The sequence below is a fragment of the Scophthalmus maximus genome, chromosome 22 (genome assembly GCF_022379125.1).
Source record: "Scophthalmus maximus strain ysfricsl-2021 chromosome 22, ASM2237912v1, whole genome shotgun sequence".
Taxonomy (NCBI): Eukaryota; Metazoa; Chordata; class Actinopteri; order Pleuronectiformes; family Scophthalmidae; genus Scophthalmus; species Scophthalmus maximus.
In genome coordinates, this window is record NC_061536.1 from 4,617,501 (window position 1) to 5,192,500 (window position 575,000).

A 575,000-nucleotide genomic window follows, 5' to 3' on the forward strand; every position below is an offset into this window, starting at 1 on the left:
CTTATCTGATCACCATCTCAACTACTACATGTCCTGAAAGAATAAGGTATAGTGCACACGGAAAGCATTCGCAGCGCTTCACTATTACCACATTTTTTTTATGTCACAGCCTTTATCCAAAATGGATTCAATTCATTTTGGTCCTCAAAATTCTACACACAATTTTTTAAAAATGAAAAAGGAAGAACTCACTTGTACATAAGTAATTACAGCCTTTGCGATCAAGCTCAAAATTGAGCTCAGGTGCATTCTGTTTCCACTGACCTTCCTTGAGACGTTTCTACAGCTTAATTGGAGCCCAACTTTGGTAAATTCAGTTGATTGGACATGATTTGGACAGGCACACACCTGTCTATATAAGGTCCCACAGTTAACAGTGCCTGCCAGACCACAAAACAAGCATGAAGACAAATGAAATGTCTATAGACCTCCGAGACAGGATTTTCTCGAGGCACACATCTGGGGATGGGTACAGAAAAATTTCTGCCCATTTAAAGGTTCCAATGAGCACAGTCATCCGTAAATGGAAGAAGTGTGGGACCACCAGGACTCTTCCTAGAGCTGGCCGTCCCTCTAAACTGAGTGATCGGGGGAGAAGGGCTTTTAGTTGGGGAGGTGACCAATATCCCGATGGTCACTCTGACAGAGCTCCAGGGTTCCTCTGTGGAGAGAGGAGAACCTTCCAGGAGGACGACCATCGCTGCAGCACTCCACCATTCGGGCCTGTGTGGTAGAGTGGCCAGACTAAAGACACTCCTTAGTAAAAGGCACATGGCAGCCCGCCTGGCATTTGACAAAAGGCACCTGAAAGACTCTCAGACCATGAGAAACAAAATTCTCTGGTCTGATGAGACTAAGATCAAAGTCTTTGGCGTGAATGCCAAGCGTTATGTTTGGAGGAAACCAGGCACCGCTCATCACCTGGCCAATACCATCCCTACAGTGAAGCATGGTGGTGGCAGCATCATGCAAAGGGGATGCAGCAATGTAGAGACATCCTGGAAGAAAACCTGCTCCAGAGCGCTCTCGACCCTAAACACACAAGTCAATATATCGAAGGAGTGGCTTCAGGACAACTCTATGAATGTCCTAGAGTGAGATCTGAAAAATGTCTGGGCACCGACGCTCCCCATCCAACCTGAAGGAGCTCGAGAGGTTCTGTAAAGAGGAATGGGTGAAACTGGCCAAAAATAGGTGTACCAAGCTTGTGGCTTCATATTCCAAAAGACTTGAGGCTGTAATTGCTGCCAAAGGTGCCACAACAAAGTATTGAGCAAAGGCTGTGAATACTTATGTACATATTATATTTTTGTTCTTTATTTTTAATAAATTAGCAAAAATTACAAAAAAAAAATGAATTGAATCCATTTTGGAATAAGGCTGTAACATAAAATGTTGAAAAAGTGAAGCGCTGTGAATACCTTCCGTATGCACTGTATGTTAAAAAACCTGGAGGCTGTGTTTTGTCCGAGTACAACAAATGAAATCCAGATCTCAAAAAGAGAAGTTTGTCTTTCCTCACTTTAAGTACAGTATTTGTACAAATGGGACCATAATGTCAAAGTCCTCTGAATTGCACCTAAGCCAGAGGACACACCCACAAATTATTATTTGCACTCTACACCCCTTCCACCATTAGAGGGTGTGAGCTTGGTCAAACAGTAACTGGTGATGTGCATTGATAATGACTTTAAGACGTTTACCTTTGCAGACTGTTTTAAGGCACAGGATTTTTAGCATATACTGATACTAGCGCTGGAAAGCCTCACCTGTTTGCTTTTGCATTAAGTACTAGGGCGTGTAAAACAAAGTCAGGAACAGGGGGTGAATGTAAATTGTCGTTACTGTTTACCCTTCTCTCTCTCTCTCTCTCTCTCAACAGAAGAACCTGTTGGCTGTGGTATACAACCCTAACTGTAAAATTCAGAAAAATATTCCCATGGTCATTTGGGGAAAGCTTAAGCTTCCCTAGCCTCCTCCACTAAATTACAATTGCTGACATAAATGCATATTTGAAATTATAAACAAAGCAAAACTATGACATCTCAGACAAAACCTTTTATTTTCATCTCAAAGTGAAACAAAAGTCAAATAATCATTAAACTTAATGAATAATTCAACACAATGAAATTCGTAATGGACATTTGGCAGAATCAAACATGTAAACTTATTTGTCTAGATATTATATTCATTACAACGCAGTGACAGTGACATTTGAACCCAGTACATTTGCAGCAAAATCCATCTTCTTCAGCATCAGTTACATAAAAGTTCCACTCACAAATGCACACTCTTTCTGTACTTGCAGTGATCCAACTAATAATTACTTTACAAGAGGTTATTTTGTCAATAATTTTGATAAACTAATTCATTATTTGGTCTACAGTAAAGCAAAACAATTAGACCAAACCCCAGTTTTGGTCTTCATCTGTTCTATCGATGGCACAGAATCCCGAAGTATTAAGTTTCTTCATTTTCTAATAGCCACTGTCTGATGATGTTCTCACTGTAGTTTTCATGTAAAGAACCATCCATAAAGGTCATTAACAACATGGTAACTTTTGTCTCTTGATATGTGGTCACAGGCGAGGCAGATGGGATGAATGAATTCATTGCTCGTTGACAAAAGATGAGGAGTGACTTTGTAGTACTTTCTCCACTCAAAGTAACTCATGTACGCTTCATCGTCCTTGTCCAGGTGTTGCAGAAACTCTGCGAGTGATTTTGCATCAGGGAAATCATCAACGTGAATGAAGGAGCCATTGGGAAGGAACTGCTCGTAGTTCTCTCTTGGTGGACCCATAACCACAGGGACCGCCCCTGCTACGAGGGGCCCGTTCACCTTCTCTACGAAGTAGTCTTTGTGGAGCGAGTTCTCAAATGAGAGGTAAAACTTACAACTACCTAGGGTTGAGTAATAGTCTTCATATTTTAACTGGTGCCCAGTAAAAGCAGCACCAAAGACTTCGATCTTCATGTGTTGGGACAGTTCGCGGTAATATTTCGCTCTCGTAGCTGTTCCAGTAGATGGGTTGTTGTTACTGACAATCCAACAAACCAGTTTGTCTTTCTTTGGCAGAACTAAGTCGTCCTTCATCTCTGGTTTCTTGATCGTCACCTCATTCCTTACCACAATGCCAGAATCTCGTCTGTAGCTCAGTGTTAAGTTGAACAGGTTATCTAAACCTGCTTTCCTTGCTGTGTTTGTGGGAGATTCCACATTGTACCAAATCCACTTCTGAAAAGTTGGACGAGGACCCTGAGGCAGGTTGTTCAAATTCCAGGATATTTCTTTGTGGTAGAAAATGACTCCTTCTGCTTTGCTGTACGTGGATCTGTCATCAGTCAGTATGCAGCTGTCAATATTGAAGTAGCTTGAGCAGACTTTGAAATCAAACCTCACACCAAGAGGCCAGAACCACAGCAGGACTATGGGCTTTTCAACAGAGTCTTTGGTTTTTTCCTCAGCCGATGTAGATGGACAAAAAGAGGATGGTGGCTCAAAATACAGAAAGAAGGCAATAACAGAGCAGGTCAGGCCAAGAGCAGCTAGCATTCCCAGGCACAACGTTTTATTTAAAGCAGCTGTCATCTGTGGAAGAAAAAAAGAAACTTGTGTCATCTTGATAACAGCATCTTGACTAACAGAATCATGATTCAACAACATCTGATCATTTGCCAAAAAGGCAGCGGCCTGAGCTATGAAGCAGGATGTGTGGTAAGAAAGGGAACCTCATGTATCACAGTTTGATATTCAGTGTTGGCAGCTTAGGGATTTTCTCACAAGATCTGTTGACTTATTCTTTTAGGGCCACAAATTTCAATGAGGAGAGGAAATAGTGACCACGCTCTCATGTAGATCTCCAGAGCGACTGTTTAGCTGTAGCCTTGGTGTTTTGGCATGACATCATGAATGAAGCTATCACAACAGAGGCGCTATCACATCAAAGGCCATCAGTAATGATAATTATATATTGTTTGTCATTATTACCGGCAAATTAAACAAAACAAAAAATGCTGTTATCACCTTCCAGGCTGTGCCAGGGGCCTGTACTACGAAGCAAGTTCAACAAATCCAGGATATCCTGAATAACTTGTACTAAGAATGCTGGTACGTGCTGGTCGGTTTGGTTTAAAGGGCCATATTGTCAAAATTGAGATTCCCTGCCTTATTTCATAATAAATAAGGTGTAGGGGGTCTGTAGGTACCGTAAAAGTGTCAAAAAGGTCAATAAACAGACAAATACACACTTTTTTTTAACAAGGCGTCAGGTCTTCCGCTGAAATGTGATGTCACAGCTTCACAGTCACCGCCAGCAACCTTTCCGCCGGCACGGCCCCCTCGTCATCCCGTTGCTGAGCTATCAACAACACGAGAAAATGTGAGGAAAAGCTGTTCAGTCGTTGGATGTCAGGAAGCTACATCATTGCACTGGCTTCATTATTATTAATATTATTTAATCATGGCACAGGCTTTCCGAAGAATATCAATATAAGAGACCAGTGGCTAATGCCCAGGAAGCGGCCGATAGGGGAGAGGCTCATTAATATTAATTAGACCGGCCAAAGTCGCCTTGTTCCTTTGCGGAGCTCCTGAAAGATGAGCTACAAAGCCATATTTAGCACTCAAAAAAAACAAATATATCTCCTTATGGATATCAAAACTTCAAATAAAGCACCAGAAAGGTGTAAAATATGGGCCCTTTAAGGGACGTGTAAAAGTGGCATTCTACAAAGTGAAATGAAAATAGTATAATATAATATAATAAAAAAAATATCTGACCCGAAATCCTAAAATTATGGACCTTATCTGACATTTAGCACATTAAACCTTTTCCTTCATCCGGATATGTCTCCCTGGAGCTCCTTTGATGATGGCTTTTTACAATTCGGACTCCGTGTGAAAATAATCAAGAGTCGATCTAACTTAGCTCAGAACTGCTTTTCTGGCACCGGATTCTCTTGAGTTTTCCCATCTGAAAGGAGAACAAGTCAGAGTTCAGGTTTAGGGTCAAAGTAAAAAAGCAATTTAACCTGCTTCCTGGAAGGGGCCCCTGGACACAATGCAACCGGATGTCAACCACGACAAGGCAAACAGCTTTCAGGTTGACGCTGAACACAGACCGCTACTTACCGTGTACTTCGTCAGTGTTTACAGAGCACGTGTTGGTACGAACCAGAGCGTGGGAACTACTCCCCGTCTCCTGGCTGGTGTCAGGAAGTGTTCATTGGAAATAAAATACAAATTTAAAAAAGGAGAAAAAATGTATTATACCTCAGCGCATCGGGTGCCGAAAGTGCCTCTTCAATGTCGATGTGACTCGGTTGTAAGGTCTTGGAGAAATGTGAAGAGAAGCGCAAATCCTCACAGGTGGGGCTTGGACGGGCGAACACGACCCACACAGGCGCGCGCTGCGGTCACTTCCCCTTCCCTCCACTCGCGCTGAGACCCTCACGTCGATTGCGTGTCTACGTCACGTCATGAGATCACACGTGTGGGCGGGGCTTCCTGGTGCATTCAAGTGCGCCTCATAAACTCTGAAATATAGTCGGAATCCATGATCTTTTCTTCTTCCTCTTTATTTCGTCATCCTTTTTTAAAGAAAAATACATAGATCCGACCGTTTTGAAGGACCCATTACACCTTATATATAGATATTTTACTGGATATTTTTAATGCATATTTTACTCCATAATATTTTTTTTTGTCCCCAGGTACCTATGTGATAAATTTCAAGTAATTTTTAACATGTGCAAGTCACATGGAATTCACATACAATGCTAATTTGAGGCAGTTTCTAAAAATTCAATAATAGAAAAGACTCAAAGTACTGCTTTTCTAATATCCCTCATACATGATTAACCCTCTGTGACGTACATAAGATTGCTATCCGGCAAACTGCCCGACTTTATAGACTGTCTAAGTCAACCTTGAGATTTCCTCAAAGGCCCACAGCAACAAAACACCAAGTCTTTTCTCAAGAATGTGATGGAATGAATCCACAGCAAAAGTGATATGTTTAACAAAGGTATTGTAGTTATTATATATAGCCCACAGAGAGGAACTGATCAAATACGTGAACAAATGATCAAACTGTCATCCTTTATGCAATTTGCTATACTGTCTGGAAAACTATTTATCCCCATAGTTGGCGATTTTGATATTTTGTGGTTAAACTGAATGATTAAGTGTTGTTTTATTTCTTTGAGGACATTTTCAGCAAAATAAATAATTTTGAACACCACCGATTTAGATGAAAAATGCAATTTAAAACAAGGCTGTTTTCTTTTCTCTTGAAAAGGTATGGAGATGCATGGTATTTACCGAGAAATTACAGTTTCTTAATACAATTTAATATTTTTAAGTATTAGTTTTTCCCATGGATCTGGAAAATTCCATTACTGCTTATAACATGGCTGTGCTGGATCAGAATCTATCCTGGACAGATGCCCTGCCTTGTACAAACATCTCTGATTGAAAAAACAACCAAATAAACAATGGAAAGATGGGGCCTGTTTCAGAAAGCATGTTTGGTGAAAACTCAGAGTTAGTTCTCCCAGAGTCTTTTCGGACAAAAGCATCAGCAAAATGAATGAAATATGAAGCTACATCTTACATCTTAAAGCTATATTCTATTATTTTTAATCATTAAGTTGTTGATTTCTATTTTAAATGAAAATTCAAACTACATACACTTGTATTATTGCCCTATTTACTGATCCCTTAGGCTGATCCTGAGCCCGGGCCCACAGCAACGGTACAACTTGGCTCAGTGCAGGACCCGAGGCAGGGTGGAGACCATTAGGATGCTCAAGGCCTGCTTCAGTTGCCTCCTTGAGCGCTGGGTCTTCCCACTAAGGGCCTGTGATATCATTAATGTTTGTGTGAGTCTCTACGTTTTTCTGATTCTTTTATTGTATATTTGTGCTAATTTTTTGGGTGATATTTTTACCCCTCTCCTGGTGCCTTGACTCTTGTTGCTGCTGTAACAAGTACATTTCCAAGGCGTGGGATTAACAAAGTTCTATTTGATCTCATCTTACAACATTGCTGTAATGAGAGGAGAACATTGGCCTTCTGCACCAGAGGATGATTCTGTTAACAATCCTGACCAGAGCAGTCAGATCAACTTCTGACTAACCCATCACCTACCTTGGGTCAAAGGGTCAAATAGAAACTATATATATATATATCATGAGAAAATGTTTCTTCATAATCAATACTCATGCATTGACTCAGCTGAGTCAGCTATTGTCTGCCACAACTGCTCACGTTCTTTGCAACAATATTACCTTTTTTCTATAATATTTCCACTGTCCACTGGGGAGAAGGAGGAGGCTCAAGACTTTACTTCTGCAGTTGCCATTACAACATGTTATCCGTGTTCCATTGATGAGGGCTTTTTATCTCCTTGGGTCTGTGTTCCACTTTGGGTTAATTGAACAGAGTTGAGTAAAATAATTGTTATCAACTGTTCTGAAACCAAAAACTCTTGAGTTGGACAGCTCAGATTCAGTCAACCCCGAAGTCAGGTTCAAACTCAGAGTTTCTTAACCCAGCTTCTGAAGCAGGCCCCAGTTGTAAAATTGCCAAAATTACTGGCATAACCAAATTTACCATGCATGTACCTTTACTATGATTTTATGAAGTAAAAAAAAAAAGCAGAACTATTACATTTACACATTGAAACAATCATTCAACTAGCCCCTGTGAAATTCATATCAGATATTGGCAGATCTAGATTTGTCAACTCATTTATTTGTCGAGATAATATATTCATAACAACACAGTCCCAGTGACACAGTACCTTAACCCAGTCAAACAAATCAGATTTGAACCCAGTAAATTTGCAGCACCCTCCATCTTTAGCTCTAGCACTAACCCTTTACCTCCAGTGTTGAGTATGGAAGAAACACTAATAGAAAGCATTAAGGAACCTTTTTTCATGACAGAAAAATCTGCGCAAATACTGGACATCAACAGTCCGACTCATCATTGTCTACATCTCATCTGGTGCTGTAGATCATCTGAGCAATACATGAACATGCAGACACTGAAAGGAAGACAGATGAAACCAGTGTCCAGTGGATGTTTATGAATAGTTCTGTAAAAAAAATTACTAGAAGTTTTACAGAATATACTGTTATTTATGCTAAGGTTGTACTCACAAATTTACTTAAACACATCTGTACTTGCAGTGATCCACCTTTCAACTGAAACTAATCATTATTTCATTAATCAAAACACTCAACGCAGTCAAATTTCTTTATCTGTTCAATCAACAGCACAGAATGAGAGGTATTAAGTTTCTTCATTTTCTAATAGCCACTGTCTGATGATGTTCTCACTGTAGTTTCATGTAAAGAACCATTCATAAAGGTCATTAACAACATGGTAACCTTTGTCTCTTGATATGTGGTCACAGGCGAGGCAGATGGGATGAATGAATTCATTCTTCGTTGACAAAAGATGAGGAGTGACTTTGTAGTACTTTCTCCACTCAAAGTAACTCATGTACGCTTCATCGTCCTTGTCCAGGTGTTGCAGAAACTCTGCGAGTGATTTTGCATCAGGGAAATCATCAACGTGAATGAAGGAGCCATTGGGAATGAACTGCTCGTAGTTTTCTCTTGGTGGACCCATAACCACAGGGACCGCCCCTGCTACGAGGGGCCCGTTCACCTTCTCTACGAAGTAGTCTTTGTGGAGCGAGTTCTCAAATGAGAGGTAAAACTTACAACTACCTAGGGTTGAGTAATAGTCTTCAAATTTTAACCAGTGCTCAGAAAAAGCAGCTCCATAGACTTCAATCTTCATGTGTTGGGACAGTACGTGGTAATATTTCGCTCTCGTAGCTGTTCCAGTAGATGGGTTGTTGTTACTGACAAACCAACAAACCAGTTTGTCTTTCTTTGGCAGAACAAAGTCGTCCTTCATCTCTGGTTTCTTGATCGTCACCTCATTCCTTACCACAATGCCAGAATCTCGTCTGTAGCTCAGTGTTAAGTTGAACAGGTTATCTAAACCCGGTTTCCTTGCTGTGTTTGTGGGAGATTCCACATTGTACCAAATCCACTTCTGAAAAGTTGGACGAGGACCCTGAGGCAGGTTGCCCAAACTCCAGGATATTTCTTTGTGGTAGAAAATGACTCCTTCTGCTTTGCTGTACGTGGATCTGTCATCAGTCAGTATGCAGCTGTCAATATTGAAGTAGCTTGAGCAGACTTTGAAATCAAACCTCACACCAAGAGGCCAGAACCACAGCAGGACTATGGGCTTCTCAGCAGACTCTGTGGCTTCATCTGTTTTTTCATCAACTAATGTAGATGTAGATGGACAAAAAGGAGATGGTGCCTCAAAATAAAGATAGAAGGTCATTACCAAGCTGGTAAGTCCAAGAGCAGCTAGAATTACCAGGTACAAAGTTTTACTAAAAGAGATCGTCATCTGTGGGGAAAAAAAGAAACTGATAATTATAATTATAATTGACCTTATTAACTTTCTCTCTTTTTTGTCAGAGTAAACTTTTTAGCCTGGAGGTATACAAATCCGCTTTTCGGCGCAGCCCAGGCTCTTTAGATCGAAACACAGAGACTGCTTATGTATAGGGCCCAGAATTTGGTGCTACACCCCTGCGTCGGATACCCATACTCAAGGTTGTGGGTTTGCGGCCGGAGCAATAAATCGGAACAATAAAGAGGTAATCTAAGCTTTCCCCAAAATCACTTAGTGACCCTTTTGGTCGTAAAATGCTGAATTCCTCCAGGACAGGGAGGAAAAGGAGAAGAGAACAGACGGAAAGGGCAGAGGAGAGGAGGCTTGTGACAGATGACACTCCAAAAGAGAGAGCTACTGGAGAGGTGAAGAAGAGGAGAGCATCAGACCGACAGAACAGACACAGAGTTAACAAAGTGTGTCACCGTGTCTGCACATCTGCAGCCAAGCAATAGTATTTTTGGTTTGTTGCTTCATCACAAATTACATCACATAAAATTTCATGCCGCTAAACATTAACCAGGCATATGTAGGCTGTGGCACCTTATCTTATTTTTTGCATATCCTGCTTTATACATGTAGGCTAATGAATGTTGTCTATACAGTTTATACTTTATAAATAAATAAAATAAAAATGCTGCCCTCACCTTTGCTGAGAGTATAAAGGCTTGGTGTCTCTCTCTGGTATTCAAGCTGGTTTCTGTTACTTGAATGGAGAACAGAGTGGTATAATCCCACCTACTGAACCAACAAGATAAACCAGTTAGCCATTTACACTTCCAGGCGTGTGTTTTCTAGAGGTCACTCATGCAAAATCATGGCATACATCGTCTCAAGGCACTTTACATATGTGAGGTTGAGACCTCACAATATTGCAGAGAAAACCCAAAGGTTCCAACAATGTGCAAGCACTTGGCGCACATGTCCCTGGTTCCAGAGGAGAAGAGCCTGGTGGCTAAAGACTCTGCCTCCCATTCTACTCTTGCAGACTCTGGAAACCACAAGTAGTCCTGAGTTTACAGGGCAAAGTGATCTATTAGGGATAAAATGCAACTATGAGCTCTGTAAGATAAGATGGAGCCTGATTGTAAAGGGCTTCGTAGGTGAGGAGCGGGATTTTGAATCCTACTCTGAATTTTAGAGGGGGCAAATGCAGAGATGCGAACACTGGAGAAATTGATCTCTTCTTGTAGTTCCTGTCGGAACTCGTGTTGCTGCATTTTGAATTAACTGGAGGCTTTTCGCAGACTTATTGGGACATCCTATCCTTATAGCAGTGAATTACAGTAGTCCAATCTAGAAGTAACAAATGTATATTGTCCAGGTTTTTTCTTACTTCAGAAGTAAGCCTTTTTTATAAGAAAAATCCTCAGCAAAGTTAAATATTTTCCCATGATAATGATTGGACAACTCAGTCTGATAGACCTCATCAGACATGAACTATATTCTCTCCTCTCCGCTTTGGCAGCAGAAACAGTCTGATTTTACTTCAGGTTCCGTTCAATACAAATGAAAAAACTATATTGTCGGTGGTGGTGTTGGGTCAGAAAACATTTAATGTGGTGCTGGTCTAATTGTTTATTTTGCTCAAAGGAAGGTTGAAATGGTAACAGGTGATTGGTGGATGTTTTTTTTTCTATACAAAAGGAATAGTAAAAAGGAAATTAGTAGGAATCTAAATCTTTTCAAGCAAATTCTAATACTAAAGTAAATTGTTTCAGACTTACATCATCAATGCATCCACAATGTGGCATAAGCACATTTTCTCTCTATTCTCACGATTAAACCCTGGAATCTGGCATAATAAAACACAAATCAATGTTAACATTCAAACAATATATGCCATGTCTTACTATATAAACATTTTAAAGGTGAAAAGTCCATCTGAACTCACATCAGTTGATCTCTTTGTTCTGCCCGAATTGTTTGGAGGGAAAAAGATGGTTTGCAGGCTTAAAGGGCCGGGTTATATGATCTAAGGGGTGTGGTCAAATTATCAGTGGCTGTCTGCAGGTAGGGTGGAGTCTTGGGATTTTGACAACATGTTTATTCATCATCAGACAAACAAACAATAATCCTCACTGACAGAGATGCTGGAAGTCAGTTAGATTTGGGGGTGTTGAGAGAAATTCTATATAATTATGTCATATAAAATGCAGTTCAGCAGCACAACATCCATTCATTTTCTATTGATTTAAGTGACCAACAACATCTAAAACCAGTTGTTAGAACAATTTACACAACTGTCCACAAACCTGAACACCTACCTGAGGTACAACAATGGAGAATAGTAGAATATTCAGCTGTGGACAGTTCGCACACAGAACATATTTTATGTTTTTTCTCCATCAGAAGTCACGCTTCACATGATCTACATGGCGTTCTGCATTTGTGGGTCAGATAGGCTAGACAAATACACTGCAAGGTTGAAAAAAAATAATTCAAATATTATTAACAGTCAGACTTAAAAAAGTATCTGTAGTATACATGTATATATATATATATATATATATATATATATTTATTTATTTTTAACTTCCATGCAGTTACAGACCCTCCCCAGTAGCTGCTGCTGCCCCCTCCGAACCCCTTCTTCCAGCGTCCTTTCTATGAGTGCTGAACATTCAGCTTGAAATATGCTAAATCAGTCTCTAACTGAGAATTAGTACATCTACAAAATAACCAAGCGCAGAGACCTGGACAGACAATACAACAAATGTCACTACACACTGGAAGCTCCCTCACACTCTTTATTGTTCATGAACAGCTATGTTGATTCGAACAAATATCCCAGTTGAGTATGGAAGAAACACTAAAAGAAAGCATGAACATTTGACATGGCAGTTTATAAAAAATAAAGCTAGAACTGTGTTTAAGTGCTAAAGTTGCACTCAAAAATTCCTTTAATCATATCAACTGAAACTAATAATTATTTCATTAATCAAAACAATCACATCAAAAACCCATAGAGTAAAATGTCCTCATTTGTTCAAACAACGGCACAGAACACAGACGTGAAGTTTCTTCATTTTCTAATAGCCACTGTCTGATGATGTTCTCACTGTAGTTTCATGTAAAGAACCATTCATAAAGGTCATTAACAACATGGTAACCTTTGTCTCTTGATATGTGGTCACAGGCGAGGCAGATGGGATGAATGAATTCATTCTTCGTTGACAAAAGATGAGGAGTGACTTTGTAGTACTTTCTCCACTCAAAGTAACTCATGTACGCTTCATCGTCCTTGTCCAGGTGTTGCAGAAACTCTGCGAGTGATTTTGCATCAGGGAAATCATCAACGTGAATGAAGGAGCCATTGGGAATGAACTGCTCGTAGTTTTCTCTTGGTGGACCCATAACCACAGGGACCGCCCCTGCTACGAGGGGCCCGTTCACCTTCTCTACGAAGTAGTCTTTGTGGAGCGAGTTCTCAAATGAGAGGTAAAACTTACAACTACCTAGGGTTGAGTAATAGTCTTCAAATTTTAACCAGTGCCCACTAAAAGCACCAAAGACTTCGATCTTCATGTGTTGTGACAGTTCGCGGTAATATTTCGCTCTCGTAGCTGTTCCAGTAGCTGGGTTGTTGTTACTGACAATCCAACACACCAGTTTGTCTTTCTTTGGCAGAACAAAGTCGTCCTTCATCTCTGGTTTCTTGATCGTCACCTCATTCCTTACCACAATGCCAGAATCTCGTCTGTAGCTCAGTGTTAAGTTGAACAGGTTATCTAAACCCGGTTTCCTTGCTGTGTTTGTGGGAGATTCCACATTGTACCAAATCCACTTCTGAAAAGTTGGACGAGGACCCTGAGGCAGGTTGTCCAAACTCCAGGATATTTCTTTGTGGTAGAAAATGACTCCTTCTGCTTTGCTGTACGTGGATCTGTCATCAGTCAGTATGCAGCTGTCAATATTGAAGTGGCTTGGGCACATTTGCAAATCAAACCTCACACCAAGAGGCCAGAACCACAGCAGGACTATGGGCTTCTCAGCAGACTCTGTGGCTTCATCTGTTTTTTCATCAACTAATGTAGATGTAGATGGACAAAAAGGAGATGGTGCCTCAAAATAAAGATAGAAGGTCATTACCAAGCAGGTAAGTCCAAGAGCAGCTAGAATTACCAGGTACAAAGTTTTACTGAAAGGCGCCATCATCTGTGGGGAAAAAAATAAATTTGTTTAAATCTTTAAAATCAGCTTTATGACTTCAGTAAGTCTATTGATCATTTCCCAAACAGTCAGTCATAGTTTGCAAACTGTAAGCCACAGCAGTTCAATTAAACCTTAGATTAATCCAGACATTTAGGCAGTGAGGCTGAATTTAAAACACACAGAAAAATATAAAGGCTGAATGAATATTGTTTGTGCAATATCTTTTAGAAAAAGTGTCAGTAATGGATTAAACTCATCAACTCATTCATTCAACCTGTATATAAACTCGAGAGATCATTGAGGGGCAGCCCTCATTTACAATGACATAGAGTTAATGGCAATGTCATAATTAGCCTATTTATCTAACTGCCCTACTCAGGAATAACAAAGGGGGGGGGGGGGGGGTGTATCATTCGACCATGTGTCACAGGGGTGGACTCTAACTCAAGAACCCCCGTAAAAGATAGACAGACCAGGTGTCGGCAAGTGTTTTTTACACACACTACACAACACAGTACAGTACTCAACTGACGGCCACCGTTACATGTGCACAGCAAAACATGCAAGAATTCCAAAATATTGTGCTTGGACACATTCTGAAAAGCCATGCATCGATCAAGGCTAATGGAACCAGGATCATTAGGTGAATTAGCCGCAATGTCATGTATTGTCTCACGAACGCGAGCGCTGACAGTGGGTGGTCCATTTCAGATTTTATCGTTCTATCGAGATAGCCTACTGTAAAATAAAAAAAACAGCCAGCCATTCAGTTGTCCAACTGTATTTTTCAATAACTGTACAAAAGTGTAAATGTTAGTGACGGTAGATAAATGTTGATTTTACAGTAACATGATGGCATGATTTTTCATACAGGGAGAACATTCAACAGTACGTTTATGTTATAGCGCTTTAGTTTAAAAAAAAAATCTATTTTAGGTATTTTATATGGTCTTATGGTGAATTACCATTGATCACTTTGAGGGGGGGGATACATTTTGTCCCCACCGGCATAAAAATAGTTCCGCAGAGGTGGGGATACATTGACCAGAAAGGTCCACTAAAAATCTCTCATGATTATGAATGAACAATCGTATTTATATTTATTTTGTCTGCTTTGGCTATGCAACAAACTGTTGTATATTTCAAAATTACTTCAGTTTCTGATCATAAGTTTGTTCATCATCAGACAAAAGGCAATTCCTGTGCTTATTTACAGTTTATCTCTCAAAAGTTATTACCTGTCCAGGAAGACCAATGTAATGTAGCCAGATAATGAAAAGATAACCTGGTACTGTATATTGAATTTGGTTCAAGCCCCAGGTGAGGATTTTAAGTTGTTGCCAAAGACAAAAAGCAGTTCCAATTGATTCTTTAGCTCAAAGGAAGGTTCAGATGGTAACAGGTGATTGGTGGATGATTTTTTTCTATACAAGGGAATAATAAAAAGGAAATTATTATACCTGTTACCATATCGCTGCTGCAATGAATTGTGGGGCGTCTATATCTCCTTTCCTTTTGCATGGGAAAGTCCAGTGTACCCTATGCTAAAGGAGATAGGATAGGAAGCATTGAAGCTCCTTTCCTATGCTTTTTAGAGAATCCGAACAGCTCTTATCATGGCTGCCGATCAAATACTTATGGGTCACAAGATTTAGGAAACTTCCTAAGCCAATTTGACAATTTGACCACTCCCCCAGTGTACCCTATGCTAAAGGAGATAAGAAAGGAAGCATTGAAGCTCCTTGCCTATGCATTTTAGAGAATTCGAACAGCTCTTATCATGGCTGCCGATCAAATACTTCTGGGTCACAAGATTTGGGAAACTTCCCCCAGGTTTCTGTAGCAGCGGCAATTCCTGAGCACCTCTCAAAATACACCCAAAATATTTGATCAATATTGAGTTTAGCATCAATATTTGAACTGCCACGGTACCTTACTGTACAGCAGCAGCCATCCAACACAGCAGACCGTTTTTTGATGCACTCCAGTCCAGAAGGTGGCGACCTTCTGGACTGGAGTGCAAATAATGGTGAAATGTGAATATTCTGGCATTTGGTGAAAGCAATTTAAGCGGACAGTCCCCGTTGTTAACCAAGCGCAAAGACCTGGACAGACACACAGCTCCCTCACACACTGTTTATTGTTCATGAACAGCTATGCTGATTTGTATAAATATCCCTGTTGAATATGGAAGAAACACTAAAAGAAAGCATGACATGACAGAAAAATCTAAGCAAATGGATTATCTGGGCAATACATAAACAACCGGCATATGAAAGCCCAGTTTCCAATGGATATTGGAATTTTTCTGTAAAACAACATAGCTATAATTTTCTTTCATATGCTAAAGTTGTACCCAAAAATTCACTTATTCACATCAACTGAAACTGATAAATATTTAATTAATCAAAACAATCACATCAAAAAACCAAATGGTAAAATTCCCTCATCTGTTCAATCAGACGCAACAGAACACAGAGGTGAAGTTTTTTTTTCTAATAGCCACTGTTTCATGTAAAAAACCATTCATAAAGGTCATTAACAACATGGTAACCTTTGTCTCTTGATATGTGGTCACAGGCGAGGCAGATGGGATGAATGAATTCATTCTTCGTTGACAAAAGATGAGGAGTGACTTTGTAGTACTTTCTCCACTCAAAGTAACTCATGTACGCTTCATCGTCCTTTTCCAGGTGTTGCAGAAACTCTGCGAGTGATTTTGCATCAGGGAAATCATCAACGTGAATGAAGGAGCCATTGGGAAGGAACTGCTCGTAGTTTTCTCTAGGTGGACCCATAACCACAGGGACCGCCCCTGCTACGAGGGGCCCGTTCACCTTCTCTACGAAGTAGTCTTTGTGGAGCGAGTTCTCAAATGAGAGGTAAAACTTACAACTACCTAGGGTTGAGTAATAGTCTTCATATTTTAACTTTTGCCCTGTAAAAGCACCAAAGACGTTGATCTTCATGTGTTGGGACAGTTCGCGGTAATATTTTTCTCTCACATTTGTTCCAGTAGATGGGTCAGTGTTACTGACAATCCAACACACCAGTTTGTCTTTCTTTGGCAGAACTAAGTCGTCCTTCAACTCTGGTTTCTTGATCGTCACCTCATTCCTTACCACAATGCCAGAATCTCGTCTGTAGCTCAGTGTTAAGTTGAACAGGTTATCTAAACCCGGTTTCCTTGCTGTGTTTGTGGGAGATTCCACATTGTACCAAATCCACTTCTGAAAAGTTGGACGAGGACCCTGAGGCAGGTTGTCCAAACTCCAGGATATTTCTTTGTGGTAGAAAATGACTCCTTCTGCTTTGCTGTACGTGGATCTGTCATCAGTCAGTATGCAGCTGTCAATATTGAAGTGGCTTGGGCACATTTGCAAATCAAACCTCACACCAAGAGGCCAGAACCACAGCAGGACTATGGGCTTCTCAGCAGACTCTGTGGCTTCATCTGTTTTTTCATCAACTAATGTAGATGTAGATGGACAAAAAGGAGATGACTTGAAATAAAAATAGAAGGTCATTACCAAGCCGGTAAATCCAAGAGCAGCTAGAATTACCAGGTACAAAGCTTTACTGAAAAAGATGGTCATCTGTGGAAGCAAAAAAAACCCACTGGTGTGATGATTATAATTGTAATTTACCTCATTAGAAAGGGTTGTCATGATACCAAAATTTAGACTTTAATACGATACTTGTATAATAAAACGATTCTCGATACCACTTTAGATACCACGATAAAAAGAAAAATCGTCCTACACACAAATACGTTTCTTTCTATTTACAATAGACAAATACTGACCGTATACCCCTCTGTAAAAACTTCTCATGATTATGAATGAACAATATAGTCAGTTTCTCTGCTTTGGCAACAGAAACTGTAACAGGTGTAGATTGAACCCAACAGTAGAACACCACGGGGAGAGGCGGCTGGCTGGCAGATTGGTGCAGAGGTGCGGTGTGTGGAAAATTACTAGAGCTGGTATGGAGGTGAGCAGACTGTGATAGAAACGTGTTTACTTAAACATTCTTTCAGCTTCTGTTCATAAGTTTGTTCACCATCAGACAAAGGGCAATTCCTGTGCTTACAGTTTATCTCTCAAAAGGTATTACCTGTCCAGGAAGACCAATGTAATGAGGCCCGATAATGAAAACATAACCTGTTACTGTATATTAAACTTGGTACAGGACCGAGGTGAGGATTTTAAGTTTTTGCCTCAGATATGTTAAGATTAGCCTCAGTCTTTTAGCTTGAAATGGTTGTTCTGCAATTCAAGAAACAAATACTTTGCTGCCTATAATTTAGAAATTCTTCCTCTTATTCTTTAGATGAATAAGGATTTTGAGCACAGAATGGAAAATTATCTTCTCACCTTTCTTCAGAGTTTAAGGGCAGAGTGTCTCTCTCTGTTGAGCTGTCAGGTTTCTGTGACCTGAACACATTGTTCCTAGTCCAACAAGACAAACCTGTTGTATGATATGTCGCTAGTGCATCGTTAAAGCATAGTCATTTCCCTGGCCTGTCCTTTCAGCAATCAGCTGGTCTCATCTATCCAATAGCTGTCTGTTTCAATATGATTTCTCTCTCTGCCTTTGTCCTCTCATGCCACAGTTCGACGCACCCTCGACCTCCCTGCCACTGCTCAGTCTGCACATACTCATCAGATTCTTTGTTGCTTACTCAGACTCATGGAGTTGTTGTATACTAAGTATCGATGATGTGAAGATGTATTGAAGAGAAGTCCGCCGACACCGTCTTGATTGTATATAAAGGTTTATTACAAAAAGACCAGCATCGATTACAAGCACTGCAGAGCTTGGAGAGTGTCCGGCCAAAATGACAACCCTCCCGACTCTTCTTGGGGGTTACCTTTATAGGTCCGTTGTTTACTTGAAAAAGACATCTGGTTAAAGTTATATTATGTTAGACAAGGAATTTAAAGGGGGCCATAAGGAAAAGGTGAGGGGTCATCAGGAGGCCCCTAACTTGGCATTCCAAAGAAAGAGATATAAACACATATTCCCTTCTCATTCCGTATAGACGAAAAGACACTACATATTTCCCCCCTTCGAGACTAGAAGAGTCTCGAAAATCAAAGGAGTAAACATACATAGCTAGGAAAACTACGACAAAAATAACAATTCCTTCAAACCATGCTTCCTGCAGCATAACCTTAATCATACAACAAACGTCATGAAGTGTGAGAGTGAAAAACCTGTCCGGCAGCTTTCTTTCCGGAAATTTCCCTCAAACAATCTAGACAGGAAAATTCTCTCACGGCCCCTCTGCCCCAGGCGACCACATATAGTACTCCAGACCAATTAAAGAAAGAAAAGAGGAATCTAAACAATTCATCTAGAGATATGGTTTAAGCAAATACATGTGAAAACCTCAGGACATAAAATCAAAACAATGTCCAAATTCAGGCTGGTCAACCCATCGAACCTTCCTCCGGACCTGTCCCTGCCTAGTCTCCAATATCCCTAAGCATCAAGAACAAAAAGAAAACATCTGAGGTTCCATACATTTACTTGATTACAGAAACCATCATTCTCCAAACAATGAATACAAAAAGAATATGATTAAAATTTAAACATTACTCATACAAACATTTTTATATATATCAAAAAGACATAAGAATGTATCACACTGCCGCTCCTCAGCAGTGTCGACTCTCAGTGTAGTGTCGATGATGTGTCGAATCTGAACGTTTTATCACAACATCCTTGTTCAGAGGTCTCCAGTCCATTCTTATGGTCCATATTCGATTATTTGAATCTCTTCCGCACAACCCCTCAATATGCTCTGGAAGAAAAGAAAACACCAAACAGTATCTTTTGCAACAACACATGAAAAGTAAAATATGAAATACAAATTTATATTTAATTATGAGTCATATTCCATTTCCCCCCTTTTGCACTGTTTGCTCATTGAGCTTCTCCAGCACCTCTTAATTTCTTTGCCTGTCAGAAACATATGTGGATATTCTGCTATGGAAATTAGCCATTTATGTAACATTTGCTCTCATGTCATTCTCCAAAAGAGCCAAATTTGGACCTTTGCCGCTTGTTCGCAAACAAGGCGTAGGCATCCGTCTCCCTGTGATCAATTCATGGGGTGTCATACGCAAATCACGCAGCTCACTCGAGCGACACACCATTAGCGCCAAAGGAAGCGCTGCTATCCAGTTTAAACCCGTATGCTGGCAAATCTTGACAATGCGATTTTTCAAAACACCATTCATTCTTTCACACAACCCTTGACTTTGCGGGTGATAAAATGCTCCAAGACGTTGTTTAATTCCCAATTTTTGCAAAATCAATTTCAATGTCTTATCCACTAACTCTTTCCCATTATCTGAGGATATCTGATCTGGAAGTCCCCACCGGCTTATGACTTCGCTACACAAAAACTTGAAAACTTGGCAATTGACTGAGCATTGTTCCGCTTAGTTGGACAGGTCTCTGTCCATCGTGAAAATCTGTCCACAACAACTAGCATGTACCTCTTGCCTTCAACTGGTTTTACCATGTCAACATAGTCCACAACCAACTCACGCATAGGAACCCTCCTTCCTCTTATTCTCCACCAGTTGTATTTGATTGAGTTTTCTGAGGATCTCTTGGTCCTGCACTTTCTGATCATGCTCCCTTTTCCTATATAGCTCCACTTGATGGGCTATATGATCCATATAGACACCTTTTGTCATTCTTCCAAGTCCAACCACCTCTGCCAGTTTGCTCCTTACTGGTAGGGGCAGCCCCTTCTGTAGTTTGGCTCGCAAAATTGACTGCTCCATTTGACTCAAATCCGGGTCATTTCCGGTGACATTTCTCCACACCTGATGAACTCTTGACACATAGGCTCTTGGATTTTCGTCCTGTCCCAGTGACTCAATGAGAATATTGTCAGGATGCACATTTGTTGGAAACGTTTCTCTCAACGCTCTCCACATCCGACCTCTACTTGCAGCAAACAGCTCAGGATCATTCACAGCAGTCCCCACATATCGATTGAGTCCTGCTTTCTGTAGGATCTCTTCCATAGCTGGAACCCCAAGGAGATTAGCCAAAAGTCTCTTAATATCTCCTATGGCAGACTGTGTTCCCACCGTAATTTCTTCCAACTTTGAAATCCAAGGATGCGCTCCATCTTGAAGAGTAGGCAATTTCTCAAGTATATCTGACATATCTGTACTCTGCCAAGGTTTGTACTCCAAATTCTGTCCTCGGATGATCACTGGAAGCATCTTCTCGAGTGTCTCCCCTCTTCTTGGACGCAATGTATACTTCCTGTCCGACTTTCGGGATTCTTTTTCCCTCAATTTTTCCTTCTGTCTCTTCCGCTTCTCCAACTGGACTTCCAATTCTCTTATTTCTTCTGGTTTGGTCGACTTATCCAAATCCAAACAATGCTTCTTTCAACTTCTTCTATTCTGGTACTGTACATCGCAGGATAAAATCCCCTTGAACATGAAGCACCTTCATTCACCAAATCTCCATCACTGTCTCCATTTTCACTTTCATCAGAAGTATAATCTCCTCTGTTCCTTTTCTTCCATATTTCATCACCTCTCCTTTCTGCTCTTTCCAGTTTCCATCTGACCACAGGATCATATCCACCCATGATCTCCTCTGAATCACTTTGATCATCATCATCTCTGGATCCCATCTTCCTGATCCTCAGTCCTCCTTTGGTTTCCAGGCGTATCGTTTTCGTCTTACTTTTGGAACTTGGAGTCATCTTTATAGTTGTTTCCGCTTGTCCAATTTCTATTATTTGGTCATCCTCATCTCTGATGCAGTAATCGCCCTCCTGACTGATCACTGGAAGCTGAGGATAGATGTCCTTAAACTTCACCTCCTTCTCATAAGGTGGGGGTTTCTTCACTGGATCCGTATGTGAGAAAGGTGTATTGATTTCCGCCATTAGTTTTTCTGTTACTTTTGCATCTTTTGCTATTTCTTCTGCACCTATATCTCTGTTATCTTTTGCTGCTTTTATCAGTTTCTGTCCCTCATTTTCAAACAACTGGAGAATGTCAAGCTCTATTTGTCTCTTCTCTCTGTGTTTTTCCCCTTTTTTCCCCTTCTTTTGATTCACCTTATAGGTGGACACAAGCACTTGCATTGTTTTAATTACATCTGGGTTAAGAGTCCCTTCCACTGGCCATGGTTGTTCAATGTCAGGCCAGCGCTTGTGCCATTTTCCCGATAACTTTGTGATACCACAAACTAAAGGATTATTCTTCTTCACTACATCAACAGGAGTAGTTACTTTCGGACTTTTATTGTCCTTCTTTGGCATTGTAACAACCCTTCTATGATGCCTTATTGTGAATTATTAATAATGGATTATAACTAATTCTTTAAACTCAGAACACTTAAATCTATTGAGCTTACCTTTCCCTCTCTTTTTCCAACCAAATTGTTTATGGGCCACAATATACCACAATCAACAAAATAAAGCGAAAATAATTTGTCAACTTCAGAGAAATCAAAGATCTTGTAAATTAGCAAAATTACAACACCATGTGGATTTTGGTGTTACAGTTATATACTTTTAACCAAATGCACCAGCAGTCTAGCAACTTCCATGAATAAAATGTCCACAAATATCCTACAAATTAGAGAAAATTCGATCCTTCATAAAACTCAAAAGATCACACACTACTCCAAGGAAGCAACTATCACCAATTGTGGTGTTATTTGCAACAAAACAATCACCTAATTATCATCCAATCACCTTAATGCACACAATAATCTCAACACTAAATCTCCAATGCAACTTTAAGCAAAACAAACCTTTGCACCAACAAAAACTACAATTTGCAACTTCTCGTCAGTATTCAAACCAAGTAATCATACTACGTTAATTACTCAAATACATTAATTGATCAGTCCGTTGCCAAGTCTCTTGCTAAATGTTCACAACATGAAATAGTTTAGGCATACACAAGCAGATAGATGCCCTTGATCAACCCCAAATTGAGAAATGTGTTTATAATAACCTATAAATGAAAGCAAACTAAATGTACATCAGCAATATTAGCAATAAATGAGTGAACACATAGATGTCAAAAATGCAGGTGTTTGTTAGAAAGAGTTTGTGGATAAAACCGCACTGGCCTTGATTAGACTGGATTCAGGAGCTGCACACGCTGTCGGCAGCAAGCCTCAATCCGTGTGACGCACTGGCCAGCACCTCCTCTCTCTCTCCGTCTCCTCCTTCTCCGTTTCTCACACACCACAGGAGAACAAAAGAAACATACAAGAAATTAAAACTGCACACATTATCTGCCAACACATAGGTCATTTGTATCTAAAACAAATGTTTTCCTCCTTTAAGTACCAAATTACAACCTCATGCGGTATAAAGTTGCAATTTTATCAATATACAAATGTTATATATATTTTATGCATACCTGTGTTTTCATTCAAGCTAAGGAATTATCAATCAGCTTAATACAGGAATACTTGTAATTGTCATAATAACATTTACCTTTTTATCTGTCAACATAACTCTTATATATAAAGTTAATGGATCTCAATCAAACACTTTTAAAATCAAGCAACAGGCACTAACAAACAGAATGTTCAATTAGGCTTCACCCTGCTCCCCCTCCTTGCAGCTCCAAAGCTGCAGGCTGGAGCTCCTCTGTGCAAACAGGGGAGTGCCTATACTATCTGTGTAACCTTATACCCCTAAACACCACACATAGGCAGTTCATTCACCAGTGTGACTGTGGAAAGAACAGAGCTGTGGCCACAACTCTCCTCTCCTCACTCCTATCTGGTATCTTCACTACTCTATCATAACGTCTTCTGGAGGCTCATGGTTTTTTTTTTTTTACCTTTTTATTGAACACGTCCTCAACAGAAGCTCATACATTTTAACATACTCAAAAAAATGTCCACCCGAAGGGGGCTCATAGCATTTAACTTCTATTATTATCCTTTTTATTTAAAAATGTCTTCTCCAGGAAGCTCATAAGTTTTTAACAGTAAGAAACAAAATATCTTTCCGTACAAATAAGTAAATCCCCTATTCTCCACCCCTGCACAGCCTATCACACACAGCTGGAACACGTCAGAGATAAGCTTCACACACACACAAGCTATCTCTCATAAACACACACAAAAACCAAGCATCCAGCAGAAAAATGCACAGTATGGTCACGGCCAATACATCATCATCCCAAAGCACAAACAGCATTCAACTTCAAATCAATTCATTCATAATATTCCTATAGCATGCTTTCGCCACTCCTTTTTCCTTTTTCCTTTATCTTATTCTAAATTTTTGCTACCTTGAGGTATAGATATTCAATGAGAGGCTGCTTCAGACACTGTTCGTCAACAAGTGTATTGAGTAGGAACTTACAATTGAATTTTTATTCTACACCTTCCAGTTCCTTGAACTGACCTGAAATTCACCTAGTGACTTCCCAGGATTTGTGGCCGGTCTAAAACCGCCTCCCAGAGGGCTTTTGTCCAAATCAGCGGCGTCCTATTCCTTTTTCCTTTTTTCCTTATTTCCTCTTTTATTCAAGCCAAATTTTCCCTGGGCCCAGGGTTGTGACTCTCTTTTTTCCTTTAACCCAATTCGACTATTCCTTAAAGCCTACTTTCACGCAGTGTCTAATCTACACATGTCTTACCGTTAAGGAGTTGAGGGCCCAGTCTCCATTAATCTTGCATAGTTTTTTAGCTCACCTTCCCGTTACTAATAAGGCTATTCTACATCTCTTCCTTATCCTTTACCTTTATTTCCTTTTCCTTTACTTTTAATGTCCTTACTCCCCCCTGTTGCGTTGCCAACAACGCAACAAACCAAATTGAGAACGGAATCTCCCCCAAACATCAGCACAACATGGAACACACACAAGGTCCAGCACGGTGTGACCAAACAGCACACACACACAACTCCAACGAACGAACCAGCGCTCAACCACGTGAGAAAACGCTCACCGTATTTGCTGGCTGGAAGCGGGAGTCAGCACATTGAAGTCGTCGGTGAGGCAGCAGGACACAGCACGTCCAGAGTCCGTGACGCCAAGTTTTGTTGTATACTAAGTATCGATGATGTGAAGATGTATTGAAGAGAAGTCCGCCGACACCGTCTTGATTGTATATAAAGGTTTATTACAAAAAGACCAGCATCGATTACAAGCACTGCAGAGCTTGGAGAGTGTCCGGCCAAAATGACAACCCTCCCGACTCTTCTTGGGGGTTACCTTTATAGGTCCGTTGTTTACTTGAAAAAGACATCTGGTTAAAGTTATATTATGTTAGACAAGGAATTTAAAGGGGGCCATAAGGAAAAGGTGAGGGGTCATCAGGAGGCCCCTAACTTGGCATTCCAAAGAAAGAGATATAAACACATATTCCCTTCTCATTCCGTATAGACGAAAAGACACTACAGAGTAAAAACAGACGTTAGCTTATTATTCAACCAAACTTGACTCAGTGGCTAGAGCATTACCACCCTGCGTTCAGGCAGTTGTGGCAGCCTCTTTGGCAGTCCAAGTCTCAGCTTCAATTGAATTATTTCATTCCCTAACTTTGAAGGTGCCACATGAAGTATCAGTTATACTACTCCAGAACAAGATCTCATATTTGTCACCATCGAGACATCTGTCATGCATGATTGTGCTTTTGTCTCGCGCTGTACTACTCTAAATCCATCTACGCTACTGCCAACCGCAATTGATGGAGAACCACATGACTGTCTAGCAGATATTTCGGAAAGAGTTTTACCCAGGGCAGATCTAATCAATGTGCCTTTAGCAGACAGTGAGCTAACACTCTTTGTAGACGGCTCCAGCAGGAAATTGCAGGATGGGACTAATGCTACAGGTTATGCAGTAGTGACACAGGATAAAACCTTAAAAGCAGAACCGTTACCAAGAAACTACTCAGCTCAAGCTGCTGAGATAGTAGCACTAACTGAAGCATGCAAAATAGCCAAGGGGAAGGTTGTAACTATATACACTGATAGCCAGTATGCATTTTCAACAATCCATGTGTTTGCACAACAATGGAAAAACAGAGGGATGGTAACATCTACAAGCAAAGATATTACACATAAAGATTTAATTCTAGCCTTACTAGATGCCATTCAGCTACCTAAAAAGGTAGCAATATGTAAATGTTCCACTCACACAGGTAAAGAAGACCCAGTATCTAGCGGTAATGCAAAAGCAGATGCAGCAGCAAAACTAGCTGCAACAACAGAGATATTTACAGTACAAAACGTACAACCACACATAGACCAAGAAGTATTGAGAGATATGCAGAAAGTGTCACAAAACTCAGAAAAACAAAAATGGAAAAATAAAGGGGCAACACTTAAAGATGAGCTTTATGTATGACCTGAAGGAAAACCTATTCTGCCAAACAACCTTTTTAGATATGCTGCAATATTGAGCCATGGACTGAGTCATGTCTCAACAGGAGGGATGGTAGCAATCATACAAAAGGTGTTTACAGCAAATGGATTTACTAACTATTCAAAAAAAAATTGTTCAGCCTGTATTATCTGTGCAAAATACAATGCTCAAGGAAATTTGAGACCAAAGAGAGGACAATTTCCAAAACCACAATTTCCATTCCAAATGATCTGTATGGACTTCATAGAGTTAAATAAATGTGAAGGGAAGAAATATTGTTTAGTTATCATTGACATGTTCACCAAATGGGTAGAACTATTCCCAACAGCATCCCCTGATGCACTAACAGTAGCGAAAGCGCTAGTAAAAGAGATAATACCAAGGTTTGGAATACCAGAAAGAATCTACAGTGATAACGGAAGCCATTTTTTAAATCATGTAATAACAGCAATAGCTTAAAATTTAAAAATAGATCTGAAGAACCATTGTGCTTATCACCCACAGTCAGCAGGACTAGTAGAAAGACATAATGGGATTTTAAAAAATAAATTAAAGAAAATCATGGTAGAAACAGGAAAGAACTGGGTATACTGTTTACCCTTAACTGTCCTGAACATGAGAGTTACACCGGCTTCTACAGGACTCACTCCATTTGAAATGATGTATGGCGGACCTTATTTCTTACCTCAACTGAAACCATTTCACAGAAGAGATGAAGAAGCAGATCAGACTTTAGCAGATTACATGAGGAAGATGCTAACAAATAGAAAAGTGTTTTGTGCCAACTCTCTTCCAGGAACAATCGAGGAAAAGACTGAAACGCCAGTGGAAAAGGTGACTCCAGGAGATTGGGTACTGATCAAAGCCATCAAGAAAAAGAATTGGTCAAGCCCAAGGTGGGAAGGTCCTTACCAGGTATTGCTCACCACAGCCACTGCAGTAAAAATAGCTGAAAGGACATCTTGGATACATCTGTCACATTGTAAACTACTACGAGGGCTTAGAGAAACTCAAGGGACAGATTAGTTACTCACCACCGCTCCCCAGAGGCAAAGTCTGATTACAAAGGGGGATTCTCTCAATAAGAGGGAGTTTGTCTCAAACTCAGTGAAGCAATCAACGGCTGAAAGGGAGCATAGGATGAGCCTAAAATAGAAGAGGAATAGTGAAATAAATGACAGATGAAGAAAATCAGAGACCCTTAACGCAGAATCCAGGAGTTCAAAGGCTAATTACTTGGAGAATAGAATATAGAGGAAGAGAGCAGTAGTTCACGGTATAGTCTTTCTATTGATTATCATCCTTTTCCTGTTAGTCAGTCTCTACTTGTTTGTGAGACACCATGGATAGACCTAAACCATGGCATCCATTAAGACACCCAGGTCTGTGTGGGATGCGGGGGACAGTTTGCTGTTTGTTAATAATAGCACTCCTGATCGTCCTTCCCTTGTTTTGGTATGAAATGCAGACTGCAAAGAACCACACTAGAAATAAAAAATCGCTGACATCCTCATTTCAACCACTGACTCTCCCGTTCACTGAAGGAAAGGATAGTAGCGTACAGTTCGACCTGTGTAACGTAGTAAGCTGTAAAGAAAATCAGAAGGAGCATACAGGGTCAGTCATTTATATTTGTGAAATGGGGACACGTAACGCAGGTGACTATGAAACAAAGTGTGGATCTTGGAGTTATGTAATAACAAACACAGGAAGTAGTTGGGGCTATCAGCCACCGAGAGCCAGTAAAAGATCAGACCCCCTCCAACAGAGACTGACCTTAATAAAAGGGTATGCCCAATCTTCATGTGGCAAGGACAGCTGTAACCCCTTAATCTTGACACTCAAAAGACCACAAGATGCAGACACCAGCAAGTACGTATTGGGCGCCTATGAGTCAGGGAAAAATCTCCTGGGACATTTTGTCATAACAGTAATAAAGACACAGCATAACACAGTCACAGCATCATCAGTAATCACACCAACTATCATGCCTCAGGTTGAAACTCTCTCATTAGTACAATATTTGACTAACCTGACCTATGAAGATAAAGTTGCTCTTGAGACAGGTTTTGCGGAAAAGAATGAATGGCAATAATGGATGACATATACTACCGAGCAAAGTGGCCAATCTGATTGCATTGCCTGTGCCAGAGCGAGACCCCAGCTGGCTACCACCCCGTTTCAGTTAAATAATAAGAATGACCCTAAGGGTCTCCAATGCGTTTTTGCAATTATTTGGCAACACTTCAGCTGCTGAGGACTGTAAAACATTGTCCTTACTGTTTCCCCCAGTGCAAAAAGCAAGCCCACCTCCCTCAGTAACTACTTATAAAGGTAATTACACCTGTTTTGATAGATCAGGCCAAGGACATAGACTAGGACCATTACCTGAAACTTACTGTCAACACTCCATCGACATCACCTCCGACTATGGGGACTATTCAGCTTCCTGGTTTCTGAACCATATAACCATGAGAGCAGACCTCTGGTGGTTGTGGGGAGATATGACACTAAGACCAAAGCTACCAAAGAAGTGGCGGGGTAGTTGCGCTTTAGTGCAGCTTGTAATGCCATTTTACATGTTCCCTACAGGTGATTACGGCCAACTGGGTACTAGACTAAAAGAAGCTGGAACACTGCAACAGAAACGTTCAGTCCCAGGAGGCTCCTTCGACAACAGACTGTACATTGACAGCATTGGGGTGCCCAGAGGGGTACCTGATGAGTTTAAGGCTAGGAATCAAATCACTGCAGGGTTGGAGTCACTTTTGTTCTGGTGGTCTACAGTCATTAAGAATGTGGATTGGATTGACTATATCTATTAAAATCAGCAGCGCTTTGTAAATTATACCAGGGATGCAGTAAAAGGGATAGCAGAACAACTAGGTCCTACTTCTCTCACAGGATGGCACTAGATATGTTATTGGCCGAAAAAGGAGGTGTATGCAAAATGTTTTGAACTTTCTGTTGTACATTTATCCCAAATAACGCGTCTCCAGATGGCAGCATCACCAAAGCCCTGGCGGGGCTGACTTCTCTGTCTGAAGGGCTGGCAGAGAATTCGGTCATCAAGGATCCATTCAGTGACTTCCTAGGCTCCTGGTTTGGCAAATGGAGCTCCCTAATAACCTCTTTTCTGATCTCGTTAGCTGTTGTTGCAGGAATCCTTGTTACCTGTGGTTGCTGTTGCATTCCTTGCATACAAGGACTCTTGAAAAAACTGATTGAGACAGCCTTGACCAAGACCATGTATCAACAAATAATACCCAAGGATATTGGAGATCCTGAGAGACGTGTCTAAGTGCATAAAGTTGATTGTTATGATCTGTTTAATGAAAATCTAACGAAGTGTTGAGCAGTGATGTTCTGTTTAATTAACAAGTGCCTAGATGAACTTGTATATACATGTATTGTGTGCTATATTTAATGGTTAATTTGTGTTCTTTTTATTAGTATAAACAGGAGGGAAATGTCAGAAACATATGTATTATAACTAGTTAAAAAGAACATGCTGATCGTAGAGAGAACAGTCTGTATTGGTATCTTGTATACAGACGTGATGTTGTGGTTACTGTTGTCCACTATAAAGGCAGAAACACCTCAGGGCATGCATGACCTTGGAATGCGACTCAGGAAACTCAGGACCTGCCATTTAACTTTGTCTGTAAATAAGTAACACACAGATATACATTGTAAAGGGGAACCGCCCATCATGCTTAAATATCCTTGCATCTCCTGTATTCGTCGGACAACCTCAGTACTCAGACACTGTGCTGCTGTATTGACTTGTCCCTTTGCAGCAAGAATATATGTATGTATTAAATGTTACTGTTTGCCTAAAAACCGAATTCAACTTTCTGTGTTTATTTCAGATTATTCTTACAAAGTGCCTAAGACTCTACAAAATACTAAGTCATCACATATCATTCTGTTAAGTGTAATAAAAATAATTTCTTCATTCACTCTTGTCTCCTGATTGAAATGCTATTTATAGTCTGAAATTCATGGTTCCGAGGAATAAAGGTTGCTGGTGAGGTGAACGCCAGTCGACAGTCTCCTAGACCTTTATTCCTGAGTAAATGGACATATCTACCCTGTAGTTAATTCAGGTAGACTACCCCAAAGATATACAGAAAAAATGTAGTTTGACAGCGTGTTGCTCATTTGAAATTAAATCATCAACCACGATTATTATGTGGATGCACAACTCATCACGTCATAACCTAACCCTAAAACGATAATTGCTCAGTAGGTCATTCATACCTGTAAAAATAAAATAGGCAAATAGTTATTCAAAACCATTACTGTATAAAGTATTGAAGTGCTTTGGTGGTTGATTAGATGAGAAAAGCGCTACAGTCCATTTGCCCTGTACTCTGCACTGCCAGTACAAAGTATTACACCATAACCCCTGATTTCCACTGGATGCGGAGTGGCGGCGCAGTGTCGGCTGCATGTTTCGCCTCTGCCACAGTGGTGCGCTGCAGTGCGGCCATGAGGACCCACGAGATCTCGCGAATTCACGTGTGATCGCACAATATAACAGGGTGTAGTTTCTATAAAGAGAACCACAAACCAACAAGTTATTTCCATCCAGAAGAGTAGAAGGGAAACAACTCGTTGCTGACCTGCTGATCTCTCTCTTTTTTGTGGAGATTAATGTGATTTTACCATGGCTAAGTATAATAGTTATAATTATTAATTGGACAAAATGAGTGGCTTACCATCCACACCCATTACTCCTGCTACTGTTCTCCATGCCATATCCTTTTTTATGTTGTCCTTATAAAAAGGATGCGACGAGTCATAAATGATTTGGTGATTTTGGACTTGAATGATCAGCATCTCCTCATCCATGGTGTCAATGGGGATAACTGGTCGCTGAAAACCTCTGACCTGTTGACTTCAGGGCTGTCTCCGCCCATTATGACGTTTTCAAGGTGTAGTGCAGGGAAATATGATCCGCCGTGAGCACGGTGTATTTTATTTTGACAGTTAAAGTATGTTTTATTTTTGTTTCTGTGCTTGACTTCCTGTCCCGCACGACCTGTTTTGTGCTGAATTGCAACGGTGTGCTCCGGCGTCCGGCAAAAATAGAAGCCCTGCGTATATGCTCCGGAGGGCTGCGGAGCGTCGGAGCTGTGGCGGAGCCGTGCGGAGTCAGTGGAAATACACACATTGACTCTAATTGACACCTATCGGCTCCGTCGCCGTTTTGCCGCCGTTCCGCATCCACTGGAAATCAGGGGTAACACATCATGTGGGCTACATGCTGGTGTAGTGGTTAGCACTTTTGCCTCACAGCAAGAAGGTTCTGCGTACGAATCCCGGTTCAAACCAACCAGGGCCTTTCTGTGTGGTTTTTTGCATGTTCTCCCTGTGTATGCGTGGGTTCTCTCCGGCTTCTCCGGCTTCCTCCCACAATCCAAAGACATGCAGAATGGTCATCCAGCCCCCCCTGCGACCCTTAAATGGATAAAGAGGTAGACGATGGATGGATGGAACACATCATGCTGTAGGGCCTACCATGCTGGCTGGGATCTAAAGCATACTGAAATAAACAAACTAATTTACATCAGCTTTATAGGACAAGAATGATATGACTCCTTATGTTGTTTAACCAAAAGTACAATTCGATGTGTTGAAACAAAAGTTACAGCATTTTCTGTCGAAGATACATTGATGAATACCTCTGTACTGTAGCAAGTCCATCACAGAGGTACAGTACGAAGAATCATATGAAGAACCACTTGTACAGATCACGTACAACTCTGAACTCCTTGGTTAGGCCTATATGGCGACAGGCCTGACAAATAGCAAGCGCAAATGCATGATTCTCCTCAGTAAAATGACGTCTGACATTGTAGAAATGTCGCCAATCAAAGTATTTCATGTAGGCCTCATTATTGTCATCCAATTTGAGGAGGAATTCAGCCAGTGCCAAGGGATTGGGAAAGTCATTTACATGTATGAAGGAAGTACTTGGGACGAAACGCTCATAATTTTTTCTCGGTGGGCCCAAAACTATCGGCACAGTGCCAGCTGCAAGAGGACCATTGAATGTTTCTGTAATGTGATCTTTGTGATCTGAATTCTCAAAGGAAAGAAAGAATTTGCAGCTACTGATAGTTCGGAAATAGTTTTCACCCCTCGAACTCTCATTAGAGGAGCTGTCAAAGATATCCACCTTGATGTATTTTATAAGCTCTTTGTAGTAGCGGTATTCCTCCCCCGTTTGTGTGTCCAGGTCACTGCTATTCACAATCCAACAGAGCAAGTGTTCTTTCTCTGGTAGCACAAATTTGTCATCCATGTGCTTCTTGGCAGTCAGTTGCCAGCGAACATGGATGTCTGCATCCTCCCTGAAGCTTGCGGTCAAATTAAAAAGAGATTCAATGCCTGCTATCTTGAGTGTGTTGCTGGGTGGGTCCATGTTTAACCAGATCCACCTTTGAAATGTGGGCCTGGGTGTGGTGGGGAGGTTGGAGAGGTCATCTTTGATAGCTTTGTGAAATATCAAAACTGCATGAGCGCTGGAGTATAAGGATCGATCATCTGTGAGACGGCAGTTGTTGATGTTGAGCTTCTTACAGACTTGAAAATCAAACTTTTTGCTTTCAGGCCAAAACCACAGCAGCACGACAGGTTTGTCGGCTTGCTGTTCCTCTGGTAGGCTGCTTGATGGGGTTGTAGCCACTGATTCGTTCTGTGACTTGTCTTGCTTACTCAGCCGCTTTGGGGAAGGATGACATCTTGGAGATGGAAAAGACCGATAGTACATGGACAACAGGACTATGATGCCAGCCAGCACCAGGGCCCCTTTCAGTATGGCCCGTAAAACAGAAGAACTCGGAGCAGCCATGTTAAAACTGCAAGGAAAGAAGATTCACTTATTACAATCAATGGCATCACATTTTCTCATCAATTAATACGCATTGTGTCAATTGTAAAACCTCACATAAGTCATCACACAGTTGAAGAGTTTAAAATAAAAGTTACACTCTTTAATATCACTATTATTTCTTTTTCTGGATTTCTAATATGGTAATAAGTTAGACTCTGTTACAGTCCCTTTAGTTTGACTTCTCTTGGTAACTAATCTTTTAAAATATGTAAATATGTAAATGCAACAGTTACATTATTTTTTGGAAAGTATGTGCTGTGGATCCAAAGGTGTGGCAACAATTGCTCCAGGGTATCGGGTCAGGACACTAGAGTTGTGTTCAGGTGAGAGTGCAGACGAAAGATGGAGGTGGAAGCAGTTGTGGAGTTCAGACTATTTATCTAGATGCAGTCCAGCAAGCCAAATACAAGGCACACATTTTAGGTACAATCCAAAGGAAGGGAGTCTCAGAAAAGTCTTGAATGAGTCTAACTGAGTCTAAGTCAGAGGAGGATTCACCGCCCATTATATAAGATGAGATCCTGTGATCTCAGGAGTGGGTGTGTACTAGATCACAGGAGGGTGAATGTCTTGGACCCTTTCATCCTTGCATCAACGGGATTGCTACTTAACGGCTATAGAGAACAGGAATGAACGCTCATAAACACATAGATCTGACAAGTAAAATGCATACGGCCATATTCGGCAGATCACTGTCTCATAACTCGGAAACACTATTACATCTAAAGACCAGAACAGTACATAGTGGCATGGCCTTTTTTTTTTACAATTATGAAGTAACTAGTTTACAAATTAGTGCGTGAGACACCATTTTTCCAGAGAGCTTTAGCTACTTTGCTGTTGAAAGCAGAAATTGCTGGCAACACTGGTAGCTTTAGAGGCCCAGTCCAACTCCGTATTTCAGTTTTCCAACCATTGGTTAGTTCTCATCCAAAAGCCTTTTCACTTGTAATGTTTAAGTGAAACTCTCTGTTCATAAAGAATGCAAACAATAAAGTTTAAATCTCTTTCTTTGTCCACGTAATAAACTCAGCAAAGTGATATCTTTTTGACTGGCGAGTATTTAAAGAATAAAATAAGAACCTCATCACTTTCGCTATCATAGGCTCCTTATCATATTTGAGCTGCCAGGCTCTGTCTTATTCATTTACACATCTTCTCTTTGCCTCGGACAGGTTAGCGTCAGCCTCAGGCCTTCAACAGTATATCATGAATGTGGCCATCACCAAACCCCCGATCAGTTACGGCAGTTTCTAGCAGCTAAATGAGAAAAAAACGAGATAATGTCGTCTACACAGCAGAGGCTGCAGATTCTAATGCGATTCGTGCTTTGTATTGTACTGCCTCTAATTTGCAAAAATGAAGGTGCATAATTGTATTCTTTAGATGAATGAAGACTGGAGCCACACAATTGAAAAAGGAAAATGCTCTTCTCACCTGTCCTGGTTGTTTGAGGGCTGGAGGTCTCCCTCTGGGCTCCTGGCAGGCCTCTGTCACTGGAACATGTGAAAACAGGCGACTCGAGGGGCCGCGCCTCCTGACGCGACTGAGGCCAAGTTGCTCACGCCGCTGGGGACGACAAAGGGGAAGATTCAGGAAGTTTCGATTTCTCAAAAGTGAACGCAATGCGGCCCACGGGCGACGTCCAAAATCGATCGCGCGACTTACCGCGTCCCGGCTGACACTTCGCCGTTTGGTCCGGGCACGGGCGGAACAAGGAAGTGACATGTGGGGATCGTTCAGAGGAAACGAGAAGTGAATGGACCTCGCGTGTAAAAACGGGTCTCGGGTCTATGGAAACGCAGCCTTCAAACTGTGGCACAGCGCGATGTGTATGTATACACATATATATATATGTATATATATATGTCCTGTTGTAGGGAGACGTGGAGGGGTCGGGAGTGGACCGCGGCGCACTTGGCGGCCCCCTGTGAGTCAGTGCGTCGAGGGGCGGGGCGTGACAGCACCGCGACCGTGTAGTCGGACCGCTTCCTCGTCTCGAGTGCTGTGCGGGACATACGTGCTGATGCGAGGGGAAGGTCGCTCATTCGACAAGACGCACGACGCACGCACTTTCGGAGAGAGGACTTTTCTTCTCCAATGTCCCAAATGGTTTAGTTCGACTGTGTACACTGAACACACGTACCATGGAGTATTTAAATATAAAATTAAAAAAACACATTTTCTATTTTAAAATATTGTCCATATGTATGTCCTCGGTTAGTTCCTGTATGTATGTTCAAATTTATGTTTCAATTTAAAAAAAAAAAAAAAGAAGTCTAAAGGATAAAGGGGCATAGTTTATCAATCAATATTTATTTTCTTTTACAGCTTTCTGGCTGAAAAGTAAATGCCATCACACACACACACACACACACAGACACTTATCTTGTGTCACTAATCTTGCTCTTCCGACACCCAACTGCGAGGAGGTACAGTACGGCTGCCGGCCCTGCTGGTTGCAGGGATGTTCCTCCAAACTCCAGCCTGACTACAGTTGAAGTGAAGAATAATGTGCAGTTTAAGTACATTTGCGATTATTCAAACATGTCCTTACCGGCCATGAGGACTATACTTTAAATCCACTCACGTTTTAACAACCCCCATTAACACGTGGCTGAGAATGTGATGTGTCAAGTTATAATGACCTTAGTGAGATAATAACCTTATGGAAGACTACAAGTCCCTCAACGACATCACATGCACCAGGTGGTGGCAGGAGATGTATCAGCGACAACGGGGAGGCCCTTTCTTGGTCTTAGGCTGAGGACAAAGAATCACAACAATTGTCTGAAAACTCTTCAAATCGAAGGCTTTTTAGATCTCAATGAGAACAGGGACGAACTTATGAGACACAAAGAATCATCCATCTATTGTTAATATCTATCCCAAAAACAGTATCAACTTTTAGGAATAAAACACATTTAGTACACATTTAAAACAAAACAAACAGGACTGAAATGTTGAAATTATAGAATCACATGAAAGGAATATACGAGTAGAGAAAGTTGTGGCATTAAAATATGAATTGGATAGAAAGGGGCCAGAGAAAATGATATTGAGACCTGAGTATATAGAGTTTCCTGACATGGTGCTTTTGAACTTTTTATATATTCATATTTTAAGTGGAGAAAATACTCTTTTTGGTCTGCATTCCATAAGTGGATTGAAATGAAAATTATATATGTATTTAGTTCTGTTGTGATGTCATCTCTCTCTTGACATGTTTTCTGTAGCTTGCAATAGGAAAGGCTCTGTGTAATGATATCACCTTTGAATGTGGAGATAATATATCTTAAATAAAAGATGCCCACTGACAAGCTAAACATTAGCTGTGCGTGTGCGCGCATGTGTGTGTGTGTGTGTATGTACAGGTTTTTGACTGATCAATGACCAATCGATTTGCAACAGAGTAAAAGCAGCCACTGCAGGACACAAAATCATTGAGTTGTGTGTTACTGTAAGCTGTTACTGTTTCAGAGGTGTGTTTATGTTTGGAGTTCATTTTGTCAGCTCTGGTTCTGGGAGTCTGGAAGCAGCTGAAAAGTTTTCCGCTGAAGCAGGATACGGCAGAACTGCATGAACTCACAGGCTCAGGCATGCTTTATGACACGATCTGTATCACCAAGAATGTATCATGTAATCATGTTGGACCAGTTTTTTTTATTTGCTGATGAAGTGCACAGACCAGGTAACAATGTACACCAAACATATTGGTGGGCGTTAGATAGGAACATGTCCGATTCATCAGTTTGCTTTGTGGCAAGTGTAAGTGTCACGACTGAGCAGGAAGCAGGACCCAAATGCAGAGGTGGCGAAAAAGGATATTTAATAATAAAATGAAAACCAAAATCAAACCAAGGGTGTCCACAGCATGTAGCAAAAAGGTAGTCAAAACTAAAACACTGGCGCCAGGGGGAAAAGCACAGAAACAGACCAGGGGAAATAGCAGGAACCGACGTCTCAGGAACAGACTGGGGAAAAACAACAGACGACCCGACCAAGACAAAGGGAAGCACGGAGACTAAATACACACAAGGAGGGCGGGGCTAATAGAACACAGGTGAGACACAGGAAAAACAAGACACCAGAAATTAGACACAGGACAGGAAGTGAAGCAACACAAGTAAAGGGATCTCAAAATAAAACAGGAGAACAAACAAAACATGACCTATGAGCGGGAACTGGATGTGACAGTAAGAGCTACTGTGTTTATTTAACGCCTCTCTGTATTTAATGTAAAAAAGTCAGACTGACAGATATGGGCAGGTAACGGATGAGTGAAGGATGGGTGGAACTCCTCAGCAAATACTTTGTGTTAGCCTAAGACTGTAGCAGAGTGGAGACATATATACGATACAAAAACGTTTAACCAGCCAAGTGGATAAAGACAATAGTTTGCAGGGGGTGCCTTGACCGACAGTGTCCCCAGAGGCCCATTACATGCGTCTCAGTGGTGCCATCCACTCTCAGTGTGGCTCTGAGTCATTAGGAGATATATGGCTGGAGGCACATAATGAGCATGGCACTGGGCAAACGTCAATCTGCCATCGCTCCCTGGAGACGAGAGGAGTGAGGGAGATCGAAGGCCACCGCAGATCGCTCACGGATTACCGGTGTCTCTCACATGCTTCAGTGTAGGAGTGACAGCATCAGGTTAGACTGTGCAGTTATAATTTGTCTCCTGAGGACTCAGGTAGTACTGAGACACACTGATATGGGTGAAGAATAATTGTTGTCAAAGTGCGTTGTCAACATGTTATCTGATGCTGGATCATATCTTTTCACTCCCTTGCTGTGCCCCAGAAGAAGGAAACTTAAAATCCACTGTACTTCACTCCTTACCCTACTTACGTCATTTTATAATAATGTTACTTTTTAGACTTTTATCCTACTTCATCTGGGGTAAGTACACCCTAATGTATTAATCTCACTGATATAGTTACTAGTTATATTTGATATTAATTGTATATATCTAGAGCCTATTATCTTCCTCTAAAATAAGATGATTTGTCCCCAATAACATATGACGTTCAAATTAGCTGCATATGCAATAAACACTGTTTAATATTACGAATATCTTTACTTTTTCAACTACACTTCGCTGATAGTACGTAACATTTTAAACACCCACTCTTATAGATGTAAAGTTTTGGGGGTGGTAAACTGACTGTATATTTGTATTGCTCTTTTCTAAACTCAAAGTGCCTAACAGTCACATTTACCCATTCACACAAACATTCTATACACAGTAGTTTTTCTATCATACACTCACCATCATGCTCAAAGTCACTTCATGCGATCTGTTGCATTATTTTATTTTTCAAACAACAACATTTCTTTGGTCAGTGAGTGAGAGTAAGACAGGAGAGTTTGTATTTCACCTACTACTGATGACTTAGGGAAACTGATGGAACCTGAGAGTATTGTGGTGTGTGTGTGTGTGTGTGTTTGTGCGTGTGTGCGTGTGTGTGTGTGTGTGTGTGTGTGTGTGTGTGTAGGTGTGTGTGTGTGTGTAGCAGTCTGAGTGTGTATAGTATAGGGTTGGGTTGGGCTGGGCTGGGTTGGCAGGAAAAGGAAGACAAAGGATGGGAAAATAGAAACGCAAAGAAGAGAAATTATTCATGCTCAAACTTTCACGTTTTGGACCTTTTCCCCCCTATATAATGTGCAGCTATGTAAACTTTGTCTGTGAACTGCCTCACAGACAAAGGCAATCTTGGATAATAACATTTTTTCCTCCCTGTGGACACACACAGTGGAGCAGCTAACAATACACAGAGGCACAGATGTGGTCATTATAGCTGAAATCAATGCAGTGCCCTTTATCAGTGTATTGTCCGACTCATTGTGGTGGAGAGGGAAAAGGTGCTTGTTAGCAGTCAAATGTGTCTTCATAAGTCAAAGGTGGTGCTTTTAATGATGCATCTGCACTTTGTTCTGGCACTCAGGGTTTCAGTACAGGGAAGGTACAATACAGAGATATACACTTGCACACATGTACCAAACCATGTATTTCGAGAAAACGCAGTTTACCTGCATTAATTACAAATTAAACTATACACCCATCTGTCTCTTAGCATGTCACACTGTCATTACTTTGTCTCTCTATCTCCTGTCAATCCCAGCTGACATTGATCCTCAGGATAAGCTGAACAGATGATGGATGGATGGATTGGGTTTCTTGGTGACTAAAATGTGCGTATTCTTTGCAAACCCCTGGTGTCCACATGAACTCTGATTGCATTCGAAATCTTCTTCCATTCCTTTAAATAAGACTGAATTTGGACATACTGTCATCTTCCTCACATTGTTTTTCCCTCCTTAGTTTGAGAGACATTAAGACAATGCTTTAAGTCGATCCGATTTCTCAAACAATGGGTTTTGGTTGCATATATATTGTGTTAAGACTGACAAAATATCCAAACTATGTCTTGGATCTATTTCCTGTTATTTCCCAAGTTGTATCCCAAGTTGTATCCCTCGGGATTTGAGCAGCATCCGCTGTGTGGGCAGCAGCCCTGCCAAGTAAACACGGCTATGATTAATTATTTAACACTTCACAGCAGGGCCTGCACAACACATGCGCGCGCACGCACACACACACACACACACACACACAAATGAACACAAAGATGCACAAATGCATGTACATTCAAAGAGTATGTAAGAGTCCCAGTGCAGAGTCAGTGTCCCTTTTTTTTTCGTCCAAAGTGAAATTGGATCTCTCTCTCTCTCTCTCTCTCTCTCTGTCTGGAGGTTGTACACTACAACACCAGCCAGGCCATGTCCCTCCTGGCCTCTAAGGGATGGACCGATGAATGACTTTGTACACAGAGTGCAACTCAACCTGATTCAGCTGAGACCATAAGCTGTGCTCTGTAATGAATGGTCGCGTAATAAGGTACAGAAACCATATTTTAGCGTTCACTATACCGAATCTCTCAATCCTGAGCTCTGACCTTTAACCTGCATTTACAAGAGTCACACAAACTTCGCTCAGCCTTAAAGCAAAAAAAGACATGGCGGCCATTTCCGTGGCACTGCAGCTAAAATACAATGCGGCCGCGGTGCAAGCTGGGTACGCGCGGTCAAGTCGCGGTTTCTTGCTCGGTTACGGTGAATGTAGAACGAGTATGTGGATCAGTTGCTCTGAGCTAACAGGCTAAGCTAACAACAAGCTGAGCTGCTCAGGCAGGCGGCGTATGAGCTCATTCACCTGCAGACAGTTTGACAGTTCGGTGGAGTTCAGCCCGTTCATTTCACCACCTCGACAAACGACATTAAAAAGATAATTATTGACACCATGTAAACCCATCGTTAGGAACTGTTTCACAAGTCACATGCAGCATTCAATTAATCTACATATGGAAGTCTGATGATGTTGTGACATCAAATGAACAATAAACATCCAAAATATCAATCATTCATCACCATTAATAAGTTGAGTTTAACTCACAAAACCCAAATGAATCTCACGTCAAAAAAGATTTAATTTATTTTTAATCCATCATGAACACAGATCATATTTGCTGTACTTCAGTCCACATACAGTAAACATACATGTGACATGCTCATCAGCTCGTTTATTGGACAAACTACTTGTGGCTCTTCACCTTTTTAAAAATGTTATAATATTAAAAACTGTTTGGTCGTTGACAGTGACATTATTGAAAATAAAGATATTTATAAATATAAGTGAAATCAAAAAGCTGAGGTGGATCAAAGTGGTGAGGCTCCTAAAAGACTTAAGACAAAATATCAGTGTGTCATTGGTTTAAATCAACACATTGCATCTGATATGCTGCAACATAAATAAATAAAGTCCTGACAGGTCATGTGACTGTAGGAGGAGACGGTGTTGCACTGAAGAGAAGTCTTGCTTGCATGACAGAGACAGAATGAACTCTTCTTGTCTGGTTGTGGTTTGTTGTGGTTTGTTGTGGAGAATCCAGTGACTCGTTTTCACTGGTTAATATTTAACATGAATGAACCATGAAATCAACGATTTTAGCAATTTAATACAAACTTACTTCTCACATGAACTTCGTTGTCGGTCGCTGTTGCCGTCTGTATACATCCGCGGTTTCACATCCGAGGCGAGTCCCGTAGAAGTCGAAGTAAACATCCGTGAAGTCCGCTCGCATCGGATCTAGCGTAGCATTCATGGACGCGCAGAGCGAGATCCAGAACGCGGTTCGCTCGTCCTCATAACCCAGAGGCATGATGGGAGAGACGCTACTGCGCAGAATCAGTAGGCCCATGTCCAGGAAGTAACGCGGAAGTCATGCGCTGGGTGAGCAACTTTCGTAGAATTGAATGGCGCCGCCATCTTGTCCGGGCGACATCCGGTATCTAGATTTTAATTAAAATCTATGGTAAAAATGCACACCTCCACCTCTTCCTGTTTTCTTCCCCAGCCCCTTTTTCATTTGTCAAAATGGGGAAACCTGACAGAGCACAGAGGCAAGACAATAATGTGAGACCCAGCTTATTTTTCTCCTACCACGCTAAATTACATACAAGGTGGTACCACCAGAGGGCTCTGTCTCACAGTGAGAGCCTGATGCAGTTCACAATAGGAAGCTTTGGGGTAAAATATACCGCCCCTTTCGGAGATCTCTCTCATAGACTCTCATGTAAAATATTTTTGTTTTCTGATTTCAGGCGCTGCAATGCAATCTCCAAGGCTTCCGAGAGGGGGTCGCCCCAGCGCGTTATTTTGTCATACGTAACCTGGTAGTGGCATTAAGGGGCTCCTCGGATGGTCCAATTTTCTGAATTGAGAAAACCCACTCTGGTGTGTGATTATGAGTCGTGATAAAAATGGATGTTTCGTATTTTATTGCATGGAATGATCTAAACACGTCAATGAATGTTTATCCATGGATATATTACTTGACGGTGCACATGACACGGCGCAAGAGGTCACATTCAAGCTCGACATGGCGGCCTCAGCTCACAGCAGCAGCGATTCCATCATGTCGCTTAAAGAAGTACCATTCAGCAATCAGGACAAATTGACAACCAAATTTAAAATTAAAACAACTTTCTAAAAAGGGGGGGAAAAACATTCAACCAGGACTTTTCAATTGTTCAGTAGTATTTTGATATCTTCCTAGCCATTCCAAAAAAGGATCTAAAACAGACAGTTTGTATTACTCCAGATTTTCTAAGATAGGAATTGTTAGTATTGTCAATGTTATTCTATCTTGTCATATAATAACGAACAGTTAGTCGTTCTGTCTGATTCAGGGACCAGTGCTCATCTCAGGAGCAGCAGCAAGATGCAACAGGAGGATCCACAAGATCAAGGAGGGCCGTGGGAGAAAAAGATGTATCTGCATTTGTTATTGACCATTTCCTTCGCCCTTGCTCAAATGTTGGAAGCCACTGATGGCGTTAAATTCAAAGAGTAGCAGTCTTTTTTTTACTCTGTTGTTGGATAAATCATACTCAATGGAAACCGTCATGAGGTCAAGGAAAGGTCAAGTGCATTTCAAGGCTTGTAATCTAGAGCCAGCTATTTTATATGGAAAAGTTTCAATTTAAAACAGATTAAACCAGTGTCCGACTGATATTTGAATTTTTCTGTAAAAAATAGTTGTTTCATATGCTAAAGTTGTGCTCACAAATTCACATTGTGCAGTGATCCACATAACTGAAACAAATTATTATTTAAATATTCAAAACAATCACACCAAAAATCCAAAGTGAAAAATTATTTATACAGTATGTTCAATCAACAGCACAGAATCCCAGAACTTTTTTTTATACATTTCTTTTAATTAATACATTCAGAGCCTTCCCCAATGTTTTCACTGTAGTTTTTCATGTAAAGTACCATTCATAAAGGTCATTAACAACATGGTAACCTTTGTCTCTTGATATGTGGTCACAGGCGAGGCAGATGGCATGAAAGAATTCATTGCTCACTCTCAAAAGATGAGGAGTGACTTCGTAGTACTTTCTCCACTCAAAGTAACTCATGTACGCTTCATCGTCCTTGTCCAGGTGTTGCAGAAACTCTGCCATTGATTTTGCATCAGGGAAATCATCAACGTGAATGAAGGAGCCATTGGGAAGGAACTGCTCGTAGTTTTCTCTTGTTGGACCAATAACCACAGGGACCGCCCCTGCTGCGAGGGGCCCGTTTAGCTTCTCTGTGATGTAGTCTTTGTAAAGCGAGTTCTCAAATGAGAGGTAAAACTTACAACTTGCAAGTGTTGGGTAATAGTCTTCAAAATCCAATCGTTTCCCTGTAAAGGCAACACCAAAGACATCGATCTTCATGTGTTGGGACAGTTCGCGGTAATATTTCTCTCTCACATTTGTTCCAGTATATGGGTTGTTGTTACTGACAATCCAACACACCAGTTTGTCTTTCTTTGGCAGAACAAAGTCGTCCTTCATCTCTGGTTTCTTGATCTTCATCTCATTCCTCACCACAATGCCAGCATCTCGTCTGTAGCTCAGTGTTAAGTTGAACAGGTTATCTAAACCCGGTTTCTTTGCTGTGTTTCTGGGAGATTCTAAATTGTACCAAATCCACTTCTGAAAAGTTGGACGCGGACCCTGAGGCATGTTGTTCAAACTCCAGGATATTTCTTTATGGTAGAATAGGACTCCTTCTGCTCTGCTGTACGTGGATCTGTCATCGGTCACTATGCAGCTGTCAACGTTGAAGTGTTTTGAGCACATTTTCATATCAAACTTCACATAGTCCTGGCTTTCAAGAGGCCAGAACCACAGCAGGACTATGGGCTTCTCATCAGACTCTGTGTCTTCATTGCTTTTTATATCAGCTAATGTAGATGGACACAAAATAGATGGCTCAAAATACAGAAAGAGCAAAATAACAGAGGTGGTAAGACCAAAAAAAGCTACCAATACCAGGGACAACGTTTGAGTGAAATGCACTTTCATCTGTGGAAAAAAAGAAAAAGAAATTCATGTAATCTCTTTGAAAGCAGCATCATGACTTCAGTAATTCAACTGACCATTTGCCAAACCCAAACAGTCAGTCATAAGTGTCAGGAACTCAATTGTCAGACTCCAATGAATTAAAGGATTGAGGGGTATTTGAGGTCAAAGTCTTTTTTATAACCAAACACTTACCATTTCCACCACTGTGTGGAAACTTAACCTGGAACATAGGCGTGGCAAAATGTGTACAAATATATATATAATACTATAAACAACAGTTTCCAACGTGTTACCTCAGGCCAACATTAAATAAAGATAGGAAATGTCCAAACAGAAAACAACACAGACACAGAATTATTGTTTTCTTGTTGGCTTTGTGTAAACACACAAAAGTGCTATGAATACAGTTTATTATATGTATTATTATATATATTATATACCATCGTTCCGAGGAATAAAGGTTGCTGGTGAGGTGAACGCGTGTCGACAGTCTCCTGTACCTTTACTCCTGAGTAAAAGGACATATCTACCCTGTATTTATTTCAGGTAGACTACCTCAAAGTTATGTCATCTTCCCTAAAACGATTTTTGCTTAGTAGGTCATACATACCCTGTAAAAATAAAATAGGCACATAGTTGTTAAAAGCCATTACTGTATAAAGTGTTCAAGCATATAAAAGTGCTTTGGGTGGTCGATAAAAAGAGAAAAGCGCCTCGTAAATACATTCCATTTGCCCTTTACCATAAAGTTACTCCCATATTCCATGAAAGAACTGGATGCACTGTACTGACAAAATATTACACCGTAACACATTTTGCTGTAGGCCTACATTGCTGGCTGGGATCTAAAGCATTACTGAAATAAACTAGAATGTAAAGTACTGGGTACCTATAAGGTACAGTACAACATGCAATAAAAACAAATTTGCAGATCAAGCAGTTGCAGATCCTGTTTTACAGGTCGTCATTTAAGCTTCAACAAAAGAGACTTAGCCCTGACGGAATGTGTGTGGATTAATTTATCAAAGTGACTGACACTTTTCATGCTCAGGGAAGGTGGGGCAATTGTCTTGACTCACTGCAACTTTATCAAGGTAAATCATTGGCAGTGTGAGTCCTGAGAAAAGGACAAAAGCTTTTACTTCAACTGACAAACACAATACCATAATTTCTTGTATCTTGCGTACCAAAGGTAGGTATTTTACTATCTTGATTCAAGAGCGTGGTCTTTCGGTTTTGAGCGCAGTATTTACCGATTTCACGTTCAGATTTGTCATTCTTTCCTTCAAACTCTGCCCTCGCACTCAGATAGTTTCTTCTTGCATTCACATTTATTTTGCCTGTGCGCAAATATATTGTTGATCGCACTTGGATATATTGTTGCTCGCACGGATGCCCTGCTCCCAGCTTCAGCTCTTCTCCTCACACTCACACTGCCTCTGTGCGACCTCAGAGATTCTTCTGTCCACTCCTCTCACAAGAGAGAACATTGTCTTTGGAGTCAACATAATGGACATTGAGACTGACTCTATATGGAAAAATCTGATTCTCGAAGCAAAATTCTTTATCCACAAATCCAAATGGATGAAAATGAAAACACTTTTCTCTGTTTTTAAAAGGGACCTTGTTGAAAATTACCTATGTTCCTTAAAGCTCATGAAAAGGAAACAGGCCGAATCGCTCCTCAGAGCTTATGATTCTTTGAAAATATTTGAAGACTGACCTCTATGCTCATGGAATCTACTTTCCATATATTTGTTATTTTCAATTTATTTCATTGTATCAGTATTTACTTTGCATATTATCTATTTGTTTTTGTTTTTACACTTGTTTAACATATCCTTTATGTGCCTTGAATATTTTGTAAGGTTTCATATTAAGATCTTAATGCCAAATATTCTGTATATGATCTTTGTTCAATAAAAACAACAACAACAACAACAACAACAAGAAAAACCTCAACGACTGATTTGCGAACATTGCCTGTTGCTATGGAACGCGCGCGGAAAGCGCAAATATCGTCTTGGAGAATGACGTTATATTTTTACGTGTTGACGTGTCATTAACGACACGTGATCTGGTTATTGGCCAATGAGAGAATTAGGATAACGGAAGTCATACGTATTTATGAAGTCGGCGGTCCAAAAATGATGCATGAGTCACGTGATGGATAAATTACTGACGTTGCACCCCACACACCCCCGACACATGACGCTGCTCATTACCCGACACGTAGAGTAGTGACGTATGTGAAACGTGGGCCATGGGGCGTGTCCTTTGGATGGAACTAGTTCCCGTTTGCAGCGGGGGTGCAGGGAACCAGGCTTTCAGTTGACTCCGAGGCAAACTAGAGGTAGAGATGGCACTACGGAACTTTCTGACTGACTGCAACCAAACGTTTCGATATTGTGAGATTGCTTTTAGCAATGAAAAGTGCTCTATAAATAAAATATATAATTAGTATTATTGTTATAGAATATTGGACAACATTCTTCTGATTTTTTCTGTTAAAAATCATTAAAATTTTAAAATTACTCTTGTCATGTCATGTGTGCCATGGCTTGACAGTTTCCAAGTTTTTGCCGTGTTAAGACGTCATTTCTTAACGTCTCGACACGCATTTTCTAAGACGATATTTGCGCTTTTGGCGTTCCATATATTGCCACCCCGTCGCTGCCAGCACCTGGGTTCACCTCTCAAACTGCCACATAACAGAACATTTGAATATAAACGACTTACCGTTTCCTTCTCCCGTGCTGCGGGCGCACTGAGACAAGGGAAGTCAAATGTGAACTTTAAAAGAAAGGAGAAATAAATCGATAGCGATGCAACTTGGCTCTTCGGTATTTGACAGTGTGCTAATCCCCACACGTCTGGTCGCCAGACAGTAGCACAACCTGTTCTACGGGTCTACCTTCGCCTCGGCCACAGAGGAGGGCTGGCGCCTGCGCAGTGCAGTGCAGCAGAGTTCGGTCTATATGGAAAGCATTTCCGGTCACAGCCGCGAGAAGTGATTTCATAACATGAGAGAAGTTCCCGAAATATTGAGAAATTCATAGATTAAGATCACATCAATGAGTATGAACAGGGACGGATGTTCTGATGTGGGATTTTAAAAATAAAAGCCCTTGAACATTTCATATTGGAGCCATGATTCCGTAGATTTCAATTAAAACCTTCCCGTTCAATTTGGATAAAAATGAAAAAGAAACTTCCTGTTTCCACTGACGTTTTTCCGGAAATTTTATTCGGGGCTTGCAGGAAAAGGTTTGGAAAATGGTCGGACCAACACAGGCGGACATATAGCCCCTCTGGAAAAGTAAAGGAAAAATGTCTGAAAGCAGCTTGATTTTAAGTTTTTCTCATGTGATCAAAAACAATGAGATGGTTTGGATGAGTATTTAGCTGAGCTACACACACTGAGTAAAACATGTGAATTTGGAAATTTGAGAGACTTACTAATCAGAGACTAAATTGTCTGTGGAATACCCGATAATGGACTATGGGAATTACTTCTGCGGGAGCAAGGCCTGATTTTAGAGAGAAGCAGGGAATATAGGGTAGCAGAGACCACACAGGCCCGAGCCAAGGAGCTATGCAGGGAGGAGACAGTGCATTCTTATTTGAATCTAAGCTATGACGGTCTTGAAGGGAAACATCAAATTTTGTTCACAAACTGGAGTCAGCTGGGTGCTGAAGGATTAAGGAAAAAAATTTAAGAAATAAAATCCCAGGTTGTGGAGAAGTGAGATTACTCACTTAATACTCACTTAATATCAACGTCATAACAAAGCTCAATCCCAATGGCTTATTTTGACTCTTGTTGATCATCGCTTTGTGATATTGGATCTATTCCAGAAGTTATTTAGTGATGAATGTGTGTGTATATATTTTTCTCCTGCCATGCTAAATTACATCTGTTTACAAGGTGGCACCACCAGAGGGCCCTGTCTCACAGTGAGAGCCTGATACTGTTCACTACAGGAATATTAACAAACAGCAGCTTTAGAGTGAAACACGTCGATGTAGTGAAGAAAAAACCAAAATATACAACATCTTTTAAGCTGTGGAATTCAGGAATCTGTGTATTATGTTTATTTTATTATATTTTATATTTTATTCTCACTTTTACTTTTCGCTTTGTGAACCTTTGAATGGGTCTGACCCTGGTTGAGACCCATGGTCTAAAATGTCTTTTACATTTAGCCTCACCATTAACCAGCTACAACAGTAAAATACTGCTTAACAATGTTTAACAATTTCAAATTCAGTATATATAATATACAATAATATATCAGTCACAGGGGACAATCGCAGAATAGGTCATTTTACCTTTTTTAAATTTAGTAGTTTTACTTTGTTAATTCAGTGTTTTATTGAAGTGAAAGACCTGAGCACCTCCTCCACCACTGAGTTCAGCTTTTGTTGTGATTGTTTGATTGATTATATGATCACCCAGATAACATTCGCGCAGTGTGAAACAAATGGAATACCAACTGTGTGAGCTGAGAGTCGTTGGTTTCCGAGAATGGACTCGTGTACATCAATCGTGGTAGGATAAAGCTTCACAGCACTCCGGAGTAACGGGTAGAACGGTTTCTGAATCTCAACTGAACTAACTGGTCAGCATCAACGAGATGCCGTAAGCTAATTCCCTAAAGGTGACAGTAATGTGCTTAACTATTAGACCTAAGATACTAAACAACATATAAACTAACTATTAGACCTAAGATACTACACAAGATGTAAACTGCACTCAGTCTAACCTAAGCATGAACATGAACATGTTGCAGTGTAACTTGGCTCCCACACCAACTCTGGTCAAGGTCGTGAGTGTGTGCGTCCACTCGGAAGGTGAAAAGTTTGCCTTGTTGTTTTCATTCGCCTCCGCTCTGCTGGCTGAGCCCTGACCGCAGGAGCAGCCCACTGAATGACACAGAAACATGTTCACCAAGGAAGGAAACTCCCTGCTTTCCCAAAGGATGTCAAGTCCGAAGTCCACTACGGCAGCTGTGTGTGTGTGTGTGTGTGTGTGTGTGTGTGTGTGCACGTGCATGAGAGAGGTGGAGGGAAAGATGGACTGTGTCCACAAATACACATTAGCTTGCTCTCTAAAGTGAACAGGAGAACATTAAAGATTCAGATTCATACTGATACACACAGGAACAGTTTGCTTTCATAAAGAATAATCCCTGTCTCTTCCCGTCTCACAGCAGATTGCCTCTTTGGTATTTGCAGCTCTGCTGTCATATGAAGGAGATCAGAGGACAGATGAAATGAAAACTATGGATGAATGCTTCCGTTTAAGGATGACATATTGATGAATACAGGGAGGGGGAGGGACCCACACGCACACACAGTTGTAGAGGTGATGTAATCGCTTCCTGGAGTTGCTGGTTGCCCAGAGTAAATCAGTGATAGTTTCAGGCTTCGGTCAAATGTGGGACAATAGGTTCAGTGGAAACAGAGCAACAGAAGACACAAAGATCTGTCGACACCACACCCAGGTCTCCTATTTTACACTTACTACTCTTTGTCATCAGAACTAATCCTCTTACCTGTGTATTTGATCACACAACCTTATGTTTCTCACTGTAATGCTGCACACAGAGCTACGAATAAATTAAACAGTTGGCATGTATACTTAAATCTCTTCATGTCACATCAGCTGTTTATGTCATTATGAATTGTGAAATCAAAAGAATGTTTTTAAATGTGATAGCTGTGTTCATGCTACATTTTTTAAAGAAGATTAACAGAGCTCAACTGAATCAGGAGCAACTGGACTTTGACCTATGACCTGAATGAACGATTATCTCCATCTACCAATTTGTATTCTAATCAATTGATTTCTTAATTATACCACCATAAAAGTTCAATCAAGAGAGACAAGTGAATGAAGAAATAATATATATTAAAGATTCAACAGAATGATATGTGATGACAAGTATTCGAAGTGTCTTTGGCGCTTAGACTCTATGGGGAGATATTGTAGTAGAGGACACAGCTCCTGAGCAGCAGCAAAGAAAATCCCCCCATGGAGTCCAGACACTGGTGGTGATGGTGGCTGATGACTTGCTGAGTTGATGGAGAGAAGACTCTGATGAGTCTGTGCAGACGGGCGATGATGGTGAGGTGGAGGGTGCGCATAAAAGAGAGGACCGGCAGTGGAGAGAAATCATATTTAAACTGACAGCAGCAAGATGGTAGGCTAACAAGGCATGTGTGTAGCAATGCTATTGGATAGATGAGGCCCGCTGATGGCCGAAATGACAGGCCAGGGAAATGACTGCACATGCGTGGAGTGGATGAAAGGCAGGATGAATGAGAATCAAACTAAACTGAAGCAAACGTGAGAGTAGTCTTCCTGGCTGAGCTTCATATAGAAATCCTATAGAAAAAAATGAAAGTATTGAAAATGGAAATGCAGAAGGTCCAGTCTAAACAAAGAGCCTTGAAGCTCCCAAGTCGGTATGTTTTGGCGCACAGGCCACAGCTCAGCTCAGCTCATATACATGAAGTGTTGAGATACGGCTCCGTGTGAACCATGATACCAGCGCATCATCAGTTCATGAAAAAATTCCTTACTTAATTCCTCAAGTAAACCACTCTGGCTGCGTTTTTGTTGTCTTGAAACCCCCTCAACTTACAAATTTGATCTTTCTATGACAACTATGCAGCTTGACCTGGCCTTTTTTTTTTAATTAGCCAGTTAGACAAATAATCAGTTCTGCAGCTAATTTATCATTACTTCACTCAAAATATGAAAGCAATTGCTTATCTTTCTTGATACTGCTTTAGTTACCCTTTACAGGAAACGACTCCCCTTGGCAACAGTTTGATTATTACTTACTGCCAAGGACGGTGGGACAGTGGTGGGAGACAAAGCAGAAAACTGATATAGTTGATAATATGAGGGATTTTTCCATAGATTTCCCCCAACATTGATACTGATTTCACACTACCAACCCATGCTGATAACCAGATAAGATGAATTCATTATACAGTAGATCATTTTTTGCTTCATTGACCACAAGCATAAAGCCTTTACAGACCTCTTCACCTTTAACAATGCCAAAAGTACACTCCTCAGTTTTTTTTTTTGTTCTCTTTGGCCATCATTCTCCAAGTGTTTGTCTTTGTCTCTTCTTTTGTAGCTCAAACTGCTGCCTCTAAAGTAGAACTTTATCCATGGTCTTCTAATACTGCCTGAAACATGGTAATTAGACTCTTATGCCCCGACCTTTGCTTGACAGGAAATATGGGGACATCCACTTAATCACCAGTGGAAGCCTGAGTCATTGAGTTTTAAAGCTCCTTTTCTGGCCCTTTAAGTAATTCAAATAATTGGTTGAACAAATTTTACATTAATCGCATAATTTTGCTATTGTCTAAATGAGTCCATGCGGAATTACCCCATTGGCTCCCTAACCCTGACTGGGAAATGTACACGATGACAACACTGAGGCAACGTTAGTCATTTGAAGTACTGCAGTGGAGCTTTTGTTGGACTGGACCAGATAGTGGGTGAACTACCTGGAAATCTGAGTCGATTTCCACATCATTACCCACAGCTGCACAGTTGTGTCAGGGAAATCTAGCCTGGGTGGAGATTCGGAGGAACTGTTGGTGAGCGTGGTTGCGTATATGCAGACTGGACTGCAAACTACACCACAGGATGGTATATCATTGTTACTCCTCCCTGCTGCAACCCTGCAGTCCAAAATGTGTTATTTCCCTGTGGCTGGAGGACCTTGAGACCAGTGATCTCTCTCCCTCCCTCTTTCACTCTCTCTCGCTCTTTCCCTTTCTTTCTCATGGCGAAGCTGGCACCGAGCCGGAGAGTAGCTCGGTTGGCCTTGATAGAATTACAGTTGCACAGCAGCTGGCACCCAGGATGTGGGTAGGAAAATAAGGGACTCTCCAAGACTTCCTGGTGAGAGGAAAAGGGCATGATGAGTGGAAAAGATAACTAAGCTCTTCAGAGGCATTTCACTTTCACATTTCAAGGAAAATGATCCATCAGTAGTGTTTGAGATTCTATGTCCTCCAATTGTTCATGATTTCACTACAGTTTGACCAAAGCAATAATAAAGTCAAGTGTGTTTTGGAAACATAACCTGTCATTTATTGTTTGATGTTTCAAACTAAGTTAACATAGCTTTTTCCTGAACTTGTACACTGCATCTCACAGTCTTCATAACTGTGCTCAGTTGTCATTGAAAGAAGCTCATTTGTCAGGAATGACACAATAAACCAACTTTAAACACTACAATAAACTACAATTTCTAAGGTCAGTTCAATTGTTTGCATTGACCGGTATTTGGTGTATTGAAATTCAAATTTATACTTTCACTTACTTCATAACTAAAATGTATCTATTTATTTACAGTATTTCATGAACATTGCCGTAAAATGTGGCACCGTTAGCAAAGAGGTTCATTTTCATCTGTAGTCCCTGGACAGATGTGTCACAAGCCAACATTTCCTCAGGACTGTAAGGCAGTGAAAAACAAGGGTCAGTGCGGTGTTTAAGTAACTGCTGCCTGCTGACAGTCATGCTGGTGGTTGACTGAAGCGTAGGTGTCTGCATGTGTCTGTGCGTGTTTGCATTGACCACAAGGCCACAAATGGTCGATGTAGATGTCAGTATTGTCCTGGTAAGAACCGCGGGGTTTCCTTGGTTATGTGCCCGAGGTAGCAAACGGATGTTTTCTGAAATCTAACTGCATGCCATCATTCCAACAGTGTGACCGCAAATGAAAACAATTGATCCTGTTTGTCCCCACTCTGTGATATCTGATGATATATACCTCAGTTAGCCACACATTTATATATATATATATATATATATATATATATATATATATATATATATATATATATATATACACGTTTTTTTTATTCTCAGTGAATATTGTACGTTTTGTTCCCCACAGTTATATTTTTCAGTAAACTCACCGTTCTGAGGGTCAACAAGTACATTATTCATGAAGAACAGATGCACATTTATTTTCCCAAAAGACAAACCAACAGACTCCGACTGGTGCTGAGTTGCTGTCGATTGTGTGTTCACTAAAACATAAAACCCACGGCTGAACGTAAGGAGGTCCCACCTGCGACCATACCTGAGGTTTGCGGAGCGCTTAGTGAGGTTCAGGCGAAACAGGATTTTTTCTTTTAACAATTTATTAGTCTGACCAACAAGTTATGTGTTCTTGGAAGACTAAAGCATGAAAAAGATTATTTAAGATTATTCATCTGTCCAAAAAGAGTAGGTCCACATCAGATAGCCACACATTATGATGAACACCTGATGGAAGGACGGACACTGTAATGATTCAGTCCCCCATACATCTTTCAATGACAACACAATTTTTCTCCAGAAACAACTTGACAAGGAGCTAGGAACCACAGAATTAGGAAATAACCGAATTAGGAAATAACTGAAAGGCAGACTAAAGCAATAATAGTTATGGTCTTTCTAATGCTTTGAAGAACTTCAAAAATTGATATTCATCCCTAGTAAAATGTTTGTAGTCAAAAAACTGAGAACTAGTTCAGACAACAATGTGCATATTGTTCCCACTGTGACATTCAAAATAGTGAAGTGGTAACGACAGAAACACAAAGGCTCAGACCAGATAACGTGACTGACTTTGACTGTGCTTTTTCACCATCACCTCCAAAATTTCAGTTCTACATTGAGTTTCCAAAGAGGGAACTCTGACGTAATGGTCTACATTGTAAATAATGAAAACAGGAACGCACAATGTAAAGGTTCCTCTGTGCTAATATTAGACTTTCACAAAGTGAGAGTGGTCTGTCTGCTGTGAGAGTGTGAATGATATCACCAGCTAAACACAAATCACTCATGTCACTCGTGATTTGGGATGTGCAGGATTTGACAGAAGTGAAAGTTTTAGATAAAGCTCCACTTGATTTGAAAAAAAAGAAAAACTGACCAGTCTCTCTCTCTCTGTGTGTGTGTGTGTGTGTGTGTGTGTGTGTGTGTGTGTGTGTGTGTGTGTGTGTGTGTGTGTGTGTGTGTGTGTGTGTGTGTGTGTGTGTGTGTGTGTAGTAAATGCACCATATGTAAAACAGTTGTCAGGTAGGTGAAGGATGATCACAGTCTGATAAGGGGGAATTCAGTTCACTAGATACCAAATCTTGACATATAGTACGAGGGGAATTCCGATAGCTTATAACTGAATAATGATGAAATCCATTCCACGAAGAAAGTAAATGCTAAATATTTTTAAAACTGTGCGACTGTTAGGCTCCAGCCTACACAAACTCTGACATTCAGACACAGAAAGAAAAAAATCCCCCCCCCCCCCCCCCCCCCCCCCCCCGAAATACAAATTTGTGGTGGTTAGTTTGGGTCTGTTCATGGGAATCCCCACTTGAGTCCCATCTCACCTTTGACCCCTACTTTGTCCCCCACATTAACTTAGCCGTGAGAGAAAATCAGTAAGACGAGTAGACTTTAAACGGCGATTCAGAAAGAAAGTTGGGTAGGTGTTTTGGGGCGGAGGAGGTCTGATAGTTCAGAAGTGGACATGAACTAGGGTGGTGTGTGTGTGTGTGTGTGTGTGTGTGTGTGTGTGTGTGTGTGTGTGTGTGTGTGTGTGTCTGTGGTTGAGTGATGAGACCAGACCAGTGTGATGGAAAGCCCAGCAGACTGCTAACACAAACACACCACGGGGAGAGAAAGAGAAGAGATGGCCCAGGGGCAGGGAGGTTAGAAAGGTGGGGGAGGAACGACAGGGGAGGAGACTGTTTTGTGTCAACTTTACGAGTATGACTACTGTCATTAAGATGCTGATGCTGACCAGTATTGACAGGCCTGAGGGAGTGTTTACGCTGGACTCCATTATCAAGTTTGCTCTGCAGGGAACAGATCCATATTTTGTCCTCCACTTCCCGCCACGACAGCCCTCGGAGCAGATACTCGGGCTGGCTAGAGAGGGTCCATGGACCTGATCTGCATTTCTGAGATGGTTCACACACTTACAAAACAGTGTGGTGTGTGTTTGCATCATTACCATAATTGAGAGAGACTGCCATGAGGGCGGGGATGGGGAGGTGTCACCCCCCGCCCCCCTCCAAATTTCCCTTTTGACAAACTATGTCAATGAATGAGAGGAGAGGTGTAGCTGGCCCAACTCCAGGCCCTCTGAGTGACAGATGGGGTCAAACAGAGTAGATACGGGGCTTGTGTGACCGTGTGTGTGTGCTGAGCTTTGCATTGGTTCGGACTACTGGCACACTCACAGTCACTGTTTAGGCTCCATGCCAAGCAAAACATGTCTGTTTTATCTGCTGGACGTCTACAAGGAGACGGGCAGCGAGCATGCCAAAGATGGTGGACCATTGTGTCTTTTGTCCTCGCTTGCCTCTGTTTTCCTCCGGCTCAAAATGTTGAGTTGTTTAGTGAGTCTTTGGCTGCTGCTCAGCGGAGCAGCCGGCAAGGCGAGGTTACTCCATGTCATTGGAATCTGTGCACAATGGACCCAGGTCCCCCTCCTCCTCATCCTCCTTTAGCACCAGCTTGTGAACCCCTCTGCAAGAGCTCTGGTTTTATTGACCCCCCTCCCCCTTATTCTCTTTTACCCCCATCATCCATCTACACATGCTTTGCCCCACACCCCCAGCTCCTCTCACACACAGGAGCCCTCAGTGCTGTTAAATGGCTCCCCGAAGAGGCAATATAAACATCAGTGTTCAATTCAAGGCCATGGTTGGCTCGGAATGCGCCCACCACAACTCCTTGTAGCATGTCTCTCTTCCTCTCTCACTCTCTCCCATTTGTCTCTCTACCCTCCCTCTTTAACTCTCTCTCTCTCTCCCTCCCTGATACAGCGTGGTTGCCATGGCACCGCCTCCCTGAGTCACTACAGCGGCCGGAGCACGGTTACTCTCCGGTTATTAGTGCGGGATGTTCAGTCCGCGTGTTGGTGCGCACCGGCTGAACGCAGCGCTGGTTGATGCGCGCGCGCGTGTGTGTGTGTGTGTGCGTGTGTGTAGCTCAGCTGCGCTCTGTCCCGGCATGGGGCTCCGCCATCACCCGTGAGGCCGGGTCCATCGTGGGAGCGCGCGGGGACACGTCGCACACCTGCGGCCGGTGGAGGTAGATGGAGGGACGCGCGCCGCAGCCGCTGTCGACGCCGCACTCCGCCGATTGCTTCACCTCCTCCCCGGGTCCACGGGGGAGCGCGCTCGTAAGCTGATTTGACCCGGGAATGTGAATACCTCTCCGGGATTAGAAGGCGATTGGGTGAACGACAATGCCCCGCGGCTCGCTCCGGCACTCCCGGCTCTTGTTCGTGCAGCGACGGACGCACGACGCCCGGTCTCACCCGGCTCACCTGCAGTAGCTGCACGGCCTCTGCTCCTGTGCCTCCTCGCTGCTGCGCCCCGGTCGCCCTCCCGGTGCGGATTGGATAATATGACTTCCTGGCTGCGCACTCACGGCAGCGTCCGTCTGTGTCTCCTGCTCTGCTGCGCGGTGGTCAGTGTCTGCGCGGAAGCCCCCGGTGCCGGTGAGTAGAGGCTCATGAGGGCCAATTAGGCTCCATCATTTGCCAGCAATTAGCCGGCCTCCTCTATCATGTCCAGCCATCGCTGCGCAACACCAGATGCCCATCCTCCCCCTTTCTCCAAAAGCTTTGATCTTTTTATATATATATATATAACAAATGTTCTTGGCTCAGGAACCTCGCTGAGAGAATTTTAGGATCATCTCTTTCACACAGTCTTTCGTGCTTAGGAAGGACCTTTGAACAAAGCAATCAGGATGATGTTGTACACCGTCTAACTTAACAGGAAGAAACCACCAATCATTTCTGAGGGGAAACCTTTAAACCTACAGACCACACCAAGCTCTTTTTTTTTCAGCAGGTATCGATCAGTTAAAATTGCAAGTTAAATGCTTCACCTATTCAGAGGTTTGCCAGAGGCCACGAGGGCTAATTGGGTCAGAGCTGCTTATTAGTGGGCTGTTAATGATGCCAGAACCTGCAGCCTTTGTCTGTCCTACATTCCAGCCCGATAACTCACTGAAATGGCTCTGTGAAAAATCTGTCAATTATTTGTGTAATCGCTCCTTTAGAATTTGTTTGCATGTGGTCTTCACTGATTCATGATTAGATTTTGTGTGTTTGTGTGTGTGTGTGTGTGTGTGTGTGTGTGTGTGTGTGCATGAGTTTTTTGTTTTGTGGTTGTGGGAAATTATCCATTGCGCCCACTCCACAACAACTCGGGCACCTGTTCCCACACTCCCAGCCGTTTGTCCGCCACATGTCTTGCTGATAGTCTCTGAAGAGCCTCCTGTGAGATGCAAAGTGGTGCTTCGATCATCAAAAGTGTGTATGAGATCTCTGAATATCCACAGGGGCTCGGCTGCGTGGCTAATGAGGGTTGATGCACACATTCTTTCATATGCTTATTGCTTCTCTTCTCTTCTCTTCTTTTTCTCTTGTGCCTCCAGGTTACAGTGTGTGTTGGGCTCCAGGTATCACGTCTTGCAAAGAGTGTCTCAGACGTGGACCACAGTGTGCCTGGTGCTTTAAGGAGGTAGGGGTGTGTATACGTGTGTCTGTGTGTGTGTGTGTGTGTGTGTGTGTGTTCGTGTGTGTCAGAACTAAACAAAACTGGGAACGTGGCAGACATTCAGCAGCATTCCTCAGATGACACACACCAACGCTTTGATGCTGTCCGCAGATGTGAATATAATGTGTGTGTTTGAGCTTAGTGGCTTTCCCTTGAGTGTGTATCTGTGTGTGTCTGTGTGTGTGTGTGTGTGTGTGTGTGTGTGTGTGTGTGTGTGTGTGTGTGTGTGTGTGTTTCTGAACATTTCCAGCCGCCTGTGTGTTTGTGTGTATCTGTCTGTCTCGTAAAGAGCACATCCTGAATTAGCCTTGAGAAGCTGTAAAGCGTCCCGGCCCCACAGCAGTCACAACCTGTGGCTATACTGGACAACATGTGTGTGTTTACGGACTTCAGGTAGTTTCCTACCCTGTGAACCTTAACCTTATCCGACATCATTAAGCAGGGCTGTGCTCGCTGGTGTGTGAAAGTCTCCAGACGCCCCCTTTCTAACCTCCTACATGCATGCACACACACACACACACACGCACACTCACACACACACACACACACACACACACACACACACACACACACACACACACACACACACACACACACACACACACACAGCCAGACACACACCCACACACACACAGACACGCACACAGACACACACACACACACACACACACACACACACACATAGACAGATACACACACACACACACACACACACAGAGCGAAGCAGGTACAGAGCTTCATCATTATGCATGTTCATATCCTGGCACTTTCATTTAATGCCAGCTCAAGAGGCAAACTGTGTAAGGAAAGTCCCTGGAAGTCACTGTGAAACTCTGTTATTCAGAGCTGTACCAGGACAAATTGTAGCCAAGGAGACCTGGACGAGTAAATCAAATTCAGTGTAGCTTTCAGGTTCAGGAAGTGTTTACATATTCAGCTACATGTTTAGCTCTTATTGTAAACTGTTTGCTGCTTTGCTCTCGTGATGTTTCTGTTTGTGATTCCAATCATTGGCCCTGTTTTACTCCTCATCTGTTTGATCTCATTGTTCATGTCACTCTTTTAAAATGGACTCATGACATGTTGTAAACACACACATATAATGGTCTTCGTGAGTGTTTTTCACAGACTGAAGTGCCAAAGGTCAATAATCCACTGTAAAGCTGCAGCGCATTACACTTATACGCATACTATATTGTTGGGCTAGCCTGCTATTAGGTAGTGGTAAGGTCAGTGTATCAAGATTCAGCACAGTGCTGATCAAATGATACACTGTACAATATAAGAAAAAGCCAAAGCGCTAATAAAGACTTCCCTCCTTCAGATCCCCTACTTGATTTTATCTTCCCTCTCCTCTAGATGGACATTCTATGAATACAAACAGGATACTTCCTCCGGATACACTAAACTGATGAGTAACTTCAGAATTGCATAGTAAAACTGAAGTGATTATGTCATCATTTCAAATCAATACAAACCTCATATAAATGACAGAAAGGGAAAATGAACCATCATAAGTAATTTGTGAAGCCACTTTCGATTTTGCCTGGTGTGAGATGAGCCAGTGTTTTCTAAAAGGTTCATCACTCTGTACCAAAGAAATTACAAAAATAAAATCATCTCAAAGAAAATGCTTTTTTTTTTTCTGTAACAGGAGTACTGGGAAGTTTGAAACATATTTGTCAGGCCCATAATAAAGAAACAGCGGTTCAACGAGATATGAGTATTCTACAAACCGGAAGATTAAATCTGCACAAACCAAAAACACAAAAGACATTTGACCGAGGATACTGTACATTTCTCTGATTGTCTCTGTCTTATGGGTACACGTGGGACAACATGGTCCTCGTGTATTATCTTTGGCTGCCGTGTCTAGTTTTGTGAAATCGAAAAATGAAAATTCAACATGTCAAAAGACGATCACCGCTTTCCCCTCCTGACCGTGTGCGACCTCCAAAACTTTCAGGATGGGTTGTGGCCAGGCGTTCGCTGCGACCTGCGAGGGAACCTGCTCAGAGGGGGCTGTGGACCAGAGTTCATGGAACAGTCAGAGGTCAAGGTGGAGGTCAACGCCACCGTCAGCAGCACACAAGTGTCCCCACGAGACATCAGCATCACCCTCAGGCCAGGTAGACGACGGACAACAGACTCTGGACGACTCCACCTCTAGTTTGCACCACATTTTCTTAAAGCTCCCGAGGTAAAATGTAATGTCAATGAAATGTTGTGTGTGTCTGCGTGTGTGTTTGTGTGTGTCTGTGTGTGTGTGTGTGTGTGTGTTCCTAGGTTCGGAGGCCAGCTTTATAGTGGCCGTGAAGCAGCTGGATCGTTACCCTGTGGATCTGTATTATCTGGTGGATGTGTCAGCTTCTATGCAGGAAAACCTGGATTATGTAGGTGTTAAACTGCTCAGCTGTCAATGTTCCTTTATGTGAGTCAGTGCTGAAGGGTTTCATTTATGATTCGTGAGGAGAAAATGCATTATTTCCAAAGCCTGTACGTTTAAGATCACTGGTGCCTACGAGACGACTACTTTACATTTGACGTGGATTAGATAGCAGAAATGCGCAAGATGAGTAGAGTGTGTGTACTTTAGACGAGCAAATCTTCAAATCATAAATGCAGTTATTGTTTTGTTATTTTTTTTATTGTGTCATACCGATATGATTTTGTTTTTGTCTTTTGTTCTTGTCGTCCTGTGTACCTGTCTTTGCCCACCCGCCTCTGCTCCGCCGCCCGTGGTCCAGCTGAAGACGGTGGGTGTTGCTCTATCTCTTCGTATGACGCAGCACTCCTCAGACCTTTGGCTGGGTTTCGGCTCGTTCGTGGACAAACCTGTCTCCCCTTACATTAATGTCCATCCCTCCAAGATCAACAACCCCTGCAGGTAAGACACAGGGTTCGTTTGGTTGTTGATCGTGGGGAAAAAAAGTGGGTGTTAATGGTCTTTCAATCAATAGGATAAATCTTCAAATTCTGTCATATTCCTCAGCAAACCCTTTCTTCTATTGGTGAGGTAAAAAGAGGGCTGGAGAAATTTGAGTAATTCTCCAAGTGAGCTGTTTCCATTAGTTGCTCCTAATTTGTTGTAATTCATACACGGAGAGACTCATCACTTGTTGGGGGGCAACACTTATGGTGATGGCGACCTGTACCGGAACCTTAAACAACATACATGCTTGTGACATTTGCTTATTCTGGTGGTTGTTTTTCGAGCTCTGCATTCCTGAATGTTGCAGTAAAGATGTTTTTTTGGTGGGGGGGGGGCTCTCGCTCTACCTTTCACCAGTGATTACGAGATCCGATGTCGACCAGCCCACGGCTTCCACCACGTCCTAAGCATGACAGGAAACATGAGTGAGTTCACGCGGGTGATTAAACGCCAGCGCATCTCGGGGAACATGGACACACCGGAGGGAGGGCTAGACGCCATGCTGCAAGCTGCTGTCTGCCAGGTGTGTATACACAGAAGTCAGGCTTAAACGATCTATGTGTGTGAAACAGAGCGAAACAACAGTTCTCCCAAGTGTCTCGAATACGTTCAGAAAAATGCGAGTTAAGCCCAAATATGGTGCTAAGTCGTGGTAGGTTGGTAAAAGACTCAGCATTCAATATTGCAGCTAGAATCCTACTATTTGATGACACAACTGCTTAGATATGGCAGCTCACACACACACACACACACACACACACACAATATAGTAACAGTTGCTTATAGTATGGCTGCAGGAGGGCTGTGAGTCACAGCATGCAGGGGGGCCCTGAGTAACCAGTCTGCAGGGAAACACCACGGTGGTCATGGGTCTAGAAATAGACTCTCCATTATGTCAGGCCTACTTATAAGCTCGCTGGTTTTCCTTAAATACACAGACACGCACACACAGAGCCAGTTTTCTCACAGTGTCTATGACGAGTCACAGACATAAAGAGGGAGACTCTGTGGCTGATGGAGTTATGTTTTGTCTGTTTTTCTTAAACCAGGCATTACAGAAAGAGCTGATCACCAAGATAGCTAATATAGTTTGGATGAGTAACATGCTTGAATGTGCAGTTTCTTGCCACACGTGTAAACCGTTAAAATTGCATGCAAGAACAACAAACTATTTTCCACATCAGCTTGTGTGAGTCTAGCATGAGTGATATAATGGAATATATATGATGTGATTTGTAAAACTACTCTCCAAAATCAGAGAAAAAAATACAGGTCTATGATGGCGCATGGTTTATATTAAGACATAAGATAGTTTTTTATTTTATTTTTTTAATTAACTCTTGAACGTACTATGACATGACACAGATTTCTTCCTGTTGCTCCCTTAGAAGGCGGTAGGTTGGCGACCAGAGGCCAAGCGCCTGTTGCTGCTGATGACTGACCAGCCATCTCACCTGGCGCTGGACAGCCGGCTGGCAGGGATCGTCGTACCACACGATGGCCGGTGTCACCTGGAGAACAACGTCTACACGGGGAGCACCAGGATGGTGAGAGGAGCAGGAGCAGGACATGTGTAGGGTGCTGAAAAAAATCAGGGTCAGGAAAGCTGCACTGAGGACAGAAATATGTAAAGTAGACACGACCAGTGAGAAAGCGGAGGGAAGCTCACTCAAAGCTGGTTTACTTGCTGAAACCCTTTAGCCGTTCTCACAGAACATTTGGAAGGTCGCATGATCGCACGATAATATGGCTTGATTTCCTCAATGGCTAGACGTGAAGTTGGCATTTTAGTCTTGGAAATTGTTGACATGCTGAAACAAGTGTATACTTATCTTCTTGAAGGAAAGATTCAGGTGTGATTTGGTTCGTTGGGTTCTCTCTCTCAGGACCATCCCAGCGTGGGTCAGTTGTCTGATAAGCTGCTCGAAAACCAGATCTACTCCATCTTTGCTGTGGAGAAGCAACAGTACCAGTGGTACGAGGTAATATCTCCCACCAGTGCACTTACATTTGTAACAGGGACAATAGACTATATATTGCCACTAATAAATTTGAGGGTTTCTGTACAACCATTCATCTGCCCTACTCACATTTACCTAAAAACGACAAAGGATCCCTCTGAGCTGGTCTGCACCTTCGCCTCTCTCCTCTCTAACATCATGCTGTATTGGAGAAGACTTGAATCTCGAGATTGACCACAAACTCCTCAGAAAAATGTTTGCTGACGTTATAAATCAAGAGTCATTTTCTCATAGACTTCTTTAGGAACTGACTTCTCTTTGCAATACCAGTGAGTCGCCCCCTCTGCTGGTGATTACAGAGAATCCAGGCTTCAGGGACTTCCCTATCGACTTCACTTTCCCGACCCATTGACCACGTCCATTTTTATGTACCGTCTATGGTATTGACATGTAAGACCTGTGGTGCTAGTGTTGTGTTTTTCCTTCCAACGTTATCGGGGACTAATTCAAAAGCCTCAAGGTATTTCTTTACCCTCGTCTCCCTCCCCTTCTGTAGGAGTTGGTGCGCCTGCTTCCTGGCTCCTACCTGGGAAAGTTAGGCCTCTTCCAGGCTTCAAACCTAATTGAGCTGGTGGTGGATGCATACAAGGTACAGAGCGCCACACCTCATTCCTCTGCAACTTTAGAGAATAACAGATTTTTTTCTTTTGCCTCAGTGTATTATCAGTCCTTGAGAGAACAAAGAGAAGGACAAGGATGCATAAAGGATTGGAAAGAGGAGTACAGATGCACAGCATGAGCTGAATTCATGAGCCCATGCAGTCTGGGTTCAAAAGTTTTTGAGGCATTAGTCCGCTGATCGGCTGAGTCAACATGAACTCCGTTTTTTTTGTCCTTGTTTGATCATGCAGGCCGACTAATAGCACATTCCTTTTTTGCAGAAAAAGGATTCTGAATCTCTGATCCTACAGTACAGCTTACTCTGTACGTATCACAGGAAATCTAGGTTTGAATGTCAAAGAGACTTACGCAACTGAAATTCTGAAGTTGGGAAAACAGATGATGGGATTTTTCTAGTTGTTGAAGCCCTAACGAGACAAAAACACAGATGAGAACAGGAGGTTAAGGAGGGGTAAGGCTCTCTGAGCATTGGTGTGTGTGTGTGTGTGTGTGTGTGTGTGTGTGTGTGTGTGAGTGTTGGCAGCACTGTAAGCAGTAATCTTGCCTCAGGCACAGCGGTCGATTGTTTGCTTCGAGAATCTGCCGAATCCACAGAACCGGCTGCACAGCAACGCACGCGCCGACACACACACACACACACACACACACACACATGCAAAGCAGCAAAGCCCGAACAGAAGCCTGCATTATAATAGCTATCAGATCCCCGCGGAAACCATGGGTTCTAAACATGGACGAATACAAAGATGCTATTTTTGGCCCCACCTCCCTGTTCCCATAAACCCTCCTGTATGTCAGAGAGAAAGCACGACAATGAAAGCTTTCTGGGGACTGGTGACAACTTCAAGTAATCACAGTTTCTGTCTCTCTTCCTCTCGCTTGCTCCAACATTTTTCACTCTTACATTATGTTTTTTAAAGTTTGAATTTGTCACTCGCTCACTTCTCCTTGCTCCATTTGTATCTTAATCTACACTCGCATGCATCCAGCATGACATGTTGGCTTTAATGTCATGATTTTAGGTTGTATGTTTGATCATGCTCTTTCATTTCTTTTCACCCTGGCTCTACCCAGAGGTTGCTGTCGGAAGTAGCGGTGTCGGTGTCAGTGGAGGACAAGGCAGTCAGCAGGTACTGGGTATCTGTGTCTCCTCTCTGTCCAAACGGGTCCACTGCTAAGGACCAGAGCTGCACAGGGGTGCAGCCCGACCAGACGGTAAAGACACAAACATACTTTTAGTTCGAAAGCATCACAGCACACACAATCAGTAAGAATTCAGCTTGATGTTAATTAGATTAATTTATACAGAAACCTTTGAATTAAGATCCCAGAGATGTCAGAGGACAATTATTGGGTGGATTGGATTAGTGTGACACACACAGACTTCACTGAGAGTTGTACGTGACAGAGAAGATTTGGTAAATAATCTGAGTTGAGCGGATTATGGGCTGTATTTAACAGGAAAACATTTCCATGTGATTTCATGACCTTTTCGTCCTGTAATCCTGAAGCTTGCCTAACATAAGGGCCTTTATGCAAACAACTAGGACATTTATATTTAGAAATAGGCTGTTGGGCATTCACTGCTATCACCTGATCCATTCATCTACCAGAGGAAAAAGTCCTATATAGTCTGAACCCCTGCAAAGATCTTTCTTCATACTTCTCAGCAGTACACAGGAGCTCATTTCATACTAATTGGAACTTTTTTTTTACTGTATTTGATAACTTAATTTCTGCCTGAACTGCTTATTAGACTCCTCTCCTCCTTAACCATTCAGGGCTCTTAACTTTTTGGAACACAACCCCGCTTAATCACTGCACACAGCAGGAGTGATTACAGCCATTTATTCAATGGGTGGATTCAAGTGAAGTATGGAAAGTACTCACACTTCCCAGAATGCTGATAAAAACCAAGCAAAAGTACCATTGTTGGTTCAAAGCTTTGGCACGCACAGTTTTCCACATGAACCACATCAACAGCGATTATCATTTAGATCAAGAGTTCAGTTCCTTATCCAGTAAAATCTTTGAGAAGTCTTAAGTAAGTAACAAGTACTAACATGGTAATGATAAACAGGTTTAATGTTTACTAATTTCAACATTATTGATATATACATATATATATATCTGTAGTGCTGGACCGACTAAACAAACCTACATTAAAATCACTTGAATATCACTCAGTAGCTGTTATTATCATCTTTGACTTCCCCGCTCAGGTTTACTTCAACATCACCATCGGCCTGCGCTCTTGCCCCGATGATGGTGAAGATGAAGACATACGAGTGATGGTTCTTCCTGTGGGTTACAACGAATCCACTGTCGTCAGGATTCACTCTAAGTGCCGCTGCAGCTGTGGGCCAACAATGCGCTGTCATGACGACAGCCAGTCACCGTGTACAGGGACCCAAGATGGCACCAATCAGGGGCAGAGGCCCGACCACAGACTGCTGAACAACTCAAACCGGGATTCAAACTGGAAATGCAGAGCCGATGGGTCTGATGTGGACTGCAGTGGTCGGGGAGAGTGTGACTGTGGGAGGTGTATGTGTGAACAGAGCCGGCTCGGGACAGTATACGGGAAATACTGCGAGAGAGACGACTTCTCCTGCCCGTATGATGAGGGTCTTCTGTGTGGGGGTGAGGGGGACTCACTTTTAAATATAACAAATATTATGTTTTCTAGTTAAAATGTACTAATATGAGCAATTTTGACAAAACACACGCAGTCTATATTGTTTAATTTACCTCTGTATCATTTTTCCTCCTGTCTCTGCCTGTCCCTCTCAGGACGGGGTGTGTGTGTGTCAAGTGAATGTTTGTGTGACGATGGATGGACAGGTGATAGCTGCAGTTGTCCAGTGTCTGAAGCAACTTGCCAATCAGCCAATGGCTTGTTATGCAGCGGGCGGGGAAGATGTGTGTGTGGCAAGTGTGTGTGTGATGACCTCCACTACTCCGGAGACTTCTGCGAGAGATGTCCTGCTTGTCAGAGTACCTGCCAATCATACGGGTACGTGTCAGTTTGTGTTTGCTACCATAAAGCATGATGGGAGCTTTACAGAAATATTTTCTAGATTTAGCTGACGCACTGTTTTGTCCCTCTCCTTCAGGAATTGCGTGGGCTGCCGCGCTTCCCACGGTCTCGCACAAAAGGAGGCGGGACAGTGCAACATCACCTGTGCACCACTGGTGGGCTACATGGATGATGTATCAGGTAAAACCAGCTTGGCCAATTCAAATCTGCTGCTATTTCTTTCAAGCCAGCTCACAGTGTGGTCTAGGCCAGGCTCACATTAGTATAAGACCAGGTAAAATATCAACACACAAACACTCACACACACACACACACACACACTCACTCACACGCTTTCATTCAAGGTCAATTCCGCTGCTACCACTGCTGCACTACTGCACCCAGGTGCATTTGTGTCAGCAAGTCTGCTGTCAGTGTTACAGCTGTATTTTACATTTCCCTTCAGTTCCCAGTTCACTTTCTTGGATTTTAACATCCACCCACTGACACATACACACACAATTTAAAACTCACTAGCACACACACATGCCCTGGGTTACACACACACACACACACACACACACACACACACACACACAAATTATCGTACATCCAAGTGTTACAGTTCATCCCCGCCCTCCCAAATTTTGGAACAGCACTGCTCATTGTCCCCCCCCCAACCAACGGGACACCCTCTTCCTGCTCACGCCCACCCCTGGGTGCACCAGGAGCCAGGTCTCCATGGCAACCTTGTTACAAAATGACAGAGCGGTCTTTGGGCTCTTTGTGTTGAGCAATGGGCCCGTCATCCACACATGCTCCCCAGCAGATACACAGCCTGCCAACTATTCAGTGCAGCACCCCTGGCACGGCCGCAGCTGAGTAGAGATGCAGGAGAATTTTGCCTATTCTTCTTTTGTACCAGTTTAATCATCTCATGGCCCCTCAGACTTATCTCGTCTCCCTCAGGAGGGGGCCTGGCCTCTAGGTTGGGAACCATGTGACCTAAACTACCAAACTAACTATGAAGTAGTTAAAACATGCTCCAACTAATCCAGCAGCAAAAGTAAATGCTGCATATGCATTGTTGAATCTGCAGGGAAACCTCATATGTGTGTGTGTGTGTGTGTTAATGTGTTTCTCTGCAGACTGTACCAGCAGTAGTCGGTTGATGGGAACATTCCTCAGTGTGTGTGCTCTGACAGTGCTCTGCGGGCTGGTGCTGGTGGCCATGTCCCGGCTGCTTCTACAGAGAAAAGGCTGGTCACCAGGGGGCACTGCTGAAGACGGCGTCTATCACTGCACTGGAAAGGTTGGCTCTCAAAAGTCAGGAGGCGGTCGTCATCAGCCTCAGGGGGGGGGCGGGGGGCGGGTGTGTGTGTGTGTGTGGGGGGGGGGGGGGGGGACCCCTTAATTCTTTAGGATAGTTTTGTTAAAGTGAACCGTCCGCTAGAACCAGGGCTGAGAAATTTGAGACTGCTGTTCGAGGTACAGCTGTATTTTACATTTCCTCTCAACTCCCAGCTCACCAGCTACAGCATCCAGATTTGCGACTGTACAGTGATGCACAGCACCTTTGAGGATAAAGGAAATTTGAACAAGGGGGAGCTTTCTGGAGATGTTTGTGCCTAAACTGGTTTAGGACTGTGTTTAAGTGTTTGGAAACCCCACAATTATTGCTCATCGTTCACTGCAGATCATCTAAATGACCCCATCATTTTTAAGAAAGTTTAGGCTTGTTAGTCAACATATTTTCACTGTAAACTGCCAGTGGAAATGTGTTTCATATTTTACAGTATCTGGGAGTGTTGAAAAAGTTGTACCTCCTCACTCTGGGATTAGATAATGCAACAAACGGTCACCTTCTACTTCTTAGGTTGAACATTTAGGAAATCCACCCAATGTAAAGAGGCACTGCACTGAAAATAATGAGCTCAGTGACATCAAGTGCATAATCCTGGCTGGGAATCATTTTTGTAAAATAGAAAAATGTAATGTATATATATAGTCTTAATATTGTCAGTGCACAGTATTTTTAATCACAAGACCAACTCTGCAATCATACCATCTCGAGCACATGGAAACCTTTTCCATCCTCCCATTCATCCGATATAAAATAAACAAAGCCTTGTGAAAATATGTAATTTAGTTGCATCATGAAAAGTGTAGAAGGACAGAATATCTCAGCCTCTGCTGCATTGATTTGCATGAATAGAAATGCATCACCAAATTCCGTTTCATCGTTTTAGTTTGAGCGTGTCTGTTTGGATGCATGCGCACGAGTGCAACTGACAGCATATTCCTGTCACCCTTCAGGACCTGTCATACATACCTACAACCAATGAGAAGACCGTCACCTACAGGAGGGACCATCCACATGACCACCCTGTGGAGATGCACATCCAGGTTCCCAAGATGCCCCTCAATGATCCCTGGCAGTACTAGGCAGAGGTCAGAGGTGATGGTCAGAAGGAAGGCAGTGTAGAGACGTGTGGAAGGAAAGTTGGACAGAAGGCCTCTTTTTCTGTATCTTGAAACTTCAACCAGCTGTATGTGGAGACACTGATAATGGTTAACGACACGATGAAACCTCCATGGAATCACAATTGATAAATGAACTGACCAAAGGCTCATGGACTGTGTGACTAATGTGGCCAGTATCCTGGAAATCGATATTTATGGGTCTGTGTGTGCGTGTGTGTGTGTGTGTGTGTGTGTGTGTGTGTGTGTGTGTGTGTGTGTGTGTGTGTGTGTGTGTGTGTGTGTGTGTGTGTGTGTGTGTGTGCTTGTGGGTGTGCGAGGGTGCAGATAGGTGCATTTATGCTCTATCTAGGGTTTATTTTTACAGTAAAAAACACTACATGTTTTCGCGTCATTGTTGACTGCGGGACCCTCCAACACTCCAACTGTACTGTGTTCCTATTTTAGTCTGCCCTCTTGTGGCCAGCTTGAGGCATGACATTTTCTCCTTAATAATACTGTCTACACATAACTGACCTCAGCTGTATTGCTTATCGGTATTTAATTCATGATGCTCACCAGTGACTCTATATATTTCTTTCTAGTTTTATTCGAATTTTTGGCGTACCTGCTCTCATATCGGTTATTTAATGTTCTTGTGTCGCATTTTGTTTTTGGTGACTGATCAACTGCATTGACAATTGGTGTTATTTTATGGCATTTTACTATCGTTATATATGCGAATGTAGTTTCATTTGATTGTCTGGTTAGACTTGCACTAGATCAATTTTTTTTTTGCATTATACTACTGAAAACTGTGAGGTCTCTGAGAGCTGTAATGGTCAGGCTGAAATGATTGGTTTGCTATACTTAGGGCATTAAAGGTCATCTTAAAGAGCATTTGAGGCTAATGTAACAAAATCACAACACTGGAATTACAATGGACTGAAACGCCATTTGTAAAATACAGAAATACTTCGAACTGATAGCAAGTGTATCATCAAATGCCTGAGTATTCGACCTCTGTACCAGAGACTGAATTGTGTCTGCATGAATCTGCTGATCATCCCAGAGCCATTACTCTCCAGAACTGTAGATAAACTGTTACGTTTCCACTCTTAGACCAACTCCTAGGCAAAGGTACAAATCAGCACTAATGGTACGGAGATCGGAGGACTTCCTCTCCTCACACTCCTCATGCACTAGGTCCTCTGGATCCAGAATGCCAGTTGCATGGCATCGTGTGTAACTTTTGCTTTACCAATCCTGTTCCTTTTTTTCAAATTGTTTTATTTAATGCGAAGTTGTTCACAGCAACAGGTGAACACTAATTATTATTTATTGTTATCTAATTGTTGTTGTTTTTCTTCTATTCTGATATGATAATTGTTCTATTTTATGCAAATGCTACTTAAGGAATGGGTAGTAAGTACTCTTTATGATTATGAAGAGTGGACTCTGTCGCTAACAAAGAGAATAATTCAGCAATAAGGTAATAAACATCTCATCACTCAGAGTAACAACAGCACTTTTCTGTGTAGTTTTACTGTCAAATAACATGACTAGTTTTGTAGCATGACTGATGACTTTTCTGTAGGGTCTACAGTTGTATCGAATTGATGTATTTATCTTTTATCCAAAGTTTGAAATCTGTTTGGCCTGGTTTTTATTGGTGTGCTATACAGTTATTATCCTTAAAATATATTCTATATCTATATCTTTAGAAGCAAGGCGTCCAGCTATAGCCTATACTTTAATGGCCCTGTTCTCTGAACTGAATTCAAGGCTGTGCGTATATTTGGAGTCGCAACAAAATACACAGAAGCTCAATGTGTGACAAACGGTTGCATGCAGAACCCATGTGGTCTAGGTAACAGTATAAACTGAACACTAGGTGGAGATGAACACGAGGGCAACTGAGATATATGTGTGCTGATTTCTGTAAATGGGAAGCAACGGGCAACTGTGCTGGTGTTACAGTAAGGGAGCAAATGAGCCTGGTGTTCTCCTCTGTCACCAGTCACGACAGAACGAAAAAGAGATGAAATACAATGATCGGGCCAATTTATTTTTTTTTACAAGCCCCAGTTACACAACTCAACAGAAGTATTGCTTCAACTGAAGTTCCAATGTACTAGATTAAACGGTGCATATTCTGGGTAAATAATGTCCGGGCCTGCACAAAACAATTTAATTATCAAATCCCAAAGAGGAGTTCCTCAAAAACGGCCTGGTGGAAAAGTTTTCACACACACTGTGATAATTGAAGCAACTAATTCTCACCTGGGTTCACCAGAACTCCCATTGTGGACACAAGCACTGTTTTACATTTGTTATCCTCGGAGTCTTAAGTCACAAATTATAATATACAAAAAAAGCTTTGGCTAAATCACAGGTCTACGCCCAGAACAGGCCCAAATGACCAACAAATGATGTAGACTGCCAAACTCTCCCCGTTTGATTGATACCAGTTGTAATCACGACTAACAGACAGAGGTCGACTGATACAATTTATTTCAATGAAATATATTTTAGATAACCTATATGGGCAATGGCTTAAAAGTTGGAATTAGGGATAAAGGCAGAGAATTGGAACCACGGGCTACTTGATTAATTCTACACGCAAATGACTGTAGAATAAATAAGGCGCACACAACACATCTTCAAATAACATACGTTTGATCAGCTGTAGAGTAAAACCAAAATTCAAAAAAGGCTACAAAAACGTCTGAGGTATAAGGACACGGTTCATCCACGGCTGGAGTTCATGATAAAGTGCCATTTCAGTTTGTAAGCGTTGAGGCAATCTCCCTCCAACGTCCACGTGTTGCTCCGTTCATATCAATCTGTGTGGACTGTTCCCGCTCGCCGTGCCTCGCTGGTTGGGGCGGTGTCGCGCACGTGCAGCCCGGGAGACTGGCTCGGGCTGCCGGAGAGGCTGTTGTCCGTGTCGCTGTTGCCTTTACCGAGTCCCGCTTCCCCGCCGTCCTCCGAGCCCTCCGCGCCGTGCGTCCTCGCGTGCTTGCTCAGGTGGTCGGAGCGCATGAACCGCTTGTGGCAAACGGAACACTCGAAGCGCTTCTCGCCGGTGTGCGTGCGCAAGTGCCGCTGGAGCTCGTCGGAGCGCGTGAAGCGTTTGCCGCAGAAGAGCCAGTTGCAGACGAACGGCCTCTCGCCGGTGTGCCAGCGCAGGTGGGCCTTCAGGTGAGAGGTCTTGCCGTAGACTTTCCCACAGCCCGGGATGTGACAGTTGTGCAGGCCCCTCCGACGTGGGCTCGAGCCCCCCTGGCCCAGGCTCTCCGCCTCCTGGCAGTTCGGGCAGTCGCACGTGGCTCGGCCGGAGTAGCGCCGCGAGGAGGAGCGGGACGATGCGGGGAGAGACACGACGGGGGTTCCTGCCCGCGCAGACGCTCCCGCCGTCGCCGACTCCGTGAAGGGAGGCGGCACAGGAGGCCTGAATCCATCGAACAGGTGCTGTGTGGCGGGGAGCAGGTGCTGAGGAGCACCGGGGCTGAAGGCGGAGCTGTAGTCAGTACTGTAGCCACTCAGAGGTGAGGGCAACCCGGCAGGGGGCTGTGCGTCCACCCAGCTGGTGCCCACGTCCCACCAAGAAGAAGACCCGTTACTGACCTCTCCCACGGACTTGAACCAAGACTCATACGGGTGCGCGTGCATCCTCGGATATATCCCAGCAATGCCTTCCACCGAGGAGGGGAACTTGGTCAGAAACACAGGCCGCTGTGCGTGTGCGGGATCGGAAACATTGTTTTCTGATGACACCGCGGCCTGGTACATGGAGAAATCGTTTCCAAAAGGAGAGTTGGCAGTTGTCATCGAAAAAGCACTGGAGGTCTCCGTCAGTCCGGTCCCGTTACTCCTGGGGGTCCCATGGGGAACCCCGAGCGAGGTGCGGCAGACGCCCGGGGCGCCCCCCCTCCACGTGCGAAAGCCCTGGGCTCCATCGGTAAGAGCGGAGGAGCACGATGAGGGGCTGGAGTCACCGATCCTGCTGCAGGTGGCGGCCAGCATGGCCAGCGGGGTGCTGCCGAGCCGGGCCTCCTCCTGTGGGGGGGGGACATACAGAAATGTAGACCCGTCAGTCCGGAGAACTGGTTAAACGCAGTGTGCGTAATAACGCACAAAGTTATCCTGCAAATGTCCTGACGATCTGTGGCTCAGTTTTTCAAAGTGTCCCGGACTTGAATCAAGACCTAAGGGTCGTGTCAATACGAACAGGACCAACACTCACCATCACTGCAGCAGGTAAACGTTTTCATGTTGTGAGCAAAACGTATATAAAACGGATACGCGTAATGACATTTGCCACTTTGCCTCCATTGGATGAATCCCGTTACAAGGAGAGGGGATTTTAAACATAAATCAACTCTTTATCTCTTCCATTAAATTAAATCACTTCTACAACTTGCAGCTCAAACACAGGATTAGTACACACACACACACACACACACACACACACACACACACACACACACACACACACTGACTGACACACTGACTGACTGACTGACTGAAAATGATTTGGATACACTGTCAGTTTACTGTTGCACCATTACAGACTGTGATTGCTATTTGGTTTGCTACATCGACAACATGGAGGTAGAATTTGTGGCAGCATTAAGATGTTTTCTTGATCATTAGTAAAAATATGTTCCAACAAATTAATAGCAACGTGAACTCACCCGGAGCAGTGTGGCAGCCATGGTCTGCGCTGCGCTGATGTGCGGGTGTGTGTGTGAGAGAGAGAAAGAGAGAGAGTGATCGAGTGTGTGCGCTCGCGGTGACTGTCGACGTGTGTGTGTGTGTGTGTGTGTGTGTGTGTGTGTGTCCTCCCTCCGTCTGCTGCTGTAGTAGTTGTAGTTTCCTCGTTTCTTTGAAGTGCCGCCGAGAGCCCGACAACCAATCAGAGGCCAGCTCGGGCTGTCCGTGGACATTTACGCTGGAGGTCGTCTCGCGAGGGACACGCCCACTGCAACAAGTACGAGACAGTGTGAAGTACAAAAAAAGAGAAGAAAATAAAAATGTAATGTTGATGAGCACTGGCTAATCATTAAAGTGAACTAATTCACCCTAAATCCCTCTGAATAGTTTCCTCTCTGACAGACTGAACAGGTGTATGTCATCATTTTCAACCAAAGCCTGCCAAGTAAGTTGCCCGTTTTAATTATTGATTTGTCAATGCAAGAGGATTTATCACAGTTTATTTACTGAGGCTGTTTGACTCCAACGCCACAAGGCTCCAGCGTGAACCGTGGGACCTCCGAGACCTCACTGTGATGAAGTAAAATAAAATCACCTACAATTTTACCGACAAAAAAAAGATAACGTAAAAAAACAATCAGCCAGCACTTTCCAGATAAGGGATGAAGGGACACCTCACTGTGGAGAGATTGAGTTACCTTTAGTTTTCTGTGTTTTACAGGGAAGGTAAACACTTTGGGGTTGAAAGTTGCTTTGTTTCTTCTACACAGCCTGTTGTTTTCACCAAAGGGGAGAGGCTGATGAATGAGAGGCCGGCCCGGTCCATCCCATCCTGTCCCTGGGGCGTATCCAGTCAGCCCTGGGGGAGGAGAGGGAGGAAACTACCACCACTGCCTCTGCAATTTCATCTCATTCAACTGAAAACAAATGTTGTCTCTAGAAAACTAACACCTCTTCCTGTCCTGTTCCCCGGGTCTGTCAGTCAGCTAAATGCACAGCTAACTCAGACTCAGACTGCAAGGAACAACTTCCGTCCCTTGATTGTTAAGAGGTAAATACTGTTGGTTGCCCAATCCTTTTTGTAGGTCACGGATGCTTAGCCAATATAATGACGCACACCCTGGAAATAACCCCGCAGCCTCTGGATCTTGCCTATGATCAAAAGCACATGCATAGGGAGCATTTCATTTGAATTTCAAATTTAATAAAACAGCAAGATTTAATCAGTTTCCTTCATTTGTTTGGTATTAGCTGCTTCCCTGTCCTTCCCTCGTCTCTCTTGTTCTATGAGCAGCTGGAATGAAATCAGCTGACGCACACGCAGGCAGAAAAGTTAATCACATTCCAGCCCACCGTTCACACCATGTGATTGATAGTGTGCAAGATTAATTTTGGTGATGCGGTGTAAAGACAAACGGTTCGCTCCATCGGAGAGCTCTGGTTTTTCTTCAAAAAACTTTAAACCTCCTTCACTCAGCTTCACTGCTTCGTAGCTCTCACCTCTGAAGGCCATGAGCGGTCTGTCCACTGCCGTTTGAGTTTGGGGTTTTGAAAAGACCTTTAATAGTCAGGTATATGAGAATTCACAATGATTAAAATCACATTAAAGCGAAGTCTATTATGGACCTCTTTTGGCCCCCAACACGCACCCATCCCAGTGGACTGGACAAAATGACAGTGTCCCACGCTGGCCCCTGTTTTCCCCACAGCCTCAGGCGTAGCTGAATGCACAGGTGGAGTTTACAGTAGGCCATCATCCCTTTAACCTGATCACCATCCTCACGAGCCACCCGAACAGCTGTCCCTCTTTAAGAAGCATTCTTTTCCCACACTGAAAGTGTGTGTGTGTGTGTGTGTGTGTGTGTGTGTGTGCTGCTTTTAAAGGCCCCTAGTGAAACCCTGTCTGAGCCCCAACCTGTTCCTTTCGCGATGATAATGACCACATTATCTCGCCCCATCGAACGTCAACAAAAAAGATTGTCGTGTGCTCTGCAATCACTTTTGTGGCCACTGAGACAGAAAAAGCGGAAAGAAAGGGGTGAAATAAAGATCTGGCACCTCTCTGGGTGAGGGGCGGGTGAAGTATTTTATTTCTCCTTGCTGTTTTCCTCATCTCCTCTTTTGTTGGTGAAGCACCGTCACAGTTATCCAGAGGCCCGAGCAGCCATCTTGGTCTGCTGCCCTGCTGAGACAATTAGTGGGAGAATCACGGATGACAAAAGACAAGCTGCTGGACATGACAAAAAATATTCATGACAACCAGTGGGTTAGACGATCAATGAAACCATTTTTAAAAGGACATAAAGTGAAAAGTCCTTAGATACATTTGTGACAATTAGACTCCTTAGTATACAGTTCGGAGAGTTACCTCTTCCTGTTTGCTTAAACTAAAATAAAATAATCTGCTTTACAAAGCCTTTTTATTTATTTATTAAATATTTGTTTGTTTTAGGGTAAATATGTAGTGCGAACCAATTCAACTTACTACAGCCTTTATAGTTCAAGCTGGTTTACGATTCCTGTCTTTACATGTCTTTATATTTCTGACTTTACTATTCACACGGAACAGCATAAAACACAAAACTCGGCAAGAAAATACATTGAAAATGACAAGTATTGCACAAAATATAACTGATTTAAAACTTTAAAAAAAAAATCAAATAAAACAAGTGCAAGAACATTCATACATGACAAACTTTCAGTTTGTGTCTGATGATCCATTTTGAGCTCTATGAATAAAAGATTCCACATGCCGATTACCCTGAAAAGAAAAAAAACAGTCAGTCCATTAATTTTATTGACATATGAATATTGTGTGTATCGGTGGAATTGCTTGAGACTGATACTTGAGAGTGGAGTGTAAAAGATAAAAAATAAAAAATCTGTAATTGGTCAGCTATAATGGATTCCATTTGGCTGTTGACCATTTTTTTTTCAGGACAAAACAAAAGCTTTCCTCCAGAATAATGTTCTTTTCCACTGTCCAGCAGCACAGTTTTGATCCTCACATTCAACTAAAATATGTTTTTTTCTATCGAGCTCATAACAGTCGATGTGCAATAGAGCAAAAAAGAAGTGGTGAATTTGGTCATATTTTGGTGTTTGGAATACACACATCTGCAAATATGGAAAGGTCCAGATGGACAGCAAAAAAAAAAAAATTGTAACCACTGGACCGTCTGTAAGAGACTGAATTCAAGCTGACAACAACTGCTCCAGCAAAAGTGCTCGATTGAAGTATCAAGCTTATTGAATAGAATAGCATGATAACTAATATTGTAGGGTCACTCGGCAGAGAAGATTCACCTAAAGGTGAACTGGTTTTACAGGAGGGGGGAACAGTCGTCCAGGTGAGCTGTGTGCCAGGATGTGCCTGGAGCAGCTCCTCCTCGGCTTCCTGTAATTACTGCGCGGTGAGGGCACGTCCGCCGTCTGTCAGCGTGTCACTGATGGACGACTGTGGCAGCACAGTCAGGGAAACATGTTGAGGTTGCCGTGATGGAAACATTCACATAAGAGATTTACAAGATCCCCCTTCATTTGCACTTACAATGAAGAATCAATGAGTACAGACACTGTTCTTACTGTATGCTAAGATAACGCAAATACAAAATACTGTAAACTCACTTTATTTTGTCTATCTTTGCATCTATTGTCTGTTACTTCAGTATGTTGTGCACACTGCCTTTTTTGCAAATTGTCTTATCTTCTCAAATCAAATCACAGACAGAGATCTGTGTGTGGGGATGCAGCCTTTTTTCAGCCAAGAGAGCCTCTCCCTCTCGCACAGGGTCGGTCTGTGCATCTTTGCAGGAGAACTGAGGGAAATTCTGGAAAAAGTAATTACACAGTAGAAGCGCTTCATCCACATACATGTATACAGCCCATCTACATGTGCCAGGGGACACACTCGTTCATAAAATGAGGGGGAAAAGAGGGGGAGGACGGCCGGATCACATATGAGGAGAGGGGAGGTGTGGGTGTTTGTGAGGCACAAGTTTGGGCTGAAACCAAATTGAAATTGCACTTTATGAGTAGTATCTCTTTATCTCTTTGTTCCACACACACACACATACACGCACGCGCACACACGCTTTTAGGTTAGGGTTGATGGATGCCTGGGCTTTGTTAAGTCATACATCACAGAGGTCATTTAACCTGCCAACACATCTGCTGTCTCTGCCCTCAGAAAGAGAGGAAGAGGAGGGGAGAAGAGAAAGATTTATAAAGGCGGGGGGGGGGGAGAATTATGCAGGGTGAGAGAGAATGAGACCGTGATTAGTAACTGGAGTGGATGAAAAGCTCTCATTCTGTGGGTGCGCACACGCACACACACACACACACACACACACACACACACACACACACACACACACACACACACACACACACACACACACACACACACACACACACACACACACACACACACACACACACACACACACACACACACACACACACGGCCGCTGCAGTGTCGACTCTTTTTAAGCATCCTCACCGAAGTTGCTTGCGTTATGAGTTTCTCTGCTTCTCCATCAACTTTCGACTTCTGTCTCTGTTAACTACTGACAATAAATTTGCTGATTTATGTCGAGGAGTCGTTCAGCACGCCAAGATATTAATGAGATGCCTCCGAAGGAGTAGCCCTCATTGATTCCCTCACGTGCTGTTGACGTGCGGCGGCTCAGTCAGACATTTCAAAAGGAGAATGTGTGTGTGTTGATTGCTGATCAATTGCTTTCATCCACTCATGCTTTGCCCTGTTCATTGACCACAGTTGCCTCTCGGAAAATGTGTTATCTTGTTTTCTGAAAAAGCCACAGCTGAGGCGAGGTCTTCATGTGAGGAATTGTATACTTCTATTTTATTTTTTAAAATAACGCTCCCCCCCACACACACACACATCTAAATCAAATGTCAAAATAAAAAACTTTGTGCTGGGCAGTGAATGTGACATTAAACACGGAAACTTCACTGTTAAACTCTGTCTCAGTTCTGTATTCCTCACCCCCCGTCGCTGAGACATTCACTCTGTGATCCTGCACATTCATCCCTCTTCTCCTCCTTCTGCTCACAATGGCTCCTTCCAAAAGTGTTTAACCATCATTTGCCATTATTATAATTTTCTCTGATCCACAAAATATTTACCACATGACACATTTATGTTGCATTACAACTATTTTTGCTAACCATTTTGTGTTGTTATTCTTCTTGTTTTTGACACAAGAATTTGTTTTATTTTTTATCAAGCTTCATGTGAACTTCAACACCCCAAAAAAAAATAATGTAACACTGACTAAGTAGAATATGCCAAAGAGAAGTGTGATAGGCTACATATCTCAAGCAAGTTTCTGATAACTGAGTTCTTATACCCATCAGAAAGGAAATAAAACCACAGATTGCATACACATTGGTAAGAAAAATACATCCTGCACCATTCATTTTCAAAATTGTCTTTGAAAAACAACAAGTACATTTGATTTGCTGTTTAAGACCTGAAACTTGGAAAGACGCTGTAATATGTTCCTTTACACCTCTTTGTGTAAATATTAGTTGCAGAGCAAATAGCATGGACCGAAGAAAGTCGCTCTACACTCATCCATCCCGCTAATTTTTGCACCGATTTTTCTATGAAACAGATGAGACATGGATCAAGCCTGGCTAGCCATTTCCCCCTGTTTCCAGTCTTTATCCTAAGCTAAGCTAACTACTCACTGTAGCCTTAAATTCAACAGAGAAAGTTGAGAGCATCCTTTTGTCCAATTATTGGAAAGGAAACAAACAATTAAATTAACTAAAAACTACCAATAACTAACACTGACATGATACTCAATGGTTATAAAATTAGGTAAATACTGTTTCTTTTTTTTCAAAAGGGACATCTTACTTTGAAAATGAACTCTTTAGTTCTGCTTTACTACAAAAAGGAAAATATTAATATGTATATATAAACATTATATATATGAGTAATTGTATCATCTAGAAATGAAAAGCATTACAGGGGCTATGCATACCCTGTGCATGTGTTGCGTATTGGTTAAATATTCACTCTATGTGCTATATTTGTCCTGCCAGAGTTTCATGATGATTACATTTTTTTTTTTTCACAACCTATAAGGTCTCTTACCTAGTGTTTTTGGTGATTGTGTCATTGTAAAGCTGTGTGCAGTGCTCTTTGCACTGCTCTCTCACTCTCTTTGTCTCTTACACAGTTAGACTAACCTTCAGTGTTGGTGACCTGTTGAAACAGCCATAAAGCTTTAACCGGCAGGCAGGCAGGCAAGTTATAGTTCTCAGTTCTCAGCAGCAGGCTCTGCAAGAGCATACAGACATAGACAGAGGAATAATTATGTAGTATTTGGCAACAGCTATAATAGTTGACCTGATAAACAACAGCAGATGCAGCATGTAAAGTCAGTTATTATGGCTTATTTTCCACACACATATCACTGTTCCTGAATTACAAACTCTCACACTCACCACTGAAGAAGGGTGATGATGGGGAGAGCAGGGGATGAAGGCATAAATACAGGAACGCTGACGATTCCACGCAACACACATGTTTTGATTTCTCAGGCTTATTTTAAGCTTCGCTGAGATTTTTTTTTCTTTCCTTCAGCTGAAGTTGATGATGTTGCTCAGTATCAACCAAGGTAGAGCACTCAGATAAACCTCACTACTCTCCCTCTCTCACACACACAAACTTCCTCTCACTCTCTTTCCTTGATTAAATCCTGCTCTGACCGTGATCTCTGTTCTCCTCACCAATAACACTCTTCATCACTCGTACACACACACACACACACACACACACACACACACACACACACACACACACACACACACACACACACACACACACACACACACACACACACACACACACACACACACACACACACACACACACACACACACACACACACACACACACACACACACACACACACAACCATTTTCAGACAAGGAGATTAATTTGCTCTCGTTCATTTTTCAAGTTCTGCGTCTTCTCTGTGTTTAATGTGTGCTTGAATGCGTGTGTGTCCGTTGATTGATGCGTTGAAGCCCAAGAGCATAATCATACACTTCCAGACGCCATTATTCACTTTCAGTCTTGATGGATGAACTTGATGCACTTGATCACTGCTACCTCAGCGTGGGAGGTCTAGGTCATCTTCGAGGTGTGTGTGTGTGTGTGTGTGTGTGTGTGTGTGTGTGTGTGTGTGTGTGTGTGTGTGTGTGTGTGTGTGTGTGTGTGTGTGTGTGTGTGTGTGTGTGTGTGTGCGCGTGTGTGTGCTTGCATGCTATGGCCAGTAGTCCATCTGTCTGTCTGAGGTAAGAACTGATTGAGTAGACGCCCCACCAGAAGACCTGTGTATTGGGTCTCTCCTCCAACCTTTATGCAGAGGACCACCAGCCATGGTGTGTTGGAGCATTTTAAACAGGAAAATCCAGCATCAGCCAGAGTTTTATACTAATAGTTTTGTCTATCATGGCTATTGGTCATTATAATATTTTATTAATCTCTGGCTATTGGTCATTATAACATTTTATTAATCTCCTTAACAAAATTTAAAAACCTAAATCAACAGAAAATATCGCAGACATTTGTTTTCATCAGAGTGTAAATGGAGAAGCAGCTCGCTGTTCCTCCCTGCAGCTGTTGGGTTTTTTTTTACTCTCGAATTCACTTCAAGTACTGTCAGGAGCACAATGTAGCAGACTCCGTCAACGCCTTTCACCCACAAAAAACACAGATATCTCCACTGCTTGCACTTCAACTAAAATTATCTACTTTCTACCAACTGTTTTCAGTGCTTACATTTAAATTCAAATGGTCTGCAGTCATCAATTAAATGATTCAACTTTAACTGCAACTCCTTTCAGTCAGTGCTCACTTGACTATCAACTATCTATCTATCTTATCCTCTTCAAAAGAAGAATAAATAGCTTGAGACATTAAGAATATTATTACTGTGAGTGTCTGGTATGTCTGTGTATGGGTTACCATGACTTATTCTATGGGGGCCAAAGTATACTCAGTGATGCACATACATTTGCATGCAGATACATGCACACGCACGCACGTACACACTATTCATGCTATGTTCCTGGTCAACTAGTGCTCCTCCCACTCAATGTGTTTCACCTCGCCACAATGCCTGCCATAAAATTCAGGGGCTGAGGGAGCAGGAGAAGAGAGGGGGTTAAGAAAAGCACTGACCGGCTTGATGTTAAATTGACTGGAAAAGAGCTGCTTGCTTTTTCATGCTAATTGCTGTGCAACAAATTGTTAATTTATTCTTCACGGAAATGCAAAACACCCCCAGATTGGGCTGAACGCGTCTTCAGTTTTGCAGCATGAGCATAAACCAACCAGATCATTTGTACATTTACTCTTACACTCATTTACGTATTTACACACAAACCATCTCTACACACAAATTTCCGGCTTAATGGTCATCAATCAGGGCAAGGGGGATGAAGTCATGAGACAGTTAAGAGAAAAGAAAGAAGGTCAATACAGATTCTCTGCTATCCTATCTCTCACTCACACACACACACACACACACACACACACACACACACACACACACACACACACACACACACACACACACACACACACACACACACACACACACACACACACACACACACACACACACACACACACACACACACACACACACACACACACACACACACACACACACACACACACACACTTCCTGCACAGTTTCTCGGACCAGGTTCAGGTGGTTTTGAGGTGATTTCACAGTTGCTGTTTTATTGATGGTTCCCGTCAAACATGAAACGTTTCTTTTCCCATCTAACCACACGTACACATGCACTGCCTCTGGGCCGTCATTCAGGACATACACAGACAGTCAGAAACAAGTGGTTGGCGTCAGCTCTACCAAGCTCGCAAGTCAAGTCAGGTCCTGCACTGAGACACACACACACACACACACACACACACACACACACACACACACACACACACACACACACACACACACACACACACACACACACACACACACACACACACACACACACACACACACACACACACACACACACACACACACACACACACACTTACTTATCTTGGATCTTTATGGCGTGCTGCACCCTCCACTTAGTGCTGCTGTAAAGGTCTTCCTGAACTCATACAAGAGTACCATCTTCAAAGAGGTCCATGCACACTAACACTCAAACACACACCGAAAAGCCACACAGACTTCTAAGCGGACTTAATCATTTCACATTTAGCTTCAAAGAGACTCTTTAAACACATGCTTGCTCACCGTCTGAAAGCACCGCATGGGTCCCGTCCTGTTTAATAGTCCTTCAGCTCTGCTTAATTCTGCATCTTTGACATCAGCTGCTTTCTGGGATGTGAAGCTGCAACGGTGACACGCCGGAGATTATGGAGAGCACATTGGGTTTTCAGTGTATCTCTCAATAACTTGTGCTCACGACCACCATTCATAAAAAAGAAGGAAGGTTTCAGTGTCTTGAACCATTAAATGCGATCACTTGGAATCTTGTTTTTCAGAGAGAACAGCTGATGATGTAAATTTATTTTTGCAGCCTCGTGTTAATCATGAACCTGTGAGTGTAAATAAGCATTTCCCTGCCTAAATTGCAAAAAACTAAATTATTAATTATATAAATCCTCAATTACATTCTAAACTCGAGCCAAACGCATATCTTTTCCGGGGTCACAGCTCAAGTGTGTACTCTCAGTCCAAGGTTTTGCACCTACATCTACAGTGATGATGATACATGTATGTTGCATGATGTTATATCTTTGAGCATCTCATCTCCTGTCCCCAGGAGCTCTTTCGTGCGACCTTTGAACCCCTGGGCTCATGGAGTTTTGGAGGCTGACCGCAAGTTGACTTTTTCCCCTCTCTTGGTGCGTCAGTAATGACTCCAGTGTCACCTGTGTGTGTGTGTGTGTGTGTGTGTGTGCGTGCGTGCGTGCGTGCGTGCGTGCGTGCGTGCGTGCGTGCGTGCGTGCGTGCGTGCGTGCGTGGAAGAGGAGAGGAGAGGAGAAGGTACCTGACCTGCTGTATGGACACACACGTGCAAAATACATTTGGACTCACACAGACAACGGCACAGATAAATAGAGGTATGCCTACAGTAGTTTGAGAGCACGTTGTAAATTCTTGCAGTTGTCAAAATCATACACATTCTGCACATTCTGGTCATTCAAACTCCCTCTTTGAAAGTGTCCACTGGGTCGCAGGGCTTGTAATTACCTTCAGCTCTTGGCCTCACTGTTGCAGGAACACAGTGTTGCAGACAGAGCAGGAAACGTGTGCGTTGGTATTTGCACTGCAGTCCGTCATGTGTGTTTTTGCAGGCACACTAGTGAAAAAGGGGGGAGGCAGATACAGAAAGCAGTTAGACAGGGTGTAAGCGATGTTTGCATTTCATTCAAAGACATTACCTGTTTTTTGTCATTTCACAATCCTTTAAAACGTCAATAATGAAAGCCAAGTATTTTATTATCTATGAATCTGCCAAATATTTTTCTTGATAGATTCATGAATTGAAAAGAAAATATTACAGAAAAGTAGCTCATAATTTCCCTTAACTCAGTTTTAAATATTAAAATAGCTTGTTCAGTCTAACAAATAGTACAAAGTTATCGACTGTTAATTAATCAGCTACTGAAGATTTCACTGTCTGGGCACAGAGGACCTGTCAAATTTGCGTCCCGTGTTGAAACACAAGACGGAAACACACATACGCACACTCACATAGAAGATTGTTATTTACTATGACACACACACACACACACACACACACACACACACACACACACACACACACACACACACACACACACACACACACACACACACACACACACACACACACACACACACACACACACACACACACACACACACACGCACACACACACACACACACGACTGATAAACTTTCAGCCTTATCAGTCTTCTAATATTTCCAACAGCAACATAAAGTAATTAAGGGTGCAACAACCAGCATCCTGTAGGTACAAAGGGAAATATTATTTCTTCTGAGGGTTTCCAAAGTGTCAAACTTTTGTCACGAACCTACATATATTGCAAGATTTTTCATCACTCATCATAGAACAATGTCAAGAAATAGAGTCATGGTTAAAACTATTTATCAACTTGAATTAGGTATGAAATCATTCAACAGAAGATCAAATTACTGAAATTCTCATTTCAACTGAAAATTATGTTTTCTCAAATGTTCTCCCTTTCCTTGGGCTGCTTATCAGACATCTACCACTCCTCATTTACTGGACACCGACACTTAAGGCGCTGACATTTTTTGTTTTACGAGGGCAGGTGGGAACACAAGTTATTAAGACACACACTAAATAGGAAACGTGCACTCAACTAGACATTGCCTCCTTTTGAAGAATAACAAAACCACAGAATTAGAACTATCACTTGATAGCTGACTCTTTAAAAGAAAGAAAAAAGTGATACACTGTGAAATCATACTGTTGCATGTGTGCAAAGACAAACAAAGATAAGTCATGCAGCCAAAGAGACAGAAAAAAAATCATCTTGACAAAAGGTTTTTCTCGTTGTCGGTAAGACACATGTCCCACCCACACCCTGAACGGGCACCATGCCCACTGAGACACACCGGTTGTTTTCCACTGAATCCAGACACCAAGATACATCAATCATTGAACTCTCATTAAAATGTCACATTGCCAGCTTTCACAGAGCTTCATGCAAGTCCGGTTAGTGTATTATGATGCGTCATGTTTCCAGGAATTAAAAAATAAAAGATCTTCTATCACTCCAGGCTGCATCTCCTCAGGTTGCTGTGTTCATATATACACTGATATTTATGAGACAGAAGAAAAATGATTGATCACCTACAGCTACAGTTTCTCTATCTTTCAACATTGTGCGTGTGTGTGTGTGTGTGTGAGCGTGTCTCTTAGTGTAATACTAGACAGTCGGAAGTTATGATGAGTCGCAGCAGAGCAGTGACATCAACTATATTCATTCACATGTATGGGTACAAAAGGGATACACAGTATATATTTATCTGTGTATATCTAATTATCTATCTGCCTATAATCAAAGCTTATGGCAGAGTTACAGTATGTGAAACATGTTTGTTTTCACCTGTTAACAAGTCTTTCAGGTCTACACACACATACGCACACAGACACGGCACAAGTCATAAATCTCTTTGTCTTTACAACCTAGCCTTTAGGAAAAGGAGACATCTTGACGCCAAGCTTGCGTGTGACAAATGCACTCCTACGCATATGTGTGTGTGCAGAGAGCTTGAAGAGCCAAAAAACACAACTGCACACAAGCATGCGCTGTCTGACACATGAAAACATGCTCATGCGTAGATGCACTATGTAAACCTCAAATTCCTACACACACACGCATGCACACACACACGCACACACACACACGCACGGGTTTCGTATTCGTGAGACGTCTGGAAGTGAGGTGGTCATTGCAATTGCCTCCAAGTCCAAAACCATCAGTCACATCCAGCTGTGTGATGTGATTCTCTATCACTCAGAGCGGCAGCGGCATGTCTGAAGTACAAGGCTGGTGTCTGGACACTGACTCTGAACATGTTTTTATCGGTTTCCACTTTGAATTGGGAGGAGGTTTATTAATAAAAAATAATACTATGAGAGAAACCCTTGATACATTTCTCACATGTTCAGTTCGGTATTTGCTCTTGTACTTTCTCCAGCTATATTTCAGCTCGTTATAGTGTAGGACGTGTACCAGGATGACACTTAACTTTCACAGTTAATTCCAAGGCAATTAGTTCTGCTCTCAGTTGGAGCAGATACAAACTTCCAGTGGACTGCTTTGAGGAGTGAGGCCCGCTGCTTGTAAAATGTAGTGACACGGTTACACTGCACATCCAAAACACTCACAATTCTGTGTCAAGCTGCTCTCAAAACTGTTTCAGGGCTGATCTTTTCTTGTCCTTACCCCATTTCATGTACATTCGTACTGTACTGTATTTATAACATTTTCAGAAAATTGTACCATAATTTATTATTTTCATTTTCTAATGCACTAGAAACAAAATAATAATGCAATATTCTGATGATAATAAAAATAACCTGTAAAAAAGTAGTTTTTTTGTTGCTTCTAACTGCAGAACTTTAATTGATTTTTTTTATCGTGGTATTGGTGATATTATTACTTCAGTAATTCTTCTGAATGTTTCTTTTACCACTGAGTCAATGGACGAAATGGACTATATTTATAGCGTGCTCTTCCAGTCTTATAAGCACTTCACAGGACAGGTCACACATACTCACACATTCATACACTGTCGGAAGAGCCGTCAGAGGCAATTCGGGGTTGAGTCTATTGCCAAAGGACACATTGGCAGGCGCACCGGGGGAAGCTGGGATCGAACCTTCGCCAACCTCCGGGTTGGCGGTCGACCGACTCCACCTCCTGAGCCGCCCTATGAGTACATAGTCAATGATAATAGACCTCATCTGGTATATGGCGCTATCTAGTGGCAGCAACTGGAAAATTACAATTACAGCCATTTCCACTTTTTTCACATTGCAGGGACAATTCATGTATTAGCTGATATATATGTATATATATATATATATATATATATATATATATATATATATATATATATATATATTCTTTTTAAATGTATAAAGTGAATTTTCTTACCAATTTGACCACCACAGGCTGAATGCATCTTTGTTGAGAGTTGATGCTAGTGTGGATTAATTCCTCACAACATCATACAGTATAATGGCACTGAATATTAGAAATTAGCTCTGCTTTACATGGTGAAGTTGACGATGGCCTCTGCACCACACCCCCCTTCCATCACTACCACCACCACCACCAAACATACTGACACACAGACAACACCCCTTCTTCAGAGCAGACACTGTTGCCGGGCAACGGCTGTACCGAGTGGCCCTGGGGGCGGGATCAAGGCACTTGGCTTCAGCAGTAATTTCAGTGCATGTGTGTGTGTGTTTGCGTGTACATTCATGTTTCCAGGCCACCACAGGTGTGTGTGAGTGTGTACTAGTGCAGCCTTGGACAAAGAGAAATAGAGGAAGCACATGAGCAGAAAATGTATCAGGCCTGTAGCAGCAGCAGTTCAAAGGCTAAAGTTATTTGGGGGGCGGGGGGGGGGGGGTTACCATGAAAGCTGAACATTTTAATAAAGATATGATGAATATTTTGTCTTCTGAAGGAAATGATATGGAGGCACAGAGGCAAAATGTCCCTTGTTTTCATAGTCACATGATGGTTTTCTGTAGTAGGCCAATTATAAAATACACAAAACTTCCGTTTCACTGCTGCTCTTCTTCTGCTTTTAAGCAGGGCTGTCATCCTGTGACCGCAAAGTGGAAACAAAACCCAACAGACGCGGGCACGCGCACGTACCCGCGCACGTACACACACGCCTCCCTTTCCCGTTCGCCCAACCCCCCACAACACAGAAGTCACCGCCCTTCCCCCTCGCTCTCACACTAACTTGACTAGCATCGGGTGGGACTTGTAGTCCCCGCCGCCCAATCCGATCCGGGGAGGCGAGGCCTCACCAAAATACAACTCCCATCTCGACCCTCGCACGCCGAGCCCCGTCGTCCAATCTGAATATGTGGGAGGTGCGCGTCCGCCCACAAAAGCCACAGCCATCTCCCCGTTTTTTACAAAAAGAAATTAAATAATCAATTGTGCACGAAAAAACCCGGCGGAATACGCGTAAAATAAAAACACCGGTGGCGGTTTGTTTTCGGTGCACGACGGACGGCGGCGAGGCGTCCCCGCGACGTGCGGCGAGGGAGACGGCGGCGACAGGCAGGAGCAGCGGAGAGGGTGTTGTCCTGATGCTTAAATGGAAGTGGGTGGGCCTCTACGGTCACACACCGCCAACTTCTCTCTGGATATCGTTCTGACAAGCGACAATTTGCTCGTTTATGGTCCATCCATCCGGTGAAAGAGGCACGCGGCGGGGCTGCGAGAGGGCCGACGGGCCTGGGACCGTCGCCGTTATTTCCGTTATTCGGGGCTGCTTGATTGTGCCTGCGCTTGGCACCGCCCTTCCTGGCCGGTGGGTGGTTTCGTCAAACGGGCAGATCCGCCACGGCCCAGCGCCGAACGCATAGGCCGTCCTCCGCCTCTGTACCCGGCCGGCCTTCTACCGTGAACTACACCCTCTCCCTCTCGGTATATGAATGCGTTATGAGTGGTAGGTACCCTCCCCCTCTCCACCCCTCTCCCCCTCTTCTTGCGTTTGATAGGCATGGGGCTCCAAGCCCCTTTGATATTGATGATGAGCTTACTTGTTTCTCCTCTGCCTCTATTGATCACCTTTGTTGTGCTGTATCTGCATTATGATCAGCTTTTATTCACAGCCTGCATGGAGCCTCATCATCCTGGGACTTTGGACCGTTCTCCAGAGATGACATTGTCACACTCTCCCCTCTCTCTCCACAGACTCGAAGAAGGTATCACCTGGAACTGAAGGAGGGAAAGCATCTAAAAGGGGGAAAAGTTCTGGATCGCAGGTACAACAACAACAACAAAAAGAATTGAAAGTTTATTACAGTTCATTACTTTTGCATTGCCTCTAGGCCAAAAATGTACACCCTCCCCTTCCCAGCCAGCCAGCCAGCCACCTCTGGGGGCGTCTCTTTGGTGAATTCCACTTCCTGCTTCTGTGCAGCCCTGCTGCAAGCCAACTTAGAGCTTCATGAACAGGCTTACATGGCTGTCACACTTCAGCCACTGTACTTTAGAATTGTTTGTTTGAATTGGGGTTAAAATGATTTAATAATGCGCATGGACTTATTCTAAAGACCTACAGCGTTTGGTATGTGGCTCCACACTTGTGGCATTTCAATTTTAGCTCCTCTTTAGAGGTTGTATATAATGCTTTGGGAGATTATTTTCAGCCAGACGGTTGCTCTCAAATGCATCTTTTGCCATCAAACCTGTATGACAAGCATTGTTGCCAAGCTATTTGCCACACTGTTGTAGTGGATATAGAAATTAGGCTGTTTCCGTGCACCGTTGAGAGATGTATAGCATTAAACATTCGCCTGCGACCTAGTTCCTTTGAAAGGGAGGAGAGAGAGCGAAGGCGGCATTTTCTTCTGGTGTTCTGAGAAAAGAGAAATGTGGTTCTCACACGCCCACCCACTCGCTTCCTGTAATACCGCCCACTTCCACTGAGAGCTCTCTCTCTTTCTCTATGGTTTTTGTGTTTCTTGTTGGGTTCACCCTGTTTTCCCCACCCCTCGCTCTTTTACTCATCTTCTCCTTCATCTATTCAAATTGTTCTTTGTGGGAGTGTGCATAATGATACCTGCCCATCCCTTCCCTTTGGGTTCTTTTACTTGCATGTTGTACTTTCTTGTTTGTGTTCATGAGCTCTCTCTGTGCCTTTCTGTTTGTTTCTAACCCTGACTTGCCTATTTTCCCTTCCTTGTCACTCCTGTTTAACCGTTTCTCTCTCCCACCCCCTTCTTTCCATCCCTCTTCCGCTGCCTTTTCTACCCCGTCTCCTCCAGGATTCCTCTCAGCCCTCTCCGTTGGCTCTGCTAGCAGCCACCTGCAGTAAGATCGGAGGCCAGGGGGGAGTGGAGGGGGCCCAGGCCCAGGCCCAGGCAGGGGCCCAGCAGATCCAGGTCCAGGCCGGTCAGATCCAGCTGCAGGCAGGTCAGCTCCAGGGTCAGATCGTTGTGGACACAGCAGGGGGTCAGGCCCTGTTGCCCCAACAGCTGGAACTGGTCCCAGCTCAGTTCACAGGGAACGGCTGGCAGATCATTACAACGGCTCCTACCATGGCCAAGGAGACCACCAATCAGCCTGTCGCAGTGACGGTGGCCACCACCTTGGCTAATGACAGCTCACCCATTGGACGCAAGGTGAAGGAGGTGGGGGATGTAGTAGGTGTGACCAAATGTGGGGGGGGGGGGGGGGGGGGGGGGGGGGGGGGGGGGGGGTTTGGTTCCTGTCAATGTTTGTCCTCCTAACTGAATCACTGTTCCTTTCCTGTTGAACAGGTGAAGGCAGTTGGTGGGGTCAACAGTGTTGCAGCCAGTCAGCATCATCAGCAGCAGCAGCAGCAGCAGCAGCAGTTCCAGATCATCCAGGTTCAGAACCTGCCCAATGCCGGGGGCGGGGTCCAGTATCAGGTCATCCCTCACCTGCAGACTGCAGATGGACAGCAGATCCATATCAGCTCAGCTCAGACGACCTCCCTCGGGGCTCTAACAGAGCAGGTTCAGCTCATCCAGGCCCCGAGTCCAGGCCAGACCCAGGCCATCCTCCAGCCGGCCAACCAGCAGGCCATTCTGACAAGTACAGCCAATCAGACAGTCCCTTTGCAGATCCGCCCCGCACAGTCTTTCCCGCTGCAGCTGCAGACTCTGCAGGGCTCCCAAACTCCTGTTATGACCACAGTACCCATAAACCTTGGTGGCATGACCCTGGCTCTGCCTGTGATCAATAACGTCGGAGGGGGCGGGGCTGTGCAGCTTATCCAATCAGCAGATGGCACATTTTCTGTTGCCAATGGCAACCAGCTGGTGACAACAGCCGTGTCAGGGGCGGCTCCTCCTACAGCATCGTCTGAAGGTGAAAGTGTGTCTGAAGGGGCACAATTGGTTTCCGTTGGATCAGAGGGGGGGGCAGTTGACAACCAGGTACAGAGCAGTGAGGCAGACTCTCAATGCCAGAACCAGGCCAACGGACTGCAGAACCAGACAGACGCAGCAGGAACCATACAGCAGGTGATAGTTGGTCAGATGGGGCACCAGTTGGTGCAGCAGTTTCAGCTGCAGCCCCAGAGTCAGTTGCAGGGCCAACAGCAACCTCAGCACATTCAGACCCTCCAGCTAGCCCCCGGACAAACCCTTCAGCCCATTCAGGCTTTCCAGAACCCAGCCCAGGTCCTTATTCGAACCCCGACCCTGTCCCCCTCCGGGCAGATCACCTGGCAGACGCTGCAGCTGCCTGGTGGAGTCTCCCTGCAGGGCGGCCTGGGGACAGCAATGCCACAGCAGCTGACACTGGCCCCAGTGGCCGGTGGGACAACAGTGGGGAGTGGAGGGCTGGTCTCCCTGAGTGGAACTCCACTGACGCTGAGCGCAGCACAGATCAACCCAGGGTCTGGGGTACAGACGGTCAGCATCGCAGGGCTGGGCACCGCTGGCGTTCAGGTGCAGGGGGTCCCCCTCACCATAACCAGTCTACAGGGTAAGAACCCACAGAGAGAGACTGTGTAGTGACTAATTCATGACTGATCTGCTCATTATGATAAAACAAATATGAGTTAGAGCATTGTGGTGGTGAAGAGGGAGCATTATTAGTTATTGAGATCCCCTACTGAGTTTCCCATTCCGACTGTCCAACCTCCAGTTGTGTGGTAAACCGATGTCCAGCTGGTATCCACTGTTCTCAAGGCTGACTTGAAGCTTCCTCTTTCAGCTTTTTGTATTGTATTCTCTTTAGACTACCCCCACAGACAATAAAACACTACACTTTTTTTCCTTACCATTTTACAATCACCTTTCAGGTCAACCACAGGGTCAAGATGGGGTCAAAGTTCAGTCATCTCCTGTGACCGTCGCTGTTGGCAACGTGGCACCGGGCTCATCGATGAGTCCAGACCAGCTGGGCTCAGTACAAAGCTCTTCGGACCAGGAGGGACCTCCCAGCAAGAGGCTGAGACGTGTCGCCTGCTCTTGTCCAAACTGTAGGGACGGGGAGGGAAGGTATGGACTACTAGCATCTGCGCATTAAGAAAAATGGGGCTAAACATGTTACAATTTTGAAAAACTATTGGTTTTGGGGACAAATAAAGGGGACATTAACTATATCAACTAGTTGGACTAATGCATAGAACACAGTGAAGCTTTTAACCGTACGTGAGAGAATATTAGCTCCCAAAACATTCACCAAGAATATTCAAACCTGTCAATTGTATTCAGCTTTGCAGTAACATTTACATTTTACTCTATTTTAGCATTTGGTGTGAAAATTATTTTGTTGTGATTCAAGCTGTCGTTAATTGTTTTACACACACACACACACACACACACAGTCAGCTCACTCATAACGCGTATGTGTTATAGGAACAGCGGTGACCCCACAAAGAAGAAGCAGCACATCTGCCACATGGAGGGCTGTGGGAAGGTGTACGGCAAGACGTCGCACCTGAGGGCCCACCTGCGCTGGCACACCGGCGAGAGGCCGTTTGTCTGCAACTGGATCTTCTGTGGCAAGAGGTTCACCAGGAGCGATGAGCTGCAGAGACACCGGAGAACACACACAGGTACAGGGGTGTAGTCTGACGAGGTGGTTAGCCCTGGTCAGGTTGGTAGTGTAGGGGTTTGAAAGAGTTTATATAAATATACAACTATTGTTTTCACTATCAAGGGATCTTTTAGTCCATTAGGCATCAATACACTTCCATGACAATTCCCGGGGCCCAACTTGACATCTTCAAATACCCCAAAAATGTGCAAATGACTATGATAAGTGACAAAGGAAAGCCAGCAAATCCACTGGAATTGAAGAATATTTTTGTGTCAATCGATTCAATCAATGGTTACAGCTTTCATTCAAAAAACTGGGAGCTATTTGTAGAAAGCAAGGGGGAACTTGATATATGTATTAAGATGTATTTCTGTGATTTTCTTTATCTCAAATGATTTGTGGTTTTTTTCCCTCTAGGAGAGAAGCGTTTCGAGTGTCCCGAATGCTCCAAGCGCTTCATGCGCAGCGACCACCTGTCCAAGCACATCAAGACCCATCAGAACAAGAAGGGCGGGGCCGCGGTGGCAATCATCACCACTGACGACATGGAGGACGATGCCCCCGAAGGCCTTGGTACCTCCCCTCAGATTGTCGCTGTGGCGACCCTCTCACGTGACTCTGACCCCGCTACACCCATCACCACTAGTCACCTGGAGGAAGAGGAGGAGGAAGAGGAGGAGTTTGATTAGGCGGCCGACTGCCGTCTCTTTGTGGAAGGCTGACATCCTGTTCATTTGAGTCTTTGCAGGGACTGTAAGGGTGGATACTTTTTTTCTTTCTTTTTTTTACTTTTAATTTTAAATCCTTTAAAAATGTTCTCTCATGAAAAAGAGACTCAAGAGACAGAAACCGACAAATATAAACTTTACAATCCAAAAAATAACTAACACATAATAACAAACATTTTTTAGCCTAGACATATGAAAGATTACGTTGGCTTTTATAAAATTAATCTATAATAATTCCATGCTCGTGGGGAAAGGAATGTACAAGGAGTGTCTAGATGAGCACAAGACGGGGAAATGCTGAATCGAAATCCATCTGACATCGAGAGACATTTTCCAAATCGCAACAGAATCTAACTCTATGCACAAAGTTGTGTTCCTGTTTCATACCTGTCAGACAGTGCTGAGGGTCAATCATGGTACAGGACTGTTGCAGAGCAGTGACAGAGCCAGGACAGTCTTGGGATGTGTGTGTGTGTGTATGTGTATATGAATGAGTGTGTGTTTGCATTCCCATGCTGTCATGGAGAGGATCTACCTAATTTGAGTTTTATTCATTGGTTCAGGTTTAGTCCTCAGATCAGATTCAGGTGTTGATTCCTTTGAAACCAGTCATCGGATAAACTGTTATTGAAGAAGAAAGCGGATAGTTCTAAGAAATGAAAAAAAAAAAAAAAAACGTGAAAAAAAAGCACATATAAAAAGATTTATAAATAATGCATTCCTAATGAGGTGCAGTGGCCATTAGAAAAAAATAGAGGTTTCTATAGAGAAAAACAATCTAGCTTTCTACAACTTTGTTTGTGTAGTGAAAGCAATACTATAATGACAATCCTAGTGAAACCATGTTTACATTGTCAGGGGAAGTTTTCAAGCCAGTTCTAGGGAAGATTAGGGGAAACACCTGAAAGCAGGGCTGTCGTCTGAACAAAGCCTGGTTACTCTGCAGATACCACAGGGTGGCGTCAAACGCCACAGCTGCGATGACCATCAGGTGGTTTCTAGTAGGCGTTACAATGGTTTTGACAGAAGGATGCACCGTCACAGACGCTGCTTTTTGCTTTCTGTGCTCTGGTCACGACAAACTCTCCACCTCTAACCCCGCCACGTGACCGATGTACCGCATTTGCCTTAACACAAGCTGTCGTACAGAGGGAACTTCAGAGTGTGGTGGACAGAAAAAGATGGCGGTTCTCCTGCATTAATAGGGGGGTGAAAAGAGAGCGGACCACGGCACAGAGGTGAGGCAGTGATGAGAGCTGTGGGTGGGCGTTGGTTGGGCTGTTTTAGCTGTGTGGATATTTGAGAAGTTTTCTGGTGGTGTTGCTCCGTGTTAGTTCAGTGCGTACACGTTTCTAAATTAAAAGATACTTTTATTTCTATAGAATTTATTGTTTTAAAAATTCCCTGCCCCAGTATGTTAACACACAGGACCCCTCTGTGTATGGCTAATTTATTATTTATCCTTGATTTGTAATATTTGCCTTTTGCTGAACTTGTATTTGTGTGCGTTAATTCTGAGGTTCTGTACAGCATGTTTCAGTTTTTTGCAGTAGTGCCGCCTCTCTCTCTTCTTTACTCTTTGTGCTTCTATTTTTTTTTCTGAGTCTGACCATTGCTGTTCATTTCTTCTTCTCTTTGCGCCATAACATGTTTTTGGAGAAAAATAAACAACAAAAGAAGAAGAAAGCAAAAAAAGTTAATATTGTTTAAAGTTGAAACGGTTGATACCAAACGAATTTAGATGTTTTTGGTAATATTTTGTGTGACAACCAACTTTTTTTCCTTTGATATTTTGTAGTGACATCTCATTTGTAAATCTTTTTCTAAAAGATGTTTGTTCGTCTCCATGACATTTGATAATGGGTTTTTTGCCAGGTTAGCCTCAAAGGCTCCAGTCTATTGATATTTTTAAAACTGGTTTGTACAAACGTGTTATGTCGATCAAAAAAAAAATTAAAAAGGACAACTTTAAGCAGAAAATAATGCTTTGCCTGCATAACACTTGACAATAAAGTGATTAAAACCGTCTTAAAATGGATATTCCTTTGAGAACAATTGCTGCCCCGCTTCCCAGTGTATGCCAGGACATATTTTAATTGTACGAGGGGACAATGAGCAACACACTGTCTACTCCAAAAAATATGAACTACAAAACACCACAACTGTACACCTGCTAAGGAGAGTTCACTGGCAGGTCACGGACTGTCAAGGCTACCAAAAGCATCACATTGCAAGCGGCTCACGCACACACCTTTGACATCTCACTCCTTTGAAGCACTTCAAAAACACCTAAATCTACAACCTCTCTCTACACGCTCAAACGTTTTTGTGGAGGTAAAAAGGAAATTAAAAATCTCAGAACAAGATAAGACTTTTGAAGTTTTGACTCCACGATCTTAATCACTTTGGATGTTAAATTAAAAAAAACAAACAGCAGGTTTCTGATTATAGTTGTTCACCTTTGGGACTAAAATCTTTGAGGCTTTTAATTCATACCGTGTGAAGGTTAATAAACTGTCTGTAGATTTGCATCACAACAGTGTATCAATCTAATAATCTATGTGCAATGACTGACGCTGACAAGATGACAGATATTTAAGACATGAGTCAGTGATTAGATAAAAAGCTTCACCGTTGAGCTGTAATATAGGTTTCCATTTCGAACAAGATCCAGTGACATCAGAGTGACCTCTTACGGGGGCACTATATGAAATCAGCTGACCGGTTCGTCACCGGTCAGCTGATTTCTAGGAGCCATTTGACCTGGACCTGACCTCAGACAAGTTGGGTAACTACCCATACGCACACAAAATGACCTGCCTGATCCCACACCGGGTCAACCTGCTGCTAACCCATCAAGACAACTTTGGTGCAGCATAAAAAGGTTTGTGCACCTCCTCTAAATGTACAACAATGTCAGAATTGATCTGAATGCTCAAAAGACTGAGAACTGAAACAAGCATTCAAAGACAAAAGCCTACGCAAATACAATTAGGAAAACATGGCATATCTTTTAGATCATGCCATTCTTTATTTAAATTTTACAGTGGACTGACCCACTTTTAAGAAAGTGTTTTTTATAAAAGGCTTTTTGCGTTTGTAAAAGTGAACATCAAGAGTAGACATATTCCAAAGAAAATATTCAACTTAAAACTCAGAACTGGCTTAAAAAAATAAAGAAAAAAAACAACTGTCCTGCATCTAATACAGCCTTGAATCAAGTTATGTAAAACATATTAACAGTGTATGTGCCTTGAAAGGTGACATAAAATAACAATAAACAATAAATCTTTTTGCTTTTGTTTCTCTAGTTAGATAAAGGGTTAATCTAAACATAAAGATGTGCATTAAAATTAGTTCTACAGTACTTTGCTGCACCACAACCTCCAGGTTACAACTGGACGAGCTGGTTCACATCGCTGGTCATTGCTCCGGACTTTACTGCAGCTCCTTCTGAATACTGTAATGGAGGGAAAAAAAAAAACAGAGACATGAGTTCTATCCAATTTTATCAATTGGCTATCAAATCAAACTAGAAAGTCAAAAAAGGAGACCTACCTCTCCAGATACTCGTGGACATTGTCATGACCATTGTAGCGGGCCAATCCCACCAGGATGCCGGTAGCACAGCGGCCATCCTTTTTACGACACAGACTGCAGTTACACATGCCTCGGCAGATGGGACACGACCACATCTGTAACAGAAATTTGCCCAAGTTTAATGCTGGTGATCAGGCATGTTCATACTCAACTGAATCCATGTTGAGGTTTTATGTTCCTTCAACCCAGACCAAGACCATCTGCCGTTAATTCCTTTTGGAAAATAACGACTGACTTCATGTGAACGAGAGACAAAATTGTACTGAAATTTGTACAAACATTAGAGGGATGGAGCCATGCTGGTTATTTTCAGATCATGGCTGATGATTAACGGCGCTTTCACACCTACCTTGATTAGTCCAGACTTTTCAGTTTAGCCTAAACCAAAATAAAGGAGCCTGGGAACACAGTCTGGATCAACAGGCCAAAATTGAATCCGACCAAAAGAGGTGGTCTCAGTCTGGATCGAGCAGAACCATGGTTTGTTTCGTTTGCAGTGTGAAAATAAAATAGACAACTTTATTCATCCCGCTCAGGGAAATTCACAAAGTGTTACACAGGGTATCAAAAATACAGGAACAAAACTGTTCTCAACATTTTTTTTGTTCATATATACAGAGTGCAAAAAGTAGTGTGCAGTGGGTTGAAAAATAATAAATAATATTATCATTGTTATTAATAATGTGTAAATATATATGTATCTATATGTATTTCACAGAAATTTACATGGAATGGTTGTGAATAAAGAGTTTTACATTAAAGATGGTTATTATGGAGCGTGACAGCTGTTGGGGTGAAGGACCTGCGGTATCGCTCCGTCTTGCATTGGGGGTGCAGCAGTCTGTTGCTGAAGGAGCAGTCTCGTGGAGGGGTTGAGAAGGATTGTCCATGATGGATGTCAACTTGGCCAACATCCTTCTCTCACCCACCTTCTCAATTGTGTCCTGAGGGCAGTCCAGGACTGAGCTGGCTCTCCTAACCAGCCTATTTAGTCTCTTTCTGTCCCTCTCAGTGCTTCCACAGCCCCAACAGACCACTGCATAGCAAATTGCAGATGCCACCACAGTGTCATAGAAAGTCCTTACCGGTGTCCTGCACACACCAAAGGACCTCAGTCTCCTCAGGAGATGGAGAGGACCAGTCCAGTTTGTTGTTAAGAAGAACAACCAGGTATCTGTTACTCCCAACAACCTCAATGTCCAAACCCTGGATGTTCACCGGTGAGGTTTGTGTCACCTTCCTGCGGAAGTCTATCACCATTTCCTTTGTCTTACTGGCGTTGATGTGAAGTTTGTTCAGTTCACACCAGTTGACAGAGTTGGTGATGACCTCCCTGAATTCCAGGTCGTTCTCCTGTGACACACGACCAACGATGGCTATGTCATCGGAGAACTTCTGGAGGTGACAGCTGTCTGTGTTGTGTCTGAAGTCCGATGTCTACAGGGTGAAAAGGAAGGGGGAGAGCACTGTTCCCTGTGGAGCCCCAGTGCTGCAGACTACCACATCAGACACACAATCGCAGAGCCTCACATACTGCGGTCTGTTGGTGAGGTAGTCGGTGGTCCATGCAGCCAGGTGACAGTCTACTCTACTTTTTTTTTTAGTTAGTTGGGACTTTCAGACATAGGGTTGGCATTAAACAATAGAAGAAGAAAAAGAAAAGTCAACGACTTCATTTTGCGCATTCAAAATATGTGTTGAGTCTTACAGCCACAATCTCTACCTTGTGCTTTTGTTGACACCTCGGGTCAGATTTTATTTTGAGAGAAAAAAAATCTCTAATCACACATTTTTCCTTCTGAATGCAGGGTGTTCGAGAAAAGAAAATAGAAAAACCTTCATCGACAAGTTGTGAATCAGAATAACAGAAAATTGCATCTTTATTTTTAAATTCCTGTATTTGAATCAGCCAATGAAAAGTGAATACACACTGACATTGTATTCGTGGGCAAAATGAAGCTCATCGGTATGGCCCGAGCACTTCTTTAAAGCCCCTTTCACACTGGCCCAAAAACCTGTTTAAACGCGTTAACGCCCGGCGTTTTCTGCAGTGTGAAAACATTTAAACGGCATTCAGCCCCGGGTCAAATGACTCTTCAATAGACCCGGGTAATAATCGGCTTCACCTCCGATCGGCATTGATGTGAACGTCACACCCGGGTGAACGCGCTAATTTGCACGATGACGGAGGCAACGAAGGCTCGACTCCTCCATCGGTAACTGCTGTTACCTCACCAGCTGTAGTAAAGAGACCTCTCACATGGAGCTGGCTCGCTTAGCCTAGCTTTGGCTCGTTGGTGATAACAACTTACACAATCCAGATCATCAATGAGTTTTGGAACGGGGCACTTTATTTCAACCCTTCGGCGGATACACGGCCTCATCAGGCGGTCTCTCATTACACAGTGGCCATAAACTGTCGCTAACATGGATGACATGCGGAGCCCATTCTCCTTGTGGCTGCAGCTACCTACACAAACACAGCGTGCAGCGCCATCCTTCTTCTTCTCTCATACACACACACACACACTTCAAAACCCATATGGCCACTTGCTTAAAGGGCCAGGCTTGGCTTGTAACACTGCACTGAGTTTGTAAACTTTGAAAGAGTGACAAGTACAAGATATAAGGTAACGTTGACCACCGGCTCACTGGCTACCATGCTTTCTGTTGTTTACTATACTGTTCTTCTTCTTTGTTTTACAGCATGCACAGTAATCTTGGTGTGAAAGAGGTATAACAGTAGTCTGCGCAAGAGTGTTGAATGAAACGTGTTTAATGCACAAGTATTACCACTGACCGGGTCGAGCAGCACGGCGCGTACGTCCTCTCCGTAGCGGTTCTTCAAGCACGGCCCACAGAACTGACCTTTGGCCCCCACACAGACACCACTGCGACACACTGTCTTGGTGTCCAGAGTCTTCTGTCTGCACTGGTGACATGAGCTGCCCTGGAACAAAAAACACACACACAAACAGTATATAACTGCACAAAGCCTGAACTGCAACCCTGATGGTACTGTCACTAATGCATTGCACTAAGAGCACTACATGGGTAAAGGCCTGATGTGACTCACGTTCTCTTTGTCCCAGATCTTGTCTTTGCTGCGGTATGCTATGTTGTCCAGGTCTTCTTTGGAGATTTCGTCAACTGACTTAATCACATACTGGCTTCTCCTTGAACCGAGGCTCTTCCTTGTTTTCCGTCTCTCACCAACATGTTCCTCGTCCACCTGCCGAGTCACAAAAGACAGACAAGACATTGATATATAGCCAATAAGATTTCAATACAAAATCTTATGAATAAAATCACAACTGCAGTGTAACTTGTTCTACAGATGACAGATGTAATTGAGTATCTTGAGAACACAAATTATATATTTCACTAAAGATCTTTTAAAACTAAATATCGTTTTATAAAAGGTTTCGTTGCGCGTCACCTCCACTAGTCTCCTGACGTCTACCGTCCTGGGGCCTCTTTGGGTGAGCGGCTCACTCTTTTCCTCCACTGCAAAGTTCTCAGGCGGACGAGCCTTGCGGGACGGGTTCCTCCTTTCTGACCCCATCTCTGGTTCAAACTTACGTTTCCGTGGCGTTGTCTTCTCTGTTGCTTGCTTATTATTCTTCTTCTTCTGCAGAAAACGTAGCAAAGACAGTGTTTGCACAGTGTTTGAACAGTACCTAACAGTACCTAACCTATTAAAAACATATTTATAAAATCTATGCATGTTTGTGAGAAACTGGTGTTGTTGTGTAATACTCACTTGATGGTTGGTGGGCAGAGTCAGGTCAGCCATGGTGGTCAGATCAGCGAACAGTTTAGCCAGCTGACAGACAACAACAGAGAATATGTGAGTCGGAGGACATCTGACAAAAAAGGTTTGTCAGAATATGGAGAAAACACTTAGGGTTGTTAAGGTCCGTTACCATGGCCTTGTTCTCCTGAATGTTCTTGTCTCGTTTTCTTAGACTCTGAGACAGGACGTCCTCTTTGTCTTCTTCTTCCTCCTCTTCCTCCTCCTCCTCCTCCTCCTCCTCCTCCTCCTCCGCTTCTTTGTGCGGCTTCTGCTTCACCCTCTGCCTTCCTCTGGCTCTCTGGGAAGGAGGAGCATCTTTGACCGGCTTTCTGACATTGTTCTCCTGTGCTTTCTGTTTGGGAGTAGACGATCTTTTCATGGGAAACCTGAGGACAAGGTTAAAAAGGGATCACTGATCAATCATTGGAGAATCAACACAAATGTCATCAAACAGGGACGTGTTTATTCAAGTCCCTGACTTATCGGGATTCAAAACATCAGACGTGACACAAATAATTAACTTCACCAGTGGTAACTGAAATAGGATGCTTTATTCCTATAAAAGCATCCTATTTCTGCATCCGCATCACTGCTACTACGTTAACGGCTGCCATCCACACTACTCCGAAGTGTTACAGTGCCTAAAATGGAGTTGGAATGTGGCGCCCCCCCTTTTTACGATTGAAAAATCTGCGTCTCAAAGCTGAGACGTTTGGAAATGATGATGCCGCATTTCTCCCGCATTTTCTTCCTGACTGGTTCTTATCAGGCATGACTCAACTACCAACGGTGAAGGCAAAACGTTGAAAACACTTAGTTCGTCAGTAACAGATCCAAAAGAAAAGAAATCCCTTGTCTTACTTTTATTTTTTGTTGTTTCTCGTTCGTAGTATTGTCTGTAAGTAAGCAACTCTGCATTAAGCGACTGCAGATTAGACAAACTACTTCCTGTTTAAACCAGCACATGCAAACCCAGTGAACCTGAATGGGCAAGTGATATATAAAAGCGTGATAGTAAAAAAGCTGTGGGATTTAAACTGACACAGAGATAAAATGCCTTTCTGGATGGAGATCGTTCTTAATATGAAGCTGTTTTAAAATGAAGACGTAGTTGTATGGATGTAGTCCTGCAGACAAACCTCAGGGCTACTAAAAGACTCCTCCTCTTTGGTGGGGAAGCCTCCTCGCCATCAGAGTAGAAGCCTGTGTCCACATCGCTGTCCTCCTCTGAATCCAGCATCTGGAGAAATGCAGAGAGAAGAAAGCGTGCAGGTTGGCACTTTGGCTGCAATATCACAAATTTTAAACAAATAATGCAAACAACTATAACTATTTCAAACCTTGGTCTTCGGCCGCTTGTCCTCTTCTTCCTCATCCTCGCTGAAACCTTCAAACTCCTCCTCGCTGTCCGACTGGCTGAACAGGCGGGCCAGCTCAGCAGTGATGAACTTGGATTTGAAACATGGAGCCTGTCGGCGGATTATATTAAGCATCATACTGAAAGAGGTCTGGTGGAATTAATGACATGTGATGACGTGTAGTCCAGTGTTGTCATCACAACACAGAAATCTGAATTCAACCGATGAATATTTTCGGTATTACGGGCAACAATGCACTTCCTGAACACAACAGGGTGTTTTCTCAGGAATAAGAATATACACATGTTTACATTGTGCGGCAAATATCAAAGTGACAGATCAGGAGCTGCACTCAGACCATGTAAGACGCCACAGGTCCATTTGTTTGACCAATTTCCCCACTTTACACCAGAGGGAGCTCCATTCCATAAGCAGACGTCCTTGACCACTATGTAAAAGCTGTGGGAATAATACACCTATTCCAGCTGAGTCGCTGTGCTACTGTCAGGATCACCAGATCTGTGCCTGACTATCAGCACACTTCTCTCTGGCAGTCGGCAATCTAACCTTCAGGTGTCCTTATCACAGCAGGCCTGTGCAACTTCTCAGTCAGACCAAAGAGCAAGCCAAGTGGAAAGACTAATAGACGTTGGCTTTCCTCCCACATTATTTTGGGTTTGACAGACCTCAACGCTGTATGTGGAACATATAAATGACTATGATTACAGAGTAAATTACAAGTGAACATGTAGAATGAAATCAATTGACTTCACATCACAGTTCTTTAGCTGATGCTTGGTCCAAGCGATCTACAATAACTCGTTTCAGTCGTATCAGAGGTGGGCAGGTAAAATTAAAGGGGCCTGACCGGGAGGGACTGGGACCCCAACGCATCTGAACCAAAGAGGTGTCATCCGCTGAGTTATACCAGCAGCTTTGTGATAGTTTGTTTTTCACAAAATAGTCACGTTTCACATGGGCTGTGAACGACCACGTGTTCATTTAGGACGTAAAGTAATGGCCACACCCCAGAGAAGAACGAATATTTATGAACATCTCCTCGGTTCAGAGCGTAATATTACCGTTCTGTGTTCATTCATTCAAGGCCATGCAAGACTGCACAACAGAGGCGCGTTGTTCCTAGTGCATGCAGTTGATGCATCATGTCCAACTTGCCCTATGCCCTCCAGCCTAAAGGGGACTTGACCTCTGACCTGCCAACAGGAGGACATGGACCCACCTCTCATCTCCCTCATTGAACACGGAGCCTGCAGCTCTGAGCCTCATCGTCCCGTCGCCACCGTAGCAACCCCCAAAAATATCAACGGTACTATGACCACGTGTGAGCTGGCTGTAAATACCTGCTCACGACAAAGCTGTGGGGCGAGTTTTGCCGATAGAATGAAGCACACACGCGGTTATGGCCGGGGGTCTGGAGAGCACCCGGCCGACGACGTTAGCTGTTGACGACGGTGTTCACTTGGACCCAGTGTGACTTGTGTTCGCCACGCTAGAAACGAATGGAGGAGAACAGCGCGACTTTTTGAAAAAGGCGCTTTTCCGCCGCTTACCTTGGACGCGAGGGTCATTCTTGACTGCGTGTTGCGGAAATGTTGCCGGCGAACACAAAGTTCTGTCTTACCACGTAAAAGTCAATGTGGTAGAGGCGCATTTAAAAATGAGCCGCTAGGGAGGTCGGGCTGTTGCACAAGCAGGGGGTTTATTGTTAGCGGGCTTATATCTGAATTTGTTGTCCAGTTTTTTCTAGTCTATCAATTGTTTTATATTGAGAGTCAATCAAAGGTAATATGTGTAAAACTTGCTTCTGTTACATTTATTGAGGAAGGGTTTATCTGAAGAGCAGTTTCTCATCTCACTCCCCTGTCCCCCCCCCCCCCCCCCGCACTGACAGTGGTGCAGTCCGTCTCTTCGCGCGAAAACGGCCAGTGGGCGTGGTTATCCCGGGGCGCCAGAGACCCCTCCCCCCTTCGTACTGAGATGAAATGGATATTCGTGCTGTTTGTGTCTACCATTGTGTCGTAGACACGAAGATTTACGTATTGTTAACAGTTTAAACTCAGGTTCAGCAGTGGTGGAATGTACCTATTCAATTAAATTCAGTACGGAAGAACAAGTTTGAGGGATGTGTACTTTACTCCTATCTACTCCACTATGATCAGTTCATAAACCACTAACTTTGTTCTGCCCCTTCTGAATGTGCCCACAGAAGTATGACATTGTTAAAATATGTTGTATTTATATACAATATGAATACAAATGTATATTGTATATAAACCATAAACCTCTATCTACAAATGCAAATAGCAACCTTCTGTGATGTCACATCAGCGTTGCTCTGATGTCACCGTGATGACAACAAGTGCAGTTTAAAATAAATGGGCAATTTGGGTCGGGGTTTCTCGTCAAACAGTCGACACAGCACTGAAGTAGATTAGATGACCAACACGTATTTAAGGTAATGGGGGCAGCAATTAGCAATGTCGTCTGTATCGATAAGTGTAATTCATCCTTTATTCTATATGAAAAAAAATTGTGACGGCCCAATAACTCAGAGCCCATTGTGACCTGGTGTAACACGAAGGTGAACACACTGAAAAAATCCTCTATGTGTTGTGCAGATTGTTCAGTACAAAGAAGAGCACGTAGCTCCAAACATCACTGGTGGATAACTCATTGAGATGCACCTAAGGGAGCCAGGCCAGCTGTTAACCCTTGTTTCTGTTTCCAGTCTTTTAGCTAAGCTAAGCACTAAGTTAGAGCGGTAAGGGTGGTAACCGACCCCCCTCTCTCTGCCAGAGAGCGAATAAGTACATCTCCGAAAATTACATTTTAATTGCACGACCGTATTCGTGGTAGTGAGAAGTGGGCTATGCATTTTGACTTTCAAAGTGGAAAATACAAATATACAGACAGTGCAGTGTAAATGATGGAAAGGGGGACTTGGGCTATGAGCTCAGTTTTTTATAATGGCCAGACTACTGCCCTGCACCTTGTGTCAGTTTCTGTATTGTTCCACTCATTCAGGACTCTCTCCAATTGACAACTGCACAGCATCTGCATCACGCCAAGTCCGACAGTTCTGTTTTTCTCACTTCTCTCACTCCTACTTCATCCTCCACTGTTGTTTAGTTGTCAGGAGCCTGAATCATAGTGACTGCATAATGACGGGATTACAGTATCAGGACACCATATTGCTGCACCCTTGGTCTAAACCTGCGCGCCCCCCCCCCCCACACACACACACATGACAGAGAGTCAGATGATGAGAGATGAGACAGAGGCAGCTGTTCAGACATAGTCTGTCTTCCCCTCCAATGTCACCATGTATATATATATATAGATTCCTATCTTCATTATGGTTCATGAATTTATAATAATAATGCTACTAATTATATAAAGTTTTTATTAGTGATGCACAGAGGCATTAATTGATGTGTTTATTTTTGAGGCTCAATTTGAGGTGGACACCATTAAGCTACACTGAGAGAGGCTTCGAATGCTTTGCTCACCCCATTTTAAAAAAAACATGAGGGGGAAAGATATTAGAAACACTTGTCAATGTAAGTCGTACTCTTGAATATATGAAACAAAAATCTGTCTTTGGAGATCTGTGAAAAAACACAACACAACATTATCATGATCTAGCAATAAAGCAGTTTCATTCGTGAGTAGTAGTGAGAGTTACATAGGAGATTTATTTCTTCTGTGCATTTCTCTATGACTCTATGAGCAAAAAAACATTTTGGGATCTTGTTTGGTTTAGCAAATATTTCATTTAACTAATCATTGAAATATCCACTGTAATTGTTTAATATGCATGAGCAGGAAGGTTAATGACATTTGTATTGTCACCAAAGGCTTAATACAATACGTCATTGAGTTGAAACAGACATAACCTTCTCAGTTGCAAATGCCAACTTTGCCAGTTGCACAAACAAAACTCTGTTTTACTGAACACAGAATGTCGTTCCATTTCAAGCTTGTGTCATAAATTGTGTGTACACAGTTTTCAGCTCCGCCACTATTGTCTGGCTGTTGTTCCGTCCAAAAGACAAAGTCGACAGCAGACCCGTCAGACCACATCCAGCTGCCTTCTTTGTGGAGATCGCTGAGTCCGATCCAGGTGTATCCCTCAGCAGGGTCGAAGTTCTTGATCAGGTATTTGATGAAAGTCTGTTCCTCCCCATTGTGGATAGACACCAGGTTGGCTCCCTCCGAGACACACTGGAGCTCTGCATCAGCCCAGGTCATGTGTGAGGCGACGTACTTGAAGCAGCGACCGTCGAAGCTGTACCAGAACACGGGACAGTTTCCACGAAGTAGCTTCACCTCTTGTTCATCTGAAGGAGACACAGCTCCCAGAGCCAGACCAAGCAAGAAGAGGAACGCGATCATGTTGGCGTGTCTCTGTCACAGGAGCAGGATGAGAGGATGAAGTCCTGGTTGGAAGTTATCTTCTCTGTCGTGTGGGATTGAGACCCTGAAGGAGAGAGGTGACAGGCTGCTTACTTTTAAAGGCTTTGGAGAGGGTGTCTACACCGTTGGTGTGATACCATTGGTCAAATGCACTTGGCAAACATTTTGATTTGTTGATGCTTTTTCTGAAAACGAGGCAGAGAAACCAACAGCTCACCTGGGTGTCACATAAAACCTTTAATTATGATTTTCATGTTTGATTGTTAAAATTTTGACAGTAAAATGCAGCTTTAGAAAAGACAAGGCCTCAGCTGAAAGAGACATTTATTTCGTTGCCCATTTTCATTATCAACAGGCACACACCTGCAAAACACATGCACATTTTAACAGATCAACAATATTACAGTAAACCTTAACATGTCCCCTCTTGCTTTGTGGACTTAGTGTTTTTATTTTAACATGCAAACAATATTGCTTTATTAAAAAAACCTGACTTTACATACACGTAGACATGATAATGGCGGATAAATGACTAAATATTACAACACCTGAGGAAAGGGATGAGCACCATCCCACTGACTTGCTGTTCTGCTGCCCTCACGTGGCCACTGTCACAACCTGGTGACGTGGAGAGGGAGTCCGCACATGGCTCTTACATGAGACATAAATGTTTTCATGAAAGACATGAAATACAAATAAGTTAAAAAAGTTATGTCTGTGATCAGGTCAGTCTATCTGCGTGGTGTAGAGCACCTGAGTGCATGAATGTGAAATATAAATTACAAACAAAGAATGAGTTGGCAGGCCAGGGTAAGAGAGTGAATAGAAGAGAAGAGAATAGGATATTAATATTTGGATTTCTTCTGTGAGTTCTAATGACCTCAGCAAGTGGTTTGATGGATATAGTGCAAAAATTATATGCCCTTTAACAAGTACATTATCGGAATTACAAACACCACAGTCTCATGAGAAACGTGCAAAAGGAGCGTTGGGCAAAAAATAACCCAATACTCTAAAAAGACTACTAGGAAATTAAAGAGTAGAAGATATTGTCCCACTCATCATTAATAGTTGTTTACCTCTGTCACACCCGGTGGATCTCAGGTATTTATTTTTGTATATGTTATTATATTTTATGGATTTTTTAAGATGCATTTTATTGCATCATAACAGTGCTTAGTTATCACAGTATCAAACTACAGAAATGTATTTCCAATGTTCCTTTCAGCCCTTGTAAAAAGTTGCTTAGATCATTGGGAATCAGCTGCTGCCATAGATCCATTAAGATACGATTATTTTCCTTTACCTGTTCATTTGAAAATCCCTAAAAAATGATTGACTCACTGTTACAGCTGGAGGATTTTTTAATGGATCTAGTTAAATAGTACAAATTTTTCTTAGAAAGTAAGAAAAAGAGATTTGTGCAGCTTTTTAGATTTGTGTTCAGTCCAAGGTGCCTTCTTTAGGAGGGTTAAGGTTATATTTATATATACATATATGATCAAGCTCTCAATTTAAACTTGTTTCGCAAAAGGAGTCTACTGGGATTAGTTGTGTGTTGTTTATGCAAAACCCAGAACTGCAACTCTCTGAATTTATCATAGCATCAAACTGTTAACATTTCTTTTCATTTTGGCACTGAACTTGTCATTTGAAAACGTGAAACTGGTAGTTTATTTCATGGCTTCAGTTAAGTAGTACATATTTCCTTTCTGAAATTTATTTTCTGCTTTAAAATCATACTTTCCCAAATTGAAATTGTTTGAATCTATTACAGAGAATAGAAAATGGCCTGTTTCTCCTCTAACAGCTTCCCATCTCAGCCACTTCCTTGATATATGCTTCAGAGAGGGAGTTTAACATCATTGGACATTGAAGGCATTTGGCAAACAACCACACAGTGAACAAACAGCAGCGAAACAAACCACCAGCTCACCAGGATATGTCACATAAAACCTATAATTTATTCATTTTCCGTAAAATTTGTCACATAGTAAAACGCAGCTTTAGAAAAGACGTGTAGCTTCAGCTGTCTGAAGGTCGAGGGGACACGAGGGGAGACGTATTGCTTTGTAGTTGACAGATAAATAACAACATAACAACAGAAGGCAAATATTTACACATCAACAATATGACAATAGTACAAAGCATTCAATGTGTCCTGTCTTGCATTGTGAACTTTGTGTTTTTGTTTAAACATGCAAACAGAATTTAAACATTGCTGTATATTTAAAAAAGAAAATAAGGAAAACAAAACTGTGCACAGTTATGACACTGGCCAATAAAACACTTAGTACAGCCTCCTGTGGTTTTCTCTGCATGTAAGTAATTTGACATCAGACGAAAGAAACAAGCGTCATCACGCTAACTTTTACATTCCAGCAGTGCAGCTTCAAACCACAAACATCTTTTCTTCTTGCGTGTGAACCTCCGCACATTGGTGAAACGAGTTATTGTAGATCGCTTGGACCAAAGCGTCAGCTAAAGAACTGTGATGTGAAGTCAATTGATTTCATTCTACATGTTCACTTGTAATTTACTCTGTAATCATAGTCATTTATATGTTCCACATTGAGGTCTGTTAAACCCAAAATAATGTGGGAGGAAAGCCAACGTCTATTAGTCTTTCCACTTGGCTTGCTCTTTGGTCTGACTGAGAAGTTGCACAGGCCTGCTGTGATAAGGACACCTGAAGGTTAGATTGCCGACTGCCAGAGAGAAGTGTGCTGATAGTCAGGCACAGATCTGGTGATCCTGACAGTAGCACAGCGACTCAGCTGGAATAGGTGTATTATTCCCACAGCTTTTACATAGTGGTCAAGGACGTCTGCTTATGGAATGGAGCTCCCTCTGGTGTAAAGTGGGGAAATTGGTCAAACAAATGGACCTGTGGCGTCTTACATGGTCTGAGTGCAGCTCCTGATCTGTCACTTTGATATCTGCTGCACCATGTACACAAGTGTATATTCATATTCCTGAAAAAAAAACCTGTTGTGTTCAGGAAGTGCATTGTTGCCTTTAATACCGAAAATATTTATCGGTTGAAAGCATATAAAAGAAAGCAACCTGTCACCTCTCTCCTTTAGACTTTCAATCCCACCCGACAGAAGATCATCTCCAACCAGGACTTCATCCTCTCGTCCTGCTCCTGTGACAGAGACACGCCAACATGATCGTGTTCCTCTTCTCGCTCTTTTTTTTTAATTTGACTTATTTGTCTTTGATGAAAATATTTGTCTGGATTAAGAGCCATGTGTGGACTCCCTCTCCACGTCACACATTATGATGCTCGTCCCTTTCCTCAGGGCCTGTAATATTCAGTCATTTATCAGCCATTATCATGTCTAAGTGTAGGGGAAGTCATGTGTTGTTTTTTTTAAATAAAGCAATCATCAAAATATGCATGTGTTTTGCAGGTGTTTACCTGTTGGCAATGAAAATGGGCAGGCGTTCAAACTTGGCACAAAGTGTGGCCAAGTACTTTTGACCAATGGTAACACACCAACGGGGTGAACACCCTCTTCAGTGAATAAAAGGTGAAAAAATCTCCAACCAGGACTTCATCCTCTCGTCCTGCTCCTGTGACAGAGACACGCCAACATGATCGTGTTCCTCTTCTTGCTTGGTCTGGCTCTGGGAGCTGTGTCTCCTTCAGATGTACATGAGGTGAAGCTACTTCGTGGAAACTGTGCCATGTTCTGGTACAGCTTCAACGGTCGCTGCGACAAGTACGTCGCCACACACATGACCTGGGCTGATACAACTTCCTAACAACCTCATCAAACCACTTGCTGAGGTCGTTAGGCCTCACAGCAGAAATCCAAATAAAAGCTATCCTATTCTTTTCTCTACTATTCACTCTCTGACCCTGGCCTCCCAGCTCATTCTTTGTCTGTAATTTGTGTTTCACATTCATGCACTTTTTTTAATTTGGAAGTCTGATGATCATATGTCCTTCAACAAGTACATTATTGGAATTAAAAACACCAAAGTCTAATGAAAAACATGCATAAAGAGTGTTTGGCAAAAATAACCCAATGCTCTAAAAAGACAATAAGGAAATAAAGGGAAAGGAAATATTGTCCAATGAAAAGTAAAAGGTTTTTAATGGCCAACAATTAAATGGCCTACAGCTACACAGTAGCTAAAATTTTTAATTGAATTCATATTTAATCAGGCAAACTTATTGAGATTAAAAATCTATTTTTCAAGAGAGGCCTGAGAACAATTATCATTTACAGTAAGAAAAGACAACACAAATTACAGACAACAAGAGAAAACAACAGATGAACAACACAAGAGTGGAAAACTAAAAGCAGTTGCAAGATTCAGTGAAGTGTTCTGATAATAATTGTTTGAATTCTCCAAGGGAGATGAGACCGTTCAGTTTGAAGTGGGTTTGTAATCCATTCCATTTAGAAGCTGCATGATTGTCAAAACCATTGAATCACCAGACTGTGCAATTAGCAATGAATTGGTTAAGTCGATAAGCTGTGCAGTTCACTATAGCAGGATGATAAGATGATAAGCTGTGTGTGGTGGAAATTGGTATATCGTTTCCTTTGTGAGAAATAAGAGAGTATTACAATCAACTGAGTTTTAGGTAGTTTATTACAGAATCAGTTGAGTCAACAATTAGTCAGGCCAGCGAACAGGCCGACAGAGTCAAACAGACAGAGTCAAAGAAGCACATACCGCTGTTTGCTCAGAGGAGACCTTGTCCCTCCTCGCAGAGACTTTTGGGGGTACTGTTTGATTAGCTTGTCCTCATGGGGTTCATCGGTTCGTGCTAGTAGAATAAACATGATGAGGGGACATGATTGATGAGCATGATGAAAAAACTGACACAGAGGCAAACTATAGAGCAAAATTCCGAAATTAACAATTTCTATTACACTGTGCAGTTAGTTATCTACGACAATAAGCTGTGCAGTTAGTTAGGCACTAACACAATCATTTAATTTAGGTAGCACTGGTGCAATGGGAGAGATCCAAAAGTTGCTGTAATATTTAGGATCCAACTCACATGATATCTTACATGATATCTGTCAATGACTGGCCTACACAGTATGATGCACGTAAATCAACATCTGATATCTATTCTGCAGAAATTCCTGTAATCTTTCAATCCAATGTTTTTTTCGCCCTTTGTAACAAGTTGCTTAGATCATTGGGCATCAGCTGCTGCCATAAATCCATAAACATATGATTATTTTCCTTCGCCTCTGTACTGAGCTTTAAATTTGACAAACCCTAAGAAGTTCTTGACTCACTGTTACAGCTGGAGGATTTTTTAAAAACAGATCTAGTTATTTATTAGTCAAGTCAAGTCAATTTTATTTCTATAGCGCATTTACAGACGGCTGAGCCGCACCAAAGTGCTTCACAAGAAAGTGCTTAAGTGCAATAAACAAAGAATAATACAATAGGTAAAGTAAAGCAAAAAAGAAAAAAGAAAATTTAAAAGGTAACCAGGCAACACTATGCACTGGCACTTAAAAAAGGAGACACTAATCGAAGGCTAGTGAAAAGAGGTGGGTCTTTAGAAATGGGACTTAAAACTATTCAGAGACTGGGCTGCACGGATGTGCAGGGGGAGGCAGCTCCAGAGTCTGGGGGCCGCTACTGCAAAGGCTCTGTCCCCCCTGGTTTTTAGCCTGGACCTGAGCACTCCCAACAACAGTTGGTCAGCTGACCGTAGTGCTCTGGAGGGGATGTGGTGGTGGAGAAGATCAGACAGGTACGTGGGGGCCAGACCATGGAGGGATTTGTAAACAGTCAGTAGAAGTTTAAAATCAATGCGGTAGCGGCTGGGGAGCCAGTGGAGGGATGCGAGGACCGGGGTGATATGCTCGCGCTTTTTTGTACAGGTGAGGAGTCGGGCGGCTGAGTTCTGAACCAACTGCAGGCGGTGGAGCTGTGATTGATCAATGCCGGTGGATAGAGCGTTACAGTAGTCCAGTTGAGATGTTATTAAGGCATGGATGACTCTCTCTAGATCACTCTGGGGCAGGTATGATTTTACACATTTTTCTTCGAAAGTAAGAAAAACTGATTTGTCCAGCATTTTAGATTTGTGTTAATTTGCATTTTAGATTTGTGTTCAGTCCAAGGTGCCTTCTTTAGAAGGGTTAGGGTTATATATATATATATATATATTACAGAGAATTAGAAACAGCTTCCCATCTCAGCCACTTCCTTGATATATGCTTCAGAGAGTGTGTCTAACATCATTGGACATTGAAGGCATTTGGCAAACAACCACACAGTGAACAAACAGCAGCGAAACAAACCACCAGCTCACCAGGATATGTCACATAAAACCTATAATTTATTCATTTTCCGTAAAATTTGTCACATAGTAAAACGCAGCTCTAGAAAAGACGTGTAGCTTCAGCTGTCTGAAGGTCGAGGGGACACGAGGGGAGACGTATTGCTTTGTAGTTGACTTTTTTCCTTTCACAACAGATAAATAACAACATAACAACAGAAGGCAAATATTTACACATCAACAATATTACAATAGTACAAAGCCTTCAATTTGTCCTGTCTTACATTGTGAACCTTGTGTTTTTGTTTAAACATGCAAACAGAATTTAAACATTGCTGTATATTTAAAAAAGAAAAAAAGGAAAAAAAAACATGCACAGTTATGACACTGGCCGGTAAAACACTTAGTACAGCCTCCTGTGGTTTTCTCTGCATGAAAGTAATTTGACATCAGACGAAAGAAACAAGCGTCATCACGCTAACTTTTACATTCCAGCAGTGCAGCTTCAAACCACAAACATCTTTTCTTCTTGCGTGTGAACCTCCGCACATTGGTGAACATCTGGCAAATGAAACTCAAGACATTTTGTCACTTCTGAAATACATATGTAAACAATATATTACAATAAATAACTAATGCAGCACAATTATTCTGCTCTTTGGGACAAGGTGAGCAGAGGTGTGCATATACAGGTAAATGACGACCACAAAGCCTTTCTATCACACTGAATATGAACAGTCCACGGCTCTGATTTATCAGCTCCCGCAACTTTTAGTAAATAGTCAAACAGTCAGCATTCATATTTTATCACTTTCCTCCATATGCTACTGTTATTGAATTATAGCATGTCCTGTAATTGTTTCTAGAAGCTGTTTCTATCCACATTGCAAATTTTAAACCAATTTCCAGAGAACAGTCAATGGAAAATGTCAATTAGTTTCCACCAAGTCTCAGTTTGACGGTGAAATCCACCCACAGAATTGTTCTTCTCATCTTTTCAAATTGTTTATGATCTATTTGTGGACATAAATAACTGGAAACAAACAATCTCAAGACTCAAATGTGTAATATGAAGCAACACCTTCTGGATGATAGATCTACTTTTTGTATTTTAGATTTTAAATAGCCATGTCAGATACCTACATAGTTCAATCATTCTTTCAATTTGAACTAATCAGTTTGGGTGACTGTAACCGTTTCCACATTCAGTACCAACATCTGCAGAAAGAATTGTGACAATCTGTCTCTGAAAGCTTTCTAATGCACAATTAATGTGCTACTCATAATGACATAAGAATTAAAGTTTAAAGTGAGTCTTTGCCTTGAGATCACCTTTTAATTTCTTCTTTAAATGCTTGAATGAGATGCTTTTGGCCACAGAGACAGACTTTGCGAAATGCAGGTGAATCATAATGGTGTTAATTGGTGTTAATGTTCTGAAAGGCTTCGTGTTGAAATGATGGTGATGATTAACACTTGTGGCAACAACATTTCTACTGTACTGCACTGAACCTCCCGTGCTTCACGATTATCGAAACAACTTAAGACATGCATCACTAAAAACGTAATTTAGGAACCCCTCCCTCGGATGGTTCCGCCTACTCAGCAGAAATGTACCACTGAAGTGACTGAATGTACGCAACAGGACAAGGACAAACTAATACAAACACAAGTGAGGTGAGGTTTGCTCATTGTTCTGAAGAATGCGTTTCTAGTCTTAATTTGTTTGTATCATCATTAATCATATATCATTTCTGAAGGATTTCCTTCATCTGCATTTTTTCTTTCTTTCTTTCATTTTCCTTTTCCATATTTACTCAGAATTATGAGAACCACAGTTAAAGATAAATAATGAATGCATGAACCAAAGCTGTACAATAAGGGATGAAGTCTCTGCCCTTGTGCTTCCTTTATTCTGTCGACCCCGTGTTGGTTTTCACAGATTTTCACTTCTGAGGGAAGCAAACGTTTCAGTCAGTAAGAGCAAATAATAAAATCTCCTCATGAACACGGTTTTGTGGAATAAAGCTATTTGTTAACAACGCTTTGTGGTGCAGTGCTTCCACTTATTTGGTAAACTAAAGGATTTAAAAAGAAAGGGAAAAAGGATGAGTAGAATACCATGACCCACAGCCTGAGATCAGTCATCATGTCAGAAAGCATCTCTGCGAGGAGTCAGGCCTGCTTTGCATGATCGCGGACCAGACGTCATTCCAGTACTCAAAAGATTCCAACACTCTACAGTACATCTCTGCTGCAGGACTCTGTGACATTTGGCACTGAAAAATGTATAGGTCCATATTATATACAATGTAATATTCAGTATCTATTCACAGAAAAATATCACGGGGAAATGTGTTTGGCTAAAAGTCAACCAGGACTTTACTGCTCACTATTCATTAACAGTTTTTTGAACTCTGACACGTGTGGTAGAGTTTCAGTGATTCAAACCTCTTGGTTTTGATTCAGCACTAGCTGCTGCTTGTGTTAAACAATAACCCCAAAACAGCTCCACATCATACAGCCACACAACTACTGCATGTATCCTGCGTATACATGCATCACGACACAGCTATATGATATGTAGATAAAATAATATGAGAACAGCAGACTGGGTTCTTTTGTGTTTGTTGCTTGTTGACCTCCAGAGGGGCACCAGTGAGGCTTTGACAGAAATAAAGGAACATTCCACTTGCTGAACAGGCTCATAAATAACTAAAAGCTCATCACAAGAACAAAACCAAGGGCATATTCAGTCCAATAGATACTGTACAAACTAATTACAACCTCTTTTACCATCGATCTGTTTGGCAAATCTCTGTGCTGCTGCACAGAATCTCTTCCCGTAGACGTGCCACAGAGCGTGTTGAGTTTGTAAATCCTTTACAAGCACCTGTTCAGTGTAACAAACAAGAGTGCAGCTCTGTGTCTTTGTGGGCTTTGTCAGAACACATGGCATCTTATTGACCACTTGGCACCACTGTTGGTAGTTTGCTGCAGTGCATGCGTGAGTTTGTGACATTTTGTTGTCCTCCATGTCGCGCGGTGCTTGGGTTTCCATTGTGTTTGTGTGTGCGTTCAAGCGCGTGGCTCCAGTTTGTGGGACAGCTCGAACAGAGTCTGCTGATTGTCGATTATGTGCAGGTAGCTTACACTCGCCCTCACCTCCGCACTGTCCACCCCGATTACCTCGTTGCCTTGGAGACAGACACAAAACACAGGCATTAGGCAAGCAGAAGACTTTCCTGCTTTACTCACTAACACACACACACATTCACACATGTGGAACAAGCACAGAGTCTATCATGGCCATATCAAAAAGTGAGAGATTGTCTAGAATTGGTTGCTTAGAAACTGTAAGAGAAAGCTGAGTGGGAGAGAGCCGACTCAGGCACAGGTGCAGTACACCGCACCGACTCAACTGCAGATGGCGGTAGGTCCCTCACAATGAAAGGATCTAAAATCACGACTCCATTCAATACAACGCCTTGTCTGAGAGTGGAGACAATGAACCCAAAGAGCCCCTGCAACTACGCCTGCCTTATCATTTGTGACGTTGGGATCATAAACAATAACACAGGACTGAAATTCACCCAAAAACACAAAGACTCACCTGGTTGGTCGCTTTGGCAGTGGCGAATCATCCTAACTGTGTCTGCGATCATATGCTGTTGGTTTAGAAGACATGTCACATTGGATAGAATTGAATTAATTGAATTGAATTTTACTTTATGATGAACATAAAAGTAATAATAAATATATGTGAATATATACATTATATCTAACAATCAATGCAAAGTGTCAAAAAACAATCTCTTTAAGGCAAACTTGTGCTGGAAAATGGCAATAAATAAACGATATATATAAAATATTGTTTCTTGACAGAAAACGTGTCAGTTGTCACTAGCAGGAAAAAGAAGAAACACAAACTCATGCAAAACCAAGCTTGGTCTCAGTGACTTTCTCTTGTACGGTCAGTTGAAGGTTTTAATCTCTCCTCTTCATTACTGCTCTCTGCCTCCTGCAGCACTGTTCTTCTCTCACACTCGAAAAATGTAGCCCTCCTTAATAGTGTTAATTATGCTTTTGTAATGACCAGAACTCCTTAGCAAGCCAGTAATCCTGCTCCAGTGTCCTTCTCCTGGCACTATAGAGGAGTGATTCTACTGTTGAAGATTAAGTCGGCAGTGACGTGTTAAAAGCAACTCTCCTGAAACATGTTTATATAAAAAGGGTGGACAGTCGTATTAAAAAATAAATTTAATTAAAAAAACAACAACACAATAAAGTAAGTCAGTGTTTGTGTGCGCACGTGTGTGTTTAGAATAAAGAAACTGTCTTTGTGGAGATCGAGAACAACAAGCTACAAGTAGAGTCTGCAGAGGAATCGACACGAACGACGAGAACCAGCCTTGTGGAATTACGCCAAGAACATAGTAGTTACAGCAACGAAGGACAAGGTGATAAGTTACAGCCTTGTGAGAACATCAGCCTGACCACCTTGGCCGTGGAATGATGCAGAGGAATAATTGCATGTATGAAAGATGATAATACATTTTTACCACTACAAAACCAAAGTGATTTTAACAAAGGCAAAGAGAAATGTGAACAACATGGCTCTGGGTTGTTTGTGTGTCGTTATGTCTACCTTTGCCAACATGCTACTCTGATTAATGGAGATGGCGGTTCGATCTCAGACCTCAGGCAACACACTGAAACTCGAATTGCTCCTGATGATGAGGCCGGTACCTTGCATGGTTGCCATTAATACGCGAGTGTGAATGAGAAGCAAAAGCACCAAATAAATTACTGTATTTATATCCCATTTACCATTTATGTGATGGGTCAAGTAATCAATCAGTTGTCCATGCACCTCATCTTGATACAAACTGAAACACTGAAAGACGTGACAGAACTGAATCAACTCACCAGCTTCTCAAAGTTGACCAGGTTATCGTGGAAGGTCTTATTTCCCTCATGGATGAAGGTGATATCTAAGAGCAGTGGACAGTCGTATTTAAAAAAATCATTCATCAAAAAAAAAACACAATACAGTAAGTCAGTGTTTGAGCATGTGTGTGTGTGTGTGTGTGTGTGTGTGTGTGTGTGTGTGTAGGGGTTGGAGATGATACCTTTCAGGAGCAGAGGCATGAAAGGGATCTTGGGAGGTTTCATCCTCTTGAACGCTTCCCTGTAGGCTTTGTGGTTCAGAGATGGATCCTGGAGAAAGAACGAGGAGAGGAAACGGAGGAGAATGGAAAAAGGATTATCAAAAATGAAGAGGACGGTATTTTACACTGCATGTATCACTGTCTCTCTGTTAACCAAATCTTACCGTGATGAGCTCCAACTCTGAGAAAAGCTTCTTGAACTTCCCCGGACATTTCTGAAAGGAAGCCGTTTGGACATAATTAGATTTAAAACATAAAGTGTGTATTATGAGTACAATAAAAACGACACAGACACACACACACACTTACCTCCCAAGTTTGGTTGAGTCGGCTGACAGCTGCTGTGTTGAGACCCATGATTATGGCAAATGCAGAGTTCAGATTTCTTTGGGCTTTACAACTGCAAGGACACAAAAATGTGAAAAGTGTTATCAAAGAGCAGAGAAATCTTGATGTGCTTAATAAAAACACATTTATTTTTGTTTGGGTTCTTACTGAGCAGCGATTTTGATGAACTTCTTGAGCAGCTGCACTCTCTTGTTTAGAGAGACGCACATGAGCACCTCGGACATGACCCACTGCTGGACCTCGTTGCAGCGCTGGAGTAGGACTGAGAGCGCCCCCGTGTGGCTGGTACCAGGGGCATGGCTGAGGGTGTAGTACACCAGCTCCTGCTGCATGTGGCAAACACTCACATTTGAGACGTAGAATCAAACGCAACACATCGTCCAGAATCTCTAATGATAAAGTAACATCCAACATATCTGCCCTGCTGCAGCATTTCGACAACAAGTATTCCGCTCTTCCCGACAGCTGGTCAGAGCATCTAAATCTGAAATGCTTGTGTTACAGCAGTCTCTGTGTACACACCACATGCACATATTTGTGTATATGAGCGCAAACCTCATGGATGGATTTGAAGAGGCTCCAGTCAAGGTGCGTTAGAGCAGCTGCCACGTCCCAGGTGTTGATGCTCAGGAGTCGCACCGGTCGCCTGCTTAGCTCAGCACTGTCCGTTAAAGGAGGCTGCAAATACAAACACAGAGAAAAGTTTGGTTACAGCAGAGGAAGACGTTGGTCACCTCTGCACCATTTTTATGTACAAAAATGAGGTACATAAACACAGATAGTGTCTCTACGAAAATGGCGCAACCTCTAAATATGATAATTAATGGCGACAAGAATGTTTCTCAATAAACTACATAACAGTGAGGCTGGTGGGAGATTCAGACACAGTCCATCCTTCAAAAGACAATATGTGCCTTTTACCAACATACAAGCGGGACTGAAGCATTGATTCTTACAACACAATTGTTCTGTCCAACTCTGCTTATAGGTCACCAAATCAATTACAATTCTGCATGTGAGCCTGACTGTTGATATTAAATCAGCAGATAATGTGCTGAATAAAACAAAACATTACATGCCTACCAGATTATTACTTGGACAATAGATTTTTTTTCTAATTGGTATGTTGTACACTATTTTCTGTTTTGTTCATGACAGGCTGCTAAACATATATAAGCAGCATAGAAAACTGTGGTTTGTGAAATGTCAAATAGTGCAAAATTATTTTAGGATTCACAGCTGAGGCTCCGGTTTAAAACCCACGCCATTACAGAACAACACTTGCCCTGATACAGCAATTTACAATTCTGCTGTCACAGTTAGGGCATCAAAATAATTGTAGCTCACACCATTTTTCTCCCTTTTGAGTCAAAGTTAATATCCATGGCACGACTCATCATAGCACTGTGGAAAACACAGCAGTTCAAATATTCATCTTTATGCCTGATTTCACTGGAAGATAGTACAGAGGCTAACCAACAGCATCAGAGGCAGAAAATGACCATATGATCAGGAACAGTCATGGTTTACTTTAAACCTGCAAGTTGCACCTTTATGCACTTTTGTCAGTGCGTGTCAAACACATGAATGATACAGAATTACAGCAGCACAAACGGAACAGATTATTTACGTACCAAGATCTCAGTGAGATCCCTGCGACAGGCCACAAGCTTTCCCTGCGGGGTGAGAGACTCTGAATACACACAGTCACTGGGCTGTAACACCCTCCGCTCTGCAGAGACGACTATATAAAGAGAAGAGAAGGAGAGAGAAGCAGAGAGAGACATCATTATGGTAATTTAGAACCAGTAATCCCAGCAAAGCGTGCTTTTACGCTAACATGTACTTTTGAAGTTGCCAAGAAGTATGGTGGGTGAAACAGTTACAAAAACACGAAAAAAAGAAAAAAAAAGAAAAAAATAAGACCAACTTGTGATGGGATCACTGTAGTTGTGATACCTTTCAACATGCTGATGTTTCCGGCCCATGTAAACAGTACTCAGTGGTCATCACTACATTATTATTAGTCAGCTGTTATAAGTACACTGACAAAGGTAGTCAGTGCTCATGGGTCAGACCACACCCATCTTTAAAACTCTGCCTTCCTTTTGACCACAACTACACACCTGTAAAGTTTCTTGAGGGTTGTATTAGTAAAAATTGGATAAATAATTAATAGTGATAGTTATTTGTAATGACTGAGGTAACTGAAAGGGATGTACAAATGATAACTGCTTTAAGTAAATATCCAGTTATTGCCAACTGAAGGTACTGACGCAAGCCTGACCAAACTGGTATAAACACTGACTTTAAGTTGTATTGAAATAGTGTAACAATAGTGATGTTTATTTAATTAACAGTGTTAAACTACATCCAGTTTAAATTCCATTGATAAGAACATACTTGGAACTTCAGACACAACTAGGCAGGAACCACAGGTTTGGAAAATTTACATTCTCAAGGGAATATAACACACGTGTGTGTGTGCGTGTGTGTGTGTGTGTGTGTGTGTGTGTGTGTGTGTGCGTGCTTGTGTCTGTGTGTGTGTGTACCTCCTGTGTGTGAAACCACAGCAAGAACCATGTCTTGTTCTGCTCTGTCCATCTTCAGACCAACGATCCTTAGCAGCTCATGGGCCTCCAGTGAGGGGTGTGTGTGGACACTCAGGTAGGAGTCAGTGCTCACGTACACGCAACAAATTACTGAGAAATACATTGAAAATGTTCACAGTGAACGGCCAAAACAAAAAAGGCTGTAAAATCATGATGATGCAGATGCAGAAAAGATTCAAGTATTTACAGAGAGGCTCTTGAGTTAAAAGTATTATATGGAGTTATTTTACTATCTTTATTCAAGAGCGTGGTCTTTTGGTTTGTGCGCATTACTTAGTGATTTCTCATTCAGAACCGGGGGGGCGGCGTGGCTGAACCGGGTTACAGAGTAACCGCCCGTACGGGACGCACTAAGAAGTAAGCGAACGCACCCGCAAATTGACAGTGCTCTTTTCATTGGTCAACACTACACCTGGAATCCCACTGGTTGAGGATTTTTGATAGGGTTGTCACACAAAAAAATCCAAGCGCACAGCAGAAATCCGTAAGCAGACAAGTCGAGAGCGCACATAAGAAGTGCGAGGAGAAGAGTTGAAGCTGAGAGCAGGAACAACATAATCTAAGTGCGAGCAACAAAATATTTGCACACAAGCATACAGTTTGAGCAGAAGCAGAATAAATGTGAATGCAAGAAGAAACAATTTGAGCACAAGAAGGAGCTATTTGAGTGCGAGGGCAGATTTTGAAGGAAAGAATGACAAATCTGAATGAGAAATCACTTAGTAATGCGCACAAACCGAAAGACCACGCTCTTGAATAAAGATAGTAAAATAACTCCATAGTACTACACAGACAAACTTTACTCCCGGCATTTAAGCAATTAGCACGTGCACATTGAAATTAAAATATGTGCTTGCATGTGTGTTTGACTCTTACTCACCGTCTTTAGTCTCTGTCTGTGGACTTCGGAGGTGCAAACAGTTTTCCTTCAAACTCAGCTGCTGATACATTTGTTTACTCTGACAGAGACAGCAGAAGGAACATGAAGATGCATAACATTTGTTCATGTATCTGTGCTTTTTTTTTACTGTTGAAATTTAAAACATAGTTAACTGAATGATTAACTAAATATTTTAATTTTCAAATAATTGTCCAAATTTGTGGTAAGCAGTTGAACTACTAATTTAACTCGAATTGGTACCCTACAGCAGTAAATATCTCCTCTCATCTGCCAGTCCCCCTCTTTTTGGCTTACCTTTTGGTTGGGAGGACAGTCATCCACAGTGCTGTAAGATAAAAACACAACAATGAGGACGGAAGTGAATGGGCATAGACAAAAAAAACCAATAAAACAAAACAGAAAAAAAGTCTTGCGCGTAGTTAAGTCCGCTTACTGTCTCCGACGCAGAAGTTTCTGGAACTCCTTCAGATCTTTCTCCAGAGTGGGGAACTCATACAGATCTTCTAAAACACACCTGTAGAGGGTCTGACAGACATAGAGAAAACCAAGATCCATAGAATTACAACCACAATCTGATGTTATTGACCTTGACCCAACAGAGATGCTGTGGACCGAACTCCAGACAGCCGGTCACACTAGAGCCCGATAGAGTTCTGATACAGATATATTGGCTGATATATACTGTCTATTAGGATTTTTTTTTGCATGATTTCTGAGATGTCATTATCAAAGCCTCATAACAAAGTAATGTAACTCAGGTGTGATATTTTACAGTATAACCAATAATAGTTTATAGTTTATCAGCAAACATAAATGCTGATATGATCTATGAAAGTTCATATTGGCAGATTTTGTATCGGCCGACTAAACTATTCTTTACAGGCTCTACATCACACCAGACATCCTGTGAATATCGATGAACTGAAGCAGTTCAACAGGAAGAATTTGTCTTAAACTTTGTGCAGGTCTGTACCACAGCTACTGAAAGAGATGGTTTGAGATTATTGCTGCCAAAGGAGCTAAAGCAGTTATTAAATCAGAGGAGACGAGAAAAATTGCATGTGTGTGATATTAGCTTAAGCACACTGTGGTCGTCTATATGTGCATAAAAGTAAAAAAAATAAAGCATAAAAGTCACATGATTCCAAAGGGTTCAAATCATACTGTGTCTGAGGTTAAAATCATATTCTGAACCAACAAAATCCCAGTGCATGGTATTAACATTCCAGTCTGTGCAGCTAATTACCATCAAGTGTAAATTATGCTCTGGAGGAAGGTTACATTAAAAAACCTCAGACAAATTATGCTCCCTATACTTTAATGGGTGACTAGGCACGCTCTGTAGCTGCACCAGTGTGTGTGCATGGCGGAGCATTAGTACATAGCATGAAAGCTCAGGAGGAAGAAAGAATAACAACTTACAAAGTGCACACAGACAGTCATTTCTTCATGACTTCAGAGAACATAACATTGACTTACATTCATTTCCTGGAGACTTACTGTAACATTAACCATAACTACAACTTGCCCAACCCTAATCCTAACCATATATAACCTTCATACACGTCTTCACCTTAAAATGTAATGATTTGTATTATGGGGACTTGCTTTTTGTCCCCAGAGGGAAGACAGACACGTACGCGCACGCACACACACACACACACACACACACGTGCGCACACACCTGCTTATCATTGTCATTGACCCACCGTAGCCTCCCATCCCAATTCCCTTCTCATTCCTCTGTTACTAGGCAACTATCACCTGGGTTACGCATTCCATTTGAGATTATACCCATACCAACCCTCGCACTATGGTTTCCATGGCAACCCAGCACCGAGCAATCCAGCCGCCAGGTTACCGAGGGACAAGTCATTGGTTAGTCTATTTTGCTGTTGTGGATGTGTGTGTGTGTGTGTCTACCAGTCTATTGACAATAGAAATCTGTTTGGACCACATATATTGATTGTACTCAAGATGACACGTCAAGTGCTTGTATTTTTCTCTCTCTTTATAATCAGTTTGCTCTTAAGACAGAAGGAGGAGATAGACACATCACCAAGGTTCCCCCTGCGGACTGAATGCTATTCAGTTTAACAGCTACTAACAAGAAGATCAGGAAAACTCTTCCTCTTCGTGTCGTGAAACACTTGAGGACAACGCCATTTTAGAACAAGATAGACTAAAAATGAAGAGACTTCTGAGGTTTCTTTTTTTACGACGCGTTTTCGAGGACACCAGACGATCAAACTCATTAAACTTTGAAATGCAAGCGCCAGAGATGGGAAAAAAAAAATGGAAGCGAGTGGTTCCATACCTTCATAAAGCTCCTGACGTGCTCCTCATCCTTGAGGAAGTCCTTGTAAAGCCTGCTCCAGTGGGACACCAGCTGCAGTACCTTACGTTTCCTGAAGAGGGCATCCTTGCCCTCCTCCTGACCCCTGCAGCGGGCGCTGCTATAGGTGACAGCGGTCAAGGAGACAACGAAGGATAGTATGGAGGCCGAAAGCATAGTGTGAATGATTGTGCATGTTTTTGAAATAAGGATATTGTCCCAAAAGAGCCTGACAAAGGTCATTGGTGGACATGAACACCAGGTAGGTCAACAGGAAGTCATCCAGCAACAATTCTGTAACACAGGAAACACATCATCAGTCACTTATAAAGCCTATAAAGTGGTTCAAGTGAAATTTCCTTCTAATTTGTATATGTGGAAACTCTTTTAGTTTCTGCATTTTTTTCTTCAACTCTTATGAATAATGAATGGGATTTATTTTATATGATAGATTAAATGGATGTTCTGAAGGGACTCACTCATACTGAGGAACCTACAGTGAAATTATCACCCAACTGTGAAGTCTCTCTCAGCGCAACACTTTAGCATCTTTCGTCTCCCTGTTTTGGTTTTCCAGCCCAAAACTTTGCTGTTCTCATTCACACCACAGTCATAGCATATGGTTTTTGTCCAACAACCCCTTCTACACCTGCCCAGACAAAGTTAGAGACTAGCTGGACTAGCTAGTTGAATGATAATGTTGCTCTATGTCTGTTGGATGTTTTAACAGGCAGCTGTTTGCTGACAGTTTAGTCACATCTAAGGCGATACTATCAAATGTTTAGTATCTTCGGAGTTTGGTCACACAGCATGGGTTTGGGGTTGAAGAGGTTAAAGGTCACTTGCGTTGCCAGCCACTGTCAATAAAATCTCTTCCAAATCAAACATTTACATCACCAAGAGATAGAGGCTTTTCTTCCTCTTGGCTCATTTTTGTAATAACTCCCAGAAGCTAAAAAAAAATCGTGGGTGGGTGGGTGTGTGTGAGAGACTCAGCAGGTATTCAATGGGTAAGAACCGAATATAAACTACCCTTGTGGCAGATGGGTAAGGAGCCATTGTTGGTGCTGTGAGGGTGCCATGGTGTTTATGCATGCGCACGTGTGTGTAGTGTCAAACTCTTTTCCTTGGAAAAAGTGTGACCCAAATATGGCTCTGTCAGGCAGAGAGCACAGAAATCAATTATAGAAGACTGAGCAGAGGCCAGGGCATTAATATTTGAGCAAGTCTCTTCTTTTTAGAAATAAAAATACAACTTTTCTCCAGAAATATTTTTAAACGGATCTGATTGAGCTTATCACTTTTTCCAAAACACTGGTGACTTACTTTCTCTGTCATGTTCCTTTCTCTTAGCCCCCTTCTTAAGTCTGTGGAGGTAGAGCTCTTTCTTGACCAGCTACCAGTCTTTTCCCTGCTTCCTGTTTCCCTCTCTCTCTATTTCAACACCCCAACCCCCCCTTTCACTACACCCCTGTTTTTCATTTTCTTCTTCTCGCCGGGTGCATTTCCTCCCACTACTACTCTCCTCCTGCGCTTGCCCTCTCTCAGCTCTCTGTGATGATAAATATCCATTTTAATTTTCAACATATGCCCTCTACATTTGCCTGCTGGCACACAGAAAGTCAGACACACACACATGAACAGTGACACACATACACACGCATACAGCACCCTGATGAATTACTCATTCAGTTCTGACCTTGGGGAGTTTATCTCTTGTGAGAGAGAGAAAGGAAAAAAGGGAGAAAATGTTTGTGTTGAAATAATCGCAGTAATCTGCTGCTGTGTGATTTTGTTTGGTTGTGTGTGTGTTTTTGTGTGTACATGGCAAAGGGTTGGTTGCGGTAATCGCTCGCTCTCTGTAGAAGCATGTCCGTGCCTGTTAAACATGCTGCACAGCTAAGCCCACTAAAACGGCCCACTGATGCTCAATACCACCCCAGAGGGCCTAGACACACATACACATGTGCACAAACCCTCATGCTTATTCAGGGCACATAGATCAAAAAATAGAGATGCAAACACAGAGACAAAGACAATACAGTGTTGAGCTGCATCTCTGCTTCTGCCTCTCCCTCCAAAGAAAAAACAACAACCTAATCCTTAAAAAAAGTGTCTTTTCTCATTTCATTGAATAAACATCAGGCATTCTTCCTCCACAAAGACCATCTCAGTTCTCTCTCTCTCTCCTACATTCATCTCTCCTTCTTTCTCACTTTGCTTCCTGCAATTCAGTGAGATGGCTCCCTGTGAACTGCTGCTGGGAACCGGTGGTGCTAAAGGGGGTCGATACATAAAGACGCCTTATCTTAACTCTGTGCAAACAGGCTAGAGCAGTGTTTTATAAAATACCAGTTGAGACCCAGATCACCCTGAATTATTTTTCATCAGCGCATAATAACCCAAGTAAGGATGCTGTAGTTCGTAAAAGCAGTACTTTTTCTGCTGATGGTTAACTGAATACATATGGAATTTGGAATATTAAAGGATATTAAAATGTCACCTCGTCAGTTTTTCTCTCCTTTTTAACTCCTTGACAAAAAGTCCTCCCCCCCCCCAAGGGAATAGTTTTACAAACTCATTCAAATATGTAACCTCCTGAATGTTCCTCATATTTACTGGCAATCACATGGCTCAGTGAACGCACTTATGCACCTGAATGTGGTGTGAGGGCAGCCTGACTCATGCAGCCACAGCCAGACAGACAGACACACAAACACACACCTCCCCCAAGAGACAGAGAAAGGTACAGGCCAGGCTGTGTTGTAACTTGAAGATGAAATTCCTTGGAATGAGAAGAAGGTGTGGTTCTTAGTTTTAAATGTACCTTTGGTCAAACAGCAGCTGCTTTTTTATATGACAAACTAATTCACTAACTTCTATTTTTATTCCAACTCTAATCTCTGTTTCTTGCTTTGGACATTTTCCATGTGTTTATACCCTGTCATAGATGTGACTCTGCTACAGTGTTAATGAAAAATGTTCACATGTGTGTCTCCAAACTTACCGCTCTCCCTGCTCTCTGGCACCCCTCTTTGGTCATCCAAGCGCAGGTCACTTAGTAGGTGCTCCAAGATTTTGAGTGGCGTTCCCGACACCACAACGTACCTGTAAGACGCAGAATCGCCACAACCTTCATCAGAAGAGCATGAAAAAGAAGTACGACCACTTCCATCCCTCCATCCACCCTTCCTCTCTTGCTCATTATTCTCTTCCACATCTTCGTCATCAATGTAGCGGAAATGGGGAACATCAAATGTGCAGTCTTCATCATTTTCATCATCAATGCTATCCTCATCATCTTCATCCTCCATGTCCTCCTCTGCTTCTGCAAGCGCGGCTAGCTCAGTGGTCATCTTCATATCCGAACCCTTCCGGATGATCAGCCCTCATTTAAGATTCCTTAAACCCAGGGGCGGTTCTCTCTTGTGGGGTAAACTGCCCTGCCGATTGCCGCCGTCAGATCCAGAGCTCCTGAGATTTCAACCCTCTTTCTGACAGCTCCCACAGCAGCACTCTGAGGGAGCGGCTAGCTACCAATGATTCTGAGCTATGTATGTGTATGCACATGTATGCGCGCGCACACACACACACACACACACACACACACACACACACACACACACACACACACACACACACACACACACACACACACACACACACACACACACACACACACACACACACACACACACACACACACACACACACACACACACACACACACACACAACCTGCCTGTCACAGACACTCCCTGCATTGTGCCTTAGGTCTTGGCACACACTGACTTAAATACACACAAAACAGGCACTGCAATAACAAATCAACTTTGAAAAAAGGCACAGACCCACACACATATACACATGACCCTACATGCACACAGTGATTTGCGGAAGGATGTAAACCAGTCTTGGTGTCATGTTTGTTTCCCTTTCAGCTGAAAACAAAAAAGGCATTCTTTTCACACTCTGTGCCAGAAGCTGAAGCATTCATTAGCTTTGTCTCTCACACACACTCTCAGTGACACACACGCACGCACGCACGCACGCACGCACGCACGCACGCACGCACGCACGCACGCACGCAGCACTACTGATATTTTGCATGTATGCGTGGTTGCAACCTGAGTTCCCAAAGTAAAAAACTGAAAAAGAGAGGGAGGAGTACTATGATTATGTCTTTGTTGCTCCTGTTGGTGTTGAAAGCTCTTATTATATATGAGTAGGGACTGACCTCTTGTCGCAGTCCTCCTCTCTCGACCCACCCCCTGACGACGTGGGTGAGGACCGGTCCGAAGGCGACGTCACTGATGATTTCACTCTTTTCAACACCAACACGTCCCGTCCTCTCTCCTTAAGACAAACCCGTCCCACTGCCTCCTGAGACAAAAATTAAAATTCAGACAACATCGCAAAAACGATGAAAGGACATTAGAGGCCTCCTGTAGCTTATTGTACCTCTGATGTCCCATAAGTGACAAGCACTTAAAGTACATACATGCCAAAGTTTGCTGTGAATTACAAACTATTGCCATAACATTTTTTCCACCAGGGAGCATGGAAAGATTGATTTTTCAACTCTAAACTGTCTTGCTCAATACATACGATCTGGTTCACAACTCAAATAATGTTATAAAAAACGGATATCAGCCAATACATCATCGGCAGATTTTTTAAAATTCTCAAATAGCAAATAATATTCACAAATCCATAATCCCATATATTGGGCTCAGGTATCCAGATCCTTCCACTTAGCATTAAATTGTTTCTACCAGATATACTCTTGGTAAATGTAGCGCACAGACTCTCACATCAATCCATACATACAGACACAAAGAACGGGACGTATTGCATTTCTTGCCTTTAAAAGAAAATATTGTATAATGAATAACAATGGGGGCTGACACTTGAAAATGATCTCTTGCTCCAAAAATGAACAGTAACTTGATCTGTGATCGGCACACACCCATGTACACACACCTGCCAGTGACAGTGCAACATGAACAGAGCTCCAGATGGACAAAGGAGCAGAGCACAATAGGAAACAGCCTGAAGAAACGATAGAAAAAGGAGAAGAGAGACGGAGATCAAAGGCAGAGGAGAGAAGCAGGAGGAGAGATAAAGAAGCGACGTCGCTCCTCCAGCTGTTCGCTGCAGTCGCCGTCGCAGCCAGAGGGATTGAGCAGCAACAACAACTGACAGACAGCTCTCTGTGCAGGGCTGTCTTTCTGTCGCACGGTTTCTTGCTTTAATGCACATACAGATATATTATGTTGGATTACACTGAGTTGTGTTTCGTCTTATATCAATATTTTCATGCTACGATTACATAATATCACAGTGGTGAGGCTTGAAAAAGTCGTAGATCGGTAAAATGGAATGCTAAGGTTCATACAAAGTGCCGACAGTCCACTAATTGATAACCGATCATCTGTAATCTGAATTTTCCAACTGTAGACATTGTGGTGCCCAAACACAGAGCACTGTTAATGTAGTCAGAGATACCTTTATAACACACAAAAACATGTCAGCGTGCGCACACACGCACGCACGCACCCCCCCCCCCCCCCCCCCCCCCCCGTCTTGGTCTTTGTGATCGACTGATGAAAGGAGCTGCTTGATCCTGAGAGACAAGAGGGAAGATCAAACCTGGGTCAGACAAAACAATTTGTTTCCTGTGCGCGCGTGTGTGTGCGTGTGGACCTGCAATGATAACCTTTGGCTGACTTGGCCGTGCTCTCACACAAAAACAAAATTGAAAGTGTTCATACGGTAGTAGCACAAAATCTGGTTAAGGACTCTCTCTCTGTTGAGCATCTACAACTTTGATGTGGTCACTGGAGCTTTGCATAGTTTTAATATTATATAACTACCTCATTCTGCCATTTTTTCACTTTTTCCTTAATTGATTTCTCAATTCTGTGATTAACGATCCTTAACGTGTAGAACCAAACCCTACCCGCCCAGACAATGTGTACTTATATCTTTGAAGTTCATTATGTATCATGCTGAAATCAAACTCTAAGATTACCAACACATAGATCTGAACAGCCGATCTATGTGTTGGTGACAGCAGTAAAGAGATCTGACACTGAATGCGATTAAATACATTTTAGGCTGGCACCCGAACCACACCCAACGGCCTCAGATGTGGAGACAAGATATCAAGTTTGGTTGGTAAGTTGTCTGAAGGGGACATGCCATTAAACCACATCATCCAGGGTTCAAATACAAACCAGGATGTTTTCATCAGAGTTCTCCTCTCGTTATCTGTCCAGAGCTTTCCTGTCTCTCTATGCCAACAACTATCTAATAAAGGAAACTTTCCCCAAAAATACAGTGGGAAAAAAAGAAGAAAGATTATGTAACCAACATAACTACTGTAAAAACAAAGCAGAGTTAAATGTTGTGCTGTGCCCCTGATAAACTGTTGATCTCTCGCATACCCCAGTCCTTCTCTGTACAAAGATGCCAAGAAAAACAAATGAGCCAAGAATGGAGGAAGGCAGCGTAAGAACGCATATGCAAATTCGAGATGAAAAGGCATCCAGAAAATGCACCACAACAAACTTAATCTGACAACACTGACACTATATATCATGTATGTACTACGTTATAAAATACACATTCACACATAATCAATTGTTAATTTTTTTTTTTTAAGGCAAAACAGCAGTTCCCAAGAACTACATTTATCTAGCCTGAGAAAGAATGCAAGCTCCGGGAAGGAAAAACATACAAAGTAGGCTCTCGAACACTGGGGAGAGGAGTTATGCAACACAGAAAAAGAAAAAGAGAGAGCAGGAAAAGGCAAGAGACCATGACGGAAAGTGAGAGACATGGAGAATTGTGGCAAAGGGTGAGACATAAAAGAAGTGACTGAGAAAGAGAGGTGTTTGAATCCAACTGTCATATGTGTTTTATCCAACCTGTTAATGTCTCGGAAGTTAAAATGCTAATTCAAGTATTTCTGAGGGTTAAGATAATCTTACAAGATGTCCCATAGCCTTCTTTATTTTGGCAATATGTCATGGCTTTGATACAAGACATGAAAACAAACACATGAAACTGACTATTATGGAAAAACTGTGTAATGATCACACAACTTTGGCAAGTTGATATGATCGGTGACATTTCTGTGGAGGCTAGAGAGGCAGAAAATATTTTTCTATAATGAACTGTCAATAAATTATTATCAACGAAAATGAAAAAAACAGACCTGCATAAATGTTTTTGTGAAGTCAATACTCAGCACAGTCACTTGTTCTCAGTAAACAGGTGCGTCAAGTCTCTTTCCTTCCATTCCTCCCCATCCCTTCCTTCAATTCAACCATCTGTGGGCCCCCCCCCCCCCCACACCCTCCGCCCTTCCCTCCTCTCTGCACTTCTGGAAAGACTTTTCCTCTTTTCTCTCTTCATCACGTTCAAGTGTCTGTCTATGTCTTTGAATGGTCAAATTTTATGCTCTAGATGTTTGGATTGGGAACAGAAAAAAGAGAGCAGGGGTCATAGACTTGCTGTGCTCCTCACAGGGTCATAAACCACATACACATCTCTCATCACATACACAAACACGAAGTGAAAGAGTTCAACTTGAGGAGTTCAATTGAGCACACAAAATGAGAATTGTAGGACGCAGCATATACTCAGCCTCTTACAAGATCAGTACTACCACATCAGCTGTTGCTCACTCAGTCTTTCCTTTCCTTTGTCGCACGCACGCGCACGCGCGCGCGCGCGCGCGCGCGCGCGCGCGCACACACACACACACACACACACACACACACACACACACACACACACACACACACACACACACACACACACACACACACACACACACACACACACACACACACACACACACACACACACACACACACACACACACACACACACACACACACACACACACACACACACGATCTGACATATTGTTCAGAGGAAAGGTGGGCCTCATGGAAAGCCTGAAGGAAGCACTCTCTGTTCCCTGCCTGTTCCTGTATGTATGCGTGTGCGTGCGTGCGTTTGTGTCGGTCTCCATGCTGATAGTGACAAAGTCATATCAGTGTTGTCATAGCTCTGGGCCTGATTCCTGGAAAAAGTGGATAAGTGCATGCATAAACACACGTCGAGTATAATTTCTAATCGTATTTATTAGAAAGAAACACAGGATGCTCAAAAAGCCTGTGATTGAGTGAGTGAGTGAGTGAGTGTGTCATCACGCATGTGACCTTGTATAATCCCTTGAGCAGGTTGACCTCTAATAAACTTTGATGGCTGAATCAAATACAGAAAAAGTACAAGTGCAAGTCTGTAAAGACTAGAATACAGAGATGCACATTTGAACATTACTATGGAAACAATTTGTCTCTAATGGAGGTAAAAGAAGAAGAAAAAATCACCATGGCAACCCAGTAAAAGGATGGTAGTCTTAGTGGAGAATCAAGCTGGTGGCTTAATTTTTTTAAAACAAATAATATAATCATCAAATATATCTTGCTGAAAATAAATCTTCCATTTGCAGCGTGGGAGTGCATTCATAAATTATTGAATATCAACATGTGCTTCCATCCAATCCCTGTCAGTGACTGTGGTGCTCAATGCAACATGACTGATGATTATAACACAATCAAACATCTGTAAGATTTAAGAAATTTTAAGGAGATTTTCTGCAGTCTGCGTTGGTTCACTACGACTACGACTTTTTGTTTTTGTGCGAGAAACTACGACTTCCTCCCACAGTCCAAAGACATGCAGACTGGGTTAGGTTTAGTTGGAGACTAAGTTGACCATAGGTGTGAGTGTGAATGGTTGTTTGTCTCTGTACGTTGGCCCTGTGATGGGCTTGCCACCTGTCCAGGGTGAACACCGCCTTTCATTCAATGCCAACTGGGACTGTCCTTGTGTAACTTATGTTAGTTTAAGAAGTCAAGCTAAAAGTGGGTAAATCGTTAAAAAAAATCTGTATATAGTGAGAAGGTAGGGGTCTAGTAGAGCCCTCTCTCTAATGCTGCTTTGACAAAACTGCAGTTTCTGTCGTTCCATAAAGAACTAATACTAATGCACTTGGGAAAATTCCCATATCTGGGCTTCAGACAAACTCACCCAGCTGATGAGAAGCGTGGTAGATCTCACATACACACAGACTGTGATGTCGGGTGAAATCAGACTGCATCCGCTTCATTTCCTGCCCTCAGGTGTACTATAGAGCACAATTATACAGTATAATGCTTCGCTAACACCCCGCTCATTATGTGCACACACTGATTCACCCCACCACCGTGCCAGCATTGCATGAACACACATGATTATAAGCTCTTCCCAGCAAACTCACACACACCATTGAACATATACACACACACACACACACACACACACACACAGACACACACACACACACAGTTCTTGACAGACTTAAAAAAAGACCACGAGATCACATTTCACTAAGCCATTATTAACAACAACATTGGACGAGTAAGTGAAATGGTGGTTGTTTAATCTAATGAAATGCAAATGAAGCAAAGATCTGTGTCTGCAACGATGATTAGTGTGTGTGCCTGTGTGTGGGTGCATGAAGCAGATGTGTCCTAATGTAACTGTAGATATGTACAAAAGTGAGCAGGAATGCTGTTCATGTGTGCACACGTGTCTGTCTTTCATAAACACAAATCACCATGGTCCTGATGAGGATTAACTCACAAGAACCCAGAGCCCAGTTTGTGAGTAACTCAGACCTAAGTGTGAGTGCGCTTAAAAGTGATAACAATAATGACGGCTTTAACCAACTGCTGACGTCCATTACTCTCTACTCATGCTAACCATGCAGCCACAACTGGCTCGGCAGATTACATGGTGAGAAGACCAACACGTTCACAGAACAACATCATCATGTCACATCACTGTAGAATGACACTTTTCAATATCTGTGGCAACATCACACTCACTCTACTCACGCCCTGGTTCCTGTCGGGGAGACGGTAGTTGTGGTTCTGCAGCAGCCGACAGCCGTCCTTGGCCAGACGCTGAACGGCCTCCAGCCCCAACCGACTGGTCAGCTCCTCACGGCCGCATACGGACCCCATTCCTCCGCTGCCGCTGCCACTGCTGCCACCGTCCCGCAACGCACAAACCCTGCCCAGCTGCAACACAGGAGGCATGAAGACATATCTCAACCCACAGTCCCAAGACATGGTGGAAACCCTCAATGTCTGCTTGTTGTATGGAGGTCAAGAAAGATCAATGTTTTTGTCTGAGGAAGAACAAAACCACTGTGGGCATCATCCAGAGAAGTGTTCAGTTGCCCCTTTATGTCCATGTAAGGAGAATGAGGAGAAATGATAATCCTGGGTCTATCTTGTTCTCTCTCTAATTCTTCTTTGTCTCTTATTCTTTCTATCTACTACAGCCTGTAATTCCCTTTATCTGTTGCACTTCTCTGCCTGTCTCAGTCTGACTGCTCTGTGACAGAGGATCTGGCAGGGAAATAGGGAGTGTATGTGATTAGTAGTATAAGTGGGCGGGAGTGTGTGTCTGTGTGCGAAGAGTGTGTGCTGGGGTGTGTGTATCTGTCTCCTCCCCTCTGTAGTTTGGACTTAGAAATGTGTTAACCATCCTGGTAGCCCACAGAGCATCACAAAGACCAAAAGACAGAAAGAAAGGCAGAAAAAGAAACTGCGAGAGAATATATTTACGCCAAAAGAGCTGTAGAATGGCTATTTTATCTAATGGCTTTGTCTCCGGAGAAACTTGATAACAGTGTGTGTGTGTGTGTGTGTGTGTGTGTGTGTGTGTGTGTGTGTGTGTGTGTGTGTGTGTGTGTGTGTGCGCTCCCTTGGGTGCTGCTTGTATGATGGTAATCACCAGTGGTGAGTAGCCTAGTCAGATTATTTTCCCTGGAAGAGAGAGAGGTGGGTATTTTATTTGGCTCCCGTGAGCTCAACTATCCCACGTAGCCATGCTATAGCAGAGGGTAAGACACACACACACACACACACACACACACACACACACACACACACACACACACACACACACACACACACACACACACACACACACACACACACACACACACACACACACACACACACACACACACACACACACACACACACACACACACACACACACAATGGTATACTCCCACGCTTCATTTTGTTTACTCTCCCCAATGACAGCTCTTATCTGGTTGAATAGCCACGTACACACAAACACAGATATTATATCGGAGCCATAGTCTCATGTCCCTTTCTGCTTCCTGTTAACCTGTTTTCATCTTCCTGTCCTACACACAGAAGATAAACCTGTCTGTGGGCCGTGTGTGTTTGTATTGTGTGGCTGTATTGTGTCGCTGTCTCTGTCTATCCCCTCTTCTCTCCCAGGGCATCCTTATTTTTTTTACTTTGTTATCTTGTGTTTGAGATTTATGACAAGCTGAAATTTTCAGCAGGCTGAAAGGTGACAGAAAATAAACAAAAGCCGAACGAGAGCGCAGGCCTCTGCCGAGGCTGAGCGATTCCCCTCGCAATGGCGAAGAATCCTTCAAAACAAATCCTGGATCCCTAACACTTTAATCACCGGCTAACCATGGCTGAGACCTATCTTTGATATACATTTTCATTCAAATCCATCCATAACCTCATGCTAACAAACAAACAGACAAACCAAACCACTCGCATAACCTCCTTGGTAATTAGACTCAAGTCCAGTCCATTTGCTATGGAGTTTTTTAAAGTGAAACCATAAAGAGTGTTCTACTTTGTACATCAAGGACCACAAAAGAAATAAGTCTCGGACATCTGTGTGGTGTGGTTTATCGTGCTCCTTCTTGGAAAAATCAACTCGAACAAATATTCATGTTACCAATTACAATCTGTATTGACTTCAAAATCCCCCACATGGGTCGCAGGATGAATCCAACGACCCATGTCACGTGTGGTTCTTTTCTACACTCCTCTGTCTTTAAACACTACGTCTATATTTTCCAGAGAGGCTTATCTCTGAAGCATGAAATTAACTATATAGATAAACGGTTACTGTCAATAGACTTAAAATGTACATTTTGTTGATGACTTGTGTTAACACATCAGCAGAGAAAGAGAGATAGACAGGCACAGAAGGAGAGAGAGAGAGAGACAGAGAGAGAGGGGGAACAAGGATGTCTTGGATTGTTAAACATCCATTCTGTGATAATAAAGAATGTTCTACTGCAGCCAAACTCACAATATAATTATCCACCATTTTCTTATTTTGAAAATGTGATCGTGGCTCATGTACAACCCACTAGGTTAATTAGCGGTCATTACCGAGCTGCTGTGCTGCAGATAAAAATCAACATTTTATGAACACGATAAAGTGAGAAAAAGAAAAAAAACTACAGGTGAACAGTCAACAGCTGTGCAGTGAGATCTGTACGAACATTTAAAATATTCATTAAGAAAGAGGCAATGAAAGGTTGTCACATTAAAGCGCAGCCACAACACATCTGTTCCCACATCTAAATAAACATGTTTTCAATATGTTTGCAGTTGTAAAACATGAAACAAATGCAGATTAAAAAACTCTATACTTTATGATGTGGTTGAAGAACAAACACTCCATTTCTAAAATACAATTGAGCCGAATCTAGTGAAGCTTTAGCGAAAGCTCAGTCAGGAAGACTGCCTTCTAGCCCGTCGCCTACTAAGTCACAGGCAGGGATCCTGCTATCTCTCAGCTCCATCCAATCTCAACCTGACATGCTTGCAATCACTTGTACACTGTCAAATCACCTCATGACCCCTTCTCCACCCCTGCGCCACCTCGACTGGATGTCTGGTCAGCAAACATCAAACCCTCCAACCAGAGGCCAGCTATGTCACAACTTCGTGCTCCATGTCTCGTCATCACCACCAGAGTCAAGGCTCCGGGAGCTGCTGGGGTCTCAGAGCCAAAGTCTAGTCCTCCTGCTCATAATCAATCTAATTTGATTTGTATATTTACTCATCTTCACTTGTTTCTCTATATGCCTCTCCTGATTGAAATACAGTGTAAGGAATCAGAATGATTACTGGGATTGAAATCAAGAAAAAAAACATTAAAGCTTATGTTCAACACTTATTTCTCTTGTTCTTGCCACTTCAGGCCACAAGAATATAAGAGGGTAAAATCACTCCTTACTTTCACTCTCAAAATAATAGACAAATGCAGCCTGTGACGACGGGTCGGGAGAAGTTATTTCTTCATATTAAGGGGTCATAAACCCCCAAAATTTAAAACACTGATATTCAGTGCCCTATGTGTAATTGTGTTTTAAAGATGCTATGCTTTTCTGTCCTCCTTGTCTCTCTGGTGTAGTCAGAGGATGAATAATTGATGGTGAAAAAGAGGTTTCCACTGTACAGGGATGGGACCAGAAAGCAAGAAGGCATCTGCACTCTGTTCTGACCCCATTTTCATGCACACACACACGCACGCACGCACGCACGCACGCACGCACGCACGCACGCACGCACTAGGGCTGCAACTAATGATTATTTTCCTCTTATTATTAAACAAATAACATCCATCTTGTTCAATTAGTGAAATTCACAATGACCAAATCAAATAAAACTGAATCCCAGATAATTTCGTATATTTACTCGATAATATGAATATATTGTTTTGAATGATTGATTGGCCCACATGTGCACAGATCATCTGTTTGGACGGAGGTATCTTCTTTGTTTCCTTTATCACACAAATATGTTTTGTTTATTCAGTTAAATATGTTTGTTTTTTTAAACTGAATCCAAGATAATTTTGTATATTTACTCGATAATGAGTTTGCCCGCAACTGGTTGAAATAACAACTACTCTGCTCACAGGTGAACCATACCTCAATAAAACTGCTGGTTTTTGTTTATGCTGGGTACTAAGAAAGGCTGTCCAACAACTCTAAACTAGACAACATTAATCTCTGCGCAGTATTATACCAAAACTACAGTCTGTGTGTGTATGACTGTATACATTGTGTCTGTGTGTGTGTGTGTGTGTGTGTGTGTGTGTGTGTGTGTGTGTGTGTATTACCGGGCTGCTCTCCTCACTGGGTGTGTGAGGCTCCTGCAGACTCGTCTCTGTCGTCTCAGAGTCCTGCTCTGATACTGCAACCAACAACAGACTCCCGTTAGACTGACAGTTCTCATTAGGTATCACTGTCTTTGTCACTGCATGTTCTCGCAATGCAATCGGACCAAACCACACCAGGAAAGTGTCTCAGGAAAACACACTCAATTTATACTTACAAGCTTTGCGAGTCTTTCGGGCGAGAGCAGCCGCCAACTCACTTTGTACCTGTTGGGGAAAAAGCGAAAGGTGTCAAACTAAAATTATATACATGATAAAAACACTGTTTTACATGCAGCCGCCTTTGACCCATCAATAGTATTTAAGCGTTCACATGTTTGTTATGTTTATTTTCCAATTCTGAGATTCACATGAACACGCTGACCGTGGATGTGAGCCTCTCGAGAGCCTTCATCTGGAGAATCTCACTGCAGATGTCCCTGTTGCCTTCAGAGTCCTGCTCTGACCTTGGAGGGACAAACACAAAGACACGTACACACTGAGCTTTATTTGCAATTGACACAAAACACTATCCAGAGAGAAAAAATTCAGACCTCTCCACACTGCCCCCTGGTATGACTAGAGAGGGCTTACAGCCTACATACAGCCTACACACATATGTATCTTTTAGGCGGACATTCATATCAAAGGACCTATTTAAATAAAGTAATATCTGGATTGATATTAGTTGATAAAATATATTTCTTTATATTATTTTCATATTAAATCAAAACAGGAGGTATTGAGTGGTTTCCCACCCGTTTCTCCCCAAAGGCAAATCTGATTCCTATAATGAATTTAAAATTGACAATGTCAAGTGATTGATAGAAGTTGACCATTTATATTGAATCCTGCACCAAAACAACTTCATTATACCCGAATATTGTATGACAAAATGAAAATTATTGTCTGGTTTCAGCATCTCAAAATGTAAAATTTCAGCTAATCTACATCGTTTTAAAATTGTTGGAATTCTGATTAGACAAAACAAGCAATTTAAAGACATCAAATTAGGTTTGTACGGGGCAGTTTCTGACATCTTGTAGATGATAGAATTTACATATTCTTTGAAAAAATGATCAACAGATGAATTGATAATGAAATTCATCTTAAATTGTGGTTTTCCCTCCCATCTGTCTTTCTAATTCTTGACTGCTCCCTCGTTTTTCTATCGAGCAACTCACAGCACCCAAGTTGCCTCTTTCATGTGGTTTCAATTAAAACAGCTCCCAGACACACTCGTCTTTTGATGTGAGTGAGGCTGCATACGTGTGTGTGTGTGTGTGTATTGTTTGTAAACTGTGTGTTCAGAATGTAAAAAATTTTTTTCCTCCTTAGGAGTATTTTTTCAAGCATGAGTGTATCTGTGACTTCTTTGTGTGTGTGTGTGTGTGTGTGTGTGTGTGTGTGTGTGTGTGTGTGTGTTGCTGTATAAACAGGTGGCTGTTTCGAGGTAAACGCATTATTCCCACAGCAATAATGCAAGATTGTAGAGTTTGTCTACAACAGCAGCAGGATGCACCCAAGGGTCCCTCATCTAATATGTTCTCTTACAAAAACACAGTTTGGATTGATCTCCCACACACTGCCTAACCCCCGTACATGATACACACACACGCACTTTCTCAAGCAGGCACACGCACCAATTTGCATACAATTTGGATTTCATCATCAAATCCCAGTGCCACAAATTTTAGTTGTGGAACAAAGAAGATGTAGGCCTGTGTGTGTATGTGTGTGCGTGCGTGTTATCTGATAAGGGAATGATAGATGCAGAAGCGGGAGAGATGGTGATAACATGGAGCCCTCAGCATGACATTCAGCTATCGGCTCTGACACAGACAGAGAGATGGAGGCAGACAGACCAACAGATTTCAGGAGTGTGAAAAAAAACCCACATATATTTACAGTCTCAATAAAAGCAGTTTGGTGCTTGTCCACATTCATTTAAAATAAAAAGACTAATGCTCAAACTGATGGCAGAGTTTGAAGAGGAACATGGGCAAATGATCAAGCTGTCACTGCCGGTAAATGCAGGGGATTTTGTTAATGTTTTGTTTCTACACAAATGCCGAACGGTATTAGTGGATCGTGACATGTACAAAGTCTATTCTGAGCCATCATGTTGAATTTATTCTTCTCAGGGTCGTTAAGTTTGTTCCTCATTCAGCCTGTGTTCATTTGGTAATTCAGTGACTCACAATGAGCCTGAATGCACCAGAGATGGAAGAGAGACACAGTGGGTGCGGTGTCACCGATCATTAAGCAGCACAGGGCAATATTGATAGAGGATTAACATGATCAGTGGTGGCACCGCCTCCCTGCTCACGCATTCACCTTTGACGACATCAAAGGTGAATGCCGTAAGGTATCTTCAAGTTCTGTGAGGTTTGGGGGTTTACCAGAATAGATCCCAAGCCTCGCACCAGAGCAACATGCAAAGGAAGAAAGCGTGTTCTCTTCTCCCCAGCTAAGGTTTCATAACTTAGCTCAAGGCAAATCTTCTCCTCCTGCACAATGAAATCCAAAGAACACCGCATTTCAAAAGAAGGAAAGCTGACAACCTAACTGTTATTGAGTGATGCCACAATAGAAACGATAAAGTATGTAAATAGATGATGTAACGTATATTGTAGGCCTGTCCAGAGTGACAAAATATTCAACTTGCATCATAATATGAATATATGAACCTTGATATGATTTGTTGGCGGGCTATTGCTATTGGATAACAATACAATACACTGTGTGTCAGGGTGAAAAGAACAGAAATCAGTGCATAGTGTACAGTTTCGCTCTGTATGTGTGGTGGAATTCAACCTTAACATCTCTGTGATCAGTTCATCCTGCTCATCAGCTCTTCCAGCTCCTTTCCTCAGGGAGGCGCTGCAGGTCACTACCCACTGTCACTAAACACTTCACAAAAAGCTTTTTCCTCATAGCATCAGGAGAGTGAACTCCTCCCTCAAATCCCCTACTCAAGCACTACTGACATGCAAACCAATAACCAAATGCATGTGGTTGTGTGTGAAAAATGTCTGCTATTATATCATTGTATTGTTCCAAAATAATATGAACAGTCTCTGCGTGTATGTATTGTGCTTCAGAGTTGAACATACTGTACTGAAAAATTCCTGCAGCTTTGGTTGTATCTAATAATGTAAATCTGTCTAAACAATCTATCAAAAGCAGCAAACACACAATGGAGTTTAATAATCAGGTAATGTTGCCTCATCACGTATTCAGTTATCAGAATAAATCTTATGCTGACCTCATTAGATTAAACTGTGGCAAGAGATGGGGAACCATTATTGATGAGGCGCTTTAGCTGCATTTCAAATCTCGCATTAGCACCTTCAAACATAGTGTAGTCCTTTAAGTACAAATTGTGCATTGGCGGCCTAAAGATAAGCTCAGGATATAAACCTGTTCCAATCAGATACGATATCTCCTGATTGGATTTCATTAAAGTGTAATAGCCTGAATACAGGATGAACCTCCTATTGCCAATAACTGTTTTTGAATAAATATTTTTTTGACTGGTATTCCATATTTTACATATTTGAAAAAAAGGATTGATTAGGGTTATTAGAGCCCAAACGCCAACCAGCAGGAGGCTGGCGAAGGCCCTCTTGTTCTTAATTGTTTCTACAATTTTTCGACCGAATGTCTAATGGCACCACAGTCAAGGAGAGACAGCGAGCGTATCAGGGTCAAAGGGTTAGAGGGAAAACTTTGAATACAAAACTTCATCTGTCTAATCCCCAAAAGTAAAACAACACTTTTACTGATGGCTGCACCCTGTGGAAACACTGAGTGGAGTGCCCCTAGGTATACATGTCATCCACTATAATGCATCTAAAGTAACTGATGGAGAATGTATGTACAATATGATACATGAGATTTATAATACTAAGTATGACATTCAGATCCCCTCGCTGTCGTGCTCTCGCCCTGGTATCTGTGAATTCACCCTTTGAAGTCGACACAGATGAATGTGTTGACGTGTGCTTCTGATACTTTGCCCTCCATGTATAACTCTCCCACCCCCCTGCTCCCCACCAACCAGTCTCACAGTCACTCTTTTCCTCTGAGTGACAGATTGAGTTCAGTTGCAGCCTCAGCAGGAATCCCACACACAAGAGCAGCAAAGCCGGGAACTCTGGCTGACACCACCCTACACGTGTGTGTAAGTTCGTGTCATAGTCCATCTTTTGTATATTGAGTCAACGAATCATATGTCAGTTTTTGTGTCGGAGTGCATGTCTCTCACATAGCAGCTTGAGGATTTTAAACACTGAATAGAGATTATTTTTCACTGGGATTTGAGGAGGATATTGGTGTGTATGTGTGTGCATGCATGTCCTTGCAGGAGTGCCCAACACTTCCACCAAATCAAACAATGACTTTTCACAGACATCATCAGACAGATAAATGAGCTCAATCATGAATCTGAACCGGAGACCTGTCACTTCAGCTTTGAAATTCTACCACTGGGAGGAGCCTCCACTTCAGGTCAATGGAGATCATCCTGCATATCAAAACTGATTCACATTCACCATCAATTATGATCCATTCTGCAACAGTCTCACGCATTGGTACAAACATGGAAATGACTAAAGTGTCATTACAGCAAATATATATACAACTCATACTAATTATTCACTAAGAACTCGGGTAAGGCAGCAGAGGCTTCACCAATGAACCGAACCACCTACATTTTGTAAAGTTAAGTGGCAAGCCTGTAGCTGAGGCTGAGGTCGTGAAGCCTTGCATTAGTTCAGGCAGACCACTGAAGTCGCACTTTAATCAGCTGACGGGCTCCAGCCATTTACGACCGACTTACAACTATTGGCTCAGTCACAGCTGCGTCTCTAGTATCATCCAATCATATTCATTCAGGTGTACGTCACTGACATAATAATGTGACACTTTGTCAATGTTATTCTGATTAGCCGTTTGCTGCCGTACAGTGTAGCTCCCTCCTCCAACACAACCTCCTCCTTGTATAGTAGTGTTTTGATTTAATTAAGATTCATGTTCATGCATGTTGCCAGCAGAATTTGCTTTAATGCCTGGATTAATTGAGAGCTTCCTGAAACAGCAGAGCCTTGTAATTGTATAACCATTTGACATAAATGGTCACTTTGTTGATGTAAGGTTATCTGACTGAAATATGTTCTTTGTTGAAATTAAATCACACTAAATAGGTACAGGCCTGAAATTTTTTTCGAAAAGGTGACAGCCCCTCCATCCATCCTTCCATCCATCTCAGCATAATCTACATTCAGATTTTAATAGACACTTACGGGCTATTGGCCCCGCCCCCAGAGCGAAACTGGACATATGGGGCGAGTTGTACGAGGAGCCTAACCGCGTCTGGCCACTCCCCCTCATTGGAGCGAAACTCACAGGAAGCGGAGTCACACTCCTCGAAGCTGAACTGGTAGTAAGAGTTGGAGTCCGAAAACACCACCCGCTGGTCCACTGGAGAAAGAGCAGACACACAGGTAAACAAATACAACCGTGTTAGTTTGTCTATTCTGCGAGGTCAAGGTCAGTGAAGAGCCACAGGCTTGTTGAAAAAGGCACAGATTTGTTGACCATGCTTGGAGTCTGACTAAAGATTGTGGCTGTTATATTTCGGAAGCTACTTTGCTGAAATAGACATTGTTTTGTCTGGTTTGAATTCCGATAGGCTCATTTATTGTTGTTATGTGTGAGACTGTTGTCGTTATTGCATCAAATTCTGAATGTAGGCAAAAGATGATCGGATGATGACTGGAATTTCCCAGCTTGGGATAAATAAAGTAACTATCTACCTATCCATGATCATGGGTTGTCACAAAATACACTGGCAAAAAGAATTTACTTAAAAATGAAAATCGATAGTTTATATTGAACACTGATGTTGAAGTCATTGTAACTGTTTTGTTGGATGAGCCAATCCAATGAACTGCACCTGAGCAGGACTCTTCATTCTTTAAAGAAACTACCTATAATACCTAAAATAGAGCAATGGATATCATATCATATCATATATGTAGAGGCAGGGACATCTCTATAATTATTTTTACATTTGCACCACTGAATACAGAAACCTGTCTCATTCTGTATGAAGGCACTTCCAGTATGCTGATATTAAAATTAATATTTTCTCGGGAGGTTTAGTGTGCTCTAAAACATTATTTGTTAACATGGTGTAAAGCAGAATATCTAATGGGATTAGATTGGGGTGGGGGTCTTGGTTCCCCAATACAGTTTGAGAGGAATTTTACCTTGTGGAACGTTAATCTCAGAAGGGTAATGTCAAAATGAACCTGGTGAACTGGTTCATCTTTTGTGTCTTGAGAGATCTGGACATTGTTGCTGATGTTGTTGCTAGGTGACTATAAATTTTGATGCGCAGTCCAACCCTTGGGCCTGTTGGAATGAGTGTGTGTAGTGTATATAAGTGTGTGTGTGTGTGTGTGTGTGTGTGTGTGTGTGTGTGTGTTTGTTTGTTTGTGTGTGTCTGTGTGTGTGTGTGTGTGTGTGTGTGTGGTTTACCAGACAGCAGGACTCCGAGCTCCAGCAGCACCTGCCAGACACGCACAGCAGTAGTCCGACAGCGCACGTGCACACACTGTTCGCACAGCCACTGCACCAGCTCCACGCCCACATAGCTACGTCTGTTAAAATACACACACACACACATTTTCAAAACACATGTCTGGCCACACAGAGATATGATCCACAGGCACACACACTTCTTCACTCAGCACAAAGCTTGTCTTTATTTAATCAATATCTATTGATTATTCATTAGTTCTCTATAAGCCTTTTCTAGTGAAACACTGAATAATTTCCATCTTCTCCCCCTCCTTGTGTGAGTGTGTGTGTGTGTGTGTGTGTGTGTGTGTGTGTGTGTGTGTGTGCGCGCGCACGCGCGCGCAAAATGGCACTTACAAGTATCTATTTATATTTGTGTCCAGATGTTCACATGCATGCATCTGTATGTACTGTACAGTGTGTGCAGTATGAGAGTGCATGAATTCCCAGACAATCTCGTGCTCTGATAATGTCTACGTCACACTTTGTCTGCTTACTGCATAAACAACTTGAGTGGCCAATCAGGAAGCGGCTCAAAAGTGACTGGTGAGTCAGTGTACAGTATATGCTTCACCGGACACATTGATTCTGCCCTGCACTCAGACCCACAAACACAGAGACAAGCGTACCTTATGATTCTGGCCAGGTGTATCTTGTCTTTAGCTGGGTATGGTCCGTGAGAGAGGAAGGCGTTCCTCACAGCCCGACCAGCACATGGAAAACTCTGGGAACAAGACTGACACACACAAAACAAGATCAAAAATAATAATTTTAAGTCTGAATACCATCCTGAATTATCTCAACATTGTTTCTAGCATGAATATAAGAATGAAGAGCGCTAGTGTGGCCACATGCAACTGTCATTGACCGACTCGCAAGGACGGCTCGGTTTGTATCCCCCAGAGGAATGAAAAATTGACTGTGTCTACACACTCTGCAATAATCCTGCTATTGACCCTGTCGTAAATTTGACCGTATTTCTATTAAGCTGTTTACACGGGCCGCTTGTTCTGTTCCATTGATATTCCCTTTTGCATGCTATAGAGTGGAGTCTACTTAATGGCTGATGATGCTCCCTTCGCATAATGTTACAACATTAGTGAGTTCAACCTCCTATTCTGTCTTGCTGATTTTACGGTGTAGCCTTGTGGCTAAATGAGTGTAGATTTTAAACTTTATTTTAAGTCATAACTCGGCATATTAAATGATTTTCATAGAAATATGGTAGTGCATGTATTAGTTAAACTGACTGCAAGAATAAAACGTTCCTCTGTGAATCTTTTGAACACTAATATCACTATGGACAAATATTTTATCCCCACTGTGATCGTATTTCATGCACATGCAAAAGCATGCAACTCCAAAAGCACATAACTGACAAAGGGAGCATTCTTGCTGATGATTTTATGCTCTTGTTTCATAATGCACCAAGAATAAGGCAACCAAGAAGACTGCTGGATGATTAAATGTTGCAGTATCCTGTAAGTGCAATGCAATTTTTGTCAGACAGGCAATTTCTTTTTCCACCTGTGTCTTGTTTTTTTTTCCACCTGTGTGTCTTGCTTGTTTCGGATGTCAAGCAAAATCACTTATCCTTTGTGTAGCAGCAAGATGATGTCATCAATGACCTTCAACCAGAGAGCCCGGATTCAATCAGGCTCACACAACCAGCTCTTAAATTTGATCTTATATCAAGACTTGATTGGTATTTTTTTTTTCTTGATGTATCTTTGTTGATGATAAAACTACTTTACTTTAATATCGCTGAACAAAAACTAAAGTTGGGAGATTTAAACTGGCTTAGCAAGGAGTTAAAGGCAATCTTTTTTCAAGGACGCATCTCCCAGTTAAGGTGACACTAGGTGTCAAAGTGCTTTGTGTCGGTACGACATCATTGTTAATTATTACCAGATCTTTTCAGGTGGAATATAAAGGACGCCTAGTGACATACAAATAATAAAAAAAATAACAGTGCTGAGGGACAAACAACCAAGCGGATTTAAAGAGGCAGGGGTAATAGAAGAGCACAAAATAATTAACATCTAAGGCTTTTATGTTTGACTTTTTTTTTATCTAATGTTTTCAGTGTTGAATGAAATCTATGCTCGTGAGATATTTAAGGACTGAGGTGGTTTTCAAGTATTTGCCAAACCGTTATGTAGTGATGCATGACAAATTAAGACTTGTCATGGATACAGCCCAAGGTGATATCACTGACATCACCTGTATTGAGGCTAAACAAACACAATTTGGCTGCACAGCAAAACTAGAGGGATGACATCACCTGTGTGCGTTTTCCCACCTTGTGTACTGTAGGTCCGGCGCTCGGTCCGGGGATAGTGTCAGGTGATTGCTGTTGAGACAAAGCAGACAAGCCATCAGAGCCAAAACACAATGAAACGCACACATTAAACACACTGAACAAACAAGAGGTAAAGGAGAGAGACTGGTTTTACCATTCCAAAAACATTAGTCAGGTTTTATTTAAACCAACAGTGGTTACAACCATTGCTCATACACAGACTTTCTGGTTTTACTCTGGCTACTCATTTTTACGAAGAAGAAACAAGTGTAAAGAAGTAACCCTAACCCTAAAGGGTTAAACGGTGACACATGTTCACAGAAGCACACATCAATATGAAACCAGTGACATATTAAAATAAAAATACATACATCTCTTCTGATTTTCCTTCTCCAGGAAAACTATCACAATATCAAAATGACACCATAATAAATCTCTTCATGGTTACTGCCACCATGTTACAGCTATTTCCCCCCGGCATATCCACTTCACCTCTACTTCCCCTATCAGGAAATAAGCTCTTAATCTTTATGGATTATTATGGTGCCAGAGGAGCTAGATGACAGTTGACACTGTGGTGACGGCCTCATAGAACAGATTCAAAGTGATATTAAATGTTAAATCGAGTTGTAAGTGGGGTCAGGAATCAAATGCGCGACTCTAAACTCAAGGCAGCAGCGTCAGAAATTCTTTCTACAAGAAATAGGGTTCAGTACACCAAAATCTGCTCAAAAAGATCATGGAAGCAGTAAAGCAAAAACATTTATATAAATTTGCACCGTTAATCAAAAGTTTCTTAACATCAACCAAACGCACTATTTCTTCCACCATTTTTCGGTGTTCACTGTCAGCTATTCTGCAACTCATGCTTTTCACAACTTTCTGAGTTGTTGTTCAGACTTGGCATGTGGACGTGGCATTCACGTGAATTTTCCCAGAAGGGAAAGCACTTTTCCGATTATAACGACACCTGAAAAGGCTAGAAACAATTCACTTTTCATAGAGAGCAGAGCAAGATGTGAAAGCATAGATCAGTTTTAGTATTTCACTGCAGTGTAAAACAATAACGTAATTTAGTGACACCTTTGGTTGCTCTGCTCTCTACAAATGTATCTAAATTATATACAAATCTGACGCACAAATAGACAATTTGCATTAGTATTTACACACTGAAACACCTAAATGGTGCCATGATTTCAGGTGAAATACATCAATGTCAAAATAAACTGATACTGATACATGTACCTGTTTTGAAACCGACCCTGATAAAAAATACAAACAGTAGTATTAGGATGACGATCACTTCTCCAAAGTTAATTTAAATCCGACAGACACAAACCTCCTGCAGTGCCAGTGCAACTGGTCTTTGAGCTCAGTCTGTGACGCAAGATCAATGACAGAGTTGTGAGTTTGATTCCCCCTGGAAACCTCTCACCTCTCGCCTCTCACTGGCTGACGGTTACCAACCACAATATGATGACAAAGAGGGCGACGCAGCCAGATCAAGTGGTGGAACAAATGAAAGGTATCTTAAAGAACCATATAAAAATATAAATGAGTTTTTGCATTACAAGAGAAGGATAGAATAGAGGGAATTCACCACAGTCTACTAAATATATGAAATCGGATATGAACATGACAGATTGAGTGGGAGAGATAAGAGGCGGCGAGAGACATTGTTTTTACTGTAATCGTGCAAGAGAGAAAGAGTGAGGAAGACAAAGACGCTCTGTGGCTTTGAGTTGTTAGAAAAAACGAAGGAGACGGAAGATTGGAGAAATATAGAGCAGTGTGTGATCCTCATTAGAGCGATGATACTGTCGGGGATGTCGCACACGCGCAAGCTTACACAATAGCGCATACGCCTTGCTCAAAACAAGTGACTAAAACAACTCACCTACTCTTTATTCAGGGAATAGCTCAACATTTCTGGGTAATACGCTTTAGGTTAGCACAAAGACGGGAAACAGAGGGGAGCAGCTTGCCTGGCTCTGTCAGGTGACAAAATCCACCTACCAGAATCTCACTAATTAACAAGTTAAATCTTGTTTATTCAACCCACATAAAACATGAAATGTAAAAAAAACAACTTGTGGTTTTATGGGTGGCTGTGCGCAGCACTATTTGTTGATTGGGCGCAGTCTTGATGCGAAGATAATCTTTGTAACTGCTGCTGACTGTAGCTTCACATTTACGAGTTGTAACAGTCTAACTCTGCACAAACAAAAAGGTGTAATAAGGGTATTGAACAATTCATTTAAGACTCTACTTATCAGGGGTCAGCAAACAACAAAACAGCACATCACATCCGACGTCTGGTGAGGTGTAGGACAGACACACAAAACCTCCATGTATTCAACTCCTGATCTCTGTAGTCACCTATAATGTGTTTTTAGTCAAGAAAAATTCAGGATTTATTTTCTGTCATTTTCATGCGACTGAACAAGCATGAACTAGTGATTTGATTGCAGCTTAAAGTAAGAGATGACAGTCGTCCGCACGCTTGCACTGAGATATTGATCAAATCACTTTTTTATAATATAAAGTTGTATGACAAATTACACCTAAATGCGGCTGTGTTGTCCGATCAGCCACGGTAAATCGTCTAGTACTCCAATGATCTGTCGCATAGTTGATCAGTCAGCCACCAGAAAGTTAATCGAAAACTTGACGATAGATAGATAGATAGTCACTTTATTTATCCTAAGCTGGGAAATTCCGGACGATCAATTAAATATTTAAGTTATTTTTCAAGCCAGAGCACCAAACAATTCTTTGGGGGGCATTTTTAGCTTTTCAGCTGTGAGGGTTTGCTGCTTCAGTTTGTTTTTACACAATAGTAAACTGAATATTTCGGCTTTGGACTGTTGGGCAGACAAAAAAAAAAGTTGCAGTTGCATCCCCATTTACAATCAAACAGTTTTTGATGTGAAACACACCAGCTCAGTGCATACATCCTCCCAGATAACAGTAAAGACGAGACCTTTTTCTCTTTGTGTGAAAAGACATGCGGTGTTTGGACTGAGGGGGTTAAGCAGAGCACACCAGCCGGTCAAGCACGCAGACTAAATAAATTGTTTCTGACTCTCGCCATGTCTGTCTCGCTCCTTCTTTCTCTCTTTTGTCTTGGCCACTGTATCTTATCTCTCCATCTCTTTGTCTCCCTGTCTGGTGAACACAGATATCTCCGGGGCTCTTTGTTTCTACACCATCGCATCTTCACACAAACACAGTCCAGACACACTCGCACTAGAGGTGTTTCGTTCATACTGTATCGCACGACCAGAGGGACGTCTTTTGTCTGTGCCTCATTTTCACACTTCCATCCATCCAGCATCCTCCATCACTGTATATACAGCCCGTTGCTGTCAGAACACCAGAGGCCAAAAGAGAGCGATGGAGGAGACGAGAAAAAGGAAGACCTCGCTATAAAGCGAGGGTTCATGCTGACACGCTTATCTTTGTGATGGCTTCAAAGTGTGTATGCAAAGAGAGAGAGAGAGAGAGAGAGAGAGAGAGAGAGAGAGAGAGAGAGAAGGAGCAGGAGAGAGCGAGGTCATTATCTGCAAGAAATGGATTACTCTCAAATTAGATTGCTGAGCTTTAGCACAGAATGCTTGGCAAGCCCCCCACTCTCTCTTCCTCTCTCTCTCTCTTTCTCTCTCACACACACACACCTCACATTCGCGCTAAGCTCCTGTCGACTCCTCGACAGATCCATCATACAAGGAAGTCAAAATGGAGATATCAAAGCAGCTATAGCTCAATGGATGCGCGCACACACACACACACACACACACACACACACACACACACACACACACACACACACACACACACACACACACACACACACACACACACACACACACACACACACACACACACACACACACACACACACACACACACAGTAAACCTGACAACCCACCCCTATCTGTTAGCACACATGAACTTTGGCATATTCCTTGACACCACACAAGCTTCCAGAGTTATCAAGATATCCAATTCTTTAGCGGAATTTCTTATTCCTCTGTGGGATTTGTATTGTTGATAGTAAAAATAAAGCCATTTTATAGTCGGCTTGGGCTGTAGGAAATTGCGATGAGCATTTTTTCACTATAATCTAACATTTGAAAAACAAAACAATTATTTAATTTACCCACAAAGCAATCTGAAGATTAATTAATAATTAAATGTGAGTATTCTAATACCCAAACTCAAATATTTAAAACAGTATGTCACTGGAGTTGATGGTCAGGATTTTGAATTTTAGAAATAGGCTGTTTTTGAAAATAGTGACCCAATATTTGGACTACTCCACTTGAAGGTCCAGTGTGTAGGATTTTTCACAGATTATTATGTTTTCTATGTTAGCGAGTCCTCTCCCATGGCCATGTTGCGCTGCTATGCTTGAACAGTAGCCCTTAATGGACAAACCAAACACTGGCTCCCGTAACACATGATCGAATTCCCACCTTTGTCTTTTTTCCACAAATCGCACCTTGCATTCTCCAACACCCAACACTTAATATTATTCATAATTAAAAGTGGCAATCAAATTTGTTTTTGAATTGTGTTTGTAGCATAAGTTAAATCCCTAAAATGTTTCAAAAAACTATTTCTTAAACTTTAATCCAAATTTTAGGCATTGGCTTTAGAGTGAATGGCCACAGATTACTCTAGCTAACATTATTGTGGTCTTAGTGATAATGATGATCATTTTTGGTTACTGCAAATGTTTCTGCATAGTGTACTGTATATACATTTCTTATTCTGCATATTTTCTACATTTAAACGGATTCATGACTTGAAATTCACATTTAAATTGTAAACAAAGCTAAGTAGTAATATTGGCACGCAGTGCTAATCCTTTCTGTCAAATTCGGTGGTTCGAGTTATAGTGTGTGTAAATGTATATAGTAAGTGAGTGTGAATCTGTTTGACTTTCTCTCCACCCCTCACTTGCCCTTTCATCTTTTGAGCAATGCATAATGCAGTTATGGGTGTAAAATATTGCTGCCAGACATGAAAAACAGATCACAAGCCAATGTTTTTCTGCATGTATAATGCAGAAATGAGATCATTTTCTGAAGACTATCATCAACTTTCCTCTGAGACTGCATTTGTTAAATCTATTCAAGTTTTAATAGACAAAGAGATCTGGCTTCACAACTAGAAGTCACATCAAGTGTATTTTTTTTTTATAGTGCTCATCCAAATGTCACATTTAAAAATTAAAGGTGTGGTATCAAATTAATTTCCAGGGAATAGTCTGCTATAGATTCGTTAGAAGAGGAAAGAGAGATGAAGAAGCTGCAACTCCAAACAAAATAGTAAACAAAAATTGAAACTGCATATTTCTACCTCTTTTACTTGTTTGCTTGCTTTAGGTATGCTGAAAACAGTCATACACATCCACATCCTGGACATGAACACACACCGCACAACCTATTACCAGATGTGTGCTATGTTGTCTTACATTTGTTTGGGATGTTTCATGTGGTTTGATGTTTTAATGTTTTCTGTTTCAGTTGATTGACTAAAGGAAGCCTTCGGGTCTCACAATGTCTGCAAATGACAAATGAACTGAAATCACTGTTGGTAGCCATCACTGAAGTAAGTTGTGTGTCTCAAGCTGCCATATACACACTAGTTCTTCCTCGCTTTTAGTGTCAGCAACAAAATCCAAATGGGAAAAAAACAGCTCACAGTAAAACTGGATGCAGAAAATTGACTCTGCTTGAGGGTATTGGTGGGTAACAATAGCACAAAAAAATTAGACACCTGCCTAAGTGGCAACTCATTGGTTTGTGAATGGTTGTTTTGAAGCCTCGAGGTTGCCATTTAGGCCAGCGCCATATTGTTTTTTTGAAACCAGAAGTATCCATATTTGGAGGAGCGATTGGGTCAGGCCTGACTGAGAGCTCGTCCACTGCACGTCCACCCACACCTGTAACCATGCACCTAAAAGTTGGAAACTAAGCTAAGTGCTCCTGTTGTATTACAGCCAATAAAGGACTGAAAATTGAATACCAGAGCAAGTCACAACAGAGAATAATGTAGACAAGGTGAGGCTGCTGTAGCCTGGAACCAGAGGTGACAGATTGCTCTGTGCAATACAATTCACTTCATAAGCATGGGAGGAAATGTGAAAAACGGCTTATGACAGGTGTTTCTGAACATTTACAATTCTTCAAAGAGTAGAACAAAAAAAAAATATGAATAATACCTCAGGATGCAGCATGGATCAAACAAAATAGACAAGATGTGTGGAGTGGTGTCTACCTTTGGAAGGCGGCTAAGAGATGCTGTTTCAGTGCAGTAATTTGAGATCAAGTCACCATTTGGTTTTGTAGCGCGAAGTGCGGCACAAAAACAATCTCTGGTGGGTTCCCTCGCTTACATTTTTGGAAAAGTGTCTGTGCAACTGAGTGCGTGTGTGTGCCATGTAACGAATATCCAACTGTCAGTGTCTAGAGAAAACCAGTCTGCAGAGAAGCCCATACCTTTACACCACTTACATACGCCTCATCACGCTCACCCACACATGAACACATGTACGAATTTGTGAAGGGAGGAGAAGAAAAACTGCCTTTTTGTCTCCATCTACTCATTATCCCTCTCTTTGCTTCCCTGAAGCTCAGACTAGCTCAAACGCAGGCAATGAACAAGGCAAAGACGAAACAATGCTTTCTTAAATGCGATCGAGCTCCTGATGTGATTGATGTCGCTGCATCAGGTTGACACATCTTTAATTAGGATTCGCCATCACTAATTCCATTAAAATGATCAGACAGGTGACGGGAATACAAAGTGTCCCTTGCGCGTGTAGATCATGAAACATCACTTAAAATAACGTGATGTAACAGGACACACACTGTTCACCTACATGGGCCAAAGTGGCTTTACGGTATGTGCGCTGCATATTTTTGGCACAATCGGCAGCAGTGGGACTGGAGGTCCTGGCCCTCGGTCTGCTGGTTCCCAATGGGGGAATCTGGGACTCGTTCTTGGCTGCCACCAATGATGAAGATGAGTGGAGCTGACAATCTGGGCAGCTATTTGGCTTGTCAGGTGTGTTTATTCCACATCAGGGCACACCCAGTCGCACACATTTACTGCTTAGTCGACCAATCATCTCGGGATTTGCCCCATTGGGATTTGTTTCCAATATTTCAGTCAAGAGATATGTTTATTTACGAGAGAATACAATGAGTCTATCAACAGAAGATTAATCAATTCTAAAAACAATTGTGCAAATGAATTTATCATTGCAGTTGTTTATCAAGCAAAATTGTTGGTAATCCGAAGTGGCAATTAGTTGCTTTTCTCCGTTTAAATAATTAAGCTTTGGTTCATTACTCGAGACTAAACGAGATCATCTGCAGAGATCACCATGGGGCTCTGGGACCTTAGGATGCACATTTTTCCAATCATTTTATATATCTGATAAGTTACAGCTAAATAAAGAAAATAATTGATTGCGGTTACATTTTTGAAATCGAAATGTGTGTGTGTGTGTGTGTGTGTGTGTGTGTGTGTGTGTGTGTGTGTGTGTGTGTGTGTGCGTGTAGCCTCCGGTATGTTGGAGAGGTAGTGTTGCCTTGACTACCGGAGTGTGAAGATATGGAGTCAAACAGCAGCTCAGGTTATTATGGATGTAGCTCTCTCTCTCTCTCTCTCTCTCTCTCTCTCTCTCTCTCTCTCTCTCTCTCTCTCTCTCTCTCTCTCTCTCTCTCTCTCTCTCTCTCTCTCTCTCTCTCTCTCTCTCTCTCTCACACACACACACACACACACACAGCCTCTGCGACAGTAACGCTTGTAGCGTAATGAAAACACCTGAGTCGTGACGGGGTTACGAAACAGCCTCAGAGCGCTGTCGGGAAAAAGCTGATGTTTGGGAAAAAAAGAAATAAAGCGGTTGCTAACGTTGCTCCCACATCAGACACGGAAGGACGGGCGGGTTGGTTGGTTTTTTTTGTTGAAATACTCACGCTCTTCTTCCGCAGGTGCAGCCCGTGCTTGAGTAGCCCCGGCAGGTCCCGGATCTTGTGTTTGAGCTGAGCCTGGTCCCGGGCGCTCCGGTTCCAGCGCAAGCCCGCCAGCAAGCCGTCCTCCGCGGGCTCCGAGTCGTCCATGGTTTCCTCTCCGTCGCCCGTCCTGTCGTGCTCGAGCTGCCCCCCCACTCCACTCCACTCCACTCCACCCTCTCCCGGTGTCTACTGTGTCCTCACGAGGCGCACCGCCGCTCGCTCGCCATTTCCCGCCGCCTCGCGCTCAACACACACTCACACACACTCACACACACACACTCACACACTCACAGCGACCTGCGTCTGTAACCGAGCCGCGCGCACTGCTGACGACCCGGCGCGCGTGTTGCGCAGCACGCGACGCCACCGCTCCACCCAAGAGCAGCTCGCGCGACCTACTCCTTCGCTACCAAGTTTGTGCGTGCGTGCGCGCGCGCGTGCGTGTGCGTGCGCGCGTGTCCCAGGTGCATAGAAACGTTGCATCCCTTCCACCTTTCGTCTCCTGACCAGTCCGACGGAGGACAGGCCACATTAAAAAAACAAAAACATCACATGTTCTGTGGACATGACAGCATCACAGTTACAGTTGATTTGTGTCACGAATCAACGTCCATGTTGTACAATACTGAAGATAATATATGTTCTGGTGGGGGGGTGGGCAACGTCACCACATTACCTGGCTCAAATTTCCATAGGTAAACAATGAGCAGCCACTATGTGTGTGTGTGTGTGTGTGTGTGTGTGTGTCTGAGGACATTTCGACCTTGTGAGAAGGCTGTTTTAAGGGTTAATACCTGGTTTTAAGATTAGGATTAGGTTTGGATTTGGCATTCAGTTGAGATGGTTTACATAAGGGTAAGCGACTAGGGTATTCCTTGTAACAAAGAGATCCTCACAACTGTGCGTGTGTGTGCGTGTGTGTGTGTGTGTATGCACCTGTGTGTGTGTCACAGGTGCATAGAAACATGCATTCGTTCCCTGACCAGTCCTGCCACATTGACAACCATCACATGTTCTGTGTTGTTTTTTGGCAGCGGACATGACAGCATCACAGTTACAGTTGATTTGTGTCACGAATCAACGTCCATGTTGTACAATACTGAAGATAATATATTTTCTTTGGGGGAGGGGGGGGGGGGGGGGGGGGGCACAGGCAGAAGGCGCTCCGTAGGGCAACGTCACCACATTACCTGGCTCGAATTTCCATAGGTAAACAATGAGCAGTCACTGTGTGTGTGTGTGTGTGTGTGTGTGTGTGTGTGTGTGTGTGTGTGTGTATGTATGTGTGTGCGCGTGCGTGTGGTTGTGAAAGACAATTTTGGCTTGAAACCATTGTAGTGAGGACATTTTGACCTTGTGAGGACATTTTGGCCTGTCCTCACAAAGTGAAAAGGCTGTTTCAAGGGTGAAGACGTGGTTTTAAGATTAAGGTTAGGATTAGGTTTGGATTGGGGTTAGGCATTAGTTGAGATGGTTTACATTAGGGCAAGCGGCAAGGGAATGCCTTGTAACAAAGAGATCCTCACAACTGTGCGTGTGTGCGTGTGTGTGGTACATTTGGAAGCCAAATTTTTCAACTTCCAAGCTGCATTTTTGTCATGACAGTGTGAAAAGGCCATGGCAGGTGAACTGCAACATGAGAGGCTTTCAACCCTGCACCGCTGTGGGTTGTTGAAGATGAGACACCATTGTCTCTCATGTGGTTTCCCCACATGACAGGCAAATTTTCATAATGATAAAAGTCCCAGTTTTAAAAATCTTCCTCTACCCTGTGTATGTTTGAATAACATGTCGGTGAGTGTGCTGCTTTGAACTCTGCCCGGTGTGTTCCCTTCATACTGAGTGAATTGGCCTGCCAATAGGGCCTTTCTCAAAGATGCATCAGTACTTTTTTTTTTATGATGCTTAACAAATTAAGAAACAATGTGTCCACCTGAGAGCACTGATAATTTGACCTCGCTACACCAAACAACACCACCTGAGCCACCATGCCATTAGTAGAAGGGTCCCTGTGTTGCAGAGACTTACATTGTTTTGGAACTGACCTGCTAACTGCATCTGCATGCTGATATGTTTACCAAGAAAATCGTTTTTGTGTGTGTAGCTCTTTAAGATCAGTTTGTTTTTGTACAGTTCCAAAAATTCAGAAGCACAAATTGTTGGCTTTTCCATCCATCATTCATTTAAGTGATTGGCTGCACCCACAAACAGCAGCGCTGCTCAGTCCACCCGGTGCACCGCTGACATCCAACCACAGCCGTCACAACGATAATCCCGGAGGTGTGTTAAAAAAGCATGTGGCATTATGTGGTTAGGTAAATAAAAAAAAACATGAACATCAGGCAGTAGGTCAGAAGTTTTTCAAAAAACTATTTAACTATCAATATCAGCCTTTAATTCCAGTATTGGTCAGATAGTAGCATTAAAAATATGTCAAATTCAGCTTAGTGGAATAAATGCAAAATCATTCCAAGAGTTAAGCAGCTTTTTCTGAAAGAATTAAAACTCAGAAGGTCATTGAACCGAACTTGTCGATGCTGAATCTGTTCAGGGTGACCCAGAATCAAAGTTAAATCGATTCTAATGAGCAAGGTGATATGTTATTTCCTGCTACTTGGATAGGAAATAGAGTCACAACTTGGGAAACAGATTAAAAATCATTCCTCTGTGCAACGGAGAGAATACTTTTTGTGATTCAAACGTGTTAATGAGGGTTTGTGCAGGAGCACAACACCGACGTATCAAAACCAAGCGAATTCCCTTTGATTTTTAAAAGGGCAGAGCCTGCATCCGAAGGTGTTCAAAATGCATTGAGTTTGATTAAAGAATTCAGCAGGGTATAAAATGAAGGAGAATTAATTTGAATTCAGTAGATCCTAGAGGATCTGAGGCTGATACTCCAGATGACGCGAAGCTGAGCAGAGTGCCGTCCGAGTGCAGTGGGTTCAGTTGTGAAAGTCAAATGTCGAGCCTGCTTTTCTGATAGGACTTGTAATCTGGGATAATTGGCCCCTTTCAGGGACTGAGATTATACCAACAGCTACGCCGTCAGACATAATGGACCAGCATACTGTACATGCAATTCAACCACACACACACACACCACACACACACACACACACATAGAAAAATGATTTGATTTTGATCAAAAGATTGGTGTATCATTTAATTCATTTCGCACATCAAAGCCAAGTTGGCTCCTGACTCTGGACTCAAACGAGGGAATAGAACAGTGATGAACACTGACGCTCAATTTGATCTTGTTTTTCCTGGCCCATTAAAGATAACGATGCATGGAAGTTGCACTCCGCACAGACCTTGTCACTCCGCCTGTGATCGCGGTGACTCGCTCAGCACAGTAGAATATAAAAGGAGTTGCTGTTGACTTATTTTCTTTTTTGAGCTGTCAGATTCCGGTGGCTGCATGACAGTAGGTAAACTGATTTAATTGACGGTGGCACAATGTTTAACAGGCTAACAAGACCAACAATAGTTTTTTTTCTTGGGCTTTAGATCATTGACTAAATCGAGATGTATGGTCACGCAGTTGCATCACAATAGAACAGGAACAGGGTGTCAACGACATCTACTATATTGTGTTATTCAGTGTTAGTTGAATAACATCATAAAATAAAAAAAATCTGATGATTTGTTTTATCAGGACTGTGTGGGTCTTTCTTTGATCAGATTTGATTGTCAGTCCTGGCAACATATAAAAACAAATCCTGATTGGTGGATGGGAAATGCATGACGACATCTTTTTCCAATGGAGCGCCGCTCACCACAAATGCAGAAAACTAAGCAAAACTCGAAGTCAAACAGAAATGTTAGTGTCAAGCGGCTGAAAATGTTGGGAACCTTTATACAGCAGCAACATTTTACACGGGCTCATGCTTACATGTCTGCTGAATGACACACGGTCAAAGGGCGAAGTGTCAGATAAACATATTTCCGTTAAATGAATGCTCATTTCGAGAGTTTTGGTTTGTGATCTGCAAAGCAGCATAAAAAAAAAAAAACATGGACCACAATCACTGGGGTCATCCATCCTCTGTATTACATTTAACATGCGAAACGATTTCAGTGAGGAGTTAGGGTGTATAGCTCACGATCCTGTAACTTCGGTGGTTCCACGTTAACTTTGGAAAAAAAACCAACAACACGCAAAGCGAGCTTTGTATTTGGACTAACAGCCGCCGCCTGAACATGGAAGAAGGAAATGAGTTAAACGCTCGGTGTTTGCTGGAATGCTGAAGAGGCGAAAGAAGAGATGAGGACTTTGGTCTTTCTCGTGCCGTGTCTGGATGATGATGAAATGTGCTGCTCTGCTGTCCCCAGGGACCACTGAAACCAGCCACTGATACATGCACAGTGCACACACAGCAGAACCAAACAAACCCCATCCTGTACAGTGTTTGGATGAATGAGCCCCACATAGCAATGCATATATACGGTCCTATGCAGCAGGGGGACATGATGGTGCACAGGGAAACAAATGGATTACAGGGCGAGGGGAAGTGAATTAAAGGAGGAGACGTGGACAGAAGGAGCGAGAGGACCAAGCGGCCCAAACAGGGAGAAAGAGAGACGGTAAACCAATTACCATAGGTCTGCAGAAAACCTTTCATCCCCAAACTGTCACCACACATGCAAATAAACAGACTGATATCTTTTTTTTTCCCCTTCTCTGTCTCTCTCCTGCATACAAATACAGTATCCACACACCCATTGGTCAGTCATTTCCCTTTATCACTCACTCACACACATATTCCGAGCTCTCTTCAAACAAATGCACTCTCAATTAAATATTGAAGAGTGCCTGTGGCAGACCGAGCGGAGACACAATTCCTCTCATTCGGACTCTCCTCGTCCATGGACGCAGGAGAAGCGCCAAAGGAAGGGAGAAAAGGGCGAAGGACGTAAAGAACAGAGCAACGCCGAGATGAAGACACAAAGGGAAGGGGAAGATGAGGAGTGGAGGATCAGCAGACCAGTGAGGAAAACGACAGGAGAGGAGAAACAGAGCAGAATACAAGGGAAGGAGAGGTGAGGAGTGAAGCTAGAAACTGGAAGCTCAACACAATATGACGTGAAGGTCGTGTTAATAAATCTTTTTTTTAAAAAGCCAAAGCAAGGCTTATACTGTACCTACACACATTTAGGTAACTGCACCGCCTGCCCCTAACCACGGAGGACCACAAAATAATAAGTGTACAACAGAATATGCGAGAATAAAATGTATTTACATGTCCTTTTATTGAGGGACGGTGGCGTAGTGATTACAACTGTCGCCCGCACAGCAAGAAGGTTCTGGGTTCGACCAAGGCCCTCAATGGTGGAGTTTGCACGTTCTGCCCGTGTCTGCGCAGGGTTTTCTCCAGGTCCTCCGCCTTCCTCCTACAGACCAAGCACATGCAGCTGAGGTTCATTGGAGATCCTAAATTACCTGTAGTTGTTTGTCCCTATACTGTACATCAGGCCTGCCATGGATTGGCAACCTGACAAAGGACAGGCAATATAGATAATGGGATGGATGAATCTATTCATCTATAAATACATATACTAAATTGCAACGTATACTAATTATTTGGTATTTTTAATAGGGTGATAAAAAAAAGAGGAATTGTAAAAGTAATCTACAAATGAAATATGAATCCATCAACAAATTATTAAAAACTAAAAAGGAGTCACAACAACGGTTTGTTGTCTTGGTCATTGTTCGATTTGAGCATCTAGCTCAAACCCAGCATGAATAAGGTGTCATCTCACATCATCAAAACACTGACATGATATGAATCTGCAATGGAGGAAACGCGAGCTGAGGTGATAAAACCTTTTTCTACTAAACTAGCACAACTTCTTGAAAGGCTTCGGGCCAATGTTGACATTCCACCAGAAACAATGAAAAAGCCATTGGGTGATGAATATTTCACATAATACATTTCATACATTGCGCACTTAATCCCAAACTCAAGTCCAAACACACGCTTCCATGACCACAGAGACCCCCCGAGTCAACGCGAGGGTCGTATAGTATTACTGTAGTGCGTGGGCAAAACACTGAACAGTCTTTGCATGCTGCTGCCTCCCCAGAGAAAAGACATGAACATGCCTCTCAACATTGCTGCTGCTTGATCGCCATCTAGCAGCAGCCCCGACGAACTGCAGACCTCAGGATCGAGTCCTCCAGCTCCACTTTCAGATATTGACGGATGCAAAAAGTCCCACTGTGACTGCACATTAATTGATATTCATAGCTTGATATTTGCCAGGACATTTTCACTGCAGAAGCCTAATATCACCGTATGGGGTTCCTCCTGCATTATTAGTTGCATCGCCATCTCTATAGCATGTAAATAGTAGTGGATGACTGTGGCAAAATCTAGTATTAACGATGTATTGTGTTCAAGTTATGTAAACCCCTGAAACAGTCTGACAAGGTTACCACAAACTAAATCATACTGGAACAGCACCAGCACATAGTTGCACTGGACTGAAAGAGAACCAGGGGGCTTGTAAGGTACAGTACAAACGCACAGAGGTAATCACTCTTCAGTTCTCTGGTTGTCTGGTTAGATGTTTGCGAATGCATCAATTAGCAGGACTGCTTATGCTAATATTGGAATTTCAGGATTTTGTTTTGCATTAGCATGGTGAAGTACCTCAATCTGTCAGAGTTTCTGCATTGACCAAAAACAGACATCCCAATTTGGTTATTACTGTAAGTGGTTATCACTTGACTAATTTTATAGGAAATCATTGAACATATACAGTATGTGTATATTGATTTCAATGACAAATGTCCTACTATACAGTGCGGTTCTATATAAAATAAGATGGTCATGGTTCAGGTAGACTGGGTAGACGATTATTTGGAGGTTTGGGGTTGGATTACATGTTCTGACAGATGCTTTGTTTGCCTAAGAGATATGACATTTCCCACATATAATCATGTTGCTACAATTCACTATACGCTGTATGCACATATACAGACATATATCATGTCTTCATAAAATCAATAAATGAGGCACAGGATACACAAAACCTTCGTCTGACAAATGGAGAGAACGTAAAAGATCATGACAATTGGATATTAATTCAAGATCAATTTATATGAAAAAACTGAGAATGATTTTTGAAAAAATTTCAATGGAAGCAGGAGAGGAACGAAAACTAAACAACAACTGAAGAAGAGGAAGGAGGATCGGCTAAAAATATGTAAGATTTCTGAGGATATAATTAGCATGAACCCCCGTCTGCCACCAGGAACATGCAAAATATGAATTTTGATTCTGTGATGTTTTACCTCCAATGAGTTGTAATGTCAGTCATGATACGGAGATGAGAGTACCAGCCTGCAGATGTCTGTGTTTCAGTTCTTTGAAACTGGAACCAACTTCTACCACAGAAACAGAGAGAAGAAGGAAATTTAGCAAATCTAGCAAAGCCTCAGACAATTTGGGGTTCCCCTGCGTATTTTTTAAATTTTGGGTGTGTGTTTTTTTGGAGGATATACTTATTATATTTTGCATATTGTAGCGTGTCATACTAGGTTGGTCCAAAAAGTTCAATATATTGTGTTGGGTGTTTTTTGTTCAATTACTTTGCTCTCTATTGTAAAGACGCTCCATATAGTTTATATTTACTGTATGAACGGAATGTAATTATCTATTAATACTTTTATTTCAGTTGAAATTCAACCTCTTCAGCACACATTCAGCTAGAGAAACTTTCAGCTTTTATACTTGCATTCATCTTTTTGACATTTAAAACAGTTTCTCAAATTTTCAGTTTAAACTTTGTGCTTTTCCCCCCTGAGAATTGCCTTGGGGTAGTTGCCGAGGGGGAGGCAGCTAATTGCCTCAGGTTGGCCACAGCGGGTCGAAAATTTGACTGAACCCCATTTGACTCCTTTCACTGCTTACGCCGCAGTTTACATCCTTCATTCCTTTTTTTGCTTCCCCAGCTGTTCATGCTGCTACTGACTCATTTTGCAAACACATTTCAGCCTGCAATTCAGCTTAGTTTCAGCTTGTGCAGAAGTGGGCAAAATGTTCCAGTGTTCGACGGAAACTCTTTCAATTCAGAGTAGAATTATTTTAATGTCTGGTGTTAGTCTGTGAGAGATCAGATCCAACCAAACAGATATGGAAAGGCTGTGCGATTTGCAATATGACAACAAACAAGTTATAACATTACATCTCTTTTGTCAATGAGATAGAAACGACGGAGGTGGATTTGAACCCAACATTCTTTTGATATGGGAGTGAAATTGATGAAATACCTGGACCATCAAGTAGCTGCTCTCGAGCTGTTGATCATCAAATCCCCATGAGCAGGTGGAGACAAGTGTCCTGCTCAAAGGCTAACACAAAGGTTCAGAATATGAAAATACGTAGTGGCCGAAAATCTTTGCATGTGTCTCGATCTCTTCAAGGAGTTTGAGATTGGCACTTCCCAATAACATCAGACACCGACCTGAGCTATTCTTATGTCTCAAATTCTCCACTGAAAGTACCAAAACACCCGTTCTTACAACATCATCAACAGATCGGGCATTAACTAATATGACGCTTAGTGTTTCTGTTTGACCTAGTTTGGGAGTTCTCCACTTTGATTCCACATTTGTTTTTCGACACGCAGGGGGGAAGTTATGTATCAAAGATAGGAGTGGGGAAGTTAAAGGGAATTATGTTATTATATTATTATATTGTCTTATATTCAATGTATCTTACAGAGCCTGTGGAGTGCAGCACTAATGATCACGCACTCTATATCCCAATGGTACACTGAATGGAACCAAAGTAACAGAAAAAAGCTGAGAAAACATTCAGTATCTGAAAGTAAGCCCTCAAAGCGCACAAATGATTCACCCACAACTTGACAAATGTACATTTTGTGTGTACTAAATTAATTATCAAGTGGAATTATAACTGCTTAAAAAGCAACGTAAAAAGAATTGCAAGCTGACTTAGAAATATGAGTTATCTGCGTGTGTGCTGTGCCTCAAGCTTCAAGCCAGCAGGACAAATATCTCGCTTTGCTAAGATTAAATATTTCTTCATTTTGGACGTAAAAAAGTAATGTCAACATTAAGATGTTGATTTGACGCATTTGTTTTTTTTTTCTGAACCTAAAACTCTGCACTTTGTATCTTCACATGTACAGTATGGTCACTCCACCCTGACGCCCTGATCAGACTCACTCATAGAGTTTCAAGTGTTTCAATAGTTCTTCTTTCCTTAGTAACTGAGTTGCCATGACAAAAATAAATGATTTTCTTACAAACATGAACATGACTATCCAGCCTGATGTCAGGACCCTGAGCAGTGAGGGTAGGCAGTCACATCAAAAAGTGGCAAATATCGGTTGCGTATATATTATTGATAAACACATGAAAATAAATTATAATTAAGACATGATATCCAATGCAGCGATCAGGATGATTGTAATACATTACTAGTGTAGTATCATGATTAATATTGGAACAAATACAAGACATGAATCATCTGTGTTGTGAAAACAACAAGAATATCACTGTCAATTTAGAGTCTCCAATGAACCTAACCCCATTCTGCATGTCTTTGGACTGTGGGAGGAAGCCGGAGAACCCGGAGAGAACCCACGCATACACTGGAGAACATGCTAACTCCACACAGAGAGGCCCTGGTTGAACCGGGATTCGAACCCAGAACCTTTATATTTGACAAGTTCCTTGGATACTGTTTTTAGTTTTATTTTATAAAAACAGCGTGACAGCTTTGGTTTCCTCATGTGAGGGGAAGAACATATTGAATTGTACACACTTTGACTAATCCTGGGGGGAAAAATCTCTAAATAAAAGAGAAATACGAGCAACTAATTCCCTAATTTGCTGGTAAAATTAAAAATCCACTGTAAATTTTTCCCTCCTCTAATCAATCGACACAGACTTTACTGTCACAAGCAAAAAGGGATTCTGCGATGCTAATGTTTGGTTTAGAGTGGATTCTCCCATTAAATATTCTTTGGCTGAAAATATCATAGGGAGTTTTTTCAGATTATGTAAGTGTGTGTGTGTTCTTTCTATAGTTGTGAGGGTCATTCTGACGTGACGACATTTTGGGCGATCCTCATGACTTCAAAGTGCTGACTAAGGGTAAAAGCTTTGTTTTAGGGTGAGGGGTAGAATTAGAAAGACAAGTGTGTGCAAGAGAGAGATGTGTTTTGTATGTATATCACTTCATCCCTTAATTTTTACGAGTGACAAAGGAATAAAAGCAGCGGATACATCACTTTAATTCCTGCTCTCTCTGGTCATCTTGAAGGATGAACACCTTCATCAAAATCATCATCATCCACTGACATATGCTGGACCGGATGTTTGACGTATACTCTTCATTCCTTACTGCAGGGAAGTATTGGGAAATCCCTCAAGTCTCAAGAATATAAAATGACAGCCCATGGCAAAGACGAGGCAACTCCTTCTGGCCCCCCGAGAGACTTCGCTGTCAGTGGGAAATCAACAAGTGGCTCCCAGCAACGCAACATGCCCTTCAAACTCTGTAAGTGATCTGCCGCCTGTGGTGTGCACTTCCTGCACTTCTTCCTCTTTCCATTCATTAGGTCATTCCTCTCTGCACAGATGCCAACGTGCTCTCGGCAGTGATGCTGGCAGCTCTGCTCCTGCGTGCTCTCGGAGCCCCGGTTGAAGGTGAGCCCACCGACAGTCCGGCAGGTGACTCGTCAGGTGAGGAGGAGCTGGTGCCCTCTGACCTGTTGAGCGCCTCCCCGGTTTGGGACTTGATCATCGGTGCAACTGCAGGCCACCAGAAAGAGGTAAGCACTGTGTCTTCCAGCCATTTCTCTGAACTGTGGTACTGTTGCAGCTGCTTATAGACGATCATTTTTCTTTTATCCCAACCCCGCCTCCATTAGTTTGAAGATGAATTCCCACAAGGGGTGAAATATCATTTTCTGGAAAACTACAAAGTCTCCTCACTTCCAGCAAAATGCCCCAGCTCCAACTTCAGCATGGTAGATGGTTTCTTCTTTCTCGCTTCTGTTACACTGAGGCAAACGTTCTGTTAGGGGGAATAATTGAGCACTGACGGTGATTTTCTCTCCTCTCTCCAGGAGGCTTGCCTCCGCAGGTTGGCCGAAGGCCTACACACCTACATGGTTCTTTTGGAGCACGTGGAGAGGGAGTACCCAGGCAGTTCAATCCTGTTGCACGCCAAATACTACAGTAGGCAACTGGTCGACCTGATCAAAAAAAAGGTGACATGCTGCATAATTGTCTTTTAAAATACAGCGCAACGTGGCTTGCAAGACATTTCAAATGAATACACTGTGTGAGCCCTGAACTTGTCTTGTATGTCATTGCTTTTGATCTGGCTCACTTTTTCTTCATCTCTGTGGTCAGTGATGGGAGAAGTATTTACTTTGGATGAAAATAGTCTATTACAAGAAAATGCCAGAATATAAGTGAGCAATTTGAGTAAATATACAGTACACCTGCAAAATGAACGGTGCATTAGGATGTAAGTTGCATTTTACCGTTGTCGGCCGAGATTGTACCAATTTTAAGCGCCATGAATATAGTTGGCTAGTTTAACTTCAACAATACGTTGTGCTCAGAAACTCCTCATAGGTTGTAATTTGCAATTAGTGACTAGCTGGTAAATAAATTAAGTGGCATTAAATGTATATAATTTGCATGAGAAACGAAGCGGGACCAGAATAATTAAGTGGCATTAAATTAAAAATACTTATTAATTTAAAAAAGTACAAGCTATATTTAAGTAAATGTACTTGATCACATTCTGGTTAGAGCTCACTAAACTTTTTTGCAAGATTAAATGTCTTAATTTTTTCCACCTTTTTTTTTTATGATGTTACGCTGTAAAAAATATTTTTTAAGTGTCATGCTCCTGCAGGACACGCAAGGTGCATTCTCATGACACATTGTTGTTTAATTGTACTGTATAATACCCCTGTCATTTCTGCCCCACAGATGAAGAGCCCGGGTCAGGTCACTGTCCTGACGAGTAGCCAGGAGGAGCAACTGGTACAGGACATCAACAACCCTGACTCTTTCCACAGGAGGATGACCGGGCACAGCATCCTGCAGCAGCTCCACGACTTCCTTCGCGAAGCCAAACTAGCGATCCGCAAAAGAGAGAAGTCCAGACAGATGAGGAAGGGGTCCAACATGATTATTGCAGCCATCCATCCCTCTTTCCAAATATTACAAAGATGAAAGTAATAAGAAGAAATAATCATTTTACTAAGGAATACCTCGGGGAAACTGGGCTGGGAATAATCCCAGCACGTAAATGCTGGTTTTTAAATGGTGAATCATGAAAGTGGCTGCACTATGTAATATTTTTAGGCCTGAGGTCTTGAATCACCCACGGCTGCATTAGTTATTTAACTTACACTTGGTAAAAAAATCTTTATCAGTCAAAGGAAAATCTATGGCTCTGGGACAATGCAATTTGTACTTGATGAAAATAATTATTTGTGATTAAATTCTGGGTTGATAAATTAACTCAAAAAGCATTGATGATTGTATTTTCTTTTTTAATAAATGACATTATATATAATCTGCTTTTGCAAAGTATTATTTTCCATCGGGCTACCTACTACCATCTATCTTCCTGTATAAATTCAACCCATTGTTGTTGTTTTTTTAACACATGCTAGAGGGACCTAACTTGCAGGAATATTTTGCACATGTAGAAAGAATGTATATAAAAGTTTATTCATTCCAATTGGAACAACCTAAAAAGAATTTCTACCATATTTCAGAATTTGAGCAAATTCCACATTTACCAAACGCACTACACACAACTATGAAGGGCCCCCTGAGAGCTCCACCAAGGACAAAATTCCCAGATCTGTGCGTTTATCCAGATCCACTCCCAAAATTTTTTTGTGTAATCCTGCTAACTTACAAACACGGATGAAAAACATCGCCTCCTTACACTTAACAATCAAGATTGATCGAGAGTGAGATTTTGTTGAAGATTTATTTTCAGGAATTTTAAATTAAAAGGAGGAAACACGTGGAATGAATGATTTATCCAAACATTGTAGACACACATTCATAAACAGAGTACCAACTGACAGCCCCAGTGAACGCAACATATTATGTTGACCGGACATAATCCAAATATCTTCCCATCCCTGCTGCCAACACTTTCCATAATTTAACAGTCAATATAACACAGCCACATACACAATATGGCCACAGGCGACGCCCATTCATCATGTTTCAGACACTGGATAGTATGATTTGTGGAGAGGAGAGTGAAAAACAATGTCCATTTCCTTGACTTCCAACACAAAGTTGGGTCACATGTTCTTGCAGTGAAGTGGGGATTGGCTATGTGGAGATGTCCCTCAGCCCCATAGCAAACTAGAGAAAAGAACAAAACAAATGAACGTTCAAGATAGGCCTGGGCGATATGGTAAAAGATCTTAACTCGATAATTTTTTTCATTTTGATCGATATCGATATATATCAAGATATAAGTCAAATCACTATTTCTGTCTAGCTTAAAAGTTGTGAGATGTAAAGATATAATATTTAAACCAACGTTAATTTTGGTTTAAGTATTATTTATTTTCTGTGAGAAGTTGAACACGACAAATGTACTGTAGGACATTACACAACTGCTGCTGTATAATGCACTTGTATAAATACAACTACAACAAATGCTTTCGACAGTTTGCAGCCCACGCTACTTCTTTGCTTCTTGTTGGACTTTAAATATTCTTTTAAACAATGTCCTCTTTTTTTGAGCCTCGTGTCCACCGTGACGTATTCTTCGGTAACGCTATCGCTCGAGTTGACATTTACTGTCGTCTTTTTCTCTTTTCTCTCGCTCTCAATCCTGACGGACTGATGTGCACGCTGCAGAATCCCAAACATAAACGGAGCTGCAGCCGACTGTTTCTCCGCTCTGTGCTATGTGCGTCAACCTAACTTGACGTGGCTGTAACTCTATTCCAGCCACATGATTGGTTCGGCACAGCGCTATTCTCATTATCATTGGCTGTTTGTGTTGTCTGTAAAAACATGGACAGAATTAGCTCTATCAAAGTTATATCGACGTGTCTTAAATTTCTATCGAGGAAATGTTATATCGTGATAATTATTGTTATCATTTTATCGCCCAGCCCTAGTTCAAGACACCAAAGATGTTTCTGAAGTCTACTGTTCTTTCAATGTTTAGTAATGATACACCAGAATTAATCTGAGAAATCCAGTTGAGAACAAAATGGTACAAATAAAGGGGCTTGACATGGTGATCTTCATACTAACACTCCCACATTATGTGCAAACTAAAAAAATAATAGTGCACAGTGTCAGAACATTTCTAAAGTGTTAAATGTGCTGCAAAATTATTTTCATTACCAAATTATGGAAAATTACAATTAAATAAAAGGATTTGCTTTTGTTTTGTTGTCACAATATCCACAATCTTAATATATACTCAACATGCATGAAAACAGATTTGACTTTGCTACCAGTTATTAAAATGGACTTGTACAACTAATTTACAGTTAACAAAGCCATTCCATGCCTAAAGGTGGGTGAGGTGCCATAATGAAAACACCGTACCTTAAGACTGTTGGTTCAGGCATTCCCGGATCTGCTCCGCGTTTGAAACCTGTAAATCAAATGAATGATGTAAGGATACTGTAAACAGTTATGAAAAGCACACAGGGATGTAAAACCGTGAAAACAGAATCTAGTTCACTCAGAATAAGTTATTATGGGTTCGAGCTAGATGCCAGCATTTAGCCACATATACACTGTGGCCTTGGTAAACTACCTTTTACAAATTTGAGAAATCCCTGTGCACTTCAAAGACAAAAAAAGGATTCCTTCACTATGAGACGTGTTTCGCTGCGGGTTATTACAGTTCATGATTAGGGTTTGCCCCGGACAAACCATTACACAACTTCCTTTTGCATCATCAACATTTTTGACACATATCAGAGGAGGACGTGTAGCATTCAGGGCCTTGCCTAAGGGCCCACACTGGATATTAGCCATGCTCTGACGCGTGATCGAACCTTAACCTTCTGTATCAAAGTCAACGGTGCAACCCCCTGAGCTACACCAGTTGCTATAACATCGGTGCTCTCTCTCTCTATTATCCTAAATACGATTGTGTAGATAATACAGTACGTATTCATGTCCGGTGAGTCCTTGCACGCTTCTGTGTTGTTTACAGTGTCTGTGATACTATGTTGTGGGCCTTTACATGTACACTTACAGAAGGCTAAATGAGAAGAATGGTACGTATTACAAATGTTGTGTGGACCTAGAAAATCATAACAAAAAGAGAATTTTTCAAACAACAACCAAAATCAGTGCTCTGACCTTGTAATTGCAGCTGCAATATAGTGAGCAACACATCACATTCACTAACCCTGCCTCACACGTCCACCCCCCCCCCCCTCCCCTGTTGATCATTCGTGGGTCATGCTCAACGGAGTGACTCGACCGTGATATCGTGACGCAGCGGATTCTGAAGGAAAGTGACGTCAGCGCCAGAGAAGATTCTCTCTCGCTCTACGGCTCCAATGGCTGAGCTCACGCCGGCAGAAGCTTCAACTCCGCTCGTCCCTGAGCCAAACGACGCGGACCCCCGCGATCTCAGTGTGGCACCACAACGCACCGACACGGGGATGTCTGGGACCTGCGAGAGGAACGGTCCGAAAAGCAGCGACCCAGGACGTGGCCAAGGTCAACGCGTTCTCCCCCCACACAGCTGGGTGGAAGTCCCGGATTGAATAGAATCATTTAAAAAAAATTTTTTTTAAATATAAACACATAACAGCGTCTCCCATCCCTGAACTCTTTATGGTAATGTTGAATAGTCACCAGTGAAGGGTGATACACTGCTCTGTGAAGCAGACCACGGTATAGGACTTCCGTTTCTGTTGCACTGCAGCGCTTCTCCCAGAGAGAAGTTGGGGAGCGCGGGTGAACGTTTACTACCACTTGAGAGCCATGACTGTTGAATCTGGATGTCGCACAAGCATTTAAATTGATGCCAATAAAGCGCATTGCACCGCCAACCCGCAAAAACCCTGTCACGTTGCTGTAGCTAACGCTGTAGGCTACCAGCAGTTACGGCTAACAGCCTTAGCAAACTAGCTAACGTTGGCGATGCATAGTCTCGTCCGCCCGCCGTATCCCCCTGCTAATGTTCAAATACTGACCGAGGTACAGCACGGTCGGGATAAACCCCCATCGGATGACAAACTGGCCGCACTGGAAAAGCTGCTGCAGCCGCTGTTTGGTCTCTTTGCTCATTTTAGCCATGTGTTTACCCCGGACAGCGAGGAGGGCAAGGACGAGGAGACGGAGGAAGTGACGTTGTTCACTATCCGGTCTGGCTGTCAGCTATTCTGCCCTCGGTCGCCACCATGCGGACAGAAGTGTAACTGTGAGTTCAGCTACGGGTTACCGTTTGGAACGTTTGGTTCAAACAGATAAAGACGCTTATCACAGAATTTTAAATGACATATGTCCACGCAGTGCATTAAATATATATGCACCGCGGCACTAGTACTAAAATATCAAAGCATAGTTATTTGCCTGTATGTGATCAAAATGGGAAATCTGCAAAGCACCCCCTAATCTTCTCTATTAAATTATTAAGACATAACACTTGAAGGTAGTTAAATGTGGAACTGTACCATATTCTTATTTTTGTCAATCACTGTAATTAAAGATTTCAAAGTAATATTAGACCCCTCTTGTAAGGTTTTCTCTCCATTTTTCAAATGCAAAAAAGTTGATAAAATGTTGTGTAACTAAAGTAATTAGATCATACTTAAGTACAAACTTTATTGAGCAGTTTAAGATAATTTTGCAAACCTGCTTCATGTAACAAAGGCTGAAACAATGACCAGGCAATGTGGCCGACAGCCCGAGAGCCTCAGATTCACAGATTTAAGTTATCTATTCAGTGATGTACCTCAATTACTGTCAGGTTGATCCCACAGTCATGGGTAATTTGCAGATTAAGATTTTAAATACACGTACTTGTAAAATATGTTTTATTGATGAAGTGTATTATTTCACGTCTCAACGGTATGTGAAATAAGCTCCCCCTCAATCAGCTCTAATATTTAAAGGCTGTTTACATAGTGATAATAAAACAGTCCACTACTGTGCCGTATTTATTGTGCAGTCTGAAAGGGGACAATCTGTATAGTGTGCACTGAAATATCTTACACGTCTTTACATTTTGGCCAAGGATTTTTTTTAAAATTCAAGGACCTAAAATGTGTTCACATCTACAATATTTGTAAAATCCCCATTTTTAATGTGGAAACCCGATGGGTGGTATTTCAGTATCTTTAATGTCTGTCGTATATTTTCACATCAAATTATACCCTGTTTGACAGCCAAGCTAACCCAATATTTCAGTTATACAATTGAACAACAGCTGTCTGGTCGTAAAAAAACATAACATTTCTAATTACCACATATTTATGTTTTGGTGTGGTGTCTGAATTTCTAAGTTTGGTGCCGCTCCGTGGCAGAAAAACATGACGGCGCAAACACGTGAAATATAGAAACACTTTATTCCCAGAAGTTGCAGCAGTAAGTTATCATCAGACAAATGAAAGGCCAATATAAACAAACTTTAGTACAAGAGCTTACCCATTCACATTCTATAAACCCACATACAGAAACACGATGATTGTTATTGTCCCACCAAGCCATGGATACTCGACAGCTCTAGTACACAGACAACAGGACACACGTTTGCTTGAGGGTGGGGCAGCATGGATGTTTGATTTAGGACACCAAATGAAGGAGATACGTGGAGAGTCATTCATTTTTTGATACAAGACAATCTCACAAAGTCTTGTGACATGGTGAACAACAAGGAGGGAAACAGTCAAACACATCACCAAAGTACTATAAACATCTGGAATGGCAGATGGATCTGGAGTGAGGGTAGATGCCTTGTTGCCCCGAAAAAAATCTTCCCACGGCAGAAAGCACAGGAATAGGTTCATTTTGTTGTATTTGAGCCAGCGTAAGTTTACTCAGAGGTATCGAATAATTGTAAATCTGTACATTAGATCAAGTCTGTTTAGTTAAAAAAAAATGTATCGTAAAATGAGAACAGAGCGACAAGGCATCTCTCTCTCTCTCTCACTCACACACACACACACACACAGACAAGAAAACACAACAGGTGAGAGTCAAACGTCTCTCATTCATCATAAGAAATCACCACAGTTGAAAACACTTTCAAGTGCAGAATTCAATACTTCACCAGTCACACACAACCATCGTCCGCCACACTCAAAAAAACGTCCGGAGTTGGATTTTTATTTTTGCCATCAAGTGCACAGCAAATTCAGGAAGGTGCTAAGAGGAGCGAGAGGGAAGGACACAAAATATTGCTTCTTTCCATAATGATGAAAATACTGTGCGACTGTAAACACAAAGATTCTTATCTCAAAAGGTTCATTTATTTAGTGGTCGTTTCCTCCTGACGTTTTAAAGGGAAGAAAGGGAACTCTCTTTTAAGGAGAGAGTTTGGGTGCTCGTCCCAAAAATGGAAAACACTGAACAGGAGAAATTTGTATTGCTATGGAAAGAGATTTGGGGTTTTTTTAAGTAGAAGAAAACACTTCCAGATAGGAGAACCATACCTTGTTCATTGTATCAATCAGCAGCCTTTATTCTAAAAACATATATACATACACACATACTGTACACACATACTCAAGCATACTCACACATACTCAACATCTGCCCTCTGACAAAAGCAGGTAGGGTCATGATGGATTGTATGGAAAAGCCATGCAGGGCAACAAAGGCCGATTAAAATACTTTTTCAAAAATACTTTTCCACACAGTTTTTAGTAATGAGCTTTACGTGCACTCATTTGTTTTTACGACAGGCTGCTCTGCAAGGGAGCCCAGTTCTGTACTGGCACAACTTCACAGCAATGGTGCACGACGGGGGGGGGGTATCGCTGACATCCCGCCGCCATTAGGCCCAGAGGAGTGGGCTCTGCTGAAGGAGACAGCTGGCTGGTTCACACAACACAGAATGAACGACGTTAACAGGGAGTGACAGAGGAAACAGCCGGAGTGTTTGTTCATGTCTTTGTGGTTCTTTTGCAGTTGGCATGGCTGGGAGTTCCCGGTCACAGGTACAGGGTCACAGGGTGAGGGTTCAAAGGTCAGAGCCAAGGTGCACGCTGATGCTGGGAGAGCGCTGCGTGTGGTTTGGCGTGGCACTCAAGTACCCCAGTGCTTCCTCCTGCTGGCTGCACGAGTAGCGCCCAGCGTCAGAGGCGTTGTGGTTGCTGGAGGGGGGGGCGATGCCGCTGGCCACCTGCTCGAAGGAGCGGGAGAAGACAGCACTGGCAGTGCGCGTCAGGCTGGTGAGAGCTCCTGCCTTGGGCACTGATTGGCTGGAAGTGAGCGTCAGTCGCTTGACAGACAGCTCTGTGTTCTCACTGGCAGCCCGGCCTGTCGTGAGAGGGCCGGACTCCTTTTCCTTGCTGCTGCGCCCGCTGAGCCGACACTTCTTCATGGCCTTGGCCCCCAGGTTCAACGTGGTGATGCTGTTGCTGATGGTGATGGTGGGTGGGGTCATTTCAGTCGCAACCCTACCTGGCCACACCCCTTCATCGACCTCTGAAATGTCCATCAACTCATCCGGGGAACCCAGATCCACTGCGTCTATGAGATTGGACAGACGGACGGGGACAAAACAAGAAATGAAAACCAGGAGCCAAACACAGAAAACTATCATAATCTCATCTGTCATCCAGCCCACCAAATACAGTCAAATTATTATTCAGATTACATTGTTTGAAAATCATATATTCTGCGTTCACAGTTTTACATGGAAGTATGGCTGGATGACAGAGGAGCTCTGTCACTGCCCAGCAGGTGGCGCCTTTACTCTGTGACCTCAGCTATCAGCCACATCTTGCTACCTGAGACAAGACAATGTAAGTTCCAGTCCAGCACATGTTAGAATAACCAGGAGTACATGTTTTGTCCCACAGAGAGGAGAGGACAGTGCCTGGGAGCAAAAGCCTTGGAAAGACCACAAAGGGAAAGTAAAAGGAGGCAAAACAAAGACACAAGTAAGTTCACCTTATATACCCTTATCCTCCTCACAAAGTCTAAAGACACACATACAGCTTTCTTCAGGGAATGCATCCACGCCCATCTGAGTAACTCACACCCACAATCGCACCCTTCTGATTCGATCTATCACTGTAACAGAACACCAGTAAACAGACCGATAGGCAGGTCCCTTCAACGCGTTTTCATGGTCAGATTCAGCTTGTTCAGAACAGGCCAGGAGTCGCCGGATTCAAGTCCAGACTGTCGCTTCACATAATTCAGGACCTGCATATCGTTCCTTGGCTTCTAGCTACCAGTCAGAAGGAGGTAATCTGCCTCCAGGTGCAACCCAGGAGTAATGTGTCGAGGCGTACCAAGGTGTGCTGTCAGAGGCCGCAAAGGACTTGGGACAACTCCAGTTAAGACCCACGTGTTAGATCTGTGAACAGTGTCGAAATAGCTGGTAGTGCTAAGGGAAATATACAGGCTTTTTGATTCAATGTCATGAGGCCTTTCTGTTTTATGTTTGTCACATTTATTGCAAAATGTCATTGAAACTGCTTTCATACCTGCTGTTTATGTTCCTTGTTTAACTGATGTTCTGCTTTAATAGGAGCCACTTATTTTTTAACAACATTAAAAAAATCATATCATTTTCATTATGCGTTTCAGCCAAGCATATTTCATTATTATCACATTTTTTATTAGGTTATTGATCTGTTATTCAGTTAGAGCTTTAACACTTAATTTGATCTCAAGGAATCTCAGCAGGAGATCATCGTGAGGAAGCTTTAGCCACAAAGGAGAGAGTGAATGAATGAATGACATCAAATAGACAGATGAGAGGAAAAGTGCAATTAGGTGAAGAGAAAGTGATGGAGCCCAGTGCAAAAATGTTAAAGGGGCAAGTCATCATGCAGCTTTTCAGACAACGCCGCCACACACGTTACCTAGGTTACCCCAGGAGTGGGGCAGGGGGAAGGAGGGGCAGGACCTTAGAACTGGCTTCTCCCTGTGGAGGCCGACCCAGAGCCCTCATTCTCCACCAAGCGCCTCACAGACTTCTGCCTCCTGACCTCCTGACCCCGTGTGCCGGAGTCATGACCTCTGGAGTCCAGGCTGACCTCGGAGGTGGTGCCCATAATGTCGGCATCGGACTGGGCGCGACCATCAGGGCGCGGCCTTAGGGAGTCTCCGTTGGGCATTCTCTCGCCGCTCACGCCTGTCACATTGATCTCGGGGATGGCAATGCCCCCGAGCGCAGCCTCACTGTCTACACTCACCTCCTGGGACTCTGGTGGTGGGGGGGAGCATGGGTGGGTAATGGAACAACACACACACACACACACACACACACACACACACACACACACACACACACACACACACACACACACACACACACACACACACACACACACACACACACACACACACACACACACACACACACACACACACACACACACACACACACACACACACACACACACACACACGAAAAAAACAAAAAGACGGCCATGTGCACAGACACACGGCCACAGTAACACAAGACACACAGAGGTAATCAATGTAATGACAGAAAAATAAAAACACAAAAATCATAGTGATCAGAACATAACATGTTCAAAATACATGCTGTATGGAGATGAAAATGGCCTCGCTCTCACACTGTGAATTCTCACTGTGTGTCTATGTGTTGCTACCAACTTGGGTAAATCCTAACGGATGAGACAGGAAATCCTTGTGTTTGAATGAGGAGGTTCTAAGGCGGTGGAAAGCACTGGCTAGCAAGCTGAGGAAACTATGGGCTTGGGGGGTGAAAGATGACGACAACACATGCCAGTGAAATGATTGGATGAAAGGAAGTGTTCTTAACCCCTTGCTCTCTTATTGGGCGTGAATTTGTTCTTCAAACAATCACTGGTTATGACCCAATAAAATTGTGATTACAAATTATTAACAGAAAGTTTGTGTGTGTGTGTGTGTGTGTGTGTGTGTGTGTGTGTGTGTGTGTGTGTGTGTGTGTGTGTGTGTGTGTGTGTGTGTGTGTGCGTGTGCGTGTGTGTGCGTGTGTGCGTGTGTGCGTGTGTGTGCGCGTGTGTGCGCGCGAGAGAGAGAGAGCTCTTCTCGTGTTCCAGCGAACTGAGCTCCCAACAGATATGTCTCTGCATCGTCTTGTGTACGCGTCTCACCGTGTCTCTTCCAGCGGTGTCCCCTGATGGAGAGAGAGGTGACAGCATTTCGGGAGATTCTGGAGGACGTGGGTGTGATCTCCACCTGGATACTTCGTGCACCCTCCTTGTTGTTGCTCTTCAGCGCTGCGCCGTGCAGTGACGACTTGATGGCATTACCCACCTGATGGCGAGGAGCAGCACAAACATTGTTAATTAAAGGGGACCCGTTATGCTCATTTCCAGCTCTGTATTTTCATGCTGGCACCCCGCTCGATAAGCTTTGCACGAGTCAAAGTTCATAAAAGGTTTATTTATCTCAAACTTCCTGTAATGTAGCCTCTCAGTAGAGCCTTTGGCTGAAACACACAATATTAGCTTAGCTCCTAAAAGATCACTTCCTTCTGACTGGCCAATCATCCCAAAACCTTCCAAGGGGCAGTGCACCATTGGCAATGTACCCTTGATATAATGGTGGATTTAGTTTTACTATCCGCACAATCCATAAATGTTTCTACATATACCCCTGTAAATGATTGCACATGGAGGAAATGCACCAAAATGCCGACTGTAGTGGAAAACGTCGGCTGTCAGGAAATACTAAAAGCTCTTGTTGCTTGTAAAATGTTATTCTGCTGTCTCAGGCTGTAGACTGTACAGTAAACCTGCTCACTTTGTTATTTGCATGCTGGAGTAAATCAAACGCCCACAATACTACTCAAGAAGACAGTGCTTGAAGCGGATGACAATAAAAAACCTTGCATTCAGAGCAGATCGTCTCACAGATTAAAACATTGGCCATGTTTGATTTGAACATCTGAAATTTGAACATTATATCTATGCCAAAAAAAGAAAGAAAAAGGAAAACATCATACAAACAATGAGATAATGAGGAAGTTCCTTTGTAACTGGCACATACATCAATCAGCCACAACTTTAAAACCAGAGACAGGTGAAGTGGATAACTCTGGGCATAGAGAGCCTCACCCCGCAGGACCATCTCCCGCCACACTGCAAAAATGGTATATCCCGATCCGATCAAGCATGTAGGATACGTGAAGAGGCCAGATCCACGGATGCCCCCACCCCCAGCCACGAAAAGTCCACAGGACCCAAAGGATCCGCTACGAATGTCCAAACACCATAGGACATATTTCAAAGGTCCTTTTATCCTTTTTCCCAATGGGTCAGAGCCGTTTTGGCAGCACGGATGGACCTACACAATTTTGGGCTGGTGGTTTTAATGTTGTGGCTGATTGGTGTATGTGTACAGATGTGTTTCAAAACCCATTTGTATCTGAAAACAATTTAACCCAATCAAATTCTCAGGCAAGATCACTGTGCATCTGCATTAGGTGATTAGACCCCGTTAAAATTTCCACACACCCATCGACAATCCCTTGTGACATTATATTTACATCTTCCCGTCTTTCAAAACTGAGTAAGAGTAAATTTGACACATTTGGCATTATCTTGATATTTTTATACAGTGGCGGTTTTATGCAGTTCTCATTTCAGCCAGGCCAACACTGAAAACGGCCCAGGACAAGCCTTTTAATTCGATATTTCAATAATTAGCCGTTACATTTTAAAATATGTTCCTGCTAAGTTTCTACAAGACTCTTAAGCTTGAGCTTAACGTAAACCATTTATTTTATATTTCGGTGTTGCTTTCTTTCATGTTTGCCATCAGCTGCTGCATATAACGTATGAGTATGAAATGACAATACTATATTTCAACTCTTGCTTACAAGAAAAAAAGTGTCCGTTCACAGTTTTGCCTGCAGGGCACCTGCATCCGTGAAAACATAGTGACACTGTTTGACAAGTACAACTTCAGAAATAAACTGAGTAACACATGCTAGTGACGTAAGAAAAACAAAGAGGCTTTGTTCTTAACTCTATATAACAACAACATAATTATTTCACAAGTCTTACTGAAAACTTCTGCTCTCGCTCGACACAAGTGGCATTAATGATCGTGTAACAGCCGAGTACGTAACATGAGGTAAACGGCATCATTATCCCCACACAACATGTCTTTTGTCCGTGTGGCTGCAACACATTGGTCTCATGAGGGAAACGTCAGAGTTATGCTAAGCTAGCTGCCACCCGGTGCATTCCACTGTAGCAACAGCAACAACAGTAACAACAACAACAACAAAACACAGAAGTTCCCCACAGGACAAATCTGACATGTGGACCCACGCACATTTTGTGTATATGTTTTCATTGCATTTATACACAAACCTGTTTCATTATCAATTATATTTTTAATTTTTAAATCAACACCCCTTTCATGATTGAGAATCAAAAGCCTGTGCGTTTTGATTGTTGTGGGAGAATACACCTTGACTTGTGTAGTAATACTGTGAGCTTAGGTTCAATCCTCTACTCCCTGGGCTTCAAGGATTACAGCTTAACAGAGCAGAGAGAGAAGCATGTAAATAATCTAGTGGGATTACACTCTGGTTGCAGTCTCTGACTCACACACACATACAGACCAACACAATGCAGCATAGTGTGCTGGGCATGAATCAAAACCGCAGGCCAGCATGTGCATCCAAATCACATGGTCACACAAAAATCTCACACACACACACAAAAATCTCACACACACACACACACACACACACACACACACACACACACACACACACACACACACACACACACACACACACACACACACACACACACACACACACACACACACACACACACACACACACACACACACACACACACACACACACACACACACACACACACACACACACACACACACACACGAGGGGGAGAAGATGGAAAGTATTTGTGTTTTGAATTTTGTTTTATTGCACTCACCAGTAGAGCCTCAGGGAACAACTCTAGCTGGGCTCGATACAGAACGTCATCCAGCGCTTTGGATCCCACTTCAACTTCCCCATTACACCTACACACACACACAAGCACAACCACAAACAAACATGTAATATGCAAATACAGAGACTGGAAGAAATGTAATACATGAAAAGTTAAAGTTGAACAGCGAGGCTGTGTGTGCAGGCATGTGTGTACACTCACAAGGCGTAATGTATGCCTGTGATGAGCTGAACCAGGAACTCCGACGTGACTGTCAGCCGTGTGCTAATACCTTTGTAGCGCCGCATCTGTTGCCGAGGATAACCGCATATACACACCCTGGAGGACAACCAGTAAAAAAACAAACAAAAAAAACAATAGGGAAGCTTGTATAAGTGAAATAGGGAAGCTTCAAACAGGAAAACACACTCCATGGAGTCACTTGGCTTCACCACCATTATGACAATTTACTTCCCCTGTAGTGAATATTAAACTCAATCAAAAGAAAAAATAATAGCAGGCGCACATACACAGACCCATTAACACAATCAAAACAGTGTCATAAAAGTTACTTCAACTACTACAGTAAAACTGAGGTAGCACCTGTATGTTGGAGGCTAGAGGAGCTGCTGTACACTGCACGTAGCTAACAGAAAAATGTCGAGGGGAAATCAAAACCTGAAGATTTCTCTTTAGCTCTGTGTTTATCAGACCAATGCTCAGCTACAGTTGGCAGATTACCAAAATAAGCTGGGGTCTGTGTACATCACAGCTCATTGCCAAATAGCGGTATCTTGGCTCTTGCTGGCAGCAAAGTCTATAAGAGGATCAGATAAGCAAGTGCTAGCAAAACTGTGTGTGTGTGTGTGTGTAAGTAGTGTCTTTAAAAACATCAGCAAACAAGAAAGTGAAACAAAGGTCACATACTGAAATGAGTGTCTGTGCATGTGCGTGTGTATAAAGTCCTCAAGAGCTCATGACAAAGTGACCCGTGGGCTGCTATATTATATCAAGTGACTCTGATAAGTCGAGGCCGAGTGTGTGTTTTGTTTTACCTGGAGCTGAGCTGACAGAGGGACTGGAGGGAGGTGGAGGTCACGTAGCTGAGAGCAGCGTTGTAGCACAGCAGCAGGAAGGTCAGCACCTCAAATCTCAACAGCACAAACACACAAATAAAAAAATCAAATACAACATCTGTCCTCCGAACACATCACCACAACATCAGATACAAAAGCTTAAAAAGTTTAACTTCACAGATATAGTTATGCTTCCAACCACACTATAAATATAAATACCTCCACAAAAAAAAAGAGAATGAAAGCTTATTCCTGCATGATTTTAAGAAGCATGCAGACTCACCTTTGTCTAATTGCTGAAAACAAAAGTCATCATTACCTTTTTAAAAATTTCTAGCCAGTCAGTCCTAATCAGCATAAGAAAATCTCAGACCTTCATTGTTTGGCTGCAGCGTGGCCTTGTTGATTAAAACTTCATGAATCGGCAGAAAACGAGCAGCCTGACACGAATACTACCAGTGAAAGATTTAGGAAGCGGTGTTTGTACGTTTTCTGCATTCCCCTTAGTGGAAGACATCACTCTCCACCCATTTACTTCAATTTTCTCTCTTGTTAAGACACCAACGTAAATCACAAGAAATTCAGAATAAACTCTCCCATCAGTTTTGAATTTTTGAGGAAGCATATTTGTTAAAATGCTGTAAACATAGAGGGAAGGTGTTTGTGTTTTGGGGGGTTGTATATTGCAGTTAAAATCAGTTGATCAAAATATATTTTTATTTTAATTGTATTATTTATCCTTTATTCAACCAGGAGGATCCCGTTGAGATACAATATCTCTTCTTTATGGGAGTCCTGGATATAAATACATAACTCCTAAATAAGTCAAGAGTCCCCACTAAGGTCAAAACTTTTGGCAACTGAACTTGTCAGTGCTTCCATTTTGGTGGTTGGCCAGTCCACCCATTTCAAAACAAGCACAATCTTCTCCCTGCAGACATGTCACCACCCGCCCTGAACACTTCAAACAAGTGTGCCCATCGTGATTCTTACCTGTTCTGTGCTGTGAAGGTCTCTCTCTGCAGGTGTGGCCCGCTGTACACCACTCTGCTCAGCCCGTGATTGGCTAAAGCCCCTTCTGTAAGGGCCATGGAGCCGATGGTTGAAGGCTGGAAGGGGAAGATGTCCGTTTTTACATTTAACATGTCTGCTAAAACAAATTGAAAGATTAGTGTGCATTTGTGTGTGTGTCGCCAACCTCGTGATACACTGAGGGCTTGGAGAGGGAAGGGACAGTAAAAGACAACACTTTGCTTTGTCCATCTTTATCAACTATTTCCTGTGGAAGAAAAAGGAAAAAAAGGTTTCTGTGAGCGAGAAAAGAAAAAAAAAGATTTCCCTGTGCCCTAAACCTCTGAAGAGCATGTGCTTTACTTTTCAAGTACACTCATCTCTTATGTGAGGCTGTTAGTGGGTGGACCTCAGGGTCTGCGTTTCCCCACTCAGTCTGCTGGTGTGTATGTGTTTGCTTATTTGTGTGTATAATGTGTATGAAAACCCAAGCACAAACCCCTGGGTTTTGGTGTCCCCTGTGTGCATGTTAATGTCAAATGGATTAATGGGAGCCAGCCTGTGGGTTGACTGACAGCTGACCTATTCTGTTATTCAGAGAGGAAGTTAGAGGACACTGCACTTTGCTGATAGAACATCCAGAGCCAAAATGGCTGAAAATAGGACTCAACACACTTTAATAATGAGTGGTGCTGGCATCTCTTTGTGGGAAGCTTAAGGGCATTTGCAAGAAGCAACACATCGGAATTATCTATTTGCAAAATCATTATGTTTCAATTCCTCTATTTCTATCCCATACTTCCAGTCAGCATACAGATATAGGTGTCTAACAAGGCATAAAGTAACCATTTAAAACACATGACGCAGATCCCAGAAATAGCTGTGATGTTGCATCATTACATTTGCTCATGATCAAGGACTTTTTCCCTTGTGTTTTTCTTAACTTTGTACTCATAATACTGGAAACATTTTATTGTTAATAACACAAATGGATCTCTTCCACTGATAATAAATAAAAAGGTTCAGCTCTGACACAACATAAAATTTTAAGAAAAACACCTACAACCTCAACCACACACACCCCCCATCACATTCATCCTCTCCCCTACCAGGTTGTAAATGCCCAGCAGCAGGGCCTCGATGCAGCCGGAGGTGTGGGGGTCTCTGGCTGCGCTGACTGACAGGAGGCTCCACAGGAGCTCAGGCAGGAACTGTAGCGTGAAACGCTGCAGCTGCGGCTCACCACTCCGATAAAACTCAAACAACTGGTGACACACTGGCTCCAACAACTGGGGAGGACAGTGCGTGCACACACATGGTTGCATTACAAAAATCCGCGAGTATCAACTGCAATAGCAATAGCAGTGAATATTGTTTTTGGCATTTTTGGTTTCCTCAATAAATGTCAGAATGGAAAACAGTGTGTTGGACAGTCAGACAGATCCAATAAGACAAAAAGAACATCACTCAATTACGAGTGTACAAAATATACTTTCAAGCATTAGTGTGAGGTCATCTTATAATCTTTAATGTTTGCATGAATTAAAATATCACAGTGTGTGTACGTACATCGCTGTAGTTCTCTCGGATGACCTTGTAGAGTGCAGGGACCAGGGAACCTTTCTCTTTTAGTGCGGCAGCGTAGGTGGACACAGCACTGTCAGGAAGGGTCTGAAACATACATGAGCGGCTCAGGTTGGATACACCTCTCCCCCCAGGTACGTTTTACCAGTTATCTAAAATGTGAGCTGTTGATTCCTAACAATTCCAGGATACACAGATATCAGTTTACGGCAATATATTTGCCTAATATTATGACTGTTGGTGAATGGCACACTGTATCTGCTTAAAGTGCAGGCACAGTGCTCCAAAGTGACAGCATCTCAAGCCTGTAGAGACAGAGAGCCATAATGTCTGTAGAAGCCGTTGGCCACTCCATTTAAAGGTCAGCTTCACTAAGGGGACATCAGATTGGTCATCGTACGTTCACATCGGAAAATCTCATATGCGCCTTTAGTATTACACCTCGGCGAGCCTTGTGAAACTATTGCTATGTGCTCATGTTTGTGTAGGAGTTTGCATTTTTCTTGGAGGGAAGCACTTAATGGAGTGTTTGTCTTTATATGTGTGTGTGTGTGTGTGTGTGTGGAAAACATTCTGCCAGCGATAAGCAGCAGCAGAGATCATGCTGAACACTGAGCATAGGTAGGTGCTTTTTTAAAATCTTATTTTTTACCTTAAATTCTGACAGCCATTCCTCCACCACTCCTTGGTCCATAGCCAACATGTTCCCTCATCTGCAGTGGAGTCACCTCTACCTGAGAGAGAGAAAAAAACAATCATGTACAAACACGGTCTGCCTTATTATTGACACAATGAAAATATATAGTGCAAATTTCCCCACCCTCTCGCACGCACACACGCACGCACTGATGAGAAGAAATGCATGAACAGGCTGAACAGTTCAGACGTCTTGAAACAAAGGCCGACAAAAAGAGGCTCTTACCTGCTTCAGTTTATAATTTACTGACAGTGAAATGAGCTTCCTTCATCCCAGTTCTGATGACCCTTCCAATCCTTCCCTGCTACTATGCTGTCTGCATCCTGACTCCCCTCTTTCCTCTTCTAGACACTCAACCTGTGTTCAGGTAGCTTCTCTTCTCTGTTGCCCTCTACTCTTGCTTATTCTCTGGTCCATTCATGTCATAATTGTATGATTCGTTGTGAGGTTTTTCAGGAGGCCTCTGTGTGTGTGTGTGTGTGTGTGTGTGTGTGTGTGTGTGTGTGTGTCCCCAATAAAAGTCCTCCCTCATTATGAATTGATTAGACAGTTAATTGAACCGAAATTGACAATAATTATGATGAACGGAATTGATGTGACTAAGAGTCTATAGCTCCTAGCAATTCTGTAAGGCTGTAAAATGTTCACTGTAAAGAAAAGTACACTGCCAGATGAATAAAAGTTGACGTTCCACACAAAGCTGGATTTGATCGTCATCAAAACCTGCAACTGACACCGAATGAAAATTCATGGGATCACCAGTCATAAGGATTTAGCCACATGGGGACTATAAATGTCCCAACAAATATTCAGTTTGGTCCAAAGTAGTCAGCTGCCCATAAAACAGACCTACATTACCATTCCTAGAGCCTAGTTAAATTAGATATATTAAACCAAGGCCAACTTTCACTTTGATATTCAATAGATTGAACAAATAACTGAGGAATAAAATAAAAACAGTAACATCATTCTTAAGCCAAAAAACCTGTTTAAACCCGCTGACACCCGGCATTTTTTGCAGTGTGAAATGTTTAATCGGCATTCAGCCCCGGGTCAAATGACTGTGCATTGATGTGAACGTCACACCCGGGTGAACGCGCTAATTTGCGCGATGACAGAGGCAATGAAGGCTCGACTCCTGCGTCGGTAACTACTGTTACCTCACCATGCTTTCTGTTGTTTACTACACTGTTCTTCTTTGTTTTATGGCGCGCACCGCTCTCTACCGCCAATCTATGGCCGCCAACTGTCACTACATGATCATCAGACCCTGGTCTGCTCGCAGTGTGAAAGAGGCCAATTGCCAATTAAAACTGGGGCGACACGCGTTTAAAAAACCTGGGTATACATGGTCATTTTGGTGTGAAAGAGGTATAAGTCTTCCAATGTACTTAGGTCACATTAAACAACTCTGCTGGGGCTAAGAAACTGCAGCAGCCTGACCAGAATCTGATTTGCGGAGGACAGCATCTCTTTGCGTGATGGATGAATTGTCCACAAACAGTCTGCTTTCACTGCGGGGTCCGTCGTGCCTGAGCTCTGAAACTGCAAGTACAAGGCTAAATTGGCTGTTGAACTCAGAAACAAAGTCCATGTTTGGTATGTCTGGTAACACGGGCTGAAAAGAAAGGGAGAGGGAGGAAGAAGTCCTTCTATGTGCACACACTTGTGTGTGCACATAGAAGGACACACGTATCCAAATGTATAGGTACACACACGTATCCAAATGTTTTGGGGGGGTTTTTTTGCATGATGTTGGTGCCTGGTCCCTCCATGGCAGCCAGGTGTCTATTTATGTGCTGTACCAATGTCAGAAATGAAAAGGGGGAGGGGAGCCAGTGACTCATGAAATGGAGAAGGATTATAAAGCGCAGTAGTCTCCATTTAGAGAAATGAGTCCTTTGTGGCGTTGTGCGTTCCGTTCCGTTTTCTTTCATGCTGGTGAAGACAACACTATCTAAAGCCAGTGTGTGCATTTTAATGGCAGGCTCGGTGAATAGAAAAAAATAAAGGCTGTTATTAGTCTGGATGAGTCAGTCCTGTAAGAGGATGGGTACTCCTCCTACAAAGTCACTTTTAACCCATCAGCTCTGCCCACGCTGGCTGCGTCTGGGGCATGTCATCAAATATTCTCTGCATCATTTGTATCAAGAAAAAGAAACCTCAGGACGAAAATCAGCAGCCGCCTGCCGTGCCACCTACCCGTGTGACATATGTGAAGAAACTGCAGCAACACAAAAGCAACCACAGAGGGTGGACATTGGAGTATTAACTCTTTTTTTTTAATCATTTAGGTGGATACATGCAGGGTGCAAAAAAGTTTTCACCAGTTATGTATGCTTCATGCTTCAACATCATGGTGTGAACATGTTCTAGTTAATTTAGCATCAAAATGTTTTTTTTAAGAAAATTCAACCATTTTTTCAACCGCAAGGATTCACAAAACACATTTTGGTACCATTGAATGTAAACAGAATGTTGTGCTGTTTCAATCTGCAGATTATCTTCTCAAATAATCAATCAATGACTTTGTCTATAAAATGCCAGGAAATAGTGAAAAATAAGCCCATTACAATGTCCAGAAAGAAAACGGTAACAGCACATACCGTAATGCGCCGTCTCCAAGATTGCTAAGCTCTCACACTGCAGACAGGCAAGCAACTGGTGGAGGAAAATTGAAAACGAATTGCCCTGGGAGTACACTGTAGAGCATAATCATGTTATTTTGCAGTTGTTCATCTTCTGTCTTAGTCTGGCTAACTTGTTAAGCATCTCTATGTCATTACCGACTCATTGCAGAAATCAATATAAGCCTTAGAGACCACACAAGTGCAGCAGCTGGTGAGCCGCTTCTGTGCAGCTCAGCCACGCGGACAGCAGAAACACACATGAATAAACCAGTGATAAAGATAAGTGGCAGAGCAGGCGCGACAGGCGCCTTGAACAAATCATTGAGGTGAGGAACGAGTAGATGATAAATGCAGGAGAGGGAACAGGTAGGGAAGCGCAGGAGGATGAATGGAGCAGAGATCAATGGCTAAATGAATAGAAGCTGAGATAAATGGAGTGATGAGGGATGAAAGGAATGTTTGACAACCCAAGGGATGAATAACTCAAGAGAGGAGAGACTGTATAGGGTCAATTAATGAGGAGACTTCATGAGGTATCAATCTGCGCTGCCCCTGGCAACCTCTCAGGCTCTGAGAAACACAGGAGATAAGTAAAGATAATGAAACGCACACCTCTCTGTGATTTTGACAAGCTCAAGAAGTGTGCAAAACCCTGGTGGAGCCAACTTCTTGCCAAGGAGTGATGAAAAATGTGTCATGCGAGTGTGTGTATGTGTGCGCGCGCAAGGGTTTATTCAATGTCTGGTTTGACAAAACCTGTTCCTGTGAGCTAGCAAAAGTTGACAACTCGTTCCTGCTGAATTTACACCCACGCCTCGGTCAAAAATTCTGTCACACGCTCACAGAGCCACACACACAGCCACACACTGACGGAAGTCTACACAAGCTTATTTTACTTTGTCTAAGCGTGCTTACATATAATGTTAGAGTTAGCACAAAACACTTGAGGCAAACAGACAATACACACACAATACCAATGCCTTTACATGGATTGCTATGAAACCTATCTACATTATCAACACACAGTGCCCTTCTTTGCCCACAGGAGTAGTACGAACATACCTGTCTCGGGAAGCTGGCGGAGAGAGAATTGAAGCGAGTCCAAGAACGAATGAAATAGGGGGAAGGAGCCACACTCAAACACACGCCTCCCTGCTGATTACCTCATTTCCTATTACACACATGCTTCGGAACCTTCTTTTTCAGGAAGTAAGTAAGCCAATAACAATGAAGGCTTGAATGAAGGGAGGGAAAACAGAGGAGAGAAAATGAAGTGGGTGGTTTTTCAGAACAACAGAGCTGATCCGGCTGCTTTTTCCTGTAATGCAGGGTGCAAGACGCACGCACGCACGCACGCACGCACGCACGCACGCACGCACGCACGCACGCACGCACACACTACTGGTTAGGCTGATTTAAAAAAGCCCTTAAAGAATGAAAGCTGTGAGGAGATTAGGGACTGTAAAACAGATCAAATTACATGAAATGAACCTGAACTAGCTTATTTAAAATCAACTGGCTCAACTTTTGTAAGAGACACACCCAACCCCCCAATCGTTACTGTTAAACCATACAAACCGATGTCAGAACCAGGAACTTCAGCAATAAGCCTCCACCCTGGATCTCCTGTAGTAGCCAGTTGTCAACAAGCTTAACTACAAGACTACATGCTTGTTTCAACTTGAAGGGAAGGAAAAAAGCAGTAAGGAAACTATGGAGAGTAGCTGTGGGGTGCAAAGGTAGAGGCTTAGTTATAGAACTGTGGCCATAAAGGAGAGGCCTGACCTCCAGGTTCAGCGGGCCTGCCAAGTACTGCTACACTGTGTAGCTTTCTTTCTTCAATCCATAACAAATCGTTCTCATGCTGTCTGTTGTCATCTTCTTTACTTGCACTAGCTTGGCCTGGGGTTAACCCTGTTGCATCATTGCCTCCCACCTCTACTATCCCCTCAGGTCTGTTTCAATAGCAAGTTGTTTATAGCTTGGAGGGTGGGGAGGGGGAGGCTTCTGCCTCAGTTTTCTTTCTCATTCCTGCACACAAACACACATAAATAGCAGAGAACTGCCTGTAACTAAGCAGACATGACAGCAGAGTCTAGTGTGTGTGTGTGTGTGTGTGTGTGTGTGTGTGTGTGTGTGTGTGTGTGTGTGTGTGTGTGTGTGTGTGTGTGTGTGTGTGTGTGTGTGTGTGTGTGTGTGTGTGTATGTGTGTGTGTGTGTGTGTGTGTGTGTGTGTGTGTGTGTGTGTGTGTGTGTGTGTGTGTGTGTTTTCTGCTGCTGAAAGACAGAGAGACCTGACGGGGAGGAATCCTCTTATAGCAGCCTACGCTCTCTTCTCCGGTGCCTCTAAGCCAGTGATGCATCTTCAGCCCTCCTCACGCTTATCCAATTCCCTGTCTTCCTGCAGCGAGTGAGCCCGAAGACACCAATGATTAACATCAATGTCGCATTTTTTTTCAATTTTAACACTATAATCTCCCGCCTTACTCTCAATTTGTCTTTCCACCGTGGCAAGCAGCTTTACTTGAAATAACTCACTCATAATTTATCGACATTCAGACTTACAATTTGACGTTCAGAAACCACTTCTGGTGCAAATAATCAACTTGCCTTTCTAGCTATTTTTGGGGGTCTAAAAGTCTAGCACATTCAAGAAGTGTTTATACCTAGAAAATTACACTTAAAAATAATAAACTGTATTTATGTATGCAGGGGCAGGATTGAAACTGCAGACACGGGTGGCTCTTGCTATGATGCTGAATGACAGCAGAGCCAGTGCGATCTTCCTGCTCCATCACCTGCCAGGCTTGACTGTCAAAAAGCATTAAGAAGCCTGAGACTGTAGCAGCCACTGATGCCACACATTAACAAGCCTGTGAATATTTTTTATTTATGCACTCACATCCACACCCTAATGACACCACTTGAACGGTGCAGCTTCAACTCACCCAACAAACCCACCTGCTGCTTCAGGGAAAGCCTCTCCCTTATGACAAAGGCAAATGCCGGAACAGATTTACTGAATGTAAAGCAAAGGACAAACTATGAATCAAGGCACAAATAGTATCTTATTTAAAAAGTGACTGGCACACCGGCATCCGTACGGCCTTTGTGAAGGACACATGTCAAGTCAAGTTCTGCAAGCATGCAAAGTAGTGAAGGAGTTCGTATCATACAGCGGGACTGCCTTTGGTCTCCGCAGCAAGGCTTTCACACCGCTCCCCCTCATAGAGGAAACCAATGAACGAGCTGAGTGGAACAGAGGAAAGCTGCATCACATGATGGTGTTTAGAAAAATCTGAACGACGCATTATCTGAAACACCAGCCTGCACTGGTTGACGACACACACTCACTCACTCTCAAGACTATCACTTGTGTGAACACACACACACACACACACACACACACACACACACACACACACACACACACGTATTTCAGTAGTTGTGTGAGGACACAATGCATTCCCTAGCACCTTAACCTAAATCTAACTCTTACCCTACAACCAAGTTTACCCCTTTGAGATTGTGAGGACCGAGAATGTTTTCCCAATGATGGGTTTGTAGAAAGACAAGTACACACACACACACACACACACACACAAGACTATCACTTGAGGAATCTGAAAAAGTATCTTCACAACGTCAAGGCATGCACAGACAGACAGACAGACAGACACACAGACAGACAGACAGACAGACAGACAGACACACACAGCTGTTTAACAGGATAAAGGTTCAAAGTCTCTATGACAGATGTGACTACAGCGGCAAAATGGTTGCTCCAAAACGCTCGTTAACTTGGCGTGTTGCGATCCGCTGGTCTCCACCATGTCAACTAGCTCACTGAACTATCAGCCTGTCATCGGCCACTGCTAACCAGTGAGTGTAGCGCAGTGACTACCGGTCAACATCTCTTGCGTTAAAAACAACGCGAAATCATTTTTTCTCAAGGCACAAGTGGTTCGTTCGGTGGCGAACGCCGGGGCTGTACTTGTTAACCAGTTACCAGAGAGTGTGAATTAATCCTCCGCCTTCGCACACTCTCTGTCTCGGCTTGGCTGAATGACTTCCGAGCTGTCACTGCGGTTTGCTCACAGATTAGCTGGTGAGCTAGCTCGGCTAAGGCGCGACACCAAGTGAACCGGGGAGGTCACGGTTTACTTACGGGCATGCTATCTGTGAATTTCCCGGTATCGCCGTCCTCAACGGTTCCGACCGGGCGAGTACACGGCTATCACTTCGCCACTCTGTAAAATCTCCTCAATAATTCAACAACATCAGCTCCTTCCATCTTCGTTACTTTCTCCACTCAGACTACCTTAGACGAGAGGGGGGCCGGCCTCCTCGGAGTGACAGAACTTCTGAGCCAATCGGATAGCAGTATATAAGTAGGTTTGCCGCGCTCCCCAAATACAGTAACCAATCACATTAGTCCCTAGGCTGCATGTTAATAGTTTCCACGATCACGGTAGGTTGTCGCTGTCGGTCATTGCTCTTTGACAGCAGAGTGAGCTACCAAACTGCTGTTAATGAAACACATTAAGTCATTCATTTATTTATTGTTGGTATATGGTAACATTGTGAGAATATGTTCCTTAAGCATTTTACTTCAAATTGCAGTGTAATGATGTTTAATCACTATTCACGTTGATTCATTTTATTAAAAAACAATATATTAAAATTTTATTTATGAACATAATTACTTACAAATTTCAGTTTAAGCCAATCTGTTGCACTAACAATTGATCTAGCCAAACGTATCCACGTTATCATTAATAAAGGTTGCCTGCATGTGTTAAATATATTTCTTTAACCTAATTTTATTTATTTTACCCAATACATCCTGCACACTTCTTCCTAAATGAATCTACTCCAAAACTGTCTCTCAGATACATAATGCATGACCTCTGGAACAATGGATTGACCAAAATTAATTATCAAGATGGCATATGACCATGTGTTGTTCACATTAGCAGACGCTAGGAAGCTGCAGATTCCAATCACTTGATAATTACAATAGGGCTTTTGTGGATAATAAGTAATAAATCTCCATCTGAATGTTCCAATAGCAAATGGACGCAAACAGCCACAACAAACCTCACGTTGAGTTCCCATTGCTGCTACAGGAAACCATATCCCGACCCAACTTGTCAGACTATCAGGTACAAAATTCCAAAATAAAAAAGGTGATGCATTCAGTATGTGATACCTCATTCTGGTATAAAAGGATTTAGGTAATTCCAATTTCTGAGAGACAGACTATATCTAAGGAAAATGCATATAAGAGCAACTGTTTCAACAGTAATGTCAGTCTGCAATGCCCCCTAGTGTTTGCTGAAAAAATTGCACATATTAAGGAAAATTAAATTCTTTACGCAAATAAGGGTAGTGTTTTAAGTGTGAGTGCATCATCTCTGCTATTAGTATAATTTGAATAAAACATTTAAAAGAAATATATGTTCATGTCCTTGTAACAACATTAAACAAGAGGCTGCCCAGGCCTGCAAAGCACAGTGTATCATTGGTACCTTTAAAAACATGCATGAGGTGCTCTTCTGAGTCACCTCCACACTTTTCTCCTGCAGCAGACGCCACCACACCCACCTTCACCCTTGTGTGTGTATAATTGTAAAGATAAAATGTGTACGTGAACTACAAATGAGCCCCTGCAATCTGTGCAGCCTCAGTGAGGACTTCTCCGGCTCGCTGTCTGTATCCCACCGACGACTCCTTCGCCCTCCTCACTTCCCTCATGTTCTCCTCCAGATTCTCATTCAGTCTTCCTTGCTCCTGGTAAGATGGTGCAGCCTGCTTCACTTGCTCGGCCATTGGATCCCTGCAGCGGAGCAGCCAGGCAAACAACTCTTGAAGTGTGGTACCCCTTGAGATGGTGGCTCTGGCACTCTCAGAGATGCCCCTCACTTCATCCTGAGCCAACTTCAGACGTGGAGGCAGCGGCTCCTCCAGATGTTTACCATTCAACACCGCAGGGATCACACTGAGGGAGAAGTCATAGCCATTCATCTTAAGGGATACCCTGTATGTGGCTTCTGGGGGTAGGGAGAGGCGGAGATAAATAAAGGAAACAGAAAAATTGCCGTCACATTTCCTGTACCAACAGCTTGTGTAGGAACTTTGCTGAGCAGTTTGTGTCACTCACGGTGCTCCTCTCTGATCTTCCCCACACATTCAGCAAAGGCATCACCGTGGGCACAGTCGCAGCTCTGTCGCAGGCTGCTGATGTGTCGGACCATGGCCTCATAATGCTGCTGCTGTTCGTTGAATGTTTCGGCCACATCAGAAAATCTCTGGTCCAACTCTGGCAGTCCCACTCGCCTCATCACCAGCCTGCCAGCCCGCCTCACTGTCTGTGCTTCAGGGCAGAAAAAAAATCACATGCATTGTCATCATCATCATCATCATCATCATCATCATCATGTGCCACACTCTGACCGAACCTCAGCGACCACTGTCTTCACATACACAGACACAGAAAAAGAACAAGTGTAGTACAGACAGATTCTTCCAAATGTTTATGAACTGAAGGTGTACAGGTTGGCGAGACAGACATAAACACTGAGAGAGATGATGTACCACTGCTTGCTGGTGGGATCCGCCTGGCCGATCCAGCTTCATTCAAGTCCAATGTTCTGGGCTGCAGGAGAGGCTGCCTCTGAAATAGCAGATTAGTGGTCTTTACATATGATCTTTTTTTTTATTTAAGTATATATTTTCACTGGCAATCACATTAATTTTTGCACTTGTGTTCACCTGGAACCATGATATGACTTTGTGATTAATTCAGTGCACTGATATATTGCTTACTACTGCCAATGTGGAGTTTGTTGTAGCGTAACTCTACATTTTCTGACATGTGCACAATGTGTTTGTGTGTTTCTTCTGCAGGGTATCCTCAGTGATGTGACCTGCGTGCATCAGGGGAAACAATTGTCAGCCCAAAGAGTGCTAGTGGCTGCTGAAAGTCACTTTTTCATCCTCATGTTCACCAGTTAGTTGGTACCAAGCAAACACGCTATCATGGAAAGTCCCACTTACACGGACTCAGTGAATTAAAATAATTTCAAACCATATTCCAGGAGGCCACAGACGCAGAGACATGTGGAACAAAAAGCTAAAAAATATTATGTTCTGTTTGAAAGTAACAAAATCAAAAGCTGATATAGAACCTGAAAAAGTGAAACATCAACAACAACAACAACACCACCAACAACAACGTAGTAAACTAAAACACATAACATAATTATGGACATTGTCAACTCTCACACAGGTCCAATTTAGCAGCCGAAAAAAAGTAACTTTGGCACAAAATATTGTCAATTTCGTGAACCAAAGTAGTGATTTGACATTCTTAATGACTTTGTCATCAAATATACTGATATATTGGTTCATACTGCCTTTGTGGAGTGTGCTGTAGCCAATGTAGCGTGCACTTTGTATCTGTGATGGAACGATACAATTATGGTGATTTTGGTGATTTTATATTTCTCATTATTATCATAATCTCTATTTTTAATTATTCCGTTATTGGTTATTTTTGTTAATTATTGGAACACAATGAAATCCATTTTAAAGGGGACTTGTTTATTTGCCATCAAAGGTTCATTCCCTGCCATTCTTACATAAAGTAGGCTAATGGGGCAATCATGTAATTTCACTGAAGATAATCAGTGATCAAGTTTTCGCCTGATCTGGTCGGAGGCCTCTGTGTAATCCCCTCAACAGTTCACACAAAGCTCAAGACAGAGAGAAATCACATACCTCGTCCCCGGAGTTTTCGCCAGAGACGCAGCAACAGCAGAGAAGACGAGGCATTTTATGCAGCTCCGGTGTCTGTCAGTTTGTTTTCGGGTCAGATATTTCGGACAATGTGCATTTGTGGTCCGCATTCCGCATGACGTCGGCGTCATGTGATTTATGAAAAAAACTTTTCTTCCTGGTTATTATGTTGCTGTACAGCAGGGTATGAAGAACGCGCCAGACAGGTGTAGACTAACTTACCTGTATGCTCGTGACCTGCTGCGAAGTTAACACAGTGCAGTCTTCACTTTGAGCTGCACCAATAACTTAACTGTACATATATAATTAGACGGGAAATATGCTGTTGCAGACTAATAAAAGGGGTTTCGTGTGTTTCTTGCTTCTACAGACTGTTTGAGAAATCTACTCTGCAGGTTGACATGTTATTAGCCATGTGTATCGCTAGAGGGCGAACGAGAGCTAATCCGACCACTACAGAACCGAAGACGAAGAAAAAGGGGAGCCGCAAGCAGGATGATATCATGGATGTATTGTACGACATGATATGTATAACATAGTACAATACATTTAATGTATACAATCCATGGGTGATATGTAGTGATTCTGCAGCAGTCTACAAACTATGAAATCTACTAGGGCTGATCTTACCTTTGACATTTTTCAATGTTTATTTACAATTGAAGGATGGTGTGTGGGGGGGGGGGGGGGGGGGGGGGGGAATTACAGAATTCTGGCAGAAAAAGTGTGGTGAGGACAGCAAAGGTAGAACATGTTCAAAGAGTATTCAAGGAAGAAATAGAAGAGAGCACGTAGTATCAACTGGGCTGAGGTTTGATCACACTTGTTTACATAAGACATCATTTTTATTGGGGAAAGTAAACTACATAGATAGATAGACAGATAGACAGATAGATAGATAGATAGATAGATAGATAAATAGATAGATAGATAGACAGACAGATAGATACATAGATACATAGATAGACAGACAGACAGACAGATAGATGGATAGTGTGGTGGAAAATCTTTTGCTCCTAGATGAGATGAACGAAATAAAGATTCTTGCAAAGTCTCTTGTCTATGGGTTTATATACAAAATATAAATTCAGCTCTGCACAGAGGACCTCTCTATTCTGCATGCACACTGGATGAAGAAGAGAAAGAGCCCCCCCAAGCTTATCTATGTGGAGATCAGGACCAAGTGGAAACGTTTTAGCAGTTGTTAATTACATTAAGTGGAGATTAATATATATATATATATATATATATATATATATATATATATATATATATATATATATATATATATATATATATATATATATATATATATATATATATATATATATATAATGAAGGTTAAATAAATACATTTACCATAACAATAGATAGATAGATAGATAGATAGATTTTGAACTAGAGCATGTTATATATACTCCGGTACAGTAGATGGCGGTATGCATCTAACAGGTTGTATTGCAAGCCACCATATAACTCAAAGAAGAAGCAGCAGAAGAAGAAGCAGCAGAAGCAGAACAGAAGAAGAAGAAGGGAACCCAAACCTAAGCTAAGTAATTGAGTTTTATCTTAAGAAATACGCTATACTAATCGGTTTCTATCAGTATTCCAACACAGGGCAGCAAAAAAACATCTTTATGATTTTCTCTCTACTACCTGTCAAGGTGGAGCTGCCGTCGAACTCGCGGTTTTTTTAAATTTGAAAACAAAAAACACACAACAAGCTGCTCTTGGCTAGCAGGTCGACTGTACACGGGGAGAGAGCAGCCGCACATTACTGGCTCAGTGGTTACATTGCAGTGAGCAGGGCAACTTCACCAGGCTGACATGACGGGGATCGCACCTCCGGAGAAGGCGCCCAGCCCCAAGAAGAAGAGCGAGAGGAAGTGTGCCACCAAAGAGGAGTACAGGCAGCTGTCCAGCATCATGGGCGTCATGAACAACCTGAGGAAGCAGGTGTGGCTGGAGCGAGACCTTCCATGCGCCCAAGAATGTAAATCCCACCCTGCCCCCGACAGGTGAATGATGTGTGTTTCTTCTGCAGGGGACCCTCTGTGATGTGAACCTGGTGGTTCAGGGGAAACACTTTCCTGCCCACAGAGTGGTGCTGGCTGCTGCAAGCCACTTCTTCAGCCTCATGTTCACCAGTAAGTGTCCGCGTACACACACACACACACACACACACACACACACACACACACACGTTATCGCCGAGAGTCTTACTCACAGGGACTCGTGTTGAGGGAAATGCTCAGAAACATGTTATGTTTGAAAGTGACTAAATCAAAGGCTGGTGCAGAACCGAAGGAAATAAAAAAAACAGGAAAAAAACATAACCATGGACAACAGGTCCTTTTTTTCTACACCTCATGACGAATTTGACATTACACTAAAATGTCAATATTAATTTCATTAGTCAAAGTCTGAAGGTTTACACGTTTTTAATTATGCAGTGCTTTCCAAGCCGTCGCAGGAAAAACATTTCATGCTGCCAAATCCACACTGGGTTTTTCCTATTTTCTATGAAGTCTCCCTCTCCTGTTTCTCACTTCCAGCCAGAATGATGGAGTCGACGTCCCATGAAGTGGAGCTCAGGAGTGCTGAGCCCGAGATCATCGAGCTGTTGATTGAGTTTGTCTACACAGCTCGGTAAGACTTTTGGGTTTAAGGTCGATCATAAGCTATTAATTACGATAACAATAATAACAAATTAGCGATTAGGATAATTACCGTTTGCCAAGATGGTTTACATCAACAGACACACCACCTCAACATTCTGTGTATTTGTATTCTTTTTCCAAATGCTCTGTGTGTGTGTGTGTGTGTGTGTGTGTGTGTGTCTGTGTGTGTGTGTGTGTGTGCGTGTGTTTGCCAGGATCTCTGTGAATAGCAGTAATGTCCAATCATTGCTGGATGCAGCCAACCAGTACCAGATTGAGCCTGTGAAGAGCATGTGTGTGGAGTTCCTCAAAGGACAGATTGATGCAACAAACTGCCTGGGTAAGAACAGAAATACAAAAACATCATTCATTTTTAATAACATTGGGCCAGTATGTTGGAGTTTAAAAGGTTCTGGTGTCACAGAGCCTGGTATGTAAATTCAAGAGCCTTTTTGTTTATTTAAATGTTATAAATAGTATTGGAATATATTAATTACTTCGCCAGTATAACATTTTGGTGTTGACTTGGAGTTGAGTGGAACACGGATCCTTGCCCTGTCCTCTGCAGGTATTTCATCCCTTGCAGACTGTATGGACTGTCCTGAGCTGAAAGCCGCAGCAGAGGACTTCTTCCAGCTCCACTTCACCGAAGTCTACAAACTGGATGAGTTCCTGCAACTGGACGTCACAAAACTCACACATGTACTGCACCAGGACAAACTCACTGTCCGCGCTGAGGCCCAGGTACAAAGATACTATATGCTTCATGGGGCGCTATCATTTTGTATATATAATAAATTTACAGGAATCACAAAACACCTGAGCAGAGGAGAAAAACCACTAAACAAGACCCTAACAATTTGATGCAAAGTGTTGTGTACAAATTATACAATAACGACAATATTATAAGAAGTATTTGAATATAAATCAATATTTTTATGGCTTGGATCAACAAATTAACGAGACACATTATGTCAGGCTAAAGCTGAGTGATAGCTTTGACTACAAATAAATATATCCCTCATAGCATATTTAGTTTTGTTGTACTTTGTCCCCAGATTTATGACGCAGCAGTGCGCTGGCTGAAGTACGATGTGTGTAACAGACAACAGTACATGGTGGAGGTTTTGGGGTGTGTTCGCTTCCCCTTGGTCTCCAAAACCTTCCTATCTAAGACGGTGCAGGGTGAGCCCCTCATCCAGGAAAACCCTCAGTGTCTCAAGATGGTCATCAGTGAGTAGGAGTGTATTGTATCCACGCAAAGGCAAACAAAAACATTGATGTATGAATAAATGATTTACTCTGTTCTGCTGTTTAAAAAAAAATACTCTGAATCTTTGCTATCTTACTATCTATATCATACTCTGTTAGAGTAATGAAAAGTTAAATACTATTATTCAGGGTAACATTCAGGGTTTTCACAGGGCTTTTACAGATGTACAACAAATGAGTCACCACCAGAGAAAGGTGTAAACTCGCCAAATTCCCAAGGCTAAATGAATGTCTTTATTCATATGATCTCTTTGTGTGACAGATCAAGTTGCTGTTAAAATTGTATCACTGCTAAGGCCTGACTACTGTAGTTGACCCGGGTGCACCGCTCCTCACACACAGCCTATGTTTTATGTTCAAGGTGGAATGCGCTACCACCTGCTGTCCCTGGAGGATCGGGAAGACCTGGGAGAGAGCAGCAGGCCGAGACGCAAGAAGCATGACTACCGCATCGCTCTGTTTGGAGGATCCCAGCCACAGTCCTGCCGCTACTTCAACCCCAAGGTACCAGCAAACAGATTTGACCCACAGGAGTAATCTTGCAAGTCAAAAACCATCAAATGTATGGATGGACTCTGGATCAGTATTACAGCTAAAGATAAGATTCATTTTCAAGGTTTTTGAATAGCTGAGAGTTTTTAAGAGTATTTGTGAGTGTTATGCACAATCATGGTGGACTATTTTGATTATGTTAGCCAGCAGTCAAGTGTCTGTCTGGCTTTCTGTGCAGGACTCCAGCTGGACAGACATCCGCTGCCCCTTTGAGAAGCGCAGGGATGCCACATCCGTATTCTGGGACAATGTGGTCTACATCTTGGGTGGCTCCCAGCTCTTCCCCATCAAGCGCATGGACTGCTACAATGTTCTGAAGGACAGCTGGTACTCGAAGCTGGGTCCACCCACACCACGCGACAGTCTGGCTGCCTGCGCCGCCCAGGGAAAGATATACACATCCGGGGGGTCAGAAGTGGGTGAGCACAGGCTGGAGGGATAGAGAGAGACTTAGGACCTGGATTTAAGTGGGGTTGGTGTCATTTGTATTTTTTAGAGGGTACGGGTAAGTTAGGGGAAATTACATTTATGATCCTTCAGTGGAGAAATACCACCAACTCTTGCAAACATCTGATCGTGTGTGTGTGTGTGTGTGTGTGTGTGTGTGTGTGTGTGTGTGTGTGTGTGTGTGTGTGTGTGTGTGTGTGTGTGTGTGTGTGTGTGTGTGTGTGTGTGTGTGTGTGTGTGTGTGTGTGTGTGTGTGTGTGTGTGTGTGTGTGTGTGTGTGGGACAGGTAGTTCAGCCTTGGACCTTTTCGAATGTTACGACACAAGGACAGAGTCGTGGAAGGTGAAAACCAGCATGCTGATGGCCCGCTGCAGCCACGGCTCGGTGGAGGCTAACGGGCTCATCTACGTCTGCGGAGGAACAGTGGGCAACAATGTGTCTGGCAGGGTCCTGAACAACTGTGAGGTCTATGACCCAAACACACAAAAGTGAGTCACACAAACACACAGCTCTGTACAACCTAAGGAACGATTGACAGATATTTAATGGACCGTTTTTGTTCACAATACTGACATTTTTTGCCTTTGCTTTACATATTTGTAAAAATAGGATAATAATGATAATGAAACAGCTTTTTTTCTAGTTTGTCAATAATGTTATTTTAATATAACCAGTGGGCTTTCAACAAACCAATGGATCATTGAAATGTATCCACAAAGGAGCAGGGAATTGTTTCCGGCAAACTGAAGTTTCACATTATTATCTGACAACAATTATGTCAATTTTTTTGTGTACTTTGTTATACTCAAATTTTCACCAATTAATGAATCCCCTTTCTTGTCCCTAATGTCTGTCTCCCTCGTCCCTGTCCTCAGATGGAGGGAGTTGTGTGGGATGAGAGAGGCCAGGAAGAACCACTGCCTGGTGGTGGTCAACAACAGGATCTATGCTGTTGGAGGGCAGGGGGCGATAGGTAATAAAAACTGATGGTAACAACTAGTGATGAAGATTGAACATAGCAGCTGACGCACATGATACTAGCAACAGTGTACTAGTGGCGTCTGTGTGATACTGTCTGTGTAGGTGGACTTGACTCGGTGGAGTTCTACGACATTGCCAGTAACGAGTGGCGTGCTGCCGCGGCGATGCCGTGGCGAGGTGTGACATTGAAGTGTGCAGCGGTCGCCGATGTCATCTATGTGGTGGCAGGTTTCCAAGGTGTGGCAAGGCTTGGACACGTCCTGGAGTACCATACTGACACTGACAGGTTAGTGTATTAACTAATTATTACTAGAATAAAACTAATAATATCACCATGAACGGACGATGCTTATATCTCTGTCACTGATATGTCGACAGTGTATTGAAAACCTCAAAAAGAATTAAATAAAAACACGTAACTTTACCTTAAGATCTCTTCTTTTTGTATATTTTGTTCAATAAATGTGGCTCTGGCTAGATGAATAGTGCCTATACTCCCAATACCCTTAGTAGTGAAACCAAAACTGTTGTATACAGGGTGTTGCAGTTCTTGACAAAATAATATATCATCTGTATGCATAACGAATCTATATAAATACATAATAGTGTGTATAACCCTAATTACCCCAACATTTCTGACAGTCTTGATCAGTTTCCTTGATTCACAGTGTCTCTAAATCCGTTTTTGTCCCATGTTCAGGTGGGTGACTTGCAGCAAGGTGCGTGCGTTTCCTGTCACCAGCTGCCTGATCTGCGTGGTTGACACGTGTGGTGTCAACGAAGACGAAGACATGGACCTGATCGACTCTCAGGCGCACACTGCAGCCACTGCCCCTCCATCTGCCTCAACCTCAACATCCTCATAGGATGTGAGGAAGTTTAAACCATTTCAAGCTGTGACAGTTGTGGCGGCCACTGCATTAGGCCTCCAATAGAATAAGGAGCTGATTTATACGAGGCAAGGCCTGACTTTTCACGAAGAGTCAGTCTTACTTAGACCGCTCACACTAAACCGAATATTCACTTGTGTACTGTAGGTAGTTAACCGTATGTCCGGTGGCCAAAGTTCTCTATAATTTTTTATCTCTACCTGAATTTCAGGACTAAATGTTTAAGTTCCATTGGGACACTATCTACAATTTTGTAGTTTTCACTGTACAGAGAAATAAATAAACACGACAAACATTTTTTTCTCGGCCATATGTAGTTACTAGTAGAAACTAACTGAATGTGGTCATTTAAAAAACATGGGTCTGAGGTTTTTTCTTATATATTTTTTAATATAGAAAAAAATGGCACAAAATGTATAAGTATAAAGGCATCTTTAATAAAATGGAATAAAACTTCTTGTGTTGCTTATTACATGTCAGTTTGTCAAAAGCCGCATCAATTACAGTGACATTACTTTGTCAATTTTTAAAAAATAGAGTATGGGCGTTTTTTGGAAAAACTACTAAGACGTTCTGATACATGTGTCTTGAGATGGCAACAGAAATTTGGAGATTTGAACATAAAATGCAGGAAAGCTAGTGCCATGCATTGGTAGAGGTTGAAGCACAGTGGGAAACCTGAAGAGGTGTTATTCTTCATTTGAAAGGACTAATTGTATCATTCCCTGAGCATGTTTTAGAAACCACTTGAAATATCCTTCTTCCTTTTGGCCCCTCGCAAGTGCTTTCATATCAATCTGTATATTTTTACCTGCCTCCTCAACAATCATCATCAGACTCTTCCTCGTTCATCAGGAGAGCAAACCTGTTGTCTATCTCCTCGGTCCCTTGTGCTCCTCTTCCACCTCCCCTCCTTCTTTTCCTTCCACGACCTCTGCCTGTCTTCCCCCTCCCAGCCGATGAAGAGAAGGGATGGGCCTTGGAGCCGCAGTTCCTCACGGCATCAAGGAGGGAGAAGTAAAGTTGTCCAGATAAGGAACCCCCAGCTAGGAGAGATTCAGCAGCTCGTCCCTCTTTCAGATACCTGAGGAGGCCGTGCACCAAGGTACCGCTGAAGAACCTGAGACACGCACAGTAAGGGAAAGGGTGACAAAAACAGCTTTCACTTCCGGCTGGTGGTATATGTGTTTGTGTGTGTGTGTGTGTGTGTGTGTGTGTGTGTGTGTGTGTGTGTGTGTATATATATATATATATAAACAATTCTCGATTTGATTAAATGTAATCATTGACTTGACACGTGTCCTGCAAACATTTTGGACTTCCGATGTCACGACTCCCATTTAACGGTGCTGCGACTCATTAGTGCTGCAACTATTAGACAACCAATCACCATGAAATTAGTTGTGATGGACATTTACAACAAATGAGAGTGTGTAGAGTAGACTCATCTTACAGAAGAATTTTATGAAGAATGAATCAATAATGAAAAGAGTCAGTAGTTTCAGGTCAAGTTCTCACAGGTGGAAAATGAGAAGTGTGTTATCCCTTATGTTTTACCATGACAGGCGGGGTTCAGGCAGGGGCAGCAGCAATAGCTCGTCGAGACCTAGAACACTCCAGAGGCAGGCCTGCCATTGGCTGAAACTGTGAGCCCCTCCGATGTCCAAGCCCCGTCGCTCCCCTCTTCTTACACGTTGTTGGTCCAGCACCGCCCGTACATTGCGCTCCGCAGCCCAGTTTAACTGTGGGACTAAGGATGATAAAAGGAGGCAGAAGATCACGAGGGATAGATCACCGGTTACATTTTATTCTGTGTAAACTAGTGGAATCAAATGAATGTCAGAAGAAAACTGACCAGCATAGTGATGATGGGTCGCACCAGGCTGGTTGTTCCAGGAAAGTTCTCCATACACCATGCCGAGCACCAAAGCCTGGAGCTGGTGCTGTGAGGGTGTCGGTGTGGCCTCTCGCAGCCAGAAGCCTGTCACTGTCACTGCGAGCCTCAAATGGAGAGGAACAGTAGACAGGGCCGACTCCTTCACCCCTAACACTTCTAACAGGACACCAAGGCGAACAGCCACGGAAGCCTGTAAAAAAAATCAAAAGACAACACTGGAAAATGTATTATTATATTATTATTTGTATATACACAAACATAACAAACAGATATTCTTAATATAAGAGATGTTTTTAAAGCAAGGTATACCTGGTTAAGTGTATCCAGACACACAGGGGTTCTGGGTGGATGTGCCTCCACTTCGTTTTTCTTCAAGTTCAGTTCCAGACGGTCATACTCTTCCACACAGATTTGGGCAGCGGAGCCCTGAGCATGCATTATAGCTCCACCAGTAGCTTGTTCATTGCTTACTCCTACATTTACACCCTGCTGTGTGGGTGAAACTATACCTTGAGCCCTTGATCCACCTCTGTTACCACCTCCCCGTCCTTTTCCCCCTTGCCCTCTCCCACCCCTTGTAGCTTGGGCCGCACCTCCTGGTCCCCTCAATTGCTGCACACTGCCACCCCAACCCCGAGGCACATTATCCTGGCCTCTTTGCTGTAATATCCCATATACAGCCTGGCGTATAGTTCTGGCACTACAGTGGCTGCTGGGAAGTTTGCTGTTCTCTACCTGTGGGATCAGCAGGGCCCTACGCATCACCAGAGCATCCACCACAAAGGGGGGCAACAGCCCCTGTGCTGCCGCCTGTAAAAGCCACTCTGGTAGCTGTGCGAGCCCAGAGGCCTGTAATCGTGGGGCTCTCTTACCTGCAGAGAACCAGCGAGCCAGAGAGCTTTGAGGGGTGATGCTGTACTCCTGCATACCAGCCCACAGCTTTGAACTGAGCCCACCTTTCTGTCCTCTCTTGCCCATGCCACCTTCCTCCCCCATTAGCCTGCTCACCTCCTCCAGGGCTTCCACTGAGCTTGAAAAAGAGGACAACCAGACGAGGAGGCCCTCGATGCGAGAGGTGGGTGCTCGACCTTTACCCTTGCTGCCACCTCTCCCTAAAGTGCTCACATCTAACCGAGAAAGGAGGGTCTCTGCATCTTTTGGAGTGCCATAATCATTACCAGTCAGGACGGCACACAAGGGTAGTAACTCGCGGTTCATGCCTCCGAACCAGTGACAAAGGCTGTTAGTGGTGTAACGCAGAGCTGAGATGTAGCGATCAGAGGCTTTACCATTAAGGTTGGTCCATTGGAAAGAACTGAGTGGAAGGTAACCACCTAAGATGACACACAGAAGACGAAAATAAGATGTAACAATTAAAATAAATCTAGATAACTAAAGTTAAATTCATTACAATGGGCTATTTGGATACAAATCTTGGCACTACCCACACCTGGCAGGTCAAAGATGTAGAAGTCACTGTCATTGGTCAAAACTGGACAGTTCCACTGATGAGCCAAAATTGCAATCTCCCGGTCAGCCTCAGCTGGACACTGGACCAGTGGAACTCCTCTCTGGATGAGGATCTGGATGAAGACACTTCTTGTGAGGATGGGGAGAACAGAGCCATTGCTGCCATGGGAGATACGATCTCCCTCCCTTATCTTGGACTGCAGACGTTGTCGTAGAGTGTGAAACTTCTTGTCACTGGGATCGATACCTTATCATCATAAAAGAGACGGAAGTTACACATTTGTGGGCGTTACAACTGCAGACAAACATAAGACTTGGTGCAGGTTCAAGTTGACTTGTTGTTCCATTTTTAACAACCACAAGCGAACTGCTTATGTTTGATCTAATTCATTCATCCAATACCCCTTTACACTGACCAAAACATTTGACTATTGTCTATTATTTAAGCAAAGAAAAATGTATTTTAGTTTTTTTTTTCATTTCCAGAGACTAAAGTTACGGCAGTAATATGAAAATCAAATTAAAAGGTCAAAAAAGAGGAGAAAAATATGAGGGCTGATTCATCGGGTAATAAGCTGCCTGCTACCAGTACCAAGTTAGGACCTGATTAAAAAAAGAAAAATGAAATGAACTTGTCCTTTGTATCTTCTGTAAAACAAAAACATACTTAACTAATATCAGTACCTATATGACATTGAGGTTCCTGAAAGGAAGGAGCCAATAGGGTGCAAGATTTCGACTGGGATGCTACTCTGCAGCATCCTTACCTCCATCCAGCACCACATATGGCTGGATGTTGCAGGCTGCCAATGCTGAGAGGAACCGGATGAGCAGGCGAGCGAAATCATCATAGTCTCCTCCGTGCTGCTGGTCCAAACCGTGGTTAAAGTAGAGGCGGAAATACAGACTGCAGCCATCGATTACCAGACGACTGTCCCTGAATCTCACGTCTTGGAGGAAGTGTCTGTTCCCCTCCACAAAGGTGGTCAGACCCTGGACACCCATGGCATCTCAGGGCCTGAGGAAACATGCAATGAGAGGATGAACGAGTTGCATGTTACTCACCGTGATACTGGTGCTTCAGCGCCTTGCAGAGTAGTTTCTACTACCTGATCAGTCTGTAGGTATGTGAGTCTTTAGTTTGGCAGTTAATCGATTCTAATAGTAACAAACCTCACCGATGCCCAGTTTATTTGCAAAAAATAAAAAGACGCTGTGACTCTTTCGAAGGATCGCAACGGAGATAATATCATACAGTCAGTTTACATAATCTGAATGCAAACGCAGTTTTGGAGATCAACATTTAAACGTACGACATGCTGCATACTTACATTTGTCATTTGAGTTCACTTGTTTACATGTCCTGCACATCGACTTCCTTGTAACGGACACGAGGAAGTACAAGTCCTAGCTTGCAACAAATGTACTGTATTCTGTCAAACACACAGAACAAGATCGTGCATAATTTGCGCAAATGTTAGTGTATTTAAAAATATAATATCTGAAAACGAAAGGAGAAGAAAAAAAAAAAACGACAAAACAAACCAACTGGAAAACAAAACCGCTTACTGCGACAACTGCGCGGCGTCTCGCGAGAGAACGCGAGACCGCAGGAGCTAGCGGGCGCGCTAGCCAGTTTCGTTGTCGCGTTTGAAAATTAATCTCGCTTTTACCATGGCCACAATGTCCGGAGGAACGAACGCCGGGCTTCGCGGGACGAGCCAGACCAGCTCTGGGACGACGGCGCATCGGAAAAAAGACAGCAGTCCGTCGGCCCGGTTCTGGGAGAGTCCGGATACTTTAGCCCAGCTGGAGGTGGTGCGACAGTGGACCGGGAAGCACTACAAAAAGGTAGCTCGCTGTGCGCGGAGCTAGCCAACGAGCTAGCCAACGAGCTAGCCGCCCCCCGCTAGCGAGCCCGATGGCTCGCGGTGTAAACAAACGTCTGGCGCTGGATGACGACACCTTTACACTGGCTAGCGAGATTTGATGTTCAAAGTAAAAAAAAAAATGCAAACGATCGATGGTAAATTCTGCTAAATGCTCGAGGTCAACCAGCCCAGACGCAGCTGCTAAATCGGTGGGATTGTTGGCGAATGCAGGAATGCAACGTCCACGCTGGAGGTTACAATTGTTGTTATTGACTTTCAAAAAGTGAACCGCTGAGTGTCTTTGTGCCTTGTCAGTTTGTGCTGGTGGACGCTCCATCATGCCAGGCCCTGGCCGCAGTCACTTTACAGCTCCTCCAGTTCCAGGAGGATGCCTTTGGCCGACAAGCTTCCAGTCCTGCTCTCACCAAGCTGCCCGTGAGTCCTGCACCTACTTGCACTTTGTCTCGATTCGCTCTTCAAATTAGAAATCACACTATCCGGTCCTTCGGTTGTTTGCAGACTCCAAGGTGTCCAGATTTCATGATGCGTGTTGCTCCCGTGTTCTGATCTAGTGTTTTTAAAGTTGGTGAAGTAACTGATACTCGAATCCCTCCACCACGATTGAAATAGCAGAGGATGAAAACACTATACGTCTGAAAGGTAGTTCCCACGGTGGTCCTTTTTACAAGGGGCGGAAGAATACAATGGTTGATAAAAAAAAATCTGACGCAATAGGTTACAAACATATTATCATTAATAACAATATCATTGCATTTAGAAGTGTCAGTATTATTTCCGTAAGTCTAAGTATCAGTCTGGTAGAGATTAAAACTGTGGTTGTACAGCTGTTCTCTCCCTCTCTCTCTCTCTCTCTCTCTCTCTCTCTTCTCTCCTCCTGTCTCTCCTCTCCCCCTCTTTCTGCCCACCTCTCCTCTCGCCCCCATTTTTCTCCTCACCCCAACCGGTCGCGACAGATGACCGCCCACAACTGAGTCTGGTTCTGCCAGAGAGTTCTTCCTGTTAAAAGGGAGACTTTTCTCCTCTTCAGTCGCCAAGTGCTTGCTCATTGTGGAAACTGTTGGGTTTTCTCTGTAATATTACGAGGTCTCGACTTTGCTATGTAAATTGCCTTGAGACGATGTATGTTTAAAAATGATCTGATTTGATTTTGAAAACCAAAGTAACTGCAATCATTATGATTTGTCTACAGGCACACTGCTTCCTGGACTTGCGACCAGGGGGGGGACTCTGCCACATTCTTGGAACTGCCTACAAGTTCAAGGCTGAGCAAGGCTGGTGAGTATCAGATATCATGTGCCATCGCCATTCCACCGTGGTCTTCCCTCTTTCTGTGTTTTGAATATCTCCTCGTTGCCCTCACTACCCTCACAGGCGAAGGTTCGACTTGCAGAATCCATCGAGAACCGAGAGGAATGTGGAGATGTTTACTGCAATTAAAGGGGCGCTGATCCAGGTAACAAAGACTCACACATACTTAGACACCAGCCCACAGAAGCCACACCACTGAACTTGCACCTCTGCTTTGTGTGTCTACAGAACAACTGTATGTCACTGCCTGTGGTATATCTGGACCCCACACTTGATCAGGAGTTGACAAGCAGATTGACCAACGTCATCACCAAGCGCCAGGTAAAGTGCTGCAGAGGAGAGTTTGGGATAAGTGGACAGACCTAATCAAGAGAGAACGTTCGTGCTAGGGTTAAGGTGAACTAAGGCTTGTGTGGCCAATTAAAGCAAGTGTGTTTCAGGTAATTCAGGTCTTCTCAGTGCTATTGGTTCACAGTTTGTCCTTGTGCAGGGTGCACTCACTGAGGACCGAACGCTCGCCAGTCACCACATCTACGCCTTACCTGCTTCTACAGAGGAAGGTCAGTTCAAGTGTGTGCATGTACAGTCTGTGTGTTTGCTATTTCTGTAAATGCCTATTACTATTTATTTTTATTTTTTTACTATTTTCAGATGAATGGATGCGTCCTGTCATGCGTAAAGACAAGCATGTCTTGGTACATTGGGGCATGCACCCTGACAGGTAATGCATAAGCACGCACACAGACACACACACACACAAACACACACACACATATTGCTGGTGCTCACACACAACTACAATATCTACCCATTGTGTCTTGTCTCTTTTTTTAAAAAGTTATGACAGCTGGCTGCCCTCAAGTGATGTTGAAGGAGAGGTTGAAGAGCCACCACACCCAGAGAGACCCTGGAGGGTGAGCATGCATAAACTTCCGATATTACACCACACAAAAATATTGTTTAAATACATTTTTTTTCACACGACTGCAAGAGGCTGCCAGTTTGGAGTCTGTTTGCTTCTGCACAGTTTGTTATGTTCACAGTTTGTATGAGTCAAAATGATCTTTTCTCTACTGATGTGATCTGTTGCATGTTCATTTTAGACAAAGATGAGATACAGCAGCAGTCACTATTCTTCTATACCTGAATTTCTTATTTAATATTTTTGTATGGGGGTGGTTTGTGTTCCAGGTCAGTGCTGGTTGGGTTCTGGACACAGATGTTTTCAATGAGTGGATGAATGAGGAAGACTATTGTGTGGATGAGAGGAACGTACCGATAATCCTTCGCCGGCGTATTCACCTGCAAGAAGACCAGGTTTGTGTCAAGTGTCTCTTTAAGAGGTCTGGAGCACTTGTTGTGGAAATACACTATTCTCTATAATTAATACTAATTTAAATATTTCACAATTAATTGAACTGCTAAGGCTATAATACAGAGATTACTTTTGTTTTTTCAGTCAAAGATATTGTTTTCCCTCCACATTCGTCCAAATTCTCTTTTAGGACTCGAAGTCTACCCCATCCAAAAAGAGAAGACGATCTCCCTCCCCTCCCTCCTCTGAAGGCAGGAAGAAAGGAAAGAAGGGGTAAGGAACAACTGGATGAACAGGAGTGTAAACATTTGGTTCGGCGTATCAGTGTCTGGTTTCATAACTGCTCGTTTTGCGTGTCCAGGAGAAGGCGAGGTCAACAGGAGGAAGAGCTAGAAGAGGACCTGACCAAAGACATGGAGGATCCTACCCCTGTTCCTAACATGGAGGAGGTCATACTACCCAAGAATGGTAAATCAGTCAAAGACGGTGACCATAACTTACGAAAAAATGTTTTGTATGAGTGACGTTTCTTTTAAAGGCATACAGATGCATTATGTCTTCTTAATTAAGTTGTTTTTCATTTCCTACCGTGCTTGTGTAGTCAACCTGAAGAAAGACAGTGAGAATACTCCTGTCAAAGGAGGCACCATGGCCGACCTGGGTAAGCTTGCATGTTATGGTAAATGTTCATAAAGGTTTTTAGAATGTATATATTTTAATTTTTTATGGACAGTTTATATATATATATATATATGCTTCTATTGTTCTCTTGTGTGTATGCATTTTAATTTTTCGTCATCCCTTCACTGTTTCCCTTTCAGATGAACAGGAGGATGATTTAAGGGTAAATATTGTGTAATTTTGTCTAATCAAAATGTTTCTAATTGATGAAAGGATTTGAGTAATCTTTATTGATTTAGTGTTTGTGTTTGTGCACAGTAAAAGTGTAAAAATTGTTAGATTTACTGAGTGTGTGTGTGTGTGTGTGTACAGGAGGATGAAGAGGGAAGAGGAGATATGCCACGATTATCAGAGGGAGAGGACAATATCACAGAACAAACCCATCACATTATAATACCAAGCTACACATCTTGGTTCAACTACAACCGGTAAACAAACACATACAAACACACACACACACACACACACACACACACACACACACACACACAAACATTTTAATGACACTGACTTGCATTCTAATCTTTCACCAAAAACAACCATATCGTTGAAAAATTTTACAGCATTCACCTAATAGAGAAACGAGCACTGCCGGAATTCTTTAATGGAAAGAACAAGTCAAAATCTCCAGAAATGTGAGTACTACTGACACTCAACATTCACTGTTAACTTAGATGTTGGGGAATGCCTCACCAAAAGCATGATCTGATCTTCCCCGTGCATTGCAGTTTCCTGGCGTACCGCAACTTCATGATTGACACATACCGGCTCAACCCCCAGGAATACCTCAGTTCGACGTCCTGCAGACGCAACCTCACCGGAGACGTCTGTGCCGTCATGAGGTATAACATTGTCTGTGGGTGTTGGCTGTGTCTGCCGCATCTGCTAAATTAGGTGCAGTGTGTGGACATTCAGCTATGTAAAGCATTAATACAAAATGAATAGAAAGGGGGGGAAATATTCCATGTGTCCAGGGTTCATGCGTTTTTGGAGCAGTGGGGTTTGATTAACTACCAAGTGGACGCAGAGAGCAGACCCCTCCCCATGGGACCCCCACCCACGCCTCATTTCAACGTACTGGCTGACACACCGTCTGGGCTGGCCCCCCTACAACACAAACCCCTGCAGGTACAACTCACACACACACACAAACTATCATACTTAACATGCATAGCACAAGACAAGAGCTTTACACAGATCGATATGAACTCTGCTACTCACTCTCGCTCCTGCAGGTGACGGCCTCGCAGCATATGTTGTATTTCCCAGAAAAGAGCAGAGAGAAGCCTTCAGACTGCCAGAACTTTGGTCTGCGAAACGACATCTACACCAAGAAACACCCCAAGGTGCAAATATGCTGAAAAATACATTTGAGCTTTTTATTTTATTTTTTTATTTGGCAATATAGCTGGTAAAACAGATTTGCTTTTTGTTTTCCTTTTATATTTATACATACTAATTATTTTTATATATAATTTTTTTTTAATGATGTCATCTGTCTCAGACCAAAGGAGCGAGTGCAGGAAGGGAATGGACAGAGCAAGAGACACTCTTGCTGTTAGAGGTAAGGCAATTACTTGTGCTTATGGCTTATAGATAGATATGGTTTTGTGATGGTATTCTCAGCCTCTTCCTGTCTCCCGTGTCTCTCTCTTAGGCCTTAGAGGTTTACAGAGACGACTGGAACAAAGTATCTGAACATGTGGGATCCAGAACACAGGACGAGTGTATCCTCCACTTCCTCCGTCTGCCGATAGAAGACCCTTATCTCGAAGACTCCTCAGCCTCTCTGGGTCCACTGGCGTACCAGCCCGTGCCTTTCAGCCAATCGGAGAATCCCGTTATGAGCACTGTGGCCTTCCTGGCATCCGTGGTGGACCCGCGGGTGGCATCGTCTGCAGCTAAGGCCGCGCTGGGTGAGAAGACACGGGAGGAGTGTTAATTTGTGTGTAGTCTAAGTTGTGGTATAGCTCAGAGATGGTTTACTGTATGTGTGGTGGGATTCGTCATCTTTGTCTGCAGAGGAGTTTTCCAGTGTGCAGGAAGACTCTGCGGATAAGGTCTCTGAAATATCCAACCAGCCCAAAAAATCAGGCAAGACTGAAATACATATACACACAATCGCACTCAGTTGAACCTGTTGCTTCTTACACTCTTTGATAAATGGCAAACAAGTCTTTTTATTGTCTTTTCTGTCTATTAGAATCCATGGATGCAGAAAAAATGGAGGCAAACTCCACCTGCCATCAGGTAATACAGTAGTAAGAGTTTGGAAAGGGTCTTATTGTATCTGCTGTTGGTTTTTGTATCTTAAGGTGTGTGTTTATTAGTATTTGGATCTGTTTCAGGTCGCTGGAAGGACGGATGGGAAGGTGGAACCCAGTGGGACAAAAGTGGAGGCAGACGGAATCAAAGGGGAAAATGCAGAAAATATACTTGCAGAGGAGAAAGATGGTAGGAAATATACAGTGTATGTATCTACTGTATTTATATACTGCATGTGTGTATGATTGGCTATATAAATGAAGTTCTCTCTATCATCCAGGAAGGGGAGATGATGATGAGAGCGTAGGGCGGCGAGAGGGAGACGGGGACGAGGGGAGGAGAGTAATGGAGCTGGATCTGGTGGAGGCCAGCGTTGCCACGGCAGCAGCAGCTGCACTGGCCTCAGCTGCCACAAAGGCCAAGGTAAAGCCCGCCCTCCAACATCAACACTGACCAATCACAGGAGCATAAAGTGAATGGTTGTCATTTTAAATGGAGGTTGGTTTTTTTTAGTTGTGTCTCCTAGCAACCAAAACAGACACCATCTTGGGGACCACTTCAAGACCTGGCTTTGAACATGTAGTTGACATTGAATATATGCAGTGTATCTTCTAACTGTCTCCATCTTTCTCCTCCCGCACTTACAGCACTTGGCAGCAGTGGAGGAGAGGAAGATCAAGTCCCTGGTGGCGCTGCTGGTGGAGACTCAGATGAAGAAGCTTGAGATCAAGCTGAGACACTTTGAGGAACTGGAGACCATCATGGACCGCGAGAAAGAGGCTGTGAGTGAATATAATATGAACTCAATATCCTAAAAGGGAAAATAACAAAAAGCTTTAAGGGGTTAGTTGTTTTTTTACATCTTTTTAGTTTGTCTTTTCGACTGGGTTGATGTCCAGAAGCAACAGTAGCATATCTACTGTACATCTTACCACTTATTTTTGTCTCTGTGTATGTGTCGTGCAGCTGGAGCAGCAGAGGCAGCAGCTTCTCTCAGAGAGACAGACTTTCCACACTGAGCAACTGAAACAGGCAGAGATGAAGATCCGCCAGCAGAGGGAGCAGCAGGGGCAGCCCGGATACACAACTCAGCATTCAGGTCAGGCCACACACACACAGAAACACACACACACACACACACAAAATCAAAAAGGATTGACACACTTTCATGTCTAGTTGAGCCTTTAAGGGACACAACATATTACAGATGCATTTTCACACAGTAAAATACATATGGTCTCACTCGGCTCTTTCTATATCATGTGTTAACTCATTTGTTCAATGGAATCCTGCTCTTTACATGTTCGTCCTTTAATCTTCTACAGGCCAGTCCTTGCCCAACCGGATGATGCCTAGTGGGGGCAATACCCAGCCGATGGCCCCCCGACACCCCGGAGCTCCCAATGGCATGTGTGAGTATTCTTTACAGTCGTCATGCGTTGCTGATGCTGGTACTACTCTGGTCTGATTCCTTGTGATGACACCAACTTCTTCCTCAGACCCAGCCTCACAGCCTGATGGGATCACACCAGCTCAGCCCGGTCCTCCAGCGTCCACACACAGCTGAAACAACCTGGAAACAAGACAGACGCGCACACACACACACATACGTACAGCAGTCCTCCCTCAACCAGGACACACACATACACATATAAAAATGTAACAATGGCTCAAATGTTCAGGAACAACTGCTTAAAACTGAAGTCTGTGAATCGTCAGCAGTCACAGGTTTATAAATATTGAAATATTTGTTCTCTGATGTCAGAGTTGAGAAATCTGCAGGTTGAACTCGACTCAATAAAGTTGTTTTATATGAAGATGTCCTCGCCCGACTGGTTCATTGTGGGTTGTGTGTCAGTGTTGACATGTCAGTATTGACATGTTTGCAAATGCCAGGAATAGCTCTATATATCAAACAGAGGAAAATATCAATAAACGGGTATCAGATGCTCCTTTCCAAAAAGACAAGGGATGGGATTGGTTTAACTTAAAGCAGCGATTTAAGTATTGAATATCTTCGCCTTCGTTTTTCTGTAGTTGTAACTGAATGTATATCAGTTCAACCTGAGGTAACTAAAACCATCCTTAGAAAAACAGTGTCACAACTGACCACTAACTCAAAATTTACATTTTAAACATTGAGCATTGATGTTTATATTTTTCTTAGAAATGCATTCTAGCAGCAGTAGAATAGCATTTCATTCTTTACACTACATTTAAGAAAGGCATCCAGGAAGGTTCACTGTCACACACGATTAGATATATATCAAAAGTAGACATAAAAAAAACTATGCTGTAGAAATATCGAAATTAATTGTTGCCAAACTCTTTATTTCTTGCAGGTATAGCACCGGTTGCGGCTGTCAAAGAGTGGTGTATTTTCTCTTATTTGCCGTACTTGAATATTTAAGGCCTGAAATAGTGGAACTCACAAGTAAAAGTCTAAATATATGTAACGTATGTTTCTGCTGCTTCCCATTTAGTTGAGATTCCACAGGTTTATTCTGTGAACCCTTGTGAGGGCAGGGACCCATAACTTGGGAACCACTGCCATATTGTAGGCTTTATGAGTGTATTTATAGTTTAATAAGCAGTATCTGCTTCTCCCCAGAGTGTTGCCACATTGGACACATGCACGGGCACACGCAGAGTCTGCACTGGAGGGCATTTGGACATCCTGTCCACCCCTCACTGTTCAACTCAGGCGCACAGGATGGAAAAACCGACGTGGCCGGAGCACAACATGCACCGACACACGCACGCACAGAGCTTGGCGTCAACTTAGGTGTGCTATTCTTCCACTCTGTTCATCGGTAAGATCCATCTGTTCATCCTGCACCATGAAATATTCCTGTTTCCTCCGTATCTGCTGTGAAAAGTACCTCCCCTGCCTGTGAAAAAGCCAAACACTGCAATTAATCAAATCGCTTTTGGAAGAGTGAGAATTGAAAGAGAGGATATGCTTGTGGGTATTTATCGTGTGTGTGTGTGTGTGTGTGTGTGTGTGTGTGTGTGTGTGTGTTTGTTGTGTGAGTTGTGTGAGGGTTGGGGGTGCGCAAAAGCAATTTCGTTCTGCTCTGTTTGGCAGTGCATCAGTGAACATTTGTATGTTTCTCTATCTCCACCACTCTCCAGCACCCTCTCCTCAATGCTTACCAATATCTGTCCATCCTACACACGCACACGCACACACACACACACACACACACACACACACACACAGCGTCTCTCTCTTCCCCTCTTGTGGTTGTCCTTTTCCTATTTCCTCTCTCACTCTGCCAGCGCCTTTAAATGCAAAATCCCACTTTTCTGTCATTGTGCGTGTGCGTGTGTGTGTGTGGGTTGGGGGGGGGCAGGACGCTGGGATCAAGTCACTGCCAATTCAACGAGTGAAGCAGCATTTGTCCGCGAGGAAGACAGTGTTCGTTCTTAATTATTTCATTATGTATTTGACATAATCCCATTGGTATATACAATCAGCCTTCCAACAGCCATTTTGTTGGCTGTTTGTGAATAAACAAGGGGAGAGAGATACAAGAAAGTGGATTGGTGTCACAGAGCAGTGTTCGCATACTTGAACTTGGCAGCAATTCTGTGACACTGTGTGTGTGGGCTCGCAAAGGTAGTGGTGTAAAGTGGTGTGGGTGTCTGATGGGAAGGAGAGAGGAAGAAATTAAAACTGTGCCTTGGGTATGAGACAGTGGGGGGGGGTTGCGTGTGCGTGTGTGTATTCAATGCATGGTGGGTGTGGATAATCCTCTTACTGTTATATCTTGATATAGGCTCCAGACAATGGCATCTGTTCGCTCTCCCCAACACACACACACACACCTCTGTGGCCAAAAGCAACATGCACCCAAATAACTCCCTGATATATTAACACCACCCAGAGAGAGAGAGAGACTGTTGGACATAATGTACACACACACACGCTCGCACACGCGCGCATTAGCGGTGGTGTAAAATGGAGCATATTGACTTCCAGTGACAACAGACGCCGCTTAATAAAATCCCCCACTCACCCTCATTCTGCTCAAGCTCCAGCCGACTGAGGCTGCACACTGACGAGCATTCACTTGCACCTTTGTGTGTGTACGTGCGTGTATGTGTGCGCGTCTCTCTCTCCCCTTGTGTGTGTGTTGGCACTTTTGACACCCCACAGCGCGCAGTCTGCGCGCGCGCCGCGCCGCGCCGTGCCGTGCCGTGCCGTTCCATGTCGCACCGCGCCGCGCATTGCCGCTCGTCGCCCACGAAGCCAGAGGGACAGAATCAGGCTTAACGGAATCGCAGCGACGAGCCCGGTTCACCAGAGCCTCGTCTGCGGACCCCTCCGCCGGGCGCGCGCATTACTACTACAACTCCTCGCGGTGCCGCCGACGGACCCGGAGTGACACGCGCGCGCAAAAGGTGTGGAGGACTGGGCACCCGCTCGGGAAGATGGGACCGAACCCGTGCCTTTAAAGGGTTCACACTCACACACACACACACACACACAAACACACGTACACACACGCACACGTACACGCTGCAGCTGTTGGGGAGGAAAACGGCGACATGGCGAAAACTGGCAAGATCTGAACTTTGGAGGATCCACCGTGAGGATTGTCGCGCCGTCCACCGTCACACCACGGACACGAGGAGCGGGATCAGAGTTTGCCTTCAGTGTATCACAGGGAATATAATCCACGATATGTTGTGCGGGCACAGTCGTCTGGGGGCCTGGCAGGTGCTAATGGCCATCTCACTGGTCATCACCCCCCTGTCTGCTCACGGTAAGTCCGTCGTTGCCCTACCTGTGTCCCACCCAGTGTGTGCCTGCGTGAATGAAATCACACCTGCCATGGCTTTGATGGAAAATGACATGGAAATATGAATGTATGCAGCTGCTGCTGCTGCCAATTAAAATCTGGGCTTAATGGTTAATATTCAATAATCTCAATTAGCTATGGGCACTGGGATTCTTTAAACCCATTGACAGGTAGTAAACCTGCCGGGCAGTGACAGGCTGATATTAAAGTCTGTATTATGCACATTGATCTTATAAATGCTTATATGTTATATGCATTATGACATCAATAATTGTCACCATGGGCTCGTTTCCACGGTTGCGTTCGGCGGGCTGCCAATGACTCACAAAGCTGTGCAGACAAAACGGTATGATCTGCAACGCTCCGATCGTGTTGAGGGAGCTGCTGATGTGGATTATTAATGACACTTGGCCCCGTGGACCCACTGCACGGACCAGTCCAATCTGGGATCCGTTTACGGTGTGGGGAGAGAGAAAGAAAAAGAAAAAAAATCAGTCTCCTGTAACCTTCTAATATGAAGGTAACTATAGGAGCCTACATCTCGATGAGGAGAAGAAGAGGTAGGTCTGTGGCATTGACAGCTCGGTGCTGCAGCCGCGGTGCGTGGCCCCCAGACAAAGACGGGATTAGGTGCACCGAGGGGGGGGGGGGGGGGGGGCATTAACGGTGCTGAAGGGACCGAGTTCCTCCAGACACGCAGGGGGGGGATACCCGAGACAACCGAGCCCTCCTCCTCCGGCCCATCCCTTGGGACACGGCGGCAGTGCGGCGTGGGGACGACATGACGCGACGCCGCCGGTTGTCTGCCCGCTGCCCGCGCCGCGCTCGCTCGGCCTCCGTGGTGAGAACGCGACGAGATATCGGACACGCAGAGAAAACGCGCTCTCTGCAGCCGCTGCCCAGCAACAGGGGTGGCTCGTGCGCGCTCAGGGGTCGCCGGGGTTCACGTGCGGCACGCGCCGCCACTCGCTGTGGACCGTCTCCCCCCCCCCCCCCCACACATATTTGTCGCCGCCGCCGCATCCCTCGCCCTCAATGTGTAACCAGGCGTGAGCGCTGTGTGACATATTGACCGGTAAATAGAAAATGCCCTCGACGTCTAACTGTCTGTCACGCTTCAAACCCGCACGCGGGCGCCACGTGGCAGCGGGTGTGCGACGCAGCCCGATCAGGAACGATTGTGACTCTTTACACTTCATCAGCAACACCTCACACCCAATGCAACAGTCCTGCAACAGACAACAGAAAGCGTCCGCGACGGCACGACGCTCCGTGTGTGTGGCAGCGGTTCCTGGACAGGCGTGGATTCAGCCTCACGGTGGTTTTGGAGCATCAATTCATTGTTTGGTCTAGAATATGTCAGCAATTGCCAAGTCATTTTAATCTATCACATGCTCAGCATTGGACACCCTCCATCCCTGAAATCTGTTTTGTAAAACTAAATGACTATATGTATTATATTTGATGTCATAGGGCACCAAGAAAAAACAATTATTATTCACGTTTGAGCACGAGAAAATACACATTCTTGCTTTGTCCCCTTTTCTCAAAATATGACCAATGATCGATTATCAAAATTGCTGATTGATATTCCGTCGGATCATGCATGCACTCACAAATATACAGAAACACAGGTGGTCCTTAGAGGCCGCATGTAAAACAATATGGATAAAATCCAGACTCCTGGGTGTGCTCCCATGTAAGTGTGTGTGTGTGTGTGTGTGTGTGTGTCCACTGTCTGATTGAATGCACACTGTGAGGTCCATCTGCCCTGTAGCCCCAGAAAGCTCATGATATGTCACAATAGATCAGATCATCAGCATCTCTCTGACTTTCACATGCACGCACACAAAAAGGGGGGGGGGGGGGGTACTATTTATGGTTTACATGTACTCAGGATGAAGGTTGCAGGTTGACCAAGTCTGTGCCAAAAACAAGCCGTAATATAATCAAAATAGTTTAACTGTAAAATTAAGGGGAAAAAGGTGCAAGGAAAAAGTTTATATATGTGAATCTGTAAAAGACCCCCCCCCCCTCCAAAAAAAACAACACCCTGATTTGTGTCGCCATCCAATATGCAGGATACCTATAATTCCCACTGCATGCTGCTGATAAGGCGGCGGCCACTGGAAAGCTGCACGCCAGCCAGCCACATTGAACTGCAGGTAAAAACTTGTCACCATGGTGACATGCTCAGCATGATGCCAGAGGTGAAGAGCCAAGTGGCAGTTAAAGGCACAAATCTCAGACGTCAAGGCTCGCGCGTTCAATTTGCTCCTCTTGCCCCTTGTGATCTTTTCATGTTCTCTCTTTGCTTCCGTAATCACCATGAGACTGCCAGCCGCTGACAGGATGTAGGTCTCAACGTGGGGAACAAATTGGCAGATTGAACCTTTAAATGAAATTGGAATCAGTTGTAATCAGTTTTTAACAGGCGGAGCATGTCTATCTCTTTCACAAACTGTGAAGCATTTCAGTTCATTCCACCTCGGTTTTTCCCACAGATGGAGTTGGCATCCGACACAAACTGACTCGCTGGCTGATTGATCGAAAAACAAGCGAGAGAGAGAAAGAGAGAGCATGCTAACACTGGATTCTCTGTTTCCACTGCAACTCCCTCACCCCACTCCTCCTTTCAACATTGCACCTCTTTACATCTCACCATGGCAACAGCAGTGTGTGTGTGTGTGTGTGTTTTGTGTGTGTGTGCGTGTGGTGTGTTTTGTGTGTGTGTGTGCGTGTGGTGTGTGTGTGTGTGTGTGTGTGTGTGTGCGTGCGTGCGTGCGTGCGTGCGTGCGTGCGTGCGTGCGCGAGGTGAATCTCATGGTTCCTCAGCCACCACAAGTCTTCGTGACTCCAGGCACGTTCAGATGGTTTTTGTATTAGCTCTGAATGAAGTGGCAGACACTGAGAGCAGTGATCTCATTGGACACAGTGAATTCAGGGTGGCAGTGGGAGAGAAGCCGTCCAAGCCAAGTATCTGGATGAGTTTGGCAATTTGTGCAGACGTACCAGGCCAATGGAAAAGTATGAAGAAGTGGATTTTTTGGGGGGAAAATCAGTCAGCTGAGGAAACAATACCTCAAGTGCAAGAAAAACTTTCCTCCGACTGTTCAACAGCGTCGGCCTTTCTCTCTTTGTGTTGGCGTTGGTTCCCCTTTAAAGATGCAGCTTTACATTTTTTGCGGAAGCACAAATTGGCCTCCTTGCCATGAGGTTGATGAGAAGATTAATACCACTCTTATATTCGCTCACCAAATATAAAGCAATGGCCATGAGCACATTGGTTAATCTCAAGCAAAAATAGCTTCCCTGGCTCTGTTGAAAAGAAGAAAATGAAAAGGTTTCGTATATTTGGAAATGTTGAATCTCCACTTGAATATAAAAGTACTGTTGTGTTGATTTGAACGATGTTCGGCTGCACACCCTGGATTTGTAAGGACTGGCCCGCAGGAGACCTGCTGCATGTTGAACGGTTTTTAAGATTTCCTGTGAGATATTATCTCTTTGCTCTCTCTCGTTTTCTTTCTCTCTGCCTGCTTCTTTGACTGTGTGTGTGTGTGTGTGTGTGTGTGTGTGTGTGTGTGTGTGTGTTTATGTGTGCTCATCTTTCTCTGCAGATCGCCAAGTGCAGGCGAAGTGCCTGACCAGTCATCCTCTAACCTATAGCTCTAAATCCTAATCTCATCCTCACCCAGTCTCGGTCACCAGAGCACATTAGTCAATCACTCAATGTGCCTAATCCTACATCTCCAAAGTCTGATTACACGTCGTCAGTCTTGGGCTCTTGTTCTGATTTCTTTCACAATTAATCACTTAGCTCAACCTTGAACCACAGCACTCTTTTTCTTTTCTTGCTGAGCCACACTTTACCGTAAATCAGCTCTCTGAATAGCATATTGTGCTTTTTGTTTGTCTTATAAGGTATGTCAAACTCATCTCAATTAATAAAGTATATGGCGAATTCACAGTATTCTCCTGTAAACCTGGCCGGGTGCAGCCATAAGGCGTTTCTGCAGAATACTACTGTAGGGATCCATATAAATTATTCATGCCTCATCCTTGGGCCACAGTCATTATAAAACAAAACAGAGACAACACCATGGGATTAGCTCCAGTCCAAACGAGAAGATCATGTTTTTATTAACTATTTTGTCCTCTACATGTTGATGAAATCACATAAATCAATGGGGGGGGGGGGGGGGGGGGGGGGGGGGGGGATAGCGAATAAACCCTGTTGATGTCACCACAGATATCTCGACTTTGAGGCTATAATATTTTGATGAAAAGTCTGTGTTACATTCGAGTGGCTTCTTTTTTGATAAAGTGATAGGCATTATCCAAGTCAAAAGGATCTGACAAAAAGACACCACAGAGTTGAACAATGGGATGCGATGATTAAAAAAAAGATAAACATTTGTTTAATTTGTCTCCCATAACCGTGTTTTTGTCTAAATTGACAGGGAGGCATTCATTGACCAGGCGCCATCATCACCACAACCAGTCAACGGTCAACAAGGAGGCCTTGGACACCAGGATGGTGCTTAGTGACGACTCAGCGGAGAGAGAACACCTGATTGGAGCAGGTCTTGGGGCCAAACTCCCACTCGGCTCCACCAAACACCACCATTCTCGTAAACATGTCCACCTAGACTTCATAGAGGAGGACCCACCCGTGGGGGAGGAGCTCACTGCTGGCGGGGGAGGTCCAGACCAGCCCGGAAACCCAATGTCCGACGATGTCATCACTGTGGCGTTCCACAGCCCGGCTCCGGATGTTGTGCCCTCTGATGCCATGGATTTGACAAAAGTCCCGAAGCCCCAGAAGCAGAAAGGGGGAGACCCTACCGCGTGGACACTTTCGGACTTCTACGACCTGTTCCCTGACGACGACCTCTCGGCGTTGGATACGACCCCAGAACCTGAGCCCACCCTTTCACCCCCAGCCGACATGGAGGATGAGAATCCGCTCCTTACTGTTTCTCCTGCTGTTCCTGACGACGTTAAGCCAAATGTGGAGAGCAGGCCTTCCTCACCTGTCGCTCCCATGCCAGGGCCCGACAAGGATGATGGGTTAGGTCTTGGTGGTGCAATGGGGGCTGACGGCTGCAGGCTGGGCTTTGTACGTTCTGGACCAGGGGTATGTGTGTCTCAGTGTGACACTGAACCCAATTTCTGCTTCAACGGAGGGGTGTGCACTGTGGTGGCAGGAATGGGAGCTTTCTGCAGGTGAGAGAAATACGCTTACAGGTCAACTGCACCGGCTGGTTTGGTTGTTTTGGGGTAAATTGTAAGGGCAATTACCCCGTCTTCCATTTTTCATTGTGTTTTCGTGACAGAGGTTTTTTGAATTGTTATTTACAAGGAGGCAGTGACATTTAGAGGAAAACTGGTACACATGCATATGCAAATCATGCGAGTGGCTGCAGAGGTATTTGGGAGGATTGTTTTGTTTATTTTATATTTTGTCAGATTTTTTTGTCTGACATTTCAGACAAGCACGCAGACACACACACAAAGAAAGACAGAAGGCTGGTTTAATGTGTCATGAGGGTTCTTCACAGCAGGATCGCCAAAGGATTAGCTCAGTTTTGGAGGCAGGGGGTAAAGAGTATGTGTGTGTTAGCAGTCTTGTGACAGCTGATGTCGACACACACACAGACACACACACACAGTATACGCTCATAGAAAGCATGAGGAAGACGGCAATGCTGTAAGGTCAAGGAGGAATACACACACACACACATAAATACACACATTAAAAGAAGGCACACGCATGTACACCACGTCTGGATAGAACCATCTGTCCTAGCCTGCAGCTCCACTGTAAACTGAGAGGTAAACTGTTGATCATCTTATCATACCTGCTGAGTAAGCACACACACACACACACACACACACACACACGCACAAAAACATCCCACCCACACACACATGCACAGACACATTGGAAAACTAAGTGTTTGAACACACACAAAAACAGTCGTATGGATAAGGTATACACACACACACACACACACACACATTTATGCACACGCCCTGATCCTTTGATCTCATTAAGGACTCGGCTGCAGGCCGAATCCCTGCTTTGCTGCACCGACCTCATGTCATCAGCTCTGAGTACCATTTTACACTCTTTACTCTGGATAACACACTGTAGCTATAAATATGGTAAATACCCCAGTTTAGTGGACACACACACACACACACACACACACACACACACACACACACACACACACACACACACACACACACTCTCTTGATAAACCTCTTAGCTATTGGCTTTTTTCACACAGTAGGTCAAGAGAATGAGAAAAACACAAGATACTGTGTTGATGTAAAACAAAACAAAAATTAAGAACCATCTTGCTCTTTCTGCTTCTGCCTCTGTGTATCAAGGTGTAATGTGCAGGACTACATCTGGAACAAAGGCACACGCTGTGATTGGGCGGTCACAGAGTTCCAGGTGATGTGCGTGGTGGTGGGCGTGGCCTCCTTTGTGTTCCTCCTCCTCTTCATGATCATCGTATTCTTTGCCAAGAGGCTGCATCGCCTCAAGAACGAGAACAGGCGCCTTCGCAAACGCAGGTGTGTGTGTGTGTGTGTGTGTGTGTGTGTGTGTGCCAGAGAGAGTTTCACTCTAGCTCTATAAATGAAATTTTTTATTATTATTATTATGAATGTGACAGTGTCCATCTAGTTCCTGTAAAACTTTGAAACCTACCAACTGATAAAGCATGTTGACATTGGTGCACAGTGAGAGCAATCCATCTAATCCAATCAAACTTGATTTCATAGTCTCTCTGGCATTCACTGAATTATTCTCATTCTTAAACCGTGTCTCCCAGAGACGTTTACAGCAGTTGCACACTGTGCACGGCCGATGTAGATATCTACAAATGTTAAAAAAAAAAAAAGAAAAGAAAAAAGAGACACGTTACATGCAAATATTTACCACACAGATCTCTCTGTACTTCTCTGCCCTCCTGCAGTAAGTACCGCCCGCAGAGCAGCGAGCCACAGACGGACGGCCTCTCGGTTTCCACAACAGCCGACGGCTCACAGCCAAACGTAAGGAAACTGTGCGACACCCCTCCGTCCGCTCCCCAAGCTCACACTCACAACCTGGCGTACTATGACAACATTATCTGTCAGGTATGCCCCAACTCTCCTCATGTTTACGCTCCTCTCTCTTGCCTCCCATTCTCCTTCCTTTTACGTTTGATGTTTACTCTTTTTTCTTTTTTCTCGTTGCCTGTTCCCTTATAACCAACTGTTTTCCTCTCTCCCTCTTTATGCTTGCTCCCATGTTGTCTGTCTGTGAGCTTCAGTGGTGATGTGTCCGTCTGCGTTCATCCGTCTTTCTGCCAAATGCATGGCCAATCTATCTGTACTGGAAACACGAATAACTGAAGCATTGTGCATGTACAGTATACATGTGTGTTTAATGCTTTTCATACTCACCAATGCCCTTTAGAGGCCATCAACAGCCAGCTATACCTGGGAATATAAACCCAGAAACCCTTATAACCACTTCCAGGTAAGCAGAGCTGAAACATCCACATTGCCTGCAGCAATTTCCCTCTCCGGCTTTGCTTTCAACTTACCCGCTGTGCAAATGTTAGATGGCAGATTTTGGGCCCTCCGTCTGATCGTATATCAGCAGGGTTCCACGCGCACCATAGGTGAAATGATTAATCACCTCCCGCAAGGCTCCCTGCAACCAGTTAATCCGTGGTGTTATGTAGTCCGCGCTGTGTGAATAAATTAGTTCCAAAAATGGGCTGCCTCTCCTACCTGTGCCTTTGCAGCAGCCTTCGTTGTGGACTCGCTCCACTCTTGAAGCTCAAACAGCCATTTTAAGGGCAATTCTGCGTTGTAGGTCTCCCCCTATTTCCTGCCCACTTCTCCTCTAAAGTTTGTGCATGCAGTGGTGCTATGAGGTGAATTGCATCCTGTAGCCGCATTTGTCCGTGAGCACAAGTTTGTATGCACTGATGTGTTAGTTTCTACCCGTGTTTATGAATGGGGGGGGGCCCTGTTCGTCAATCACACTCGCCTGCTGGGTTACTAAGCCAATAAAGTTTACTGACGCACGGTCAAACTCTCAAACTCAATTTATCAGTGGGAATTCTTGTAAGTGAAGCCAGAATTGAATAGAGATGAGGCCAAAAGTTGTAATTAAATTCTACGAGATCAACAAAACAAAGCCAATTTTTACTTTTTGAGCTTGTGTGTCTCTCTGTGTGAAAGTGCGTCTCGTCTGTTGTGTCCGGCCGTGGCCAGTGTGACTGATCAATGGTGCCCTACTTACCGCCTGCTGTGCCCCTGACCTTCAGATGTCTGTGACATGCCGATCAGTCGATGGGCTCGAACATTGACAAGCTGACACAAGCAGATGTACACAGACACAAACAGTTACGTGGGGGACACAAACGCTCGTTGATAACTGCATGCATTTAGTACATTTCACACAGATGCACTCAAACGCCGACAGGAGCACAGGATGATGGATTGGCTAACTTGAATGAACAATGTTTTAATGTAAACGACTGCTCTCGGAGCTCTGCTGGCATTTCAGCAGGAATTTCTGTGACGTCCGGATGCTCTAAATGTCAGGTCTAGAGGCTAAAAAGCCCCTGCAGGCGCACGGTCTGCAATGCAGTGTTTTTAAATGTCAGAGAGCTGACTGACTGTATCCAAGTCAAATTGCCCTCGATTCAACTCTTCTTGGATAGCCGGTTGGTATTTTGTAAAAGGCGGAGATACGATTCGTGGATTAGATAAATGTCTAGGTATTAAGTTTGAGTATCAGTTCATACGGGGACCTCTATCAGTTCAAGAAGAAGATCTCCAACTCGACGGAAGCTCTCTCTGCGAGAGAGGCGTTTGATTTTGCATTGCTCATTCCTGAGCTGCAAGTTTTCAAACTTTTTTTGTTTGCATTGCGGTTTTGCCAAAATTCCCTGAGGTTTTCTAATCGGTCATTAACCCTGCACAATGTGCTCGTCACTGACGACTCCATTATTATCAGCTGATTCCCATGTCCTTCCTCCAGTAGAGTGGCCAGCCTCTTCTTTTCACTTTGTTGGCTCCCTGCTAACCTGTGGGGATGTAATGCACCTCAGAGGTTTATGCAATCAAACTCATTTTTGCATAATTTGGTGGAGGCAGGGAATTCCTCCTAAAGCACAGGGAAGCTGTCAGTGTTCAGCAGGGACACATGTGCAGGAAAGCGTGTACGGTTCCACAAACCATCATCCTGCAGGTGCACACACTTTCACACTCAAATGTGAGGAGTTGATGCCCTTTAAAGTTGCAGAGTCCTTGTGTGTCCTATTTGGTGTGTGTGTGTGTGTGTCTTTGTGTACATATCACGCTGTGTGGAAAGAGTAACCAGCTCTCCCCACAGGATGACCCTCAGAAGCAGGACAACGCGGCAAAGTCCCCGCAGGCCAAGGAAGAGGGGTCCATGAACATCCTCAACTCTCATTCCCCCAAGCACGAGAACAATCGCCCAGCCTCTGTCGCTCACGACCACGGCCACACCCCCAACAACACAGAGGAAAAAAACGCCGAGGTAAACGTGCTCCAGAACAACCTGGTGTAAAATCGCCACGGGTCAGAATGTGCTGCCGGAGAAAAACAGACAAAATATATTCAACGTGCACGTAAAGCAGAACGCTATGAGCTAACATCGTTTACACATGGCAAAGTACATTCGGTGTGATTAATACAGTTTGAATCAGGCCTCATGTCGAAATTAAGCACAAGGCGGATTTAAATGATACAACTTGAGAAGCACAATAGTCCTGTTTACAAGGCTGCCATCACTGATCACATAGTGGCGTCGCTGCCTCCTTTCTTTTCTCTATCTGCCTCTTACGCTGGTCTAAAACCTCTGGCTTGGACCTACAGTACTAATGACTGACTTTTCCTCTCTGCTGATGCTCTGCCTTGGTCTTCGACCAATGAACTCTTGCTCCTTCATGTTCCCTTCTCTCGTGCCCTTCAACCCTCCCCTCCCCTCAGCCTGCCCCCGCCTTACTGTCTCCCCCTCTCTCTCTCTCTCTCTCTCTCTCTCTCTCTCTGCCCGCATGCATTGGTGTTCTCAACGAAAAAGTGTCTGAAAACGTAATATTTGCAAAAGAAGTATGTGGAAATCCAGTGAATCTGTATTTGCGAAGCATTCATGTTTGACATTGCTAATGGATATGTGGCTAAGTGGATATGTCTAGATTATATGAGGTCAAAGTAATTGCTTGGAGTTGATATTTGAATCTATATACATATATTACACACACTGTGTCTTGGTTTTCAATGTGATTTCTAATACTTTAATGTACTTGAGGTTCTTTTGTACTTTTTTGGGTATACATGGAGGATTATAGTTCACAGTGGTTGGAATAAATCCTTTTTAATTTTATCCAGCTTGTCCCTGTGTTTTGCTATGAGCTCTACTTTCCCTCTGGACTCTCTCTCTTTCTTCACTCTCCTCTCTCCGCATGTCTGCTCTTGATGAAGCTAACTACTGCCCGACTGCTCCTGTGCTAATAACAACTGAACGCATGGCTGACCCTGCTTTTGTGCCGCAGTATAGGCAGCTCGCAGATTGCAACGCACACACACACACACACACACGCACGCGCACACACACACACACACACACACACACACACACACAATGGCGACTGTGTGCACATTCAGCACCACGGACAGCTCTGTTGATGATTACAAAAAACTGCCAAAAGACCGCCAAGATTGTTTGTGATTGCATGAAGAATTTCAAGTAGGATTGTTACCCAGACCCAGTGTTGTTTTGAGTGGAAAACATCACATATTACTGAGTTCTAATTTGTCATTTACAACCTTTTCAGAGTTTGCATTCCTCAGTCCATTTCGGTTTTGTTGCACAAATTTCACAATGTGGCCCGCAACATCATTTCTATTCTAACACACATCTTTAAAAAAAATCTATAATACTGTTTAATTTAAAAAACCTTTTGATTGGTTTATTTCTTCTTCTTTCGTCTAGTACTGATCATTTGTACCATCACCTGTTTTTACCCGCCTGCATCCATGCATGGTTACTTAACGGGCCTGCTGGGCCCAGACACAGGGGCCTGATGTATCCTGATTCATGAGTTAATAGTTATCAGCTAATTCTGATTTGATATTTTTCTTGCCCTATACAGCTTTCCATTTAGGTTACAATAATCCTACATCAAAATTAGTACAGGAAAAGAGAATTCACCTTTTGACTACAGTGGCAATACTAGTTGGAAAAAAAATCAATTGAAATGGTATGATATTAGATTACAAAGAGATATGATTAAGTACAAAATAAAGTACAAAGAGACAAAAACCAAACTGATGAAATTCAGTTACAGTGTGGTCACAGTGCACTAATAAGTATGGCAGAGGAATCAACCAATCAAATGCAGAGGAGAACAACAGTTTGTCATTTATTTCTTAAAGTGCCCAAAGTCTGGGCGAATTTAAGATTAAAGAAAAGGACATTGATTCCGTCTGTGCGTAGTAACCAGTTATCTGCTTCCTAAAAGTTGTGGTAAAACAACAAAAATATGATTAACGGCTGAGTGACTCTGCTGTAACCAACATTAGATGCTTCCTTTGTAGTTTCCTGTTACATGTTGAATCTGTGGAGAGGAGCGTCGGTGTGGATCTGCTGATTTACTTTTGTGCACATCAGGAAGCTCTCATCTGTGTGAACCATTAAAAACCCACTGCACACTACCTGGTATCAAATGACGGACTAGTCAGTTGAACATAGTGGACAATATAGCAGCTGAAAAAGTCAGATATTTCCAACAGTTGGAAACCCAAAACAGAGCTAGCATGAGAATAGATAGTGTACACATATTCATGAGGCAGCCAGGAACATGATTCTAAATGAATGCCAAGGATAGTCATATGTGCTGGCTGTATAAATACCCAAGTGGCATAGAACTCAGTTATTGTAGCTTTCACCTGTGGGCCCTGGGGCCCATTTCTCATAATCCATCCATGTCTGTATCACTGTGTAGCTTCATTTCATTATTTTGCCTCTGCCTCAGGATGGAGTCACTATTGGCCTGGAAGTGCTCCTCCCCAAAGAGGCCAAGCTCCACGCAGAGACCAGCCCGCCCCTTCAGTATGACGTCTTCCTCTACAAGGTTGCCAACGGCGGAGACGCTGCCTCTCCCGGCCAAGCCCCTCCCTCTCACAGTGCCAACTCCTACACCACCTCTCTCCACATTCCAAAATCGCCCAAAACACCCAAGAAAGCCAAGTCGCCCAAGGTGTCCAAGTCGTCCAAATCACCCAAACCCACCAAGGAGCATCCAGCCATTGACCGCGAGCCCTTGTCTGGAAGGCACTCCTCACCTGGCCGTAACACCTCTGCTGTTCGCCACCCATCGCCCATCTGTCATTCTGCACCTGGGTGCTATTTTTCCCCCACCTGCCATCCGTCCTCCCACCACTCTCCCGCCCAGTGCAAATGCATGCCCACATCTTCTTCCACCCCGCCGCAGCTTCGCAGGCCCCGAGGTCGATCTCAGGCCCCCGACTCAGAGCGCTCGGGCGCGGGGAGAGAGTGCCAGAGTGGACACCTTCGTCCATCTCCCTCCTCGCCTCATCTCACCCAGCCACCTCCATCGCCATCATCCTGGGTGAAGTACAGCCCAGTCAGCACCCGATCTCTGCCGCCACTCTCCTGACCAGGCCTCCACCCAGTCGGGCCTGGCATTCATAAATTCACACGCACAAACATCTGTCATGATCTAATATGTCCACTCATGTGTCCATCATGGCTCTAACCCTTTTATTAGCGATTTATAGATCAATCATCTCTCCATCCATGTCATCCATCTTTGTACTCTGCCAGCCTAAATTTATACCCAGGGGATGAGCACAGCACCTGGTCCTGGTCCACGGAGCCAGAAAACTAGAACTGGGATAACTCTGTATACACCACACTCAATCAAACTCAGACATGAATGCACCATAATGCACAAATAAATCAGTGTATAGTCACTGCAGCCGCACATTCACACCTTTGTGTAAATAATTCAACCTCGCCAAGCTCAGGTTACTGCTCACACACACACACACACACACACACACACACACACAAAATGATCATGTGTGAACATGCGCTCTCTCCTAGAATGGTGCCAACGACTGCTGAAGATATATTGTTCATAAATGTTTTTTATAGAGGTTCACAACAGTAGCCTTAGTGTTTTTAATTGGTTTGTATACATCTTTTGTTATTCACTGTGTAAGATTTTTGTCATTGTTATGTTCTCAAAGGCTTTTTGGTATGTTTTTCATGTTTCTAATCCTCAATAAATAGACGAACAGCAACATGTTCAGTACTGTATCTACAGGTGAAGTAAGACAGAGGAAACGACGCCGATGCGACGGGAATAAAAGAGGAGGATTCTTTGGTTCAGGGTAGCACGTTAAAAAGACCATATCAGGGACTCTGCCGCCTCCTTGTGGACTCAGCAAGCATTACACAATGAACCACACGTAAGGCCCATTGTTATTCTGGTGCTTCAGTTACCTTTCAGGTTCAAAACTGTTTATTGGATAATGTGTTACAATAATATGTTAGCTCCTCATCATCTCTATGTGCAAGTGTCTGGATAGGTCAGTCTGCAGTACGAACTGCATACTGCTGATTGTGACCACAAGTGAGATTTAATGGATAACGTTAAATGCAAATACATCACAAATCTATCGGAAGTTTGATAACACCATCTTTAAAAAGAAAAAGAGTCTCTTCTGGAATAAATTCTCTATAAGTGGAAGCAAAAAATTCCTGCTTTTCTCCGGGATGTGGTGAAGACCAACGGAGCAGCAAGGAAACATAGACACAAAATGAAACTGTGGTATAAGTGTCAAGGAAGGAGAGATATTGAAGAGAGAGAACCACAGCAGGATCTACGGTGATGACGTTAACAGGTACGTTTCAAGTCTTTTTCCAATACTAGTGCAGTTACTGACTTGATAATTAGCTTCTTAGTGTGAAAACTGCCATTCATTTCCCCCTTGGCCAATTCATTCAGTGCCTTTAAGATGTGTATTCCTTTTTTATGTTTGCATGTATAACAGCTAATGTAGGCTGTTGTTCCAAGTCTGAGGTTTTTGAGGTTATCAAAATCATCAGCCTCAGTTTGTGCCTCTCGTGTATCATTGGCTGCTCTTCTTCTATAATAATAATAATAATATATATGTTTTACATAGCGCTTTTCTGGAAACTCAAGGACGCTTAACAAATAAAAAACAAAACAAACAATTTACTCATAAATACAGAAAACAAAAGACTCAAAGACACTTAGATGAAATACAAAGTGCAGAACAAAAAACACACAAATATGTTTGTTGCTAATTTACATGACACAGGAATAATACGAATTCATTATTTCTATTTGTATTTGAAAAATTTGCAACTAACACAAATGCAGGCAAAATATAACTGATGATAACGTTTTCAAAATATAGGTTTATGTCATATTAATTGTGTAGACATATGTAATTTGTGGCCACAGTCTTTAAGGATTGAGAAAATAAGGTTCACCCAGGAAACCATGGTTAAAAATCTGAATTATATATATATATATATATATATATATATATATATATATATATATATATATTACTGAGGCTATACATTGAAAATGGATGTGCAATAATGTTATAGATAAATAAAATAGAATCAAATAAAAAAAAATATATATATATATATAAAGATATGATAGGATTTGGCTACAATGAAGATATACTCATAATTTTAAATTTAGGAACTAGCAGAGTACAATGCAATTATACAAGGTAATCTCATATGAAGTGATTATGTGCTGTATTTCTATGAAATTACATGAAAGCTCTCAAACACAGACATGATAAGAAAACAAGTACCATTTACATTTACATTTCACTGTGCTTTAAAACGTTGCAGATGAAACACACTTGATTCTGACTAAATTGTTCATCCGATTCAGGCGGAGCGTGGAGAGGAGGATGTTATTCCCTTCGAAGGCCTTCATATGCTGACAGTTCCTCCAGCCCTCTTTTCTCTCTCATATTGTTACTTTATTATTCATAATATGAGGGTCCTGCTGTACTCCCACACTCTTTTGAATACAGGATGTGAGTGTGCACGTCCACAGCGGAGCCGTGTTTACACGATCTCTAGCAGGCCCGCGTCTCTCTGGCAATTCCAGGCAATTCAAATGAAAACATTTTTATCTAAATTTCCCAACAAGGTGACCTCCACGACGGTGGCTAACAGCGTTTTTTCTATTCTCGTTCCAGATGGATTGAGGGAAGGTGAAGTTATCCTTCCTGCTGCTCTCATTCATCAGAATTACACTGTGTTGACATGACAGAGATGACCTGACAGGTTTTAAAGTGCAGTATACCTGACGCTCAGCACTTCTGAAGAGCTCTCCTGTCCCGCTCCACCAGCAGGGAGCTCACTGTGTGTCCTCGGTGTGTCCTCACTTGTCAGGCTGGCAACTGAAGAGAGGTGTGGTCTCCATTAGCTTTTAAAGTGACTCTGAAACTTTTAAAATAATAATAATAATATGATATTGGGGCTGCACGGTGGTGTAGTGGTTAGCACCTTAGCCTCACAGCAAGAAGGTTCTGGGTTCGAATCCCGGTTCAAGTTCGCATGTTCTCCAGTGTATGCCTGGGTTCTCCGGCTCCCACAGTCCAAAGACATGCAGAATGGGGTTAGGTTCATTGGAGACTCTAAATTGACCGTAGGTGTGAATGTGAGAGTGAATGGTTGTCCGTCTCTGTATGTGGCCCTGTGATTGGCTGGCGACCTGTCCGGGGTGAACCCCGCCTCTCGCCCAATGTTAGCTGGGATTGGCTCCAGCGACCCTTAAATGGATAAAGCGGTAGATGAATGAATGAATATGATATTGTTTTACTCTGCAGGTACAGTGGATCATTCCATACTTGGTTGAAGTGTAGACAGTTGGTGAGGAGAGAGTTTTCAGTAAAAGAGGTGAGTTGTCATAGATCACAGGCCAATACAGTCTGCCTGAACAAAAACTGCGTTAAGATAACCTCAAAGGCAACTTCAAGTCTGGCTGTAAAGGTACTACAATTCATTCGTAAACACGCAGTGTCGTGTGTGCATACAGAGATCTGAGACCTTCCTTGTTTGCCCTCCCCAAAAAACCTAATCAGCAACAACTTCTCTGCACTTGACTCCTCTGAGACGTCACCCTGCACAACCTCCTCTCATCTGCTCTGCAGCTCCTGTGCCAACCACTGAGCGGCAGCGTCACCCCGCCGCACCCGCCTCGCACCGCTACTGTACAATACAGAACAGATGAGACCAGCAGGCACTCTGATACCGCCGATCTGCATCTTCATCAGCATTCACTCTGAGTCCACTGGGGGGGAATGTGTGCTGATTCAACATGATGCTGTGATAACTGATAATAGTATCTTGCAGATATCTGGAGGATCTCTGGTGATCTCAGGCGTATTCATAGGCCAAAGGAGATGAGCACTGAGATAGTGCATGCGTCTGTGTGTGTGTGTGTGTGTGTGTGTGTGCTGGGTTAATGATATGTCTGCTTACAGCATGGGGACAAAAACTGGCGTCGTCTTGGGTATAGACTGCTTTCTGAGGGTTAGGGTGAGTTTTTAGGGTCAGGGTATGGTATTTAGTTGTTATTGTAAAATGTGCGGTAATGGGGCTATGAGCGGTTGATGAGTGAAAAAGGTGTGTGTTTGTGTGTGTGATAGAGAGAACTGCTTGAGTGTTTGGCAACCTCATTGATGCCACTATGAAGTATTTTGACGCTGGCTCCAAACAGATGCATTACTCTCTCTTTCTTCCTTCCACTTTGCCCCTCCTTTCTATAATGCGTGCACACGCGCACACATGCACACACACACACACACACACACACACACTTGCAGGTCAGTCCAACACTTTTTGTGCAAGGAAGTAGCAACAAAAGTGCTGACCAGTCTTGGATGTAGAATATTTGCTTGCTAAGGATGCAAAAAGTGTGTGGTGTGTGCACGCCGTGGAAAGCAATTGGTGAGATGCTGTGCATGTGTGTGTTTGTGTGTCCTCCTCTTTACTAATGGATATCCAATCTCTTGTGTTGAGCCATCTCATGAGATTCCCCTCACAGAAGATGAAGGATTTTAGAATTTGTGAAATACCCACACGATGCAGTGACTTGTGTTTTCCACATGAAAGTCTATTTGATTTTTTTGGGGATTTTTTTTTTTTTTACAAAGCTTCTGTCAGCATCTGTCTGCCTAATGTGAAAGACTACAGACTGTAGTAATCAACAATCTCATACAGGTGACGTATCTGCTATTCACCGCCGATTTCTTAAAAATGTGTTTCGCTCTCCATAATATTAAGAGACCCCCACTCACTGTCCTTATCCCTCTCCTTTTGTGTTGATGCTTTTGTGCTCGCTCCTCTGTGTGAGTCAGTCTCAATGACCTTCTGCTCGGGAGTGAGAAATGTCTTCACTTCGTGTGCATGTAGTGTGGGTGTGAGCAGGAGAACATGAAGGGTCATTTCACTCAAATCCCCGACAATACATTTTCCCTTTTAAAAGTCAAGGTGTCTCGCCACAGGAGTAGTTCACAGGTTTGTTTATCGGGATTTTTGTTTGAGTGTCATTTTTCTTCGATGTTCTAACAAACAGGCACAGATTTCTGTTCCACCTCGTGCGGTTGCAATGGAAGTCTGAGCGGCACATACTCATCCCTGACCCTAACCCTTAGTATCTGAATCTCTTTGGTCTTTTTGCCAAAGCCTAATAAGTGATTATTAATCCAAAACTGTAAATAGTTTTCACATAAATTATCCATGCACTCCTGTTCATATATTATATTTTTCAATTTCACCGGCCTTATCCTTTAATGCACATGCACACGTTACAGATTAAACCTGCTCTTGGAGTGTCAAAGGTTGGACGGGAAGGGAACGTAACTCAGTCTCCTCTTCCCCCTCGTCTTGCTTCCCCTTCTCTCTCTCCTTTGCTGCTGCCATTTAGTTTTTTTTCTCCACCTGCAGTAACATCCCCCTGCCCTTACCTCCCTCCCTCAAGCCCCTCCATATTGATTTACTCAATATCCCGTGGTTACATTCTTGCGGCGAAGGTTTCCGGCTGAAAACCACTGACATTTACCTCACAGTGACAGCACGGCTCATTTAAGGCCCGCGAAATAATGGACTCTTTATTTCCCACAGTGCATGCCAGCGCTGTGGAATTGAAAGGATCATTGCAGACATTTTAAACAACTAATGGTGTATTGAACCTCCTCGCTGGGTGCTTGTGGTACACACCTGAAAACTATGAATGTGCTCAAAGTCCCCAAAGTTTCCCTTCTTCTCCTCGTTCCCTACGTGAATGCCTACCCAGCTTTCCTCTTCCTCCATTAGTCCTTGTTTCTATGGAGATGTCTCAAATCCTAGGAAGCTCTTAATTAAGGGGAAAGATTGAGAGACAGAAAGAGACAGTGGACAGCGACAGAGAAAGACTGCTCTCGTCAGGTCTCATAAGTAAAGGCGCACACGCACACACAAACATATCTGAGGGCAGGATAGGAACACCCGTGGAGAGGAAGGTGGGGGACCCAAAGGCTGCACCCTGCCCTCACCCAGTGGTGCTGGAAGGAAGGAACCCAAATTTACCAACATGGGTGGGAGGCATCACACCCACACCCACACCCACACACACACACACACACACACACACACACACACACACACACACACACACACACACACACACACACACACTCTTGCTCTCATGTGACGCGGGTTTGCACATTTGGGAGGGGCACAGCAGGACCACCGGCAGAGAAGCTTAGAGGGACGTGTGGTGATTGTGCCGCCTAACTAGCACTGCTCTTCTCTCTTTCCCTCTCTTTGCCCCCCTGATGAAAGGCTAAATACAGATTCATATTACAAAGAATGACTTTCTCTCCGCGAAGCTGTGAAGGCCTGAATAAATGTGTGCACGTAATTTGAGGATTAAAATCTCCGATCCAGTTTCTCTCTTTCCCGAAAGGATGTGCCACGACAGAAGCCAAACATTACGCAATCTGCGATGTGCAACTTGAGTCTGAACAGACAAAAAAAAAAGTGATAAACAATGATAAACTTCCAATGTCACTCAGACACCTATGTTTGCAGATTGTGACCGTATACTGTATTTGGTCTAATGACAAACAAATAACCTAACGTGTGAAATTGCATTCACAGTCATTTCCCTCCTATCTCTAGTTTAGTGACGCACTCCTGACTCCTAACTCGGGGTTTGACTGGAGGAGTTAATGTGTTCAACAGCCAGCTGTCCCTCAAATAACACACTCAATAATTCATATTGCTAGACACAAACGCACGCACACACACACACACACACACACACACACACACACACACACACACACACACACACACACACACACACACACACACACACACACACACACACACACACACACACACACACACACACACACACACACACACACACACACACACACACACACACACACACACACACACACTTGCAGGTCAGTCCAACACTTTTTGTGCAAGGAAGTAGCAACAAAAGTGCTGACCAGCTTTGGATGTAGAATATTCGCTTTCTAAGGATGCAAAAAGTGTGTGGTGTGTGTGTGCGCGCGCCGTGGAAAGCAATTGGTGAGATGCTGTGCATGTGTGTGTTTGTGTGTCCTCCTCTTTACTAATGGATATCCAATCTCTTATGTGTTGAGCCAGCAGAAGTAGAGAATTAGATCCATCATGTCAGACTGGCCACAATATCACAGGCCGACCTTCACTCACACGCTCCCAGGTAATTTCCCCCCAAAACTTTTACATCCGGCCAAAGCTTGGCCCGTTCTCTGATTGGCAAAAGATGCAAAAGATGGACAGTCGAGAAAAACTTGTGGGTGGGGTTTGCGGCGGCACCTGAATATAAAAGATTTGCAAACTTGCGTGTTTCACACACCCAGCACACCCTGTACTCGGCTGGAGTGCGAGTCTTGTGCAAGTCAGAGGAGAGCGCGGCTACAGAAAAACAAGGCTGAGGTTCGTCGTCTTTTCTTTCTGCTTCGCTGCTTTAACAGGCAGAGACTCCACTCTCCTCGCCCCCCATCCCCTCCCTGCTCCCCTCTCGTCCACCCCACGAGAGCTTGATGATGTGCAGGCTCCACAGAGCAGGACTTTGAAACGGTATCATTACCATTTCAAAGAAACCTGCTGCTGCCTTCTGGACCTACAACACAAGCCGTGGCATGGTATACGGAGCGGGGACGTTGTTTGCAACAAACTATCCTGACCTTACATATTTTTCTCCTTTTTTAAAAATCTAAATGACAGCCGAATACTGTGTCGGGCTCTCCTGAGTGAGCCCGTTGTTTGTTTTGTTTCAATTAAGGAAGAGGCCTTGATGCTTTGTTAGTATCGGCAGTAGTTGCAGGGCATCCTGTGAGGCATCACTGGCGCGTGTCAGTGTTTCAAACAAAAGCCTTCTTTTTACTGCTGTCAATTACAAAGCAGATACAGACAAGGGCTAAGAAAGAGAGAGACAGAATCACATGCAGGACTCACTGAGGATATATTTACACTAAACTAAAGTGGAAGTCACAATTTATTTATGCCCCCCCCCAAAAAGGCAAGGAGCGGTTTTGCACGGTGAAGGAGGGGATTTGTCAACGTCCCAGCTTGAGGTTCTCAGTTAAATACTGTTGAACAACACACACACACGCGCACACGCCCAGCGGTTCCTGCTGCAACATTAATATCCTCATTTATCCTCTTATGCACAAATGTCAACCTTTGTCAGCCTCCATCCCTGCCTCTCCCCCCCTCCCTGCCCTCCTCACCTTCACCAGCTCATCATCTCTTTCCCCCCCTGCTCTACACCCCTTTGTTTGCTTCCTTGCTTCCATGCCGACAGTCCCATTCACTCCTCCAGCCCTCCCTACATACCCTTTCCCTCTTGTCTGCATTCCCCTCACTCTTTCACTCTGCAACTCATTGTATCCAGCCCAGCCCCCCCCGGCCCCGCCTCTCCTCCTCGTCCTATCCCGAGTCCTGCACAGATATTTCACATTTCTCCACCATATCTGTCTCTCTTTGTTTTGTTTCATTGCCTTTTTTTTCCATCTCTGCTTGGGGACTCTCAAGTGACATCATCACTGCTACAGTTACCATGGTTTCGGGGGGAAAGGGACCATAATAACTGTTTGGATCAAACAGACAGGCTCGGTGCTGTTATGTCACGCGCGTGCACAAATAATAGAGGCTTAAGACATTCAAAGGAATTACTCTTTACTACAGGATCCAGGTACAGTTTAATGATAAATGTGTGAGTGTGAGTGTATGTCGTGTGGTCAGGTCATTGTTAGTGAGGGCTCTGTGTGAACAAACAAGTTCTCATCGTACAGGTCTTCCTCAAGGTCGGCCTCCTTTTCGGTGAAGTAGGTGGGAAAAGGAGGGTTGAGCAGGGTGGAGCTCCTGGTCGGCAGAACAGTGTCTCTGATCTGGAACATACAAACACAAACGCAAACTTAAGAGGAGCAGCTGTGAAACTTTCACGGGGCACCGTGTCGGACAATCTGACATTCACAACCATTCCACCGTGAGACGGGCGAGCTGCGCAGAGTTTACAGACTTTTCAGAATAAACACATATTTGCTTCTGATGTGGTCGAACAACATGGACGTCAAAACTAGTTGCAAATTAATTACGTCCAACCCTGACCGCGCCCTGTTCTCAGACTGGGTAAATCAATCAGGACTGAAATCTTAAGGATTTTAATTTATAAGTAAAAATACTGAACTAGGAAAGAGCTAGTGTTCCAACATAAATCATCTTAATCAAATGAACTCGCTCTAATCTCCCCTCCCCGGTCATGCTGATGCCCATGACCCTGTGCTAAATGATTCATCAGTTTACCACAAGAACAATCAAAACATTAATCCATAATGAAAATTGTTATTAGTTGCAGTCTCAGTCCTAATTTTAATCAATAAAACATAGTTGTTACTCATTTACATAGGGACACTGAGGCTGTACAGCATAACAAAAACAAGCAATGCAGAAAAAATTATCAACCTGCATGTGAACCCTTTAGGGTAATATATATTAGTGTCCAGGTAGGGGTGTGTGTGTGTGTGTGTGTGTGTGTGTGTGTGTGTGTGTGTGTGTGTGTGTGTAAGACAGCTGAGCTTGGCGAAATGCAATGCACATTTGTATTCATTATCGCCTGTCCGCAAAACAAATAGGCTGCGTGTGTGTCTGCGTGCCACACGAGGTGAGCACGACATGCTGAATATGGAGATGGATGCTATGGATATTATTAACATCATTAAGGTGCGTATCCCCCACCACAACACACTCACACACACTGCTGATCCAGCACAGTGTCACTGAAGATGGATCACACTGTCTTGCAGGTGTGATAGTGCTTTACAGGTGCAATGTCACTGGTCTCTGAGACAACCAAGCATGCTGGGGTTGACCTTCAACCTTGGTGAGTGTATGCGATCTATTTTCACCTTGAGTAAGCAGTTCCTGTGGCCAGGGACAGAGCCGTTAACATACAGCACGTTAAACTTGGTATTGACCCGCCATATCTGAAGAGAGAGAGACAGAGACAAGGCGGATGAGACGTTATTGACTCAATTTGCAGTCAAGGACACAAAAGTTCAAAACTGCGACTGTGTGTGTGTGTGTGTGTGTGTGTGTGTGTGTGTGTGTGTGTGTGTACACGTGTCCTTGTGAGTGTGGGTACCTTTAGTCCATAAGATGTGACGAAGACGTTTCCCATCTTGCCAGGCATCTTTTTCCCTTTGAACACTTTGGCTGGATCCTGGACACAGATGAAGAAAGAAAAAAAACGCTCACATTACTGGATTACAGTTCCTCACTGGTACATGGATGAGCATCTCACACAGTACAGTACAGATCTGTTAGTCTTCCTGTCTTACCCCTCCAGGTCCAGAAGCTCCCGGTCTGCGGTGAGTTTTTGTCTGGCCGTGGCTGGCTGGCTGACCCTTGAACCCCCATCGCTTCATTACACCTTGAAAACCTTTACCAATGCTACACACAGATGCAAGAAAATTCAGACTGATATTTTCAGGTAACATGCAAATGAGTTGACTTGTTGCCTCAGAGGATAATGATATAGAATGAAAGTTTTGACCTTTCTTGTAAAGTCAAAAAATTATCTTTCTCCAAAATGTGACGCTGGCGCTGAGAGTAGGAAGTAGGAAAAGAAGGCGAGAACAGAGAAAGCCAGAGAGGAGGAGGGACAGCCGGCAGACGGGAACTTACGATTTGGCTGTGACGTCCACATACTGGCCTGGACGGAAATGTGCTGCATACAGAGGAGTGCCTGAACACAACAAACAAGCTTATATTGCAAATTTTGTGGAGAAAAAAAAAAGGGCAACTAAGACATCAGATTCTATAGTGTGACACTGGAAAGCACGGTAATGCATGTGTGTGTACCTGGCTTGATGAGGGCGTTGTCTGACACTTTAAAGGTGACAACTTTCTGCTTTGGGGGAACTCCTGCATTCGTGAACATCTCCACTTGGCTTTCAGATTTCTGTCAGTCAAAATGACGGAAAGAGAGAGGGAGGAAAAAAATAGTTTTTTTTCAGGGAAATTTAATTTTACTAGCACTGAGCGTTTTCTGTACTTTGACATTTTAAAAATCAACTCCGGGGACTTTTATGGATATATTGGACCAAAAACCCACTCGACATACGCACTCACACTTGGCAGTGAGTGTCTCTGACATTTGCCTTCACCCAGCCCGCTCTCATCTCAGCCCCACCAGTCACTAAAGTCTCCCTCTCCCCTTCTGTTGACTCAGCGTCAGCCTGCCAAAGCTTCTCACTCTGACAATCTCTGCCTTTGACTGAGGGGCAATATGGCTGCTGCGCGAGAGGCTCAAAACAACGAGTGAAACCCAGATTCCGATCCATCAAGCATCTATCAAGACTCGATGAATAAATTACTTTGATTTAATCACTCTTGTGTTGTGTTTTTTTGGAAGAACTATCTCCTCGTACATAACAAAGAGGTGATTTTTCTTATGAAAAATTTCTTTACATTTTTTGGAGGAGATAAATCAGGTTCAGAGAGAACTGGAGAGTCAATGTGCTCGGTTCCGCCCCAGTTTTCATTGTGTTACTTCTGATAAGCATCTGAAGCAAGAATGAGACAGTGGAGTTTATTACAAGTGTGACTGACACTTCAAATGAAGTAATTGCGGGAAATGGCAGCAATGGAATCTACTGCCTCCCATTTACTTTGACACCTAAGATGAAATGTAGTCACCGGTGGTTAGTGGCTGAGTATAATTTCCTGAGATATGATCTGTATTAATACAATTTCTTTGCACTGGGAGGCCTGATATGAGCTCAATGCTACAGGGAAATGAAAAAATTCAGTTATGTTTCCACAAAGCTGATTATTTTTTGCAAATGATTGCAAACTGTAGCCACAACGTAGATGAGCAATAAATGTTAGGTGGGTACAGAATGCATTAGCAGCGTATTGATGAATTATTCAGCTATGCACGACACACATCCTTAATGAGTAAGACATTTTGATGTGATAAAGAGTTGTGACTGCTGTTAATATTAAAGGAGACATAATATGCTTTTTCAGTTTTCCCCTTTCCTCTAGTCAGCCAAAAGGGAGCAACAGATACATAATTTTAGGTTCATTACTAAGTTCATACATTGTTATTATAAAATAGAAATTATCGTGATAATATTGAAGCTGAAAGATTGTGCTGGACGCAGCTTTTACCACACGTCGTAAAATGTTAACACATCCAAATTCACAGCTGAGATAAAAAAAACGTTATACATGTTTCAATCATTTTAACGACATTTCTTACATGGAATGGTGACGTGTTTTTCCCTCCTACAAGGAGAGCAGCTGTGTGTCCATCATATTCTTCCTTGGATAAGTAATTAATAACATGGCAGTCTTGCACCTGCAAAATACATACATGCATTTTGATCAACAATCAGACGGACAATAGGACAACAGAATTTAATTTAACCATCGCCTGTTTGCATGATCTGTATTAATACAATTTCTTTGCACTGGGAGGCCTGATATGAGCTCAATGCTACAGGGAAATGAAAAAAATGCATCTGTTTTCTCACCTCCTGAGAAAACAGATGCAGTAAAATGTTCCCTTGTGCTAAACATTTCAATCGAAACACCAGAAAATATACGAAAATTTTGTTCAAATAGAATAAGATGACGAAGCACTGTCACACACTATAACAACAACCTGTTCTGTACTTATTCACTGCGTGATGACAAACCTTAAGTTTCACTTCAAATAAAACCAAAATGGCAAAGTGGTCAGGAAACTTTCACCCTAGAAAAGGAATTTAATTATTCTACCTTTCATTTGGACAGTTCCTGTATTAGCTGCAAAGAAAAAAGTGACTAAATGCAACAAACGTGAGTCCCGGATAAAATGTCTGACTTAGATTGTACTGAAATTGAAACAGGAGTTTGTTATGCTACCCGCTAAAACATGTCATTATCTATAAGGAGTAGAGTGAACAAACTGCCACAGTTTCCTTTTAATTTACTCCACTGACACACGAGTAAATGAGAATAAAATGTGATGTGAATAAACCTGACATCAAATATCTCCAGTTTACTTCTTGTCGTAAGGGAGCAGTTGCTTGTTGGGGAACACTGAGGCATTTCAAATGTACGATCTGAGCAAAGCCTGCATGTCAGTTTTAAAGGTGCTCAATATTTGCTATTCTTCATCCACACTCCACAGAACATCCAATTTATTTGACTACTCTTTATTTCACTATGGAGGACAAACATAACACATAACATCATTCAAGAAGAATGTCTGCAGCTATTTTTGATGAAAAGCTACGGCACAAAAGAGAACATGACAGGTGTGCGTGTCTGTGTGATACCTGTAACATTGTGACTACATGTCTTTCTCCTGTTTTTGTCCAGATAGGAGCCATGCCCAATTTCACAGCCACTAACCCAACTCTTCGACTCCCTGGGAAGAGAAAAAAATGAAAAGACAGTAAGAGTGGGCATGTGACAGCAAGAAAACTCATAATATTCACAGTTGTCACCAAGCCTCGCTCTTACCCTCTGTCCATTCGTGCTGTTGCCAGGGCTCGTCTTTGAGTGGGTTGAGCTTTTCAGCCGTCTGTCTTCTGTATTCCTCTGCAACACTCTTCCTCATGTACTCCTGGTTGTCCTCTGTGAGGTGTTCCTCAAACCACGTTGTGGTCTTCACTGTCCTAATAAAACCCACTGACTGGACAGGGCTGCAAGTGAAAATAGAAAAATCAGGGAATCAGATGCAATTATTAAGCAGCAAGACAATCAATATTCGAGTACCGCATACCAAACATAAATATTGATTTTATTATTTTTGGGTTGTGACTATCGATCATTTCTCCTCGTCATCTAAAGTTTAAAAGCCAGAAAAAGTCAGCAACGTGATGACTTTGGGTTGGATTGTTTGACGAACTGCACCAAAATTCAGACACACTCTATTTACAATGATACCAAAGAGACAGGAGCAACATTTCACATTAACGAAACTGGCTTAGCATTTTTTGTTTCATGATTTGAATTATTGATCATTAAAATGAATATTAAATAGCTTTTGCTCAATATTCAGAGGATCTTCTTTCCAGCAATAACACAGACACAGACACACACACACACACACACACACACACACACTACAGTAGGTTGTCCAGCTGGTCTGGACCACGTCTCCCTCTGTCATTCCAGAGCTGCTTCAAGTTGCAATGTAAGTCTAAGTGTTGGTTATGTCTATTGATGTTTCTGTTAACATAACAAGCTCCGTACGGCCAAATAAAGTATCTATCGATCTATAGTATATAATTACAAAGCCAATTCTGAACTTTATCTTGCATCTTCAGATTGCATACAAAATTTGACTCTGCTAATTTGAACAGGTCATTTCAGTGACTGAAGAGTAACAAGCAGCTAAGCACATTTGGTCTATCTATCTTACTCATCTGTTGCTGCTTCATCGGCTATCCTCCTCAAAAAGACGCTGCACTTTGATCGTATTTCAAGTATTTCAAGTAAAACATAGTCATAGCTTAATAAACATAGTTTCCATGCAGTGAAAACAAGACGTTTTGGGCAACACCAAATAGCGAAACACATTTCGAGTAATAGCCTGTATATTACCTGTAGCTAGCTGTGATATTACATTCAAAATGTGCATTGTTAATTGATACTGATACAAACAGTAGGTTGGGGTACAGAAGTGAGCTGTAAAACTGTGCAGTCAACCGACCGCAGCAGTCTAGTCTGGGTGAGCTGCATGCCGAGGCTCACTTCAGCTACGTTAACACAACTAGCATTAGCAATAGCCACCTTTCAGCCGCCGCTCGGAGAGAAACGAGGCGAGTTCCCCGCTGGAGAAGAAACCGACAGGTCCACGCCGCCATTGCGCTCAGTAGTCCACACACTTTAACATGAATATAAAAGCTGTCGATGAACTGGGAGGACACGAGGTCTCACAACTTGAGCGCACCCATGCCTTCGTTTTCGTCCTCTTCTAAATGTCACCCTTTACACTTCCGGTGCGTTACCAAAACAGTTCCGCAGCAATGCGACACATGTCAAACGTTCCGCCCGACCACCACTACTACCACGTTTCAGCAAATATTTTATCTTTTCATTTTAATATACAAAAAGCAATTAAACTCAGTATTCTGAAAAAAATACATGTTTTTACAGAGTTTTAAAGTAAATTCTCAACCTTGGAAACCTTCAATTATATGATGTGATCTTCATCAACAGATGTAGTTTGTCCATATCTCATGAAAATGTTGGTGTTTGATTTTCGTCTCTAAACACTTTTGTGTGCGAACAAAATGTGTCAAAACAACATGAAGCATGGTCTCCTAGCACATTATTATTAGCTTATCAATTATACCATTAATAGTAAAAACTTGGAGAATAATATTTTGTTTTTGAGAAGAGAAGAGAATCATTTCGGAGGTTATTCCAGGTTTTTAAGTATCTCCTCTGATGTGTGGTCTCTAATTAAGAAAACAGATTGGGAAACAGACATTGGGAGGTTCAAGTGCTGAATACTGATGTGACTGTCAGAAAGACTGAGGCACGTATAGAGTGTACTCTCAGGACAGCCCAACTTTGGTTCGCCCTAATTAACTATATGAAGATTAGTGAAATAATTTATTCTTGCATTTTAATGTCTGTGTGAGGGACAGTGAGAGAGAGAGATATTCTGGACGAAGGTGTCTTCGAGGTGACAGTGTTATTTGCCTGAGTGAAGGTGTGTGTGGCAGTTTGGTAATACACACAGCACACACACATGAACACACCTAAACACAAGCATCAGATCACACCCAAGTGAGAAAACCAAAGTGTCTTTATTGTAATCAACATGCAGAATACAGAAAAAATGTTTTTTTTCTCACAGATGAGAATCTACCACACACACTTGTATCTATCCTCCCTAAACTCTTAACATTGTAAGAAGGTTATTAAGAAATTATTACAATTATTCAGTTGTTCATTTCCATTTAGCAAAATGTCAAACAGATCTGTAGAAAATAACCCCAAACACCCAAGACACCCTTGAATGTCACTGGAATGACAGAAATACTTTATTTCATAACTAGCAAGCGGGGACTGAAGACCGGATATTAGCAGTAGCTAAATTATGCATGCATTTATGCAGTGCACTAACAGGGACACTACCATTCCCATAATAACATTTGCAATGCTAATTCTAAGCATTTCGGGCTGTGCAATCACATACTTTGGCTCGTCTACTCACAGATCTCCCATGGGCCTATGTACTTGCTAGTTATCTGAATAAGGTAATTGTGTCATTTCTTTGGGTGGGCTATGGTTTGAGTCGGCATGCTGGCTCAGAAGACTGCTCTTATTTCTATAAACGTCTTTCAGATATACAGTAGATAGTAATAATTTCCCAGGTGATGCCATGGCCACACATGCAATAGTCATCAATGGAGTTGTTCAAATTGTTTCACCAGAACGAGCTAATTCTCTGAGCTACACTACTGTATGTCGTATGCAGTACAGTTACATGTTTGTGTGTCTATGTGTGCTTGTGCTTTTGCTTGTGTATATGTATTATACAATAAATAAATGTATATATGTATATATGATATACAGTATACTGTATATGGTGTATTTGAGTGTATGTGTGCATGTAGTCCATTGTCAGGGGCTGAATGTTCTGGTGGACTCATAGTCTGACATGCACTTGGGTTTGATGCCTTTCGCGTTGTAATAATCCACCACCTGGTTAGGGACTTCTGCCAAGACACTCTTAGCCAGAGCAGCTGGGGAGGCCTGCAAAAACAGATACAGCAGAGAAGGAGGAGAGAGAGGTCACAAATACACACACATCACTGACCATGCGTGATTCTTAGATGTCAGAATTTAATGTTGAGTCCGATGGTGTCAAAGGGTCTAGAGAGACGGATGAGATCAGACAAGCTCATTTGACAAACTCCAAACATCCCCGCTTTCACCTTTTCGCCCTCTACTTCCACAGCTTGGTTACCAGATACTGTATGCGCACAACAAAATGTCACAGAAAATAATTGCATCGCATCTTGTCTTGTCTCGAAAGACAATGCACATTCTTTAAAACATGTATTGATAGTGTTAAAATTAAAGTCGGAGTTAAATTAAATAATTGTATAGTTAGAGTTGTATGAGTTCATCTAAAATATCCAGTTTTCTTTGTTCCTATTCGGTCTATGTATTTTATCATTATTATTATTATAAAAAAAGTAAATTCATTTTTGGTGAGGTGAAGCTGTGAGACTAAAGAAACCCTTTCAAAATATTAAGGGAAAAAGGTGTATTTTCCCCAAAAAGTACTGCAGTCAAGCAATGTCAGTCTGCTGTAAACATCCATACAACAACAACAACAACACTAATTGGAGGTATAAAGACCTGACAGACCTATTAGTGACTTGTTTTTTTAAATGTACAGAAAAAGCTTAAAATGATCAAACACCCAAAACGTTGGTTACCTAATTTACACTGAGTAATGAAAAATGAGAGGAAGAAATTCATATATGACAACACACACACACACAGCTATGCACACACAGTCAAGTCAGCCACTTGTGAGCACGCACCCGTATGCTAATGTACCACACACACTTCCAAATCTGAGAGTCTGTCATACTCCGTCTCACATAATAGAAGGAGACAATGCATCGTCAAAGTGCGCCCACCCATCTCCACCCTCCTCCTCCTCCTCCTCTCATTTCCTCCGTCCCTCCTGCTCTCTCTCCTCCGCTCCTATCTACCTGTTATCCCCCGCTCTGCCTGTCACACAGCAGCTTCGTCCTGCTAATCCCTTCTGAAAAGAAACGACAGAGCAGAAAATCACCTCTCCACCTCTGTCACACGCTCCCTCGCTCCCTTTTGTCTTTAGCCCCGGTCTCCTGTTGACCTCCCTCCACCACCACCACTGGGGATGTCTTCCTCCCTCTACTTCTTCCTTCACTGTCCCTCCAGATTTTCGTCTTCACTTCCACTCTCTGCCTGTATGAATTTTCATGTTTTTTGGGTACACTTTATGTTTCTACACCTTTTGCTCAGGTCTTCCCCCCTCTCTCTTTCTGTTAAGCTGGGATGATTTCTCAATCTGTCAGAGACCAAACTCACCATAACAGACCGAGCCAAACAGACAGTGTGTTGATAGCTGATGTGTTTTGATGAGCGCACCAAGCTTATTACGCCCACACTCTCACTTGTCTCCCCCTGAACGTAGCACTTCCTACCACCCTCCCAACACGCACTTGCACACACACACACACACACACACACACACACACACACACACACACACACACACACATACGCACACACACACTGAGCTCCTGTTGAAGTGGATTAATTGCTTACCAAGTATTAAATGCTTCTGCGAGTCTGCCCCATGCAGAGTCACAGCAGTTTATGCTCATATTTATTTGACATCAAATGACCTGTATATGTGAAATGCAGTATTAGTTCATTCTTAATCAACTCAGTTAATTTCAGCGGTGTTTGGAGAACTTCTTGCAGCTAAAGACACCCTGTGTAACTTTTGCTAAACAGCTAAACAGTCGCCATAAGATAATAGTCATACCAGACCAAGTAAGTCTGTTGAAGAGCGCAAAATGATTTACTGTTGTTTTACATCTATTACTCCTCTTTTTAATTATAAGAGGCTTGTGTTAGTCCCTCTTTCAACAGTTGCATAATCTCACTTATGATAAAGCCGAATTAATTCAATTGGCAAGTTTATTGCACTTAATTTGAACAATCTATGCTGTTGAGTCTGCTGCAGATTGAGGCCCAGTAGCCGCAGCCTGTTTGCTTGTCTTTGTGTGGGGGCATAGATTATTATCAGAGGTTACGAGGTTATATTTATTGGGATTTACATGAGCCTTGTGTTTACATTGATATCTGCATTAGATGTGAAAAAGCATGTGATGGTTTTGAAGTAAACTATGAGGGCCATAATTGGCTCGATGGCTGCTTTTAGTCCACCACGGACCTAAATCATTATTTTCCTGGTTTAAACTGTAGAAAAACAGACAGAGGAAAGAGCAATGTTTGGTACTAGGGAAGACCCTCTCAGGTATTGGCACCAGTACTGAAACATTTAAGGCTTACAGCCTTATTATATGCCTGCAAAGATACTCCAGACATTTGCCTATGCTCTTTAATATTGTTATTCAGCTTAAGAAAGCTCTAAAGTTTCAGGTAAACAGTCTGGAGTCCACTATAGCCATGCTGGATGTGAGGAAGTAACTACACAGAGTACAAAACATAGCTAAAAAATAGCATCTGATGTTAAAGTATGTTATGAAACCCATTCTGCTGCATTATTATATGGTGCCCAATTTGCACGTCTTGATGTTTCCTGACTCCCCTACGAGAATTAGTCACATCAAAGCTCCATGATTTTTCCTGACATTCAAGACTTCCACCACACCCTCCACCCGTTTTCCCCACTGCCACCCACGTGTTTGAAGTCTTTGAAGGGGACGAACTGGACGATGTCACGGAGGACGGGCTCGCCCTTGGGTGAACGCAGGATCCCGTCATCCCCATCCAAAATCTGCATGTCTGTGAAGTCGGCGTTGCCGACGCCGACGATGATGACGGACATGGGTAGGTGGGAGGCGTGCACGATGGCCTCTCGTGTGTCTGCCATGTCAGTGATGACGCCGTCTGTCAGAATCAGCAGGATGAAATATTCCTGCGAGATGGGTGAGGAGAGGGGAACGGGATGATGGAAAGGTAGAAATATGGGGGTGGAAGAAGGGGAGATGTGAGGAGGGATGAACAGATGTTCGCTGAATTAAAAGTTTTAAAAGTGACTTCTTGTCAGGAACCAATTTGAATAAAACTCATTCTAATCCACTAGAGAGAAGTGGGAGACATTAAGGCAGAGAAGAATTTGTGCTCTACAACGTATGACTGAAATTAAATTAACATCAATCAATTCCCCCCTCTTTTCAATTCATCTCTTTTTGCCCTTCTTTGTTCTATCTCCCCCCAACCTCTGAGGTATCTTTTGTCTTTTTCATTGTCGTTCCTCTTCCCTTTGTTTTTTCCATGGACCTGTGCAAACACCAAACAGTCACAACAACAGGGACGACAATGGTTCAGACTTTTGTTTATCTTTCTCATTCTCTCCCTCACCATGGCCTCTTTGGTGTGCATCTCCTCTGAGGCAGACGAGGCCACTTTCTGGATGATCGGGGCGATGTTGGTGGGCCCGTACAACTGGATCTTGGGGAGACAATTCTGGTAGGCCTCCACCACACCTTGAATCCCTGCAACACATGAAACCGGTTTACTTGCTTCTTGCTTATTGCTCTTCCTTGTCTATTTATCTGTATATTACACTACGCTAACCTCACCAGGTCAAGGTTCTTTTTTGCCAGAAAAGTATCTGCATACTATTGCACTTGAAGGTGACGCAGCATTTTTCAAAAAAGCATTCCCTTGTGGTCCACACAAAGATGGGACGGCAAACACTCAGCTTCGCGGCAGGAATGCCGCTATGTGGCGAGAAGAGCGCAGAAGCCCATTTCACACATACAGATTAGTGTTTTTTTTCTCTGTATGTTAGAGGCCGAAATATTTCCTGCAGCATAGTGACGATTAGCCCAGTTGCATTTGTGTGTGCATGCCTGTGTGCGCTTGTATGTGTGAGAGGAAGAAACAGAGGGTGGGGACAGATACAGAGAGAGAAATATGGGACTGACAGGGAGGGAGAAATGAGAAACGTGCAGTGATGCTGTAGGACTGTTTTGGTCCTGTGAAGTATAAATGTGCATGTTAAGAGAAGTGTTTGTGTGTGTGTAAGTGTGTGTGTGTGTGTGTGTGTGTGTGTGTGTGTGTGTGTGTGTGTGTGTGTGTGTGTGTGCGTGTGTGCGTGTGTGTGTGTGTGTGTGTGCGTGTGTGGGACCGGCACACTCACCAGCACACTCAGGATTGTCCTCATCGAAGTTCACAGCAAAATCGTGTGAAACCTTCATGTGGAGCAGAAAGAAGACCGGGCCTTTTACCACGCCGGCAAACCAACCACTCAGCACAACATGTTCTGTCCAATTTACAGGTTGACAGATGCATTCTCCTTTCATGCTGATCAGAAGAAAACCTCTGCCCTTAAAAGAAATCTCAACTCTAAACTAGCTGAAACTCCCCTCTGCAACTGCAAATACACACATACACACATCCCCGAAGTCCTACCTTGAAGTCAGGAGGTATCAGAGCTCCGAAGCCAAATGCTGGGAACATCTTATCACTGGAGAAAAGAGAGAGACACATGATTCACAGGAAAAAGATAAAGCTAGGGAGGGAAGGACAAATGATGGACAAAAGCTTTGAGGTTTACGAAACACTTTACGCACTGAAATCCCTTTAGTCATCAAAGGTTTTGAACATAAGAGGGGAAATCTAGGGATGTACTTGAATGTCTGTGTTCGTTCATGCGAGCGTGCATGGGTGTGTGTGTGTGTGTCAGCATGATTGATGGAGTGGTGTCTACCTGTCATAGTCTTGGCAGATCTCCCCAACAGCCACTAGAGCTTTAAGATACTCATTAGGCTGGTAGGGGTGGATGTAGTGGAGGGAGCAGCTGTTTCTGGGATCCCCATTGGATGCTGTGAAGTCTATTGCCACCTGACACACACACACACACACACCCACATAAAAAAGGATACGCTCACGTGGCAAAGGTGGTCATTGATAGACGATGACATTCTGCTGTAAATATTCAAGAGATTGTATGAGACAAACTTACTGTGAACTGAATTTGACAACCTCCCATGATGTAATCCAGGAAGGAATACATTTTGATGATCTGTGAGGAGATAGATTGAAATTTATCATCAACATTCACTGGATGTGAAAAGACAAATCATCTGTCTTTTCCCTAACTTCTTTCTCCAGGAAAATATGCAGAAACATACAATGAAGACATTGGCACATACTGCATTCACATACAGTAAACAATACATGTTTGCCCTTATGTATATACTGTATCTATACAAAGTATTCAGTAGGAAGTTTTATTTAGCTCTGCTTCAACAGCAGAGATGCTCGTACAGTGATGCTTGAAATTATTGATGAAAATTTTTAGATTATAAATTGCTGTGTTGATAGTGAGAAAATTAATCAAAGACAAGTTGTGTAACTGATTAATAATTATTCATCAAGCGTATAGGCAGAATATTGCCTGATTTGAGTTTTTCAAATGTGAGGGGTTTACTTTTCTCTGTTGAAAGCATTGCAAATCTTATACCTCTTGATTTTGGACTCGGTCCGACTACACATGCAATTTAAAGAAATCAGTAATGGGAAATGTGTGACGGATATTTTTCATAATGATATGCCATTGAACAGACCAAACAAAAACCAACTATTGTAATATAACTGATTGAGAAATAAACTGCTACAGAAAGTGATCATTGCAGACTTCACACAAAACACAAACTGCAGAAAGTTGAGAGATATAAGAGACTGATGTTGCGTCACTTCACCTTACAGTGGTTGAGCGTGACCACACCGGAGTTTCTGTAATTCTTCTTCTTCATCTGGTATTTAGGGTTGATGCACTCCCACTGAATATAGGAACGAACATACACACAGATTGTGTTATTGTTGGCGGTGTATGAAAGTTTGAAAGGAGAAGGCAATTATACATGTATTACATGAAGGCGCAAGGGCCATAGAAAAAGAGCAATACCTGCACACTGACGTGTGAAGTAAAACATTTCTTGTTAAAAACAAGATGTATTTATTGTATAGCTTCTGTCCATGGCATTGACTCCAACATGAATGTATTGCATATCAATACTGTATATAAGAACATGATGCATGCTGACTGTATGTGAGGAAATTGGAGGAATATGTTGCCCTGTGCTCACACATCATTCATACTCTGCCGTTAGAGGAGATTTAGTGTTCAGTGTCTTGCCCTAGGACGCTTTGGCACACAGACTGGGAAACCACCCCCCTTCTGGTTAGTGGACGGCCCTCTCCACCCCCCGAGCCAGTCACCCTGTAGCACCTCCCTTTGGGACTGACTGCATTTGGATTTAGTTTTCTTGAACGGTTATTCGTTTCAAAGATCAAACTGTCCATCTAAATAAATCTGTGTTTAGGAGTCAGTGTGAGGAGTGCCTCTCATCAGTGTGGCTTGACGTGAGTCTGCGTGTTTATGTGCTCACCTGCTTTCCCTCCTGCTCTGCCCTCACCTCCTTGTACGTGGTCTGAAACTCCCCGATAAAGTCGTGTTTTCCATTAGAGTCCCAGTCCCAAACTGTGCACTGGAACAGGCACAAAGAGACACACACACATACACACACAAGAGCACACATTCTCTCAGTTAGAGCGAATCTGTCTCACTGTCACCTTAACACACACACACACAAACACACATGGAATTGCAGGCATGCAGGGAAATGCCATGCTGAATGATTGATAAGGTGGTGTTGGTGGGGGGGCAATGGAGGGGTGAAATATTAATCTGAGGATGCTGAGAGGGATGCGGCATAAGAGACAGCTTTGTGTGTGCGCATGTGTGTGTTAAGGCGTAATAGTTTGTTTCTCTCAAAGGACCTACAGGACAAGATAAATGGCCCCAATCACTGGTGAAATGCGAGGGTCAGCGGGCCAAGTCTTGGCACATGACAAAGAGACAATTCCACAACTTAGAAGGCAACAATATCTGGACTGTCAAACAGAGTCTGCACAATCAATAATATTCAATAAAGCCTGTCAATAGAGACGCACGCAAAACACACAGAAAAATACTTCTATGATGAATGCGTCATTTTGCTGTAGTGCTTTGTAACCTTCTACTTTGAGGTCACCTCGACAACTAGCAATCAGAAAACAATCCAACAACGCCTGAATAAAAACACGGACTGGCAGTAATCCCCTTACTTCCTTTCTCCCTCTTAAGCTCTCAAGTGCCTGCACCTGATGTGTGTATGACTTCTTTTGTCTGTGTGTGTGTGTGAGTGTGTGTGATAATTTGTGGACAGTATGCGCGTGTGTTTTTCAACAGTAATGTTGGTGGATGCGGGAATGAGCACTTGCTTTTGCAGCCTTGCCTCAATTTGAAGTTGCTGAGAGCTGTGCAAGTGTGTAATGAAAAAATGAAGAGCCTCCGTTCCATTCACTGAATACTAACTGTTGGTTTAGAGAGGGAGAGAGACCAACGGAGGGACAGAACGAAAAGAAGAGAGGTGGACGCACACAAAGGGGAGAGACAGCCAGAGACTGCAGAGGAGGGTGTATATGCATTTATGCATTGGTCAGTTAGGAGCCAGGTGAACTGAGGCTCACGTCTGAATGGAAATCTCTGCCCTGCCATTTCTCACTATAGCTGTGATGCTTCAAACAGGTAGCCCTGGAAACCATAGCCGATGGCGTGCGTGCGTGCGTGTGTGTGTGTGTGTGTGTGTGTGTGTGTGTGTGTGAACACGTGTGTGTGTGTGTGTGTGCGTGCGTGCGTGCGTGCGTGTGTGCATGTGAGCCCTTTCTCCTGCTGTCAGGAGCCGTGCAGAGTTAAGACGGCTCTGAATATTTAATGAACAAGCTCATGTTTATTCATGGAAGGAATAACTGTTCGCAGCTGATGTGCGGCCACCACTTTCACACATCTGCGAGCATGCGGACGCGAGCACACACACACACACACACAGAGGTCTATTCTGGCAAGAAAAAGTGAGAGTTTAGGACGACCACTGAGCTCTTTCACACCCGTCTGACTCTTTAAATAACACAGTGACATCAGTATAGGCAGCACGCGAGCTAAAATTGAGATGATGAGATGATTGAGGCTGTTTTGTGATTTGCTCAAATTGTTTTGCTCGGTTAATGTATACCTGTGGGTGTACTGTATCTCTCATCATTTGTATGCCACACAGAAGCAAAACATCTCGCAAAGATTTACCAGCAGGCCCTCGGGTGCTGTTCGGCCTCAGCCATCTAAATGTGTATTGTTTGTCACTGCATAATGACGCGAGCGGTGGCCAAGGTTTTGCTACACCCACATTGTGCATTATGCTTGAGGCTGAATAAAAAGATGTGGCCATTATCATGACTTGCTAAAAATAGTTAGACTCACCTTTAGCTCCCTGTCATGGTCACCACTGCAGAGCGTGTTCAAGGAAACTTTGAAGGATTTCCAAACTGGGCTCAGGTTGTTCATGACCGTCTGCGCACATACAACACACACAGATAAAAAATGTCACAGTAATTGTTGTAATCACAGATCCGAGGTAGTCCACCACCTTTCACTGTGTGTTTGTGTCTTCTTGTAATTACCTCAGTTCTGTGCACGAGCGACTCTGTCCCATCATCATTCATTCTGAAAATCTCAAGGAAAGGGTCTGACTTGCTGAAGAAATCCTTTAGAGGGAAAACATGCATGTTAAGCATTGCCTCGGAGTTGCCTTTGATCACCATAAATCATTCATACAATAACACCATCATTATTTCACCCCCTTTCCCCCCTTTCTTCCTTGTTGCTTCCAACAATCCTTTCCTGTCCTCTCCAATTTATCTGTCCCACCCCTGCTTTCTTCCATCTTTCCCCTAAGGCAAAACTTGTTTGGATTAGTCATCCGTGGCCGTGTGTGTGTGCAAGTCGAAGCTGCAAATTAATATAGTTATCTGCGCGTGTGTGTGTGTGTGTGTGTGAGTGAGTGTGTGTGGTGGGTGAGCTAGGGGGTTATTGAAGGAGGGGGTGCCCACCTATATTTGAAGGCCTCGTCTAATGCCAGATTGTACTTCTCTCTCACACACACACACACACACGCACACACAAATTCATATCTCTGAACATTAATTCCTCTCCCTCTCATTCCTGAGGAAGACCACCACTTTTCAAAAGTGCCCACACGGTTGCACACACACCTTGTCGTCTAGCTTACGCGCACTGAAGGAGAGCTCAACGTAATCGTCATTACCAGACAACTCCTCTGCTGTCACCTTTACAGAGCGGCACGGGTAGAAGAGAGAGGTGAGAGAAAAGTAGAAATGTGGAACAGAACAGATTGAACACGCAACATCATCAAATGAATTATCTTCAGAGTGTGTGTGTGTGTGTGTGTGTGTGTGTGTGTGTGTGTGTGTGTGTGTGTGTGTCTGTGTGCTTGTGTGTGTGTGTGTGTGTGTCGCTGTGTGGGGCTGACTTTGGAAACCGTGTCATACCGTTATAGATGACTTTCCAGCAGTGTTTCCCTGTTTGAGTAGAGCTTTGGTCAGTTTCCTCTGTGAGACAATCTGGAACAGACAGAAACAAAGACTTCACGAAACAAGCTCCCACATTCTAGCGTTTCCTGTCAAAGGGACGGCTCTTAGTGTCACCCTGGTGTTTCCCAGTGCTTATCGTTCATATGAGCCTGTACTTACACATCCAGTGGACATTGGGTCGCACAGCGGAGTCACCTTTCTCACTATCTGTCAAATGTAATTTCCTCTGCTTTTCTATCTGTGGCTTCATCTGCCAAATTTAAGTGAAATATGCGCTCTCTGTGTGCTATTCACATTTTTTTTTTACTGTCCATTTGCTATAAAAGTGATAAGAGCGCTGTTGCTCCGCTGGGAATCAACCACACAAACAGACAAGCCAAAAACAATAAGTCAAAAGCTCCTAAAGGCTGCAGAGGGAGGTGTTTCTCAGTGGGATCTTTCGCACTAGCAACACTTTCTAGTTTACATCCAAACAGTGATACAGGTGATACATGGGTGCATTTCGTTACTGGAACATTTCAAAAAGCTGTGTGCTTTATTTTGAGCAGAGCTTATCTGTAATTCAATAGGACGCGAATCGTTTTGGAAGATTTCATTTTAAAATCAACTCTATTTAAACCTCCAAACACTGATGTTGTTGGCCACTTGGGGGAAGTCGAAGCAACACAGCACACAACAAGGACACAGTGTCACAGATTCAATAAACCTGTAAGCAAACGGCTGCCTATTAACAGATTCCAGCCGTGCAATATCCTCATTCATTTGGACTCATGTTCATGTCCGTCTGGCAAATTTGAATCTAATATTTACTCTTCTAAATATTTACCAACTCTTGGGTAAACCTCTGGCTCTTTTGCTGCAAAAAGCTCCAATCTCTGCTTAACTTTGCCTGTTTGGTGCTGGGCAGGTACTCACGGGGAATGCGGAGCAGCTGCCTGCTGCTATCCAAAACAATGCTGACATCAGCAACGCGAGTGCACCAGAATAGTGAAGTTGCAGGGAGGAAAAAATCAAAATGCTGAGCCGAAGGACTGAAACGCTCCTTGGATCTGGGGGAATACTGCAGAGTCGGGGTGATACAGTAGTTTTCTGCAGGGTTCATGACGCTTTTCACATCCAAGCAGTCGTGTTATTTATTATTTCCCAGTGCTGACACTTTAGTAGTTATGGGGGGGAAGCCACTCTACATGGAATAAAGATTTAAATTCAACACAGTACTGCCACAAAAAAATAGTAGTAGTATATAGTAGTATGCAACACTTGACAAGACTCTGTCTGTCTTGAATTTCACTAAACAGATTTCTGTCACTTTCACAAATCCCCATACACTCCTCTGATGCTTTCACATTGCACTGATACAATGCAGTCCTTTCCTTAACAAAGCCCTGGACTGACAGCATCCACAATATTGGTGTTCACGCCCAAACTACAACATTGGCAGCAATTTATGCCATTTCAGTAAAACTCTCTGGCTCTCGCCGCCAAAATCCTCCTCTTCCATGTCAATTATCTCAGTTCTCCCCACTACTCTGAATCCGCCTGCTTTGCATTGCTGATAGCGTCTCTGACAATGAGAAGTGGATCCTGGTGGAAACAAACATTTTCATTCCCTTCCATGTGTGACAAGGGCCTTAAAGCTATGGGAACCCCTATTCCCCCTTGACTTAATATGACATTGGATGGTAATTTCCTGGAATCAACATACTCAGCTTGTTAATTAGCGCCACTGCAATTCCAGTTTTCATTCAAAGGCTATTAAGTGAAGCATGCGAATAAAGCAAATCTTTAAATATTGATTGCAACTACACCAAAACACCATTAAGAGGTACAGCGAGACCATTAAGTGAGCAACACAACCGTTTCTAATAGAATATGCAAATATAAATCCCCTGAGAACATAGTCTATCGCACCCACAGCGTTTTATGTAACTAATGACTCAAGAACAAAGGAAGCACAATATAAAATGCAGATGAAAGAAGCCGACCTCAAGTGAAAATATCACACTAGGACTTCCACACAGTTTAGATCAAAGCTGACAGAAGCAACTTTTTGCCTACTGTATACTGGTCCCCTATAAGTCTTGCTTTCACCATGTTGTTCTCTTGGCCACCGGGATGCGTTTTTTTCAGCACAAAGGACGTGCGTCTCCCATCGCGTAACCAAAACAAGGAGGAGAATAGAGTAATCTATCCCCAGTGATGGGAATGGCAGACAGCGCAGCAGGCGAATTGACAAAAACAACTTGACCTTGCAATAGAGAAAAAAATCCCGTTGATGGAGGAGCAAAAGCGGGCAAAGAAGGCATGTGATAGAAAAAGAGATAGAAAGATAGAAAAACAAGAGTGAACCTTAGACGGGCATTTCACTCCGTGGAGAGAGCTCCAGGACTTGAGAAAAGCCTACTACTTATCAATACTACCAGGCGTTTAACTCAAGGTTATTTGTTCAAACTGGGGATTTTTGTGTTTGTTTTCTGCTTTGGACAGTAGCCACGCTGCTTGTATGGAGTTAGCCATGACTCTCAGGCTTCCAGAAGTTAAGTTAGTTAACTCTAGGAGCCAGAAATCGAGGTGGGAGCTTCAGCGGATGTCGACAACTTCTTCAGGAACTCAGAGAAAGGTACCTGAGTCCTTACTGGCATTTTGCTACTGCTGCGTCTTATTACCACCTGGAACCACTATGGGCACGGAAGTGGTCTGTTGCCTCTCTAATTTCACCCAAATTTAAAGTACAATGTACCTGATACATGCCGTTTCATATTCAATGACTAAACCTGACTTTAGATTAGACTAAGACTAAGATTATTTCATTTTTATTGAACAGTATGCAGTGAAAGGAAGACGGTAAAAAGCAGAGTGTGTGTGACGTGGTTTCAAAATTGATCCCAATTAATGATTCCACAAAAGACTGTAATGCACTGACCTGGCCTAAGGTGCACTCCATGGCTCCCAGGAAGTCAGCGTCACGGAGGCCATTGTTGCCAGAGCTGATGTCATGAAGTTCAAAGCGGAGCCTCTGCACCTCCTCAAAGTAGTAATCCACCAGAAAGATCTTGGAGAAGACTGGGCTGCTGCTGCTGCGGATCACCTCTGTGCGGTCCACCTGCAAACACACACGTACACACACACACACGTACACACACACACACACGCACACGCACAAGGGCAGGTGTGCGCGGACACACAAACAGCTCCAGGTTAACCTCTCTGAGAAGATCACTGGTACTGGTGCTTCTTGCAAACAAACATACACAAATAATGTACATATGAATAGTTTTGCCTGGAGTTACTGTAGATCCCTCATCAGTCCCAATCACAGTGTTTATTATGTGGATGCTGTGGCTGTTTGACAAGGATTTTTCACAACAAGGCCAAGGAGGTTAAATTGAGTTGGCAAATTAAGCTATTATCACTATTTCAATGTTGGCAATTTCACTTTAATTGGTCCTTCCACTTTGGAAGGACCATAAGCTGCCGCTGTGCATTGATTCGGAGGCCCAGCAGACTTTTCAGCAAAGCAGCAATTACCACAAGTAGCAGTTACCACATTGTGAACACTTATCAACTTGAGAACTGGGATTGCACGTGATTCTTGATGGCTCAGAATCACACAAGCTGTTTGACCAAACACAGAAACAATTATAGTCTTGACATTGATCGCGCATTATCTTCTCTCTAACTGGCTGATACAGAAAGAAATAGAAAAGTCAAAGAAAAGTTGAGCTGAGGGCTCCCAACAGAATCTATCTAACGTAAACAGCAACGACTGTTTCCCTTTTATTGCTGATAACCCTTTGGCACACACGCACGCGCACACACACGCACACACACGCACACACTTGCACACATGCACTCATACAGGGATGAAACTGAATGGCACACCAGCCGGCCTTTTTTTGACACTTACCTCAATAGGCTGGCATCTGATTAAAGCAAAAAAACACATGAACAATCTCACACATGCACTCACACACACAAAAACACACACAAACACATACACACACACATGCACGCACGCGCCCAGTGGCTTGAACACTCTCAAAAAAAATTATCCAATTAGGAGTGTCTGATCTGATGGGCAGTGATAACATTTGTCCATTCCCACACTCCCACAAAGGGGCTTATCGTAATACAGACACAAATTCTCACTTAATCTCTCTCTCTCTCTCTCTCTCAAAAACACACTCACATCAGCACACTGTACAAAGTAGCCCTTTGTGAAGCCTCCAGACAGAATAATGCCGCACTAATTTCTGAGTGTGTGTGTGTGTGTGGGTGTGTATGACAGTGTGTATGAATCAGTAGGTAAACGTCATTCGTCTTCGCATGTCTTTACTGTAGTAGTGGGTCAGTGCAGCAGTGAAAGTGTGAGACTGTGCATGCGTGGGTGTGTGTCTACATATTTAAAAGGAGGGCAGTGCTCTCCGCCTATGTCTTGTCTTTTCCCACCGATAAAGGAATAGAGACACAGAGGCAGATGGAGATTCATGTCTTCCTTAAGATTCATCTAGACTTATTTCTTCCCTCATACTGTGTTCTGATAGTTCAGCCTGTACTCATGTTAGGGCCACTGCTTCAGTGGGAATAAGCTGTTTCGTATATAGGAGGTTCTATATAGTCCTTGAAAGAGCAGCTGGCTCCGCAAAGTAAAAAGACTCTTACTAGTAGGGAGTAACACCAGTTTTCTACCTATTGTCCCATTTTTTAAGAGCTAACATTTGTACAAAACATTTATACAAAACATTGTTAGATTTTGGTTTGTCTTCCGTGATGATTAGCATCCATAATTCATAAGATCCAATACGTAACCCGCAATTTATCGTGAGAAGGTTAGCGACACAGTCACAGCTCTGCATGGTAGCTCCGGTTCTTGATTAGACGCAATCGTTTTGTCAAACATGAATTCAATGGTGCGTTCGAACAGGTCCAAGTAGCAGAACAGTTTCAAGCACATGCAGAGGAATTCATAAGGAACCATCTGCAACAGAGCCTTAAACGTTTTCTATATCTGACTGGTACATCAGGTCATGGAGAAGTGGTATAGAGTATGAAAATAATAAAATAGCTATACAATAAAATTCACCTTGAAGACTTTGTAGTAGAAGCAAATAAAAGACTATATTTTAGCTCATACATTTCTTGGACAAAATTCAAATGTTAATTGCCAGTTTATGAAAGGTCAATTTCTGTAAAGTGACATCAGCTTAGGCATTGATGAAGCCCAAGGTGGATTGTTGAAAACTGACAAAAATCTATCAGTGTCAATCTATAAAATGAACTGCCTACGAAAAGCATGTGCACGTTAGAAACCAGCGTTCTCATTCAGTTTGTCTTCCATCCAGCCAATCTGCTGTACTGCTTTACTGTTAGAGACAGGTTACACCATGAATACTTTGCCTTGTGGTTATCTCATCTTGTGATTACGAAACAGTCTTCCTGAACTGGAGACACATTTCCACATGGCACCACCCGCCCCCCTTATCCCAACCCATCGCTGTACCTCAAACCACTGGCCGTGCGACTGCATCTTCAGCACCACGCAGGGGTCGGGTTTGGAGAGGGCGTCGCGGTCCGAGATCCCCCGGGACGCCACCCTGAGCTCCACTTTAGTCAGGCATGGAGAGCTGATGAAGCCCAGCGTGGCCTCGGCAGACTCATAGATGTTGCTCATGCTGTAACGCAGTCACACACTGAAAGTAGAGCGACAAGAAAAGACGGCCTTAGTTTGGAGATTGTGATGGGATAGACAGACAGACAGACAGACAGACAGACAGACAGACAGACAGACTGACAGACAGATAGATAGATAGATAGATAAAAGATCGAGTGAAAAAAGATCCCATACGTTGACATGAGCAGATGCAGTGGCCCTGACTAAGCAGACAGCTCTCAAACTGTTCAAGGTCAGCTACTGAATATCAAACAGGGTCCCCGAATACACACAGATACACACACATTCTGTACAGTATAAACACAAACACACACACAAATATGCACTTAAACATGTTAATGACTGTATATATACATGCTGTATACAGATGAACACACACATGCACATAAAATACACACACACACGCACGCATGCGCGCGCACACACACACACACACACACACACACACACACACACACACACATGCAGTACATTGCTGAGTAACCAACTTAGGTTTCTCCTGATTTCTCCTCAGGTTTCGACATAGGGTATAGGGTTCGCAGTCCCTGAATAGAATACAGTCAAGCATCCAATCCCTGCGACAGGGATGTTTTTCACATGATAAGACATTTTCAGTAAAGCTGTATATGTATGTAATTATTCCGATATGTCAGTTTAAAGCAAGGGAATTTGTTGGCTCTACACACAGCACACGCAATGCTCTTAAAGGCCCCACAGTACATATCCATCAACCACCACTTACTGTACAGTAGGTGTTTTCAGTGTTTCTGCCTAATAGGATCTCCTGCTGGCATACGCAAACTAATCTTGATTGACATCTTCCTCAAACTCCTTTTAGTTTGGTTGCACCTGTTTAAGTGGAATTACGTTATATTTGTCTGTTAAGTATGAGGCTAACAATTAGGACTGGAATCAGGGGGGACACAGCCAACCTGGCTCCCACCACAGGCATCAAAATCAGCCCAGTAGCACATCTGCAGGTCACTAATCAACACCTAAGCCTCTACCTCACGTGTTGAAGGAAATATAGGTACAAAATGATGGCATGTTAATGGGTAGTACACGGGATAATATTAATAAGACTACCATAATTATAATTCAGCATGTCTCCTTCAATCAGAGGCTTTATTGTCTAAGGCTGGATCAAGTTGACACCTACAGCAAAGCTGTACTATTACATTGAGAACGCATGCATAAGTCATCTCAAAATGCATGGATGCAATATCCCAGTCCATAATGTTCAAGAAGCACTCAGCTAAAACCCATGGTAGCCTCAGGTCCAGTTAGTCTAAACTAAAGGATAACCGCAGGTCTCATGTGCTAGATGGTACAAACTGAATATTAATGCAGCGGTCTCGGAGGATCATCCTTTGGGAGCAGAGCTCTTGGAACTGGGTCTGACGCTGACCTGAATCTCTCCTTTTCTCTCTCTATTTCTCTCTTTCGCTCTCTGTCTTCCATAATTCATGTTCCAAGTGTGTGTGTTGGCTCGTGGTAATTATTTTTAGCGGAGCACAATGGACTGCCTGTGTACAGACAAATGTACGTGGACAGAGCCCCAGGGCAGGTGTGCGACACACAACAGAGCTGTGTGGCACACAGTTAGTTGTGTTACTGTATGTGCCCCTGCGCATGGTACTGCATGTCATTTTGTGTGCGTGTGCGTGTGTGTGTGTGTGTGTGTGTGTGTGTGCGTGTGCGTGTGCGTGTGGGCGGGAAGCAGCAGATGCCTGTCTGTTCCGGTTGACAGAAGATGACATTGATAGTGACGGAGGATGTGGAAGACACAGTCACTGTATAAGAACATTGTGCAGAATCTACCTTAACAGCACAGTAAAGCATCAGCTGTCACAGGCATTGCACAATGCCAGAGGTGACAATGAATTTCCATATCTCACCTTGTCATAGATAAAATATCAAAATGTGGTACCAGTAAACAAACCAGTTCACAGCTGGTGTAGTACAACTGTATTCCTAATCCAATGCAGTGTGATGAGGATATTTGGTCTTATTGAGAAAGAAAATTGACGTTTCCCCCCCAGAATATGTACAAAAACAAACTTTTAAATAACTGCAGAACTACGAATGCTAAAGTGTCGCGCTGCTCTATTGTTGATAGGAGCAACCATCGCAACCAGGAGAGTGCAAATTGCAGGTTGGGCGGCTGAATGCTCGGTAACAAAGCGGCCTGCGTGCTCTGAAATTGGTGCGTAAATCAAAAATGATGCCCAAACAAAAACCAAAATAGCACTGATTGATTGCTGGGCTGTGTGAGACGACTTGAAATCATTTCAAGGCTCCCTCGCTGTCAGCTTTTACTCTCCACTCTGTGACAATCAATCACGGCTCAGAGCTCAATTGTCACGATCCTTGACTCTGTGTGTGTGTGTGTGTGTGTGTGTGTGTGTGTGTGTGTGTGTGTGTGTGTGTGTTTGTGTACGTGTGTGAGTGAGTGTGTGTGTGAGTGAGTGAGTGAGTGAGTGAGTTTGTGTGCACACACGTGTGTCCATTCACCTTCACCTGTGTACACTGTGACAAATGTGACATTAATGATTCAGCTGCAGGAAGGACCATGACACTTTATACATTGTAATTGCTCGGTCACATATTGATTATCAGACAAAGTGGAGTAACATTGACCTGCAGCCACAATGCAGGCACCATAAGCGGAAGAACTATATGTGGCACATTATGCAATGCAAAAGGGAATATTAAGCACCACAGGTGATTGCAATATGCTCAGCTGAAGTGAGTGGACCCACGAAAGGCGGCTTGGTGTGAGAAAAGACAGAGAGGAGTATCAGAGGTGAAGCAGTCTGCCATGCTGTGGACTCAAAGTGTTATCAGAGCTGGCAGAGAGGGAGAGAGGTGGGAGTGAGGGGAGACTGGGTCTGGGAGGAGAGGGGGGATTAGAGAGACAGGCAAGTGTGAGTGGATGTATAGCAAGAGGGGGAACGAGAGAGGAACAGAGAATGAAGCGGATCTCCACCTCCCATGTGGATTATCTTGTCTTATAGCACTCCAGTAGAATAGAATCAAAGCAGAGGGTTTCGAAGAGTATAGCCTAGAGGGTTTTCCTCAAAAGAAGAATCTCTCAAGTTCCTGTGAATTACTGTGGGATAACATTTTGTTGCCTAGGAGTATTCTTTGGGGGTTTCTATTTCTACATGATACTTAATTAATCCAGTTAATATAACACTGGCTGTTAAACGCTAAATATGAAGCTGCTGACTTACCTTACTCCTCCTGCATCAGGCTGTATAGCCTGATGCCATCACTATACATGTATACCATTTACAAGACACTATGGAAAAAGGGAGCAAATATATGGAACAGCCTAGATACGTCCCGCAGCATCCCGGGCTGCTGTCATCTCCTGCAGAGGGAAAACTCACCTCAACGAGCTGGAGAAAAGATCCGAGCGCAGCCGAGCAACTTCACCGCCGTTCGCTGAACAATCACGGATAACTCACTGCCTCCGTACCCATCTCCCTCTCCTCACTCTGATTGTCTATGTGTTTTCTCCCTCTCTCTCTCCCTCTCTCTCTCCCTCTCTCTCTCTCTCTCTCTCTCTCTCAATCCCTTACACTGCAGAGCTCGGCCGGTTTGGCGCTCACAGCAGAGCAGTGCTGATTCCCGATTCCCACGGGGTGAGCGCGGCGAGGATGCGCTCCGTGCTCCTGGGTTTACTCCGGGTGAAAGATGGGGAGGAGGAGGAGGACGAAGATGCGCCACTTAACAGGAGTTTGTAATCCGCTGGCTCCATGGGGGGGAGGCGGGGGGGGGGGGGGGGGGGGGGGGGGGGGGGGGTAACCTGCGGGGCCAACGGAGCGCGGCGCGTCAGCGCCATCTCGTGGCTGTCGCGGTGTACCTGGGCACGTGTAAAACTGATTTTCCGGTTCTCCGCCTTGATTGGTTGCCGTGCGCCTCAGAGGTTTTATAATAAGCGATGAGCGCACATCTCAGGCATTTCCTCTTTACTCCACGCTGCTCCAGGTGAATTTAAAACGAGCAGGGGGGGGGGGGGAGCATGGATTCACCTTTGTCATCTGTGTAGCCATTAGTTTTCCTGTTATTCCTGCTTTTTTTTTTGTTGCATAGCGACCTCTAATACATTTAAACCGCGGTAGTTTTAAGTTGGATATTCACTCCGGTCCCATCCGCGACTTCTTACCCAGTGTTGGGTGCAGGAGGACGGTTAGCTCACCTCCCGGAGCCTCGCGCTAAATCGCTGGAAGCTTATTTAGGGACCGTCAATAAATTACTGTTTGATTGACACGATAGCAGTGGCTTGCCATGCTGATCGAAAAATATTAGTGAAGATTATGCGAAAAAAAGAACTAAACAGATTCCACTTAGCCCATTTATTTGAATTTCTTATGTGTTATTCATTTATTTTACATAAATATATTAATATGGCAAATTATGGTTTTCTCTCAATAGCTTCCATGTCGTGTGACCCAGTGTCTCCAACCCAGCGTCAAATTGTAATATTCGATCGGAAGAATAAGGCACAGCTTCTTTTACTGTATTGAAGCGCTGCCTTTATTTTATATGAATATTAATATGGAAAACATATGGTTTTCTTTCAATACCTTCCATGTCATGTGACCCAGTGACTCCAAACCAGCGTCAAATTGTAGTATTAGACTGAAGTTAATTGTTGTTTTTTCAAATGTGAAAAGCTATCATGTTCTTATGGTCAATATTATGGTGCAACCTGCTCTAAATCAGTGTTGCTCTCATCGTGTGATGTAGTCTGTGCTTGTAATGGCTCGTTTGAAGTGCATCCAATGCTTTTGGTTTTACAGCTTTATCTTTATCCGAGGCTTAAGGCCCGGGGCCATGTTATTAATAATACAAAATCATTGATTTAGTAGGCAACGTAAGGGGGGGGGGGGGGGTATATTTTTGTCTGTGTTAGAGAGGCTCTTTTGAAAGCCCATTTATCCAGATCATGTATTCACGACATGCACATCACACATAGGTCAGTCTATGATAGCCTGGGCTTTAACAGGGTCGTGATTTCTGTGAGCTATTAGTTCCAAAATGCAAAGCAGATCATTTCATTTTCTGCACATACAGCGCCTCTATTTATCACAGATTTGTGTTTGGCATGATCGGAACTTGTAGATCCTCCTCCAGCAGCTCCGATCTGTCACTCTGAGGATGAGCTCATTGAGCAGTTGCGATTCAGCTTTGTGCGGGACGGACCACGCCCCGGACCCCGGCGTGTGTGTGTGTCTGTGTGTGTGTGTGTGTGTGTGTGTGCGCGCGCGCGCGGTGCACCAGGCTAGGTTAGCGCACAGCTGCTACATCCGGGCGCCCCGCTCGGTCTCCAAAGCCTTGCGAAGATGGCGACGTCAGGGAGGAGTGCATTATTATCCTCCGCCTCGGCTGGACCCAAGAGCACGCTGGAGAACTCCAACCCGGAGGAGGAGGACGGGCAGGACCTCTGGTGGGCGACGCGTTGATTTCCAGCGGGGTTTTATTGCGATGGAGGATGGAGGGGGGGGTCTGTGGTCGGAGAGGGTCCATTGTGCAGGGGATGGGGATGGTTTGACAGCTAGCGCCGCTAACGAGGCTAGCTAGCATCAGCACCACACCACCGTGCAGCAGCAGCAGCAGCAGCAGCGATAGCTCGCTGTAGCTGTCAGTCGTTTGTTTGTTTGTTTGTTGGCTTCTTATGAATGGACGAGTCGTGTTTGTAACGGGGGCCGCTCTGTCCGCAGGTCCACCATCCTGAGCGAAGTGTCAACCCATTCAAGATCCAAGCTACCGTCTGGGAGAAATGTCCTGGTCATGGGTGGGTATCTCTCTCTCTGTCTGTGTGTGTGTGTGTGTGTGTGTGTGTGTGTGTGTGTGTGTGTCTGCGGTCTCCTGGCTAGCCAGCAGGCACCGTCAGCGGGTGATCGTGTCATCCGTCCCGTTGTACGTATCGACGGTAGCTCAGCTAGCCTGCTCTGCTCCGATGGAGCTTTTGTGTTCCGAGACCCGATAGCTGGTCTCGGCATCGGCTAACGGACAGAGGGGAGAGAGCGAGACAGGTGTATTCATCTCTTCTGAGCGCGTCCCCCCCCACACACACACACACACACTTACACGCTACCACATCATTGTTTTTTTCTGGTGAGAGAGTCGCGCCGCTATGAAACACTGCAAGTCATTCTAGCATCCAGTCATGCTAGTAGCGGCTAGGTGGAGGTGATGCTGAGAGGACCAGACGCACAGACATCGGTCTGTTGTTCGAAGGGGTGGGGGGTGCGCACGCGGCCATTGAAGCAGAGACGGCGCCTCCCTGCTTCGCTCGACACACACACACACACACACACACACACACACACACACACACACATCAAGATAATCCGCAGCCTGCCCATTCCAGCTAATCAGCGAGCTGGTTTCCGACGTATAAAAAGCGAGCTCATGTCGCTTTGTGATGCGCCACAGTGTCTGTCGGGTGCACAGGGACTCAACGGGACACGAGATGAGGAATGGATGCTGCCTTGACCTCATAACACACACACACACACACACACACACAATCACAGTGTCGTGCTGTCCCGCTGCAAGGATGATGCCGTGGATCCTTCATGCAAACATGCACTGTGAAGCTGCAGGGTTTGTTTTGTTTTGTTTTTTGTCAGGAGGACAGATGATATCTATGTTAACAATTTTGCATGTCGGTCAATCATTCACGAAATGTCTCAAGTAAAAGAAGAAAAAAAAGCTAAACATTCCTTAGTTCCAGCTGCTCTGTTGGAAAGGGTTGATGTTTTTTTTCCTCCCCGGTCTTTGACCGAATGTCTTTTGGGTTTTGTAATGTCGGACAATTGCGATTGCCGGTCCTCACTAGTTTCTGGCATTTATAGAAAACAAATCTTGCACGAATGCGCAAATTGATAAGTAGTTTAAATAATCGTAAACCTGAGGCCTATACTCTTGCAATCTTAATTTTGAATGGTGTGTGGTTCGCACCTTTCCACACCACATCTCACACATTAACCCTGCATTTTTCAGCCATGTGGCGTGCAACTAGTACAGTTCATAGCATGATGAGAGCACAGCAGTGACATTTGTACACCTTCATCAGTTGTGTGTTGCCACTTACCACGCTTTTGCCAAATGTAGATACTTTGCTCACTCTTATATTTACTGAAATCAAGTACCAAACTGCAATATATTATTCTTTTTTTATTACAGCATTGTTTGCTGATATAGAACATGCACGTTTCTAGTTAACTGACTGATATTTGCTGTATGTTATTTACTGATTTTTCTGTGCGTTTGTCTTTAGGTGAGGTGGGCTCGGGGAAGACCACCTTGGTTGCGAAACTACAGGGGGTCGAAGAGTACATGAAAGGACGTGGCCTGGAATACCTCTACTTCAGTGTCCATGACGATGACATTGATGGTAACCAGCGACTGCTTGCAGTTCATAAAAATGAACTACCACATCCATCTGCACTTCTCTTTATGTCACTACAGAGTAATGTGAGTACTTGGTTGTATAAAAGTCTGCATTTGTATGTATCTTAATGTATTTTCTTTCTGCTTAGACCTCACTAGGTGTAATGCCTGGGTGTTAGATGGTGACCTTTACCACAAAGGTCTACAGGGAGTAGCTGTACCAGTGGACTCGATCAGCAACACGTTGCTGCTGATAACGGTTGACATGTCACGGCCGTGGAATGCCCTGGACTCCCTACAGAAGTGGGCTGCCGTCGCTAGGGAACACATTGACAAACTCCGGGTCGCCCCGGAAACGCTGCGGGAGCTGGAGCACAGACGTGAGTCACACTGACGGCAATCAGACTTACCGGTAGATTGGGTATGAAACAAAGTATGCCACAGTGCTTTGATTGTTGTTATTATTCTGTTAGGATAAAACTTTTCATAGTGCTACGAAGAAAAAGGGGAATTTAGCAAAGGTTTTGTACAAAGCTTTACATTGGACCAAAACCTTGGGTTTTGTCTAAAGAGGCCCAGTAATGGGAATGATAATGTTACTTATCATTGTTTTTATTCATTTATGTTGTTCCTGCGTGTGTGTAGTTGTAAAACAGTTTCAGGAGTACACAGAGCCCGGCAGTGGGGAGGATGGCACCCCACAGAGGAGGAGTGAAGATGAAGAGAGTGTGCTGCTGCCATTAGGAGAAAACACACTCACACACAACCTGGGCGTACCAGTGGTTGTGGTCTGCACCAAGGTACACACACACCTCCTGTTGGGTGATTAACGTTGCTTTAAAATACTATTAAATATGGGAATATTTGATCTTGCACTGTATTAGTATCTGCTAGTAGTCATCTACTGACACCTGCTTATCTGTCCTCAGTGTGACGCCATCAGCACATTGGAGAAGGAGCACGACTACAGAGACGAACACCTGGACTTCATCCAGTCCCACATCAGGAATTTCTGTCTGCAGTGTATCCTTCACCAAATCATCATTGTCTCTTTGGCTGGTTTGAGCTAAATGTTGCTTTAACTTTTAAAAAATTCTGTCACACAGATTTAAATATACAGTATTTATTTACAGTATATTTTTTTTGGGGGGGGGGGGGGTGCTGCTGATCAATACCATTGACTATGCAATTCCCTGATCAAGTACAGAAATTTGGATCAGGTGCATTACAAGGCATTTTGTTCTCAGGCCAAATTTCCCAGCAGTACAATTAGTACAGTAGTCTGAACTACTGTTATTGATATTGCTTTGTTGCGAGTTTGACAAAGGTTTAAAACTGTTTGATTTTTCTCAAGCAATTATCCAGTCAGTGCTTAGTGTAAACGGTTATTACATTTTTAATGGTAATTATGTTTAAAAAGAGCCACGATTGTGCACAGCTTTAGTTATTCGGTGTAACAGCAGCAGTTAGTCTAAACTAGAATCTGGGTTTTTTTATGCTCCTGATTTTTTGTGGCATTAGTTACATTTTCTTTTTGCCCCTGTAATTAGGAATTGTGATGTTGAAAATGTCCTTGACAGCCTTGTCAGACGGCGCATCTTTGGTTTACACGTCGGTGAAAGAAATGAAGAACTTGGACATCCTCTACAAATATCTGGTCCACAGACTCTACGGCTTTCCCTTCCACAGCGCGGCACAAGTGGTGGAAAGAGACGCTGTCTTCATGTAAGTGTTTGTGTGAGTGAGTTTGTGCAATCAGTCCAAGTGCTATAGGACCTATGCAGTTTGTAACCCTCTCTCTCCTCTGCCAGTCCATCAGGTTGGGACAATGAGAAAAAGATTGCCATACTTCACGAGAACTTTCAGACAGTAAAAACAGACGACAGCTTTGAGGACGTAATAGTCAAACCGCCAGTCAGAAAGGTATGGGCTCCCGCTGAACAAAAGCAAACCTGGAAAGCTTCCCTTGGCTAATTATGTCGTATAGCAGTTACTTCTGCATATTTGTTTCCGCTCACAGCCAGCTCTCTAAGCTTAACCCACTATCCCTGCAGGGATCTTGACAGTTTTATTCAATCTAATTTATTTATTACCTTAAAGATAAGTGTGCAGTGAAAAAGACTTTGCAGAATAGGTATTTATTTTTTCCTTGCCTCTCACCAGATTGTACATGAAAAGGAAATTCAGGCAGAAGATGACCAAGTCTTTCTGGTAAAACTGCAGGTCAGAAAACATTTCAGTTGTGTTATTGCCAGTTGTTTTGCTGCTCTCTGACTTGAGAGTATTGGTATGCTAATTAAGTACTAATTGGAGTGAGTGTGCATATTGTGCTCTAATTTGCAGTCGCTGCTCGCCAAACAGCCGGCTGTGACAGCAGGGAGACCTGTGGTGAGTGCTCCTTTTTGACTCATAAGAGAAAGTAAACCTCCCCCGGTGTCGATATGTACGAAATAAACTGTTGTTTGTAGGATACCACTAGCAGAGCGCCCACCGGTTCCCCCAGGACGAGTAATCGCTCCGCAGCGGCCAACGTTGCAAACACCATGCCACAGTCGGGTACGTCCTTGCATGTCATGACAGCACAGAACCATTCATGGCCACTGTTAAGCCATTGCCCTGCTTTCTGTATGTGTGTCTGTGTGTGTGTGTGTTTAACTCTCCTCCTCGTGTGCTGCAGGTCAGACCAGTGAGGGTGTGTTGGCCAACTTCTTTAACAGTCTACTGACAAAGAAGGCAGGGACAGGGGGGCCCGGGACGCCAGGTGGTGGTAACAACACTCCAGGAACCGTACGCAAGTCAGGTGAGAACACTCGCATGCACACAAAAAACACACACTGAGTATTAGATGTTGTGAAAGTGCTCTTGTTCTACAGGATATAGCAAAACGGACATATTTTTTATTATTTTTATTTAATTGTTATTTAATTTTGTTTTACTCATCACCATCCCCTCATCTTCTTTTTGGTTTTCACCTTCCATCTTCCAGACATTATTTTGTCACCCCGGTCCACAGACATGAACATAAGGCATGGATAAAGACTCACACAACAAACTGTTGTAATTTCTACGCCTGTTTGTAGCTCTGTGACTGAATTTCATTCACTCATAGTCTCTGCTGTGGATTTTCACTGTTAACACCATCCATAATGTGTGTGTATGTGCACTAGTCAGAGGATGCTGGCCACGTTAAGGTGTGTGTGTGTGAGAGATACTCTTCATTTGTTATAGCCTGCGTATGTCATTGTTCACTCAAGCATTTACCCCCCCCCCCCCATCCCGAAACTCCAACTTCCTTCAGGAACAATGCTTGGATCAAACCATTTTTTGGCACATGAACTGGTCAGAGGACTATCAATTATGTCAGTCTGTTTATATGAATACTGTTCCAATATGCACATTATGGACACTCTGCTTTTTAACGCAGAACAGAGGTCGTGGTCCAGGAGATGATCCCATGGCTGTTTTTAATTTGGCGAGACGTGCCTTCATTCTGTTTTCAGCAGAGCTCAGTTTTATTCACTTAAAAAAATTCAAACTGTATTGTCTTGCCAGAAAGTATTTCCAAACGACAACTCTATTTTTTTCATGGGTCTTGTAAAACAGTTAGGTTTAGACATTGATGAACGTTGATTGGATCAAGCTCGTATTTATCAGAGCAGATGTATTGATCTCCTGTCAGTGGCCAGATCAACAACTATGTACATTTAACCAGATTTTTTCTTTTCTGTTTTCACCCACTTGAGTGGCGATAAAAGATGCCACTTATAGCCAATGATTCCTGTAATGACAGTTTCATCCCTAATCTTTCTCCCTTTTCATACCTGTCTCCTTTTTTATTCCATTCCATTCCATTCCGTTTTTTGTTTTTTTTGGGCATGTTGCATTGCATTTCTTCTAACTAACATCTGCACAAGCATTGCATGTGGTTGTTGATAAGGCTGGGGGCAACGTTACAATACATTCTTGGCTGTAAAAATATTTTGCCCAATTTATGCATTTTCTCCGAAATGATGAAGGTAGATTTTTTTTATAAGTTAGAACCATATTTTTATCAAGAAACCTTGAAAACGCTGGATCAGAGAGACACAGGATAATACAAACCTGTTTTTAATTGTTTATAATAAAAAGGGAAAAGATAAAGCTTGGGTCAAATAGACAAAAAAACAAACCGTTTGAGTTCTGTTTTGATCTTGATAACATCAAGGTTTACAAAATGTATTTTTTGTATTACCTCACACCTTTCTGCGTCATGCTATTCATGTACAAATAGATATTTGGTAATACTCAATACTGTAATTTAACACGAAAATAACAACACACATACTCGTGTTGTACCCCTAACTCTCAAAACTGAGATGACAGAAGGTTTGACTCGGTAATACTTAAAAAAACAAAAACAATTAATTGCACACCCCAATATAACATCAGCGACTATCATCTAATATTTTCATTCATTCATCACCCAGCTCTTATTTTTACCATGTGTAAACATGCTTATTGCATTGTGCCAAAGTCACTCATTGATGCACTGGATAAATGCTTGTTGGCCTCAGAGGAACTTAACTCTGAGATGTCGTGCTAATTTAAATTATTTTATGTATCCACCCACACCTAATGCAGGGTCCAAGCTGGGCATGAGCGACGTACAGGCAGAACTGGACCGCATATCCAGCCGGGAGACTGACTCAGACTTGCCCAATGCCAACGAGACCCCTGCCACCGACAGCCAGGACACATGAAGACCAACACATTTCACCCCTCACATCCTCCCCTGCTCCACCTCGGTCACCTTCCACCTCATGTGTCCTTCCTCCCTCCAGCCTCAGCACCTTCTCCATCAGAAAGTTTTGGGAGAAGAAGGGAAGTAGGGGGATTCGGAGGGATGGACACAGTGTTTTTTCTCCCCCATCCTCTTTCACTTTCTCCTCAAGATGAAGAACTCACCCTCTTTTCCTTACATCTTGTCCCACACCTCATTCTCCTTCCCCTTCCTCTTTTTTTCTCTTCTCTCCCTGGCTGTTATGCTAAGGTAGAGTATTTGTCACTGTTACGACTGTCTGTTACATGAGAATGAATGGGTATGGGGGACCAATGGGGGTTGTGAAGGTTGGGATGGGAAGAAGTGAGGGAGTGGGCTGGAAAAGACTGATTGCGAGAATGAAAGTTTTATCCATCCATTTTTTTGCGATGGTACAGTTAGTGTTTTTACCGTAGGAACTGCTGATGGGCGCATGTTGAAGAAACTGCACTTAGGTACCGTAGGGATGATTGTGTGTTTAATGTATGCGGGACAGTCATACTTGGCCAGAGGAAGATTGAGAACAAAAAAATATGCCTGAAACAAAATTGCAAACAGTCTTGTCTTTTTTTTCTGTTCTTTTTTAGATGAAGGGACAAACATACCAGTATTTGTGTGTGAATGTGAGTGTGTGTGTATGTGAGAGAGAATGAATGAAGCGGATAAAGAAAATTAAGTAAGTTACTTCAACCTAGACCTGTATTTTTTGGCTGTTTGCATTTCAACCAAGAGGCAAAAAAACTACATGACTATGCTCTAACACTACAGCCTCTTTTAAAACAGTGCACATACTATTATTACTGCAGCCATCACTGCAGAACTACACGAACCAAACTTGACAGGAAAAAAAAAAAAAAACGTACTACAAAATCAAAGTTCACACTGGTCCTTTGTAGAAGGCACCATAGGTCCATCATGGCAACCACTTCTACAGTTGGTCAAACTTTCCCTCACGGTAAATACTGCTCAAACCTGTAGATAACAGTGCACTGACTAGAGAGGCTGGTGGTAGTGGGTGGGTGGGTAGCTGAGCTTTATTTGTACAGAAAGAAGCACTAGTGATTCAGTTCCATAGTTACTGTGGGCAGGGTTTCGGGTGGGCAAGGGGCTCAACATGGGAGGGTCACATGAAGAATGTACAGTCATTGTCTCGCTGATTGGTCCTGTTATTTCAGAGCTCTGTGTTGGCGTTTGTATAATCAGATCTGTTAACCAGTCAAATAAAAGGTGTATTTATTCGGATTCATCCACCTGGCCTCTCTTGGTTTCTTCACTATAGTCATTTCTCCTGTCCTTAAATAAATAGAGCAATATTACAAAAGATAATAACAGGCTGCAGCTGAGAATCCTTCAACTACATGGGGTTGAGTCCTTGTTGGTAAGCGTCCACCTGCTGAAGTGCTCTTTGTGCAAAACACTGTATTAACAAAGAAAATTTCAATTTATTTTCTTTCTAAGGATTAAACGTTTTTGGGTCGTCTGATATGCTAAATGTATCCAAAGTGCAAACAGCAGGTGATGGACATAAGGGGTTGTAATAATGCGAACAGCTGGGGTATAGGCAATTGGTTGTATTCTCTCAGGCAGAACAAAAAAAACTAGTGAAGGATATGTCACAAAAATAAAGGCTTTGATAGGGTTTTTGTGAAGATTCATCCACCTCATAGTTATCAAAGGATTGAATGAGGGTACCAGGACTTGGTTGATGTTTCTCTTAGAGGTTCTCTCATCCAAGAGGCTTCTTCAGTCCCGCCCACCCCAGACTGAGATTCTTGATTCGGTTGAATCAACATTATTGAAGTATTTTAAAAAAAATGTCATCCATTGTTGCTGAGGACATGCCAACATCATACTATGCCTCACCACTAAGGAATTTACCTTAGGACTGTTGCATTGGAAGTTGCTTCTTTTTGTGCGTGCACCTTGTGTAGACACTTGCAGCTGTATTAGCCAGTTCAGATTTGAACCTGCGCTGAGCAAGAGGATCAATAAAGGAGAGTATAAAAAAATAAGTGTCAAACTTCCATTTGGGTCTATTACTGTCCTTGTTCTGATATTATTTATTCACTTGCAACTATGTGTCTGAATATCTTTTACTAGCCTTCTACAAATCTGTTTGTCACTGAGAAATGATATTGGAAAAAAAAATGATCATGTGTTTTCATTTCCTGCAGTAACAATATGATCACCAATGACACTTTGGACTTTGACCTTTTCTGGTCTTTGGCATGTGTCAGGCACTTGAACATTCACTATACTGTGCGTGACACTGATCTGGTTAGATTGTTTTCATTAAAATTAATATTATTACATTTTAATTTTATATAGCCACAATGATATTAAGTATTAAGTATTTCTATCAGTTAAAAGTAATAATGACAATACTTTTGTGTGTAATGCTAAGGACCTGAAGTAAATGCTCAAGTACACCCATACTGTAAAAGTGAATGTAAGATATCGGACTATGGTTATATTAATATGTGCATGGCAATATTACAGCCAGTGCCCACAATTGAAATGCATACATATCTAACTAAAAACAATTCAAGAAGAAACATATGCAATGTTTTAATCCTTTTGAAACCTTTATCACACAGAGTAGATTACATGTAGCTGAGTATTATTAAGTTTACTGTCAGCTTTCCATTAGTTGGTGAACTCACTGTTGTGGAAAAACTGCAGTCCATGCGACAACGGAAACTATGGAGACAAATTATCAAATGCCTTTTAAACCAGAGCAAAGCATCCTGTTATTGTGGCCATGTCACATTTTTCTTTCAGTCATTGTTTTGTTTTAAACATGGGGCACTTTATGTGTTGTGGGATCAAATTCTGGGTAGTACATGAAACTGATATTCAGCTGATTTCTTACACTACATTACTAAGTTTTAGGTCTTTATTTTGCGGCTCACCATTTGCAAAGAAGTCCAAATTTAAATCTGGGGCCAGCTTGAGAAAATAGATGAGATGATTGAGAGGCTCATGTTTGCCAAATTATGATTTTTTTTATGAGTTATATAGTTCTGTTTGTGTTTCTGTGCTAATGGCATGTTAATTGAACCCATTCATATCACAGCAGCTCATGAATCACATTCCTTTCTAATGAATGCACCTCGCCCTTTCCACCACAAGAGAAGCAAGTATCACGCATCTCTCCTTTTAAGCCGAGGGGGAAAAAAATCTAAAAACATGAAATCGTCCGCCGCTCCTAAGATTAAAAAAAACAAACAACTCACATACATATCTGTCAATCACTAAGGAATGATAGTTTCGACGCTACAACTTTGTTTAAAATGGCGCCCTATTTTTTCCTAGTGCGGCAGAATACTCTATTTTTCTCCTCTCGCCATCTTGATGTTCGATCGCACAGGCGGAAGCAACATCTTCGGCGGAGCAACAGCGGGTGTGGTTCGGACTCTTACGGGTGGTTCACCTATCAGCCCTTTTTTCCCCCAATTTTCAGCCAAGAGAAAAGGGAAACATTCCCTGACAAGAACCACGGAGGAAGCCACTCGACTCTGGTGAGGGTAGTGTGTTTACCACCGCTGCGGTACAGCATGTTCACAGCGCGGCAATGCACGTTTTACCGAAGAAAATCATCTTTGCCGAGGGAGGGGGCTCCGGTGGGGTTTTCTGATTTGGCTGGCAGCACAGCAGGTTTCGTACGGTGGCGCTTGGATCTACTTTTCATACGTCCTGGCGAGCTAGGCTAATCACACCGGAATTTAACATTTCGTGGGGGATTGCTTCGCGGACACGTTTGGAATTACGAAACCATTCATACTAGCAACGGCGTCCAATACTGGTTGTGTCTCTGGACAAGTCCGAAGAATTTGGACTCGGTGGGTGGCGCTCCAAACACTGTTTGTTTATGTTAGCTAGGGAGCTAACTAGCGGAGGGGGGTTAGCTGCGCACGCTACGTTAGCCTAGCGAGCGTCCAAAGGTAAGCTAGCCAACCTGTTAGCTGCCAGCGGAGGCTGCTACGCGCCAGCGCCTCGGTCTCGAATCATAATGTCAATCGAGTGTGTGCGTGGTGATCGATCGACGCGGTCGGTGCGGGGGCTGCGTTTGCGTTTGAAAAAAAAAAAAGAAAAAAGCAAGCGTGTTGATTAGACCCTCCGCGAGAGGAGGAGTCGTGGAAGTGATTGCGGGGCGGAGGGGGTAGTTTCTCTCGTTGGAAACCCAAGCTGCGAGGTCGGAACTTGGCCGTGGTAGGGGGAGGGGGGGGGGGAAATATGCCTTTGATGTTCTTCGCTGCTGAATGGTGAATTGTGTTCGCGCTGGCCTGGAAATACCCACCGCGTCGCTCTCGCGGCTGGAGGTGGAGGCTCGGCATTTCCCCCCCCCCCCTTCGTGCGCACGTCGGAGTCGCAAGGGAGCGGGCGCAGGTAGCGAGGAACGCCGAGGTCGTCCGTTGTCGAGACCGCGGGGAAGAGGAGAACACGCGGACCCACCGCGACCCGGGCTGCCGTCGGCAAACGAGAAGTCGAGGTTGAGTGCGAGTCGTCTCATCTCAACCTGTGTGCGTGTTTCATTTTACAGACATTTCTGCTGTGCGGGTTGAGGGCAGGCGAGAACAATGGCTACCCAGTGTAAGTATGGAAAAAAAAACAAAAACTTCACCACACACCATCGCTTTAAACCAGACCCGTTTTGTTAACACAAACTCGACTTTTAGGAGCTACACATTTAAAGGAAAGTTACCCGTTTGTTAGTGAGGCACCGCGGCCCTTGAGTCGCTGTGGGAGTTGGGGGGCGACAAGGGAGCTAGGTGAGCACATGTCTCAGTGTCCCAAGTAATCAGAACTCCCTGTACGGCCGAGTCATCCCTAGTGGAGAGGAACAAAACCAAAACCTGTTCGAGGATTGTGAGAGGAACTTCATGTTTTCATACTTTTGAGATCGTGATCAGAGCCTCCCGGGTTCAGGCGGAGAGGAATGCAAGGTTTTCCTCTGCTTTTTGTTAGGACCATTTCCTCAAAGAGGATTACACTCATTGGGCACGCTCTCGTTTCATGCACTCCTCCAGTTTTCTGACGGCTAATGATCACCTCTTTGATTGATTGGTTAATTAATTATCAAATTAATTGATTCCGACATTTCTTGTTTTAAGTAACTTGAAATTTCACTAATATTTCATAAAAGATTACTGTACAAAAACAGTCAAATCACTGGTAAAAATTATTCCTGGCTCAAGATCAGAAACTAAATCAAAGAATGGGCATTCCTCATTACGTTTCACCCTTATATTGTGCAGCTGATTTGATGGAGTTGGACATGGCAATGGGAGACAGTAAGGCTGCTGTGAGCCAGTGGCAGCAGCAGTCCTACCTGGATTCAGGCATCCAGTCTGGAGTCACCACCACTGCACCATCTCTGAGTGGCAAGGGGAACCCTGATGCTGAGGAGGATGATCCGTCTCTGTACGATTGGGAGTTCAACCCGCCCTTCACTCCTGAGCCCACAGGTAACTGAGATACAAATACATATCATAGCTACTGTGGCATACATATTGTGATAGTTTCTCTGACAAATTTCCGTAATTGCCATATTGCATTGTTTTCAGACATGGAGGGTTATGCCATGACCCGGGCCCAGCGTGTACGTGCTGCCATGTTCCCCGAGACCTTGGAGGAGGGCATCCAGATCCCACCCACCCAGCTGGATGCTACCCACCCAACAGCAGTGCAGCGCCTAGCAGAGCCCTCTCAGATGCTGAAGCATGCTGTCGTCAACCTCATTAACTATCAAGATGATGCTGAGCTGGCCACCCGCGCCATCCCTGAGCTTACCAAACTGCTCAACGATGAGGACCAGGTATGTGTGCAAATGAGTGAATTGTCTCACAAGCACACTCAAAACTACCAAAATGTCAAAATGGTGCTTGCTGAGTCACTTTTCATATCATTAATAATAAAGTTTATTAGCGATGCAGCTCACACATTCTGCTACCTGATCATGCCGCCCTAACAAATATTTTCTTTTTCCTAGGTGGTTGTAAATAAAGCAGCTGTAATGGTCCATCAGCTGTCAAAGAAGGAGGCATCACGGCACGCCCTGATGCGTTCACCACAAATGGTTTCGGCGGTTGTTCGTGCCATGCAGAACACTGGTGATGTGGAGACGGCTCGCTGCTCTGCTGGCACCTTACACAACCTTTCTCACCATCGTGAAGGGCTCCTTGCAATCTTCAAGTCTGGAGGCATCCCTGCCTTGGTTAAGATGCTGGGGTAAGAACCTGGATAAATTGTAGCTCTAATTTAACTCATATATTATAGGAACTAGTTACTGTTTATTTAGATGAATTAGTTGAAATGGTCTTTGTTTGGGGGGTTTAGCAGAAGAATCTGGCAGTGTTGTATACAGTACTGCCCCATATCCGTGAATGGTAACTTTTACGCATGTCCTTATCTCATTTTTCATTTACAGACTTTGAATTCACTCAACCCACTAGCCAATACCTAGTAAGATGTGTTTCAACATTTGAGTTTAAAATTTGAATACGCTGAAGTGTTAATGGTGCACTGGACTCTGTTCTTCCGAGGACCAGAGATTTACCTTCAATCCAATTCTAATCCAATCCTTTAAAAAGTGTGACAGCCCTGCTCCGCATGTGCGCACGCGCGTGTTTATTCCTTGCACATTCTTAGCTGATGCGACCAATTGAGCCAGTTGTTTTCAACACTTATGGAATGCTGTCTTGCCATCAAACAAATTTTTGATGTGTAAGCCTGATTCATAACGGTCATCTGCTGAGCTGAGTCTTGACAAAAACATGTCATTATGCCTGGTGTAGAAAAATGTGTTATTTGTTTATATTTTTACCAGAAACACTTTTTTTAACATTATTATTATTTATGCATTCGTGTATTTATTTTGTTTTTCCAGCTCACCAGTGGACAGTGTGCTGTTTTATGCCATCACCACACTCCACAACCTGTTGTTGCATCAGGAAGGGGCCAAGATGGCCGTGCGCCTAGCTGGAGGACTGCAGAAGATGGTGGCCCTGTTGTCTAACACCAACGTCAAGTTCCTGGCAATCACCACTGACTGCCTGCAGATCCTCGCATATGGCAACCAGGAAAGCAAGGTATTTAAACTCCGACATATTTATGAGGGCATTCATCCCCTTTCATCCAGATTTGTATGTCCCTCACGTCACTGCTTACAGTACTTGGCTGGAAGCAGTTTGTAACATGTACAAACCTAAATCTGTCTTGATTTTCAGCTGATCATCCTGGCCAGTGGTGGTCCCCAAGCCCTGGTCAACATCATGAGGACATTCACATATGAGAAACTGCTGTGGACCACAAGCAGAGTGCTCAAGGTGCTCTCTGTTTGCTCAAGCAACAAGCCTGCCATCGTAGAGGCTGGTACGTACTACTTCACGTGCAGGAATGGAAAACGTTGCAGTAAAAATATATTTAAATTGACTGGTTCAAACTAAGATGAAAGTGCTCTGACGTGATGATATATTTGTTTGACTATGAATTGTATGCAGGTGGCATGCAGGCTTTGGGGCTTCACCTGACTGACCCCAGCCAGCGTCTGGTCCAGAACTGCCTCTGGACTCTGAGGAATCTTTCAGATGCTGCCACTAAACAGGTACAATACACTCAGTGGTCACAAACCCTAACAACCATTATTCATTCATCATTATATGATACATTTTTTTCTGAACTGTACAGCTATAATCATTTGCCCCCAGTTTTGTTTTGATAGTGTAACTTCTTTCCCATCATTAGAATCTTTTTGATTTTAACTATTTACAAAATCTAAATGAAAAATTGCTGAGAATTAATGCATTCCCCTTCTCCTTTTATCATCTGTTCCTGCTGCCCTGTCCTCTTCTCCCTTCAGGAGGGAATGGAGGGTCTCCTGGGGACCCTGGTCCAGCTGCTGGGCAGTGATGACATCAATGTTGTGACATGTGCTGCTGGCATCCTCTCCAACCTGACCTGCAACAACTATAGCAACAAACTCATGGTCTGCCAGGTACGTATCACTATTAATATCTGTTGTATCTAGATTGTGTATTTTGATTTTTAAAAAGCTTCGTGGTGTCTTATTTTTTGTCCACTGATTTGTCCACTGATTTGATCTCCTCTCGTTAGGTTGGAGGAATCGAGGCTCTGGTGCGAACGGTGCTTCGGGCTGGCGACAGGGAGGATATCACAGAGCCGGCCGTCTGTGCCCTTCGCCACCTGACCTCCCGCCACCAGGATGCTGAGATGGCCCAGAATGCGGTGCGCCTCCACTATGGCTTGCCTGTGGTGGTCAAACTTCTGCATCCTCCGTCCCACTGGCCACTAATCAAGGTCATTAGCCTCCTCGGTTTCTCTACATCTGCACATCCCCCCCCCCCCCCCCCCCCCCCCGACCACAGACATTATTTCCTAACAACTTTGCATATGATGTCGCCATTGATAAGAACATTTTTATTTCCAACCAACCAATATATATTTGATTTTCCCTCTATCTAGGCAACAGTTGGTCTGATCCGGAACCTGGCTCTTTGCCCAGCCAACCACAGTGCTCTGCGGGAGCAGGGAGCCATCCCCCGCCTGGTCCAACTGCTCGTCAGGGCTCACCAGGACACTCAGAGGCGCACCAGCATGGGAGGCAACCAGCAGCAGTTTGTGGTGCGTATACAACCAACCACCCCTTCAGAGTTTCATTATTTGTACATTCAGAACTGATTTTCCCTTTTTCTCCCTCTTACACATACAGGAGGGTGTCCGTATGGAGGAAATAGTGGAAGGATGCACAGGAGCTCTGCACATCTTGGCCCGGGATGTCCACAACAGAATCGTCATCAGAGGACTCAACACCATTCCACTATTTGTCCAGGTAAAACTAAATGCCGTAGATGTTAAATCTCACTACAGAAAAAAACCTCATGAAATGCTGAATGAACTGCTTGTTACTGCCTCTGCAGTTAGAAACTTTTCAGTAATCAAATGGTTAGGGGGAAATAGTTAGAAATATCCAGTCACCTTCGCATTTTCTTCTTTTACCTCATTCTTTTCTTCACTAGCTATACTTTGTCGTAATTACATTTCTGCCATCTGCAGTTACTGTATTCTCCAGTGGAGAATATCCAGCGTGTGGCAGCTGGTGTGCTGTGTGAACTGGCACAGGACAAAGAAGCTGCTGAGGCGATTGAAGCTGAAGGAGCCACTGCGCCGCTCACTGAGCTGCTGCACTCCCGCAATGAGGGTGTTGGTGAGTAAACATGTGAACAAATGAAGAAGACCATGCCCAGGTTTTGAATTGTCAGTGCGAGTTACTTGAACTTGTGTTTTGCGATGCATTTTCTCCCGCAGCAACCTATGCTGCAGCCGTCCTGTTCCGCATGTCAGAGGACAAGCCCCAGGACTACAAGAAACGTCTGTCGGTGGAGCTGACCAGCTCTTTGTTCAGAACTGAGCCAATGGCCTGGAACGAGGTACTCACACGGATGTGTATAGGCAGGGGCAACAAACTCTTCTTAGCAGGTTTTGGGTTATACAATGTAAGGGTCTGCGGATGAGAGCAACAAGCGCACTGTGAAGTACTCAAAATCAACCCAGACTTGGATGTTTGCTAGGGGCTTTTGCCTGCAGCACAACATATGGAAAAAAAACACAAACAAATCACACGATGAAAGGAGCCTTGATGAATTGTGATTTGTAGTTATGTACATAGAAAATAATTTATATTTTGTGCAGAACCTGATGTATTATCTTCACTCTTTCTTATTATGTGTGATTTCTTCATTATCTGGGTCTTTGATTGTTTGATTTTATCATTGTATTCTTTTGCATTTTTTGTAAAGCACTGTGACCTGCTCTGTCAAAGGTGCTATATCAGAAAAACTTAACTTACTCTTTTGATCTTTTCTAGACTGGAGACTTGGGGCTGGATATGGGAGCTCAGGGAGACCCTCTGGCTTACAGACAGGATGGTGAATAACTTTTTCTTTTTTCATCTCTTATGAAATGAATGAAAACTCCCACCCTTTTATGTAAATTATCTGTTTACCATCTGATTTTCTGCATTTCTTTCAGTGTGCTAAGTACGGTGTCTATCTAATGTATTCCTTGACAAAAGGCACAGAGCAAATTTTTTTGGCAGCAGTTGTACAGGTTTTTGGTTTCTGCCTTTTCAGATGGAGGCTACCGGGCTTACCCAGCAGCCTACGGCCAGGACTCCCTGTTGGACCCAATGATGGAAGGCGCCGACTACCATGCTGACACTCTCCCTGACCTGGGCCACCACACTGACCCGCTGCCTGACCTCGGCCACACCCAGGACCTGATGGACAGCAACCAGCTGGCCTGGTTTGACACTGACCTGTAGGATTGGTGAGACCGACTTCCACAAAACTCCAAAATTACATAGTTGATAGTATTGATATGAATGGCAGCACATTGATTTCATATTTTTGACCTGTGTTCTTTTGCAGTCGTATTCTGATAGAACCTGCATTGTGATTGGCCTGTATTGTCTGATGCAGCATTATGATTGGCCTGTAGAGTTGTTGAAGGTAAAGAGAGGAATAAGGGGTCTTGGAAAGTGCCTGACACAAGCAAACAAAGAAGATGGTTGCCACGGGAATGTTAAAGCAAGTTGAAACAGGGGAAAAGAAAGGGTTTAAGTAATCAGAGATGTGGAATCGCACAATTGAGGTCTTGGAGCAGGTTACCTATATGGATGAGTGCACATGAGGTGGATCTTAAAAGTTTGAAACACATGTTTTAACCTTGCCTGTATTCTTATCAGTTTTTGTTTCTATTTTTCTTATTCTATTTTTTTATTTCTTTTTGTATTACTCATTCTCTGTTATGGTACTGACCCAGCTTGCCTTCACACTAGCCATCTTCATTTTCTCTTCAATGCTAATCATTTGTAATTTCCTCTTTTTTTTAAACGTATATTACATGTAGTGTTAAGTTATAGTGATATTATACAATGTTCCTTTGGTTTATGGCCGAATGTGTAGAACACTAATAATCAGTTGAATTGTACTCTGAATTAAAGTGTAACATTGTGTAGTTTTTTTTATAATCTCAGAAATGGAGAATTATGCATTCTTAATATGTGCTTGTTTAAGCATAAAATATGTCAAGTGTCACAAATGTTCTAAAGAGGGATATGGGTGAAATTGAGGGGGGGGGGTGGGGATAAAATCTAGAGACAAGTGTTTTATATACAGTATCACTAGTAGGTTAACAACTATTTTGTATGCTATGATTGGATGTCTGATAGAAAAGACTTTAACGCTATCATTGGTGGTCTAATAAAACCCAGTTTTATGTGCTGTCAAGGGTAGCTAGGTTGACGAAAACAGTTGTAGTCCTGCTGTTCTTATTTTGGAGACGAGGTTATGACACGGCTGAACAATAAAATGGCATTTTATTTCATTTGGTCTCTGCCCCGTGTCTTCTGTCGTCTGTCTTCTGTCCTTGTGATAATGTTCACCTTTAGCATTAATGAACACAATTGGACATTTTTAATGAGAAATGTAAAAGCAAAACTGCAGCAATAACATTAACTTATCCAGTTATTTCATATCTTTTGTTACGTGTTATTTTTTCACACTGCATAATGCGACAAGCTTTTAAAAAGCAACACATTGACAAAGACTAAACCGTCGGTTTCCAACCTTTTTGACGTCTGACATCACAGAGCGGTTTGTGTGTTGTCACGGTCAGATGTCAGATCTCATGAGTTTTAAACCGCTAAAAGTTTTAAAAAAAATACTTTAGTGTTTTGTGTATTTCTTTTTCCCTTTTCAATCTCAACCCGATTAATCTGGTGTTCCTGTATATATAAACTAGATAGAATCAAACCAGCTCCACCTCCAGCAGCTACAACAGTAATGTGATTCTTACACACTGATGCTTTAATATTAATCATTTAGTTGTCAAATATAATTTAATGTCATACATCAAATGGACCAAACCTGTACTCTTTACTTGATACTTCAACTACGTATTCTGTTAATGTGCCCCTGCCCCTGAGGGAGTGAGTGACGTTAAGAGTGCACTGGTTAAGAATGGGGAGAGCAAAGACATAAAAAGGTCTATTTAAAAAAATATATATCTTAAAAAGGATTTGTTTTTAATGTTTACACTCAGCTACTTTTGGCAATGATCTATTAATTCAGGCACTTAAAACAGGTCTTTCGGTTCAATAGGACATTAGAGTCAAAGTGTGTATTCTATGTTAATGAGAGGGACCTTTTCATGAGTGAATGAGCTCAGAATACTCGGGTGGGGCCTTGCACGCGATAAACAGATCCAGTCAAGTGGCTCATCTGGAAGTTCGATAGCTTTGTTTAGTTTGTGTATTATGATGAAAATCTACAGGATGAACAATGGGACACACTGTTGGACCTTTAAGGGTTCAAGGCAGCCGGAATCACCAGTTCATGAGTGCAGTCCTCACTACACGCACCGTAGCAACACAAGTGCATATGTATTCAGAAATGTTTAATATGCAAAAAAACAATCAAGAAAACTCATGCTGGAGTTTTAAAAATAAATCTAAGGGAAATGTGCAGTAGGCCACAGCTCTACAAAGAGTTCTAGCGCCCTTCATTTCATTTGCTGTGATTGTACAGACCGAAACCCGACTGCTTTGTCCCACTCTCACCGCTCCTGTTTTCATTCTCGGTCACTGCAGTTGCCCTAAAAAGCCACTGCTACTTGCTCGGCAATGACAAAGCAAGCGACTGTAGCATACACCACTTCCTATAATTATTCCCATATTTCTTCCATAAGGCAATGGTTTGTTCGGCCTTGGTGGAGGTGTGATCGGAAAAAAAAGGGATTGAGCAAAATACTGCCTTAAAGCCTTCATTTCAATCTGATGATTTGTAGTGGATGGGGCCGTGACTATTTGAATAATGTTATTAAAGGCACTGGATTTCCAGTCAGAACACAGTGAAGATGTTGGCGTCTCAAGTGGAGCGCAGACGAGGTGAAAATCTCTGGAATGTGACTGAAGACTTCTCCAGTCAAGAGCATCGTGCTCGTTGTACCCGTCACATTCCAGTGTTTTTTCACCTTCTATCCGGCCTTTGTCTGTGAAAGTGATTTACTTGTTCGTGAAGCAGCACACTGGCTGATATTCATTATTCATTCTTTAAATCAAAAAAGCTCAAATACTACCAGATAAATTCAAAATTGTCTACAAATTACAGAAGCCGTATTTGACAACGAATGCCCAACCATTTTAACTGTTGGAGAATACATTTGCTGTCAAAACTTGGAAGTGCCACAGGTTTTAATATCAGTAAATCACATTTTATATGCTCAAATGTGTTCTGTGTGAAGGATCTGAAGATTTTTTTTTATCACTGTTTTTGAAGCCAACAACTGTGTCCCTGCTTTATTTTTGTCAATCCTTATTTACCTTTAGATTGAAAAATGTTCAATCAGACTTTTTCCCTCTGAGCGCTATTTATGATAAACCTTGGACTTGTTCAGTAAGACCCTTTTTCCTTCTCAGTCACCATAGTGTTTATTGAAAGGACAACATAGATAACCACTATTACTGTAAGGTGGCAATAAGTGTCCACTCAGAGATGAGATTCCTGTACATACAACTTATATACAACACCAATTTTCAGATTATTTTATCTTTTAATTTGTATATTGGCTGGTTGGATATTTATAAGATAAATAAATAAATGAACAACAAAAGTAAAAGCTAATCATTTGTACAATGCCTTCAAACAAAACTGGACATTTAAATGCTGCTGTAGCAGTTATTTTATTTCCACATGAGGAAAGAAAATCATTATTGTATAATTGTAGTGTATTATTAGGGAGAAAATAAATGTCTCCCCTGTTGTGAACAAAGATACAGATTAAACTCTGAGCATCTAGACAGATATGCTGATGAACTGTTGGAAATGGATTGTTACTCTGATCACTGGCTCCGCCTTCAGCAGTAACGGCTCATCCATGAAAAGGTTCTCATTAACCTGCAGTGCACGCCCTCTAATGCCCCATTGTCCAAGCAGGACAGATATATCCAGGGCGGACCACTGCAGGTCCACATGTGCACTCAGTCACTCTGTCGACAGCACCACTCTGCGTGAGACTTGACTCTCTGACCAACAAGATGCAGGACAGGACGAAGAAGTGTGGAGCTCAGCTGCAGGAGAGAGGTTTGTCCAGGAAGAGCACCACCTACCTGGCCAAGATCGCTGTCGTCCTCCAGGCTGCTCCAGGCAAGATGCTCACTTTTACTCAGGTAAGAAACACTCAAGCCACTCGTGATTAAGAACGACTGACTTGCGAAACGCACACTGTTGTTCAAAAACTAAACTTCAACCTGATGCTTTTCTAGTTGATGGACAGGCTGGCACCACTCATCTGTGAAGACAGCAAATCAGTTGAGAACAACATCAGAGTCTGTTTGTCAACCCACTCGTGTTTTGTCAAGGTAAGAGATTATTCCAGGAGTTTGATTCATGAGTATAATAGTGCGAAAGCAACATATGACTCCTCAGTCTGTGAAAACTCTTAAACTCAGCGTTGCTGTGTTTTCAGATTCCACTGGTCCCAGATTCATTTCACAGTAAGAGGAACTACTGGAAACTGGACTCCAGTCAGATCACTGTGAAGATGGTGCGTCGTCACTTCAAAGGAATCCTGCAGCTCTTCCCTGAGTTGGCCTGCCAAGTGGAAACGGAGCGCAGGAGCAGACAGTCGAAGCCCTGCTCCCCTCTCCCCTCTCCTGACCCTGCGGCCTGCAAAGCTGTTCAGATCCGATGCGAGGCAAAGTTCAGCAGTCCTTTCTCCATCGAGTCCCTCCTGAAGAGGGACAGTCCCTCGGCCCGGCCCTCCAGACCTTCTCCTCTCTCCAGTGTGCCGGTCAGAGCGGAGCAGCAGCTCGGACAAGTCAGGACAAAGAGGAGCCTCAGCTGGGACTATGAGGAGCCTCTTCTCCTTCAGGCCTCAGCTGGAGGTTCCCCCGTCTACACAAGAGCAACTCCTTATTTCACCAACCCACCCGGCAGTTACATCACTTACTCTGTGTCTGCTTTTACCCACGATTCTCTTCATTTGTGGCTGTAATATGTTGTAGCCCTGAGATGGCAGCTTTCTGGAGCACTTTATACTTTCAATAAAAAAAAACTAAAAACCACAGTTTCTCTGATTGTCTTCAATAAGATGGAAAACAATCAACACTTGCCCAGTAAAAAAAACCTGACTAACCATATCCAGACGTACTATCATATGAAAAATGTGTGAGGATCACATAAAAGTTTTTCAGAAAAATTCTCATTTGACACTTAAAATAAACAACAACGGAAAACTCAGATCGAATGCAAGATCAAATGCACAATTCCCACAGTAAACCTGCAGGTCTATACTCCGAATGACAATGGCTGCAACCAATGAGGCGAGAATCGCTCGAATGTGACTGATTAAAATCAGAACAATATTCGTAGCCGATGTTTTTAAGCAGAAAGCTTTCGGCAACATTCCAGTGATTTTCACCTCGTCTGACCTTCACTATAGTGAGATTTAAAGTCAGATGTGAAGAAACAGAAAAAGCATTTCAACTGGCACACGATTAACATGTGTGAAATCAAGCTGCATGGATGAATATACAATGTTGTCTAATCTCTGTCTGTGCTGTTTCTGTTTCAAATGAGAACTTACAGATGAAACTGTCTCCAACTGATGGTGGGCAAAATATGAATATAAAAAAATATTTAAAAAACCCAAAAAGGACACGACGCACAACTACAAATTGATGAAGCAACAGACATTAGCTCCACCTCAACAAGCTCCAACATCACAGCGTGCTGCTCAGCCTACATATCAATGTATTAACAGTAATGAAGGGGGCAATTCTGCATAATGAGCACTCGACTGATAGGATTCATTTAGCAGGTAATCATTTTTTTACTCACACCAGTTTTGGAACACCCCACTTTGTCCGTTTTTATATATTATAAAATATTATTATATAATAATTGGGAGGCTCTGTGCTTACATGCATCCTCTTGATGGTCTTAGTGGCCCCATGAGCGAGTATGTGGTGTGTGCTGCCCCCTGTTGGGCAGACAGGGGAACCTCCAGCTGAGGCCTGAAGGAGAAGAGGCTCCTCATAGTCCCAGCTGAGGCTCCTCTTTGTCCTGACTTGTCCGAGCTGCTGCTCCGCTCTGACCGGCACACTGGAGAGAGGAGAAGGTCGGGAGGGCCGGGCCGAGGGACTGTCCCTCTTCAGGAGGAACTCAATGGAGAAAGGACTGCTGAACTTTGGCTGGCATTGGATCTGAGCGGCTTCGCAGGCCGCAGGGTCAGGAGAGGGGAGAGGGGAGCAGGGCCTCGATGGTCTGCTCCTGTGCTCCATTTCCACTTTGCAGGCCAACTCAGGGAAGAGCTGCAGGATTCCTCCTTTGAAGTGACGACGCACCATCTTCACTGTGCTTTCCAGTAGTTCACCTTTGGATATCAAGTTACTAAAACATCAGCATTTAAGTGATTTACTTTTTCTGTATTTGTCTGCTGCTCAAGGCACTCGGTCCAATTTTGTTTTAAGGGGTACAGGCAACTAATTGACCTTTACTGTTTTGTCATTCAAACTATTAAAAACTGACAAACGATATTGTAAATAAAAGCTGTAGGCACAGGGGTCTCAGGTGTGAACGGACACATCATCGTTTGCCCCATCCCAGTGAAAAATGTGTCTTTATATCCTTTGTACATTTTTACACTTTGATAAGTGTAAAAATGTGACCGACTGATATTCAAACGTGTGGAACATCAAGTTTCCACAGTGAATAAACCCAACACTTAAACACGTTGGACATTCTTTATCAACTATTAGTTTCTGACATGGCATAATATGAATTCTTATTATTTAAAATCTTTTTGTTCTATTTTGTACTGCGATGATTTAAAGAATAACAAATGAATTGGGGATTTCTCAGATGAAACCAAAGTGCTTCTTCACAAACAAGTAAATCACTCTGACAGACAAAGGCTGTTAATGAGGTGACAAACACTGGAATGTGACGGGTACAATGAACACAACGTTTTGACCAGATGAGTCTTTGGTCACATTCCAGTGATTTTCACCTCATCTTCAGATTACACTCAGTGGACTGACATGTTATATTTACTCTGCTGTAGTTTTTTCAAGACAATAATGAAGAAAAATGGTTTTTTTTGTCATTAATAAATGTCCTGAAAATGTGAAGTGTTTCATTTTAAATGTTATGATGTTCACAGTGTCACTGGCACCAGCATCTCGGAACTAAACCAGATGCTTTGTCTGCCACAGCCCTGTCCTCTCCTTGTGTTTACAGGGAAAGCGGACCCTAAACACAGTCATGTTGTATACTGATATTGTGTTATACACACACTATATTTGCTGGCATGAAATTATAATTTACTCAATAAAATGTCTTATCAGAACCAGAACTGCTGAGTGTTCTGTACAACCTTTTTCAAAGTAGCATCTGAATTGTATCAAAAAATTAATACACTGGAAATATTGTTACTGAAATATAGATGACTGAATATTCATTAATACACAAATAGCTAATTGACAAGCATGTTAGTAAATTAGATAATCAAAATCAATCTGAGGAATCCTTTGTTTCTCTGTTGGAATCTTAAAAAAATAAATCCAAACAGAACCAGTTGTGACACTACAGTTTACATGACAGAATATGAGGATTTCTGATAGTAATAATATAATGTGATGTTTGCATTTTGGAAGAGGTCAAAGGTCAGACATCATGTGCTTCAATTCCCCGATTGGGCTTTCTGCCTGAGTTAACATAGGGATTGGAAGGAAACTTGTGATAACGTTAGTTGTGATGCAAACAAAATATAACCTGGAACAAGCCCTGGAAACCGGGATTGACCTATCCAAGGTTGGATGTTATAGGGGATACTTCGCCTGGCTCTCTGAGCAGAACCCAGGGCGGCTGAATCACACACCTTCAATCGGAGAGAAAGTGAAATCAGCTGCTGCGTGTGGTGTTTTGTCAAAAGTGAGTCTCGTCCATTCACCTGGGTCAGTATCCGAATTGGTTCTTGTCTTTGCACGAGGCATCCGGCACAGGTAACGTGGTTCACGCATCTGAATGGGGATCACCGATGCAAATCGCCTTCACCGTTATGTGGCTCAATAGACAATAGGTGTGACTTGAAAGCAGTGATGAGCGATGTGCGAACCGCTGGAATGTGATTACATTGCTTACTGGAATGTGTTGTGCCAGACGTCGAGGAGTAAAAATACAAAACGAAAAACATCTCAACTTGTGGAGAAAGGCAGAACACAAAGTTTAGCTAATAATTCTTTCTGCAGATAGCTGAGATCAAATGGTGCCTTGAGTTTTGTTCTCTGGCCTAATATTTGAATGACAATGTAATATTTTGTATATTTTTCCCGGTGTCTGATCTGTCAACAGTGACAGACCACAGTCAAACTCAACCAAACTTAGTGCTTAAAATCTTATCTTAATAGAATCATCTGTCTGATGTTAGAGTTGCCTGACGTCTGATTTAATTGTAAAAAAAAACAAACAAAGTCTCTAATTTAGATTTCCCTAATGTGTGCACACATATAATGTTGGTCCTCTGATCTGTTGTTCTAAGTAGAGATCAAAGGTGGGGATGGGGAGATCAGACTCCAGCACATTCAGATATGCTGATGAACTGTTGGAAATGGATTGTTACTCTGATCACTGGCTCCGCCTTCAGCAGTAACGGCTCATCTGCCCATGAAAAGGTTCTCATTAACCTGCAGTGCACGCCCTCTAATGCCCCATTGTCCAAGCAGGACAGATATATCCAGGGCGGACCACTGCAGGTCCACATGTGCACTCAGTCACTCTGTCGACAGCACCACTCTGCGTGAGACTTGACTCTCTGACCAACAAGATGCAGGACAGGACGAAGAAGTGTGGAGCTCAGCTGCAGGAGAGAGGTTTGTCCAGGAAGAGCACCACCTACCTGGCCAAGATCGCTGTCGTCCTCCAGGCTGCTCCAGGCAAGATGCTCACTTTTACTCAGGTAAGAAACACTCAAGCCACTCGTGATTAAGAACGACTGACTTGCGAAACGCACACTGTTGTTCAAAAACTAAACTTCAACCTGATGCTTTTCTAGTTGATGGACAGGCTGGCACCACTCATCTGTGAAGACAGCAAATCAGTTGAGAACAACATCAGAGTCTGTTTGTCAACCCACTCGTGTTTTGTCAAGGTAAGAGATTATTCCAGGAGTTTGATTCATGAGTATAATAGTGCGAAAGGAACATATGACTCCTCAGTCTGTGAAAACTCTTAAACTCAGCGTTGCTGTGTTTTCAGATTCCACTGGTCCCAGATTCATTTCACAGTAAGAGGAACTACTGGAAACTGGACTCCAGTCAGATCACTGTGAAGATGGTGCGTCGTCACTTCAAAGGAATCCTGCAGATCTTCCCTGAGTTGGCCTGCCAAGTGGAAACGGAGCGCAGGAGCAGACAGTCGAAGCCCTGCTCCCCTCTCCCCTCTCCTGACCCTGCGATCTGCAAAGCTGTTCAGATCCGATGCGAGGCAAAGTTCAGCAGTCCTTTCTCCATCGAGTCCCTCCTGAAGAGGGACAGTCCCTCGGCCCGGCCCTCCAGACCTTCTCCTCTCTCCAGTGTGCCGGTCAGAGCGGAGCAGCAGCTCAGACAAGTCAGGACAAAGAGGAGCCTCAGCTGGGACTCTGAGGAGCCTCTTCTCCTTCAGGCCTCAGCTGGAGGTTCCCCCGTCTGCCCAACAGGGGGCAGCACACACCACATACTCGCTCATGGGGCCACTAAGACCATCAGGAGGATGCATGTGAGCACAGAGCCCTCATACCCCATCTACACCAGAGCAGCTCCTTATTTCACCAGCCCACCCAGCAGTTACATCACTTTCTCTGTGCCTGCATTTACCCAAGATTCTCTCTGCTTCCGTTTGTGAAAATTTGTTTTTTCCCCCCCTTCTTCAAAATTGCACTTTTAAAATGTTTTTGTTTTTGAGTTGACCATTTCAGTGCGATTTCTTTTTATCTCAGACAAACATTTGTCATGTGTGTGCTGTGTCATAAGTGTTTCATTAATTTCAGGCTGGGATGAAATCGCCTGACTTTCTTCATGTAGTCTTATAGTTTAAAGACTTGAAGTATCTCGTGCATGCTGACATTTTATATATATTTGTTTTTTTTTTACATTGTGACTTTTGTTTGAGGTCAGTATATTATGACCACGAGAGGGCAGACTAGTATTTCAAAGTTGACCTTGAAATGCAGCGATAGTCTGTCAAAAAACAATTAAAGACATGTCTTCTACATCCTGATTCATCGGACTCTGATATTTAGATTCTGTTGCTTGTGCACAGTTTTACATCTGATGTTACCTGGTCTCGGGACATGAACGCAGCATTAAAAAGTCTACGTGATGACTGCAGGCGATTGATGAAGAAAACCACAAGCTTTGTGTGCTGTGGCTGCAGTCATCCTATTTAGTGGGTGACACAAGACCGAGTTGACTGACCACAGTGGCGAGGTTGAGCTGAGCAAACGAAATCTGTTTGCTTTATTGTTTGCAGGACATCTGAGGCACGCGGTGCATCGTCGGGTCTATAATTGTATCGCTGCTGAAGTTCACTTGAACATCCCGTTGAGGAGGTAGCGGAGGTATTATAGATGTATCTGGAACAAAAATGTTGCTGTTTGCAAGAAAAGCGGACAGAGATTCCTTCGACGACATGTGGAGGCTGGTGGATGGAATTTGGCACTACACAGTGCAGCACAGCGATTAATGCAGCTTTAGACTACGGAGAGTGGAGTCGCATTTAATATACCCTTCAGCCATTAAGGACTTATTGAGAGTCCAAAGGGCCAGAGTCAGGGACAATGTAAAAACAAACAGACCCTATATATTAAAGTTTGCTTGTACGGAGCCATGTTATACAGTTCTGAACAAACACCAATACGGCAAAAAGTTCATGTATTACCAGAATGAACTGAGCAGTCAATGGACACCAGTCGGCTAGGTCACAGGCAAAGTAGTTCAACACGTGCAAAGTTCACAAACAGGCTTGCTAGTAAGAAAGACAATGGTGTGCAAGTACCGGGGATTAGCTGAAATATTTTCTGCCGATAGCACACAGCAGGGCCTTTGAAAATCCAGTCTGTCTGAAGAATTGACGTATGTATCACATGAAACATGCTTCAAACGAGATGCTGTCCTTGCACACCCGTGCAGACGCTCAGCCATTTACCGCCAATTGGTCGTAAATTATCTGAAGTGTGGCAATTATGCAGAGACTTGGTTGCATTTGTGCAGTTATAGGCATCACTCTTGAGTCATGAAGCAAATGATTTTATGGACGCGAGGGCAAAGTGAGATGTTAATTCATATTCATTTGTAAACCCCCACAAACACACACACACACACACACACACACACACACACACACACACACATACACACACACAGGCACACACACAAACACATTGACAGCCCTTGTCATTGTCAGGACTTTCTCACAGATAATATCAGAGCATGTGAGTCGAAAGCACAATGAAGACAGGGTGTCTGTCATGAGACAGGAAGTTGGCCTGACAGAGGGAAAGGAAGAGGAGTCGAGTGAGCTCAGCACTGTGCATCGCATGCCCACCACATACTTCCACCCAGTGGGATTACTGGTGGACGACCTAGATGACGAGGCAGCCCTCCTGCCATCCATCTTTTGTTTGTTTGTTGTTTTGTTTGTTTCCCTCCCTCCCTCCGCTGACTAGTCAACAGAGATTACACTCAGAGAGCCTGGCAGTCGAACCAAATGGCTCAGCATGTGACTGACTGAATGACACATTGAGGGACCGGGGACAAAAAAAAAGAAAATGACCCCAAGGGATTTCACTAATATCTTTAATGCACAGTCAGAGGAAACATAAGCTTGTCTGTCTATTATTGGTACTATATTATTGTTATTATTATTGGTATAACTACTGTTATGGGTCAGTTGCAGGTTTGTTTTTATTGATTGAACAAATGCTTTTAAGCATTAATCCCCCCCGAATGTTACGCTGTGCAGAGGATCTCCGCTGTACCATTTGCATATTACTCTGGATCTCACAGATTTTCTTCACCTTACCCTGTGCAAGTGTTGTATCTCTGTTTTGTGTGGAGCCAATCCCAGCTGACACTGGTCCAGAAGCATGCGGAAGGGTCAGTCACAGGACGTCTGATGTTCTGTCCACTAAATTTAAACAAGCCTCTCTTCATAACCAAAAACTCCCCTTCATTTTGGTGATTTGTTATAGAAATAAAGGTCAAGAAGATTTTTCCCGATTGCCTTCAGCCTGTTTGTGTGTGTGTGTGTGTGTGTGTGTGTGTGTGTGTGTGTGTGTGTGTGTGTGTGTGTGTGTGTGTGTGTGTGTGTGTGTGTGTGTGTGTGTGTGTGTGTGTGTGTGTGTGTGTTTGTTTCAGGCTAATCTTTAGACAGTTGATCTGCAGCTTGTTTACATGTAGGCTTGGAGACACCATGGGAGCCCGACGCACTTGAGGACAAAAGCACTAATTTTAGCTCCCAACTTCCACTTCCTCCCATTGGACAGGGACTGTGGAATAATGATTAAATAGGTCACTGTCATCGTTATGAATTATTTACCATAAAAAAATGAGGTCAAGGAACAAACATTTGACTTATTTTACTTTGCATACATATTTATTATCATGATTTATTTGCTCGATTGATTGACTGTATGCTTTTGTGCAATGTCTGCAAAGCATCTAAAGTAGCTGTCGCCTTTCTTACACCTCAGTATCTGAAAGCGGTATTTGTTACATAAAACTGAAATACACAAATAAGTTTCTCAAATGTCTTTAAGGAAAGTGTCTGTGAAGATTCCCAGTCACTTGGAAAATCTACTTACAGAATATACAGTTACTTTAAAATCATTAAATGTAGTTTTTTTTTAATTGTTTTTCCTAATATCAATGTAATTTTCTTATTTTTAAAACGTTTTCAATCAGAATCAAAATAGGAATCAGAATCATGTTTATTGCCACATTCAAAGGAATTTGATTTGTCGTTTTGGTGCACAACAAAACAAATTAAAAAGAAAGTGCTGCGTGTACAATGTTCCGTGCTTAACTTTTGAATAACTGCCTCGTTTTCTTAAATCTAAATCTAAATTTTTGTTTTTTATTGTCTAATGCATTCCCATGTAGAGCACAATGAGTTGCCTCGTGTCTAGTGGGTGCCAATCAAATAAACCTGTCTCGTCTTGTACTCACGCCCAAATGTCCCGAGTACGAACTGGGACGTGCCCTAAGAGGATAAGGGAGCACATCATCGACATCCGTTCACAACAGTCAACAACAATCGGGACAGTCACGTCGCGCTCGTCGGCCTCGTCCTCATCCAGGCCCCGCCCCCCTCCCACAGGAGCTGCTGTCACTACAACTGTGCATCGATACCGCCCGCAGGCATGTGCCGCGTTCAAGAGCTCCACGTCAAAAAAATTTTTTATTTATATCTTTTTTGTAGTGGCCCCAGTATTTCCGGTGTCTGTTTGTTTTTTATTTTGTATGGTACTTTGTGCAGACCCGCAAATGATGTAGAAATATTTGTTGAATTTACCAGTTTGATAACAAAGTTGAAATAATCAACAATCATTTTATGATGATGAATACATACAGTAGCCGCCCACGGTTTTAAAATTCCACGAACGGTTAGAATATGCAAAACTATATGCATTTAAACTAGCGTCTGCTCAGTAAAATGCTATTTACATATTAATACCTCTGTGCTAATAATAAATTGATAATTGGTTACTTTTGTTGATTTATTTACATTTTGCGAGTAATATTGTTCACTGTGCATTATGAATCCAGGACTTTGGCTATTGTTATCTGTTGTACAAGTTAAACAGCCTAATTGCCCTCCTTTTCCTACCTCAGTGAATTTTGTGTTATCACAGTGGCACAATTTTAAGACAGCCCATGAGGCATTACACACCAATGATACAGTAAGAATACACAGTTTTGTGTGGAAAGTGTTTTTTTTTCACAGTTCAAATGGCCAAAACGTGTTTTAAGGTTGTTATTGATGTAATGATATGATGAGGGCATCTAAGTGGAAAACCCTGACGCTTGAGAGGTTCTATTTTTTTTAAATATAATTTTTGGGTGCCAGTGCAGAAAAATGTATTGTCCTCAGGCAGAGTGGGAATGACCTTTGATCTACAATAGTGATATTGTGGGATTATAATGCCTGATTTTGTTTCTTTATCCTCACTCCAAGGTTGATTTAAAAAAAAAATAATTCACAGCCAAGTTATCTGGGCCACTGACTTATTCTTCAACAACACAGACATTAAGGTACGCAGCACAATATCAAAAACAAATTGTCAATCATTGATTTGAAAATATGGCACGGTATTCACAGCCTTCACCAGGGCACCGAGTTAATCAACAGGAAATTCTCCTTCGCCAGTCAACCTCCTTCCTGGAGCCCATTTGTCCTCTTTGTTGCTCCTCGGGTATCTTTCAATGTGGTGGTTCGACATCATGGGGAAATGACAAGGGATGTGAAGATGGATGAAAACATGAAGACACTTCTTATATCTGTGCATTAAATGCAAGGACAGCAGCCGGTTAGCTCAGCTTATGGCTTAATCAGTGGAAACGGGCCTAAGAGCTTGTCTGGCTCTGTCCACCTACCAGCACCTCTCACTGCTTATCAGTGGCATGGCACCAAAAAATCAGGGCCTTCCACCTGTTTCCCTCCTTCCCTTTGAAGACATAACCTTGTCGTGCCTGTACAAAAACTGAATCTATAATGACATGAAAAGCATCTTTGGAGCTCATTAGTTTGTCTGCACAGTCTGAAAGCTCCGATCCCCCCCCCCAACGACATGACTGTGTGACTCCTCTCCATTCTTATTTCTTCTAGTGCCCCCTCTACTCTCATGCACCACACACCTCCTTGCTCCCAACCCAATAGTCCAGACACCGTTTATATATAAACCCTGTTGTCCTGCAGTACCTGAACTCCACCTGTGACACAACAGGGGCTGTTACCCCATTCTTCCCTCTGTACAGTATGTCACATTGAATTTTTTTTTTATTTCACTATTAGGCTCTAATAATTACAAGCAAATTGATAGGAGCTGCGTCAAGATGTGGAAGAACGTCCGCTCCTCTGAGATCACACCTCCGTATTATAGGTCTGAGTCTAACTGAGTGCAGTCTCGCCCACCAGCTACAACGTCCTGTCATGCTGACCTCACATATTTTCCTCAGGAATCTAAACAGGGGCTGGGTAGGAGCAGTTTCCACTTTACTAACCGGTCCAACTTCATCTGCAGAGGCTGACCTGCTGCTGCTGGAATGTGCTTCCTGAATGCAGAAAAATTGCTTTTTTTTAATAAGGTCTGTTGTAACCGTCTGCACAACACAAACAGAATAACATTCTTGCCAGTGTATTTTTCCATACTAAACCGATTTCTTTCACTTCTCTGTAGCAAAGGGATTCCTACTCGGGACCAAACGTCAGCCACAGCTTTGTTCAGCTGTGTCCTCGGTTCCCACTGTGTCTTGGCATGTGTTTGCCGTGTCTAAACCTGGTGCCGGTGATAAAGATATTAGTGCCGGGGGGTTTATCTTGTGTTTTTTTAAAATTTTGTTCTACGCAACACAGAACATGCCCGTGTCAGATGCAGATGCGTGTGTCATTTATACAACCACCGCCATTGTTTGTGTTCAGTTGCATCGCTGGATTGTGGCTGTTACCTTTTGTCCCGACGACTGGCTGAATTTTAGCCATGTCGCACTGAAGGGGAACCATGCATATCAGATTGTCACTTGACTGCATTGTACATAACACTTTGTACTAGTTCGAATGCACTATGAACACTGTAATTTGTCACTGATCCTCGGACTTCGCCTTTCTGAGAAAAGGCAGAAGGTTGTTCATGCTTTTTTTCAGATATGATCTTTAATAATTACACAGTCTAGTTTGTCTCACTCCTATGAGAGAATGAGTCAGCTGACTGTCAGTGTGTCTATGGCCATTAGTGGTTACGTGACTCTGGGCTGCCTTCGTTAAAACAGGACACATTTCTTTGTCATTATGCACGTAGTTTTTGAGCAACTGTGTCATTTATACTGAGATGCAGTGGACAGTGAATACCCAAGGATTTATCTTCACATTTTCTATCTGTTGCGTTAGTTTAACCTTTGTTCCTAAGTGCTCATAGACCAAACAAACAATGTCATTAAGTCTTTACTGTTTGATGAGGACTGTTATGCATCAGTAACATTTATCCAGCCTGGATAGTCACTCAGTAACAAGCTTATCGACATCAAGAGAAAAGAGGACAGTCTTATCATGGCAGTAACTTCACCTTGTTGAGATAATCAATATTGAATACGGATAAGGCTGATGAGAACTTCACATCAGAGCCACGCTGGCAAACTCACTTTAACAGTCGAATAAAACCCCACAAGGTTTGTTTGTCTGTTGTCTGACGTCAAATAAGCTCTGATAATAACACGCTGCATACATTCATAAAACACCATGCGTGCAAATAAAATGTCTTTCTTGGATAGAAAGCTACAAAACACTTGAGGTATAATTCAAATGACTTGACACCATCATTTTCTAATATGTGATGGAAACAAGAAACTTTTTTTTAAACTGAGTATACATAAAATTGCTCTGATTTAATTGAAAAATGTCTTTTGTTTAGCTTTTCCCAAGTAGTTTGACATTTTTGGGGAACAGGCCTCTTTGTTTACGGGCTGAGTTAGCGGAGAAGAATGACACCGCTCTCATATCTGTCCGTTAATAATAAAGCGGTATCCCGCAGGTTTTTATACATGCAGAGGCTAATCGTACATGTCCCATGATCCTCAGTCAAGCTAGTAGTTTCATATTTGGCAAGTGCGTGCAATGATTTATCTGGCCACCATAGATAACTTTGTAGAGTAACTTTTCAACTTTTTGTAAAGATTCACCACAGAGGTCATCCGACACGATCGGGGCCAAGACTTGCTTTTCCACACAAACACAACGTGGACAAACCTTTCTACACTGCTCCCGAATCAACATCACTTTACAACCCTCTTACTACGTGACCTACATGCACGCTTCGTGTCACAGGCGTCTGAATCACCCATTCTTTGCAACCTGTTGCATCACTGCGGCTGTCACGACGGGTTGAGTCCGGCTCAGAGGAGGGCCACACAAAGACTACCGGGATGGGTGTGTGCAGTGAGTAAGACTTGAGTCAGGAAATCATATTCAATGTAATGTCAATAGTAATGCTGCACGGGATCCAGCAGTAGTCAGCGAGGTGGCTGAGCTCCGAATTCACATATTCTGTCTTTTATTATCTGCTCTATTTGCAGTGAACAGCAGAGCGTTGTGGTCATGAACTCGGAGATCAAACACACATAAACTGGGAGACATTTCACTGGCATCATCAGATAGGTAGAAGGTATTGAGGCCAGGAGACAGTTTCAGTTTGTTTACAGCACAGGCCTTCTGTTTCAGCGGAAGAGTCAGGTGAGAGAGGAAGGAAGTGGAAGAATGGGTAAAACTTAGCATCTGATTTGCTCCAATGTTCCTCGACGGATTCAATTTTGAAGTCGGAAAAGTGCCTCACAGGAGTAAGGGGAAACAATAATAATCACGTTACAATACATTGGAAACAATGTGGGAATAAAGCATGATTAAAATGGCAAGAGGGAAGAAAGATAAAAGCGCAAGGAGAGTCTTGAGATGTGTGAAGGGGGCGTGGCACGTACCTAAAGACCTCTAGCCTCGTTTAACATGCCTTGTAATGGCCGCCGGCTGCTCCCACAAACACTGTTATCAGTCAGGTGAAAGTCCACAGTTTAAAAGAAAAAAGTATTGAGACACTCTGCGACCCACATATGCTGCACTCAAGCTCTCACAGTTGGCAGGCTCACAGATGCTATCTTTGTTTCACAAGGAGAGTTGGACAGGAGCTGAAGTCACACGGGGAGGCTCATGGCAGCGTCATCAGTCGGCGGGCGAATTGTTTCAACTGGTGTCGCCCCCCTCAATCCCAACCCCCTGCATCCAGTGTGCAGTGTACTAAATGAGTGACATGAAATTAGCATATTTTTCCCCCTCCAATGCGGCCATTGTTCGACGTGTTCCTATTAAAGGCCTCACATTACAAGCCCACAGTGCGGCCATTGTGTCGCCACAAGGACCTTTCACACACCCGAGGCCAATCCCCGCACTTATTGGCAGATTCGCAGTGTCAGACGCTCGCAGGTGTGGAAAATTTTTCCACGAACGTCCCCCGCACGGCACTGCACGCTCGGTAAGTGAAGCGAACGCATCTGGAATCTCACACAACATGCCTATTAGATGCTGAGGCATGCGTTTATACACACACACACACACAAACAAAGACACAAACCTCAGCACTCAGATTACATGCGCTGAGCGTTGTTGAAAGCAAAGAGGACAATCAGCACAGATAGTGTACCTGCTGTACCAGCCAGATAACACGCCTGTCGTGCTTTTCCCCGGACTAACATCGGCCCAGCAGCTCGAACAGGAGCAAACTGACAACCGAAAAGGGCTGTGTACGATCCAGGTCGAGGGAAGGGCTTCCCTTTGTACAGACTTATCTCCTCTTGGCCTCAAATCAAGGTTGCAGGAGGCCTGGCCTCGTTCCCTCGGCCTCATACGGCCACAGCAGACAAGGGGCGCAAAGTAACACAGTCTTTGGAAAAGATGTCAGCTGTTGGGTTTGTGAACAATCCCCGCAATGAAACTCGCTCGCCTGTTAGATCGATAAGAATTACAGTTTGCAGACGACTAAAGGTGTTGAAAAACAGCAGCCTTGCCAAGACTCTCCCGCCCCCATGAGAGAAGGAGCGCTGTTCATTTCCACCTTACCATCGCAAAACCATAACATGTCACAGGTAGGGATGCAAACTAACGATTATTTTCATTATCGATTAATCTGTCGATTATTGATTAGTTGTTTGGTCCATAAAATATCATACATTTTCGAAAAATGAAGATCGTGTTTCCCCAAACCCCCACAGATGATGTTGTGTTTTGTTCACACACCAAAGATATTCAGTTTACTGTCACAGAGGAGCAAAGACATCAGAAAAATATTCACATTTAAGAAGCTAAAATCAGAGACTCTTGATTCTTTTTTCCCATAAAAACTGCTTGAACCGATTAATCGGTCATTAGAATAGTTGGCGATTAGTTTAGTAATCGATTCATTCGACAGCCAATAGATTAAACTGTTGCAGCTCTGGTCACGGGATGGGGGGAAGGTGTATTGATGGCCCGGTGACGGTGCACACAAAAGGGATTGAGAGACATCTTACACCTCTCACGTCGCACTTGAGAAAAAAACAACAAAAACAAACAATTCTCCAACTCCATAAAAAAAAATGAAATGCAAAAAACCCCAAAAAAACAACAACAACCCCAAAACATCTCTTGAAGAACAAATCACTGTAAAGCTGCAATTGCGTCATTGCAGGGGGTTGACCAAAGCCTGTAAGAGCATTGCTGGTGTGTCACTGGGGGTAGAAAAGTAAAAGAAAGAAGACAACTGGCCCGGGCAGTTTGTTTCACCTCACACGCTCACTGACTCACCGTCACCGTCGGGATCATCGTGCAACCGCTGGAGAGGGTCTCGCCCAATAGAAAGAGAGGGGGGGCGGGGCAGCGGGGGAGGGGGCGGGGCAGCGGGGGAGGGGGCGTCCTGCGCGCTCCACGGGCTTTATAAAATTCCCTCATACGTCCGCTTTTTGTGCCTCACGTTATAAACAAAGCAACGCCTCTCGCACTTGCGACCGCTTGAAAAGACAGAGAGAAACTTTTACAGTGGACATCTCTTTTATTTCCGGGGAGGAGTGCACACCTCGGGACAATCAGAAGTGAAAAGAAGAAAAAAGAAGAAAAAAAAAAAAGAAGAAGAAAATCCACAGGTAGGCTCCTGCTGCTGCTGCAGATAATCCAACCGTTTGTATGCATTCGTTACAAATGCAGTGGTTATTTGATAAGGATGTGCGCGCGCACTCACGCACTCGACACCTTTGCCAGTCGCTGTTCGCAGCGCGTCTGGCCACGTTGTTATTCCCGTGGGGCACGAGCACAACAAAAACTCTGCTGAAGTAGTTTTAACCGAAAGAAGGACTCAGACGTTTCAGCTGCTCAACGCGAACAGGGGCTGCGACGGTTTTTATTCGACCTCAAAATAGAATACAGTTGGGGACCATAAACTTTATTCCCAGTTAGAATAAAGTGGATTCCATTGTATTTCTAATCTACATGCCTCTCAGGATTTCTTTCTTTTCTTTAAATTGCACGCTGCAATATATGTTATTACATACAAATGCAAATACGGTAAGGCTTTGTGTATGTTTAAAAAAAAAAACATTTCTGAAAACTTAAATGCATTTTAATAGCAAGGGGGAGGGGGGGGGGGGCACTCCATTATAGTGTGTCATCTAGAAACGTGGAGGAACTTGGTCGAACATTTCACACGTGACTCTGGAAGAAGAGGAAGCTTTTAGGGGAATAGTTCCATAACAAATCTTTTTTTTTCTAACTTTAGAAAACTTAAAAAAAAAAAAAAAGAATTAAATGCACATGGGTGGGGTGCAAACAGCTGTCTTAATGACAATGTGAACAATGTTGTCTATTAACTGAGAACATTAATGCATGCCCTTCATTAGGTGGCCATGCAAACAAGACTGCCTCCTGAGCTGTTCTGTGTAGTTTTCCCAGTTAATTGTCACGTTGCGACATAGAGGGAAATCCAGCTCTTCAACCCTGTTAGGAAAGATTATGACCCCTGCCCTGATCTCAGACGCAGACGGGGCGTTTGGCGGGGCTACAGGAGGATAGGTCTCACAGCAGCAGCTGTTGCTTGAACCAGTGATGGTGTTTCTTTTTTGTTTTTTTCCCTGTTTGTTTGTTTTTCTGCACATGGAACTGCTGGTGATCCCCCTCAAGCCACCATGTACCACCCCCCACCAACTTACTGTAGCACCAGGGACGGGCCACATTTGGATATCTTTTTACGATCTGAAAATGTAGGTCTGTGACAGCTTAGTCCAGTAGGCCTGCTGCTGTGCTGATATTTCAGAACCAGGGATTTGACAGATTAAGCGAGTGCCCAAAGATTAAGGGAAGCAATCATTGTTTCTGCAGATGGATGCTGCGGGCTTGTGGATTTAAAACTATACGGAGGCAACGGAGGAAGCGTGGCCTGGCCTTGATTCGGTTTCCCCTTAAAATTGAGGTCCGCAATCCAAATCTAATCAGTGCATATGGTTCTCTCTAACAGAGCGAGAGAGAGAGAGAGAGACTTTGAGCTCAGGCTGTTTTGTAACTTGGATGTTCGGGCTTAAGGTATGTGTGTCGTATCTGTGGATCTGCCATGGAAAAACGAGCCCTGATGTGTTACGTAGGCGCGCAACAGTGTTGCTGTTCCAGCTCAAAGCACATTATCTCACCGTGGAGTGAAAACATTGGATTTTCAAAAGCCCTGCTTTTCAGGAATCAGCACTCAAACCCCAATCATGACATCTATGATTAATGTCGGAAGTTGAAAGAGTAGTGGATCATGAAATTGGATGATAAAAGCAGAATAATATAATCGCGTCGTGTCTGTTGTCATGGGACCATCAGTCAACTATTCACAAATGTTTTTTTCAAGCAAGCATTTCGCCCCAAACTGTAGTATTTGTCTTCTGTGTCATGCAGCTGATTTTGGGCCACAGGTTTTTGGATCTTCCTCGAGGCCATATCCCCCCACGGTTTCCTGTTCTCGATTGCATAACACAGTCTCACTTCTGCCAGGTCAAAGCTGTTCTGGAGAATGGTTGGTTTTCTTCTCAGTCTTGACGTTTAAAAAAAAAAAAATAAGAAAGAAATGAAATAAAAGTTTCAATAGGGAATGTGTATGTAGGAACGGGTTGGACTTAGAAAGAGACATTGTGTGTCTGTTGCCAATAGTGACACCAAGCCAGTTTGGAGCGAAGCCAGTTCAAAGAAAGCCCCCCGCTGCCCCAGCAAAGCAAAAATCCCTGTGAGAAAAAGATGCTCTGCAGAAACAGATCACTTCCCTTTTAATATATTGTTTCGGACATTTTGCACTTTACTGAAACCCTGACGAACAACGTACATGTGCAAAACTCAAAATGTTTGCTTTTGATTTTCATTCATTCACTGATTCAATATGTCTCCATTTTTCCCAAGAGGTTTTTTTTTTCTTCCGTAAAACAGCTTAGAACTTGACGTTTATGAATTCACTTGATGATTCGTGGCTCTCATGTCTCGCTGCCTGGGATCAGGATGCAGTGGGTCTTGGCTTAACCCTCCTCTCAAGCCAGGTGAGGCGTTATCTCAGCAAGGCGTTCAGTTAGAGGTGCACTGCTGGTGTAAACAGCAGGTGACCTACTTCTCTCAGCCTGCTGTCCCGCCAGACTCTCTGCTGCCAGCCTGCATAGTGGTAGTCTGCACGCTGATATTTTTGTTTTAATGAGCTCACTGGTCATGTTTTTTTACATATCTGTGTGTACAAATAAAGCTTAAAAATAGGCTAAGAGGACCCCCCCCCCCCCCCCCCCCCGCCCCCGCCATGTTGACTCGTGAACTCGTTCTGCACAGCAGAAAATCCGCCCGAGTCGTTTCATATTTTTTTTTAAACACCGCAATGTTCACAGACACGCCTCCTCTCACATGGCAGTGGAATCTCAACGGGGGATGATCTCTTGTCCTCCTCAACAAAGCTCCTGCAGTGCAACGGCGGCCATGATTTTGAACGCCTCAGCAGGAAAATGAACCTGTTGTTTGATACTCCTCTTCCTCTGTGGTGTTGTGAGGTCCGGCTGGCGCCGGTCTCTATTCTCCAAATCAAAGGAGCATGTGTGTATGTTCGTGTGTGTGCGTGTGCGTGTGGGTGTGCGCGTGTGTGTGTGTGTGCGTGCGTGCGTGTGTGTGTAGGCCGTATTCTGCCAGACAACTGTCCTCTCCACATTTCGCAATGTGATGAATCACTTCCTTTTGAAAGAGACTCTCAGTCATACACAGCCACACTGCAGCCCCGTAGCTCGATTGTTGAAGAATCTTCTGCCGCGGCTGTGTACAAACAGGAAGACAGAGAGCACGAAACAGATGGAGGCAGCAAACATAGCGACTGCAGCCAAGCAGAAACCAAGACAAACAGAGAAAAAAGTGAGCTAGGAAGCCAACTTAAGAGCTGTATGTATATGAGGCTGGGATGTGTTGTGGGAACCGTGGTGTCCGTTGCTTGGCCATGTGTTTGGGTCAGTGCTGGCCCTCTTTGGCAGGGGGGCGAGAGGAGGGCAGGCCCCCTGCCTCTCAGAAGCCATCGGGGGCCCGTGGACAAAGAGCTCTCTTAACTGGCTAATTTGATTTGCATGCAGCGCTGCCGCCTGCCCGCTCTCCTCCAACGCAGCTTCATGATCAACACAGCCTTTCCTTCTTTTCCTTTCTCCCTCTTGTTTTTCTCCCGGCCTCATGTCTCAGTCTATATCTATATATCTCTATATCTCGCTTCTTTGCTCTGTCTCCAGAATCTTTCTCATTGAACAGGCCCTTAGTGTTCTTTCTTTTTTTCCTTTTTTATTTCATATCTTGAAACCATTATCCGGGAAGGGGCTTGGTTTTGTTTTCAGTAGATTCTGGCTCCAGCTTAGAATTGGTGGGTGTGTTAGAGTTACTTAGAGATCACATTTCCTCTTTTCCCCTCCAAAGGGACCATTCTCTGTCAGTCTGTCAGCTGTCAGTCTTCCTGCCTGCGTATACTCAGGTTGTGTGCACAGCTCTCAGTGCGTGAGTCTCTGTTGTGGACGGTTTGCGGGTGTGGCCCGATGTGGTCCAGTCCCTGCATGCTGTGCCTTTCCCCTGTGTGAACCAAAGTGTATTCAGGTCTGTTCTAGTCTCTCTTATTAGCTTTGTGAAGAAAACACAAAACGAATTGACACACCCACGTCAACGTTCAAGCAATCTGTCATTTCATTGGCTACAGGTCAGCCACGTATGACCCGCAAATCTGTTCCCAAGCTTTTTAGAAAGAGCTTTGAGACGTTGTCTCCCTGCACAACTCAAAAACTGACGCGTCCTTCATTTGAAAGTTTGAACCAGTTGCTCACTGACCATCCTCTCTCACCCACGCAGGCTCTTCAGCTCTTGAAATGGATGACATCCAGGTTGTTGAGTCCAAACCCCTGCTGGTTGACAGGGAGCTGCCGGTATGTATTCTGACCTGAGCCAAATCCAAAAATGTTGTTAATAGTTCTCAGCGATGTGTTTTGGCCTTTGGTCAAGTTATATATCGCTTTGTGTGATTTATACCTAGGATGTTGCTTTTTCGGTTTATTTGTAGACTTGTGGTTTCAAATGCTGTAGAAGTACATTACAAATAATTCGAAGAATTACTCACTTTATATCCCTTATTGAACTTTATTACTTTTTGAAACAATTTTGACAAAAAGGTAAGATTAAATAAACAGGAATCAATCATTAGTATTGTGTAAGAATTATTTTTTAAAGTAAAAAAGTAAAATATTGATTTTCTAAAGAAACCTGAAGGTATTTAGAGACTATCTACATATATTATCACTGTATACAAACTGTCTTATCTTATAATTAGAACTTACTAGATCTGCACATGGATCCACATAATCTTATTAATATCAGAGTAAGTGGATCAGAATGATAGCTGAAGAAATAATGTACAATGATGAGTTATGCTTTTACAAAATATTTTTCCCAAATTAAAACGATCTTCAGTGACTCGACTTTGGTTTGTTGTGACTGTTTGTGTGCACCCCAGTTTGTGGGGGTGCACACAAACAGCTCCCCGAAATGTTCTAATGAGCATTCACAACACCGGTTTCTAATAAAGGCTATTGTGCAATCATTGATCAGGTGTCCAAAAGGAACTATTGAGGATTGTGCAGTGGAAATGATACCAAGTGCCTCATACGGCAGTTGTGATATGGGCGTGAAAAATACTTGCAGTGACTCAGGGTATTAGATTGTTGCATGTTGCACTGTAATTGCATTAGTTTGACATTTTCCTTACTCTGTTCTTTCCTCGCAGGGCCTGAGGGAGGCTGTACAGCAGCTTGTTATCAAGGTATGCGTGCACACACAAGAAATTAGATCCTATGTTTGTTATTCCCACCACTTGCAAACCAAGCTGTACTTGTTGGAGCTTGTGTTTTTCAGATGATATGCAGATGTTTTTATTGTATGTTTTATGAATTTAACTTGTCTAGTACCATCTAGTGGCTGATGTGGCTCATCTGTCTCGGCAAATGACCTTTCATCCGCTGTGATTTTATTAGGACTAAAATCAAATTGGGTCTCCGCTAATTCAGTCAGCTGCTGAAAGTGATGAAACATTCTTTGGACTGGATTTGTAAGATAGAGCTTCTGTGCCTCCACCCTTTCCCCTTTTCACACACACACACAGTATGGTTAGTATGTGTTTGCTGCTGAGTCTGGGGGGGTGGGGGCTCTCAGCACCTTGGACAGCGCTCCTGAGTCAGACCCTTGTTGTCAGAAAAACAAATGGTGGCAAAACTGAAAGCACCTCCTTGTCAAGTGAGAGAAGATGTTGGGCTTAGAGGTGCCGGCACAGTATCAAGTGCCTCAAAAATGCACGGAATTTCACCTCAGACACAAATGCTCCGGTCTGTGATTTCATTGTCTGTAAATTGATGGCTCTTCTGGTCAGGGAAGGGCATCTTTTGACCTACTTTGAGAGCAAGTCAAGAGCTCTGCAGTCGTCCAAGAGAAGGACTGGACCTACACTCGCCCCGTCGTGTGGCCCATCAGACTGCCCACTCCACCCCAGGATTCTACTAACCCAAAGTGAAGGCTTTATTGATGTCAAATTTGCATTTGGCGCAACTGTTAAAAAGGCCATGCCTCTATGCACACGCTGTAAGCGTTTCTATTGGGCAGTAGGTGTGCAGACAGTTCTTTCTTTCTGTTTAAATGATGTGATTCAGAGCTGACTGGTAGCCTGTAATAGGATTTCTGAGTTGTGTTAGTGTTCTGCTAGCTACAGTTTGTGTGCATTTTACTGGTTAGGTTTGTGCTGTTCATGCAAATCTTGTAAACCAACTGCTTGTTGATTGGCCATTAACTGTCATATGTTGCACGGTTTGAAGGTTAATTTTAAATTCTTGATAATCGTCCTTTATTGAAATCCTCCCACACAATCCCCATTGATGCAAGGACCAAAGTTACACAGATTCCTGAGATCAAAGGCACACACACACACACACACACGCAGTCCTGTGATCTGGTACACATACTCCTGTGATCTGGCCCACACACTCTTGTGACCAAAGGCACACACTCCTGTGATCTAGGATCTCATCGCATATAGGTGGTGGTGGTGAATCCTCTCGGATTTTGGGGAATCTTCTGTCATTCTCTCCTTTTTTCTTTGGATTTTTACAGACACAGACACATATATACAGAAACTGTGATGGACTTTGTATTTGACATGCTGAACTGAATCTAGATAACCAGTCTAAACTCTAGAACTGGACTCCGCACTTCCACCTGAGCACAACCTAGGTGTCCTGACCCAACACCCTGGGAGAGCGATTTTTGCCACACTTTCGCACGGATACCATTGCTATGACTGAGTGTGCAACAATCAACAGATTAGTTGAGGGCGATTATATTGGGGACACATACCTGACACAGATTTAACATTCATACGCACACAAATCCATCATCTTTCTCACTTGAGAGATGCACAAACATTCCATGCAGACACAAAAACATATCGCCTTGCGGGATTACCTCGCCCGTGAGTTCTGCAGCGGTGATGGGCTGGGCAGAGGAGTGGTGAGTCCTCCGATGTTTACATGTACATTACGTGGGGTCAATAGGATATACGCCTCCTTGGATGATCCTCTAGAGCAGATCCCATGCAGTCAACACTGGTTTGAAAACAACCGAATAGATCGTCAGTCTGTTAGATGTACAGTAAAGGTCAGTTCACCATGTGGCTGCACATTTTTTTTTTATATAATGATTAAGTTCTCACAGAAACTGTTTGATTTCAAAATGATATTTTTTAGTAAATATATTATCATTGAGTATAATTGATGACTATTCTGACATGTTCAGCTGTATGTTTCCTAACACTAACCCCTATTAAATCATACCAGATATTCAGGGAGTCATTGACTGTTTATGTAGTATTTATGGGAAGTGTTCACAACTATCATCAAAACTCTGTCTTTAGCTCTCTCTCCAGCTTTGACGGACAGTTTACTGTCCTCTTCCGTGCTGTTTGAATTTGTATCTTGTCGTTGAAGATGGATGTTGCTCATCTCAGCCATTATTTCTGAAAGCGTTTGCCCTAAATATTGCTGAAGTGTGACCTCCCCAGCGTCCATTCATTCAGCATGTTTTCCCACTCGTCACACACCCACACTTACTCATCATGTCAACACAGTAGCCGATGGGCCCTCTGTCTGACATTGGCTGATCCAATTTAGGGATCTCTTCATCTAGAATTAGCTTGTTTTGACCAGCCTGCAAGGCACCATGGGTAGCCAGGAGCTTAGGCCAACTGGTAAGCAGTGGGGGTATAAAACACAGCTCTCAGTTCTGGCCTTAAACGACTTCAGAGGTTCACCAGCTCTTGGATCTATAGCCCAGAGAGCCACTGCGACTACACAGTGTTAAACTCCTCTGCCGCAAACATGGTTCTGGAGGATTCTGATGTGGAAATGATTGTCGCTGAGATTGAAGTCAGCGTGAGTAGACTAAAGGCTGCATTGGAGTGTTTGCGTGTTTCCAGTGGCTTTGTTGGATTATGCTTGCCGCCGGACATTGGCTTCTTCACGTCTGTCGGTGTTTAGTTATAGTTACAGCACAGGGTTATATTTTGTTTGGATGGATCAAAATTCATCAGTGGATGATATTTGAAATGGTTTTTGTCAGTTTTCTAGATTGGTTGGAAAGTTGCCTGGTAGTAAAAAAAATACTAGATGAGGCAATAATGCAGGATTGTGTGAAATAATTATAAGTGGAAGTAAAGGTATGTCTGTTCTGATTTTACATGGCACTCTGTTGCTGGGTAAAGTGTTGTGTGGAAGCATCTTACCTATCGTTTGGAACTCAAAGTTTTAATAAAATTTACACAGCATTGCTTTCTTGTATCTACAGGAGCACGACGTGGAGACTCCTCATGGAAGAATCCACTGTACAATGAAGGGGGTTCCCAAGGGGGACAGACCAGTCATCCTTACCTTTCACGACGTCGGACTGAACAGTAAGCCCTGCTTCTTATTCAGCTCTATCTCAGCCTCATCTGTTGTTGTGCTTAAAGCCTGGGCTGTTTTTAAGTTCCTGTACCACGTGGGACCAGATTAGATCCACCGAGCTAACTTTATATGAGTAAGTCTAAGGTTACTGCCAGATTTTTGTGGCAGTGTCAAATTTGACAAGACGAAGAGGAACGCCACCTCCATGTTATAAAACAAACTCTGCCAGTCTGACACATCCTGAGGTCACTGGAGATCATTTCCACTTCTCAGCCAGGTATCACTTATCCACCTCCACCTCCTTTCTTTCTCTTTGGTGTGTATTTTTCCCCCCAGACAAAACCTGCTGGAACACGCTCTTCAACCATGAGGACATGTCGGAGATCATGCAGCACTTTGCCGTGTGTCACGTTGATGCCCCCGGGCAGCACGAGGGAGCTAACACTTTTTCCACTGGGTGAGCCAGGCACACAAACACACATACACACTCGCAGACGCACTTCATGTGTGTCAATCAGTCTGTGACCTTTGACTCAACAGGTAAATCAGTGCGGATGTACTTAAGGGAACCTAATTTCACAAGTGTGTTGTCGGGACCGGTGTTTATCTTGTCCAGCCTAATCTCTGCTTTGATGGTGGGACTTTGCCTCATGTTACCACTACCCGAACATGATAGTGAAAAACAGATGGCTGATATCAAGAATATGAGTAGCAATTTAGTGCAGTGATTAGATAGAGGTTATTATTAAATTGATAATGTAAAGTTTGTAACAGTATGCTTTTTGTTTTTCCAGATATGAGTACCCTTCTATGGACCAACTCTCTGAGACACTCCCACTGGTGCTGAAGCAGTTTGGGTAAGATGAGCTGCAGTCTCCACACATTTACTGCTCACGTTCATATCCGAGATATTTTCTAACCTGTTCTAACAGTATCCACATATCTCTGTGCACACCAGGCTGAAGAGTGTTATTGGAATGGGCATTGGGGCTGGGGCCTACATTCTGACCAGATTCGCTGTAAGTCTCCCCCCATCGAACCTTTCAATTAGGCTTAATAATTATGAATTTTAATCAATCTAGGATTAGCAGAGCCAGCTAATGTGTTTCTACTTTTTTGCTGATTTTGGCAACATAACACAGCTTATTGCTTTGAGCCCGCTGAGCCACAAAAGTCTCAGGAATGTTCCCGATCAGCTCGACACTGACACTCAGAAGGAAGTCTCACTCTGTTGACACAAGGCCGACAGAGATACAACGTTAAACTCCTCGCTGCAGCCGTCTCTTTAACTGAAATACACCTGAATTATTGCAGCATATATTTTTTATTTATAATTTATTCAATCTTTGGGATTTAAACGAAATATGCCACATATATATGCTCTGCATTAAACAAACGTGCAATGATAAAATCATGAAAAAAGTTCAGAAGTTCGGAACCATGCCAATGAACCAAAACCAATCTAAAACAATAATGTATTGAGTCTAACACATTATGATTATAACATCAGAAGAGATAGCGCACTCATTTTTGTGTATTGTAGTTTGCATAATGCAACATTGCATGTCACAGTAATAAATCACTAATTCCATGTGTTTCAGCTGGACTACCCGACCATGGTGGAGGGCCTGTTGCTCATCAACATCAACCCGTGCGCTGAGGGATGGATGGACTGGGCTGCGCACAAGGTAACACACATGATGCTCATATTAACAGCTCATACACACATACTGAAACATCACTGGCTGGTAACTGAATATGACGACATGCAGATTAAAAAAAAAAGTAAATGCTGCATTAAAAACTAAATATTTATTTTATTTCTAATTTCAGATCAGTGGCTGGACTCACGCCATGCCTGACATGATCATCACCCACCTGTTTGGAAAGGTACAGATCCCCCCCCACACACACACTCACAGCAAATCCCCACACTGCTACAGGACATATATGTTGTTAACAAGCTTTACTACGTCTCTGAGTTAAAATTTGATATTGTGCTTGATAATTACAGGAAGAGATCCACAACAACCATGACCTGATTGCAACATACCGCCATCACATCCTAAATGACATGAACCAATTTAACCTGCATCTCTTTGTCAAGGCCTACGAAAGGTGAGCACATCAAAGTTAGTCCACCTGTTGCTTTTGCAGGTATTTCTAAGTAGGTATACAAGGCTGAATAATACAGTAGATAAAGCACAACTTAAACTGCAAAAGGTTAACTTGTAATTCACACAAAAAAAATGGGAATGTCTTTAAGATTTTCTGCAACATACTTATGTCTGTCTCTGCAGTCGGAGGGATCTGGAAATTGAGAGGCCGGTCCCTGGGAGCAATGTCGTAACCCTCAAGTAAGTTGCCGTCAAACAACAACGTCACCTGCTGCATATTTGATTTAAATTGAAATGTTAATCTGTAACATTTGGCCCACAATTAATGTGCGATTGTGCGTGTTTCCCTCGTCCAGGTGCCCTTCACTGCTCGTGGTTGGCGACAGCTCTCCTGCTGTGGAGGCTGTGGTGAGTTGAGGCACAATCACTGATTAAACGCTTATGTCGTAGGCGTGAACCAGTTTGGGTACAAAAATCAAGTAGTTTAAATCTTTTTTAAGTTAAGTGACTTGTGTCACTGTTACTGCTTTTAACTCTTGGAGGGGAACACAAATCACCGTGAGCGTTATTAATTTATTACATTTTATAAGCCGTGGACGGTTCATATAGAAATACACTTTATATTTCAGCTTTTTCACAAGATCATTTACAAGTTATTTGTTTTATGTGAACCCACAGGTTGAGTGCAACACCAAGCTGGACCCAACAAAGACTACTTTGCTTAAGGTAATGGGGCCTGTTTTCTCTCCCTCTGTTCAGATTATAATAGCCTTGATGATAAGATTCCAGTGGCTCAGCATTTACCTGGTGACACATTAACCAGAGTTAGGACAGCTGAATGCGTCCTCACGTCGCCTCCGAGGGCGCACTCTGCTGCAACTGACCTACTTGCGTTGGCCCATGGCAGCCTTTTATGAGCCACAACTGAGAGCAAATGGCTGTCGCAGCTAAAACGGGTGCCATTTAGTGGGGTTAAGAGTTCAGGGTGTCGAGGAGCACCGACTGGAGGTAACAGGGCCAAGGTGTTCAGCGTGTTTCTGATGGGACGTGTTGAGTGCAATAGAGGGTAATGGCGCGTTTCCACTGCTGTGTGAACGTTCAAGCGCCATCATGCTAAATGCCTTGTGTTTCCCCCCCTTCCTCTCTCCAGATGGCTGACTGCGGTGGCATGCCCCAGGTTGACCAGGTGTGTATATGTCCGTGTTTGTGTGACCGAAAACAGCTTTGCAAGACAACCATTAATGTTGCAGAACAGACTGTACGGGGGGGGGTCTGCATGATCAGTGCAGAGGGTCAGGTGGAGGGGTGGATGGCGTAAGAAGGTTGCACCTATAAGAGCATTAGCACGTAGCGGACGTGAAGCACATTTGTCAGGTTGTAATCCTCCACCCCACACGGCACCTGCTCATAGCAGCTTTCATATCTCAGACCCTGAGCAGTAAGCTGCAGGAGGAGAGGTTCAGTCTGTCAGTGTTATGTAAGCAAGTGTGATAATTAATGGCAGGAGGACTGATCATCTCCCGCTTTGTGTTCTCCCTCTCTGCAGCCAGCAAAACTGACAGAAGCTTTCAAGTACTTCATTCAGGGCATGGGATACAGTAAGTATTCAACACGTATTCCCCCCCCCCCCCCCCCCCCCCCCCCCGCGCGCACAACTGCCACTATCAGGTGGTCTTGCGTTGCCGGGCTACTACCATACATTTTTTTTTCTCACTTGCTGAGTTCACCCCTGCAAATGACCTTTCTTTTCTGCCACCTTGTGGTGAGACAAAGTTTGCATTATTCTCCTCACCTGTTCAGTTGGCCACTGAATGTCTTGTGTACTCATGGGGGAGTAACTTGATCCCAGTCTCAGGTCAACTGCTAATGTGTGCTGTACTACAGAGTGTGCTCGGAACAGTGGGGAAGAAGTATTCAGACTCTTTACGTTAGTACGAGTGGCAATAGCTCTGGAGCAGAAGTCATCAAACCTTGACTTAATTTACCCAAATACAGTTTCAATTTCAGTTATTATGAGTAATACTAAGATAAATTAGACAATGATGATGATTACTGATGCATTAATAATATGTAAACAGAGTGTTGAGTGATTTGATTTACTGTATAACAACGCATTGTATTTAAATTAAGCTCATTATAGGCCTTTAAAATGTTTACCTGCAAATGAATAAGCGAAAAAGCTTCCTGATTAATCTAGGTGCTTAATAACTTCAACATTTCCCTCTTCATCACAGTGAGTTTCGGCAGTAGAGCAATGTGAACTTGAGTAAATGTACTCAGTTACTCTCCACCACTGGCTCACAATCGCACTAAATCAAAGCTTCAGTCCAAACAGTGCATTCACTAAACCCCTCTCCCCTCTGCTCAGTGCCATCTGCCAGCATGACCCGCCTGGTCCGCTCCCGCACCGCCTCCGGCTCCAGCGTCACCTCCTTTGAGGGCAACCGCTCCCGCTCCCACACCAGCGAGGGAAACCGCTCCCGCTCGCACACCAACGAGGGCAGCCGCAGCCGCAGCCACACGGCCGAGAACCAGCGCGGCCGCTCCCACACGGCGGGCTCCATGGACGGCGTGGACCAAGCCGTGCCCAAGTCCACCCAGGTGTCCTGCTAAGTGAACCTCCGCTCTCTGGACACGCAATCTCCTCAAGGTCCCTTCGGTTCGTGCTGCGCTGCCCCTGTCTGACACACACATTGCGACATACACCCCTTTTTTTTGCCAGAGGGACACTAAGGTAGCGTACCCGGAATTGTAAAACTCACAATGGACACTCGCCTGCAGAGATTTCAGTGCAGCTGAGATGCCCCAATTTGAAAATATGATGTCATGAGTAGGAGGTCAAAGATCAACGGTATGCCTGTTTTGTCATTCTGAAGGGACTCAAACGTATCGTAAAAGTAAATGCTTTTGAGCTCCTCCATCAGGTGAGTGTGACGTTAGGGGCAACGCAGCATCTGGGAACACCAAAGCAGAGAATGCCAGAGAAAGCTGTGGCTCGGAGTACACCAGCTTGTACATGTATCGCTCATAATCTCTCATACATTTTTAAAAAATGTTTTAATTTCCATTTCTTCATCTTGTTTTTTTCCATTTTTACCATATTGACACAGCTTTCTCAAATATACCTGACTGTAAATGACTGTTTTCTGTTCTGACTGTAATTGTTTGATCATTTATTCTGTTATTGTATACGTCTGAAGTGTTTGTCGTTGGTACGTAGGAGCAGATTTGTAGATGTAGAGAGAGAAAGGGGAGGCACAAAAAAAATGGCAGGTTGCTGCTCAAATTGCAAGTGTAACTTTGAAAAATAAAGAGACAGACTTCAAGTATAGCATCATCTGTTATTTCACCAAATTTGTAGAAGTTACACATCTGTCATGAGACTGTAAACTTTGCCATCAATCAAAAACACTCTCCCAAACACAAATTCAAAAGCTTTATTACTGGACCATGGCCTCAACAACAACAAAAAAAGTTTTGCTTCCTCTTTTTTATAATGATTTCTATGCAATCAATCACAATGGAACAAAGATGTGCCATGGAATTGTTCATTTCTTAGAGGAGATGCTCCTATGTGGTGGTGGATTTTTGGGTGAGTGAAGTGATAGGTCCACATGTTAACATGAGGACAGCCATAGAACTTACCTGACACCTACTCCTGTATTTTACTTGCACTACAGCAACATTTTGCTTGGTAGAACACATACACTCACAGCTCTGTAAAGCTGCGATGCACAACTGTCTAATGCTCTAGAAAAGCATTAAAATGACGTAACAGTTTGTATTTATTTAAAAAAAAAGACAATAAAAACCTTGTAACGGATCTTTTTCATTGCGGCTTTTTTATTTGTAGATGTGTTTTTTTTTTAGGAAAGGCTTTGCCTTTGGCATATCAGTTTATCTCTGCCTTATAAAGAAATACTGATTGGGAAAAAAAGGAAAGAAATATCTACAGTATAGCCTTATTATCTAAGTTGGCTTGTGAGTTTAAAGACAATGTTCTGAAAGCAGCTCAAGAACATCACATGTTACATTATGCTGAAAGCTACATGAATAAATTAAGCCTTCAATATTTCACACACTCAGTGGCTGAATATTTTAATTTGCAAAGCACATCATGCTTTATGAATCCATTCTGGGGAAGAATATATATTTCATATTTACAGATTTTTCCAATAGGAAAAAAAACATGAAAATCCCCTGTACATTAGTCTTACACATTACAAATACAAAACATTGCGCGAGAAAAAGAAGTCAGAAATAAGTCAAGGTGCTTCTCCAGCTAGAGAGCTTAACTGACATGTTGCCTCTTTAGTTCATGACTTCTGGGTAACCATAGTAACTCCCCAGCTCGGCGAAGATGTCGTTGGGGTTTTTGCAGCTGAGGTTGCAGAAACAGGCCTGGATCCACAACATCTTCCAGGTGAATCCGGTCCCGTTGGGACACTCAAAGTCCACATCGACGGTCTTGGACTTGTACGGGATGCAGCAGCGATCGTCGGTGCAGACGCCACAGTACTTGGGCCTGTACTGCTTCTTGCTGGTGCAGCCAGAGATGGTGAGGTTGGAGGGCTGATCTTCCCTGTAGATGTTCAGACATTTCTTTCCTGGCTGAAGGGACGAAGGGAGTAGGAAGACGCTCAATCACTTTTCCGTCATGCAATCCCCGTTTGACATTTCACAGTAAGACATTGGACAGAACTAGTACCTTGATGTGTTTGGTGATGTCGACCTCGCAGGGCCGCAGGTTGCAGAGGCGGGACTCCTTGACCAGCTCACATTGATCGTTGGCGTTAGAGATCCTCATGGACAGGCCGCGGCCACAGGTCTTTGAGCAGGGGCTCCATGAGGTAGTCTGGGTAATGCAGTTCTTGTGCCAGCTCCCGGTCTCAGTGGGGAAAGCTGGATAAATGTGGACACAGATGAGAGGTTAAGAGGCCATGTCATGGCCTATATATCAGTTTATTAGATTTGATGTACACTGACAAGACTTTGTCATGATTAAAAGCCTAACTCCAGTTTCATTACCATTGTACGTTTAATGAGCAAATCTGAACAAGTACCAATGAGAGAAATAGTTGAATAGAGCTGCAACTACAGATTATTTTATATTATTGATTAATCTTCCGAACATTTCAATATCTGTAAGTAAATAGTTGCCTCTATAGGCAGAGGTAATATATTCAAATGTCTTTCTTTGTTGGGTCAATAGTCTAAAGCCTGGGGATACTGAATGTACAATGATATAAAACTTCCAAAAGCAGAAAATAACTCCTGTGGCACGGAGAATAATCATTTTATTAATACAAAAATAACTTAAACGGTACATTGCTCATTAAAAGAGTTTCAGATTATTTGATAACTAACTTATTATTATGAATGACAAGTTGTTCTTACATGTTTCCAAAAGAAGCAAAGAAGCACTGCATCGCCAAATACTGTGTGTGTTTTTAATCAAGATCCTTAAATTGTGTTTTCCTGGAAGTCTGGATTTGATTAGTTTCCTTATGCAACACAAAAAAGTCTTCGCTCACATTCCTCCCTTGGTGGCTCACAGCACCACTGCACTAAAAGACTGGAAAACTGGACCATACCCAAGAACAGTGTGAGGGCTTCCACAGAAAAGGATTGGTCTGTCCCTGCACCCGCACACACACACACACACACACACGCACGCACACACACACACACACACGCACACGCACACGCAGACTCACATGCACACGCACACACACACACACACAAACCTCATCATCCTTCTGGACTACAAACCATACTCAATAGTCTTTTGACTGCCAATTTTAAACACAGCTACTGCTGTTCTACTACTATAGTCCAATCCCACCCACTGTTGACTGTAAAATATGTACTTTCTTGCTGTAAATGAGCACTGATTTATTATTTGAAAAACCCATAGATTTGAAACAATATGAAATCAATAAGAGGTCATATGCGAGGTTGTTAAACAGCCACATTCCCTGACCTTTTTTCCAATTTTTTTTTACATGTACAAAACCTTTAACTGTCCAAATGTCCAAAAAATTTCCTTTAAAACCAAACTAGAAAATGAAAATGCGTCGATTGATGAAGAGTCCCCTAAATTCCTTTGTTCTTGTGTGCTTGTACAATAATTTACTTTGACTTTATACAACTCTGAAATTCTTTTGCATTTCAGTGAGCTGGAATGAAACGAGGCCTTGCACGATAAAGCCCGGCTTCACCGAGCAAAAGAGGTGTCCTACCCTCCACTGCGTGTCGCGGGGCCGTCTTGCGCCCCCTCTTGGGTTCGTCACAGATCCATTGCTCACAGCATTGTCCCCGGACTTTGACCCGACGCGGGGTCTGGCACCACACCCGGGGAGGCTGGGACTCTGTGCACAGTGCCACACAGCCGATGGCACCATTCACACACACACACTGGTATTTACAGCTGGGCTTGAAGCTCTGCCCGTTACGGTAGATCACACCATCATGCTCACAGCCTGTACCCACCATATCTGGTATCACAGACAGGAACGACAAACAGTCACACACTGTGTTAAAGAGACAAACAGGGCAAAGTGCAAACTCTTGGAAGCTGGCTTGGCATTTATAACGGAAATGTTATGTATAGAAAAAAGAGTCAAAGTCTGATATTGTAAGATAAGTAACAGTTGAAGTTAATGGCTGGTATTGCACAATGGTGATTTAAGCCTCAAACCAGTTAAGGAAAGTGCTATTTTTTAACAGTCAACAGCACAGCTGTCATTGTTAGGGTGGACTTTCCTCTCCACACTTTGTTTGGAGTAAATAAAGTCAGCATGAGCAGTTACAGTCACTGTAGAACAGACCGAAAAGTCTCAACTGCATTCACACAAAGAAATAACAAAGGTGCTGTGCAAAATAATTTTAAAAACAATGAAATAAAACATACGGAAAATGAGCACAGTATTACAGCTTTGACCAGGAATACTGTCTTCTTTATATGTTCTAATGCACAATGACTAAGTAACTGCAACTGGCTTTTGATGTTTAAATGTTACTTCCATATGTGGATTTCCATCACAGATGTGGAGACGCAAATTTGGTCCCTGTATTCGTATAGATTTTAATTCAGCAGAGGATGAACAAGGTTTTGGTGATGTTGTCAAAGTGCCGTGTGCAACTATGAGCTAATATAATGAACAAAAACAGGAGAAGAGAGCAGAATAACGTTATGACGTTAGCAAACAAACAAAGATTTCCCTGCTGTGCAACAACACTTGTTTGTTCTGTCGGTTTCGGTGGGTGACACTTACATGCACACACTCCTTTTTCGTACCTAGGCTTGTCCGAGCTGTAGTCACAGTATAGTCCCTTGTGGTAGTCGCATGTGTCTGCCTCGTTGCACACCTCGCCCACCTGCCGGGCGCAGGTCTTGCAGCAGTCACAGCCGTCCATGAGGAGGCTCACGCCCGGCGGACAGGTGGGGGCGACCACCGGACACTCGCAGGGCCATATGCAGTACTGCGTCCGGTTGTACACGTCCACAGGTGGGGATGTGAAACCTGAGGCAGGCGGCGTGGCAGTGGAATTCTGGGAGAAGGCCTGGAGAGAGGGGGGAGTGGACCGATTAAGCCTAAAAGACAAGCTTCAGGACAACCACAAAATAATAATAATACAATTAATGTACCATATTGAATGAACCCGCCATTACACTTGAATATCCAGTGCTAGCTAGGGTCATATACAGTATAAATCTCTGTGTTTGTGAAAATCAAAACGCTATCTTTTATTAGATGAACGATATTTGCCCCCCTGAGGCCGAGGCAATATTTTGAATATCCTTAATCCTGAATTCTTTCATGTCCAGCCCTCTGTGTTAATCCTGTCACACTAAGTCACCGCTCCAAAAGCTTTCAAAGGGCTGGTTATGTGCACCTCTGCTTCGCTGCCTGCATGGGTGAAATACATGGCAGCCTGCTAAAGTGTGGCCGCGTTGTGCAATAAATTAAATGAGTCTATAAAAATGAGTTAAACATCCAGACGCGACAATCTTATCGAATATACAACAAAGTATTGCATGTACTCAACACTTCAGAGGTGTTTCATCATCACACTAACTGCGCTGACCCTTTGCCAAAGAAGCACAATCAGGACTTGTTTTTTCTTCCCCCCTCAGCGTGTTTGGACTTTTACGAACCGCTCGCCAAGATCACAGAGTAAAAAGCTCTGCAGCTCTTAAAAGCAGATGTTTTAAATGAAACAGGCCACATGGGCCACATTAAAAGCCCAGCACGCAGAGATTGGCTTTGGACAGTGAATGCACGAGTCTGCAGAGGAAACTTGTCCTTTTTTTATTAAAACCTTTTTTTTTTCTTCTCTACTTTCTGACAACAAATATCACATTTATCCAGAGCTGAATATGCCAGAGGATGCTCTCTCTGGTTCCTTTTCAGGGAGCGAGAAACTGAGATTTGCTTCTTAAATTGAAAAGTTACACTACATCTGCGACAAATGCGGTAATACACTGAAGCTGTAGCAGCTACTACGTCATGCATAGTTACCGCAGTGGTCACAGGGTCTAGACAGGGTGTGAAACATTTGATTGGAGGTCCAATATCATCTGTATACTCATAAATCATTACATGATCTAAATGAAGAGCACTTTCTGAGCCGTGAGGGACACACACACACATGTATGCATGTAGCCAGGTGCGTGCACAATTAATCCACAATTAATTGTGAGGAAAGCATGTCAAATCATCTCACGCATGGCCGACTCTCTGACATTTCTCTGAGCTTCTTCTCTGCCGTTTAATGAAACGATGCTTATATTAGTAACAGCTTTGTAATGAGTTAACGCAGATGAATGAGTTTCGATCAGAGCGGTGCCACTACCATTCGTCAGAGTTAAATCGGTCTGGAGCTATCGGGCTTACGTACAGAAAAACCCCCCACAAACAAACACAGACCAAAAATTGTCCATCAGCCTAATAAAGCAAGGAGACAAATGAGAGCAGCGACAGGCGGATGTGTCATAAGTCAATTATGAAAACCTGGGGTAAGCCCAAGTGCAATCATCCTGAAATTGCTCGTCTTTGCTGACAAGATTTTACTTGATTCCATTTTACAAGTATTTATTCGCTGTCAAGAAAAGCCGGAGTAACACAGCACTTGACGAATAAGGGAAACGTGTACGTGAGGAAACTTGAGCAAGATTACAGGCAATGAAAAGATGCAGAAAGGATTGAGTGATCTTAAAATGTTCCGATTTCATCTCTAAGGCATGTCACATGAGCCTAAAAAAAAAAATCTTCTTCCATCTTTTCCAGTGTGACATCAAACAGTAGTGGTGTTTTGGTGATGGACAGCTAATAAGAAGCGCTGCTTTCTCTGCTGAGAGAGGTGTCAAGGCCCGGTGACCCTTCACCCCCGCTGCTGGCTTGATCTTTTGTTCCTGTCAGCCTCTGGTCACAGCACATGACCTCTGAGAGCATGAGCACAAGCTTGGACAAACCCGTCCACGGGGGACAGGGTCATGTTTCGAAAAAGGAAACCTTTGCCCGCGGGCCAGTGAAGAAACTGTCACTTTAGACGTTGTTGTTTCTAGTTTTCCTCCACAACTTTTGCCGCACCGAAGAGAAGCAACATGAACCTTTAACCGTTCATCAAACTTAGAAGAAGAAGTTATCAACCTGAGATTTGATAACTTGGATTACTCATTGCATCGAATATTTTTTATAACAATATCAACCATAGCTACTCTTAGTATAATTTGATATTTACTGCAGTTATTATTGCACCCGTTGCTTAAGGGAATTCGGGATGAATCTGGAAAAAAAATAACGAAGAGGACTACTATATATTTATAAATAAATCATAGTTTGATGCAAATCAAACAAATATTGACTCCAGATCACTATTTTTTCTTCAAGCACATCATTTCAGAAAGTAGAACAACTTAAACTGATTTTTAAAAACAGTTCCCATTATATCCACGAGGTGGCACTAAAATACAAGTCAGAAAGTGAGGCTGCACGAAGGCAACTGCTAAAAATCTCACACTTCTCAACTTCCATCGTGACTGAGCTGTCAGGGAGGTTCAGGGGGAATAATGAGCTTCAGGTCAGCCAGCCAGCCAAGAAAGCTCGCCACTGGCCCAGGGGGCCACATCTACACATATAAACGTGTACCCTCGTGAATCAATCCCACAATAATACACGGAGAGATCAGGTTGGCATCAGGATGCTGTTTGTTAGGCTGCGACAGGATGGAAACCAGCCGGACAAAACAAGTTGAGATTAAGGTCACTTTTGGATTCGTAATTCATCATTGAGCACAAGTCACTGCAAGGAGAAGCCAACCTTGAGGGATTTACGCAAACACAAATGGAGATTCCGACACAGGCAATATACAAACCCAAATCAAATGAAACTGGTAAGAAGTGCCTGAAACTTACTGTGAAGTAGGTCTATACACAAACACCGCTAAACCCCCATAGGACGTGCGTTTTTCACTGTGTGTCAATACTAATTTGATTATGGACTTGTACATAATCAAATGTGGAATTACCTGATCGCTCTCCTGCAGTCCTACAAAACTCAGTCAAATAAACAACTGGCACTCAAAGAAGAAGAAGAGAGAGAGAGAGAGAGAGAGAGAGAGAGAGAGAGAGAGAGAGAGAGAGATAAAAGGAGGCGATTTGGGGAGAATGATCCTCCATCCCACCTGTTGAATCCCGCCTGCGGTTAGAATCCACAACAGGAGCCAACTCATCACTGGGCGAGAGCTGCAAAGGCATCGAATCCAGAACTCGTCCCGTTTCAGACGCGCGCGACGCGCCGCCGCTGCTCGCAGGTGTGCCACATCCTCGCCCCGCCGCTGTCATCTGCGCGCACCCCTCTGTGTGCGCGTCCCGGGGCCGACAGCGTGTTAAAGAGTCGCGGCTGACGTAGGGTCGGAAGGGACGAGCCCCGCATGCTCCTGAGGGCCCGGGGACCGTCTCCCCCCTCTCTCCCTCCGCTCCGCTTTCACCCGACCCTCCTCCTCGGCGCACTGGCTGCGCCCGTGGTCAGGGCGTGTCTTCGGGATGATCTCTCTCTCTCTCTCTCTCTCTCTCTCTCCCTCTCTCTCTCTCCCCCCCCCCCCCCCCCCCCCCCTCTCTCTCTCTCTCTCTCTCTCCCCAAAGAGTTACTGTTTCCTTTGGCCGCAACTCATCCTCTCCCATCTCATCTTGACTTTTTATGGACCTGACTGTACTTCCACCTCAGACGACTTGGCTGTGCCTGTTCCAAGACAATTGGGGGGTTCTCTGAACAGCAGTGATAAATAAACAGCACAGGTTGCCTGCCTCCTACCTGGAGGGTCTGTTCCAAGGCTGGGACAGTGTTTGGCCCCCAGATGTTCAGTTTAAACCAATGATGTCATCCCTCTCAAAAGTCCGCCACTGTGCTCTCCTTCTCGTTTTCTCGCCTGGAATTTGGAATGCTGCTCTCTGAGATGAGGCAGGCGAGGGGCCAAACAAATTCCACTTTACGCATGCTGTCCAGCCGTAGGGAAAATATGTCCTCTATTGCAATTATGCTCGACCCCTCGCCCTGTTACACAGGCCACAGGTCTGCTGAGTAACCTCGACTCTGCATCATAGACAACACAGAGAGAGAGACGGAGAGAGTCAGAGAGAGATGGATGGATGGATGAGGAATGAACACTTTGTAAATGAGTGTCCCAGGTCTGAACCCATATTATTTACAGTCGCTCCTCTAATCCCTGTCAGGGGGCTGTCAGCCTCTGCGCTGATCTGAGCAGTGTTTCTCTTCCACAGCACAATGTGTCCTCTCTCTCCAGCTTCCACTCTCACGATCAGTTTCTCTTCTTCGTCATACTTTTCCATGCCTGTCACTCTTTCTTTCTCGGACTTCAGCCCCTTGCTCTCCACCCCACTTGTGCTCAGCGGTGTGATTCAGATTAGAGTTCAGATTTTAAACCAAGGCGTATTTTTGCCATTTAACATTAGAATCTTATCTCCATGTTCGATCCTGTGGGTTTCGTACGTGTTGTTGGGTTTTTGAAATGAATCTTGAATTCCTAAAGTGAGCGTTCCTATCTTAATAACATTTCCTGTAGGTGCACACCTGGAACCCCCTTTGACTAAATGTTGAAATGTCATATAAACTCCTCACAGCATATATTTCCACATGTTAGTCTGTGCTGTCAAAGGATTTCATTCATACTATCTTATCATTTTTTACCATAACTGAATACCAATTTGGGGTGTATTATTAGTACGGTATTGTCTTGACTACTGTTACTTTTTCTGTTGACATACACCTGAGTTCGGTCGCATCATTCAACACACATTGTACTTTTCTTTTACTTAATGAATAAGAAAGGGATCAGTGCCGTGAGTGTTGTTGGACATATTTGTTCAAACTAAGATTCCTGTCTGTCTCTCAGTTGCACAAGTTTACGACTAAAGACCAAAAAATGTAGGTGGAGATGGATGTGCAAAAAACAAACATGTATTGTTATTTCTCAAGTAAATATTTCAACATTGAAATATTGTATGTGCAGTGCTCATTTCCTCCGTCGGTCAATCTCTAATCTACCAAACTTTCCCCCACTTGTCGAATCTCAAACTGGCGTTTCTCTTACCCGCCGAAGAGAAACGTTTCCAACCACAGATGGTATCATTCATGCGCTACTCTGCATCTGTCCTCCATCTTCTGCCCTGATACGACGGCGGTAGGTAATGTTGACTGCAGCGCTTCCCATGGACGTACAGTATGCATCATTGGGTGACGTCAATCAAAGCAGCGCCGCGTGCCAACTCGTCTGTGTTGCTAACGTGTCTGCTGTGGTGGTGCCTTTGGCAAAAAAAAAGAAAAAAGAAAAAAAGAGTCATAATGAAATCCAGATCTGAGGCGACCACTGCCTTGTTCTCACATGCAGAGTGGATAGAGAGCTCAGTTTGTCAGCTAACTTGAATTCGGCGTGTTAAATGATTCAGCCGAAGGTTGTTTGAGGGAAATTCTTACAGAGAGCGAGGGCGGGAAACGTAGGGCACCAGCTTCGTGCCTCTTGTGCCCGATGAGTGGGATAGCTTGGAACACGACTGCTGCCACTCCAGTTCACACTATGTGCATGAACTGGCACTTCCCAGTCTTGTCATCACCAGATTAAGATTGCAGTTACTAGGTGCTTTACAAGTTAAAAAAATAAAGAATGGAGGAGACAATAAAAAGCAGTGTGAAGATCCCACGTTAGACAACATTAAGGCAGAGATAAGATGAGTACAGTGAAGGTGAAGAGGAGGTAGGTGGGCTTTGTTACATAGGGACAGAGACAAGCTGGCTGATTCCCTTTTTCCGGTCTTTGTGCTAAGCTAAGTCGGCCGGCGTTGTACTATAGAGATTGGTATCCGGCATGAAAAAAAAGATTAGTGTATTTTCCAAAATGTTGAACTATTCCTTTAATGCTCCTCAGCCTTCAGCATGGAAACCAGTCCGCCTAGTTTCCGGGCAGACTGGTTTCCATCAGCCATTCAGTTCACATTTGAAGCATGTGATTTGCAAACCCAAAGGGGATCGTACCAGACGTCCACAGTGCTCATCGCTGACCCACTGTGTCATCCAGTAGTTTTTCGCCTGTGCACCCCGTCACTCTCTGGGTGCATCTCATCCCTGTACGGGGGCAGAATAAACCCAGCTCCCCCTGCGTATATACTGTGCGGGGTCTCCCCCGAGTTGTGCTCCAGGTATAAAAGAGTGACATGCTGCATGGGATGCAATGGGGGAACCAACCATCTGTGACTCCAGTCTTGCATAGCTGGTCAAACTGAAAATCCCCCTCATTAAAATCCCCCCAACTCACAGAGAAGCCCTGAAGTCAAACCAATGTTTTGGAAATCTGCAAGCTTCAAAGTCAAGTGGAGTCGGTAATCCTCCTTACAATGGGAGAAGGACTTTACAACACCTTGAGGCGACCGAAAAACTGCTGAGGTGATGCGTAAAAAAAGAAAAAAAAAAGAAAGGTTCCTTCGCAGCACACCCCTGGTGTTGGAACATTTCAGATCACTCCTCTGCAGCTTCCAGCCTGTAAACGGCTTTAAACAGCAGGGTGTTTTCTCCACAGCTTGAAATAGCTCAGGATCAGAATCATCCATCTCGCTGCACGGGCAAACTGACTTGGATTATAGTTACGTTGAAAGTGACTGTAAGTGCAGCGATTAACGCAACACGCCCAAAGTATTGGAATGTCCTTGAATGATCAAGAATCGTTAAACAAGAACAGCAGTGAACGTCCAAATCAGACAAGAACCGTGACGGAGATACGTCAGAGGAATTTGTTTGACATTTTGAAAAAAACGCGCTTCTTGGTTTTCTTTTGGGGAAAACATAGTTTGATGAGAGGAGAGAGGATAAAGCCCAATTACTAACAGGTTCTTGTTTGTTTTGTTCAAAAAACAAAGAGCAGAACACACTGTGGTTCGTCTGAGCGTCGGTGGGGGGGGGGGGGGGTCCTCCAGGAAGTCGGTGCGCAATCACGCCATCATAAATAGGCCCTGTGAAACCACACGGTGTTCTTTTTTTGTACTTCACATTTTGTACAGATTAGACACGTGACATTGAATGTATTAATGGGCGAGTTTTAAAGGTGCTGGTGGGCAAACAGTCGGGTTTCCACCTGTTCCCGGTATTCATGTTAAACCACACAGACACAAACTGTGTGTATTTCCCCAAATTTCCAAACAGTCCCTTAAACTTGACTGAACTTTGTCTCAGCCACGGCAGTGTGTGTGTGTGTGTGTTTGTGTGTGTGTGTGTGTGTGTGTGAGACACACAGAAACGACATGGCGGGCTGTGCTCAGACCAGTCCAGTAATTACACTGTCTTTATATAGCTGTGGTGTGTGAGCCTGTGGACTGAGGACAAAACATCTGCTGGGCTCCACAGATAGAAACCTACATGAACCTAAAGCCGTTTAATAGCGAGAGCCTCCATGCTGTAAGGATCTGCTGACACCGTTTGCGCAGTTACTGATGGAAATAATGTGACATTGTTGAGTCAACCGCACACAGGTACAGTTCAGAGAGAGTTGAACCCTGTCGGCCGTTTAAACTCTTGATTTATTATAGAGGAACATTCGCAACACGTTTCACTGTATGTGAGAAAGTTGTACAGTACAACACTGGTGGAAAAATATTGAATGTTTGATGAAAATGTATTATTTCATTGTGCAACTCTGCAAATGATCTTCCAACTTTGGTAATTTAAAATTCTTAAGGTATCTAGATTTATATAAAAATCAACCATTCATGCCTGTGTTTGATGCTGAGTTGAAATTCCTGAAGGGCTTTGCAAACATTTTAATACGATGTTGCCCTACCAAGATCAACCTTAGTTTTCCCCCTTGGTCCAGAACTGTCGGCTCCCCGCTCCAGGCTTTTGCATGAAGAGTGATGCGTTGCTCTGTATGTGCACGTGCATGCAAACATCTCGACGCGCAAGGATGAACCCCAGGAGCTGAAAGTTAAACAATAATTTACTTAAGATCAAAATCATTTTATTAACGGCCATCATTTTTCTCTCCTAAAAGTTTATTTATACTTTATTTACCCAGCACTTTGCCAAAAAGCATGTCCCTTTTCCTATCAACTGCATGTCTGCAGCTGGACAATAACAGATCAATCATGAAAGTACGAGTCAAACTGAGAAAAACTCATGAAAGACGTTTGGGCAATCAATTTGAAAAGCTTATCTCGTTTTGTAGTAGTGTCAGTTTTTGGTCGGATTCTTGTATCCCATTTTGAGATACAGTAAAAAGGTCTAGAAGAAGGACTTCAGTCTTTTTCAGTATTTCTGTTGTCTTTTTTTTTTCTTTCAAAATGTGACACTAAGAGCAGCAAGATAGACTCGGGCGCGTGCAGCTTAAAGCAATATTTCAGTATGGTGCTGAGTTTCATGTTATCAAACATTCAACATCTGTGGGGATAAAGCTTTAGCATCTGGGTAACTTAAGCTGAAATTCCTCACCTCATGTCAGCCTTGTCCTGTGATTTTAGTCCAAGCTTAGACTTGCCTTCTGTTAATGTATTCCATGTGCTGGTACTGCACCGGTCCTCAAGCATGATATTGTATTCTAGTGTATGTGTGTGTGTGTGTGTGTGTGTGTGTGTGTGTGTGTTTGACAATGACAGAGAGGTGTTAATGTACAGTCGGCCTTCAATGCGCATTGTGAGTATGAACATGTGCGCAAAAACTCACACGCTCCACATCTCGTCCACGCATCAAGCAGCAGCTGTAATGGAGCTTCTCGTCCTCAGCCATTGACACACTGCGTCTGCAACCGGCCTCTGATCAGCTTTGTTCATTTGTTTGGCTCTTAAGCAGGCGGGAGTTGACATGAAGAGACATAGTGAGGGATTAAGGATGCCTCGAGATCCCAAATGCTCTCAAGATCACTTTAAACATAAACTGTCTTTTAGAGCGTCTATGTGTGTGGGGGGGGGGGGGGGGTCAACAATAAGCAGCCCAGTCAGGCATATACATTCCAGCTCAGTGTGGACTTGGCTGTAATTCAACCAAAACACTGTTCCTTTTAGCTTTGTGTAGGCACCTCAAAAAAACACAAACAAGTTTTGAGGGATATACCTTAAATGGTTGATTTGTTGAGGTCCTGGCATTTCTTAACGGCAAGAGCCCCAACCCAGAGTAGGAATGCTTTGTGTCAAGACTGACTGAGCTGCTATCTCTAAAGGACTTGCCTCTGGATATAAATGATTTTTGAAGGGTTTCCATTTGCAGCCAAGGATCAGCACCGCCTGCTATCTGACTTAAGACTGGGAAAGTGACACAGAGATTACATCTCTGCGCAGGCCTTTCAGCAGCTGTTTATCACGATCCCTCTGTGCATATCCAATTGACTGACAGGGTCAAATGACTTGGAGGCATTCTAAGGTTTTAAAGCCAGACCTCTTAAATCAGCAACGAATCCATGAGCCAACATTTTTGCAGGTATTTACCTTCATTCTTATACCATCAAGTCAATGGTTGGAAATGACAAGTTTGGTTAGATTCGAATGTAAGGCCATCCATACATCATACGACCATCCTCATTATCAAAATGCAATGGTAGATTTCCGAGGTGAATGCCTAAATTCTTTTTAAATGCACGCACGGCTGAAAGAATCAGGAGCAACGTCAGTATAGCACGCAGGAAAAGTAGTAGAGGGGAAAACAGATTAATGGTCCAGGCTGCCTTATCTGCTACATCTGTTGGGAAATTTTAAATGTTTGCGAGGATTTGGAGCCATCGTGGGTGAATGGCTTTGCTCAAAAAGAGGTGGAGTCATAAATGAGATTTAGACCCGAGCACATCCCCGGAGAACCTGCCACAGCTAAAACCACTCTTTAGACATCTGCATGGTTCACGTTATTACAAAATGCCTGCAGGGACCATGCAGTTGAAGGTGAGGGTAGGACTGGTTTCCTTCTTTCCTTTTCTCTTTGCTCCACTTTGACACACACACACACACACACACACACACACACACACACACACACACACACACACACACACACACACACTTGTTTGCATAAGGAGACTGCAAATCTGCAAGTGATCATTCCAGATCGCTCCAATCTTTTCCCTTTGACCTTTTCTACTCTGTGAAGTTGGTAATGAGACTGAATGAGGGCTATTTACACTGTGGAATGAACCAAAGCCAGCGCACACTGGACATCTCCTCAGTAGTGTCTGCACTCGACCACGAAATATGTTCCTACACCGCAGTTAATAGCGACACAGTCAGTATTTTGCGAGCTGGGATCTGATTCTCCTTACTACATGTGGCTGCTGACGGGTGAAGCGTGGTCTCAAGTGTTTTCTGTTTTATTAGTTCAAATGTGCTCCAGTTTCTACTGAACCCCCAGCCCCCCCACCCCGCACATGATTTCTTCCTGTTTTTTTTTTTTACCTTTGTTCTATCAAATAAAAGGACTTTATATATATATATATTGATATATAATGTTGAAGAACAGAATGAACCACTTAAAGTGAAAAAGACAAGGTGATCACGACCAAAATATAATGTTGCCACTTTTTGATATCAGAAATAGCAATGGGAACATCTCCTGGACTCTGATGAGGGGAAAGGAGCCGCGGGTCAGTTCGTACATGGAGGACAAGGTGAATTCCAAAGTTAAAAACATCAGTCAGGTATGTCAGGAACAAGGGGACATGACAGAAATCACGTTACATGTATTCACTGACGGTCCCATTAGTGGAATGAACACCAGGACATATTCGCTCCCAACAACAGAATCACAGACATTGTTTTTTTGGGGGGTTGTTTGGTGTTTTTCCGCTTGATTTATCATTCATTAGATCTGACGTAAACAGAAGAATATCCAGTTTTTGGTTGTGTAAAGTTGTTAGCATCAGTACAGAAAGTAAAGAATAACCCAAGTGCCGCTCCTCACTCGACCTTAAAAGTTGATGGCTGTTTCTTCTTCCACATCAAAGTTGCATTACAACCCTCCATACAAAAAAAAACATATTTTCAGGAGATTAAAGCTAAACTCTTAAGTATTATTAAAAGTTTTTACTGACAGTCACCCTCTCAACCTCGCCAGCAGCATGTCCATTAGCACACTGCATTTCAATTAATTCACTATCTCAAACACAGTGGCGTGTGACTGTCACAGTCTAAATCCAAGGCTGGATATACAGTCGATTCTATGGTGAGCCGAAAAAAGCTTGACAGCCATGGTTAAAAAGTAAATGGACTTTAAATTCAAGAATTGTTGATTTTCACGGTTTCACGGTGGCTTGTTTTTCAGAAAAAGCACTTAAGCAAATGATCTGCCTGGAGCGCCTGCAGAAGCTGAATGATTTGAAAATCCAGCCAATGGAAAAGCATAGTATCCGCTGTTATGTAACAGTTGCCTGGCCTTAGTTTTCCCTGAAAAGTATCATCAGCTGGTCTGGGCCCACCTTATACCACCGAAACAGTTCAGTGTGTCTGTGCTCTTTCACATCCTTATGTTTAACCAAACGGAAAGAGTAAGATTAAGTTACAATCAGTGTACCCTGGAAAATATAACCTTCCAACAAGCTAGTCAACAAACAGGAAATCTACATGACACCATATACTCAGGACAGGGAATTATTACATTGCACCCAATTATACATCGGCCATTATGTGTATCCAGTGAGCAAACACATGCTTACACCACAGCTGAGTACAGCAGTAACGTCTGTATCAGATCTGGCTCAGTTTTTTTTTTTTAAAAGAGCTTTACATGTCTTAAAAACAGCAGTGCGCCCGTATTTTCGTGAAGGGGGCATGTACATTCACAGGTACACAGTGAAAACATGCATCATGAAAATAGCTCACTGGCCTGTAATGACTAGGTAATAGATGATGACACAGCGATAAGCGGTAAACTCCCATCTGGATTGTTGCAGGGAGTGACTGGGTCCACTGATGCAGACTCTCATTATGGGCTTGGCAGCACTGGCTGGCAAGGTAACAGATCGTTACCCCGCAGTGGATGTGAAGGCTGGCATTATCCTTGGTGTGTGTGTGTGTGCACGTGCGAGTGTGCGTGTGCATGTGCATGTGGAGGTGGGGGTGGAGGGCGGGGCGGACATAAATCACAGGTGGCCCTCATGGACTCGCCGATTACAGAGCTTGGGCGAAGCTCCGACACGAGGAACACTTTCCCTCTTTGCACTGCGCACCTCCCACTGCAGTGCAGCGAGTTTGACGGAACAGTTGGCGCAAGTCTTCATCCACCTCATCCACTCAGGGATGCATGATGTCATATCCGTCGCCGTGATAACCCTGGGTGACATTACTGACTTTTGAGGGTGAGGTCGAATTGTCCTTCCCATCCACTATTCCTTGACCTCAGTGGAAGAGGTCATGAGGTCAAGGGAAGGTGTAAAGGTGGATTCATAGGACTTATGAAAAGCCGACAGCGCTGCTCGGAGAATCCGACTCGACTTTCACCATACTACGTCATCGCGCGACGGCGGATGTAATTAACGTGCCTCTGCCGTGGTGGAACTACAAATTTCTACAAAGATGGACTACAAGAAACGCAGCGGCTCCATCTTGCATTCTTCAGAGTGTTTTACCACTGTGTGACATCAGATATAAATTATGAATATGTAACAGTACCTGACATGATGATGGTCGTCTCTTCTGGTGTCATATTCATACTCTTCTACTTTTACTTCGGATTGAATCGTTTACGTCCGTGCATGGCGCGTCACGTTAAATATCGCTGCCGCAATGAATTGTGGGGCGTCTATATGTCCTTACGTTCACATTGGAAGCTCCAGTGTGCCCTATGCTAAAGGAGATAAGAGAGGAAGCACTGAAGCTCCTTTCCTCTGTATTTAGAGAATCCCAACAGCTCTCATCATGGCTGCTGATCCAATACTTCCGGGTCACGTCAAGATTTAGGAAACTTCGTCAGCCAATTTGACAATTCGACCTCACCCTGAGATTGAAACGGGCACGCCGCAGATTTCACACATCAAAGTCAGTTTTACTCGTCATATGGATACTGCTGTATAGCATGTCTCTGAAGGGAGCTCTGTAAAGTGTAAGGGGGGGGGGAATCCTTGATAACTTCTCAGCTGGTGCTTGGAGCTGTGGAGTCATCGTTCATACAGTTGCATTGTGGGAAATGTAGGATCTGCTGTGCTTTTGAGCTGGGGGCCCATATTCAAGACGAAAGGTTGGGACATTTCAGCATCTGCTGAAGCCCATATTTATCCATTCAGTTTTTAATCTGTTTCTTGCCAATCCCCCTTCATGGAAACCCACTATTAAATGACTGATGTATTTCCAAGATGTCTTTGAGGGGGTGAACATAGTAGGATTCATGTTTTTCTGACATTTACAACACTGCTTTTGTTTGCTATCTGTCCGTCTGGCATTTAATACAACAGCAGCCGCTCGCTGAGCAGCTGCTTTGTCTGAAATACAAAAGAAGAGCAAGTGGAGTACCTATTTATGGTGCAGCGGAACAGCTTGACACATCATTTGCTGCGACTGCCTGACGATAAAAGCCACACCAAAACGTTTTCTAGTTGAATGCGTTTAATGTGAAGACGGATAGGTTGGGTTCGCACGGGAATTGATACAGTTCTGATACGGCTGTGGGAGAGTGAACACTATACAGTGAGGTTAATGTCAATGAGAAAAAAATTCAAATTTGTAATGCTGGATTCTATGCCGCATTGTTTCCTGTTATTCACTTGAGCATGTGAGGGCAACTTCCCCACAAACAATTAAGACAATTCTATAGAGAGTTAATTATAGGCTGTGAATACATTAAATGGCTATTGCTGAAAACCATGAATAGTATCAAACAAGGTTTGATTTTATGAAAATCATGAGATGAAAGAGTAGCATCACAGCACCACTTATGCGTGATTCTTTACTGCAGTTTTTCTTCTGGTTAGTTTGAAGCCCCAGCCACAGTTCTCCTGAGAACCTCTACTTAACTAGGTGCCATCACACGGCCCTGAACTGGATTTTTTTTATCTTTTTTCTAAATGGTGGTCGAGGTTCACAGTAATGTCAGTGATGTAATTCCTCTGTGTAATATTTTCCTAAGCCATTAAGCAAAGTCTCATTTATTGTGGCAGACTGGAATAAATGTTCCAGGTCTGGAAATGTTTTCACGTCTCAAAGTTGTTGTTGTTGATTCAGTGAGGAGCTTGTGCCATAAAAGACTGAACAGCGGACGACAACCCAGAGCCACGCAAACTCTATGAGAATGACACAACGGTTTGCAAATAGGAGATCGGACTTTCCTAATGCAATTTCATCCAATTATGTTACCACTGAAATCGTTCAAAGGAATTCTGCTGAAGTGTGCCCGGGGAACATGAAGCTACAGTAATTTCAAATGACCAAATAAGCAAAGAGAAATAACACTGATGCCAAAAGTCATCAGAGAATTATTCAGAGTAATACTTTTTGAGAGGTGGGAGGAATGCATTAATGGATGTGAGAAGCAGGGGGTGGGGGCCTGATTACTTGCGCAGATGTTTTTGGTGGATAAGATGCTCCAGATGCCTGAATGACCCACATACAGTAACCACGTTATATTAATGATTACAGGCTCCAAACCTATAAAGGCTGTGTATCAAACTGTGGCTGAGATACATTCACTTGCGCACACTAGCCAACACACGCCCCGTTGCTGTCAATCCTGTGGCCTCGAGTCCTGTAGGGTCAGCCTCGCTTCTGCATTTAGATACTGCTCATTACAGTGAGAGAACACAACAACCACACGAGGGCTAACTACGGGTGTCCGAGCGTGTGGAATGCAATGTATTGTTTGTTTGGTTTTATTGCAAAAGAGGAGCCGTGGAGCGATTCGTTACGGCAACACTCACCTCTTGCCAGAGAATCCCCGGCCATGTGAACAAGTCTGGGTTAAGACTTCCAGAAAATAAATATAAATTATGATGGCAATTCCTTACAGCCAGTCATTTTGCAGACTTAGACAGAGGGTGTGGTAATCACTTCTCCATGAATTGTTCAAACACATGCAGACTCCTCAACACAGCAGCCACTGGCAACTGAGGCCAATATGTCTTTCTGTGTAGGCCCCCCCCCCAAAAAACCTAACAAATCATTGACCATCTCCAAAGTTGGTACTTCCCCAACATGCGCTTTAAACGGGCACAGGGACATCAATCACACAGAGGCTCTTTAACGCGAGCAGAGGCTCTGACAGCCAAATTGGAGCCTTAGAGCCTGCAAACACCTGCTGTACTGCTTTCATGAGCACTGTGTGAATGAAGGTATTTCTAACAAGTGTCTTTTTGTATTCACTCAAGAGGTGGACCTATGAGAAAGGATCATATTCTAATTCTTTCTTTTTTCTTACCTGCACGAGCCTTATTCATGGCCTTTGTCAAATAAACACCTGCTTAATCCAATTCAATCCAAATATTAATAGAGGCAAAACTCAGGCAGCAAGAAGTCTGGATTAATTACCTTAAATAGCCGAGGAATAAGTTTCTCATCTTCATCCAACAAAGAGTCCATTGAGCTGGAGGCCAATGTGGACAGCCCCACTGGTTGACTTTCACCTATGTTATGTCTGCTGGTGACGTATCCAAAGACACATATGGTCCTGGTACGTTCAGTGAGAGGAGCCAGGACCTGACAAGAAAAACAGAAAATAAAACAAGCCTTGTAGTCAAGGAAGCGAATGTTCCAGAGTGAGGAGACTGCTTGTATAATATCTTTGTATGCTCAAACACAGCGTATTTAAAAGTTCAGCTTCTGGTTGTTAAACTGGCTTTTCCTTGACCTACGGTCGACTACTGTTGCGTATCAAGGACCTGGTTGCTGACATAAAACCAAAACCTATCCGCATTGCTTAAAGCAGCACAACAGTTATAGAGAAAAAACAGCTTTCTAAAAATGTGTCAAACTGGCCACAGGAAATTCTGCGAATTCTATTCTTTACACAACACCATCTACACTCAACCTTGTATTTATTTTCATCTGAACTTGATGAAGACTTCCTTCCTCCTTTGCAGCCACAGCAGTTCCAGTCTTGGCAACTGACACCAGTCATCACCTGCAAAGCCACAGTAGCTTTTTCCTCGCCCCCATCAGAAGGACAAAAACTTCTTAGTTCAGCCACACACACACACACACACACACACACACACACACACACACACACACACACACACACACACACACACACACACACACACACACACACACACACACACACACACACACACACACACACACACACACACACACAGGATCAGGGATCAGGAAGTCAACAAAAAGGTGACCAAGTGTTTTCTTTCTACTGTTAATATCTGCCAAGACTTTAAACTCTACTGAAGCAGATATGAGGAGGTTTCCCTTGACAAATCTATATATCAAATACAGCCACCAAGTACGGACTAGTGTCCTCAATTCATATTTCAATTTTTCAAACTCCCAGTCAACGTTCAAGATAAGTTTACGTTGACAATGAGGCTCACTCAGAGAGGGAAAGGTGGTGGGAGAAAGAGGCCTTAGTGGTGTGGAGGGGACTAATCCAGGTTTTAATATGGAAAATTCATGAGCTAAGTTGTGGCACAGAGGAATAATGTTATGTAACCAGGCATCTGAGGCTTTCAGATATACTCAATCCCTCCTTACATAAGGACTGAACTTGATAAATGGTAAACAGTGTTATCTGACATATGGCTCGGAAACATCTGCACAGCTGCTCCAATAAGCGACACAGACCTACATCTTCAGGGGGTATGTTTTGTCAAAATCCGATGACAAAAACAAAAATCATAGTTCAAAAATACAGCGGAGACAATCGAATTTCGTTTTCTGGCCCCTGCCGTTAACTGGCGGCAGCGCTGGCATTATGGTTGACTCAATGCCAGCAGCCTGGCTACTGTCCAAAGCAGAAAACAACCATAACAATTTGAACAAATAACCTCGCGTCAAACGTCCAGTAATATTAATACGTTGGCTTGTTCTGTTTCTATCTGACCTAGTAGATAAAAGGCAAACTGCATGTTGTTTTTGAAGCCTCTCAATTCCCGGAGCTCTCTCCACGGAGTTCACGCCCGTCCAAGGTTCACTCTGGCTTCATCTCTGTCGCTCTCCTTCTTTGTCTGCTTTTGTTTCCACCGTCAACGGGATTCTTTTTCTCGTGCAAGGTTGAGTTGCTTTTTGTCAACTCGGCCGCTCCACCATCTGCCATTTCCATCACTGGAAAGTTCCTTCGTGCTGCAAATTGAGTCGTCACTTTTCTGCGAAAAATCTCGTCCCTGTGGCCAAGAGAATAACACGGTGACTGCGAGGCTCAAAGGGGACCGATAGAAGTGTGCATTGTCTTGTTTTTCTATCACCCTTACTGTGCAATCAGTTTTAACATCATAATAATAAAGTTTAAGCCAATTTCTGCTTAAAATAAGGATTCTATACAGAAAGATCAGTGTATTTCTGACTTTGAAGCCATGGGAAATAATAACACTACAAAATGAGTTTTAAAGCTCATTACTGGTCGGATGGGATCACATAAAACCTCTGCGTGTCCTCCTAAACATGAAAGTAGTGACATGTTGACGTCTGTTGGGCAAAACAGACCATCTGTCTAAAAGAGTTTAAATATGTAATGACAGGTCCAGTCTTGTAGAATTTCTGTTTTTAATATTTTGTCTCAGCTTCCTTTCTAACAGCCGTTAAGACAGAGGAATTCAGTGTTGCTTTACTGTACAACACAAATGGTTTAAAATGGTCAAATACAGCCACCAAATACGGACGAGTGTCCTCAATGGGCAATGAGGACTCAAAGTACTGGTGCTTGTATTTTCTAAAGCACTGTGGGGTTGCAACTAATGGTTATTTTCATTCAATCATTTTATTATTATTTTTTAATTTATGAGGGGAAAGGTTTGAGGGAAAACACTTTCATACCAACCAGTAGATGAGAGGATGTGTAACATGTATCATGGTGTGTAGCACAGTAAATATGAAGCCACTCTAAAAACATCAGTGAATTGTTGTGTTCGCTCTTCTTTCATAATCTGCTCTATGTTGGCTTCCTCATTTACAACATACAGGAAGTGAGTTTGCAGTCAGATGCAGAGCTGTCGCCACACTCAGTGACAGGTCATTCTTGTGAACCCGTGCGAACATGGCACGTCTCTAGGACCAGACACCGCTGCCACCATGCCCTGTATGGGCCATCATCTCCCGCACCACACTTGATGCCATCACAGCAAGCGAACTACAAATCCAACAGGTAGGCGTCTACATCTTACAACATCTGCTGCCTCTGCTTTGACCCACCCCCAGCTTCTGTACAGAGGGAAATGTTATTTCTCCTTTACGGTCAACCGTACACTATGCGACGTAGCTTGATAACATATATGTCACAGGCAGGATCAGTTGAAACGCATGCTCCCAAATGGGTAATTTTGATGAATCGTAATGTACATTATGTAAAATGACCTTCCAATTCGAGTGCGAGATTTTGAGATGTTGTCTGTTCTGAGTAAACAGAATCAGATGCCGCAATGGAAACTCAATGGCATGTAGCCTCAGCGTTCCTGTTTTGCAATGAGTCTGTTAGTCAAGAGATGTTCAGATGTGAGCTTAAAAGGAAGTTGTAAATGTTGTGGTGCAGAAGCTGAGAGAAGTTTAGTGGTATGAAAAAAGCACAGGTCGTTACCTGCGTGGAAAAAACTGAACAGATTTACATCTCTTTCTCTTTCTGCTCTCCCTTCAGGCTGGAGTGCATCTGGAGGATGGGGAATATGATGAGAGGTGTGTGTGCCCGGGACAAGATCGACACTCAAAACCATGTCAGCTCTCAAAAGAGTAAGACCTCCCTGACATTTTTAAATAACACCAGAACATTTTCTGAAGAAAGTGAATTTGTATGAAGAGGCAGTTAAAGTAGAATGCAGAGTTTAGAAAAGTGAAACAAACTGATGAAGAATGTGAACGGTAGCGTAAGTGTATGTAGTCAAATAAGGGTCAGTAATATCATCAATAGTATTTTGAGTTTGTGAATCCATGTTCACAAAGTTTTGCCGTAGAAATATTTTTTGAATGTGAAATTTTAGTATAGTGACTGGTCCCAGGTCTGCTGCACCTCCCCTGTCCATTCATTTCAATGGGAAAATTTCAGACAAAGCGTAGAATATCCCGAACACTATGAAATGTGATGGAAAGTGGTTTACATCCGATAATTTCCTGATTGAGCTGAACATTTTTAAAATATGGTTGGTAAAAAAAACAGTGTACGTACTTTGCAAGAGCTTAAGAGGAAGATTTCTCTAGTGCTGACAACTATTTTCCACTTTCAAAAAAAATGTGATTTGAACTGTGATTCGAAGTTCACCGATCTCTTGGCTTCCAGAAACTTATTTGCATATTGCAAAATGCACAGCTATCTTAATCTGACCGCATCAGAAATGTCATAATACAGTAAACTAAATAAAAATAAATTAATGATTAGTGTATCAAGGACCAGTAAAAAAAAAGAAATTGAGGTCTGTAAATATTGTTCTTTGCAGGTTCAGAAGACGTCATGGTGGTGGTGCTCCAGGACTACCCGTCTCCTCAGATCAGCGAGCCCATCTACAGGATGGGAGAGAAGCTCAGAGTCCTTGCACAGTACGATCTGTTTTTGCATTCTTGGTTAAAAGACAAGACAGTTTTTCACATTGGGACGAACACATTTTGTATACAGGAGATCACAAATGAATATGAGGAAATAAAAACAGTAATGAAGGGACACGTGCAGCCCTGAGCTCACAGTTTGGAGAAGCGCTCACACAAAAGGTCAGTTATTGATTCCTCTTTGCCTCTTTGTGGTTCTAAGGGGGGCTTATTGGTGGAGAGTTTGCTCTGTCCAAACAGGGAAGGAGAACTACGTACCAAACAACCATGTGGCAAAAGTCTTTCATGGGTAAGTCAAATTATACTTGAGCTAGTTGGTTTGTTCAAACGCACATTAAATCACTAACAGCAACAAATACCAAATGCATTTTTTTCACCATCTGTCTCAAGGGAGTAAATTGTAGTAGCCCAATGTTTGGGTTGCAGGCTACAATTTCAGGGGTATATCTTTAATATAAATCGGAAACATTCTAACTCGGAACATGTTTTTATTGTGTCAGTTGGCTGTTCGAGGGGGTGGAGAGGCAAAAGGCGGAAGAGCTGCTGCTTCTTCCTGCGAACAGAGGGGGCTCATTTCTGGTGCGGGAGAACACTAGGGAGAGAGGTAAGAGTGCTTTTTAATTTAGGAGAGATTTTGACTTTCAGAAATTGTCAGACTGATTTCTGCAAGAGGGAAGAAGCCGGACAAGACTGAGCCAGATCTGAGTCACGGAAAATGTGCTTTTTGCCAAAGAGGAGAGAGAGAAAAACGCCCCCGTTTTATTTTTGTAATGGCAAATTGCCAAATAAAAGTCTTTTTAAAACTCCCAAAGTGACAAGAATAGTCCAACATTTGCCCAAAATTACAAAATCGCGGTGATCTCGGGCCACAACATGCTTGGTGTTATAATTCAAAGCTCGTTTCACTAAATCTGTTGTGTCTTTTTCTTTATTCCTCAGGCACGTATTCACTCTCTGTGAAGCACAGGATCATACAGCACTATCGTATCTTCAGACTGGAAAACAGCTGGTACTACATCTCCCCCCGCCTAACTTTCCAGTGTCTTGAGGATATGATCAACCACTACTCTGGTGGGTTGATGCGCAAACACTTTGATAACATACAGTGGCTGAATAGAAAGACATAGGCCTAAAAATATACAAAAGGGAAACAAATTGTCGATCCACTTGTAAGGATAGAAACAGGCTTATACAAGCGCACAATACTGATGCAGTGAAAATAACTGATCATGTTCTTAATATTATAAATATTATATATCTTATATACACTTCCTGGTGAGTCAGACCCTATTTTTGGAACAAAACAGGAAGTGAACTAAAACATGCATGCTTGATAATGACCACTGGTGCATACAAAGTGAAAAAAGAAAAGGGTTGGCATTATTTCTTGTAGCAGTGCGGTTTTTCTGTGCGATATGGATCCTCGGCCCTTTCACAAGCGTGGTTTGTGTGTGCACCTGAGTGTGAGAGTGTTTAACGCAATTTGTGCAACGGAACATTTGCCTGAGAGCAGAATTACAGTAACCCTTCCTTTTCCCTCTTTCAGACTCAGCAGATGGCCTCTGTTGTGCATTAACCTCCCCCTGTCTGTCGGGCACGACCCCACAAGCAGACTGCGCTCCGCCTGTGGCCATGCGACGCAACTTTGACTGGAAGAAAGTAGACAGGTACAATATGGGCGTGGTGGTGATATTTTACCAGCTTTAATCAATGTCAATGCTGGCAGTCAGTAGCTTATTTCACCTTATTCTTGCCGTGGATGTCGAAATAGCAAAGATCAGATGTACGAATTTACAGTAGATTTTCACAAACTATGGATTTTATCTACAGTTCTAATTTATATATTCAATCAGATTATTTTTCACCTGGTCACTGCAGCGGATTTTGAATTGAACACACAAAAAACCGAGGCATCGATTGCATCCTTTTTGCACATATGAAGAAGACAATTGCAATGCTCAGATGCTCTGTTCTTCTCCGATCTCATTTCAGGAGACAGCTGGTCAGCACAGACAGCTGCAGTGACAACGGGGTGAGCTATGGTGTCAGAAACAGCATCGCCGCCTACCTGTCCTTCTCTGAGAATCAGCAACATGCACAAACACGGGCAAAGAGCAGGAAGAAGAAAAGTAAATCTGTCTATGCTCTCCCTGACAACAGCTTCGCCAACAACGACTATGACGATGACTTATAGAGGAAGCAGTGGAACGCCTTCCAGTGGAGGGCAGTAGGGAGAATTCCCTTTCAGAAATCTCTCAAAACTTTGTGAAGTAGAACTGGACAATAGTGCAATTGAAATGTGATGTGTATTCTGCACACGAGCCGGAGGAGCAAACACCCTGCCATTGTGATTGTGCAAAGGAGACTTGAAAGCCATGGGTGTGGTTCATTAATTTTACGAGGATCAATCGCTTATAAACTATCGCGCCTGTTCCAACCTGTGTTGTTGATGAATGTTGAATGGTTTAAAGGCCATATTGTAACAAGTGCTTAAACTTGCGTTGATGATCTTGTTGCCTCTCTAAGATATAAAGCACATGCAGAGCAACAACAGGAACAAGTTTGTGTGATGTTCGTGTCCACTCATTGTATCTATCCCTTTCACATGCACAGTCATTTGATACATGGTTTGAAAAAGAAATAGACAACTTTTTTGGGCTTAAACTTGTCATTATGATGTTAAAACTGCATGCACAGTTTAATGGCGACAGAAAAACGACACTGTATTGTTCACTCTGTCGGTGTGATTTGCCCTCACACGCAGTAACATGTTGGCAATCTGAAACTCCTCCTCAGACATTTCTCTTATCTTTGTGTTTTCATGTGAAATACTTGGCAGTTTTACTTCTTCATTTATCTAACATTCTATTTTACCCAGAAGGGAAATCACCCTTCAGTGGAACTAACACACACAAACACTGCACCCTTCCAAATTAAGGGGGGTCACAAGGACAAACGGTTTGAAGGCACCGATTTCAAGAACATGGGCCGTTTTCATTATCGTCAGCTATCAGAATCGGTGGATGTGAAACCTCAATGCTGCTGTGTTAACTTCCCCGGGAATATTTACAGTGAGTCTGAGCGCAGTTTCAGGATGTCTAAAGAAGGTTTGCCACAGAGCCTGTGACCCAGCCAATCTTCTTTATTAGTTTTCTTTACATTTATGAGCCAACTGTGTGTGACCAGTCAAGACGAGCTCAGCGTTTTACACAAGGAAGGTTACACTAGAGGATCAAATAGGTGCGTTGCCTTCAGGTTTTAAAGTCCTATAAAATACCTGCAAGTAGCCGTTTGGGAAGTGAAGCAGTGTGTGTGTGTGTGTGTGTGTGTCTGTGTGTTTGTGTGTTTGTGTTTGCGTGTGTGCAGTGGAACAATCACCGCTGCACCACGCAGAGACTGCTGTCTAGTCAGCATTACTCACTCCTCACATCAGGCTGCTTTTCCAGACCACGTGGAACCATGTCTGGAAAAGACTGGGGATGAAACCAATGAAAAATCGCGTGGACTTGTATTGATCAATGACAATCAATGATTCACTGACAGTTTTGGTCAGATGCAAGTCCCAGCTGGGGTGAAAAGGTGAAAGTGAAGATGATCTCGTCTGAATCAGAATGAAGGCAAAGGCGTGGGAACATTTGCCATCAAAGGCCCCTTTATATAAACGTAACTTTCCCTCTGACCCATCTGCGCATCCGTATTCACTCTCCCCATTCGTCAACTCTTCCCAGAGATCACCCGAGACTGTACTCTAACATTAATACAGATGAGAAAGACAACACCCCGTCACCCTGCCAGTCATCACACATCCGTGTGTGTGCACGGCGAAAACAAAGGCTCTCACTGGGGCAAAGAGCGGAAGAGTTACCGCTCGAACTTAAGAAAAGCGGACACCCGCGCAGAGCATGCTGTCTTACGGGAAAACCCCCGGTTCAAGATGACTTTATGATGACACAAAGGGGATTCGAAGTTGAGTCTCTTGTTCTCCATCGGAATTTTTGTTTGATGTTCCCATGGATGTGAGCACCAAGGAAAACACTTGAGCACTGCACTCCAGCCTTTTTGTCTTTCCCGGAACAGAAACAAGAAAGGGGAAGGAGAGTTGGGGCCCTACCACCACGTCTCTGTCTTTAGGGATCAACGCACAGAAAGCAAAAGGGGGATAAATGAAGGAAATTAAGAGATGGAAGACTTCCTACAGTCTGTTTTCTGTTCATCAGGTTCTTCTAATCTCACCACATCCTCCCCCTCTAGCCTGAGGCCCAGCTGTCCAAACCTCTGACTTCACCACTTCAGCGCTGGATGCCTGCTTGTGAGCCGCCAAAAAAAAACAATTTTCTAGTTGCTCTAAGAAGAAAAAAAAACACCACTCTCTAATTAAAACTGCTGCTTTCCCTCTCTGCACCATTGCTCTCATCACATGGAAGAGGTGGGGAGGCCGTGATGTGACGCGACGTTCAAGTCTAACTTATCACCTGTTCCCTAAGGTGTGGAATAGAAATGAGTCTGCAGATCTGTCTATGGCAGCTGCAGTCTGAACGATAATAAAGACAGCAACTTAAAAGTAGTCGAGAGCTGGAGCCAGAATCATCGTTGTGATAAAATTACCAGGGGGAAAAAATCATCAAATTAAATGGCGCAAATGAGACTGCTCTTGACAATTTTTGACAAAAACCTCTTGGTGAGGAGGAGGAGGTGAAATAACCTCTTCCAAAGAGTACTGTCAACAACACTGAGTGTTTGTAGCACATGAGAACCTGTCCCTTAATGTTGAACCAAGGGCCTCAGCCAATACACACAACCATGTCCAAGGCTGTCTAGAGGGCCAAGGGAAAACAAACAAAAAACCTAACATTGCAAAAAGAGGAAACAAAAGAACAAAACATTTGGATCTGGAAAGCTTCCATCAGGCAGAGGCATTCACGTGTTTTTCTGGGAGGCAGTTGAAGGACAGATATTTGGACATAAAGGAAACAACCCTGGTTTCGCTGTCATTCAACTGCCAGCTGAGTTCGAACCCAGAGCATCCTTCCGCTGCGCGGAACGAGCAAGTTGTAGAGGTGGAGCGCTCCTCTTGGCCAAAAGTTCCTTTTCCATGTGGAGAATCTCAAGCAGATGTTTGCCACGTGGCTCCTTACAAATAATTGGCACAGGCGCTGTGGTAAACTTAAATAACCCAAGTTGGTGTCACCATATATATATATATATATATATATATATATATATATATATATATATATATATATGGTGACACCAACTGGGGTTTTATACTGTATATATTTTATATAAAATGTGACTGCTTTGGCAAGATAAACATGTGGTAAGAATCCAAAGCTTAATACCTGTAGATTATTCCTGATGTACGCATGAGGATTTTGTGTCCTACCTGGCAGTGCTCATGTTCTTTCCATTGCCTGCAGCTCCTGTTGAATCCCATTTGTCGACAGTCATGAAAAAATGTGCGTCCGGGATGAGTCTGTACTTCTGAGTCAGAGAGGTGGAAGAGAAAAGGAGGGAGATGAAGATGGATCGGTTTCAGGTGGAAAAGTTGCCTACAAGATGGATCAGTCAGCGAGACAGAAACTAATATGTGATTGATGACACCAGATCTGCTGGGCTTGTCTCAATTATTGTAGCCTGACATTACATTTTCATCTGGTCTGTGATCAGACTGGACATTCATAATTATTCACAGTGTAATCAAGTAGGGTGAAAGTATACACTGACAGTCAGCTGTTGAAAAAACCCAGTTTAGACCACTTCCTGTTGTTCACACATTTCACAGGTCAAAGTGAAATGATGTCACTGTGGGGCGAAAAACCTTGTGTCTCTAAAACGTTAACTTTTGAGGGGAACCAAGAGAAACTTGTTTGGCCAATGTGCATTTCTGTGCAACAATGTTTGTGCACAACACAGCGGTGATGTATGAGCACATTGGCCCCGGGAGAAGAGACATCTTGCAACAATAACAACAACTGCTGCCAGGGACATTTAATCCCATTCTCTCGCACATGCACACACTCACATCTAAAACACTGATATCTTCTTTTATCCTTTATCTGAAGCAGATGTCTAAGTAACTGACTGTGGCCATGCTCTCTGTCAATCGTCGTGTTCCTCATGAAAACTATTGAATTATTAAGTGAATAGTTTGGCATTTGGGGAAACGCTCATGTATCCTTTCTGGCAAAGTGGTTTGATGAGGAGATTGATATCACTCTTAGATTTGTCTGTTGAAAATGAAGCGATATCCATCAGCCAGTTGGGTAGGCTAAGTACAAAGACTGAAAACAACTCCCTACCTTTCCATGAGAATATAATAGTCTTTCAAAAAATGTCAAACTCTTCCTTTAAGGAATATTCCACAGTTGCATCTCCACTTGCTTCCACATTTGGTGTCATATAATTGTTAAAAACTTATAATATTAAAAAAGATCAGCAGAAAAAAAGCATCAAGTAACACGAGGGGTAAGTAACAGGTCGTAGCTGTTAATGGCATCAGTTTTGTTTACATGGTTACAATAAATCCAGTTGGAGCTTAATCATTTGTATCCTGTTCAATTAGTTATTGCCACTTTGAAGAGAGCGAACTCCACTTGACATTATACATTTCTCTGCTGTAATATGTTTTGACGAAAGGTGCTGGTCAAAAAGTTGATTTACACACACTTTTTTTTGCCCCAGGCCCTTGGAGAGAGGCCAGAAATAACAGTACTGTCGTGATTGATTGCACTTTTGGCTGCATATTGCCACAGAGAAAGCTAATAACAATTTGACGTGGGACCAGCTTATTAGCGGGGAAACTGCTCCTCTGCAGACAAATCATTGGTAAAGCTCACTGAACCTCCAAGGACCAGACTAGAACAAGCAGGTGCTCTGGGGGGTTTCTGTGCTGTTACATGTTAACACATTCAAAGCTTTATGCTTTTTCATCTGAACTTTTCAGGGGGAAAACAGATCGAGTATGAAAAAGTGTCCCCTTTGCTTTGACGCTTATTGTTGATCAGTAATTTCATTAAAGCATTAAATGTGCTCTCAATTAAATCCTCTGACACAAAAGTACATTCAACAGCACTTAAAAAGTTATGAGCGTTACCCCGAAATTACACACTTCTTTTATTGCGATCCAATGTACACACCAGTCAATGTAGGTTTTAAATGTGCCTTTTGGCAGCATATAACTGTATAAGTCTGTTTGATGATAAATGCAGTTGTCTGCATTTATATCATGTTGCTTTCCAGGAAAAGGTTGGGGTAGTATTTCAAACTGCTGCATACCTCTCTCTCTTTTCCTAGACATGTATTAAACGATGAGATAATGAAGGAAGGCCTGCATTGCAGGCAATTCCCTTTCCAAGTACTGAATTGCGAAAAGTGTTACTGATAGTCTGTCTACATGAACCACTTAGGGGAAGGAAATTCCATTTCTTGCAATCATTCTCTCCATCTGCATCGCAACACATCAAAGCTCATCCATCTCTCTTGCATAAAAAACTGAGGAGGCCACTGGTTAACTATAAGCCACGCAGGCATCACTCCTCTTAGTCAGAGCTTCTCTCTTCAGGCTCTGCTTTGGCACCGATGAAACATCCATGTAAAAAAGCTGAACATCTTCGATGTCGAAGGAGAGACTGCTGGAGTCAAACAGGCAAACAGCTGGAACAGAGAAGAGGAGCTGCTCGCTGCAGCAGTAGCTGACGTGGAACTGCAGTACGTGTCACACACACAAACACACACACACACACACACGCACGCACACACACACACACACACACACACACCGAAAACACACGCCAGTGCAGCTGGAGACACTCGAGATGCCTGTCTGACAGCCAGCTAGTGAACCTCAAAGTTGGGTCTCGAAAAGCGGGAGCCAGAGTGTGTTTCATTCCAACAATATGCAGTACTTAAAGGGTTGGGAATGTACACAGACTGACGGGTACATATATAGGCAATGAACAGACTGATAAACACACATGCAAACTCACATTCATACACAATCCAAATACCAGCATCCTGTGAGGTATGAATTTGCCCTCTGACACAGCAATTTGAACTGAGAAACTGTCGAACACATGAGTTTTCACAGAAACCTTCCTGCTGCATAGATCCAGGTGACTTGAGGATCCACTCGCTGTTACAGAAAATAATCACAAGTTAAGCTGCTGAATCATAATAAATATGACCTTGTTTATTGGACATGACTGCGCTTAAAGCCTGATGCAAGACTGCATATCTGTGGGATACTCCCCTTGTGTCGACTGTTTCCACAATGGGGTTGTGTTTCATCTCTGAATTAATTGCAAAACTCTGGCCTACCACAGACAGAGGAGTAATGGAAAAACTTATTACGATGGGTCTCGACAGCATAACTTTCCAAGTCTCTGTAATGGCGAATAGATACATGGAAAAGTCATTGTGCCCCCAATCGTCGGCCGAGTCCCTCTCACTCTTGAGCCCTCTTTCACTCAATTATGTGACCACGATGAAGTCATCATTACTTAATCTTCCCGTGCCAATGCCAGTCAACCAACAATTTTCCCTCAGCATTGTCCACTGTGTGCAAGCAGCACATGGAGCCAGATATGTTTGGTATGTGATTGGTCTGGGTCAGCGGGGCTATTTGTCACATCCAGGGAGGGGAACATTCCTTCAGTCCTGAATCCAATCTCTCTCCGACTTCCTCATTACATAATCCATCGGGATGTAGACTCTACATACCAATAAGTCTGCCATCTGTATATTCATAAAAGCAAAGTGAAAAAGTCGCAGTTAAAGGCCCTAAAATTGACGATCAAAAGCACTGTGAGGTGACATAACAACATACACTTTACATTGGTTAACTGGTTTACATATTGACAAGTGCTGTTTAATTAAATCTGACAATGTTTATTTGGACACATCTTTGGTTTAGTTTACGGTTATCGTAACCTTGACGTCATCTGAGGAGTTCTGTTGATTAAAATCAACCCAATTATAGGCTAACGTATTCTGCAGTTGTGGTCTGACATCTTGTGGGCAATGTGAGAAACTGTTGTCACAATGTGTCCTTAGCAAAAGCATGACCGTCACCAGATTAACCTGATGTGGGGGCCAGTAATACCAAATGCAAATGATTAGCAATGATATTTTCGTTTGTGATGTTTAATTGAAATTAAATCATCTAGGAATGTGTTTGACACAGGGCCCCGGCCTCTCCAAGGCCGGTTGATGACAAATGTTGTCCATACATGAACCCCCCAATGGCCCGTATCCTACCATATCATAGCATGTTAGTGCAGCATAACAAATTTACAATGAATCAAATTGCTAAGAAATCAAATGGCAAACAATAAAAAATAGGATCTTTGAGGTTTGGAGCTCACTGGGCGCAGTTTTATACTCTGCCCGATTGCAGCCTTAAACCTGAAATCAGTGTGTTGAATCTTAATATGTATCATCAGGAAACTTCCCGTTATCTGTCTTGCTGATTAATAGCCAGTATGTTATTTCTGGTTCCTTGCTGTCCATAAAGATTTAGCTTTGATGTATTGTACTTTTATACAGTGTCGAATCCCAATTTTTCCGAGAGGAAGCGGGGTGGAGGTGGAAAACAAAAAAACACGGAACCCTTTGCTTCTCAATCTATCGGGTACATTTAAATGACGGACCATTACTGTGTTACATCATTTGGTGTCCGTCAAGCAACGTCCAACGTCTGACCAGCGGACATCGTTACAGAGTGGTGTTTTTTTGAAATTATATTATAGCCTCTGTTGTGAATATTTACGATGGACGGAATCGAGCAGAAAGACACAGAGGAAGAAGCGCCTTCAGTTATCGACCGCTATTACACACGGTGGTACAGAGCCGGTAAATAAAACATGGCTGAAATCTCTCGTGATTTTAGCTGTGAGGTGGCTCAGTCAGCTAGCGTGCGTTGAACGAGGATACAGAGAGAGAGGGGGGGGGGGCATGGTTTATTATCAAATGTCACAAACTACTAACATTTCTTTCCATTATTCTATTTAGACATGAAGGGGAAACCGTGTGAGGACCACTGCATCCTGCAACACTCAAACAGGTAACAGCGGTGTGCTAGCTAAACAACAGCCGGTGGTGGAGAATATCATGAATGATTCACCACGCTGGAATGGTCACAAGGCAGCTGATGTCTTATCATCTGAATATTAGATGTCATCCTGTATCAAAATTCCCTGCTTCTTAATTTATTATTTAATCCGCACTGAATATAGGATACCTACATACTGACACTGTTAACCTTCGTTGTTACTTTTAAAGGCCCCCCTCTTAAATTTGTGATTGCAGAATATGTGTTGTCACATTAGCAGAGACTCACCCGATCCTTCAGAGTGGACGGACGATCAAGAGCATCAACTACCAGATCAGTGATGGCTGCAGTCGGCTGAACAATAAAGTGTCTGGGAAGTCAAAGCGGGTAACTCATAAAGCTGCAGATGATCAATGCGCATACATTTGTTTTCCTGTATCTTTGTTTAACACATTTGAAGACGGTCAGCGTGGCCTTAAGTGCCTCGTAATCCTTTCTCCCTCCATTTTAGGGTGGTCAGTTCCTTACTGATTTCGCACCTCTATGTAGGATAACGTGCACAGATGAAACTGAATACACAATCTACAGGTGAGGCAACAGTCTGTTTTTTTTGGCTTTAATTCTGCATATATGTTTGGCCATGATGGCTCACACAAATGTATTATCTCTTTAGCTGCATCCGGGGCCGTCTTCTTGAGGTCAATGAGAATATCCTAAAGACGCCTACGCTCTTGTTGGAAAGGGTAAATAATAAATATTGTTACACAAATTTTTATCAGTACACATCTGGGTACCACGTGTTCATCTGTGAATTGTGTTTCGCCAATAGCCCACATATATTCGATCTTTAGTGTCGATAAATGGTGATGCACATTGGCTGAACAAGTTTGATTTGTTTTAATCATTTTTTAAATCTGAATAGCCGTCCACTGAAGGATACATCGCTGTCATCCTGCCCAAGTTTGAAGAGAGCAAGAGCATAACGGAGAATCTGCTGAGCCGAGAGGAGTTTGAAAGCGTCGTCTCCAAACGAAATGTTGCAGAGTCACAGCCCTCTTGACAGGGCTCCATGTTCCTGCCTTGTTCAAGTCAGAACTGTTTTGGAAGAGCTCATCTTCCCTCAAATCCCACCAGGCAGGGTAAAAAAACCCACCTGTGGATTCTATCTTGGAAACAGACATTTACCTGTGGATAATTCTAAAGGACTTTAATGTATGATGCAAGTATTGCACTTCACCTCTAGACTTATACATTTGTTTTTATTGTTTTAAGAGTTTGAAGGTTTAAGGAAGCACTCTTCTTTGTAGTGCTTTGACTTTTGTAATTTGAGGAACAAGGAAAAAGAGGAAGAGTATTACATTATTTGAATGCTGTAATTAAATACAACCCAGAAACTTCAGTTAGAATTATTTTTGTAGAATATCATTAAAAACAGCCAACACGGTTTTAAGAAAAATATTGTTTTAATTTTTTTTGTCACTTTTAGCCTTTCAATTGTCAAAAGAATAGATGATCCAAAACTAGATCTATGATTTCTTCACATCTGTAGAGCCACTACAATACCCAGCATTCTTAGCTGCTCTCGCTCAGTACAGAGCATCTCTAAAGCTTAATGTCTGTTACTCCTCTTTCAGTCATTATCATACCCTCACCTAGTACCGAAGCCGATACTTTAAGAAACATACTGTATATATGATTCAAGTACCAGATTAAACATACTTACATATACCACTGAATACATAGGCAGCTTCACAAAGATAGTCTTCATAACAAGTACACTTCAAGGCTCCATTTGACACAGGTGCCAGTTCAGAAATATCTTTCATTTCTTTTGTGAGGAAAGAAAAAGTCAGCAAAACTGTTTACACAGAATATGATTTGACAAAACCGGGGTCTTTATACCAGAAGGTCTAAACTTCCTAAAAGCATCTTAAGTGATGAAATGAATCTAACCAGGCAACTTTATGGAGAAACCAGGGTGAAATAAAAATGTCTCTAGTAATTAACACTGGAGGACTAAGAGCGTTATATTTCACACTAGTAGCAAGCAGAAGATCACAGCATCTTGATGACTACAATCATATTTGGCATTAAATTGTGATATATTTTTTTAAATTTTCTTTCTAACATGACGCATGGGGAATGTTCCATATCCGAGGATGTTATGAAAATTAAATGGCGTGATTGGCTTTTAAAATACTTAATTATGCAATGATTATGCATGTGAGATGCTGACTACAGTGCCGGTGCATCAAGGACAGAATGTACCACAATGGCTAAAATTACATAACAAGTATTAACATTACAAACCAATGGCACATTAACCGTAGGAGACTAGCACACAAAGTTTGGTGACAGTGGCATCATGCATAATGGGGTTTCATTTCACTGTTTTTTCCCCCCCATTTGGCCATCGTGTGCAACACATTTACAGGACACCACAAAGCAAATAGGCTTGTAACGAAGAGGCACGTAGTGAAGACGTATGTACGGCTGAGCTGAGCATTGAGTGGACTAACTTCCTGATTTCATGTTGATGTCATTTTCTGAACTTAATGATGAAAGCGACTGCAATATCAGGCTTGTGTCAGGCCTCGCTTTGAATAAGCTTACTTCCTAAGTCCCACTCTTGGCTGATTGTCTCCATCTGGTGGACTGGGGTGGAAGTGGTGCTTCGGGTAACTCACCCCCAAAAAAACCTGAGGTTAAACTGCCTCTGGGTACAGGGAGCTTGGATCTGCTTTTTCTGTGAACATTTTAATTCAACCTCCAGAGAGCAAATTCAAACTATGACTAACCCAAAGCCACCATCTTCACCCGTCTGCCCTGGCCCACTGTATGGTGGGTGAATGAGAATGAGGGGAGTAAAATATTCTCTGGATTACATGTTCTCGAGAAAGGTGAGGTGGTCTATGTGCGTCTCCGGGGGCGAATAGTGGACAAACCAGTGGGTGACTATTTCCTGGATTATTTGCTCTCCAGCAGGTTGAGACCGGCCATGTGCTGCTCCAATGATTTCAAACCAAAGCCGTTGCTATTCTTGCTGTTGAGAGCTCCCTCCTCTCTGACAGGTGTGGATGCATCCTGCCTCTCTCTCCAGTCCTGCGGGGAGCCCAGGCTACTCCTCTCTGACTTGTACTGCAAATGGACAGAAAATATATGGACAGACACAAAATTTGAAACAAGGGAAAAAAACAGACGGACAAATTACACATTAAGCTTCTATAACTAATGTCTCATCACATCACCTTCTTACTGAGCTTGTTGCAGAATGGGAGGAGGTAGAGGACAACAGCCAATATGCCTTTTGTTGTCTGAATAGATGAGTCCACCTAGACACAAAGAAATTTAAAAAAATACATCACTACTTTAAGAAAGGATAGCACTGATACACAATGGGTGCAAGGAACATACAAACAACCCAGCAGCACCTGACCAATCACACAGACTTAACCATTTTAACTGTTTGATGTATAAATTAACATTTCCACATCAAGGCTTCGCCAACCTTTAGAGAGACTCATACTTTACTGTTAGTGATCAATGATGAAGTGATCATCAGGTTAGAGAGACAGGAGAGTCGGGAGCCAATACATATCAAAGAGACGCTCATTAATCAGCAGAGAAGGCGCTATTCTTCATCCCGTCCTTTTGATTCCAACCTTCGCCTTTGTTACAAGGTGACCCAACGCAGCTCATCGCTGCCCAAGATGCTCATTAATTTCTCATAGACATTCATTAATCTAACGCCATGCGTCCGATAACGGCATTGCTTGCAGATCACTGAAAGATTACGCCATAGCCTGTAATAAAGTAACGCGGTTAGTCATGCTCTACTGTATTCTCCGTGCTTCACTGGCGCGCATCTGTTGTTGGGGATGTAGATTTGATGCCGTCAAAGCAAATAACCCCATATTTCGGGGGAAATTGCAGTGTGTCTGCATTTTGTGTGATATTACTCATTTAACAGGGGAAAAACAAGTCACTGATTCATTTTGAACAATTGTACACACACACACAAAAAAGATGCAAAGAAGGACACACAGGCGTAGTATGAGTACCTTCTGGAAGGTGGCAGTCTTGCCCTGCACAGGAGTCTTGGCCCCCATCTGCAGCTGCTGGCACAAAGCCACCAGTTTCTCCAGCTCTGTCATCACCACTGACTTTTCCTCATCAACCAGCTTGATCAGAGAAAGACAGAAAGAGCGATATGTATATATAATGACGCAAACAATGGGTTAATGCATGTAGACATTGGTAGATTTACAGGAGTGGATTTACAATGCTCTTGGTCAAACACAAATCAAGCATCATAAAAAGGAAAAATAAGGATGAAATAAAACATAATCTAGTGTTGCTTGATGTAATCCTTCAGCAACAGCCAGGTCATGATCTACTGCTTAAGGCTGTTATCCAGCTGAGTTAATCCCCAGATCTCAGTCACGGGTGCCATCAATCTACTTCAGTTACATGTATGTACAGGGCCACAAATGACCTAAAAACACAAGCTCCGTTTATCTGGGTAGCACTGTTCGTGACCAAAAAAAGTATATAACACTCTTAATTGTCAATTAAAAATGGCCAATTTCATTTCCATACATAGGTTCATAATTTTCAATGAGCGCAACAAAGTTGTGCCATAGGAACTATGGGAGCGAAGGGCGAGACAGGGACTTCATTAGCAGCAGTTTATTTGATGTAATTAATCAGAAAGCATGAGACAAGTTAAAGACCGGGCCCCCTGATTATGAATTAGTCCTGGGCGGTGGCAGTCAACTCCCACACCCTCATTCCCCGCTGCACATGTGCACAAACATACACACCCACAGACACAGAGGTGACAAATGACAGTCGTTAATGGCTGTCAAGAAGGGCCATTTAATTAAAACTGGAGGACCTGGGTAAGAAGTTGGTGGAGGGCAAGCGGAAGGAAGACACAGAGGCTACGTTTTGGTGCTGGATCCAAACTCGGGGGGGGGGGGGGGGGGGGGGGGGGGGGGGGGGGGGGGTGTAGGATGGTGAAATTGCGCGACAGCCTTAATTTCCTGCTCTCGCTGTGTGATTTATAAGGCAAACCTGACACTGGCATGCCAGAGTGGGTGATATGGGTGTGTATTTTCGTGAGAGGCTTAATGTGGATGGGGGCACAGGTGCCTGTGTGTGTGTCTGTGTGTCTGTGTGTGTGTATGTGTGTGTGTCGGCATACAGATAGGTTAGCAGTTCAGCCAGTTCAAAAGACAATAAACCACTTCTTTTTTTCTTTGGCTTCACCATAATTTACTTCATTGCTGAGTTCTGCAGCTTCCAATCAGTATACTGTAGGGATGATGAATAAAAAAAAGTATTCATTTTTTTCTTTATTCTTTTTTAATATTCCACTGCACTCATTTTACTGCTAGTTATGCAAATTGATCTTCTTTCGCGTACCTGAGTGGAAAAAGTGCGGAGAGCTGAGCACAGCTGGAGACCCTCTTCAGAAAGCACCTTAAGGCAAAAAAAGAGAAACAAAATCAAAACACTTGCACAAATACAAGAAATGTAATTTAAAAAAACTGCCACCAGTGTTAAATAGCAAGAAAGCACAGTCTGTAAATATTATGAGCTATTACTTTTTCTCTGTTTCTTATCGGCGTGCCTTCGCGTCTCTTTCCATTCTCGTTCCTCTACCCCTCTTATCTCCCTTGCTCCCTTGCAAATGGAATAAATCCTTGCTGACATTTTCAGCCCTGATTCTACAAAGCACCGCACATTACTGCCAATGATGGCAGTTCAATAGGATACACCCCTCTGTGTCCAAGGTGGCCAGGAAAATACTGCGCGATATATCCATCCCAACAATAAGTCCTTGCCATGCCCTGTTAGATCTGCAAGATGGTATTGAATGATGGGAAACTGGCATTTGCTTTTGTTCTGCAAGTCCCAGTTAGTCTTTGGTTTAGTGAAACAACAGATGCATTCATTTACAGCTTTAATAAAACAGGAGGGAAAAGAGTATAGAAGGTGGCGAGGAGGAGAAACTAGCGGATACAGATGCACATACCTCGGCTTGATGAAAAAGATCTAGTGTTGTTTTCAGCAGCCCCTCCCCTCTGGGGAATCAATATGGGACAAAGAAAATTAGGAAGGGAAACATGGATGAGAGAGATGGATGAGGACAAAGCACAAACTCAAACCTAGATGAATCGCAATGATTTCATTGTCAGAATGAGTCATGAGTCATGTCATCTTTGTCAAACTATGCCTGATATATATCGATAGCCGGGGAGAGACTCATCAACACTGAGCCGCTAAAGAGATTCATGTGGATGCTTAAGAGGCTTTACAGTGTTCAGCGCTCTGGAATGAATGTCACCGTTCAACAAGCTGCAGATATAAAATCCGAGCATGTGCGAGTCTGTGTAGGTGGTTAGCGGTGCCGATAGGCTACCTGGTGAACAGGTACATGTTGTAGGCCATACTGGCCAGGCTTTGGCTCTGCCGCACAATGTCATGTTCCTGTGCCTCCCACTTCTCCACCTCTGTGTCCAAGTCTGATGACAGCAGACGGAGCTCCAGACCCAGCTTGGCCATGCTCGTCTGCTCCTGCAGACACAACCAGAAAGAAACACATCGCTATGTGGAAAAGACCGAAGTATAATGGATGTCATTTCAGAAATGTATATTCACAAGCAGGGCTATTTCAATTTGTTAACACGCTCAGAACTTCTGTAATCAGCATAATCTTGCTTCCTGTTGGTACAGCATGCGAAAACTGCTGGCCGGCAAAAATGCAGCCAGTTACAATACATACACCATCACTTCTTGAAGCAGGTGACACAACGCTTCCTAGAGTTGAATATGCCGCTGTCAGAAAAGGGCCGGGACATGATGTGATGTATTGTGCTGAAAGCCAAAAGAGTAAAGGGTACACGCTACCTCTGCATCCAACTTGACAGCCTTGGCAGTCTTCAAGTTAGCCGAGAGTTTCTGTGGAGAAAGAGGACGGCATTAATCAGACGATAACACACCCTTGTATGATTGCAATATTCATGAGGATGTGTGGTGTGACACTCACCCCGGGTCTTGGAAGTGACAAATAAGGTCTCTTGTCCCCTAGGAATAGAGAGTTCTTGTGATTATCTGAACATAAGATCACAAGTATAAAAAAAGAAATAAAGAATAATCACGTTTCATGTTTTGATAACAGCTGAATGAAATAGTGCCCTGCTTTGTAGATATCCAAGCGTTTGTGGATAGTTAGGGTTTGCAATTGTTGTTATTCAGTAATTACAGTGATGAAATAGTTTTTATTTTTGTATCTTTCATCATAAACACGAACATTTCAACTCATTTTGATTGGCTACAGGGGCGGTAAACTCCTCTGTCACGTTTACGGAAGAGGGTCAGGAGGAAATAATGACACTATTCTCTCCGCGGTGTCCATATAACATTTTAACAGGGCATTTGAGCTTCGTGCTAATACAATAATTTGATGGATGTGAGCCTTTCACCCACTGAGCTGCACTTCATAATATTTACTGCACTTTTATGTGAGAGTCACATCCGTGAGGGCAACCACATCTTGAAAATGCGCCAAACAGCTTCCCACTGTCTTTGAGATTTCTCGGGGTTACAGTGAGTGAAAGCACAGGACTGATGGCGCTTCAACCCAACAATCCCTGATACAAACATCTCTGCATACATGGGCAAATGTACAGTAGATGGAAAACATACACACAGTCACACAGGCTTGAGTAATATGTACTTTCTGACTCATTCCCTTTCAGTGAGGATTTTTTAAGAGGTGCTGTCCATGACTTGGACACGTCTTGTAACTGGTCCAATAGTGAATAGAGTGGAGGCAAAGAGCAGGAATGAATGCATACGCATTGACATTCTTTCACAAAATACTTCCCACGGTCTCTGATGATTAATTTTTGAAAGATATGTTCATGCTGCTTGCTTTGACTCAACTTAAACTCTCACTTAGGCTATTCAGGTTTTCATGGACAAAATTAGTCACCAAGGTGTTCAGAGAGATCAGCGAATTTGATTCTTTCAGGGTAAAATCCAAAAGATGGCACATTTTGCCTGTTTTCACTTCCTCTTCTCACTCTTTCAAAAAGACCCTGCTTCCAGTGTGCTGTCTGTCCTTGCGCCCAAGCCCACACACCAATGCACGCAAGCATCATTAATTGAACAAAAACACACCTCGCCTGCCTTCAAAGACATCATTGATCTCTCTCAGTAGCAGTGCCATGTCACAGAGCTGCGACTCCCAGGCCTCGCAGAACACCTCCAGGTTCTCCTTAGCGATCTTACTGGATGGGTGGAGGGCCAGTGTCTGAGCTGCCGAGATGATCTGAGCAAGCGTGTGCAAATTTGTGACAGGAGAAAAGGAATCATTAAAACACGCAATCTATTGCCAGAGATCAAAACATCATGCAATGTTGCTGAGAACTGGGGAAAACAAGCACATCATTGATTTTCAATCCAATTAGATGCAAATTGGGATTTAAATGTAAACCATCTTAAATCAAAACAAGACTAGAAGCTTCTATTCTGCTAAGGCTGATCGACGGGTCCTTTAATACAGGCACTAATACAAGTCAATCAACAGTGGAAAAGGAAAACTTCAAAAATACTTCAATTGGGGACACAAAAGAATGAAGTTTTTTTTCAAAATAAGTTTTCAACTTCTTGACTTTAAGTTGAATAGACTTAATTCATTTATGTGTTGTAAGTTGTTGCACAACTTATTATATCTGCGAAACATACACATAGTAACTGAAAAAAAAAAAAAAAAAACGAGCACACAGACATGTGCAACCACACACACATATCGGTCATCCCCTACAGTGTAGTATTTGATAGCCAATTACCCTCTAGGCCATCGTCTATTAATTTGAGAGATATCACCAGCGCACCCCCCCCGTACTGCACAATTATTGATTGGTTGACCTTTGAACTTAGGACCGGAATCATTACTGCAGAGTCATGTGGGGCCTGACATTCGCGCCGCGGGCCCCGGAACATTCTACACTGCTGGATAATTACTGGCATGGATGGTTTCCAAGTGCAAACATAATTAGATCTGGGATAGGGGGACTACGTGGACCGCATGTTCTTAGCTGTCTTGAATGGACGGCAGGTGTAGGAGGTTAACAGAGGAGACATGAGGTGATATGTCTATTTTCTCCCTAAACTGCATCTGTGTAGATTATTACTCAGGTTTGATTTCATTCCAAGACGACTGTGTGAGACCGATTTGACTTAACTGACATACAATAGAACGGTTGAATTCAACTCCACTTTTTCAAAGTTAACCTTTTCGCCTTCTTAGATCTCTCCTCTTTCCCCCGTTTGCAGCCATTTATACATCAAGTCAATGGACCATAGTATCAATACTTACTTCAAAACAAAAATCCGTACAGAAAATGTTTGGAGGATGAATGTTACCTGTGGACCAATGACATGGAAGGTTTCCTCGGCGTGTACACAGGTAATCTCCAGAGGCTCTGTCCCTGACACATGGCACAACAGCCGACAGGTCTGTATTTAAATAAAAGGAGGAACATTTTTTTGCGCCATTAGCATTAATGGATTTTTTATGATGAGTGAATATTTAGGAAAGGGTTTCATTCTGAAACAGTTTTTGTAAATTTATATTTTAAAGTTTTGTTTGTTAGTGCCTAGAAATGTGTGTGTGGTATTTTTCTGCTCAGCATTTGCATAATAAAACCACATGTTGGTATTCATTTGGTTGAGGATTTGAAGTGTACTCTACATTCTCATTCATCGCCAGAGTTTTGTGTTTGCTTGCATAAGCAAGTGCTTGTGGCACAATGCTGCATTTCAATGAGTTTTACAGCAACTTTACAACTCATGATAAACAAGCTTTATCACCAAGATTTGACCAAGAAGGTCAACTGAAAAGTGTGGAGAAATAATTGGAAAAGAAAATCCAAACTTCACCACAGACATCTATTGCTGCATCTTTTTAACCAGCTGAACACCTCTATTAGGTGGCACCTAATCCCTGAGTCAGAGGGAGCACGAACGCCCTGCGTCGCGTTCGACGCAGGGCGTTCGTGCTCCCTCTGCCCATGTCGCCACCTACCTCCACCAGCTGCTCCTTCTGCTCGGTGAGCTTGCGTGAGTACTCCGCCACTGCCTCCAGGTTTCCCTCGGCGCCTGCAGTTTTAAGAGCCCGCAGAGGCAACTGCTCTCCGTGAACTTTCAGCAAGTCTGTGGCACGGCCGACTGCCACTTTATGGACCTAGAGGAGGACAAGAGGAATCACAGATGAAATTGCAGAATAAGGATAGAAGGGAGTTATGGTGGGTGGTGCGAGAGAACGACAGATGACTGAGAGCTATGAATGAAGGTGGATTTAGAGGAGGCAGAGAAAAGAAAAGAGTGACACAGTGACATGATGAGTTGACAGAGAGACGACAGCGGCAGGTGAGCTGAAGAGTGACGTGGAAAAGAAAAGTGGGAAACAAGCAACAGGAGCAGAACGGCAAGTGAACGATATCCAAGTCAGGTCCGTCTTGTTCTGTAACTGAGTACATCTACTCAGACTCAGAAGGCAGACGGGCAGAGCAGAGACAGACGGCTGCTCACCTCACGTCTGAGGTCACCGATGCTCTGGCATGTCTTTAGGATGGCCACCTCCATGTCCTCTGTGGCCTCTTTGGCATGGACAGACTGCTGCTCCGGTGGGACAGACAGAAGAAACGCGGACACAATATGGTTTTCCACCCACACACACATGAAAATCTAGATTGTTATCTGTAAGATTATAATGCAATGGGAAAAAGATTTCATGGTTTTGACATTTTCTAAATTTCAACATGCAATTGTGTGTAATCCAAATAGAACTATTTAAACTATTTATATTATTTAGATATTGCACAACAATTTAAAATGGTTTGAATAAAAGCACAGCCAAAACAAATGTACATTCTGCTAACAAAACAATCAAGAGCACAAATTTAAATGGCCAAACAACCATGATAATTTGCACATGCAGAATTTCAAATCACTGCAGAGTTCTGGCCTTTTTCAATTCCCCCAATGACCTTTAACTGCAAAGGCTAGATGAGGCAATACTGAACAATTATGTGGCAGCAGTGTCTGCTGGATAAGTGAACATACTGGGGGGGGTTTGCAACGAGAAATTGCATCATAATGACTTGTGTTTCATACGTCCATTAGTTCTGAAGGCCAAGGAGATTCTGCTGAATGGCAACAAGAGATAGAACACTATGTGATGTTTCTCTCTTAGGTAAATGGGCCTTAGTAAAAAAAAAAAGTGTTATTCAGGTTGATCATTGTGCTCTGTTGTTCAAGGGGAGATGTGAAGGACTGAGTGAGCCGGGAAGGAAGTCTCAATGTGTGTTAGTCTGTATGGTGTGTGTGTGTGTGTGTGTGTGTGTGTGTGTGTGTGTGTGTGTGTGTGTGTGTGTGTGTTTGTGCGAGTGTCGAAACAGTCCAACCCAACCCATATCTCATTTTCTGTGCTTAAATAACAGGTAAGGCAATCATATTTATGCTTCATATGGTAGCATGTGTTTTTATGAAAACTCCTGTGGATGTGTGTGGGAAATACCGCCTCAATCCAGGCGTTCATCAGCTGCTGAGTGTCCTGGCGCGCCAGCTGGCACACACTTAGGATGGCCTGCCGCTGCTCGTGGCTGGTGTAGGCCGAATCAGTGAAGTCCTCTGTGCGCTCCACCAGCGCCTCCAGCTGGCTGCCCATGCTCTGGGGTGATGAGGAGTACAGGTTCTCCCGCAGGCACTCCACACTGGACTGAATGAGTGGAGAAGGAGGAGAGGAGGAGGAGGGTCGGGAAAGGTGGATGGGAGTGAAAGGTGGATTTGAAGGATTGGAGAGAGAGAGAGCGAGAGAGAGGAGAACACAAAAGAGCTTTACTAACCAATCTGCTGAGGGGAAAAATATAATTTACTATCTTATCATCATTAAGCACTTGAATGACAGGTAGTGTACAGCCTCAGACTCACATTGGGCCATCAAGGGGACACAGTAAATTCTGCAAAACAGCATTTCAAGTACAAAACTATGAAAGCTGATGCAGTTTGCGTGTTTCATCCTTCTCTTTTCTTTAGTCAACACATATCTGTTTAAGAGGAGTAATGGTCTCTGATAATGTCAACTTCTTCACCAGTTCTAAATTCTGATCCTACCTTGAAGTCCTTGATGCCGTTGTAGATGCTGGCTGGAAGGAGCTGGTTCTCCCCACAGCTCCGTGCCTCAGTGACTATGTCGATGACCTGCTCCAGGGCACAGCGCATTCGGTGGAACACACCGTCTTTGTTGATTCGCGCCGACTCGCAATCTGGGTGCCTCAGGCAAGTCTTTGGAAGGAAATCAATGTGAAATGTCAGAGCTCGTGGCCTTCTCTACTCCATTCAACTTCTACCATTTTTCATGTTTTTCCAACCACCATTATCCTCTCCCTTTTTTAAAAATGATTGTGATTTAGACTTGCATATTAACTTTGCATCACGTGAGAAACCTTCACATCAAACTAATTTGAGAAGGCCTTAAATCTTTACATAAATTCTCCATAAACCTCACCCAGAGGTTGAGTACTGGCACACCAGCAGTTTACCTTGGACGCTGTGAGGAGCATCATGGTGCATTTCTCCAGCACTGCTCGAGCTGCTGCCATCCGCGCTTTCTTCTTCTCATCCTTCAAGTCCTACAGTGTAAATACACACAATCGCAAACACCAGATGGTGAGGTGGCTTTACTCCAGTTCAAACTTCTGACACAAGGCATCAGAAGTATTTGACCATTCTCTTTTGTGCAGATATGAAGGGACACACAAATGTCACAAAGATTCCCTATCCAAGTGTACACACACACACACACACACACACACACACACACACTTTAATCCTCCTAGGTTACATGTCATCTAATCAAAAGAGATGTTACCAGAGAAGGATAGAAGATTCAGTTTGAATGGCCAGCTGCATCCCTCTCCCTGTATTCCAAACTAAAATAGACTTGAATTAGCTAGATACAGGATTTGGACAAGGCAGCTGAATCAACTCCTCTCCCGGCACTTCATAGATTACAAAGATGATGTGATTATCTGTCATTATTTTTGCCTCTGTGCTCGCCTGGCTTCAATAGATGGAGATGGTAGATTTTCTAAAGGGGGACCATGAGGGGGAGTTGAATACAACAAAAATAGACAAAGAAAACAGGGTGGCAAATGAGGAGAGCGAGAGCATTAGCTGCAACGTGGAGCGCTGGAAAGAGACGTGATGTGTGTGTCAAAACACAAGCCCCGGTGAAATTCAGAGAGAGGGATGGTCGATCCTCCCTCCCTGTCTAGATACCGCAGCCGTTGCACTTTACATCAGCTTCTGCAGGCAAAGCGCTTTAGCTGTAGAGGCTAAATGTATGCATCAAAGTAGGATTAACAGCCTTTGACAGTAAAAAGTTGGACAGTTTTTCTGAAGGTTGGGGCAAAAGTTTTGTAAATCTGCAGAAAAAATACGCTGCATAAGAAATGAGTGTTTGAAAGCACAGGTCTGTTCGTATCAACACTGAATTATGATGTAAACAGTCTGTGAGGCAAATTGGTCATAATTGACAAGTGTGTTCTTTTTTACTGCCTGACGTGGATTGGATTGTGGATTGAGAGAAATAAGGAAAGTCTGCACAAACAAGAGAAGCCTAAGGAAACCTTGTTACTTCATTGTTGGGAAGTGAAAATATTTGATGATTGAATTATTGATTTCTGTTCTGAGTTTGCTTACACATTCATTGCATAAGTTCAGTTGGTTTCACAGTCTAATTCCGCCACCTGCTTTCACATTCAGAATACCATATTCATGAAATCACTGCTTGTTCGAAGATTCCATCTACACGAATAAACAAAATGTGTTCAGTGCTGCAGAAACAAAGCAATGTTCATAAACCACACCATAGCTATATGCAGGCTTTTAGCCCCGTTAGACCACATACACCTTTTCACTCACTGGGAGATATTTGAGGTGAGCGGATGATTTTGACACATCTTGAAACAGGAAAGCACAGAGTTGGCTTCTTGACATGCTACTCACGTTCTGTCTGTCTCCTGTGAGGTGGGCAAACTCCACCATCTCATTGCCGAACTGGCTGAAAATCTGTACAAATTCCTGGAAGGTGCTGACTCTCTCCAGGTGGTCGAGGGTTACCAGCACCTGAGAGGAGAGAGAAGCGATCAGAGCGGTGAGGCGACCGGCAAGTTTGTGTTCCTCCGAGTGGAGGATGTTGCAGGATATAAACAGATGGCGCTAAAACAGCAGAGGATAATAAAAAAAAAATGTTTATATTCCAAGAGTCAATCTTTACCTTACCTTATAACAGAACCACAAATAATATTTATACATTATATATATATAACTTTGTTCTTCAAAGAAATGAAGACAGACATAGACATATTTTATATTTAAGGGCAACAGAGAGGCTACTCTGTAATGGTGGAGACATCTTACTAATCCTGATGATTATTCAAGAAATAGTCTGTTAGTCAAGTCATATCTGAAGAACTGTTCATCTCATCAGCCTGACACTTGGCATGTGTGCTGTTTATGGCCCAAGAAAGTGCAGTGTTGAATTTGGACACCGTTACGTTCAGTATTGACACATTTTGGAGCTGGGACTCATCACTGTGTTAGGGACTGAAGGGCTGAGAGAGGAGTTTGCTAAGACATGCGTGTGCAACGGAGACTATTCTTTATGCATGCACTGCACCATCTTATATTTTCATGTCTCACCTTGTTCCGTGATGTGATTATCTGCTTGATAACAATGCGGTCAGCTAAAACCAGGACTTTAGTGACTGAGGAGAGGAGCAAGCGTGCAGCTTTCACCATCCCTGTCCTATCGCTGAACACCGTGACACGTCCGTCTGCCTGGGATGGCAACGCTGATGCCACGTCCGTCAGCTGGGCTATGGCATCACCTGAAAAAGGGGGGGGGGGGGGGGGGGGGGGGATATGGTGTACTTGCTCTGCTATGGTTTTTGTGGTCTCATTATGAAGAAAAAAATGAAATATGATCCGCCTGCAGACGAGGCTTGTTTTTCAGCTTGCTGAGTCGACAAATTAGGCATGGGCAGGTGAGAGGGCTAGTCGTTTGTGTGGAACAAGAGCAGCAACATGACCATTTGGTTGGGCTTCAAGACTATCTGGCTAACCGCGAGATTCAGAGAAAGTCATCTCCCAGGTGGGGATGCAGAGCCAGAACATGCTGGAGGGTTTACATATCCCACCTGGTCTGGGAGTGCCTTGGGATGTGGCTGAGCAGAAAGACCTCTAGGCTACTTTGCTTTGCCTGCTGCCACTGAGAAGTGGACTGACACAAGAGGCAGAAAATGAAGGGACGGCAGGTCAACTGAATTTTCTAAATGCCCTTTAAGATAGTTCAGACTTATGCTATAATGTTCTTCCAGTCTGCTACTCTTCACCTCTGGGAGAACATATTGTCCTAGACGGAATTAAACACAACAGTCCTATATTCAGCACAGTGGTATGACAGTTATGCAAACCTGACCCAAACACTATCAGTGTGCTATCTGGGTGGTGTGAGTCCCTTCTGGGGGGACACAGCTTAGGCTAACACGCCAGCCACAATTGCCAAACGTGCCAGAGCAAACTCATACATGTAAGGACTATGCAAATGTAAAAAATATTCCTACATACTCCAACAGTTCCTTATTCTCTCTTTCTAACCTGTTTATAATAGCTCCAAAGGGGGAAGGAGGCAAAGTCCTTTTGAGGCTGAAAATCCCTCACAAGAATAGTCCCTATCAAGAGCAAAATGTCAGTAGGTTAAGGGCAGGGAGGAGAGAAATCTCAGAAGAGCTCAGAAATGAGGGGGAAGGAGGGATAGGTCTCTATAGGGTCATGCAGCTTGGCTGTCTGTTTGTTTTGGCTGGTCCTTTAAAAGAAGCAGCGGAGACGAACTGATTGCATCCGACAGGCTGCTTTTCGGTGCCAGCTCTGCAAAACAGTTTAAACATCAGCACAAAGAATGCTGCACAACCCCCATGACACTGGCAGGGGCCCAGTGCAACCGAATATAAATTGTATGGAGTATGGATTCTCATGACCTTAAATATAAAACAGAAATCCTGCTGGTCCCTTAGTTATTGTCTGAATGTACTCAGGCCCTTAGTGCCTTCTGTTCACTGTTGAAAAGCACTTTTGCTTCCATATGGAAAATAATGTGTCATGAAATTAACTGTCTATAGGATCTCTTAGCTTGGGATCATTTTTCGCTTTCCAACATCGATTCCGATACCTGGACTTTACGAAATCGCCTGAAATCGAGTACCAATCCGATGCCTGTGTATTTAAAAAAATAACAACTTATAAAACGTATTTTAACAGCTGTTTGTTGCTAACCCTGTATGGAAGTGATGATTACAATCATTGTTTTTTGACCTGGCTCAGGTTAAACCATTTGAACAAACAGTTAGCTAAAGAGGATGAAGCCATAGAACTTCTATTAGATCTAGTAGAGAAAATGTCATCAATTTGGCGATATTTCTTGCAGGAAAGTGCTTTTTTTAAATCTGAGTGGAACTACTTTAAAGGTATCTGATCGGTAGATATATTCGCATTCTTCACCGATGCCTGATTTGGCATTCTGCATCAGTCCTGGTATCGGTATTGGAACTTCTCTAATATTTACTATGCATAAGTGAAAAGTTGAGGTCAATCCCTGATGTATTGGTATACACCTTCATATTCAATTATATTATTCACTCTTTTTTTAATAAGCTATTTGGCGTAATCCCCATGTCAACCAGTAATCTGCTATGAATTTATCTGGTTCCTAATCACCGTGACTCTTTCTGAGGGAGAAAGAGAAAGTGATACAGAACGCATGCAAATGTGAGAATGACACTAAGAATCTGAGTGAAAGAGACAGGGACAGAGATGCAACACAGTTTGCCTCCACTGACCTGCCTCATTGGATCCCTCCACTGCTCTGATGATGGGTAGCATCTAATTAAACTAGGGCTTTCAGCCTTCCTTTATTTCATTCATTATAGCACACAAGGCCGAAGCCTGCCTGATTAAACTCTCCCTGTAGCTAGGTATTAGAGAAAATGTCAATCCTTCACTAACTAGCCCCTCTCTCTCCCGGAGAATTCGAGAATCTAGACAGGCCTTCTTTTTTTTGTTAATCCAAGACCACGTCTCCATCATTTATTAAATATGTACAAAAAGTTCTTTAAACAGGAGACAGTTGCAAAGTGTCTGTCAGGGGAAGTGCAAGGGAAAACTGTGAAAACAATCTCCCTAAGAGGAAAAGTGAGAACTGGAATAAATTAGTCACAGTTGGTGACATCACACAAGTGCACACATATACTTCGCTTGGCCTGAGATATGCAAACGCACATTTTCTCATATGTCCATCCTGCTCCCACCAGCACTCTCTTTGTCTGAGTTTTAGCCTTCTTTACAAATAAGCGCTGTGTGAGGATTAAACGCTTTGCTACACAAACTGGTTCCCCCAACATAAACCTATTATCATGGTTTTGTGTCTAAATTCTTATCCAGTGTGATAATGTGTCCGGGCTGCTCTGGAGGAGGCTAAATGATGCCCTTGTTTTGGCTGATAAGAACTAATTTGCCACATATAAAGGCGTGTTTCCTCAAGCAAGTGTGTGCAACTATGTACACACAGAGTTGTGAGAGAGTTCAGACTGACAGCAGGACACAGGGCTGACAACCAGTGTCTTGAGTGTGTATTTTTAGACAACGTGTTCCAGAGAGAGAAGACACACTGAGAAAAACACAATTCTTACAAAGCCATCACCTCTTCTCTCTCAGGTTCAGTAAAAGCTGACAGTCCCCTCCACCCGTAGCAGTGATCCACACTGTCTTCTTGTTTGTCCACACTGGTTGTCACTGTTTGCACTGCCCCTAAAACTCTCTGTACCTCTTTGTCTCCCTCGGTTTTTGCACCTGATACATTATTGTCTGCTAAACACAGAAGCAATCTATGAGGTGGTGAACATTGGGGAAAACTACGATTTCTTCAAATTTGCCAACAGCCTGGTTCGTGAAGTCTCCAAGAAGCTTTCTATCAGAAGCTATTATGCAGTGCTTTCCAACCCAGTGGGGGCAAATTAATTCCCTCATCCTACACAGAACCACTGAGTGAAGAAGCACTTTTTTCAGCTTTTACTCCCAACCTAATAACAACAATGTCTTTAGAGCACTCCTGAGGTCCCCTGGTGTAATACTGTTTGACAGCCAGACTGTCCAGACTAATCGAAGTTTGCTCAAATTTGATGACACTGTGAAGCCTGGAGTTGATGTCCAATGCTCTATGAAACTGTCACAGTTTGTCTGAACAAATTAGCGCTGATGAGGGAGTCCTAATGGCTGACCAGCTTTAAATCTCTCCATGGCAATTTCTGAACCTCATAAATGGACGTGCTCATGACAGCGAGATACAGTACAGAGGCCTTCAGCATAATGAACTCTCACAGACTTTTATCCATAAGTCACAAAATAAGAGACACCCCTGTCTCTTCCGAACAGGAAACACAGTTTTAAAGAGCAGCAAATTTCGGGAAATATGAAGAGCAAAATGAGATGCAGCCAAAGTATTCTACCTGCTCTGCGTGCCTCAAAGCAGGCTTGACCCATCTCATCCTTCAGCTCTTGGTTCTCCGTGGCGATGGCTTCCCCGACAGCAACAAAGCGTCCCACTGCCACGCTTACCGCCTGACCCACCCTGTGTATGGCTGCCAGGGTGCGCTCAGACTTCTTTGGCTTGTCTTTATGGTTGATCAGAGTGGTGATCTGTGCGGCAAGAAAGAAAAAAGGAGAAAGGGGTACATTACAGTATGTGTCAGAAGAAAACTAAATTGCTATCATCTCATAAACTATTTAAAGATTTAATTCAGTGGATCCGAAAACAGCAGCATTGACCTTTTCAAAACTCCTTTTGCTAATAAGATTAACTGCAAGTCTATGAAGTGCTAGAGGACAGAGGACAACAATCCAAATCCCAATGATATTCATCTTACAGTAAACATAAAACAAAGAAAGGCAGCATAACCGCACATTTATGAGGCCGGAACCAGACAATATTTCATTATCAGAAAAGACTAACCAACTGATTTTACCTAGGGAGTAAGAGGCAGAAAGATCAAACATCCCTGGTATTCTCTGTTGGACCGGGCATGCTTAATTAATGTCTTTACTTTTCCATTGCCTCGTCTAAGCCTGGAGGGAATATGACAAAAGAAACTAAAGCTACATGGTAGAATCATAACTCCTTGTTCAATAGTGAAAATATGCTACTATTCATCTCAACCACATCTTTGATAAGGAGGCAAAGTGAGTCTGGAGCATGCACTCCATTTGCTTATCTTTAGAGAGGAGTTTCCTGGCATTACAAGTGGAGATAACATTTGGAGATAAAGCATGTGAATAAGCTTGACTTATGCATGTCCCCGACTGAAACACCCACCCGACATCACTCACACAATACTTCATAAAATGTGGGAGACATTCACGTCTCCTGAAACAGATACAGAGACAGTCCTCAGCTGGGAACACAGAGAGACACTCAGGTGGAGCTTCTAAGTGATAACTGTGGGTATCAATTATGTATGGATGAGCAATCATTTCTAAAATTTATTGATTCAGTGTGTGTGTGTGTGTGTGTGTGTGTGTGTGTGTGTGTGTGTGTGTGTGTGTGTGTGTGTGTGTGTGTCAGTGCGGGATGAGTTAAGACTATGTGGGCCTAGCAGAGCACTGAGCTCAGATGGCCGGAACCACATAAAATTCATTATTATTTTTAGTAATAATATTAATTCAGTATTTCTATCATTGCTGCTGTTATCATTAATAACATCAGGATATTTATGGTTGTTGCTTTTATTATTGTCATTATAACCAGTCTGACAATAGCAAAAAAACAGAGGATTTGCTGTTTTACACGTGACAGTGTTGGTTGGGGAAAAAAACAAACAAACAAAAGAAACACCATGTGAGCCGTGAGAAAATCTCAACCCATTTTTTCAACACTATCAACGATTAGTTAGTTACAATAATCTGCAAAGAATTTGTTGACGAAAAACAAACTTTTTTGCAGCCTGGCTTAAATCATTTGAATAATAAAGGCCATATCTTTATTCTGTATTATGTTCCAAAGGTAGTTTGGTTTGCTTGTTTTGTAGCGTGACAAGATGACCCTGAAAGTGCTCCAGAAGCAGTTCTATTTGTCTGCCGCTCGTCACTTCATGTTTCACTCTGTCTTTATAACCTCAGCATTAAATCTTCCCTTCCTGCGAGCCTCAGCAAGTTCTTATGTTATTATTCTGTTTGATTACTGCGCTTTAAAACAACTCTGGGTGAATACTGTCTGACATCAACAAAAGTTAATGACAGTCTCTGAGATGCAGGCGCAGCATGCGACGTGGGTTGGTTTTGCATCAGTGAAAACATGGCAAAGGGCAATAACAGCACTCTGGACATTTTTCTTTTTAGTCTGAGGTTCTGAGGGAAACTAAGTAGCATAGTTGAGGCAGCTAACCACAATATTTCATACATTTAAAATAGGGCATTGGTCAAAATGATTGTGAAATTGTTACAGCAGGAAGAAGATAAAGATTCATGACTCCTCTGTGTTAATGCATGTGTGGGTATACAAACACCAGCACCTATGAAACACAAGTCCTGAGAGGAGAGGAAGAGAAAGTGACAAGTAGACAAGAGGGAAATCGAAGCGGGTCAAAAGCGACACCGACTGAAAACCTAATTACACATCTTCCTGTGTGAAATGGCTTCCTTCTACACTGCGACAGCTGAGGAGGGTGAGGTTGGTTTAACACGTTTAAGACAGTGTGTCTGTGAAAGACAAACAGAGAAAGAAAAGAAAAAAACTCCCTGTGCATTAAGAGCCGCAGAGAGAGAGAGAGGGGGAGAGAGATAATAACCACTGCCTGGGATTTCCTTCATGGGGGATTAGTAGGTGGGAACATTTACTGGGCTGTGCAAACAGGAACCGAGCAGGGTGGAGAGAACAAAATATTGATACAGTGCCATCGCATGAGACAGGACTTTGTGTTTGTTGCCGTTTCAAAAGGAACTTGTGTCAGCCTCGTTACACAGACACAGCGGAAACTGAACATTCATTCTACATTTGTCATTGAATAGACGCTAAGATTTTAAGTACATATAAAAGTCAATAGTGAGGGCTGGATATTGTTTGTTTGTTTTTTGGACTCCTTTCTCAACTCTTTTCTTTAACACATAAAAAAACCCCAAAACCTTCTCATTTAAATGAATGAATCCGTGTGGAGCTTTGACCACTGGTGGCGCTGTGGAGCAATGTTTCAGTGTTCTCACTAGGCACCTGATTTGCCGAATGTAAACTTTGTTTCCTTTGCACCTTCAGCAAAAAAAGGACAACGTCAGATGTCTGATTCTGTCTGAACAACGATTGTTTGAGTCAAGAAATATTGGATCAATGAAGGAGTAAACAAAACAATTTGTAGGATTAGACATTTAAAGGCAATTTTCAGTACAGATTTTGATTCCCTATTCTATATGGATAGAAAGTATTGGTGTTTAATACCCAGCTTTACTGTATATTTACCATTGCTGTATATTTCACTGCACTCTTTCAAAATGTCCCTTTTCCGTTCATTCTTCATCTCTCTCCGTTTCACAACCCCCCACTGCGGTGCTCTGCTGCTCTCCAGCAGTGGTTGAATGCCGATGAGCATTACCAACCCAGCAGCATCCAGCCCAAAGCCCACAGAGGATTTACATATGGCAATAAATGAGCACAAATGTTGCTTTAGATGCACGGTTTTGTTTATTCACTGGATGAGCTGCACATTTGCACAACCTATATAAAACGTTACTCCATCTTGGATACAGAAGCGTTTTAATCTACCTTCTGATGTGATGAATGCTGGAGCCTGAGTTGGAATGGACCTGGCGTTATATAGCTATGAATTAGTCAATTTGTCCATTACTCCTTTGCGTTCCCGTGACAAATTTATCAAATGATCTGACATGATTGAGAGGAAAACCTCTGTACATTTCAGGACTTGCCACGAAGAGCGGGAACCCTGCTTCCGCATTCCCAGTTTTGTATATAATATCACAAATGTGTGAGTCTCACTTTCTCACACTGGAGATGGTGTCCATCCCCTTCATGTTACTTTCTCCTCTGGTACACAACCAGTTAATTCCCAAGCATTCACCTCTTATCTCTTTGTCCGTAATTAGGAGGACGATCACAACACCATAAAAACCACATCAACAGCTCACTCTGAGCAACACAATACACAGACAAAGTCTACCCATCGGTTAGCAGGAAATCTTTGCTTACACCTCAGTGTTAGTCAAGGACACAGTGGCCGACGATAAATCAGCGGGTAACAAAAGCTGGAAGCATTTGTGGCTGCCTCCCATGGCTACTCATTGAGTTTCACTGAATGGCAATGCTGGGAGAAAGTTTGGCATTATCAGTCACTCTTTCTCTCTGCCTGTCTCTGTTCTGTACAATTGTAAAAAAAAATAAAAATATATATATATATATATTCCAATGGCAAATTTGAGTAATTCATTTGTGCAAACCTAAACAAGTCCGGGAAGGTTTTTCTTTTTATTAGACAAAACACATAACCATGCTCATTTGTCTAATTTATATGTCTTCTTCCTTATAACACTTTAATTGGCTTGCTGACGAGAGGAACAACTCAAACTGAACCTATTTTTCCCCTGAACAAAAAAACTGAATGTAGAGAATTTGGGAATGTGAAACATCAACGAGGAAACATCATGGGTGTAATGTCTTGGTCATTTTTACTTGCTGATGAGATGAAACCGTCAGGATTATTTTGTCTGTGGGAGTTTTTCTATTTGTCCTAGTTAATTTGAAAAAGAAAGGCTCCGGGAACTTTGCAAGCCTCCAGTTTCCAGCACCACAGATTCGTTCTCATTACACAAACTCCACGGCATGTGAATCACTATGTTAAAACAAACAGGGAAAAGAAAACTTCCAGTTCTCGTTCAGGAAGAACTGCACCCAAAAAAGATATTCTGGATGTTCGTCTTATCCATCTGGCTTTCTCCTGGAGGTTTCCTGACATTATTCGTAGTCTTCAACAGAGTCTGGACTGGGGTGCCCTTGAAAAAGCAGACTTTCTATTTGGCCTTTATTGATGAAAGGCGAGATGCGGCTGTGTGTTTGCTGGGGACCACAAGAAAAAAAGAAGAAAAAAAAAACATAAGAGGAAAGGGATGAAAGTATCACTGAACATGCAATTCAATGGGCGTGCAAATTCCTTCCAAATTGGCCTGAGCAGACGGGAGTTCGATACTGTGCAGGAGAAGCGATACAAGGAGCTGAAAAGAGATATGAGGGAGTTGGAAGGAGAACAGATACAGAAAGATGAGGAGAGGTAAAAGGAGGGAAACCATGAAGAATAGGACAAGTCATCTACTTCATCACACTTTACCCTGTCTTGTTTCTTCTTCAATGTGTATCTGGCGTCATCCTTCTTTTTCCTTCCCTTGTGACTTCTGCCGTCTCTGTCCCCTTCTGTTCTACCTTCGTCCACCTCTCTTCAGTTTTTCTATGTTCAGTAAGTGATCCCCTAAGACCAGACTGCTGCTGGAGTACAGCAGAAGTAACAAGTTGCATCCTCATACTGTAAAAGTGTGTACAAAGAACAGCAGATAAGTGGAGCTACTTGTTAATCGAAGAACATGTACAATTTCTATGATGAAAGGAAATTGTTGTACACCAGTTGGTCATTAATAATTAAAATCATTGGTAAAAAAACACCGGTACAACCACCAATTTACTGCCGTATTTCTTAACAAATAGTTATACTCTCATACAGCAAATGTAAGATCGTAAATGCTCCCCAAACCACTGATAGCAGCCCAAAGTCCTAACATGTTAAGGCTGCATCCAACTAGTGAAAAATACTCTCTCTCCCCCTTTTACTCACACACACACAGACACACACTCCTATCTATAGCTGAAACACCAAATTTCCCAGAGATAAAGGCATGAGTGCAGTAGCAGCCGCTGCGGCTGATTGAACGCAGTGGGTTTTTGGGCAGTAAGGCAAATTTGCAGAGAAAAGGTCGGCGAGTGCCTCTACAGCCACAAGATGACAGGGATAATCGCAACTGATTTCCAAAGAGAGAAGCGGAGGGGGAGAGGAGCACAACACACAGAGCAGGTGATGGATGTGGGAAAACTACGGAGGCCAACAGAGAGGCAAGCTGACAACCATGTGGTGTGGCCAACAAACAGATTTGCATTCTTGTGTATTTGAGCCCAAAGGGAATACCAAACATCAATTAACTATATAGTAGTCTTCAATATCATAAATCAAGTAAAAATACTGTACAACGTATTCATGATATATGTACCCTAAAATGCAAATATAACTGGTTTCATTTGAAGATGAACCTGTAGGGATACATTAATGTTGCATGTAAACAAACTGCATTAATAAAGACAACCCTTCATAAATAATAAATAAACACATTACAAAAATGAATGGGATCATACAGACTTTTTTCCCCCAGCATTCATTTGATATCGATACATTACGGTAGCTTCCAAGAGTCACATGTTAAGTTAAACCCCTGTTTGTCCCAATGAGTCAGATGACATATGAACAAAATCCTTTTGTTTTTATATAATCTATAATCTCCCACAAAGTAAAACTGAACTCATTAGCACACGAGAACTGCAAAGCTTATTATTTCAACCATTAATTTAATATCATTACACTGAATAAATCAACAGATGATACAATTGCCAGTGATACTGTATTATTCATATTTCAAATCGAAAGAAGAGGCACTTGCTGGTTAGCCAAGATTTGTTTATCAGCGGAATTCTTTTAAATGTCAAAATATTGTTTTAAATACAGCATTTTGCAACCATTTCTGAACTATATCTCACTTTGTTCGACTAAAATCAGAACAGCGGACCGACAGAATAAACATGGGTGGGTGGGAAAGACAGTGAAATGTGACAAAGGTTACAGATCATAAGACGAGCACATGACGTGAACCTTGGCCCTGTCGCTCATGTAAGCCAGCAAACATGCAGCCAGTGAGACAGACAAGCAGGCGGACACTGATGGAGGTAGACAGAGAGAAGTGTGTGTGTGTGTGGGGGGGGGGGGGGGGTGTTACAAGCACACGAACAGATGGACAGAGAAGACAACCTGAACGGCAAACGGGCCAGCAGCTGAATGAGTTTGGATTGTGATCACATTGTACCCCATTGGAGTTGTATGGGAAAAGGGCTCTGTTTGGCCTTCAAGCTTTCGCTCGGCAATATGCGCTGACATTTGAACATGTGGACAGGCAGACTGAATCCATGGTGTTTTACTAGGATACGTTCCACTATCTACATGAGTCGGAGAGTAAAATATTTGCGAAAAAGTAAGAATGTTGGAATGGTGCCTTTTGCATTCTGGAAAACTTCTTAAATGTTAATTATGCCACTGGTGTTTTAGAAACATGCTCTGTGTGTGTTCCATGTGACCCGTGGAAAAATATTAAATATGGCAGTGGTGAAAACATGCACCTTGCTCCTCTGACCACTGTGGCATACCAAGGCTCCGATATCTGCATAGTTACATAGCGCAAGAGTAGAGAGAGAAAAGACAGCCAGTGAAATACTGACACACACACACACACACACACACACACACACACACACACACACACAGCTCACATTCAACAGAGCACAATACCTCTTTTCATTCCTTCTTGCTCACGTAATTCTCTGAATAGTAGGTGGGAGGGAGACAGAGAGAGACAGACACAGAGGGAGACAAAGAGAAAGTCAGGGAGGGGTCAAAACCAAGGAGAGGAGAGTTAGAGAGCCCTAAACACAACGTGACTGCCGGGTCAAACTCCCTCTGGCTGTCTCAGCTGTTCACCTGACCCATCTCCAGTGTACCTGGGGGATGGGGGTCAGCATCAGAGAGCAGTAACTCGAGGTGCATGCTCCAAGCAGCACTACCAGGGTCTCCTCTCTGCCCTGAGCATTTACTATACTGAAGAATGTGACTGACTGGTGCATTAAATACATTTTCAAAAAACTCAAACTACAGTATTTGTACACAGGCAACCAATCAAGACCTTGAACTAAACAACATACAGAGGCAAGGTCTAAAATTGGCAAATGTTCCTGATTTCTGGATCACACCACTAGGTAAACAAGACTTGGCGGTTTTTAACGCTGGACGCATTTCAGTGGCTACTCAAATGGTATTGCGGTTCTATTCGGATGCCAGGCCATAACACCCTGAGGGCAATCTGAACAGCATTTGCAATCACTGTTCTGGTACGGGACTGGCATTGTCATGGTCAGAGGAATAGCATGATTTAATTAACTAAACTGTTGTTCTCTTTGTAGTTAAATCTCTACAGCTGACCGTGACTTTCCCATTAAAGCTGAGGTGGCATCTAACCCTCGCGTAGTCAACCGAAATGTTTCACTCCGGGCTCCTCGTATGACTCATAAGTGCTGCAACGTGTAAAACGCTGTACTTTTTCTCTCTTGTTCCAGCTTCTGTTGCACCACCGCACAAGAGCAATTGCTGCTGCAGTGTGCATCATCATTTTGTGTGTGCGTGCGTGTGTGTGTGTGTGTGTGTGTGTGTGTGTGTGTGTGTGTGTGTGTGTGTGTGTGTGTGTGTGTGTGTGTGTGTGTGTGTGTGTGTGTGTGTGTGTGTGTGTGTGTAAGGAACTCAAGCTTGGCCAGATTAGCTGACTCACCAGGGAGCCCCTTGAATACATTGGAAAATGCAGATTTGTTTTACTTGACAAAGCACTTATAACAATTTCACGTTGAGTACATCAATCAACATATTTTTAATGCCGACAATGGAGACTTGCTCTAACTTTTATTGGCTCAGATTTCTTGGAAGGCTAAATAAATTATATAAACTACAGTAAGTCAAAGGTTAAAATAAACCTGTTTTGAGACCTTCAGTTCCTTCTTTTGCAACTTGCTATGATTGCGAAGGGCAGTTGGCTCTATATTCACATGCAAACTAAAAAAATAAACCGGCTCGTTTTGCCCACGTGTATGCAGAGAAGCTGAGACAACACAACAAGATAGATTGTATGGTTGGCACACAGTAGACAAACCAATAAACTCAGCTCATATTTTCCAAAAGACCATTCACTGTCAAATAAACGACAAATATAATCCCACTTATACTGCTTGGCATCGATCCTTGGTGCTCTGCCATGGTTCAAGTGCTCACAGCCCCTGTGAAACGTCTCCCAAGACGGATTTCAAAATAGAGGGGTTGAAACATGGCCCAGGGTTTCCAGATTACATTTTTGTGATTGTTTCACATGAAGAGAAGAATTCATCTCCAGGGCTTCGCAGCAGGCTAGCTTACCATTCATGTGCCAAAGCAGGGTAGTGTTTCCACTCTGGAAGTAAAAGCTAAAGGGAAAACAGAACAGGCTGTGTGCTACCTGGTACTCCATCATGGCTGGCTAAAAATAATGGGAAATCTATCAAGTCTTAAGTGGGCCCACAGCTCTGCTGTGCAGAGAACTCTCCAGAGTCACTTTGACCTGAGTCAGTTGTAGTTCAGTGTATGACAAACAAGCCAAAATCAAATCAATCTTTATTAAAACATTGATCTTTTCTATCCAATGCCCTTAGTGCGCTTTCATTTAAATGTTTGGTTCCCATGTGCACGGAAACTGTACGTCACATTTGAGTGGAAGTATAAATAAGAAATGCATCATAGGACCTGACTGACCTGGTTTGTTTGTGCACGTACAGTAACACATAGTCTGTCTTGAAAGCAGACCATTGCTGCAGTGCTATCAGTCCGGCTGATATGAGGTGCAGGAAGCCTAGAGGAACCAGCAGAAGCTGATAAGAGAGAATGATAAACCTGGGAGAAACACAGACAGACGGCTGTGATGGAGAGATAGACGGGCGGAGGGCATACAGTAAATGCGTAGAGGGGGCGGACAGCTAAAATGGAGAAAACCAGAAGGCATGGCTGAGAGGAGCTACACAGGAAACAAAGCTCACTTTACTGCATCTCAAAGCCCTAAGAAATTAATCTCTTTCAGTAAAGAGGGACAGTGCGAATGAGGGTGACCTCTGACTCCTGGGGGGGGGGGGGGGGGGGGGGGGGGGGGGGGGGGGGGGGGGGGGGGGGGGGGGGGGTGGACAAACAGGACATGGCTACAGATCAATTTTTGCTCCGTTAACCACAATCCAAGGTTTACTAAGAAGTGAAGGGGAGCAGAGGGAATCGATCTCCTCTCCTGTTTGGAGAGCAACAGACCATGACACAAACTACTGTTGTTGTTCACCAACCTTGTTTCTCTATGAAATCCTTTACAGCTACTGGTGGGAGGATAGTGAATTTGGAAAAAAAAAGAGATTATGTCTGATCTATTGTCAGATATGAACTAAACACAGTACCACCAGGCCTCCAAAAGGTGAAGCCCTTTATGAGCATGACGGTATCATCAGAAGACCTCATTTGCAAATCCAACTGCTGTGCAAATGCAGATATTAAAAATAGCCATTTAAAAACACTGCATTTAACTTGAGAGTGGTATCGTCCAACAATCGGCAAAAAATGCTAAAAAGTATACTTACCCCCCCAAAAATATCAAAGCCCCCCTGATTTGATCTGTGTGATGTTGTTCCAAACAACAACATCTGTTATCTAGCATTAAGTTCAAGATGGATTCTTAAACCACACAACCTGCACAACATTATGATAACATCTCATTCTAACAAGATCACGAGTTTGTAGTTTCAAATGGATATTTTCTGTACTTGTTTTCGTACTTGTTTTCAGCAAAACACAATACAGAGGAGGTTCTGCTGTCAAATAAATAATAAATCAATAAATCAAACATGTTTCCCTTGGTGTTTCATTAGTGTAGCTCCAGCATATATGCTTCCTACCAGTGTGTGGGTGATGATAATAATGATGCACCCGGAATGGTTGGCATCTGCCAGCAGCCAAATACCACTGACAACATCTCACTTTGAGGGTGTAACAAATATTTCAGAGGCAGTGAATAACCAAAACACACCTCTTCTTGCTTATCTCGGACAGATTCCGTTACATCACACTTTACCCTGTAAAGGGGTAAACGCGCAACACCTTGTAAACCTGGACACTTTAAAACGGCTAGCAGGCAAGTCACAGTGATAGTTAAGGATTTTCGGGGTTGCTAGGCAGCCAGCCTGACAGCACAGACATCTTTGATCTAAGCAAGTTTTCCCATAACATGCAAAATGTTCAACCAAAGACATCTCGGGCCCAGGCAGGGGGGCAATGCAGATGAGATCCCACCCAGTTGGAAAAGTACACCGTATGCAGTTACACATTTCTCCAGGCTACACTGGGCTCTTTGTTCCATAGAAGACCTGGTTATTTCAGACAGATACCCGCTTCATACTTTTCCCTGGTCCTTTGCAAGGTTACGGCAATTGTTTAATTTGTCAAGGGAACAAAAACATAGGAAAGCAAAGCACAGTGCAAAAACACTGTCACATTTCCATGTATGTGAGGAATCATATTTCTCCATCACATTCAGCTTCTGGCAAAATTCAGAGGAAGGTTTAGAACTTCCAAGCAAAATGCAACGTAAAAAAAGATACTGACGTCATGTTTCATTTCACTAATTGAATATGACTTGCAGCTCTGTAATAGAATATTCATATAAAATTGTATTAGGCAAGTGGTTCCTTTCCAGGAAGAGAAGAGGGCAAAGAAAACCAAAACATTGCGGCGGAAGCTTTCATTTGCTGACATGGCCTGTTGTTGGTGCGAATAAACAGACCAAAATTTGCAATTAATGAATAACTAACTAAATCCAATAATTGCAAGGTGCATGACATTCTGTACTGGGCGTAAGAGCAGACATGCTCCACAAAGTCAACCATGGATACAATTTTCTCCTGTGAGTTGAATAATTTAGACCAGTCCCACCATGTGAGATGAATCACCTTCAAAAGAAACTAATTTACATAGGACAGGATTTATGACAAATCTTTCTCTTTGAAACCTCTGGACCTCGGCAAAAGAAAGCACACACTGTGGCCCAGAGCATTCTTTGTACTTTGTTCTTTCTAACTAGCTGACTCCAAACTTTGATTGTCCCTCTCCACAATTTCTTTGTGTTGTTGAAACTTGATACAAGCGCACTTGAAAAGGGCAGACTCCAGTTCCTAATGAGGCCCTATTGTGTTTTTCATTCTTTCTCTGACTTATCTCTGTGAGGATGTTATGGGTCACCAGTAAAAAGATTGATGAGTGCCTGAGTCAGAGCCGGAGAGGGGGACCTGTAAATCTATGCAATCTATCCATCTCCAGATCCAAAACAATCAAGTCAATTGATGAAAGCTCCAAGTCAATTGGAGCTTTCATCCTCAGTATCATCATCAGTATCATCATCATTAACTTCACAAAGCAATATCTTGGGAGCAAAATACCAGTATCGGAGATTTCAAACCTCCAAAGTTAGGCATTTGGTCAGTTTGGTCTTAATGACTTTAGACCATGTGGACAAGATGCAGCAGCCATCGCTCAAACAAGTCCTTTCCCCGAGTCACTTTCTGGGATGAAACAGCAACCACAACAGCCTGTGTCAACAACCTGGAGCTACAAACACAACACCCCCCCCCCCCCCCCCCCCCCCCCCCCCCCCCCCCCCGAGGTTTACTTCACACTGAGCCGTGTTAAATGACTGGATAATTATATGAAGTCCTCAACAGGATAATCCTAACTGCTTTGCCAACTCAGCCTCAAAAACATCCCATCAGTCATCATGATGGGTAATTACAAGTAATGGACAAATAAGAGTGTGTGGTGAACAGCGTGTGAAAGTGGCTTAACCAGGCTCTGTGACAGCGTCCCACAGCGGTAGCATGTTCTGCAGCAAAAGAGCGAAAAGCGGCAGTGGCTGCTCGGAGAACCCTGACGAAATAAACCGGACACAAAGGCTCTGGCTTGCATCTGAACTACTGAGGCTTGTTTATGTTAATTGAAGAAGCAATGTGACAAAGAAAAATGGGTTTGTTTCTGAAGATGAGATACGATGTGCCTTTATTGATCCCGCGTCCGGAAAATTCAATTTGACACAGGGGCACGTGGGATTATAGTTAACACAATTTCCATAAATACCTATATCTCAAATAAACCTCAAGTCCCAATGCCACCTCCTCAGAACACCAGAGCAAAGAAGATATAGCACTGGTCACTGCAGACTGGTAGAACCTCCATAGCAGCGTAGTGCACACATTGGAGGACCTGAGCCTTCTAAGAAAGATCAGTCTGCTCTCTCCTTTCCTGTAGACCATTCTGTTGTCTGACCAGTCGACTTTGGGGGAGTCATCCAAAAACGTCTGTAAGTGCCACGTTCCCGGGTCAAAGCAAAAGTCAGAAGTGCAGAGGGTGCTGTGTCTGGCGGTCACTCCCCCGCGGCCGTTGAAGTAATAGGAAGTTGCCTATTGAGGTACACATCAAATACAAACAAATGTCAGATGAAACAGCCAAAAAGATTCCACCTCCAGGATTTTTCGCCCGCCCATTTCCCAAGCCTCTGGAAGTTCTTTGCAGATGAAAGGCCGGAGATGGGGAGATAAGACGTCAGGTACGGAAGAACGCCAACGTGACTGCAAACTATCCCCTGGGCGAGACAAATCCCCGCCCAGAAGCGGGAAAAAAGGCATTTCTAAGAATGTGGTCTTGACGGTTTGACATTTGAGAAGAGAGGGTTTTAAAAAGTGAATGAGTGCATTAATAAATCAGGGAAGTGTGTCACACCAAAGATCTAAACCCTCAATGTGGACAGGTAGTGACTGAGAGGGATGGGCGAACAAAGCAAGGCGAAGTTCAAGTCCTTGGGGGGGAGGGGGGGCACTTAATCATGCATGCCAACCTGTATGGAGTGCATGAAGGTCTCACCCTTTGGGACTTCGACTTTTGACCCCAGCCGAGATGCCCCTCTAAAGAATACATAAAGACACAGTTTCAGAGAGCACTCCCACCGGTGCACACAGGAGATGGAAACATGAACCCTTGAAGGAATGCAGCCCCCCTGACTTGAGACTGCATAATGGCCTGTGTTTTGACACCCTGACTCTCTCTAACACATTCATGAGGGGCTTAGAGAACATGCTTTCACTACATGACTACATTCACAACATGACACATACTTTGAGTGTCTGGAGTTCTATCGGAGATTTATTAAATCCACAAAAACCATTTGTCTGAACCAGCCTCGCATAAGAAACGATTGAATCTAAACACAAAAGTCCCACATAATAAATACCCCTATTGATCGAATTAAGCTGCTTTCAGACATGCACTGATGTCCGGACATGTTCCAGAAATATTCTGGAGGGACTGTATGTGAAAACGCAAAAGTTGCTCCAGTTGCTTCCAAACATTTCCAACCAGTCCCCTGATAAAATTTCAGGAAAATGGCAGAGTGAGCACATGTGAGAATACAGCAGGAAAATATTGGGAAAAATTCACAGCACTTTTCTGCCATGGAATTAATTATAATCGAGTCCTGCCTCCTGCATGCTCTGCCCAGATGCCACAGAATGTTTCGTAATGGTCCGTCCGACTCAGACAATCTCCTGCTGCGTTCTTCATATGTGAACAGCAAACTCCGGAAGATGCCCGGGAACATTTTCCAGAGTTCATGTCTGAAAACAGCTTTAGTCAGGTCTCTCATTCAAACACAAGGAAAGTTCTTATATCATCAGTGCCTCAAAACCAGAACTTTATTTATGGAAGGTGAGTGACTTTAACTTATTTATAGGAGTTGGCACTGCGAGTGTATGTTTAAGTACACACACACACACACACACACACACACACACACACACACACACACACACACACACACACACACACACACACACACACACACACACACACACACACACACACACACACACACACACACACACACACACACACACACACACACACACACACGACTGTGTTTCCCTGCTGGCTGGCCCCCAGCTGTCACCCACTGGCTCCAGTCACTGTGAGGCAGTGACTAGATGAGAACACCCTGGCCATACTGATAGGGCAATTGGGTAGTTTCGGGTTATTTATCAGGGGCGAGCATTTCTGGGGTTGGGCTATAGGACAAATACATCAGTGGCAGGCTGAATCTGTGGTTAATAGACTTTTCTGAGCCAAATTAAATGGCAAAAATATTTCAAAACAAAAAATATGTTACTGTAACTAATTAATATGACAATATAATTTATAAGGGGATTTGTATGCTTCCTCCCAGTTACTGACCTGCTACATAAACCTCCACTGAAGTTGTCATTTGAAAAGGCAACGTTAAAATGGCCTGTGAATCTGTCTACTATAAATACAGTTTTATCCTGCACTGTGTTTAAACAAAACATATTTGTCCAGAAACAAAATACCACCTCTGCGTAATCTCATCAGTATTGAATTAAAATGATATTGTCCTATTCTTGGTGCTTTAGTCTCTTTAAGATCCTATCTGCTTTCAACGAGACACTGCCTTCCAAAAACATTTCATCTACAGATATGCCGGACAAAAGAGAGCAAGAATACCATAACCTCGATCACCCCCGGGCATTCCATGTCAAAGAAAGGCACGGCCAAATCTGGATCAGCTGGTTACATGCTGTTCCCGTTACCATTCTCCAGAATAGGTGTGCGTCTGAGGATTATGTCTCAGGTTACAGCACAGAAGAAAAGGGGGAAAGATGCTCAGAGAAAGTAAGGCAGAGATTTTCAGCTCTGTGCACTACCTGTAGCCTCTGGCCAGGTTTTCAGCAGACTGCATAATTAATGAGGTGATACGGGGACACTGGACTCTCTGGAGGGGGTGAGATTAGAATTGAGTAAACAAGGGGGCTAAGTGGAGAGAGATGGGGAGCAACTATGCACAAGGCTGAAGACAGAGAATGGCAGAGCTGGAGAGTAAGGTGTGTGACAGGAAAGCGCAATCAGGAAATTGCGTAGAGCAACAGAGGAAGGACGGGGGGCATACGAACAAGACGCTCTATCCTCTTACATACTGATTCTCCCTCCACTTCACATCATGAAGTGAAGAATTCCTAGTGTGGGCTTTATGGCCTCAAACTGAAACTGACGCTGCTGCACTGCCAGGTCACATGGTGATCTGCAGTACAGTAATCAAAACATTTTGGTTAACTTTGTAATATAAAACCAGTATAGAACAAAATACAGAATATTGTATGTTATGCAATGTGAAGAGGGTTACGGTGACATAGCAAACTGCACATATTCAAAATGTCTGACTATTCTGAATGAGAAAAGATTAGAAAATGTTTGGTATTCTGAGTTCTCTGTGTCCTTCACATTCCCTTTGTTCTGTCATGTCAGACCTCATCTCTTTAAAAGAACTCATTATCGAGAGGGGAGAAGTTCAAAGACTCGCGAAGAAAGCAATTAACACATGCAGGGGCGACTGAGGGATTCCTCAGAGGTACAGTCAGCAAGAAGAAGAGCAAACCAGAGCCTAACCAACACTGCATTAATGGGACCAATTTGAGGTAATAATAGATTATCAATATATTGATAAAGAGAGGTGTTATAGGTTCTTGGTCTATTTGCAGTGGAGATGATGAGGTTTTCTTTGGGCTTTATGTACACCTGTCCCTTGGGTAAAATAGATCCCACTGTAACCGTGATGAGTTAATATTGGTCAGGCTCTAGACCATTGACAGCTTGAAGCTTTGGGATGAATGTCAGATATTTCACTTGCATTACCTTCAAAGATAGAAATCATAAGATATCATACTTCAAGAATCTGTACAATACAACAGCACCCGCCAAAAGAAAGACGTGAAGCAACGATATTGCAGGAGTTAAAAGACAACACTTGGCACACTTTTGTGCTCTTTGCCAGAATCATGACTCTTTTAATGTAACTATACAAGCATGATATACATATTTTTGGGATTCAGTGTGACCTACACTTTGCAAGGATATCATTGGATGTGCATCACTGATGTGCATCATGAATAGACATAAAGTCTCCATCTTATTTTGTTTTTCCTTAGTTAATAAGTCATATATATATATATATATCCCAATGCATTATGGGTACAGTTCCCATAATCGAGAAATGTAAATATTTGTGGGATTTTAATGCTCCAGGCTTTGTCATTTAAGTTATTATTATCCCACAAATCAGAGTAAGACAAAGAACAATGATGGGAGTGTCAAACTCTTTGAATAATAACTCACAGTGCAATGTCAATATTTGTTTTGACATTACAGGGGATGGGGGTGTTGGGGTTTTTCTAGTTGTTTCGATTTTTTTTCTCATGCAAGGCCCACACCGTCAAGACTTTGAAAACCCCTGGCATGAAGAGAAAAAGTCACAGTGGTGTTAACTTTTCAGTGAGGAAAGAGCAAGAAATATATAGAGGCACTTTTTATTTTTTATTTTAAAGATGACACTGTGCTCAAGTTACAGAATTTTCGTAGGCGAGGTTCTCTGCATTTGCAGAGCTTTCTGTTGCACAGCCCAGACCCCACATGACGAAAAATTGCCCTGTCACGCGCCCAAGACTGGAATTATCACTGCACTGAGCCGAGAAACCACCAACAGAAGAGCAATGGGAGACAAACAGCTGCCTGCCAGAAACTGATCTGTTTACCTGCAGTTGTCCAGGCAGCAGACATTATAGATCCATCAAGTGATATCTCTGGCAGTACATGACAAGACAAGTGGGAGAGTACATGCCTGCAAGATTAGAGACGGGCGGTTGTCCTGTGACACTCTTTGGTCTCTTCTGTCCCGACGGCGTGAACAGAGACACAACGTGTTCCCGTCTTTATATGTCTGCACCTGCTTTCAGTTCAGTAAGGAGGAAACCGCATGAAGAAATAATACGCACTACTTTGTATTGATATGTTGCGAGAAATATTGCATATATGTACAGTACAGACTGACAGGAAAACTGTTCTGTTTCCGTTAAGTTCGCAGATGTCTGCTGTGCACTCACGGAGTGATTCATGTCAATGAGTATGTCCTTGTTTGTGCCTCTGGATGCGTGTTCATGCATCTGTTTTAATCCACAGGGTGCTTCCACTGAGACTGGCTAACACAAATCACCACGCAACATTAGGCACCGCATCCCCACTGATAGAGATCTCTTCCTGTCTGCCGACACTTGCAGACTAAATGCAGGCTGGTGACGGGCCAGAGAGCCACTTGATACTTCAGAAGAACGCTACGCCTCCAAAAGTCTTTTGCCGTGTTTGAGCGACCTTTGACATATTGGTTTAACATGGTGAAGAATTATTTTAACAGGGAGCTGAGGGGGAAATGAACTTAGTTGCGATAAGAGAATGATGATTAATGTTTAACAAAACTTAACAAAATTTAACAACAACCTCTCTTTACTGAGATAATGTCCTAGTTAGTCTGGATAAAGAACTCAATATAAACCATTTTCTTAGGGACTATTTCTTTTGCAGAACAGGATGTGGAAATTGCTTTCCCGTTTCAGTTGAGCTATATGAGAGCAGGTAATGCCACTTTGAGGCTCTCTGATAATGAGAAGGACGTTTAATCGATACTTTATCAACCTCTCGGCTATAGCAATAAATCTTGGAGGGAGGCAGAAGCTTTCCGTGAGAAAATTAAAAGTGGTTATCGCTATTACCTACAGCTTAAATGGCAAAAGAGGGTGCAATAGCTTTTTTCACCATTAAGTTAACTGTGCTGTTCTCTCTAAGCCACTGATGCCTTTAGGCTGGTCACACACGCACACACACACACACACACACACACAAATCTTCCTGTAAGTATATTAGCCAGGGAGAGGTCAATGGATCGACATGTGAGACAGACCCTTTTATCGGCACTTACAGAGAACAGTGATATCTAATGACTCCCCTGATGGCAATAGTGAGAAAAGTGAAAGAGGAAAGACTAGGGGGAAACAGGGGCCATGCAAAGTCTTGGTCACAGGGATGCAACAACTATGAGGGACCATGAAGGAGGGTGGGAGGTGAAGGGGACTGAATGTAAGTATGAATTCTCCAAACTGACAAAGTTAAGTAACTAATAGGACCACTCAATTAGAAAACAACAGGGGAATAACATTGCATTTCACTTTGATGACACAACATAGTTGACTGTCTGTGTACTAGTTACCACTAAGAGCATCTGACTCGGACAATCCCCTGCCGCGTTCTTCATATGTGAACGGCAAACTTCCGGAAAATGCCCAGACCCAATTTTTAGGGAATTTTGTTCATGTCTGAAAAAAGCTGAAAAGACACGCTCTGCTAGTCTCAAACACAAAGAGACAAAAGTACTACCAGCAAATGGAGCAGAATGCGTTAGCGTTCACGTGGGCCATTCCTCAAAACCTTCCGTTGATGATGACCCAACAGGAAAACTGGTGGTGCCTGACTGACCTGCACTGAAACAGTGTTATCAGACTTTTTGTTCAAGGCTTCAAAGGGTTGAAGGATGATAAGGTGACAAGTCACGGTGGCAAAAAAAAAAGTGACTGCACAATAAACAATGGCACCAGGGATTCATTTTGTTTTTTTGTTGCCCACAAGCAAACAATCACACGAACCAAAAATGCTGACATAAAGGCACAAAAATCTCCCTGGAATCCCCCACCCTTCTCTCCGACACACACACTAATGGCTTATTTTGTCCCATTCTCAGGAGGTAAATATTATTTGATCAGTGAGCGTGTTTGTGCAGACCCACACACAGACACACACACACACACACACACACACACACACACACACACACACACACACACACACACACGCATGCTTGTGGCACACTGTAATCCTCATGTGGTTTCACCTCCATGCCAGGGAGCCATTTGTCTTCATTATCATCATACAGCTGGAGGAAGCAGATCAGTTAGGGCTCTTGGCAACAGTAATGCCTCTCTGTCTGAGCATAAAAAACAACTCCACTACCTGAACGTTTGTCATGTCACCCCACCACAGGACCAGGAACATTGTGCCTCGTACCTCAATAACGGTCCGTTTCCAATAATCCGGAGAGAGGGATGAAAATTTGACTTACTGCCGTGCTTACAGGCCTGTTACAGTAAGTATGGAGAATGTTTATGAGAGTGTATTTTTCTCAGCAGTCTGTTTGATGTGGAATTTATGTGACAAAATGCTAATGCTTCGAGCAAATCACAACCGCAAACCTGCCACTGAGCTTTTGTTTGGTAATAAAAATGCCACTTCAGTCTGGTTTTCAGGTAAAAATGAGCAGGGAAGGGGTTCTAATTTTTTACCCACAATCCTTTTTAACAAACAGGCTGCACAGAACCGCTGGAAGCATGAAAATGTTCACTCTAACAAACTCGGACAGAGAACGGATTTTGGAGGCCCAATTATAGCAGGCAATCTTTTAAGAAACTCCTGGCTGGGCCCTGCAGGGGAAAAAAAGGATTGAGCGGGAATAGCTGCGTAATCACAAGACCAGTTTGTCACAAGTGTTTAAATGTTCACCGATCTGATCAAAGTCTCGTATTACTCCTACGCACCTCATTCGTTCCTACATTCGTTGCCTCACAACAACACCCCGTCAGTGCTGGGACCACCGTGTCCTCACCCAGACAGGTCTGCTGTGATTTTTACTAGGAACACACCTCAGTTATTAAAAAAACTGAGAACAGAACTGTTATTTCACTAATCACCACTTCAAAACATGAATCGCATATCAAGGAAAAAGTAGCCAGATTACTGCTAATTGCCTTCCAGCTGGCTGCAGACCACATCATAGGAAGGACACACACAACAGCAGACACGTTTGCTTCGTTTCCCTTCTCTCTGTGTGATACCCATTACATTTTTGACCACCACCAGAGCATTTCATTACCCTTACCATGCCCCTCACAATGCAAGTCCATTGGTATGGAGATGGCAGTAGGAGGAAGGGCGAGGAAAAGGATGAAATGAATGGTCAAAAGAGATGGAGGATGCAGCTCGAAAACATCCAGGTGGCCACATTATGAAAACAGGACTTGGACACAAATTAAAATTGCAAAAACTCAGAGAGCAGCTGTTACTTTGGGAATGAAGTTAATATTCAGACTTACAGTCCAAAAGAAAAATTCAGACACAAGAAATAAGTCAACATCAGCATAAGCATCAGCATAAACAGCATAAGCATGAAAAGAAAGGAGGTGGGTGGGACTGTGTGCATGTGTCTTTCTAGCGTGCGTGTGTGTGTGTGTGTGTGTGTGTGTGTGTGTGTAGGTGTGTGTGTGCGTGTGTGTGTGTGTGTGTGTGTAAGTGTAGTGCAAGGACAGGAGTCTCTCAGGCCTGTAATTACACCCTAGTAGGAGTGAAGCAGATAACAGAGGCCTGAGGATATCAACGTCATAGCAAGGCGAGGCGTGGAGAGGAGAGGAGAGGAGAGGAATAAGAGATGGGGTTCATGCCCAGCACGATACCTTATCACACACCAACTTTCTCGCCAACTCAGTTTTTTTCATTTCCTCCTTGATGATTATCTAAAGACCCCCACGACGCGTAAGCATGCATACACACAGAAGCAGACACATATAAACAAAGCTGCTTGAGAAGAAAAGCCACACAACACCGCCCAGTGTCCGTGCCTTTTCATCGACTATAATAATTCAATTAAAACCCATGTATGTATTGATTTTGAGAGTCGCCGCATAAACCTCTTAACTGAGTTATCTTGCTCACATTAAGGCAGTGATCAGAGCACCACCGCTGGCTTTCACATCAGTTTCCCTAATGACTATTGGCAGAGTTCGACCGATTTCTTCTGGTAATTTCTTCCTCTGCACGTGCCACAAAAACCATAATGCAGCAAGTTAAATAATTCTGTATTTGCAAAAAAACAATAAATACCAAATTTCTTGTTGTATTCCCATTTCCTATTGGCCCTGACGTTACAACACCTACATCTGGATATTATTAGATTATCCACATATTCTCCTAGGGAAATACAATTTCTACTAAACACATAGGGGTGCCGCTAACAATAACTCCACTAGCAGATATTCTAACAATAATTACAACAGAAAAAGATGCCCTTTTCATGTTCCTTAATTCATTGGTGATGTATTCTAATCTCTTGATTTGTTCAACCAACAGTCCAAGATTCAAAGATACTCAAGCTCAATCACACAGAAGAAGAAATTGTTCACATTTGAGCAGCAGGAACTAACTTCAAGGCATTTTTGCTTGCAATGGATTAAATCGTAATTGTTGCTCTATGTCAGTCCACTTACTGGTGAATTGACTAATCATTTCAGCTCTGCATATTTGCCGTATTTGCGGAGATATCTCCATGCATATAAGTGTCCCGGAAGAAAAGCATTCACATCGGGTGAAACTAATGCACCGGTCGTCCCGGACAGGCTGACCGTCCTCCTGATGACATCACAACAACAAAACATTATATGCACGGAGGTGACGGTACTTGGAAATGTTGATTCTTTCAGCTTTGCAGAGCTCTGTTGCTATGGGGACATGCTTCCCACAGAGGGAAAAAAAAAAGAAAGTAAGGAAACATTGTCCTTGAGGCCCCCTATTCAAAAGTGGACTGTAATATGCTGAGTCCTGTTACGGCACATTCTTCTATGCTTATAGACTGGACTCAGCCTGTCTCAGCGGGCAGGAGTGCACCGTACGTTTGCTGCAGCGCAAATAATATTATAAGGATAAAGCCGAGTGCAAGGGAAGGCAAGTTTATTTGAATAGCACATTTCAACAACAAGGCAATTCAATGTGCTTTACATAAAACATTAAAAGCGCATCAGATTTACTGCATGTTTTGGCTCGATATTACACTGGTGCAAACTTCAAATATTCTTACAGTAACTGCTGTTCGCATTAAGTGCTGAAGCTAATCCTTGAAGTCTTTTCACTCAACCGAACTACAAAAAAAATTCTGTCAGGCAAACTGTACTTATTAATGCATGACTGAAAATCACATTAAACGAACAGCCGACACAAAGAAGAAGAAAAAACACACCCTCCTAACAGGTGTTCTTTTCTGATAACAAAGCCATATCCATTCGGCACAGCGTGACCTAATATCTTTCAAATGAGCCAGTGCAATCAGAGGGAGGAAGCAGGCTTTCGGCATTGACAGGAGGAAGGACAGTGTCAGGGGACTTCCATCATGGCATTGTCCAGACTCTGCTACGCCACCGGGTGAGGTGGCCTCCCTCTCTCTCTCTCTTTATACTAGCGTCTCTCAGTGAAAACAACAGAACATTTTACGGGACCTGGCCGCTTCATCCTCCTGCACGACAAGAGGATATTAGCATATATATAAGGCCGGTGGTCATTCCTCTCTTCAGGGGACACGACCACCTCCCGTTCCCTATGTGAACACGTAAGAAGCAGCAGCAGTGGGAAAACAGCCAGGCTCGTGCAACAAAAAAAGAAGCAAAAGCTTTGAATGAATCGTCTGCAATTGTGACCTAAAATGGCCTTTCTGTTTTGAATAAAAAACAACAATCTTTGAGGTTTGTAGCCCACTTGTGGGGCTGACTCATTGACCTCAACTCCACACTCTTTGAGCCAGGGCCCTACTGTGGAGAGCAGTGGCTTCAAGTGGCCCTCTCCTCTTCTGCTGTTTACTGAAAAACTAAACAGGCGCCTCAGAAGTGGCCCAATTAGAGGAGTGGGGGACCCCCCCAAAAAAAAGAAAACTTCTGGATTACTCAAAAGTTTAGTGTGAAGATGTCCATAAAAACGAGATTATTACCATGTTTTCTGCATGGCTCATTTGTTTGATTGTTCCTGTTTTCTTCCAACCCGTATTCGGTTCAGTGTAGCCTGTTATGTAATGATGTAGCCTAACAACTTCTGCCTGACAACAACAACAACAACAACAACAACAAAATCAGTGCGTGTTACAAATGTTTCGATGACCTGAGGTTCCGGGTGCAGCTTGCAACAAGTGGCGACCTGGAAGTTGGCCGTAGCGGATTGCAAATGTTGACAGTTGTCGTTAGAACGTAGCAACTGCTACGTGAATTGAAATTCCCCACGCGTGGTAAAGGGCTTTAAACACCGCACGAGAGCAGCGGCGCACAAACGGGCAAACGCGACAATCAAAGTTCACGCCAACGGCGAACTCACCTGGGACACCAGCGGGATGAGCGTCTGCTCCACCGAGCGAGTTTTGATTTCCAGGCCGGAATCGAAGTTGCCGTTGCCGCACGGAGACGAAGCCATTCCCGCCGAGCTTCTCCCTGCCGGGCGCGCGACGCACACGGCGCGAGCTCGGTCCACCGGGGGGAGCCTCTTTCCCTGCGCCGCCTCGCAGCCGCACAGCTGGTGTGAGGGAAGGGGGACTCGCGGTTACACGCCGGGGGTTTACACGGTCGTTTATCCAGGGGCTCGCCAAACACACACACACACACACACACACTCTCTCTCACAAACACGCGCGCACACGCACGCACACACCGCCGCTTTGATTCACTCACTCCGGCTCGGTGGCTGCGCCCGCGAATGTCAATGTAGTTTACTCAACTACGACAGGGAGCGGACTGCAGCACACCACTGTGGGCAACCGCACACACACACGCAAGCACGCGCAAACACATACACGCACGCACGCGCGCACACTTTGAGGGCTCACTGCAGGCTGCTCCTGTGCAAGAGTTTAAACAAAGTGCACTTGATCATACTGCACAGTGACACTCAAGATAAAGTATTTGAAATCGGCGGGTTTACGGTGCATCTATCCACACGGGTGCAAAACTGCCGATGTCATGTGGTTTCATCTTCTTTTTCTTTTTTTTTTAAATTCACCATCCATTCATGTCAATTTCAAGGGAGCGTTTAGATCGAACCATCCATGCATCCATGCATCCGTGCAGATTTCGAAGGACTGAGCGTCCAGTGCCCTCAAGAGAGAGAGAGAGAGAGAGAGAGGGGAGCGATTTCTTTCCTCACGGCACAACTCTGATCCCCGAGACAAAAGAATCCCATTATCCCCGGGTGTATGAGAATTTCCCATCGTCCTCTCCGAGTGCACACCAGATAGACTTATGCCAGTCAAAGCTGGCTGGGACAGTTGTCCTGACTGGATTACTGCGCCTAACCTAGGAAATAGTCACTTTTACCTTTTTCTTTGTCTGAAGAAAGCATTTGTTCTCATGCTCTTACCAACTGAGGTGCCAACAGCTCACCCCCCCCCCCCCCCCCCCCACCACCACCCACCACCACCACTACTACCAAATTATTATAAAAACTACTTTTGCAATACAGATCTCGAGAAAAGAAAATCCCAAAAGGTATCAACAAAAACAACATCAATACAGTAGATTTCCCCAATCCGTCGTGATCTAAGTCGATTGATGCATGATTAAGATTTTTCAAACAGGCTTATTTTTTGCTGGTAGAGGAACGTTGAGATGACATTTAACTTTAAACAAACTGGTGGACTTAGAGGGCCGAATGAGTCAAATGGATGTAATCATTTTGTTGTGGCGATGAGAAGATTCAGCATCCGATTCAGCATCCTCTGCTCGGCACGAGTTCCATATGTTCTGCTTCTACCGTTGTTAACTATCATCTGTGTTTGGTGTCCTTAATATGTAGAGTTTGTCTCCACCCTTGGTTGTTAAAAAATCTCGCTGTCGCACTCAGAAATTAAGAAATGTCTTATTTCGTGACCCAGTGACTTGGATCCCGTAACTCGGCTCTGGATGCTTTATTGTCTGCATCTGAGCCTGACCAAACTACTGCCAAATTCTTTGCATCCTCAAGTGGCCCCAGTCGCTATTTCTAACTTTCTACAAAGTGGTGAGTAACACTTCGTATTACCAACACAGCAGATGGCTGAGAGCAGATATGGCTCATAAGCACCGTGGCACTGTGGGCTGAGGGCTTTATGCTGCTTCATCATCAACTATATGGTGGCCGGCTGGCTCTCTGTGTCAGCAGTCGAGACAATAGCAGTGTGTGAATGTGTGTGTGTGTGTGTGTCAGTGTGTCAGAACTGGCTGGCACTCTCAGGCCCGCCAAGTATTTATTTAAAAGCCCAAAGCTATGCTTTAGTTTAACTGCACACACACACACACACACACACACAGACACACACACAGAGCGAGAGACATATGTACACAGAGAAACTTGCCCGGCATCATTATGAAGGCATGCAAGCAGTTTGGCTGCCATAAGCGGACAGGGATGTGTTCCACTTTGATGAATGGCTCTACTACTAGCCAGATAACATCTATGTGTTTTTTTGTTCATTGGCTCTGAGGCTCTTTTTCAAAGCGATAAGATGATAACAACCTCCGGTGGGCTACTTTCACTGTGCTGTATCAACTTGTGTTGGCCTAAATGATTCTGGTCACAGTAGATAATGGGAGAGGCAGAAGGAGATAACAAATACGGTCTATCCTGTAACTTTTCAGGGGAAATAGTTTAGTTATCAAAGCGACAAATGGCTTCCGGTCCACGGGCTCAAACAAACACACTGGTGTGCACATTCACATTGAGTTTGTCAGTGTCGTACTCCAAGCTGTGAAACAGGCTTCTTTTTCTGAACAGTATATCTCATTTGTTCTGGAGTATTCAATATTTGCTTATCTACCTCTAATCTCCTTTAGGCACATTGCATTTTGTCAATTTGCCCTGAAAAACCCATACGAGCAGCAAGTCCCTTTTGTGTACATACTCATCTGCACAGTCCAAGGATATTACTCATTAAATAAAAGACGCTTACGCATGGGGTCATTGCGTTGCTAACAGCTGCTACTGTCTCTCTCCATGCTTTGGAAGTGCTGACTTTCTCTCTGGATCATTCCCTCTGGCTGCACCGCTCCTGGGACAGGAACTGCTGAGCCTAAAGAGATAGTGGTTTTGCACACTGCACAGATTATGGCCCTCCTTATACATATTTTATAAAAGATTATGTTGTGTATTTTCTGTAGTTTAACACTTAAAAAAGAAGTTTTCATATTACAATTCAAATGTTCACACACGCCTCCAGGGCAACCGTAACCTTTTAGCCTGCTGGTCGGATCAACTTGCTTTAAAAGAAATCTCAGTCTGAATACTTACATGTAAGGTTACTGTGGTCATGACAGAGACCTGCAGCTGAACCCACCCTCTTCACACGATACAGTGACCGGAGAGGCCTCTGTGGAGGAGAGGAGGTCAGACTGAGGTGAAATGCCCTGGTTGAATGTTTAGCTGGCTGCACACTGTTTTTACTCACTGACCCTGCATAGTTTCACAGTTTAAAGCCTCAGGAGATGTTTATGATGTTGGATGAGCTTAATCTCGGCTGGCTTACAGGTGCTCATGTCAATACGGACTCTCGTGAGGGAAAAATTACACCACCTCCAGAGCAAATAGTACGCATCACAGGTTAAGAAACTGGAGAGAAATCAGGCGTTTTAATGATTTGAAGCAAAATGATGATAATACTTATAATAATAACAATAATAATAATAAAGCAGCACTAATGAGGAGCATGTCACCTTTTTGCCATTTACCTCTCTCCCTCTGCTAAGTAGGCACCCTCAGGGACAAGGTCAATTTAATTCCACGTAAACACAACTAGGCAACAACAAAGTGCCACGCAGGCACCCGGGCCAGTCATCTGTCGTTATATAATCACTGACACCTCACTTGTACTCATTATCATTCATTTTCCATCCAGCGCTTCTTTGTCTGGAGGCTGCCTCTTTTGAACGGGAGGATCCCTGCAGTTTGAAATAACAGCATATGTGAATATACAGGACACCTAATGCATGAGCTTTATGTTTCAGTGCAGGCATGCAAACTTAATAGGTGGCGAAATCAATACATGCGCAAACAACAATGATGGGACTTTAATAGGGCTGTAATATAATATAATAATGTAATCCTTATTTTATTGTGTAGTTTAACTATTTTTTATTGTTAGAAATTGCAGATCTGCATGCAATACCAAGCTTTCACCAAGATAAATCCATTCTTTTCTACACAGCTCATAGAGTATACACAATGAACTGTTTTATAACATACAGTTTTCACCAGAGATATTACAAGTGTAGTTGTATAATTATAGAGTCATTACATGCACTGTCTCAACCACAGTGTTAAAACATGCTTGTTTCCAGTGTGTGAGTGAGAAAAAAGACATTGAATGAGAAAGACACTGTAAACTCCTGAGGAATATTAAAGTATTAAAAGATAAACACAAGGTCTCTCGATGTTCCCTTAACCCCTTAAGTATTTCCATAAGTATAACGTTCATCATAGTGATTCACTAAATTACTCCCCACTCTCCCATGAAGGTTTCAAGGCTTCTCAGGCACAGTGAATACTGAGCACTTGGTGGCGACATAAGGGACAATGAAATGAATGAATTAAACATTTAGGTATTCGAAACACGTTTTTAAAATTTCTGCTCTCATAAATTCTAGAATATTTAGGCAGTTGGTTGGAGTTTTGTCTCTCAGGCATTACATAGGACTGAATTTCTCAATTTGAGGATTAGGACTGTGGGTCACTGTATCAAATAAATGATAAATGGAAATACAACAGAGGTATAGCACACTTCCTGAACTGACAAACTGACCTTCCCTCCATGTTGTAATATAAATAAAGCCATAAGATACTGGATATACAAAAAGGGCCAGAAACCCATATTTATCCCTCTTATATTCACTATATACATAAAACACATAAATCCCAAATCAGCGTGTTGTCCCCTGATGTCTCCATCCTCACTGGGTTGATGAAACAGGTTTACTTATTGCTGTTGAAGAATGTGAATAGCAAGGGCATTAATCGCCCTGGTGCAAAGACATGTTTACAATACATCTCACACAAAGGCGTATCCATGTTCTCTTTTGTCCAGGGGAAAAAAAAGAACTGGATCCTTCCTACATGAACCTCCTCTTTCCTGCAATAACCTATTACATGTGATCAAATTAATTCAGGATTATCTAAGCGGGTACAGACACTTCGCAGCAAGAACATGATGAATGCATCGTCGAAGTGGTACAAAAGAGGATAGTGGTGTTTTTTTCACAGATGCAGCTGTTTGGCTGAATCCCAGCTATCTCCGAGCTGCCGCTCTTGAGATGAGGGCCATAGACGCACGGGTGCGCTCCACAGAGAGGTCGTCTCGCCCTGCCAAGTCTGCCCAAATCCTGTCTCACTGAAACTGAGTGAGCAGCGACAACAACAACAAGAAGAACAGATTGTATTTTCTACCCAAGTGTTGGTGACAGCGCATCTGTTTTGTCTTTGTCATGCACATTTACCACAAGCCCAAAAAGTCCCCGGACCCCTTCCCCTCTTCATCCCTTCTCGCTTCCTCTTTGGCTCCAGCCCAGTTTGTCTTTGCTACATTGTCATTTATCATATTATCTCAAGGGCTCACAGATGCCATCACATTCCCCCCCTGATCATGTCAAGTGGGTGCTTGGAAAGTCCTTGTGACAAACCGTTGCGTCAACCTTTGAAATACAAAAGGCCCAGGGGCTTTTTTTTTAAACAAGCAAGGCTGTCTGGCTGGCAGCTAGCTCAGCTGTGACCAGTCACCATCACTCAACACTTAGAAAGGGGATAATACATTCAGACACAGGTGTGTGTATATATACTGTGGCATCTTGATTGTTGTTCGGACAATTTGAATATAATGTAAATTCACATCAGGAATATCTGCTAATGATATGTTATCTAGTTTTCTTCTTTCGTGATGAGACCAAGGTGAAATAGATATAAGATTCAGATTCAGATTCACTGTCATTAAAGAGCTTGAGTTATGTTACTCATACGTTTAGTACAGTTTAGTAAACGTATGAGTTGTCTTCAGTGTCCTTTACAGAAGCTAAACAGATTCAGCAGCTTGACTTGATGAATATGGGGCCCAACCTTCTGCCAGAAGACCAATGTGTTTAAAATCTCTGAGCATCCACCCTGCCGAAATGTCTCCAGACTCTAAATCAACAAAAGCTCTGTTTTGGCCTGACCTATGACCCCCTTTCGAAGGGTAGAGAAGAAGAAAAAATGTGTGTACATTAAATCACAATGTTTAATCTACTTGTTAAAAAGTTGGTTTCCACAGTGCTTTTGACAGAAATAGTCAATCTGCAGTGTTATTGAATTATGTACTTGAATAAGTTCAACTATTGTGTTTGTTAAATATTAATAAGGGGAGAATTTGCGATCAATAAAACACCTGACATTTTGAAAAGAGAGATGCCCCCTCTATGTATTTGTGGTCGTCGTACGCCATCTAGTGGACATTACTCAATACTGCACTTAACGTTCTCTTGTATTTCCATTATAACTAAAACAATAAAGATTATTGTGTGGGATATCAAATTTGTGTATGTGTGTGTGTGTGTGTTTGTGTGAGAGAGAGTTTGTTTTCACATGTCTCTGAAAGAATATTGCCATCAAAGTTTGTTGACCTGGTTGACTGACCGCTGGACGCGGAACCTTTGTTAGCACGGAGTGGTTTAACTACAGACATTTTTTACAGTAACACCACAACAGCAGCTTCCAAGATGGCGGCGCCTGTAATCGAAACATGCCATGTCGCCTGTTGTGCCAACAGGACACCAAACGTTGTTTCTTGGAGTCGAGGAGGAACCATCGCCTTTGGGACATGTAACTCAGTGGCTCTGTACGACCCACAGGTAGGAACATCTGTCTAATGTCTCCCGTGAAGCTCGCCGCCGTTAACGATAACTGACCGAGCGCCCAGTAACTGTGAATAAACGCACATTTTGTCCATTAACAAAACTTCAAATGGTGTAACTTCAGGAGAGAAGAGTCGTCGCTGTGCTGAATGGACATGCAGGCAGAGTGAATGCGGTCCAGTGGGTTCACAGAGAAGACTGTGGTGAGTGTGGACCTGTCAAACTCCTGGCTCGCATCTGTCATCTGTTCACATGTTTGCCCCCCCCCCCCCCCCCCCCCCCCACCAGTGATATGTACAGAGGCCGTGTGTGTGTGTGTGTGTGTGTGTGTGTGTGTGTGTGTGTGTGTGTGTGTGTGTGTGTGTGTGTGTGTATGTGTGTGTGTGTAACATTTCATCACTTCTGTCAATCTAAAATTGAGTTAAGTCCTCCGCTAGGCTTCTTCATTGTGGCTCTAAAACACTTGGTAATAAGTAAACTTTGTGTTAATTCCCATTGCTGGCTTGTGGCTCATATGTCTTACAATAGATTATAGATTCATTATATAGGACTTGATGTTACAATCCCTGTAGTCACTTGACCAATCTGCCCTTTAGTTATTCTTGGCAATTACCACAAACTTCAGGGATTAGTGTTACAATCCCCTAAGGATCATCACTTTTCTTACCAGAATGTATTTGTTTTTTGCAATGACCACATATGACACACACACACACACACACACACACACACACACACACACACACACAAATATATATATACACGATCAACCACGACATTAAAACCTGTGGCCTTTTTTGACACAATCCTGGCTACTATTCCAGTTCATCCCAAACATGTGTTAGATGGGGTTAATGTCAGGCCTCTGTGCAGGTCAGTCAACACTGTCAACAGTTCCCTTTGAAACTCAGAGAGCCTCCTCCAAACTGCTGCGACAAAGTGTTAAGCACGCTGCTGTCTGAAAATATCATATACAATATACCGAAAATGTAAAAAGGTGACAGCCCTAGCCATGTAGAGAGAGGAGAGCTAGACCTACAGTACATAAAAGTATATTATCTTTACTTAACTGTGTTGTTGTTTTTTGTCACAGCTCCGGAGAGTCATCTTGTATCAGGAGGCTCGGACAATCGGCTCATCCTCTGGGAGGCTCAAAATGAGAAGGTAAGCCACAGGCTGCACTACATTGTGTTTCCCTGCTACTCTTTGCACTTATATGCTGTAAAACTTGACCTGCTCTTTCCAGTTCGGCAAGTCAGTGGAGTGTGAGGGCCACACTGGTCCAATTAGTGCTGTGGCTGCAATCTACACAGAGGGCTCAGGCATCCTGGTGGCCTCCTCAGCATCTGACTCCACAGTCAGACTGTGGCTCTACACTGACAACAGAAAAGGTGCGAGGCATGCAAAATGTGGCAAATAAAGATTAGTGTGTTTGCCACTTTTAAGGGTTTGAGACATCCGGAAAGTAAAGGAGTCATGATATCACTTGATGTAAATAATCAACTACACTACACTCACTTACAGTGTGACTTTCTGCCCCTAGTGGATGCTAGGGGGCATGGCAGTGTTTACAAACAGTGTAATCCCTTGCCTCATCTGTGCAGTGCTGTGAAGCTGCTAAATTTGCATCATATCTATTACATTATGTTTATATTTTTAAATTTTTAAATATACAAACAAGAGACTGTCTTAATTTCAAAGATCCCTCAAAACAATATGACATGAATCTTTTTTTAATCTACTGTATAATCTCTCCTGGCAAAGATTTATTTCCTAAATAATTTAAATTGACAGGTTCACCCTGGCTGTGTTAATTGTAATATTACTTGAATTTCATCATGCGGGTGAATAGCAGTGGTGTCCTAAACTGTCATTCATATCTAGTGTCTTTTTTCCCCCCCAAGCTGTCACCTGTAACAGAGTTCCTATGTTAAAAGTTTCTGTCCACCTGTCAGTGCATATGTTCTATCGGTCTTAAAAATATTTCACACAGTAAAAGTGGCTGCCATCTTTCAAAAGAAGTCTTTCCAAGTACAATTCCGTTCACACTAAGACCAAAAGCCACACTCCTAAACTTAATTATATATATATAAATATATGTAATTTTAGATTGTGTAACATAACACAGAAAATGAGAGTTTAATCCCATGTGCATGTGTGTTCTGCAGCTGAATGCCTCCATATCATATCATTTGGCAGCGGTTTCATGATGGATGTCTCCCTGGCACTGTTGCCAGGCAGCAGAGGTAAGCCTAAGCTGTTCCTGTGTAGACATCCTTTAAGTTGTGTGCCGTGCACACTCGCACTCGTACACATTTTTCCTCTCATGTCTTCAATCTCAATTTGCCCCACTGCTTCAGTGCCTGTAACTGAATGCCATATTCAAAACTCACTGCGTTTGAAGTGTCTCGTGTCATTTTGCGTTCTGTTTCACTAGCCTTTTGTCCGATTGATGTTGTGATGCAACAAACTCTCTTTCCACTTTGCTCCTGTTCATAAAACCTCCATGGTCAGTGGATGTAAATGTATTCAGCCTAATGTACTGTATGTGTGTGCACTCACATGACTGCAAAACCTAAACCTTGTTCTCTTACAGTTCCCATACTGGCCTGTGGGGGTGATGACTCTCGGGTGCATTTGTATGTGCAGTCCAAAGGAGAGGTAAACTCAGAGCAGTGCTCACTCAGGAGAATCTCATTCATGTAATCTGTGCCAACTGTTAAATTTGAATTTCTGAAGTTTTCTAGGCAACATTTGACATCTTTAAATTGCTCTATAACAGCTCCAGAAAGTGAAGTCACTACAAGGGCATGAAGACTGGATTCGTGGAGTGGAATGGGCATCTATTGGTGAGTCTTGCTTTTTGGCCGCAGGTTGAAAATCACTTCATCCGTCAATATATGGGCAAAACAGACCTTGCTACTTACATTGAATATTATAACTCATTCTTTGTTCGAAGTCGAAAAGAATCACAATACTTTCTGCTGCTATGTGCTTATTTGAGTTTGTCAAACAACAAAAGTTTAAAATGTGGTAAATTACAAACGGGGATCCTGGGCCCAGAAGATTCCTCAGATAAGTTAAAAACTATTTGATTTATATACATTAGGCTATTTTCCAATTTTATGCTTTATGTAGAATAGTAATATTGAAATAAGGTACAATTGCTCCGTATAGGGGAGATTAATTCTGATTAGCTGCATGTTTCTTATATAGTGGTGTAAAGCAAGCCTGCTTAGCTGGATAATACAGTTATTAGGCTTTGAAAGAGTCAAATAACGTGGCTGAATACTGTGTGGTAGCATGGAGGAGATATCCAGTCTCAGCTATCGACCAATTTGTTGAGGGATGCTGAGAAGCAAGCTTTGACCTTCATTAAGCAAACATAAACAAGCCAAAGGACGCATTTCTCTTCTCAGACCAGCAAAACATTTTCAAAAAGACCTTAGACTAGTCAGTGTGTCAGGCCTTTTACACCAGTTATTTTTTTAAATCCAGCATCACCAACTAGCGTGCTGCTCGCAGTATTGTCACAGCACATAGAAATGCATGGATCCAATCCAGTCTCCACTAATTGCGTAACCCTCTTCAAGGGCACTTCATTACTGCTCTGTTCTGACTGTGTAAAAGCTATTTCATCTCCTTAACCAGCCCTCTCCACCAGCGTCTCCTTCCCACTCACAGTCTATGACCTACTCCATGCTGCCAAGCTACCAGCCAGCAAAGAGAAGTTTGTTTATAGGAAATATCTTCATACCCTCTTGCCACTGTGATAGTAGTTAAATAAATCTTTCTGTTCTTTTACGACTTGGCAGATGGCAAATTGCAGCACTAGAGGTACAGTTTATCATAGCTGTTAACTATTGAGATTCACAGCGGGATGTTTATTTTTTAGTTTTTCTATTTCTCTCTTAAATCCATTTTCAAAATTAATCAACCTAAACATTAGATCAAAATCAGCTGGATACCAAACCCCTCAGTTTATGAGATGACCACTTAACTCGCTAAAATATATGTTCAGTTGTCCGTAGAATTAAATTATTCAATCTACATTAAAAAAGTGGGTTGTATAACAAAATGGGGAGACAAACTCTGGAAAGTCACCAGTGCAAGTAGTTCTGGCAGCGTTTCAGGCAAGAAGCAAAAACCAATCAACGCCGTGTCATTATCATCAGTGTCATTACACAGTGATTGACATTCATAATGGCCGTCCTCCCCCCTCTGCCAACGTTCAGGAGGCCTTAAGTGATAGCAACAGAAGACTTTTTTATTATGTCTCTGGCAGAGGCAAAACTGGGCCAATGGCCACTTGGCTAAACCTGAATCACATAATGTGAGAGACATGTGTTGCTCAGTGATAGTGACGTGAGTTTGGTTTGCCACCTGTCTGTATGTATTTGGCCCACACTCCTGCTGTCTTAGTAGCTCCATCACAATCAGAACCACCCTTACTCATGCCTTGATTACAGTTTTAACAGATAACTGACAAAAACAGAAGTTTAAAGTCTATAGACATGCTGCTTGAAGCTGTAATGCTCATACAAACCCAAAAATAATTATGGTATTCAGAAGTGTATATCATCTCTTCTAGGGCTACAACTTATGACTATTTTCTCCAAATGTTTGATGAAGATTTTGTCTATAAATTGTTGGAAAAATAGTTAAAAAATGGCCATTAAAATTTCCCAGAGCCATCAGTGACATTTGTTTTTCTAGAACCAGCAAATGTTAAGCTCTTTTGCTTATAAAATAAAAATAAGAATATTAAAATAATCACTGATATAATTTCTGTCAATCAACAAATTGATTAATCAAAGAATCATTTCAGCTCTCATAGCTTTTCTCAGTCTAAATATTATCAGTTCTGGTTTTAGTGCCAACATACAGTGCCCTCTGTTAGCATGTTAACGCTATTATTATGCCCTTAAATGTAAACATGCTGACATTAATTATGAGACATATATTTGTAAAAATGTTATTCAAGCTGCTTATATTTACCTGTACTATATTTGTTCATATTTTAAGGGTCGACAGAAAATGTGTTTCAGTCCAGACAGAGTGGTTTTCAGGTCTGTCTCTTGACTCTTTCAGGTGGGGAGCTGTTATTAGCCAGCTGTTCACAGGACTGTCTCATCCGAGTGTGGAAGCTATTTGCCAAGTCTGGGACAGATATCCACACAGAGGACGATCATACCATCATCAAAATGAAAGAGGATGTTTTTGAAGTGAAGGAGAGAGGTGAGCGGGCCACACTGGCTTCACTATAGAAAAGGTGTTAATTAACCAAATGAAGAGACTCGTTTTTTTTTCTCATGTTCATAGCACAAACTGATATCCTGATAAGTCTTCATCTGACCCCCTCTGTTGTCCTGCTACAGACATGTCCTCGGTATTTGCTGTTTCCCTTGAGACAGTCCTGGCAGGTCATGAGAACTGGGTCTATGGAGTCCACTGGCAGCCTCCTTCCTACAAAGGTACCTTGATTAAAAAAAAAAACAGGGAAGGGACGGGTCACTTATAAAGTGCATATTTTAGACGATCTAACATTTCGTAGAGTTTTTAGAAAATTGTCTGGAGGTCCTTTCTAGGGTCTGTTAGCAGTGTTTGTCGAAAAACAGAATTCTTTTGGAATCCGTCACAATCCCCACTAAATATTTCAATCACTTATTCTCTCTTTCTACAGCCTGTGAAAGTAAATAAATTGAGACATTGTTTTTCTCCCTTTGTTCTACAATGCTATTGCTTACAAAGAGATTGTGACAAGCAAAAGAAATGTGTGTGAAAAGTTATTGGCTTAATGAGTTCTCAGGGGAAGGGCTGCTAGATTTTCTAAATCTTCTCTTTAAATGCTGTTTGCCTTAAACGCTTATTACATCAAGGTCACTTCACACTCTTTTGTGAGCATCACACATCATTATGTTTAGATGCTTCAATTAACAATGAGTGCAGAAGCTGTTGCAGTTATTTAGCTTAATATTGCAATCACATTTCTTTGTCTTGAGTATGTTTTTATCTTTACAAATAATAATTTTATCATCATTATGCCTAGATTATAATAATTAAAATATGGTCTTTGTAAGTAAAATGTTTTTGCTTCCAGCTTCTTCTGTGGGAAGCAAATACCTGTTGACCAGACAACCCTTTTTTGACAGTAAAGGCACTTGATTTAATCGACCAGAGCAGACATTATACATAAAAAAATCAGTTTATACTGCATAATCAGTTTATACATTTAGTCAAAATCACAATCATGGTTACTGGATAGCCATAAAATAATATAAATCCAGATATAATGGCTTTAGAGGTGAATCTGAGGTGTTGCAAAACCCCTACATATTTCTGACACTCAAATGATCTGAAAATTGTCTTTCCCTGAAGGCGGCGAGTTGCAGCAGCCTCTCAGTCTACTCTCTGCTTCCATGGACAAAACCATGATCCTCTGGGCTCCCGAGGAAGGATCTGGAGTCTGGGTGGAGCAGGTCAGTGTAGACTGGAGTACAGGGAGCGTGTGTGCAGATGCACAGATCCTTGACACATGGTTTCAGTCACTCTCTGAAAGGGAAGACACATTCTCAAAGACCCACACAGCAATTTCCCACCCACTTTCTGCTTGTTTCCATTTCAGTGGCTCTTGACATGATCCAGAGCTTGAGCCCTCCTCCCTCCTATCCTCTTTCCTGCTGTCAGTGCCCCTGCGTCAGTTCCCACTCTCACTGACATTGAGGTGTCAGGAATAGAAGTGATAGACAGTGATGAAGAGGCGCACCACCGTGAGTTTAGGCAAACCGAGGATGTCCTCCCCCATCTTCCCTTCTATCACTCACTCACACCGAACCTCCTCTTTCACGGCCCATTCCCCAACACAGAGGATGGAGAGGCTAGTAAAAGACAGGCCACAGCCTCTGTGCTGCCTTTCTTCGAATTATTATTTTTCTTTCATGATCTATTTTTCATTTCCTACTCCTGCCTTCTTTTCTTTTTGTGCTCCTCCTCCTCCTCTTCTTTTTCTTCACCACTTGCCCTCCTTGCTCTTCTCCTGTCTCATCTCTCTCACATTATTTCGCTCTCCTCCATCCCCTCCACCTCATTTCTCTCAGCTTCCAACAGCTGCTGTTGTGCCAGAATGAGGCTAAATTTAAAACAAGTGTGGATGGTGAAGAAAAAAACAGCTCTCTCTATATATGACTGGAAAATTCTCAGGTGGTTCAGAAACCGTACTACTTTCCACGTACCTGACAGAATATAGAATTACACATGGGCCGAGTTGCAGAAATATCAGACACAAACTGCTGACAAAGACACACTCACACTCGCAGACATCCTAAAATATGTCCCACAAATGCACATGTTCTGCACATCCCATTGAACAGAATTGTCTTTCAAGTCACAGTGGCAGGCACCTTGAGTGTGATCACACTCTGAGGTGACACGAAAGATTTCACACTTGATCAGTCACATTTCTCCGGCTTTTGATCTCGTCATTCACATCCACAGTGACGAACAACAAAGCCCCACAGAAAGGAGCAAACCTTGAAAGTCTTGACTCTCCTCTCTGACAAAGGGACAATGATTAGGGCCCGAAGCGAGCGCTAATGGCACATATTCTTCTCAGTATGATTAGACAAAGGCGGCCAATAAAAAAGAAAAGGAGCTGTAGGTGTTTGAAATAAAGTCTGGTGTGGTCGGTCTCCCACCACAGTCGCCCCCCCCCCAAAAAAAGGGAATAACTCTTTTGTTGAATGTGAAAGTGCATACTATATGAGTCTCCTCTCCATTTCCCTTTCTCTCGATTTCTCATCCTTTTGACCTTTTTTTTCTTTTCAAATGCGAGCCAGACCCTTTGAACTGACACGTTCCTTGTCTACAAAGGAAGCTTAACCCGTTAAGCTCTGACACACACATGCCATACACACGCATGCATGCACACAAGCACACAAACACACACACACACAGACACACACACACACACACACACACGCGTGCAATAATGAAATATCAGTGAATACATTACATTTTATCCAAACCTTTAGATATTGTTAGAATTAAAGGCCTGGGACCCTTTTGGGGTGTTTTGTGTCCGCCGACGAGGCTCCACAAAGGGTTTTCTTTCGGACGTTGAGGTTTTTGGCCGAGCAGATTCTGCAGCGCTAAATGATCATCCATGTGTGTCTTAATTAGCAGATTTTTACAAAGAAGTGCTCCACTTCTTCAAACTGATTAGAGTAATTGGTGAGATTTAATGGAGAGTGGGGTTAGCAGTGGGGTGGCCGGGGCCCACTGCTGCGTAAAGTACATCTTACTAACGAGACACACTGGTAATTAACATCTCAGACTGACCACAGCGGGCCACCACAATGCCTAGAGGGATTGTCAGTTTGTGTGTGTGTGTTTGTGTGTGTTTGAGAGATAACCTATTTCCAGACCTCGGCTTGTGAACTCTCTTGAAGTTACACTTGGCCGCACGCAGATCGAGACGATGCACTAAAACCAAAGTTTCTGAATAATTATTTTGGGAATAATGTGTGTGAATATGTTGTTGACTGTCTGTAAATATTGACAGGTAGAATGGGCTGAATATTTGATTTCATGTAATGAAGTTTCTTGAGTTAATTGGTGACTAAGGAAACTAAAGACTATTCAACAGCTGAGTTGTGGAGAGTAGTTCAGAGTGTTGAGGCTAGAATATGTTTGGATATCATCTATTTTCTTATTATTGAAAATCGAAAATATTTGGGTTTTGGATTGTTGGCTGGACAAAACAAGGAACCTGGTTCTGGGACATCTTTCGCTTTTTTAAAATATCATGAAAATCTATAAAAAATGTTGTACATTGCCTTATGAATAAGCAAAATGAACAAAACAAAACTGTGTAAACAAGGAGCATGTAGTTTAAAAAAAAGTAAATGGCCAAAAGTTTATTTCCACAAACCGTTTTTCATACAATAGTGATAATTACCGTCTCAAAAGAAATTGCATAAAAATTCTACAAAGGTTACACCAAGGAGCAATAATAAATATAATCCTTAGCTGCTTACTCAAGAGAAATTGAAAGTGATTTTATCAGTGAGTGTTTCAGCCAGAAAAGGTTGATTTGAAAACCCCAATGCATTGGGTTCTCCAGGTCCAGCTCAGCTTATCCAATGCTCGTCACCCGTTTCTCTCCGTCCAAGAATGATATATGCCTTCCCTGCGTCGCTGTCCTTGTTCTATTCCTCCCCCATTCCCCCGCTGGCCAGCGATAAGGCGCACTTTGCATCCATATTGTTCCTCCTCTCGTAAACAAGACAGATGACGGCTCTTTGGCTCTGTGAGTTTTTTGCATGATTTACGGCCGGTTCTTGTGTGCAGAATTTGAAAAATCAATCTGCTTAATGTTGCATCTCGTTTTCTCTCAATCTCACCGACTATGTTTCTACCTGACTGTCTTTCCTCCCTCTGTCTCGCTCACTCTCTTTCTCTCCGTGGACAGCTAGAGGATCTCGTCATTCAAAGTGAAGACATGCCTTTATTACCGTCATTAGTTCCGCTATGTTTTAGCCTGCCGACGGGCCTTATTTGAAGGTCATTGATGACCGGCTTACTAAGAGGACCATAAGACTGCAGACAACACTAAACTGCCACATACAGTCGACAGACAGAGAGAATTTATGCGTATGACTCCACTGGTGTATTAATGTGTAACCTTTCCACTTGTTTGTTTAACATGTAATGGACACCCACGTGTTCTTGTGCGTTTCTCTTGCAGTGTTACTCAGGTCACTGCTGCATCTACACATGCTCTTACTTCCCGCTTGAAGAGAAGATAACGTGCTAAGCCCCACATCTTTTTCAGATTGTAATCATTCAAGTAAAAATTTTGCACTTCTCATATTATATATATTTCCTCAGTCAAGACACAAGCTAATTAAAGATGGAGGAGATATCATTTAGCCATATCTGGACTGCAGTGGTGCTGAAGGAGCAGTGTTGTCCTCTCTAGGGCTGTTCTGCTGCTATTGATTCAAATAAATTTGGGGGTAAACTGGGCCAAGATCTATTTGGCCCAAAGGCCTCTGTGCCTGATAAAGCTTTTAATTGCTTGGTTTCAGCATGGCAGTGAGAAGCTGGATAGGTCCACAAAATAATCTGATATAATCTTTGACTATTAGAAACTCACAAGCGCAATGAACTGACTTTAAACGGTAGCTGTGACTCTAAATGTCTCGTCATGTCCATTTTATTTCAAGCATGAAGCAGATTTTTCTTCTATAAGTGAGTTGCAGCTCAACCTATAGATTCATTCTTTAAAAAGCTCAGATTTTTGGTTATTTTAATGTTTTAAAGTAATTTCAATCTAGTCCCATAATCCTGCATTTAATCTTACTTGATATGCAACCATTGGGATGTGTTATTAAAAATTTAAATATGTAATTTGTATTGTTATATATGTCATTTCTGTTCTCCACAGATATTAATTTCAATGAAAGGTGAATGAATAGATCCTTATATATGATTACGTTTATCCTTTGAGGGTCGTAATGAGGCTGGAGCCAATTCTATCTGACATTGGAGGGGCAGTCTATCATAGGCCTGACACAGAGACAAACGGCCATTAATGTCGACGTATAGAGACAAAGCACATATACAACATTCACAACTACGGGCAATTTAAAGTTACCAATTAACCTAACCTCTCGACTTTGCTGCTCTGACTGAATACAATGATTTGATTTTTATAACTAATCAATAGGCTTTAGGTTCTCCTTATGGTTGAATATTGTTCATTTTAGTTGTAAATCTCTTACATTTTAGTTTACTTTCTTTTTGTGTACTCTACCCTGTTGGGGAAAAAAAAAACTTTAAAGAAAATAAATGTGACTAGTTATAATGACATTAATCGAGTGCATTTTCATTTATCAGAGTAACTTAAATGAAAATGGGCTTTATACCCCAGGTGGTGATTCAATCCACCAAATTTAATACTATATTGTCTTTGGACACAAAAAAACTAGGTGCCCAAAACTGGACAGGTGGTAAGAATCCCTAAAGAAATTCTTTTAAAAAGAAAAATGTTGTGGGTTGAGCTAATGGGACTTTTTTAAATTGGATTCCTTTTTCCTTGGAGACTCAGACCCCATGGAGGTTTTACACTGTCTTTATGATCTGCCCTGTGTTCGTGACCATAGACTGACGCAGGGGTCGCAGGCTCTCACCCAAATCCAATTTATGCAAATCCCTCTTGTTTTCCCAAGCTTTGCTGTTTTTCTATAATTATTTGTTTAATGTGATATACTGTGCTGCAACTGCTTTCATTTTGTATTACAGCAGACAAATGCATTTTATTTGGAACAAACACAACCATTTATTCAACTCTAATAACTCCCATTTTGCATAATTTCTCATCTGACTTGTCAGCTTAATTTGCTGGGGTTTTTTTCTGCTTCAATCCACCATAATGGAGGCTGAGAACAGATTTGACACCCTAACTTTCTTTCCCTCCCTCCTTTCTTTTCTGTAAATCTGAGCCTGTAGCCTTTACATAAAACCCAGGTGTGTGACAGAGCAGATGGGCTTCATACCATGTGCCTTAATGTCACATAAGAGGACAGCAGGTGTTAAATTCATTGCTCTCAGAATTAGCTGCATTAAAAAAAAAAAGTATTACTGAGTATTGTGATTCTGCCCCAGAAATCTAATGTTATTCACCCACCTGATGTCAGGATGTGTTAAAAAAGGTAGATGAGCTGAACGTTCTGATCAGTGAAGATTTTTAAGTTTTTTTTTCTTTTCTTCTTCCTACACACCAGGTGCGTGTAGGAGAGGTTGGTGGCAATACTCTGGGTTTCTACGGCTGCCAGATGAGTCCGGACGGCTCCATGATTTTGGCTCATGCTTTCCATGGGGCTTTACATCTCTGGTGCAAAGACCAAGACAAAGAGGTGAGAGTCATGAACTCGGTTTTACCTAAACTTTCAAATCCGTATAATGCCATTTTTTTCATAGTTCATCCAGGTAAAAAACACATGTTGAATTGCTTTAAAAAAAAAAAAATTCGCCAAAGAAATGTATTTTCCTAATGAAGCACAATGACAAGAGTGTTTGAAAGGGGATTCGGTGTAAGTGCACTGCTACATAGTTACACAGTGTGTGAGAGACAGTGATTAGTGTTATTAGTCACTACGAGTCTCTGTCTGTCTGCCACTCAATTTGACTGGCTAGGCATGTGTCTTTGTTGGCTGTCCCTGAGAGAGAGTGGAGGTCTGAAGTCACAACGCTAGTTCAGAGATAACTGCACTGCAATTATGCCTGCAGGTAAATTTAGAGTTAAGCCGAAACCTGAAAGTGTTGATAACCAATCCAGTTAGACTTTGCAGACAGCCATTTCCCTAATTAAATTATATAGGTATATCATTTTGATAGATAAATCATAATCAACCGCTCTCATGTAGTGCCAACAATACTTTGAGGCTGAACATCACGTGGCAGGGGTCATGGTCGTCGAGCGGGGTTTAGATAGTAATACCGGGGTTGAACGCGGTAAATTGAGTCTTCCAACGCTTTTTCTGTCTAGGGAGTGTGGAGGCCTGGGGTAGTTATATCAGGTCATTTCAATGCAGTGCAGGACCTCAGCTGGGATCCAGAGGGTGAGTTCATCCTCAGCGTGGGCTCAGACCAGACCACCAGACTCTTCACTCCATGGAGGAAACAAGATGTCAAACTGGTAAAGTAGGCTCAGAATCCCACCTATACACTGATGGTGTAAATGTCTGTTCTTTGAAAAATAAATAAAAAATCTGGGTAATTCATTCACATACTCACTGATTTGCAACATTACCCACAACAGCCAAATTCAACAAGAGATATTAAGGGGAAAGTGTTTTTGATATAAACAGTATAGCCCATATGATGGTAATGTTCAGTCCTGTGAGGAATATTATGAATACACAGTTAATTCCTTTAAAAAATTTAAATTTTAGGCGTGAACCATAAGCCACAGAAAAGAGTTCCACACACATGCTTACCGTCCACATCATTTGCTTCTCTATTCACTGTCTTCTGTAAGCAATGGTAACTTGGTATGCTTCTCTCCTTTCAACACTGGCCAGTTTTATTAACCTTTCTGCGATAGTCAGTACCTAATAAATTGTGTATTCTTCTCGCAGCCGTTTACTGAAATATGTTCAGTCTCTGTTCCCCACTGAATTTTAATAGGCTTAGGACTTTAAACTTTATAATAAAGAGTTTCTTAAAGGTAATCATATCGTTTGCAGGGAAAGATGACACACTTTACTTACTGGGACTGATTGATCACCCTCAGCACTGTACAGGATACTGTTGGATTCATTGCTAACATCTATGTAAAGCCTCACATATATGAAGGTGAAATTGTGGGAGGCAGAGCAAAATATTCAGTTTAGGTAAAAACATTATCAACGTTCCAGTCTTCATTGCATTATTCAAGATGCTACTTTGGATTATTGCCACCTCATGCCACTGCCAAAAGAACTTCAGTCATAGTAGTGGAGCCCTCCATCTTCCCTTTGGAGAACACTTTGCATCTTAATCAGGAAATCTTTTATTTGAACAGGAGAATCAATTTCCTATTTGGCTTGTTTTCAAACGCCTGGATTTAAGGCTGAGAAGTCCCCCCAACATTGGAGGATCTATTGAAAGGGGATCTATTGAAATGCTGGCACTTCCCCACGCAACCACAGCTGCTTAGGATCTTAATAAAATCTTTCTGTGTCTTTATCACCCTGCAGGCAACCTGGCATGAAATCTCACGGCCACAGATCCATGGATACGACATGCAGTGTCTGGCCATGGTCGGGAGGTTTCAGTTTGTGTCTGGAGCTGACGAGAAGGTCCTGAGAGTTTTTCAGGCACCTCGTAATTTTGTGGAGAACTTTGCAAACATCTCTGGGATGTCACTAGAGAAGCTGCTGACATCCAGTGTGAGTGCCAGATTTTAAGTAATTTTATTCAGTTTCAGTTATTCTTTGCCTCTGTTGAATGATCAAATCTGAACAAACCTTCTTGTTGGTGTCTTTTTCACTTAGTATTCCAACTGTAAAATGTGCTGAGTGGACTGCTCTCCTTAAAAACGCTGCTTTATGTGTGCATCCCTTAATTTATCTTCTTTCTGCCAGGACTCTGCCAACCTTCCAGAAGGGGCCAGCACACCTGCCCTAGGTCTGTCCAACAAGGCTGTATTTCAAGGTAAAATACTCTGGTTGAAGCCACGTTTTTTTCTGATAATCCTTAGTTTTTTTCTTATCAAATCAGTGGTTTGTTCTGTGTTTTCATTCTTTTTATGTACTATAATAGTAAATATATATATTTACAGAAATAGTATTTCAATTCACAGGTGAACTTGTCCCAAAGGCCAAAGAAGAAGAGAAGCAGTTCAACAGTGTTTCTGATCAATACCACGAGTCTTACTTCCACCCGCTCAACTTGACTGGTACTGTAAACAGGCAGTACCCCCCCCCCCCCCCCCCCCCCCCAACACACACACACACACACACACACACATTTATCTGATATAAGAATGTCATAGTCATCGTAATAAATTTGTCGTGTATTCCTCATTTCTCGGCCGCCTCAGCACACATTTAAGTTTGCCATCGACATTCTTATAAAAGATAATAATTTAAAGCTGGATGGACAGTTAGTCATTACTGTCTCTTCTTGCCATGCGTCTCTCCAACGTTATTACAGCAGGGGAGGGGACGACAGGGAAAGGGGTGGTGGGTGATGGCGGAGGAAGCAGTGATGTGAGCAGAAGCCAAAAAAAAAATACGGGAATATTGCTGGTTCATAATATAAAATGACTTCAAAACATCTGAAAATCTGAAAGAAATCTGACACAGGTCTGGGGGAAAGGGAAGTGCATTGAACTGGTTTGTAGAGAGGACAAAGGAAAGAAGAATACAGGAAAGGAAAACTAGAGAAAATAATTGTAGGAAAGGAGCAGATGCGAAATGGATGAGAGTCAGATGAGGAGAACAGAGCACTGCACTTTAAAACCCCTTGGCAAGAGTGTGTGAAGGGCTGTCATCAGCAAGATTGAAGCCACTCCTTAATCTGCGATGCTAATTAAAAAAGCAGCCTTTTGTGATTGCAAAGTTCAAGTATCGATGACCCTGGGCTGTGTTGGGGGGCAACCAAGTGCAGAGACTGTTGTTAACAATGCATTTTCACTCTTTCGATTGACCTCTGCAGGCAGGAAGGCATATTAATAACTATGCAAACGGGGAACAATGACCAATAACAAAAACAGAAGGAGTGAAGCTTTCAATTACACACAACGCAAAGGCATCGCAGGCTTGTGCAGAGCCTGCGGTGTGAGGGAGAGGATTGGCACATGGCTAAATTTGATCCCCCCCTCAAAGCCGGCAGCCGTTAAGAAATGGAGATGAAGCCGCAGTTGTTTCGGAATGGGATTTTTTAAGGGTGGGAAAGTTTGGCAAGTTGCATAGCTGAGGATTTCATGCAAGCTAAATGTAAAACCGGGCTGTACGATAATGGGAGGGAACATTGTCCCGAGGCGTCAGTCTAGCATGTAGCTTTCAGCTCACTCAGTCTCTCTCTTGATGGTACCTTTTTTTTTTTCTTAACCTTTAGCACACTTGTCATATACACACATCATGCACACATTCTTTTCACTGTTTGGATTAAAAGTACAGCGGGAATTCATAATAGCCAACTGGGTGTAATCGTCATTTTGTAAATTATAAATTGTTTGTATACACATTTTTAAAAATCTCAGTTTTCAAGGCTTTGCAAATGACAGTTATGTAAGCATTTTGAAAAGTGTGTGCGTGTGCGTGTGTGTGTGTGTGTGTGTGTCTGTGTCTTTGTACATGTGTGTGCATGCAGAACCCCCACCAGAGGATCATCTTCTCCAGAACACACTCTGGCCCGAGGTCCAGAAACTGTGAGTATTGAAATGTTTCTCTGATATCAGCGTGACCAAGCTCTCTCAGCTTCACTTTAAATTCACTTACCTGCCAGTGCAAACAATAGAATAATCCTGAGACAATTTAAAATCACAATCGACAGCTTATTTCAAAATTGTACATACTTCCTTTCTGAAAAGACCAAAGTTTGTGTAGGGCTCTTAATGAATCAACATTTCACATTTGTAATTGTGTTTGTTCCGTTTTGCCCACAGGGTTTATCGGTTCTGAAAATGATAAACTTCCCAAAGCTCTTGTTTGTCGCCTGCCTTGTATTCATCAGCCAATCAGAATCCAGATTCCTGCATCCCATGAGCCTCTTCTCCAGGCTGAATATATTGCCTCCACTTGTGGCCAATGTTAAATCTATTTCCCAGTCAAGTCCACCATAAACATGACGTATGGTGTTGCTGTTTAGTCAAGGTGTGGGCATTGTGTGTGTTGAAAAGCCCCCTTTCTACCTTCATTTGGCTACAACCCTTTGAATCATTTAGTGAATAATAGAAACATTAAAATGAGTAATTGGCCGAATTAATTCCGTGGCATAAATAATACCCTCACAGTTTAGGCAAAATTGATGCAGCTTTTGAAAGCACCCTGGTCGGGGAGGAATTTCTCTCCATTTAGTTGCAACTTGCAGTTTTGCTTTGTTGACATTTCATAGGTATCAGTAAAGCAGGCAAAAAGTAATTAGGCTGTGAATGATTAGCTGGAGCATCATCATTGTTCATCTCTGTCAGCAGGGGAAGGACCAGTCATCACAATTGAACATTTTAATTTCACACCCTGCGCATTTACCTGCTGGCAAACAATGATGACTTGAGCCTGGAAGATTGTTGTGGTGATGCTTTGGAATAAGAGATTACTTGATTAACTGTCACACTGGCAACACTTTCTTTGTTGTTGTCCACAGTTCACCTGCTTGTCTTTCAGACCGTGTTGTGTCCTTCCACGTACTCAGCGTGCCGGCTCATGATGAATCTTTTGCATGATTCGCCTCGTCTCTGTCCCCTCCAGGTACGGCCACGGCTTTGAGATGTTCTGTCTCGCATCTGACAGTGCCAGGACGGTGGTGGCATCCGCATGCAAGGTCAGTGTGATAAGACCGAGGCCAGAGACCACGTTGTATTCTGGACTACATGACGCCCCTGAGCAAAGGCAATAGATCAGAGAAGATAAAGCATCATAACACACACACACACACATACACTTCCACATTGGAAGTTTGGTGCTTTACAGACAGAAGAATAGGGTAAAGAGGGAAATAGAAAAGGCTGAAATGATGCAGTGTTGTGTATTTTTTTTTATCTGAAGTTTAATCTAAACTCTTTCCAGGCATCTAAAGTGGAGCACGCAGCCGTGCTGCTGTGGAGCACAGGTACGTGGCGTCAGCTACAGACGCTGCCATGCCACTCCCTCACCGTCACCCAGATGGCCTTTTCACCTGACGCACAACTCCTGTTGGCAGTTTCTCGTGATCGCACCTGGTCCTTATGGAGACGGAACCTGCCCTCGCCTGAAAGTCCAGGTGAGAAAGGGGGAATGACGGGATACAAACAAGGGTTCCAACGTAAAAAAAACACTGTTATTGAATTGTCAGAATTTTGTTGTCAAATGCTCTGCAGCTCCGGCCGAGCAAACGGTTCTTCACGGTGCTTTTTTAGAAATAAATGATATTCAATTAAAAATGTGTTTGAGTGAATTTCAGGACAAAGGGACAATATTTGAGCCTTACTGGCAGATAGCTACGGCTATCCTGATTCAAATTAATTAAAATAAGGTAAAGCCACTGAGCATATTTGTTCCAAATCAAAATTCCAAGTCCCCTCTAATTAATACTGTGAAGAGCCAAACAAGTGATGCACAAACTGAAACTAGTCCAGAGAGGAGCTGATAAGGGAATTCTAATTTATCTTTTAAATTTGAATTTAAAAAACATTCTCTGCATATTTATATAAATTGGCCAGAATTTGAATATCTCTTGCTGCCCCCGTTTATAAATGATTAATATAAATCATATATAAATGATCTTTACTGCAGGTAATACTTTGGGCAGTAGATGCTGGTCTGCTGTTGAAATGAGGCACCGGAGCTCTCTGGTGGACAATAACTATGCAGAATACAGCAGATGCGTTCCTGTATATTTCATTTAATGTCATCTATTGCCCGAGGACTTTTTAGTATAGGAAGGTTGCAACAGATTGCGATAGCTCATCAAATCTGTGCTTATGTGCATTTCGTGTCAGGATGGAGAAGAAAACTGCCAATGCTGTGAGCAGTACAATCCCAGAGTTGAGCAACCCTCTTTAGGAGAATTGCAGACAGAATATCAGAAAGTACTGATCTTGAAATCTCCCTTGTAGCCATTTGAATCACACAAATTGTCTTCTTAGAGACTTCAGTCAGTGATGGAAGCATAAGTGGTGAGAGATTTGTTTCAGGAAGGTTGCCGTTGTCAGTATCAGCACGCTCTGAGAAATTGAAAACGAATCTGTGGGCCCAAACCCAAAATCAGGGCTCCTACACAGTATGGAACAGTATGGAATTTGATTTGAGTAATTGCCAACTATTAAATTGTAAGAAAATTTCAATCAATATTTCAATATCAATGCGCATATGAACATCACAATCTACGAGAAACTGTGACGACCTGTGTATGAAGTGCACGATGATAGCATACAGAATGTCAGAATGTACATAAGAATGGAAAATGTTGGATTTTAAAATCATGTATTTATAAAATAATTTTCACTGAATAAACATGAAGCTATTTTTACTTGGATTTCAAATATGGTCCGAAAAATCTAAAGAGAAGTCTGGAAATTTGAGTCTGGAATTTTGAAATGGAAAATGTGTAGGAACCCTGCTAAAAACTTCAAAGTAAAGTCAGTGTGTACAGAGCAGCTCCTTGTACAGTAGCTTTAGTCTAGGGTTTAACACCAAAACAAATTAGAAAAATTCTAAATAAAATCTGACAGAAAACAGGAAAACAAGCACTAATATCATATTGGTAATTCTACAAGCCAATGCCCTGATTCAGTAATGAACCTGTGCATCCTCACTCTCCATTCAGCCCCTGCAGGGCCTCTGTTGTTTTTCTGCAGACTCTGTTTATTCAGCGTCTTGACTCTGACAAATAAACCTGATCCTGTATCCAAGGTGAGCAGAACACAACGTTTAAGCTCCGAGGATTATACCTCCCACCTGCGCCTTGTAACACGTCTCGTGCTCTCTATGATGTCCGGGACAGTTGTAATGAACACTGACAGAGGCTAACTAGTCCTGCACTCTCCTGTTTGCCTGTATGTTGGACTGCACAGATGTAGGACGGCGTGTTTGCGCGAGTGCGTGTGTGTGTGTGTGTCTGTCCGTCCGGGTGAGAAAGAGAGAGAGGGGGAGGGGAAGGAGGTTAGGTCCCGTCTCTTCTGGTGGCTGCTGAATCACTCAAAATGATTGTGAAGAACACACGTGCATCGTCATGGGTCACTTTTTGGGGACATTACATGTCCTGAACAACACTATATTAAAATGAATGAAGACAAATTAACAATTGGGGGGGGGGGGGGGGAGTCCAGGGACGTTTATTTAGTCCCAGTCCGTCCCTGGTCCCGACTAGGGAAGGTTAAACGAAGTCAGACCCGATCAAGCAAACTGACTTCCACCTCTTCTCCCTCTGTCTCCTAGCTGTTCATCATATCCTCCTCCATCCATCCCCCTCTCACAGACGTGTCCAGTGAAGAGACACTGTAACGTCTCACTCCTCCCTTACAGCTCTCTAACTCGTGCGTGCGTGCGTGCGTGCGTGCGTGCGTGCGTGTTTTGCATTTTGGAGAGGGAGGAGGTTCTGAGTGCACAGACACGACACAGTGATTAACTCAGACTTTGTGCCACTGTGATTTTATGGCTGTGTGTACATGGCTCAGGTGTGTGTGCGTTTGCGTGTGTGTGCGCATGGTCTAGGTATTACTCATATTGTGTAGACCTAAATCTGTTATACGGGGACTCGTCTTCCTTATGGGGACGAAAAGCAAAAGCTCATGATTTTAAGGTGAGGACTCATTTTAAAGGTAGGTTACAGGTGAAGGTTACAATAGTAGAAGTTTAACATTAAGGTTTGTGTAAGTCTCCAGGAAATTAATGAAAGGCAATGCAATGCCCCCTTGAGTCATGGAGTGAGTAGCTGTAGCCATGCTGTCTGTGTGTGTGCGTGCGTGCGTGCCAGCGTGTGTGTGAGAGTGTGTGTGAGAGAGTGAGAGAGCAGCAGCACCAGTGCGGACGCGCAGACAGGTGGCTGCCAGCAGCATACAAACAGCCTCTCAGGGTGGAAAACAATCTGGGGTCTGAAATGACTTGGGCTGGGAAAATAAACAGCAGCAGGTCATAAACCAAAACTGAGTGAATTGGAGAACTGGAACGAGGTTCTCTGTCTTGTTGGGTTGTTTATTTGTTGCTCTGGAGAGACTGTGTTGCCTCACAGTACCGAAGCAGCAATATTCCAGACACGCTGACGTCATGACAGTGTTTTGTAGAGCCTCCTCGACGACCGATATATCGGCCGATATATAAAAGAAATCTTTTATTGTACAGACTTAACAATGCAGGGGGAAAAGTTAATTTATGTTAACATTTTACATGACATGAATGATGTTTATTTCCTTAATTCATGTTCTATATATTTGTGTGTATTAGTTTTTCTTTTTATTCATAGTTATTTATGATAAATGGTATTATGATATGGTTTTACTAAAATAACAAGCCTCAATTGCATTTCTTTGTCTTTACGGTTTGATAACGAAATATCAGGAATCATTGACATATTAATAAGGCTGGTTTATGGTATCGGAAATGTTGTATCAGCATCGGCCCCCATAAATCCATATCGGTCGGGCTCTAGTGTTTGACTATCAGCTCCTCTTTTTTGCAATTTTGTTCCATAAATGGAACGTGACAAGATATACATTGAGTTGCAGCTGGTGTAAAATGTAATCTCTGTTACTGTTTGTGTGTGTGTGTCTGTTGTGTTTTCATCCAGAGCCGCAGTTCTCGCTGCACGCACACACGGGGAAGGACACGGCCGTACACAGCCGCATCATCTGGTCATGTGACTGGAGCCCCGACAGCAAATACTTTGTGACATCCAGTCGGGACAAGAAGGTAATTTTCAGATGCTGGCTTCATTCTGAAAGAAAAAAAATGATAATTAGCTGTTGAAGGTGAAAGTGTAAATTGATGACCTCAACTTTGATTCCACATTCATTTTTTTTTTTGTGTGTACAGGTGATAGTTTGGGGCCCATGCAGATTAGAAGACGAATCTGTGCCTCCTCCTAACAGGATTAAACCCTGTTCCTCCCTCTTGGATGTGGGTGATTCTGCTACCGCTGTAGCTTTCTGCCCTGTACTCTGCTCTGATAACAGGTACATTCACACACAAGCACACACACACTCACCCACACACACAATCACACATGGAAGACAAAATGTCTGTGCGTTAGGGCCTCAAACAATAAATAAACAGACTTTTTATGATGAAGAAGTAACAATGACCCAGACATATATGGAGGTTTAAGACTAAATGAATAACAGCAGAAGATCGGCTGAAGAAATAAGTTGCCTAATGAGTCAAATGGTTAAAAAACGAAGACATGAATTATCTCTGCAAGCATTAATACACAGCAAACAAGTGTTTTTTTTAAGAATAAATTCAACATCTTGCTCCACCTACGAGTCTTGTCAACCAGTTTAGGTCATAGGCTGCTTTCAGACATGCACTGAGGTCTGGACATTTTTCTGAAAATTTCTAAAGGGGCTGTTGTTTCGGATATTTTCCGGAACTTTTCATGCCAGCCCCCTGGTCAAATTTCCGGAAAACATCAGAGTGAGAATACAGAAGGAAAAATCTCTGAAAAATGCTGTTGTGAATGCATCAGACTCTTAGGATCTCATGCTGCGTTCTTTCTACGTGAACGGCAAACTCCAGAAAATGTCAGTTTCAATGTGTGCGTGTGTGTGTACACGTGTGTGTGAGTGTGTGTGTTCTGATGTCTTCACAGCTACCTGCTCGCAGTTGGCTTGGAGTGTGGCAGAATCCTGCTGTACAGGTGGAGCCCGGGCCAAGAGGCTGCTGGACGACACGACTGGAGCAGCTGTGCAGAGACGGATGTCTTGTATCCTTACAACACACACACACACACACACACACACACACACACACACACACACACACACACACACACACACACACACACACACACACACACACACACACACACACACACACAGTTCATCTGAAGTTCATCAGATGCAACAGGGAAACACTGGCAGCACATGTAAATGACAGCAGTGTGGCAGCGTCAGTATCACTGCTGCCGAGAGGCAGGAGCTTTCCGTGATGTGTTATGAAGAAAAAAGCACCAGGGTGCTACAGCTAAATAGTTGTTCTCCTTTCCTTTGTCCTGGGCAGTAGTTGGGGGTGGGAGTGGGGGGGCCGGCAGGTACTCTTCTGCATTGCTGTGTGTTTTGCATCCCACATGGGTGTGAGTCATCACAAGGGATCAGCAAGTGAAGTAAAGACGAGTGTCTTCAGTGGTTCAGCACAAGTATTTGGCATCAGTGCTTAGTCTCTCCCTAATATGACCACCGGTAACCCCAAAATTGTGTTGCGAGAACTTTGTTATAAAATATGTCTAGTGGGCATTTGGGGTAATTATTCCAGTGCTCATTGGCGTCCAGAGCAGTATCCTGCTGTTTGTTTCCCTTCATCACCTCCTGTCACAGACAGAGCCACGCTTTGGCAGTGAAGAGGCTCCGCTGGAGGCCCAGGGCTGGCCGAGCAGGTCGAGAGAACAACACCAAGGAGGAGGAGACTGACGAAGAGAGCGAGGCCGAAGAAAAGAGCTCCTGGGTCCAGCTCGCCAGCGCCAGCGCCGACCACTCTGTCAAAATCTTCAACGTCAACAAACTGGCTCTTTAGCACCACCTACAATGACACTATTATGTTCCCCCGCACACAGAGAGACACTTGAATCTAGGGCCAAGGGCCTGACTGGGACACCGTGGCCACAGCTGCTCACTGGCGAGCCATTCACTCCCTGTGACAGCCAGTTAAGTCATGGGTCAGTCGCAGGACAGGCCCACGACACACATGCCCCCACAGTCTGTCTACACACAGCTGGATGGATTTGATGGGTGGAAGCGAGATTGCAAAAGACTCCGTGACCTTAGGGTGGTATTTTGCTTCGACTCGTCAAAGTGTTTTAGATTCAGAGAAGGAGACGCTGGATATCTGTGCAGATCACATATTTAGGCCGTTTATCCAAATAAACAATTATATGGCGAACTGTTGTTCAAATTCATAATTTAAAAAGAAAGTGATCAGATCATTACGATCATAGTTGCACAGCATGTACGTTGTTTATTTGTTTTAGCACCCAATTCATTAAATTTTTTTCTATATCTACAATTGGACTGTGTTTTTTCTCTTTGAGATATTCATGATGGCGCAAGATCACAACACAGGAATTGTGTTTAGCAGCCAGTGCCATAAATTAAAACCTGTGTTTTGAAGCTGCCTGATTATTTTAACGTTTTTTTTCCAGGCGATATTCCGTATGAATATCAACCCACAAAACCCCAAAGTGTGTAGGGGTTGTTCCCAAAACGTTTTTTGACTTGTTACCCTTTTAAAAAAGCCTTGTTGCATCATATCTCATCAACCAAAGAGTGATTTTCCCTCTCTGTATTTTCATTGAATAACTTTTGATGTCCTGAAGAGGACAAAAAAACGTTCAACAAGCCTTCAAAAATGACACCTCTTAGTGGCAAAAATTTATAATTTCTTCTAAAAAATAAATATAATGATGAATATATATGATATACATATAATGATCTTGTGGCTCCTCAGTCACCGTACAACCCCCATTTTGAGAACCACATGTATTTGAAAATTACATATAGTAAACATGAGATGTGGATAAAATACAGGTATGGTCTGTATATAGACAGCGTTAAACATAAGGATAAATCACTGCAAAGCTCTCCAGTGATTGAATGCAGCGTCTTTAGATTAAGGTACGTCTGCTTTTGGAGACTGAGAAAAGACCTTAGCAGAATTCTCAAGGACGGAATAAGTCCATTCATGGATTTACTGTGGACTCAGCCGAGTGTGCTGTCATTATATGTCATCCACGAATTTATCTGCAGAAGATTGTAACGACTGGCCATAACTCTCTCTCTTTAATCACGTATCCTGGTGTGTATGGAGGCATCAGTCAACCGTGGCCACACACACACACACACACACACCGACACGCACACTCCTCCAGGAAATGGCTGTTTTTTTTTAAAACAGCGAAATTAGTTTTTGGCACAATACGGCCATAAATCAAGGAATTATCCGCATCATATATAACATAATGTAATCATTGAATCATTATCGGTGATGTTTCAATTTAAAAAAATGAATGATCTTGTTGCAGGGGGATTTCCATCAACACGTTTGTGTGAGGAGGAGCGCTCACAGCTCTTGGCCCTGAGGAGCATACTAATAACACCAGGCATATGCTCCTTACTCTGATGTCTGCTCCAATGTGACCTTGACCGCTCGTCGTGATGAGGCTGGATTGCCATAATGTGGTACTGAGGAGGGATTAGAAGTCACGTCTGAGAAATCCTTGAATGCACAGGTAATAAACCCCTAAAAGGTTACCGAGACCTCAGAAACACGGCTCTATACAGAGGGAACACTGGAGGAGAATACGCCAGTGTGCCCCTGTGTCATTGTCAGTTCTCCGAGATGACCGGCCCATGACTTTAACGGAAATGAAGAGCTCCTTTTTTCTTTTCTTTTTTACAGCATCATCATTTTGAATTTGTATAAGATATACAAAGAAGGTGTGCCAGAAACGTTTTTAAGGCAAATATTGTGGAGCTGGGTTTATTGTTATCATGCTGCTTGTGTGTGTGTGTGTGTGTGTGTGTGTGTGTGTGTGTGTGTACATATGCATCACACACGCTACCTTACTTTTGTCTGTGAATGAGTCAGTCACACGTCAGCGTAAGTTATGATTGTGTTGTGGGGGTACACAGTGTGTTCTAGCCTGAATGCTTCCTACAGGATATTGAGACTGTCTATGGTAAAATAATAATAATAATAATTCAAATTAGCTGTGTAGATTTGCATGATTCTTGGACTTTTTGGGAAATATCCTCATGGTTAAATGCACGAGAAAAAAAAGAAGAAGAAAAAAAGATGGATCTCTATCTTGCATTCATACACCGCAATAAAATAAAGTTGTTTTGACATAAATATGGTCAAATATGAGGCTGTGAAATGTGTGTCCCTCTCCTTTTTTCAATCTTCGGATCAATGCAGCTTTTTGTACACGGTGCATGCGTGAATGCGATGGATGAATTGGATAGAGTGGCGCAATCTCATGCACATGCAGCCAAGCCTCCATTTCTCCAATGGAACCGTCTCGTGTGAAGGAGGAAACACGGACGCTCCCCTCCGACTGACACCCAGGTCAACTCAATCAACCCGCCTTCCATTTGCACAGCACACTCCCACTGAGACGAGAGAGAAGGTCAGGCAGCGTGTCCACACATTCTCTCTCTCACACACACACACACACACACGCACACAAACAAACAGCAGACCTTGCTCAGCATGGACACTGAAAGCAATCTCTCTCTTCAAGCTTGCACCTAGGAACTAGATCCATAGTTTGTCTACATGCATAAGAGGTATTGATCTTTATTTCTTCTTCTACTTATTGTCTCGGCTAATGATTTTTTTTTTCTCTCTCTCACTTACCTCTTTAATAATAGTTGCATTCATTTTTCTGAGATATTGACGTCTTCGAGGTTCTGCGTCTATTCCAACAGAAATGAGAGAAGTTATGCTTTTTGGTGTTCATGGTAATACAAATTGCATGTTATAAGATAATTAACATCAGTGATTCTTTACACAAAAAGAAATATACCACTGTCAGCAGTCTCCAGTATAAAGTAGTCACAATGGACAGTGAGGCCTGGGGATTGTGTAGCCAACCAGGATTGATTCATGAAACACATGTTGCTATCAGGGTGGGTCTTGGTCCACTGTGCGCCAACCTCCACCTGCAGCCATGCACCGATTGGACGGTACCAGTTGTCAATCACAGTGCTTTATCATCTATTTGACTCTAAAAATGTCATTTACGCGATGACCATCATGCTGTATTGGAGGCCTGAAACTAGCGATAGAGACCATAAACTCCCCAGGAAAAGGTTTCAATGACGTCATAAATCAGGTGAGAAGAAACTAACTTCTTTTTGCAACAAGTGGTGTTGCCCTCTGCTGGTGATTCCAGAGAATGCAGGCTTACATTGGCTTTGTTTTCCGAATAATCTCAGAGACTGATTTATTTGCAATTTTCAAACAAGTCTCCCTGGAAGGGACGGTTCGTTGAAAGTAAAAGATTTATCAACAGTTAACAAATCCTCTCTACTGGACCAGTTAGGCATTTTCTTTTACTACAAACGGCCACATTATGTTGGTGTAAAACATCTTAACCAGAGAAATCTTTGAAAACTTTGTGCTCAGTTATTTGTTGACCTCAACAAATCCATTGTTAATGCTGCGCCTCTGTATGAGACTGTGGGGAGCCAATTAGAGTTCTAATGTTGACACTTCCCTCCGTTATTGTCATGTCAAGTTTCCTTCTCGCTTAGTCTGCTATCGTTGCAGATAAATAATGTGGGACTTTTTTGCGCCTGCCACAGTAGTATGACTGATAATGGGAGCAACATGCAAATGCTACATATGACCCAGTTGTTTAACTGCATTGAAAACATTTTTTCAAGTGAAAAAAATGTTGTGGCTACGTCATTCTTTTTTGTACAAGATGCAATACTTGCAATGTTTGATTTTGAAGTTGTCCGACAGGAATTTCAAAGTATTCAGAGTAGGCTACAAATTACACATTTTGCCCCAACTGATTTCAAACCGTGATTGTAATCTTTGGCGAACCACAGGAATAATTGGACTTCGTCAAAGATTCGTGCAGATGAAACACACGTGGCATTATTTTCAGTCTCACTTTATTTAACGATGATGTGAAAAGTAAAGGCTGTCCATAACATTCAGACAATAAAAGAAGAATGTTATTCAACCCCACCCACCATAACAACTAATGGCTCCAAAAAATGTTCCGGTGTTCCAAGTGTGATCCTTATTTTACACAACTTTTTCATATCTATACCTCATCTGTACATAACATAGTTACAGATACTGTAAATTAAAAGAATGAATTCCGAGTATCCTTGTGGCATTTGTGTGCAATATTTCCTACGTAAAAATGAGAATGGAAGTAAAGATCTTTACATATACATATATATATATATATATAGTTCTCTCTAGTATTCTTTCTGGAGTAAGAAATCAAGTTATTGCCCCTCTTGAACATGTTGCATTCAACATAGGTTTTGTTTACGGTTTTTAAAACTCTCAATTGAACTTAACGCCATGTGATACCACAAATCTAACTGACAAAACAGTAACAGCATGGACCTGTGTGGTTTTCCACTTAATATATACGTCATATTGTCATATTTTTTGACAGGTATGTTTCGTGTTCTCCAGAAACCCTGATGACGACACATACAAAGATATCATTATATACGTATATGTCACTTTGATCTTCAAACTGAAAAGGTAAGAAGACCCGTGGCAAATACAAACCATCAGCATGATGGTATTACAGGAAATGATGAGCCCTTGACCCACCTCAGTTGCCTTAGAACAAACTTTCATCCTTGTTGAGAAAAATTTAAATAAATAATAATAAAAGGCGCAGTTTAAACACTAGAACACCCGATGATCTGCATTTAACATTTTTGAATGGACTAAAAGAAAGTAACTTGTAGTAATTTCTACCAAAGTCATTTGGTAAATGCCAAAAGTGGCTCATTAAGATTGATCGTTTGCTACTACCTTCACTTTATTGCCCTCAGTGAATAACTGCCAAGTACTAACAAGCAGCATAGTCGATATGGTGATGTTGAGTTTGTCACTGAGAATCTTGGCATTGACATGTATGAGTTGATCAACAAGAACTTATATCCATGTTGTTTTCTTTAGGAAATGAACACAAAACCAGGTGAGAGGATGAAAACTACAGGGTGGACTTGTCATGACCGTTGCAAAAACAGAGGTAACTCTGTGAATTATACATTTTATTTCATGCCATCTTGAGAAAGCCAAATACCAAATATTCCATACATGGACACCATCATCAGGGTATCAGCAAATTGTACACAATCACATATAATGTAATATATAAAATGTGCGGTTGGTTTTTCTTCTTCTGTGGAAGGAAGAACCGACCTTCTGACAACGTCTCTCACTCACTTTGTCGAGTGACCGTGGTTCTCTGGTTGGCAAAGGTGCGCGGGGACAAGTCGGGACTCCACAGAGGTCTTTGCTCGGGACACCCTCGCTCCTGTGCTCAGCGCGGGGGGGGGGGGGGGGGGACTCTATCACAGGGAGTCAGCCCGATATGTCCAATACCAGGTGGACTTCTGCATGTCTCGTATCCCTCCATTGCCTGAAGACCCGTTTGACAGTGCTCTCTATCTGACACCAGCTTGGAGAGGAGGATCCCCCCCAGCTTGAGTGGAGCGCTCCCAAACTGTCCCATGCATTGAGGCATTGAATTGAAATAAATCTATGACACGTACAATGTACAGATGTGTGGCCAACGCTGTAGTTTGCTGGGCCAGTGCCGTTATCACCCCAGTGTGTATCGTGGCTCCTGCAGGCTACAATGTAAGACGACAGGCACAGCGCTCAACAAACGCCTTAAAAACTAAAAACCAAGACACCAATGGTGAAACATACGCTGAGAACAAACTTTCTCGCGCTCGATAAAATGTCCTTTTTTTGTGTTTTCTTGTTCCAGGGTCCCTGTTTGTGTTTTTTCTCCCGCGCGAGGACAGTTCTACAAAAAAAGACGACAACACTGTGTCCACGACGGTTTTGCTCAGAGCAGCCTCCTTGGGCCCAGTTCTACGGCACTGAATGACATTTCCATAGCAACTGAGCTTTGTTCACCGTTGCCAAGTGTGAAGGGATTTTGACGTGACACTCAGTATTATCTGTGAAAGACAGCCTGTGTCTGTGCCTCACGCGCTACCGCTGGGACCGGCGGTGGTGTCATCACTGTCTTGGGAGCTACAGCTGGTTACAGATCTACACAAGGCTTACGCGTGTTCACCGTCGCTCGTGGAAATTCAGGTCGGCAATTTGATCCAAACTGGCCGCGGAACCGCTAGACCTACATCCTTTCCCCTATCAGTTCTTGAGTTTGATTTCTGCATTTCAGAGTCTCGTACCCTGTTGTCTCCGACTTGAGCCTCGTCACCCTCGACCGTGCTGGTTAGCTGCGGGGGCTCGATCCGATAGACGTCTTAACAGTCTGTGGAGACCCCCCCCTGTGGGAATCCCCTGTCTGAAAAGAGGCTGAATTCATAAGGTGCTCTCTCGTGTTCTCGGTGTACATCTGAACGTGTGCATTTCTTGGCGTGTAGCACACACGAAAGACAACTGTGGAACACTCCTGTGGTGTCTTAGCTCTATTTTCTAACGTGTGCAGCCTCGGAGACCTGTCAAAAAGGCAGAGCATCAATATTCTGTTTAACATGCTTTCTGAGGACATATTGAGTGAGTTGTAAAATATGGACGGCCTACGCAAAGTCTGACGTGAAAACCAGTGGTGCAAATTTAGCAAAGTGGGAAAAAAGATATTTGAGCCGTGTGCATCTTACTTCAAGGTGGAGGAATGGCCCCCTGGAGCCTTGTGATGTTCTGTGACTCGCAGGCTTTGATCCATCTTACTTTGCCGCCCAGGATCTATCAACGGTTACACAAACAAATTCTTTCATACATATCGAATTCCCGGTAAGATGTCATGGTTTACAAGCTCTCATTCGACATTGTCATGACTACTTGCCTCGGTTACAAACTCCACGCTCACAACCCATTTAATTTGTCCATTCACAGCATATACAAAGCTTACAGTACATCAAAGTCAGACATGATCGATATTTACACGTCGCCACAATGTTGGGGAAGTGGACGGGGGGAAGTCAACTGGATGATTTTTCTCTGTTGGGTTTGGTAGAATTCCTCGTCTCCACACCAGGTATCCAGTCATTGAAGCGGTGAAATACTCAAGTCGGATGGCGAGCTCACACGTGACCGCGAGCACATACATACGACGGATAAGGAACAGAAACAAGACGCTCCCCTCTGAAGCAGATAAGGCTACACGTCTGGTCAGGGCTGGTCCACCGCTGCCCGCTGTCGGGGTTGTCAGCGTGTTCGTGCTTGTGTGTGTGTGTGTGTGTGTGTGTGTGTGTGTGTGTGTATTTATGTATGTTTTGTTTGACTGTGCATATGTGTAAATGCTTCGGCAAGGAGGGAGCAGATGAACAAGGGGGCACTGCTGTGAATTGTGTTTGATCCAGGGTCGTCCAGTGCCCACTCCGTCTCCTCCCACCCCTTCCGGACTGAGGGTTTCAGTTCTCAAAGAGGCTGAAGGGGCGAGGAGATACAAAGAGTGGAACTCCGCCCGCCCACCCCTCCCTCTCGTCTCCCCCTGTCCTCCTTGTTTCCAAGACGAAATACGCACACACGCTGATGATATCAGTCTATCTGTTGTAGAAAAAAAGAACCGTATATGTCTCCTCTGCAAAGAGCCAGGTGGAGGAGTGTACGACGCTCACAGGCCCGAGACCATAACGCGATAGGAGGGGGGCATGTGTCTGTGCCTTGGGCTGGAACCAGGGCTGCCGCTGGGGCTGGTGCAGCTGGCATCAACCCCTCCTATGGACGGTAAGTAGGCGTGGTGCAAGATGGGAAGTTGCAAGGACAGTCGACGTTGTATGCTGCAGATGGAGAAAGTACAGTGTAAGAGGCAGACGTACATAGGAACTAATGGCATTTATTCATTCTGAAATTCTCTGTGACTTTTGATTTATCCAAAACGTTAATGTCAGAATGTTGATCAACCCATTAGATTTTTGGAGTGCCACTAGCCAAGTTGAGATGGAGTGTACCTGTGTTGCATTGAACCTTCCCCCCCTACATCGTTACTTTGTGCCCATCTACGTACAGTAAGGCACTGGCACTTAACGTTTACAATGCATGTAATTTGCTGCAAAATCCACCAACATGAGCATAATTCCTTCAATTAATGGGCTGGACTTTGCATATACATTGCAATACAGTTAGAGAAGATGATGTATTATACTGTATGTAGAATTGTGAACTCACACTCACACTCAACTTCCATATATCTCATTCATTTCAAAGTGCTCAGGGGGAAAATGGTCTGTTTGGTGCTTTTAAAATCCTTTTTTTTTTTTAAATCTATCTCCAAATACATAAAAACTACACAGACATACAGAAAGGGTGATTAAGAACTGACAGGCAAAGTATAGTTCATGCAAGTCCTCGGCAGCTCTTCTAATTATTTTCTTGTATTCTTTCGATCCCTCCTTTTCCTTCTTCGCCTCTCCTCACTAAGTCCTTAATCCACTGTGCCTTTCCAGCCTCTGGGATCATCTGACAAAAAAACATTTCATAATTCCACCTGGTGTGACAGTTCGCACCTTACCTCGCCAGAGCCAGCGCCAGTGCCAGCCGTTTGCAAGAAGAATTATGTAACCCAATGCCATTTATGTAAAAAAAATAAAATAAGAGTGGGGGAATGAAATTCAAACTCAGTCAGCGATAGGCCTTGAAAAATGTCTTAATTAGGAGAACTTTGAAATATTAATGTTTCTCTCAGGCCTAGTCAGTTATCCTGACCCGTTCCATTTCTGATGGAAACCTCGCTTATGGAGGATTTGTATCACACAGATGCTACACTCGAGTATTACATGTACCTGGTGTGTGACGTCATATTCGTCATGTCACAAAGTGTTACATATGTCCTCCTCTTCCTTTCCCCTCTTCATACCTCTTCATATTTGTCTCGTTCTCTCTTGCTGCCTCTTCATCTCTCTTCCCTCCATGTGATCAAACATTCATGCGGCATGGGAATAGCTCTGAGTGTTCCTATACTTCTGTTCTCCTCCCTGTCTATTTTCAGAGCTGTTTCCAGTGCGAGCTGTAAATCACTGGTTACGTAAGCCTCCGTGAGTCTCTCCCTCTTTCTTTCTTTCTCTCCTTCTTATTATCTGTCTCTCTTTCCTATCTAAACATCCTTCTCTCTTAGGCCATCCTCTCTCTGTAACTGCCCTCTCCGCAATATTTCACTCTTCCGGTCTGCCCATCTCTCCCATCTCTTTCCATCTGTCCCACTACATCGTGCATTCTTCTCCTGGTTCTGGTTAAATGAGTGTGGGAGGGAGCGCTCTCAATGATGCATGAAGTGTCGCGCCCCCCCCCCCCATTGATGAAGTTGACATCCCTCAGCTTTGGTGCCTCATGAATAATAAGTGAATCTGCATTTGTCGCATGAGTGTTTTGAGAGTCCAAGTCCATCTTTTTTTTTTTTGCAAAGTTGGCACAACAAATAGATAGACGTAAACACACGTAAAGCCGTGCACATCGTGCGTGTACATTTGTTGGGTGATTGACCATACGTGAGCATACATGCCACATTAAGTACACGCACACTTTGTGGTTATATGTATGTCAATGTGCGTGGGAGAGACAAGTACAGGGCCAGTCCGTGCTTTTCGCAGTGCTCCGTTGCCAGAGCAACCGCCCCAGAGCTGGTGGTGGTTGCGATATGTATGACGTGGAGTCTGATGAGAAAGCTGACAAGACGCAGGGGAGTGGGGGGCGGGACACAGGGGTAGAATTGCTTAAGAAAAGGGACATCTCACTGTTCAGGTGAGTTGATATCCTCCAGAGGACCTCTGTTTATTCTGGAAGGATCCATGGAGCCCCACTGTGCCTGAGGCTTCTGCTCCAGGTGGTTCTTCAGTATCGACTTCTCTCCATCTGCATCGAAAAACACATGTAGGCATCGCAAAATATATGATAGGCTCCGTCCACTTGTCAGCCCACTTGCTGTTGTGAGGCTCAGCTGTTGTAACATGGCCAGCACCTGAGAAATTACTTTTCAAAAACCCTTTGGAGCTATGGCCTGGGGGTCTGCACCATCAGGTGTGTCTTATGTTGTTTGGGAGAAGGGGAGTCATGAACAATGATGCGTCTTGATTTTTATGCCATTGCTTTGGTCCTGACACTATGCAAAAAGCAATAATCAGTTAATCAAGGGTGTAAATATGTACCTACCTGGGATGTCCTGAAAATCAAAGTAAGGAAAGTGTGACGGTACTCGTTACTTGTTATCTACAACACCGTCAGTAGCATAGGTACCACAGATGTCGCAGGTACTGCAGATGTAATCTAATGTGTTTTTATATTGATAAATATTGAGTTTACAAACCTAACATTACAGGTTATTTTGAGGTATACTCATAGTAATCTAACACTGTTCCAACCATGTCTGACAGTATGCCCGTCAGTTTCCCTAAAAAGAAAATGATTTCATAGTTTAATCTGTTCATATGTAAAACTGACACCTGTGTGAAAGTAAGAAACAAACAGCTCTTATCAAGGGAGGAAGATGCTGCAGTCGATGTAAAATAAGTAAAATAAAAAATCCAATAATAATTACAGTATACAAAAATTACATCTCGAGAGCAGTGCAACGCCCCGTTTCCCCCCCACAGAGCTTCTCTCCAGTTGTCCCAGATTCCCCAGCACATTCTGACCTGATTAACTGATCACAGCGCTCCGTGCCCCAGTTGGACATCTGAGCTTGCTGGACTGTTTTAGAGCAGACTACTCCTCCTTTCCTTTAGAAAAAAAAGCCGAACCTTGTAGCTCTCCGAGCTGTGTTAAAAGCACAGACACAGATATTTATACACCTCATTATGGATTCAGACACAGAATATGTGTTTGCACCACAAAGAAAGAATTGGGCGCCGAGTGTTTTTCAAATGTCGCTACTGCCCGGGCAGCAGTGACAGTGGCAAAGGCCACGGGCGGAATGGATGTTCAGTTTCTTGTTGGCTGGTAAGTTAATAAATTGTAATTTTCTTTTATATTAATAAGCCTCTGTGGCTTCTAGACTCCGACAGTAATGTTAAATATTAGCGTCGGCGTGGCCATTGGCTAGCAACGGTGTTAGTCTGACGCAACCACAAAAATGGTTTCTTTTTAAAAAAAAATATTTTCTCCTGTTTTACATCAAAGTCAATTGAATATATTTGGATTTTCGATTGGTAACCGGACAAAACAATTGGTTTGGAATCAAATTTGAACGTGTCACCTTGGGCTCTGGGATGATGAGCAGTTTTCACAACTTCCTGAACTTAAAGAATTTAATCAGTTAAAAAATTTGTTGCGGTGCTCTCAGACACTTCTTAGTTTACCTGTATTTTTTTAATGACCTCTAGCTTCACAGTCTAAAATCAGGACTCGAATTTGTCGGAAAAACCCTTCTCGACTGTCATCCACTGGGGACGTCCGGTGTCCTGATGTGCTTGTACACATAGTCATGAGAACAGCCAGAGAGGTGGAGCGTTGTTCCTCATCCCTTCAGCGTGAGCGTAATCGCTGTTGATGTGTCGTACTCTTTTTACAGCCACTCATTCACAGGCCAGCTCTCGTATTAATGATGATTACTACAGTGAGAAGCCTGCCATGATGATGACGACTGTCAGGCATAAGCTGGTCGAAGATGGCAACACTTTTTTTTACATGCCTGTGAAATTTAAAGGAGGCTTAATGACCTGTGGTTGTATTCCAATGATGTGTGTCACACTGATGTTTGTGAGTGCCAACCTAATGTGCTGTCTCTCTTTGTCTGAACTCAGCTCCTCAGACTCTCCTCCTTCCCTCTTCAAGAGATCATTGTCAAGAACATTTCGACAACCCAAAGACTGATGTGTTTCCCTCTGTAGGAGTTAGAATAAAATAAAATACAAAATAAGACCCTAACAGATAAGTCCATCTGTGGCTCCATATAAGACCAGCCTCAGACACATGGGCTTAAGACTGGGCTTATCATGCACAGGAAGCACATGCAAACACACATAGGTGACATGTGATCTGGACTTCAGCAACAAAAAAACAAAATACAAGAACAAAAACAAAGCAACTCAGTATTCAATACGTTGTCTGTCCATTGAGCTCCTCGTCTATATTGTTATTTTCTCATATTTGATTCCTGTGAAATGTTTGCTATGGATTGTTGTTTAACAATATTCACTCTGTAAAATGTACCATTCCTCCCGTAAGGGAGATATTAGTCTAAAAACATTTTTTATCATTTTATTTTGATGGGGATTTCCCCCCCAGATTCAATCTTCCCCACTATCCGTTTTTCCCTCCATTGTTGGCCTGGAGAGCTTGCATGCTTTCCATATTCCTGCATCCAAAACTGTTCAGCACAGGTTCGTTAATAAGATATAGTGTGTATTGAGTAACCTGACACAAATTTACTGAAATACAGATGCAGATTGTCGGTCACATTAGGTTTTGTTTGGGAGCGGGTTTTTCTACAGTAGGCTAGACGAAACAACACCTAACACTGGCTCTAGAGAGGACCCCTGGCATTTCTATGTCTCCGAGACACATGTTCAGCTGATTGCATTAATGTAACTTCACCACTAGACGCCAAGAAATCCAACACCCAGAACCTTTAAAGCGACACTGAGCAACAGAGGCCTCTGCAGCCACGAGCAGTAATGAATTCTGTCGGGCTCTGAGTCCGAGTAGTTAAGTGGTTTTCATGTATAAAAAACAAAGCCTATCAATCGCTTGACTGGAGCTCCGACTGCGTGGTCCCACTCTCTGAATTAAAACATTGCCGAATGGAGTATATTCCTCGCGATCCCTGCACTGCCTGAATCAAGAGCGCAGTCGCTGTAATGGCTGCGCCAAACTCAGTTTACAATTCATGATATTTCAAAAGTTTTCCTCACTGAATGTTGGAGATGAATGCGGGTGTTTAATGACTAAACAAAATGCAGCAATCAAGTGCAGCATTACTCTTGAACGTGCTGGGCAGTCTAAGATCATTAAGGGTGCAGAGTGGGAATAAAAGAAGCGCCAAGTCTCAGTGTCTTTAAAAGGATTTTGAAGCTGTAATTTAGATGTAAAATAGTTGTATAATGTTGCTCTCAGAGGTCGCGTAAAATCTTTCAAACCACTGAAAAAATCTCACGATGAACAAAACTGGATGCAGCATTCTGTACTGGATTCTTTAAAAGGATAAATATAGAGAGGTCAAAAATCTCACAGATGGTCACTCATTATTAACTAATTAAAATAATCTTGGCGCTCACTTCTCAACGTTGAGCCGCTCCAACCAACAGCAGAACAACACAGACATATTTTCATTTCAAATCATTCCTCGTAAGGGCGCCATCACATAATCACCCCCCCGCTCTCCACCTATCCTTATAAAGCCAGACAGTATTTGGACTGAAACAGGAGGGTGTGTGTGTGTGTGTGTGTGTGTGTGTGTGTGTGTGTGTGTGTGTGCAATTAGAGGCAGAGAAGAAGGAGACACAGAAGGGAGCAGTGAACACACTAAAACACAAAGACGCATTCAAATATTTTGCTCTGTGAACGCACTCATTGACTTCCATCAAGCTCATTGCGTAACTATGAACTTTCGCAGACGAGAAGCTTCTCAAACTATTCCGACAGACTCGGCTCCCGATCCGCAGCTGTTTTACTCTTTTTACCTTCCCTAACTCAGACAGATCCATTAGATGCCCCCCCGAGGGCGGCTTTGTGCCGGGGTGCGCATCAGATGTGCTGCATCTGGCTGCTGTACATCACCACGGCCCCATGTCTGTTAGAATGGTGCCTAACGTGATGCGACAACGCTGTCGGGCTGCAACGATTCACTGATTCAATTCGAGGGACCCCGGCTTCTTGATATAAGTTACAGCTGCGTCAATTTAAACAGCATGGATCAGGCTGGGAGAGGAAACTGACACAGGAGCAGGGCAGATGTGAAATATATCATCATCACATATTTCAGCACCTGATAGTTTACTCCATGTGTTGCCATATGCTTGTCTCTGCCAATGATGGTTCACCTTAACTGCCCCCTTTTTTCTTTTCTTAACTCTTCTCATAACTATTTTCTCAAACACACCCTTTACCAGCCGGCAAGCATCATCCCAGACACCAAATAATTAGGTGTCAAGTGTGGACACACTCTGGGCTTCCTAATAAAGTGTGTCTACAGTATGTGTGGGACTTGCCAAGCAGGACTGGAGTATTCAGGCACTGTAGCTGATCTAATGACTCATTCTGAGAGACGCTTGACTTGCTGTCAGACAAAGCGCTAGTCTGTCCCTTCTCCACCTGCAGCTGACAGGAGCTCCAGCAATGGGAACCACGTAAACATTTTCTGTCAAATTGCTGATGTGAACGCAGCATTAAAACCCATTGTAAAGCCACTGAATACACAAACATAGTGCATGTGTTGTGATAAGTGAGTCTGAATTATATCCTAAAGGACTGATCTTGGTCCTAGTGGACTATTGCAATATGGTTGAGCAGCGCTGACTGAGGAGGGTCTGGTTCATCATCTTGAGATTTTGCATGGTTCGTGTTGACTGTAATGGAGAACACCAACATCACCCTTGTTCGTCCAGACAGTTCACTGTGAGTGAGGCTGTACTTGCAGAATTTTCAAAGCAGGTCAAACAATTGTGAAACGGTTTGTGTTTTTCAATCCAGGTGTGCATGAGCCAAAAAAAAATCAACCGTCACGAAATAAATCGACTATTTTACACCTACACCTGATGATGTTCCTCTAATGGGTTCAGTTCCCAGCATGTCGGTTAGTTTTCTATGAGATGGAACATTTTAACCACACACACACGCACTGCGATACTGTATCAGAGTTCCTGGACCGTGGACACAAACAGATAGTTTCTCACCTTTGCCATCTGTGAAGTTGCGTATGCTGAGGATGTTATTTGCGTCCGGGTAGTGGTTCTGTTTGATGTAAGGGGTTTTTTCTGGTGTGTCCTGCAGTTGCATGGTCACTTCCTCCAGCTCCTTGTCCAACTTTTTAAATAGAAAAGCAGAGAAATTGCAAGTTGCTATCGTTTTTTGTTTTTTTTGTAGACCAGGTACATTACGTGCCAAAAACAGAGCTCTCTTTGATTGCATCAAGTTTGCATATTCACAGAGAACCAAGCTCAAGTGGGCTACAAGGTTATTTGAGAAATATTACCTGATCTACCGTGTGCAAGTAATGCTCCAACTGCTTTTTTACATTTCTAAATGCAGGAATGTAAAAGGCTCCTGTCTGCCAAAGATATCATAACTTTATTTGGCTGAGAAGCTCCTCATCTGCCACAGTCAGAGGAATCTGACGAGACTACCAAAGCATTATTTTATTTTTTTCAAAGGTCACTCAGTGTCTATAGTATAGGTCAAAATTTGAAAAGAAATGAATAAGACAGAACATATAGCTAGGTACAAAGTCCATAAAGATTTAGTGACAAGTCAGTCTCATGAAGTGAACAGAGTTGCTTCAAAGAACTAATATAGTAAACATATAATTTACTAACAATTAATAGGAGCTATTTACGAATGAATTGGCATTACTGTAGGTAAATCTGTCTTTTTAAACTTTCAAGTGCAATAGAGCTAAATTATTTAATCTTTTTTCTTTCTCATGTTGAACCTGTGCTACATTGCTAAACTCAAAGTCTCCCCATAGTCCTCTATTGCATTAAAAGCCTTGCTACCCACTGCTGTTGTCCTGTCCTGTCTTGTGTAAAATGTAAAATGTCCATCTTGTGTGTGAACGTTTTGGTTCAGACCTCTGTTATCCTCATGCGGAGGCGGTGGTTATCAGTCTGAAGCCCGTCCAGCCGAGAAGTGTTAGCCTGGTTGACGCTGGTGACCGAGGTGGAGGTCTTGGAATCTTCCTTCTTCTGGTTCTGGGTGAACTTTAACCTCCGGTTCTGGGTAGCTGCATCGGGGTTGGTTCTCATGGTGATGAACTGTAAAGAGGGGTTATGAGTATTAGTCACAGCTGCAAAGTGGAATAAAATGACCTGGACAAAAAAAAGAAGCTACACAGAACTGTTTACGCAGCATTTTTAGGGTTCAGGGGCTTAGTGAAGTGAGTTGTGTGAATGTGGTGATAATTAGAAAGCAGCGCTCTCTATTTTTACTCTCTCAAACACACACACGCGCGCACACTCTCTTTCAATCAGAGACTGACCTTGGGAACGAACACCAGACAGAGCGTGATGGTGCTGCAAAAGATGATCACCAGTGCCACGATGCAGAACTGGACATTGGGCTGGTCTCTGGTCAGAAAGGACACCGCGGCACCGATGATGCACATGATGCCCACGTTGTACACGCTCATCCCGATGTACTTGCTGTCATTGAGGGCAGGGATGCTCACGTTCCTGGTCTCCCATGCCAGGAAACAGCCAAACAACTATCAGGGAAAAGAGAGATAGTCTTTAGTAGTTCTATTAGAATATAAGAGCAGGATTTGACTTTGAGTGTAGAAAGTCTGAACTTGTTTCTCTGGGTCAACAGTCAACAGTCCTGGTCACAACTTTGAATTAACTAACTAAGTTGTTAGTCTTTATGTTTTTTGTCATTATTGCTCTTAATTGTTCCTCATAAATACTGAAGGAGTTGAAGGTTTCACATCTCTTTCAGGAAATGTTAGAACAAAAACAAAAATCAACTTCATTATATGATAAAGTCTAAGAGACGAGGAAGAAACTAAAGGACGAGACCACTTTAAAAGCGGCCTCAGGTTTCGTGCCTGTGAGGTGTTTATTTAGTGAGAGTGAATTCATTGTTTAGCGGATCATTAGAGTTGCAGCAGCCGCCTGCTCAACCTGCTGAATAATTCACCGTGCGCTGTATAAGGTGGCTTCGCCTGCTTGTTCCCAAGTCTAAATGAGAGTCAGTGGAATGACGAGCAGTAGAATTAAAAGAGCAGTCATCAAGGATTAGTGCGCCGCACGTCTGAGAGTGTGCGTATGCGAATGTGAGGTATCAGTGTGTGTGTGCATTCATACGTGAGCATGTGTGTGTGTAGAGAGATGACTGAAGCTTTAATGCCTCTTTTTGCTGTGCTGTCCCTCTCTGTGCCTCATACAGATGTTCGCTCCTGTCAATCACCTCATACAAACTTTTTCTACCTCCTTCTTTGTTCCTGTTTTTTTTTTTTTTTTTTTAGACCTGTTATCCAACAATTTACTCCTTCGCTGTCTGTCTATTTTTCTACTCTCTCAACCTGCCTGAGATTGTTCACTGCTGGGTCCCGCTTCTTCTGCTTCGCCTCAAAATAAATCTAGTGAGGTTTGCATAATTTACGGTGGCTCCTGCATCACAGAGGTTTTAAAACACGTCATGTGGTGGGTAAATGGAAAATTCCCCTGGTTTGTAACGGTTTGATTAGAACCCTGTGTCTCACACACCGTGACAGGTACATGCTCAGATATAGCTCACGGGGCTTGGGCACCTTCCCTTTTCATCCTCCAAGTCCTTAAGTGCCCTTGTGAACTGGGATCTTCAAATAACTATCAAAACAATGATAATACACCACATATTTCAGCACCTGATATTCAGTGTCACACACAGTAATTATTCAGTGTCTGTCTGCAGGATCAAATGTACTCTACTGATGAGATAATCCATATTAAAATGAAATCAGTGAACATTTATTCCACACTAAATCAGCACCAATTAATTATCAAGGCAAATAACTAAAGAATTTTGATAATGATGGTTTTGGGAAATTATCAGGATCCATTATGAAACTCTATTTCGATTATGGCGTGTTGCCATCAGCAGCAGTGCAAAGCAGCAAAGATTACGGAAGAAGTGGTGGATTGTGTTTTTATTTGACAATGTCTGACTTTGGCAACTTCTGGTGGTAGTATCGAGGAAGACACTGTTGCTGACTGTTAAGAAGGCCAAGATGGCCACCTTTAATGTCTCTGCACGGCCCTGACACAAATTTGCGTCCCGTGTTGAAACACAAGACGGAAACACACATACGCACACTCACATAGGAGATTGTTATTTACTATGAGACACACACACACACACACACACACACACACACACACACACACACACACACACACACACACACACACACACACACACACACACACACACACACACACACACACACACACACACACACACACACACACACACACACACACACGTCCGTGCACATCTGCTGGGAGCTTTAAAGTACATACTCAAGGTTTACTAGTGGGACACATTTCTGAAATAGCGTTACATTAAAAATAATATGAAAAGACATCAAGCCCCATACATGCACATTTATGAGGCCATTCAAGAGTCACATCAGCGGATACTGTTCATTTTTGCAGAGCATTCGTATAAAAGTCAAAATGCGCATTTATGAACGCACACTGTGTGTACAGAAAGACATTTTGTGTTCTCTCCTCTCACCATGAGCAGTCCCTTGTAGGCATAGACGATGCCCAGCCAAATGGTCATGTGTGTGTTCTCGCAGTGCTCCAAGAAGGGACGGATGGCAATGTCTCGGCCCTGCGGGTCCGCCTGGTGACAACACAAACACAAAGACAGGAAGACAATTGAGTGAAGCAGCCCCGAAAAATAAAAACAGAACTTACACAAATTAGACAGACGAACAAAACCCTCTGAAGCCATGTGCCAAGTCGTACATTTACAATGAAACAAGCAGCATTCCCCCAAGGAATGATACAACCAACAGAGGAAAACCAGTAAATGAGCTCAACAAGGAGGAAATGATTAATAAGCCTGTGGTGAGTTTTCCCTTTGCAGGTTTTCTAATTTCACATTCGGGTACAAAAGCGACACAGACTGTCCTCGTGACAGAATAAAAGGGCGTCAGCGATCAAACATCCAGGTGTGTAATCAAACTGCATCGTGGCCACCGGGCTCGGCGACTGAAGTTAAATGAATCCGTGCTCAGGACGCTAATGGCCACAACTAATGAAGCTTACTTAGTGATGTGATTCACACCACCCCCCTTTTCTTTCCTCACTCAGGCTCCGTCGTATCTCTCCGTCGTATCTCTCCGTGTGTCTCTCTCCGCCCGTGTCGCTCTATTATTCTTGCACTCTTTTTTATTTCCACGTGTCTTTCACCGCAGCTGGTGACACCGATGACTTACAGGTGACAAATTAGCACCTGAGGTGGATGTTAAAATGCCGGAACACGTCACCTCCGTTCTCTCTCGTCCCTCCATCTCTCTGTGCGGCAGAGCTTTAAAAAAAGCCTTTCAGAGGAGAAGTTAACTTGTCCTGCACGGACTCGACTGAAGTCACACCAGCACACCGAGTGCGAGACACCCGCGGCAAGGTTGGGCATACAGCCACCCTGCTCTCTAGGTGTGTGTCGTGTGTGTGTCTTTTCAGGCACATGGGTAAGCAGATGGTGTGTTCATGTGTGTAAATGCTTCTACATCATAGAGTTAGATTTGATGAAACATAAATACATACCCACTTACTTACAGCGGAGCTGCAAAACGCCTCTTCCACTCGTCATTTTGACGATCATACTATCCATTTATCTCACATTATTGGAAATTGCAACTGTTCATGCTTTTTCTCCACGACCTTGATAGCTTTACATTAGTGGGACTCTATAGGGCGATCACTTAAAATGGGAAATAGGTGCTCTGAGAGCTACAATGATTCACCTAACAGAGCTGAGTATAAACGGGACTGTACCATATTATTTGTGGATAATCTTTTATTGTAGCATATATATATTCTATCTGTAATTCCCATGCCTTGGAAATATAACTCTCACACAGTGTTCCCCATCCAGCTTGCACTCATCGTATTTCACTTTCAACATTCAATTCTGCAAACAATTGCAAATGCAGCTACACATCACACAGAGTTTGGAAAAAGAAGCATCGACAACATACCAGATAGAATCCCCTTCCCCAACAACACAGATGTAGAGACAAATTCTCCGCCATCATCCAAAGATCGTCCGAAACTCTCAAAACAGTGTCACATTAAACAGCAAGGACTGCCGCTGTGGCAGCAGGTTTACACACTTTGTCAGGGCACTCTTGTAACCGCTTTCTGCAAGAGTTCCCATAGCAACCACGTAGCTCACATCACTCATATCTGGGAATATTTTGGGACCTGAGTGTTGGATTCAAGTCAAGTTTGGGTGAATAGCTGGTAGAACTGAGCTTCTGCCTTAAAAGCCAATGACGTTGGTGAAAAGACACAAAAGTGGGGCAGTGGATGACGCACAGTGAGGCTATTTTCTATTTATTCATTTTGATTTTTCTTTTTTTTCTTTTTACGAGGAACCATTATTAATTAACATAGTGGAGGAAAAGAAAATACTCAAGCATTACATTTTCTCACATATCTAGGTAAGTTCTTTCGGGAAAATATCTTTCAACCTATTTTTTATTCTAAGTGATGTGATGGGACTGAGCAGGAGACAATCAGGAGTTATATAAGAGATGCCCTCGTTTGGCCAATTCTCTGTAGCAGCCGCAGCCAGTAGCCAGTGGCAGGGATCCTCTCCGCTCATAGGGAGTGATACAGGCTTTTATTTTGTGTAAACAATGACTACAATCATTTTGCAAGCTACTGGCCATGTTGGACTGCAATATAGCCTTGAAGATGAAGACAGGCAGATCCCCCTCGGTCTCCACGTCATCCAAAAAAGCCTTAAGCCCTTTTTAGGAAAGGAATGTGTAAAATAAATGGCTTGATCTGTTCAAGTGATGTCTTTTTTTTTTTGAAAGTCGGACCTAGAAACATTTCTATAGCACTTTAAAGACGTCTGAATTTAATGCCATCACACAAAGATATAGTACCACAACATTTAACATGTCCAGAGAAAGATCCTCCTCAAGTCACATCAGTCTCATGAGTCGTTATTCTGCAATTCTTAACATTATATGATAAGCAGCCAAATTTTCAATCAATCTATGGTATAAATGATGAAACTGATGAAGACATTTATAAGGGGATTCAAGAGGAGAAGAGGAGGCGAGAAGGGGATGAAACTACATTTTAAAAATCTATCACGGCCTCTGCAGCCAGCGAGAAAATTATCAAAAATCTCCTATATTTATTCAGAAATGTATATATTACTATCTTTGGTTTACTGATTCTGGGTATAACTGTACCAAAACCATATCTGACTTGTTCACGGTTTGCATCCAAGACGTCCGTGATGGGGTCAGAGCTCCTAATCTCTTTTCTACTGAAAACCATCAATGCATCATCATCATCTCCATCATTTTGGGATATTTTTTTTAAAGATTTGTGGCTCAGCAACCTCTTATTCAAACAACAACGCTTTGAGAAGTCCCACTTTATGCAAACCATTTTTTTCATTCATTATAAGAGAGACATTCTGCTTCAGCGCTCTTTGCATAGTTTCAGCTCCAAGCAAACTTGTGTCACCGACAACAAAATGATAAGACAAAATGAGATAGAACGCTTATTAGGCTCGGGTCTCTATCACAGCATAGCAGACAGGAGCTCTCGCATTTTGGAGGGAAGCTGTCTGGGGAGTTGCCAGGCAACAGGGCTGTAGGCAGCAGGCGGCCCCAAAGCGGCAGTGATGGCAGTAAAAGTGCGGGTTCAACGTCATTTTTCACAGCATTAGCCCTCTAACGGGATCACTCTCGGGGGGCTGGAGCAGGGCACAGCACCGGCAGATTGTCTATGGAGAGATGGAGCTAGATGAGGCGATGAAGGGAGTGACGGAAGGAAGAGGGAGGAAGAAATGGAGGGTGGGATGGCGAGACGACAGGAGCAAAGAAGCATGGATGGGAAGATGGAAGCTGAAATGAATGGAATAAAAAGGGATTGGAGGACAGATGGGTGGAAGGAGTTGTAATGATGACGTGGTGAGGTGAGAAAAATAGATGCTGTCAATTCTGTTTCCCCAAAGAGATATGACAAGAATAACTTTAAGGATTAAAGGAAGGAAGAAGTTCCCAATAATGACTGAGCAGCAGAGACAGTGAGAGATTTCCTCACAAAGACATATGAGAAGGTGGAGGTAGATATTTATGACAAGCTGACAATATTACAACTATCAGATGTGGGGTTTTTCTAGACAAAGCTGCCCTGTGATCAATATGGATGTTCACAGAAACACATTCTACTTAATGTCCCAATACAGGGGCCGCCTCCTTTGGAGGCTACAGTACGTTTGAAGATGCGCTGTGCGTGTCACAGTGGCAAAAATTTGCTGTCCCAATTCAAAGGCTCCTTCAAACACGGCAGACAAATGTGTCCTTCCATTCCTGAGCATGAAGGATCCATCTGGTGGATCCGCTCCAGCCCAAACTATATCCCAGGATTCATTGCGTGCCATAGACCAGACTGGCTCATTTCGGTTTGGCCTTCCTGATCTACCCAGCCTACGTGGCTGACGAAGGCCAACCTCCTTCATATGCCGCGTAGACCAGCGGGCCCTGAATTTGGACAGATTATGCAGATTATGCTTCACAAAGATGGGAACAGAACAAAGTTCACCATTTTTCTCACTCACTGATATTGTTTTAGTCCATTCACTACACTTGATTTAAAAATAGCACTCTGACATCTGGGACGTGAGAGTTGGCTCAAGAAGAATCAAATCAAAATGTGCATTATTCTGTTGACAATGTCCATGTTTGAATATTTTCCTGGGTTTGATTTTTTTTTTTATGTATTAACAAAATTGTTGGATGCCAAATCGGCAGTTAAAGTCTCCTGTTATGCAACAATGTACAAGCAAAGATAAAACTTGCCATGAATGTGTTTGCTCTTATGAATTGCCTCGCTTCGAGCTTCTGAAAGTTGTTTTCTTTAAAATAGTTGTTTCTTGAATTAATCATAAACCGTGGGTTGCCTGGAAGGAAGGGAAACACATTCAGAAACCTGACGATGTATAATGTTCTTTTGGAAAATGATCGCGGTAAGATTCGTGGTATAGATCCCCCTTTCTCCATGACTCCATAATCACAGCTACTGGGGCTTGTTTCTGAATATGGATCTTGCTCTGACTACAAGATGGCCTCTGGCCGGGTGGAAAGCAGGGAGAGATAAACCAACAAGTGAGGGAGGAAATGGAGAGCTCCCTCATTGTCACCCACAGCTACTTCAAACTGAGGTGTGTGTGTGTGTGCGCCAGCATATGTCTCTGTGGGTGCCAATGTGTGCACATTCTTTGAGCACACGTATGTAAGATGAGGTAAGGTAAGGCTGTGTGTGTGTGTGTGTGTGTGTGTGTGTGTGTGTGTGTGTGTGTGTGTGTGTGTGTGTGTGTGTGTGTGTGTGTGTGTGTGTGTGTGTGTGTGTTAAATGTTTACAGATGAGCTCTCGGCAAACACTGACAGAAACACTCAATCACTCACACTTGCAAATACGACAAAATGAAATTCGACCGGCATGAAAGACTGAGAGATTGTAGTCGGAGCTACAGTATGGGCTTCATGGCAGCAATTTATGTCACTTTAATATTTTGAAAAAGCCAAGATGATGATGATGGAGGGAAAGCCATGGAGAATAGTGCAAAGGGAGAGAAAATGGGAATAGATGAAAATAAGTCTAGAATAGATTTCTTTTTGTTTTGTCCTCAGGGAAGATAGTAAAAGTTTTATCAAAAAAACACTGCATTAAATTTCTATGTTGTGAAAACTCCAGGGACATGTATGCTGAGGCTTTTTGAAATCTCAACAGAAAGCAATGTCATATGTTGTGTATTTCATATTTGGATTTTTTATTTTGTGATTGGAAATCTGCTAAATGTCAGCGGGGGGCGTCGTGTTTGGTTGATGCACAGGGTACCAGCCCCGCCAACTGTCTGGCTGGGCACAGAGACGGGGAGATATACACTGACACAGTGTTGTCTAATAGAGATGTCACACAAACACCAACATACGATCCTCTGTAGCACCAACTGTTTTCATACGCGCAATTACTGTCATTAGAATAAAGTAGAAAATGTTATGAGGAGGTATTTAAAGAATGAATAAGGGGGTGTAGAAATGACAGGAAGGGAGATAGGGAGAGTGGCAGTGGGGAGGAGAAAAAAAAAAGAAGAGTACAGAGTGCAAAGAGATGGGAAGATGAAAGACGTCTTGGTGTCACAGTGATTTGTAGGAAATCCTTTGAAAAGCAGAGAGTAGCAATTTGATAGGCCCTCAAATCGAAATCTGAACGGCAGAGATGGCCAAACCGATAACAGAAGTGCATGGTGGGGGATTAGCTCGGCTGGCACAAGTGTATGCACGCAGTTTTCCCCTTAAATTTATATATTCTTCGTATTTGTCCAAAATTTGACCTGCAGCCAACGTGCTTTTGTCACACAACAGTCTGGTTGGAAGCTGCTTTCACATTGGCCGCTAGCAAACATGACGTTGCCACAATTGTGCTTTTTTTTTTACACTTAACAGAATGTTTAGGCCAAATATAGATGGGCAAATGTAAATGGACAAAGAAAGTACACAAGATGTGAAAACTCAAATAATGTGAAAGCTAAATTAACTATTAACCAAAATGATTTAAAATATCTGAAAATGTCTCTTTTTCTTTCTTGATAATATGATGATGATTTGGAGGTTTATATATAATTGGTGAATTAGTTTTAGAGAGAAAAAATAAGAGGAAGAAATAGAAAAAGAATCCAGTGGCTGCAAGAAGTGAGGGAGGGGTGTGAGAGGAGTAACCAAGGGAGGTGGGCGGGGGGTGGAGGGGTAAGGATGGTGTGCCTACGGCCGAGGCTGACCTAAATGCAGAAGGGCCATGGTGGCAGGGCAACAAGACGCCGCTGGCACTCCAAGTCATGCGGGTCTCAGCATCCCACTTCACCGTGTGTGTGTGTGTGTGTGTGTGTGTGTGTGTGTGTGTGTGTGTGTGTGTGTGTGTGTGTGCGCGTGCGAACGCCATCTAACTGTACATGTGCGTGCCTGTGTTTGTTTCACTGCAGTGTCCCCGTCACGCCGGATGGGGTGACCAGGATATTCCACTCCAGTGCATCTTCACAGATATTATTCTGGCTCGCTTAGAGAATGACAGAATGCAGCACGACCGGAAAGAAAAGAGAGAGTGAAAACAAAAAACAGCAGAGATAAGACAAATCATGAAAATAAAACCAAGCAAAACATAATTTCTCTGTTCTTTGTTCCACACAGACACTCGTGTGACACTTGTGAATCTTCCCATTTTTAATCTTCATTTGAACTACAGAATTCACATCACCAGACAGTCTCTATCCTTCCTCTGACCTTTTCCTCCCCTCCCCTCCTTTCCTTTTCCTTTTTATTGATGATACAATAATCTCTTGTGTCTGTCTGCATTTAAATAGTTCTGCTCTCTTGCTTGTTCGAGCATCAACACTCTTGTTTTTCTCCATACAAACCTGTGCTGTAATCCCATTTGAGAACTAATCCTTATGATAGAACCATGGCCCAATGACCTTCTAACCACCAGTGGGTCAAATTGGCACTGGCGTGAGGAAATTTGTGTGTTCAGCATATGGATGAAAAGACAGTGTAGCTTTGTTCATGTTCTTGATCCCCTTCGTCATAATCTCCATTACAGTTGCATGTAGATTGAGTAATAAGAGCAAGATCAGTAAAATAATTTGAATGTTAACTAGGTGGACCTGCACAAGACACAGGGAATGTTGGCAGGTCACGGTTTAACGTTAAGAAGCCCTCGGGGTGGGAAAATACAAAATCTATTTTTGAGTGAGGTGCTCGTACCGCAACCTCAAAAGAAACTTCAAAGTAGTTGAACAAAAGCTCTCGCGCACGCACACTCTCGCACACACACACACACACACACAAATGCAGACTGAATACAAAAAAACAAATAAGCACCAGCAGTACAGTAAGTGCTCACAAACAGACATATTCACTCATTTATGCATTCTCACATAATTATAGCACAATTGCACAAAGCTACATTATAATGAAATATGCAGTCAGTGAGATCAACACCGACGCACACTCCCTGGGCTCCAGCAGGGAGCTGCCTTAACTGATTTATTAAGAACTAAACGTGTCATTAGTGTAAGCAGCTAACCCTGAACATTGGGCTCATTAGAATATGCAAACACTGTAGTATAGCCCGGCATTCTGCTCGATTGCGAGCAAAGGCTTTTTTTTATCACAGGCTGCAAATGCTTTTATGGCTGCTATTCTTTAACATAACTCCCCGTCATAGCGCTCGCTTTCATCAAAGTGCCCATCTGCCCTCTGCCTACAGCTCGTGGCTGTATCTTAGGTGTAACTGCAACTGCCTCATGCCATCGCTATACCAGAGTTCCGGCGGAGGTGTATGTCATTGTGGAAGTATGTATATATATATCTATATATATACATGCTGTAATGTTCAGAGGATTTTTGCAGCCCTTTTTTTCGCCCTGCGAGTGTCGAGTGCCACGAGTTAGAAACTGCAAACTCTTCAATAATTTGACAGCCAGCAATGTTTTTTTTGTTACTTAGCACTGCCCTTTTACAGCTTGTGTTGCTACGCATATCCATGAAGATAAATATTTCTCCTGTAGACAGTTATCGATTTTCCTTGTCTAAAGCATTGAAAGAACGTCTTGATTTCTTTAAGACAAAAATCCAAACCACCGACGGGAAGGTTCCTTTTGTCCGAGCATGAGGATTTAGAGCTTGTCCACCTAAGAGTCGTTTCAGCCGGGTTTTTCAGTAGCCATCTCACGTGCGTCTGACAAAACATGCAATACAGCTGTGTCTGCACAGACCACCTGACAACTCGCACTATAAGCACATTGCCACAACGCGAGGCACATTTTCTTCTGTTTTTTGTGCATTAACCACAGACGGGAAAGGACACACGCTGCTTTGACACTGCGTAAACACTGTGTTAGACTGTCACGCATGCTCCTCCCTGCTGAACCATCCGGTCCATGCAAACACACTCCCTTCAACACGCGGGTGTCATTTCTTATCTGAGGGGCCATCAGGATTTGTAGCGACGAAGAAGCTCATAAATCCTGGTTGATTCAGTGACAAATGGAAAGCACCAAAAAATGCTGGGGATAAGCCATCAGATATGACAAGTTACTCTCACATATCAGCTCACCCTTAGGTATCTCTCCTCTCCTTTCTCTGTCTTTCTTACTCTCATCTTCCTTCCAGCTGTTTCTCTCCTTTAACAGCTCTCTTACCTCATACTGGCCTGCTCTCTGCTCGGAGACAGGTCAGTTGTTGGGGACAGACAGTCCACTCCAGGACAGATGGACCCTTGCGCCACATCCACAATACTACGTTTGCTTTGTAAAACGCATCAGTATTGCCACGTTTTAAGCCTGCCCGTTTTAGTTTGAAAACTCTGGGTCTGTGTTGCGCTATAGACGGGCAAAAAATGAAAACGATGACGCAGTCACCCGCATTCTCTTCCTGACTAGTGGTGAAAGCAAAACGTTGGCAATACTTAAAACTACTAGTTCCACCTTGTCATTGGTCCAAGAAAAAAAGAAAATCCCTGCTTTTGCTTTTAATTGTAAGCAAGTAGACAATCAGCACACGCAGGACCAGTGTACATGGTATTCTACTTTAGGTGTGTTAGTATAGACGGGGATTACAACTGATATGGAGTTAAAACACTCGTCTGGACGGAGATCATTTTTGTTTTGAAACGCCATTTTTAAAATGAAAATGTAGTAGTATGGATAAACCCTTCGTGTTCCACAATTCCCACAGAGATTAGTAGGTATTTGACTACAGCAAGGTACAATTCACAGGCAGCTCATATTTGATTCTACATTTTCCAACAAAAAAACTCATCTGTGACCCCCTGCCACTAAAAATGATACATGACATAAACCTCATATTAGTGGCAAACTTCTTATACAGCGCTCCTGATTGAAGGGCAGAGGATGACATTCACTGTTGGCCTTTTCCCCTCGGCTTATTTAATCGTTCCTCTTGCAACAGTCCTCTTAAACCCATTCCCCTCTTTTCTCCTCAAGGTGATCATTTTTTTTGATTTGGTTCAATACCAGAACAGCCTTTGGTGCCACTGCCCTTTATGTGGGAACCAGTGGAGGTAATTATGGTCCACAGCAAATGTAAAAAAAAGCCCAGCGTCGTTCAGAAAGTGCCTTTGCTGCCAGGAAACAATTCCCATTGTTCCTCCATTCATTTTCTCCCCCTGCCTGTTTACACCGTCTGATACTAGACCATCCAATTATATCATACACTATCTTCCACAGGAAATTACCGGAAATGATCCGCCGTGTTAAACATTAATTGAACATGCGGGGACCTACTGTATTCAAACCCGCCACGAGTGAGTGCAATATGTTCACAGAATGAATTAATTTGCTTGCAGATACTTCCCGCTTCAGTACCTAATGACATCAAACGCAAGAGTGATTCAACACAATAAGAATGAAGACTATAAATGACCTATTTCAACCTTTGCAAATGCTTGTTTTTCTTCATTCTTTATTTAGTAGGATACAATTGGCTGGGGCAAACAACCTTACACTATTACTCCCTGGGAACACGCTGTCATCATGGTATTTGATTAACAATTTGCATATGGACAGTAATTGGAATCCCTGTTCTTCCAGTAGAGGGAAACCACACTATCCTCTTTTGAGGAATGCTTCTCTGTGTCTTTTTTTATTTTTTATACCTCTCCCTCTGTCCCAGCAAAACCGAGAGCAGTAATTGAGTCCTTTGAGGCCCCGAGTTGCCATGAGCCTTGTGTTGTGGCTGCTTAATTGGCTGTGTTATTCACAAGCGAACCACTGTGTACTGTGCTGTGTTAGCGATGGAGACCTCCGAGTGCTGTTTGTCTATTTTTCCAAGGGAGCAGACGGCAAAATATTTATACCGACTGCAATTTTGCATCTTACTCTATGCATGTACTATGAAGTTGTGTATCTTTAATGGAAGCTCTGCCCTCAACAGCTCATAAACTTTTATCTTTCATTGTGACAACTCTCTCCTTCCTTTCTCCGCTGCTCTCTCTCATTCGTCATGTTTATAATTGCATCATCTCTCTCCCCTACTATTCTCTAGTCTCCATCTGTTTCTACCGTATTTCAGTAACTCTCCATTATCCATCTCTTCACGTCTTCGGCCAATTGTAATATAAACCAGTCCTTTCATTTTTCATCATATATACATATATTCTGTTTTTAAGTGGAAATCTGCCAGAGGGCAAAATGCTGTCTGGATTCTAACGCATCTTTACCCATGTTCAGGATGTTGACATTACACAGACATAAGGAAAATGAAAACCATCACCATCAAGAACATTGGACAAGATTTTGGCTTAAAACTTGTCAAATTACCCTTTAATGATTTTTTTTTTTTTGCACTAACCTAAAATGAGATTTAAGGTGATTTAGTTTTTTCAACTTTAGTTGGGTTAAAATGAATCATGTGAATCCTTGTGTGACCACCCTCTTTGTTATTCTTCCAGCCAAACTGTGACCCATTTAGATGGCTTGGAGGATGGCTGTTTTTATTGCAGTGCTGGTTTCACAAGCTTGTATGCGTATAACAGTATGGAAGCTGATAGGAGCAGAAACTATAATTCATTGCCTCTCCTCTGGAACCCTCCATCAGCTGGGCCTCAGCTACAGGACTCAGGTGTTTTGAAAGATATATCATACTTCAGAAATGTCTGTACAATTACTGTACATGTATTTTCTGTAATTAAGTTATATCTTCTTGACACAAGTGAAGTGGAAAGCCTCGAGTCAAACGTATAGGTTGACTTGTTTTGATAAAGGTCTGTCAGCCGGTGGAAGGACATTAAACCTAATGAAATTATTGCACCTCACTGGCAGTTTTCTGTTGTTTTGAGATAAGCCACACTTTAAACTTGAAATTCAGATAAATTACGTAGTACCACGTTGTTCTCATTCTTTTCCACCTTGTACCTTTTTGTCTCCCTAAGTCTTTATCCTCTAGATTTCTCGAATTTCTTCCCCTCAGATAGCCACATGTTTATTGCGGTCCCTTTGCTTTACATCTTTTGTTTTTGTTTTGTTGCCTAGTCCCTTCCTCCCCCTCTCCATCCTTTCTATTCTCTGGTCCCAATCCATCGCCTGCAGGGTTCGGCCCTCTGTCAACCTTAGGGAGACACCTAATGATGCAGAAACGCAGCACTGCTCTGGATGAGCTCCATGATGCACTGGGAGAGCAGGAAGGAAGCGCACACACTCATGTAAAAACACAAATGGAGGCACTCAAACAAACCTGCACACTCGGGCACAGCTGCAAAGGGCACAATCGCAAATGTAGTCCCACAAGCCTGCACGCATGTGTCAGGGGCAAGTGGTGACAAGAACATGGCCAATGTGCCACACCGAGGGGCAAGGAGTTATATGATAGGAGCATCAATAGCAGCCTGCAGGAGATGACACAATGAGTTCAACGCCATTGGCGTAATATGACAGGCAAGCCAACACCTCACACCCTCTGCATGAAAAATGCACACACACACATGCATAGACCCACACAAGCCTGGGTGAGTCAGACACTCCCAGGGGCATAACTCCACCTAGCTTGGCTCTGACAAACACAACACCTTATGATTGGCTACTGGTGCCCGAGGAGAAACGGCAACACGGGCACCGTCCGAATCCCACCCTGTGTTATCTCTAACCGGACACACATCAAGACGATATCTTAATGTACTTTGGATACAATACAATATAACTGCACTTACAGTAGGTAGGCTTTAAAGTAAGCCAGTGACAGATTCACAACTTCCATTGCTTGTGCTTATCACTTGGCTAAATGTGTGTGTGTGTGTGTGTGTGTGTGTGTGTGTGTGTGTGTGTGTGTGGGTGTGTGTGTGCGTGCGTAAGAGAGCGATGGTGTATAAACAGCAGGGAGTGTACAGTACAGGCTGATCAGCCCACTGAGGTACACCAGCAGCAGGCAGTAAATCCATAAGAGCTTAACAGTCAATTACTTCAACTGTCATTGCCCGACTCCCCAAGGACAGCAACCAGTTGCACCCGGGAAAGATGCAGCACTACCATTCACCGTAGAGGAGGATCCCACCTGCATGTAAACAGTCAATTAACCCAGACTGCTATTCTACAAAGATCACCAATATCAATAACATATCCCGTCCCGGGCCTATCTGAGGCAGAGCAGATTCTGTACCCTGTGAGGACAGACAATAGTATTTATATTGTTACGAGGATATATTGCAGGACAATAGATTCACCGTTGATGAGGCCACATACATATAGTGAACTGTCAAAAAAAAACTTCCAGCATTTCCTTTTGAAAAAGGCTGTCCTCAAGATAGGGATTGGTGTAGTCAGCGGCGACGGGAGCTCCCTCTTCCATTTGTCGAGTATCATAAACACACACACATACACACACACACACCTCAGTGGTGGCCTCTGACGCACGAGTACGTACATACGCACGCACGCACGCACGCACGCACTTATATCCAAATCTAGCCCATTTCCTCACCAATCCAATAGAACAGGTGCTATAGCTCAGAAAACAATCCCAATGCATCTGTGTCACTGATGGCAACCTTCCCTCCGGCCCAGCTAAAAGGGATACAGGATGCCAAGAAAGTGCCGGTAAAGAAAGGAGCTCAAAGCACTTCACAAATGCTTAATTTAGATAAACAGTGCCTCATTGGGTTCCAATTTTAACACGTGGTTTTCACAGCAATGGTTTGGACACCGTCAAGAGAGACAGACCATAGCTGTTCAGTGCCTGGTTAAGTGTGTCCACACATCTATCCACTCTATCATCAGTCGATTTCCAAGATGATTTCAATGCAACCCAATCTGATGCACACAAAAAATATCATCATCTCATAGTCAGTTTTTTCAGGCCTCTCATTTTGTTTTGATGTCACATTCAAGCTATATGTAAATTTGACTGCACTAAGAGTTATGCATAACATTATCGTTCTGATTTGTGTCATGTGCCATCTAGATCCATCACAGTGAGCGCCTCATGCAAAGTTCAGGGATACAGGTATTCATGCATGAGAAATAGAGGTGGTGATGGGGACAGTCGAGTGCCAGCGCCGAAACTTCAATTTTGTGCCTTGTTTTTTCTGCATAAATCAGCTATCCTAACATTTTATTCGCTAATTTCAGTGATATTATTTTGAGATGCACTGACATCTGGGAGCCACAGATGTCTAATAGGACAAGCAATACAAGGGGCAGGCAACTAATCCATGTTTAAACAACTAGGACTATGAGCTTGATAGTGATTTAAGTGGCACTCTGGAAATTTAGTATTGCACATCCTTAAAGTTATGGTACTCAAAAGAGACAGATTTAAAAAAAAAAAAAAAAAAGTATTATTATTAAAACTGAAGCAGAGCAGGCTGAGATACCTTTTCAGGCAAACTCATAACAAGTTAACTGAACTTTATAAAACTTCCTTTTGTGGTCTCTTATCAATCCTTGACATGTCCAAACTGCATTTCCCATCAAAAAGTAGACAAACAGAGAGACAAACACAGGAGGTGGGGCACCATTTATCCCGACAGATTGATCTCTATCCACAGTATATTGCATCAACCAATTCAACAGGAGATAGACTGTAAGAGAGAGCGTAAACCCGAGCACAGCAGAGTAATCGCTTCTCTCTGGCGTCCTGGCCACACAGAGCTGGGAGTGTGACAGAGGGATTTTTATTATTTTCAGATGGTGGTTGTTTTCGGGGGCTCAGCTGGTTGAGTTTGGCCATCGGGATCATCACCAGGTGCTCCCTCATCCTCCCTGGGCACATACCCACCATCGGAGGGCACTGCGGAGTTGGCGCATTCCCTAGCAGACAAGGTTGTGACCAGAATAACGCTGGGAACACAGGACACCATATTTTTCTCTTTCCCCCCCCCCCCATTCATTTATAGAATGCAGTCAGATTTAGACCAGAATGTATCTGAATGAAGAGGATGGAAAAAATTAAGTAAACAAAGATGAAATACAGGTTAACAACAAGCAGCACTTCGACAAACACACTATGAAAGAGGGAAATAGGAAAAAAGGCAAGAAGAAAAAAGACTGAAGTACACAGTCTGCCGTGGTTGAGTACATGTCCTTGAATTAATTTAGTCCAAAATGCAAGAATAGAATTTCTACTGTGATTGAGGCAAATTAATTAAAAACCAAAGCCTTGTTAATTATACCCAGCTATCTCAGACAGATGAGCCCTCTGATGCATACTGTCCCTCACTGTGACGACGCTCACCTCAGCTCCTCTGGCGTTGTCCAACCCAGCTTCTCTGTCTCCAGTGCATTTAAACATCCAGGATAAAAGTTCACATTGCAGACAAATCACTATCCCTTCTCTGCTCTCCGCCACTGGGATGCCTGCCATTCAATGCCAAGCTCAATGATTGCCTGTACTTAAATGGATTGCCTCAGTGATATGTGAGGTTTTATTCATTTTTTTCCTCTTTTTTTTTTACTGCTGGAAAAAAGCATAATGCAAACGTACTTCAGGGTTGAGTTGGGACTGCACCGCAACAAACTGCTACTACTCCCTGGCTGCCACTTCTCATTTTTCCCTTTCATAGATGTAATGAAGAACAGCGAATACATCTCTCGTCCTCACTCCCTCACATCTCTCCATTGCTCTGCCACCTTATCGATCCCCCGGTCCAATCAGTCTCCTGTGGCTACCTGAATCTCATTCTGAGGAGACGGCGGCACATTTAATCGGAGCACGAATACATAGCAGCATGTCTTTCGAAGCGATGCAAAAACATATATTTGTGTATTGAAAATGTTTTTGTGTATGCACATGAACAAAAAATGCAATAAATTAGGCTTTGTGAAAGTAAGGTTACCGACACCGTCCTAGTATGTACAGCTTAAGACCTACAGAAAACACCACTATCAGTTATAAACACATATACAAACATAATTTCTGGCAACTACTTACTACTTGTAATGTTTTTTTACCGTAAATATGTGTTAATGGACCCCCCAAACGTCAGAAAAGTCCATCCCCTCTCTCTCTTTTTCTTGCTTCCAACTTTCACAAAACGTGTGCTCAAGAGAGCTGTTCAGCTCACAGCGCATCGTTACGTCACGATGCTCCTCAGCTCCTCCTCCAGGTAGTGTCCCACACCCAGAGCTCGGTGTGGTTCACGCCCACTGAAACCTGCTAAGCGTATCTCACCGCGGCCATGTTTCATTTCCTCGCTAACGTCGACTCCCGGTAAACAACAATGGCCAAGATACGAGGATGCTCTGTTGTTGCTTGCAAAAACGGACACAGAAGTGTCCGTATTCTGCCTTAGCGCCGCTGATGTGGCTATGTTGTAGAGCACATACTATTGATGGACAGGCTGATTGAATAAAGCATGACTGAATGTCACTTTATTATTTAGAGTTATAGCGGTAATCTGGCCCTGCACTCGTGTTTTCATTTAGCTTTTTGTGAAACTTCATACTGGCGTTCACCACACCGGTGAACACCAGGTCTTTCCGGCGAGGCCCCGGAAAGACTAGGCCACATCCACTTCCTGAGAGGGGTGAAATCAGCCGAAGCTCATTTACATAAAAGCTACAGACACAGAAACAGCTCCCCCAGAGAAGGCCTGAGGTAGAGGGCTTCAGAGGGCTTTAGAGGTTTCACAGTATGAGGGACCTGAGGGGTATTTTAAGAAGGAAACTTCGAAGACCTGTTTTAATACCAGTTTTGGGGACCTCAGAGATCAAATATAAACGTGTTAAAAGGGCTAAAATAGTGGATCTTTGGATCACTCACACACACACACACACACACACACACACACGCACGCACGCACGCACGCACGCACGCACGCACGCACGCACGCACGCACGTGCAAACACACACGCAGTGATTCGGTCAAGGGCAGTCAGGCAGTCGATGTTGCACAGTGTGTCAGCCAGGTTAATTACCGGACAGATGGCTATCAGTGAGGCTGGGTGGGTGTGGATGTTGTGAAGGGGGAGTTGGCATGCCTGAAAGATGATGACATCTCTTCTTTAAATATACACAAGTAATGCCTTGACATAGGCAGGTTTATAAGCATATCTGGAAACACACGCAAACCAACAATCAGCAGATTCCCCTCAAAGCAAGCAGGCATCTCCTCGCTGCTATCTAATCATCTCCCAGCTATTTTTTCCCTTCTCTCTCTCTCTCTCCACCAGCACCTCTTCTCATCACCTCCTCTTGCTCTCTCTCTCTCTCTTTTCTGCTTCCTTAACACCTCCTCGTGCGTCGCCGCTCTCTCACTAATCCACAGTGACGCATCTCACCATTCAGATCTCACGCAGAGAGCGCCTGCCTCACTGCAGCTGATAATGTGCGATGCGCCACAGAGAAGCAATCAGACGATTTAACACAGAAATAAACAAGCAGCTTTCGCACATGACAGGTAATTCATCATTAATGGCTGTGATTTTCAGCAGCCATTTCTAGTTCTGGGCTTCTGTATAGTTTGCGCGTCGACGTGCTACTGTTGCTCCATTCTCGACTCTTTTTCTTGACAGTCGATCAGTGAAAAAGCCAAAATCCTCCGTGCTCAAGCAACAGCATGATACAATTTTAAATGAAGCAGTGGCGGTGGATGGCAGGATTCTTTTTTATATGGTGACAGAGATCACTTAATATGTGAAGTGGGCATTGGAAGTTTCACGCTAAGATGTCCCATGCTGGTGAACTCAGTGAGGACACTGACTCTTCTGACCGAACTCCTGTATTAAATTTGAGAGGTGTAAGATATCCTCGAGAAAATGACAATGGGTAAGTAAATGGGATGCCATGTTGAGGCAATAGCGAAGCTAAGTGGATGGGGTATGGTTTACACTTCTCCCCTCCTGTGATGTACTTTTTGAGCATATTGATCCAAGGACCTTCATAAGCTCCCTCTGCTCTTTGTGTTTCCGGAGGTTTGCGGATGGCAAAGGTGGCTGCCGACACGGGGGGCGAAAGAGGGAGGGCGGGGGCATGAGAGAGCTGAGACCAGGCCTCATGCAAAGAACAGCTTTTTACACTCACTGTATAGTGTTGATAGGATTGTAAATGTGGGAAATGTATCGGTTACGTTAGAAAACGATTACTATCAATTGCTATGCACAATGTTTGCAAATTCTAGGCAGCAATGACAGAGGAGGCGGGGGAAGCAAGAGGCAATTAACAGCAATGAAATATCCCTTAAGCTTTGTCAGGCTTAGACTACACATTTCACCAAATTTCCTCAAAGTGAAGGTGTTGAAGGTGTAACACAGTAACAAGTACTTTGCCTCAACATTACCACTTAATTGGAAGCATTTTCCCCCTTGAATGTTTTGTTCCCATCCCCTACGCCACCCCTTCTTTTTGTTTAAAGAGCATTATTAATAATGCCTGGGGCGAAATTAATGCTTTAAACCGCCATGCTGACAGCGGAAAAGTGGTGCGGGGCTTGGGTCTAAAAAAAGATGCATGCTAAGATCAAAGTAAGCAGAGAATTCACGGGGGTCGAATCCAAACTCACCATGCTCCACTCACAATGCCAAAAAAACCACTCCTGAGCTCTTTGAGGAGAGGACTGCGGCAGTGACAGGAGCGAAATCACAGGTTGGAAGACGATGAACGGAGCGTTTGAGACAGAGGTGAGATTCACATGCACACAAACAGCCAGAACGTCGCTCAGGTAGGCCAGGACATCACAGACAGTTGAGAGAATGGCAGATTATTTACTATAGAGATCCAATGACAACGTGAAACTGTAAACCTGCAAAGCAAAAGTATCTCTCTGCAGGACAAAGTAATTCCCAAGGGTATATGACAAACCCAAAAAGTGCGAGTATTGTCACCACCAGTGACCGTGTCAATTCAAATGAACAGCTGCTTATATAAACTTTTCACGCAGCATGTGTTTTAGGCTGCTCGTGTTGCTATCAATTGTGCCATTCGATATTAGCAATGTCTAGATCGTCAGCATTTTCAGGTTTTTTGTATTACTCTGCAGTGGCATGCCTCTTTTTTTGGGGGGGTATTACCCACTCTGTATGCTTTTCATGCACATATCCCCACATACATTACAGCACAATACCACAAGCACACAGCCACCCCAACAACAACAGTTTGTCACACCCAGCACCACTGAGTTCGGGGTGGGATCGAGGCGTACTGCCAGCTTGTTGCAGTGGCTTTGGGTTTAATTATCTGACCCTCCCTGCGACTGGTTGACAGGCTCCCCGCCGATGGCAAGTGCTTATCAATGTCACCCTTGGCAGCGTGATGAAAAGCAGCAGTGACTCTCCTTATTCTCCCCTTCTCTCTCTCTCTCGCTCTCTCTCTTTTTTTCCACTCTGCCTCTCATCACATATCTTCAACTTAATCTCCCCTAATGTCTCCAGCTCGTAGTTATTGCTGGTACGCCCTCAGCCCTTTCATATTTTGGCTCCTTATAAATACTTTGCCACCCTTCTCTCTCTATCACTCTTTTTAGGCTCTTCTTTCCTCTCATATGCCCCCCCCCCCCACCATTTCTTCTTGCTTTTCTTCCACTCTCCTCTTGGCTCTCTGTCTGGTTGGAGTTACCCCGAGTCCCCTATCACGGCTTCCTTTCGTCCTATCATCAGCCCTCAACGCTGTTAGTGTAAAGTCGGCAGTTTGAAGAAGGCTCAAGGTCTTGTGTAAAAGAACTCTTTCACTTAGCTCAATGTATTTGTCTTCCTGGGCTCAGAGTGCTGAGGCAGCACCAGTACTTTGTTCAAGCAGTGGCGAAGTGCTCTCATCTCCCCATCACTGGCTGACCTTGGTGGCCTCCTATACCTGACTCCCAGGAGCGGCTGAGTACTTGTGGCTGATGTCTTTACATCTGTGTATGTGCGAAAAACTGTACGGCGTCCACAATTAACCTCTCTCTAAGTGAGCCCTCCCGTCTTTGTCCTTGAGGTGATCGCAGCTCTGCAGTGTCGGTGCGTCGAGGGTGACGTGCAACAGCTCGCGGTTTCACATAAAAAGTAATTAGGAATGTGAGTGGAAAAATAATTGCCTGCAGATCTTGTCATAATAGTTCTTATCTCAAACAGCTGCTAATTTATTCATGGATCTGTCACTGTGGTGTGCAGTTTACAGCATATTCTGTGTCAAAAATCTATGGTTGAAAATAACGATCGTCTACATTAAATGACATGTGTTGCTCCAGGTATAATGTTCCTATTGGGGTCCAAGCATTTTCCTCAAAATTTGAGATACAGGAAGAGGGCATTGTTGTTCCAAAACTACCCTAAGACACAATAGATATTAGATGCTTGACCTTTACCTATAAAATATTCCAAATTGCAAATTTCTCATGATTAAAAACGTTTGCCAAGTTTATGTGCACTCAAGTCAGTCAAGTAATCACATTGACAGAAGCTCCAGGATGGTACAAAAAAAAGAAGAAAATTAGCCCTCAACCTGGTTCAATCCATGGCAGCAGTATTTCTTAGCTTTAAGTATGCATGGCACAGCACTAGCAAATACTATTGGCCGTTCTTTCTTCCCTGTCTCATATTGTCTAAGGGTAAAGATTAGCAGCAATAAAGATTGTGCTTGTTTGTCACTCTAGCCAGTTTAATCTATTCTTGGTCAATTTTGCAAAATAAGTTTTACTGTACAAGAATTGCAAGAGTACTTGCAAGAAATGGATCTCTAATGTACTTGAACAGTGAAAGGCGTTTTCGACGCTCTTTTAAAACAAGCAGAAGAGGTTCAGAGGGAGACAATTTTTTTCTAGGCTAATGAGAATGGGGGGCATTAAGGAAGGTGTAGTTTTACATCTAGTTTTTAAAGATAACTCAGCATAATCTTACAAGGAATTTGGCATTTTCAGAAATACTCTTATTTCAAGATCTTGCCACGGTTAGACGAGAACGTGACAACTCTGATGTCAGCATGCTAAATATCAAACTACAGTCAGCAGCTGGTAAACTTAGCTTGGCAAAACCTAACCTAACATAAAAACTTGCATTCCCATCTCCATCTGACCAACGTGGCACAACATTTTAAAATTGTTATGCATTTGTGGAGATGTTACTCAAAATGTCAGGTTTGAAGATATGGCTCGAAATGTCAACTTTCGCAATGTTGAAGAATCCTTCAAAACATTTCTGGATCCAGTTCCAGATCCACAATATAATCACATGTTGCAGTACAATGCTCTTGACCTATCTTTGATGAAATGTTCATAATATTTTCCGGAAACATTCTAACAAAGTAACAGACAAACTGTTTAATACTGTCTGAATAAGTGTTTGTAATGTAACCAATTAAATAAAGTGGCCAGTTTTTAGTCAACTAATAACTGTAGGATTTGTTTCAGTGTGACAGGAAAAATAGTAGTATGCAGATAATATATATAAATAATAATAATAAACCCATTAGGAACAACAAGTCAAGCAAATATTCCTTACTTGAAAAGAACTCTACCAGCCTATTACTCAACTAATAAGAAGGGGGCAGCCCGGTGCACCTTTGCTTTATCCCTGAATACCTGTCTTTTGTAAAAAAAAAATTTTAAAAAAAGAAGGAAAAAACATAACACAAGTTGTGCACTAATGGTCTGCATGTTTAAAAGGAGATTGAATCCATAATTAAATGAACAAATCCCTGACAAGCAGCTGGGAAGAAGCACCGGCTGAGAATAAGCTGATTGTTGACTACACTCTCATTCACACAAACAGCTTTCTGAATGATGGAGGGGTCAAACAACTGTGAGTGCACATCATCATCACCTCACTGCCTCTGGGACCCCCACCCTCATCATCATCATCATCATCATCATCAGAGTCACTGCTATCATCAAGAGCTGCATCACTATCTAACTAATCATATCTCTGCCTATGGCAAGACAAGATAGAGCTGCCTATCCCTAAAATATGTGTTTGTGTGTGTGTGTGTGTGTGTGTGTGTGCGCGCGCGCGCGTCAGCGGCTGAGCCATAATGGAATCCTCAGGGCTGTGGATGAGCAGAGGAGTGGGAACATTGATGGATGTGTCTGGTCACTGGTAGAGGGTGTCACTGTTGTTTGAGAGAGAAAGAGAGAGAGAGAGAGAGAGAGAGAGAGAGAGAGAGAGATCTTAAGAGAATAAGGTGAGAATGGATTGGATAGTGGGAAAGATAGACAGCATTACAGTAGGACGCTGGAAAGCTCAGCGTGCACACGCACACACACAAACACATAGTAAGCATCATCTATTGATAAATCATGAACAAAAAACTGTTTTTGAATGCCATCTCCAACAGTGACAATGACATGAAAGGCTAAGTAAAATAAAGGTTTGTTGAAAAATGTCTCTCTCTCTCACATTGTACACTTGTGGTTGTACAGCGGTGTCACTGAGAAGCAGTTCTTCTCTCACAAACTATCTTTGACAGATACTGACGGCGGCTCTCAGACAGACGAGTTTAATTTAGGCCTGCCATCATGTTCATTTGTTACAGTTTATATGACGTACCACTACCAGCACATTTTGTTATCTTAACTGGCGCTCAGCACCGGGTAAAAATGACAAGTTTGCTAATGATTATTAGTGTCAGAGCTCAGTAAACCTGTACATCCCCCTCCCATCGGACACACACACACACACACACACGTATATTCCACATGAACTTAAACAGGCTGAAACATATAAACAAGGTCATTACACACACACACACACACACACACACACACACACACACACACACACACACACACACACACACACACACACACACACACACACACACACACACACACACACACACACACACACACACACACACACACACACACACACACACACACACACACACGCGCGCGCACACACACACGCGCACACGCGCACACACGCACACACGCACTCTTACGTGCAAATAGTTAATTATCCAGTATCCACTTACACATTGGATAAAGCCTTAGCAATACGACTTCTAATTGATCAATGGCATACCCCTCATGCTCAATCAGCTGTTGCCTAGCAACTGTTGTCCAGGGGAGCAGTAGGAAAGGTGCAGGGGAAAAAAAGGGCTGGGCAAAGAGTGTGAGGAGCGCAGAAGAGAGGTGCAGGTGGTTAGGGGGGTAATTTGGTGTGTTTGTGCTTATTTTGTTCGACAGAAAGAGGCAGAAAGATAAACAGAGAGGTGAAACGAGAAAGGGATGGAGAAAGAGAGAATTCACTCACAGCATAGGGGTGGAGAGAAAGAAAAAAAAAAGAGGGAAATATTGTCACCCAATTCCATTTTGACAGATTCACTCAAACAGCCATGCACAACCTCATGTCCAATTTACCAGCTAGATTGTCAACAAACACGGAACCTCTGTGGCAGTCCTTAAAGTGCTCTCCTGAATGATTCACCCATAACGCTGTCGTGTGTGTGTGTGTCTGTTGTCCCAAAAAGACAAATACCAGCGGATTACCAAAGAATTACAAAACATACTGGGTAAACATTCTCCACAAAAATGATGAAATCCTGTGTAAACTGAAACCTCTGTTGACTTGACAAGATATCCAGGGCCTCCTCATCTTTCCCTCAGAAAAACGGATTGAGGCAGAGATCGAGACAATGCAAAAACACAACACGAACATGACAAGGCTTTCAAACTTTTCAACAACTTTATTCTTGAACAGTTCAAACACTGCAGAGGTGAAACCACTAACTGCAAAATAAGTGCAACTAAATCTGACTTTATATATAGAAATGTTGGAGGGAGGACAACGCTGATCTTGCTCCTGATGTTGATTGGATATAGTTGTTTGATCTAGCATTAAAAATGTCTCTCATAGTCCACACAACCCAGTCAACCTGTCAAATCTATTTCAGACAACACAAGTTGCACCTGATGAGTAAGATGAATGACTGATTTTGCAGGTACCCTGCTTTCTTTAGGATGATATGCAAATACTGGCCAGTTGAACAAACTTTTGGATGGTAGCTTTTAAATTGTCTTGCACATATATATACATATACCGAGCATATATATTCTGCCGTTTGTCTCTACTGCATGCAATAAAATGTCCTAATTGTAAGTTAGAGAGGTGTAAACTCTTGTCATACAAATATGTAACGTACACTGTGCAATACTACCAGAAATGTAGGTTTATTTGCTTTTTCTTCCATAGCTCATTTTCTTCTCTGCTTTATTTAGGTGTCACGATATTCAACAAAAAGAAAGTTGATCACAACAAAGTGTGCATGAGAACATGTTCAGGTTTGTTTCCATCACTTCACAATACAGCACTCTTCATATAGGTTGAGGTTGTTGTCTTGTCCAGGTGGAGTTGAGCCGTGACTCTATGTTCTGGCAGGGACATGGGCAGGACTATAAACAGAAGCAGGTGTCCTCAAGGCAAAACCTGTGACACACTTACTTCGGATACCTTGGAGGGCTGTAAAATAACAGGCCAATGTCAGAGGCAATGCCAGTGGCACTTTTGAGCCTCTGAAATCTGCAGAAAAACTGCAGAAAGAGCTGTAAGAAAAGGTGACAGCCAAGATGTGTACTATGGGTGTCTCTTATTAGAAGTTGGAATTATTGAGGTTGTTATGTGGTATCATATCAGCTGGATGATCATTGCACCCGAGCCGATCTTTGGCGAGAGAGTAGGGTAATGACATGCAGTAAATGGTCCGGCTGGCTGGGAGTCAAACCAGGGACCTGCTGCGCCAATATGGTATGGGCCCGAACTACCGGTCTGTCGGGTCGTATCCCAAATGGGCTTCCTCTAAAAGGCTTTTAAGAATGCAGCTACCTACAGCAGGGCCACATGTCTTACATACACCATTATACCTGAACTTAATTCAGTTCCGATTTTGCAGCACATGCAGTGATTATTGCTATTACTATAACCATGCATAACCATCATTTTGGGATGGACTACCTCTCACACGTCCTGCAGTAATACAAATCACTGAGGATGTGTGAGGTCTGCATGCCCTTCCCTTTTGTTCTTTCCCTCTCTGCCTTCTTCCTTCCAGATGTGGTCGATGAGAAAAGGCCTAGGTGGTTGGTGCTTATCCCTTAACGACCCAATTCACTTTGAAAAGACATTGATCTCAGCCAGCGTTTTACTCAGGGTTAACAAAAGAGCCTCAAAGCAAATCTTAAATAATGCTGCTGATGACATTGTTCTTCATTCTACACAATAAATACTCTATGATTCTCCATCTATGTCTCTGTCACTGGAAATATGATAACTCCTGGATAAATGTCGGCGTAATTCAATTCAGACCTAGATTGGACTGTCCAAATTTGAGATAAAATGTAAGAGACTGGGGTGAATTTGATTTCTGGGTAGTTTTTCCTTCAGAAAAGCATGTATGGTATGTTTCATTTTCCCCCCAAAAATGCCATTTTGAGAATAAAGAGCAAACATGATTAAACGGATTGGAAATAGGAATATCCTTTCTGTCTGTTCTCATTTAGCAGGATGATAATGAAACAAGAGCACTGTGTCCTTCAGATGTCATTCACATGATCAACAGTTGACTGGAACTACAGCGGACAACCTGTGTGGGAGTGCAGGGGGAGGAGGAGGAGGAGAAACTACACTGTAGGCAGGTGAGTATGCGTGTATACATGGAGGTGTAACTGCATGTCAAGGATCATGCAAAGGTTGGTATTTTTTGTACAAAAGCAAAAATTAAGCATATACTGTATATTTTACATTACTGCTGACGTTTTCCAAAGCATACCTTTAGGGAGTCGCTAATATCACCATATTTTGATGACATCAGTTTCAAAAAGGTTAGTAGATATTAACATGGGGCTCAAAACATGTTATCAATGAGTGGTTTTCAAATCAGAGTCAGTTTAAGATTGAAGGATGGACTATTGTATACTGAAGCATTGCATTAACCAGCTGTGTAGTAAGGAACATCAAGAGAATTTAGTCACTTGTATTTAAAAGTTTGTTATTTAGTAATGGCACCGCTTCCCAGAGGCACATAAACACATGAACCACTAAGGCTACATCCAGACTGCTACGTTTTGTTTGTAAAATGCATTACTGTTGCTACAATTCTGCTTGCCGCCCACACTACCCCGGAATTTTTGAGTATCTAAAATAGAGAAGTTTGGAAACGCTGCTGGCCTCATTTTAGTTTGGAAACTCAGGGGCTGTGTTGAAGTATGGAGAGACAAAAACTGAGACTTTTAGAAACTATGACACAGTCACCCGTTATTGCTTCCCTCTTATCAGTCAAGACTCAACAACCAGTGGTGTAGTCAAAACGATGTAGTAACAGTTTCACCTCATCTTATATTTCACCTTTTTTGTTTCTCGTTTGTACTATTTTCTGCAATTAGGAAACTGATTGCAGTGTAGGCAATCTGCTTCCCGTTTACATCAACTCGCACATTCCCAGCATACGTGAATATTACTTGATAATGCATTTTCTGATGGGTTAGTATGGACGGGGATCATTGTGGACCGTAACAAACACATATTAGTGTGGATGTATTTTAAGAAGAGGTTTTTAAAATGGTGACAATTTGTTTAAAAAAATGTTTTTAAAAAAACTATGCTATGCACCGCAAAATTGTATGTAGTAACAGTAAAAGTTGTGGAAAAATCTGTCCTTTTCATCTGTTGCCTTCATTATTTCCGATGTTTACAATGACTTCTCCCTCATGTCTGAAATTTGTATGTATGTGTTTTTCCCGATCCCGTGAAAAAATGGTGAATGCAAACATTGTGAGAACAGACGGTGTTTCACAGAATAGCAGAAATAGCAGCACCTATCGTAAAAGAATGCCCTGAACAACGCTTAAGGGAATAAGGTGCTTTAAATGAGGTCTTTACATGATGGAAAAACCAAGGTTTTGATAGGGGATTTTTCTCTGGAATGAGAAATAACAAAGAGAGGTGTGAGAGAAGTGATTGGTCTAATTTGTTAGTATTTTATTAGAAATTTGGAAGGGCAGAAGGGGAAACAACTGAGCCACGATGTCAGAGTAAGCACCTCCACATTTGGAATGCCTAAGAAGTAGACTGTAGAGACAAGAACGAAAAGGTCAGACCAGGAAATGAAATATCTATACTGGGGTCAAATGACTTAGAGGAAGTAGTGAATTCCCTAACTCTTAGAATTGCAAAAAAGGCAACATGAATATGGCATCAAGCAGAGCAAATATGTATGGAGACAAAATAGTCTCTGAGTACGGATGGCATCCTATGCAAGAGGGAGTGGTAGGCCGTCTAAGGTAAGGGACTGCCGAATTGAAACATAAACTAGGGAAAGAGAGAGTCATAATATTTGTTTCGACTGTGTTGAACTGAATACTAATGTGCTGAGGTCTACAATGCTGTACATTCATACAATAGCGAATGAAAGCACAAGCTGTATGTATCAACACATAGGTCTATTGATCATAATCAACACTACTTGACTGTCATATAAAGTGGCCCCTAGGGGATGATGCACATGACCGAGTCATGATGGCTAAGGATGGAGGGCAACTGTTGATTTATGATGTTTTTGACAGTGTATTTTCAACTTGAAGGTACACTTTAATTGTAATTTCAGTTCAGTGTGACGCCAAGAAACTGCATGCATGTATCTGGACCTATTGTTTTTTTCGTCTGACAGGCGGAGGCCGAGAGCCTGAAAGTAATGTTTCGGTTAGGGAGAGGAGCCTGAGCTGTCCTGACGGGGAAATATTCGGGGGAAATCATCAAGCAGAGTCTGTAATATTTTGAATGCCGCCTGATGTTAAAAATTATTCCAATGAACGGGTGTATGGGGACAAGTTTGAAAGCATCGGTTCTGTCCGCTTTGGAATGCCGAGCTCCTTCGTCTGCAAATTTTTTTATTGACAGTGGGTCTAGTGGAATGATGCTAGTAATAGTTGACACAGACAGGTTCAAAGATGAATCATTTCTTCCCTGGATATTTCCTTGTGGCTACACCTATGGGGTTTGTGCAGAAAAAAACAAACAGAAAATGGATAGGACTGAAATGGGCCAATTAAAAAACCAAGAAACTATTTCCGGCTCTTTAACTGGAGGCTGAAATTTGTTTTGCCACATACGTAACTGTCAAAGAAGTGAGGACCCTGACCTCATATCCCTAAGAAAGGCCTGTGATAAAATAAAAAAAAAGTGTCAGAGGTGAGAGGACAATTTTGCTGCTAAACATTGTGTTGTTAAGAATGTCTTCGTACCACGTCAGGCTTTTTGCCATGGAGCAATCCGGAATGGTATGATGCACCGAAGCAAATTGTCAGGGGTCTTTGCAGCTACTGAAAGCTTGCTGTCAGTGGAACGCTGTGAGGCAGAGAAAGGGCCTTGGAGGTCTCTTTAAATGGCACTGTGGGGTAGACTGTCACCTGTACTTCCAAAGCCATTGCAGCAGCATTTCAGTGTCCAACAGACCACTTCAGGAGAATGTTGGATCGGGCAATGTAAAGCGTTCTTGCCATTTTTGAATGTAGACGCAGCATACTACATTTTGATTGACACCAAAGGCAACGAGGAACTGACAGATAGATAAATCTAAAAATCTGCAGGCTTGAAGATGGCAGTGATATTTTTGGGGGTTCAACCCACTTGGGGGATGGCAGGATGAGGCTCACTAAATCAATGCACTTGCTTTGAAGAAATTTAGATCTTTGGGGGAGATATGTTGGCTGCTTGATGAATACAATACACATGAATACATGGCCTACTGAGGAGAGGGGCTGGGACAGCTGAGACCAGACAATTCTGAGGCATTATATAGAGCGGGTGTGATTGGGTGTGAAGGCTAGCCTGGCGATGGCCGCTGTAGGTGAGGAGGAGGCAAAAGCCTTTTCCATGGTGGAGTCATCTAGGGACTGCACAGGGGTGATCAAAGTGGTGTCTGCTGTGAAGTGGCCTGGAGTGGTTGCAGAAGTGTTTGCAGGAGAGCAGGAGAGAGAATAGATATTTCTCTTCCTAGGATAGGGGGCTTTAGAACAGCCTGCTGCCCTGGTCCTTTTGCACCCACAAGCAGCCTCAGTGGAGGAATAAGCTAGGTGGAGCTGAGTCTTCCCCAGGCAGAGGCGGATTTCCGAGTCAGATAGGATATCTGATTAATCTGTACGAGAGCTGCTGCATAGAGTGAGTGCTCCTGCCGGCCATCCGAGGAATTGAACGCATCTCCTGCAGCATGTCGGTCCTGGGATTCAAAATCTCTGGGAGGGGATCAAGGTCGGAGACTTGGACATCAGCAATGTGACGCAACACAGGGTGAGTAGAAGATTTGCCCTTTGCAGAGAAATTTACAGCTGATAGCAGAAGAGATTTAAAGTTTGACAGCAACAACATGATTAGCTGGTGGTTACAAAATCTTATTGGTTTACTGAAAACACTACTAGAAGAAGTAGGGAGAATTGTGAATGAGTGAGTGATAAATATGGTCTTCTTGAACCTGCGCTGGGCTTCATTTCCACATCAAATGTTAGTAGTGCATCATAGGTTGGTTTGCTACTGCAGTGATATGATATTGTGAACAGATGAGTACATTGTCAAAGCACGGGGATAAAAAAAAAAAAATCTTCCCTATCCCTCACTCTCTCTCCTTGCCTTACTGCATACAGGTGGGGGCGGCAGAGGAAAGAAAGAGGAGAAAAATCTCTGTTAGTGTTCCTATACTTCAGCCTGGAAATATGCACGTATGAGTGTGCATGTGTATATAATGTACATTTTTTCTGCTCCTATCAGTCACTGCTGTTCTGTCAGCACAGAGCCCGTATCCCTGTGTGAACATTTAACATCTTCCCAGCATGCCATACAGAAGTGGGTGCCCAGAAATTGCTATTTCTGTCTCATGGATCACCAGTGCCGCTCTCTGCACTATGGATGTCAGAAACCATGGCTGTTACCATGGTGATGCCACACTGCAATATTCTTTTGGAGCTCGCTCGGCCGCCTGCCGATGCTTGCATCACTTCCAAGCTGGGAAAAAACGACAGAGGAGGGAGGGGAAGGAAAGAAGGAGACACAAGAAGAGGGGTCTGCAGCAGGATCCACCAGAATGCTAATCATCCTTTCTCGACAGTTTGTCCTTCATTATGCAGGAGACAATGCCCAGGACAACAAGGGACGACGTCAATGTGTAAGTTAATACACAGGCCTTTTTTAAATACATATCTATGCATGAGTAAACATGTATATTCCACATGAACTTAAACAGGCTGAAACATACAAACAAGGTCATTACACACACACACACACACACACACACACACACACACACACACACACACACACACACACACACACACACACACACACACACACACACACACACACACACACACACACACACACACACACACACACACACACACACACACACACACACACACACACAAAACAGCGAATAGATAAATGACCAATCCACACACACACGTGCATGCTTAGACACACGTGTGTGCATTGACACTGCAACATGTGTCAGTACTGCATGGCTTAATCCAATGGCAACCAGCAGTCTGCCTGCTGGTGAAACATCTACACCATTAACAAATGCTCAATTATTAACGAGCCACAAAATGGATCTAATTGCTCACTGTAGCCCAACGTCAGCATTCTCAGGACGTTCCCGGAGCAACCAGAGTTATTCCTGCTCTCACTAGGCTCCCTGGGAAAAAAAGACACTGATATGCACAGTATCCCCTGCAATGTTCAGATTCAGGGGTCAGACCACTGTAAAGAACCGGGAAAGAGGGAGAATTACCATCTTGGCAAAGTTGCCTTTAATCTTCACATATTTTATTGAATCCACTAAAGACAGTTGTGTTTCGTGTGCGGTACGCACTCAAGTGCAGATCATAGGCCAGGCTTGGTTTGAAGATATTAGGGGAAAATGTCAAGGTCACAAGTAATTTTCTGGTGAAGGCACATCATCTGCATACTGTAATTAAAACTGCAGGGTTGGGGCAGCCATAAAATAAGACTCAGGGGTCGCTCTATTTTAGAGACATAACTCTCTACATGATCTCTGGCCCTTCTTTACATTTATTTTGGAGGGTATTTAAATCAGTCATGTGTTATGAAGCATTCCACAAGGATCTTTTGTCAGCCTCTTCACAGTTTCATCTTCTTGCTAATGCTAATAAAGGATGCAAAGGGGGATGCCCTAGTTTTGCTAATGGTAGCTCATTAAGCTTAGCTTGCTCGATTCAGAGCAGAGGGCTCACCCCTGCTGAAGCAGAGGATTGACTTTGTCCATGATTCCACTGGGTGAGCATGGGAGCGAGATAATTTTACCCAGTCTAGACTACAGACGGTTATCCACTTATAATGGTAATATATATTCCCATCTTTGACCACACAGGACATGGATATAGGCTGTGTAAAGAAGAACCCTATATCGGTTCAATATGCTTCTCTCCCATACGTACACTTGTTATGCTGATCATTCCTGTCTGTCTCCACACAATATGCACAGTATCTAAACAAAAAACAACAACTCGAAAAACAATTAACATCCTGTAAACAATGTGCATGTTTCCACGTTGGTTGAGTCAATAAGGAAACCCTCCGGTGTGATGCTTCACACAACGTAAAGTGGTGAACTAGCGAGCACTGTGACGGTTCAATAACACTGTTGTCACACTGCATACCCTTGGGTGCAGCAGGTAGATACAGCTCCGTGAACCCAAGGTCAATGTTACTCCCAATCCTCCACAGTCATTGTGGGGGATGGGAATGCAAGAGGGGAGGAAGGGAGACAAGACGCACCGAGAGAGAGATAGACCAGTCCCCCCCAGCCCTCCACATCATCCGGGTAGAACCACAACCCAGGTGACCCAGCCTTCCACAGGACACCACTGTCCATCCAGCCTTACACAAGATCCCTTAGTAGAGCCACTTCCTGTCTGGAGCAGGGACCACTCCATTACCGGCTCTCAAAAGCTAGAATCCTCAATCACGCCATTGGCAAATTTTTTGGGCACAGAAAGCTGAGGGAAAATGCTAGTGTCCTCACACTGACAAAGCTCTTTATCTCCTCTGTCATGACCACCTGGGTGACTATGGACAACATTATAATCCACAATGTAACAAAGGGCCTGAACCACAGAGGCAGAAGCCATCGCAAAGGTGGCTCAGTTTATCTGTTTTTCTTCCAAATGTATACTTATGTATATTTATATTTACTATCACACTAAATTCAGTGTTTGTCTATCCTGTGTTTTCCCCTAGCCTCCGTCTTCTACTGACTCCCTGTCTGGGTGTTTGGGTTTCCTTCTGGTGTCTAGTCCCACCTGACAAGCCCAGTGGCCCCGGGGCAGAAAGAGCTCCAGGCTGCCTCTCCCCTTGCTGAGCCCCAAGGGTCCACTGCTGCTGGTGCTGGAAATGTGGCAGACTGGGCAGGCATGAGGGGCCTCTGCCTCAGCCCAGGCATGCAGATCCATGACCCCCAGGGGGTTGCACACTCCTACACTGACTAGATAATATATTCAAAACACTCCCCGGGCCAGGGGCTTAGAGTCTGAGAATACTCCATGAGGACCTGACTGCACACACTGACAACATTCACAAATGAATATGTTAGGCAAGGCTTTGCTACACCCGTAAGGCAGGCTTAAATATATGTGGCTATCATCACAAAGCAAACGCAGCTTTGTCTAGAGTTGTATAAATGTGTTAAGTATACCTTAGGAATATGGCACAAGGAGCACAAGGATGTAAATACGTAGGTCTAACAAGATATCATGCACAGATTTCTTCAGAGATCTCCCACAGGAATATTTTCATTATGGACTGTGACATAAAAAAACTAAAAAAAACCTCAGAAAGGCTGACATGCTCCCACTGCTTTCCCACCATCATTTAACACTTCAAAAGGTTTTTATTTAATCATATAAAACAGTCAAAACTGTGAGCAAGACAGCGTCAAAGACCCTTTCACATACACACACACCCCACCCCCAGGACCTTGTCAACAAGCAAGCAAACATAATCTGTTCAATACAATCAAAAGAAATCCACCATTCAACCCTGCCTTCACTGCAGTGACCTCCTGATAACCTCTGTTTAACAGACGGGTCAATGAGGATCCAACCGCTGCCCTAAACTTCTAAGGACTCTGGGCTCTTGGGAGGCAGTTAACAGTCTCATGGCCCACATACAGAAGTCTAGGGGACTTGAAAGACAACTCATTAGGGAAAATCTCCACTTAGCAGTATCTATGGTCTGTGATCTTCAAAGATAGATGATTTAATCTTAGCCGCAGTTGAATAATTGCTCCTGCTTGTCAGGTGTTAGCAACAACAGTAAATTAAAAATAGTCTCTCGTGTACCTTTGAATTATTTGTGAGCACATAAAGGGCACAATATTGTATGTGCTATAGCCAAGAATACATTTTCAGTAATGGATTTGTTAAGCAAACCTAGTGATTGGATATAGACAGCAAACAAACCTAACCAGGGGCCTGAATGTGGCAGCAGATAACAATCTCGGATTTTTCTTTCCTCTGTAGCATTCTTTTCGTTCTGTCATTTTACATACAGTACATTTAGTGGACATTCATACATTCACATTTAATGAGCCGCAGCTGCAGTTCAGTGTCACACAGATACAGTACCCATCTCTTCTGTACAGTATCCCTCACTGCACCTGCCCCGTAACCCATTTTACCAGTGCAATGCATTACTTGCATTCGGCTTAATGTGAGCCCATATTTCTGCGTAAAGACCGATTAGACTGAGGAACCAATGAGCTCTGCAGCATCTTATGTTCAACCAGTGGAACACTGAAGCATCTTTTTAACAGTGCGAGCTGATATATTCAAAAATAAGACAGAAAAAGACGTGACTCAAAGCTATTTTAATATATGCAGCTCGAAATCTTCCTGACTCGAGCATTTAACCCACCGTCTTAAAACAGTCTGCTGAACACACTTATGGAAAACTGTACAGAAAGACAGATGTACCAAACGGCGAGGCCGTTCTGCAGAACAAAAAAGGACATATAGGACAAAATAACAATTCAATGAGCAATTTTAGCAAAAAGATAAAAGAATAATATGCAGTTGTGCCTATCTAATTCACAGGCTGCACCCCCACTGACAGTAATGTGCTAAATGTCATGTCTCACTGAAAACCAAAGCAACAAGAATGTTCATATTAGCCAGTTGGATACCACGTTAGGCTAATCCTGTACCAATCTTAGAAAATCTGAGTCTTCTCTAACCAATTGCAGCAAAGCAGAGTTCATTTCTACTCTACGCCACGCCACCTCTCCTGCGAGGCGAAAGTGGTGCCAAGGGCCTCTTTTCCAACAGGCCCCGCCAAAGTCTCACATCCAAGCTGGCAAATGTCCGGCCATGGGATGAGCACAGGAGGCAGCAATGGCTCACATCCTGACCCAAAAATAACAAGCACAACAAAGAGGCTCGCGCTACAGCCCAAGGCGGACATTTTGTTTGCCCAAACTCCTAATCCAGCATTTTTTTTTTTTGTGCAAGAATCTGCGTCAACAAGATTCTTTCAGCTGAGGCACATCGTGTTACACCAACATTAAAAAAACACAATTAAGCGCAAGTTTAGATACAAATGCACACTGACCTCCAAGCTGTATTCTTCCACAGTCCTCTTAAGCGGATCCACAATCTGCCAGCAAATTAGGATGCATAAGTCGATTAGCAGCATCCCGCCAACAATAATCAACAACTTCTGGTCCTTAATGATCTGGAGGGAGAAAAGAAGATGAAAGGCTTGTATTAGCCCAATAGCCCACGCCTGCTAATGGTATGTTACAGTATAAACATTTTTTTATAGACATCTGGCGTCACATATGACGAACACAGCAGGAGGTTGTCAGACACGTGAAAGATTTCTGAAAATTCGGTCTGGGGAGGGCATGCAGGAGGCAGGACATGACAATAATTCCGTTGTGGAAAGCAGTGTTTTTGTTCACCAACACGTCTACTGAGAATTTTCCTGGGATTTTCCTGCTTTATTCTCACTTGGAGGCTGGCAAGAAAAGTTCCTGAAAATGAGCAACATTTGCGGACATTTACCTCCTCACATACAGCCCCTCTGGAAGATTTCGGTAAAAATGTCCGGACTTCAGTGCGTGTCTGAAAGCAGCTTGTGTTTGTCGTTAGAGCCATTTCAAACAACATTTCTTATTGCCAACTGTAATGATGTGAACCAAGTGATTTTCACCCTACTGTAGGGCCCGGATCCCCTGCTGGATTCACTCTAACATCCAATCAGGGACTGATTGCAATGAATTTAGCTGCAAATGAACCACCTACCAGAATAGGAAACAGGCCAAACTGTGAGTCCAAGACCTGGTTCAGAATTCAATACTGACACTGTCATGTCCCAGGACTCAGAACCACTGGTGGACATTCAGTTCTGTCAAAACTATGCCACCAACAAGTAATGGATTTGTTACCTTGTGGCCAGAGAATGTGTGAAAAAAAATAATTCTACCCATCAAGAGCTAATGCTGTCAGCCACTGAAGCTCCTCTTTTGTACCATGAACTTTAGAAGGATGAAAGCCATGACCTGTTTGTGATCTTTATTTATAATAGTGTTTGACTGTCTGGAACCCGCAGATCAGAGGAAAGGTCAGGGAACACAAGCAGGGCTGTGTTTGGAAAGGATCACATCACCCAAATGCAGCACCGTGGTCTGACACTCTTCATCCACCTGTGGGCTCCGGATGAGATGCATTAGTGGATTGTTTTTTTTGTTTTTTTTAATCTGCTGTGGTTGATGGTGTTGACATTGAACAAATATTGGCAAGGCAAGGAGAGACACATTTCTTGTGGTGATATCGCTATGCTTCAGGGCCATTGATAAGAAGAAAAGCAGGTCAAATGGCAAATAGCTTCCTCAAAACCATTGGAAAAATAAACTTTGATGCCAAGATGGAAAATAATTTAAAAAAATAATGAAATACATTCGAAAAAATCTGGCTGATGAAACAAATAATCTATGCTCCAGCAACAGTTGTAACAATGATATTTAAGATGTGTGATATTTCAGTGAAAATTACAAAAAAGGAACAGCTCTATGCTCTCCCGCCATCTGCTCAGCTGCTATGTTATTCTGCCAACTGAATCTGCGAGACAAACAATGTAATGACTCTATATTACCTGAGGTGAAATCTACTATTTTCTTTCCCCCCGGTAAAATAGGCTTTCAGACAATATCAGTTGGTTCTAATGTCTTTGTTTGTTGAATTTGATTGAGAAAAAATGACCAAATGATTTTCTTTTTGTTGAAAGAATTGGATGTACAATTGGACCTGACGTGATTAAAGGGAAATATAGACACGAATATGTCTCTATGCTCTTCATTTCTAAGAAAAGTCAACCTGCTGAACATGAAGCTGTGATTTTATTTCTGTCAAACTACTGTTTTGAAGATGAAAAACAAACTTTCATGCTAACAGACATAAATATTATCTTAAAAAACTGTAAACCAGTATTCAGTAATATGTCACCAGGAACTGCCACAGGGGCCATGGGCGTGAGGGGTTGTTTGGTACAGTTCTTATTTTTTATAAGTCTGTATGTTTATCCATGTCGTTGGTTTGTTTTTGTGTGTATGTGGAGAAGGAGGACAATGATTGACAGTCCTCCCCCTGAAGCTGTCTCTGGCACTGAGCTCTTTAAGGAGTGAAGGAGTGCCGGCTGCAGCCCACCAACAAACCAAGAATTTACAATTTGTGCGCTCGCACTGTGAAAAAAAAAAGATGGAGGGAAGGTTTGGCGGAAGGAGTGAGGGATGCACTTCCACACCGACTGTTTGAAGAAAATATGGCTAACACTTGAGCTGTCCCTCCCCTGAGAGCAGCTGGCAGAGATTTCAAGGAACCAACAGCAGCTATCACTCTCCTGAAGCCAAAGCACCTGCACTCATTCAGTGTGGAGGAAGTGTGATGTGTCTGGAGTGTCTGGTGTGTGTGTGTGTGTGTGTGTGTGTGTGTGTGTGTGTGTGTGTGTGTGTTTGTGTGTGTGTGTGTGTGCGTCCTGTACACAGACCCAGGCCCTAAGTCAATGCATCTTGAGGTTTAGAGGCAAAAGTACTACAAAACATGTGTTTTGTCTCTGTTTGCAAGGGAGAGAGGGAGGGCAGAGATAATTGGCCGTGAAGGGTCAGGGCAAACTAACTGTCCTCAAATGATTAGTCTGGAAAAGACCATGAATTTAAAAAAAATATATGAAAGGCTGTGTAAAGTCTCTTAAATTTGGAGATCTTGTGTTGCCCTGACCATCTATCTTTTGCCCTCCTTTTTCCCAGCGTTGCCCTTTTTTTTTCAGCATGCAACCTACTTTCATTGCCACTTGGGCGATATTGTTTGTCTTGTTCCTTTTATCCGCCCTGCCTTGTCTTCCTCCCTTTTGCCACTACTTCCCTTCATCCCTCCAACCTCTCCAACTCTTTGATCCATCCCTCTTTCCTCTCTCTCTCTTCCGGCTCTCTCTCTTTCTCTCTCTCTCTCTGGTAGGCCACCCACACTTCCTCCAATATAATATGCAAGAGGGTGAGAGGGAGAGAGACAAAGCGAGGGGGAGAGCAAAATCTATAAATACAAAAAGGCCGAGCACAGTTACAACACTCAGTGAACTTGGCACCACTTTATATAACTAGGCCAGTGAAACAGATTTTGTCAGATGTTTTAAAAAGCCATTTGTATGCCAGTCTTTCAGCGTGTTTGTTGGGAAGCGTGAGTCTGAATACGAGCACCCACACATCAGTCTTGGGCTTTCAAAGGACACATGAAGCATCCTGGAGAACACAATCGGGTCTACAATATTCAGTGCAGATGCATGTTTTTATATGAACTGGTGATTTCCTATCAAACAGATGCACATGATGTAATTGAAAATATGTTTTGACCAGTAGGATTCACATGTATCTATAAAGGCCATTCACAATCTTAGCTGCCTCTAATTTGTTAAAAATGAATAAATATTAAAGCGCATTTGTAACAAAAGTGTCATAACTTGACTATAAAAATGTATCTGTAAAAGGGAACTCTTCATGAATAATCTTTTAATCACTCTGGGTTCCTCTCACATAAAAAAAACAAACATCATATAACATTTCCCTACCTTCTTCTTCATCTTCACATTTTTGAAGATGGCGTGCACCCTCCACGTCTTGGCGAACATGGCTCCAAAAGCTGTGGTGTATCCAACAATGAGAATCCACGTCCGAACCTGTCAGAAGACCAGGAACATACATAATCGTGTCAAGTCCTAAACTGGTGATCAAGGCTTGAAACAACATCAGACCTGACTGGGCATTTGCATTTTTCTTGAGAAGTTCTTTCAAAATATCATTGTGAGGCGTCTCTAAAAATAAGAAGCTGTCAGATTAATTTTTTCATCTCCAAGAGTGGAGCTCTGGGAGAACGTCCTGGACCATGGAAGCTGTCACACTCCCTAGAGCGTTTCATCTTAATGAGAAACAAAATGTAGACCTCTTGCTGCTTTGGCACAAAGGACACTACTGAAGTGTTTTATAAGCTTAGAAGTTGAATATAGTCGACACAATACTAATATAGCTACAGTACAGAGTTTGAATGTGTGTGTGCTTGTGTGATACACAGGTCTGTTTCTGTGTGTTTATCTGCGCGTGAACAGCTTCTGCGCCACAAACTTACACGTGTCCCTCTTCCCCTGACACTCTCTACAGCAATAGAGAGCAATGAAGTCAGGCAGGGGCACAATGCTGGGGAAGGGAGGACAGCAAAAGAAGAAAAAAAAAATACAATTACAGCATTCTACTCTCAAGGAGCCCAGCACATATTGATTGATGGTGAATGGATCAACCTCTGTGTGTTTGCGCTGTAGAACCTCGACTGAAGGGACAAGCTCTGCTTTGGCTCGGCGGCAGAGCTCCAGCCAGGTGGTGGCAGTTCGAGACGTGCCCTGCCTAACATTACCTTGTTGTGCGTGCGTGCGTGCGTGCGTGTGTGTGTGTGTGTGTGTGTCTGTGTCTGGGAGGCTGGTATCTCAGTATCTCAGTGGAAAGCAGCTATCACTGTAATCAAAACTCTTTAATTAATCCAGCACGTACATAGTCACACAGTAATATTACCTGGGGGGAGACGCTTAATGTGCTTTGGCTAGCTAGCAGCCCGGTGAGAGAGATACTCAATCCGTTTTCACTTTAAGTTTGTCACATAGTTCATATGATTAGTGTTTCTGCAATATTATCCACATTTTAGCTTATTTTACATATGTGAATTCAGAAAAATGCTCTAAAATTACCTGAAATGATTGACTGCTGATTGATTAATCGTGTGATCAAGAGAAGAAATAACTGGCAACTATTATGATAGCCAGTTAGTCAATGAATAAAATTCACATTTTATGAACAAAGTAGTTAAACAGATTCAACAAAAAATTTAATTAAATAAATATCAGCTGATTAATTACTAATTAGTAATAGTAGGTCGTAGCCCTAAACTTCAATTGTCTCAAGCTATCCTATGAGCTAATAAGCAACATTTCATCCACATTTAACTGGATATGATGGGTATCCAACCCCAACTTTGTTATGCTGTGGTGAAAGGTATACAGGAAACTCACAGTGCAGAGGGTCTCAAACTCTTTGTCAGAGACAAAACCTCCATCCAGACCAAAAAGGAAAATAGACGCATAGGAGAGCAAGCCTCCAAGGATGATCAGGTTGTTCATGTAAGGGCTGGACATCTTGATTAGTCTGAAGGAGAACAGAATATTAGAACAGAATATCCATCAGCCAAAAAATACGGCATTCTTGTATAGAGAAAGAAATGTGAAGTAATAATGTACCTGCAGATGGGAAAAGGTTTAATCATCATTCTCATGCTTCATCATTCTGTCATTTCAATACTGCTCAATCGCCCATGATTCATCCTGTCCTTCTTCTCCGCCCTCTTTAATACCAACCACTCAGCTGCTTTCCCACTGTGCCGTACCTTCAATAGCTTCATTTCCCTTCATCTAACACCCTCAACTCTCAAAGCTGTGCTTCAACAATATGCTGACCTGTGGTTGCGGTTTTTGATGTTAAAGAACAAGAAGGCCCCGGCCATTAACATGCCCAGTATGGTGATGGTGGACAGGATGCTGTACAGGGGCACGTTGATGTGGCGGCGCTGCAGACGCACAAATGTACGATCCTTGGGAGGCTCCACACCTACGAAAAAAGTGTGTTAATTGTGTTTAGACAAATCTATCAACATTTAAGTGAGCCTCAAAAATGTAACACTGAATGTCGTTTTCATGGGATATTATCCTGTTGGACAGTGGTTTACTTTCTCTAGCAAGGTTTCTCTCTTCGCGTTGACTACGTTTTTTTCGCTCTTCAACTACAAAACAGTGACACGGCAGCAGACATGCAGCTATTTGAGACTCTTTTCCGAGTCGCCAGTTTCCCCTAGTTGAGTGCACCTATCTTAAAGCACCGCAGTCAAGTTATTGTGGTTAGACCCTGCACTTTCTTATCTTTTGCTCCATTTTTATCCTGTCTGTGTGCCAATCGATCGCAATGGCATCAGCTTACACGGATCCACTGACTGTGGTCAGGGATGTGGAAACAAGCATTTTAGATGCTACTGCCCTAGAGTTTCTGTATGTGGAGCAAGGGTGGTGAATGGGAGAATACCCAGGGGGATTGAACAAATTACAAAGTATGTAAACACAAGCAAACACAGGAGGGGGGGAAAAATGGACCAGTAAATAATTTAGCAGACAGAGGACAGTTTAGAGTGGTAAAGGAGTGTGGCGAGCCCCTACACTGAGTGGTGGTGGTGTTTGAGTATCTATGTGTGGTACAGCGAGGGGTTTGGGTTAAAGTGAGCGAGTGAATGAGAGTGCCGAGTTGGTGAGTGTCGATGTGCCAAAACACACATTAGATGCCTCTGGGCACCTGTTTCTTCTTCAGTGAGGTTTACATTTTAAGTGTCAGCTCACTGTGACGTCACCCATTGGTTCGTGAGCTGCTGTTTTACAGCCACAAGTTTGGCCTTTTGGACATTTTTAACGAAATTCACCATATTTGGATATTTGTGGGGTGGGTCTTACCGAGAGCTCATCCACTGCACGACCACATTGCACCCATTGGATGTTACTAGCTGTCAATCACACGATATCCGTGAGTTACCGTATATTTTACCCTGATTTGGGACCTGGCATTACTAATCAAGCGAGAAGTAGAATAGTTTTCTCATAGACTTCTTTTTTTCAACCAGTGAAGTCGCCCTCTGCTGGTCATTCGAGAGAATACAGGTTGTAGGCAAGTCTGCATTGGCGTCACCGTCAGCAGCCAGTGACTCTGTCCAATTTTATATACAGTCTCTGGTTTTATGTATCTCAGTCAATGCTCACACAGTGACACAAATGGAGGGACGTACACTCTTATCTAGTATCTCCATACCTTTGAACCTCACGGAGTTGTTGATGAGGTCCAGCACATCAGCAATTGCGTTGTACTCTCCCACCTTCACTTCATGGCCCTCTGTTAAATAAAACACACACACGTGTAGATATTAAAACAAATATATATGAATAACTTAAACCCAAACCCCCATTTTTCGTCACTGTCTGGAATGCTTTTACAGTTTCACTTAAAGTTAACAGGCTACAGCAATGCCAGCAGCTCTGCTGCGACACAAAGCAGTGCGCTGTGTTAATAGCTAAAGTCGGCATGCTGACATGCGCACAAAGTCACCTTATGGACACTTAATTTCAGTTTTTTACTCATTTGATACGACAATGAACATCTCAACAACCCTAGCAACCGCAGATTCCATTCCCATTCAACGTCCCACCCACTAAAATCTATTCAAATTTTCACCTGTTGATTGCACTAGACAAGACGTTAAGGCATTCCTAAACTTTTTACAACATAACAGAACACAAGGGGTTGGGAACATGAATGTCTGTACAAACCAATCCATCCAGTGTTTTGAAACAAAAGTGCCAAATGCACGAGAAAAGTTATAGGGGATCAAATAGGTCATTTGGGTAATGTTGCATGAGGACCATGAATGTCTATAGAATTTGTTGTGGCCCAGATTCTGAGATATCTTCAGTCTATAGCAGGGCGACAGAACAACACTCCCACCACTCGAGACACACCTCTCACGGGGCTAAAAATTACATCTAAGACCGACAGCCCAACTACTGGCTGAATGTTAACCCAAGGTTTGCAGTTTTCTGGCTTCAACCTCTGGCGAGTTTGATGAAATATCTCAGGCAGCCGACTTAATTCGGCAGTGGTGTGCTTAAATAATGGATCAGAGATACAAAGCAGCTCGCTGGGTTTATAAAATGTAGCTCCAGCGATCCTTATTTGGGAGAAAATGTAACAGATGCTACTTTGAGTGAACAAGTAAATCTAATTCAAACAGTAATTGGACACAGTGAAGAATGGCCCAGCTTTAAGCTGCACCGTCTGGCACAGAGCTACACGGGGAGATCTAACCCATTAGTAATATAACAAAATATTCATAACAATGAATTTTAGGCACTACATAGGATTGTATTAATCAATTTTAATGTCCTCTTGAATGTCTTTTTTTAACATATCTAATGTCTTATTTCTTTTATGTAATCCCATGCCTTTGTAGAGCACTAGTGTCTGAATGGTGCTACAGTACATAAATAAAATTGCCTTGCCTTCAGAGTCTCCAATGCTAACTTTCAGATGCAGCTTAATATGACCAGAAAACAGTCTTTGTCTTCTGTAGGTTATTAATTACCAGTTTTGTTTTTCATCAAGGCAACCAAAAGCAAAGCAAAGAGCAGATATCACAGAAACCAAATCACAGCCAAAGACATAAAAATGCTCAGATGTAGTTCAGAATTCAAATGCAGGGAAAGGATAAACAAATGCAATACAGTAATCCTAATGCACTATACTGCACATTGACTTTAGCATTTTGCAAATACAGTCAAGTGATTGCAAGCTGCCGTACAGCCCGGCCTGCTCAAACGAAGCTATTTCAAGATTTGGTGTCTTCTATTTTAGAAACAACGATGTGTCTCTCACGTGTAATACTGGATGAGGCATGACCTTGTCAACAAACCTGGGTCTTCTTCACTCTTCTCTCATACCGATTACTTACTTAAAGTGTAACCCAGTGAGAAGAGAAGCGGGGGATGGGAGGAGAGGACAGATTATTTTTCTTTTTTCATTCTTTTTGCACTATACAGACAACCTGCAATTTCTTCTTGTGAGCACACACAGATCTCTCTCTGCTTCTCTCTCTCTGTTATTACTCTCTTAGTTCCCATTGAACAGTGTCCTTGACTATAGGAAAATGACAATGAATGGAAGCTTTTGCACCATCACAGGGCACCTTGTTCTCCTCTCCGGTTCTTGGATCAAAGAATCAGCAAATGTTGCAAACGTTGGATTACAAGTGACCATTTCAGTACAGTGCATTGTATGTGCATACACAATCCGGATTTGTATTTTTCAAACTTCTCAGTGCTGAACGATCAATGACTGTGTTTCCCTTGACCACATCCTTTGTTAGGATCTAAACAGCAGAAGGGATTGTGTATCAGCACTCCTTTGAGATGCTAAAATTCTATCTCAGCAGTCTGCCCCCACGGGGAATATCGGTGGCTGCAGCAGGGTACAAATACTCAACCTGACGTTTAGACCGTGCAATCACATTTCTTAAAACAGTCATTACTGGTGTGATTTTGATTTGTTGGTCAAATTTTAACAGGTTCAAGATACTGCCAGACGGCCCAGAAAAAATTCCTTTTCCATTCCATTGATTACAAAATCTTTACTCAGACAGACTGTGACTGCAATCGAGACCTCGAAAGACAGTGGGAATAAGAGCCATTGACGTCCCTGATTAATAAAAGTCTGACAGAGTAAAATGATGGCTCAAAGACTGAGGACAGATGAATGGGTAAAGCTAAGTATCACTGCCTTTTGAAATATTCAAACCGGGGCTGTGCCCCCTCGCCTTTGCAACCAGCTGAGACTCTTGGCATGTCAACAGGGTGACAAATTCACCATCCCAGACATGTGAAGAAGAAGATAGTGGGAGGATTTGGTGAGGGGAAAGTAAATGTTGGAGATAGTGGCCAACAATTTCTGGGAGAATAGATTTATGGAAAAGGGAAAGACAGACAGACTGACAGAGATTTAATTAATAGAGATGTGTGGCTATGATTCAAAATGTTTGCTTGGTTATCCCATCACACATTTCACAGCTTTTGTTTTTTTTTAACGACAGCACTCCCTGTTAGTGATCCTCCTGCTGTCAAGGTCCTCCTGTGCTGGTCTTGTACTGCCCCAAAACATTAAAGATGGCCCTGTCTCGCTGTAGCTGTGTCCCACTTCCATACCACATAATTCTACAGAGAATTCAAACCTTCAGCGTGTTCACAGTTAAACAGTGTAAAAATTACAACCCCCCGAAAATCTTAATGCACAATGCACAAGGGAAGGGAAGTGCTACTCACAGCTGCATAACAATAAAGTTGTGGATAGAGTTGCTTGAGGGCCGACTTCAATAACGAAAATTAAGTATCAGGTCTTTTGGAAAATCACATTGATCTCTTCTATTTTACTGCAACTTTGATACAAGGTGTGAAGTATATACTGTACCCTGTACAGATTCTTTGTAATATGGAATTGCGTTTGTCTCACCCACTACCTTCTAGTTAGTTTTTGGTTAGTTCTTCCTCAAACAACGCAAACAAAAAAATGTCACACTTTCTATCATATTACACACTCACCTTAGTATATTTGATTTCTCCGAGTTAAACATAACATAGCAGTTACAGTGCTATAAATCATGCGTAGTCTCATTCTGTCAAACCCGCTGAGCCTGGGCTGTAGCATTATTAGTATAGTACAGTCACCAGCAGAGGTAGACAGACACATCAGCATGTGAATGAGCACACACATACTGCCCTGTCCCCCCATCTCTCTTATGCTCTCAGACACAAAGCAAGCACGGGCACACACGCACACACGCGCGCGCACACACTGAGAGTGTGATGTAAGCAGCCAGAGGGATTGAGCCCCTCTGCAGTGGGGAAGATTAGAAGGTTAGGCAGACGGGACTGAACAGCACCATGCAGTGTGCTACATGCAGTCGGAGGAGCAGAGAGGCTGGGAATCCCCTACATCCAGATGCAATCTCTGGGTTGTTCAGGTCCTGCTGGCTCAAAAACAAACTTAGCATGATGCTATGGGGAGCATGCCTATGTTCCCACAGCCGTATGCTCCCACATAAGAATTTTTTTTCACTGAAAATTAGGCCCTTTGTTCCCACAGCCCTAAGATTTTTTTCAAAATCAGGCCCTATGTTCCCACAGTTCCCACATTTCTAAGATTCTTTTCAAAATCAGGCCCTATGTTCCCACAGTTCCCACATTTCTAAGATTCTTTTCAAAATTAGGCCCTATGTTCCCACAGTTCCCACATTTCTAAGTTTTTTTCCCCAAAATTAGGCCCTATTTTCCCACATTTACTTTTTCATAAATTTGTATCAGATTTTATTCCTGTCTCTCCCAATTTGGTAGCCAATTACAACCAACCTATTATCCAGTAGCCCTAACCCTAACCCTGCCCTAACCCCAATTTTTAAAATGTCCTAGAAATGTGGGAACATAGGGCTGTGGGAACATAGGTCCTAATTTTCAGTGAAAAAAAAAATCTTAGAAATGTGGGAACATAGGGCTGTGGGACCATTGGGCTGTGGGAACATAGGGCTGACCCCATGCTATGAGGACAGAGCGTACAGAGGCATGTTTTCGAATGCAAACCTCAACCATCTATGGATACATCTTATAACTGCAGAGCAGAGCACAGGCGGTTAAAACACCATGGAGCTTGTCATTTTGGGGTTTTATACTCACCTAACCTGCACCCTTACAGCCACATATTGAACATGCAGCCCTATACTGTACATAAGGTCTGTGTAGATAAATGGTCTGAAAGAGTAATGTTTATGTTCTCAAAATAAATGTGTGTGGAAAGAATTTGATTTCATAAGTCTGAAATCTTCCAGCGCCCCCCCTTCCTGTGAATATGACTAAGCTTAAAGCTTTTCTTAAGCCCTCTTGGTCAGGATCCATTGTAGGTACCAGTAACCATATCAACCATGGCAGCCTTCTGACTTGAGAAAAATTGGGAATTAGCTCCCCGAAGGACTGTGGTAATCCCGCACAATATTCTGAAACAACTGTGGGTTTTTATTATACACAGATGTGAGCGTTTATTAGTCAGGACGAGAACATGTGCCAATGGCAGGAGGTGAGTAAGACGGGCTGAGTGAAGTGAGCACAGAAGATACATCAATATGCAAAAAAACAGTGTTCTTCATTCAAAATAGACGCAAAGTAGGTTTGCAGGCAATGTAGCTGGGAGCCCTTAAAATGGTACCACGTAAGAGAAAAGGACTGGTTCATTTCAGGAGTATAGTATCAGTGCTGTCCCACATACCTTGAAACTGGTTGAATTTTATTGTGCCCATCCTCTCTCCATTCCGGAACATGACTTGACCCTGAAAAGAAGCAGAACACAAAGAAATATATTATATGGATCTTGAATATAACACTGGAAACACACATATTTTAAGTTCTAAACACATCCAATTCTCTTAAAGAAGATGCAGCATAAGATGGAAAGTGAATGTGATTAGATAAAAAACAGGAGCTTAGTCCAACTAAATTTATGCACAGTACTTTCCTGATACTGGAGGATTGGCAGGCAAAGGGCAGATTCTCCGCTCCCGCACACTGCATCTCATTTGATTAGAAGTGGCAAAAATTGATCTATTTATAGAGGTAAACAAATTTATCTTTCAGCCAATTCATTTGCTAATATCCTTGGAACAACATGAGGTCAGCAAAGCTGTCTGATTTAACTGCTTTTGCTTACTTACAGCATTTCTTTAGCAATTCTTTAAGAGTGACTCACATTTTGCCATGAGCAGTGTGCAGCGGTCAGTGATCCTTTCTGAGATTTTACATAACATTTCAGTCTGAGATATTGATTTCTGGTGTGTGTTTATCAGTCAAACAACCTCAGTAAATGATTAGAAAAAATAACAAAGGAAAGTCTGATTCCAACTCCACGGGAACAAGATAAGCAATTTCAAGCCAGGGAGCGTCATGGCAAATGCAGACTAGGTCGACAAAAGCAAATTTCGACTTTGCGGCAACTACATCGTGAGCCATATTCAAATCAATTTTGGCTTCTGACGCTTTGTCTTCTCCCACGTAGTCTCATTGTTTCTCTCTATAGTTCCATTTTCCCCTTCCCTCTGTCGCTTGTTGCCCTCTCTCTTTTCATCCACCAAGATTGTTCAATTAATTGAAACCGCCATCTGCATACAGAGCTCCTTAATTACACATTTAACTGAGTATACATATTCCTGACTGGCTTACAAAACATGTGAGGGCAGATCAATTGAACGATCGCTACACAGACAGACAGACAGACAGACAGACAGACAGACAGACAGGCAGATAGAATTTCATTTCATTAGCATTGCCTGATTAAAAGAGAGCTTGAGGGGGAAATACACGAAAGGGAGCTGCAGAGCAAATTTTGCCTCAAAAAGATGGCAAGCTTTGAAGTAGCAGAGCAGGATCCCACCCCTCTGTTTGAATCCCAGTCTTTGTGTGGCATCTTTGATGTGTCCGCATGCATGGTGTCTATGTGCTGTGCACTTAACATGTTGTCAAACCACTATTTCGTACATACATGTGTCCCTGACGGTGTATGTGTGAGCTACTCCCCGAGTACCTTCTCCGATGTTGGCGTGTTACGTATGTATAACGAGTCCTCTGCTACTGCTCTACAGTGTCAATCTGACTTGTGAACCCTAACAAGTTCTCTCCTGCAATATGCTGTGCAATTATGCCTCGAGTGTAAGTAGGGACAATGCAGTGCATCCCGGGTCAGCTCATTAGGCACTGCATTCAGATAACGATGTGTGTGTGTGTGTGTGAACAGGGTCAAAAAATGTGAGTTGAAAATAAGGGAACTTGACCGTGAGTATATGTATCCAGTTTTCTAGAGTAGCTGCACCGCTGTGCTCTTTCTGTGCATTAGCATTGCCACCATCATTACCTTTCACATCAGCAAAAGCGGTGCTATTGCAAACCTTATCGAAAAGGCGTGTAGATATCTTAACAGCCCCCAATTTGTCCTCTCAAGTGTAAACACAGTTTTCAGGACATGCCAAGTAGATCAGGCATATGCAGAGGCACCGACTCTGACATTCTTAATTAGAAATAAATGTCTCTGCTACAAAGATTAGATTAACCTCTGTTGACCGAAAGTGGCTGATGGAGCCATCGCTGAGTCGAGGCATGAACATGTGTGTGGGGTGTGTGTGTTTGTGTGAATACATCTTTGTGAGGTGAGACGGGAGAGGCAGCCAGGTATCCCTTTTTTTCTGTGGAGGTGAGAATACTGTCAGTGACAAGGGTGCTGGGGTCAAATGAGATGTCGCTCTGTGGGGCTGCAGGCGTTACATCCTCTGGGTTTTCAGGGTTTGAGATAGAAACACAGTGGACGTGAGTGGAACTGTGACGAGCCCACATACACATGTGTTCCCACAATACATACACATCAACCCCTGTGTCTCGCCTCAGTAAGTCTGTTTGAGATGACGGCCGAGCCCAAGGCTGTGCAACTCTCCATTACCCAGAAAGATACTGATAGTGCCCACTTACCACAGATAAAACAAGAGTGAAATAAACCGGAAACACACTTATCACGCCCACAATCACTACCCGTTGTGTCTCTTCCCATCCAACCCCCCAACCCCCCCAGATGGATTCTGTTATACATCATCCTGCGGTTGTAGCAGCTATCTGCACCCTCCAAGTCCCTCCCAAGCTAATGTCTGTAGTCCTGACAGCAGTCGGATCAATAGTGTGGAGCCCTCGATGATCACTCTCCTGTTGCTACAGCTGCCTCCGCCACTGATTCAGCTGGACTCAGATGAGCAGAGAACAGAATCGGTGCGATCCCACAAAACGTGAGCGCGCGTGCACGGCACACACGACGCATCGAATCGTGACATCAGAAAGGACACGGGGCAGGCAACCCAGGGTATGTTCCTGAATCCAGAGCGATCAGGCTCACGTGCACACTGAACAGTCAAGCCGACGCTAAACAGCCGGAATTTGCCGTTTCCCCGGTGCTTGTACGGGGATTCATTTCATTGGAAGCCCAGTAGAAGTTATTGCAGTTCGAAAGCAAAGCAAGCAAACTGCGTAATAGCCGCTTTTGAAATCTGACTTCTAAAAATAGCATGAAAGATGTGTGCAGTGTGGAAGGGAAACTGCCGTACTGTGTCTTTGTTCCTCATGTGTGGGTGGATTCCCTATGTGCTCCGTGTGTCCTGCATAAGGGAACGCTTCTGATCTCATTTCATTTAATCCCTTAAAAGAACAGCTATAATAGTAGGCTGATGTCAAATCATTTGGTACAGAGATGCATTTAATTATACTGCAATGGAGTTGTCTTCAAACAACATATTTGTTTACCACATGCACAATATATTTGCTCAGACGTTTTTTGTTTTTTTTTTTCTTCTGAGGATTGTGGTTCTCAAAAAGGGGGGGGAACCTTTATAAAAAGATTTAGCTGGTTAAACAATCTTATGTTTTTGCCTGCGTGCAGCATACAGATTGACTGTAGCTATTCCGAAAATGTCCACATTACTTATTTCCATTTCCCATCAATAATTTTTTTGCACACTTAGTCTTGAAATTTCACGTTGTTACGTAAAACTAAACAATCATATTGTAACAGATTGTAATAGATGCTTGAACATTTTGAATGCACTTCACTCAACGTCGGGACGATGATGGCTCCTTGAGATCGAAAGTATATTTAAGAAATATACTTAAGTGCAGTGTAACACCATCTCATTTAAGTACTTAAGATTCATTTTCTACTTTTCCAACTACATTCAGAGGGAACACACTAAAATGAAAAGGAGCACTTTTACATGATTGATGATTAGGGCAAATACTTGTTTTTAATTATAAAGTTTTTGAGCCGTTTTGAGAAATTATTTTTACTGTGGTATCCCACACTAAAGGATTTGAGTCCTTGTTCCACCACCACTGATGTCGGACCAATATGAGTCAATACAGATTGAAAGGGGGCAATAAGATTGCTAGTCTATTCAAGCCGCTTCAAAAAGTCTAGGAGAGCTTGATTATCTTATGTGTGCCTAGATTAAAATAAAGAATGAATAGTTACATGGCCATCAATATCAATATTGCTGCGCTGCTTTGCCTCCCTGGAATTCTGAGGAAAGTCTCAATGTCAGCCCTGTCCTGCTCCGCATCCGTGAGTGGGTCTGTGCTGAGGGAGGTGAGAGTAAAGGGATGCGGATTGAGGACCCAAAGGATTTGGTATTGCACTGCAACACACTTACAGTACACCATCAGGGGCATTGGCCTCCCAAAGGGTCTCACGGCATTTCAAGGCAGTAGCCTGTGCTGATTTTTTTCAAGGCTATTTTCTCTCCCTCTCTTTCTTTACTCATTCTGCTGACATCTGTGCAGTCGATGGATCTGTAACTCTATCTCACTGCCTCTCTCTTGTGTCCCACCCTGACTTTATTTTCGCAGCCTTTCACATTTGGTAAATAAGCAAAATACAATCAGTGGTATCGTTTGACTGCTCCACTGTAATTTTGAGTACAGCCCCTCCTTTGTTTTATGCGCAGTTGCATTGTTTATAGGCAATTTATTTGTAAACACAGTTCTGTATAGGGTATAATATGGGTAATAATATTCCTCTGTACTTTCGGGCGATGCATGCTTACTGATAGTCAAGGATAGGAGCAGAGTGGAGTAAAAATGGAGTGGCTTTTAGAGGGGAACAGGAGACGTCCTCTAATAACTCAATTGGAAGTGAGAGTGAGAACACACACGCGCACACACACACACACACACACACACACGCGCGCACACGCACACAGCTCGTAGCTAGCACAGCCAACAGGATCAATCCTGAATGCATTGGAGTCAGTTGGCAGCACCAAATGATCCCAATCACTTCAGGCTTCATACAGAGACCAGGCTGGCTGAGCTCCTCTTTCTCAACACATGCTTCCACCCTTTCAGAGTAATAATTAATGCCTCTATGTGTCTTTTAGAAATTCGCCCACTCCATACAAACATAGTTCACGCTTCACCAGACAGTTAAGCATAAACACTAACAGCAGCACATTTGAATTACTCCAAAAAGATACTCATTCATCAGCCCCAACCAGTGTTTTGACTGTGTAACTTTAAACCGTTGTCTGTATATATGTAGTGTACCTGTGAATGCCTTTCACCCTCTCGCTCACTGTATGTGCCTCATCAACATGCCTAAGAAATATTGTGCCTGTATGCACATGTAAATGTACAATATACAGTATAAGTGTCTGAAGATGATCCTTGTGGTTATATATGACGTCCAAATGTAGACAATGGTGCTCTGATAAACAATAGTGCAGTATTAAACTGAATGAGGTAAATGAAATCCAATTTAGTTTCCCACAAGTCAACCGGCTATCTCTCTGTGTCACATTTCTAATATTCGTGTTTGACAAAAACAAGGGGATCTGCTCTGTATCTTACCGTGACACCGTAGAAGTTGGTCTCGTTCATGACGTCCAGCACCATCTTTCCCACTTCGCGGTCATCAACAGTGAAGTTGTGGTAGCTGTTCTGCCGTTGTTTTATCCGGAGCAATTCCATCACTCGAGTCAAGGTTTTCGCAATGACCCAGATCCCATCGTAGGCAAAGCCGTGAAACTTACTGGCCTCCACACCTTTTTGTTGAAGCTCTCGGCTGTATTCCCTCTCGTACTCCTTAGGGGTCTGGAAGAAAGATAGAAGCAAGGAAATCAAGTCGAGAGCTTCGGACTATATGTTCTTTTTCAAGAACAACAATAATAATGTTATTTCAAATACATTATTATCTGGTCAAAGGAGAAGGGATTATTTTCCACACAATTAGAGATTCTGGAAATAAGCTGTTTTGGGATCAATGCACCTACTGGTAGTGCAGGACGAAAACACAGACAAACCCCTACCATTGATTCTGAATCAAATCTTTGGTTCGAAACAAGCATCTAAGATGTCTTTTGTTTTAAGATTAAGTTCTCTCCTGTGTCCAGAGATATTTCTAAAAACAAACACAGGATGACTTTCAACAGATGCTCTTAAATAACAATCACAGGCGCTCTGCAGGTTGCAGCCAAAGGTACAGTCACAGTTACAGTCAAAGGAAAACGAATGAATTAGTACAAAAACCCTGGTCTAAAAAAACAAAACCATAGTTTCGTTAAGAAATAAACACCTTCAGACAAAATGAACCAAAATACTTCACAGTACTTACTTTATCTACCTCAGGTTGTTGTATAACATAAATTCAACTAATACTATAATTCAACAACATCTGGTGACCAAACAGTCTTTAATAAAACACCACGGTGTTATGTGAGCTGTTTGTGCCTATTTTAATTTAATGTTGATTATATTACATATTAATAAAATGCACACCCGTGACACTCACCCTGTCGGAGATGCCCTTGATTTGCCGAGCGCTGAGCGGTTCAAAGTCCACACTGATGTATCCCTCCATGGCTGTAAGCAGCTTCTTGGTGGTGCAGTTGGTGGAGTTGGCCTGCTCCCACCAGTTGCCCTGGTACCAACCGGGGATAATCCACTGGTATTTACTGCCAAACATGTTCAAGTTATACGCCTGAGAGGGAGAGGCAGAAGAAATGGAGGGTTGAGGCAATTAGAGAGATTTGAATTGATGTGCCGTCTTTCTTGATAGTTTGGATCTAGCGAGGAATAATCTGGGAAAATTACTCTTGTTTCTTAAAGTGAGAGCGAACCATCTAAAGTCTAAATTATGCGAAGCGTAAACAGTTGAGTGAGAAATTTAGTGAGGCCTAATTATATCTTGGCAAGATCAGTCTCCATCACTTTGGACATATTAAACTGTTGCATATCCACAGCATTCCCGTGAGACGAATCACATCGTGTTCCAATTTTGTGTCATGGCAGCAATGCACCAATTGCATTTCAAAAAAAAAGCGGTAAAAACTGGCAATACACTTATGGACAGCATTGGCAGAGTTGATACATAAAAGTTGGTTGTAATTGTAGGCTGAGGACTTACACAGCAGAAGACTTTAGAGGCCAGGTTCTCATCAAACTGGCCAATGATGATTCTCACATCATTATCCTGGAAAAAAGAAAGAAAAGAAAGAATAAGACATTGTGACCTAATGCACATTCTATAGCATAACACAAACAAAATGTTGCTATAATGTAAGGTACCTCTACAGTGCAAAATGTCTATGATGTGAAATAGAATTCTTATATACACTATGTGGAGCTTTTTATTGTGATTTTGTGACCCCATGGCTTTAAAGTAATGTTGCAATAAATGCTATACATTTCTATTGATGGAAGTCCTCTGCTCTTTACCATGGAACTGCACTTCGTTCAATACAGCCATTAGGAAGAAAGAGAGAGTTTCCATGTCTGTAATGCTTACGCGCATCATTCTGTGACATTACCCTTTATTTACAAATGTACAGAGAATAAAAAAAACTTATGTGGACTGTATTTTTCATCATTCATCAGCTGCTGCGGAGTATAATGAAAAACAGTGGCTGGGAGACCAAGGCGACATCAAGTCGCAGAGTGTCGATCGATAGGAACAGAGACATTAGTGTCAGCGGGCAGAATTGCCTTCCTTTGCCAACGAAGCTGGAGAGCAAAAATTTACATGGCGATTCTAGAGCACATGGTCCCGGTGATTGACTCGGTAAATAATTCAGATTGCCAGGGTGGAGGAGCAGCATGTTTCATGGTAGGGGGAAAAAAGATCAGGCTCTGGGGCCAACAGTCTGTCAATTAGTAAGCAAATGCATATGTCAAGGAAAAAAAACACAAGCACAGGCCTCCAAACACACACAACCGCACGCAAGCAGATGATCACAAACACTCAAAACTCAAATGCATATACACTTGTGCACACTGGTGTACAGATGGACGGACAGACTCAAAGTCTTCAGCAGCACTAGTCGACTTTAATCACAAACCATCTACGGTATAAAGGGGCTCTTGGATACACGCACGCATTCACATGCACACAGATGTTTTCTTACATGTGTAGGTAAGCAAGACGGACAGGTAACAACTCCAAATGTGTGTGTGTGTGTGTGTGTGTGTGTCTGTGTGTGTGTGTGCGTGCCTGTGTGTGTGTGTGTGTGTGTGTGTGTGTGTGTGTGCGTGCGTGCCTGTGTGTGTGCGTGCCTGTGTGTGTGTGTGTGTGCGCGTGCGTGCGTGCCAGTGGCTACTCAATAACACTGCTCTTCCCTGGAGGAAAGGCACTTAACCCAAATGACTCCAGTTATGGCCAAGGACCGTAGCCTCAGTATAAATTCTGGCCTGCCAAGCAACAACATGAAAAGACTGCGTAGTTGTGAGCAGGGGGATGCGCAAAGTGTTTTGTACATTTGTTGACAGACCGCAAACTACAGGGACCCAGATTTCCTTCCTTCGTTGCTCGAGCTTTTAAATAAACTGTAACTGATATTGTTCTCAAAGACGGTAGTGTCAAAGGCAGCGTTCACTGCTTGTTTTAACTTTATCATGGTGATTTATATGTGATAATGGTTTTGGTAATATTGGACCTCATGAATCCAATCTGCACTGTTAAGGCTTATTAAGCTCACACACCCACACAAACACACACACACAGACATGCACAAAAACACTTTACTAATGATGGTCTTTTATGAGCTTGTGGGAGATGTGATTTGCAGACTGGACGATGTATTACTTCTACCCACTAAAACCTTTCCCCCATCTGTTTGTGCTGATTACAGTGCAGCGAATGGCATGCAGGACACGTGTATGTTTTTCATTTGATCACAAATTGACCAATAAATTCCATACACACTGTTATGACCACAAATCACACAATTACTTCAACAGGCTGATGCTTTCAAAATGAAAATCAATAGAATAATGTCAGCATGCGCCAAAGAACAAGTGGCAACCCACCACGACGTCAACCATTGGTTTGTGAACGGCAGTTCTGAAGCCTCAAGTTGGCATTAAGGCCAGCGCCATCTTGTTTAAAATAAACAAAACATTGGAGTCGCCCTCTCCTGGTTATTCGAGAGAACACAGGTTTTAGGCAATTCCACGTTGGCTTCACTTTCAGGACCTGGTAACCACGTTCATGTTTATATTCAGTCTATGGCCAAAACATGCAAGCTTTCCCAAACTCGTCACAAAACTCCCATTAGAGGAGAAGTAACTTGAAAAACGTGTGACCAGGTATTTAGCATGGAGTGAATCTTGCTTCAACTTGGAGCTATTTGGGGATTTAGACCAGCGGAGATGTTGCATTAGTTTGAAAAGAAAGCCCGAAAACTAATATGGTCCCCACTGTGCTGACGATACTATCAATATGAAATTGACAAACGTATAATTACAACATCAATGCAAGCCATTTGTCTTGAGTTGCACCGCAAGACAGTTTAACATACGTAGTTATTCTATACTAATTGTTATTGGTTATACAGTTTGTTGTCATATCCTAGGCAATACAGAGTAGCTATTGTAGAGTTATAGGAGAGATAATGTGGATATATATTACTTGTGCTCAGATTAATACTAGTGATGCACTGACGTATTGGTTGAGTGGTGCATTGATAAAGAAATCTTATCAACGGTTATATTAGGAACCAAATGGTTTCTATGTCAAATTATACAAAACAACTGACAGCAGACTTGTGTTGTATTAGGGAGGTGGAAAATATCTTAAGAGCAACAGACCATCCCCTGCTACATCATATTTGAGAGGCAAGAGTTCTGAAAGTACAATAAATAATGAAGTTATGATAAATAATAAAGCGCTCTGGTCTTGATTTAGATTTTTAATTTATTTATTTGTTCCTCGTGTGGTCGTCCATTGAATGCAAGTTCCCTCAAAACTGTCAGTCTGTCTGCTAGCATTGTTATTTTATGTACAAACTAAAAAAGGCTAATTTTGATTGAGACTTAAAGGAGGGAAGTGTGTGAGTGTATGTTTGTTTATGTGTGTGTCTGTGGATGGCAGTGTAATCTTCTCTTTTTTTCTGGTGATATTTTGTCAGCCTGTCCAGCATTAAATAGGGAACAGAGAACAAGAGATGATTATCACTTTGGAATTTTTTTTTAAGGAAGAAAGGGGAAAAGAAGGACTGCTTGCACATCCTGCAGAAGCGATGTGTGCCTGTAGTTTGAATATTCCTGCAGGAATATGACAGAAATACACACACACACACACACACACACACACACACACACACACACACACACACACACACACACACACACACACACACACACACACACACACACACACACACACACACACACACACACACACACACACACACACACACACACACACACACACACACACACACAATAATGTATCAAAAAAAGACCCGCCTTAACAAAGAAAATATGTCACCTTCTACCTCATCATATTTCGTAGCTGTTGGGGAAAGACAGTGACCTGCTGTTGTGGGGTGAGCGGGAAACCGACCATTAGGGTCTCATAGCCCCCCACCTACACCCCATCCAAACACTGAAAAGCTTCTGAGGCGATGCAGTGATTTGCATATTTAGAGTTGATCAAGGAAGGATGGCGTCAGCTTAAAATGTCAGCCCTCAACAAGCAGAGTTAGACATACATTTGAGGAAAAACAGCTTATCTTCCTGCTCCTTGCCTGTTCCCCTCTCCCTCTCGTCATCCCTATGTTGAGTACGTCACATCTTTTACCCACAAACCGGCGCTTTTATTTTCTTAATCCTTCACCATGCTCCTCTCGTCCAGCAACTCTTCTCTCGCCCTGTCACGTGTCACACCTATCATTCCGTCGACAATCTTCCCTGTACTGTAACAAAGTGAAAATATACATTGTAGAAGAAGCTAAATGCATATTATATTGCCTCTGGAGATAGTACGTATATTTAAGCCCCTCCCTTAAACTTCATTAACATCTGAAATCAATTAATTTTTTCTTCTTTATCCCATAACGTAAGCCTTTTTGACAATGAAGGTCAAAGCCAGATGAAAAAAAGGTGTAAAGATGTACAGGTCTAATATCTCAGTATTGGCCTAACAATGTTCATTTGAGACGAGACGAAGGAACAGTAGGGAAATAAGGAATCAAGTTTGTATATGTATACTGTATGTGTATTCATATACATAAATTCCCATCAAACATCCATTCGTCAGGGCAGGTCATTAGAGGTCACCTCGCAGACCCCTTTCAGCCATTACGGTGTCCTCATTAGGACTCCACTTGTCTCAATGAGAATTTCTCAGCTCTGCTTAGTCAAAGTGAGAGACAATTCTTTGATAATTATTCATCCACCATCCACCTTGAATGGCTTCAACTATTATACAAAACAGTAGGAAAACACATCATCTAAAAGAATCTAACCAAAAATAGAAGGGAACTTCGTCATTTTGTGTATTTGAAAATCGTCTCAATAGGACCGACCTTGGACGATTCCAGTGTTAATTGAGTCCGACAGGATTGTAAAGTGCCCGGGCTGCATCACTTACCTTGAGCTTCTTGACATTGACACAGGGGTCGTTGGAGAAACTCTCGGTATCTGCTATCTGAATGTCTGCTTTCTCCAGCTCATTAGTCAGGTCATTCCTCACCTGAGAGAGTGGGAGAAGGGAGGAAGAAAGAGAAAGCACAGTGAGCAGTAGTTTATAATTTACAATGTAGGATGTTCATTGCTCCGCTCATCCGACCCCACCACGCTTCTCGGCAGGACTGTTACTGAACAGTCGACCTAATACACACCCTTAAAGACTGAGCTCCATTCTTCTCTCAGTCCTCACCAACTGAGCTATTTTCACAGTTGTTGATTTAAGTTGGTCGCTCGATGTTTAACGTTACAACAGTCGTCAGCAGTTGTTTGGAATCTTGGGATGATTTCCTTCTCACTGCACCGGTAATCACTATTGGTCAGTTTCGGAGGGTTTACAGGATGGGATTGGAGCGGGGGGGGGGGGGGGGGGGGGGGGGGGTGGTTAATCTCCATACTGTAAGTGACATCTTCCCACAGAACTTTCTTTTTTGTGTTTTGCTAAAACCAGCCAGCAAGCAACCGCATGTATCAGAGGGAACAGGTGGCTGTTCTTCCACATTCCAACAGCAGGAAGAATTGGCCATTCGAAATTATTTCAGTTAGTCAAACAAAATGACCAATCAGACCTAAACACAACCTGTTCCACACTCAACATCACATCCCTTAAAACAACAGGAGGCTCCATAAGCAAGTATGAGTGATGTGTGTACATATATTTGTACTTAAAATTAAGGAGCTTAAGAATCGGGGTAAAACATACTCTTCAATGGATTCCACGAACAAGCGCATCATGTGTGCTTCTCTAGATGTACATAATAGTCTGCTGTCAGTTTACCAAACACCACTTCATATTACATACTAAACAGTAGTATGTTGTTGTTTTTTCCCAGAATGGATTCACCATGCGTTCATATTAACAGTCAGTTGGCAGTGAGAGCAGTAAAGACACAGGCTTTCTCAACCTTAAAGAAGAAAAGCAGCTACGCATGACAAACTATCTTCATCCCGATTTAACCGACCGTTCCAAGTGACGATATTTAGTGTGCGATTGTCCCAGTGACGCATTCGATTTTCACAAAATGATGCAAGAACAATACAGCTGTACACTTTAAACGCGTGTAAATGTTTCTGCAGCATTTTTACGACTCCTCGATGTACCGATTCAGAGGAATAGTGGGTAATGGGATCACAGGAGAGAGAGAATAGAGCAGGTACACCATTGTGATTGTTTATCACACTGCCCCCCCCCCCCCCCCCCACAAACAAAAACACATTAAGATTCATCCCACTGCCTTTCCTCTTTTGAACTACAATTTTAGAAAATGTATTTTTTCACATTTTGACTGGTTAAAGCAGGGAAATTACAACAAGTATAACTAATGCCATTAATGACGGCTCTGCTCCATTTCGGTGTTCCAGTAAGCCATGCCAGCATTCCAGCGTACACAACACCAGGCCCCTGGCAGAGAACCCCCCGAATGGAATGCAGCCATTATTAACATCATCAGTTACGCCTGTGTCTCAGCGATCAAAATGGGGTTTTCCTGCAACGTAATCTCCTCCTCTCTCTTTGGCCAAATTTTTCACATGTCCTCCAGCCATGCCCTGTGGCTGTCAGCCCCTCCACCCCCACCTGAGAGACTGGCACTTGGGGGCATATGAAGACATCAGAGAGTGTGTGTGCTCGGCTCACTGCAGGCTCAGCTGGCAGAGACCACGTACAGCAGCTGACAGATGAAGAACCTGAGTGTTCGCCCCACATTTGTCTGCGAGTGTGCATGTGTGCCATAGTATTAAACCCCACACTGCTTCAAATAAATATTGGATACAGCCTCGGAACGAAAGAGAATGTGCACGTACATTCATAAATGTTAATACACTGCTCCCATGCCACCCAAAGTTTTACCTTGAAATGTGTCACTGAAAGTTTTGAAGTTTCCTCATTCAGAGAGAATGTTGGGTCAGCATGAATTCATATTAATATTATTATTGGTAATTATTTAAAAAACATAAGGGAACCCCTTGTCAAATGTCTCAACCAGTCCTGCAGCATAGTCTTCCAGGAGAGAAATTAGTACAGTACAGGTACGGTAACCTCTAGACTGGCTGTATTTTAGCCATATTTTTCCAGAATACGCCTGAGAAATATTGAAATAGACGGTACAGAACTAGATTATTCTAAAAGTTTGAGAAGTTTCTATAGACATTTTCAAACTGTGTTTTGTAAAAAATGAATGATTATTGGAAATAACTTAATATTCAAGCTGAGAAACTACAAGCTTCCATCTGCCAAGGCTACACAGAGCGTTTTATTCGTAAACGATTGATTCCAGGTATCACTTCAGGAAATAGCTGAGGTGTGAGAATACTTACAGAGGTTAACACACCCAAGGTTACCACGAGCACTCTGACTATTTCTACTGCTTTACAACAACTATCTGGTGAATTTGTTGCCGTATAAAAAAAACGAACCCCAAACCAACCTCAACTTTATTTCCCTCGTGTCTCTAGATGTCTGTTGTCATAATCGTCTCCTCTGGTACACTCGCGGAAGCTCTGAATCACTCTGTACATCACTCACTCCTGTACAGACAGTCCCGGACAATGTACTGCTCGCTGAGCTGAAACAACAGGGGGGCTGGCGTGGATCGATACAACCAGGTTTCGCTCTTGAGGAACAATTGGCTTGGTCGCTGGACAAGCTACAGTGTCCTGTTGTGCTGAGCGTTGATCTAAATGGCCTGACTGCTGCAACGTTTAAAAGAAACTAGAAAGGTATGGCAGCTGGGTGGACAGAATAACAAGGGACAATCCCATACATAAAGGACAAAAAAAACACATGCCTATACAACACAAAATCTCACACACAAAACACTTTCCCCCCCTCTCAGAAAAAAAGCATTCATGACACAAGGATGTTTTTTTTGGTTTGATTTTGTGTTTCCTCCACTGGGATGGAAAACAACAAATGCATCCGTGTTCTGCTGGACTGAGTGTTTCAGATAATGTGAGGGAGGAGGAGGGGTGGGGGGGCAGATGGATTGAGGGATAGTAGGAGGGGAAAGTGAGCAGCTTTGCTGCGTAGCAAAAACATCCTCCATTGTCTGGGGCAGCCTGGGAATCCCCAGCAGCAAATCCAGAGGAGAAATAATTCAACGCACGCACGCACGCACGTTGTTTGTGTATAAAGCAACTGTTGTGTTCAGACAATAAATGACCACAGTGTCACACAAAGAAACACACGAAAAACAATAACCACAAACCACACCAACGCTAAATTAAGAGTGTCTTTGGGGGGTTCATATGACAGGAAGAAGTGTCGTCCCACTCCACTGTCTGTACCCTGGAGCATGGTAGAGTGGAACAGCTATCTGTCTTAGGTTTTTGTAATTGATGTGCATTAGGGTTGTCTGCAGAGGGCACAGGGTCATTTACAAAATGGTTCGATCCCCGCTTCCTCCAGTCCACATGCCCACTTGTCCGTGCGCCAGACACCTGACACTAGATTGCCCCCAACGGCTGAGCCTGCAGTGTATGACTGTGATAGAAAAAGCGCGGCATATAGCGGCGCTGTATGAATGAGTGTGAGTGAATGTACTGTAAAGTACCTATGAATACAGATGTTTTATAGTTCTGTTAGTGACAGAACAAGAGTCATCACTTGAGCAACCTTTATTAATGTTTTGGTCCTCAGACCTTCATCAAGCCAATTTATCAAATCGAATGCAGTAAAATTAATGGACAGTGTACAATATTTTTGTATACAATTTTTTTAACCATATTTTTTAAGGATTATTTTTTATCATCAATTCATCTGCTTTTTAGTTTCTCAATTGATCAACCAAATTCAAACCCAAGACGATATCTTCGAATTTCCAGTTGTCTCTAACCAATAATCCATAACCCAAAAATATTTAGTCTCACGGAATCGTGTACAGTAGTTCCGGGTAAGAGTTGGTGGTGGTGATAGTCGCTTGCCAAGAGCTATGTTTACTAGACAAGAGGTTTTAATTCGCCCTCTGAGCAGATACTTCTTCAGGCTCTCTTGCTCTGTCTCTCTCAATCTTTCTCTCTGATACAAAAACACATTGACCCGTCAGTCACAATCAGACTGACCATCAACAGGCAGGCGGGATCTGACACCGGCCCTGGTCCCCCACAACCAATCACAAAGTCAGACATCTGGAGATACCCTCCCACGTAACACAGGGGTGAAAACAACACCCTGTTCTAGGCTACGCCGGCGTGCAAAGGCAATAAAACAAAATTTAAACCCTTCAGGCAACAGCAGGCAGACTAAAGTGAGCGCGCTGATGCAGAGTAAGTGAGTTTGGCTTTTGATGATTCAGACGGCATCACTATGACACTGTGAGACGAACAGACACATCATTTCTAGGCACAGTGTGTAGCCATGTTGCAGTGACGAGTTTGACTGCTTTAGTGAGTGTGTCTCATTGTGTCACACGAACCAGGGTGTTTAGCAGTTGCTTTTTATCATTCCATCCGTCTGCAGCAGCTTCTTGTATCCACACTTTCATAATGCACCGTGTGTCCACCGGTAGATTTACAGCAGAGAGACAAACAGGATGCGATAGGTTCATTTACTCGCAGTTCGCCTTGAACAAATGTGGCAGTGTGATGAGTCCTCGCCCCCTTGTCTTTCAAACTCTATGCTACTTCGCTGTACACATCGCCATGCAAATCCCAGAGTTCAGACTACAATGCCAGTCATGTGCTTTTATAAACTGCCGTGACAAATGCTTGTGCCACAGCCTGATGACAAGCTCTCGACTGGCTTCCTCTCACAGCCTTACACGCCCTGCACAATGGTATGAGTCATTCAGAAGAGGAATCTATACAGCATTACATGGTTATTTGTAATGAACAGCAGATAATGGATGTAGAAAGAAACTGTGAAATGGCCAAACAGGCAAGAGGAACTTTAGATTGTGAGCAAGATTTCTGTAAGGGGAGAGAACGAGACGGAGCAAGTGTCAGCGGGTGGATGGTGAGAGAACAACTCCTGAAAGATTTATCAGTGGTCACAGTGTAATTAAACACTTGAGCTCAGAGGGTTCCAGGCAGAGGACTAATCCTGTTCTCAGTCAGGTCTGTCATCTGACTGACTGGTGATGGCTGATCTGTTCCTGGGTGAGTCCTGCTTGTCTGGCAATCTCAATAATGTTGATTGCTGTGTGTGTGTGTGTGTGTGTGTGTGTGTGTGTGTGTGTGTGTGTGTGTGTGAGTGTGTGTGTGTGTGTGTGTGTGTGTGTGTGTGTGTGTGTGTGTGTGTGTGTGTATAGTCTGGACACTTTGACGCTGCTAAATACCCGGCCATACTTATTATCATCTCTCACTATGATAAACCACGACCCCCGTTTGATGGAACACCATTGTCCATCCAAAAACAGGCACGTGTGCATGCGTTTCAATAGTGCCTATAAATAGAAGTGACAAACTGGCTTTCTCTTACAGGTTACAGTCCCAAGGGACACCACACTGTACTGTGTGTGTGTGTGTGTGTGTGTGTGTGTGTGTGTGTGTGTGTGTGTTACATAACATTAACCGTGCGAAGCAGTTTCCCTGGGAAACAGCACCAGCATCCTTAGGAGAGAGAGAATTTGAAAGGGAGAGAAAAAGAGAGACGTGGGTAGTGGTGGAGATGACAACACTGTCAATAGTATACTCATTATGCAGATGCAAGTGTGTGTGTGTGTGTGTGTGTGTGTGTGTTTGTGTGTGTACATACATGCATAATGTATTCTATAGTATAGAAGTTGTGATGTTCCTAAATCCAATACTTGACAGAGCACAGATGAATAATTTAGATCATATACTTAACGTTTTTTTCCAACATCTGTTAATATTTTTCATTTTCAAAAGCCATGAAAGAAAATGTGATCTGGAAATGACTTTGGCTTAGTTTTCCTAAAATTAATATTAAGTTATTACATCGGCGCTCGATATCGGCAAGTACCCAAAAGTACTTGTACTTGATCCGGAAAAAAAGGAAGTGGTATCGGTGCATCCCTTCATTCAATGATCATAATAATGTTGCAGACAGCAGCTGGTTTCCATTCAGTTCAATACGATACGGAAATCAACATTCAGAGACACAAAACTTTCATACTAGCTTGTTAATTACGTACAGTAAGCGGGTTTTTTTGTAGTTTTTAATCTTCAATTTCTGGTTTATGACACCTCCACAGAGTATTTCCATAGGCTTTTTTGACCACTCCAGTCTACAGGTTAAAAAATGTGGCGATGTAAAACACTGTATTCTTAGATACTAGGAAACACATCATTATCAGATTTGTTGGCCTCATTTCAGGACTAAGTAACATTCACACATCCATGAATGTCAATTAAAATTAATGTAGACATTAATAGCTCCATTAGGAGATAAGCATGGCATTCATAATACATTTAACTGTTCCAGGGTCTTTCTATTCGTTGGTGGCATTGTTATTAAAACAACATTTACGACTTCTCACCCCTTCAACGATGTGCCTTGCTGTGCATTGCTGTGACTTCCCCATGTACTGTACCCAAACCCACATGCTCTGCACCTGACATGAGGATTGTACGGTACGAATCATGAAGTGCGATGCAATGCTTGCATATTTGTAAATCAGGATTAGAAGCCAATCTTGTGGCAGGTTGATTGAATCGGGCCGTCCGTCTTGCTCCCATCCTAAGCCCCTTGGTGCTTTCAGGAGGGGAGAGATAAAAGGATTTGGGCTCTCTGAGATTTGCAGTGAGACTTTTTATACACCCCTCCACCTCCCACCTCCGGTTGCTGAGCAGATTGTTTTCAACCAGAGCCCCGAGGCAAGAGCTCACAATGTGATTCTTAAATTTATGCTTCCAATACATCTGACACAGCATCTTTTTTTTTAAACTGAGCGTTCCCGAGATGCTGATGTGATATTATGTTCGTAACATAAGTTTCGTTTGTTATCCGAGGGAATGACAAATGAGTATGTTTTGTTTTTGTTCAAACCCCCTGGAAAAGGTGGTTAGTTCGACTCCCTAGTGGGAATCTGTTCTGGTGTTGCGCTCATGGTTTCTATCAATTACATCAATTGGAATTACCCTGTCTTTTTTAGTAAAAAGCTAGACACTCTTAATATTAAAAAATATTTTTTCCTTGAGAATGCAAATGTATTAGACATAGTTATCTACAAGTGCAAACTATATTCATCATCATAGATCCACATTCCAGATTTTTTTCTGGTTTTCATATACAAGTTGTTTTATGGATGTGAATATGCTCATTTTCAATCTGAGTATCCTGGACTTCAACTCAAGCACCTGTGGCTTCTTTGTCAACTTTCACAAAGTTTTCTTTTAAAACAAAGTCTCTTTGTAGAAAGTAACGTAAAGAAGAACAAGAACTGACCTCTGAGAACCTCTGAACATCCTGTGTTAGCGTCCCAACGCGGCTCCAGTTGTAGTAGTTGAGGAACTTTACTACAGCAGGGTTCACAGCGTTGTCCGAGGGGACAGTGCGGAAGAAGTTGGGGTACTTTTTCTTGTCTGCCAGAACTGGAGTTGTGGCTGCAAATGACAGCTGTAAAATGAGAAAAGAGGAAGAAACATATGAGCACTGGTTCTAACCGAGTTAAATGCAACAGACAGTAAACAATGGCAACAAACTTGTCATACTTTCTTGGTTTCTTTATGGTGTCATTGCACGAATGCACACACACACACACGAACACACACACACACACACACACACACACACACAGACACACACACAGACACACACACACACACACACACACACACACACACACACACACACACACACACACACACACACACACACACACACACACACACACACACACACACACACACACACACACACACACACACACACACACACACACACACACACACACACTTGCACCTGACTAAGAGTAAAATGTGCTGAACCTCAAATTCAAATTGCTTTTTTACACAAACCGATTATTCCGTTCAACCACTGCAGCCTACGCAAATCTGAGGAATCACATTTCCTGGAGATCAATTTATGGTCACAAAAAGGATCAGGGTGTAATAACCCAAACTTTTAAAGCAATTTCTCCATAGTATTAGCATGCTAATGAACTAAATATGATGCACAAACCCTCACAGATGGCAATATACTTTGAAAAGTGAGTGTGTAATTGATGTTGAACTCATGTATTGCGAACACTTAAGCAGCACAGCACTAGCAGCTATAGGGTTTTTTAAGTATAGGAGGTTTTAGTTTTATTTGACTCCAAGAAATTGAACATTATTTATGAAAACAGTCCTCAGTTTCAACTTATATACCAACATTTGGAGTCAGTGGTCCCATCCTGGATGCACTGCACAGTTGCCACCATATAACATATAAATATATAAAGTATAAAGATGTAAAATCTTGAAATATAATCCCAATTTAGTTATTTATATAGTGTTTATTGTGAAAGTGAGAATACATAAGTAGTAAATGCACATTTTCAACACTAGGTTTTTTGCATTGATATTAGAAATCTTAACAAGCATGTGTCATAAATGACAAGGATCTGCCACTTCAGCTAATTTTGTATTTTTTCTTTCATATCGAGTCTGAATTGGCTTCATAAATAACCGTAACTGGCAGCATCATAGTATTATAATTGTAGAACTATTAATAATCTGTGTGGTTTATTACATATTTACAAATGCTAAAGAGATATTTGGAAAGATGCATCATTTTAAAAGCAGAGGTTTGTAAGGTGCTGAATATTTCTAGCAACTGAGATATAGTTAAAACAGCACTGTGCCTTATTTTCACTATCCTATCTGTGTTAATTTAATGAGCGATATGAATCAGCGCAGGGTTAATTACATACTTTGTAGGGATTAAGCAGAATTTGTGATTCATGATAGCGATCAACGCAAGGATATTATAACTTCCGACTGGGACCAAGAGGTACACGGTAGATCTGCTAAAAGTGCACCAGCGCCTGGGGGAGTTCAAGCACCCCGTCACTTTAAAGATTACTGTGATCTTTTCATTTCGTCTCTCTCCCCTTCTAGACGTCTTCACCGCTCATTAATCACAGTACCACTGGTATTATTGTTAACTTGTTTAAAAACTGATCACCAGTGAAAATGTACTGTAGCTTTGTTAAAAAAAAATAATATACATATATAAATATATATATATATATATATATATATATATATATATATATATATATATATATATATATATAAAACTTAGCTGAACGATGGATCAGAGGACGTTGTCATACCTCATTTTCAGATAGCAGGACTGACAGTCCCATAGTGTCCCATTGACAGTATTGTGTAGAAATACACTCAAATTATATTTTTTGACTTTTTAACAGGTTAAGATGTTGAAATAATCTTTATAATTAATGGCAATACTGTCCTCTATATACTGCCTCTTTATGAGCAAAACAAAAGAAGAAGAACCCAGATTGCAGGCCTTCCTTTTTTTTTAAAAAATGACATCCTCATCAACCTCTTTGCTATCAGCTATGCTGTTTCTTGGGATCCCAAATCTACAAGTCCTCACCCAACCAGTGGGTAAACACTCCGTTCGGCCCACTAAATCACCACTTTCTGCAACCACCCACAGGGGTTGTGTGTTCACACATCAATGAGACAGTCTTTTAAAACAACACATGGCTTAAAGTCATCAATTAAGCAGGAAGAAAGGCCTTTATCTTGGTACCGCTGCTAAATCCAAAATCACCCACCAGCCGTCGAGGGCGTCAAGGGGTCTTTCCAGAACTGCCTTAGTCTCCGTTTAACTAAGGCTGGGACGAGACGTCGTAGTGCAGTTTTATTTGTTTAATCTTTTGCAACACTACACTATACTGAGATTCCCAGAAGAACAACAACAACAAAAAACGTATTGACCGATAAACACACATGGTGATATAAAACTGAAGTGGAGTGAAGGTGCTACAGTGGTGGATATCAGCTGACCTTTCTTTTGGAGGGAAAATACAGTTAGATGAATGGTAGATTTCACAGGGTCATGAGAAGTGACCCCTCTACCAGTTTGTGAGGTCAGGGTTAACACTTTAAGGAGCAAAATCTAGGACAGTGGCAAACAATACACTGAATCTCAGCTGATGTGAGGGGCTGAAGTTTACCAATAAAAAAATACAAGATTTTCTCCTGACTTCTCAAAGAGGTCAACGTCTGCAAGTCAGTCGGAGGGAACAATGAAACAAATTATCAAGGACAGTATATCAAGACAGGCAAGATGAGAGGGAGCTCCAATGTATTATTTAAAGGACTGGCTGGTCTTTAACTCTTAACAGCCTTTTTCAGAGTAAAGGCCCAAAATAGTTCCATGATACCACACATCTGAGAGTAGCGGCTTATGTAAGGGGATTTTAAAGAGGGCTGGCCCAAATAGGATGGTCTTTTGTGGAGAGCTCTACACCAGTGTCAAATTCCCACAGGCGGTGTGCACATACACACGGATCACGCACAGGTCAACTCACATGTTTTCACACTTCAGATCTCTCTCATACACACAAACTACAGCATCCATCTTTTTTTCCCCAGCAGTAATTAAATCTGTGGCAGTGGCCTCTGGGCAGCTCATATCGCTGCAAGGTCAAGGAGGCTCTTGGCAATAAGATTGGAGATCTGTCTGACCCCGCTGAGACAATGTTTTCGTGAAGACTTGAGGTGAATCACTGATACCCTCACAGTGGCGATCTATTTAGGCATTTTGTACTCACAGTCCCTCATCCCACTCTATTTGAAGTGAGTATGAAAGCATTGCTTCTTCTTCATTTGAGCTTACTTCTGTCACAACCACGTTTTTTTTATGCGGTTACTAAAAGTGAGAGAGGGGCCCAGAATAGAAAATAAGACGGAGACATACAGTTGCGGAAGAGCCGAGTGAGAGGTTCACTGCTGATTCACCAGTGGAAGAGGTTTTTCCGATCTGATTCGCTGACACTTTACTGAGAGAACGGGTGACATTTTAAAACATCCCAAGTCAATCACCACAGGATTTGTCGTGGGGCTTTACGACTTGCAATTGTCACTACTGCTGATCAGGGTGCTGATTGTGGCGTCCTCTTATCCCTGAAACAGGTCGATGATATATAAGCAATAGTTTGTCTTGTCTGATGAACCTCGCTGATGATTTGTCTTATTGCGTCCCAAAACAGTCTGCTTATCTCCGGTCTCTGTAGTTGTATTTAGCTCTGTCGGAGTAACGTCGTCATCTCACAAACAGAATGGCTATCTCCATGGTAACACTCTGTACTTACCACTTTGTGTCTGGCACAAATCCCAAGACTATGACACCCCGAGACAGCCCTCAGCTAACCACCGACTGCCTCGGCTTGCCCCAGATAAGATGACATTGCAAAGTGCCTGAGAACACTCTTCTTCAGGAGGGGACAGAACTTCCTCAACACTCACAAGGACAATACAACAGTCAGTTCTTTACCAGGTACAGAATAAGGTTTTACACATTTAGTTTAGCGTGTTTGGATTAGTCATTGTGATTGATCTGGAACCATGGATGCCTGTACAAAATGTCATGGTAATATACCAAGTAGTTTACTCTGAAACGAAAAGTTTAAGTCCGGACCAAAGTGGTGGACCAACCAAACGAAAAGCAGACCACCATTGCCATCCATTGGTGAATGCCATTATTAGCATTTATGTTAGCTGTGATGACATTTGACAAAAGCTTTCTGCTACCTGTTAAGTTATGGAAGGAACCTTATAACCGTCCGAGCACAAGCGGTCTAAAGGAGAAATGAGGAAAAGGCAAGCGTGTGTGTAATCGCATTAACACCATTGATTGGTCCGAGCAGGACCGCTTCGCAATAGGATCTGTTGGTGCTAATTTTGTTTGGCCTTTGAATAATGATGTAGTTATTATAGATAATCTAGATTGTAAAACAAATTAATGGGAGATAACTATCAGCTCACTCACAGGGTTTTGCTCTTGCCTTTCATGATTATTATTCCAAATGTGTTGCATCACTGATTTATCTGAAACTTGGTTTGAGACTGGACCGTATCACCAATGTATTCCAAACACAAAAAATATGTATAACACATATCTCACACATTGAAAAGCGAGAACAAACTGAGTTTTTTTCCCCCAAAAAGTTTTAAATCTGGCAGGAGAAAAATTAATGCTACTTTGAAATTTTCACCATGTTTACCATTTTCAGGTAGCAAGTACTTAAAAACAAGCTGTTACTCTTCAATCAAGTCCACAAGTTTTATGATTAAGTGTGATCAATACTTCAAACATACACTGACAACCGACTTTGATAAAAAAAATCACCTCCTTACTCTGCAGTCTTTTTCTGCTCCTGTTCCTGCAACATTTAAAAAAAAAAATATTTGGATGTTGTATTCTGAACATTTCCTGTTTTCTGGCAAAGAAGCAAGATGCTATTCAAGTGTACGGCAGCAAAGACTTATGGGATATCAATAAAACAAGATTAGCAGGTCAAAAAAGGTCATGCATCAGTGATTAATTTCCTGCACCAACATCAGTGATGTTCAGTATAATGGTAGACTTGACAGAGGGGAAAGTCAACAGCAAGCGCATCCAATATACAATTCAAGGAAGCAGAACTCCCACTGGACACAATCCGATTTTATACATTAATTTGAATATGGACGTGATCTGCAATATCACTGATCCCCCAAAAAGAGAAAGAATTGTTTTTTGCGAATTTCCTTGAATGCCAAATCACAACGGGGTGCACCTTTTCAAGGGGTAATCAGAGGTTACAAGGAATTTTACACACACACACACACACGCAGAGAGTCAGACCTTGATTGGATGCATCCGAGGATAACACACTTGCAAGAGGTGCTTTGAGTCAACTCCAGCGAGTTATGAAACTGAAAAGAAAGCTTCCATAATCACAAGGGATATCATCAACCAACTTCAAACGCTCAACCCACCCATGCCTATTATTTCTACCTTCGCCCACAACACAACCAATTCAAAGTCCATCCATCCAGCCACAGCCCGGAGGACCCCATGCAGAGTAATAGCTCAGAAATAGTAGTGCTACTGATCAGGAAGCACAGAGGTGGTCCTGGGGTTTATTCAATATGCAAGGGAGGCATTTGGTGCACCGTGGGAGAACCCAGCTGGAGAGGCACCAGTAAGGGAGAAGCTTTGGACCCCACACCGACCACATCCCAGACTCATTAGCGCCAGGATGGGGGAGGGAGACAAAAAAAAAAAAAAAGAACACTGCAGGTGATGGTAGAGGACCTGAGAGAGGGCCAGAGATGATAACAGGGTCAGGTCCAGAGGTGGAGAGATAAAGGAGGGAGTGATGCAGACAAACAGTGAATGTGAAGAAAGAAAGATTACATGAATTATGTGGCAGTCATTATTGATTTTATAGCGCGTTTTGAAGTTGGTCTGTGTGGGTTGCACACATACAGCATTTATGCATATCTGCTGTTCCAGATCATCATACGGCTCAGTCAATGATGTGTCCGTGGAAAATACAGCAAACCAGGGAAATCACCTCATTTGACAATGGAGAGAAGTGAAATCGTGCCGACTTCTCTCATATCTAGAGCTCGGTGTGATGACCAAAAAGAAATATTATCAAATGTTAACTCAATATATATCACATGACATATCACAAAGACAAATCACATACAGAAGATTATATTGGTGATATTCAAAACTGCATTGCACTGCTCTGCAATATGTTGAACAAAAAAAGGTGAAGCAGGAATTAAAACTACTAGTTTATTGTTTTTTTAAATGCAAGTTTTGCTGAGAATAATTACAATCCATAAACTCAACAATGGGGCATATTGGTAAGCCATAAGACCTAACTTGCACACATGAATAACACAAAAATTATTGGCTTTGTACCAAACCCATCACAAATACGCACACAAACAAACATTTGAAAGTGGGCATGGTAAACATGGTTTTGGTTTTCTTTTTTCAAAATAGCTGGGAGCTTTTTGAGATGAGGCACATTACCCGTGCGTGCATGCGTGCGAGGACAGGAAGTGGAGGCTGAGAGAAAGGTTGTGGTAAACAGATATGTGAGTATGTAGATATGAGAAGAATGCAGACACCATTTAAGCAGTGAACATTGTTGGACTGTACATGAAAAGAAATAAAATCTGGACTGAAAAAAATCTCCTTTGAGGGATTTACTGCACACAGATATTTGACGATTTAACAGCGAAATGAAATCAAAAAAAATTGTTGAATTAAATTTCATAATTATGTGGTGAGTTGAATTAAAAAAATCTTCCTGCACTTTATAGTTCAATAGTAAAACTTTAATAGTAGTATTTTCTGCAATGTAATGAATGTACTGCTGTGAAAGATGCAAGTGCATGTATATTTAAGTATTTTTTCCTAATAAGGAAACAACAACATAAATGTGCAACAACATGTCATATTTTTTAAAAGCCAGAGGTGCACGCTGGCTGACAAAGCCTCCAGAAAACAAATGCTCGGTTTGAAGAATCAGTGTCGCCTGAGGGGTCTTCTACTGACGATTCAAATCTTCCACTTACAGGGGCTGCCCTGGTAAATAATAAATTGTATTTCATTATTTTACTCTTGTTCTAAAAATACAGAACGGAAGAGGTCCAACTGTTCCAAGACCATGAAGGTACAGAGGATTTCAAAAAATGTCACATGGATGATTTTTAAAATATGCTGATGGAAACAGCAAACGTTTATTCGAACAGATCAATTTCAACACCAGCACAGATTTGAAAACCATCTTCTCATTGGTGCAAATGTGACAAGCACTCTACTTGTGTTACAGGATACTGCACATCATCACGTACTGTGCCCATCGACTGGCCTCTGGACAGGTGAGTGATGTGGCAGTCTCCTCCCCTTTAATAGCTTCTGGTCTGCTGCAGCCCCTGCCCTAAACTGTCAATGATGTTATGGCTATGGCTAATGCTGGTGCTGTTTCCCAGGGAAACTGCTTCGCACGGTTAATGTTATGTAACACGCACACGCACACACACACACACACACACACACACACACACACACACACACACACACACACACACACACACACACACACACACACACACACACACACACACACACACACACACACACACACACACACACACACACACGGAGAGTGATTTCTGAGAGAGAGTGATGTTCTGTTTATGCTTTGCAGACCTTGCACAACACCCCGCCACATCACTCTTATCTCAGGTCAATTGTTTAGACCCCACCTCTTCTCGTAGACTGTCAGTTATTTCAGCAGTTACGTCCGCCCCTGCTCATATCTATAACCAGCTTCACTGACTAGGACATTATCAGATGTGAAGCGTGTGGATTGACCTGCACGGACATTCAATCATACATGCTCTGTCACTGAATCGCTGGCATGCGAGACAGGCGGCTTTCATTTACTCGCCAAAGGCTTTTCAACCTGCCATGCACGGACATCTCATTAACGCACCCTTACTCTTATGAGGTTCCCCTTGATCAGAGTTTTTTCATAGACAAGCGTCCCAATAAGACAAACAGAACGTAAGAACAGAGAGTGTTATTATGTGCTTGGTATGATCGATGAGGAGTGTTAATCAACGGAAGGTGTCTGCTGTCACCACCTCTGCCACCAGACAGGCTCACGGGACTCTGACGCTCTTCATATGGCCACGTGTCAACAGCATGTCCTTGAACGGTGGAGATGTTCAAAAGTATGATAGAGATGTCTATCCCATAATTTGTATGGGATACATACAACTATTTCTACTTATCTCATAATTAACTCGCATGTTCCTGCTCGGCATTTCCAAAACCTACTTTTGCAAAAAAGTAGTAGGCGAAGATAGTATCACCGCATGCAGGACAAACCACAGATACTGGGAAATCAGTGACTGCTCAGGGGGATGGGGGCGGATGGGGCTTTGACTGATGGTATTCTGCCACCTAGCTCCATAACTATTCTATTTATAAATTGAGATTTGATACCGTAACCTGAAATCTCACAGTGCACCCTGCTGCTGCCACTTGGCTGCCTATGAATGATTTATGAGCAGATGCTGAACTGTAGAGACCATCATGGTTCTTTTTTTCCCTCCCTCCCTAGCTCCCTCCCTTTTCTCTCCATCCATCGCCCTATACACTGATTCGTTCGGGGGAAGCATGGGATTACATTGCATGAAACTAGTATTTTTCTCTGCTTACTTTGCAAAAGTTGTGGTGAACACACTGCAAAAAAATTGTTCATGTGCTGATATTGAGAGTTTAACTACCATCAAAATATTTTGAGCGTTAAACAATTAAACTACCGCCCAAACCTCCTGAGCATCCAACACCTAGACTTTGAAGAGTGCTGTAAATGTTTCTGTTGTGATCAGCTTTAAAAACTTATTTCTCAATGTGAGTAATGGGATCCTACATGAATAGACTTTTCTTCAAGTTTAAAACAGTTTTGGTTATTTCCTGTTTGTCTCACTGTTCCCCTTTTCATTGCTTTAACGTAGGTTGGTCTCATCTAGAAAAAGCTAGATTGTAAAGACCACACCATTGCAGATTATAAGTAATATGAAATAGTAAGTAGTTGGTAAGGAAGGTTATTTTCAGCAACATACTGAGGAAACAAATGTCACACAAAAAAACCCGTACCGATCATATCTGCACAAGGAGACTTAAGTCAAATAAATGCTTTATGTGTATGTTGCTACCCTGGACAAAGTGTCTTTAGTTTTCTAAATGTTTTGCTTCGTGCTTTGAATGCAAAGCCCTCCACCTCTCTACAGCTGCTATAGAGTATAAAGTAGCACCAAAGTTCCCGAAGGAGTAGACAACTTTGAGCTGTTGTTGAAATCCTTCGTGAGACGTGAGCGAGATCAACTATGGTGACTTTCTTTCTACTTCCACTGTGTAGTTTTACAAATAACATTTTGGCCTCTAAATGTCTCCCTCCTACTATTTAGCTAATCCAGTAACATTTTATACGTGTACTCTCTTCCTTGTGATTCTAAGAAAAAAGGCTGGTTCACAATTGCAAATGTGTAAACACGTGCACACCCACACGGATGTCCATGTCTAAAACACTTACAGTGCTGTAGGCCCCTGCTGTAATAAAACACTTCATCCTCTAGCCTGAGAAAATAAAATGAGTGAAGCTGCAGGAAAATTGCTCACTGAAAAAAAATAATATATATATTAAAAAAATATGTAGCTGATCATTCCCCTCAGGAGGACTCTGCATGTTTACTGATGCTCAGCGAAGTAATAAAATGTTTGATAGAACACCCAATAAGTCGCACAGTGTCATATTCATTCTATAATAGGTTATGTATGGGCACTGCAGGGGAAGCCCACACACGGCCGATTCATGTTGTGAGTGGGCAAACAGTTCACTGGAGACAGCATTTGCAAATTACTATCTTTTAGTTGGCAGACATCTCACCCCCCCCCCCCCCCCCCCCCCCCCCCACCCACCCATTTGCAGGAGAAAGCATTTACCGTCCATACTTATGGGACTCTATTGGTCCCGTTTGGTCCAATAATAATTTCGGATCTTCCCCTTGCTTTTCAATTAAATTGTTAATGGAGGCCGTGATAAATAAAGCATGGGTACACAGAAACAGACATGGCATGTTGGAGGGGAGAGGGAGAAGGGGAAAACACAGCGGCTGTGCCAAAGCGAGAGGACGATGCTGGGAACACCCAGATGGTTTCATGAGCAACACTGTCTCCCTCTCTCATTTTTTCTCTCCAGAACATTCTCCGGTTGTTTTTTTCTGCCACTCTCCAAGGATGGCAGCGTCTTGGTTTCGTACAAAGTAGGACACGAATATGAGAAAGAAAAAGGAGAGGATGCACACTGATTGCTCATAAACAGTTTCAGTTTCCGTTTCATTGATCGATGACACGCATTTGATCACAATTCATATCTCTACAGTTCTGTGTGGCTGTGATAACTAGGTTTTTGAGCATGTCATAATGTCGTGTCCGTAAGTGCTTTATTTCCACAAATGATTACTCATTATCACAGTAAATGATGACAAATAGGAGAAAATACTTTGAAGTGTGGTAAATGCTTATCTAGTTAACCAAAGATTGAACAGAATATTTTGATAATTTCCAAAAAGAAGCCTTGATTGATTTTAAGGCCACTTGGAGGCAATAAATCAAGTACAACCCCTAAAAAGTTACTCATCACATGTAAGTAAACACAACACTGAAAGCAATGTTGACCACTCAGTCACTAACTTTGTCTGTGTGCATGTTGATGCTGCGAAGGTAGCACACAGATGGATAATCAGTATTTTTATCTGAAAACAGATGCCTGCTGCAGCTGGAGAGGCACTTGAAGAGAGCAGTGGGAGTGAAGCAACAAGATGTTAAATTTGCGAGCAGCAAAACAAAAATAATGAGACAAAAAAACCCAAAAAAAAACAAAGAAGGCTGAGGTAAACTGCAGTATTGGGTGATGAGTCTTTGACATTAAATATTTTAATTTCATTAAATCATCCATTAATCCATTGTTGCTCTTCTAAACCCTTTTTATAAAAAATACACTGAAATGTACAGGATGTATATGCCTCATAAATCCATTATCTGGCTCTAATGTCTGTGTGTCTTCTTGTGTATCTGCTTATGTTTGTGCGTCAGTACCAGGATTCCTTGGTCGCTCGAGCAGAGGATTCCATTACAGAGGTTAGGCAATATGGAATCTAATACAGCGCTGCAGCAGCAGCAGCAGCACCGCTGGAGTTCCAGTGACTTGTCCCGAATCTGAAAAGGAGCTTGTGGTGGGAGGGCCACTGTAATTGGTTATACATCCTTGAAAGCTCCCCTGAAGTCAATATTGCTCAGACCACCGAGCTCATTTCCCTCATTCACTCCCTCTCTTCCTCCATTCAAAAAAAAAGAGACAATAATATAATCCCGCAGATTTATCGCGACCGCTCTCTCACCCTCTCCTCCCTCCTCCTCCTCTCATCGCTCCCTCTTCCTTCATCTCCCTCCATTAGACATCTAATTTGATTTGCAGGCTATCTCTCCTCTACTTACAGCGAGGGAAGAGATAGCCAGGAGATGTTAGTCAAAACATGAAGGGGCATAAAATGCTTTAACATACCAGTGTTCCCTGATGACATTATTTATACATGCGATTATAACTCCAACAGTCAATAAATCTTTTGGAATTCAAATGTTATGGCTATGTTGAGTGGTGGCAGTTTAGCTTTTTATTTCACTGCACAACTGCAAATCAAATCACTGCATATGAACAGGTAAACCTTCCTGAGAATAATGCCTGTAACCATAGTGACAGTCTGTCCACACCAGAGACATTTGCTGGATTATACTTGGAAAGTATTTTTTTACAGTAAATTTCTATCCATAGAGCAAACAGACAAACTGTCAACAACAGTGTTTTTGCTTTTCAACTGGAGATTGTGGGGTTGAGTTCTGATCACCCAAAACTGGGGGGATCAACCCTGATGGTAAGACTGTGACTGGGTTATATATTTTTTTTAAATTGTTAATGAAGACGTGTCCTTAGCTCCATCTCTGTGGGGTCCTGGAACACACACTGAAGTCTGGTTATTTTCCTGAATTTCTCCGGACCAGCTGTATGTGAGAGCGCAAAACGTTCCTGCTGACATTTTTTCCGGAAGAATTCCCGCCAGCCCCCTGGTAAAATTTCTGGAGAACATCAGAGTGAGCCCATTTAAGAATACAGCAGGAATATCTCTGTAAACTAAAAAAAACAACTCCTCAGAATGTTCCAGGAATTTCCCTGTTGACAATCACCGGCTGAATTCGTCATTAATAAAAACGGAAAATAGCTGGAGAAACATTTTCAGGAGTTCATGTCTAAAAGGAGCTATGCCGACATGAAGCACACACATCAGAAAAAGAAAATTTCATTCATTACAAATATTAGATTTCATAGAAAAAGATCAACTTTAATTATGTTATTCATTTTCTTCTTACTCCACCCCACAGTCAATCCATGAACATATAAAGTTCACAAAACATATTTCCTCCATCATATTCCATTCATCTATTTAATATGGGGAGAGTAGACATCTCCTCTCTTGTAGTAGGGGGCTGGAGTGCAGTATTATCACTCCCTTGATCTGAGATGAGTTTAACAGTGAGCACCGGAGGGAATACATTATCATCCTGCTTAGAACACACTCCGTTACGATCTAGCGGGAAATTTGTGTTTTTAGACAACAAACTTGTTAGTACCCCCACTGGTTATAAATATACCTATATTTGGTGCTGAATACGAGACGCGGGGAAGCTATTGGAAGCAATTTCAGTCGGATCCATGGTCATTTACACACCCACGGGACCCATATGCTGTATGCAATCAGGAAAATCAGGTAAAATATCTTGGTTTCACAGAGGGGGCGAAAGAGAGTTTGGGGAGCATTTGAAAAGATTTGAAGAGTTTAGAGTGAAAAATAGAAAAGGCAGAGGACACCGGAAGTGGAGACATACATGTAGTTGGTCTCATGTGAAAAAAAAGAAGCTGCATGTCCTCAGAACCCCCCGCTGTAGTTGAATAAAACCACAGGGGAACAGAATTGAATAATCAAATGTGGCTCTTCCCTCGGCCCTCAATTTCCCACGTGACCCGCCGTGGGCTTGCTGGATTATTGCTATCAGATTATTCCTGCAGAACTGGGGAGGAGGCTGTGCCCCGCGGCTCCGCTCAGCCAGGGGCTTCACTCCCCTCCTGAGATGAAAATGAGGCAGAGCCTGGATTTCCTTCCCCGGCTTTTAGGGGTTTCAATGACACAGTCAGTGGTCATCTTTACTTTGACAGAGTCCTGCCTTCAATGACTCCAAAGTGAAGCGTGGCGCACCGTAGAAATCACTTGGAAGTTACAGTGTAATGAAACAGAAATGTGCGCGGTGACAAAAAGAAGATTTACTTGTAGATCGTGCACGTACACATTTTTACATGCAACAGCGATACGACGGCCTGGATTTCATAACTGGTGCGGCATTATGTTTATTGGACCCAGGAATTACATAACATGCTTTTTCCGTGTCAACTGGAATTGCAGAGGGCTTTATTTTTTGGGGGGGAAGGAAGCAGACTTTGTGCACATGTGCACACGAGCAGTCATCCTTCTTGTCACTCCACAGTACTGTAGCTGCAGTACAGCACTGTAACCTGAGCAAAAACACTTTTTCATTGTGAAGTTTTTGTCCTCCCCATTGGAAATTCCTCTTCTCCCCCCAGCCAGTGTAACACATGATGCTCAACGTTGACTTCTGAACCATGGTATCATTGGCTGACTTTGAATAAGAACATCAGCATTGACATTATATCATATGTCCTCTGATTGCAAAGAAAATGCTACATATTTTATGATGCAGTGCCTAGGTTTTGTAATACTGCTTGTTTGCTACTAGGAATGCCCTGATCGAATATTATCGGGGCAATATTGGCCAAATGACTGATCGGATATCTGAAGAAATAAGAAGTAAAATTCGATCCGATACACTACAGTAAACATACCAAAAAAATGCCTATTTTAAGCCTTGAACGACTTTCCGGCATCATATTTTTATGTTAATTCATTTTAATTTATTTAAAAGTTTACAGTTCAATTTGTTTTTTTCTGGTTTGAACGCTGCTGACCATGAAAAATTCAGCCAAAAGTTCTGTGAGAAATATAAGAGCAGTTTCCCATAACTCATGTTGCTGGCTAAATGTGTCTTCCTTTAGGGGAGTTGATTATTTGTTCTACAGTTGAGTATAAGGTTTTAGATGGCTATGTAAATCGAAGTGTATCCAAAACAATGCATTATTAATATTTAACTTTACGAGTGGGGTAAAGATTGTATCAGATTAGTATCGGATCGGTATTGGCAGATACTCAAGGTTGCAGGATCAGTATCGGATTGGACACGAAAAGGTGTCGGTATCGTCCCATCCCTATTTGCTACCATGTCTAGACAACACAGACGGGGCTTTTTGTAGGACATCCCACTCTCTGTAAATACTAAATCTGATCTTTATGTCAGCTCCTTGCTTTTTTACTTACAGTATGACACAATGTCTTTCTAGAACAGCCAGTTTTTTGTCCATATTGCCCGCCTCTACTGTATACGCACGTTTACATTTGGATGTGCATGTAATATAAAGCAAATCTAGATTGTACACAACAGTGCTTTGGTTGACTGAATTAAGGAATCGTGAAAGAACAGAGTGGTGCCCATGGTCAGAAATGCAGCGACAAAGAAAGAGAGAGCAGAAGAGTCTGAAGAATTCTCCCCAAATTAAACATCTCTTCTGGGGCCACTAGGCTAGAGACTGGTCCCGCTGTCCCATTGATCGAAGCCATCTGCTTTAGCCAACACATTGTGATTGCACTTTGCAGTAGTATTGACTTTGTGTTAAATCCTGGCCGATCACAGACACGCACAGCAAGCAACTCCTGCATTCCCCTCCACGTCCTCCGACTTGCTTTCCATCTCTTCCTCCACATCCTCATCAGCCCGTTTCCAGTCTTCTCTTATTGATAGATATGTATGGTGGCTCTTAAAAGCATGTTTTAGTCGCCAAAATAATATCTTGGGGACATGGTTAATGAACATCTGGGGAGACTGCAGAAGTGCTGATGGCTTCAGCCCCGGGGCATTTTTTACAAAACAACCAGAATTTCTGAGTCTGCACTGGGTGGAATAACCTCCTGCATTATCCCTGACTCAAAGCTAGTTTTTCTTTTGTAATTACATCTGAACCAGTCCCTCCCTGCTGCCCAGAAGTATGCGCAGTATGTTCCAAACACTAAATGACTAAAGGCAATGCTTCTTGTTTAAAACGTCACCCTCTGGAGATCAAAAGAAAGAGTGTGAGAGCCTCCTCCTCCCCCTGCTCTACTCTGCTCTGTCCTCAATCACTCATTGGTATCTCATGGTCGTCTGATCTCCCAAAGCATCACCTACACACCCATTCACATGACGTGGTAACTTTTATTAAATAACTGTCCACAAAGATCCTACTTCAAATGGTGGATTCTCACATTGTGCACAGCAGAAGCCTCCGACTGTGCAGCTGCAATGTTGGGAAGAGGCAGAGACAAATGAAGTCAACCTGCAGTTTTGTTCCGTCTCTGAGGAACATTGTTTCTGACTTGAACTGAAGTTATAGAGCACATCAAATGCCTTGCTGACACCATCAAAGGCCTTTGGACATGGGCGAAGTGCCTGCATTTTCAATTTGGCAACGGAAAGTTGTATTCACTCAAACACTTTTGGCACGGCATCACCTCTCCCTTCCTTCGTCTCCGTTTCCTTCCTCATTTCAGCCTTTTTCTCCGCTGCCTGACTGTATTAGTACCTTTATTTGATATTCACAAAATGCATTACTGTGCTGTGTAACCTTCCTCACCCTCAGGGGAGGCTACACTTTGCCGGTTTCTCCAGAGAGAGGGGAGAATAGCAGATTTCCCTCCACTGCTCAACAGCCGTCCAGTCCTCCGGGCAACAACTCCACCGCCTCCCTGCTTGTCAGAACACCTCTTTGCCATGCAAATTGCTTTGTTTTTTTTTTACGCTTTTGCTCTTCCAAAGCAACCCCTCTGAGCAGAAGGCAGTTTGGAAGGAGGAAAAAAAAAAAGAGGTCTTTCTTCCCATTTTCAAAATTCATCCTTTGAAACAGTTTGAGCCCATGCTGATAGCGGGAAATGCTATGTCCTGGTGGATTTATGACCACAAGGTCAAAGGGTTGGGTTTTCCGATTGGGAGCTTTTCGCGGGTGTGGGACAGGCTCTTTTTACCTGGAATGATTGAGTGACTGATTATAGCTGGGAATAAAACTGGCTCTAGCGGTTGGTTTCGATTATGAATGCTTTACAAGGTTATTGATCGCTGTATGTTACTGAAAATAGGCGTATGTGCGAGTGTGTGTTTCCTTGTTCTGTCAGCAGAACAGAGATGGTCCTTCGGGAGAATATTAGACCACTTCCATCGTTGCAGTGCTTTGAGGAAATGATGAAACCGTCTCTCAGCCACTGAGACTATATCAAGGCTGAGAGGGTCACTGTCCACCAATGCAGAAATTAAGCTGTTCCTTCTTTAAATTTGTTGGGTCATGTGATGTTTGCCACCCAAACACAAAACTACATTTTTCTTTGTGGATTAGTACAACTGACGAGGCTTTGAGGAGAGTGGAAGCAGCATTCACCTCCCTGGAGTGAGGCTGGAGGGTGGCGAGCACCTCCCCTCAGCGACACACGGATACAGAGACTAAAAAGCAAATGCTGAGGTTAACCCAGGAGCTGACATCACTAAACCTCTGCAACACTCGGGCCACACTATCCCAAACTATTTCTCACAAAGGTGTTTTCTACTGTCAGTAAACAGGTTATAATACAGTGGAGAGTAATTTGATTTATTTTTAGAGCAAGAGGTGAATGATTTTAATCTTTAAAAAGACCACCTAAGTAAATGACTTGGTTCTGAATCGAACGGCAACCCATCGTAACCCATTGGTTTGTGAACTGCTAGTTAAGCATTTTGGCAAGCGTCATCTTTAGAAGCCAGAAGTATTGATATTTGGAGAAGCTGGCGTGGGTCTGACAGAGCTCATCCACTGGACATCCACCTACACCTGCAACTTGCACCTATTGTATGGTACTAGCTGTCAATTAAATGGTATCAAAGCCCCAATGCATACCAAGTTTAATCATTTATTTTACTCTAAATGGGACCATAACTTACAAAGTACAGGTCCAGCTGTGTTGAAGAAGACTTGAAACTAGCGAATGAGACAATTAACTCTTCAGGAAAATGTTTACTGACGTTATGGATCAAGTGAGAAGTGGAGTCTATAGAAACCCACTTCTTTGGAGTCACCCTCTGCTGGTCATTCGAGGGAATACAGGTTTAAGGCACTTCTGCATTGGCTTCACTTTCCAGACCTTGTGACTACGTCCATTTTTATGTAAAGTCTATGTTCTGAAACAATTGCAGCGTATTTCTCCCTGCATTTTGCAGGGAGAAATATGGCGCTGAAAGGTTTATGTGTGGCTCACACTGCTACAAAGGTGGGTCATATTAGCTTTATTTGCCAATAAGCAATTTCTGTCAGCTTTGAAAGAGGTCTCACCTCTCTTTGGCAGTTATCGAAGTTCCATAAAAGCTCAAGTCCAACTGTCTTATTGAAAATATATTTGCCATAAATAAACCAACAGGCTCAAACTGCACAAACTAAGATGCACAGGAAATGAGTTTAAAATATATGAGGTGGAAAATAATTTCAAAGCCATGCAGCATATGTCCTTTGTAGCAGTGTTTGCGAAGGTGACTTCAAGCAATTAAAGTGATTTGGCCCCAACTGTCATAGCTGTTAAGACATTGAAGGTTCTGTACGATAGTATCCCTTTCTGTCCTGGAAAGATTTGTGGTGCCTGTAGATTCCCCTGAACGCACTCCAATGCATGTCAAGTGCAGAGGAATGCTTCCTGGCCTTCTCTGACAATGACAGATGAACAAACAGTCACAGTGTGGATGTGTAAAGGATAATGACAGAGAATGCACCCACACCATGACATGGTAGTTCCTCTACATGTCATCACAATATGCAAAAGCAAATGTCAACCATGACATTAAGCTAATAAGGGAAATGCATTTTTAATCCTCACAGAATTGTTGTTTGGTAGAAGACCTTCGGTAGCGATGCCAGCCACACACCACCCCTCTCTCTCTCTCTGTATCTCTGTCTCTCTCTCTCTCTTCTATAGTGTGACCGTGATTATAGTGGCATACAGCGCTCTGCCACAAACGTGACTTGGATGTCAATGTGGCCTGTTCCCACACTTGGCGTGGCGGGTATATATCAGCGGCTCATCTCCGAGGCACAGTCTCCAAGGTCCCTCAATGTGAGACATGCCATTACATCTCTCTCGCTCTCTCTGTCTGCCTCTCTGCCTCTGCTCGAACACTCAGATGTCACTGCTGTACAGTAGCTCCTCTTGGTTTCATTTGCAGTCGTTTCCTTATGATGTTGCTTCCTGGAGAGTAAAGGGGTGAGACTGTGGACTACATGCCACATCAGTGTCATATTAGACAAGGATGCTGTCATTCACTGAAGGAAATGGCAATATTCCGTTGCTAGGACCTACAGTAAGCCATACAAATTGAATGGAACAACCTGATTTGATCATCTCCAGAGAAACTTTGGTCTACCGCTCCTTTACTTGCATATGCTGTTACATTCACCTAAATGTCCTTCAGCCAATGCGTGTTGCTTGTGTGCAAACCCTCTAAAGGTATTTGTTCGTTGATCAAATTTTCAGTTGCCATAACGACCGCCAGTAGTAGTGATCAGTCACTATGATATTAGTCACTTTAAACAAGATGAGTTAGGGGTACTTAAAAACAGGACAGGAAATGAGCCTGGGTTTAGACCAATATTTTATGACGAATCCCACCATACTGATGTAAAGCAGGCATAATATTTTTAGTTATAATAATGTATCCAGAGGGAGACATGAACATCTCTATATCCAGTGACCAGGGACCACCAAAGTCCTTAGGATATATATTGTTGTTGTGGAATATATTTCATGGCTATCCACTCAATAGTTGTTTCATTATGGACCAACGTGGTGGACTGACCAATGGACCAATCAACTGAGAACTGTTGTACCATGAAGACAGAAAAATTACATTTTCACTGCAACAAGAAGAAAAAAGAAACAGTAAGTGTGCTATGGCCAATTTTATATGTACATATATTAGGTCTCTACTTTATGTTTGTGTGTGCAATTCTATCTCATTAGAATCTAAACCAAACTACCCACAACTGTATCAGTAGTTCCTCTGTGCAGCACAACAGCCGCCACAGAGCACAGATGTGGGTGTTGGTCTTAACAGCGCTTTAACTGGAGGAAAATTAATTACCAAGGGTCTGAGTCAATCAGCCATGGATTTTCAATCACTCTTCGAATGGTGGCAATGAAACAGCCTCAGCTGTATATAAATATGCCGTAGAGCGGTCTGCGAAAACAGGAACTGGTCAGGGGAACATTTCAATGTACTGCCCTCAACACAAGTTGATTTTTTTCAGTGATGACCTCTCAAGGTCAAGGTTTATATATGTAGAGGGGGGGAGGGTGTGTCCTGCCATAGGAGTAATACAAAGTTTTTCGAGCGAGCTACTTCTTCGTGGCCTCCCTCCCTCGGTTTTACCTTGGCTCTCTTCTTTACTCTCTCTGACTTTTCAATTTCCACAGACCTGCAGGGGCCAAAAGGCTAGCTCAAAGAGGACTGTAAATTTTTAAAATTCCATCTCCTGGGTTGTGAGGGAGACATGGCCAGGGTCTGAGGTGGGCTGGCACTCAGACATCAAGCAACATGAAGGACCCCTGAGCACGATAACACCAAATACTGAATACCACTCAAACCTTTGGTTTCTGCAGGGCAGCCTTACACTCCTGCAGAATGAGATTGTGCTAAGGAGGTGGGGGGCTGTTGGAGAGGGGATGAAATGAGTTTTACATATGGTATATTTTGAGCGTGTTCCTCAGACCACGTGGAGGTTCTCCGGTTTTAATAAATGCAAATAAATGTAATTTGCAGGATACAAGCTTGGTTGACATGCATACATAATTTAAATTGATTTGATTTAACCTACGTTTTTGCCAAACATATTGGCAAAATGACACCCACAGTGATTAATTAGGTTTAGGGAAAGATGAGGGTTTTGGTTAAATATTGGGGAAAAAAAATTGTTACTTGAGGTATATCTCATATCTGTGGATGTGTTTATTAACACCTTAACTAACAGCACTTCAAAATTCATGATGCAGGGTTAGTGTGTGTGTGTGTGTATATATATATATATATATATATATATATATATGTATATAATTTCTGGTCTTTGTTATGAATATGTTCTGCAGATTATCCCCCCCCCCCCCCCTTCACGGACAAAGGAGACTTAGCTAAATGCTGATGAGAGAAACTTTACCCCCATAATCTGCAAATATCCGTTTAGAAAAAGCAGAGGCGTGTGTTCAAGGGTTCACTACTAACCCCATAATTACACCAATTAAGCTGATTACTCCCACTGTTCTCTGCCGGTGGGGGAAAAGCAAGTAATGCCACCACAGAGCCTGGATTTAAAGTTTACCTCTGCAGGATAAACACCCAGTCCAAGTTAAATATCTACCCAGGCCCCATGTCTGCGCCATCGCTCTTTCTCAGCCTGACGGATCCATGAAAGCAGGTTGGAGAGTTCAAAGAGGAGGGGGCCAGTATGTATGCTGAGGGAGTTGTTCAAGGAACCCGATCGATAGACAGAATAAATATTTCACACTCACCAGTGATACATTGTTGTCTTTTGATAGCTTCTATGAATCCAACCTTCTGAAGTTGTCTGTGATAAGTCTCACATACTTTATCATCCTGTAAACATCACTCTGGAATGATTGAGAGGGAACCAGAGGCGAGTCATAAATCAACACTGCTTAGGTTGCTGATAAACCATGTAAAGTATTTTCAGGCAGCATAAAAGGCTGGACTCTACATGTGGTTTTTGCAGTGGGTCCTAATGACACCACAGTAAATGTCAGGATTATTATTGGTCAAGTAGTAAGTCAGATAATATGCAGTCGGCTCTGGATTTTCTAAAGTTTATGAGAGCGTATGTGTGTATGTGGGTGGGGGGAAAAGAAGAAGAAAGAACCAGTGGTTACTTTCAATTACGTCCTTATTCATATTTAATGGTGTTTATTGGAGCTAAAGGTTAGCGCTGGTGTGTTTATGTTCGTTTCCTAACACTAAGGGAGGCAGCTGCCATCCCGCTGGTAAGTCTGCGCTGTCTCTTTAAAAATGCAGGGCGTTCCACCCCAGGAAGCGGTGACCCCCTTGGCGTTAACCTATTGAGTAGCAAATATCAGGTAACATCGTGATTGAAATTCCACATCTCACAATCTTCCTTCGCAACCTTCAACAGTGATCCTTGAGCGTAAGCACAACCGTAGCTGCCTCTTTCAATGAACGGAATCCGTCAAGGATCACTGAAAATGTGGGGCACAGTATTGATTTCCTGTGCGCATGTGAATGAGTGCTAGCATACTGCAAATATCATACCGCATATCCAGATGAGCTGGCCGGGATAGATCTTGTTTGAACAAGGAGATTGATTAACCAAGGCAAAGCGGTTTGAAAAGCCAAGTGCTGGGGTGTGTGTGAGAGGAATATTCTTCCCGCATCCACATTTAGCACGATGGATAAATCCTGGATTTTCACTGTGGTCAAATTACATGGAACCTGTATTTCATGCCTGATTTCATACGGAGTGGACTTGAAAGCACTGTCATCAGTTTATGCAAAACTATGAGAGCTGCTGTTCAAGTAAAGCACCACAGGACAGCTTTGAACTAAAAAATTAAGTGTCATCCTCTCAACTGCAGGTGATGGTATTAAATATTGGATTGAACTTACTGGATACAAAACTTTCAGTTGAAAAAAAGGAGAGCTCAAAAAGCAGCATATAAAAAAATATAGGGGCACAATACAAATTTATATATATAATTATATATATAATAGGATATTGCACATGTATTTTTTAACTGAATCTGTTTTGTTTTATATTGAAAATAGGTAAAATAAAAATCATCAGAGGGTGATGCTTCACACAGCAAATGCTAACTTTTCCGTAATCCAATAATGCAAATTCGTAATGATGTAATTCAGCAATATTTATTGGTTGTTATTTTTCCAGGTCCAGTTTTCAGCGGTCTGAATGGTTTCGCAGCTCCAAAAGGAACAACAAACAATATCGACCCAGCAAATTGTTCGTTTGACCAGTCGGGTCAAGCTGCCTGGGCATGTCTCAAAGACGGAGAGATCTGTCCTTTTATGTATGTACAGCACACGAAACATTTGGTTTTGCTCAGTAAAAAAAAAAAAAAAAAGTTAACATTTTCATGTCACAGATCAAATTCTGGGCCCAGGAGCCGACCTCCTGGTGTAGGGAATCTTCTATAAAAGTAGTCCTGATGTGAATGCCGGTTCTGAATCACATGATCAAAATAGACAGCTATGATAACAGTTGATAGATGAAAAGCAGCGGTGAAAAGAAAAAAGTATGATGAGAAACAGTTCTGATGTATTTGGAGGCAAAACTCCCCAGCACTCCACAAGTCAAACACAGACTCGCTTTTAATACCACAGGGGTATTTATAAATTTACAAGGGTGGTACAAGTTGAGAATGCATCCACCTTGTCAGTGTGTGTGTGTGTGTGTGTGTGTGTGTGTGCGAGCGCACATACTGTTGTACAAGGAGTTCAGACCGCATGCACACTGTGCTCAGTGCTGAATAACATTCTGCCTCACTTTACTGTTTTCACTTACACGTTTCTTTCTCTGACCTGAGGGACTTCGCTGGTCCTCATAAGTTTTTCGAATGTATAAACTAAGTGCACGTGTGTGTCTTCTGCGCACATGATTGGGATTTTTTGGGGGGGTTTTAAGTGCAAGTCCATATGTAAGACACTATGTGAGGGTTTATTAGTCTACTGTAGCCATTCGTGTCTGCACTTTCTCTTTTTACTCTTCAGGAAACTATGGAATGTCCCCAAAAGTGACCTGTGACAACATGTGCATATGTGTGCATTTCTGTCATAGACTGAGGACGAATTTTAGACCAAAACCAAGTTAATTTGAGATAGTTGGGGAAAAAAAGATGGTTGGCTCAGTGGTTACGGTTCAGGTGGGTCTTCAGGAAATGAATGGGAGTCAAAGTAATGTCCCCAACCATGGTGTTTTTGTGTGCGCGTGTTCAAGGACAGACAAACTCCACTCTGTGCTAATGAGCTAGCTGCGCTGCTCTCTCCGTCTCTCAGGCCCTGCTGCTTGCAGACAACTAAAAGGTTTGAATTAAAATTTTAAACAGAGCTGTGCTGTGCTGTGCTGCCTGCATCTCAGGACATTTATATATAAAAACCCACTTCACATAACCCAGAGCGCTATGAGTCATATAGACTTTGTGCCGTCTGTCAAGGTGAAAAACCCTCGCTGCGCCCTTATAGTTTGAATACTTCAGAATATGTTTGAAGTACATCTGTATTGCTGTTTCAATTTTAAACTCACTGCACAGCATTGTTTACATGTAAGTAATACACAGCCTGTCACCATCTATAAAGTCTCCATCTTTACTGTACATCAATGGATAGACAAATTTACTAGTCAACAACCACCCTGTCATCCAACATGTTGGTAATAGTCCTTTCAATGTTCATTCTGCTTGTGTAAACTAACCACACTCTTTAGTGTATACTGTACACACACTGTACACTGTGTCGTTTGCCCTGAGGGACGGCAGCATAAAGAAATAGGCCTGGTGTATAACGATGCAATGACACCAGTTAGGAACGATAAATAAACCTTAAAGGGTGCCATTTGAAAACCTCCATACGGAGAGAAACTGCTCTGTCATTTACAAAATGCACATCATGCTACCAATTTACATGCAAATGGGATGCTGCAGCTACAAAACAAAGATAAATCTTGGGACAAATGTGACACTAAAGACATATCACAATGCAACAGGAAGCATGTTATGACTATCCATGACAGTAGGTTGCTTGCCACGTCGTTCTGTGCTCTGAGACAGTACAAAACTCCATCTCTGCCAGCATAATTAGAATATGGGACTTCCTCTTGCCAAACGCTTCGCCCCATCTTTGGCCAATTATACCAGTTTCCTGCTTTGTGTGCCCAAGGGTTTCTACTGCCCCTTTGAAAAGGAAAACCCTTTTTGTCACAGGAGGACTTGAGGGGCAGAAAGAGAGAAGAGGCAGATCTGAGGGAAGCATGTGAGGAGGTACCAGTACAAGACTGTCTGCGTGCAAACTGGACATGCACATCTCTGCTACTGCATCTGTGCATGTATGGGCATGTTCATTTATCCATATGAACAATTGTTTGTCTGTATGAGTCGAAGCCTGAGCAGCACAGCTGTGCAAAGAGAACGCCACCTGGCAGTGGGATTTGTAAATTGAGAAGAGATAAGTTGTTTTGGTCTACTGTTTACCAGCTCTGAGAAAAAGAAGAAGAAAAAAATATATTTGAAACCAAGTCAAATCTACTCACTGGCCAATATTCAGGAAAGGGGCAAGTGGTGTGAAATTAACACAGAATCCACATATCTCTAATATGGCGCCATCTGAGTGGCAAAAACAACAAATATATTCACCTATACCCACTGATGTATGTATTTTGTTATGAAACTGTGTATATGTTTTATGTGTATATTTTTTGATAATTTAAATACCAGAGATTGATGCTAAGTTGTCCAAATGTATTTATTAACGTACGCTTTTTTTTCTCAAATTATAAAAAAAACAACAACATGAACACTACTTTAATTTAACCTGATGATGCTTTTACTATCTACTAATTGAGTAATGAAGACTATTTTTCTCTTCACCCTACCAAAATGGATGTACAATATATTCTGCCTTCCAAGCTTTTCCCAATTTACTTTAAACTACAGCGACAAGTTTCCTTCTGGAGGACATGTAGCAACTCGCAGCAGCGCAGGGACATAAATCTGTTAAATCTGCCGAATCCGTTCAACTTCAAGATATGATCAACATTAGAAGGATTTATCTTCTGGGGTCCATGAATGTTCACACAGAATTTCAAGGCAATCCATTTTGGTAGGTGAGATGTATCAGGCTGGACCAAAGTGGTGAACTAATCAGCCAACTGACCTCCATCATTGTCCCTCCAGCTGTAACAAGAGAATAGAAAAAAATGTTTTTGCTAAATCAGTATTTTTTGGGACTCTGATAGATCATGCCTAAACCATTGCTCAACTAAAACACACATATACACATATGTTCAAATGCACAGAACAGTGCAAGACAAAATGTTCTCTTAGTATTTACATCACTTTATACTATTGCAATCATATAGACACTAAGTTGATGTGGCCCGAGGCTACAAAGACATCGTCCTTTATCATGACTTATCAAACTGCAGTTTCAATTTGCAGCTGCAGACGGAAAAAGAGACGTATTCAATGACTGCACCAACAGGGAATTAAAATAGCATTGAGCTCGGTATCAACCTGAAGGAGGCTTAACGCTTCCGTATTCTGATGCCCCGATTAAGTGAAAGAGGATCGCGTGGGAGGATCGAGAGAGTGAGAAAAGAGTGACATGAGGAAAGGGAAATTTAAAGTAAAGAGGTGGAGAGTCCTCAAGCTCTTCCTGCCTGGATCTATAGTTTGTAGCACAAAACAGTTTGAAGACAATTTAGACTATGCTGACTGGCATAGATGCGTATAAAGAAGGTAAACACTGCTGTTATGAGCAAAATTACACAGTAGTTAACTGTGATGTACGACATGTTGTGAATACATTTGACTGTAACACTTTGAAACTAAAGTATGGCCATTTTTAAAATGTCTTTTTCCAAGGTAAACCAGTATTTATGTAGAGCTGCGCGAGAATGACGAGTATCCAGCACGGCCATCAGGTTATGTCGTCACTGCAAACGTACTATACAGCAGGGAGAGCTAAGAGATAGAGGACAAGGAGGAGCAATGGAAAGGATGCAAAGCACTCTGTAATGATCTCAAGAGTCTCTCTCTCTCTCTTTCCATTTCCTCTCTCATACCCACTAGCTTTGTCCTCTTTCCTCTCTCTCTGAAGGGGAGTTGATGTTTCAGATATTAGTGAGCTGTGTCAGACAGTTAAACTGCTCTTTATCGATCCTCAAAGCTTCCCTCTTCCCAAGCAGCCGTTATGGTTTTAATGGCCCGTAATGGAGCCGGGTCCTCTTCGATGTCCAATTGCTCTGCGAGTCCGCCCTTGTTTTTTGATATTGATGCAATGGATCCTCCTAATGCCGGCCTCAGAAAAAGCCAAGTTCCGACACAAATGTTTGGGTCGATGAGATACCCAGCCCTGTGATACTAAAATGTCCATATATTGGGCAAAGAAAATCAGAGGAGACAGCGTTGAGGGGGAAGGGAGCGGTCTTTCAGAGTGTTGGTAAGACTCGCTGGATACATGGTGCTTTCAAAAGATTAGGTGAAGCTTATTCACTGAAAAAAGAAATGCACTCACTGAGGTTTGATCATGATCGGAGAAGACGATAAGGTCTAAATACTCAAGTTACTTGCTTGAATATCACTTCACATCTTACTTGTTTAATGCAACTTCTGCATCAACAACAACCTCAAATAAATAAATACAAAACAAATAACATGATTGTCCAGTGTTAAAATCGAAACCAGTGGTTCCCAACTGGTCAGGGTTAGATCATGATTGCAACACGTTCAACAAGAGTGGAAACCCGATTGATTTGAGTAAGAAGCCGAAAAAAACTGGAAGCACTGGTCTAAGCCGTAGTTGCATACATTTATAAGTGACTGTTGCTTTTCTTTTTCTCTCCGATTGGACTCGATCACACAATTTCTTCTCACAAACAAAAAGTTATCTGGTATCAAAAAGGACTTGTAGCTGTGATCAGAGAAGAGCCCCTTCCTTTGCACATGCGATGTGAAATTAATTGTATCCCTGACATCCTGGAGCTGTTATGTGCAGTCTGACTTTCTCAATCATTAAATGCAGCCTCCTGCTATTCCCTTAATTATATTTGTCTGCTTTACCTCATCTTCCCTTCCCATGGTTCCCTTTTTTTCTAGATAGAGTGCCTCCAACTCATTTCTGATTCCTGCTCCCTTACATCTTTTTATTTCTTATGATTTCTTTTTGGCTCTTTGCAAAAAAATGTCTGCCTAGTAGCACGAATCAAATTGCAAATGGAGTGGATGTATTGTGAAGCACAAAAATAAAGACAAATCAGCCTCAACATGTATGAGAACATTTGAGCTTCATTTAGTACATTCATTTAACTTTAGATAAAGCTCAACAACAAATGCAGGTTATCGTAGGAATTTTCTTGTTCAAACCTTTATTTTCATCCACATACTTGTAAGTATACACACTCAGCTAGGTCTTCAAAGTGCAATGGACTCTATGACCTAAATAAGAAATATCAAAGTCTTGAAACCCAAAATGATTAAAGAGAGAAACCGGAAGACAATTTGGGGGCAAGAAAATATCATTCCATCTGCTCAAAATAAAAATAAAAAATTGTGAAAACATCGGAAACAAGCTCAAACTTGTCTAATCTGTTCATTGTTGCTGGTGGCTGGCAGGTACTACACCGTCATTAGTGAATGTGAATATGACACTACTGGAAACTACTGGGGGAATGATAACACTCGAATGCCAGGGCGGAATTCAGCATGTGCTCATCTTGCATTCCTTTTGAATGTGCTTCACAGACCTTGGTGTTGAAGATGTGCCAGTGGTAAAAAAAAAAGAAAAAAAGAAAGAATGAGAAACTTCCATATGTTGTTTCTACTGCCTTGGGAAGAAAAGAAAATGAGAGACACGTTTTTGTCAAGAGTTCTTCTCATTGAGTGCCTGCGAACTAGCGTGTTTAGTCAATGTGTGACACCAATAGTTGCAACCAGTTAGCGGGTTCCATTCAACAAATGTTGCTAATTACCTGATTAGTGTGTTTCCTGTCAAATGGCGTGCGTTCAGCACTTCGAATAGGTACAACAGCATGTGTGAGCTCGGCTTTACGGTGCAGTCTGGTGCATTCTACAAGTGCAGGCAACATTCGTGACCAAAAATAAATTAGATGAATCCACAATGTAGTGTATTATTATTAATGTTTTATCTCTTTCAGCTTCTTTTTTTTGCCTTCTGCGATAAGAGAGAGAGAAATTGTGACATATTGAATGAGAAAACACTGGAAATAAGTGTTCCAGCTTTTTCTTTCTTTTTTTTTTTTCATCTGTGCAGCAGGCTCATCTGTCTTAGAATTAGTTTTGCTTTCAGTGTCAACATTCGCCTTGTTTAACTTCATCAGCAGTCTGTCCCAAAAATTCTGGAGTGTAATTTACAACGCATATAAAGGATGTGGAGTTGTCCTCCCACTCACTTTCCAAGTGGTACCTCCAAGTACATGGATCGCACGATAGAAGCCATCCTCTGCCCATTAACAAGCAACAGTGGCACGAAGTGTTTCACCACACTTGGACTGGTTAAAGATACAGTGAGGGACACCCCTTCTTCTTTTTCCCCCCCGGACACTGCCTAGAAGCTTTGAGACGGTATGAAAATCAGACCTAATTGCAGCTCTAAAGCGTCCTGCTTTCCCCCCCTCCCCCCTCCTATGCTGAGTTGCGCTCATGGAGAAAGACATGTTGATAGAAAGATAGAGCGGTAAGAGAGAGAGGAGGAGGAGGTCAGAAATGAATCCACAAGACTGGACCTTGTACCTAATAAGCACATGCAAAAAATAATATATATCTCAAATATAGACACGGATGTTTTGAGGAATGTCATCGAACCTTTACAGGACACTTTAACCTTTAGTTGCCATGGTGGGCACAACCAGCACCCAAACACTCACAATAGGAAGAAGTGAACCTGAACTTTACCCATAATGTTGATTTACGGTGATCTATTGTGATGCTCACACCGTCCCCGGCCCTTGCACTCTGAGATTTTAGCCTAAACTTTGGATGCCATGAAATATTGATACAGAACACTGGAGGATTTGACGTAAGTAAGGCAGAATACTGCAGAGCTAGGCATCACATGTTTTATTGAAGCACCCTGTGTAGCACTCAGTGAGAGTGAGAGAAAAGAAAATGGGGGGACAACCCTAAAGAATTGGTGGAGGCTTCTAAAAAAAAAAAAAAGATGACCATGCTACTCCGCAAGGAGGCATCTTTCCTGTCCCTAATTTGCCTGGTTTAATGAAGCATTGCCGATCAATACAGCAAGTGAAGGAGAAAAATGGGCTTCATATACAGGTAAATATTAGCTCTATGTCTTGCTCTTGAGCATTATGCCTTGAGAATGGGCATCCACATTTTCTCCTCCTAAATATCGACTTTGTTATTCAGTGTCACTAAAAGATGAATACATCAGAGGATTGAGTTTCCAAACTTTACACTAAAGGCAAATGTCTAATATTATACTAACACTAGTGAACAGAGGAGTCCGATTTTTGAAAAAATAACGTCACCATGAACCTACATCTTTAAAAGTCACTCCTTTTTCCGCACAAACCCAAATATGAAAAATAAATATTTGTGGGGAAAAATAATGACATATCACCAAAAAAAATCTGTCCTCTACAATGTCCACTTAGAAAAAACATCACTTTCATGTGAATAAAGCTCTCTTGTCTTCCTCTTCTCTTCCAAATTACAGGAGGCAAACTGATCGCGAGGCATCATTTTTCATTACACACTCGACGCGGCTGAAAATGAACAGCGCCACCACTGATAGGCCTAATTGGTGAGTGAGAAGTGGCTAGCAACTGATGGGAGGGGGCGGGTTGGGGCTATTTCCTGGCGCTCAATGAGCCATTTACAGAAAATAGACAACCACTGCCATGTAGAGGAACAAGACCTCTTGAAAGGTAAGAAAACAGAGCAAAGAAAAGTGCAGCATGTTTACTGGATGAAGATACCGGTGCCAGCAAGTATTTAAAGAGCTTAGAAAAATGCTTTGCAGGATTATGTACAGGTACTTGTGTGTGTGTGTGTGTGTGTGTGTGTGTGTGTGTGTGTGATTAACACAAGATCACACAACAAGATGGCTGCAGCATTCATTGTCTTGTGGAAATAAAAAGACAGCAATCAGTGGCATTTGTGACTGATGGCAGCTCACAAACACAGCTGTGCTTTGCCCCGTTTCTTTGAATTTCAATTTATGCCATTAGTGTGTGTGTGTGTGTGTTACTGCTCCTCTCGGTCTTTTCCTCCATCGTTCCCTCAATCCGCTCCCTGCCATCTGTCCGTTGGCCCTGGCAGCATTCTTATCCACCATTTTAATTTGCTTGGGCAGTCATTTTAGCACACGTACAGTACTACATTACAAAATGTGACCGTAAGCCGAGAGCCAAGTGGCGCTGGAGCCGGGATGGACGTGGGCAAACAAATCACTTCAATGGCAAAGTGTGACAATGGATCAATCAACGTACAGTAGTATTCATAGCCTAACAATATAATGCTGGCAAACTGACCACTATGGCCGTCTGTGTGTGTGTGTGTGTGTGTGTGTTTGTGCGCATGCTTGCATGATGGTCAGTGTGCTGTATGTTACAACTATATATGTAGAGTACTGTAAGTTCTGCATGCCTTTTTGTAATAACTACTGCTATGAATTTCATGATTGATGTGTTACTTGCAATTACAAAACAGTTGCAAGTCAACTGACAAAATGGCAGTGATATCACAATGACAGTATAGCACAGTAACTGTGATTTATTTCAAACAGTATCTCAAACTTAACTTAGCTATATTTGCAAGAATGAATTCATTCATAAAGGATCAAATGTCATATTCTGAAGGAGGGTTGACTTTCCATAAGTCTTTAGTAGTTTGTTTTTCATAATTATGGATTTTTACTAGAGCTCAGTTTTACAGCTTTATATTGTTCAAATTAAAACTAAATTGTCTTTATTCTGAGGTGAAAGAATGAACAGGCTTTGCTGCATTTTCCCTTTCTGGTACAAAGTTTAACAGTTGTGTTTTGAGCTTCTTCAACATTTAACCCCCTCATAGTTTCTTGACATAATTTGTTTAGCTAATATTTGCAATCATTTCTTTATAGACATTATTCCACCTGCAATGAATAAAAATATTGACAATTCTAGTGCAAAAATATTGGCAATGTGCAATCAAGTGTGTGCATGGGGTGTGATGAACGGGTATGCAGTGGAAGTGTATTTTTGTTGAGCCCTGCAAAGCTGACTTCATTAGGTATCAACACTGATTGAATGCTATTTTTATGGGCGTGTGATTAAGCTTTTTCCATGAGTGGTTGTTCTCTGAGCGATCGCAACTGTAGATAGGATCTGCCAGCTCCCCTGTTTTGATGTGGAAATGATGAGCTTGTTAAGCCTGGCCCATAAAAAAATCACCATGGAAAAACATTTTTCCCATTTCCTTCCACACTAACTCAAGTCTGGCAGACAGGATGCCAGGGCTTGGTAATAAATATGCAGGGTGACAGAATTAGGAGTTTAAAAAACAGAATTCCTGATGATGTGGCCCCGCTCAACACTGCAGGGTGAGGATTCGACACTCTTAATCATCTGCCCTTCCCTCTATACCCTCCACATATACTTACATCCTTCTTTTCAGTCACTTTCTTCTTTTCTTTTTTTTTTTACCACCATGAGACAAAAGCATAATCCCAGTTTGGAGAAATGGCCGACTGCCTCCCATCACAGCTGTTGTCAAAGCATCGAGTTGTCTGACATGAAAACACTTTCACGCCTTTGTATGTACAGCACGGTGCACATTCCCACACATGGTAACTAAACAGAAAAAGTTGCCTCCTCAGAACAGTCAACCCTAGCCTGGGACCCAGATGAATTCTGGGAGCTCATTTAAATTGGCTCTGCCAGAATACGGTCTGGAACGCCACCATTGGGAAGTGATTTTCCCACTGGCAGAAAACTTGCCGGTCCAATCGCAACCGATTATCTGATAATGGGCGGGGTTGATACCACGACACGGACGGAGAGACAAGAGACTTTTGTAAACAACCACGGCTGCTGCTGATAGATGAGCATTTGAGTAAAGCAGCCGATATTTAAAAAAAATGTTCCCACAAAAACAGCAACGCTGGTTCACAGACATTGTGGCATCATCATCATCCCAGTCATCTCCTCTCTGCGGGCTCTAGTCTGTTGACATTTTTCACATCGCTAAACAGGTGTCACATGATTCTTTTGCGTCCGTTGGTAACGCCTCTTGGAAATCGAAAATGAATCGAGAGTTCCCAGACTAATACGTATTTAAGTATTAGTCTGACTACGCCAGGCCAAAGCATAAGTAATCGCAGCCGCTGATACTGCACCTCATCTAAAACAAAGCAAAAAAAACACACACATGCACATTCTTTAGAAAGATGTTACAGAGAAATGCACAGAATTCGGCTCTTTAATAAGTATATGTAGGGTACAACAAAACTTCAGCCTCCACTCAGTGCAGAACAGCTGCTGAGCACTTTTACTCGGACGCCCTCACAGTTGCACATCTGCTGGTCTAAAGGAAGTAATGTGCTGTAGTTGCTTGTGGCAACTGCACTCACTGTTTCCCTTGGCACAGAATTCAAGGGTGTATTGTTGAGGCATATCCTTGAAACATGAGCACATACTTGGTGTTTTCTTAAAGCCGTTCGCCTCTGCATTTTCCGCCCTCAATCATTTGCCGTCTGGTGTTCAGGCAACATCACAATCCACATCTTTGGATCAGACCAGCATGAACTTGTTGGGTGTTTTTTTTCTACAGGTAATCATTGCCGAACAAGCCAGTAAATAGAGAGAGAGCACACACACACACACACACACTCACTCACTCACTGACAAACAATCACGCAGGGTACACGCTTACACACACACACACACACACACACACACACACACACACACACACACACACACACACACACACACACACACACACACACACACACACACACACACACACACACACACACACACACACACACACACACACACACACACACACACACACACACACACACAGGACTTAAAATTCAACCCTGCCTTGAACCTCTCTTTCTAGACTGAGATCATTACCACCGAAAGACGTGAACACAGGAACAAGAAATTACCCATCCTTTTTAGCCTCACCCTGCTGATCTTTTCACTCTTGAGTGACCCTGACAAGACGGCAGGCAAAAAGGTAACCTGATAAAAAAAAGAAAGAAAAGCAGCCGAATCGCAGTAATTGCAAGCGGAGGAAATATGACACGTAATGTGACATTCAGTTCAAAATGCAGCCACTTGAACTATCCTATCTCTTCCGAGCACAAGCGTCGCTCCTTTCTTATCCGTGCTTGATAACCTTCGTAGGATTCGAAGCAGATGAAACTTATTCTTTGGAAGGAGGCATTTCCCCACTCTTTTGTAATGCAGTACAGTACATAGTCATGGAACGTGTATGCAATAAATCAGTTACCAGATGCAGAAATGACTGGCATGCCTCAAGTGAGCAAAGCACAACGCTGTGCTAAGTTAAAGCCAGCCAATGCAGTTTACAAAGCAATTGAATGATAAACAACTATTGAGTAGGTAATTAAAATCGACTGACCAGCATAGAAACATATTAGAAGCTCATGTCAATGACAAAAACACCCCAAAAAGATATATATTTCCGCTATGAGTGCAGCACGAAACAGCAACCCTTAGGATATCCCAGGACATATTTGCACACCGCAAAGATTTTGGGAAAATCACTTTAGTAGCAAATTCAGGTTTTCTGGTAGTATCACAGAAACAAGAAGAACCCTTAGACAATATATAAGAATGTACCCAGGAGTTAGTATGTCTATTTGATCTTCCCACTGAAGCACAACAGCATCCCAGCTTCACCAACACAGTACACATAGGCTATTCGCCACACGCATTCCTGCACACGTCACGACGTACACAATATACAAGTTTCTTACCTGCACCAGATTCCAACCCTCCAAAGACTCTGCAATGATGGAGGTCACCGAGGGGCAGACGCCGCCGAAGATCATAAGATGTTTGGGGCCGTAGCATATGGCATCGAAGAAGGCCCTCAGCCCCTTGGCGTTGTCACACTGCAGACACAGAGAGAGGTGTTGGAGGTGGAGGTGAGAAACAGAAAGAAGAGAGAGGGGGACATTTTAATTCTTTGTTGTACAAACCTAAAGATAGAAGGGGGAGGGAAAGGCGAGACACACATATTGAATTACGTCAAACGGATGAGCAAGAAAGTAAGGGATCAAAAAGGAACTAATGTTGCACGGCATGCTCCAAGAAAAGTATCGCAATACTCCGCCATTAAAACTGGTACAATAACACATTTTTTTTGTATTATTCACTACTTTAACGATGGCCGTGTTTTAGTGAGAGACGTATTTCCTAAGTTGCATCAAAGTGCGACAGCAGGGCAGCGTGTGTATGCAGCAGCAGACTGCAGACTGCAGCGGGCATGCAGCCCGTTTTAAGCTTTCATGGTACAAGCAAAAAGTGCTTTTCAAAGCCAACAGTCAGGCCAAGGCCCGAAAGACGCCACGAAGCCTGACCGTAAAAGATGTTTATCATCAAGGGACCCGAAACGTCCAACTAGCAAAACAGCTTGTCAACAGAGACAGGTTAGCGGATGTGATAAATAGCATCCGGCCTGTGCTCTGACATGTAAGTGAAGCGGTTGCGCTTCATTTTGTCAGAAACTTTTTTTTCCACCATCAGTGCTTGACGAGGCAGGTAAAGGGGGGTTAATGCTTGATTCATTAACTGTCAGAAACACCCCACTCCAGGTATGAAAAAACAAACAAACAATGAACACTTAACAGCACATGAGGCACAATTTTATCCAGCACGAAAAAAATAAACTCACATGATGGGCAGCTCACGGTGATGAAGCACAAACCGCGGCCTGCAGACCACACCGCTGCACAAAAGTACACTGAACTTTCATTTTATAGAGCCAGGTCTGAGACAAATACCCGGATATTTGTCAGCTGCGCACACAGAAGCGACAGCCAGGGCACCGTGAGGCAATTTTCACTGATTTTCGCTTGCTGACCCTTTAAGGCAGGTATTATTTTAAAGTCATATTTTGGTATAATGAACAAAGACCAGACGGAGGGTGAAGATAAAAAACTTAAAAGGCAACATTAGATATTCCAGCCTATTTTGTGCTCCTCTGCAAAAAACTGCAGGTTAAAGAGAAATATTAAATTATTTCGGTTCATTCGAGAGAATAAGTTGTGGGACATTTTTAATAGCTCAAACAATTAGGACAATATTTTAAACCCTTATCTGGTAATCAGTGAATCAATAACTATGCAGGAAAAAAACACTGTGCTCACGAGGACATTTAACTTGTTATAAGCGCTTTGACACACAACATGATTGGAGCCGTGTGTTAGTTTGTGTGTGTGTGTCTGTGTGTGTGTGTGTGTGTGGGGTTGGTTTGTTTAAAACTCATCATGTAAAACTACGTAACTCGCTCGCTCGCTCGCTGCAGGAGCGGGCCCCCGCTCTGATCCAGTGCTGCAGAATGCAGCCATTTCACGTCACTATAGCAACCGCAGGAAAAGATTGTGTGAAAAGGGGAGTGAGAGAGAGAGAAATGAGAGAAGAAAGAGAAAGAAAAACAGTAAAGGTTTCTATTGATTGCTACATGAGCTGGCTAACTTGTTTTTGATGTGATTGCCTGATTTCCACAGCATGTGATAATATTCCTCTATGCAGTAACCCCCCCCAGTCTTATGTTTTTGCCACTCAATTCAGGATGCACTCCTGTGTGCAGATGATAGATAGAAAGATAGGTAGATGGACTGTCTGACCGACTGCATGGCAGGTGGTGTGTGTGTGTGTGTGTGTGTGTGTGTGTGTGTGTGTGTGTGTGTGTGTGTTTCTGCCTTTTGACACAGTTCATCTCCTCTGGAAAGTCATTTGACCTTGTTAGCCATCACCTGGTAACAGAATGAGATTTGAACGACGGCAGGCATTCCACAGCACAGACTGGAGATAGGGACATTGAAAGTGGAGGAATGAGAGCCTCAACTTCACATACAGGACTGTTTGGTGTGATCATTTGATCGCAGTTGGTGTCATGGCATCATGACAAGTTTTCATCTTCTATTTCTTTTTTTTTCCTTTTGAGAGGACAAGCCCTAAATTTCCCGACAGCTTAAGTTGAAAATGAGGACACAAGCTACTACACTCTTCCTGCTTTGCATTCAAACCTCACAAGTCACGTTATACGTTTTAAATCATCTGACTCTTAAAAAATAGTTTTCCCCCCGTGCGCGTACATTCATGCCGCTGTGGAGAACAATGTATGTCGTAATGCCCGTCAAAAAATAGACTATATTGTGGATTATGCCTCAGGTGAAATGAGTGGGAGAAGATGTGATTAGACACAGTGGGGATTCCTTATCCTGGCCACACAGCCGAATAAAACAGCAGGCTATTAAAGAAGATATCCAATTTGCATACTCTTATCATTCATGTCTCTCCAGCTGGCCATAACAAGGTGGGCTGGTAGGATTGTGACTCGCAAACCGTTACTATGCAACAGAACAGAAATGTGGGCAACTAAACTTGTCAACGTGAGTACAATAGAGCTCTGCGATATGGCAGGCTTAACTAGATTTATTACAGAGAGTGACAATGTAGTGTGTAGGTTGTCAAGAATGGTTATGCTTTACGTTTTAGACCCTGACAACAGATGGTCTACAATACATAATGTAGCTCTTTCCATATTTTTTGGATTGATAAACTCTGATTATTGAAACCTACTTAAGGGTCATTAGTCTTCCACCAATTGTTTCCACCAATTTTGGTCCAGAACGTGGAAGGGAAATACTGAGAAATTCCCATCATAGTTTCGTAAAGCCAGAATCTTCAAATTGCATGTTTTGTCCGACCACTAAACGTTTTGTCAGTATTCATATCAGTAAGTAACTAAAGATCGCCACTTGTCCAGCCAGAGATGACAAAAAAAAGCAAAGCAGTTTTTCAAGTGAAGCTAAAAGAAGGAAGTTACATCTCTCTTTTTTCTCAGTTTCCCTGCTGGATTTATCCGCTCTAACTTTTGCCGGGCACACAATCTGTTGTGACTTCTCACAGAGCCTTGACTGGTTTGTTGTCATGCCAACGGTGTGACTATCCACACTTTGCGCGCAAGATGAGGGAGGAGGCCACCGCTACGGTGGCTATATTTAGCCTCTCATTAGGTAGCACAATCACTCAGACATTGATCAATAGTTATTCAGCTATGGAGACGCTGCAAAGCTTAAAGTCGGATAGACAAAAGGGGGACAGAGGGGCAGCAGAACACAATGGGACACAAAGAGTAAAGTCGCAAGGAGAAAGTGATGGCGATGGTGGGAGAAAAGAGGGGGAGAAACGAGCAGTTGATTAAAGAGAGAGAAGGAGAGGAGCGAAGAGGTATTAGCCTGACATTAACCCTGCACTAATAAAGCAAAGCCAACCAGTATTATAAACCCACCCTCTTTTATAACCCAACAATGGAGTAATTCATGACCGTGAGATTGATTCTGAGGCTCAGCAGCAACACAGTGCCGTGCAGATTCATCTACAGTCCATCATTCATGGAAGTACATTTTAATATCAAATCTAAGGCTGTTTGGTTTCTACATCGCCTTATGCCATTTTCTTCCAATCCATGAGCCACTCCACTTTTTTCCTCTTCGTCTGCCTTTTCACTCCTTTTCCCTTTCATATCCTCATTCAAGAGCGCTGTGACATTTATGCATTTTTCAAGGAATTACCAATCAGTCGCTGGGAGTTTCGGGTACAGAGCTTGCATCCCAACATTCCCCGAGAAATATGCTCCAAAGCAAGGCATAAGCAGAGAAATTTTACTGTCATGAGAAAACACAAACAAGTTCCGAGGAAAAGCCGTCACAGCGAGGAAGGCGTAGCAGCACTTAACTACCAAGTCGAGCAGCGCGAAATATTACAACACTTTATTTCCCTCTTCTGCAGTATGAAAACTAATTCCTGGCATTTGGAGGCCATTTGGAGCAGATCGATGGAGTTAACCCCCGTGGTAATCTGTTTGACCGCCTTGGGAGGCGGCCAAGGAACGTGTGTGCATGAGGGGTGGGGCTGGCGGGGTTTGGTGGACTGGGGGCTGATGGCAGAACAACCTGGAGATGGAAACTCAAGGGGGGTATTTCACTCAGACTGATAACGAACATCCACCCCAAAATCGACTGCAGGTTACCACAGATTGATGCATTGGCTGTTCATACGCACTGCAATAAGTTTGACTCTAGTCACTAGATTCAGAGATATTTGTTGCAATATTCAGGCTATATTACGGCTTTTATTTCTTCTTAATGTCTCGTCATCAGCTTGACATTTCCCTGTGTCGAGTTTGCAACACTAGCCCGACCATTTAGAGGATATTACTGGCTGTCCAACGAGGAGTTTGTTTCACATGCTCCTCAATCCATTGCCTCCGTTACATTTCCTTCTCTGACCTTTACGCAAAGCTTCTGAGATTCATCCTCATTGATTTATTTTTACATGATGACATTAGCCCACTCTTACTGTGCTGCAGATGAATCACACTCAATTAGACTAAAAGTGAGGTAACAGTTGCTCTGGAATATTCTTTCTTTATTTTTTCTCAACCCATTATCTGATGTTTCATGTTATAATTGTCAACCATTTTTACTTAACATCCAGCAACATCTTTGGAAACGGCATCTTTAAAGGTCAGCACGCATCAGGAATCTGTGGACGTGAGTGTTGTTTCTGAAAATAAGTTTAAAGCATATTTCCGCAGTGACAAGGCACCGGTCAGAGAGGATTGAATACATTGGAAATCTTTCCAAAAGTTTGAGGCGTTTTCCAGAACGCCTGGAGCACTTGGCATTTACTTACAAGCCAACGTGGGCTGTTCAACCCAAAGCTTCTAATTGACCACCACTGTATGCAGAATGACCTTGTATAGCACATGTATACATGCGTACTGTGCGTGCATACGTGCATGTGCGCCTGTGCGTGTGATATTGTGACAAGAACAAGAGATGATAATAGCAGCAGGCTGGAGCTAACCATGATGAAATGCCTTGTTAGCGTCTCACATAGAGGCAGCTGCACCTGTCCCTCGTCTAATGGCAAATTACTGCACCCAACCTGAGGCCCAATAACACACACACACACACACACACACACACACACACACACACACACACACACACACACACACACACACACACACACACACACACACACACACACACACACACACACACACACACACACACACACACACACACACACACACACACACACACACACACACACACACACACACGCGGGGGGGGGTTGTTGAGAGATGAGAGAAAACAAAAGAGAGAAATGGGGAGGGGAGAGCGTGATCTGATGTCGGAAGCAATCTGCGTTTTTTTCCACGAGAGGGCCAAAAGGTGATTAATGAAGGTGATTTTTCAGGAAATATGCGAGAATCCGGCCACATAATCTGTGCCTTTAAGGGTTAAGATCGGATGTGTACACACCGTCGCCTCATCTGCTATTGTCATTTACACACACAAAATACAATAAATGTTTGTTTTTTTAGCAACAGCATCCCTCCTATCCGTCCAATAAACTTTGGTTTCATTTGTTTTACAATCATTTTTCAGTCTTTAGTCTGTAGATTTGACTTGTACTGCTTCTCATAACAAGAACATATTGAAAAAGAGGATGAACTCAGAGCTGACAAAAAGATCTTGAGTACATCCCTCACCACGATATGCCTCTACAGTATAATAACGAGAACATAGGACTTTTGCTCGAGGAGCTACAAACATTTATCAGCGTGAACCCCTTTTGAATTATACACACTGCAATGCCGTTAATGTGCACAACAGAAACACCACTGTCACTGTTGGAGTGCCCTGTCAGGGAACAAGTGCACTCACTTTCAAACAGACTGCTGCAAAAAGGCGGTCTTTTCTAACAGCCACATCTGCCTCCTGCGTGCACTCCAACGGTAAAAAACTTCCCCATCCCCAATACAGCGTTTGAAAAAAAAAAGGTTTGAAACATATGCTTGGCATTATAAACCCCAATAGAGTTGGCAGGGTGCAGCCAATAGGTCAGATCCAATGGAGATTATCTATATTCCCCATGTGCAAACCCAACTAATCCTCTAAACTGTGCCATGGCTGTCAATACCAACTACTCTCCAAAGAGGGGGGTTTTAGTGTATGTGAATCCACCTGCAGTAGTTTACAAAGTTTTACTTTTCCGGTGAAAAGGCAGAGTAACTGAATTATCTTTGATTTTCCTAAGAGTATATCGATGGTAATTTGATAAAAGGGGGCTCCCTTGAGTTCATTGAGGTCATTCGTTTGTCAATTAAGGTCACATGGTGCTCCACACTGCTGAACTTCTCACACATCAGTGGCATTCTCATCTCACCCGCTACCCCCCCCGTACACAGAGATACAAGATCTACAAGAAGCTAGAGCTATTTGCTCCCCATCACTGAGCCCTTTGTGGGGTCGACTGGGGTGTAACGTATCACCCACCGAGCCTTTTTCTTTCTTTTTCTCAATGCGAAGTGCAACGGCCGACAATTGAAGTGAGATACTCCGAACGGAGCGAAAGCGAAGGACAGAAGGAGAAGGAAGAGGAGCCGAGGATGAAGCCGAGTGGCCTATGCAGCAGGCATCGAGACTCTTTGTCGTAACATTTAGACAGCCGGGCCCCCGGAGCATCCGAAGAGAGTACACATTGATTGAGTGAGAGTGGATAGAGTAAAATTGAGAGCAGGAAGGAGTGATGGACTTGTTTTTCCTCAATCGGTTTCCCTCGCAACGCACGCCTGCAACGAAGGGGGGGGGGGGGGGGGGGGGGGGGGACGGAGGAACCCACCACTTATCTTGGGAGAGACTGGCCTATAAAATCCACTGCGACAGACTGACTGGGCAGCTCAGGCTGACGGCTGTTTGCCCTCCATCTTCTCCTGTCTCCCTCTTTCCCTGTAGTCTGGCTCGTGTTATTGCCCTCAATCTATCTCTTGCTTTCTGGAGAGCTCAGATGGCCACCAGGAAAACCATGGTGGCCCGTTGGAAGCTGCCTCAGTGTCGTCAAGTCTCTTTCACTCTTTTTCCACTTTCTGTCCCTCCCACAACCATATAAAATTCTCCCCGTGCTCATGCTTATTCCCAAACACACACGCAACAGATAAATCATCATCGTCAAGCAGACGTGTGCCAAAACACAATCACAAACAAAAATCGGATCGCTCACGAATCAGAGATAAGCTCAAATTGGCCAGTGGTACAAAAAAATTTATAAATCGCAGTAAACACATTGCACCTTTATTAGCAATCTGTGCTCTGCAGGAAGCAAACGCTGTTTTAAGCCTATTACACGTTGTTGTGCTTTTGACAAGGCCTGACTACAGCTGGGACATGTTGTGCGAACCAGTGAGGGGGACAAAACCAAAAAGTAATCCCACTGAAACGAGCCAATGGGATCGCCAGGAGACACTGGGCGGAGAGAGGAGAGGACTGAGGGAATAAACAAGGTATACTAAATTGCCATTTCATTTTCACAGTATTATTCAGTCTGACATGTTTTAGCTTTGTTCAGTTATTTGGCCTAAACCAACTTTACCGAATGAGTTGTGCGTCCTGATTTGATGTTTTGTAGCTGTTGTTTTTGTCAGAACTACTCTAGATCTGTTTGAATTTCTGTCAAAATGTGAGATCTGGGCAGCAACATCTAGAGCTGAAACTGCGCCAAGTAATTGGCAGTTTCATTCACATTTAAAGTGCGTAAATGTTGTACTTTTTTGGGGGCATCTGGTGGTTAAGTTGCAAACCGCAAGCAACTGAGCATCCAACAGGGGACATTTTATGGTGGCTCAAGCGCTGGAAATTCAACGCAGAAGCGCATATTCTGCAACCGTATTTAATGCTGCGTTCCATTATACCTCGGAACCGCTCGGAACTCGGACCCCAGAAGTCGGGGTGGTGATGTTTTTCCGAACTCCCGAGTCGAGGTGGAACCGGAACGCAGCACAACACGGCGTAGCAAACATGGCGATTTACACGGAGGTCGGGTCCCCCTGAGATACTATATTTAACTCATTCAAAGTTGATGAAAAAACATTGGTTCTTTGTTGCAGGCGATTATACTTATATGAACACATATTTATGGACAATATATTTAGTTTCTGTGAATACGTTCTTCTAAACTGTAGCTTTAAAAAAAAAACAGCTCAAGGTACTGTACATTCATGGCACATGCTAAAAGCTACAACTCCTCATGAATGACAACTCTCGCCTGGAAAAAAGAAAGAAAGGTCATTTTCATAACAGAATTTGAACAATTGTCCATGAAATATTATGCAATTATTTTCTCCCTTCTCTAATAAAAAAGGTCTTAGCGACCACAGAGGTGCCGTCCCTGGTGTATCTACTAACTAGTAAATGATAAAGACAGGCAGAGAGGGGATGTGGACAGAGAGTGGATGTGGACAGAGAGTGGGAAGAAGAAATAGAGAGGGAGAGAACCCATTATCAAGTTAATTGTTTCTTGGGCCCGAAGGTCCACCACACTCTCCCGTGGATATCAGGGAAAGAGGAGTGGTAGGGGAAAAGAGGATAACGCTGGTAATAGTACAGTAGTAAACGAGTCCAGCACTGGGATGAGTCCGTTTGGTGGTGTGCAGATAACGTGAGTGTAGAGAGAGAACGAAGGAAAATATTTCTGCAAGTCTGTAAGCATTTCTCACACAGTCTCCTTGATTTGGGGAGTCATGATATCTGCTCCTAGAAAATGCATCACAGTCGATTTTGACTCGGGGCAGCCCCTCGTATGATTTTTTTTTCTTCTTCTGTGTCATCACTGACAGCATGAACCCGAATGAACTCAAAATGAAATATTGCGAGCCTTCAAGATACTTCTTGGATTATATTTGAGTTGTTCTCAGCTGAACCAGCCTATAAACGGAATGATGGGGGAGCGCATAGTAGCCCCTCCTATATTTCGTGTCTATTGGGGATATGAAAGGTTCATGGAAGACAACTGGGTTTGTAATATTTGTAATGTGCAGTATGTTTTCTGTTACAAATTTTTAGCCCAATCCAAGATGACCCTGTTGACATCATTAGGGTTATTTTTTTCCAGACAAAGCTTTTCCAGAGCAACAGGAGGCACTGATTTCACAGGCTGAGTAATACTCTCCATGACTAGTAAACCACTTTTGATATGTACAGTAAAATCAATTCCCTAAGGGTTAAAGGTTAATAGTCACGGCCAAATGATATGAGAACCCTCCCGTTTCGCTGGGACTTTAACTGTCAATCACTTTGCCGCGTTGTCTTCATTAATTTCTAACGTGTAACACGTAAGGCGGAGTTTCTGTTAGATTTCTTTTAACATTGTCATTTAGAAGGGCACTTTTCCCACCACGATCATCACACAAGTCACGTTTGAGCGTGTGCGCAGGTGACATTGCTGTCTCCTTTCTATGCTACGCTGTGCAGTCCTTCTTGTGATTGGTTATCTAATAAAGGCCATTAAAAGAGTGGGAAAAGGCCGACACGGCTATCGACAGTCTAAGAGGACAAACACCGGTAGATTACTCATCCTTCTTCGAATCAAGAGACCAATCTATTGATAACCTTGTCACGAGGCGGACACGAGTGCAGCACCCGTCTTTATTCCACAGCAGACAGACAGGAGTCATGGACGGTGTGTGACTGACTGTGGAACTGCATAAAAAAAAACTGCAAGCTGTGTGCGCGTGTGCGCGTGTTCAGTTCAGGCTGTCCCTCTCTGCAGCCTATAGGGATTCTTCTGTCCACATACATCAATCTTGTTACAGCAGCACGCCGCCTCCCAGGAATCCATGTCCTGGTCTCTGTTTGGATCGAGGACCATTCTTTTCATTCTCTGAACCTCTTTTCCCCTCTCTCCGTCCACTACGTCTTTTTCCATTTCTAAAAACTTCATCATTCTTCCCCTCTCATTCTTTTAAAACCCACTCTTTCGCTGCACGTCTTGCAGTTGTTTGCACTAACCTCCTTCTATCGGTCACCCACCGCTCTCTCTTTCCACCTCTCATTCATCCCTTAGCTATATCTCTCTCCCTCTCTCCTCCATCTCTCTGATCTCCCTCAGCTCCAGGAGGTTCAAGTTATTAAGGGTCATGGCTGTAAGCCTTGCATCCTTAACTCATCTTCTCCGGATGTTATCGTTGCAGTTTTCTGCTCAATCCAATTAATTTCCTAGTTAATAGTCTAACCATATTTTTCAAGGGATGCTTTTAAAAGAGTGGACTGACATAACATGGCAAGCAAATGTGCTTATCAGTTATTAACATTAACTGAAAACTGGTTAAATAATCATTGACGGTAAAGCGGGGGTTTGCGGATTAGCTGTTTCAGGGAAAATGGATAATGACGTCCGAGTGAAATGAAATTAGCCAGAATGAATAAGTCTTTCTGTGATTTATTCTGAGGAAAAGCAGGAAGATATGTAAAGTTAGCCCCGTTTTCCACCAAAAAATGTTGTTGTCCATCATTATCTAAAAATGTGATATTTGAAAACATTTCATCTGTCTTGCCCCTCTCCTCACCAAACTTTCATCCTTTATTTTGTTGTTGGACGATATTCAGTGGGTCCAGTCGTTACTCTGTGCATGCTAGCTTTGGACCAACAGTGCTCCACATTGACGAGGAGGAACCCTGTCACCAGCGCGCACATACAACGCGCGCACGCGCGCGCGCGCACACACACACACACACACACACACACACACACACACACACACACACACACACACACACACACACACACACACACACACACACACACACACACACACACACACACACACACACACACACACACACACACACACACACACACACACACACACACTAAACACCCCGGGATTCATCAATCAGCGAATATTTAACCATGCTGGGGGCCATGCCAACAGTATCCACAAACAATCATCAATCACCAGGAGCTAGAAGTGCACACACACACACGGACACACACACGGACACACACACGGACACACAGCATCTAACCAGGTGGTCGACTCTCACAATAGCTAATTTCCGGTCCAAATCAAAACACTCCAGTTGAAGGCATTAACTGCGGGTGCTTGTCGTTTCAAATGAATCGCCCATTGACTGGTCTGTATGGAGGTGACTGGAAAGACCTGGAAAAGACTCCCACCATACAGGGTGACAGTGAAGCGGGAATGAGGAATGTGACAGGCCGAGCAATCGGACAATACCATCTTGTTTGAGAAGCTGACAGTGTGTTACCATAGCTACAGAGAAAGAGAGAGAGAGAGAGGGAGAGAGTGTGTGTGTGTGTGTGTGTGTGTGTGTGTGTGTGTGTGTGTGTGTGTGTGTGTGTGTGTGTATGTGGGTGGTGATAGAGAGAAGTGAGAGAAGGGGCTAGACTGCAAAGAAAAAATTATTTGTTTACCAGGCCATGTCGCAAAGAAAATGTCATTTTTTCCTTAGATGGGGACAGAGTGAGAAGCGGTGCACCGTTTATCCGTAGGATCAGTGGGCTAAAAGTAAGTGTGTGTGTGTGTGTGTGCGCGCTTATGTGCAGGCATGTCTACAGTCTTCCAGATGCCATCTAAGTAAATTGTGGCCAGTGTCGCAGAGTGTCAGAAGGCTCTTTATTACAGAGGCTTTTGAATATAAGAGACTGGAAGGCTCAGAATAAGATGCAGCCCGTGGAGCAGGATACACAATGCACTAATGTAAAGTAAAGAGAAACATGAAGCAGAGGAAACCCTTAAATTGTGTGTGTGTGTGTGTGTGTGTGTGTGTGTGTGTGTGTGTGTACACATACACATCGCTCTCTCACACTCACACACACACGCACACAAACACTAGCAGGCAAAACAGGACATGCGCAGGAGCACACTTTGCATACATCCCTCTGACACACGCATACAGAGAGTGAGAGAAAGATTTGTGGCATGACGAGTCGTCGGAATTCCACGGCTCTCTAAGTAGGTCATGCAGCCTATTCAGAGTTCCACTCCTCCCCACGCTGCATCAAAAATGCATAAATCCCTGCACATTCTCCTTGCTAGCAGCTTCCCGGGCCGGCAAAAGCACATCTTTAGTGATTCTAATCCCATCAAAGGTGGTTCTGCTGGTGTGTAAACACAACATGGGATAAAAAAATGCCTTCTCTGGCAGTTGCATTCATGAGTGTCTCTTCGTTTTTTGGGGAATGTTCATGAAGTTATAATGCAGCATCTGCTTATTGAATATGTGTTGGTGTTAACGGGGGGTTGCTGTACACAAAAAAACCAAGTTTGGCTCGAGTTTGGTTTAAAGGAAAAACATTGCTGAGCTGCTGTTGTTCCCACAAGCAAAGCTGTGGGTTGGTTGGCAAGGCCATCAGCAAAGATACACCCCATTGTCACATGAGTCCACTGGTTGACGTACACACTGAACACGGGTGAGATAAGCTCCGGCAAAGGAAGAGCAATCAAGACACAGTGTGGAAAGTGTTAGAACTGATGTTCACCGGAGCTTTTCAAAGAGCTGTGTAGTGACTTTTTTGCAGACTGTAAATGTAAATGTAATATGTCTTCATTATCCTGTATCCCATAATCAAACAAACAGCAATGAAGAACTACATCACAAAATGTGTTATTGCGTTTGTAATAACTCTGGATCGCACCATTTCATGTTTGCTCGGGCGTGTGACAGCCGTGCTTCACGTCAAGCCAACTCTCTTCCACGCTAGGTATTGAGTTCACCTGAAGATGAATAATTGAGTAGATCCCAATAATAGTCTTCCTCCGTTACATCCCAATCTCTGACCACTGAGCCACCCGAGAGAGGACAAGTGACAGTCATCACCAGTGACTCTGTGTGACGGCGTCACCTATCACAGAGCTCCTGTGTGTGTGTGTGTGTGTGTGTGTGTGTGTGTGTGTGTGTGTGTGTGTGTGTGTGTGTGTGTGTGTGTGTGTGTGTGTGAGAGAGATGGGGGGGGGGTATTGGTATGTTCCTGAATAACTTAAAAAAGAGCAAAATGCCATTCCAAATTACATGTAAACCACATAAAGGAGAGCTCTGAATGCATGACTGAATAAGCATTACAAAGATTAATCAATCTATCCAGTCTATTTATAATACTCTTCCATGCTTGACATTTATTCTCTTCCATCTGAAATGTTAAGAGTCTTGCCGCAAAGTCGTTCTTATTTCCTGCCATATCATTCATCACACAATGATCCCTATTGTTTTGTTTTTTGTTTTGTTTTTTAGCAGAGCTGGTTAAAATCCAGCAGGTAGATGCAACTTATTTCTTTTGTCACCTGAGCAACATTCTTTTTGTCAGGCCGGACAGATTAGATCATATCTGAGGTATAACAAAGACAGTGTAAAACTCAACCACTCTGAATTAAAAACCTAGTAAACACAGAAAAAAATCTCTACTGATCAGTTTAACCTCTGAAAGATGTCTCTCTGTCAAAGTTAGGGGGAAACTACTGAGACTATTTTGCTGAAGGAGAAAAAAAAAACTTCATTTTGCTGCTATCCTCTGGGAATATATATTTGTCATGATGTCACAATGTAATATTAATGAAGACCACAAATTCTGTCAAGCAGAGACTATAAGAGGCCAGGCTTAAAGATGGGCCTAAAGCCAGTATTGAACTCAACCTCATGAATAAAACAACTAGTGTTTGCCACCTTCAGTTTTCAAAACCAAGAAAGTCTGGATAAGGCTGTATATGTGCGAGGGGGGGGGGGGGGGAGGACATCCTGATGTGTCACTGACGGACAGTCTGCATAAATGCACACTGTCCCTTGAGGCTAAGTGTGGTGGCGTCTGTGGAGAACATCACTTAAGACTAACATCACAGCCAGCCTCACACATTCTCAGTCCAATAAGAAAATTGTACTCTTTACTACCATAACTGATGACTGATATACAGCTCACTGGTACTGTAGAATGTAAGTTCACTCATGTCCATTTGATGTTTTTTGTTTTTCTTTCCTTTCTTACAAAGTGGAAATAGACAATATTTTGGCTTAAACTTGTCATTATGGTCGCACAAAGTAATGGCGATTCAAAAAAACAACATCATCCGCATCCCCTCTGCACTGCTTTCACCACGTTAGTCTCTTGGCCACCGGGACGCGATTTTTCCACAGAAAAATTATAAACAACTCTTCTCTAACAATATTAGCACGTCAGTTTCTCCCGACCTTGTGAGCATGAAGAGAAAGTGATCGGGCAAGAAAGCAAGTCTAGTTCCATTTAAGCGTTCCAATTGAGCTGGCTGAGAAGGTGCAGTTATCTCTTCAGAGGACTGATTTTAATTGGAGGGCACTGCTTGCGTTTAACATCATCCACATGTCAGCGCAATACATCGCAGAGCCTCAACCTGAAAAATAGCCACAGAACTTATTTCCATCTCAGGGAGAAGCCAGGGAGATATCGTATAATTTTAGAGGTTATTTTGGCCTGCAGGGGGGAGGGATAGGAGTCTTCCTCAGTTTGAATCTCCCAAACTTTTCACTGCACAGGCAGCCAAGCATAATGAGTGTTTGCTGAACTCCGGTAAGCATCAGGCAGTGACAAAACGCCGCACTCTTTCTCCTCCCTAACTTCTCTATTGACTCGAACCATGCCCAATGGTTTCTTTTTCTTTCCCGGCCAACCAACAACTTCTCGCACACGACGTGTCATACGAAGACGAAGAAGCAACATTGAAATAACTACACCTGCAGGGCTGAACACGGTGCTCCGCTGCATTCCCCTTTGGTCTCGCTATATCTTTTACTTGGTGTGTTTCAGTTTGTCTTCAAATGTACTCCTGTTTACTACTAAAAAAATAAATTAAAAAAATCTGGAAATCCTCAACTGCTTGTGCCCAAGGGGTTCTCCCCTAATTGCCCTCACAACAAGGCCGAAGCCATTCATGGCCAAATTGACAGAAAAAAAGACAGACGCAAAGCAGAGTGGCACGAACGCAGGCTAACTGAGTTCTTTTATCTCCATTTAATCCTGGAAAGGCTTCAGAGAGACTATTTGAAGACCTGTTTGAAAGCCTCAGGCAACTGTAATGAGCCTAAGTGACATGCACTGTAAACAGTGGCTATATGGATCAGGTAAACAAGAAAAAAAATTGAAAGAAAACATATGGAAAAAAATATAAAAAGCTTAAAAAGAAAAGAGAAAGGAAAGAAGAAAAAAGAGGGAAAAACAACCCAACATGAAGTTGTGCCCATCTGCCCACCTGATTACCTGCGTGTGTGTGTGTGTGTGTGTGTGTGTGTGTGTGTCTGTGTGTGTGTGTGCGTGCGCGCACCTACACTGTATCCAGTATGTGTGTCTGCTCTCCTCTCCGACAGGCAGTAATGAATAAAATAACAGTGGAAGAAGATGAACTACTTCCTCTGTGAACTCATCAGGCAGACATTGGCATGCACCACTGCCTCCAAGATGGCTGCATCTCTGCCCACTCCTCGTGAATACTGCTACAGCTGACAGCGGGAAAGCACACCGCAGGTGAGAATATGACACGGAGAATGGAAGATGTCCGTATGAATTTGCTGTATTGCGCGCGCACGCGCACACACACACACACACACACACACACACACGCACATACACACAGAGAGATTATTGCTTGGAAAAGGAATCTGCACTGCTCAGAAAAAAAAAATGCTTTCGGTACTTAAAAATACAGACAAAGACTGATACTCTTTTTGAAATTTTCCTGTGTGTACAGGATCGCACCTGTGATTGGTGAACATGCTGACGTAGAACATCAGACTTCTGCTTAGCGATTTGATCAAATACAAAACCAAAGCTATCGCCACACATTGCTTTTCCGCCTACAAGCCGCTTGAAAAGCAGATCAAATCAATACAAACCCAGAAGAATTGTTGGCATTTTCCTGTGAGGTTTTGTGCCAAGCATCATAGAGAATAACCGCTGGTCAGGTGAGATGAGCTGTGATGGAGGCAAAGGACTTTTTGATGTGTATCCTGGAGGATGCAATGCCCCAGGGGAGCAGGCCAGGCCAGAAGGCCTTTGATGAGGCACCTCCAATGGCTGTGATCGGAAAAAACTGCTCCCCTCTCATTCACCTGCCCCTGGACATGATGCTAGAACTATGATGACAGAAAAGATCTACTGAATAACACTGGAACTGTGTCCACAGCTGAGCTCTGATACTGCGGTTTAATAAAAAAAAATAAGTCTCATTTTTAGATTTTGTAACTTCAGTAAAATTATTCAGTCACAGCAACAACAACAACAACAACAAAAATAATAATAATAATTTACGAACAGTTGCTTTACAAGACATGCAGTTTATTTGACAATTTTCACAACGACAGTGAAAAAGTCTTAAGACCTCAAATGTGGTCTCCAGAGTTTTGCTGTAGCCTTGTGCAGGTACATGGCTGATAAGAGGAAATATTCTTGAGAATGTTCTCTCGGTCAGAAAAGAGAGTACGAGGGCGGAATGGAGGGACATGAACGCAGAAGAACAAATGGGCAGAAAGAAGAAGCTGGAGTCCAGGAATGACAAACGGAGAGCGCGCGCGAAAGGGAGACACAAATTGCAGAGGGAAGCGTGACGGATAGGAGAAAGGGAGAGAGAGCATGAGAATGAATAGCAGAGAGTGAGAAAACAAGCAAGGGAGGAGGTAGAAAAAGTTCCATCACTGCTGCGATGATGTGGGTGGAAGGCAGTGCGTGGGCAGATTCATGGGAGAAAGAAGAATGCAGAGAGAACTGGCTCATGACTCCCTCTCGCTCTCTCTCTCTCCCTCTTTCTGACTCTCCTCGCATCAGCTCATCCACAGAGATGCAGAATGAGCATGAGACTGTTCTCTTTTCATGGCTCCACATTCCTGCGCACAGCCCAAAAAACGCTGGTAGATAACGACGGCTGCAGTCATTAGGGGGAACAAGGGGAGCTGCGTCTGTGTTTGAGTGAATGCGTACACGTGTGCGAGTCGATTGCGCCTCGGCGAGCAGAAAGCCAATCAAAGAAGAGCAATTCCTCCCCTTATTCACAGACCGTTTCGTCATTGGTGGGAATGATGAGACGCACTGATGAGATCCTAACACGTCCGCACACAAACATACATCAGCCCATTCACTTTCTACACGCTCGCGCACACAAAACCATTTGATGTCTCTGCATATCTCCACTGGTCGCCAAGGAAATGGGTTTTTCACTCATCCCGCCTCGGTCAGCCTGCAGCACGTTGCCATGGCAACAGAGAACCTGTTGAAGGGGTTAACTGCAACACCGGTATTCGCTCGATCAGTTGTCATGTGAGGGCATTTGGAAATTTGAATTGGGCCACTTCCCAAAAACGTGTTTGTGCATTTGTGTCAAGTGCACCTGTGTTTGTCTGACGCAGCGTGCGCTGACGCGCTTCTGCTTCTTGTCTTGTCTGCATGTTTGTTCACGTGTGTGTGTGTGTGTGTGTGTGTGTGTGAGAGAGAGAGGAAGAAAAGGCTGACGAGGGGTTGAGGTAGAACATGTGTGAATGAATGAGCGCGAAATCCGTGATTGCCATTATCGCCATAGTTGCAGAATTTGTATATATTTTTAAATCAACCAATTCATCATGAATGTGGAGTGTATGTGTCAGTCTCCCACTGAGTTTGTTGCAAACAACCAGAAAGGTTTGCAAATGTTGTGGAACTTCAATGCTGTCATTTTGCAGCAAACTCCACATACAGAAAAGCACACACTTTCTCACACACAAACATAGATGCACACATAAACTGCTGCTCATGTTTATGAAAATAACACGGAATACCACTCAATAAAACAAATTGTATCTGTATTCCTGGATCATTACTTAAGATCATAGACTGCCAAGCTGAAAGTTGGGACACACAAGACTTCTGTGATCTGTGTTATTCCTCTGAAGTTACATTCCGACTGGTATAGTTGGATGACAAAAAACGTTGTTTAAATTTCTATCTTTAAACATAATTCTAGTCAGGAATCCAGACCAATCAGCGAGCTCTCATAGATTGGATCATGTGGCCCTCCCATTCAAATGTGGATTGGTGTGGCGATGCCAGGCTTAGAAACTGTGGTTTAAAAACATTTTCATTTAGTCATACAAGAGAAAGTGACCACTACAATAGTGTCTATCCGGAAGCTGAAGACACAAGAAGAATTGACTAATTCAAACATGAGGTTAATTCTCCTTACTACACCACGCTTCATTTTCAGGATTGTTAGGGCAATGCTGACAATGTGGTTGTTCTTTTTGTTGCAGGGTAAAGTGCAGGAAAACGCTGATACTGTGGATTGTTGCAGAGAAGTCACATTAGTCACACGCAGAGAGGTTTACTGGTCTCCAGGGGTCAACCACCAGCACTTCTTCAGGACAACTGCTGATATTCTGACACAGGACTTTTTCAGATTTTGTTGGCATTCATGCCTACAGTATGTCAAGATAGTTTTTCTCTTCTCCTTGATCCAGACAGATTCCTTTTGATTGATGTTTCTCATCAATGGTTGTCTGAACTAACAGTAGTCCATGGTTAACAATAGTTTTCACCAACTGTTTCCAGCAGTGAAAAGTAACGCCATTTTAACCGTTTGGAGGTTGGTTTTTTTTGCTTCTATTTCTTTCTATTTGTTCTATCACATCGTTGCTTATGTTAGCAAGCCCAGGCCCAACCAGCTCATTCCAACAGAGAGTTAATGTAGCCTCCAGTCTGCCCTGAAGAAGTAGCACCGCTTAGAGGTTGTATTACAAACTCTTGTCTTTTAAAAACAATAATGGCTAAAGCTTTTAGCGAAAAAACCGCATTTGGCGATGCAGAAAATGGAGAAAAGTTATATATAGAACCTTCACCGTGACCCTGCCGCAGCAATAACAGCCACAAAAAAAGTATGCATTATTGCGTCAGGAATCTAACAGCATGTGATGCCACTGCATTGTTTCACCAAAGTTATGCAATTTTGTATTAAAGTTGAAATGAAGTGATCATAAAGTCAGCGACTGAAGATACTTCAGACTGCCGGGGAATTTGTGTTTATGTGCGTATGGCTCCTATTTTCTTTGTTAATGTGATTCATTTAATTAGCCTTAGATAATCAGACGACGCACACAGACTGGGTAACACAGCACACATGCCCCATTTCTGGTTCACTGGGTTTTCATGTTTCCCGGCCTCCTTCGGTGTTCCGTAGTGTCACCACGGCTGGTCTCAGTGAAGCACAAAGTCCCCCATGGGCGCTTCTGTACAGTATATCTGACCCAACCACGCACGTGGAGTAAGGGACAGTGGACGAGGCTGTCTAACACTGTAGATATCTTATAGAGCCGATGACCTTGGGAAAGGACTGACGGTGGTGTTTGGACACTGGCCAATTGCCTCCGTCCCGGTGATCACGGCGGAAAAATCAGCACCTGATGATGTTAAATCATTACAAGTTGGTTTATCCCAATCTGACATGGCAGGAACCCGCTCAGCCTGTGTGTGTGTGTGTGTGTGTGTGTGTGTGTGTCAAACAAGACGACTGTACAGTGCACTTTTGTAAGGGTGATGTACAATATAGATGCATGACCCATTATGCGACGCCATGCAAACACAAACTGAAACATAAACACAAATACAAATGTCTTAATGTTGCACTGTCTTTGTCCTTAAGCCGATGAACAACTAAGGCCTCTGTGCGCTCCGTTACATAACCAAAATAAATCCTGACCCTATGTAGCTGGTCTGATTGGTGCATTTTGTCATTTCAGGGAGACTGGCGCCACCCGTCACCACAATTTTCTAGTGGCCATGACAACTTAATCTCAACATTAGGAGGATGAAATGGCAGAAAATACACTGAAGACGCTGAAAGTACAACACGGACAAATGACTCATGGTCTATAATCCAGATGTTACTTGTAATTATGGCAGAATGGCCGCAGGATTTTGACAGCAGGAAATGAAAAAAAGAAAAACGCTGTTTTTTACTGAGTTGAAGATGGAAAAAAGATGGAAATACCTCTTTCATTTCGGTGAAAAACATTCAGTCTGCATGTTAACATAAAGTCCTCAATACCCAAACACATGATGCACAGAGATGTGACACAGAACATTTCCACTTGTCCTCTTTTTGTTCCAGAGAAGGACAGAGACAAATCTGACAGTGATGTGTCCTGACATCCACAAAACATAACCTGCGCCCGTCTGTATCGGCACATCTGTGTGTACAATTCGGCTTGTGTGCGTGTGTCCGTGTGCATATATATATGGATGTGTGTGTACGTGGTCTACTTATTTGGTGGTGAATCACTCCGCTCTGGGGGGTCCAGGCTGACTTCCCTTCACCCTGCCAACTCCCACTGATCTTTGCCTCCACTCTCTCTCTCTCTCTCTCTCTTCCTGCCCTCCATCTCTCTGCTGTCAAAACTACACACACCGAATATGACAAAAACATCAACAGTTCAGGAATTAGAAAAAGAAGACGATGTCAAGGCTTTTTTTTTTTTTTACACTTTTGTGTTTGGCTTCTTCATTTATTACCATAAGTGAAGAAATGGGCCACAAAAAAAAGATTGCACAACTAAAGGTATTTTCCAGCAACAGATATGCATTAAATGCATTTTGTTTTCGGCGCTGGAATTACAGCAGTAATGAGTGCCATGGCTTCTTTAGGGCGAGTGCTCTGTCAAGACATTCTGTAAACCCCTAACAATCTGCTCAGAAAACAGTTTCCCAGCGGCCTTTTTGTGGCGTCGTCACAACCAACTGACTGCCCCAATCCGGCACCCGTGAAACAGGATGTTTGATCAGGCAGAGCCAGTGGGGACTTGTACTGTCTGCCCTCTGATCTGTGTTCCCATCAGTTGGGCCAAGCTGCTGGACTAATGGGCATCTGGGCAGATATTAAAATGTTGTGCTCCACAGTTCCCTGCTAACTTAATGAGAAAACACTAAGTTCCCCTTCCCCGTCCTCCTCCTGACAAAGCGAGAGAAAAACAACGAGGGGAGAAGAGCAGGAACTGGGGAGCGTTAATTAGAGAGCAGAAAAGAGAGACTGTGAAAAGGGGAGAGGGAATGAGAAAGTGACGGAGAAGACGAACATTCTGTTATTGAGATTAAAAAAAGGCTAAAAACAGATAAGTGACGCAAGAAAGCATGTGAGATGCAGCCTTTCCACACGGAAACTCCGGACTGCTCAACAACCAAATACCAAGTTTCACAACAAACAAGAGGATCTGACGCCGTCCCTTTCCCTTCTCTGTACTATACCATGAAAAAGCAATTATTTTTGTGCCGCTAACAGCCATAAGTATAATCACGAACACTTCCCAAACCCCTTTCTCTCAAATCTGACTATCCTGTTCCGGCTAAGTTGGTCAGGTCTGATGAATAAACTAGTGCTGGGACTCTCAGCCCAGGAGAGGGCCATGCATTACGGCTATGAAATGTTAAATGGCTTGCAGAAGGAACCCGGGCTATAAAAGCAGCAGCAGCAGCAGCACTTGCGAGGAGAGGAGAGAGGAGAGGGGAGAGGGGAGGGGGGAGCTGGCTGCGTTTGCTCTTCCTCTCTTCGGCAGAAGTGTCAGCTGCTCTCCCCGTCTTTTTAGCCACTGGTGTGGAACGGGGGCCCGACTTGTATGGGGTTTGAGCAGCCCTGGCGAGGAGTGTGTGTGTGGATAAAAGTAAATGTGTGTGTGTGCGTGCGCGCGCGCCACAGTACAGCAACAGCCTCAGCTGCCAGAAAGAAAGCCCCTCCAGTTGGGTCCAGGTGCATGTACTTTTACACTCTCTGTCTTCATTTTTACTTGTTACTCTTAATCTCCAGAGGAAACCTTGCTTCTTCTTTTTTCTCATACCTCTACTTGTTTCGGGGATGCCGACTGAGTTAATGAAACTTGGGACTAAAGCTTGGTAGAAACACACTCGCTTTCCGCCTGTTAACTGTCATGTTCCAGCACCGCCGGGCAAAGATTCTCTGCCGTCTTCAATACACAAACATTAACAAAAAACATGCACGCACGCACGCACCCACACACACGCACACAAAGATACACAACAGCACACGACGGAGCAAATTTATAATTGCGGGCACACACACAAAAAACACACGCTTTAGTAGCAATCCAAGCTCATTAGAGCATTTTCCTCTCTCAGCCCTGCAGGTTAAAACACTTCATATTAACCATGCTTCAAACAGCCGTGCTGGAGAGAGATCGGGGGGGAAAACTTACAGATTTACATTATTCATGTTCTCGCGCGTGACACAATTTGCACATCCAGCACATTGCATGGAGGGAGAACATACAATGTGTGTTCTTTAAACCCATACATGGGTTTAGATGAAAGAAGTCAAGTGAAGGCACGAGGAGCCACTGACATTGTGTGTATATGAGGTAGTATTTGACAGGAAATAGAAAGGGAAAGCCCAATTAGACATCAGCGCTGCTACAGGCTATATGGACGGGAAGTGAGTGTGCATGTTGTTCCGAGTGTGTATGCACACACACACACACACGCAAGTGTACCTCTTAGAGAGAGTGTCAGGGTTAAAGCAAAGAAAGAAGATGAAGAGATTTTTTTTTTTTCCAGAAAATGATGTAGAGAGGCGAAGGCGAAACAGAAGAGATGCTATATTTACTCTGTGCTGCACGCAAGCACTGCTCGCCAGGCAGAACACTGAGCTTTGAATCAGAGCTATAAATAAACTGTACCACTACTGTACTTATGGCAGTTGTGAGCCAAATGAATAGGCTTGACCAGGCAAGACAAATAGGGCCGTCAATGAGGAGGGGGCAAAGACCCATGCCCGTGGGTTCTTACAGCTACAGATCCCGGAGGGAGAAAACCCTGGGAATATCCTTTCATGTCATTTTTTCTGTGTGTGTGTGTGTGTGTGTGTGTGTGTGTGTGTGTGTGTGTGTGTGTGTGTGTGTGTGTGTGTGTGTGTGTGTGAAGAAAGTCCCCTCGATCCCCATGAAAAATAGAGTCGTTCATCACTCTGCGTGGCTTTAAAAGCATCGACAAGGTGCCTGGCCCGAGACGGCTTGGCTTATGTGGCATAAATAATGAAGTGGGAAGAATTATAGTTTTAATCGAAGACGCGCTCAACTCAGTTCAGACGTCAAAACTGAAATCCATCACTGGTACAGCAGCGGGTCACGACAACAACCCGCTCAAGGATGAATCTGCGGCTGAGGAGGATGGAAACAGAAGTGCTGGTGCTCATCATACATCGGGGCTGTGCTGTAAGTCCCTCGAGTGGCACAATGGGATGAAAGTGTGTTTTTCTTATTAGTTCTAATAATTCAGGCATTCAACAAAATTTGAACTTATCTGCACGAGACTGATCCTAATTCCACGCCCGCCGCTCTGCTGTGAGAAACTTAACCACTGCTAGCAGAGAAAGAAAAAAACCAAAATATTTGAAGTCGTCACCTTCCTATTGTCAGCCCTCGCTACAAGCCGCTGCAACACAGCCAACCTCCACAGTGCAAAGCTGCTGCTTAAGACGAGATAAGCTGCAGTTTTAGCCTGTAGAATGAAGTCATACAGTTTCTCAGCTGTGTGAATGGGGAGTTTGAGCAAGTGTGTTGTCAACAGCACCATTAAAAGTGGTCGCGAGGCTCGTCCATCATTACCCAAAAAAAACCCTGCCCCGAAAAATAGATGCAAATGAATTCACGCAGCTTCCTGGATTTTACCTGACAGAACAAGCCTTGTGTTTCTTCTATATCGTCTCAGCGCTTCTGCACAATTCTCTCCCTTCTTCCACCTCTAATCAACTCTGCTTTGCCCCCTATACTTCCCTCTACGCCTTCTTGTCTGTATCCCCTCTTTTCCGTCATCTCATCTTCTCAGCTACTCTCTCTCTCTCTCTCTCTCTCTCTCTCTCTCTCTCTCAGGACACTGTTTAAATGGACCAGACTGGAACCTGCAGCATCTCTGTTCTGGCTCCTGGAGGAGCCTCTGGTGTGGGGGGCCCGGCTGGATCTCCACGGTCGCGGCAGACCCGGACTGCGGAACAAGAGCTGGAGTGACAAAACTGAGGGGGATCGTGGAGGCTGCTGGTCCTGGTTTCCGGGACACAGAGGCAGTGGCCTCTCTGCTGGGCCTGAGGTCGGCCCGCCACACCAGGACCATTCTGAATGAGTGGAACGAAAGACTGGACAGTGAAGACAAGGGGATGCTGCGGGACTATTTTAATGGGACCGAAAGCCCCATGAAGGAGGAAGAGCTCGTCTTTCACTCTGTGTTTTTATGACTGTTTTATTTAATACATTCATTTATTTAATTTTTTTAATTTTTTGTGCATTCGTACAAAAACCGTGATGATTTCTGGTGAATTTTACTAAAAGTTGTTTTCAAAAATCTAATCTCTGTGAGAGTGATTTTCAGATTCCACTCTCTGATGAACGACATACAGGAATTTTTAAACCAGTGGTTTTTCACCACGGCTGTGTGTTCAGTGAAGGAGGAAGAGCTCATCTTTCACTCTGTGTTTTTATGACTTGATTTATTCAGTACATTCATTCATTTTTTGTTTTTAATTTTTTTAGTGCATTTGTAGAGGACCGTGATGTTTTCTGGTAAATTTTAATAAAAGTTGTTTTTAAAAAATCAAAAGATCTCTCTCTCAGTGGCAGTGGCGGTGGAGGTGGTGGAGGAAGACAAGGAGGTGGAGGGAGGGGAGGTGGAAGGGGAGGGAAACAATACTAAGGAGGGCACGGGGATGGGGGACGGAGGAGGCGAAAGACTGTACTGACATCAGTCAGCCTCTTCTCATAATGGCTGTGAGGAAAAGAAAACAGACGAGCGAGGGCGATATTCAGGCCAAAAAAGTGGCAGTACTATAGTCAGTCAGCCTCTTACTGACTCACTGTTGGTTCAGTGCAGGAAGAGATGTACCACGTACAGCAGATAGAGAAGTTCCTTCAGGAAACGAAACACCGCAAAAATGTGAAGTTTGAAGACCATTTTGGGGACAAGATGGGGTTGTTGACCTCAATGACTGAACAAGAGGTCTGGAGACCCGCAGTGGAGGATCCTCCACGGGGCTCTGGCAGTGAATCTCTTCCACATGTCCATTGGGTCCACACACGGAGACCATCATTCACTGTTATCTGGACGGTCACAGACTCAAACCTCTTTTTAACGTGTTAAAAAACTGTGTTTTTCGACTGTGGGGAAGTTTTTACGGAGACTGATTTTATTTTTGGTGCTGGCTACAGAAAACAAGATGCTACAAAGTGGCAGTTGCTGAATTTTGCGGTTGGTCAGGCCAAACTGTCGATTTATAAAAGCAGGAAAGACAAGATAGGAAATGTGTCCGGACACGAGCTGACACACATGTACGTGTCTCTGGTGAGAGCCAGAGTGAGAATGGACTTCAGGTTCCACTCTCTGATGAACGACATACAGGAGTTTTTAACCCAGTGGTGTTTCTCCACGGCTGTGTGTTCAGTGAAGGAGGAAGCTCTCGTCTTTCACTCTGTGTTTATGACCTGATTTATTCTGTATTTTCAGTTATTTTTTTTGTTTGTTTTGTGTCGTTGTTGTTGTGTTTTTTTCATTTCATTTGTTGAGGACCGTGATGTTCTCTGGTAAATCTTAATAAAAATTGTTTTTAAAAATCAAAAATCTCTCTCTCTCCCTTTTCCGGACATTGAGCTATTTCACTCTGTTTTTTGATGACTTTTTTTTATGTAATGCATTCTTTGATTTTTTTAGTTTTCTTTTGAAGTGCATTTGTAAAAACGACCAAATCAAATCAAATCAAATCAACTCTCACTCTCTCTCTCGCTCTCTCTCTCTCTCTCTCTCTCTCTCAACCATAACCCCTTAATCTCGCCAAGAGCCAAATCAGCAGATTAGATAGAGAGTGACTCTCACTCAGACTTTACCAAGCAGTTTAATGTTCTGTTCAGAGAAAGTCAGAAGCAGATTAAATCCAAGAAATCGCTTTTTTTTTTTCTCCTCTCTTTTCGATCCTGGCTCACAAGTGCAAGCAACAAGCAACATCAACTCTTCCTGCCTCTTGTGCCTCATTCTGATTAAGATATCACATTCTGAAGTATTTTGCTTGTGGTGTAGTTTTTCATTGTTATAAACAAATACTTTACCTTTCTTTCTAACTTATGATACCAAATTTTATATTTTTCTTGACTCCAGAATTGAGACTTTTTTTCAATTTATGTAAATGTGATATTATCAACATACTGTATGTGGTCAAATTAACTGAAGGAAAGTTTTGGTAATTAATTCACCTAACTATCATTTTTTTTTATATTTTACTGTATGTTGTGTCTTCAGGGAACCACAGAAGCCTTTGCAGTTGTTTTTGTGTATGTGCGTGTGTTGAGACTAAACTGTGGTAAAAAAAAAAACTTCCCTCTACGCCTTCTTGTCTGTATCCCCTCTTTTCCGTCATCTCATCTTCTCAGCTACTCTCTCTCTCTCTCTCTCTCTCTCTCTCAGGACACTGTTTAAATGGACCAGACTGGAACCTGCAGCATCTCTGTTCTGGCTCCTGGAGGAGCCTCTGGTGTGGGGGGCCCGGCTGGATCTCCATGGTCGCGGCAGACCCGGACTCAGCAAGAGACTAACAAGAGCTGGAGTGACAAAACTGAGGGGGATCGTGGAGGCTGCTGGTCCTGGTTTCTGGGACACAGAGGCAGTGGCCTCTCTGCTGGGCCTGAGGTCGGCCCGCCACACCAGGACCATTCTGAATGAGTGGAACGAAAGACTGGACAGTGAAGACAAGGGGATGCTGCGGGACTATTTTAATGGGACCGAAAGCCCCATGAAGGAGGAAGAGCTCGTGCATTTGTACAAAAACGTGATGATTTCTGGTGAATTTTACGAAAAGTTGTTTTCAAAAATCTAATCTCTGTGAGAGTGGTTTTCAGATTCCACTCTCTGATTTCACACAGGAATTTTTAAACCAGTGGTTTTTCACCACGGCTGTGTTGTGGTAAAAAAATGTGGTAAAAGGTTTAAAATATTAATAATATTAGATTTGCATCTTGTAGTTATTCCTTATCCTAAATAAACAATGTTATCCGTGCACATTGTAGCATTCATGGGTCAATAAATAATGTAGCGTTTACAGAAATTCTTAACAGTCCGCTTGTCACCGCATACAAACCTCTGCTGGAAAACCTAGGTGTGACACGTGAATAAAAGACACATTACCTTTAAAGACATTGATTTTTGGGGGTCGTTGATCAAAAGTGCAACAGGTTTATTGCATAGTGGAATGAAAGAGAGAGAGAAAGAGACCCCCCCAAGAGAGGTGGCGACCTGCCACCGTGGAAAAAAGGGGTTGCTTCCACTCGAGGGTTAATCAATCTGTTTCACAATAATCTGGGGACATGACAGCACCAGGGTCTCTGGCTTAAACACCGGCGTCCTTGGGCGCATTATGATGATGTGTGACAGAATATTTCCTCCAGGCTGCTGTGCGCCGCACACAGCAGACATCCATCACAACCAAGCAGAGGGTGAGGTGGTGGAGACGAGGAGAAGAAGTGATGGGGAGGAAAAGGAAAAATTAAAGAGGGAACAAGGGATGTTGTAATACAAGTGCGGAGGCTGTGCGTTGCTGGTTGCCTTGAAGGTCAAACAGCAGGCATGAAGGCTGATGGGTGGTCTTCAAACTTTTGTGGCAAGTCTAAGTGTTTATGGGGGGAAAAAAAGAAGTGGTGGCGCTTTTATGGGAAGCTTGTCTGTGTTTCTGTGCACACTGACAAATGTTGTGCACTTCACTCAAAAGAGCGTGAAAGCACACACACACACACACACACACACACAGGTTACCTCTGGAAATGAAAAAATTTCCATGCTTCCTCCGTTCTAATTTGTTCTTTCTTTGCTCACTCGTATCTCTGCTGCTCTCTCTCTCTCTCTCTCTCTCTCTCTCTCTCGCTCTCTATTCATGACAATCTTTTTAAATATTTCTCACCTCAATCTGAAATGCAGAAACGAAGCATTTCCATACTGAATGTGAAACACTCGGCCTTGATGTATCTTTGATCTTACTTGAGACGTCTCTTGATCTCAATGAGACTGGACATTGTTAAGAAATACACGCACACCTGTCACAAAATGGTCTCACGTTCATAGCGTATTTCAAAGCAGAACACGTCTTTTGACACTATTAATACATATCACAATACAACAAATGTATCGGCTAAATATATACCACATGGTAAAATTGTTCAAGAAGTTGAACTGCGCTCCACTATAAAGAATTACATTTAAACGTACATTTAAGTTTATTTTTTTCATTAAAGCTTGCTTTTAGAAATAAAAATTCAAACAGCATCAAAGCACAATATTATCTGTCCCATTACAACTCCCCAGAAAAAAGGTTATAAAATTATCACCTGGCACTACCAGAAACAGAATTGAATATGAATAGCTGAAGCATTTAGTCTGATTGTCAATCAATCCTAAAAGACCAAAAACCAGCAAGTCATAATTTCTCTCTTTTTTATTGAACTACAAAGCCAATTACAAAAGAAGGTCCTTGACAAAACATGCACATGGACCTCAGGCTGGCAATGATTCATTTTCAGTATTAAAGTGCCTGAATGTACAAATCCAAAATATATGCATCTTCAAGACTGGAGATACCTGCAGATATGCAACCGAAAGACCAGTGGTACAAACTATATATAAAATGTCTTATTTGAAGAACTCTCAGAATACATTTGTAGAAAATGTTCAATATCTCCTTGTTGTCCAAGTAGATTACTGTATACAAACATACGGTGCATGGAGTATCCTTCATTCTCTGAGTGTGCTACTAGTCTGATTGTTAGTGGCAGACCTTTCTCTCTGCGTTTTATTTTTTCCCTTTGATAAAGCCTTTGGAGGAATCGCGAGGCTCCGCAGCCATCCTGCTCACCCAACCCCCCACACCCACAGTTCCCAGTGGGTGGTGTTTTCCTCGCCCGCCTGCCAGTCGCGCGCTGCCGTGCCAAGCGCGACATGTGACAGCAGCAGCACATGGCCTCCCAGGCCCCCCCCCCCCCCCCCCCCCCCCAGTTCCCCCGACTGTCTGAGAACACCCCGCAACAAGCTTTGCACACTTGTCATGTTCCTTCTCGCCTCCCCAGCCAGCAACCCCAAATGACTATCTCGAAGGCATGCACATGCAACCACAGCCACGCATAAGACACACGTAGAAGGATATCAGCGCAATTAAACTGGCATAATGACACAAACAGACACACACACGAATGCGGAAAGTGTATGAACATAAAGACACGTGCCCGAGAAGCGAAAGCGAGGTCTGTGCAGATCAAACTGTTCACAGATGCAGAGAGCTTGTTCCTTTCATTGCACACACCCCTTCTCCCAGCACCACTCTCACGTCATTAAAAAGGGGTAAATGTTCCAGTATTTGTTCGTACCAGTCACATCCAGCCATCTCACACACACACACACACACACACACACACACACACACACACACACACACACACACACACACACACACACACACACACACACACACACACACACACACACACACACACACACACACACACACACACACACACACACACACACACACACACACACACACACACACACACACAAATCCTCTTCTCTCTACACCGCTGTCACATTGAATCTTCTCCCCTCTCCTCACCATATGCCTCCTGCTCTTCCTCTAACTCTCTTCATTTTTGTCTTTTCACGACAGTCTCACCCTCTCTAGTCTCTAAATAATTTAGGTGTACTCCGATGGAGAACATGCCAGCACTTCTTGACTATTGGTAATTTGCATACAGGACAATTGCGTTTATCATCAATAAATTCTTTGCACAACATCCAACAAAGTGTGAACCTGTCCAGGGACCTTTGTGATACACACTCCATTGGAGTTGGACGTGGGGATTATGAGGTCACGTGAGGAATTAAATCTATGAGTAAATAAAACATAATTTCCTTGGTGACTTTGAGCCGGATTTGAACACCGCTGAAGATGCTCCGTCTCCGTTGTCTAACCAGCTGTGTTAATATTTCAATTACCCTCATGAATTAATGAGTTCAATATGCACTAACATTATTCTTGGTCTGCCTTTGTTGTTGTGGGAAGAAGCTGAGACAAGACACTCCAACCACAACCTTCATACTGGAGAGATGTAGTTCCACTGTGATTTGAGAGACGTGGTTAGGAATGTTCTTCTCAAAATGTATTATTTCTATTGTGAGGGGAGGGGGGATTTTTTGGATCTCCGTTGGAGCGCAGAAACAATGATGAAATTAATGATAAATTGATTTCTTTTCACAAGCTATGGTCACTGAAATATTATTTGCACTTTAATGATTTCCTTTCGGCCATATAGGTGACATCTGAACTCTTGTAAGGTCAAAGCATGACTGATCAATAGAGTCTAGATAGATCTACATAGAAATCAATGGCTACAACAGCTTTTAGAAAAAAGGATCAGGAGATGATGATTTTATAAAAATCTCACAGTACTCATGAATCTAATAAGTCAGCTCAAATTTGTTAAAAGATATTATATGTGACTATTACATCAACTGTTTTTCCTGGTAATAATAAAACTCTTCAGGAATATGTTCTTTAAATTCAGTACAATAGAATTACTTTAAAAATCTTTCTGCACAATTCCTCATTTCCCAATTCTTTCTCATGGTTATACTTCTTTTCCTCTCAGCCTCGCCTCGATAGCTTGCAACGCATTTTCCATCTGTCACTGCTTATTCCTTGTAGCATCAGACGAGGAGACCTTTCCTTTTCAGACGTCGCTGACATTTACATTTGCCCTCTATCAAATAAAGAAGAATGGTCATGACCCCGCGGTACCCTTGCCATCGTTGTCACACATTCTGCCTTGAGGAAAAACTGAGCTAGCACTGATTCCCGCATCGATGCAACACTACTGACAGTGAGTGGGTGAGAGGAACATGCAGACACCATCATTTAACACGGCAACATTTTAAACAACGTAACAGCCATTGTGATCTTAGACACATTTTTCTCATTTAACTACTTCGAGTGAGTCCCCCTCAGAAATTCCAAGTAGGCCTTAAACCGATTTTTTTTTTTTTTTTTTTTAAACAACACTGTAAGAAGCCAAATAACTGCACGAAACAAACAGAACAGACAAAGGGGGGATGTTGCACACAATGAGAGTTGGAAGGGCCCATCCTGAAAATGTGATTCCAGCGAGCGGAAGAAACCGACATGAAGGCCTTCTAGAAATCAATAGAAGCTCCCCTGTGTGCAAGAGCAAGTCAACAGAGCAGAGAGCAGCGGCATACAGATAATATTTATGTAGAGGGAGGCTACCAACAACCGCTGGGGACCATGTATAATTCTTATTCATACATCTTGAAAGCAGTGATCTTGTAAATATGAGGCATGCTCATTTATTCAATAAGACTACATGCAGCAACAGGTCAGCACTAGAGGATTGTTTAGTGCACCACCTTTAAATATTCATGCACACAAGCCCAGGACTGTGCGTCTTCTTCTTTTTTAAGTTCAGAGGATGTCTCTGAACGCGCAGGAACACACGCGAGCCCATTCGCGCCTGCAGACCTTTTGGATGTGGCCTGAGCGCGAGGTTCGAACATTAGACCATGGGCATCCGTGTCATCGGTTTTGCTTTCGTTAAAAACAGTCTGCAGCATTCGCGACGAACTTCTCCGGCACAAACAATTGACAGGTTTGCCAAACCACACGAAAATAAATGCACAGCGTGTGCACACTGCAAACAATAATTGATGTCCCCTTTCCACACAATTTACATACATGAGACTAGTGCTGCAGCAGTGCTGCTGCATTGGCAAAGCACCCTTTACACATTTGTCTGCCAAGGCTGAAAGGTGGAAACGCCACTGCACACAACAAAGCTATAGAAGAAGGAAAAAACGGCAAACATTTTAGCCTCATTTATGGTTTTCTCTCCTGTTTTTCCCTCATGGGAGATCCTTATGGTTTTAATAGCTATGCTAATCGCTAACGTCCCACTAGAATACTAATATGGGTGGTAATTAGTGTAACACGGGCTGTACTGCTCAGTAGCTCAGTGTGGACATGATTTTTTTTTTTTGCCATTTAAAGAGACTTTTAGAATGGACCTAAAATTGCTGGCAGGGAGTGGACGTTTAAAATTAGAATTTGGTTTGGTTTGGCAGATGCTTAATGTTAGCAAACTTTCCACACTCAGCGCGACAGCAACACCAAGTGTCAGAGTTGGCAGAACTTTTTTCATGTCCTTTCCATCAGATGAAGAAAAAAAAACACGGCTAACACGATGCTGGCCAATGCAGCCTGTTTACAATGACATCAGCACAGGGTTGTGATGGCTCTTGTCTATGTGAATATGAATGTTAATATGAATACGCCTGAGGAGTAATGTCCTCCGTCCGACCAGATGGCCCCTTGGAATGATCTGCTTTACGCGGGATAATGAAATCTCACTCACTTTCCAACTGTTTTCTATTGAATTAGTGTGATAGGCATCCTTCCCTCGCACAGCTTGGGGTGTCATCAGCCCAACCAGCGTTCCCCCTTCATTGGGCACATCAATCACAGACAACTGAGGCAATAAAAGCTCACGAAGGCCCAATAACCATCACAGTACAAAAAGCAGGAATGATACATGACAGGGATGCTTTTGCCGTACTGTAATAAACATGGCTGCCATTTTAAAAACAAATTGTATGTCTCTCATGTCGCTGTAAGAACTCAATCTCGTGCAAACATTGCCTTGGTGACTTAATTGCTTTATCTACCTTGTATAGTGTGTTGAAGTGGCTGCATGTGGCCGGTGATGTTCTGTCCCAAGACAGTCTTTTACCTTGAAATTTCAGACATAATGGAAGGGTTTAATAAAAGATGGCTGACAGAGGAAGTGGCGGCCAGTATCTCCTGGCAGCAGCGGTGGAAACCCCAGGGTTCATTTGCAAAGTGTCCCATTGTGGCCATGAAACATCACATTATGTTTAAGTTGTGACGCTGAAGGAAATAAATGCGGTAAATAAAGTCAGGGAAAATAGGACGTAATGACTTAAAATACATTTTAACTGACAGCATGTTAGTGATTGAATTCAGCTGCAGCTGGATCCATATTGTCAACAAGCTGTCCACTTTTAAGAAGCAGCAAAAGGGTGGAATCAGTTGTTCTTGGACATTTTCCAAACAGAATAATAAAACAGGCATACTGCCATCACCCTGCTTTTAGCCATGGAATCAATACACAGAAAGGCAGCATGAATGGAGGCTCTGCTTTCTCGCAAAGATTGCTGTGCATTTGGACAGAGGCAGAAAAAGAATCTGAAAGGCAGTAGGAGCATCTTATCATGTAAATAGTGTTATCAGCAGATAAGACTGTCTGCGATGAGGATTATTAGATTGTGCTAAATATATATATCCCCTCAGTCACCGTTCAATGTGTCAGTTACAATGAAAGATTTTTAGATTTCACTGTTTGGGAATTATTTAGAAATGAAGGCAACAGAAATAGATATTAATGGTGTATGCGTAAAAAATAAAACTTTCAGAACTTCATGTTTCCAACATCTGAGGTCTTGATGTGATGCTCGAGGTCTCTTGAGGTGAAAAAATGTCAAAACAAGTTAATGTCCCAAAAGGGGCTGAAAACCAACTCCTTCTCCAACAAACCAAATCATTTACAATATAATTTTTCAACAAAATGTTAAGAAGTTGTTGATGCCTAAATTAAAATACAGTTCTGTTCATAATACATCTTTTTCTCTTTGTTTTGTTTTGCTGTGTTTTTGACTATTGTGAGGAGGAAGCAAGTGTATACTCATTCAGGTCAAAGTGAATATTTCATTTCGCACTCATCCTTTGAGGTGATGAGGAATGAACTTGTTAATACAGATTGCTTCCTTCCATGTGCATTCTGCGTCCTGTTGCCTCTCGAGATTGTAATTTATTTGTGACACGTGTCAAAGTGATTGCATAATACAAATATCGGTTTGTGGGCTGCAAATTTGATGAAATGGGCCCAAGAGCACAAGCTGACAGAGTTTTAATAACATGGCTCCAGACTGC

The 575,000-nt window shown here is 42.9% G+C and overlaps 33 protein-coding genes and 4 long non-coding RNA genes across 72 annotated transcripts in view; 16 read left to right on the plus strand and 21 right to left on the minus strand.

Annotated features, from left to right (window-relative positions):
• Positions 1 to 2,043: 2,043 nt before the first annotated feature.
• LOC118291865 (4-galactosyl-N-acetylglucosaminide 3-alpha-L-fucosyltransferase 9) lies at positions 2,044 to 5,458 on the minus strand. 5 transcript variants are annotated; one of them, XM_035620323.2, is made up of 4 exons: positions 5,276 to 5,457; positions 4,832 to 4,976; positions 4,252 to 4,361; positions 2,044 to 3,592 (listed from the first exon to the last, which is right to left on the minus strand). In XM_035620323.2, exon 4 carries the CDS (start codon positions 3,590 to 3,592, stop codon positions 2,516 to 2,518), a length of 1,077 nt encoding a protein of 358 aa, XP_035476216.1. In that variant the 5' UTR covers positions 4,252 to 4,361; positions 4,832 to 4,976; positions 5,276 to 5,457; the 3' UTR covers positions 2,044 to 2,515. The 5 variants fall into 5 exon arrangements, with proteins under 5 accessions (XP_035476216.1, XP_035476217.1, XP_035476218.1 ...); XM_035620324.2 differs by having other exon boundaries at positions 4,806 to 4,976; XM_035620325.2 differs by having other exon boundaries at positions 4,784 to 4,976.
• Positions 5,459 to 7,739: 2,281 nt separating this feature from the next.
• LOC118291860 (4-galactosyl-N-acetylglucosaminide 3-alpha-L-fucosyltransferase 9-like) lies at positions 7,740 to 11,556 on the minus strand. The gene is made up of 3 exons (XM_035620316.2): positions 11,224 to 11,556; positions 10,144 to 10,237; positions 7,740 to 9,448 (listed from the first exon to the last, which is right to left on the minus strand). Exons 1-3 carry the CDS (start codon positions 11,322 to 11,324, stop codon positions 8,357 to 8,359), a joined length of 1,287 nt encoding a protein of 428 aa, XP_035476209.1. The 5' UTR covers positions 11,325 to 11,556; the 3' UTR covers positions 7,740 to 8,356.
• A 767-nt stretch (positions 11,557 to 12,323) lies between these two features.
• On the minus strand, positions 12,324 to 18,149 carry LOC118291863 (4-galactosyl-N-acetylglucosaminide 3-alpha-L-fucosyltransferase 9-like). Its single transcript, XM_035620320.2, has 2 exons — positions 18,028 to 18,149; positions 12,324 to 13,654 (listed from the first exon to the last, which is right to left on the minus strand). The coding sequence occupies exon 2, from the start codon at positions 13,652 to 13,654 to the stop codon at positions 12,566 to 12,568; it is 1,089 nt and encodes a 362-aa protein (XP_035476213.1). The 5' UTR covers positions 18,028 to 18,149; the 3' UTR covers positions 12,324 to 12,565.
• LOC118291864 (4-galactosyl-N-acetylglucosaminide 3-alpha-L-fucosyltransferase 9) lies at positions 15,774 to 18,157 on the minus strand. The gene is made up of 2 exons (XM_035620321.2): positions 18,028 to 18,157; positions 15,774 to 17,247 (listed from the first exon to the last, which is right to left on the minus strand). Exon 2 carries the CDS (start codon positions 17,245 to 17,247, stop codon positions 16,162 to 16,164), a length of 1,086 nt encoding a protein of 361 aa, XP_035476214.2. The 5' UTR covers positions 18,028 to 18,157; the 3' UTR covers positions 15,774 to 16,161.
• Positions 18,158 to 31,612: 13,455 nt separating this feature from the next.
• On the minus strand, positions 31,613 to 34,889 carry LOC118291861 (4-galactosyl-N-acetylglucosaminide 3-alpha-L-fucosyltransferase 9). 2 transcript variants are annotated; one of them, XM_035620317.2, is made up of 3 exons: positions 34,619 to 34,889; positions 34,388 to 34,519; positions 31,613 to 32,915 (listed from the first exon to the last, which is right to left on the minus strand). In XM_035620317.2, the coding sequence occupies exon 3, from the start codon at positions 32,906 to 32,908 to the stop codon at positions 31,781 to 31,783; it is 1,128 nt and encodes a 375-aa protein (XP_035476210.1). In that variant the 5' UTR covers positions 32,909 to 32,915; positions 34,388 to 34,519; positions 34,619 to 34,889; the 3' UTR covers positions 31,613 to 31,780. The 2 variants fall into 2 exon arrangements, with proteins under 2 accessions (XP_035476210.1, XP_035476212.1); XM_035620319.2 differs by lacking the exons at positions 34,388 to 34,519; positions 34,619 to 34,889 and adding an exon at positions 33,184 to 33,396.
• A 7,770-nt stretch (positions 34,890 to 42,659) lies between these two features.
• LOC118292306 (4-galactosyl-N-acetylglucosaminide 3-alpha-L-fucosyltransferase 9) lies at positions 42,660 to 46,808 on the minus strand. The gene is made up of 2 exons (XM_035621159.2): positions 46,616 to 46,808; positions 42,660 to 43,876 (listed from the first exon to the last, which is right to left on the minus strand). The coding sequence occupies exon 2, from the start codon at positions 43,874 to 43,876 to the stop codon at positions 42,782 to 42,784; it is 1,095 nt and encodes a 364-aa protein (XP_035477052.1). The 5' UTR covers positions 46,616 to 46,808; the 3' UTR covers positions 42,660 to 42,781.
• An 8,933-nt stretch (positions 46,809 to 55,741) lies between these two features.
• itgb8 (integrin, beta 8) lies at positions 55,742 to 70,068 on the plus strand. Of its 3 annotated transcripts, none has more exons than XM_035620041.2 (15): positions 55,742 to 56,421; positions 57,369 to 57,454; positions 59,457 to 59,619; positions 59,777 to 59,883; positions 60,238 to 60,377; positions 60,780 to 60,945; positions 61,814 to 61,969; positions 62,309 to 62,404; positions 62,940 to 63,032; positions 64,139 to 64,279; positions 65,287 to 65,707; positions 65,858 to 66,080; positions 66,181 to 66,284; positions 67,232 to 67,395; positions 68,400 to 70,068. In XM_035620041.2, exons 1-15 carry the CDS (start codon positions 56,328 to 56,330, stop codon positions 68,526 to 68,528), a joined length of 2,283 nt encoding a protein of 760 aa, XP_035475934.1. In that variant the 5' UTR covers positions 55,742 to 56,327; the 3' UTR covers positions 68,529 to 70,068. The 3 variants fall into 3 exon arrangements, with proteins under 3 accessions (XP_035475934.1, XP_035475933.1, XP_035475935.1); XM_035620040.2 differs by having other exon boundaries at positions 55,745 to 56,421; positions 61,811 to 61,969; XM_035620042.2 differs by lacking the exon at positions 55,742 to 56,421 and adding an exon at positions 56,632 to 56,779 and having other exon boundaries at positions 61,811 to 61,969.
• Positions 70,069 to 71,040: 972 nt separating this feature from the next.
• Positions 71,041 to 73,495, minus strand: sp8a (sp8 transcription factor a). The gene is made up of 2 exons (XM_035620044.2): positions 73,244 to 73,495; positions 71,041 to 72,605 (listed from the first exon to the last, which is right to left on the minus strand). The coding sequence occupies exons 1-2, from the start codon at positions 73,493 to 73,495 to the stop codon at positions 71,385 to 71,387; spliced, it is 1,473 nt and encodes a 490-aa protein (XP_035475937.2). The 3' UTR covers positions 71,041 to 71,384.
• Positions 73,496 to 87,923: 14,428 nt separating this feature from the next.
• sp4 (sp4 transcription factor) lies at positions 87,924 to 95,364 on the plus strand. Of its 2 annotated transcripts, none has more exons than XM_035620036.2 (7): positions 87,924 to 88,532; positions 88,781 to 88,851; positions 89,857 to 90,222; positions 90,352 to 91,546; positions 91,866 to 92,064; positions 92,425 to 92,624; positions 93,026 to 95,364. In XM_035620036.2, the coding sequence occupies exons 1-7, from the start codon at positions 88,526 to 88,528 to the stop codon at positions 93,295 to 93,297; spliced, it is 2,310 nt and encodes a 769-aa protein (XP_035475929.2). In that variant the 5' UTR covers positions 87,924 to 88,525; the 3' UTR covers positions 93,298 to 95,364. The 2 variants fall into 2 exon arrangements, with proteins under 2 accessions (XP_035475929.2, XP_035475931.2); XM_035620038.2 differs by having other exon boundaries at positions 87,925 to 88,532; positions 89,857 to 90,213.
• Positions 95,365 to 96,327: 963 nt separating this feature from the next.
• cdca7b (cell division cycle associated 7b) lies at positions 96,328 to 103,818 on the minus strand. The gene is made up of 10 exons (XM_035620056.2): positions 103,662 to 103,818; positions 102,073 to 102,201; positions 101,872 to 101,972; positions 100,863 to 101,118; positions 100,700 to 100,762; positions 100,376 to 100,567; positions 100,013 to 100,168; positions 99,737 to 99,886; positions 96,895 to 97,031; positions 96,328 to 96,796 (listed from the first exon to the last, which is right to left on the minus strand). The coding sequence occupies exons 1-10, from the start codon at positions 103,677 to 103,679 to the stop codon at positions 96,775 to 96,777; spliced, it is 1,224 nt and encodes a 407-aa protein (XP_035475949.2). The 5' UTR covers positions 103,680 to 103,818; the 3' UTR covers positions 96,328 to 96,774.
• Positions 103,819 to 105,745: 1,927 nt separating this feature from the next.
• On the minus strand, positions 105,746 to 106,607 carry LOC118292453 (galactose-specific lectin nattectin). The gene has a single exon (XM_035621395.2). It carries the CDS (start codon positions 106,504 to 106,506, stop codon positions 106,012 to 106,014), a length of 495 nt encoding a protein of 164 aa, XP_035477288.2. The 5' UTR covers positions 106,507 to 106,607; the 3' UTR covers positions 105,746 to 106,011.
• Positions 106,608 to 108,470: 1,863 nt separating this feature from the next.
• On the minus strand, positions 108,471 to 155,583 carry rapgef5a (Rap guanine nucleotide exchange factor (GEF) 5a). 3 transcript variants are annotated; one of them, XR_007030326.1, is made up of 27 exons: positions 155,140 to 155,583; positions 147,143 to 147,193; positions 145,470 to 145,576; positions 144,799 to 144,920; positions 143,559 to 143,736; positions 138,638 to 138,719; positions 138,432 to 138,480; positions 138,217 to 138,290; positions 134,115 to 134,309; positions 128,402 to 128,547; positions 127,173 to 127,273; positions 124,381 to 124,459; positions 124,148 to 124,292; positions 122,264 to 122,355; positions 122,125 to 122,155; positions 121,810 to 121,888; positions 120,870 to 121,019; positions 119,952 to 120,061; positions 118,873 to 118,995; positions 118,465 to 118,643; positions 118,279 to 118,369; positions 118,134 to 118,184; positions 117,931 to 118,018; positions 117,728 to 117,792; positions 116,412 to 116,466; positions 113,340 to 115,995; positions 108,471 to 108,955 (listed from the first exon to the last, which is right to left on the minus strand). XR_007030326.1 is itself a non-coding variant. In XM_047330194.1 (26 exons), the coding sequence occupies exons 1-26, from the start codon at positions 155,281 to 155,283 to the stop codon at positions 115,877 to 115,879; spliced, it is 2,697 nt and encodes an 898-aa protein (XP_047186150.1). In that variant the 5' UTR covers positions 155,284 to 155,583; the 3' UTR covers positions 112,841 to 115,876. The 3 variants fall into 3 exon arrangements, 2 of the variants coding, with proteins under 2 accessions (XP_047186150.1, XP_047186149.1); XM_047330194.1 differs by lacking the exon at positions 108,471 to 108,955 and having other exon boundaries at positions 112,841 to 115,995; positions 134,124 to 134,309; XM_047330193.1 differs by lacking the exon at positions 108,471 to 108,955 and having other exon boundaries at positions 112,841 to 115,995.
• Positions 129,845 to 130,969, plus strand: LOC118292041. The gene is made up of 3 exons (XR_004786812.1): positions 129,845 to 129,939; positions 130,284 to 130,344; positions 130,832 to 130,969. It is a non-coding gene; the product is annotated as an uncharacterized LOC118292041 (long non-coding RNA).
• A 10,209-nt stretch (positions 155,584 to 165,792) lies between the features above and the next one.
• Positions 165,793 to 167,741, plus strand: LOC118292325 (interleukin-6-like). The gene is made up of 4 exons (XM_035621201.2): positions 165,793 to 165,996; positions 166,096 to 166,194; positions 166,294 to 166,437; positions 167,174 to 167,741. Exons 1-4 carry the CDS (start codon positions 165,826 to 165,828, stop codon positions 167,417 to 167,419), a joined length of 660 nt encoding a protein of 219 aa, XP_035477094.2. The 5' UTR covers positions 165,793 to 165,825; the 3' UTR covers positions 167,420 to 167,741.
• A 436-nt stretch (positions 167,742 to 168,177) lies between these two features.
• On the minus strand, positions 168,178 to 171,566 carry tomm7 (translocase of outer mitochondrial membrane 7 homolog (yeast)). The gene is made up of 3 exons (XM_035621203.2): positions 171,403 to 171,566; positions 169,790 to 169,838; positions 168,178 to 168,580 (listed from the first exon to the last, which is right to left on the minus strand). Exons 1-3 carry the CDS (start codon positions 171,503 to 171,505, stop codon positions 168,565 to 168,567), a joined length of 168 nt encoding a protein of 55 aa, XP_035477096.1. The 5' UTR covers positions 171,506 to 171,566; the 3' UTR covers positions 168,178 to 168,564.
• A 1,191-nt stretch (positions 171,567 to 172,757) lies between these two features.
• fam126a (family with sequence similarity 126 member A) lies at positions 172,758 to 191,653 on the minus strand. Of its 4 annotated transcripts, XM_035620523.2 has the most exons (12): positions 191,485 to 191,653; positions 184,642 to 184,723; positions 183,975 to 184,076; positions 183,515 to 183,694; positions 182,593 to 182,673; positions 182,388 to 182,503; positions 181,374 to 181,469; positions 180,541 to 180,657; positions 180,322 to 180,409; positions 177,496 to 177,658; positions 176,251 to 176,594; positions 174,767 to 174,904 (listed from the first exon to the last, which is right to left on the minus strand). In XM_035620523.2, the coding sequence occupies exons 2-11, from the start codon at positions 184,690 to 184,692 to the stop codon at positions 176,296 to 176,298; spliced, it is 1,293 nt and encodes a 430-aa protein (XP_035476416.1). In that variant the 5' UTR covers positions 184,693 to 184,723; positions 191,485 to 191,653; the 3' UTR covers positions 174,767 to 174,904; positions 176,251 to 176,295. The 4 variants fall into 4 exon arrangements, with proteins under 4 accessions (XP_035476413.1, XP_035476414.1, XP_035476415.1 ...); XM_035620520.2 differs by lacking the exon at positions 176,251 to 176,594 and having other exon boundaries at positions 172,758 to 174,904; XM_035620521.2 differs by lacking the exons at positions 176,251 to 176,594; positions 191,485 to 191,653 and adding an exon at positions 188,379 to 188,445 and having other exon boundaries at positions 172,758 to 174,904.
• A 307-nt stretch (positions 191,654 to 191,960) lies between these two features.
• si:ch73-345f18.3 lies at positions 191,961 to 195,508 on the minus strand. The gene is made up of 4 exons (XM_035620524.2): positions 195,099 to 195,508; positions 193,914 to 193,992; positions 193,480 to 193,692; positions 191,961 to 193,369 (listed from the first exon to the last, which is right to left on the minus strand). Exons 1-4 carry the CDS (start codon positions 195,150 to 195,152, stop codon positions 192,972 to 192,974), a joined length of 744 nt encoding a protein of 247 aa, XP_035476417.1. The 5' UTR covers positions 195,153 to 195,508; the 3' UTR covers positions 191,961 to 192,971.
• Positions 195,509 to 196,585: 1,077 nt separating this feature from the next.
• Positions 196,586 to 202,375, plus strand: klhl7 (kelch-like family member 7). Its single transcript, XM_035620401.2, has 13 exons — positions 196,586 to 196,669; positions 196,781 to 197,072; positions 197,161 to 197,263; positions 197,672 to 197,765; positions 197,992 to 198,116; positions 198,345 to 198,520; positions 198,835 to 199,009; positions 199,410 to 199,552; positions 199,779 to 200,019; positions 200,334 to 200,535; positions 200,923 to 201,020; positions 201,131 to 201,314; positions 201,729 to 202,375. The coding sequence occupies exons 2-13, from the start codon at positions 196,944 to 196,946 to the stop codon at positions 201,892 to 201,894; spliced, it is 1,836 nt and encodes a 611-aa protein (XP_035476294.1). The 5' UTR covers positions 196,586 to 196,669; positions 196,781 to 196,943; the 3' UTR covers positions 201,895 to 202,375.
• Positions 202,334 to 207,103, minus strand: aste1b (asteroid homolog 1b). 3 transcript variants are annotated; one of them, XM_035620394.2, is made up of 8 exons: positions 206,959 to 207,101; positions 206,617 to 206,718; positions 206,053 to 206,303; positions 205,266 to 205,532; positions 204,125 to 205,149; positions 203,774 to 204,005; positions 203,476 to 203,668; positions 202,334 to 203,038 (listed from the first exon to the last, which is right to left on the minus strand). In XM_035620394.2, exons 3-8 carry the CDS (start codon positions 206,288 to 206,290, stop codon positions 202,738 to 202,740), a joined length of 2,256 nt encoding a protein of 751 aa, XP_035476287.2. In that variant the 5' UTR covers positions 206,291 to 206,303; positions 206,617 to 206,718; positions 206,959 to 207,101; the 3' UTR covers positions 202,334 to 202,737. The 3 variants fall into 3 exon arrangements, with proteins under 3 accessions (XP_035476287.2, XP_035476286.2, XP_035476288.2); XM_035620393.2 differs by having other exon boundaries at positions 206,855 to 206,992; XM_035620395.2 differs by lacking the exon at positions 206,617 to 206,718 and having other exon boundaries at positions 206,959 to 207,103.
• smarcc1b (SWI/SNF related, matrix associated, actin dependent regulator of chromatin, subfamily c, member 1b) lies at positions 206,960 to 214,565 on the plus strand. Its single transcript, XM_035620391.1, has 28 exons — positions 206,960 to 207,136; positions 207,472 to 207,591; positions 208,367 to 208,452; positions 208,549 to 208,630; positions 208,714 to 208,806; positions 208,976 to 209,045; positions 209,137 to 209,206; positions 209,324 to 209,399; positions 209,677 to 209,802; positions 209,991 to 210,073; positions 210,162 to 210,268; positions 210,402 to 210,461; positions 210,622 to 210,644; positions 210,794 to 210,909; positions 211,045 to 211,116; positions 211,210 to 211,323; positions 211,456 to 211,609; positions 211,717 to 211,827; positions 211,986 to 212,045; positions 212,139 to 212,397; positions 212,504 to 212,575; positions 212,685 to 212,731; positions 212,830 to 212,935; positions 213,027 to 213,169; positions 213,394 to 213,528; positions 213,713 to 213,845; positions 214,072 to 214,158; positions 214,246 to 214,565. Exons 1-28 carry the CDS (start codon positions 206,960 to 206,962, stop codon positions 214,311 to 214,313), a joined length of 2,850 nt encoding a protein of 949 aa, XP_035476284.1. The 3' UTR covers positions 214,314 to 214,565.
• A 2,213-nt stretch (positions 214,566 to 216,778) lies between these two features.
• Positions 216,779 to 230,928, plus strand: LOC118291896 (chondroitin sulfate proteoglycan 5). 3 transcript variants are annotated; one of them, XM_035620396.2, is made up of 7 exons: positions 216,779 to 217,518; positions 222,018 to 222,783; positions 223,957 to 224,145; positions 224,550 to 224,712; positions 225,035 to 225,097; positions 226,970 to 227,137; positions 229,635 to 230,928. In XM_035620396.2, exons 1-7 carry the CDS (start codon positions 217,437 to 217,439, stop codon positions 230,277 to 230,279), a joined length of 2,076 nt encoding a protein of 691 aa, XP_035476289.1. In that variant the 5' UTR covers positions 216,779 to 217,436; the 3' UTR covers positions 230,280 to 230,928. The 3 variants fall into 3 exon arrangements, with proteins under 3 accessions (XP_035476289.1, XP_035476291.1, XP_035476290.1); XM_035620398.2 differs by lacking the exon at positions 225,035 to 225,097 and having other exon boundaries at positions 216,780 to 217,518; positions 224,550 to 224,628; XM_035620397.2 differs by lacking the exon at positions 225,035 to 225,097 and having other exon boundaries at positions 216,781 to 217,518.
• Positions 230,929 to 238,898: 7,970 nt separating this feature from the next.
• Positions 238,899 to 245,243, minus strand: mrpl3 (mitochondrial ribosomal protein L3). The gene is made up of 10 exons (XM_035621269.2): positions 245,027 to 245,243; positions 243,752 to 243,933; positions 243,565 to 243,656; positions 242,502 to 242,600; positions 241,097 to 241,196; positions 240,920 to 240,980; positions 240,574 to 240,685; positions 240,378 to 240,455; positions 240,142 to 240,219; positions 238,899 to 239,124 (listed from the first exon to the last, which is right to left on the minus strand). Exons 1-10 carry the CDS (start codon positions 245,098 to 245,100, stop codon positions 238,975 to 238,977), a joined length of 1,026 nt encoding a protein of 341 aa, XP_035477162.1. The 5' UTR covers positions 245,101 to 245,243; the 3' UTR covers positions 238,899 to 238,974.
• A 789-nt stretch (positions 245,244 to 246,032) lies between these two features.
• On the minus strand, positions 246,033 to 265,824 carry cpne4b (copine IVb). 3 transcript variants are annotated; one of them, XM_035621390.2, is made up of 16 exons: positions 265,508 to 265,823; positions 261,942 to 262,131; positions 259,365 to 259,544; positions 256,400 to 256,471; positions 256,103 to 256,177; positions 255,512 to 255,595; positions 255,312 to 255,401; positions 253,405 to 253,503; positions 252,715 to 252,795; positions 251,976 to 252,035; positions 251,721 to 251,854; positions 251,423 to 251,477; positions 251,151 to 251,202; positions 250,367 to 250,500; positions 249,684 to 249,920; positions 246,033 to 247,003 (listed from the first exon to the last, which is right to left on the minus strand). In XM_035621390.2, the coding sequence occupies exons 2-16, from the start codon at positions 262,110 to 262,112 to the stop codon at positions 246,872 to 246,874; spliced, it is 1,656 nt and encodes a 551-aa protein (XP_035477283.1). In that variant the 5' UTR covers positions 262,113 to 262,131; positions 265,508 to 265,823; the 3' UTR covers positions 246,033 to 246,871. The 3 variants fall into 3 exon arrangements, with proteins under 3 accessions (XP_035477283.1, XP_035477285.1, XP_035477284.1); XM_035621392.2 differs by lacking the exon at positions 253,405 to 253,503 and having other exon boundaries at positions 265,508 to 265,824; XM_035621391.2 differs by lacking the exon at positions 256,103 to 256,177.
• A 1,579-nt stretch (positions 265,825 to 267,403) lies between these two features.
• Positions 267,404 to 275,570, plus strand: dync1li1 (dynein, cytoplasmic 1, light intermediate chain 1). The gene is made up of 13 exons (XM_035621011.2): positions 267,404 to 267,570; positions 267,845 to 267,918; positions 269,410 to 269,526; positions 269,672 to 269,902; positions 270,168 to 270,322; positions 270,452 to 270,545; positions 271,112 to 271,247; positions 271,334 to 271,445; positions 271,686 to 271,745; positions 271,866 to 271,910; positions 271,991 to 272,078; positions 272,200 to 272,322; positions 274,143 to 275,570. The coding sequence occupies exons 1-13, from the start codon at positions 267,467 to 267,469 to the stop codon at positions 274,259 to 274,261; spliced, it is 1,458 nt and encodes a 485-aa protein (XP_035476904.1). The 5' UTR covers positions 267,404 to 267,466; the 3' UTR covers positions 274,262 to 275,570.
• A 2,113-nt stretch (positions 275,571 to 277,683) lies between these two features.
• LOC118292045 (catenin beta-1) lies at positions 277,684 to 285,726 on the plus strand. 4 transcript variants are annotated; one of them, XM_035620698.2, is made up of 17 exons: positions 277,684 to 277,841; positions 278,864 to 278,913; positions 279,579 to 279,788; positions 279,888 to 280,138; positions 280,313 to 280,551; positions 281,210 to 281,411; positions 281,550 to 281,694; positions 281,823 to 281,926; positions 282,182 to 282,316; positions 282,436 to 282,639; positions 282,805 to 282,963; positions 283,052 to 283,171; positions 283,396 to 283,546; positions 283,648 to 283,769; positions 284,207 to 284,267; positions 284,472 to 284,667; positions 284,769 to 285,726. In XM_035620698.2, exons 2-16 carry the CDS (start codon positions 278,901 to 278,903, stop codon positions 284,660 to 284,662), a joined length of 2,307 nt encoding a protein of 768 aa, XP_035476591.1. In that variant the 5' UTR covers positions 277,684 to 277,841; positions 278,864 to 278,900; the 3' UTR covers positions 284,663 to 284,667; positions 284,769 to 285,726. The 4 variants fall into 4 exon arrangements, with proteins under 4 accessions (XP_035476591.1, XP_035476590.1, XP_035476593.1 ...); XM_035620697.2 differs by having other exon boundaries at positions 284,472 to 285,726; XM_035620699.2 differs by lacking the exon at positions 277,684 to 277,841 and adding an exon at positions 277,988 to 278,162 and having other exon boundaries at positions 284,472 to 285,726.
• A 2,337-nt stretch (positions 285,727 to 288,063) lies between these two features.
• LOC118292402 lies at positions 288,064 to 292,809 on the minus strand. The gene is made up of 2 exons (XR_004786894.2): positions 292,354 to 292,809; positions 288,064 to 288,690 (listed from the first exon to the last, which is right to left on the minus strand). It is a non-coding gene; the product is annotated as an uncharacterized LOC118292402 (long non-coding RNA).
• Positions 288,433 to 289,476, plus strand: LOC118292401 (forkhead box protein H1-like). The gene is made up of 3 exons (XM_035621328.2): positions 288,433 to 288,568; positions 288,665 to 288,760; positions 288,868 to 289,476. The coding sequence occupies exons 1-3, from the start codon at positions 288,437 to 288,439 to the stop codon at positions 289,393 to 289,395; spliced, it is 756 nt and encodes a 251-aa protein (XP_035477221.2). The 5' UTR covers positions 288,433 to 288,436; the 3' UTR covers positions 289,396 to 289,476.
• A 202-nt stretch (positions 292,810 to 293,011) lies between the features above and the next one.
• Positions 293,012 to 294,656, plus strand: LOC118292400 (forkhead box protein H1-like). The gene is made up of 3 exons (XM_035621327.2): positions 293,012 to 293,358; positions 293,455 to 293,550; positions 293,658 to 294,656. Exons 1-3 carry the CDS (start codon positions 293,227 to 293,229, stop codon positions 294,279 to 294,281), a joined length of 852 nt encoding a protein of 283 aa, XP_035477220.1. The 5' UTR covers positions 293,012 to 293,226; the 3' UTR covers positions 294,282 to 294,656.
• Positions 294,657 to 302,536: 7,880 nt separating this feature from the next.
• On the plus strand, positions 302,537 to 318,601 carry ndrg1a (N-myc downstream regulated 1a). 5 transcript variants are annotated; one of them, XM_035620154.2, is made up of 16 exons: positions 302,537 to 302,670; positions 308,535 to 308,608; positions 309,463 to 309,498; positions 312,564 to 312,669; positions 312,998 to 313,118; positions 313,456 to 313,518; positions 313,620 to 313,680; positions 314,263 to 314,349; positions 314,495 to 314,551; positions 314,676 to 314,779; positions 314,962 to 315,018; positions 315,135 to 315,186; positions 315,457 to 315,504; positions 315,929 to 315,964; positions 316,325 to 316,376; positions 317,147 to 318,601. In XM_035620154.2, the coding sequence occupies exons 2-16, from the start codon at positions 308,552 to 308,554 to the stop codon at positions 317,389 to 317,391; spliced, it is 1,182 nt and encodes a 393-aa protein (XP_035476047.1). In that variant the 5' UTR covers positions 302,537 to 302,670; positions 308,535 to 308,551; the 3' UTR covers positions 317,392 to 318,601. The 5 variants fall into 5 exon arrangements, with proteins under 5 accessions (XP_035476047.1, XP_035476046.1, XP_047186033.1 ...); XM_035620153.2 differs by lacking the exon at positions 302,537 to 302,670 and adding an exon at positions 304,127 to 304,312; XM_047330077.1 differs by lacking the exons at positions 302,537 to 302,670; positions 317,147 to 318,601 and adding an exon at positions 316,486 to 317,110 and having other exon boundaries at positions 316,325 to 316,410.
• On the minus strand, positions 318,202 to 325,803 carry ccn4a (cellular communication network factor 4a). Its single transcript, XM_035620155.2, has 5 exons — positions 325,468 to 325,803; positions 322,056 to 322,344; positions 321,021 to 321,275; positions 319,487 to 319,680; positions 318,202 to 319,389 (listed from the first exon to the last, which is right to left on the minus strand). Exons 1-5 carry the CDS (start codon positions 325,513 to 325,515, stop codon positions 319,090 to 319,092), a joined length of 1,086 nt encoding a protein of 361 aa, XP_035476048.2. The 5' UTR covers positions 325,516 to 325,803; the 3' UTR covers positions 318,202 to 319,089.
• Positions 325,804 to 340,387: 14,584 nt separating this feature from the next.
• sla1a (Src like adaptor 1a) lies at positions 340,388 to 344,499 on the plus strand. Its single transcript, XM_035620156.2, has 8 exons — positions 340,388 to 340,553; positions 341,040 to 341,131; positions 341,833 to 341,932; positions 342,141 to 342,227; positions 342,439 to 342,542; positions 342,878 to 343,009; positions 343,485 to 343,605; positions 343,931 to 344,499. The coding sequence occupies exons 1-8, from the start codon at positions 340,519 to 340,521 to the stop codon at positions 344,130 to 344,132; spliced, it is 873 nt and encodes a 290-aa protein (XP_035476049.1). The 5' UTR covers positions 340,388 to 340,518; the 3' UTR covers positions 344,133 to 344,499.
• Positions 344,500 to 351,586: 7,087 nt separating this feature from the next.
• abitram (actin binding transcription modulator) lies at positions 351,587 to 353,442 on the plus strand. Its single transcript, XM_035620782.2, has 6 exons — positions 351,587 to 351,787; positions 351,947 to 351,998; positions 352,244 to 352,373; positions 352,498 to 352,574; positions 352,660 to 352,729; positions 352,909 to 353,442. The coding sequence occupies exons 1-6, from the start codon at positions 351,706 to 351,708 to the stop codon at positions 353,044 to 353,046; spliced, it is 549 nt and encodes a 182-aa protein (XP_035476675.1). The 5' UTR covers positions 351,587 to 351,705; the 3' UTR covers positions 353,047 to 353,442.
• On the minus strand, positions 353,431 to 394,657 carry ctnnal1 (catenin (cadherin-associated protein), alpha-like 1). Of its 3 annotated transcripts, none has more exons than XM_035620779.2 (19): positions 394,193 to 394,657; positions 370,628 to 370,817; positions 366,768 to 366,955; positions 366,072 to 366,191; positions 364,604 to 364,693; positions 364,176 to 364,346; positions 363,580 to 363,780; positions 362,592 to 362,678; positions 362,086 to 362,244; positions 361,425 to 361,517; positions 360,177 to 360,327; positions 359,041 to 359,105; positions 358,902 to 358,952; positions 358,414 to 358,568; positions 358,027 to 358,075; positions 357,414 to 357,470; positions 356,048 to 356,167; positions 355,235 to 355,318; positions 353,431 to 355,124 (listed from the first exon to the last, which is right to left on the minus strand). In XM_035620779.2, exons 1-19 carry the CDS (start codon positions 394,286 to 394,288, stop codon positions 354,954 to 354,956), a joined length of 2,298 nt encoding a protein of 765 aa, XP_035476672.1. In that variant the 5' UTR covers positions 394,289 to 394,657; the 3' UTR covers positions 353,431 to 354,953. The 3 variants fall into 3 exon arrangements, with proteins under 3 accessions (XP_035476672.1, XP_035476673.1, XP_035476674.1); XM_035620780.2 differs by having other exon boundaries at positions 359,041 to 359,078; positions 394,193 to 394,648; XM_035620781.2 differs by lacking the exon at positions 394,193 to 394,657 and adding an exon at positions 375,500 to 375,637.
• Positions 394,658 to 400,551: 5,894 nt separating this feature from the next.
• Positions 400,552 to 424,118, plus strand: elp2 (elongator acetyltransferase complex subunit 2). The gene is made up of 22 exons (XM_035620941.2): positions 400,552 to 400,713; positions 400,841 to 400,919; positions 401,810 to 401,880; positions 401,963 to 402,107; positions 402,885 to 402,962; positions 403,313 to 403,377; positions 403,499 to 403,565; positions 405,808 to 405,954; positions 406,095 to 406,190; positions 407,095 to 407,195; positions 412,503 to 412,634; positions 413,267 to 413,416; positions 414,459 to 414,650; positions 414,846 to 414,915; positions 415,064 to 415,159; positions 416,578 to 416,635; positions 417,675 to 417,747; positions 417,993 to 418,185; positions 421,690 to 421,811; positions 421,935 to 422,074; positions 422,710 to 422,823; positions 423,434 to 424,118. The coding sequence occupies exons 1-22, from the start codon at positions 400,582 to 400,584 to the stop codon at positions 423,627 to 423,629; spliced, it is 2,517 nt and encodes an 838-aa protein (XP_035476834.2). The 5' UTR covers positions 400,552 to 400,581; the 3' UTR covers positions 423,630 to 424,118.
• A 3,603-nt stretch (positions 424,119 to 427,721) lies between these two features.
• Positions 427,722 to 575,000, minus strand: part of gabbr2 (gamma-aminobutyric acid (GABA) B receptor, 2) — a 166,813-nt gene continuing 19,534 nt past the window's right edge. For 3 of the 8 annotated variants that reach the window (XM_035620973.2, XM_035620972.2, XM_035620969.2), the window contains 18 exons: positions 540,862 to 540,999; positions 506,704 to 506,874; positions 499,264 to 499,365; positions 494,800 to 494,865; positions 494,185 to 494,373; positions 493,245 to 493,487; positions 488,086 to 488,146; positions 483,040 to 483,120; positions 481,650 to 481,800; positions 481,209 to 481,341; positions 479,724 to 479,831; positions 476,214 to 476,336; positions 442,167 to 442,277; positions 439,930 to 440,154; positions 439,523 to 439,705; positions 438,629 to 438,758; positions 433,535 to 433,652; positions 427,722 to 431,584 (listed from right to left, as the gene is read on the minus strand). In XM_035620973.2, coding sequence (XP_035476866.1) covers positions 431,419 to 431,584; positions 433,535 to 433,652; positions 438,629 to 438,758; positions 439,523 to 439,705; positions 439,930 to 440,154; positions 442,167 to 442,277; positions 476,214 to 476,336; positions 479,724 to 479,831; positions 481,209 to 481,341; positions 481,650 to 481,800; positions 483,040 to 483,120; positions 488,086 to 488,146; positions 493,245 to 493,487; positions 494,185 to 494,373; positions 494,800 to 494,865; positions 499,264 to 499,365; positions 506,704 to 506,874; positions 540,862 to 540,936 — 2,436 coding nt within the window. In that variant the 5' untranslated portion in view covers positions 540,937 to 540,999 and the 3' untranslated portion in view covers positions 427,722 to 431,418. The remainder of the gene's footprint in view (positions 431,585 to 433,534; positions 433,653 to 438,628; positions 438,759 to 439,522; positions 439,706 to 439,929; positions 440,155 to 442,166; positions 442,278 to 476,213; positions 476,337 to 479,723; positions 479,832 to 481,208; positions 481,342 to 481,649; positions 481,801 to 483,039; positions 483,121 to 488,085; positions 488,147 to 493,244; positions 493,488 to 494,184; positions 494,374 to 494,799; positions 494,866 to 499,263; positions 499,366 to 506,703; positions 506,875 to 540,861; positions 541,000 to 575,000) is intronic. The other 5 variants (XR_004786857.2, XR_004786858.2, XR_004786856.2 and 2 more) reach the window with 5 other exon arrangements.
• Positions 552,423 to 560,361, plus strand: LOC118292220. The gene is made up of 3 exons (XR_004786859.2): positions 552,423 to 552,494; positions 556,287 to 556,471; positions 559,222 to 560,361. It is a non-coding gene; the product is annotated as an uncharacterized LOC118292220 (long non-coding RNA).
• On the minus strand, positions 567,753 to 568,891 carry LOC124849777. Its single transcript, XR_007030332.1, has 2 exons — positions 568,751 to 568,891; positions 567,753 to 568,604 (listed from the first exon to the last, which is right to left on the minus strand). It is a non-coding gene; the product is annotated as an uncharacterized LOC124849777 (long non-coding RNA).

Bases quoted from the DNA above. Each gene is read 5' to 3' on its own strand.
- LOC118291865 (XM_035620327.2), bottom strand. From the start codon at position 3,592: ATGACAGCTGCTTTAAATAAAACGTTGTGCCTGGGAATGCTAGCTGCT.
- LOC118291860 (XM_035620316.2), bottom strand. From the start codon at position 11,324: ATGTTAACATTGATTTGTGTTTTATTATGCCAGATTCCAGGGTTTAAT. The intron at 10,238-11,223 runs GTAAGTCTGAAA...TTGTTGGTTCAG, and splicing joins ATTGTGGATGCATTGATGAT to TAGGTGGGATTATACCACTC. The intron at 9,449-10,143 runs GTGAGGGCAGCA...TTTTCCCCACAG, and splicing joins CCTTTATACTCTCAGCAAAG to ATGACGATCTCTTTTAGTAA.
- LOC118291863 (XM_035620320.2), bottom strand. From the start codon at position 13,654: ATGATGGCGCCTTTCAGTAAAACTTTGTACCTGGTAATTCTAGCTGCT.
- LOC118291864 (XM_035620321.2), bottom strand. From the start codon at position 17,247: ATGACCATCTTTTTCAGTAAAGCTTTGTACCTGGTAATTCTAGCTGCT.
- LOC118291861 (XM_035620317.2), bottom strand. From the start codon at position 32,908: ATGGCTGCTCCGAGTTCTTCTGTTTTACGGGCCATACTGAAAGGGGCC.
- LOC118292306 (XM_035621159.2), bottom strand. From the start codon at position 43,876: ATGAAAGTGCATTTCACTCAAACGTTGTCCCTGGTATTGGTAGCTTTT.
- itgb8 (XM_035620040.2), top strand. From the start codon at position 56,328: ATGACTTCCTGGCTGCGCACTCACGGCAGCGTCCGTCTGTGTCTCCTG. The intron at 61,970-62,308 runs GTGAGAGGAGCA...TCTCTCTCTCAG, and splicing joins ACACGGGGAGCACCAGGATG to GACCATCCCAGCGTGGGTCA. The intron at 66,081-66,180 runs GTACGTGTCAGT...CCTCTCCTTCAG, and splicing joins AGTACCTGCCAATCATACGG to GAATTGCGTGGGCTGCCGCG.
- sp8a (XM_035620044.2), bottom strand. From the start codon at position 73,495: ATGTCCACGGACAGCCCGAGCTGGCCTCTGATTGGTTGTCGGGCTCTC. The intron at 72,606-73,243 runs GTGAGTTCACGT...CCCCCCCCACAG, and splicing joins TGGCTGCCACACTGCTCCGG to GAGGAGGCCCGGCTCGGCAG.
- sp4 (XM_035620036.2), top strand. The intron at 88,852-89,856 runs GTACAACAACAA...CGTCTCCTCCAG, and splicing joins GGAAAAGTTCTGGATCGCAG to GATTCCTCTCAGCCCTCTCC. The intron at 92,625-93,025 runs GTACAGGGGTGT...TTTTCCCTCTAG, and splicing joins ACACCGGAGAACACACACAG to GAGAGAAGCGTTTCGAGTGT.
- cdca7b (XM_035620056.2), bottom strand. The intron at 101,119-101,871 runs GTTTGTCTGCAG...CCTTGTCCTCAG, and splicing joins AGTCTTTTAGTAGCCCTGAG to GTTTCCCATGAAAAGATCGT. The intron at 100,568-100,699 runs GTGAGTATTACA...CGTTTTCTGCAG, and splicing joins CTCTGCCCACCAACCATCAA to AAGAAGAAGAATAATAAGCA.
- LOC118292453 (XM_035621395.2), bottom strand. From the start codon at position 106,506: ATGATCGCGTTCCTCTTCTTGCTTGGTCTGGCTCTGGGAGCTGTGTCT.
- rapgef5a (XM_047330193.1), bottom strand. From the start codon at position 155,283: ATGGACGACTCGGAGCCCGCGGAGGACGGCTTGCTGGCGGGCTTGCGC. The intron at 124,293-124,380 runs ATATCCTTATTT...GACCGCTGTCAC, and splicing joins TGTCAGGCTCTTTTGGGACA to CTATAGCAGCGCCCGCTGCA. The intron at 115,996-116,411 runs GTGAGTCTTTGT...TCTGTCTCCAAG, and splicing joins CTGCCAAAGCGACCAACCAG to GCAACGAGGTAATCGGGGTG.
- LOC118292325 (XM_035621201.2), top strand. From the start codon at position 165,826: ATGCTGGCAGCTCTGCTCCTGCGTGCTCTCGGAGCCCCGGTTGAAGGT. The intron at 165,997-166,095 runs GTAAGCACTGTG...CGCCTCCATTAG, and splicing joins CTGCAGGCCACCAGAAAGAG to TTTGAAGATGAATTCCCACA. The intron at 166,438-167,173 runs GTGACATGCTGC...TCTGCCCCACAG, and splicing joins TCGACCTGATCAAAAAAAAG to ATGAAGAGCCCGGGTCAGGT.
- tomm7 (XM_035621203.2), bottom strand. From the start codon at position 171,505: ATGGCTAAAATGAGCAAAGAGACCAAACAGCGGCTGCAGCAGCTTTTC. The intron at 169,839-171,402 runs GTCAGTATTTGA...TTTGATTTACAG, and splicing joins CCCGACCGTGCTGTACCTCG to GTTTCAAACGCGGAGCAGAT.
- fam126a (XM_035620520.2), bottom strand. From the start codon at position 184,692: ATGTTGGCTATGGACCAAGGAGTGGTGGAGGAATGGCTGTCAGAATTT. The intron at 181,470-182,387 runs GTAAGAATCACG...TGTGCTGTTGAG, and splicing joins ACCTTCACAGCACAGAACAG to ATTTGAGGTGCTGACCTTCC. The intron at 174,905-177,495 runs GTGAGACGCGTA...CCAATCTCATAG, and splicing joins ACACCGCTGGAAGAGACACG to ACGCAGTGGATCTGGGTTCC.
- si:ch73-345f18.3 (XM_035620524.2), bottom strand. From the start codon at position 195,152: ATGCCTCGTCTTCTCTGCTGTTGCTGCGTCTCTGGCGAAAACTCCGGG. The intron at 193,993-195,098 runs GTATGTGATTTC...CTGCTATTTCAG, and splicing joins GCGAAAACTCCGGGGACGAG to AGGCAGCCTCTCCTGCAGCC. The intron at 193,693-193,913 runs GTACATCATCTC...TCTGCCCTGAAG, and splicing joins GATCCCACCAGCAAGCAGTG to CACAGACAGTGAGGCGGGCT.
- klhl7 (XM_035620401.2), top strand. From the start codon at position 196,944: ATGACGGGGATCGCACCTCCGGAGAAGGCGCCCAGCCCCAAGAAGAAG. The intron at 200,536-200,922 runs GTGAGTCACACA...CCCTGTCCTCAG, and splicing joins TATGACCCAAACACACAAAA to ATGGAGGGAGTTGTGTGGGA. The intron at 201,021-201,130 runs GTAATAAAAACT...CTGTCTGTGTAG, and splicing joins TGGAGGGCAGGGGGCGATAG to GTGGACTTGACTCGGTGGAG.
- aste1b (XM_035620395.2), bottom strand. From the start codon at position 206,290: ATGGGTGTCCAGGGTCTGACCACCTTTGTGGAGGGGAACAGACACTTC. The intron at 204,006-204,124 runs GTATACCTTGCT...TTTTTTTTACAG, and splicing joins GTCTGGATACACTTAACCAG to GCTTCCGTGGCTGTTCGCCT. The intron at 203,669-203,773 runs GTCAGTTTTCTT...TATCATCCTTAG, and splicing joins GACCCATCATCACTATGCTG to TCCCACAGTTAAACTGGGCT.
- smarcc1b (XM_035620391.1), top strand. From the start codon at position 206,960: ATGGCCACAATGTCCGGAGGAACGAACGCCGGGCTTCGCGGGACGAGC. The intron at 208,453-208,548 runs GTGAGTATCAGA...CTACCCTCACAG, and splicing joins TTCAAGGCTGAGCAAGGCTG to GCGAAGGTTCGACTTGCAGA. The intron at 210,269-210,401 runs GTAAATCAGTCA...GTGCTTGTGTAG, and splicing joins GGTCATACTACCCAAGAATG to TCAACCTGAAGAAAGACAGT.
- LOC118291896 (XM_035620396.2), top strand. From the start codon at position 217,437: ATGTTGTGCGGGCACAGTCGTCTGGGGGCCTGGCAGGTGCTAATGGCC. The intron at 222,784-223,956 runs GTGAGAGAAATA...CTGTGTATCAAG, and splicing joins GGAATGGGAGCTTTCTGCAG to GTGTAATGTGCAGGACTACA. The intron at 225,098-226,969 runs GTAAGCAGAGCT...CTCTCCCCACAG, and splicing joins ACCCTTATAACCACTTCCAG to GATGACCCTCAGAAGCAGGA.
- mrpl3 (XM_035621269.2), bottom strand. From the start codon at position 245,100: ATGGCGGCGTGGACCTGTCGGTTTCTTCTCCAGCGGGGAACTCGCCTC. The intron at 240,456-240,573 runs GTAAGACAGGAA...ATCTGTGTCCAG, and splicing joins GAGCTTCTGGACCTGGAGGG to GATCCAGCCAAAGTGTTCAA. The intron at 240,220-240,377 runs GTACCCACACTC...CTCTCTCTTCAG, and splicing joins TCACATCTTATGGACTAAAG to ATATGGCGGGTCAATACCAA.
- cpne4b (XM_035621390.2), bottom strand. From the start codon at position 262,112: ATGAGCAACATCTATGAGTCTGCCGAGGCCACGCTGGGCTTCATCAGC. The intron at 259,545-261,941 runs GTACAGCGATGG...GTGTGTTTGCAG, and splicing joins CGCACGGCCAGTGGTTTGAG to GTGGACCGCACAGAGGTGAT. The intron at 255,596-256,102 runs GTGTGTGTGCAA...TTCCCTCTAAAG, and splicing joins CGCGTAAGCTAGACGACAAG to GATTTCTTCAGCAAGTCAGA.
- dync1li1 (XM_035621011.2), top strand. From the start codon at position 267,467: ATGGCGACGTCAGGGAGGAGTGCATTATTATCCTCCGCCTCGGCTGGA. The intron at 267,571-267,844 runs GTGGGCGACGCG...CTCTGTCCGCAG, and splicing joins GAGGACGGGCAGGACCTCTG to GTCCACCATCCTGAGCGAAG. The intron at 267,919-269,409 runs GTGGGTATCTCT...GTTTGTCTTTAG, and splicing joins GAGAAATGTCCTGGTCATGG to GTGAGGTGGGCTCGGGGAAG.
- LOC118292045 (XM_035620697.2), top strand. The intron at 282,964-283,051 runs GTGCGTATACAA...TTACACATACAG, and splicing joins GCAACCAGCAGCAGTTTGTG to GAGGGTGTCCGTATGGAGGA. The intron at 283,547-283,647 runs GTGAGTAAACAT...TTTCTCCCGCAG, and splicing joins CTCCCGCAATGAGGGTGTTG to CAACCTATGCTGCAGCCGTC.
- LOC118292401 (XM_035621328.2), top strand. From the start codon at position 288,437: ATGCAGGACAGGACGAAGAAGTGTGGAGCTCAGCTGCAGGAGAGAGGT. The intron at 288,569-288,664 runs GTAAGAAACACT...ATGCTTTTCTAG, and splicing joins AGATGCTCACTTTTACTCAG to TTGATGGACAGGCTGGCACC. The intron at 288,761-288,867 runs GTAAGAGATTAT...CTGTGTTTTCAG, and splicing joins CCCACTCGTGTTTTGTCAAG to ATTCCACTGGTCCCAGATTC.
- LOC118292400 (XM_035621327.2), top strand. From the start codon at position 293,227: ATGCAGGACAGGACGAAGAAGTGTGGAGCTCAGCTGCAGGAGAGAGGT. The intron at 293,359-293,454 runs GTAAGAAACACT...ATGCTTTTCTAG, and splicing joins AGATGCTCACTTTTACTCAG to TTGATGGACAGGCTGGCACC. The intron at 293,551-293,657 runs GTAAGAGATTAT...CTGTGTTTTCAG, and splicing joins CCCACTCGTGTTTTGTCAAG to ATTCCACTGGTCCCAGATTC.
- ndrg1a (XM_035620152.2), top strand. From the start codon at position 311,136: ATGCACAAACATTCCATGCAGACACAAAAACATATCGCCTTGCGGGAT. The intron at 315,187-315,456 runs GTGAGTTGAGGC...GTGAACCCACAG, and splicing joins CTCCTGCTGTGGAGGCTGTG to GTTGAGTGCAACACCAAGCT. The intron at 315,965-316,324 runs GTGTGTATATGT...CCCTCTCTGCAG, and splicing joins GCATGCCCCAGGTTGACCAG to CCAGCAAAACTGACAGAAGC.
- ccn4a (XM_035620155.2), bottom strand. From the start codon at position 325,515: ATGAGTTGGCTCCTGTTGTGGATTCTAACCGCAGGCGGGATTCAACAG. The intron at 319,681-321,020 runs GTAGGACACCTC...ACATTTATCCAG, and splicing joins CCCGCGACACGCAGTGGAGG to CTTTCCCCACTGAGACCGGG. The intron at 319,390-319,486 runs GTACTAGTTCTG...TCGTCCCTTCAG, and splicing joins ACATCACCAAACACATCAAG to CCAGGAAAGAAATGTCTGAA.
- sla1a (XM_035620156.2), top strand. From the start codon at position 340,519: ATGCCATCACAGCAAGCGAACTACAAATCCAACAG. The intron at 342,228-342,438 runs GTAAGTCAAATT...TTATTGTGTCAG, and splicing joins GTGGCAAAAGTCTTTCATGG to TTGGCTGTTCGAGGGGGTGG. The intron at 343,010-343,484 runs GTGGGTTGATGC...TCCCTCTTTCAG, and splicing joins TATGATCAACCACTACTCTG to ACTCAGCAGATGGCCTCTGT.
- abitram (XM_035620782.2), top strand. From the start codon at position 351,706: ATGGACGGAATCGAGCAGAAAGACACAGAGGAAGAAGCGCCTTCAGTT. The intron at 351,788-351,946 runs GTAAATAAAACA...TATTCTATTTAG, and splicing joins CACACGGTGGTACAGAGCCG to ACATGAAGGGGAAACCGTGT. The intron at 351,999-352,243 runs GTAACAGCGGTG...TTGTGATTGCAG, and splicing joins ATCCTGCAACACTCAAACAG to AATATGTGTTGTCACATTAG.
- ctnnal1 (XM_035620779.2), bottom strand. From the start codon at position 394,288: ATGGCTTCGTCTCCGTGCGGCAACGGCAACTTCGATTCCGGCCTGGAA. The intron at 360,328-361,424 runs GTAACATTCATC...ACGCTTGCTCAG, and splicing joins TCCATGTCATTGGTCCACAG to ATCATCTCGGCAGCTCAGAC. The intron at 357,471-358,026 runs GTATGTGCATCT...TTTTGCCTTAAG, and splicing joins ATCTTTTTCATCAAGCCGAG to GTGCTTTCTGAAGAGGGTCT.
- elp2 (XM_035620941.2), top strand. From the start codon at position 400,582: ATGGCGGCGCCTGTAATCGAAACATGCCATGTCGCCTGTTGTGCCAAC. The intron at 405,955-406,094 runs GTGAGCGGGCCA...GTCCTGCTACAG, and splicing joins TTTTGAAGTGAAGGAGAGAG to ACATGTCCTCGGTATTTGCT. The intron at 412,635-413,266 runs GTGAGAGTCATG...TTTTCTGTCTAG, and splicing joins GCAAAGACCAAGACAAAGAG to GGAGTGTGGAGGCCTGGGGT.